The following is a 573,528-nucleotide window of genomic DNA, read 5'->3' as shown; positions in this document are numbered from 1 at the left end:
GCCCTTGGTGAGGGCTAGCTGGCGTTTGATGAAGACATCATTGCTGTGGCCCCTAAACCCTGTGTGCTGTCCACATAGGCCATCTTGAAGTTAAACAAACCAACTGTGAATGAGTGAGTTGGGTCCTCCTCTCAGGCCCCTGTTCCACAGCTATTCCTCCCCTGTGCCTCCTCGCCTGCAGGCAGGGATCTGGTGGTCACTCTTGTCGTTGAAGGTGTGGTTCTGGCAGGTAGGACTTCCTGAGTCTTGCCTGGTGCCCACTCTGCTCCCTCTCTGTCCTTCCGCATGACCTGCCTCTCCTTTGCTTGCCTTACCCAACACCCATCGCCTTCCTGTGACCATACCCTCTGGAGGACACTGGCGCCCTCAATATACACACCAAGAAGGCAAAGTTTCTGTTGCCAGAAACTCTTCAGCCCTAGCAGTAAACCCCCTGAAGTCACATCTGACTTGCTAGGAGACCCCAGCCTCCCTTTTTAACAACTGCCGCCCTGGCCCTGCCCCTCACCAGCCCTGAGTGCTCCCATCAGCCAGTGGGGCTGGTGGTGTCTGACCATGCCCCACCTCTTTTTTCCAACATAGAGCACAGGCTGTTGCCTTCATCTCAGTGTCCTCAGAGAACTCCTGCCCATCACCTGTAGGCCCTGCTCAGCCCCTGTGACCAACTCCACACTTAGGGAAATTTTTCCAATGGGTTTGCTTCTCTATTTCTGTGGGTTTGCCTTCTATATGTCACCTAAGTAGCTGTCTCTCTTTGAGCAAAAGCAGTTTCCACTAAATTCAAAGATTAAGGTCCAACGGCCCTAATGCCTCATGGTCCCCAGACACAAAGCAGGAATGAACATTTTTGTCCTCACACTGAGGAGGTGAGCCCCCTGCCTGACCTGAATTCAGGGAGGAGGAACATCATTATTGTCATCAAAATGAAGATGGAGAAAGTGGGGTCTGGAGGGTAGATCTGGTTGTATTCCTGAAAACGGAAGGTTGTCAGTCAAAAGACTTGTTTTTGGCATCAAGTCTTGGACTGATTATACAGCAAACCAGAAGCCTCCCTTCATTGGTCAGGACAGGATGAGTTATGCTGTGGTTATAAGCAAAGATCTTCCTCTTGCTTCCACTACATGAGAGTTAGCAGGGGCCCGACTCCATGTCTTCTCACCCTAAGCCTCTGCTGATGTAGCAGCCCCCATCTTAAATACAGGCTGGGCACAGTGGTGCATGCCTGTAATCCCAGCAGCTAGGGAGGCTGAGAAGGAAGATTGCAAGTTTGAGGCCAGCCTATCTCAAAATAAAACACAAAAAGGACAGGGAATGTGTCTCAGTGGTGGAGTGCACCTGGATTCCATCCCCAGTACCAAAAACAAACAAAAACCACTGCAGGTCAACGTGGCAGAGGGAGAGACCTCCAGAAGGTCTCATATCTGCTATTAAGTACTCTGTCCCTAGAAGCTGTCTAGAAGGTACAATCCTACTTTGTGCTTGCTGTATCCAGCTGTCACAGGGGCCAGAGGAATCGAGGCAAAAGCCCTGGCCTAGATTGGAGGGAGAGGTGGACAAAGAGGAAAGTCTACTCAGGCTTTACCCAGGCAAAGCATGCTTATCTATCTTTTTAAGTAGTCGCTCTTGAGTGGAAATGTGCCACTGTCTGCACTAGCAGTCTGGATTCACACAGCTGCCACAAGCAGAGCCAAGTGGGAATCTTCCCTCTCAGAAGTGCAACATTTGATAGCCAAGAGCAGTTGGAGACAGGGTTGCCACCTCCAGGGACAGGAATGAGTTGGAATCCAGAGCCCCAGAAGACCCCTGGTGTTGAGGGAGACAAGTTTAGTGGCAGTACTTAAAAGGAACTTGAGGGGCTCCAAACCCTCATAATCTCCTCATTGGTATTGGACAAATGACCAATTCACAGTCTTAATCAGATAAAGTTGTAAGTCCCACCTCCCTGGGCAACAGACTCCAGCAGCTCTCAAATCCCTCCCAGTTTATATTCTGGATGCACTGGACAGTGGGACAAGCTGGTCAGAGCACTCCCAAGCCAGCAGCCTTTCTCTAGCCAGACCAGAGCATCCTCTGTCAGTGAAACAGGGTTCAGTTGGAACCTACCGCTCCCATTGTGCCATGTGCAGAGGGAGGCCTGAGTACAGTTTGGGGTTAGGAGTCTCCAAAAGTGCCCAGTCTAGGGCTTCAACCCACAGTGAGGAGTGAGACCCAGCCTCAGTCCAGGAAGCCAGGCCTTCAGGCCCAGCTTCCCAGGGTTGTCGAGAGAGTTGGTGACACATTGGTGCCTGGTTTTATTTACTCATTCTCACTCATTTGCTTTTTAATCTCTGCACAAATTCTCCTCTAGGATTCAGTTTGTTAAATGTTCTTTGAATAGAAAACTTCAGGCTGAATGTGAAATGATTCCCTTCAGAAGAATTTTTGTAAATATCTTCTGTTTGGGGAAGGTTTGTTGTCTCCTCTGTGTTCTCCTTGAAATACCTCCCCGCTGCCCAGGCAGCTGACCCATTCCAGCAGGAAGCTGTGTGCTTGAAATGTATCTGAACATGGATCCTAGCATTTGCAAGGATTTGTGTTTAAGATTCTCCTCCCATAGAAAGCATGTTGTCATTCCTTCTAAAGTATGTTCTGAGCCTTGTTCATCTCATGAACCATTGACATCAGCAACTGAGTCAGGGAAGCAGGGACTTCACTGAGACAGAAGCCCCAACTACAGGGCCTGAAAGAAGTGAGTCTCTGTTCTCCATCCCTGCAGTGGAGATGGCACTGACCAGCTAGGCGCATGCTGGGAGCCAGCTGACTCGACAACCACTCTCACACAGAGGACCCTACAGAGCTCCCTTGAGGCCATTGATGTGACTTGCTAGTGGATTCTAGAATGCTCTGGCATGTGGCCATTGGTGATGTCCAGCTCAGGCACGGACCCCAGCACCCAGGCAGGATAGGACACTTGAGCTCAGAGGCCCAGGCCCAGATAGATGCTCAGCTGTTATCTGCATCGAGCCTGCTCCAGCTCTGCCCATCCGTGCCCCATGTGGAGAAGGGTGGAGATCCAAGACCTCATCTTCATCATGGAGGAAGCCTTCATCCCAGCCTCCTCTACTATCCCGGCTCAACCTCTATGAGGACACAGGACTCGCAGGAGCCCTGTGATTTCCAGCAGACAGATCTGCAACAGAAAGGTTCATGAGAATAAAGGAAGGTGTAGCTTGGGCTGACTTGAGCATAGATTTAGGTGTCAGCTGCCCCCCAACGTTCTCCTTAGTGGTGTCCTTTGTGGTCACCAATAGATGGATCTGAGGTGGTAGACAGAAGAGAGTAGGGCAGGCCGATTTTCAATACACACTGTGATGGAGCTCCTGTGTTCAGGGCAATGTCTGTGCCACTGCAGCAGGAGGGCCTGACCCTGGGGTCCTGCTGTTTTAAACATCAGATTGGCTTGGGTACCCTTGCTCATGCTCCACCAACCCGGCTTGATATTTGCTTTACAATCATGCATGATCAGCCTCATCTGGGCTCTCTGAGTTCTTACATGGAAATGAAGAGGTTGGCTGGTGGAAGGAGCATCCCAGAGCTGCTCTCAGCCTGTTCCTATTCTCAGAAACCACATGATGCATTAATAGCTCCCGTGGAAAGTTTCTTTTTGAAAATTTTATGGCCCCTTTGCCTACATCTGGCTTCTGCAGAGGCCTGTAACTTGGGCTCACACAGGCAGCCCACAACAGACAGCTCTGATCAGGTCCTGCCAGGAGACAGGCCCTGACGCCTCCCACACTGTCTTGGCCTTCACCTGGGAGAGGAGAGTGCTTCTTTATTAGACTGAACAGACATATGAGAAAACTTTGAAGGCTATAGCTATATCACAAAGATTTTGTGGTTTGGTTTGGTTGGTTTGGGTTTTTTTTCTTTTTGGTGTGTGTGTGTGTTCTGAGGGTTGAGCCCAGGACTTTGTGAATGCTAAGCCACTGAGCAACACCTCCAGCCCTCCTGAGTGCCTTTGCAGCAAGGGAATCCCCCGCGGTAGCAGTAATAGCAATCATGATAGAGACAAGACAGGTATTCCCCTGCATCGAGTGTCTGCCTCTGTTACCAGAGTTCTAGGCCAGAAGCCTGACTCTGGGGATCCAACAAATAGGGTCCAGCTGCTTGCCCCAGAAACTAAACAAAAAAGGAAATGATGAAAAGCATGAAAGGAACTTTAATCTGTGTAGCTACACTGGGAAGACAAGAAGATCCACATCCTTAGTCCTGTCTTCAAGGGACTAACAATGACTTTGAGGTTTTATGGGAAGGGGAATGAGGGCAAAGGTTGGGGTTTGCAAATCTGGGGGTTTTCCCCAGTGGCCAAGCAGGGGAATCTTGATCAGGTTTTATCTGTCCATCTTTATGTCAGGATTGGTTAGGTGGGGTCTTGTCCCCCATAAGAAAGTTGCTGTTGACGAGGGGGTGGCTTCAATGATGATCAGACCTTGTTCCTGGAATCCAAGGTGACTCAAAGCAAAAGAGAAGGATGCAAATGGAGGCAGAGATGCCAAGTCTTTGATCCTGTTTTTAGCTACCCATACGACATTTGTAAGCAAAAGCAAAGAGTCTAAGTCTTTGTTCCACCTCCTTGCACGAGCTTGTCTCCACCTAGCCTGAGATGTTATATCCATGCTTAACACATGAGGATATTGCCCAATATCCAGCAGGAAGACCTGACCATGCATACCTGATGCTATGAGGGACACAGGTCCTGCAGGGCCTCAGGGCTCAGGAGGGTGGTTCCATGGGCAGCCCAGAGGAGACAGGAGGTGCACAGGGGAGGGGCTGAAAAGGATTATTTTAGACTACATATGAAACAAGATCCCTTTGGTGGCAACTGACAGAAACCCAACTCAAAGTGACAAAAAAGAAAGCAAAGAAAGGGAAATTTGCTGACTCATTAGTTAGAATGTCTGCAGGTTGTATGGCTTCAGGCACAGAGAGATTTGAGCTCAAATATGTCAACAGAACTTGGCTTCTCTCCTCTTAGCCCTAAGGTCTGTTTTCCTCTGAACTGGACTCACTTTCAAGGAAGGCCTCAGAGCCTCACGCTCTCAGCTTAGTACTTTCATCTCAGAGAAAATACAAGCTTCTTTCCAGAGGGTCTGGCTAGAATTCCAGGAAGATCTTAGAGGGTCCTGCTTGGCTGTGTGACTGTCCAGCTTGGGGTCAGAGGGCTGAGGTGCTGTTTGGCCGGGTCTGGCTCACTAACCCCCAACCCTCACCAAAGTGGAGCAGAGCAGTATGTCTGCCACAGTCAGAGAAGTAGAGAAAAGCAGGGAAGCATAAGCCGAGTGGTGGGGGCTTTTGATCTAGAAAAATGAATAGGCATTTACCTGGTGCACCTGAGTCTGTGGGAGTCACTGCTACAGCCCATGTATTTATGCTGGACACCAGACTATTCTGTCTGGGGTTTGGCTTTCAGTGATTAGTCTGGATTTGTCCACCCCCCTCCCCATTTGGAAAGGCATCCATCTCTCTTCAGTCTTTCTGTCCTCAGAGTGACAAGCTGACTCCAAGTTTCAGCAGCTCAGAGCTCACGTTGCCATGCCAACTCCTCCACGGCAGGCATCTAGGCAGAATGGGCTGGCTCCATCTCAGTGCTGCTGGCGGATGCAGGCACATTTGGGTAATTGGATTGGAGCAGCCACTGGGCCTTTCCTGCAAAAACCTGGGGCTTGGCTCAGCCCCTGTTTAGACATGAGCCTATGGACACAAAGAGGACTCAGAGGAGATCCCTTTGCTCGAGGACTCATGGCCCTGCTGCTGGGAAGAGAGGTCCAGCAGGCAGGGGGCCAAAGGAAAGGGAGGTGAAGGAGGGACAAGTCCTAGCCTAGCCCTCAAATCAACTTTCCAGAAGTTTCCTGAACTCAGGAATACCTCAAAGATGGCATGAGCCTCCACAGAGGGACCCCAGGGCTTGCCTTGACCAGTAGAACTGGTCTGGCTTGCTCACTTTCCCATTGCAAAAGAAATTCAAGTTTAAATTCAACTTCTACCCAGGAACCTTAGAGCTGCTATGCAGACAGGGCCTGTGTCACCAGAATGCCTCCCAGGTCTGCCTCTCAGGGATCTGAGGAGCGAGATGGCAGTCCTGGGTCCTGAGTAATCTGATATCCAATAGCAGGAGTCTTGCTCACCATGGCCTGCTCAGGCAGGGCCATTCCTGAGGATGCCCTCCCCTGGTGAGGGCAGGTCAGCTGGCTCTCTGTCCTCACACTGGTGTCTAGGGTGAGGGGTCTTGGCTTAGGTCAGGCCTCTGAAGAGCCAGCCTGCCCCTCTCCAGGTCATAGGTTAACAATCAGATGTGTCAGTGTTGACAGACTAACTGGCAGGAGCAGCCACATCTTGGAGTTGCTTGCTCTCAGTGCCCTATGCCAACTCAGAAATAATGAAAAAAAAAATAAATAACAGGCTGTGACCTCCTGGATTTGTCCCTTCTTCCTCTCCCAGATGGACTTAGGATTGTCTGGGCTCCCAATATCCCTAGGAAAGTTCCCATCATACCTGGATCAACCTGTGAATCATGGAGCCTGTCCTGGCTCCACAGCCTAGTCCAGTCCTCCTTGCAGAGAGAAGGCAAGTTAGTGAAGCCTTTGGCTTTGGCCCAAACAATGTAGATGGCATCTCTGAGGCCTGAAGGCATTTGGGGTCAGTGTCCTAAAGGTCCCATGGGTGGACTGGGCATGGTGGAACACTCCTGTGATCCCAGAGATTTGAAAGGCTGAGACAGGAGGATCACAAGTTCAAAGCCAACCTCAGCAATTTAGCAAGGCCCTAAGCAACTTAGTGAGACCCTGTCTCAAAATAAAAAATAAAAAAGGCGGGGATGTAGCTCAGTATTTAAGTGCTCCTGGTTCAATCTCCAACACCAAAAAAATAAAAGTCCCATGGTTGGGTTCAAGCTAGTCCCCAGAACAGTGCAGAGGGAGAAAACAGAGCACATGAGGACTATCCTCAGGAGGAGAGGGGTAAGGGAAGGAAGCAGGGCTGACCACAGCACCAGTTGACTTCTTCTAGTCCTCATGGTGGCCCTGAGAGGTAGGTGCTGCAGCCCCCATGTCATGACCAGTGCTAGGATTTCATTCAGGTCAGCCACTCCTGAGCACTGAACAGCAAAGCCCAGGGAGAGGAGTAAATCTAGTCTCCATTTCTAGAACAGAGAAGTCGACGTCCATGAGTCCTGCCCACACCCTGCTCCCAGGCCCAAGAGTAACCATGGAGCCTGCCAGCATCCCTTAGGATGTGAAGGTATCCAGGACTCCAGCTTGACTCTGGAGACCATGGTGGTGGAACAGGGTGTGTGGTTTCTGGTAACCCTAGAAGCCACACACCAGGATTTGCAGTGGGGACGAATCCAGGGATGACTGTTGGATTTGTCAAAAGGAACCCTAAAAGAGCAATCGGGTCTGGGAGGTTGAACTGCAGAAGCTCAGCACATGTGGACTTCGAGGGGTCTCCAGCACCATTAGAGCCCATGGTGACTTCTCTGGGTGAAACTGCCAGCCCTAGGACTAGGAAAAGAGAATTGGGTCATGGAGGAAAGGAAGGAGCACCTCACCCAGAGACAGAGCCTCGGCCTGGCCCACCCACCACAGCCCAGTGCTGCAAAGCAGCAGGCAAGAGAAAGGAGACACGTGGATGCAGTTAGGACCTGCCTGTGTCCTGCACCAGCCAGGGGAAGCCACATCCTGCCATGGCCACTCCTCTGAGGACCCGAGTTTTCTCCAAGAAGTTGTGCCTCTCGTGTTTAACTGTAGCATGCCTCTTTCGTGGGGAAAGTATAGATCAGACTAATTAATGTGTGTTGTTTGTTTACCCTCCTTTCATTTCCCCAAGACGAAATAATTAACCACAGAGCTTTAGAAGCCAGCTCATCCGTGGCAGTCCCCTCTGCCTCTTCTGCAGTAGCTGCTTCTGGGTGTAGATTCAGGGCCCTGCACAGGGCAGGGCTGGTAGGCAGCATCTAGGTGGGCTCCTCCTGTCCAGGGCACCACAGGAGGGAGGCCAGTTAGGGGGCCTTTGTGGTGCCCTCGGGGTAGCTGTGAAGCACCTGGGATGGCAACAGGGAGGGTCAGGAGATTCAAGGTGGCCATCCTCTTAAAGGATGGGCCCCACGGCCCACCAGATCCCACCCACACCTAAATGGGGACCATAAACATGCCCATGACCAATCCAGGAGAGGCAGGACCTGTCTGGCCACCCCCTGCCTATGCGGGCAGGGCTGGGGGAACTTGCCCAGAAGGGTGTCTGGGGTCACAGCAGGAATGAGAGGGACACAGAGCAGCTGAGAGGGAGTCTCTCCCCTCACCCCCAGTAGCCTTGTCCCAGCAAATAGCAGACCCCAGCCCCATCAGCCAGTACTGGGGACAAGCCACATGACAAGATGGAAGGTTTGAGAAATTCCCCTCAGGAACCCTTTGATGAAGTGAAGCTGCATCCACCTCTGACCATAACAGAGCTCTGGCCGCCATGTGGGACACAGGCCTGTGCTGCTTTGAGGGCAGGCTCCTTCCTCCCGGATCCTTTCTACAAAAGTGTCATCACAGCCAGGGCTCAGCCCGCCCCGCGGCCCATGCTGCTGCTTATGGGTGAAGCCTGACCCTGGCGAAGGGTGACTGAGCCCCCAGGTGGGCAGCCCCACCTACCAACCTGCCCCTTGAGCAGGGTGCACTCATCCCTCCGTCAGTCATTTCTGCAACTGTTCTTTCCCTCCCTGAACATGGAGGCTACTGCCAGGGCCCAGCCACAGACATGGGTCCTGATGGAGCTCACAGCACAGGAAAAACTCCCATGTAGTAAATAGTTCTGGCTCCTGGCAGAATGGCAGCAGTGTGGGGAGTGGTTGGGGGTTACAGGCATCCTTGGATGGGGTCAAGGAAGACCCCCCTGAGGAGGAGGCACATCAGCTGAGCCCAAAGAGTGCAGAGGAGGACAGGAGAGGGGCAGGGAGTTTCAGGCAGGAGCACAGGCCTGATCACTCCTGTTGGTGTGCAGAAGTGGGCAGGAAGGAGGAGGGAGGCCAGTGAGGGGGCCTGTATGGTGGACTCAGGGTGGCTGTGAAGGACCTGGGATGGCAGCAGGGAGGGTCAGGTGGGTGCAGGGGCACAGGGGGCCTCAGACAGAGATTGGAAGATTGGACTTTATTCCTCAAGACAATGGGGCCACCAAAGGGAGAGAGAGAATATGATTCGGCACCCTGGGACAGGAGGATAGTGCCCAGGTGAGCCAGGAGCTCAGGTGAGGATGGTGTTGACTGGTGACTTCAAGCCAGAAATAAGGAGAGAAAGCTGAGCATGGCAGTGCATGCCTATAATCTCAATGGCTCAGGAGGCTGAGGCAGGAGGATTGCAAGTTCAAAGCCAGCCTCAGCAACTTAGGGAGGCCTGGAGCAAGTTAATGAAAGCTTGTCTCAAAATAAAAAGGGCTGGGGATGTGGCTCAGTGGTTAAGAGCCCCTGGGTTCAATCTCTGGTACAAAAAGAAAGAAAGAAAGAAATGAAAAGGAAAAACAGAAGGTGACTAGGGATTGAGTGTACCCCTAGACTTTGGTGTGATGCCTAGGTGGCTCCAAGAGTATGGCCTGGGCCCTCCCCTAGAATCTTGGTGGCAGATGCAGGGATCACTGTTATCTGAAGAGCCTTAGGAGATTCCATCCCACCCGCTGTTGCTCCCATAGGAATAGAACCCACAGGTTCTGCTTCTGGCCCCATGGATGCAGCAGAGACAGAGGTCCAGATCGGCCGCTCCATGTCTTCTTCCACGGTTCCCACTCTGGCCAGGGCTGCTGATTGCCTGAGCCTACCCCTCTCACAGCCATGAATTACTAGGACATTAAAGAATGAATGAGTCGTATTTGGAGTTTCCCAAGCCAGATGGCAGGTGTGGGAAGATTCTGGACACCCACCAGCCCTTCTGAGCACTGAACCCCAAGCTCAGGTCCCAGATTTTACTGAGGCCCTGTGCAGAGCTGGCTCTGCACTGTGGTCTGCCTGGACTCACCCGCACTGTGAACTTCCAGCGTTCCCTTCACACTGATTTCCCCTGAAGAATGTAAAACCCTTGTGAAATGTCTTCTTCAGAACCAGACAGAGCCACCAGCTTAGGTTCATCTTTAGATATCTGCACTGCACCATCAGCCCTGGGGTTGGTGGCCTTGTGGGTATGCTTGGGCCACTGACATGCCACATAGACAACCCCCTCATACCATGGGGCTGTCAGGAAAATGACTGCCTCCCCTCTGGCCAGAAGCATCAAGAATCAACCCCCACTCACTCACCTCATCTCTGGAGCACCTGCCTGTGCCAGCCTGGGGCTCCTGGGCCCTTGTCAGCCCCTTCTTTCCAGAAACTTCTGGTCTGCTGGGAAGGTGGACATGTCCCAAAGCATTTGTGACACAGAACTGCAGAGACTGAACCACTCTTGAAGGGAATAGGAGCCCCCAGTGGCGGTACCTACGTCACCTGGGCAAGATGACTTAGGGAAGGTGGTTTCTAAGCTGAGAGGGTAATTGAGGAAAAGGGCAGAGGGAGGGAGATGCAAGCTCGACCAGAGGGGCACCAGGGTTATAGAGATGGGCAAGCCTGGAGATGGCTGAGGAGATGTCCCTCCAGCCGTTGTGTGGGGGGTATAGGCTGATGAAGCCAGAGAAGTGTGACACAGTCCTGGATCCATGCAGGGATTCTAGAAGGGACAGATGGGACATGGGAACTGAGATAGGGTGGAGTGCAGATGATACTCAGGTCCCTGACGTGGGTGACCAAGGATTCAGGAGGAGGAGAGGTTGAACTGTGGACTCAGACCCACCAGAGTACTGGGGCAGAAGCTGGGTGGGGACAATAGGCACTATCACCTGGCTGATCTGGATCACGCTCACACAAGTTCCCCTCAGAAGGAACACCCTGGGCCCACAGAGGCTTCTTAATCATGCAGACTCCTGTCTTTATTGATGCAGACTCTGCACCACAAACATACCTGTCACCTCTCCTGGGTGGAGTCTTGGGCCTGCTCTGAGACCCACCGTGGCTCCTGTACAGTCTGGGACCTGGACCCAGGGTGGACATATTCAGGTGGCTGAGGCCTTTTCTGGGGTTGCATCTTGAAGAATCAGCAAGAGAACAACTAAAGCTTGGGCCAGACCCACACATCCTAGGGAGCTTCTCCAGAAGTCCCAGGGGCAGTAGGGTCCCTGTAACTGGGTAACTGTCATTCTGGCAGTTGATAAGGCATAGACTATACCAGGATCCATGCTGGTGGGGGCTGAGGGGTTCCTTCTGGGGTCCAGAGGGAGTGGGGCCTATGGCTGGGTCCCCAGGCAGGGCCACAGCCAGAGTGGGGTTGTTTGTGGTGGGCCACTGTCCTCTCAGGCCCTGCCAGCCACATTGCCCTGTGTCCTAACCTAGTTGAATTCAGTGAAGTGTCATGTTTGCAGCTTCTCTAACCCAGGGTCACCTCCCACCCATTTAAAAATGCCTCTGGCTTCGGAAGGACTTATGCTGCGCCTGCCAGTGTCATCCAGGCATCCTCTAGGATCTCCAGCGTATCCCCTTGGCACCAACAAACCTGTGCCATCTGAAAACTGGGGCCATTTTTCAAGCAATTAGGTCATAAGATCCAAACAGTTAGGGACAGTCAGGCCCAAGCTGTTTACTCCAGGAGGACAAAACACAGGTAGACAAACTGAGTTGGGTCTCCTGACCCCCAAATGCCCCTAGGAGCCTGCTGGCTCCAGCCTGGTCCTCCCGCCAGAACAGTCCTACTCCTTAAAGTTCAATAAAAGCCTCCTCACTTTCTGTCTCTGCAGGTTCTCCGTAGGCCCCGATGACCCAGCATGGCCCACGGAGGTGATCCATGACCTGCCGGCCAGCACTCGCCATTAGCCATCTAGAGTCGAATCTCTCAAGGAGGTGACCCCTCCTCCAGCTGCCCCCAACGTGCCCACCCCTGCCCAGGAAAGTGCCACAGCTGCCACGGACACCATGTAGTTGGGCCGGCCGCGGTGCCCAGTGAGCTGCGATGGTTTTGTACACGACCCCCTTTCCCAATAGCTGTCTGTCCGCCCTGCACGCTGTGTCCTGGGCCCTCATCTTCCCATGTTACTGGCTGGTGGACCGGCTGGCGGCCTCCTTCATACCCACCACCTACGAGAAGCGCCAGCGGGCAGACGACCCGTGTTGCCTGCAGCTGCTCTGCACCGCCCTCTTCACGCCTGTCTACCTGGCCCTCCTGGTGGCCGCTCTGCCCTTCGCCTTTCTCGGGTTTCTCTTCTGGTCCCCCCTGCAGTCTGCTCGCCGGCCCTACATCTACTCACGACTGGAAGACAAGAGCCCGGCTGGCGGGGCAGCCCTGCTTGGTGAATGGAAGGGCACGGGGGCTGGCAAAAGCTTCTGCTTCGCCACCGCCAACCTCTGCCTCCTCCCCGACTCGCTGGCCAGGCTCAACAACCTTTTCAACACCCAAGCGCGGGCCAAAGAGATCGGGCAGAGAATCCGCAATGGGGCGGCCCGGCCCCAGATCAAAATCTACATTGATTCCCCCACCAACACCTCCATCAGTGCGGCCAGCTTCAGCAGCCTTGTGTCACCACAGGGTGGCGATGGCGGGGCCCGGGCTGTTCCTGGGAGCATTAAGAGGACAGCCTCTGTGGAATACAAGGGTGATGGCGGGCGTCACCCGGGTGACGAGGCTGCCAATGGCCCGGCCCCTGGGGACCCAGCTGATGGCAACCTTGAGGACGCCTGCATTGTGCGCATTGGTGGCGAGGAGGGGGGCCGGCCACCTGAAGGCGATGACCCTGCCACTGGGAGCCAAGCCAGGAATGGGGCTGGTGGAGGCCCAAGGGGCCAGACGCCCAACCACAATCAGCGGGATGGGGATTCGGGGAGCCTGGGCAGCCCCTCGGCCTCCAGGGAGTCCCTGGTGAAGGCTCGAGCTGGGCCGGATGGCGGTGGCGCCGGGGAGCCGGGTGCCAACAGCAAGCTCCTGTACAAGGCCTCGGTGGTGAAGAAAGCCGCCCGCAGGAGGCGGCACCCAGACGAGGCCTTTGACCATGAGGTCTCTGCCTTCTTCCCCGCCAACCTGGACTTCCTGTGCCTGCAGGAGGTGTTTGACAAGCGGGCAGCCGCCAAGTTGAAAGAGCAGCTGCATGGCTACTTTGAGTACATCCTGTATGACGTCGGGGTCTACGGCTGCCGCGGCTGCTGCAGCTTCAAGTGTCTCAACAGCGGCCTCTTCTTTGCCAGCCGCTACCCAGTCATGGACGTGGCCTATCACTGTTACCCCAACGGGCGCAGCTTCGATGCCCTGGCCTCTAAGGGAGCTCTGTTTCTCAAGGTAGGAGGCCTTGGCCAACCTGAGGGCCACATGCCAGCCATGCCCGAGCCACGTGGGGAGGTGGGCTGCAGCTGGGCATCCTCCCTCCATCTCTTCTGGGGGATGAATGGGAGGCAGACAAGATCTTTCATAGGACTGAACCTTGTCACCAGTGCAGTGACAAGAGAAATACAAACATAGGGACAAAATCCAGGCAAAACTCTCTGGGTGATCTGAGTCAATTCATCAGATCTCTGAGCCACCATTTCCCTGTCTGTAAAATGGGGGCAGCCTGGGAGTGAGCCATCGAGATGAGGCCTGGGAGGGATTCAGAGCCGCTCTTTAGATCATGTGATGATGGCCATGGTGATGATGGCAGCGATAGGGGAGGAAGAGGAGAAAACAGGCCCCAGCTCCATTCACAAGAGGCGGAGACCAGTGCAAATGAAGGGTACAGCTCACCAAGACCACCAGCCTCACTGGCTTGAATAGCCCTCCCTCCTGGTTGTCAGCAGCTGCCATGCCAGGCTCTCTGCCCACCAGCCCATGGCTTTGCTTCCATAGTCACTAATTAAAGTGAATCATAATTATTTCTGCTAATTTGGATGCAATCGGAGTTTTCAGACCATGGTAATTTGGTCATTAAACATTATCTTCCACTGAGCCTGAGATGCAAAGAATTTTGACTTTTTGTTCTCTATCCAAAAGTCACTCTTGATGCTTCCAGAGTTTTCTGAAGCATCACTTGGCCAGCTGATGTAGAACAGGGCTTTTTGCCCCCAACAGAGGCAGCAGCTGCTGTGGGTGTTGGTTCTCTCCTTTAAGGTGAGAAATCGACGCTCAGCAGGAAGGAGCACGGCTCAGAGGCCCAGAGCAGGTGGGGTCCCCTTACTTCTTAGTTCCCATCTCAATACCATCGCACTCAGCCTGTCCAGGAAAATGCTGGTGTGTGAACTGTCACCTGCAGGAGTGAGGGCGGATGTCTCCACAGAGTCTGATGGGGCCAGGCGGGCACCTTAGAGCCCTGGCTCCCCTCCAGGTGCTCGATGTCTCTTGTGTGGCTCCACCAGGACAGAGTCGGGGCTCTGGCTCTTCATTCACAGTCAAAGATGCTGAAAACGCCTCTGGCAAGTAGATCCAGCCTTCCCATTCTGGCATATGGTTCGTTGGTGTTCTGTTCTGTGGGTATATTTTTGTCTCAGAAACTAGAGTGACTTTCTGGGGAAGAAGGGTATATATTGTCAGACTCGGGGTAAGAGGGTGTGCCCTCACACTCTGCCCTATTACTGACGGTTCTGAGGCCAGAGACACTTCTCCACCACCATCCACTTCTGCGCAGGCCAACCCACATGTCCCCTCACTTCCCTCCTTGTCTGGTACCCAGACCACTGTTCCCACCAAGGTCAACAATGGTCTCCTTGGGACAGCCCCTCCTTTGTGGCTCTGTGCTGAATGTTCTTTTTGTCTCTCTCTACCTCCTGGCTCTCAAACTGGTCTACAAATATGTTTAATTTGGTCCATGTCATTAAAGCTTTTTTTTAAAATTGACAAATATTTAAAAATCAAGATATTTTACATAAAACCCAGGTTGCAGCTTCTCTTGACACCACGGCAGATCTGGCAGCATGAGCCTGCCACATTTTGCACAGCTGCTACAGCCCAGGTTGCGGGCCGGGACAACCACAGCCAAACCTGTACCTTCCCTAGGGAATGCGACTCCATGGCTTCCATTTCTGCCCTTGCTGATGACCCTCAGCTTTGTCTCAGCCCAGATGTTCCTCTGGAGACCCAGCCCCGCATCTGACTGCCTCCAGGACACATCCCATTCATCCCTGAACCCAACTCAGCATCTGCCCTGAGCTGCCCTCTCCTAGTTCCACTATCCAAAAGCCATTTGGGCCACTCCTTGGGCCCACCCTGTCTGTTCCAGGCTCTTCGTTTTACTTTCCAACATCCCTGGCACCACCCTATGTCTCCAACCCCACCACCTTGGCCCGGGCTCCATTCCTGTGTTGGCCCAGTGTGGTTGTAGCTGTCTGGCCTAGTTCCTGGACCTGGGCCCCCTCCTCCCCCTTGCCATGTTCCACTGCCTCGGGAAGGTCCACCTTTTCGCTGGGTTTCTCCTCGAAGCCTGGACTCTGTCCACTCCCCCAGGGGCCTCTACGCCTGGCACAAGCAGGCTCTTCCCTTCATGTGCTCTTCAGCTCTGTGCCCAGCTGTATTGTGGCCTTGAGGGCTCAGACATTGCCCTAGAGAGTGGAGCTTGTGCCTGGAACATGCAAGGGCTAGGAAAGAGGGGTAGGGACACAGGAAGGGTGCTGACCACGTTCCCTTCCTCTGTCACTTCCCTCCTCCAGGCCTGCACACACAGTTTACTCTGGAACTTCAGATCTTTTAGGAAAATGCAGCTTCCTGTGAAGGAAGGACGGGAATTCCTCTTGTCTCAGTATGACAGAGCCCAATTCTGGGCACCTTTTCTGTTGACAGTCTTTGCCCACCAGGACTAAAAGGCACAGACTCTCGGTGTGATTGTTTGTTTTTGCAAGAGAAACACAAGACTCTGTGGCTCCCGAGGACACGAGCCAGGAATCAATAAGTCCCAGCAAATAATAAAGTGGGTCCTGGCAAGATCACACTCCGATTAAGAGGAAGAGGCAGGGTGTGTGACAGGCGGTTGTGGCCCTGCTGTTGCGCTGGTGTCTTCCCTCTGGGCAGGTTCAGGGTAACAGGACAGAGTCAGATGCCTTTCTGCCCATATGCCCTGTCCCTACATAGGACTCAGCACAGGGCAAGTGTCACTAAGTGCTGAGCAAGGGAGAAGCTGGCACATTAAGACCAACAATAGGTGGCTGGAAAGAAGCGGGCAGAGGTACCAGAGGCTCAGAAAGCAGTGAAGAGCAGCGTGGGCCACCAGGTCTTATCCACACCCACCTTCCCATCTGAGCCTCCTGACCCATGGCTTAATTTCTCTGGGCCTCAGTGTGTCCATCTATAAGAAGAGCAGACATTCAGTGTCAACCTTGCAGCTGGGGTGAGAAGTGCTAAGTGCTCACGGAGTGTTCCCCGAGGAATGTGGGGGTGACAGTGCCATCCTGTGCCCTGTTGGAGCACTGTGGTTTAACAACGCACTGTGCTTTTGCAAGAGGAGGCATCGAGGACACGTGACCTCACAGAGTCATTCTCGGGGCAGGGGATGCTGTGGGGTTTGGATCTGGTGTATGGGCAAGAAGTGAAGGGCGAGCACGTGAGTTTAGAAACAGCCACGTTTTACACAGCTGTCGAGCCCATTTTCAAATAGCCAGACACTCATCCTGTGGGTGCCAGAGAAGGGAAGATGGGCATCAGGCTGGGAGATGGGTGAGGAGCTGGAGAAAGGTAGGGCGGTTTGCTGATGGGAAAGTCTAGATGGGGGAGAAGATACCAACCCAGCTTCAGCAGTGAAAGGAGAGACAGATGCCAACTGGGCCCCTGGAGCAGGTGGCTGGAAAGACGAGGATCAAAAGAGGCCTCCAGGGACGGGTACCCACACCAGTCCTTGGGGAATATCTGGGCGAAGGACTCTTCCCTAGTGACCTCCATCAGGTGTAGCCTGTTCAGAGGGTCTTGAAGAGCCTTCAGACTTGGGGCGGGAAGCATCTCTCTGTGGCCCTCCCATGCTGGCCCCAACCACAGGGACCCATCTTATGCTGAGGGTTACCACCTGGGGTGGGACCATTTTGAGTCATCTTTATGATGTACCGTTTTATTAAGCCAACACTTGGAGACAGCCTGCCAGGGTCATGTGTAGATTGGGCAGGGGTGGACAGAATGGCCTCCTCTGCCCCAGCCCATTTAGACTTGCTGTGTCCTTGATAAAGGAGGTGAGCAAGGAGGCCAGGACAGAGGTCCAAGTGGAGTGGAAGTGTGAAGGCATGAAGAGGCCACTGTGCAGGAAGGAGCAGCCCAGGATCTTGGGCCCAGAGCCCAGGAACACAGGCCAGAACTGACTCAGAGCCATGGACACACAGGCCAGAACTCTCATCCAAGACTGAGGGACCTCAGGGAACCATGGCCTATAAAGCAGATGAAGCATCTTGCCACGCAGCCACAGGGGTAGAGAGCGAGGACTGTGGGAGGGTGGCAGGGTCTATAGCCCCTCAGAGTGGAGGGTGGGGCAGGCTTTGAGGCTGGGTCTGCCTGGAGGGGTGTCTGGCCTGAGGTTCAGAGGGAAGAAGCACAAAGATGGGATCAGGTCTGGCATGTGGCTGAGGGAGGGAGGCAGAGCCACCACATGTATGTAGTGGACAGGAACTGAGGGTCATGTCGGTGGGTGCTCTGGCCACCAGGAGATGACAGGGACTGGGGAGAAACCTGTCTGTGTATTCTGTATTTGCCCCTATAAAGCCTTACATAGATCCTCATGGGCAGTGCGACACCACGGGTGGATGTTTTCTTTATGCATCTTTCTCCCACACCTGGCCTTAAGCTCCTAGAAGCAGGACATGTCATGTCCTTACCCAGACCCCAGAGTACCAGGAGCCTGGCACAAAACAGGGCTCCAGAGGGTTTGACCTAGAGGGTTCCTTTGTACCCTAAGCAATGATAACTGGTGGGTGTGCACTGACACCTTGCCCCCCCACCTCCCTCCCCTGGCCCCCAGGTGCAGGTGGGAAGCACACCTCAGGACCAAAGAATCGTCGGGTACATCGCCTGCACACACCTGCATGCCCCACCAGGTAGGTTGCAGGCCATGGTTTTCTGGGGGTGGGATCGGTGCCTGGGGCCTAGCTGGGGCCCCCCGCAAAAGCTTCATCATCCGATGTCTGTCTGCCCTGCAGAGGACAGTGCCATCCGGTGTGAGCAGCTGGATCTGCTTCAGGACTGGCTGGCTGATTTCCGAAAATCTACCTCCTCGTCCAGCGCAGCCAACCCCGAGGAGCTGGTGGCGTTTGACGTCATCTGCGGAGATTTGAACTTTGACAACTGTTCCTCTGGTGAGGCCCCCTCCCCAGTTGGGTCTGCTGCTCTGGGCAGCGCAGGGTGTGGGCTTCAGTCACAGCTACAAAGACTTGAGTTAGGCAGCTCAGAGAACTTCCTGCTCCTCCTGAGAGCGTGGGCAGGAAATTTAGCAAGACTATGATGTCTCTGCCCCCAAGAAATCCTAGAACAGGAAACCCACGCTCTACCTCGAAAGCTCAGAGGCTGCTGGCAGGAGAAAAAGCAATGCCCTAAAAACAAACCTGTGACAAGGGAGGCTCAAGGCCTCTGAAACTCGGACTCAGGGAGAGTTAGTGAATCATATGAGAGCATACATTCAGCACTTACTTTGAACCAGGTGGGATTCTAATTTCTGTTTCTCGCCTCCCCCCTCACCCGCATCACTCCCTCTCTTTTTCTCTGTTGGATCGAGCCCAGGGGCACTCTACCACTGAGCTAAATCCCCAGTCCTTTTTATTTTTTATTTTGAAACAGGATCTCTCTAAATTGCTTAGGATCTCACAAAGTTTCTTAGTAAGTTGCTGAGGCTGGCCTCGAACTTAGGATCCTTGAACTTAGGATCCTCCTGCTTCAGCCTCCTGAGTCACTGGGATTACAGGCATGAGCCACCAGGCTCAGCTCTAACTGCCATTTCATTTAAGGTTCTTAACAACCCTAAGAGGAAGGTGCTGTATTTCTCCACCTGGTGTAGAAAAGGAAGCCGGGACTCAGAGAAGTTAAATAACTAGCTCAAGGTCACATAGCCAGTAAGTGGTTGAGCTGGAATTTGAATAGTGGGCATCATGCATTAAACTTTTAAACTAAAAGATTCCAAGTTCATCAACTGTGAAATTCTAAATAATTGATTTAAACAAAAAATTGATCTTGCCAGCCATGGAAGCACATGCCTATAATCCCAGCAACCTGGGATCCTGAGGTAGGATGGAAAGTTCAAGGCCAGCCTCAGCAACTTAGCAAGACCTTCAGCAACTTAGAACTATCTCAAAATAAAAAAATTTTAAAAGCAGGCTGTGGTTCAGTGGTAGAGTGCTCCTGGGTTCAATCCCCAGTACAACCAAAAAAATATGTAGACATATATTTTTTTAATTTTATAAGGACCAACAAGAGATTTGAGCAGCTCTAAGCCTCCCTCGGCCTGGAACCCTTACTGACTGTCACCCCTGTACCAGCCACAGCTCCCAAAGCAAATTGAGGATGGGTGTAATTACATGCGGTCTGAGCTCCAGCCTAGTCCTCAGTGAGGCAGGAAACCCAAAGGTCTCACTGGGAGCACAGGGTGGTGCCCTCAGTTGGGGACAGCAGATGGTAGCTGTTTAAATCTCTTTTGGCCAAGGAGCCAACTCCTGACGACAGTGGGAGCTCCAGGTTGAGCAGGGAGAGTGGGGTCCCACCATAAAACACATAATCGCCAGCTTGCTGAAAGGAACCATCTTCCACGGGTGCTTTGTGGGGCAGTGGGGCTGTCATCCCCAGTACAGCAGCTCCTGCCCCAGCACCCAGTCCCTGTGGTCCCCTGTCTTAGTCACATGCTTGTAGCCAACTCCAAATTGGAGTGCTCCTGAGATCTTCCTGAGTCACAGTGGAGACCCAGCACACAAAAGAAGAGGCTTTCAAGCTGGGTGCAGTGGCACATGCCTGTAAGGAGGCTGAGACAGGAGGATCATGAGTTCAAAGCCAGCCTCAGCAACTTAGCAAGGTCCTAAACAACTCAGTGAGACCCTGTCTCTAAATAAAGTATTAAAAAAATGGTTGGGGATGTGGTTCAGTGCCCCCCTGAGTTCAATCCCCACTACCAAAAAGCTCATGCCCGCAATCCCAGCAAGGCAGAAGGATAACAAGTTCAGCAACTTAGTGAGAACTTGTCTCAAAATTAAAAATAAAAAGGGCTCTGTAGATGTAGCTCAGTGGTGTCTCTGGGTTCAATCCCCAACAACAACAGGCCTTCTTGGAGGAGTGAATCACACCTAGCCAGACCCCACTCAGTGGTCTTCCCTCCCAGGGGTGGCTGAAAGGCCTTTCTGGCTCTATGAGTTGGCAGGACAAATGGGAACCCCAGGCAAGTCCCTCCCTTTCTGAACCTGTGGAGTCCACTCCTCCCTCAGGGCCAGGCACTCAGATCTGTGAAGAAGCCAGGAGTCCCGGCAGGGGCAGCATTAGCCAGCCCCCCACAAGAGTTGGCAGTAGGATCTGGGAAGGTCTTGAGGTCACTGTCTCCTGGAGCCCAAGAGGGACAATGACCTCTGACCTCAGACAGGGAACTTGAAGTCTAAGGTGAGTGTTATGGGGTGGGGGATGGGGTAGTTCTCAAGGACACAGAAAACCAGTGACAAAAGGTGGCCTAAAGGTGACCTAAAGGACAGCGATCTGGCAGTATCTAGTAGGAATCAGTGACAGGAACCAAGAAGAGCAGGCCCACCAGAACAGGTGATAACCCCACAGCATTTCCTCCCTGTTCCTCTCCGCACAGATGACAAGCTGGAGCAGCAGCACTCCCTGTTTACACGCTACAAGGACCCCTGCCGCCTGGGACCTGGGGAGGAGAAGCCGTGGGCCATTGGTGAGCGGGGCTGGGGGTCAGAGCTGGCTGGGTGCTGGGGTCCCAGGTTTCCTAAGGAACGGTCACTAGGACCCCGCCACAAGGCCCCCCTGCTGGGGACAGGCCCCCGTCCTGGCGAACCCTGTTTGCCGCAACCCACAGAGGCCAGCCCATTGGGCCTGACTGAACCCTGCCTGCACTGACCAGTGACTACACTTGACATTGTCTCCAGGTACCTTGCTGGATACAAATGGCCTCTACGATGAGGATGTGTGCACCCCTGACAATCTGCAAAAGTAAGTATCCACACTGCTGCTGGTGGGACCCCATCCCGACCACCTCCCAGGTCTATGAGACCCTGAGGTCCCGACTTAGGTGGTAGGGAGATGAGGCTGGCAGGAGCCCGGAGAGCCACCTTGGCTCAGGCCAGTGAGGGGTTTTCTTCTGTGAGAATCTGCCCCTACTGTTGACAGCCTCAGGGTCTCAGCTAGAAGCTAGAAGCCTATTGCTGCCCTCAGGCCCTGACACTCCAGGACTAGCCTTGTTGAGAAGCTCAGAGCTGGGTGAAGACTGGGGTCTCTAGGGGATGTTTCCTAAACGGGCAGCCAGAGTCTGGCCTCCTGTTTTAAGGACTCATTCTGCCCCAGGCCCAGCCTGCCTTGGGCCCTGCTGGTATGGGAAAAGGAACCAGCACTTTCCAGGGCCTGGCCATAGGCCCACCCCTATAGCAGAGCAGCTAGGTAAGGTGTCTGAAGAAGGGAACTAGCAGTTTGTAGCATTAATTAGGCAAATGAAAACATGAGTAGAGAACACAAGTCAGTCACCCTCCAAGTAGACACAGTCACATCCCAGCCAAGCTTCGTTTTTGAACCCAGTGAAGCCTCCATAAAGGGGACGTCGGAGAGGCCAACAGCAGAACTGATTTATAATTCACAGCCCGAGCCTGCACAGAGCCATGGCGGTGGCTCCTAGCAGCTAATTTGAGCCAATTAATTAGATTATAGACTAAATTTGAAACATCATCCTATGCTGAGAAAATTATCTTTTTATGAGATGATGATTAAAAAATGACTATCAGTAACTCTCAGATATTGATGCTGGAATTAATTATCAAAGGCAAAGGACAGTAATGGATTGTATCTCTGAGCCGAAACAATGTTCTGAATGTCATTAGCGTATTTATCTTAAGGCTGATAAAAACCTGGTAGAAACCCATTAGCTGGCCCAACATTTCCAGGCCCCCTTTCAGTGTGTCCAGGCATTAACCATCTGGCAGCCTGAGCAGTGTCTCCTACTCCGGCCCCTGGCCTGAGCCTGCCTTCTGCAACAGGAAGTCCCAGAGTGATACTAAGCCACCTGTCCAGGGATGTTCAGGCTCCAGGGGAAAGGCTGCAAGGAAGGAGCCGGGCACCCTGCTCTCTAGGGCAAAGATGCCAGGAAGGGATCAGAAGACCCAGAACCAAGTGGGTCCCACCCCACTTGCCTGTCCTCCCTTAAGCACGCAGTGAGCTTCCCCAAGCATCTCGGATTCACGGCAACCATTCTTGCTTCACAGAGGAGGAAATTGAGGCTCATGGGTTTGGGGACATAATCTGGATAGCACTGTTGCTTAGAGACAGATCCATATAAGTTGAGTCTTCTGATGGGGCCTGGTACTCTCCTGTCTCCCTCAGCTTCCTGCCACCTGAAATAGTCATGGGGTGGGAGGAACAGAGGCTTCCAGGAAAGACAGGTCCGTGAAGCTTGTGGCAAAGACCACGTTCCCCAAAAGGGTCTGTATTGACTTGGAGCAGAAGACCCTTCTGGAGAGCAAGTAGGGGCCCAACCTGACTACAGCCAGGAGAGTACCGAGATCAACATCTGAGTTCAGATGGGACAGCAAGGTCTGGCCAGCTCGAGATGGGCACAGGACAGCCTGTGACAGATCCCAGAGGGCCCCCCTCAGCCAGAAACTCAACAGGCTCTGTCTTGGCTTCCCTGCAGCCTGTGTCTTTTGTGGAGCGACAGAGAAGACAGAACTTGAGCCAGAAGTTTGGTCTGACCTACTCCTCTCTCACTTTAGAAAGAACACAGGGCCTGCAAGTTCCTGATGGTGTCTGCAGGGGAGGAGGAGGTGTGGGAACCTCACCTTGATTCCTGTCCATCAACAGGGTCCTGGAGAGCGAGGAAGGCCGCAGGGAGTACCTGGCTTTCCCCACTAGCAAGAGTCCCGGGTCTGGTCAGAAGGGGCGGAAGGACCTGCTAAAGGGCAATGGACGTCGCATCGACTACATGCTGCATGCCGAGGAGGGGCTGTGCCCCGACTGGAAGGCCGTGAGTTGGGGACAGGCCCCGCAGCCCTCAACAGCACTGAGGCTCTCTTCGGACCCCACCCCCAGTCCATGCTCTTTTAAAATGAGAGCTGTGATTCCCTCAGACCGTTAGGCCCCATTGGCACAACCCCAGCCTGGAGGCCACATTTGGGGACCCCGAGGTTGCCATCTTCTGCCCCCAGACCCCTCATTTGCAGGATGTCCTTTGGGACTAATCAGAATGCTTCCTCTCTCCCTCCCCCCAACTCAGGAAGTGGAAGAATTCAGTTTTATCACTCAACTGTCTGGCCTGACGGACCACCTTCCGGTGGCCATGCGGCTGATGGTGTCTGCAGGGGAGGAGGAGGCGTAGACCAGCTAACTTGCCGGCATCTGGAGCAGCAGGGCCTCTGTCAGCCCTTTGAGGCGTAGCCCATCCCTGGGCCATGTCCCCTCCATTGAGTGCCCAGTGCTGGGGGGAGGAGGGTAGGGGACAGGGAAGGAGCCCCTGTCAGTCCCTGGGGAGCCTGGAAGCAGCGCTTCTCTGTGCCTCTGGGCCCCTCCAAGGACAGAGGACTTAGGCCAGCCCAGGAGCCCCTGGCTGCCTAACCAGTGCCATTCTTTCCAAACATGATTTTCTACAGATCTACAGCACAACCTAGTTTGTGAGCCGAGGGTTAGTAGGAGGACTGGGTTATGTACTCTCTGTATCTCTTCTCAAGCTTCGTCCAGGGTTCATTACTTTTGTCTGCTGCCCATGTTGTCTCGCATGCCTGCACCCTCGCATGCACGCTGCCCGCATGCCACATGCCACACTGTAGCCACCCAGACCCCCTGCTCAGGCCTCACCCAAGGCCAAACTCCAAACACAATCAGAACCAGCCAAAGAAGCACTTCCTGGGCACGGCCACCAGCCTTCCACCACCAGCCGACTGTGCTGCGGGACGTGAGGGCTGTGTCCTTACTAGCCAGCCCAGGACTCTTCCCAGGGTCTTGCATTCAAGGGCGATTACATTTTAAAAAGAAAACATAAAAAGTTAAAACAAAATCACCCTTCACTTTAAAGGGTTTGCACGTTGCTAGGTAGAACTTTGCTCTTCCCAATACAGGGTCCCTTCCCCAGCCCAGACACACCAGGGTCCAGCTGGCTCCGGCCACCAGGTGCCTCCTCCAGGAGTCTCCAATCTGTGTTATGGAGCCATAAGTAGAAATCCAAGAGGGCATCACTTTTTTTTTTTTTTTTTTACAGAAAGGGGACTCAACAGCATACAGGGTTGGGGGCCTGCTTTTGAAAATGACAGATTTGTAGCTTCTTCTCTTCTATCAAAGCCAACATGTCCTCTTCTTTCTTCTGCAGCCCCTTGCTTCCCTCCAGACACCTCTCTGGTTCGGGACCAATCCCTGGGGACTTTCCCTATCCACATGCGGCTGAGCTCAGGAAAAGCCTGCCTGCCCCCCAGGGGGGTTGCAGCTCTGACCTCCCAGGCCCAGGCCCATCCACTACAGTGCCCCCAGCCAATGTCATGGCTCTGGGGCACCCTGGATCGAGGGGCAGGAGGCCAAGGTGTGGAGAGCAACCTGTTCCTCACTGGTGTGCAGGCTAGGGTGGTCAGGCCACTGCTGGCTTGGGGAAGGGAGTTGTACTGGCTGGCATCCAGGCATACACAAGCCACTCTGCCATTGTGCAACCAGGGTCAACCCCAGGCTTGGTACAGCAGAGCTGGCCAGCAGCCCACTGTCCCCCATCTGCCTTGGGCCTGGGGAGGAGGCCTGCAGCTGCTCAGGCCCCACAGAAGCACTGCCTCTTGCCACCTGCCTTTAGACAGCAGGGGCCGTTCCCCAGTCACACAGGAAGGCTTCTGTTTCAAGGTGCCAGGCTCCAATCTGAGGGACTGTTTTTGAAAATTCCCACTGGTCTTGCAGTTCCCTGATCTTGTAGCCAGCTTTGCCTGGCAAGGCTGGGGGCAGCACCAGGACCCTGCTGTCTGGACTTCCTGGTGCTGGTGCACTGAAGCTGTGCCTTGTCACCCGCTGAGCAGCAAGAGAGGCCTAGAAGGGGCAAACAGCCAGCCAGATGCCAGGCCCTCTGCTGGGGAGGAAGATTCCTGCAGAGCCTGGGCAGCTTGGCGCTGGGACATCCATCCACAGTGACACTCGATCTGGTTGACCACCTGGTCTGGGAAGAACTTCCCCTACCCAGGCCTCCTGTCCCATCCCTGCAAGCCCAGAGCCAGGAAGCAACTGCTCATGCAAGGGCAGTTCTGCCTGGGGTCTCTGCCCTGCCCCTACCCTGCAAGGGCCTGGCCTCCCAGGGCCTTGCTGAGGCTTTATGGAGTAGAAGGTCCTCCACTCTTGGGAGCAACCAAATACACATGCAAGGTTTGCCTGGGCAGGGCCAACCCCAGGACCTAAGCTGCTGTGCACACAGGGAGAGCAGCCCAGCCAAGGCTAGGCCCCTAAACCAGACTTTAGCAGTTTATGTCCCTGAGGGTGAGGGCAGTGTGGAGTCAGGGCCACATGCTTTTCTCCCTCTCAAATCCCAGGGCGGCCTTAGGCAAGTCACACTGCCCTGTGCCTCGGTCATTTTCTGTCATCCCAAGGTGGCCTCTGTCTGCTTAGGTCCTGACATCCAGAGGAGGGACATCCTGCCTCCCTGATCCCCTCATACCTCCCTCAGTGCTGAAGCTCAGACCACCTGCCAGCCATTTCATGGCAGAGTGCCTGTGGTCTCTCAGGGCTTGTGACAGCCAGGCTTTTCCACTTCGATTTTTTTAAAAAAGAAACAAAATATTGCCAAGATCTCAGATTCTGTGGCATCTAAGGCCTGGGAGGAGGTGGTCACAGGGGTCACCCAGATCTCAAGGGAAGCTATGAGGCAGGTGGGAACAGCTTAGGAAGGAAATGTTCATTTTCATTTGTCCAAAACCACCTTGAGTTTTAGGTATGAATATTAACCTTGATGCTTTTTAACTATTGTATTAACTTGCTGAGATTTAGAAATACTGTTTTAAAAAGAAGAAAAAAAAACTTTTTTAATTTCTGTATTTTTTTCTGTATTGTATCCTCATGGGACATTAGGGGTTTTATATGGTAAGACACCTAAGGTTTTGGTAAAAACATTATCAACTATATATCCAGATGATTCTTCCCTAGAAGAAAAACAATCTTTACACCTGATAAAATATTTTGAAAAGAGAGGTGGTTTTTTTCCTTTATGGTGCTGAAAGGAAGGATGGAGAATGAGGAGAAAATAAAACTGTGAGGCTCAAGGCTGGTGTTCTGTGCTTATTTGAGTGACAAGCTGAAGCAGACCCTGCAGGCTCCAGACCTGGGGATTGGGCAGCCTGGGGCAAGGAGAGATGACTATGGGGACACAACTCAAGTCTGCTTCCAAATGCCAGGTCCCCAGGTCATCTGAGTTCTCTTGGATGTCTCCCACTTTCTTTGAGAACTAAAGGTCAAGAGCTAAAGGGCATGCTGAGTGTGTGAGGAAAGCCTCTGCAGGCACTGCTGGCTGTCCCTGCTGAAGCAGAGCTGGGGTGATCTGTACCACACACACTCCATCTGCTCCACTTTTGAGGGGGTGGCAGAGGCATTCCAATAGATACAAAGGGGCACATGGGAAAGGGCTGCACTTCCTGATGGCTGATTTCCCAGGGCTGCCCTTCGGGAACTGCTCTGAGACAGTCTCTTCTCTGGTATGGGTCTTGGGGATTGGCAGGCCATCTGCCGATATGTACTGAAGCCAGATGCCCAGGTACCTATGGATATAACTTCATGTAACTACCCAGTGCAGAAAGGGCCAGAACCCAGTCCTCTCAACCTTGATTCCACTAGGATCTTCAAGCCCCAGGAGCCCAGCCACAGCTCAGCTCAGCATCTCCACTCCCTTGAAGGCTCTCCTAGTGAAGCCAGATGGGCAGGGACCTGGAAACCCCAGAAAGCAGATAGGCTAGGCAGGCTGCTCTAGGAGCAGTGCCTGGCTAAGAGGGCCCTGTGCCTCTATGCCATTGTAGTTAGGGCAGGAGACATCACTGCGCCAGAACCTTCTGAGTGCTCAGGACCACAAACAGGGTAGCTTCTCTGGCCTTTCCATGGCTTCAAATACTGGCCCATACTGCCTGTTGTGCCTGGAGCTGGAAGCCAGCAGCGCAAAGCTGCAAAAACAGACAATGTCCCCTCTGTGCCAAGGGCAAGCAGGTCCCTTGAAGTAGACAAGCACCTTCAACCTCCCTTCCACGCAAAAGCCACAACCCATTCAGAGCCCACAGCCTTAAGACCACTTTATTTCAACGAGTAGGGGTCAATCTGGTATGTCTGTAAGTTTGAACTCCATGGTGATATCTCCGGTGTTGGGGTGAAACTCCACAGTATAGGTGACTGCCCGAGGGCTGCCCAGCAGTGGCACTCTAGGATCCAGTGTGGGGCTGAGAAAGTACACGGCCTGCTTGCAGTGGGGGTTCCAGCAACAGTTCCCCTGTAGGAAGAGCATCAAGAGATGGAGAAGGTCCCTGGCACCAGAACCACCTTCCTGGTCAGCCTCCAGCCCAGAAGCTTGCAGTGGGGAAAAAAACCAAAACTGCTTAGGGGGCCAGGTGACCACTGAGTAGCTATCTGGCTTTAAGAACACAGAACAGAAATACCCAGAGCACGAGGGGAGGTCGGCACACTCTGAGTTTGGTGCACACGGCACTACCTTGTCTTTGACAGGCTCCAGAAGGCCAGTGCTAACAGTGCTGTCTGGTGTCAGGTGGTATTCCATCCATAGGACAATCCCATGACTTCTCCCAGGCCTGTAGTGATGGGTCAAACAGAGAGTCACACAGAAATGGGGGAGTACAGGCCAGGCTCCCCTCTGCTTTCCTGAAATGCCTGGTCTTTACCATTCCCATCCCATCCAGTTCGGTGCTCCTAACTCTCCACACCCCACCTAAATAAAGGCCACACATAAAAAGCATAGCAAGAGCAGCCGCAGCTCAGATTCCCCTTCATTCCTTGCACCTAGCCAAGCACTCAGAATCACAGCAGGGCAGAGCTGTGTGCTGCAGGTCAGCCCCTACAGGCAGAGGACCAGTGGTATAGAGCCAGGCTCCTCCCAGATACACTGGAAGACAGCCAGGCATCAGTCCTGCCTGCCTGTGCTGTCACCTGGTGCACAGAGCCCTGGGAGCTCTGGTCTCAGGGCTTCCGCAAGTATTAGGAGGCACTCTTCTACATGAAGGAAGCTGGAGCTGGGTAGGGTCTCTCAGGCTCACAGCAAGCAGCTCTCACCAATCCTAACCTGCTTTAATCCCAGGAGAGTTCAGGAAAACAGTCCAGTGGGTAACCATAGCAACCAAGCTCTCATTCTCTATAGTTGATCGTGCAGGGGAGCTCAGATAGGGGTATGAGGAAGACCCACTTGGAGTCCTCCTCCCTGAGGCTGTGGGACCCACCATACATGCAAGAAGGGCAAGGATGAGATGAGGACATGCCACGGGCCAGAAGTGTCTCCCAGGCAAGCTGTACTTTGCTATATGGGCAGTAACTGCTAGAGGGAAAGCAGCCCCTACTTCCTCCACCCCAACACCCTCCCAGAGTCTCCACTCACCTCCTCAGCTCCATGGAGCCCTCAGCACACACAGGCTGCTGGGGAACGGGCTGCCGAAAATCAAAGGTCAGGAGCCTCTGGGGTTCTGAGAGGCTGCGGCAAGGGTATTCCCACAGCGGGTGGGGCTCTGCCTCTTTGCTCTCTCGGAAATCCAGGGCAGACTGAGAGAAGGAAATGGGGAAGGGCAGGTAGAGCTGAGCTTAGAGCCAGAGGGACTCTCCAGGATTCATGCCAGGGACCCCCTCAACTCTACAGCCCAGTCCCTGAGGAAAACTGCAGTCACATGGAGCAGCATGTTCTCACAGAACATCACCAGGCACCTGGTCAGTTGGCTTCTCGCTCTCCCTTCCCTGCCCACTCACTGGCTGGCTCACTTCACTTCTCTAAGCCTCACTTTCTACCCTTTTACCTGTGAGGACAATGCCTACTCTTGAGCTATTCTGTGGACCAAATGTCTATGTTGGTGAAACATCTGGTGCTTAGACACTTACCTGTTCACTGATACTGACCACTAAAACTGTGAGATCACTGACAGGAGGCTCAGAGGCTGGGATGGGGAGAAATGAACACGTAAGCAAGCAGGCCCAGTGCCTGAGAAAGCATTGGCATCTGGGTGGGAATGGTGTGGGAGAGGGGATGGCTGAACAAGAACCAAGCAGGGAAAGAAGGCAGGAGCAGCCCCAGGTTACTTTGGAGGGCTTGGGGACAGGCCTTTCCCAGAGAAGGAACATGGCCAGCTTCAGGATCTACATGGGCTCCAGGTAGAGGAAGCAGGAGCAGCAGGAGGCTGTAGCCCAAAGGGGCCCTGACAGAATCTACAGCAGTATGGGGAAAAAACTGGATTGGAGGCTCCCTGGGAATCAAACAACCAACTGCAAGTTGGGAAGGAAGATGTCCCTGAAGAGATGCCAGGTCTTAGGTAGGAGCACTGGAAGGCGCTGGGCTGAAGGCAGAAGGGCAGATGCACTGGGGCTGGGGCAGTACAAGTCTAATGGAGATGTCTGCCACTCTCAGCTATCTGGTCTGCACGCAAGAGAGAGACATAGACACTAGGCTGGAGTTGCAGCTCAGTGGTAGAGCACTTGCTTAGCATAGGTGAGGCTTGGGTTTGATCCTTAGCCCCACATAAAAAACAAATAAATAAAAAATAAAGGTTAAATTCTAATCAGAGAAGGTGGGGAGGGAGGCAGATACTGACCAGACACCAGAGTGGCAGAGCCTTATCATCTACAAAGGGGACAGGGGACAGCACAGGTAGGCAGAATCAGGAGCAGGGACCAAAGCAAGACACAGAATATGTGACACTTCAGATGAGGCAGGGTGGTGGGTGCTTAGGAAGGAATCTCAGGAGTAACCAGAGACAGCAGAGGGATCCAGAGATTATGCATGCAGTTTCTTGGCACAAAGGAGATTTATTAAAAATGAAATTTCTAGAAGCATGGATAATCAGTAGACTTCTAGGGAAGGGAAGGTGAGATATAAATGGAAAATACCCACAGGATTTATTTGCTTAAAATATGTTTATACAGCAATCCATGTTCACATACAAAAATGTTAACTGAAAGATAAGCACAAGGGGGGAAGGTCTCCACTCTCTGATTGCACAGCTAACACAGCAGTGCCCACTATTTCACCTTCTTCTCCCTGTACGTAAATGTGAATTTTTTAATCATAAAAATAGGACCATGACATCCTTGTGTGGATGTGTAAACATGTCACAACTCTTCAGATCAAACTTCACAGAGACACATACCAGTGTGGTTGTCATGACTGCCTTGGGTTGTAGGGGACACAGACCCTGGTGGTCACCCACCACTGTTGGACATTCAGGGTGTTGCCAACATCTACTATACACTGCACTGGGAAAGTACAAAAGTACAACATACACACCACAGGGCTACACTTCACAACACTGCAGGATGGACCTCCTTGCACATGCTCCCCATGCTCAAGCGCTCTCCCCTAGAAAGTAACCCCCAAATGAAAATGCCACAAGTTACCCAACTGCCTTGCAGGAAGGCTGCCCCAACAGAAACAAGCTGTTGACATTAGTAGGAACAGTTTCAATGGTGTGGTGATGTACATATAGACCCTGGCCCAAGATTTTGAATCAGAGGTTGTAGCACAGGGCCAAGAACAGGCAGCACATGTGACTTCTGCCCGAAAGAGAAAAGCTCTCTGCACACTCCTCTGCCACCCAAGCCAGGACTGAGGCCATGTGGAAAGGATGAGTTGGACAGTGCCATACTTACCTTAATCATGTCATCCATGATGTGCACGTCAAAGCCTTCACAGTCACCACAGGGGCTCCGGATCCGCCACAGGTCCTGTGAGCAAAGTATAGACCTGTCTATGGCTAACCAGAGCCACAGAGAAATGTGATGACAAGAACAAAAGGGTCAAGAGGCCAGCAAAACCAGAGGCAAATCTTACTGTTCCTGCTGCACACTTGGGACAGATTTCCCAAGCCTGAAGGGACAAAGAGACCAAAGAGCCAGGGCAGTTTCAGTTAAGACTTGACTGGGAATCTATAAACTTCTATGATACTACATTCTTTCCTCTATGGAACAACCAGTCAGAGCTACCGGGCTACAGTTTGGCACTTCCTGTCCAGACCACCCTGGCATTTTTTTTTTTTTTTAACTCTCCAAGTAAAGCAATTCTCCAAGGCTCAGTGCCGTAAGCGAAACACAAGAATGATGGCAAGGAAAAGGTCCACTCTGATATTCCATCTCTGTCCTCTGCTTCCTGGTACATAGAACCTAGGGATATGCATCCTTCTCTATAGCTCTTCTTTGGCCATGAGAACCAGAATTCACCTGAAAATTTTATCAGGTAAAAAATACAGAAGAAATGTCCAGAAATTAAGTGATGGACCACAAAGCTACCAACAGACAGAGCTATTCTTATGAAAGAAATATCAAACGCTATTCATTCTACATTTCAGGTTAAAAGCATTTCAAAATCCTTTTAATAAAAAATGCCTTTCCCAAAATGACTATGACTGTGGTTCTGCTTTGATGAGAAAATTAAAATGAAGCTTTTCAATTTCTTCTTGCATAAAGAAGCTGACTCCCCATCTCAGAATGCTTTAACAACCGAGCCTCCGCTCTTAATGAGAGCAGAGCAAGCAGCACAGCTTGTCTTCTGAAACACTTAATTTATATTTTTTAATTATTCTGATAAGCCACAATTGTGAAATGACAACACACAGCCATTTCCATTTCATATGTCAAATTACTGCTTTCTAAAATGGCAAGCTTCTCCTATTCAGCCCTGTGGTGCACTGATATGAAAAGAAAAGCCCAAGTCATCAAGGCCTAAGTTGTTCCATCTGCACCCAAGGTCTCTGCAAAAAATCAGATTCGCCACCCTTCTGCTTTTGTTTTTTTGCAAAGCTCTCTGGGTTGCCTACCCTGAACTCCACGACCATAGCGTGCAGTGAGGCAGCCTGGGGCATCACCACAGCACCAGGCTTTAGGTGCTGGTCCACAGCGGTCCGGACATACCAGAAGTACAGGTTGTGCCACGGCAGCAGGCTGGTGGTGAAGAAGGGCTCACCCAGAAGGAGGGAGACCTGGGAAACAGAGCAGAAGCAGGTCCCTGGTATCAAAAGTGCTAACAAGTAAAGGGCAGGTCACCAGTTTCACAGAAACTTGGAAGTAATGGGCTGTTCATTCATTCACTCAGTCAATGAATAGCTACACCAGGTCTGTACCTGCCCTGAAGACACAAATATGAGAAAGATATGTGAGTCCTGCCCTCAGGAGCCCAGAGTAGAGAGTGATGGAGACAAGGTGGATACTGTCTGCATCTGACAAAAGCAAGGAAGCGGTAGGTACATACAGGGGCTTCAGAGGTAATAGCATGAGAAAGAGCTTCCAGAATGGCATCCTGCCAATCCTCACTCAAAGCTGTACCACAGTTGATCAGTGCTGCTTGAACTCTGCTGCCTCCACTAGGTTCAAGTATCACATGAGATCCACTGCACGAGGCCTGGCAGGAGCAGATGTTCAGTAAACATTTGCTGAGTAAACAAACAAATGCATGACCGGGAGTCAGAAAATCAAGGAAGGGGAGAGAGATTCCAGGCAAAGGGAGAGGCAGAGGCCAAGCAAGAGCCCAAGTGGTAACAAGGCCTTCAAGGAGCTCCTCAGGAAAGGATAGATGGCAGGATGGTAAGGGGGGGGGCCCCGAGACATGGACAGAAGACAGATCACCCAGAGGCAATTGATGACCAGTTAAGGGGGCCCAGAACTTGCCCCAGAGGCATGAGGGATCACCAAAAGTTTTAACCAGGAATTTGAAATAAGGACTGTATTTTAAAAGATCCTTCTGGGGAGCATAAAGTATTATGGGGAGAGGTCTGTAGGTGGAGCTGAGGACAGGAGGTGACTTGGGTGGGTGTTGCAATATCCAGGTCAGGAGGCAGGTGTGCAGAAAGGGAGAAGCAGCATGTGCAGAGGCCAATGAGACTCTCCAGGTTGGGGGCCCTCTGAACAGGCATCAGGTTACACTCAGCAGCAAACACTGATACCAGAACAGGGTTGGCCCTGGGTACCTGACTGCCTCTTTCCTCTGCACCCAACAGCAAGAAAAAAGGCATAAATGCCTGCTCTCATCACTTTGATTCGGTAAGGACATGTAATCTGGCTAGTGTGTCACACAAATGGTTTACGTATTTAATTATCTTCTAAACCCTCATCTACAGGGGAAGAAAGGGCAATTTGTATCTGAATATTCATAGCAGCACTAGTCACAACAGCCAAAAAGTACAAACAGCACTAATGTCTATTAACTGATAAATGGATAAATAAAATGTGGTATATCCATATAATAGTAGCTTACTCAGCAACAAAAAGATGAGATTCATATTTAGGTACAACATGGATGATCTTTTTTATTTTATTTTATTTTATTTTTGTGTGCCTGAGTATGTTGTTATAGATGGACAGAATGCCTTTGTTTATTTTTATGTGGTACTAAAGCTCGAACCCAGTCCCTCACACGTTATGCAAGCGCTCTGCCACTGAGCTACAGCCCCTGCCAGAACATGGATGATCTTTTATACTGTATGATTCCATTTACATGAAATGTATAAGTGGCACATTCATGGGAAAGTAGTTGCCTAGTGCTGGGAAGATTGGGGGCAAATGAGGAATGACCAATAATGGGAACAGAGTCTTTTAGGGTACAAAAATATTTTAAAGTTGATGTGGTGATAGTTCCACAACCTTAAGAATATACTGAAATCAATGAATTGCACACTGTGAACTAACTATATAGCAAGTGAATTATATCTCAATAAAACTATTATTTTTAAAAAGGCATGATGATCGCTTCTTAGCCTTTCAGCTAAGATCAAGTGTAGTATCTGTTCTTATAGGACAATATATTAAATGGATTTTTGGAGCAGGGAGATGAAATAGGATCTTGCTCTGTCTACACCACACATCAACCTGGTATTGCAGCACCTCCACAAACAGTGCATCCTCTTCAGGGATATTAAAAAATATGAAACAAGAAATAAAAAGGCATGATAGTAAAATGGGCAAGAAACATGAACAGAATTTCACCAAATATATAAACAGCTAATAAACACATGAAAAGATAAATTAAAATTGCACTGTCACTGCACACCCATTAAAATGATTATACTAAAAAAGAAATAATACCAAGTATTGGTGAAGACACTAAGGGGAACACATGGTGTAGCCACTTTAGACAACAGCTTTATCAGTTTCTTAAAAAAATTGAACATAATTTTTAGCTAGGTGTGGTGGCGTACACCTGTAATCCCAACAGGATCCAGAGGATCTGGGGAGAAATGTTCTAAAACTGGATTGGGTGACAGCTGTATAAACTCTCCACATTTACTAAAAACCATTAAACTGTATACTTCAAAATGGGTTAGTTTTATAGTATGTCAATTACATCTCAATAAAGCTGTTATCAAAAAGAAAGGTTGGCAGAAAAGACAAAGGATGATAGGTTATGCTTTGGATGAATTCAGCTTACGGGATATTCAAGGAAAGCTTGTGGGTTGGCAGTCAAGACACAAGAGATTTGAATCCAAAAAAGATAAAGAGCCTACCCACAGTGAAGACTGACTTTCAGGATTACTGGGTTCACATATGGGAAAGGACGTCATTACCTGGAGAAGAGATACAGCAGAGGGGGCAAGAAGGGATAAAGGGACAGACTGAGTATGGAAAAGAGCATGAAGTGAGGATCAAAGTGAAGAGAGATAACCATGAAGGAGACTAAGAATGAGCAGCCAGAAGGTAAGAGCAAAGAAAAACTGGGACAAGTGGTCTCTTAAAAGTAAACAGGAGGTCCACCCGGTAACATGGGCCCAAGGGCCACAGCCTAAAGACAGACCATATTTAGTAACCCTGAGACTGCTGGTGGTAGCAGCTCCAGGAGCTAGAAGAACTACAGTGGGAGGACAGGAGCAAGAAGAAGGGAAGAAGAGAGTGCTATCAAGAGAAAGAGAGAGGGAACACTCTGCTCCTTTAACCCCTGCAGGCTGCACTGTCCTCACCTGAGTAGTGCAGTTGTGTACTTGTGGGGCCTCTGTACAAATACCCACCATGCCCTTCTCAGCTGGTAAGCTACATGGGGGACACCATGAGGCCCACAGGACAGGGTAGAGCTGAAGCTACCTCAGTGTTGTGCTATCCAACCTAACAGGGCCCAAGTGTGACCGCAGTTCCTGTTCCTCACCTTCTTACCCTCCAAGTTTGCAGTCGTTAGTAACTCAGGCCGTTTCTCAATGATATTAATTTTATTTTCCAAGTGGTTAGCCTTGAAGATCTTAGAAAGAAAACAAATATAATTAGAAAGAAAATAAATATAAATACTATTTTGGTCCAGGAAAAGAAAAAAGAAAACAACGACAACAACAACAAAAAAACTCAGTCTGGGGTGTAGCTCAGTGGTACAGCACTTGCCTGGTGTGAGGCCCTGGGTTCAATCCCCAGCATGGCAAAAATTAAAAACAAAAAAACACTTCTTCAAGTTGTCTTCTCTGCTTTGAGTTTTCTGGCCAAATGTCTCTGGAGGACAACTCTTTTATCTATTTTGTGAGGCCCTCTCAAGAGGCCTCCTACAGACCAAGGATGAGGTCATGAGCAAATTCTGTGCTAGCAACAGACATTTTTCTTATAGGCACATGGCAGGATCCAGCAACAGGCTTGCAGTTCTGGTGGAGGCAGGTTATCCTTTGGAAAGGAAATCAATCACTGCCAGGGAGAGAAATGGCATCTCTAGTCAAGGTGAAGGCAGTTACTCCCTGAGCACAAATCACTCCGTTGTAGAGCTGAAGGGATTTTAGTTTTCTTAGTTTTATGTGAAGTGAGGAAAAAAGCCTAAACTTCTTCATCCACAAACCCCAAAGCAGAGTCCAAATGTTTGCTTCTACTTTGATGCTAATCTCAGAAAATGTCCAGGCCAGCTCTCTGGCCACACACAAAAAAAGGCTCTCAATGCAGCAACTACTTCTCTCTCATCTCTTTGGTACCAATGTTGCTGTAAAGACCCATCCAATACTCAGGAAAGAAAACCCCAAAGGTCCCCTTGTTAATTCAGTAACAACAATCATAACTTACTTTTTTCATCAGTTTATGGGAAGCTGCTGAACTCTCAATTGTAAATACCTAGAGAGAACAGCTATGAGTTACCAGAGATGCACTAGCAGAGGAGGAAATCCAGGATAAAAAAATGACAAAACTATTCCAGGGAAGAAGACCTCACTCAAATAACTCTGTATTGACCACCTACCTGGGACAGCACCTACTTTGGGCACTGACCCTGGCAAGGTGGCCAACTCAGAACTCTGAGCTGCATTTTCATGGCAGTTGTTACAGCCTGACTTGCAGGAAAATCCCCCGGCTCCTAAACCAACCACACTCTACACACCTGCACTTGCAAAGAGCTTTGATTACAGAATTGTGTATAGGAATCACACAATGCCCTAACTCAATGAACTTTTAATAATGAAAAACAGCAAAACAAAAAAGAAAAGTAAATAAAAATAAATGAAATTAAAAAGAGAAAGAGGAAAGATTCAACCTTAGGAAGCCAAGAGAAAGACACATGTCCAGTACCTGCTCTGCCCCGAGGTAATAGGCCAGCATGGAGAGCAGACTGCCATCACTGACACACAGGCAAACACTGTCTGGGGTCAGCACCTGCAGGAAAAGAACACTGAGAACAAAGTTTTCTTAGTTTTTTAGGAGATTCCTACTGGCAACATAAGAGAAAGGCTTCCCTTTTCCCAATCCCATGTACAAGGTCTGATAATAAAATTGATTTCATTCCATTTTCCCCACTGCTAAGTTGGATCCTCTTGGGTCCCCATGCTGTCATGTCTGTCTACAGGGTCTATGCAGTAACCAGCCCCCACTTTTGCTTACATCTCCCCATTTGTGTCCACTGCCTGGAAAGATGCTCCTCAACCCACCTAGCAGACCTGACTGAAGGCCTGTCCCACTTGCAGGAAGTCACCTCCAGTCTTCAATGATAAGTTTCTTCTCGATCTGACCCATGTGTTCTCAAGTGACTCCCCAAAGGCAGAGGTACCTCTATAGATCAGATTCCTTGCTGAGGAATTTAGGACAGCTTGGATCCTTTCTTTCACTGAAAAAGGCATGCATGTGTACCCATGCACATGGATTTCTGTATATAACTTCAAGGGGTCCAAGAGGTCCCCTTTAAACTCCACCTGGGGTCCCCAGTCTAAGTGCCCTCTATAGGCAGCAGCAACATAGGTTTTCAGTACAGGAAGTTCCATGGACAAATTCACATTTTAGAAGATTTTAGAAAGTAGCAACAGATGGAAAGATGGGTGGCTAATGTCACTGGGTTCACCCACACTGATGGCTGGTAGCCACAAAAGCAAAGGTGTTCAGCAGGAAAGATATGGGCTGGGGAGAACTTGTTGTTGTTCTCAGAGGAACTCTCACAGGAACAGACACCAAGTCCTTTGGAAGTCCAGAGTAAGTTCTCTGGCTTTCTAGTACCCACCCCAGATGGAGCCAGCAGAAGCCACTTACAGATGAGGGAACACAGAAAACAAGATTAGTAAATCATAAGCAGAATGCTGGAGTCTATGGGAACCAAAGGGTCAGACACTCACAGTCCTCAATGCCTGGGCATACTGATCAGTTCTATCCTGATCATTGATCTCTCCAAATCGAGGTCGAGTCCAGAGCAGGTGAGCTTGGCAGTCACAGACAGGGCGCATTTGGTGGACTCTCCCATTTTCTTCAGGGCTAAACCAGAAAATGAACAGAGACAGGTGATGAACACAACCTGCTAGATGCCAGAGAGCGAGTAGGCACGGCATAGGAACCTGCCCAGTGGAATTTGACCTGGGCCCTAAGGGTCTCTCTATAGGGTATGAGTCTGAACAATGGCTCTTGAGTAGGCACTGGAGGTTACAGGGCCCTCTGATTGCAGACTTTTTATATAAAATAGGATTAAATGGAGTCCAGCAAACCATGAAAGCCTCTTCTGAGTATACACAAATGGTCTCTGACACAGCCACAAACCTTTGTTCTTATTCTGTTTAGAAACAAAGCTGCACACTCACATCTCTATAGGGTCTCTTCATGAGGAATTTACATCAATATGCAGTCTACAAGCCCAGTCCTCTACCTCCACAACCTGTAGGCCTACCTGGTCTTCTGAAGGCTGTACCATACACAGTAGTCATCATGGTGGGCTACCAGGCAGTGGGTTGTGCCCTGTACAATAGGTTCCTCTTGTGGCAGGAAGTACACACATTGCATCCAATGATCCCGCCACTGAAATAAGGAACAGAGCCAGCTGTCACCAAGCTGCAACAAAAGCAACACTTCTAATCCAGAGGCTAAAAGCCAGGCCAAATATCAGTTTGCAGGGAGACATGGTACAGACTATAGCTGGCTACTGTGGCCAAAGAGATAAAGAAAAAAATTCTCAAATCAGAGAATCCAGTGGCACAAAAGCTTGTTGCAACCCTGCTGGTTTTAGGAAGATACAACGTGGCCATGGGTAGTAGTCTCCAGAGTGGCTCAGGAGAAAAGAAAAGTACAGATTTCAGTCCCTACCCACAGAGTAGTGTCAGTGTTCTCTTTAATCTGCTGGGCTATGTCATATTTTATTTGAGGGAAAAATTTCCTGACTCCCAAACAAGGTTTTACCTATTGGTATGTAACAGACCCTGCCCTGAAAAGTCCCATGGCATTTCTATTCTACAGGGTTTAACATACTCACAATTTCCTTTGTCTTCTAAGTGACTTCAAAACCCAAAAAAGGTCAAATGTATTACATAAAACCTAACTGGATCCTGGATTGGGAAAAAACAAAAACTACTGAAGATATTTGGTGACAAGGAAAATTTATTTTGAATCATACATATTAGAAGTTATCAAGGAATTACTATTAGTTTTCTTTTCTGGGTGGTACTGGGGTTTGAACTCAGGGGCTCTCAACCACTGAGCCATATCCCCAGCCCTATTTTGTATTTTATTTAGAAGCAGGTCTCACTGAGTTGCTTAGTGCTTCCCTTTTGCTGAGGCTGGCTTTGAACTCGTTATCCTCCTGTTTCAGCGGCCCAAGCTGCTGGGATTATAGGTGTGCATCATTGTTCCTGGCTACTATTAGTTTTCTTAAGAGCAATAATGGTATTTTGCTTCTGTTGAAGATTTTATTCTTAGGAGATCTATGTTGAGGTATTTAACAGTAAAATGTTAAATTCTGCAACTTACTCGTGCATGCTAAGCAGGTGCTCTGCTACTGCCTGAGGCTTTTTAATTTTAAAACAGGTTTTTACTGAGTTGTTAAGGCTACCCTCAGACTTGCAATCCTCCTGCCTCGGTCTCCTGAGTCACTGGGATTACAGATGTGTCAATGTACATGGCTATAACACAGATAGCTTAAGCATCAACAAATATCCACATTTGGAAAGAGATCAAAAAAGGTAATTATTTTGGGATCACAAGTGGACTTTTATTTATAAAATCAGATTTATAATCTCTTTTCAAAAACGAATGCAATAGCGTTGTTTAAAAAAAAAAAAAAAACGAACTCCCTAAAAACTGGATGCTTGGCTCCACCATGATGATGCCTGTCCATTCTGTCATCCTTAGGAACTAGGAAAAATTTCATGCTGTGAGACTCCTAGGACATGGCTTAATCATCAGCAAATGAAGCCTGAGGCTTGTCCCACTTCTCAGGGACATATCCCACCCCATCTAGACTTGAATTTAACAAATTTAACAAACTTAACAAAAATTTAACAAATTTAACAAAATCTAAGATCTCTGTTGAACATACAGGCTGGAAAATGAAAATTCAACCAGGTATGTTCTGGAAAAACTACAATAATAACAAGGAAAAAAAAATAAAACAAGTTCTTAAACCTGTCATTCATTCCTGATGACAGGAGAAGCCTTCCTTACCCCTTATGGCTCTTAGGGTGCTTCCCTATCACCTGTCCTTCCCACATTCTCCACACAGGGAGTCCCCCAGATCCTAATGCTAAAAAGCTGGTAGCAAAACCTCTGTTCCAAGGTACAACAGGCTAAATGGGATTAAAGCAGTCTCATGAATTCATGAGGGAAATTCATTAGCAGCTTTCAAATTCCAGACAATTGAAAAGTTACCACTCTTAAGAGAAAGGACACAAGATTCATAGTCTGAAGAACTAAGGACTAGAATCACATCACTGCTTCCTGGACACAAGGAACTAAGCCTGTTCCTGAACTTTCAGAGTCTATGTATTGCTGTGGTTACTTAGCATATCTTATATGTAGATTAAAAGAGAAAATACACAATAACAATCTAAGGATATGCAAATAAAGTTTTAACATTCTAAGATTGAATTCTGACCAGCCCCCCTCCGCCTACACAGATGTGCGCATGTGTGGGCACTTAGCCAACAGAGGACTAAGGCTACTGAGGAAAGTTGGAACAAAAGTCAGTAGTAGAGGCTGGGGATGTGGCTCAAGCGGTAGTGCGCTCGTCTGGCATGCGTGCGGCCCAGGTTCGATCCTCAGCACCACAAACCAACAAAGATGTTGTGTCCGCCAAAAACTAAAAAATAAATATTAAAATTCTCTCTCTCTCTCCCCCTTTAAAAAAAAAAAAAAGTAGTAACACCAAAAAGATGGTGCCTGAGATGCTCAAAGGAAGAGAGAAAGTTTTATATCTTGGCCCTAAAACACCTTTCACTGTTTATTTTCTGTTGAGTGTGTGGGCAGGGTAGACATTTCATGCACATGAGACAATTCAAATGATACAAGGATATATGATAAAAAAATGTTTCTTTTCCTCACCTAACCTCCAGGAGCCACCACTCAGGAACAACAACTGTTACCAATTTCTGTGAATTCTTCCAAAGATATCCTTATGTTCACCACATGTACACTCATATCCAATGCTGGCATATCATACACCATTCTACTTTTTTTTTTTTTTTTTTTTTGCAGTACTAGGGATTAAACTCAGGGGCACTCTACCACTGAGCTACTGCCTAGCCCTTTTTAAAAATTTTTATTTTGAGAAAGGGTCTCACTAAGTTGCCCAGGCTGGCCTTGAACTTGGAATCCTCCTAAATTGCTGGGATTACAGATATGCACCAACATGCCTGGCTCAACATTTTTATTTTTGTTTCACTCAAAAATACATCCTGGATGCTGACTCATAATGGCAATGGGGTAGAGGGGGCATGGGAGGAATGGAGGATCTGAAGATAGGGCAAAGGGGAGGGAGGGGAAAGGAGAAGGTGGAGGATAGGAATGATGGTGGAATGAGTTAGATACCATTACCCTAAGTACATGTATGAAGACACGAATGGTGTGAAAATACTTTGTGTATAATTTTAGTGACTTGAAAAATTGTGCTCTATATGTGTAATATGAAATGAACTTCATTCTGCCATCATGTATAACAAATCAGAATAAATTAAAAAAACAAAATAAAAAATACGGATAAGATTAGTGCAGTCAAGAATTCCCTGAGACCTCTTCTTTTAAGCTTTAAATGGAATTACTTAAAGCACTTGAAAAAATAAAGACTATTGTTTGATTTAAAAAAAAAAAAACAAAAAAAAAAACATCCTGGAGATTGTTCCACACCAGTGCCTAGAGAGCTACCTCATTCACTGAAAGGATATAGGATAATGACCCAAGGAGTTCTTACAGGCAGTCTTTATGTTGTTCTTTTTCTACTAAGTTAGGGCTTTGGTGAGCATTCTGCATGTACATTTTTCTGCAAATATGCAAATCTACCAGAGCCCAAATATCTACAAGTGGCATCACTTTTCACCAGGACCGAGCCACACTGTGCTCAATGGGTGTTCTGATGGTTCACTTTCCTGCTTTTTCCCTAAGCTTCATCATCAAGTGTGCTACCAAATTTATCCACTAATAGGTAAACATGGTATCTCACAGTACTTTATTTAGTTTTTATTTTCATTGCTGTTTAAAGCTGTAGTTCCTTACTATGAGTGAGGGGAAACAACTTATCACATGTTGATGAGTAATCTGTCTCCTTTTTGTAGTTCATATTCTTCACCCACTTTCCATTGAGCTATAGAAGATGGGAGTTTAAAGCCGCAGAAAGTGAGTCTGCGGTTCTCTATTACATTTATCTGAGCCCTTGCCTCCTGGAATTATTTGGGGTCCAGGGGAAATATCCCAAGAAAATAGTTTTGCCAGGATGAAGGACAGCAGCAAAGCTAACTAAGACTTCTGTGTTGCAAACCATGACTTTTGGTGATGATCATGAACTCATCCCAAGACGTCTATCTTACCATAGCTAGTCTGTGCTTTAATTTTTTTATTCATTTATTTTTTGAAGCACTAGGGCTAGAATCCAGGGCCACAAGTCAAGCTAGGCACCCACTCTACCAGAACTCCATCCTCAGTCCCCTGTGCTTCTTTTCTATTTTTCCCTGTGCTTTTTTTTTTTTTTTTTTAAAGAAAAAACTCTTAACGCTGACCATTCCTTCTGTCTCTAAATTCTTACCATTGAAGGCTCAATGGGTTACTTTCCCATGAACAAAAGTATACAAGTTTCCTGAGTTACATGCAAATATGTTCAGCTAGTGCCTCTTACCTGGAGCCCCTTTGGGTCTGAATGAGCCCAAAAGGGGGCCATTGTGCACTTGATCTTCCCTTCAGGGTCCATTTCAATGTCCCACCAGGAGAGAACCACTTGAGCTTGGCCAGATGCCAGAGGTTCAAACTGTCTGCTATAGAAGGCTGCTGAACTACTGACTTGTTTGCTGAAGTCCACACTGTGAAAGGATATTCAGGAATTGAAACATAATTTAATCTCAACACTGCATTGTTAAGCTTCTATGGTGAACTCATCAAAAAGGATACTTGGTTGCAGCTAGGTTTTCTTCCCAAGCAAAAATAACTTCCAAAGACCCAAATTTCATCAGCTGTCTCAAAGCCCTGTTCACTCAGGGAGGCTCCTTGGTACCTGAACATAGGCAGCACATCGCTGAGGACAGTGAAGTCAGTAGGTGACACCTGGTTCAGCTGTATGTCATAGACAGAAGGTGCACCAGGGCATCTCTCCAGTTCTGAGGGAGGAATGATGACCTGCTCTCCAAGACTGGTCTGAACACGGACAGGAAACAGCTTGTTCCAGGACCACATCCTTCTGGACTCTACCAGCTGCGCATACACAGTTGCTCTGTGGGGCACGGCTTCACAATTTTCCTAAGTTTATGTAAACACAAAACAAAAGAACAACAATAAATCAGGCATCTGACCCACAGTAATTTTGATCACTATTGTTCATTAGGCTAATTCAGTAATATCTAATACCTTCCCACTATCAGGATAGTGCATTGTTTTTAGTCTTATGTCCTCAGGAAAAGAAAAAAAAGAAACTACATTTCAAAAAGAATATAATAACACCTAAAATGATTTAAATCAGTTAAGTTCCTAGCTATCTGGTACTATTAAATACTTCAAAAACAAACCTTAATTGTCACCATGTTGATGAACTCCTATGACTTACTTGGAAGACAGAATTTAAGTCTTACTGCCAAGCAGTGATTCTAGCCCAGGACTCAAAAGCATCCTTTCAGCACACTCTTCCCCAGGCACCAGGACCAGAACCTCCTTACTTCAAAGTCTAATGGACAACCATCCACCCTCAACTGACCTAACCTGTTGGATGTAGCTCTAGCCTTCTCTCTAGCTGTTCTCCTACTTCAACTATCCATCTACACATCAGGCACTAGGGATCAGGCAGTGAAGAGGATACTCATTTGTAATTACATAGACTCTCTCTCTCTCTTTTTTTTTCCTTCCAGTACTGGGATTGAACCCAGGGGCACTCTAGCACTATGCTGGGATCCCCAATTCTCCCTTTTTAAATTTGTCTTTATTTATTTAGCAGTGCTGGAGATTGAACTCAGGGACTCATGCCGGTCAGGCAAATGCTCTACCTTTGAGCCACATCCCTGGCCCCAACCCTTTTTAATTTTTACTTTGAGACAAGATCTCCCTAAATTGCCCAGTGGGGCCTCAAACTTATGACCCTCCTGCTTCAATCTCCCAAGTCACTGGGATTATAGGTGTGCAACACTGGCCCAGCTACACAGGGTCTCTCTGCCTCAGCACTACCATGCCTCCCAAGAATTAACAGGTGCTTCAGGGTGTATGAAGAGCTACTAAGAACTGTGTTAAACAAGATGCAGTAGTGAGCACTGTGTGCACAGTGGCTGAAATCAAAACAACACTCCCAAGGGAGGCCCTGACCCCACTACCTGTACAAGATGCCTATGTGCATGCTCATAGGAGGGCAGTGCTCCCTCTCCAATCAGTTCTGTGTCAAACAGCTCTGTGACCAGGATATTGGCTCGGCATGGCATGTCACCATCTGAAAAACAAAAGGGAATGGTGTCAGAGAACCCAATGGTTCAGTACACACACACACACATACACACACACACACACACACACAAAAAAAAAAATATATATATATATATATATATGGAAAAATGGCAACCTCACAAATCCAGGTTCAAGGAAAATGGGTGCTTTCTGCATTTTCTTTCAACTTTTCTGTATGTTTAAGAATGGGGGAGAGTCTTGAAAAAAATAATAATAATATAAATAAAAACCCAAAAAGAAAATCTGATAAAAATACAATTAGAGAAGGCTGGAGCTATAGCTGAAGAGGTAGAGCACTTGCCCAATATATTTGAGACCCTGATTTTGATCCCTCAAACCACAAACAAAAAGACGGGAAAAAAGCAGGGGTGGGGAAAGTTCCAAATTGTCCAAACTGAAAATAAATCAGTCAACTATGTGGAATTTTTTCTATCTTACTAGCAAAATTATTTGGAAAGAAAAAACTGAATACAAGTACTTCAAATACTTCTAGGCTATTGAAAAAGGGCAAGAAAACCAAAGCAAGAGAGGTTGTCTGATGACTTATTCACTGGGAGTCTGACTACAACCACCAAAATTGTAATTCATGATTTAGAATCCCCAGATTCCTTCCATTAAATCCTCTTAATTAAGTTGGTTTCTTGCCACCCAACAATCTCCTAAATAACTGCTGTTTTAGAACAGGGTGTTTTTTGTTGTTGTTAACTCTTGTTTTCTAAACCTCTATAATGAAATGCTACTTCTACAAAATTATAAATTTTAATGAGCCAAGAGACAAAATAGACTTTAGAAGGGGCCATTGATCATGGAGAAATAACTGTAAACACTTAAAATGACTCATGAATTACAATTTGACAAAGCCCACTCATCTTCCCTACACAGAGGACAAGTCACACAGATGATGCTAGAAAAGAGAAACATAAAATGGTTCAGCAGGTTGTAGTAGAGAAAGCTTATGCCTTGAAGTCCTGCAGGCCTGGACTGGATCTTGCTTTCTAGTCCTGAATCCTCGATTCTGACCATCAGTTGCCTCATTCATAAAACAAAGAGAATGAGCTCTGACTCACATGGTATTGATTAGTAGTACATCAAAGATAAAAAAATCATCCCCTTCCTCTGAAGTACACTTGTGTGCTTAATGGCAGTATTTAGTAAAAGAGGTAAAGAAAAAACTTATTTTTCCTGGCACAAAGACCATTCACTCAAGTGGCCTTGCCCATCTTTCTGTGATGCCAAAATCCAACTGGAATACACTATCCCAAACTGACCCCACCCTACTGCCACATATCTGCTCCTCCTTGATGTGTTTCTGCCCAATCACATTGCCCAAAAAATGGCATAATTTATCAGCTCCCAAAGAGCAGGAACCCTGCCTTACCCATTCACTACTGTATCCTGGTGCCTAGGACAACACAGCATCTACTAATAGTCAACTAGTGAACACTAGCTGAATTCTTTATTCCTCTCTGTCAGGCTGGGGATATAGCTCAGTGGGTAGAGTGCTTGCCTTGCATGCACAAGGCCCTAGGTTCAATACACACACACACACACACACACACACACACACACACAAAACTGTGTCATTCCACAGCCAATCAATCACCAAGCCCTTCCAAAATAATTTTTTTTAAAGAGAGAGTGAGAGAGAGGGAGAGAGAGAGAGAGAATTTTTTAATATTTATTTTTTAGTTATCGGCGGACACAACATCTTTGTTTGTATGTGGTGCTGAGGATCGAACCCAGGCCGCACGCATGCCAGGTGAGCGTGCTACCGCTTGAGCCACATCCCCAGCCCCTCCAAAATAATTTTTAAGCCAATTATAAAACTTAAAATGATGTATCGTCCCAATTTGCTTCATTAAAATAAATACAAAACTTTATGACCTGGTGAATTTTAATAAATATTTCTTGAGAACCTGGTATTTAGTGTGAGGGGGAGGTACAGAGAGGCGTAAAGTGGGGCAGTTACTCCAGTCACTTCCTAAATCTTTGCCAAGTGAACAGAATGGATGGGTAAGCAACTGCTACTACCCATGATTGCTACGTAATCCATCTCTGGGGAACAAACCACAAACTTATATGCCATTTGTAAAAAGGGCACAAACAGAACCTTGGAGAACACACATTTGAGAACAGAAAGAACATAACAAAAAAGAACCAAGACTAGGAAATGTCCCTGGGACCCAGGAAGAGAGATTTTGAAAGGAATGAATGGGAGAATCACCTATCCTGCAATGATTAGAGAAGGGAAACAGGAAGATACCAAACTTGTCAAAGATGAAGAAACTTGTAGAGATGGGGTTAAAAACAAATCCCATGGGTTAAATCCCTGGTACCAAAAAAAAAGTCCATTTACAAGAAGTTACATACCAAGCAAGGTTAACAATCTACTCACTAAACAAATTATCTCTGAATCCCTTAATGTGCCAGGCCATGTGCAGATAGGGAATGGAATTATTAGTAAAATCTACCTGGACCATGACCGAATATGCAGCTGTAAAGGGATACAGAAATTAAGTGGACAACTACTTAATTATTTAGCTATTGCAGTAATAAGTGCCCAAAGGAAAAGTATGAAGAAAGCACACAAGGGACCTGGTCTAATCCAGAGTATGTGAACAAAGCCTGGACAAGGGCATGGAGCAGAGTCACAAGAACAGCATTCCATGCAAGGCCTCCTTTATAGGCTAGTCTCCATGCTGTCAAGACAAATTTTCAAAAGTGAAAGACCTCCCACTTTGGGCCACTATGGAGTATGAGGAATCAGACTTATTTGTCCACCATCATCAACCAAAAAACTGGGCAAATGTTTTAGACAGTGAAAAAGAGGCAACACAATTTGTTCCCCAAGAGAGAAACAAATCAGTGAATGTTCCTACTGCCTGGCTTTTGGCACTTTCCAGATATTAGTCCAAGGGCCAAGAAGTAAAGCAGAGCACAGCAGTCCTGCTGAGCTACACATACATAAACTAGAGTTCAAGAAAGTAGAGGCAGCTAGAACTGACCAGGGGAGGGAGCCAGAGAAAAAGTTACACAGAACAAGGGCTTGTGAACCACAGGGTTCTCCTTAAATCTTAAACACAGGGTAAGATTCTGCAAAGCCAAGCAAAGCTGAACAATTTCCATAACCCTCAGAGGACTAGGAACACTCAAGTTTTGATCATCCAGACTACAGAATCCTTGCAGAGGCCCTACTCATACCACAACAGTCTGGTCAAAGTAGTCTTAGAGCAGTGGTTCTTTTTTTTATTATTTATTTTTTATTTTTTTGAGAGAGAGAGAGAGAGAGAGAATTTTAATATTTATTTTTTAGTTTTCGGTGGACACAACATCTTTGTTTGTATGTGGTGCTGAGGATTGAACCCGGGCCGCACACATGCCAGGCGAGCGCGCTACCGCTTGAGCCACATCCACAGCCCAGCAGTGGTTCTTGACAGGTAGAACTTTTGCCCTGCCTTAGATACTGGGACATTTATAAATGTCTGAAACATTTTTAGTTGGCCCAAATGATGGGTGTGAGGGGAGTGTTCCGGGCATCTACTGGGTAGAGTCAAGTGACCCAACTCATGCCAACATTTTTAAAGAAGACAACAGCTAGGCACGGTGATGTACACTGTCTCAGTGGTAAAGTACCTCTGGGCTCAAACCCCAGTACCAAAAAAAAAAAAAAAAATTACTAAACATATGAAGAAGGAAAAAATGTGACCCAGAGCCAGAAAAAAAATGAATCAATTATATTTTTTCTTAGAAAAGAGACGGCAGAAATAAAACAATGTTAAAACTTCAATGATAAACTAAAAAAGCAGAAACAAAAGAATACACACTGACAACACTGCTAAAATTCCATTTCCTTGAAATTCTAGAAAGGATAGACCTATCCTAAAGAAAGTGCATCAATGGGTACAATAGAGCCAAGGCTATTTGGGAACTAAGGATAGGGTCATGAGGAATCTTTTGGGCATGGTGTCAATATCCTATTATCTTGATTGTGGTGATGGTTACAAATGTGTTTCTATTTGACAAAACTCACTAAACAATACTCTTAAAATAAGTTCATTCTTTCATGTGAATCAAACCCTGATAATGTTGATTAAAATTTGGATAACGGGAGTCTAATACTCCCATGCCTTAGGCTTATAATAAATTTTGTGTGTTCTTTTCCCTTTTTTAAAAAATAGATGATTTCCACACTTATTTGTATGTTTGTTATGTTTTAAAATAAAAGACAAAATTGTTCTTTTATATATTTCAGATTCTTCATATAAGAACAATAGTTTCAGTTATCATCATTATTATTATTGTTACTTTTATTTCTGCAGTGCTGGCAACTAAACCCAAAGTCTTGTGCATGCTAGGCAAGTGCTCTACCACTGAACTACATCCTCAGCCCTTTTTTTTGGGGGGGGGCGGGTACCAGGGGTGGAACCTAGGGGCATTTAACCACTGAGCCATATCCCCATCCCTTTTTATTTTACATTTTGAGACAGGGTCTCACTAAGTTGCTTAGGGCCTCATTAAGTTGCTGAGGCTGGCTTTGAACTTAAAATCCTCCTGCCTCAGCCCGTCAAGTTGCTGGGATTACAGGCATATGCCATTGCGCCTGGCCCAATATTCTTTTAAATGAAGAAACATACTGACTTTAGATAGATGCTTCACTCCTAAAATATTGCATTTTCAAAAAAATTAGTGATACCCATAACATACCACAGAAAATTTTTATTTGTGTGTGCAAATGTTTCAATTGTGCTCTCTAAACATGGCATGTGAAATTTTAGAAGTCCGAATCAAATTACTAGACTATTAAAAATACGCTGGATACCTCAAGAGCATGTGCCATACAGGAAAATGTCACATGTTACATGCTGAGACATGATATCAGAACTATATAAGCTTCTTCCTGCTATCTTAGTTTCACTTCTGTCTGACCAAACTTTAGAGAGTTGGCCATATAAGAATTCCAACTTGCTTAAAGCAAAAGCAGTTTTCAGGGCTTGAGATATAGCTCAGTGGTAGAAAATGTGTGAGGCTCTGAGTTCAATCCCCAGTACTGAAAAAAAAAAAGAAGAAAAGAAAGGAAAAATAAGCTTTTGTTTGTATGACTGCTATTACACTTGATTAGCTCTGGTGTTTTCATAGCTGATTTGTTTTAACTAGAAGACTGATAAACATCAAAAGAAACAAAGTGCATAAAGTCAGAGCCACTACACAGAGGACCTGGATTTATTCCAGGTAGTTGGAAAAAATGTTTTCCTCTCTCATACAAGAACAAATAAAACTTTCAATACAGGCGATGTATATCTCACCTGGCCCTACAGTCACCTCAGTGGAATGCTTGTTGATAACCTTAATTTTATCACTGAAGCCATTTTTCTTCACAATTTTCACAGCAGCATCAGCCATAGGCTTGAAAACCTGAAAATCAGAGCCAAAACCCAAGGAAAAGTGAGCAATAAATACATCCTATCGTCCAGGGTTAGCAAGATATTCTGGTCTTAAGATTTCATTCTTGGGGCTGGGGATGTGGCTCAAGCGGTAGCGCTCTCGCCTGGCATGCGTGCGGCCCAGGTTCGATCCTCAGCGCCACATACAAATGTTGTGTCTGCCAAGAACTAAAATAAATAAATAAATATTTAAAAAAAAAAAAAAGATTTCATTCTTTCCAAATCCTTAAATGCTTTATTCTACAAATATGTGTCATGCAAGTAAACATAAAAGGATAAGATTCAGGATTAACATGCATTTAGGAGCTTCCACTGCATACCCCGCAAAGCGGGAATAGAGAGGATCCTGCACTACTTAGGAAGAGCGATAGGTGTCACTGCCATGCTATAGAGATGAAAGGACTTTGCCTCAAAAACCTGGTAAGTGTGCCACACTTTCCAGAGGAAACTGAGGCTGTTATTATGTTAGATTAAGTGTGGATAAATTACAGTCATGCTCAGAACTGTCCCAGATGCCCACTGCTGGCAGAATACATCCTACATTTCCATACGGTACTCAAAGTCATCTAAATGCAGGCCACCTAACCTTCACAGCCATCCCCCAGCTCCCATACAATTCTTCCCCTGAACAATGCTTAGTTAGCCACACAGATCTCCCCACTGTCCACAGGCCAGCCTAAGGCTTCCCTATCCTGACCCCCACCTGCCAAATCAAACCCATCTTCAAAAGGCAGCACAAATCCTTCCCTCTCCAGAAGTCTTCCCTGAACTCAGCAAGTCTCCCTAGACATAAACCTCTCCAACTCTTAATTTCCAACCTGCCTAGTCTAGAGTCACAGCTCCAACCACTTTAGTACATAAAACATACTAAGTCATATGTGGCCATACACAGAGTAGAAATACAACAAATGACAAAATCTCTGGTCACAATGACAAGATTTTCATTCTTTCCAAATCCTTTTCTGTATTTTCCACATTTTCAACCACGAACACATATTTTTTACTATAATCAAGGGGGAAATTCTATATTTGGGGGAGAGGGAGTTTACTAGAGTTAAACCCACGGTGTTTTACAACTGAACTTTATTTCCACACACCTTTTGTGTGTGTGTGTGTGTGTGTGAGTGTGGGAGAGTGTGTGTGTGTGTGTGTGTGTGTGTGTGTGTGTGTGTGGTGCTGGGGCCCAGACCTTTTTTGTATTTTATTTTGAGGAAGAATCTCACTAAATTGCTGAGGCTGGCCTCAAATTTGCATTCCTTCTGTCTCAGCTTCCCAAGTCCCTGGGATTATAGGTGTGTGCCATTGCACCTGGCTAGAAATTATATATTCTTTTGTAAAGAATATATACATTACGGGGGGGGGGGGGGTTGGGGTTGTGGCTCAGAGGTAGAGCGCTTGCCTAGCATACGTGAGGCACTGGGTTCAATCCTCAGCACCACATACAAATGAAGATATTGTATCCACCTATAACTAAAAAACAAATATTTAAAAAAAAAAAAAAAAATATATATATATATATATATATGTTGGGAGAAAAAAAGAATATATACGTTGGGGCAGGGCGTGGTAGCAGCCTATTAATGTACCAGCTCCTGCCATAGGACTGGCATCTCTCAGACTCAACACATCCAATATAAATGTATTAACTTGAGCTGGGGATGTGGCTCAAGCAGTAGTGTGCTCACCTGGCATGCGTGGGACGCTGGGTTTGATCCTCAGCACCACATTAAAAAAAAAAAAAAAGATGCTGTGTCCACCAGATATTAAAAAATAAATATCAAAAAAATTCTTTAAAAATTAATAAATAGATAAATGTATTATCTTTCCCACCAATTAAGCATATTCCTCTGGGTTTCTCTAACCAGTCAGGGGTACCTCTGCCCTCCTACGTACCTGCACCAGGAAAACAACACACAAATTTGTGCATATACACAAGCACACACACTCCCTCCCATCAAAGCTACCATTATGAAGTGAATTACATAATTAGGAACAGAGCCCTTGGTTTCAGGTCTAGCTTTCCTGCTTAATAATTGCAGGACTTAAGTCCTTAACCTCTCTTAGTCTTAGTTTCTTCATTTGCAAATTAAAGATAATAAAATCTACTTTGGGACTTTTGTGGTAGGGTACTTGCTTAGCATGTGCAAGGTGCTGGGTTCAATCCCCACCCCCCACCCCCCCCAACACACACACATACACAAAGCCCAAAACAATAAAATCTACTTTAAAGCTATCAAGTCAACCATCCTAAAAAATTAATTTCTTTGTATCTGCTCAAATACCCTTGTGAGTCCCTTAAAGTACAGAAGAGGGTTTTTTTTAAAAAAAAAAATATATATATATATATATATATATATTTATTTATTTGCTTTTAATTACAGGTGGACACAATACCTTTATTTTATTTTTATATGGTGTTGAGGATCGAACCCAGTGCCTCACGCATGCTAGACTAGCACTCAACCTCTGAGCCACAACCCCAGCCCCTGAGCCACGACCCCAGCCCCCAGAAGAGGTTTTTACTCCTTTCTATGAAATTCCATGACAAGTGCATAGTTTCTCACACATGCACATATAACTCTCAGGACTTGATCTCATGGAGACCTCAAGTCCATTTTCCTTATCTCAGGATAAATACACCTAACTCAAGAGGATGAGGATGTAGTTCCATGGTACAGTGCTTGCCTAACATGTGCAAGACCCTGGGTTCAATTCTCAGCACTACCAGGCCAAGTATGGTGGTGCACACCTGTAACTCCAGCAGCTCAGGAGGCTGAGGCAGGGGGACTGTGAGATCAGAGCCAGTCTCAGCAACTTAGGAAGGCCCAAAGCCACTTAGTGAGATCTTGATCTAAATAAAATGTTAAAAAAAAAAAAAAAAAGGCTAGGGATGTGGCTTAGTGATAAGAGCCCCTGAGTTTAATTCCTGATACCAAAAAACAATTTTTTTTAATAACTCAAAATTTTATTTAAAACTCTTTACTGTGACATGTAGGTCCTAGGCAAACTGGTTGCACTCTACCTTCCTGATCTATCATGTCCTTTACCAAGACACTGAATAACACAGTTCTCCAAACAATATTTCCTTAGCCTAAAATAGCCACCTTTCTATAACATGAGTATCAGAGGCCACAGTGTAGGGATGACAGGGCAGGGAGCTGGAAAAACCCTGGATAGAACATGCTGGACTGTTAACCACCAGACTTTACATGAAATAGCAAAAAAAAAAAAAAAAAAAAAAAACTATTTTAAGTCTCTATTATTTTTGATCTTTATTATTTCCATCTCAACAACTGAATCCATTTTTGTAGAGAAAAATACTTAAATTTACACCCCCTGTACATCCCAAATTTTAACAATGGTTAATTGTGGGTTAATAAACTACTTGTATTTATCAAATTTCCTACATTATTTACATTTCAGAAAATTATGTTTAATGTTCTAAGAAATAGCTGATTGGTAAACATATGATAGATTGCTCCATAGGAACATTTAACTTTGCTGCATATTCCAATTTCCCAACACCAGGCCACAACCCAGAAAAATTAAATCAAAACCTGTTGTGGGGGTGGGGGCTGGGAGGTACATCACATGCCTAGCATGTATGAGGCACTGGGTTCGACTCTCAGAACTGCATATGAATAAATGAATAAAATAAAGGTCCATCAATATCTAAAAAAAATTTTTTTTTAAAAAACCTGTTGGTATGGGGGAGGACTGGCAAAAGGTTTGTCTTGAGAAGGGAGTCTCACTATGTTGCCCAGGCTGGTCTCAAAATCCTGGGTTAAAGTGATCCTCCCACCTCAGCCTCCCAGGTATCTGGGACAACAGATGCATGCCACCACATGTACGTGTCATCAGTATCTTTGAAGTGCCTCAGTAAATCTGATGTGCAGCCAAAGACTGAGAGCCACTGTTTTCAGAGCAGAAAATGAGGTCATGGAATCACATTTGACTCATCTCTAAGTGCTAAGAACCTGGCTCTGCACAAGGAATGGAACACGCCCTCTATAAATGTTTATGAACAGACAGAGAAAGTGCAAAGGCATAAGGCACTTTCTATTTAAGACACAGGACACACGCTCAAAACAGTGTAGCTCACCTCAATAGCATAGCAGAAGTCAGCACCTGCTGTGACAGCCATCATTGACAAGAGTCCTGTGCCAGTACCAATGTCGAGAACTATGGCTTTCTGTCCTCTGTTCTTTACCCTGCTCACAGCAGCCCGGATACCCTGGTAATATTTTATATTCTATGAGAGAAATAAAAGAGCTGTTACTTCACACCAATTATTATAAATAAGTAAAAAGGTGCTTTGCAGAGTTGGAGAATCATGGTTTGCAGCAACAATGTTAATCAGGACCCACTGACCTTTGCAGCCCCTGGAGGAACAACAGTGGCCAGCTGAGTTGGGTGGGCCTTCTAAGACTTCAAAAGCACTGCATCAGCTTCCAGCTCATTATTAAGTGATTATATTCCTTCCTCATTCACTCTTCTATACTCTTCTTAGTGATGCTTTTTTTTTTTTTCCCCCCTAGGTGTTAGATATAGCCAATGGGGAAATAAGAGGGTGACGAGATGGTAGGAGCAGGGAGAATCTTGCTCCTTCCTACAGAGATGCTGCTCTGGTCAGGGTCCTCTCATGAGTAGCAGTTGGTTTCAGACCCAATTTCTCCCAGAACCTCCATAATAAGCCTCCTCAGAACCCTCTCAGAGAAGCAGCAGCCTTCAAGTTGTGATCCCTTTCAGAGGTGAGAGCATCAGCTCCCTAAGCCTGTACAGCCAGCTTCTGCAAACCTTAAATTTCTCCTTTTTCTCAGCCCTAGGTGAGGCAAGGGCTCCCTGCAAGCATTACCACAGTAAGCTTTTTGTGTTCTTGCTGCTTTTTTTGGGAACCCAGGGGTGCTTAACCACAGAGTCACATTCCCCAGCAATTTTTAACATTTCTGAGACAGGGTCTCACTATGTTACTTTAGAGTCTCACTAAGTTGCTGAGACTGGCCTTGTACTTGCTACCCTCCTTTCTCTTTATATGCCTCTTATATCTCTTATTTCTTTGCTACCCTCCTGCTTCAGCCTCTCGAGTTGCTGGGATTACAGGTATGCATCACCCCATCAAGCTCTTTAGTTATATACATAAATTTATATGCATATGTATGTACACTTATGTATGTATCATATATACATACACACACACACACACACACACACATACACACATATATGAAATTCAGGGGTGCTTTACCACTGAGACATATCCTTCAGCCACTTTCATTTTTTTTAGACAAGTTGCATAGGGTCTCACTAAGTTGCTAGGGCTAACTTTGAATTTACAATCCTCTTGCCTCAGCCTTCTGAGCTGTTGGATTATAGGTGTGTGCCACTCTGCCCAGCTACTTTAGCTACATTCTTATGGACTTTTTTCCCTGGCTTTACTAGAGATCAAACCAAGGGCCTCACAGGCACCAGGCAAGTGCTATAGTACTGAACTACATTCCTTTTAGTATCTTTTAAGTTATATTCTTGTATTGAGATCTCTGAATTGATTGCACTATGGTCAAAGAGTGTTGCCCTGTGGATACCAGTCTTGTACTAGTTACTTACTGCTGCATAAAAACTTATCCCCAAATCTAATGGTCTCTTAATATTCCTTATTAACTTTATCAATTTAAAAAGACGTACAGCTATTTTTTTCCATCATTTTTTGTTATTTTCAACAGAAAGATCATGGTACCTATTCAGCCAAACCAATACAGATGTAAAATAAGATGTCTCTACTTAACTGAGCCATCAAGATAGAAGGAAGTTATGTCCTCCCAGGTGCAGTGGTACATGCCTGTAATCTCAATGGCTCAGGAGGCTGAGGCAGGAGGATCATAAATTCAAAGCTAACCTCAGCGACTTAGTGAGACTCTGTCTCAAAATAAAAAAATAAAAATTTTTTAAAAAGTTGGGATGGATTGCCTTTTGGCCAAATCTCCTGGAAGCCACAGCAAAAAGGACCCTCTCTGCAGGGCAGACTATGTAATCCCACCGTTCAGCTTTGAAAAAGAAGGAAATCTTATCATCTGTGACAACATGAATGGACAGGGGGCATGGGGCCAGGGTTTGAGGGTGGGCGTTAAGTTGAAAGCCAGGCAGAGAAAGACAAATACTCATGATCTGACTTATATGTCAAATATAAAGAAGTTGGAACTTACAATCAAAGAATGGTATAAAGTTTCAGTTATACAGGATGAGAAAGTTCTACAATTAATACTAATGAATGGTACACTTGGAAACTACTAACAGAGTAGATTTTAAATATTCTTACCACCAAAAGAAGCATGTAGGTAAAGATATATTAAAATCTTGATACGAACATACCTTGATATGAACGTATATATATATATATATATACATATACATATATATATATACATATACATACACACATACACATCAAAACGCCATATAGTACAACACAAATATATCCAACTTTTATCTTTTTTTTTAAATTTATTTTTAGTTTTTGGTGGACACAACATCTTTATTTTATTTTTATGTGGTGCTGAGGATTGAACCCAGTGCCCCGCGCATGCCATGCTACCGCTTGAGCCACATCCCCAGCCCCCCAACTTTTATCTTAATAAAGAGTGCAAAAAAAAAAAAGAAAGAAAGAAAAAAAAAAACAGAGCCAGGGGTAGGATCCAGCCTTCTGACTAATTGCCTGACCATTACACAATACTGCCTCTTAGTATTATTATCACATCATGATTCCTAGGGGAGTTTTGTTTCTTTTGTGGTACTGGGGACTAAACCTTGTGTGTACTGAGCAGGCACTCCCCAACTGAACTATATATACTCCCAGCTCTTTTTTACATTTTGAGCCAGTCTCACCAAGTTGAACTTGTGATTCACTTGCCACAGCCTCTCAAGCAGCTGGGATTATAAGCATGCATCACTGCATCCATCTCCAGAAGTTTTTAACATTCTCATATTCCAAGATTTCATACACCATATCAAAATAATGATTTCCCTTTACACTTACTCTGTCTTTGTCATGTAGCATATCTGCATAGGATGACCTAAAAGACAGAAAAAGACAGGTCAGAAACCTTTGCTCATAATGACACACATCAATGCATGAAGAGCATTCACAAATATAAATGCATTCCTCAATCAGATGAAACAAACAAATCATCCATTTTAAGTTATTATAATAGAATTAAAAGCTGTGATTCTCTGGTACTGCAGGAAAAAATCTCAAAAACAGATGTTCCTTCTTAGACCCCAAAATGCTATGGTAATTAGCCCTGTCCTAATAATCTCATAGCCACTAGCATCCTGATCATGTTATATGTTATACAATTTCCTCCTTTGGAAGAATTCTAAATTCAATATCCCTAATCCTTGACCTAAGCTTGCATACATGTGCACCTTGGCAGGTGATGCTAGAAGGAGGAAGTGGGAAAGGAAAATCACACATTTGCTATGTAAGTGAAGGCCATCATCCATCATGTCTAGCATCTTCACTTCTCTTCATTTATTTATTTATTTATTTATTTTTGTGGGGGTGGTGGTAACCAGGGATTGAACTCACAGGCACTCAGCCACATCCCCAGCCCTATTTTGTTTTTTATTTAGAGACAGGGTCTTAGTTGCTTAGCACCTTGTTGTTGCTGAGGCTGGCTTTGAATTTGCAATTCTCCTGTCTCAGCCTCCCAAGCTGACAAAAAAAAAAAAAAAAAGGTACATCAACAACTAAAAAATAAAAAAAAGTTCAACAACTACAAAGTATTAAAGGGAGGAGAATCATTTATCCATATCTTCTGCCATAGAAATTTATAAATCTATGGTCCGCAATTAGTTCTGCACTTCATTTTCTCCCATAGTACTACACTGTGTAGTTTCCAGTCTTTTGCTATGCTAACAAAGAATAAATTCAAGCTAGTTGAGAGTAAAGAAAATTATATTTACTTGGCGTTAATTAGAATTGCAACCTAGGAAAACACAGATTCAAACAATCTTGAAAATGAGTTCCCTGCCCACTTTCTAAGGCATATTCATTCATCATCTTTCTTGCCTCATCAGCTACTCACTTCCCCACCACTCCACTGACATCACTTTCCCTCACCACCACCAGCTCACTGCTGTCACTAACATTAAATATCAATCATCAAGGACTTCTCAGCATCCTTGTTGGGCATGTCATCTTTCCTAAAACTCTCTCCCCCTTTACACTCTGGCCAATCCCTCCTGCTTCTGCTTCTGCCTCTTGAGCTACTGCAGGATTTCTTCTTCAGCCTTTCATGTTCCACATCCTCTCAGAGACTATAACCTCTCCCTGTTTTAACTCCACTAATTTCAGAAGATCCTGTCTCCAGACCCACATGTCTATCTACCCACTGGCATACCCATCTGTATGTCCAAACCCAAACACATCATCTCCATCACCTTCCCTTCCTCAACACTGCCCATTCCTCCTGTATCCCCTCTACCTTAGGGGATAGCTAAAGTAGCTCCATCCCCTAGTCACTCCTATCAGAAATCTTGGTGCTTCTTCAACTTTCTCTCTCCTTCCATCACTGTTTCCAAACTCAAAACTCTGAGTTACCAAACTCAAGCTCCCTCAAAGGTGTCTCTTCCTCTCTCCATCTCTACTGCCTAAGCTTTGGGACTGCAATATTCACCCAAATGAATTCCTCTTTCATTCCCCATACTGCTCTCAGCAAGTGTTCCAAAATACAACCTGACCTTCTTTCTCCCACTTAACATTTTAATTACTCAGAAAATAATGTCCAAAGTTTTGGAAGTAAGGTAACAGTGTTGAGCTCTTATTCTGTAGCAGACACATATTTCATGCAATCTCAAGCAGCCCTAAGATAAAGGTATCATATGGTGACATGAATTGCCGATGCCAAGTGCCAATGACCCGGCTTGGCACTGTTTGAACCTACAGAGCTGTGTGGTGGCTCGTGATTCTGTGCCAAGCCGGGTCATTGGCACTTGGCATCGGCAATGAATATTATTTAACAAGGCATGTGGTATTATACTACAGGTTGGTGAAGTAAAATAGCATGGCCAAGTTAAGAAGTGGTGAAGCCCATACTTAAGCCCATGTTCCTCTTCCTGTGTTTTATTCCAACTCTTTACAACGTGATTTCCACTGACCTTTCAGCACCTTCTCTCACCACCTACTTTGATGATACTGGGAATTAAATTCAGAGTGAATTTAATTTAATAGTGAACTACAACCCAAGCTTTTTATTTTTTTCAAGACATGGTCTTGCCAAGTTGCCCAGTGTAGTCTTGAACTTGCTATCTTTCTGGGTTAGCCTCCTGAGTAGCTGGGATTTCAGATATGTACCACCATGCCTGGCTATGCTATAATCTTTTATACCTGTCTCTTCCATAAAACTGTATTCCTTAAGGACAGTGTTGGCAAGTTGAAATCGCTTAATGATTGCTCAGTAACTACAATCACATACTTTCAAACATTCCTTCTAAGGGGGAAAAAAAAGCATTTTTCTTTTTCTTTTTTACTCAAGAGAATCTGCCTATGTAAGTGGGTCACCATTTCAGTGATACAAAAATTTCATCAATTCCACTAGTACTGAATCTTGGGTCTTCTTTACAATACTAGATAGATCTTCTGAGACTGGTAAGGCAGCTACAAATGTCTGGCACTCCAATGGGTGTTAGAGTATGTAAACAAGTCAAGATGGCGCCTGGCATTTTGCCAGAGGGAGTGGTTTAAGAAGTAACGTCAGCGAGCCATTAAGTGTGGAGATTCCTTATTGGTTGACTGCTGTATCTAGTTTATGTTAATTAAGATAAGCTGTGTATTCAGTAATGTATATATACCCCTCCTGTCCTACAATAAACGGCTCCCACTCCTGCTGTATCAATCTACACAAATTGTTCGTCACCCACCGGTTATTTTGCTGCAGCCGGACTGCGGCAAATGGGTATGACTGTACCTAACTCTACAGATACCTTCCTGGTTAAACAGACCTGCTCATGAATAACACCAGCTATGATCATTAAGCACTGAGTGCCAGTCTACTGGAGCCATCCCAGCATGGATTACAGGCATCTGCTTTGAGATGAGTACACAATCCAGCTGTAGTCCCAACTATGAACCTGCCCTTGTTACCTGGCAATTTCCTGGTGGTAGTCATAGTGTTCATCCTCTTCCAGCCACTCAACAGATCCTGTGGTGGGATTGGCTCGCCCACAGAAGACCTTCATGGTGCCACAAGCTCCCCAGTGTCTGGATAGAAAAGCAGCCTTGCCAGTTTGCTTCTTAAGAACGGATCTGATGGTCAGAAATCTATTCAATCATGGTACCCAAAAATGAGGAGAGGACAATAAAACAAAAGGTGAGAAAAAAGAATTAAGAAATTGACAAAAATATCAAAGTCATTGAAGTATTTGTTAATCACTATTTTCATCTTTCCATCAAGATTTAACTGATCTTGCCAAGCAGGAAGGTGCACACCTGTAATTCCAGCAACTGGGGAGACTAAAGCAGGAAGATTGCAAGTTCAAAGTCAGCTCAGCAATTCAACAAGGCCCCAAGCAACTCAGCAAAACCCTGTTTTATTTAAAAAAAAAAAAAAAAAAAAAAAGGATTGGGAATTAGAAAACATTTGCAAGGGTTCATGTGGGAAACAATCCCAAAACCCTTATCCTGTGGTCCATGAACAACCACTTCTGAAGTCATTTAAAGTTCAAGATTGTAGTATAGAACTTTGTTCAATGGAATTCCTTTTCTGTCTGTGATATTGCTGTGGATAAAACCAGGAGTACAATATCCTTTCAGAACTGCAGTCACTGGCTTTATAATTCTGTATAATTAATTCCTTGCAGTGTTGGGGATTGAACCGAGGACATCACATGGTAGGCAAGTGCTCCACCACTGAGCTACACCCCTAGTCTCAAATAAATGTTGTTAGATGGGAACCATGCCATGTGTTAACAATTTTATGAATGACTGAACTTCTGGGTAAACACTTCCATGGATAAATCCCTCATATATTAGTATGACTTGTCCTCTTTCAGAAGGAGCACTCACTTCAGATTCAGGAGACATTCTCTGACCCTTTCCACATCCTCCAGAAGCTATGAACTCACATTTAGAGGGAATGAATGGAAATCATCAAGCCAAACCCTAATTGTATTACTAGTCAGATTTCAGTTACTCATTCAAAACTTCTCTATAGCAGGCACTGTGTTAGGGACTGGGATAAATAGGACCACCATAATAAGACAGAGGAGGTCCTTGACCCCTTAGAGAATAGACTCTATGTGAGTGCAAGAAAGGAAGTGTACAGGGCACATTAAAAAAGAATAGTTAGGGGCTGGGGATGTGGCTCAAGCGGTAGCGAGCTCGTCTGGCATGCGTGGAGCCCGGATTCGATCCTCAGCACCACACACCAACAAAGATGTTGTGTCCGCCGAGAACTAAAAAATAAATATTAAAAATTCTCTCTCTCTCTCTCTCTCTCTCTCTCTCTCTCTCTCTCTCTCCTCTATCACTCTCTCTTTATTAAAAAAAAAAAAAAAGAATAGTTACAGAAGGACTCTGAAGAAGACAACATTCAAGTTGCGAGCCTGCATCGCAAGCCAGGCTAAAAGTTAGGGACATAGTTTTTATATGCCAGGAATGCTTACCCCAACTTTTCCAAGGGCCATAAACAAAAGTAGAAAGAACAAGATGCATAAAGAAAATGTGATAAAAGCCTGAATGAATGAAGCGCTTACGCACAAGAAATAATAGGAGATTAAAAGTGAGCTTCTACAAAATTCACGTGGCCTTTCGGTTTCCGAAAGGATTGTATTCTAAGTGCAACAGGAGTGATCCAAGGGTTTTAAGCAGATGCATGTCTACATCAGGTGCCTACTTTTGCAGCCAGCTCCTGGTTACGGCGTTGGGTATATGAAATGGTGTTCAACGACACTGACTAGAAAAGGCGAGTCATCAGAGCTTTTGAATCAAGAAACAGTGGCCCAGTTCGTGGTGCGAGGCACCAAGCAAGAGTGCTGTCTGTAACACAGGCCTCGTCCTGTGCTCAGCCACTGGCCCACCGAAGGCATTGCTAACCGGACTGAAAAGCCAGGGTTGGCCTGGAAACACACTCTCCAGCCAGCCAGGGCGCTCCGAGCAGCCACATGCGTACTCAGGAAAGGTCCGGAACAGGGGCTCACCGCGGCATCCGAGTACGCCCACGCCAGACACCTCCACCCAAGCCTGAGGCAGAGGACACTACGCCAGTTGTCGCCGGGACTCTAACTACGACCCCACCTTCCCAGCACGCCCAGCTTCTCACCCGGCGCAGGAATCACTCGGCTTACTACCGCCGCCGCCGCTACCGCCATCTTGCCGTGGTCAGCGTGCGGGGCGGGACCTTCGGGCGTCCACGGGGCGGGACCTGGAGCACAACCGGAGGGTTCTCCCGACGCCTCCCTCGCCTTCCCACAGTGCTTCGCGACAGCCGCTATGGAGGCCGGCAGGACTGCTGTGCTGCGGGTGAAGCGGAAGCGCACCGCGGAGCCAGCCGAGGCTCTTGTGCTTGCTTGTAAGCGCCTTCGGAGCGGCGATGTCGATGTCGAGTCAGCTGCTCAGAAGACACCGGAGGGTCTGGAGAGAGCGGCGGAGAATAATGTCTTCCAGTTGGTGGCCACCGTGCACTCTCAGGTATTGGGCGTGATGGAATTTGTGTGGAGGGGATCTTGGGTCGCGGCCACGATGGAACCGGATCTCCAACCCCCTTGCTGACGCTACCCTATCTTCCCCTGCTGCTCTCCAGGAGGAGCCAGTCCAGCAGCTCGTGCGGGCTGCCTTGCGCCCTTCACGGGGCAGCCAGCAGCGTATCCGCCGCGATCTCCGCGCCTCAGCTCGCGATGTGCGGAAAGAAGGCCGCTACCGGGTGGTCTCCAGCCGCAGATCCTCAGGGACCTCCGGCAGCCTGGAGTCCGAGTATGCGCCAGGAACCCCAAAAGCTGCTGGGGACGCAGACTTTCAGCTATTGGACTTGGTACATGAGGAGGAAGACCCAGAGGCTGACACCACGGCCTCCTTCAAAGTGAGTATGCATCAGGAAGAGGGTCCTGGACTTCTTTGGTGGTAATACCAGAAAGAGTCTGCGCAGAGGGCAGCACTTAGTTAAGTGGCCGCACATAGCTTAACCTTAGGAATAGATTTTACCGATTTGATTTTTTACTCTACACGTATTTACTCAGTGAGTGCCTATGTGCCAGGTATTGTTCTTAAATTGTATGCATACAACAGTGAGGACAGAGAAGGAAACATTCAAGCAGAGGAGAAAAACTATAGCGAGTAAATTGTCAGAAGGGGACAAAGGCGAGAAAGCGTGGTGCCAATTTTGTGAAAAAAGCCTTTCAAGTAAAGACTTGAAAGTGAATGGCAAGGCTGGGCGCGCTGGCACACCCCTATAATCCCAGCAGCTCAGGAGGCAGAGGCCTATCTTAGGAAGATCCTGTCTCTAAATATAATATTTAAAAAGGGCTGAGGACGTGGGTCAGTAGTTAAGAGCCCCTAGGTTCAATCCATAATACTAAAAATTAAAAAAAAAAAAAAAAGGAAGGAAGGAAGGGAAGGAATGATGATGGGCATTGGTTGGGGGGCGAGGGCTTTCAAGGCAGAGGACCTGCAAGGGCAAAGGCCCTAAAGCTGAATTTGTGTGGTGTTCAGTGGACCAACAGGTGGGGACCTGTGTGTTAGAGCCAAATCTTTCCCCATAAAGAGCTTTGCTCAAGAGCCTGCACAAAAACTTGCATCTGTAGTTTCATTGACTTTGATGGGAGAATCCTCTGAACCTGTAAATGACAACCTCAGTCTCCCTGTGTGCTTTGACCATGGGACACTCTCCACTTTCTCATGTGGTATCTGGTTTGAGCTATGCAGCTTCCTGTGATGAATCTGTTGAGAGGCATTCCACAGCACATCCCCCTAGTTTCCATATCTACTTGTGCTACAGGACCCTGGATAAGACATCTTATAGGCATTGGACCACATCTTACCTGGACTAGACCTATTCTGGGACATTTCATTCAAGCTATTCTTTTGAGCAGAAAAGATAGGTGAATCAATTTGTGCTTTAAAAAGAGGTCACTGTCTGCCATGGTAGTGCACATCTATAATCCCAGTGACTCAGGAGAGGAGGCAGAGATGAGAGGATTGCAAGGGACAGGCCAGCCTCACCAATTTAGCAAAATCCCATCTCAAAATAAAAATAAGGGCTGGGAATGTAGCTCAGTGGTAAAGTGCCCCTGGGTTCAATCCCTAATACCATTAAAAAAAAAAAAAAAATGATGTCAATGGGGCAAGCCAAAGAATGAGCAATGGTAGTGGTCCCCAGAAGTTGCCTGTAGGCCTCTAAAAAAATGCCAGCCCATTTTATGGTCAGCAATAGAGGTGCTGTTTGGATCTGTGGATCCCTAATGGGAAAATATCATGCCAAAGGAACTCAGAGAAGATCTAGATCTGTAGAAGCAGTTTGACTCAGAGCTTGGGAACAAGCTGGCCAATTTATCTAACTCCCTTTGCCTCTTTTTAGGCCAGTGTTTAAGTTGTAAATGGACACAAATCTTTATTTAAATATTCATTTATTTTTATGTGGTGCTGAGGATTGAACCCATGTGTGCCTTGACAATGGGACACTCTCCACTTTCTCATGTAGTATCTGGTTTGAGCTATGCAGCTTCCTCACATGTGTGAGGCAAATGCTCTGCCACTGAGCTACAACCCCAGCCCCCATATGTTTTTTTATGTCAGCCAAGATCAAAAGAGCAGGAGGAATTCTTAATAGGTTTTTATTCAAAAAGGACTACCCGTTAGTTTTACAGACATTCTGGATTTCTTTAATTTTGTAGCTAATTAAGAAGAGATTAGTGGTCTATGAGAATCTTTTTTTTTTTTTTTTAATACTGTTTAGTTGTAGATGGACACAGTATCTTTATTTATTTGTTTTCATGTGGTGCTGATGATCGAACCCAGGACCTCACACGTGCAAGGCAGGCACTTTACCACTGAGCTACAGCCCTAGCCCTAGAATAAGAATCTTAAATATTAACAGAACTGTAACAGGCCTTCTTTCACACAACTCTTTGGTTCCTCACGGAAAACGTTTTGAGTCATGCCTGTATTATGTTTTCACAGACATCTGACCCAGATGTGATCCTCTGCAATTCTGTAGAGATGATCCGCGAGCGGTTGACTGTATCTGAGGATGGACCAGGAGTCGGGCACCAAGAGGAACAAAAGCACGATGACTATGTGTATGACATTTACTACTTGGAGATGGCCACTCCAGGGTGGATTGAGAATATCCTCTCTGTGCAGCCCTACAGCCAGGAATGGGACCTGGTAAGGAGGTCGATGAAGGGAGGAGGGCATGTAGCTACCTGAACTTTTTCTTTGGTTAGGGTGCTTTGCCTCTCCGGGCTTCACTTCTTATCATTTTTCTTGTTCTTACTTAAAAGGAAAAACTTATTCTAGATTGGTTTTGTTATTGTAATACTGGGGATTGAACCCAGGGCCTGGCACACACTAAGCAAGCTCTCAACCACTGTGGTACATCCCCAACTTTTTAATTTGGGACAGGGTCTATTTAAGTTGATTATGCTGGCCTTGAACTGGGATACACCTGCATCAGCCTCCAGAGTAGCTTGGATTACAGGCATATGCCCCTGTGCCCATCAGGAAATAAATTCTCCACATGGCAGTAAAAATTTACTCTAAATGTCTTTTATAAACCTGAGCTTAAGTGTAGGAAATTTTAGGAAATACCCCCAAATTTTCTTTCTCTACCATTGAACAGTATTTCCAAGGGGACTGCTGGGGGTTGATATTTTTTAGAAGCAATGATAATTTTTGCTCATAATCTTTTACAAGGTTTACAAAATTATCTTTATTGTTTATGGCTACCTGTTTATAGCTATCCACTTTAGAGGGTAAATATGTATAAGGGCTTAAATAAAATCAAAGTAAAAACAGATTTTTTTTCTTCTTTTTCTTTTTTTGGTAGTGGGAATTGAACCCAAGGAGACTTCACTACTGAGCAACATCCCTAGTCCCTTTTCTTTTTCTTTTGAGACAGGATCTCACTAAGTTACCCAGGATGGCCTTGAACTTGTAATCCTCTTGCCTCTACCTCCCAAGTTACCAGGATTGGTGTGCACCACTACATCTGGCAAAATCAGACATTCTTAACATGGATGAGAACAAAAGCTTTTATTTATTTATTTATTTATTTATTTATTTAGGATGCTGAGGAATTAACCTAGGGGCACTTAACCACTAAGCCACATTCCAGCCCTTTTTAGATTTTTATTAATTTATTTAGGCACTGAGGATTGAACCCAGGTCCTCATGCATGCTGGGCAAGGACTCTACTGCTGAGCCACACCCTTTTTTATTTTGAAACAGGGTCTCTCTAAGTTGCTGAGACTGGCTTCAACTTGTGATCCTCTTGCCTCAGCCTCATGAGTAGCTGGGATTACCGGAGTGCACAAAAGTTTTTATTTTAATTGTATTAAAAGAGGAGAAAACTTTGGATGATGAAAGCTAACATCCTAACACCATATTCTTAAATTTTAATATGATTAATGAGAAAGATGTAGTTGGCACCTGATATACTCAAATTGTAAAAGTTAAGTACCTTCTCTTGCACCTGCACTGTTCCCATAGTTTTGCTGTCAGGCCTCCACCATGGACCACTACATAGTTCCTACTCCTGCCTTTGTGCACCTCCTCATATTGTGTTTTAGTTCTGACCTTTGGCATCACCCACAATCCATAAAATTCCTCTCCCATCTGGTGGCCCTCCAGGAGTTTGAAGATTGATGTCATTACCTGCTCAGAGCTGTGGCTCCTCTGCATTCCATTCTGGTGGAGCTGAATCATCTCCTCTTAGCCTGAGATTATCATAGCCCCTTGTATAGCAGTTAAACTAACTCCTAATCTGCCTTTTTCACATGGTACTTTCACCTGAATCTCCCCAGTATCCTAATAGCTTCCTCCAAAGAGCATACCCTAAAGATGATTTGACTTAGACTTATGTTTGTGTTGAGATGTGCAGGTAAATGATGATCAACAACCAGATGATATTTATGAAGACGAAGATGATGAGAACAGTGAGAATAATTGGCGCAACGAGTACCCAGAGGAGGAGAGCAGTGATGGTGATGATTCCAGAGGTAGGTAGAAGATTGGATAGGGAGAGACTGATAAGATCCAAGTCTGAGGTGAAGGCAATTGACAGGTACATCTCAACTGATTTCCTTCTCTGCCATTGAACTGCATTTCCAGGAGGACTGCTGGGAGCATAATGTCAGTCAGGCCTGAGTTCAGATCCTTAGTTCTGTCATTGCCTTCTTTTTTTTTTTTTTTTTGTTTAGTTCTCGGCAGACACAACATCTTTGTTGGTATGTGGTGCTGAAGATCGAACCCGGGTCACACGCATACTAGGCGAGCGCGCATACTAGGCGAGCACGCTACCGCTTGAGCCACATCCCCAGCCCCTGTCATTGCCTTCTTATGACTCTTATGCAAGTTACTCCAGTGAGCCTCATTTCTCCTTCAAAAAATGAGACAATACTGCACCAACTTCAGGGGTTGGGATTTAGTAAAACATCTAGCCCGATGCCCCTCTCCCTGCTCCTATCTAGGAATAATGAAGAAAGTGGGTTGCCAGTAGGGATAGGCCCAAGATTTTCACAAGTCTGTCAAATAATTTCAAAAAATTTCTACATTTCCAATTCTTTAGAGAATGATATAACACAGACGTACTATTTAGGGGAAGAAGGAGGAAGGATATCCTGGCAACTCAGTTTCTTTGGTGACTACATTCTTTTGAGTACAGCCAATAAAAATAATTTTTTGATGTCTCATAATAAAGAAAGAATTTTACCAAAGGGGAAAGTAAGTGACAAGATACTCCCATTATTAGGGACTTGGTTAGATGTTGGGAATGAATACTTTAAAAATGTTCTACATTCTAGATATTATTTACTGAAAATGTATTTTATAATGGGGAAGGGAAGGAGTTCTTGCCATACCCTATAAAATCATAGAGTAAGAATCCATTCCTGGTGTCTCCATCTAGACTCTGATGAATATAACAGCCTCAGTGAGGAGGAAAGAGGCAGCAGCAGGCGACTGGTATGGAGCAAGTACCCTCTGGATGTACAGAAGGAGTTTGGCTATGACAACCCCCACGACCTGGATTCAGATTGATGGTCTTGTGATATCCAGGAGGTCTACCACAGGCCTTTGAGGGCTCTGTGACTGGTATCAACTGGCCTAGCAACATGCTCTTAGGATTCCTAGGTGAACATGTGGAAGGAAAAAGCAGACCCAATAGTACCACCCCAACAGTGAAAACTTAAGGGAGTACATCTTTTCTACTCACAGTAGGTTCCTTGACCTCTATCAAAAGAGACCCTACCATCTGGGGGAAAAAAAAAAAATGGAAGTTCCTTTCACTTCCTGGCCCAGGCATTTTTCCTAATATTCCAGTTCTCCCATGCTGAAGCCAGAAGGGAAGGAGAGACACCTGTTTCATTAGCAGTAATATTCTGCTTCTCCCCACCCCACCCCAGGCTGCCTACCTGCAGTAAAAGCCTGCTCTCTTCGATAGAGGGGATCTAGAAGGGCTACAGTGGGTCCCTTGCAGGGCACAACCCAGTTATAACAACTATTAGGGCAGAACGTGGAATCTGAGCTGGGAGGTTTTAGTCAATAGGTCTTTGTCCTCCCTGCTTCGGACTTCAATAATGGTTGTAAAGATTGCTGTTGTTCTTTGGTAATGGGGCCAAGGCACAATGCATATGAATGATACTATTAAATAAAGATTAACTTTTAATATGGAAGCAAGCAATTTTTCAAAAACTTTTCCCCCTTTTTTTGCAGTTCTGGGAACTGAACCCAGGAGTACTCTACCGCTAAGCAACACCTCCAGCCCTTTTTATTTTTTTGAGACAGGGTCTCACTAAATGACTAGCCTCAAACTTATCATCCTCCTTCCTTTAGCCTAATAAGTAGCTGGGATTACAGATAAGCACTAACACACCCAACTCTTCAAAACCTTTTAAATCTGAATATCTTAGGTGTTTTTCCATTGACTTTCCCCCACAAAAAAAAAAAAATGGGGGGGTTAATGAGGTAGAAGTTACAGAATTAACCTTAGACATAAAGGTCTCACAACAAGGGAGGATGAAGTAAGCATAATCTGAACTTGGCTTTCTATCGAGAAGTGTTTCTTACCAAAACAGTAATTGTCCTTCAGTATCTGTGGGTGACTGATTCAAAAACCTCCTGTGGATACCAAAATCCAAAGATGCTCAAGTCCCTTGTATAAAATGACATAATATTTGCATATAACCTACACACATCCTTTAAATACTTTGTCATCTCCAGATTATTTATAAAATCTAATGCAGGCAGGCACTGTGGCACACCCCTGTAATCCCAACAGCTCACAAGGCTCAGGCAGGAGGACCACAAGTTCAATGCCAGCCTCAGCGACCTAGCAAGGCCCTAAGTGGCTCAGTGGTTGAGTGCCCCTGGGTTCAAACCCCACTACCAAAACAACCAAAAAAAAGAGTGCAATATACATAGCTGATATACTGTATTTGGGGAATAATGACAAAAACTATGTTTAGTATAGGTAGTTTTTTTTTCCTACCAAAAAATATTTTTAAGCTACAGTTAGTTGAATCCATGAATGCAAAATTTATAACTATATATGAACAGAACAAATTTTGGTGCCCAAACTTTAAATCTCTTGTAAGCAATCTCTATCCCTACTCTTTTCAAAATCCCAGCTGCCTTAACTGTTTGGCATTGATTCTGGTCAAATAGAATTTTGTGCAGTGATAAATGTTCTATATCTATACTCTCTAATAGTAGCCACTAGCCACATGTGGTCATTGAGCATTTGCAATCTGATTAGTGCAACTGAGAAACTGAATTTTTTTTTCTTTCTTTTTTTCTACTGAACCCAGGGCCTTACACACATTAGGCAAGTGCTGTGCCACTGAGCTACATCTCAGCCCTTTTTAATTTTTTTTAAATTTCGAGAAAGGGTCTCGCTAAGAGCTGGCCTCAGATTTGGACTCCTCTTGCCTGTTTGCTGAGTAGCTGAGATTACCATACCTGGCCATGAATTTTTTACTTTGTTTTAACTAGCTACATTAGCACAGGTCTAGGGAAACACACAAAACTTTCCATTTGAGGTAGCCATCTTACCCTGTTTCTCTATCACATAGGAAAGTGAAATATACAGGGAGAAGTCTTCTTCTCATCTCTTTCAAGATTTTATAGGTTTCTCTACTTGTCCCTTCCTACTTCTACCCATTCTTTTTACTTTATGTCCATTTTATAAGCACTTACCTACATTTGTTTGATACTACCTATCTACATGGAATTGTTAAATCTGCTAGAATTATTAGGCTCTGTACTCAGGCTATTACTGCAGCTAATTAAACCTAAAAGCAGGCTTAATACTAGTCATCTTAGTCTCCTTCTGTAGACATAGAAATGAAGGATTAAAAACCACTTTGCCGTTTTAATGTACTCACTGCTGTTTATGTATTCATTAAGTTTCGTCAACATCAAAGGGCTGACAGCTTCACAAACTACCTACTGAAAAGGGTACAAATTGTACCATTGCAAAAGGGATTAGCACACCAGGAGAAGGATTTAGTAAGATTTAACGAAGACCTGGTGGGAACTAATTCCACTATGAAACTTGAGTCTGTAGGGTGTCTGGCTACCCTCCCACAAAGGGTTTCTAAGAGAAGTTTGTATCCAACACCGAGGAAGAATGTTGTCATCCTTCAGTAATGAGAGGAGGATGACATGGCTCACTAAGCAAGCTCTTAGCACCTGAAGTGTGGTGTCCCTTCTTCTGAGAAGCCACTGGGGGGCGGCACATTCCTGGGAGAAGCTGGTTATTGGGTGGAAAACACTAAAGCCAGAGTCAAGGATCCTCAGTTAAGCACAATGCTTAAAGGATTAGCTCCAGAGGAGCCCTGGGATGGTGCCAGCTCAGCTCAGACAGAAATCATATTTATATAGTTTAGGCAAGTCAGCCTTTGCACAAGACTCCTTGTCATCAGACAGGAATTTGGTATACAAATCCCCAACCCATGACAGTAGGAATGTCCCCCCATATTCTCACAGATGCATGCCCTGAACCAAAGGCAAGTGATCATGCTCCCCTAAAACTTTATTAAGCAAGTATATGTCCAAGGTAATTACCTTGTCTGCAACTGGGATCAGTTTGGTGAAGAATGATCAAAAGGAAAGATTGCCCCACAGTTCTTGTCTTCACTGTCGACCAATTCCAAAATCTAAGGACAAGATGTCCATGGGATGTGCTAGATCAACAAGTTCTTCTGGGTCTAAGATGACAGTATCTGGGGGCATCCCAGAACAGTTGTATAATCCAATGCAGCCATGAAGGAAGATCCCATTAGGCCAAACCTGCTGCTCTGGACTGACCTGGTGGCCCAGCTTAAGCACCAGAGTTAGTTGCTTTCCATTCTTGAAAGTTAGCTGAGGTGCCAGATTGAGGTTGAAGCAGCTTTTCCCCTAGAGTCTTCACTGATCTCCACAGGAAAAAAAAAATAGAAGTCCCACAAGTACCAAGTGCTTCCTGAGACTGCAGCCCTGCAAGGCCTCAGGGGCAAGGGAAGGTGGGCAGGAAAGGAGTGCACTATCCCTGTGACCCACCCTGAGGCAGCTTGGAGTGTAAACAAAGCCTGGTGCCAATAACAGAACCCAGGATGCAGCCTGGTGTGAGGTTTTCAGAAAAAGAAAATGACTACTTTCAGCACCAGAGTGGGCTTGCTTGGGTCTGCACAGCAGTCCCTCACACTGGCCCTTTCAGAAAGGAACAAGTTATTTGATGACTTGGGTCCATAAGATGTTCCCCCAAATTACTGATAGTGGATAGAATTCAGGTGACCCTCCTGAATTCCAGAACATTTCAGCCCTCTTAAACTTCATACCAGAAACCCAGAGATTAACTGTATCAACTAGAACAATGACCTAAGGTTTCAATAAAATAAAGGATTATCCTTCAAAAATATTAGTATTACCAGATTTCTCTACTTGTCAGACCTGAGCCAGTTGCTAGTAACACAAGACCTAAAGTATATGTCCATGATTTTAAAAATCCTTAAAGTTCACTTTTGCAGGTAAGACTCAACTGAAGATTGTGTGAAAGTGAACATAAAATCTATTATCAGAATCTGATTTACCACCACATTGAGACATCTCTCAGGGCAGAGAGACTCAGTTTGGGGTATTTTGAATTTTTAAACACAGACTATTATTTCCTATACATGAATGAACATTCTTTTGCTAGAATTGGTGTTCCAGGTTAAATATCAATAAGTAAAGGAATACTGGAATTTGAATTTGGTGGTAGCAGTGGCAGTGTCCAGTTAGCCACAGAGCTGCTCCTTGTTAGCTGGAACAGGGAGGTCTTCCCCAGCCCTTGTTTTGGGACTGCAGCCTCTGCCAAAGCATCATGGTTCTAGCTAGGAAGGTACAGGTAGGCAGGTGGCCAAAATCAACTCAATTCAGAGCCAGAAGCTTGCCTCTTTTCTTAAGGATTTTGACCATAAGTGCAAATGTGTTCCAGGGAAATTCAGTCAGACAGGCAGGACCTCCTCCAAAAGAAGGCTAATCTGTATACAGCAAAATCCTGTGGCTCCCCAAGCACATGGACACAAATGAGAAGTCAACCTTGACAATATGGAACTTCAGTGGCCACCGTTGAGACCATGAACAGCCTTCCTCCTGTCAAGCTTATTGTTTGAGTGTGAAGTTTCATTACACAGAATGGTATTTCTCTTGTGGAATTCAGGAAAGGGGAGACACGTTCCCACATCAGTTAAATAAAGCTTGCTGTTTGTGCCTCCCCCAAAACAAACAAGGAATATAACCCTCTTCCCAGGGAAGAATTCTGAGCCAGAGGAAGAAATAGTAGCATTTTGAGCCTCTAACATCAGGAGGTTGCACCTGGTCAGAGGAAAGCTCCCATAAAGTATCCTCACTTTAGAGACTTTTGGTTCAAACTTCACATGCTGTGAACCACAATCAGAGCCATCAATCTAGCACTTCCTCTCCTCTGCAGCAACTTACCCAGTATGTCAGGGGTGCACCTACTCACCCTGGAAAACTAAACAACCATTCCCCTGTTCCCCAACCCCCCCTCTACCCTGAGGTTCCCACCTTCAGGTACCCCAACCCTGAGTCTCCTCCCATAGCTTACCAATGAGTGAGCACTGGCCCTGAGTCCCCTTACAGAATGTGGCTCAATAGGCTCCTTTAATTCAGGAGGGCTAGGCCCACATAGTCTTGTTATCTGGACTTTGGTGGTTATGGCCACAGGTGGCCAGCTTTCCAGGCCTCAGGGAATGTCACCTCTGGCCTCTAGTCAGTTTTACTCTCAACCTTTTTCTCTTCAGTTACATCTAGCTCAGTCAGGACGCAAAAGCAAAGTTGCTGGGTGATTCTGGTGAAGGTAGCTAAATGAAAACAAAGAATCATAGGTTTTAGCAAACACATTTAGCTGCAGCCCCAACCTGAACAAACTGAAGGCTAAAAGCACATTTGTGGCTCCTTTCCCACCTGTCCCTTGGGTACCCTGGGCCAGGCTTCACCCCTCCCCACTATCCAGCCTCCTTGTCCTCATTCCATACCCAGCCAGTCTGAGGCATGACCACTTGTTTTCCTTGTACTGTCAAAAGATAATGCTTTAACCCCCAAATAGGACTCTAAAATCAGAACTAAAGAGATCATGTCAAGATCAAAAGAAAAGTCTTGTGAGCAGCCAGGTCTCATCCTCCAAAAAGTCACCAGAGTGGCAAGGGGAGTAGTTAGCCCCTGTGGGAACCTGTGCACATGTGTATATAGCCAATAAGTGATGGGACAAAGAAACTCACCCAGAACATTCCGAAGAAAGAGAGGCCTCCGGGATTCTGGAAGGTAAACACCCACGAAGTAGACAGGGACCCCGGAGAGGGCAATCCCAATGCCAATGAGAGAATTGATGGTGTCACTGAAGAGAGGCACAATCACCAGAAACAAGGAGCATATGCAGAACACGATGGGAAAAAATAGGCTCAGCTGAAATGGAGGGGGGTGAGATATTAAATAAGATGAGATAAGGGAATAGGGCATGGGTAAAAAGGCATACTAGGGAGAGGGCCCCCACTTCCTTGTCTGCACAGAACTGCTGACCTTGAGTGGCCGGGGCCGATCGGGCTCCTTCCAGCGAAGGTAGAGCTGTCCAACAACAGACAGGCCCACAAAGAACCAGTAGCTGAAGCTGAAGTAGTTGATGAGCAGGAAAACATCCTCCACGGTGAGGTAGATGAGTGTCATGGTACACTGGGGAAAGCGCAAGGGAGAGGAGGGGAATATTATCACCAAAAGCCCACCCCAGGAGAGTCCACCTTCCAGCAATCATCAGATCTGATGTAGCTTCACCAGATTATCTCTGGTTTTCAGTGACCTCTTGGTATTATATACACCTGTTCTTCACATTAATCTTCAAGGCAGTGCCTCACCTTCTTCTGTTAAGCCCTTCCTACAATCAGTGCCTCCTTTCTTGTTGCAAGCACTTCAATAGCAAGGCAAGTTCTCTCGTCTTCTGATGGCAGAAAGGGATACTCTCAATGCACCAACCTCAACATGAATCACACTCTTCCCTAGGAAGATGCTTAAACTTGGATTGTTTGGCTTCAGAAATGCAGATTAGCACCAGCTGTGGTGGCACAGGCTTGTAAATCCTAGCTACTAGGGAGACTGAGGCAGAAGTATCACAAGTTTCAGGCCTGTCTGTGCTATCTAGCTATCTATTTTTACGGTACTGGGATTGAACCCAGGGACTTTTAAAGATTTGTATTTTGAGGGCTGGGGATGTGGCTCAAGTGGTAACGCACTTGCCTGGCATGCATGCGGCCCAGGTTCGATCCTCAGCACCACATACAAACAAAGATGTTGGGCCCGCCGAAAACTAAAAAAATAAATATTAAAAAAAATTCTCTTTCTCTTTATAAAAAAAATTAAAAAAAAAAGATTTGTATTTTGAGACAGGATCTCACTAAATTGCTGAAGCTGGTCTCAAATTTATGATCCTCCTGCCTCAGCCTCCTGAGTAGCTGGGATTTCAGGCATGCACCAGTACACCCAGCTCCACCTGGGCAATTTAACAAGACCCTGTCTCAAAAATAAAATTTAAAAGAAAAGGGCTTAGAGATAGAATGCTCCTGGATTCAATCCCCAGTATGAAAAAAACAGATTAGCAAAATGGATCCATACCTCCAAGAGAGGTGGGGTGAGGGGTGGGTATGACAGAACTTGCCCTCTAGAACAAAGAATCCTGGAGGAGGACAAACCCGCAAAAATACAGTTATCTCATACTAGACAAAGGAGCCAAAAACATACATTGGAGAAAAGACTCTTCAACAGATGGTGCTGAGAAAACTAGAAATCCATATGTAGCAAAATGAAACTTAAACCCATGTCTCTCACCATGCACAAAATTCAACTCAAAGTGGATCAAGGACCTAGGAATTAGACCAAAGACCCTGTGCCTAATAGAAGAAAAAGTAGGCCAAAATCTTCATCATGTCAGATTAGGCCCTGACTTCCTTAACAAGACTCCTAAAGCACAAGAAATAATCTCAAGAATCAATAAATGGGATGGATTCAAACTAAAAAGCTTCTTTTCAGCAAAAGAAACAATCGATGAGGTGAAGAAAGAGCCTACATTCTGGAAGCTAATTTTTGCCACATGCATGTCTATAAATAGAGCACTAATCCCCAGGATATATAAATAACTCAAAAAAAAAAAAAACCAAAATGGGCTAAGGAGCTGTGCTATCTTTTCCAGAAGAATATATACAATCAATTAACAAATATATGACAAAATGGTCTACGTCTCTAGTAATTAGAGAAATGCAAATCAAAACTAAGATTTCATCTCACGCCAGTCAGAATGGTATCAAGAATACCAACAACAAGTGTTGGCGAGGATGTGGGGGAAAAGGCACACTCATACATTGCTGGTGGAACTGCAAATTGGTGTGCCACTCTGGAAAGCAATATGGAGATTCCTTAGAAAACTTGGAATGGAACCACCATTTGACCCAGCTATCCCACTCCTCAGTCTATACCCAATGGACTTAAAATCAGCACACAATAAAGCAGCCACATCGATGTTTATAGCAGCTCAATTCACAATAGCTAAACTGTGGAGCCAACCTACATGCCCTTCAATAGATGAATGGATAAAGAAACTGGTATATATAAACAATGGAATATTACTCAGCATTAAAAGAGAATAAAATCATGGCATTTGCAGGTAAATGGATGGAGTTGGAGAATATCATGCTAAGAGAAACAAACCAATCCCCAAAACCAAAGGCCTAATGTTCTCTCTGATGATAAGTGGATGATGATCTATAATGGGGGGGAACAGGGAAAAATGGAGGAACTTTGATTGGGCAAAGGGGAAGGACAAGAGGAGAGAGTATGGGGGTAGTAAAGATGATGAAATGTGATGGGCATTATTACCCTAGGTACATGTATGACTGCACATATGGTGCAAGGCTACATCACTTATAATCAGAGAAATCAAAAGTTGTGCTGCAGTTGTGTACAATGAATCAAAATGCATTCAGTTGTCACATATACCTATTTAAAATAAATAAATAAATTTTATTTTAAAAAAAAAGAATCCTGGGGGACAAAAGTCAGGGACTACAGTCCTGAGACAGTTTGGATTTGCTTAAATTCAATATGAAGAATTCTCCCTACCTAAAATTACCCCAAATTATCAACAGAAGATTTAAAAATTTAAAAAGTCCATTCTAAAGAGATAAGGGAGGACCTTGTATTAAGGGACGTAACTCAGTAGTAGGATGTGCTAGCATGCAAAAGGCTTTGGGTTTCATCCCCACAATGCAAAATATATGATGAACTGCTTTTCAAATCTCAGAGTAAGCCTTTCTCTGGGTCCCTGTTTGTTATGGTTTGGATATGAGGTGCTCCCCGCAAAGCTCCTGTGTTAATGCAGGAATGTTCAGAGGTAAAGTGATTGAATTCTAAGAGCTGTAACCTAATCCGTCCATCATAGTATGAATAGGCTGGGTGGTAACTGTAGGCAGGTGGGGTGTGGCTGGAGGAGGTGGTCACTTGGCTAGGTGTTCTGGAAGGGTGCATTCTCTTCCCTCTCTTTCTCTGAGCTTCCTTGCTGCCATGAAGGAAGGTCTTCTGCTGGACTCTTCCCCCATGACGTGCTGCCTCACCTTAGGCCCAAATTAATGAAATTGGCCGTCTGTGGACTGAGATCTCTGTAACTGTGAGCCCCAAATAAAATTTTCCTCCTCCAAGTTGTTCTTTTTGGGTATTTTGGTTTCAAGGGGGGAAAAAAAAAACAAGGGACTAAAACACTCTTCCATATAAAACACCTTAGTTAGAATTAGGAGCCCTGCACAGACATGCCCAAGCCCATACTGCCCCCAACAAAGCTTACATTGAACAACAAAGCTGGGATGGGTGTAAAACGCTCAATGTGAATCATAGACAGAAGATCTGGGAGGTGGCCCTCACGTGAGCCCACGAAGAACAACCTGGAGGGATAAGAAATGTGTAAACATGTTTCTTTTAGTGAGCCATACTCCTCACTTGGACAAAAAAAAGACCTAGAGCCCCAGAAAAAGGGGACAGTCTCCCAGGCTCTATGCATGCCCAACTCATTAGTGATAATACCCACAGATGCCTCCACCCTCAGCCCTAAGCCCCTCACTAATACCCTGGAACCACCCCCCAATCATTATCCACTGACCACCCCAGGCCATCAGCAATGGAATTTGCTATCCCCCACAGATACCCACCGCTTCTCTCAACCAGATATCTCACCAACATCCCACAGATGCCACACCCTGCCATTGCTTCCTAGCAGAACAATCCATTTCCCAGGGGTACCCCCACTCTGCCATATTACAAATTCATAGCCAACCCAATGGCTTTTAAAGAAGAGCTGCCAGATTTCTATTTGTGCTCAGAGTATATCTACCCCAAGTACCTGATATATGATAGGCCAAGGTGAGTATAGGGATCAAAGAGAGAACCCAGGCCTCCTCTCTATACCTAATGAGCTTTACCAACTGAAAAACAGACCAGCATGAAAATGAAGTGGTACCCAGGGTAGCCAGCAGCATCAGAGTGCATAGGACTCATTCACTAGGCTTGAGGGTTGGCTGAGGGAACAAAAAGCTTTGCAAAGATGACAACATCTGGGCTAGAAGAAGAACTAGAGTTTGCCAGGAGTGGGTAGGTGGGGAACCAACATGTACGAAGGTAAAAGAGCTTGGAGGCATGAAAGAGCACTGCTTCTTTGAATGCTGATGCTACAATTCAAAGACCCAGGATGAAATATACAAGGAGGGAGTGCCTGGAATTACCTGTATAAAAGGCCCAGCAGGGAGCCAGCTGTGACTTTGAAATAAAGACCTGTTAGGACTTACTGCCCTCTGGTGACCCCTGGTGGCATCATGGTGGCCACACTAAAGCAGGAAGATGCTAGGGTATGAAAGAAAGGCCAGACAAGGTCATCCATTACAATTGTTCCATAAGATCAGAGCCATAAAGGTGGGTACCCAGGTTGAAGAATGAACAAGACAGATAGCATAACCTCAAGCATTGTAATGTGACTGTATGTGTGTGTATGTTTATGTGCAAGTTTGAGCTGGGGGGAACAGGGTGGCACCAAGGGAAAAATCAAGATACCAAGTAGCCAAATAAGAAAAAACATGGGGCACAACTGGAGAGAAATCACATGTGGGGTTCACAGTAAGTCTGAGATACTTGGGGGCCATCTCACAGAGCCCTAGGGTCAATGACATCACCTGGAAAGACATTATAGGGCAAGATATTAGAATTTGTTCATGAGGCTAATAATTTGTACTAGATAGAGGAGAAATATGACAAAGGGCATGCTGGAAGAGGAGAGGAGGCAAAGATGTACAAAGCCTCAAATAGCTGACAAAGCAAAGAAGACAGAGCAAAAAAGACAACACAGGCAGCAACTTTGACATCACTCTCCAAGTGTCCTCCACCTCCTTATTGCCAATGCCACAAGATGCCTGAGAGAGGTGAGAAAGCACCCACTATCTGGGACAACTGGCAGAGCCCAGTGAGATGTCTTGGAGCATCAGTAAGCATGAGGCTACGGGGAGTACCATGATGGGTGGGGCACCCTGTGAAGAGCCACACCAGGCTAAGTTGAGGGAGAATGACACTATATTTTCCGGGGGGGGGGGGGAGCATTGAACTTGGGGCACTCAGCCAATGAACCACATCCCCAGTCCTATTTTTTATTTTATTTAGAGACAGGGTCTCACTGAGTTGCTTAGCGCCTCACCGTTGCTGAGCCTGGCTTGGAATTCACAATCCTCCTGCCTCAGCCTTCTGAGCTGCTGGGATTACTGGTGTGCACCACCATGCTGGATACACTATATTCTTTACTAAGGCCTTGAACACTCTATTACTCTGGTTGCCCCAAAGATGCCACAAATACATATATTGGTGTGTAAAAACTAGTAAAAAGAATGAATGGGACAAAGCTTTTACTGATTCATCCTTCTGTGTGTTCATGTGGCAAATATATATTAAATGCTACACTCCTGGCCCTGGGGACAAAACCATTTATAGAATAAATGGATGAATAATCAGAAAAGAAGCCTTCTTCTCAGTTATCAGATGTCACAGAAGCCATGCAAATAGTTTCAGAAAGAGAAAGTGGTCAGCATCACTTGCTTCAGAGGTCCAGTAGAATGAGGACTGAAGACAGGCTAAAAGGAAGGAATTCTTAATAAGAATATTTGTTAAGGGCTAGGGTTGTGGCTCAGTGGTAGAGTGCTCACCTAGCATGTGTGGGGCACTGGGTTCGATCCTCAGCACCACATAAAAAAATAAATAAACAAAATAAAGATATTGTGTTTATCTACAACTAAAACAGAAATTCTTAAAAAAAAAAAAAGAATATCTGTCAAGTAACAGAAGCCAAACTATAAGTGGAAAATGAAATGTTGACTACTGTTCTCAAGTACATACCAGGGATAAGGGTGGAGTATGTATTTAATATATGTAGGGATTTAGTTCAATCCCAAGCATACACCCACACACAGTGTTTCATGTAAGGGGAAAAGGACAGATGGAAAAAGCTGTGACTTCTCTAAGTAGAAATAAGAGAAAGTCATGGAGAGCTGGCTCCAAGTGAACATCCACCAAAGAGAGGGGATAAGTGATGAAGCAAATGCTTAAAAAAAGGGGAAGTGCTAACCCCTGAGGCCAGCTAATGGAAGGAGACATAATTCTTTATCTGCATCAATAGGAAGACAGTTCTGTGCACTGAGAGAAGAGCAGGAGCCTACTTAACAGCCTCAGTGTTCTCTGTGAAGTGAGGGGCAGAGTCATCCTGTTCGCAGCACTATTACCTGGTATATACCAAATGCTCAGTTATTAATTTATTGAAAGTACAAATCCTGGGTCTTTAGTATAACCCACAAGGAGCCTAAAACTTGATACCTGCCACGGTCACTACTATAAGCTATTTCCTTCCTCCCCTATACCCTTACCATCCATCCTAACGTCAGACAGAAACATGAGGTACCAGTATACAAATGTTTGCACAAAAACAAACACACGCTCCCACACAGAGAGTTTCTGCCTATAAGAGGGACAGAAAAAAGACAAGCTCTTATACCTACAGCTCCAGAAAATTAAATGTTGTAGAGTATTATTGGTAAAGCGAGATACATACCTTGATGAAGCAAAGATAGATGCATTGAGGCCCCCAAAGCAGGACAGGGCAACAGCAATAGGGATGGTCCAGCTGAACATGCCAAATGTCTGGTCAGCAAATGTCTGGTGGCAGAGCACAGAAGGGGCACTCAACACAGGACAGAGTTTCAAATCCTGTGCATTGACAATCTCAGGACAAAAGTAGTCACTGATGAACAGCCCACCATCTGGCCTAGACCCATCCCGTCATCTTTCAGAGCTGGAGTAGCTGCAGAGGAGAGAGACTAGGCCATTTAAAGGGGCTGAGGATCATAAGATGAGAAGAAAATGAGGTTTCCAAGAGACTCACCACAGCCACTGCATCACTGTTAAGGATATCCGAAATGTTCAGCACTGTGTAATAGGCCACGTTGGTCAGGATGTAGATAAACGTCACAATTGGCATAGAAATCCCAATGGCCAAGGGCAAATTTCTGTCAGGACAAGTGAGATAGAACCTAGAACCCTACCTAGAACCCACCTCTCCTAGAGATCAAAGTTCATCAAGTCTCTAGGGAAATTTTCCTAACATTTAATAGTTCCCTGGCCTCTAAGTGTTTGAGGCAGTCTTTCCCCATGGGCCTAGAGTGGGTATACATTCAGTGCCCCTGGGCTCTTTCTATTGAGAAATAGAGAGAGAAAATCCTTGCCACTGAAGGTCCAATTTGTCCCACAGGGTTTATAATCCTTCAGTATCTATCATCTCAGGACAAATCCAAGGAGCGATTTGGTCCTATGGAGACCAGAAGCCAGACTAGGGGACCAGCTGGCCAGAAGCAGCTCAGGTTTCACAGGCTGCAGTCTCAGCAGCAGAGTGTAAGGTCTTTACACCTCAGACCCAGCTGGGTCTGCTGCTGCCCACTGAAGACCTCTCCTCTAGGAAGGTCCCTGGGGACCCTCCAATGCAAACATGAGGGTGAGAACCAAGGGCTTTCCCACCATCACTCACTCCCATCCTAACCTCCAACCCCTCCTAACTGGAGAAGGGTAATAGAGAGAAGAGGGAATGAGAGGTAGAGGGAAGACTGTGGGAAGAGGGCAATGCACCCATTATCAGCAGGAGTTCCAGCTAAGCTGGGGAGTTGAGAGTGTGATCTCGCTTTTACCTTTCTGGGTTTTTGATTTCTTCTGTTACAAAATTAAGGGTGTCCCAACCTGAGTAAGAGAAGAGGGCAGAGTAGAGGGCAAGAGAGAGGTTTCCCATGTCCCAGGAGGAACCCTCAAAGGCATCCTGATAATGCTCAAAGTGCTCAGAGTGTCCTGTGGGGACAAAAGCAGGTGGGAATTCAGAAAGAAGAAAAAAGTTGAAGGAGAATAGGGAAAGGGGGATGGAAGGAATATGGAGAAGAGGAAAAATGGGGAAGATAATAAGAAAGAGGAAAGGAAAATGAAAAAAAGCAAAAAAGGGGAGGAAAAAAAGGAGGGATAAGAAAAGACAGGGAAAATATAGGACAAGGGAAAGAAAAAAAAAATATCATTTAGTACCAAAAGAACAACAACCACCAGTTCCCTGTACTCTACCACCCAACCCACATCCTCAGAAAAGCTCATATTCCTTCCATAAAACTAGACAATCTCAGAAAAACAAAGGCATTGCCTCGGAAGTGCCAATATTTTTTCTAAAACCCTAAGGAATTTCCATTTCCTACAAATGGAAATTTCACAGCAGGCCACAACTCTTCTTCTATTTTTTATAACACCACAAGGCTTTCACATAAAGAGGTCATTTTCCACTACTCATTAGAACTTCCTGTGAGGATCTTGGCCCACATCACTGCACAATTTGGTCATGTGGGTTTATCAGTCTTGCAGAAAGGATCTGCCACTCGTAGTGGGTGTGGTTGCACAGGGCAGGAAATCTCAGGCTATACAGGAAATGAGATTTTCTTGTCTCTCAGGGAGCCAACCCAGGCACCTGTCATTCTCTTTAGAGACCTCTGGAGACTACAAATCTGAAATCCCAGGGGGCAACACCCTGCCACACAGATCAGAGACCTTCTGGACACACTGAGGTTTTTTAACAGAACTCAGACTTCTAAGGAAGCTTGTAATAACCTGCTGCAGAAAACCTAGATGCAGTTTTCAATATGGAAGAAAGGGCTAGGTGTGCAGCAAGAGCAGTGAAAATAGATATCCATCCTCCAGGGATGTCAGTCATTGCACACAGTGGTTCCCTGAAGCACAGATTTTAGGAGGAGAATTACTCAATAATCACTGACACCAAGATGTTCTTGAGACTCCAAGGACACCCAGATGGCTGGCTGCACTTAGCATGAGTGCACAAAGGTCCTGGACTGATCACACAGGATACTTATTAAAAGCACAGCTTTTTAGACTTAAAACCAGCCAAAGCTTAAGCCAGGTGTAGTGGCACATGCCTGTTATTCCAGTAACTTGGGAGGCTAAGGCAGGAGGATTGCAAGCAAGGTTAGCCTCAGCCACATAGTGAGACCCTCTCTCAAAATAAAAATTAAAAAGAACTGGGGCTGTAGCTCAGTGGTAAAGCACCCCTCCCCACCCTTGTTTCAAACTCCAATACCAAAACAAAACAAAAAACAACCAATCAAAATATGATTCAATAGGTCTGATATGAGGGTCTCAGATCCCCACGGGGTGTAAAACAGACACATTTAGGGATGGATGATCTAGAAAATGAGATCGTTAAGTGAGGGAGAAATCCTTGGCTAAAGACCTCTCAGGACTTCTCTAAGGGCCCAGGAGATCTTAGGAGGCCTGTTATCCTCACTGTCAATCTGCTCTGATATAGAAATGAAAAGCTTTTAAAAGCCTACGTAAGGAAAGACAGTGTCAGTTTCCTAATATTCTAGTATTTTCTTAAGAGCTGACTTTGGGACAGAATGCTAAATGCAAATTCAGATGAAAAGTAAAGGCTACAAAATAACCACTCATTTCCACACCCACACACACTCTGACACTCCCTTCCAGGAAGGTCAAATTTTCCTATCCACTGCCTGGCAGTCACAGACCCAACCCAGGAGCCCACTCTGTCCTCCCCCTGGTTACTTTTGTGACCCAATTATGACCCAAGTTTCAAGACTTTCTAGGCCCTCAACTGGCTTCTTACAATGGTCCCAGTCTCCACAAAATGAAAGCAGCCCTGAGGGAGGGCCTGACATATCTAGCCTGGCCTACAAGGGCAAGAAGAGATTCAAGGCCATCTCTTGAATTCACTGAAACACTAACATGTACACAGAAAGAACTGAGTAGTAAAGCTAGTAAAGTCCCCATATCTTCCTCAGGGAACCAGAGGAGCTCCTGGACATCCACCCTTCTTCCCACCTCAGGCCCCTCTTACCCTGGCACAGTTTAACAATGCCCATGACAATGATGGCAATGAGGGCTAGGACCTTGGCGTAAGTGAACGTGTCCTGTACTCGTGTGCCCCACTTGACATAGGCACAGTTCACAAATGTCAGCAGACCTAGGAGGAAAACCATAAAGTCACTGCCAGGCTTAAGCTGATGGCACATAGGCCCACCCTCTTTACAGAGAGCATCACTTCTGCCCTTCTTGCCTAAATTAGAGGGAACAATGGACGATGAGAACCAAAAGAGGCAAATAGACAGATAACTTGAACCTGCCCCACCTGACAGCACCTATGAATGTCCCAATACTGTGGATATTCAAAGATAATAAAGGTAGCCAGGCACATGGTGCATACCAGTAATCACAGCTACTCAGGAGGCTCACATAGGAGGATCACAACTTTGAAGCCAGCCTCAGCATCTTATTGAGACTCTGTCTCAAAATAAAACAAAAAGGGCTGGGTCTAATTCAGTCCCCATTCCCTCTAAAAACCATCCCCCCAAATACCAGCTATCCCCTCCCTGTGTACTCTCTCCCCTGAACCCTATGGCATTCCCACTTCATAGCTAGAGTCTGATGCTAGGTTCCTATGGACATCTGTCTTAAAACAGGTCTTTTAGGTGTTTATGTGCTTCCCCAAGATCACAAATTTTCAGATGGCAACAAAAGCAAAGCATGTTTTTAAGCTCACTGCTAAGCAAAGGAGAACTAAGGAACCCTTGCTGGAATCAAAGTAGTGATGGCTTTCACTTGACAGCCAATTCACTGGGATAAGGCAATTGTCAGAAAGGTGTCAAAAGGAGAAGAACACCCAGGGTCAGCTGTGGAAGTAAACACAGGAGGCAGAAGAGTCTCTATGGTGCTTTAAGCACCATACACTGGCAAATTATACAGGTGTTCACTAGTCAATCATGGGGGGGACTGGAAGCACCAATGGACACAAAGAAGCAACCCAAAGGAGTGTGTGCTGCTGGAAAGTCTTCCCAGGGACCTACCTGATTATCAAAATTGTATGTATGGGCTAAGCCTAATCAGCTAACATACATAGTTAATAGCCACCAGTAATCCACAGACCTCTGTAGATTACCCCTGTGGATATAATACAGTAAGCATATTTTTAGGTACTTACTCAGTCCCTTCTTGAGAATTGCTTCCCCTCTTCATCATAGCTAACTAAGCCAGACATTGGACCCATGCTGGCTTTTTAGATTGTCTCCCCCAGGAACATGGAATTTGAATACCAAGAGACCAAATCTAATAGTAGCAGGGTACTCTAACATGAGTTGGGAACCACAACAAGTCAAACACACAAGCCCTTGGTAACAGAGGACCAGAAACCACAAGTAAGCAGAGGAAGGAAGCAGGACTACAAAAAGAAACAGAAGTGAGAGAATAAGAAATACACAGAACTGGACATAGGGTACACACCTGTAATCCCAGCAACTAGGGAAGCTGAGGCAGGAGGATTGCAAGTTTGCGGCCAGCCTCAGCAATGTAGCAAGACCCTAAGCAACTTAGCAAGACCTTATCTCAAAATTAAAAAAAGGGCTGGGGATGTAGCTCAGTGGTAAAGCACCCTTGGGTTCAATCCCTAGTACAAAAAAAAAAAAAAGAAAAGAAAAAGAAATACACAAAGAAAACAGCAGAGATAGATATAAGGCAAAGACAATGAAATAGAGACACAGGGAAGGAAACAAAAAGAAAAAAAAAAGATAACATGGGTAAAAAAGGATCCACATTGGAAAAGAAACTGACAATATCCTGGAAGTGCTCACTGAGCTTGTATGTAGAACCAAAATGGGGAAGGGACTGATAACAATCTTCATTCCACAATGCCAGGGATAGCACCTTCTCCTTCCCTCAGTCCTGTTGCTAATTTCCTGCAGGGCTAGTCCTCTCTGCACACAAGTAAATAGAGCACACTGTGGAAATTCAATGACTGTGAGCTAAACTAATGAATGAAGTCCATTCCCCAAGGAAGTCCCTGCAGGATCAGTTTCAAAAGACCTGCTGCAAGGATATAAAAGCACCTGGTCAGTAACACTACCTCCTGAGAAGAAAACTAAAGATCTGGAGAGGGAGGGGGCCTTTTTCTACACCATTTTATACTCTGACACATTCACTATGCACATATACTTCTTTCTCAATGAACATAGTTAAAATGCCACAATGTACGACCAGAGAACAGGGCCAGGGGTAGGATCAAAAGTCAGATATCCAGGGCACAAAATGTAAAAAAAACCATCCACTTTCAGGGGACCATGTGCAGGAACCTGAGAGTATATCCTTACTTCCTGGCTCCAGGCTCCTAGCTTGCCTCATTCTACTCTCAGCCCTGCCAGAGAACATTCTATCAAGCAGAAGCCAAGTCCCTTGACTGCTTTCCTGATTCTAATTAAGAAACACAATTTCACCATCTAAATCACACCCCTTGATGCCTCCCAGAACTCCAAGCCCATGGGGCTGGGGTTGAAGCTCAGTTGTAGAGTACTTGCCTAGCAAGTGTGAGGCACTGGGTTCAATTCTCAGCACCACATATAAATAAATTAAATAATAAAGGTCTATTGACAACTAAAAAAGTATGTTAAAAAAGTAAAATAAAATAAAGAACTCTCATCTAGCTAGCTCACTAGACTGTATCAGAGCTCAAAGACAAGACTGAGCCTTGTGGCCAGGTGCTCAGATTCCACTGCCTCCACTTGAACTTCTAAGCTTTCCCTCTCCGTGGCATTTCCTTGTTGGATAAGCTGGCATCAATAAGCAGGGACCCATATGAGGCTCTCCCAGAGAAATCAGTACTCAAAGAGATCCAGACCCAACCCTGACACAGAAACAAATTCCCAAAGTCTCTCTGTGGTAGAGATTGCTAGTCATCTTCTCCAAACTCCTTAACAGAAACTTGAGCTAGTCTTGGCCACTCCAAAACAGACATTCCTAGTTTCCCCTGCAACTACTTAAGGCTAGGAAACTAGATTTTCTCCCAGATATGTGAGCAGATAAGACCTCTAAAGGGAAGAGTATACCTTTGTCCTTCTGGTCACCTACAATGCCCAACATGACCTGTGGAGCTTGAGTAGTCATTCTGGACCACAGTTAGATGTCACAGGCTGAGGATGGCAGAGCATTAAGATAGAAGAAAGAAACCTGGCTCTCTGAAGCATTTTAAAAGTTGTCTTACCAACCCAACCTGCCTATTTTTAATAGGTGAGAGAAATAAACTTCAACATTGGAGTCATGCTTCTTTGGGTTTTCTGTTGTATGAAACCCAAACTAATCCTAAGTAACACATGCTCCTCCTGACAGAGCTATACCTCTAACACTCTCCCTGACAGCAAGTGGCTGGGTGGCCTGAAGCTGTAGTCCCAGCTATGCTGAGAGTCAGTTTCCTTTTCCCGGAGGGGAGAGGAGGGAAACCTTCCAAGTCTTCTCACAAACAGGCTGGGTGTTAACAAGGGCATCCAAGGACAAAGGAGTACGGTCCTACAAGGCAATGACAAAGGTGGTGGGAAAAAAGAGGGGGGCAAATTTTTATTTTTTTATGCTGATGAGGATTGAACCCATGGCCTTGTGCATGAGAGGCAAGCACTCTACCAACTGAGCTATATCCCCAGCCCAAGGGGGCCAATTTTAAGTCTTTTCGGAGTGAAATGCTCTACAACAGTCCATTTCCTTCCAAATGGAAATCCAGAATCAGTAGCTACCTCCTAGAATGTATAGGAATATGTAATTTGTGTGCCTTTTAAGGAGTATTCCTAAAGCAGGGCCCAATGGCATGCCCCTACAGTCCCAGCTACTCAGGAAGCTGGGGCAGGAGGGTCACTTAAGCTTAGATCAGGGCCAGCCTGATCAACACAGCAAGACCACATCATAAAAATAAATAAATAAATAAGCCAAGTGCAGTGGCATATGCCTGTAATCCTAGCAACTCAGGAGACTGAGACAGGAGGATCACAAGTTTGAGGTTAGCCTTGGCAACTTAGCAAGAACCTCAGCAATTTGGCAAGCCTCTGCCTTAAAATGAAAAATAAAAAGGATGGGGATGTAGCTCAGTGGTAAAGTGGTTCAGGTTTGATCCCCAGTTCTGCAAAGAAAAAAAAAAAAAAGAAGCAGCAAAGAAAAAAATTAGATCCTAATTTCTGAAAATAGCAGAATTGCCAACCCTGATAGTGCACAACTGTGATACCAGCAATTCAGGAAGCTGAGACTGGAGGATCACAAACTTGAGGCTTGAGACCTGTCTCAAAAACAGGACTGGGAATATAGCTCATTATCAAGCCCTTTTTATTTTGAGAGAAGGGTAAGGTACTCCTGGGTTCAATCCCAGTAACAACAGATAGGCAGATAACTGAATAGATAGATAGATAGATAGATAGATAGATAGATAGATAGATAGATAGATAAAACTACCTGGGGGGGGCATATAGCTTAGTATTAGAATGTGTGGGGGGCAAGGGTTCAATTCCTAACACCAAAAAAAAAAAGAAAGAAAGAAAGAAAAGAATCCTTGTCTTTAATTATACAAATATATCTAGTCTTATTATCCGAACACTTGAACTACATATAGGGTTAGAGTCTTTGAGCAAGATCAAGACTCCTTAGCCTTGTGTCACTTAGAAATATGAAAGATGGCTGGGTGCAGTGATACAAGCCTGTAATCCCAGCAATTGGGGAGGCTGAGGAAAGAGGATTGCAATTTGATCGCTAAATGGCCAACCTCAGCCATTTAGTGAGGTCCTAAGCACCTCAAAATAAAAAATAAGAAGGGCTGGGGATGTAACTCTGATAAAGTGCTCCCCAGTACGAGAGAGAAAGAGAGAGAGAGAGAGAGAGAGAGAGAGAGAGAGAGAGAGAGAGAGAGAGAGAGAGAGAGACCCATCTATCCATAGTAATTACTGATCAAAATAGGGGAAGAATATTCCCCCGCCTTTTTTGGTACTGGGAATTGAACCCAGGGGCACTTTACCACTGAGATGCATATCAAGCCCTTTTTATCTTGAGAGAAATTCTCACTATGTTGCTTAGGGCCTTGCTAAATTGCTGAGGCTGGTCTCAAATTTGTAATCCTCTTGCTCCAGCCTCCCATGTCACCCAGCAAGAATATTCTTTTATTCAAAAGTTTGACCAGGCCTGAGTCCAAGGCAGCAAGAAACAACAGAAAGATATTCAAGACTCATTAGGTGTTTCTTCACTCTAGTCTCATCTATATCAGTCTTCTTTCCCTACTTCTCCTCCTCCTCATTGTCAGCCTTACCAAATAAACTCAGGGGAAACAGAGTCTTAGCTGTGAGGCTCTGGGCTGTGATGTCACTGTCATTACTGAACTGGTTCCATCTTGATTCCTTCAAGGCAAGCATTCTCCAGTGATATATATGAGTCCACATAACAGGCAGGATCCATAAGTCAAATCCCACAAAATAAATGGACTAAGAACACCTAAGCCAGAAGTGTTACTCTTCTGCTGTCAAATCAAATATTCTTACAATACTGGGTATCCATGTTACCAAATGTACTGGTCCTACCCAAAAAGAAGACCCTATGTTCCTCAAGAACCATCTTTTCCCCGCTATGGTCCCATAAGTAAGCTTACCAAGTATAGTCTACAATCTGAGGCTCCACCCACCATAGAAAATTCCAAGACTGGGGCTGGGGATGTGGCTCAAGTGGTAGCGCGCTCGCCTGGCATGCGTGCGACCCGGGTTCAATCCTCAGCACCACATACCAACAAAGATGTTGTGTCCGCCGAGAACTAAAAAATAAATATTAAAAAAAAATTCTCTCTCTCTCCTCTCTCACTCTCTCTTTAAAAAAAAAAAAAAAGAAAGAAAATTCCAAGATTCCTGAATACATTTGAACAAAGTATACCTTTAGGACACAGTTTCTTAACTATAGAACTATGGACATTTTGACCAGATAAGTCTTTACTGAGCAGGTTTGTCTCGTATATGGCAGATGTTCAGCATCATCTCTGGCCCCAACCTTCTAGATGCCAGCAACACCAATACCCACTAATCATGTCAACCAAAACACCTCCAGACATTGCCAAACATCTCATGGAAGACAAACTCACTTCAGGTCGAAAACCACTGCTCTAAGATAATAAGTAACTAAGACAGCCCAACATCCCAAAAAACCTGCTTAAATCCCCTGTTAGTGTAACCTAGGAATATGGTGGGGTGCAGCTATATAGAGAGCCAGAGTCTAAAGCAGCAATGGCTTCAGGAACGAAAAAAAGTGATAAAATAAGGAAAAGAAAGAAAGTCTGGGTATAAAAGGAGAGGAAGCAGGACTGTAGTAGACTATAAAGTATATACTCCATTTAAAGGAAAGGACAGATACTCAAAATCTAGCTGATTGAATCAGGCAGGAATTTAAGTTTAGTGTTGCCAGATTTTTTCAGAGAAAGAACAAGTACTGATTTTTCAAATGTTGGCAACTATTTCAATATTATTTAAAACACTGTGCAGGCCTAACAAATCCATCTATGGTCCAAGTCTGGAGACTTGCTAGGCCCTCTAGTCTAAGAATGGAACTTTAATTATCTAGCCTGGCATGGCTATAACTTCTTTGTGCATTCTTCTAAACAACAAGCTAGACCCTCTTATGTCTCTATTTCAAGACTAACTTCATTCTCCTATCCTACCCAAGCCTCACACTAGATTCAATGGATCTTTGGTTTCCCCCCCCCCTAATAATGACCTAGTCAGTTTCTTCCAATTTATGTCTCTTGAGATCAGGCCGTTCCCACTGCCATTCCTACCCAAAGTGACTCCCTCCCATACCTCAGCTCTATTTAAAGCCTAATCCTATGACCTAAAAGTTCCAAGAAGGGAAATAAGTTGAACCCTAAAATCAAGTCAGTTAGGACTATGGAGCATAGTTTTATGACTTGGCTGATTTCTGATAAGTTCCTGCCCTCAGGCCTGGATTCTAGAAAAGCCTTGGCTTCTGGGATAAGGGGCTTGCAGCAATTCCAATCTTGAGAAATCTGGGTAAAAGTACATGTTGAATGAAAGAGACCAGGAAATACCAATACTTTGCATATCTAAAAAGTAAGGCTACTCCTCCAATCCCAAGATCAGTGCCTAGTATGAGGATAGGCTTCTTAAGTAAAAAAACATGGGGAAAATAAAAAAAGGGAAGAAAATAAAATTTAACAAACAAAAATTAAGATAAAAATCTTCTGGGTATCAAAAATTATATATAACATGCCCTTTGACTTGATTGTTCTTTGAATTTACTCTAAAGCTATCACCCACCAATGCACAGGCAATTTCAGATGCCCAATCAATTGAGGAACTCATACAACACTCAAAAAAGAATCCTGCAACAGTTTATTTCCTTAGACACAATGATTTCCCTTATTTAATTTAATCCTAAGAAAATATTCAGGAACTCTAAAATGATTTATGTACAAAGACATAATTATTTACAGCATTATTTACAATAGTATAGAGCTCTTACTATATGTCAGGAACAGAAAAGCATTTACAGAGGTATTTGTCTTTTATTCTTCACAACAATCTTTTCAGCTAGGCACTATTAATAATCTCATTTTCGGGGCTGGGGATGTGGCTCAAGTGGTAGCGCGCTCGCCTGGCATGAGTGTGGCCCAGGTTCGATCCTCAGCACAACATACAAAGATGTTGTATCTGCCGAGAACTGAAAAATAAATATTAAAAAAAATTCTCTCTCTCTCTCTCTCCCTGTCCTCTTTCTTTAATAATAATAATAATAATAATAATAATAATAATAATCTCATTTTCCAAATGAGAAAACTGAGGCAGCAGATAATTAATTCCCTAAATCAATGGTAAAGCTAGAAATCAAACCCAATCCAGCATTGGACCCTCTGAGTTTAATCATTATACTATACCGCCTGGAAATCACACCTATGTCCCCAAATCATGTTTTCTAAGAATATTTGATAAAAGAGATTAGATGCTAAAATTTAAAAACCAGTATAAGAACCACTAAAGTTCAGGAAATAATGCCAAGAGTTAATAAATGGGACAGAATCAAATTAAAAATCTTTTCTGCATAACAAAAGAAACAGGACTATGAAGAAGGAACCTATAGAATTGGAGAAAATCTATGTTACCTACTCTTCAGACAGTATTAATGTCTAGAACATATAAAGAACTCAAAAAACTTTACACCAAAAAAAGTCAAATAATCCAATTAATATGGACAAATGAATTAAACAGAGTATTCAAAAGAAGAAATACAAATGGCCATCAAATACATGAAAAAATGTTCAGGATCATTAGCAATTAGGGAAATGCAAATCAAAATTACAATGAGATTTCATCTCACTCCAACTAGAATGGCAGTCACCAAGAATACAAATAATAAATGCTGGAGAGGATGTGGAGAAAAAAGAACACCTTTACACTATTGGTGGGACTACAAGTTAGTACAACCACTATGGAAATCAGTGTGGAGGTTCCTCAAAAGACTAGGCATGGAACCACCATCTGACCAAGTTATACCACTTCTCAGTATTTATCCGAAAGAATTATAGTCAACATAATACAGCAATACAAGCATAGCATACCCATGTTTATAATAGCACAATACCATAGCCAAACTATGGTACCAGCCTAGGTGTCCATTGGTGGATGAATGGATAAAGAAAATGTGGCCATATACCCAATGGACTTTTATTCAGCTAAAAAGAAAAATGATACAGCATTTGAGAAAAGTGGATAGAACTAGAGACCATCCCATTAAGCAAAATAAGTCACACTCAGGTGGTATGCCTTCTCTCATATGAGGAAGCTAGAGAGAAAAAAGGAAAACAAAAGTGGGGGTGGATCTTCTAAAAATCAAAGTGAGGGCTATAGCTGTGGCTCATCAGTAGAGCTAGAGCACTCATCTAGCAGTAGCACATGCAAGGTGCTGGTTCAATCCTTAGCACCACATAAAAATAAATAAATAAAATAAAGGTATTGTGTCCAACTACAATTTAAAAACATATATATATTTTAAAAAATCAAGGGTTGGGGTTGTGGCTCAGGTAGAGTGCTCACCTAGCACAGTAAGGCACTAGGATTCAGTCTTCAGCACCACAGGAAAATAAATAAATAAAAATAAAGGCATTGTGTCCACCTATAACTAAAAAAAATATAAAAAAAAAAAAAAAACGAAATCAGTAGAGGAAAGGGACTAAGGGGTGGGAATTAGGACAGGGAAATGCTGGGGAGTGATATTGGCCCAATTATATTGTTATATGGTGTGCATGTATGAATATGTAACAATAAATCCCCTCAATATGTACAACTATAATGCACTAATAAAAAAGTATGTGGGGAAAAACAGTATATAAGACACAAAGAGTATGATTTTTTATTTTGATTTTTTAAGTAATTTTTGGGGGATTGAACCAGAGGTGCTTTATCACTGAGCCACATCCCCAGTCTTTTTATTTTTTGGTTTTTTTATTTTTATTTTTTTGGTACCGGGAAATGAACTCAGGGATACTCAACCACCGAGCCACATCCCAGCCCTATTTTGTATTTTATTTAGAGATAGGGTCTCACTGAGTTGCTTAATGCCTCACCATTGCTGAGGCTGGCCTTGAACTCATGATTCTCCTGTCTCAGCCTCCCCAGCCGCTGGGATTATAGGCATGCGCCACCATGCCCAGCCTTTTTATTTTTTAATTTTGAGACAGGGTCTCACTAAGTTGTTTAGGGCCTCAATTTATGATTCTGCTGCCTCAGTGTCCTGAGTAGCTGGGATTATAGGTGTGTACCACCATGCTCAGCAGGATCATTTTAAAAATGATAAATTTTATGTAAGATGGGGCTGGGGTTGTGGCTCAGTGGTTGAGCACTTGCCCAGCATGTGTGAGGCACTGGTTTCGATTCTCAGCACCACATATAAATAAATGAATAAAATAAAGGTCCATCAACGTCTAAAAAAATTAAAAAAATATATATGTAGAAAAAAATATTGGAAGGTATTTCACTCATAACAATAGTTTTCTGGGAGGTAAAATCATGAATGATTTTAATTTTTTTTATACTATTCTTTATCTGCCAACTTGTCTATAAAGTCCATTTATTATCTTTTAATTAAAAAAACACTACTTTAAAAAAAAATGTTGCTTTTGGGTTGAGGTTGTAACTCAGGGGTAAAGCGCTTGCCTCACATGCATGAGGCACTGGATTTGATACTCAGCACCACATATAAATAAATAAAATAAAGATATTTACATCTACATCTAAAAAAATATTTTTTTAAATTAATTAATTTATTTTTTAGGTGTAGATGGACACAACACAATGCCCTTTTATTTTTATGTGGTGCTGAGGATCGAACCCGGGTCCCGCCAGTGTTGGGCGAGCGCTCCACCACTGAGCCACAATCCCAGCCCTAAAAAAAAATATTTTTAAAAAATGTTGTTTTGGGGGCCGGGGCTGGGGCTTAGCACGCACGCACGAGGCACTGGGTTTGATCCTCAGCACCACATAAAAACAAATAAATAATCTAAACATTAAAAAAATAACTTATGAATCAACAAAGAAACCATAATTTTAAAAAAATTTTAATGTTGTTTTTATGAAATAAAGGGAAAATTATATACTAAGCTTAAAAACCAGAATATAGCCAGGTGCAGTGGCATGCATACACCACTAATTCCAGTGAAATTCCATGACTCACAGGAGGGTTGAGGCCAGCTTGGGCAAATCAGCAAGAACTTGTCTCAAAAAAAAATAAAATAAAATTGCAGGCTGGGGGAGTAGGGAGAGCTGTAGTTCAGGGGTAAAATGCAATTAATTAATTTAAAACCAGAATATAAATTCATACGCAAAGTCTGATCCCAATTCTATAAAAAAATGAAGACAATATTATTAAAAGTACTCATCTCTTAGTGAGAGATTATGAGTAATTTGAGGATAATTTAATCTCTCCTTAATGACCATGTTTAGAATCATACACTTACTCCCTTTTTTTAGAGATGAGTCATGCCAGAATCTTCAGGACCAAAGTCTATTAGACACATAGGTGAATACCAATCATCCTTTCTCCTCCCAGGAGTATGTTTTCTCCTCACTGTCTCAAGAGGTATGGAGGGAATTCCCTCTATTGTTTGCTTTAACAAAGTCCTTAAAGTCAGGAGGCATGGTGTACTATACAATCCATATTGCTAGTTTCCAAGGTACTCTCAGTCTATTTTTAATATTGTAGACAAACTATATATAGCCAAAGCTTTTATAAGCAGAGATAAGGAAAGAACAGGGTATAATTAAGTGCCTTTGGCAGCACAGTGCTATGGAACACAGAGAATTCTGGGCTAACTGAAGCTCTAGCTCTGCAAGGTTGTATAACAATCTTCTCTCCTTTCAAGGGCTTCACAGAGAATTCTGGTCTAACTGAAGCTCTAGCTCTGCAAGGTTGTATAACAATCTTCTCTCCTTTCAAGGGCTTCACACAGAATCCCTCTTTACATAAGAATCCCTCTCACATAAGAGAGAAAAGAAAATGCAAAAAATAAAAAAGGATGCATGGGGATCTCATCCTTAATGTAGGGTAGAAGCTACTTTTTTCTCATGAGCTGCAGGCAAAGCTTGTTTACAAAGTCAGTATACAGAAAAATGAAACACCAATAAGAAAAAGCCATTTTGGTGTGGTACTTGCTGCTTGGAATGGACCTCAAAGAGTGGCAGTAGCAGGAAGAAGGGGGTCCTATGGGCTTAGGAATAAGGCCTTGGGACCCCGCAGTCTATAGAAGCCTATTTCCTCACTGATGCCTTTAAACTAGTTTAAGATGAAAAGCTGAGAAGTAAAATAACACTTTTTTCTTTCTGAGCAGCACAATATAGGACTCAACACTGACTTTTTAATTGTTTTCTGTGTTAAGTTTCAACTAGTTGATGTTGAAACCTATCTCTTAAAACTGACCAAAAAAAAAAAAAAAAAAAAAGAGCACCAGGCAAGATAAATATAAGACATGTAATAACCTGTCACAGAGAGTAGACGAAAGACCTCAGAAACAGCCAAGAGTAAGAAGAATGTGAGGCTCTAATATCTCTCAGGATCAATCGACTCTGATGAAATTACTCCTTCCAAAGGTAAGGTATCTCCCTCTTCCCCAAAAGGCAAACTATGCTTTTTTTCCCCCATCTTTCCCTGCATTACTAGGGATTGAACCCAAGGGCACTCTTACACTGAGCTATATCCCAGCCTTTTTATTTTTTATTTTGAGACAGGGTTTCACTAAATTACCCTGGCCTTGAATTTGTGACCCCCCCTGCCTCAGCCTCCTGGAATTACAGTTTTACACCACTATACCCAGCAAATTATGCTATTTAAATATAAGGCACCCATACCATTATTACAGCACCCACACACACACACCCATGCCCCCACATATCCTCTCACATTCAGCCCCCATACTTACATATGCAAGCAGCAGCAAGAAGACGGCAGGCCAGGTACGGGGGATCACAGGTGGGGAAGGAGGGCTGGATGATGTAGTTGGCGCAGGTGATGGCGATGATGGCCTGACTGGTGGGCTCAATGATTAGCAGTGAGGCCCATAGGCGAATGAAGGCAATAAAGCCCCCAAAGGCCTCTAGAATATAAGCATAGCTGGCCCCTGACTTGGTGATAGTGGTCCCCAGTTCTGCATAGCAAAGGGCGCCCACAACAGAGAAGAGCCCACCAATGGCCCACACGACCAGTGACAACCCATAGGAGGCAGTATGTACCAGCACCCCCTTGGGTGAGACGAAGATCCCTGAGCCAATCATGTTGCCCACCACCAGGCTGACCCCATTCAGCAGAGAGATCTCCTTCTTCAGCTGCATGGCTTCTGAGGGAACTTGAGGTGGCAAGCTGACATCTTCTTCCACCCTGGGCTGGCTGGCCTCAGGGATGAGATGGTAGCTGGGTACGGGGTTCACAATCTCTCTGGCTTCCATGGCAAATGGTTCCCGCACAACTGTGTTTACACTAGCCTGGTAAAGAAAACAAGTATGTCAAATCTTTGGCAGGAGTTGGTGAGGTTCTGGTTTAGACCTGCGAGTCAGGCAAATTTCCCTGCCCACTTCCTGCTTAGGGACAGACAGTATGCTACACACAAAATACAATATATTTCTCAGTTCCCACAATAGGACACAGGAAAATGGAGATAGGCAGACTTCTAATGCTCCTGAGAAAGATACCCATGAGAATACAGGCATGATTTGATGGTGGTTTCCAACAAGAGACCTGTGGGTAGGCACTGGGTTTGTCCACTAGATTCATTCTCCCTAAGTGTTGGTTTTGCTCTTTTCTTACCAGCTTAAAACACACAAACCTACCATGCAGAGAAGACCAAAGCCCCTGCAGCATGTACATAGCCTTCTCTAGCCTGAAAGGCCTCTCATTGTATACACCAGGTATACAAGCTGCCTACCAAGCTGCCTACCCAGCTCTCATATAAAGGACAAGAAGAATTTTCACAGTGTCCAGCCTCACACAGAGAGATCCATAGCTACTCTCAGGATAGCAAAGAACATGAGCAGTACAGAGAAGGATTAAAAAGATCCTTAGACAAGAGTATATCACTTTTGCAGGGACTGGATCAAGAAGAGAACGTGTGGAAATACATACCCGTGTTCACTCACCTTACTCCCCACATTGCTGCTTGCCCATTCAATACCTTTCTTTTTTCCAAAGTACCCAAAAGAAAGTGATTATACAACAAGACAAAAATGGAGGAAGGATCTCTAAGGAGCACCATAAACTGGGGTTAAACATTTGTCTACTTGCTTTCCTCAATACACCCCTCACTTTTACCTGGGGCTGAAATTCTAAGATTTTTCCAGAACATTATCCTGGAGTCTTGACATCCAACAAAAGCTATAGGCTTCTCTTGATGACAGATTTGGCATTGGAAAGCATCCCATAGAGAGATGGTACATACAGTACCACCTTTGGATTAGAGTTGGGCTAATCCAGAAACCTTAAGGAAGTTAGATTCACATTATACTACCTACAAAGGACCCAGAATCTGTCAGAGGAAGACAACTACCTTCCTTACCCTGTGCTTGGAGTAGACTTCGTCCTCCCTAAATTTCTGTGTGGGCCATGCTTCAAATCCCCTGAAATTACCTCACTTTTTAGAAAAAGGAATCTGGTGGGCTATTTGATTCCCATCCAGGAGTCAGTCTATAGAGGTCAAAGGGATAACTTCCAGGGATAAGAAGGCAATCAGCACATCATTTTTCCAGAAGCCTCACACCACTCAACAAAGATGTATATGACATATCCTGGCTTCACTAAGCTCAGAGCAAGGGAATCACAGTCACTCAAGAGTGAGGAAAGGCACAATAGCACACACCTGTAATCCCAGCTACTCAGGAGGCTAAAGCAGGAGGATCACAAGGCCAGCCTCAGCAACTTGGTGAGAATCTGTCTGGGGGGCAGGGGGGGGGGTAGTGTGTACACACACACACACACACACACACACACACACACACCTGTCAGGGAAAATTTTGATCTCCACAGATCCCACCCGATGTTCTTGCCTTACCTGTCCCAATTCTGTTACAGAGTCTGGACATGAGCCTGAGTGAAAAAGTTTCTCTGGGGCACCAGAAGCCTTCCCCCGTCCCAGAGATGAGCCAGCCTATCTCTGCTTAGATGGGGCAGGGCTTTCAGGCAGCACCACTTTTATTTTTCACCTCTGACACCAAGCCATGCAGGTTTCCCTATGCAGGCATGTGGGAACAGATTTGTTTTCACATGTCTGTCAGGTGAGTCCAGGCATTCATGGGAACAAATCCAATAAACAGCTGAGAACCCATATTCTCACGTGAGAGTCAGGTGCCCAGAGACCTACGTTACCTTTTCTACCGTATTCAGCACAGAGATGAAGAGCAAAGATGCCTGGTCCCAGTGACCATTCCAACTTCTTCTATTTCATCAGATCCCAGTTGGAGGTAAGAAGCTCAGGCTACCAGATCTTCCTTTTGTACTTGTACAGGATGACAATGGTGCATCTGATGTGACTATTTTATTTTTTTATTCAGCAAGGGACTATACCCAGGGATGTTCTACCACCAGCCCCTTCTATTCTTTATTTTGAGATAGGGTCTCATTGAGTTGTGCAGGCTGACCTCAAACTTCTGATCCTCCTACTTCAGCCTCCTGAGTACCTAGGATTATAGACAAGTACCACTGTACCCAGCTCTGATGTGCTTTATTAAGTAGGTCTGACATGCCAGTGAAACTATCCAGTAGTTTATTTAAAAGGGAGAGTACAGTCACAGCTCCACAAGCTGTTTCCTAGCATCTCGGTCCCAGCATCTGAATAAGGGACAAGATTTCTGCTGGAATTTAAAAAGAACTCCTCCTCCAGCCAAGGAGAGTCACCCTCACAGACAACTGAGAGTAGTTGAGGTTTCTTTCTCTTCTTTCAATAACAAAATGTGACTGACTCTAAGCACATGTCCTTGGACAAAAGTAATTAAAGTTCCTTCTCTTTGTTAAACACCCAAGAGCAGACTTGTGATGTAACTCCAGCAAGCTCCCCAAGAACAGATGGCTAAATTCCAGGATGGCTTGGCCACACAACTCCAAGGCCATCCCTCCCCTGCCTTCTCTGTCTACATCTCACTTCACATGCCTCCACAAAATCTAAGCACATGGGATATAGGTGGGATGTAGATGAGTTGTAGAGAGCTTGCCTAGCATGTATGAGGCCCTGGGTTCTAGCCCCAGTACTGCAAAAAATAAAATAAGTGCCTATAATATGAAAAAGATCGTTAGGGACCATGCCCTCAACACAAAATCAGGCAGTATGGTAGTATGGAAGTGATAAGGTCCTGTAGTCAGAGACCACAGCTTACCAGATGTATCTCACCCTTCTCTTTTCCAGCTCTTCTTCCCTAACAGCCTCACTGACCTTTTGTAAGCATCAAGTTAGGCAATATGAAACTCTCCAGTATGAAGCTTTCTTAGCCAAGTTAATATTGCTGAAAGATAACTTCTAGAAGCAAGGAAAAGAGGGAAGAAGTGACATAAGGTTATTTCACTGGAAGAAAAAAAATCTAGCACAAAATAGGAAGTTCTTGACTATTAACTTCCTCTTAGAAACAAAGTATTATTCCTACTTCAGTGACAAGAAAAATCCAGATAATCTATAAAACCATAATTTCCTTGAAACCATAAGAAAGCTGAGGTTACAGGGCAACTAACTAGAGTAAAACTGAAGGAAAGATAACCACTTCCAACAAGAGAGAAATATAGGGGCTGGGGATGTGGCTCAAGCGGTAGCGCGCTCGCCTGGCATGCGTGCGGCCCGGGTTCGATTCTCAGCACCACACACCAACAAAGATGTTGTGTCGGCCAAAAACTAAAAAAATAAATAAATACATTTAAAAAAAAAGAGAGAGAAATATAAGCTCCACTTAGTGGGAAAATGATGGGACCACCATATAGGTGGGCAAGAAGAATTCAAGAACTTTTTCAATGAGTTACTAAAGGTCAAATATGGGTTATCAAGAGCCACCCATTCAGAGGTTTTTCTCTACAGGCCCCAGTAGGTGCTCACACGAAATATTGGGCAGGACTTCAACAGATGAATGGATAAAGAAACTGGAATATATACACAATGGAATATTACTCAGACTTAAAGAAGAATGAAATTATGGCATTTTCCAGTAAATGGGTGGAACTGGAGAATATTATGCTAAGTGAAATAAGCCAATCCCAAAGAACCAAAGGCTGAATGTTTTCTCTGATATGTGCATGCTAATTCACAATGGGTTGGGGGAGAATAGAGGTTTTTTTTAATATTTATTTTTTAGTTATAGTTGGACACAATACCTTTATTTTATTTATTTATTTTTATGTGGTGCTGAGTATAGAATCCAGAACCTCGCATGTGCTAGTGAGCGCTCTACTGCTGCCACAACCCCAGCCCAAAGAGATATTTTGGACTAGACAGAAGTAGTGAGTGAAGAGAGGGGAGATGGCATGAGGGTAGCAATGATAGTAAAATGAATCGGACTTTATTACTCTATGTGCATATATGATTACTTGACCTGTGTAACTCTACATCGTGTACAATCAGATGAATGAGAAGTTATGTATGATATGTCAAAATGCATTCTACTGTTATGTATAACTAATTAGAACAAATGTAAAAATATATACAAAAAAAAAAAAAAAGAAAGAAATACTGGGCTGGGGATATAGCTCAGTTGGTAAAGTGCTTGCCTCATATGCACAAGGCCATAGGTTCAATCCCTAGCACCACCAGAAAAAGAAAGAAACACTGGGCAGAGTCTCTCTCTCTCTCTCTCTCTCTCTCTCTCTCTCTCTCTCTCTCTCTCTCTCTCTCAGTAGTACTGGCCTGGAAAAGGAACAATATAAAGCCAATTTGGCCCCACAGAGAAAGGACAGCAAACTCTGTCACTCCCAAGGTAACTGGGGCAGGGTACCAAGAGAACCCTCTATGACTGGGAGAGGAGCAGGAAATTCTGACCAAGACCATTACAAGTGTCCTACTTCTTGGGGGGGAGGGCAGGATCGCCCAGAAGGATCTATCCCCAACATTCAAGGAAATACCCCCTGAGACTGAGGCTGAACCAAGAAAACAGAAAACTTCCCACCACCAGGTTAGAAAACATCCAGGAACAAGAAACAGTCAGGTATAACTCAGAGTGTGGTAGAGATGGGTCCTGAGAAAAGCTAAGGCAGGAGTCAAGCAGAAACACTGAGAAAAGCCTGCCCTTTGAGCCCTGAATGCAAGGAAATTCCAGAGGAATTTGAAGATAAAGTTACCTAAGGTAACCATAGCAACAACAAACCCCAAACAGCTCTTCTAATTGATTCAAACTTCCACACCAACAACCTAGCAAAAGAAGAGGTAATACCCATTTCCCAGAATAATTCTCACCCCCAACTCCCTCCACTACTAGGGAATGAACCCAGGGGCACTTTGCTACTGAGCCACATCCCAGTCCCTCCCCACCTCACACCAGGAACTCATCAGGGGCACTCAACCACTAAGCCATATCCCTAGCCTAATTTTGTATATTATTTAGAGACAGGGTCTCACTGAATTGCTTAGTGTCTCACCATTGCTGAGGCTGGCTTTGAATTTGCTATCCTCCTACCTCAGGAGCCTCACGAGCTGCAGAGATTATAGGTGCACGCACCAGCGCGCCTGGCCCCAGTCCTTTTTCTTTTTATTTTACTTTTTTTTTTAATATTTTCTTTTTTTTAATATTTATTTTTTAGTTTTTAGGTGGACACAATATCTTTATTTTACTTTTATGTGGTCCTGGGGATTGAACCCAGTGCCTTGCGCATGCCAGGCAAGCATGCTACGTACCACTTGGGCCACATCCCCAGCCCTTTATTTTACTTTTTATTTTTGAGAGAGGGTCTTGCTAAGTTGCAGAGATCAGCCTTGAATTTGTAATCCTCCTGCTTCAGCCTCCCCAGTGGCTGGATTGCAGATGTGTGCCACTGAACCCAGACAGAATAAATATTATATACCTCAGCTTCTACTATTTTACACACCATGCCTGGAAATCAATAACAAATTACAAGTAACCCAAAAAAGCAAGAAAAACAACTCACTATAAAGAAGCAAAGTAATCAATAGGACCAGACCTAGAAATGACCCAGATATTGGACATATCAAACTAACAATTTAAAATAATTACAGTGTGCGGCCTGGGTTCGATCCTCAGCACCACATACAAACAAAGATGTTGTGTCCGCCGAAAACTAAAAAAATAAATATTAAAATTCTCTCTCTCTCTCTCTCTCTCTCTCTTTAAAAAAAATAAATAAAAAATAAAATAAAATAAAATAATTACAGTGGAATTGGGGGTATAGCTCAGTGGTAGAGTACGTGCCTAGCAGGTATAAGGCCTAGATTTGATCCTCAGAATCTCCAAAAAATAAAGATTAAATAATTATGATTAATACATTGAAGTCTCTAGTTAAAGTTAGGGAGCAAGTGGGAACAAATATGGAATTTTATTTTGTTACAAGGGATTGAGCCCAGAAGCACTTAACCACTGAGCCACATCAGCAGCCCTTTTTATATTTTATTTAAACATGGGGTCTCTCTGAGTTGCTTAGTGCATCAATAAATTGCTAAGGCTGGCTTGGAACTCGAGTTCATACTGACTTAGCCTCCGGAGCTGCTGGGATTATAGGCATGCACCGTGACGCCTAGCTAAATATAGAATTTTAGTAGAAAAATGAAAACATGAGTCAAAATGGAAGAAAGTAAAACATACCAGAGCATCTAAGAGCTATGGGACAATATACAATAGTTAAGGTAAATATTAAAAAGAAAACATTGTTGATTATTTTCAGTTGCTTAGAATATAACTGATGCCTACAGCAAAAACAGTAGCAATGCGTAACATACTTAAAAGTATAATGTCTAACAACAATAACACAAAAAATAAGTGGGAAGAATTGGGAGCATACTGTTTCTTTCATGTGAAGCAATTCAATAATATTTCAAGGTAGACTGAGCCAAGTGCAGTGGCATGCGCTTGTAATCCAAGCTAATGGGGAGGCTGAGACAAGAGGATCACAGTTTCAAGGCTAGCCTGAGCAATTTAGTGAGGTCCTAGGCAACTTAGCAAGACCCTGTCTCAAAATCAAAAATAAATAAATAGGGCTGGAGATGTGGCTCAAGCGGTAGCGTGCTCGCCTGGCATTCGTGAGGCCTGGGTTCGATCCTCAGCACCACATACAAATGAAGATGTTGTGTCCGCTGAAAACTAAGAAATAAATAATGAAATTCTCTCTCTCTCTCAAAAAAAAAAATGTTGCTTTCAAAAAAAAAACAAACAAATAAACAAATAAATAAATAAATAAACAAGGGGCTAGGAATGTGACTCAGTGGTAGAATGCCTCTGGAATTAATCCCCAGCACCACACACACACATACACACACACACACCACACTCACTCACTCACACAAAAGAAGGAAGAAGAAAGAAAGAAAAAATAAAACAGGTTTCATTAAATTATTCAATGTACCTGATAAGGTCCAATCTTGAAATAACAGTGTTAAGCCCAGATAAAATGCATTTAGGTATGTTGGCACATGCCTGTAATTCCAGTCACTTGGGAGGCTGAGGCAGAAGGACTGCAAGTTCAAAGCCAGCCTCAGCAATTTAGCAATAGCCTGTCTCAAAACAAAAAATAAAAAGAACGGGGATATGACTCAATGGTATAGCACACCTGAGTTCAATCTAAAAAAAAAAAAAAAAAAAAAAAAGACATGCAGGAGTCCCTGGGTTGGATCCCCAGTGCTGAAAAAAAGGGGAAGACAAAACAGTTTTTCTAACAGATTTCATCCCAATTCTGCAGCTAATTCAGTAATTTACCAGACCACTAAAATTTCCTGATGAAAACAACCATGAAACTATCATGTGCAATTTCTGAAGAAAAAACAGACATCAAAGTTTGATTACAAAGAAAGTTTTTATTATAACTTCCAATCAAAAGACAAAAATCATATGGCCCTTATGTTTGCCTTTGTACTTAGAATATCAGAAAACTTAGGATCAAATTTAGCTCCCAATCATAGTAGATAAGATGCCTGTATTTCAACAGTGTTTGCTACCTAGTCTTTCCCATGGCTTTAGTTTGCTCTATTTCTCTTTTTTTTATTTTATTTTTTTAGTTGTAGATAGACACAATACCTTTATTTTGTTTATTTTTATATGGTGCTAAGGATCGAACCAGTGACAGCCCCAGTTCTCTCTATTTCTTTTTTAACAACCTCATTAAAAGTATCTTTAATTATAAACCACCATAATTACTTTTTAGAAAGAGATATAAATATGTAACTTGTATAATAAATTAGTGTTACATAACATGTAATATTAAAGAGTTGTTAGTGATGTATAAACCATTTTCTTTATTAGTAATACATTCATATTTTATTCAAATAACTAAAACTTTTATAAATCATAAAGATCAAAGAAAGTCAATATAGAACAGAGCAACATTATTTACCTGTCACAAAAATCACACTTTTATAAACTGATTCATCAGGTAAACTACTGAGAAGAAAATGAAGTCTCTACAGCAAGTGCAAATTCCATTTATCTGTTGTGGCCAGTCTATCTCTGCAACAAAGAATATGAGGCAATTTATCAAAAAATGAACCTAGGGGCTGGGGCTGTAGCTCAGTGGCAGAGCACTTGCCTAGCATGTGTGAGGCACTGAGTTCAAGCCTTAGCACCACAAAAAAATAAATAAATAAAATAAATGCATGCTACTCATCTATAACTAACAACAACAAAAAAATTTTTAAATGAACCTAGTAAACAGGAGGATACTTCCCTTTGTAAAATCTAGATTTTACATACCAAGCCAGGCATAGTGGCACATGCCAATAATCCTAATAGTTTAGGAGGCTGAGGCAGAAGGATTGCAAGTTCAAAGCAGCCTCAGCAAGTTAGCAAGGCCCTAAGCAACTTAGTGAGATCCTGTCTCAAAAAACGGGAAAAAAAGGGGCTTCAGATGGGCTGGGTTTGTGGAAGAGCACTTGCCTAGCATGTGTGAAGCACTGGGTTCAATTCTCAGCACCAAGTATCAATAAATAAAATAAAGGTCTATTGACAGCTTAAAAAGAAAAAGGGCTGTGGATGTGGTTCAATGGTTAAATACCCCTGTGTCCAATCCCCCCTCCAAAAAAATAGACTTTACATGCCCGTTAGAGGCAGCCCTCCTTTTCTGAGTTCCATCATACCCACAGCAGGGATGTAACTGAAGCAATCAGCCCAAACTTCAAAAAAGGAGCCTGATTATCTGAAATCATGCATGTCTAGGCAGCTGCTGCTCCAGAGTCCCAGGTCCCATGAACACTGTTCGCATAACTTTTGTAGAAACATCTCCATATCCTAGAGACTGCAGCAGGAAACACAGAGGTCAGGAAATTTCCTCTCTCAAGAAGTTCCATTTGATCCTCAACATGGCAAAAAAAAATTTTAAATACAGGGAAGATGAATCACATATCTGGTATACACTTTTGGTGTTCAATAAAAATATGCTCACAGCCAGATAAAGGGAGGAGGTAGAAATGAACAAGATAAGGAAAAAAAAAATCAGGCTTGCGGTTTTCCACATATTTGCCAGGAAAAGAAAATCAAATATAACAACACAAATAACAACCCTGAGACCAAAGTCAGGAAGCAAAAGCCATCAGTGTACAACCACAATGGGACCTGAAAAATGTAGGCAGCATGGGCAGTTTCCTGAAGAGCCCCACCAGGTAAAAAGAGGCAAAATGACCCCAGGAAGCAGTCAGCCTGCTCTCCTAGATCTTAAATCGGGGAATAAGGCACCAGATGGCTTAGCATATTCTGCTACCTTGCTGCTACATTAGCTAGCCAAGTGGGCCATTTTTTTCTCCATCAAGGGCAGAGACTGAGTTCTTTTTAATTTGTGTCACCACGTACATAGACCAGTGCCCACGAGAGGTTCTCCAAGACATCTGTTAAATTAGATGTTGACTCCTATTTATACTGACCATTACACAACATGATGACCAGGCTGTTGGCTTAGCGCTCAGTGGAGAATTTTCAAAATGTTTCACAAATATCTCCTGACAGTTATGACACGAGCTGGTCAAATGAGATGACAGGATATAGAGACACTCAGAGGAACCATTAATAACGGGAGCATCCTGTTCCCGAGCTCCAATATCACAGCGCTCCAAGCCCTGACCTCCAGGCAAGGGTTGAAGCAACCCCAGAAGCGTGGTTCCCGCCTTCGCACACTTCCGTCCTTGCACCCTCGGACCTTTACTCGCTCAACGTGTCACACAGCACAGGTTGTTTCTCACAATCGGCGTCTCTCTCTCTCGGAACAACTTATTCCTAGTCTCTCACCCTCACGATCTCTCCCTCACACACCCACGAAGGCTCTCTCACACCCGTGGTTTTTCTCAACTTAAAAGACCCTACCTCAGGGTCTCGCACACTCACAAAGGCAACACCAGACCCTAGGGGTCTCCTCTCTCTCTCTCTCTCTCTCTCACACACACACACACACACACACACACACACACACAGTCTTTCTCACACACTCAGTCGTACACTCAGGGTCTCCCGAACTCCTGGCGTCACCCTCAAGCTCCAGGTCCCTCTTACACTCACAGCGTCACCCTCACGCGGCTGCGGCCCGCCCCGCGCAGTTTCCGGCCGGCATCCAGCACGCGGCGGCGGCGGCGGCGGCAGCACGGAGGGTTCAGCCCCGCGGGAGGCGGTCCCTGCCCCTCCCCGCCCTACGCCCCGCGTCCCTGCGTCCCCGCGCTCCAGCTCCCCGGCCCGCAGCCCGGCCCGTTACCTCTCGGTGGCCAGGCGCCGCCAGGATGCTCGGTCGCCCAGCCGCACGGCCGCAGGGGCCGCTCAGGCCCCGCCCCCGCTCCCGCCACGTCACCCGCCACCGGATCGCGACAGCGCGCGCTACGTCGGGACAGGGCTCTTCGCCGCAGCCTCTGGCGGCGTCGCTTCCGGGCCCCAGACAATGCCGCGGCATCCACGATCCCGGGCCCGGCCCCTACGTGCAGATTCCTGGGCTGCCCCCAGCCTACCGCGTCGAGACTGGTGTGGACCTTGAGTTGGGCCCAGCCACCCTTGTCTTGGATGGTCACTTACAGACCCTGCATGCAGTCACAGGAAGCCTGGGGGGGTGGGGGGCTCCACATTCACCCGGATGCTACAATTCGGAGCTGTAGAGGGCCCGCATACCTTGTTCCCATCTGGTCCTTAGCTGGGGGACCCCACATCCAAAGAGTCAAACAGTTCACTTAAAGAGCTCCCAACAGGCACAACCCAGGACTTGTCCTTGCACACTTTGCTCAGACTCAAATCACTGAGGCCTTGGCAGACACAGTCACTGCCGGCTCCCTTAGCAAAATCTGGCCCCCCACCCCCATGGCTCTGTCCTCTTTCTGCCCAACCCTGGTGGTGCCCCTCTTTGATGAGTTGCATCCTTCTGTCCTCTCCCTCTCCTCCTGACCTCATGGGCTCCTGGGCCCTCCCCTTTGGTTTCCTGTCTACCTCAGGCAATGAATCTACTGGGTCATTCATTCATTTCTCCCAGTTGTATGTTGACAACTGCACATCCTCTAGCTCCAGACTACACTCAGATGCTTGCTCCCCTCCACCTAGTGGTCCAGCAGCACCTGATCTCTTCATCCTCTCTGTCCCCAAGGCTACAAGCATTGCTTTTCTTCTGGGCTACAATAGCCTCCCAATCCCTATCCTGCTCTAACCCATCTATGCAGGATAAGAAATGATCCTAAAATACAGATTGTAATAACTTTGAGCCTCCCCTAAAAACTTTTCCATTTCCTCTGAACAGCTGCAAGTGGGAGGCTGAGACAGCAGGAGCACAAATTCAAAGCCAGCCTCAGCAACATCAAGGTATTAAGCAACTGATTGAGGCCCTGTCTCTAAATAAAATACAAAATAGGGGTGGGGAATGTGACTCTATGATTGAGTACCTGTGAGTTCAATCCCCGGTACCGCCCCCTCCCCCCAAAAAAACCTTTTCCATTCCCTGTCCTACCCACCCATAGGCCTGGGATGACAGTCTGAGGAGCCCTTGATAATGCTAACTTCTTTTGTCCTCTGCTTAGAACAACTTCCATAAGTATAAAGGACTATATATACATATTTGGGTTAGTACATCTGACCCTTTACCTCCAGGACCAGCTCCTCCAGCCTCTCTGGCCAGGCAGAGGGACAGTTCTGGACACTTTTGAAACTTGGTAGCAGCCAGTCCACTTGTCCTTGCAACAATTGCATACGTAAACCTGCTGGCTTCCAAACCTCTGGCTTTGCTGTGTCACAAGCAACCCATCAACTGAAAGCCCACGGCACCAGGGACTCAATCAGATATTCTCCAACACTATCAGTGCTTCACAGCACCCCCCTGCAGGATATATTTATTTAGCCCAGGAAACAGACTGAGGAGGGCCACAAGGCTGCCCAGGCTACCTGACGGGAACTGGTAGAGCTGGGATTTGTCATCCTTTTACAGAGGGCAGTTCTGCAGCTGGTCTGTGTATTCCCAGGTATCTTCATCCCCTCTCTGGGTCACCCCTTTTATCCAAGTCCTACTAACATGGTACTATAGTTAGTCCTGAGAGGGCGTGAGCGCCTTCTAGTGGCCAACACTGTATCAAAGTCTGGAGTGTAGGCTGAGGGGTTCTGTGAGACAGGAACTGGGGCTCCTATCAACCTTATTGGCCCCAGGCTTTCCAGTACCAGGTTCAGTCTGGGACCCCATCCCTATGTATGTTTCCTCTCTACCGTTTGGTCCCATCTCTCTTTGCCTATACCAGTCTCAGCCTAGCCTCTCTGCTTCCCTCAGTCTCTGTCCCAAAGTTAAGGTTCAGTCCCTGATAACCTGCCTCTCTAGTTGTCCACACACTTCCATAACCTCCCTCTTCTCATGCTCAGAGTAGTCCAGGACACTTTACAGCATTCAGAATATTTTTATTGCCAGTATCTAGATACAGCCTGCTCAGAGCCCCATACAGGGATCACCACCCAGGAATAAAGGAAGAGACAGATGCTGGACATGTGTACAACATGGAAAATCTAGAATTGTGAAATCTGGTGGTACAACAATGCAGACCAGCCTGAAGGTGGCTTTGGACCTAGATCTCAGCCTATAGCCACATGCCCATTTGGCACCCACTGCCATTAGGCAGGTCCAGATTCTCCATCCCAGCTATCACAGGAGACCATATAGCATCCCTGGGGCAGACAGAAAACCCCTAGATGGGCCCTAGGCTCCTGGCTCTCAAGTCTCTGGGCTAGACCCTGGAAACTAAATACCATTCAGCTTCCTGGGAGGAGGTGCTGGGCAGTGGGTCAGAAACCCACTACCTCTCAGCCCTGTGCCAGCCCAGCTAGGTTCTAAGAGACCCTAGCAGGATGGTAATGTGGTGGTAGGGTTTGCAAGAGGGCACCTCAAGGCAGCTCTGAGCAACCATGGTTGCTTCCTTCAGTTCCCTAAAAGGTCATGGCACTGGGCACAGCTCTCCTTGAACCACAGTCCCAGAGCCAAGGGAACCAGCTTCAATACTAGGACTGACACAGCACAACCAAGGGGATCAGGACTTCTGGGACATAGCCCCCAAAACTGAGGGAGCATCTGCTGCCTGATCCAGAGTAGGCTGCTCCTGGAGGTGAGAGGTAGGAGTGGAGTATATGCCCCTGGATCTGGGAACCATGGAAAACAAAACAAATTGCCCCTGCCTGCAGGGGGTACCAGGCTACCCCATGAAGCCTACCCCATGGCCTGAAGTCAGGCCACTGTGTCTACCAGTGAGGCCACAGGGAAGCCAGCAGCTCCAGCCACCCATGGCCAACAGCAGGCCTACTTGAGGCCAGCATGTGAAAAGGGTCACCCTGGGACCTGTGGGGGCAGGGACCATTGCTAAGTAACATCTCTCACAGGAAGTCCAAGGGCCAGTGGTCAAGTTTGGAAAGGCCATAGGGGTAGAAGGAATGTATGACCCCCAAGTTGGAGATTGGGGCCAGGTACCAACCAATCCACCCCGCAGAGCCCATTTCTGAGGTCACAACAAATCCAACAGCAGCAGCATTCTTTCTATAAGTGTCCCTTGAGTCCATGCTTATTTTCTCCTTCTTCACTACCATAGAGGAAGGATAAGAAACAGTACTTTCTCAAGGCAGATAATCCAAAGCCCAAGACCCAGGAGCTTGATGACAGTCCCAGAGACTGGGGGAAACCCCATGGCCAAGCCATTCAGCAGCCCTGCCTGGCACAGAAATCAGGGCCCAAGGAGCACACGTTTCAGATAGGCCAGGGTAGTGGCATTGGATAGCATCTCAATGTGCTCACTGCCTGGTAGCTCCTGCAATGACACTTGGTGCTCCTGGAGGTTGTGCCAGGCCTGGCACTGCAGGACACTCTCCAAGTTCACAGTGCCATCGCCATCACCAAAGCAGATTTTAGGGTCGCGATCAGGGAAGTTCTCATAGTAGAAGGAGTCTGGTGTGGGGACACCAGTGCCATAAAGGCAGTGCAGCTGCACACCAGGTGGCACCATGGCTTCAACCAGCCCCTCTGTGTCCTGCCGCATGAGCCAGCCATCTTCAAAACCAATGTCCTGGAAGAACCGTTGATAATCTCGCAGTGTGTAGTTGGTTGTAGGTGTGTGTACAAACACCTTCTCAGGTGACCAGGTATGATTGTAGGGCAGTAGCCAACTGGTGGAGACTGCAGACCGCTGCTGCTCCCGGATCTTCAGAGGCCCAATGACAGGGATGCGGTTGTTGTCTCCTGCAGGGAGAGGACTTCAATCAGTTCTGTGCTGATGAACACAAATAGGATGGGCAGCAGGTTCAGGATCATGTCCTCTGCTGGATCCCAGGCAATAGACACAACACAATGCCTTTATTTTTATGTGGTGCTGAGGATCAAACCCGGGTCTTGCGCGTGCTAGGCCAGCGCTCTACCACTGGGCCACAATCCCAACCCTTAAACCTTTGATTCTCCTGCCTCAGCCTCCCAAGTAGCTAAGATATTATTTTCCTTTATTTTTGCTACAATTATTTAGGAAGCGAATCCAAGCTTTGTGGGGTTTTTTTGTTTTGTTTGTTTTTGTTGTTGTTTGTTTTGTTTCTTTTGCATTTCCTCACAAGGGATTTAGGCAATACACCATCTCCCCTTCTTCCTAGTGATTTATTTTATTCCTCACCTGTAACTGGTACCCTCCTCCAAACATGTTATCACCACACCTGTGGGCACTGGCTTTGTCTAAGGTGAAGCAATAGGTCCTCTCTATCACATTGAACTATGTACATGTTGTTTTCTTCCTAAGCTCAGAACAGAATTCAGCCAGCCTGATCTCATCCCACCTACCTGCCTGTGCACTGATCTGGTGGCCATGATTATTGAAGACAGGGCAGGAGGGGAAGCTACAGACAGAGTCAGACCTTCACCTACTGGAATGTAACACCACAAACACACCCATCAGCCAGTGAGACCTCTAGGGGTGACCTGAACTTGGAGACAGGGGCCACAATATCTGAAAACAGAAACCATATGACCTTAGCTCTGCCTGCTGTGGACTTCTATAAGATTCTGAGGAAAGGGATGCCCCTAGGGGTTCACCTTCCCACATCCCACCCCCTACTCCTGGACTGCCAGTGCTGACAATTTTCTAGCATCTGAGGAAAAGGAAGAAACTCTGAAATGGGCTGGGGCCTGAACTCCATCATGGCACCCAGTCCTGAATGTCTGAGTCATGACCTCATTATCCAGACAACTCAGGTCGCTGAGACAGGCGCTGGGCCTGACCCAATCATAATGAATAGTTGACCAGGCAGTCAGACAGTGCTAATGACTGGAGGAAGCCTGGCATGGTCCTGGCTCAGTCCCCAAAGTGAAGGTCCTCAGGGCTCCCACACAGTCCTGGCAAAGGGAGAGAAACTTCTTCCTAAAGCAGGAACTAGAAAGTTCTGACAGTCATGGCTACAACTAGAAAGTTCTGACAGTCATAAAAAGGCAAGTGGATTACGGAGGAACCAACAAGGTGGTGACTTTCCCAACTGCCAAGACAAGCAGGCCCAGCCAGATCTGCACCTGCTTCCTCCCTGCATTACCCACAGAGGCTCCCCCCTGCCCACAGATGGAGGTACAACTCATAAACAGGAAATGGTGGTCCAGTCTTCCTCCTCAGGAGCACAGGTGAAGATGAAGAAGTGGGGATGCAGGCGAGGGAGAATGAGAAGACATTTGAGACAAAAAAAGTTCAGCAGCCAGACCTAGCAATGTGTGTGCACGTATATGTTTGTGGTGTATATGTACATGCAAGTGGCTGTGAGGCCAGCAGTTGTGCCTCTCCAAATACAAGGTGTGAGAAATACAGATTACAAGGGCTATCAATTAAAGATGTGAAATTAGTAGTAGTATTAGATCCTCTTTTAGAAAAAAAAAAAAAAGATATTTGAAAAGGAATGTTGCTCTGGAGAAAGAAAGGCACTGAACCAAGGAAGTGACATGAAGGGTGTTGGCCTAGCAGGAAGGAGAGAAAGGAGTCATTCCTGGGACTAGCCACCCACACTGGGCCAGGTAGGTCTTACCTGAGGCCAGGACGCGCAGGGTCTTGGCCACGCCCCCCCAGGGAGCTCCCAGTGACACAAAAGCACGGATATACTTGTCCTTCCAGGCCTGTGGTTGCCGCTGCAGAAAGTAGAGTGTGTACATGTTGCCCATACTGTGGGCAACCAGTACCACAGGGCCCCCATACAGCTGGTACATCTCCTCGATCATCTCTCGGAGGGCCAGGAAGTAGGGCCCGTTTTCATCTGCAGGCCAGAGCCAAGCAGGGGTCAGGCAGGAAGGGTCCTGGGGCTTGCACCACTGACCATTCTTCAGGCCAGACCCAGGACTAGAGGGTGGGGAGAGTGCTAAAACCCAAATGGAAGCAGTCTGGTTCCCCACCAGCTTCTATAAAGGGAGGACAAAGGGGCCCCTTTTCCCGTCAGTCTTATCTATCAACCCTCCCAAGGGTTCAGAGGCCCAGAGGTCCTGGGATAAGGGATGGGGAAGAATAGGACAAGATTGACCAGGGGTATAGGTGTGACCACAGGGGCCCAGAGATAGGGGAGAGCCCAGGGCTGAGAGCTCAAGACCTATGGCAGCCATGATTGCCTTCTGCCCACCTCCCAGAACCTTGAGGAAGGAATGAGGGTGACTTCTTACTTGGGGCTCGGCGCCAGTCATAGGGGGCCCCTCGGACATCTTCACCCTGTGTGTAGCCCCAGCCTACAAGGCTCTCCACCATGGTGTGGAAATAGGAACCTATAGACAAAAATATGCAAGATTAGAGAAGGTACAGCTAGCACCAGACACCCACACCACTACTGACACAAAAACTGTGATGTCTCCCAAATGGATCTCTGGAGGAGGAGTATAGAGCTCTGTGCCCACACTGATCAGAGATAGCTCACAGGTTACCCCTTCAAACCAGTGGGGTTCCTCCAACTTGAGGAGTCCAGCAAAGGCTCTAGCCCCAGCCCCAGGAGCTACATACCCACACTGCTTTTGCTGGGGTCCAGGAACTCCAATGAGAAGGTCTTCCCAAAACCAGGGACACGCACGTCCACACCATCAGGAAACTGGGTGGCCCGGGATGTTCTGTTGTAAATCAGCCTGTTGGGAGAGAATAGTGATCTGGTGATCCAGAGATAACATTAAGCTTGGTGTGTCCCAATACTGCCCTGTGGGGCAGAAGATATGGCTCAATGGCAGAGCTAAATCTCCAACTACCATAAGAAAGCCTGGCTTGCTCAGCACACACAAGGCCCTGTGTTTGAACCTTAGCACCAAAAAACAAAATGAGGAAACTGATATGGGGACCTGAGTCATACTCCCTTCTCATCCCCAGGGTTTAGTTAGATCTAAAAAAAAGAGACCAAAAAGTAACAAAGCATGTTTATAAAGCATGGATCAGAATAACCACATCCAGGGGGCTGAGGTTGTGGCAGGGGGGTAGTGTGCTTGTCTAGCATGCATAAGACACTAGATTCGAACCCCAGCACCACATTAAAAAAAAAAAATGAAATAAAGATATTGTGTCCTCCTACAACTAAAAAATAAATATTAAAAAAAAAAAAAAACCACATCCAAACAAGAATCCCTCACTGAGGCTTACACCAAAGATTGACCACAGGACTCATGTCAAAGCAAAATTCCCTTCCCTCTAATGTCATTCACCCTAGAATGAGGTCCTGGACCAGCCAGAAGGAAGTGCCAGTCCTAGCTCTGCTGTGAACTTCACTCTTGACTCCAGAAAGCAGCCCATCTTGCAAGCTCCCATCACTCCCTCCCTGTAGATCTAGCTCTTGCCACCCAACAATGCATCACAGGGCAAAAGAGATGGTGAGTATAGCACATAACGGAATCAGACAGGGACCCTACCTCAGGGCCTTATGACTGTAGCTGCTAGGAGGGTGGGAGTATAGGAAGGTAGACAAAAACCCAGAGGAATGTCATGGCTAGATAAAGGGACAGAAGAAAAGCCTTGTGCAGACTCATGTGGGTATAGCTGGGTCCCTCTTGCTTTAGGCATTAGACCCAGTAGCCAGCCTCATCCCAATCATACCATCAACAGAAGACAAGAATGAACCATGTTCAAATGACTTGCTTAGTATCCCAAGGATATAGATGGATGGAGATATACAGATGGGTAGATATATATTGCATATATCTATATTTCACCTGCCAGTGACTATAACACACAGGATTTGGCCAACAATCTCCTAAAACCATGACATACATGCCAGTTGCTTTTGTTAATTTTCTATTGATATAGATAATTTCTATAGCTACAGTGCAATACAGAACCAGACACGAGGGACCCCCCACTTCAGGACTGAATACATGGCTGCTCTACCCTCTGCTTCAGGTAGGGAGCTGGGAAGGCTTAGAGGAATGATGGGAACGTGGGGTTGGGGGCAAGATAGAAGAAAACTCTTGTGCCAGGCTAGGACTCCTACTGTGGCCTTGTTGCCCAAGAAAATGTGAAGTTACCACCCACCCCCTCAAAGATCAGCCACAGAGGCTTTCTGGTACTTACCACAGGCTGTATTCTTACACCGACTGTATACAAAGTGGAAGAAGAGTAAACCTGTCCTCTATATACCTCAGCCCAGGCCTTGTACCTGGCCTATATTATGAATGGGGGGATGTTGGGGGACAGGGATCACAAAAAGCTGACAAGATCCCCAGCACTGACCCAAATAATAGGTCCTAGGGGCCCATTCTCCTCATTCTATAGATTATCCCAAAAGCCATCCAACAAAGTGCAGAAAATTGTTCTAGAAAATCAAAGCAGGGGCTGGGGTTGTAGCTCAGTGGTAAAGCATTTGCCTAGCATGTGTGAGGCACTGGGTTTGATTCTCAGCAATATATATAAAATAAATAATAAAATAAAGGTCCATCAACAACTAAAAAAAAATTAAAGAAACAAGAAAATCAGCCAGGAGTGGTGAACATGCCTATAATCCCAGTGGTTCAGCCAGCTGAGACAGGAGGATCATGAGTTCAAAGCCAGCCTCAGCAAAAGCAAGGTGCTAAGCAACTTGGTGAGACCCTGTATCTAAATAAAATACAAAAGGGCTGGGGATGTGGCTCAGTAGTTGAGTGCCCCTGAGTTCAATCCCTGGCATCCAAAGGGGAAAAAAAAAATAAAAAAGAAACCAAAGCAGTTTTGTTTAAAAATCTAAACAGGTCAGAGGCTCAACAAAGGCAGACAAGCCCCTCTCAGTAACCGCGCACGCCTCCAGTTGGCAGTACCTAAGGCCATGTCTTCAGTACAAAAATAGAAATGAAGATCAACAGCCCAGAAATAACCCTGATCACACACAAATCAGACACTGAGGAAAAAATAGTGAACAAAGCAGGCAACATAAACAGGGAAAACAGGGTACCTGGAGAAGTAGCCAGTAGGTATCTGGGGAAAACTTTAAATTCGTGAAAGTTTATTGAGCATGAGTGTTCTTGCTTCTACTGCTATAAAGACAGTTATAATCCCTGCCCTCAGGGAAGTCATTGTGGGATAGAACATTAACCTGGAGTCACACAATTTCTGAGTTTGAATTCTGATTTTGCCACTTATTAGCTGAGGGAGTAGTCAATTTTGTAACTTTTTTGAGTTTCCAGATTTCCTTAGTCCAGAACTAAGAAAATCTTAGTCTTGTTTTGAGGTGTTGAGGATGGAACCCAGGACCTTGTACAGGTCAGGGAAACACTTACTAGCCAAACCTCCAGTCCCTGGAAAGTAAGTTTAAAAACAGCACTCGTTGCTTAGTGTGGTGGTACTCACCTGTAAACCAGTGACTTGAGAGGCTGAGGCAGGAGAATCAATGCCCAGTACCAAAACATTCTGAGAAATGGGTCATTTGGCAATTTCATTGTGTGATCTGTTATGATTATATATGAGTTATCCCTAGAAAGCTCACATATGAGGCAATGCAACAAATTTCAGAGGTGAACTGATTAGGTCATAAGCATAACCTAATATATATATATATATATATATATATATATATATTTTTTTTTTTTTTTTTAACTTTTTAGTTGTAGACGGACACATATCTTTATTTTTTTATGTACTGCTGAGAATTGAACCTAGTGTCTCATACGTGCTAGGCAAGTGCTCTATCACTGAGCTAGAATCCCAGCCCCCAGGTATATATTTTGTCCCTTCTGAGTAGAGCACTCTCTCTCTCTCTCTCTCTTTTTTAATATTTATTTTTTTTTAGTTTTCGGTGGACACAACATCTTTGTTGGTATGTGGTGCTGAGGATCGAATCTGGGCCACACACATGCCAGGTGAGCTCGCTACCACTTGAGCCACATCCCCAGCCCTAGAGCACTCTCTATCTCTCTGCTTCCTGGTGCCATACTCCCCGCTACTTTCTTCCACCACACACTTCCACCTCAGGCCAAGAGCAATGGAGTCAGCTATCTATGAGCTGAGACCTCTGAAACTATGAGCGCCAAAATAAACTTTTCCTCCTCTAATTGTTCTTTCCAGGTCTTTTGGTTACAGCAACAAAAAAGCTAACTAAAGCAACATCATAGAGTGTATCAACATGGCATAGTATTTGGCAGTAACCCCCCCTTTCTTTTAATAAGTATGAGTACACTCTAAAATAACAAAATATTGTATAAGTAAATACATAGATCAGTAATATAGTGGTTTACTATTATTATTTTTTTCATATTTTTAAATTTTTAGTTGTAGGTGGAAACAATACATTTTTTTTTTCACATGGTGCTGAGGATTAAACCCAGTGCTTTACGCATGCTAGACAAGCGCTCTTCCTGAGCCACAACCCCAGCTCCTGGTTTACTATTATTATCAAGTATTATGTGACTCTGGAAGCTGAGGCAGGAGGACCACAAGTTCAAGCCAGCCTCAGCAAAAACGAGGTGAGACCCTGTCTCTAAATGAGATACAAAATAGGGCTGGGACTCAGTGGTCCAGTGCCCCTGAGTTCAATCCCCAGTACCCACGCCCCCCCCCCCAAAGTATTATGTACTGGGTTATTTACACCAGCACCACCATAAAAGATGCATAATACATTTCATTATTAGGTTAAATGGTTACATCACTAAGTGATAGTATTTTTTTAGCTCCATTATAATCTTATGAAACCACCATTACATATGCAGTCTGGGATTGAATGTGGCATAAGACTGTATACAAAATGTACAGTACCTATATTTAATTTTGGGGAATCATCCTTTTAACATAGTTTGGCACTTGATGGTTAAAGGAAGCATTCATGCGGCCTGGGGAAGGATTGGCAGGAGAGACTTCATAAAGGAACTATGGTCAGGTTTTCAAGGGTAAATGGGAGAGAATTTATCAGATGAAAGTGTACAAGTAAATTCCATGTGGAAAAAACAGCATGTACAAAGACATGGAGACACAGCACATCCTAGGAAGAACAAGCAGCTACAGAGGCAGTTGTGACCAAGACCCAGACAAAGGGAACAGTAGAGCCATAGATAGGGGCTGGACGAGGCATAGAAACTCTATGTGTAAGGTCTGAAGGGTAAGGGCTAAACTGGAGAGAGGAAGGACAAGAGCAACAGAAAGAGGAAGAGAGTTCTTCCTAGCAGAGTGCAGAGGTGGCTGACTGACCAGATCAGAACAGATTGAGGGCCTGGGGAGGGAGAGGTCACTGACCTCAAGGTCTCTTGAGATAGAGATGAGAAGGAAATGGACTCTGAAGGCCTTCCTGGGCCCCACGGGTGAGTGGTACCTGTCCATGTGCCCCAGCCCCCACCTGATATTGTCAATCCAGCAGTCAATGATGACAGGCAGCAGCAGTTCGAGGTTCAGCCAGAGAGTGAAGTAGCTGTCGGTCCTCTTGGAACAAAGGTAGTGCACTACGGAGGGCTTGTCCAGCTTTGCTTCCAATTGGTTACCCAAATCACCAGGCACTGTGGGGGTACAAAGGACATCTGTGAACTCTGGCAAGCTGGAGACCCCCAAGAACCTTCAAGTCTACAGCAGGACTGCCTCCTCTCTGCAGAGCCATGGACATAATGACAGACCTCTGCAGTTCCACTCTGCAAATTAAAGCACAGGGCAGGAAAGTCAGAAAGCAGGGACCTTGATATAGAAGCCAGGGTATCACCTTCATGCAGATCAGCTATTACTGTTGTAGGGCACATACAGTAGCACAAAACAAAGCCTATGGGTACATACTCTGTGGAGAACTTGGGAGAGGCCTGACATGTTTGTGGGGAAGCCCCTAACATTCTCCCAAACTCCAGATAAAATAAATCTTCACTGGAACTTCCTCCTAGGCCATTCAGATTATTGGAAGGGGCTTTAGGGCAAAGTCACTTCCCCCTGCTAAGCTTCAGTTTCCTCATCTGACAAATAAGATCTTAACCTGAACCATCCCCCACAAGCATATACCGAGTTTCTTTTCTTTTTTTTCTAGTTTCTATAGTTAATGGATCTAAATAAGAGCTCTGACTAGAAGGAGCTTGGAGAACCCTCTGAGTTTTCTCAAATCCCTAAAATTTGGGCTGGGATTGTGGCTCAGTGGTACAGTGCTCACCTAGCATGCATGAGGCACTGGATTCAATCCTCAGCACAACATAACTGTAAAATAAAAATATTGTGTCCATCTAAAACTAATTTTTTTAAAAAAATTTGGCCAAGACTACAGCCCTGTCATTAGATAGAAATCCTTAAGGCCTAAACTTCTATTTAAGTCATCCCAGGCTACAAAAAAAAAAAAAAAAAAAAAAAGACACACACACACACACACACACACACACACACAGACAGCCTTGTTCTCCCTGAGAGAGAAGTGGGAAACAGGATAGCACAGGGGCAACTGTACTGAATCCAGACAAGGCAGTCTAAGGTAGGGTTGTCAGAGGGAAGCCATCAACAGAAACAGTTGAGCCCTGGACCCTTTATGACACCTAAGCCTATCACCATTGCTTTACTGCCCAGTATTCAATGCCCTTTAGAGTCTATTTACTCCTATTGACCTTTTCAGGCCACACCTGCCCCCACATGCCATGCTCAACACTTCCCAAATACAGCTCCATTTAGGCCTTGACCACTGATGAACAGCCAGCATTCCGTGCCCCAGACATTCACTGCTTACTGACTGAACCCAGCCCAGCACAGGGTGTGTCTTCCCTGTGCACCATTCCAGTGTTTTCAGGGTTGAAGATACTTCCTTTAATGATGTGGGTGCTAAAGGCAAGGAGTCTCCAGTATGAAGAAAATACGCCTGTGGACTAGGCAGGTTACTGCCTCCAACAAAGGGGGAAATGGCTGAAAGAGGAAGTCACCAGATCTGCTTTTCCCAGATACCCTTTGCCCTGGTCAGACTATTAGGCCTCTAAAAATAGCAATGGCCACTTCCTAAGACCCCCAGGGCCTAGAACTAGGATAAGAGTCATACAAGGTTATTTGCCTCAAATAACCTTGGGAGGGGTTATCTTTATCCCCACCTAACAGATAAGGAAACAGAAAGGTGGGAATGGCTTGCCTAAAAAGTTTCTTCCCACTTCTCTGGCTTCTGCTCTCTTCCACCAATTAGGCATCCACCCCTAGAGGATTCATCCTCAAGGTCAACTCCACCACTGCCTGCCAAGGGGTCTGAGTTAACACTATCATCCCAATTCCCTGAGAAAATGGGCAGGTTAATATTCTATCTGCTCAGGCTCCTTTGCTGACTTAAGCAAGGACTGGACAAATTAGAGTACAGTTAGTACCAATTCAGGCAAAAAGTCTGTGTTAACCACATACTTCCCAATGCCACACCCATCATTCTCAGAACTCCCTAGCCCACACATGGCTTCTTGTGACCCCCAGGGTAAAGTCCCTATGACCCAACAGGTCATGAGCCCTACCCAATTCACTTCCCCCATCACACATTCCAGCCAGCCAGGCCAGAGTTTGCCTATCTCCTGATTTGTAGTTCCTTCTTCCTGGAAGGAATCTCCCTGTTTGATCTCCATCATACTCCAGGAAGCCTTCTCTGACACCTACTCATCCAGGTTGGCTTGCCCAGCAGACTCCATCTCTGAGGGTCACTATTAGTCCCACTCTGGAAAGTTGGGGAGAAAGGGTCAAGACAGCACGAATTCCAAGGTATATCTGGGCCCAGAATACCCCTGGGGAATTGGACTCAGGGAGACTCGATCACTGAGCCACATCCTCAGCCCTTATATGTATTTTATTTAGAGACAGGGTCTCACTGAGTTGCTTAGCACCTCGCTTTTCCTGAGGCTGGCTTTGAACTTGCAATCCTCCTGCCTCAGCCTCCCGAGCTGTGATTACAAGCTTGCTCCACCACACCTGACTGAGCATTTCTTGACCTGGAACTTCTACTGGGGCCTCCTGAAACCTTGCTGCCTATCAACTCTACTCTTCCGTGGTCTGCATCATTCCCACTAAAATATCCCCAGTAGAAAAGCATGGGTGGGGGGCTGGGGATGTGGCTCAAGTGGTAGCGCGCTCGCCTGGCATGCGTGCGGCCCGGGTTCGATCCTCAGCACCACATACAAAGATGTTATGTCCACCGAAAACTAAAAAAATGAATTAAAAGAAAAGAAAAGAAAAGCGTGGGTGGGCAAACGAGGGGTGGCTGCAGCAAACTCAGTATGTAAGGTATGCCTCAGTGTGCCTCTGCTCCCTGGAGTCCTGGGCAGGCCACTGACACACTCTCTCTAAATGGGAAATATGGGCTGAAGGAGACACCTAAGGCTCTCCAGTGAGAGGTTTAATCCTGGCCCACCAACACAAGGAAACACTGGTTCCTGTGTAGTTGCCAGGCCTCAAACCAAGGAGGGAGTGATCAAGGAAGTCACCCAGTCCCAACAGCCTGGTCTAACTGTACATGCATGAAGGGGTGAGTGTACATGCACGTTCCCTGACACCTGTCCATGACTATTGTCCCAACCCTTTCCCCTGTCTTCAGTAATCCTGTTTCCCTGAGGCCTTCCTCCCTCAGGCTCATTGCCATCCATTTGATAAGTTGAGGGTGAGGGAAAATGAGCTTGGTGACCAGCTAGAATAGCAATCTTCTCCCCAAATACCTTGCTTCCAGCAGTGCCCTTTGAAACATGGAAGGTACCAGACTGCTTGAGGGGTTAAAAGTAACAGCTAGTTCAGACCAAGGCCAATGAGAGGCCAACTCTGAGGCAACCCTGCCCACCCCCACCAGCCCCAGGAGTGGAGCCCAACGGCCTCTTTCCAGCTACAAAATAGGGATAGGGCGAAGCAAAACTTGGCACTGCTGTGGGACTGCTGATAGAGTGGACAACCGGGTGGCATCACTCCCACTCACTCCCTTTTTTTTTTTTTTTAACCAGGGGCAGATGGTAAGAGGCTGACCACACCCTTGCCCAGAATGGCGGGTGGTGGACTGGCAGACCCAGGTGACAAGACGGATACCAAGACGATCCCCCATTTCACTATTAGATGCAGACCGGAGAGAGGCCCTGTTTCTCCCAGTCCAGTTGGACCGACCCACCACCAGACGCACGCCTCACCCAGCACCACTGGGGGGTGACGTTGGGCCTGGAGCGCCGGGTCCGAGAGCAGCAGCAGCAGCAGCAGCAGTTCAAACAGGAGGCCACTCGGGAGCAGGGCCTTGCGGCAGGGACAGAGGCGTAGGTCCATGGCGTGCGGCGGCGGACTGCAGGTCCGAGGTGCGGGTTCAGTGTTCCGAGCTCGTGCCTAGGCCGGGGCGGTGGCTAAGAGCTTAACCCCGCCGCCCGCGGCACCTCCTGCAAACAGCCTGCCAATAGCGACTCGCCATCAGACGCGTCCCTCCCTCCCTAGCTCGCGGCCCCGCCCTTGTCCACCCAGGGGTTGGCTCTCTCCACCGCGCTGCGTGCCGAGAGCATCGATCAGCCCTTCTAGGCGCCGCTGGGCTCCCGGCTCTCCATCTTCCCGGCCGACCCAACTCACCCGGTGCGTACCCATCGGAGGTCCACGCTGGGCAGCCCCCATTTCCAGATCCTGGAGCCTCCCAAACCTCGAGGATACGAAACCCACCTGGCCGCTAGAGGGATCCCGGGTCCCGAGCTCATAGTGGCTTAACTACCCCTGGCAAAGCAAGAAGAGGGGAAGTGAGTCAAGGGCAGTTCTTGGGCCTTAGGTTACCAGCAGTTAACCTGGACCTTTGCCCAACCCCCACACCAGCTCTTCCCAACTTGCCCTGAGGGTAAGTTTAGTCACCGGGCTCAAGGACCCTCTACCTATGTCCTGACCTTGTGGTTATGAATACTAGTCAGGTTGTGGCTCAGCAAGCGTTTTGGGAAGTGGAGCCTTGGGTACACAACCAGATGAGTCAGTTCCGAAGGGAATGGGCTTGAGCCTGGACCCTGAAGAGTGGAAGGGGCATTAGGAGCTTGTGTTGCCTCCTACTCCACTCCAAGCAAACCTGGGGATCCAGAGAGGACACAGACTCCCTACGCCAAGAATCTGGGACAAACAATGTGGACGAAAACTGGACAGCAGCTTGGATATCAACACCCATGCCTCATTCTGGGATAAAGAGACCAGTATGTTTGGGAATGCAAGTCATGGTCTTCCACACATCCCTTCCCTGGGGCCAGCTACACCCTGTTCATCCCTGTCTGGTCCTAGGACCTCTGTCTAACCACTTCCCTCTTCTTGGTAAGCAGCTGACCCTGTGTTAAAGCTGATCTCTATCTTGGCCTGCCCCTGGGTTCATATGCTGAAACTGAAACTTAGTCCTTTGAGTAACCTCCTCTCTTGATGTCCAAATATTCCCTACCTCAAGCCCTGCCTCCCCTTCCTTCACCTCTGGCACCAACAGAAGATCACTGAAGACTGCTCTTGAAGGCCTACTATGGGAGACCATAGAGACCCTTCTGCCAGGATTAGGGAAAGTCAGAAGCCCAGAGCCAAGAATTACATGATAGAGAGAAGGGATCAAAGGACCTGGGTAGACTTGGACTCTGGCCACACTAAACTTCTTAACAGGCCAGCAGCCTCAGGTGACCCTGGGCCCCTGGAAAGGTTGCCCTGTCCTCAGGAGATCGCTGATAACCCACTCCCACAAGCAATTCAGATATTAGGAACCATGACTATTGGATGAGGGATGGCAATGCCTGGTCAGCAATGACCCTTGCTGGCACTGTGGAGAAGGGTCAAAAGGTGAGGGTCCCCACTTTTACTCAGTGAGCCTGCCATCTACCCATTCCCCCTGTCTACAGACCTAGGGTCATCCTGGACTCTGGATGCCACCCTGCTTCTCATCCCACAAACTGGATGATCACTAAGTCTTGCCAACTCTACCCATCCCAATGCTAAACTGCCTTCATCCCCACAGTAGCCTCTTCACTGGTGTCCCAATTTATGCCCTTATTCCTGTGGGCTGCTTTCCACATGCCAGACTGACATCATTAAACATTAAGTCATTGCAAAGGCACAGTGACAAATGCCTGTAATCCTGGCTACTCAGAAGGCTGGGGCAGGAGGATGCAAAATTCAAAGCCACCTGTCTGAGGTTGTGGCTCAGTGGTAGAGCACTCGCCTTGCATGTGTGAAGCCCTGGGTTCAATCCTAAGCACCACATACAAATAAATAAATAAAGGCATCATGTCTGTTTACAACTAAAACAATATTTAAAAAAAAAATTCAAAGCCACCCTCAGTAACTTAAGGAGGCCCTAAGCAACTTAGTGAGACCTGTCTCAAAATTTTACAAAGCGGGGGCTGGGGTAGTAGCTCAGCAGTAGAGCGCTTGCCTTGCATGTGTGAGGCACTGGGTTTGATTCTCAGCACCACATAAAAATAAATAAAATAAAGATTATGGGCTGGGGTTGTGGCTCTGCGTTAGAGCACTTGCCTAGCACATGCAAGGCCCTGGGTTCAATCCTCAGCACCACATTAAAATAAAGGTATTGTGTCCAACTACAACAAATAAATAAATATGATTATGTCCATCTACAACTAAAAAAATATTTTTACAAAATTTTAAAAAGGGTTGGGGTGGGGGCTGGGGCTGTAGCTCAGTGGCAGAGCACTTGCCTAGCACATGTGAGGCACTGGGTTCAATCCTCAGCACCACATAAAAATAAACAAATAAAATAAAAGCATGCTGCCCATCTACAACTACCAAAAAAAAAAAAGAAAAATTTAAAAAAAGGGCAGAGAATGAAACTCAGTGGTAAAATGCCTCTAGGTCCAATCTCCAGTACTCCCCCCCCCCAAAAAAAAAAATTATGTCAAGTCCCGTCACTCTCCTCCTAAGCCCACCCACAGAATTCCCATGGTATGCTTTTCACTCACAGTGAATGAGGTCTGGCTGTTTCCACAACTTGCACTTTCCCTTCTCTCCAGTTGGCTTGTTTTTAGCCTTAATGGCTTTATTGCTGCCTAGAACAGGATAACCTCTGCCTAGAACAGGATATAAAGTCCCGTTCCTCAGGATTTCTGCACTTGCTACAGTGAGACTACCCTGCATTCCTCAGTTTGGGGGAGTTTACATTCAGGCCTCAGCTCATAAATGACCACTGGAATTGAAGCATCCCTCGCCTGGCTCCTATTATAGTACAATGGCTGCAAGAGCAAGCTCTTCACCTTTTTTTTTTTTTTTTTTTGTCAATGGATCTTTATTTATTTGTATGCGGTGTTGAGAATCGAACCCTGTGCCTTACATATTCCAGGCAAGTGCTCTACCACTGAGCCATGACTCCTTCACCAGTCTTTTTTCTATCATATCCTTGGTTACTAGTTACTACCTGGCACAGTTTCTGGTACACAGCAGATGATTAATACATGTTGAAGGAATGTATTCATCCTTCTCCACAACATCCCTCTTCCATGACAGGACCCCGGTGCTTGTCAGACCTGGAGGTGGAGATAAAGGACTGAATGGTGAGCAGTGCTGGATGCGAATTCTGGAAAAGATTGGGAAAGAAGGAGGGTGTGTTTGAAGAGGGGAATACATTGAGTAAAGACCAGTAGTGGGAATAAACTCAGAGACTGAAGAGCCAGGCCAGTTGTAATGTGTGAGTATACGACCTCTGCTGCTACTGTTACTGGACCTTGCATTTCCTCTCACTATCCCATGTTCCATGCGAGGGGAGCATGGAACCAGGTGGGTGCTGAGCTTGGGTCAACCAAACCCCAACCAAGGCCTCTAAACTGATTTGGTGATCACAGCTGAGCCCATTGGAGGCCAAGTGATTCTCCCTCAGCAGACCCCTATTCCTTCCTGCCAGAGCCTCCCTGAAGTAGAGGCCAAACTGATCAAATCAGTAATTCAACACAGAATCCTGGAGACAAGAGGCCCAGACCAGATCATCTAACTTGGTCTAGGCATCAAGGAAGGTTGTCCAGAGTAAGAATCATTAGAGATGGGTCTTGAAAGATAAGTAATTTCCCAGATCAATAAAGGGATATGTAGGTAGGTGACTGCTTCAGCAGCCCATGGATCCAAAGAATCACAATGTGTCTGGGGTACAGACTAGGGCAGAGTGAAATAAAGATTGAGGACCCTGAAAAGCAAGCTTTAAGACTTGGCCAATGTGCAAGGATCCAGGAACTACTAGAAGATTCTAAGCCAGACAGAAGAGGCCTAGAAAGCGGAGTCCAGGGCATCTGCATTTTAACCTCATTCCTACAGGAGCACGTTCCTGCCCTCTGATCTTCACCATTGGGTTTTGACTACAGGGTCAGCGCGCCCTCTGGTGGGAACTCAGATGCAATTCTGCAAAGATGCTGGGATGGGAACCGCGGAGGAGCCCAGAGCGCTAGCTACTCTGTTGGCCTTGGAGATCAGAACCCTTAGCAGTGGGGTTAGCTGGGAGCCGTTGGTTCACTGAGGGCCACGACAGGTATGAGACAACGACTGTGAATCCTTGCGGTGGTCTCCAGCGTCGAATCTTGTTCACAGAGGGACCTTTTCTGGGTAGGAAGGGAAAGTCCCCAGAGGATGCTTTTTCACTACTTAGGAGAAAGCTGTCACTCTCTCCTTGCAACAGCCTCACCCTGTATCTGCCCAGGCCTTCATTAACCCGCGATTGGCGCTCCCGCTGCCTTTAGGACTCCCGGCTAAGAGATTTCCAAGGGCAGCTTAGGAAAGACCTCTGGCCTTAGTTGAGCTGGGCCGTTAGGGCCTTTCTTAGCCCTCTGTCAGTACCTATTTCCCATTTATCCATTCATTCATGATTCATGAATCCTAGAAGCAGAAAGCAAGGAACAGTTTGGGGTAGGAGAATATTTCAAATTGTAGAATGGACCCCAGCTATGAAGGGAGCTACCTTAAGGGGCAGAAATGAGGAGGGAAAAGCAGGAGTGGTCTGGGAAGGAGGGTAAAGACATATAGAATATCCTACTGCAAAGGCCTTGTGGTCCTAGAAGTTTACCATTGCTGGAATATTCCAAGACAAAAGAAACAATCTCCAGGACAATTCATTCAGTCAGTGCCGGCCTCAGATGTATGTGAGGAAAAAGCCTGTGTCCTCGAGGATAGGATGTTGGGTAGGGTGGTGGGGAGACAATAAATGATTAATAAATCATATTACAAGTTGGTTATGTGAGGGGGAAGCACAAATTGCTTAATAAAAAGGGGGTGATCTAGGAGGAAGCACATGCAGATAAGGGAGCTCAGCAAAACAAGGACCCCATGTTATTTGGACGAATTTGGTTTTTCAAGAAGAGTCCAAGTGTCACGAATAGTCTTGGGGTGTAAAAAGCTGGGTGGGCGGGTGGGGGTTTGGAGGAGCCTCCCTGTACTGCCAACTTGGGACTTGGGGTTCGCTACCCGCGGAGACCCTGGGTAGTGAACATGAGCGCCTCTCTAGTGGGAATGGGTTCAGGATCACCAAGGATGCCACAACGAACTGGTCACCTCGACAGGGAGACTTTCGGAGGAGTTGGGCACGTAGTTTGGAGGTTAAACGAATGGGGTTGAAGAAGGGGCAACAGTGACAAGAGGCTCTGGGAAAGCCCGGCTGGGACGCCGGGACTGTTCAGTAGGAACCGGTGCCAGATAGGAGGCGGGGAAGGCCAGATGCAAACGCCAAGGTAGTTTTGGAAACGGATCCGGAAAGGTAGGGTTGCACAGGTAAAGGGGAGGTGGTTGGAAGGGCACAGCCCAGAGGGCGGGACTCCTGACAAAGGCGTGCTCCAGGAAGGGGGAAAAGGAGGGGCCTATCTCGCAGTTCCGTCCAGCCCCACGAATAAATATTTGAAATTCCAAACTTGGGGGTGGGGCCTGAGGAGCTACATTCTCCCCTCTCTTAGTGCATGATTCTCTATAAGTTTTTTCCCCGGGGTAGGGACACGCGGGCAGTCGCTTGGATGGGCGGTCTAGAGAAGGGTTGCTATGCACCACTGCAATCCTTGGGGAACGTTCTAGTTGTCCCAGGTCCACCTACCACTCCGTCCCGGTAGCTGGGTTCCGGCGCGAGTCACATCCGGCCCAGAAGCCTCAGTCTCTTCATTTGCCAAGTGGGGACAAGTTGTTGTGTGGCATCGCCTGGAAGGCATCCCCGCCAACCTCGTCTCCCCTCTCTTCTTGGGCTGCGTCCCTTCCCTGGGCATGAGCTGGGGATGTGCCTGGGTCTTGCGCTCTCTTTTTCACTGTCCCAGACGCAGGGACCCACTTTTCTGACAGCACGAGGAGCGGCTCCAGCTTTGGACGCGGGTTGGGTTTGGCAATTTCACGTCTCTGCTCCTTCCAGGCTGGAGCCCTATGCGCCGGATTACAAATTTCTCAGTCACCTAACGGGAGAATTTAGGAAAGTACAGGGCGGTCTGAAAACGCGCCGTCAAGTTTCACCGAGCCGCGAGGGGGCGAAAGGGACTATTTAGAATAGGATTGTTGGCCCCCAATGGACAAGGGATGGAGTCAGAAGTTCGCTTGCGCACGTACACATCACCGCTAGCTCCTACCGCCAGCACACTCATAATCTCCAAGCAATCAGACAGTCGCCCAACGAAGCGATGAAAACAGGCAGGCGCCCCTATGAGGTAGCACTGAAGCCCCAGGTCTGGACCATTCGGCTCAGCCTCGTCTAAGGTGCAGCTTTCGGGGTTTGGGGGGAAAGGGATTCCTCATATCCCAGTGTTAAGGCTGGCCCTCGCACCTATGTGGACAGATCCTTTGCTGTGATCTGGGTTGACCGCCCATAGCTCTAAGGACTCCTGATCTCTGCCGCCCTCGCCATCTCCATTCTCTAGTGATCTCTCCCGGAAGCCTCCAAGAGATACGTGGTTATTCTCACCGCCCCCTCTGACCCTTGGTGATTTCTTCCATAAACCCCGGCCGGCCGGCGTGACCCCCACAGCCCCTGGACTGCTGGTGACTTCCACAAGTCCGGCGTGACCGTCATGGACCGGAAGAGGCCTCAGGTCTTGCACTTTCTTTTGCGAAGGTCTTAAGGTCCGGGCGAAAGGAGAAAAACTGGGTTCACCACAGTTGGGCAGACCGGACCGGGAAGTAGAAGTCCGGATCCTGAGCGCGTCCCCTTGTAGGGAGTGTGAGTTCCTGCGTTCTGGGCTGAGTTCTGGCCCTCCCCCAAGACTTCAGGGGCCGCCCCGGGTCACGTGGTCCGCCAGGCCGGCAGGTAACACAGGGGGAGGGCGGAGGCCGGTAGCCGCCCCGCCCTGCGGGGCGCCGCGGGCGGATCTCGGCGCGCCCACCGCGCCAGAGGTGCCGCAGGTGCCGCCCCCAACACAAGGTGTCCCGCCCAAGCTCAACCGCGTCGGCCTTCCGACGGTGCGTGCGTGCGCCTCGTTGGTCCGCGTGTGTGTGGCCGGGCGCCCCCTTGCTTTGCGGCCATGACTCCGCCGCCGCCGCCACCGCCGCCGCCGCCGCCGCCACCCCCGCCCCTGTCGCCTGGCCCAGACCCCGCAGTAGACTCCGCAGAAGACCCCAGTTCCGGATCTGGATCACTGGTCGTGCTGTTTGGGGCCACTGCGGGTGCACTGGGGCCGGACTTGGGCTCTGATGAGACCGACTTAATCCTTATAGTATGGCAAGTGGTGGAGCCGCGGAGCCGTCAGGTAGGGTGGAAAGGAGGTGGCGAGGGGCGCCAGGAAACTTCAGGGCCCACGGAGCGCGACGGGTGATTGGACTACCCCGCCTGTCGCAGGTTGGGACGCTGCACAAGTCTTTAATTCGAGCCGAGGCAACTGCACTGAGTCCACAGTGCCGCGAGGCGAGCGGGCTGAGCGCGGACAGCCTGGCGCGGGCCGAGTCACTGGACAAGGTGCTGCAGCAGGTGAGCGCTGGAGCCGGCAAGGATGACTATACACCCGGGCCGTGGGGATGTACGAGAGAGCCGCAGGAGGCAAGGCCTGGTGCGCCGCGACCAATTGGCCCGGTGGTAGCAGAGGATCTTGTTCTTTGAAACTTTGAGCTACTCCCACGTGTACGTGTGTATGTGTTGCTGGCCATTCCCGGTGGCCTGGCCTTGCTTTTCAACCGTTTCGGGCATCCACTCCTGCTTTAGGGCGGGGGCAGGGGATGGCGGCTGCCATCGACCAGCAGGGGAGGAGGCTGAGACGTCTCTAAACCTGCCGGGTCAGGTCTTCCAGAGCAGCAGCCAGAATCGAAAGAGTCGAGGGGCCCTGATTTGGCCACAGGTCGCCAGGCTCTACGGCTCTCGTCCTCTGCCCGCCTCCCGGGTGGCTGCTGGAGCGGGGGCGTAGGGGCGGTGTCTGCCTCTGGGGCAGACGCCGCCAGGTGTAAGGTGCTCGTCCAGGCCTGTCCTGGTCGGCTGGCCAGGCGTGGGCGCTGTCCTTACCCTGTCTGGGGGCAGCCTGCCCTCTGAGTGCCTCCTGAGCCTGGCTAAAGAGGGAGGTGTTGCTGTTCTCTTTACTGCTATGCCATCCTGTGACTGACTCTTGAGTATAGAGTGTAAGTACCTTTACACGCACACTCTTTCATCTTTTTTGATGAGGAAGCACAAAGATTCTGAGTCTGTTCCCAAAAAGTTCCTGGCCTATCCCTCACCTGAGGGAGGTGCCAGGGAAAAGCTGGGTTCTTTGCTCTGCTAGCCTCAGGTTGTAAGGTGTCACAGAATTGGCAGGGGCAGGGATGGGGGTGGGATGGGGGTTTGTGAATTGGTGATTAGTGCTTATACCAGTTCTCTAGCAGGGATGGGGCCTGGGGGAGGGGCTGGGCAGCCTCCTGAGTGCACCTCCTCTGTGAGCAAACACTTGGTGCCAGCTGGTCAATAGGGTGTGGGTCAAAGCTCATGCTGCCCCTGGTGTTCAAGTGTGGAGCTCTGTCCTTGGAGTTTCTCTGTTCCTCTGGTTGGTTAGATCTGGAGGCGGGGCTGCCATTGACCATGAGCTTTCTGGCCTTCAGGCAGGCCTGGGCCTTCCCCCACCTGCCTGAGGGTGGTGCCTATTCAGAGACAGGTTTAACCTGCTTTGCTCCTCCCCTTCCCACTGCTTGTCCCACTCTACCAAGTGTTTGCTCTGGCCCCTCTCCAGACTTCTGGAGTGTGTGTGATGGGGGCTTGGGTTATGTGACTGCCCTTATTTGACCTGGAGGAGGTGACAGTGGACTGGGACAGGGACAGGGTTTTGGGGAGGGGGCTGGGACACAGAGACAGGCCTCGCAGGTGTGGCCTCCTCCTCCCTGGGCAGGGTAGGGCTGAACATCTGGCTGAACCAGCTTTGCAACCTGTGCCCTCCCTCCTCCTAGCCCTAATTCCTGCCTACTGAGCTGTGTCTGTGTATGTGTCTTAACTGAATCTCTCCTCACTCCCTTTCCCCAGTTCTTACAGCTGGTGAACAGGGATGTGGCTCTCCTGGGTGGGGGCCCTTATGTGCTCTGCACTGATGGGCAGCAGCTGTTGCGACAGGTTCTGCACCCTGAGGCCTCAAGGAAGGTATGCCACTTAAGGCACAATGTGTGGTAGGGTTCCCAAGACCCTTGTTGTCATGGGGGTGGGCAACACAACTCGGTTCCTCATTCATCCCCTCTCCTATGTGCCCCCAGAACTTGGTGCTCCCCGACACTTTCTTCTCCTTCTACGACCTCCGCAGAGAGTTCCACTTGCAGCACCCAACTGCCTGCTCTGCCAGGGACCTCACAGTGGCCACCATGGCACAGGGTATCTGTGACCCAACAGGGTTAAGGTGGAGGGACATCTACAGGCTTTTTTATGTTTCTGAGCATGTGCATGCTGCTGGTGGGTACTGTGAACATAGGCAAGTCTGCATTATCTGGAGTCCTTGAGGGTACCTATTTCTTTGTCTATGTTGGTAGACATTTGGGATGTGGGCACATCTACCTGCATCTGGGCTGGGGACACATGAACTGGGTCAAACCAATGTGGTTGAGATTTTGCATGTATCTGGAGGGGACTTGGGCCTAGGTGTGAACATGATTAGTGTTGAGTGCCCCATGGCCTCTTGTGCTGGAATTTCTTTATTGTCACTTCTCTATCCATAGATTTGGGACTAGAGACAGATGCCACAGAGGATGACTTTGGGGTCTGGGAAGTAAAGACAATGGTGGCCATCATCCTCCACCTGCTTGAAAGGCCCAGTGGTAAGGTTCCCTCATCCTGTTACTTGCTGTCAAGGTTGGTAAATGCCTATTCCTCAAAGTCCTCTTGCTCACTTGTGACCTCCTCTGAGAGAATACAAGCCCCATTGTCAGTTCCTCAGCCAGCCCCCTCAACTGTCCTCTTTTTGTAGAGCTTTGTGGGGAGACCCCCTCCACCATACTCTGCTGACCCCCATGTCATCTCTTCTCAGGTCAATTGTTTTCAAAGCCCCAGGTGGTAAAGCAGAAGTATGAGACGGGACCTTGGTGAGTATGGGAGTAGGGGTGGGGTGACAACAACTGGACACCCCTGACTTTGTGCCCTGCCCCCATAGCAGCAAGGCTGATGTGGTAGACAGTGAGACTGTGGTACGTGCCCGTGGATTGCCCTGGCAGTCATCAGACCAGGATGTGGCCCGATTCTTCAAAGGGCTCAACATTGCCAGGTAGGTGTGGCAGGATGGGAGGGCCCAGAGGGCAGGCCTACCCAGGAGGCACTAACAGTGCTGGCTCCACAGGGGTGGTGTAGCACTCTGCCTCAACGCCCAGGGCCGCAGAAATGGTGAGGCCCTCATCCGTTTTGTGGACAGCGAGCAGCGGGACCTAGCACTGCAGAGACACAAGCACCACATGGGCATCCGTTATATTGAGGTGGGGCTTTGGGCTGGGAGTGAAGCAGGGTAAAGCTGAATCAGGCTGGAGACCCATGGGCTGTTCCTTTTGTATCCACAGGTATATAAAGCAACAGGGGAGGAGTTTGTGAAGATTGCAGGGGGTAAGTGTACCCTCCCCAGGGCCTAGCTCCCCTGCTTCTTGACCTTATCCCACGTACCACTACTTCTTACCTCTCTGCTCCCCTGTATGGTTGGATGTTTGGAAGTACAAGAACGAAGATAGGTGACTCACAAGCTGACTCCTCTGCCCCCACACAGGAACATCATTAGAGGTGGCTCGTTTCCTTTCACGGGAAGACCAAGTGATTCTGAGGCTACGAGGACTGCCCTTCTCAGCTGGGCCAACAGATGTACTAGGTTTCCTGGGGCCAGAGTGCCCAGTGACTGGGGGAGCTGATGGATTGCTCTTTGTACGCCATCCTGATGGGAGACCAACTGGTGATGCCTTTGCCCTCTTTGCCTGTGAGGAGCTGGCACAGGCTGCACTGCGCAGGCACAAGGGCATGCTTGGTAAGCGATATATTGAACTCTTCAGGAGCACTGCAGCTGAAGTGCAGCAGGTGAGTACTCAGGGGTCCTCACCCCACAATGTGCTCCTTCCCGGGAATGCACCTTTACTCCTCTGTGCCCCTGCCCTACTTGGTTGATGAGCCCGTTGTCTTCCTACTAGGTTCTGAACCGCTATGCATCTAGCCCACTCCTTCCCACATTGACTGCTCCACTGCTACCCATCCCATTCCCACTGGCAGCTGGGCCTGGGAGGGATTGTGTACGCCTTCGAGGCCTACCCTACACGGCCACCATTGAAGATATTCTGAACTTTCTGGGGGAGGCAGCAGCTGACATCCGGCCCCATGGTGTGCACATGGTACTCAACCAGCAGGTGAGACTGCTGCTGGGAGGGGGGACACTTGTGTTTACAGGTAGGAAGAGTTTTAGGGGTAAGGCACTCTTGCATAAGACAGACTGCTTATAAGATGGTATGTACAGACAGACTGCTTATAAGATGGTATGTACAGGGCCGGCCATCTGGTGATGCCTTCATTCAGATGATGTCAGCAGAGCGGGCCCTAGCTGCTGCTCAGCGTTGCCACAAGAAGGTGATGAAGGAACGCTATGTAGAGGTGGTCCCCTGCTCCACAGAGGAGATGAGCCGTGTCCTGATGGGTGGCACCTTGGGCCGCAGTGGCATGTCCCCTCCACCCTGCAAACTGCCCTGTGAGTGTTCCCTAGGGCTGGAGAAAGAGGCATGTGGGGACCAGGCTGTTCTACATCCCAATTTCTATAGTTGTCCCACCCAGGGCAGTACTGGACTCCATGCAGATATATTCTCTACTTGCCTCTAGGCCTCTCACCACCCACCTACGCCACCTTCCAGGCCACCCCAACCCTTATTCCCACGGAGACAGCAGCTCTGTATCCCTCTTCAGCATTGCTCCCAGCTGCTAGGGTGCCTGCTGCCCCTACCCCTGTTGCCTACTACCCAGGGCCAGCCACTCAACTCTACATGAACTACACAGCCTACTATCCCAGGTATGCTGCTGCCAGAATCCCACAGACCATCTACTTGTCCTGGTTTGGGGAAGGATTGTGATCCCTTTCTGGCCCAGATAACCCAAGGTCTGTTGAAGACTGGACTTTACTCTGAGATGACAAAGGAGTAAAAGGTATGGGCTGGCTGATGCCATCTGTAAAATAGATGGGAGATGATACTGTAGAGCCAATGGTTTTATTTTGTATTACCAGGGATTGAACCCAGGGGTGCTTTACCATTGGGCTACATTCCCCAGCCCTTTTTATTTTGAGACATCTTGCTAAATTGCTGAGGCTAGCCTCAAACTTGCAATCTCCCTGCCTCAGTCTTCCAAGTTGCTGGGATTACAGGCATGTGACACTTAAAGCCCCTGAAGAAGGAAGAACTGAACTAAGTACAAAGCACAAACACCTGTCTTTCCCACCCTAGCCCTCCAGTCTCTCCAACCACTGTGGGCTACCTCACCACACCCCCTGCTGCCCTGGCTTCTACTTCCACCTCAGTATTGTCCCAGCCAGGAGCCCTGGTGCGCATGCAGGGTGTCCCATACACAACTGGTATGAAGGATCTGCTCAGTGTCTTCCAGGCCTACCAGGTGAGGTTGTATGGCTTGAGGAATTTGGGGCCTGGCTGAGTCTGGAGATCCCTACCCTAAATCTGTGTTCTTCCTTCAGCTAGCCCCTGATGACTACGCCACTCTGATGCCTGTTGGTGATCCACCTCGCCCTGTATTACAAGCCCCCAAGGAGTGGGTGTGCTTGTAGATGAGAAAGCCAGGAAATAAGCTGATATCTACTCTCAGCTAACATGCCTCTCCTGTCCAAGAGCACTCTCAATCCACTGGCTTCTTTCTGGCTTGTCAAAGCTCTCAGAAGGCACATAGAGACGACCAAGCCCAGTTCCACCCTTACTTCTCTGCCTGTTCACCCCAAAGACGATGGCTATCTTGCAACCAGGGCTTGGGGTATGGAGACCTGGAGGGATGGTGAGCATCTTGAATGGCACCTGGAGATCGGAGAGCATTTGGTCTATTCTGCTTTGGACTATGTCCTCAGATATCATGGGGCTCACAGGCACACTGCAGGCTTGCTTTTCTTTTTAAAATGTAAACCCTGGTTCCCTCAATGTGTGACTCCTGGGAGAATCAAAGGGTCCATCCATCTGAGCCTTTAAATAGAGGTCCCAGTGCTCTATAATCCCTGTTATTCCTGTGGCAGGTAGAGAGGTGCAGAGAAATAGCTCCTGACCTCAGGACACTTAAACCTCAGAGACAACATTGTGCCAGGGATGTCTCCACACAAGGTTAATAGCCAGCTGGGCACAAATATCAGATGGCAAAACCACAAACTCTTACGTGCTGCAGCATCCTTTGACAACACTAGGGGGCAGAGGGCCCCCACACAAAAACTCAGGCTTAAATTTTAAAGGGGACTCTGAACTTTCCCATACCCAGCAAACATCATGGAATGTCCTTTGCACCCATTAAAGGGTGCAGAACTGAAGCCTCAAAAGGAATTTAGAATTCTCTTTGTAAAAATCAGCGAAAGTTGCTAACCAAGTGGACTTTCTAAAAGTCACAGTGCCCTTAATTTTGGCCTCAGTGAAGAGTTCCAACCAGCCTCAAGCGGAGAAAAACTCAAGACAGATTTTCAAAGAGACTTTTGATCTGTCACCATTTATTATTTTAGCACTACAACTAAGGAGAAGCCTGAAATGTTGGCTTTTCTTCCCTTTGTATTTGTGTTAAGGAGCACTGCACTCCTATAAAACGTTTTAAAATATAAACTGTACAAGAAAACACGATCTCAAGTGCTGTAAACATAACTGAGAACAAGTTTCTTTACTGAACATCCATTTTATGAAATACAGGGTTCCAATCTAGGCCTTAAAGATGACCAAGATCTTTTCTGAATGTCACACACAGGGCTTCACTGCCAGGCCAAATAAAGGTCTGGTGACAGTAGCTGGCCCTGGTGGGGTTGGACCTGGGGCGGCAGCAGCACCACATGTGAACCTAAAGACACTTGTTCTTTTTAAAGCTGTTTTCAGCCATGTTTCTCTGTGCATCTCTAGTAAGCAGAAGGCTGCTTGTTTCATTCTTCAATCCAAGATCTAGCACAAGTTTAAGAGGGAAGGGGGACATACTATCACATGTCCAGTTGCTTAGTGCTGCCATTAGAAGTTAGTTTGCATAGTCCAATGGATGTGTGCTTTAACACCACTATGTTGCACAAAAATTTGTCTTTATCTACAGTGCCAAAAAATATTGTTGACTCTTACATGAAAGCTCTTACAAAGCTAATATAAAACTGCTTACATAGTATACAAAGCTCTATTTTAAAATTTAACTTTTATTTTAAATAGGAAAGCATTTCTAATGCTACAGGCATCAAGGTATTTAAAAGGCATCAAAAATTTGGTGCATAGCAATTCTGGATCATAGAGGCTTTTCTTCTTGAGTGCAGCAAAGCAACCCGCAAAAGGGTCTTGCAAGGACCCCCATGAGGCAGCTACCCTGGGGCAAGAGGGTACAGCAAGTCTGGCCATGTCTCTGAAATTTCACCTGAGAGGCCAACCCCCTTTCCCTCCAAAGGAAGTGAAGAGCTTCCAACCACAGGCCCTAAAGCAAATCTCACTATACCCATGCTGACACAAAATTTACTTTCAAATAAAATTTGAAAACACCCAGCTCCCAGAGAGGCTAGAGTGATTTGCTAAAGGATTAGACGCTGTTTCTCTAACTAGTTTTAAGGGAGAAACCCATAATGTTTAAACAACAACAAAAGACCATACTTTCTCATTTTAGGTCAGTAGCTCCTACCCTGCAGGTGGCAGGCAACAAGCCAGCCCCTTGCTCAGGTCTGACTTAGCCTCAGAAGAGTCCTGGCATCTATGACCTACAATCCGCTGGATTAACAACATTAATAATAACTTCAAACTGCCCAGTACACTGTCTTACATGTAGGCACTCAAAAAATTTGCTTCCTGAATAAATGAAAGTACATTATTTAATTTAAAAACATAATGAAAATTTCAAGGGCTCTGAAATAGGCCCAGAAACAATTAGTGAATCCCACTGGAGGGAGGGATATGAAGTGGGGTTTGAAAAAAGTACCCACCTTGGGTACCTCCTTTGGTAGACAGCAGGCTGGAGTTTGTGCTAGCCCCTGCTTTGGATGCCAGTCTCACCAGCAACAGCACCAGGGCGTCTTTGGTTTGGAGGGTCAGTTCTATGATGCCATCTCATTTTTTGGATGTACCTCAAAGCCTTTTAGAAAAAAAGGCTGGGTTTAGGTTTTAGGTCACCCACACAGGACAGGTTAGGCTAAAGTCATTTTAGGCTGTAGACAGAATGGAGGACAAACCTATACTAGTGAGAATCTTAAAGCCTTTCCATATAGAGTCCTGCATTTTCTTTGTTCATCCTGATGCATAGGTCAGTTATGCTCAGCTCCTGACATAGCTTGCCTGGGCTCTAGAAAAGAAAACTGCAAAGCCGTCTGAACCATCAGGAGGAGACTTGCTTCAATGGTGACAAGAACAAACTAAAAGCAGAAGCTCCCACTTGGAAAAGGTTTTGGGGCCAGGAAACACAAATGGGAAGAGCACTCTTACTGACTCCTAGTTTTTAGAATGTCAGGAACTGAAAATTACCTAGCTAATACTTCACCTTTCAGAGTCACCTGTAAGTAGCCATCTTACCCATGGTCCTGAGGGGAAAAAGCAGTTTCAACATGGAGTCAGCATGGAGAGACTGCAGGAAGATTACCTATAAAGTTACAAAAAGGCTATGCTCTGGAATGTCTTTATATTCCAACACTTCAATGATGGAATGGTCTCATTTTTCTAATAGTTTACTTTTATAAAGAGTATGAGCTACATTTGGCTTTATTTCCTATGAATCTATGAAAGGCTTCAGGACACATGCCAAATTTCTGAGGCATTGGTATGGGCTTAGGATAATTTTTTGTTGTTGTTGCTTATTTGCCTCTGGAAGGTTTTATCAAAAGTTCCTATTTTTAAAAATATCATCAAAACTAAGGGGGCCTTCAAATGACCAGGAAAACAGTACAAATTACCAATCCTAGTTACACAACAAGATCACCTGCAAAAGCAGCATCTCTGAAATGGAGAGCCTGCTGCATTCACACTCAAAGCACCCATCATATAAAAAGTATCCTATTTAAATATAAAAAAATGCAAAGCTCTCTTCCCCACAGTTCAAATATAACCTATACTGCTCCTGTTCTTTTACAAAATCTATCCAAGGCCTGAGGTGGAAGAATGCTGCTTTTCCCCACAGTGGTGAATCCAACTCCTGGCACCAGTCCTGAAGGCCAAAAAGTTGGAAACCCAAGGTCCAAGAGAGTAACGTGCTGAGAAGTTGGTGGATACCAGGCTGCAGTGAGAACTGTTAGAGCCCATCAGATCTTCCTAAATCCAGGGACTCAGGATCGAGGATGGGAGTGACTCTGCTCGCCTCTGAGCCTTGGGAAACAGAAATCTGGGACATGTCTCTCCCAATTATCTCGTTTACTGAAAAAGAAGAAAAGAAAAAGTGATGAGTGACCTCCAAGTGACGCCACAGGCTTTACACTAAGTTCTCCCTCAACTATTTCATTTCTAAGGCTTTCAGTAAAGGTTAAAGGAAATGCTTGAAAGCCTGCTCCTGAGCTGAGTGAATGAAAGACCAAAAAATAATTTCCCAAGTGGCTTCAGATTCCTTCTCTCCCTCTCAGTTCTGTTTGGAATGGGAAAGGGAATGGCTAAGAAAATCTTTTTATCAAATCTCCAAAGTCTCGGGCTCTACAGGAAAGGCTATGTTATAAAAAATATGAAATAAGTGTTCACCTTAATCTAACTTTTTTCTAACTTGAATTCCTTTGGGAAAAGTTTTCCTTTTCTGATTCCCACAGTTCCAATATATGAAGTGAATGAAAACGAATGCTTTGGCCAAAGTAAAACCACAAAGATGTGGGGGTTATTTTTGTTATCCTATCTAATACAAATACCTTTTTTATTATGTGGGACATCCGTACTTGTTTGTGGTCCTTTCTGATTGTAGGCTTTTGTTTTCTTTTTATGGTACTGGGGGATTGAACCCAGGGGCACTTAACAACTGAGTCATATCCTCCATATCCTCAATCAACCCTTTTTAAATTTTGAGACAGGGTCTTGCTAAGTTGCTTAGGGCCTCACTAAGTTGCTGTGGTTGGCTTTGACCTTGCAATCCTCCTGTCTCAGCCTTTCAAGCCACTGGAATTATAGGCATGTGCCACTGCCATGCAGGCTCTTGTTTTCCATCAGTTTCTTTGATGTGCCAAGTACCTCAGGAAGCACAGTGCTCCATGAGGCCCGATGCAAAGAATTTACATCTTAACCAATAAAAAAGGGAAAGAAAATCCCAAATCCCCTAAACAAGCCAGGTATATGGTGGTACATGCCTATAATCTCAGCAACCGGTGAGGCCAAGACAGGAGGATCTCAAGTTTAAGACCAGCCTCAACAATTTAGCAAAACCCTCAGAAAATTAGAGAGACCTTATCTCAATATAAAAAATGACAAAGGACTTGGTATATACTCGGTGATAAAGTATTCCTGGGTTCAATGCCTAGTTTTAAATTAAAAAAAAAAAAAAAAAAACCTAAATCTCCTAAATAATAAATTTTAGTTCTCTGTCTTATTTCATGCTATTCAACTAAAAATTCTATACTAATTCCATTCCTAGGCATATACTCAAGAGAACTAAAATTAGATATCTACATAATCTTCATAGCAACCCTTTAAGTGAACTACTATTCCCCTTTATTGATGAATTAAATAAGGCTATAACAGTTCACATAATTTGTCTTAAGGTTACATGCTTAGTGAATAGTGCAATTTATCTTAAAAAAAAAAAAACTAACATGCTCTTGGAAGTCAAAAGCATAGTAAGGCAGGAAAATGATTTAAATTAAAAAAAAAAAATGACCTGGGCAAATGTGGTTACACTAGAGAGCAAGTATGATAGTTAAGAAGAAATCCATGGGCAAAGGGCTATAATGTACTGTCAAAGCAAGAAGAAATTTAGACACAGTCATATTAGACCTCAAAATGTGGGAGAAGTTTTGCACTAAAAAATTTTATTCCACTGAAAAGCAGAAGGCTGAAACTAATAAGTCAGAGTAGGTTTGTGCTCTAATAAGAAAATACCTGGGAAAGCAAATATGGATGCTGATGAGCAGTCTAGAAATTAGGTTTGGTTTGAATTTAGCCTTTGCCACCAATTTCAGGCATGTTCTTTGACAAGTTACTTCACTATCTAAGACTCTATTTCCTTATCTATACAATGTTGGTACTGGACTAGTGAAATCTCATGTCATGGGATGAGATGATATATGCCTGTAATCAGAGCTACTTGGGAGGCTGAAGTGGGAAGAGCACAGATTCAAGGCCAGCTTGCAAAATTTAGCAAAATCCAGTCTCAAAAAAAATTTTTTTAAGTTGTAGATGGACACAATAGCTTTATGTATGTATGCATCTATGTATGTATATGTGTGGGTGGGGTATTGAGGATCTGAACCAGTGCCTCATACAAGGCAAGCACTTTACCACTGAGCCACAACCCCAGCCCTCAAAATAAAATTTTAAAAATGGACTAAAGATGCAGCTCAGAGAGTGCTTGCCTAGCATATACTCTCTAGGGAGGGGGAGCATCTTTCTGTTTTTTTTTTTTTTTTTTTTTTTTGTACCTGGGATTGAACTCAGGGGCACTTGACCACTGAGTCACATCCCAAGCCCATTTTTGTATTTTATTTAGAGACAGGGTCTCACTGAGTTGCTTAGTACCTCACCATTGCTGAGGCTGGCTTTGAACTCACAATCCTCCTGAGCTGCTGGGATTATAGGCACATGCTTGGCTAAGTATGAGTTTTCATGTCAGCAACTTCCAAGTGATAACACTCAGATGGTATAAAGAGAAATAAAGATTTGATTGCCAGACATAGTGTTTCATACCTTATTCCAGCTACTCCAGAGTCTGAGATCAGAGTTTCACAAGTGTAAGGTCAGCCTGGGGCAACTTAGTGAAACCCTGTCTCAAAACTAAAATTTAAAAGGGTAGGGTGTGGTGGGGGTGGCTGGGGATGTAGTGCTAAGAATGTTTATCCAGCATATGCAAGGCCCTGCATGAATCAACCCCAGTACCCACAAAAAAAGAGAGAAGAAAAAGAGAGAAAAGGAAAAAAAAAAAAGGCTTAACAGATTAGCACTGAATGTATATTGAAAGAATTAGGTATTAGAAACCAAAGGGATTTAATTACAAAACAGTTACAAAATTATTCAATGATTATTCAATAGTCAAGAATTGACAATTTTTGAAAGTAACTGGTACAGATTTATAAAGGTCATAATCAGATGGTTTTAAAATAAATTTGCCAGGCTAGAATCTACTGATCATTCATTGATAGCTGTTTGCAAAGAATAACAGAATATAACTTCAGCTTACTCCTGACTTGAGAAGCTTTGTGTAAGAATATATTTTTGTCTCCAGTTTCTTCCTCAATATATTAGAAAGGATGAAAACCTCTTACATAGTACATAAAGTAAAAACATTAAGGTGGCTGAAATAGATACCTGTAGCCTCTGTTATTCCAAGCAACACAAAATTCAAAGAACAGTATTTTCAGCATGGATTCTGAGGGTTCTATGGACTACTCTGGTGCTAAGACAGAGCACACACTGGCCCACAATCTCGGCATGACCTTTAACCTTCCCCATCATATTAAATTATCAGCAGACACAATCACTCTCTGACAAACAGGTTGTGATCTCTTGAAAGGCAAGGGTCTTACTACTGAGGAAATAATATGGATGCTAATTTAATACAATCACTCAGAAGCTATGTGGAACTAATACAGTAAAATATTGGGTAGGAAGGGGATCAGAGACTATTGTTAACAACTTTCTGGTACTGGGAATCAAACCCAGGGGCACTCTAGCTCAGTTCTTTTTAAATTTTTATTTTAAGATAGGGTTTTGCTAAGTTGCCCAGGATGCCCTCAAACTTGGGATCCTCCTGCATCAAGCCTCCCAAGTCAGTGGGATTACAGGCATCCAGCCAGAGAATGTTATTAATATTAAAACATGACATCTGATTTTAACAGTGTCTATTTTAGGTTAGTTTTATAGCAGTGGCAAAAAGTCCAAAATATAAGCAAGCACCCAGCAGTTCACATACAAGTCATCTTTGGCTATCACTTATTGCCTTTCCATGATTAGTCATTTCAGAGATGTTCCAGACTACCATGAAACATATCTTTTTCAATTCTTATTTCATTGTTCAGATTTTAAAATATCCAAGCTGATTTAATATGGTACTTTACACACATTTTCACCTGAGATGGAATAAGGTGCTACTCTGCACCTTCTTATCTCAGTTCTCACTCAGTGAGTGCAAGGCAGAGCTGGGTGAGTGAGTGCAAGGCAGAGCTGGGTGGGTGAGCGGGTAGTGATGCAGGGTAGTACAAAAGAAGCCTTGGTGCTGGGGCCAGCTGGGTGATATGAATCTCAATTCTAAAACCAGTTGGTGAGGTGGCCTCACCCAAGTCACTCAGACACTTCTCAACCTCATTTTCTCTTTTGTTTAAAAAAAAAAAATCTTAAAAAAAAAAGTGAGCACTTCAAACCATAAGATATTTTATTTTCTGGGTCTTTTTTTTGGGGGGGGGGTTAAGGTTTACTAGGGATTGAACTCGGGGGCACTCAACCACTGAGTCACATCCCCAGCCCTATTATGTATTTTATTTAGAGACAGAGTCTCACTGAGTTGCTTAGCACCTGGCTTTTGCTTTGAACTTGCGATCCTCCTGTCTCAGCCTCCCAAGCCACTGAGGGTCCATATCTAGCACTATTCATCTACTTACCAAGAATACTTAGGTAAGGATGAAAACATCATTTTTCTGAAATGGGCAGGGAGTACCATTTATTTAGGTACCAGGGATTGAACCCAAGAGCACTTAATCACTGAGTCACATCCCAGCCCTTTTTTATATTCGAGACAGAAGTCTTGTTAAATTGCTCAGGGCTTCACTAAATTGCTGAGACTAGCCTTGAACTTGTGATCCTTCTGCTTCAGCCTCCCAAACTGCTGGGATTACAGGCATGTGCCACCATGCCCAGCAGGGAGTACTATTTATAATAAAAGTCTGATTAAGCTGGGCATAGTGGCACGTGCTTGTAATCCCAGCAACTTGGGAGGTTGAAGCAGGAGGATCTCAAGTTTGAGACCAACCTCAGAAAATGAGCTAGATCCTGTCTCAAAATAAAAACTAAAAATGACTGTGGATGAGGGCTGGTGCTATAGCTCAGTGGCAGAGCAGTTGCCTGGCATGTATGAGGTACTAGGTTCGATCCTCAGCACCACATAAAAATAAAAAAGCAAATAAAGGCATTCTGTCCATCTACAACTACAAAAAATTAAAATAAAAAAATGACTGTGGATGAAGCTGAATGGTAACATGCCCTAGGGTTTAATCCTCAGTACTATAAAAAATAAATAATACATAAATTGAAAGTCTGTTCAATGTCATGGTATTTCCATTTTCCTTTATCTGAATCTGCAGTACAATTTGGGAATATGAAAGAATGAAAACAAAAATCTTAGGGCAATAAATCAGAACTGCAACTGAGTATTTTCAGTCTTTTAACAATAAATTGAGAGCCAGACACAGCGGCACATTCCTGTAATACCAGAGACTTGGGGGGCTGAAGCAGGAGGATCACAAGTTCAAGGCTAGTCTCAGCAACTTAATGAAACCCTTTCTCAAAATAAAAAATAAAAAGGGCTGGGCATGTGACTCAGTGGTGAAGCACCCCTGGTTCAATCCCCAGTACCAAAAACAATAAATGGAGCACAGCTTATCAATTAGTCAAGCCCTCTGCTTTCCTTACTTTTCCTCATTCTGGGAGCTCTAAATTCAGGCTCCAACCTCTGGGTTTCTGAGGTATGACTTCCTGCTGGGACTGGCCAAAACTCAGGTGTCAATTGAACCAAATAAAAATATTTCTGGCAGGGCTGGGGTTGTAGCTCAGTGGTACAGTACTTGCCTAGAACGTGTAAAGGCACTGGATTCAATCCTCAGCACCACATAAAAATAAATAAATAAAATATAAGCATTGCGTTCATCAACTGAAGAATTAAAAAAAAATATATATATTTCTGGCAAACAAATCTATGATGTAGAGTTGTATACATAAATTATTAGCAATTTTGATAAACACAAAATTTTGGGTTTTTTATTAACATTTTTTTAGCTGTAGATGGACACTGCCTTTATTTATTTTTATGTGGTGCTGAGGATCAAATCCAGTGCCTCACACATGCTAGGCAAGCACTCCACCACTCAGCCCCAGCCCAAGCCCCGTTATTTCTAATAAATACTAATCTTGAGCCAGGTGTGGTAGTGCATGCCTGCAATCCCTGAAACTAAGGAGGTGAGGCCAGAGAGTGACAAGTTTGAGGCCAGCCTCAGCAACTTAGCAAATCCCTAAGCAACTTAGACCCTGTCTCAAAAAAGGCGGGGGGTGCAGGGGGAAAGGCTAAGGATGTGGCTCATTGGTTACACACCCCTGGGTTCAAATGCTGGGACCAAAAAACAAAACAAAATAAATTAATGCTTGCAATTTCATTTCTCACTTCAACTTTAATGTATATACGCATGAATTTACTGATTTATGTAAACCCTAGTCCACTAAGTAGATGCCAACTTAAGAACTGGTAGAAGAGTAAAGAATTTTTTATGCCTCTAATACCCTTTAAAAAGTAAGATGGGGCTGAGCATAGTGGCAAATGCCTGTAATCCCAGCAGCTCAGGAGGCCAAGATGGGAGGATCGTGAGTTCAAAGCCAGCCTTAGCAATGGGCAAGATGCTCAGTGAGACCCTATCTCTAAATAAAGTAGAAAATAGGGCTGAGATGTGGCTTAGTGGTTGAGTGCCCCTAAATTCAATCCCTAGTACCATAAAAAAAAAAAAAAAGTAAGGTAAGTTAAAAGCCTAAAATAAAGAGTCAACGGCTCTTAACACCAGGGCTAACAGGTTATGTAGGTCATAGCATCTGGCCCACTTTTGGCAGCCACCATCCTCAACTCCCTCTACTCCAACACCTGGGTTTGCCTGTGCCACCATAACAGAAGTAGAATCAGAGCTATCAACAATATCTGCTGTTAAAAACAAAACTTTTACCTCCAAGCAATGTTCAAATTAGCAGTCCACTGGAATGCTATTTCTACATATAACAACGAGGTGCTTGCATAGCAGCAGTCCTCTCCTTCAGAGCTATTTCCCATTTTTAAGGATTCAAAGTTAGAGCTGACAAAAACAGTATGGTATGAAATCTCACAACCCAATAAGAAAAGTCAAGGTAATCCAGGGCACTCCCACTTTGTCACATTGCTACATACACAAAACTCCAAAAGCACTTTCTAATGAGCATTTTAGTAAAGGATTTTGAGTACTATTAGACTCAATGTTATTTCCTTTGGTGGGGAAGGGTGGAAGTAATACTGGGGACTGAACCCATGTTAGGAGGCAAGGGCTCTAACCACTGAACAACACTCCAAGACCTTTATAAAGGTTTATTTTGAGACACTGTCTTATCCTAAATTGCTCATGCTGGCCATGAACTTGTATTCCTTCCATTGGCCCCAGCCTCCTGAAAAGCTGGGATTTATAGGCAAGCACCACCATGCTCAAAATATTATTTTCCCTTAAGACTACATTGAACATTCACTAGAATTTTGTCAAGTTCATCTTTTATTTTTCTAAGAGAGAAAGAGAGAGAAAGAGAGAGAGAGAGAGAGAGAGAGAGAGAGAGAGAGAGAGAATTTTTTTTAATATTTATTTTTTAGTTTTCGGCGGACACAACATCTTTGTTTGTATGTGGTGCTGGGGATCGAACCCGGGCCGCAGGCACTACCGCTCGAGCCACATCCCCAGTCCTCAAGTTCATTTTTAAAAAAAAATATTTTTTAGTTGTTGATGGATATTTATTTATTTATTTATTGTACTGAGAATTGAACCCAGTGCCTCACATATGCTAGGCAAATGCTCTACCACTGAGCTACCACCCAAGACCTCAAGTTCATCTTTTATTCCTTTTCTAAAACCCCAATATTAAAGGTGTAATTTAGTCTCTGGGTATTAATTTAAGGAGATGGTCACAAGTTTGAGATCAGCCTCTTGACAAGACCCTTAGCAACTTAGCAAGACCCTGTCTCAACATAAAAAATAAAAAGGAATGGTGATGTATTTCAGTCAGTTGTAAAATGCCTGTGTACTCAATGCCCAGTGCCAAAAGAAAAATTCAGATGATATCTATGGTAGCCTGCTGTCTCAATTTATTCTTTTTTAATAACTGAGATTTAACTAGCCACAATGGCTGCTCAGCTACAGACTAGATTTCCTTGCTTTCCCCATGTAGCTAAAGTATGGCCATTGAAATTTCTCTAATGTTGACAGGTATGGTGGCGCACACATGTAATCCCAGAGACTTGGAAAGGTGAGGCAGGAGGATCGCAAGTTCAAAGTCAGCCTGACTTAGGGAGATCCTGTCTCAAAAAAATAATTAAAAAGCCTGGGGATATGGTTCATCAGTTAAACATCCACAGTTTCAATCCCTGGTACAAAACCGAAATCCAACTCCAATGTATGATAAGCAAAACACTAATGTTTACATCTTTCTCATCACTTGCTTGGCTTTCTCTTTCTCTTTCCCTCCCTTCCCCCACACCTTGCTTCAGGATAAGATTCAGCCCTGCAAGTGATGACTGTTTTTGACAAAACTTAGAGGAGAAAGAAACAATAACTCAAAAGGAATTCTGATCTGAGTTACCATAAGGTTTGAGAGAAACTTCTAATATGATTAAAGCATTATACTTTAGGATCTTCATTACATTAGCTTAGCTTATACTAATGAAAATAAAACTCAACACCATAATGGGAACCCAGAAAGGATATTTATGTATTTTAAGCAAGATACCAACTCAAGGTTTCTCAGACCAGGTTTTTAACTGACATGTTATTGTTACTATTATTATTCCTTTTTTCCACCCAGGGCTAAGGATAGAACTCCAGGGCCTTACTCCAGGCTTTACCAGCTAGGCAAGCACTCTGCCTCTGAGCTAAACTTCTAACCCCCTATTATTATTTTGAGATGAGATATTGCTAAGTTGCCCAGGTTACCCTCAAATTGCTGGGCTCAAGCAATCTTCCTGCCTCAGCCTCTTGAGTAGCTGGGACTGTAGGCCTATGCCATTGCACTCAGCTTTTTAACTAATTTGTTTTATTTTTTTCCTGCTTTGGCAATCAAACCAGGGGTGCTCTGCCTGAGCTACATCTCCAACCTCAAATTTGCAATCCTCCTGCCTCAGCCTCCTCAGCTTCTGGGTTACAGGCATGCACCAACCACGGCCAGCTAGACTCCTTTCTTTTTAAGAAACTTTTGATGTGTGTGATGTCAGATCTTTTTTTAAAAAATTATCTGTAACAAAACACTTTACAAACATTAAAGCTCCAGCTGAGGAAAATAGTACACAGGTAATTGAAAGAATATTCAAATATTGGTGTGTACTTTTTTTATCAGCAAAAACTGAAACATGAAAAAATAAGCTGTTCTTTTCAATTTGGGTCAATGTGAGTCTGAGAGAGTACCTGGCATCCTGTCATCCACTGCCCACCCGCCATGCTGGGAACTGAAATATGGGCTTCATGCATGCTAAGCACATGCTCTACCACTGAGCTACATCCTCAGTCCCTCAAAAATATTTTAGAATTATCAGAAGATCCCTTTATTTTCTCTAAAAAATCCTGTCAACTGTTGACTTCCAAATCTATTACCTCAAGGGGGCACAGTTCTGGGTTTCAGAGCTATAAATCCATAGAATTCATTCTATGACATGTGCTCTAGGGTCCTTTTCATGACCTGCTCCATCAATTTTCTTCATTCTCTATATCTTTTATCAGTCTCAATCTATCCATCTTCCCCTCCTTGATGTTTCTCATCATAGGTAAGTCTCTCCATCTCAAAAAAACAAGCAAGCAAACAAATACTAGACCTCCACATTTCCCCCCTATATCTAATTCTTTCTTTCAAGGCTTTAACATTTTCGTTTTCTAGTACCAGGGACTGACCTCAGGGATGCTTAACCAATGAGCCACCCCTCAGCCCTTTTTAATATTTTGTTTATACAGGGTCTCATTGAATTGCTAAGGGCTTCACTAAGTTGCTGAGGTTGGCCTTGAACTTGGGATCTGTTAGGTGCAGGACAGGCTGAGTAAGCTGTCTGCAGGGCTTGCCAAACAAAGTTAGCCTCAGGCTGACCTGGCCACTCAAACCCTCTGTCTGGTTATTATTATTTTTTTTTTTAAAGAGAGAGTGAGAGAGGAGGGGGGTGGGGGGGGGGAGAGAGAGAGAGAGAGAGAGAGAGAGAGAGAGAGAGAGAGAGAGAGAGAGAGAGAATATGAATTTTTAATATTTATTTTTTAGTTCTCGGCGGACACAACATCTTTGTTGGTATGTGGTGCTGAGGATCGAGGATCGAACCTGGGCTGCTAGCATGCCAGGCGAGCGCGCTACCGCTTAAGCCACATCCCCAGCCCTCTGTCTGGTTCTTTATCACCAGTTTGCTTCAAGCCCAAATGCCCAAGCACCCCCCCCCCCTGAAGGCCGAACACGTAGTAACCCCCCTTGTGCCAACAAGGCAGCTTGCAGACCCAGAGACCTCATTAGATTTGGGCTATAAAAACTCCCTCCTGGGGGGGGGGGGCGGGGCGGGGCAGCGCGCTCTCCTGCTTTCTCTCTCTCTCTCCTCTCCTCTCCTCTGTTGCACTGCTGTAATAAAGATCTCTTGGTTGCTCTGGGTGTTGTGGTCACTTTTCTTTCAGGATCCTTCTTGCCTCAGACTCTAGAACCTTTGGGATTACAGGCGTGGACCACCGAATCTGGGGGCTTTAACATCTTAAAAGGATGTTTTTACACTACTGTTTCTTACCAAGATTACTAGTGACCAATGTTTTCACACATGGGAAAAGCACTAAAGTAAACACTGAAAGAAATAAGGTTTAGTCTTGGTTTGGCTATGATGTGACTAGGGTGATTTATCTACTAATTTTTCTGGAAGCTTTTCTTACCTATAATATCAGAAAATTCTTTCAAATCTTCTGGTTATAAATCTCCTGAAAGTTTTACATACCCCCATACAGGAATCTAGTCACCACTATTATTCCTCTCATGATCAGATAAGAATGATGTGAGACCAGGGTAGGTCCAGCTTCTGGAAGAAGTCAGGGTTTTGGTGCTCTCTCTGATGAATAATACAGAAGATTCAAAATCCTTAAAATTTGCATGTAGACATACTAAGGCCCCTTCTAAAACTAAATTCATATTTAAACGAAATTCAAATGGCATTTAGAGAATTACAATGAATATGTTTACAATTTCCAGCACAGACTTTAAGTGTCTTTGAGAGTACTTGAAGAACTTGGTATTTGCTTGCATGCAAATACCAAGACTAGGGCTCAATGATAGGGAGGGTTGTGTTCCTGGACAGCTATTGAGGTCCAGAGCCCTGGTAGCCTCCTCCATCACAGACTGACTCCCCAGTATGCTGGCTTCCCTCCAAGTGAAGTCCCAGATGAACTAACAGTACAAACATGGGACTCAGTATAGGCCAAGGATAAACACTTTGGGTTGCCTCTGAAAAGTGAATACAACTTCCTGCTTTATTTCCATTCCATACTACCTCACACCAAAACTTAACCAGAATGAGTACTTGACCAGCAATAAACAGGCTAACACACTTGATTAACAACCAAATTTACCGAGCATCCAAACTACAGAAATCATACATATGGAGCCTCTCTCCGCTTCTTAATAAATCTAATTAAACACTTGCCTTTCATTCAAATCCAGACTAAAATTATAAGCACAAGTATAAGAGCCTAAATATGGTTAATTTGAAAAACAGAGTCTGGGTGAAAGTATAGCTTCAAAGGTAACAAGTGGTTCTACCAAGAAGGTGCCTGTGCATACCCCCTCCTGTGTAGCACATGCAAATTGAGCCAATGCATGCAAATACCAAGACTAGGGCACAAAAACAATGACACATTTCAATCAACACTCACCCTCTAGATTCTCCAGAAAGGAGCTGGACATGAGAGCTCACTGTGGTTAGGCCATTTCTCTGCTGAACCTGATGGCTGGTGTTCCAAGTCAGACATAAACTGCTCTGTGTCAAAGAAGACAAGATCACTACTGAATGGAACAAACCAGAGGGTGAACTTAATCCACTACAGTGCCCAGCCTGTTTTCTTCTATAATCAAGAGGAATTTACTTATCAATCAAAACTACATAAAATGCCTCCCCATATTTTATTAGATAATATAAATACTGGAGTCCAAATAGTTTAAGTAATGGATGATTTCTAATTAAAAAGGTAATAATTTAGTCAGGCATTGGGGCATATGCCTGTAATCTCAGCAGCTCAGGAGGCTCAGGAGAATCCTGAATTCAAGGTCTCATCAACTTAGGAAGGCCCTATCACAAAATATAAAAAGGGCTGGGGATGTGGCTCAGTGGTTAAGTACCCCTGGGTTATATCCCCAGTACAAAAAAAAAAAAAAAAGGCAATAATTTAAAACAGCTAAAATATTGCTTTTAGTGATCTTGAGGTATAAATTCAGTTTTAAATATAATAGTTTTTATAAAAGTATCAGCAATTCCTCAAACCTTCTGCTTTGACCTAGGAGGAATTACTTTTGGCCATTGTTGTATAACTTCAAACAAAAGAAACAAACTTTGGAAGAGAAAAATCTCTGTAAACACTAATTAGTACCCTCATCTTAAGCAGACAAAAGAAAAACAAAGGAGTTAATCTATATAAAACTCATCCTGCTAAAAGAGTAAAGTCAAACAAACAAAAAAACCCAGAAATCCTTTGCTTAGGCAACATTTTTCTGTCTCAAGTTTTTTTATTATTAAATTTGAGAAATCACATAGTTTTCAGGGTTAATTTAAAGATTCCAGTATGTGCAAAGTATTTTAGAGACTGAAAAAATATATATTTATTTCCCCCCCCCAAAAGTATCCTCTCTAAGTGTGCCCAATCTCTACAATGGAATCCTCCAAAACAGACTTCAAAGTGTGAGACATGTGATTCCACGTAAATCAGCACATAAATTATATGAAGGAAATGCAGGAACAAACTAATAGTCCAAAAGACACTAGTGGCTTTGGTGAACTGGCTAACTCAGTGGTAATTTCAGACGGTACTTTACGGAAATATGCAGTCTTTCAGACATCTTTATACTTCCTTGAAGCAGCAGTGACAGACCCAAAATATATCTCACTCACCGCTCCTGATCACAAAAACTTTGTCTAAACATTTATAGAAGAATTAACACCAATTCTTCAGAAACTTCCAAGAGATTAAAGAGGAGGAAACATTTCCTAACTCATCCCAAGGCCAGTATTACCCTGATGTCAAAACCAGACAAAGACATTACAAGAGATTCTGGAATGTAGTTCAGTAGTAGAGTATTGCACAAGGTCCTGGATTCAATTCCCAGCATTGCAAGGGTCAAGGGAAGAAAAAAAAAATCTTTTAAAAATACAGGTGCAAAATTCCTTAACAAAAACTAGTCAAACTGAATTTAGTACCACTTTAAAACAATTATTCACCATGACCGAATGGGTCTTACTTTCAGAATGCAAGGATAATTTGACATATGAAAATCAATGTAATACATCACATTAATAGGATGAAAGAGAAAAAACACAAGACGATCTCAATTGATGTAGAAAAGCATCTATCAAAATTCAATTCTCTTTAAGATAAAAACAACAAACTAGGCATAAAAAAAAATTTCCTCAACATGATAAAGGCTATGTAAGAAAAACCTTCAAGCTAACATATTCAACTGTGAAAGCCTGAAAGCTTTTCCCTCAACAAAGCAAGGATGCTCACTTTTGCCACTTCTATTCAACCTATACATGTAAAACTCTAAAGGATCCCCCTCACACAAAAATGTTAATGATAATAAGTTAACAAAGTTGCAGGATAAAAAAATCAACATAATTTCAAAGAATAATCCAAATAATGGAATCAATTCCATTTATGATAGCAACAAAAGGAACACAATACTAAACAATTAACCAAGGAGGCAGGAGATTTCTAAAATGAAAACTACACAGATTAAAGAAACTAAAGAATGAAAAAAAAATAAAAGGAAAATATCCCATGTTCATGGGTTGGAAGACTAATATTGTTACGATGACAGTACCATTCAAAGTGAGGTACAAATTCAATGCAATTCCTATCAAAGTCTATGACACATAGAAAAATCCACCCTGAAATTCACAGGGAATCTCAAAAAGCCAAAATGATACTGACAAAAATGAGCAAATTTGGAGGAGTCACAATTCCTGATTTTTAAAAAAATTTACCTGTACTGGGAAGTGAACCCAGGGTGCTCTACCCCTGAACTACATCCCCAGCAGTTTCTATTTTTAAATTTTGAAACAGGGTCTCACTAAATTGCCCAGGCTAGCCTCAAACTTGCTACCTGCCTGCCTAAAATCCCAGCTACTCAAGAAGCTGGGCAGGAGGATTGGAAGGCCATCCTAGGCAAGGCAGGGAGACCTTGTCTCAAAAATAAAAAATGCTGGGGGAATGTAGCTCAGTGATAGACTACCTGTGAGTTCATATTTTATGGAATATTCTACTAACAAAACCTTCCAGAATAGTGTTGTATCTCAATGATAGAACATATGCATAGCATGTGCGAGACACTGGGTTCAAAATTCCAGAAACCTCGCCCCTGAAAATCATCCAAGGACTCTTTCATGTTACAGGAGAGCAATATATTCTATTGAATATACAAGATTCAATATTATATAGAAAAAGTAAAGTACAGAATAATATATAATATCCTAGTAAAAATGTGGAAAAATATAATCAACTTTATAAATACATAAAATAACTCTGGAGTGATAGCCAAAAAATTGGTTGGTTAATTCCAACTGTCCATATAGAGGACAACTGAGTACCTAGCAGAGAGATTTTTCACTATGTACCATACTTTTAGCATCTGGAATCATATAAATGTATTAGTTATTAAAAATAATGATTATATCAATAACAGATAAAAATCTTACATTTCCCATTCCAGACAGGCATAGCGGCATATGCCTAAAATACCAGTGACTTAGGAGGCAGTGGCAAGAGAATCACAAGGTCCAAGCTACCCTGGATAACACATCAAGACCCTATCTCAAAAATTAAAAAGGGCTGGGGGTGAGGCTGGGGTTTTGACTCAGTGGTAGAGCACTTACCCTGTACACATGAGGCAATGGGTTTGATCCTCAGAACAGCATCACATAAAAATAAATAAAATAAAGATATTGTGTCCATCTACAATATTAAAAATAAAAAGGGCTACGGAAGCAACTAACTGGTAAAGCACCCCTGGGTTCAATCCCTAATACCAAAACAAATAACAACAAATCAATTTCAAAAGTATTTATAGATACTTTTAAATATACAATATGGTCTTCAGGGAATCTATCTGTTCCATATTCTCATAGAAGCTAAAATGCCTGCAACTATAACCATCAATCCTATCTTATTTTCCATCAGAAATTGAAGTTTCATGCTTTTCCTCTTGCCCAGATAAAAGGGATAATGCTACATTTGAGAAATGTTTTAAGGAAAAAAAAAAAAAAGAGTCAACTATCTTCAAACAGAGAAGAGCTGGTCTGGATATGTTTATCTAAGTCTATCAAAAGCTAAGATCCCTGGCAAGAGGTGCCAAGTCTGAGAACTGCCACAAATCACAGTTTAACTGATGAGCCTAAAATTAAATTATGAATCATTTGAAATATTTTTGTCCCTATGAATAATCTATCTTCAAAGAAACTTAAAAAGAGGACATGAATTTTAAAATAGAATAAGACACTGGCTTTAACCATCTAACATATGACAGGCTTTACAAAGTTACTAGGTTGTTGTGTTTACAGAGGCAAGATTATATAAAGTCATCAATCACAGCTCTTTTAGAAATCACTTAACATTTGAGACAATTTAAATTTCAGATAGACCTGGATTCAAATGTAAGTTTCAGTATTTGTGGTGTTTTAACAATACGATAGTACTTAAGCTCCCTGAGCCAAGTCTATGAAAATGAAGCTAATAATTCACATTTCAAGAATTATTAGGAAGAATGTGCCTCTAGCAAAGTGCCTACCACATTACTCAATAAAATGGGAGTTTTATTATCAAGAAATAGTAATTATAATTGATAATTTTTGTTTTGGTTTGTTTGGGACTAGGGAGTGAATGTAGGGGCACTTAACCACTGAGCCACATTCTAACTCTTTTTTCTTTTTTTTTTTAATTTTTATTATTAGTTGTTCAAAACATTACATAGTTCTTGACATATCATATTTCATACATTTCATTCAAGTGGGTTATGAACTCCCATTTTTACCCCATATACAGACTGCAGAATCACATCATTCACATATCCACTTTTTTACATACTGCCATATTAGTGTCTGTTGTGTTCTGTTGCCTTTCCTATCCTCTACTATCCCCCCTCCCCTCCTCTCCCCTCCCCTCCCATCTTCTCTCTCTACCCCATCTACTGTAATTCATTTCTCCCCCTTGTTTTTTCCCCCTTTCCCCTCACTTCCTCTTATATGTAATTTTGTATAACAATGAGGGTCTCCTTCCATTTCCATGCAGTTTCCCTTCTCTCTCCCTTTCCCTCCCACCTCTCGTCCCTGTTTAATGTTAATCTTCTTCTCATGCTCTTCCTCCCTGCTCTGTTCATAGTTGTTCTCCTTATATCAAAGAAGACATCTGGCATTTGTTTTTCAGGGATTGGCTAGCTTCACTTAGCCTAATCTGCTCTAACGCCATCCATTTCCCTGCAAATTCCATGATTTTGTCATTTTTTAGTGCAGAGTAATACTCCATTGTGTATAAATGCCACATATTTTTTTTATCCATTCATCTATTGAAGGGCATCTAGGTTGGTTCCACAGTCTAGCTATTTTGAATTGTGCTGCTATGAACATCGATGTAGCAGTAACCCTATAGTACGCTCTTTTAATGTCTTTAGGGAATAGTCCGAGAAGGGAAATAGCTGGGTCAAATGGTGGTTCCATTCCCAGCTTTCCAAGGAATCTCCATACTGCTTTCCAAATTGGCCGCACCAATTTGCAGTCCCACCAGCAATGTACAAATGTACCCTTTTTCCCACATCCTTACCAGCACTTGTTGTTGTTTGATTTCATAATGGCTGCCAATCTTACTGGAGTGAGATGGTATCTTAGGGTGGTCTTGATTTGCATTTCTCTGCTAGAGATGGTGAACATTTTTTCATGTACTTGTTGATTGATTGTATGTCCTCCTCTGAGAAGTGTCTGTTCAGGTCCTTGGCCCATTTGTTGATTGGGTTATTTGTTTTCTTATTGTTTAATTTTTTGAGTTCTTTGTATACTCTGGATATTAGGGCTCTATCTGAAGTGTGAGGAGTAAAAATTTGTTCCCAGGATTTAGGCTCCCTATTTACCTCTCTTATTGTTTCTCTTGCTGAGAAATAGTAATTATAATTGATAATTTTTGTTTTGATTTGTTTGGTACTAGGGAGTGAATCTAGGGGCATTTAACCACTGAGCCATATCCCTAACTCTTTTTTCTATTTTATTTTTTAGACAGAGGGTCTCACTGGCTTGCTTAGGGCCTCGCTAAATTGCCAAGGCTAGTTTTGAACAAGATCCTCCTCCTGCCTCAGCCTCCTAAGCAGCCGGGATTACAGGCGTGCATCACCACCAATAATTTTTAAATAAATATTTTGCAGACTTGTTATATGTCTGTCCACCCCCTCCACATACAAACTAGGGATTGAACCCAAGGCTTCAAGTATGCTAAGTAAGTAGAAATTGAACCCAGGGCTTTAATATTCTAAGCAAGCCTTCAAGCATTGGGCTACATCCCCATTCTTTCTTACTTTACACTAAGCCAGAGTCTCACTACTACATTGCCCAGAATGGCCTCAGTTTTGTGATCCTCTTTGCTTAGCCTCCCAAGCAGCTGGGATTATAGGTGTGTGTCACCACACCTGGTTCATGTGCTATTTATTTAACAGTGGCCTTTCTTGGATTTTTTCCTAGCTTTCGTATAAATTTTAATATAAAGTTAATTAAAAGAAAAATTTGTTGCTCACATTGTAAAACATTTATTTTTAAAGGTGTAGAATAATTGTGTCTATAAAGATACAAAGACATGCTTGATATAAAATACCTTTTTTCTTCATTGGATCTGAAAATTAATGTTTCTTATTGTATATACCAGGATAGTAGTGTCTAAGGTTTTGAATACTCTGCATAAGCCAGAATCCAAACCTACATGACATTACTTATGGGTCTTTTCAGTTTCTGAAATTATTCATCATAAATATGTCTAAGGCTGGATGGTACATTTATGTTCCTGAAAGAGGAGCCAGTGTCACACTTAAAGGAGATAGTTCAGTTATTAACTATCTTTTCCCCTCTTCTCCAGTACCCAGAAGTAGATTAACTATAATAACCTCATTCATGATACTCTCTCCCTATTAGCTGTGCATGGCATATTTTATTTAAATATAATTATTTATATAAATATGTAGTGAAACTATTATCTAACAGGTACACCAAAATGCTGACATAATTACCTCTCTGTTCCTCCCTCACACAAGCTTCCTGCTTTCCCCATTAAGTAACCATTTAAATCATGGGTTTATCATTTCCTTGCTTTAAAAAAAAATTATCTACTTAAAAGCAGGCTTTTCTGTTTGTCACTTACACACAGAACTGAAACAGCTAAGGTCATATCTAGAGACCCCGTTTACTGTCAAATTTGCAGTTGCCCTACATGTCAGGATCAGCATGCTGCTCCACAGAACCCGCAAGTGGCAGTGTCAGTTTTCACCACAGCCAGCAGGTCAGGCTATATTTAACATGCAACCTCTTCTCTGATAAAAAGCTGCAGCTGCAGCTCTGTTAGTCTGTGAACAAAGGAGGACAAATGGGATTCGAGAAAGGACTCTAATGGAAAGTTGTAACAGGATTCAGTTAGCTCAATCACAAATTAAATGGGACTACATTTAATGGTCTAAGACAGCCTAGTTTTACAATAGTGTAATCTTTAAAACATAACTGTGACAATTTATGTTTTAATGTTTAAAACATAACCATAACAATTTCTACATTTATTATAAAATAAGTGGTTAAATCTTTGGTCCCCAAAGTGGAGTAAATACATCATAATGCAGAGAAGTTTATAAAAAAATTACAGTTCTAAGCATACCAATTATAGCATGAATAGAAACTCATTGATAATCTGATGCTTTAGAACACACTTTTCAAGGTCAGACAATGATATATGAAGGGAGCTAAGGAAAAAAAAATAAAGGCAAGTATCAAAATTAGTCTTGAATAATTCCTTGAATGAGTATAGACTACAGCCTTCCAAGGGGACTGACTGAAAGAGAACTGCTGGGTTAAAGTCCAGCTGTTATTACCCCTAAGGTATGCTCCCTGAAGCAGGAACCATACATCTATTAAACACAAATGCTTCTGGAACTCTTTTAAGCTTGTAAAGTTGTTTTGAGGGGGTTCAAAACCACCTCAATGAAACTGAATGAGAATAACTGTCAAGTTTAGTCTTTGATACAAACAAAGGGGGATGAGTTTGAAAATAATTATAACTCACAATTTAAATTAACAGCACAATGAAGCTAAGAAAATCCCATGATCTCAAGACATAATGATAGTCTTCTGAAGAAGTAAGGTGATGATCCTAACCTATACTGAACTGACTAGAGTATGTTCCCTCTGGATGTCGCACTGTGAAAATAAACTTAAACATCAGTGAAGAGAAGGATTCAATTAATTCTGCATGATTCCAGAGGTATCAGAGTCCACATAAAACAAAAAGAAGAGCTAGAACTTCAGAGGCTTTGAGATGTTCCAAAGGAACCCAAAGAAATATAATATCACAAAGAACACTAAAGTGCTCCTCTGGTAGAAGAGGATGAAATAGAGAACATTTAAAACTTCATCTAATACTGAGAATTACATTAAGATGGTCCTAGCCCCTCTCATATAACAAGCATCTATGGAGAAAATGACATTTATGTTTTTTGTTTGTTCATTTGCTTTGTGATTCTAGTGATCAAATCCAGGGTCTTTTGCATGCTATGGCAAGTGCTCCACCACTGAGCTTCACTCACCAGTATGAAAATGGCATTTTCTTTCACTTATTCTGTATGTTCTATACTCTAACACCTCAACCCATAGGCTAATTATAAACATGATTGCTGAACTCCGAGAATCAGGAGACCTGGGTGTTAGTTAAGTCTTTACTCTCTGCCATTAACTCAAGTATATAACACTGTGTACTTTAGGCTCTGTGTAAGACTCATTCTTGATCATCTATCAAGTGTTATTAGAATATTTCCAGATGCACTCATATCTTCTCTTCTAAATGTCACGGATTTTATAATAAAATCAGGATGCTGGCCAAATCAGTAGGCTGAGGCAGGAGGATCGAAATTTTGAAGCCTGCCCTGGCAACTTAGCAAGGGGCTGGGAACATAGCTCAGTGGTAGGGTACTAGGCTAGCATATGTAAGACCATGGTTTCAATTCCCAACACTGGAAAAAAAAAAAAAAGTGTGTGTATGCGCATGCACACACACTCACAAACAGACATATAGCAAATTAAAGGTGCACAGAATACATTTAGTTTTTTCTAATTAGTGCTTGACATGACTGAGTTTGTATCAAATCCTCTGACGGGTGGCAATGAGAGAATTCAATAGCCAGTCCCTGTCCTCTGTGAGGCTACAATCTGAAAATTTTCTTGATCATGTCCCCTATATAATGAATGAAGCAAAAATAAAATTGCTTTTATATAATGCCTTCAGTCCCCATCTCTTCAGATGTTCTATTTTTGCAATACATCTTCATATATTCAAAAGGTAAAATCAATTTTCATAAAACCTTTTCTAGAAATTTTAATTTGTTGTGCCCTTCTTTTCATATCACTCAATCTGTAGTAAATAGGTTCTAGGCTTTGGTCTCTTTTTAGAAGGAAAAGTATCTTCGTTTCTTTTATTAAAAAAAAAAAAAAAAAGAGCTGAAATACCATTAGAAACCTGCTCAATAAATCTCATATCTTCAGTTACAACACAAATGAGTGATGAGGATAAGATCTTACCCAAGGTTTCAGGGTGAAAAGCACTATGAAAAATAAGTTTAAAACTGCCTAAAGAAAGTATAGATAACATTTAAAAAGCCTGTGTATATATGGAAAAGCCTTTATTTCAAATTTGTTTAGCATAAAAGTGGTAGTATCTTCTGTGTATATCTCCAGGCTTCATAAATAAGCAGTGACATTTACGCCAGTTGTGCAGAGACAGCACAGCAAGATGTTTAATACCAGATCCTGCAAGTGTGACATATCAGATGCAGCTGTCAACATGTGTTCATGCAGTGAAATTTTGCACACATATTCCTAAGAATGCCCCTAACTATCCAGATATTTTTTAAAAATTCAGAAACCTGCTTTAGCACCACAAGAAATAGACCAAAAAAAAACAAACAAACAACCTGAATCAAAGTCTCAGCTCTGACACTTACTAGTGGTGTGACCTTTGGAATTTCACTATTTACCTCAGAAGTAGAGGAATTGTAAGGTCCGGGTTAGATAATGAATAGGAAATTGCTATGCTAGTTTTTGGTGTGGTTCTCTTGTCTAGGATGTTCCAACCTTCATGCCTTGAAAACCATTCTCTATTGTACCATTCATTCCCTAGTCACAGAATCATGCTTTCCCAGACATACTTCCATTTCTAAGGTAGCTTTAACTGAATAATATACAAAGTTTCATTTTTATGCAAATAACAAAGCCAAGAATAAGCTATAAAATTATGACCTGAAAATTCTATCTTTTGGAAACTCTGATTATTGAAATGATTAATTATCCTATAGTTCTCTAACTGAATTATTTCACAAAATCAGAAATTTGTATACCAAATACATTAATAAAAATAAAATTTAGAAGGGCAGCTTGGCGGGCATTGGGGGCAGAACCCATTAAAGACGCTACTCCTAAAAAAAAAGAAAAGAAAAAAGAAAAAAGAAAAAAATTTTATTTCTGTGCCAACAGTTGGTAGTAGCAACAGCAAACCAAACATCACCATTACCTGACTTGGCAAGCTATCAATTCCACAGGGGAGCATGAAGGACACTTGTATGAGTCTCTGCAAGGACAGGAATTCTACTTGAATATATTCCTAGTATTCTCTGAATCTAGCTCCATTTCTTGCAATAGATGGTATTATTCAGCAATGTTCACTGAATTAATGCCCCTGAATTCCATTCTCTAGATACTGTGATTTTATTATATGTTCAAAGGATGCCCTAATTCAGCAATAAATACTAGTGGTATATCAATTTAAAGTATAGATTTTCCTACTGATGGTCAAAGTTATATGTATTTCTAGTAATAGCGATTTACTTATTTATGCCAATAGGTAATTCACAGTAACTATTTCATGACTCTTGGAGAAGTTTCTGAATTTTCATTCCTTTAAGAACACACAGATGAGGACTGAGGATATAGCTCAGTGGTGGAATGCCTGCCTAGCATGTGTGAAATCCTGAGTTCAATCCCCAGTAACTCCACCTCACCCCACATTCACACATATACATACACACGCGCACATGTGAGCACACAAACACATAAAAAAAAAAAAATCCCACATAGATGGACTTACCATCATCTAAAGTGATGTCTTGTAGACCAATGGTTGAAAAGTTAGGTTCCTGATCTTCAGGTTCATGCTTAATGCTCACAGTTGTCCCATCAGGTGGAAATGATGTTGGATCGCACAAACTGTGACATATTATAGACGAAGGTACAGAAAGACCTCCCTGACCTGTACTTTGTGCTTGAGTTGAGTGCTGTCCAGAATGTATTCTGGTGGCTGGAGATGGTGATGAGGCAGTTCCTGAGCTAGGAGATTGATAAGGCATAGACTGCAGCTGAGGGGACGGTGGCCCAGAAAGTGGTGAACTAGCCAAGGAACAAGAGGCTGCTGGGGAAGCTGTTGTAGCAGACCCTGAATGTGAAGGACCATATGTTATATGCTGCAACTGAGGGGAAGGCTGACTAATAACTTGGTCAGCCACCGGAGAAGAAACAGGTCTTTGTCCTATATTTGAACAATGGTATCCCATTGATTGCAGATGAGGCGAGGTTTGCACAGAATTAGGTGTATGTGCTAAGAGATGCCCTGTTGAGCCTGCATTTGAAGAATGAAATGGTATGGATGATAACGGTTGACAGCCAAGATTTACTAAATTAGGAAGAGCTGCATCCTGCTGATACAAAACTGGATCAAATTCTTGACTAGAGGCAGCATTAACAGGAAGACAAGTTGGTCCATTATACACAACATTAGTTTGCATAGACTGATAGGAAGACCCCACAGGAGATGTTGGTGTAACTTGAAAAGGCTGGTGCACAACTGAAGAAGGTAGCATATGCTGCTCTTTACCTGCTCCCTCCTCTCTACAATGCAACTGTGGTAGATGGGATGAGGTTACCATAGAGGCATATGCTTGCTGAATGGGACAAACCAAGCCTCTCGGTGCTGACAGTAAAAAGTCACGTGGGTTCCCTGGATCTGAGGAAGGCCTCTGGGTCTGGCCAGGATGAGGCACAGGCAAAGGTGGAACTGAAGACAAATCAATCTCTTCTCTGTGTTCTTGCTTCATCAAAACTGAAAAGAAAATGATCAGAACTATGTTATTATGCAATACATAAAATAATTATGGCAGACCTTCATTTTAAGTTATACAAATGTAATATGTATCCAAGCTGGGAATGGCAAACTCAAATACCTTCAGAGAAGGGCATTTTATGTAAAACACTGAGTGTATATATACATATACAAATGTTTGTATATGTATGGATATCTCTAAGAAGATGCACAAGAAACCACTAAGTGTTATATTCACTACTGGGAAAGGACAGAAAGGCAGAAGCAGGAAGGAGATTTACTTTTTACCATATACTTTTTATGCCTTTTAATGTTTTTCACTTTGTATATATTACCTATCCAAAAATAAATGAAGAAAAAATTAAACCCTATGGCTTAATAAAGCATTGAATTTGGAATCCTTGATCTGAAACCTATCACTATATATGAAAAGGGCTCAATATCCAGAATATATGCAGAATCCCCAAACTCAACAGAATTAGACTACAGATTTATTTTGTTCTTTTTTTCTCGGGGCGTGCGCGGGGGGGGGGGGGGGTATCCCAGGGGTTGAATTCAGTTTTAACCACTGAGCCACATCCCCAGCCCTACTCATACTTTATTTAGAGCTGTAGTGGAGGAAAAAAAAAAAAAAAAAAAAAAAAAACAGAACACTGAGTTGCTTATTGCCTAGCTTTTGCTGAGGCTGATTTTGAACTAGCGATCCTCCTGCCTCAGCCTCCCAAGCCACTGGGATTACAGGCGTGCACCACTGTACCTGGCTAGATCTGAATATGATCATCTAAATTGAGACATATAGGTATATGTGTTATGTGTATGTATGTGCATGCACACACTTGCACATGCCAGCTCTTTAATCTAGGATTGCTAATTAACAAGATCAAACCTAGAAATGCCATCTGGTGAGAGCTTTCCAGAGAATGAGCCAACAGGAGAGGAAAAAAAGCAGTGTTAAAACAAAGAGAAAGCCTGAGCCTGAGACAACACTGTTTCAGCTGAAACATGCTTAAAAAGCTAGTCTTCTGGTTAACCTAATTAAATGAGCCAGTAAGTTCTCTTTAAGAGAGTCTAAATTGGACTTCTATCCCGTGCAACTGAAAGATGCTAACTTACTTCAAGACAACCTTTATGAGATTATTTCCTTACCTTATAGGATGAGTATAATGAAAAGGAGATTAAAGATACCAAGGTCTTACAGCAGTTAAGCGGCATTAAAAATATCTGAACCAGGTTTTTCTGCCTCTAAAGTCCATACCTTTTATGTAGTACACTGTATTATAAAGATTTCAATTTGCCATTCCATCAAGCAAGCAGAGGCTATGAATACCAACCATTATTATTTATCACATCAAGCAGTATATTCATGATTTAGGATGAATCTTCCTGATGAAAAGATCTCTCATAGTAGGAATTAATGAATTTATTTTGTTTAATGAGCATATAAAATCAGCTTCCAAATTAACTACCAGTAAACTGATTTTAATATTTCCCTTAACAAGTACTGTTTATCTAGTTTTCTAAAAATTACCCGCTTCAAGTCTCCTATTGAAGAAACATGAAAAGGACAAAGCCAGTCACAGCTACTTAGTGACACTCTGTTTTAAATAATAAAAAGGGCTGAGGGTGTAGCTCAATGATACTAAACCCCTGGATATGATCAACAGTACCACCAAAATAATAATGATATTTTTAAAAAATAAAAATAATTATTAGGGGCTGGGGATGTGGCTCAAGCGGTAGCGCACTCGCCTGGCATGCGTGCGGCCCGAGTTCGAACCTCAGCACCACATACCAACAAAGATGTTGTCTGCCGAGAACTAAAAAATAAATATTAAAAATTCTCTCTCTCTCTCTCTCCTCTCTCATTCTCTCTTTAAAAACAATCTTTAAAAATAAAAAAAATAAAAATAAAAAAAATTATTATTATTTTCATTGCTCTTTTCGGGTTATAATTCCAGCTAACATAATTAAAATTTTCACAATCATCACAAAATAAAAGAACTTCATTTAATGTCAGAAGAGGACAAGAGACCTAAATCAAGATCAAACCTCATGTGACTATCTATAAAACTCCTGCCCAATACAAGTCTCTTCACACAATCATGGTCTCAATCTGAGAACTGAAAAGTTTGTTTCTATTCAAAGTCATTTAGTTAGTTCAGGAATTTGACATTCAATTTAGAGTCTTTTGTTTAGGCTAAAAATTGGTTACCTGATAGTACATTCTCACAGAAAAAGAGAGAAATGAATGCTTGTTTAGAGGAGTATTTGAATTCTGCATTTTATGCTGACATCCTAACAAGAACATAATGGGCTCATGATTGACCTGCAGTAAGCTCTAAATCTGGCAAAGCTAACCCCATCACTAACAATGAGACAAGAACACCAAGGACAGAGAGAAATGTTATGAGCAATCTTGTTGCTTCTGAGCACCACTGTTCAGGCCTCTATCCTGTTTCTGATTCTTGCTCAGGAGTTTCAAGTTCACCATATCTACTGGTTCCTGACTTTTCTTAAGTTCTCACCTATTGACTTTTATTCTGACCTTGGCAGAATTAGAACTGTGTCCCTAAACCAGTAGAACTTTTTGTTGTTGTTGTTTTTTCCCCCACTACAGCTCCTACTGTGGTCTCAGAAAAGTTACAATGAATCCTATAACCAGAATTATATTTCTACAGGAGAGAGACTATTAAGAAAGCCTACTCTTATCCCTTAATTCTGAGGGCAGAAGTACATCCCTTGGTTACATGAATGGTTGCTTACTGTGACTACAAAGCAGACAAAGCAGGGTGCAGTGGCGCACACCTGTAATCCCAGAGGCTCAGGAGGCTGAGGCAGGAAGATCACTAATTTACAATCAATCTCAGCAACAGTGATGCACTAATCAACTTAGTAAGACCCTATCTCTAATAAATAAAATACAAAATAGAGCTGGGGATATGGCTCAGTGGTCGAGTGCCCCTGAGTTCAATCCCCAGGACGGGGTGGCAGCGGGGCCAGACAAAGGGACTGAAAACTACAGTGTAACATCTACTTTTTTTTTCCCTACATGATTCAAACCTTATTCTTATGCTTTTAACCAACATCTGCATACTTAAATTGAGAGATTTGCTCTGCTAAATTGAATGTTAGTTCTGCTCTGTCAAATCAATTATTATTCTTTTTGTCTATAAGGGGCTGACACTCCAACCTGACCAAACCATGGAAGTCCTCACCACTGGCCCATCCATGGTCATTTATTCTTGTTTGGATAAAAGATAGTTAAAGGTAATGCTGTTTTGGATTTGGAATATCTCCCAAAAGCTCAAATGTTGAAGGCCTGGTCTCCCCAATACAGCACTGTTCAGAGTGGGGGCTTTTGGGAAGTGACTGGATTATGGGGGATCTCACAATGATCTTGAAGGCATTATTAGAGTCTATAATCGAAAGAATGGGTTCCCAGAGGTGTGCCCTTGAGGATTATATCTTGTCCTAACCCCCTCCCCCCAATACCTTGAGCTTTTCTTTACCACACACATACACCATGATGTTATTTTACCTTGCTTCAAGGCCAAAGCAATGGAGCCAAACATAGTGGGAAGCATGTGAAACCATGAGTCAAAATACAGTTTTCTTCCTTTAAGTTGTTTATGCAGGTATTTTGGTCACAGCAATAAAAAACTAACACAGGAAGCTTAACAATATTTAGAATTGAATTGAATTTTGGAAACAAATTATCTCTATCTTTTGTGTTATATATATACTCTCAAATTTAGAGTATCAATGCATGCAGGCATTCAAGAAAAACATTAACTGGTCTAGTGGTTTTCAAACCACTGGCAGCCTAACACTTCCCTTCAAGTAGTGGATATGGCAGTGAATGCAACATTCAGATACCAGAAGCTTTACATTTTGTTTTTCATTGCAAAGAGTGCAGTTTAGTAAGCTTTTACTCTTTTTAATAATATTGGGTTTTACACAAAGCTTTATATGAGAAATGGAGCAACTTAAACAATTAAAAACCATTTGAAATTAATTTACTTACATTCAGTGAGTACTATCTGGGGTAGAGCTAATACCTGATCTCCTCACTCTACAGCATGCTTTCTCTTGCAATCAGAACCACCACAATCCAAAAGACAGGCTATCCAATCAACTGCTTAGAATACAGAATATACTTTCCCAGAGACAACGTTACACATGAGAGTTGGACTCCAATGCTACCCTGCAAGGCCCCATTATTCCAAAACTAGAGCTCAGATCATACCTCTAGTGCAAGTAACTTCTATTGGGCTCAGGGGAAGTATGTTGCTTCAATAGCTTCCTGGAAATCAAAGTGGAATGGGGACTCCCACATAGGAAGCTTCAAAGTTAGAGGCTGAGCAGAATTCAAATTAGCTAGTATTTATTTATCTACCTACCTACCAAGTCCTATTTGTCCCTCTAGACATAAGACCTATGCAAAAAAGGACTGACAGGTTTTTGCCACCTAGCAGGTTTTACCACCCAAATACTTACTCAATTAGTGAATGAACAAAATTGCTAACCAAAATCTTTAGCTTTCAAAGATTTGTATTCTATCTTTCAATTATCTGAAATATTATTATTATTTTTTAATAATATTTATTTTTTAGTTTTCGGCGGACACAACATCTTTGTTTGTATGTGGTGCTGAGGATCGAACCCAGCGCCGTGCGCATGCCAGGCAAGCGCGCTACCACTTGAGCCACATCCCCAGCCCTATCTGAAATATTATATTCAAGTAATATATTAACATTATCAAATAATAATGATTTTGGATTTGGGAATATAAGTAGCCCTTATAGACAATAAATGAAATATAACCAGGCCATTAAAAACATGCATGATAAATGAATAACCATTAATAACTAGCACCTTCTCAAATATAACTGTTTTTCTCACTTACTATAAACTAAAAGTTTCTCCAAGAATAAGTTATGGATAATTTACCATGATTTCTTTGTTTGTTTTCTGTTGTTACTGTTCACTTTTTGAAACAGTCTACTATCCATTTTATCACCACAATTTTTTAAATTATCATATGCCCTGGTGACTAGCACAGTTCCTAGTATAGAAAAGACCAATAAATATTTATTCTCCAAGAATGCAACCATCAGCATGTATTACTGCATATATTTTTGTGTCATAATAAAAAAATGGAAAGTTACAACACTTGAACTGCTACAAAAAGAGGTATCAACATCTCTTTGTTAGTGTGTGAAATCAAAAAACCTTGTATCAACATTACAGCCCCCAAAGCCCATAGTATGACACAGCTGATGTTTGTCAAATGAAAATCTAAGAGATTTTTCTTTTTCTTTTTCTGTGCATGGCAGACAAGTACTTTACCTCTGATCAACATCCCCAGCCCTGAAATTTTTCATTATGATTAAAATAAAATCATCATCTGATATGCATATTCTAACACACAATAAGGGGGGGAAGAATGGAAGTACTTTGGATTAGACAAAGGAGAATGAAGAAAGATAGGGGAATAGGAATAGGAAAAACAGTAGAATGAATTGGACATTACTTTCCTATGTTCATATATGAATACATGACCAGTGTAACTCCACATCATTTATAACCATAAGAACGGGAAGTTACACTCCATTTATGTATAATGTCAAAATACATTCTACTCTTAATATATAACTAAAAAGAACAAATAAAACCATTTAAAAAAATAAAAAGATGAAGGCATTATGAAATGGGCACACTGTCTTTCTGTGTGCTATGGCTACAAAGGGAATTCATGACCCAACAGCATACACATACTCACAAACACTTGCCCCTCCTTCTCCAGCCTTTTTATTTTGAGACAAAGTTCCACTAAGTTATCTAGGCTGGCCTCAAGTTTGTGATTGCCCTGCCTCAGTCTCCCAAGTCAAAGGTATTTAGGGTTGGTGACTTTTTTTGGGGGGTGAGGTGTGTGGGGTAACCAGGGACTGAATCCAGGGGCGCTTAACCACTAAGCCACATCATCAGTCTTTTTTATTTTTAAATTTTGAGACAGAACCTCACTAAGTTGCTGAGACTGGCTTTGAGCTTGTGATCCTCCTGCCTCAGGCTCTAAAGCTGCCACACCCAGCTAGGGTTGATGATTTTTGACAACTTCTAAAAAAACTTGCTAGGATTGTGGCTCAGTGGTAGAGCGCTCAAGCACTCCCCTAGCATGGGTGAGACCAGGTTCGACCCTCAGCATCACATAAAAATAAAGGCATTGTGTTGTGTCTATCTACACTAAATAAATAAACTTCAAACTTACATTTCATCTTCTGATTTTTTTTTAATAATAAATCACTACAAGTTAACTATCAGCACATCTCATATTTAAAGTCAAAGAAGAGCTGGGGTTGTGGCTCAGGGATAGAGTGCTTGCCTAGCACATGTGAGGCACTGGGTTTAATCCTTAGCATGACATAAAAATAATAAATGAGTAAAATAAAGGTATTGTGTCCATCTACAACTAAAAAAAAAACATTTAAAGTCAATATAAACTTTAGGTATATGTTGATATTTTTATTGATTATAATCAGAGTACTTTGAATATCCATTGAGCAAATTTTTATTCAATATGAAAGAAAGCTTATAATAAACCATCACAAAAACTCCTCATACCTGGTGTATAAGTGAAACGTTGAGACTGGCTTTTTTTCCTCTTGCCATTGCAAAGATAAAAGTGCACCTGCACTGCAGCTGTAACTGCTGGGTTATGATACGGAGGAACTTCAAGGACAATGTGAGCCTAAGGAGCATGAAAAGCAAGATTGTGTTACACTCAGAACTAAAAATGTAATGCACCTGCTAAACTCAGAGTAAGTTATGAGTCTTAAATGCAAGGTTCTACCATCATACAAAATTATACACATCAATCAGTCATATAAGTAATCTGGAGATTTACTACATGGATACTTCAGTTTTGACAAAGACAAACCCTTTAATCATTAAAGGAGAAACTCCTACCCCGCCATTTTTAAAAAATTCTTTTACTTTATTTTTTTAACATTTTGTTATTTTGGTTGTAGTTGGACACAATACCTTTATTTTATTTTTTTGTGGTGCTGAGGATCGAACCCAGCGCCCTGCAGGTGCCAGGCAAGTGCTCTACCACTGAGCCACAACCCCAGGTCGCTATTTATTTATTTGAGATGAGGACTTGTCATGCTGCCCAGGCTATCTCAAATTCGTGAGCTCAGGTGATTCTCCTGCCTCTGCCTCCCACATAGGTGGAACCACAAACATTTACCACCATAACAGACTGAGAAACTGCTTTTTAATCATCCAACAACTTTTTAATCACCCACCATAACAGGCTGAGAAACTGCTTTTTAATCATCCAAATTCTAGTAGAACAATGCATCACATACTATGCAGAGACATACCTTATTCTATCAAATATTAAAGGTTATTTTATATACACAAAGATTGAATTTATATACACAAAGACTGAATTTCTTACCCCTTGACATTTTTCCCTTATTATTTTCCCTTCTACCTCCCACTGAGGTCGTCCATCTGTTGAAAGAAACAATTTCAGTTAAAAGCAATTTAAGTCAGAAAGTATACTAACAAAATTTTATGTATGTAGTATCACAAATTTATGGCAAAAGGAATCTTTTCCTTACTGACTTCCAATGTGAAAAGAAAGCATAATTGTGGGAAAAAATGGGGAGAAAGAATTCATTCTCTCCATCAAGTGAATGAAAATCCTCAGAGTGAACTCACAAAGCAGGGGCAAACTTTCGCTCATATACCTCAAATGATGGAAAGGAAATTCATTCCCTCACCAGATAACCCACTCCATCTTTGGAAAATAATGGCTGTTCTGTCACAGATAGTGGGAAAAGATGTGGTACACTTCCCTAACTCACTTCAATATTTAGAATATATAAATGAAAAACTAACCCAGCAGAAAAAAATGGGCAATGACAAGAACAGGTATTGCACAAAAAGTCAACATGAATTGTCAATAAAACTCTTAATAGACATCAGGAAATTTCATACCAAAGTTCAGAATACCATTTTACTACATTAAAAAAAATTTAATTCACCAGGTGATAAGGACCAGAACATTCATAACAACACTGAAAGCTACTGTTGGCAGTGCTAAAACATGAACACAGTTCAAATACCCACTAAGAAAAGGGATAATAAACTTTAATATACTCAACAGTAAAAACTATATATTAGTGAATGTGAAAAAATTCTAGTTACATGGATGGATGTAGATCAATCTTATTGTTGACCTCTGAAATAACCAATTCCCAGAAAAATATATGTACTATTATAGAATCCCAAAATAGGGAAATAAAATAAAACTGTAGAGAAAAAAGCAAGCATCAATTCAGGCAAAGAATCCACTTCAGACAGCCTGGCAAGAACCCTCCTATAGCAATTTATATATTATGTATAAATATATATTTGGTACCAGGGATTGAACACAGGGGTGCTTAACTACTGAGCCACATCCCCAGCCCTTCTTTATATTTTATTAGAGACAGGGTCTTCCTGAGTTGCTTAGGGCCTCACTAAGTTGCTGCGTCTGGCTTCGAATTCATGATCCTCCTGCCTCAGCCTCCCAAGTCACTAGAATTACAGGCATTCACCATTGAGCCCAGCTGCAAGTTGTATGTCTTAAATGGGGTGATAGGTATAAACTATTTGTTTATATTATTTTTTTTTATTTTTTTTTCAAAGAGAGAGGAGAGACAGAGAGAGAGAAATTTTAATATTTATTTTTTAGTTCTCGGCGGACACAACATCTTTGTTGGTATGTGGTGCTGAGGATCGAACCCGGGCCGCACGCATGCCAGGCAAGCGCGCTACCGCTGAGCCACATATCCAGCCCTGTTTATATTATTTTTAAGAGTGGCAATTTGTAATTATTGTTAAAGATGAGGGGAGACCAAATGATGGAAAAGTGTTTTAAATATTCTTAAGGGATAAAAATAAACTCCCCAATAAACATAGGGTTCTTCTACTTTTTCAAAAGTTGATATAATCCATAATCTATAAATATAATTCACATCTTATAAATTTCTTTTTTCTCTTTCTTTCTGTGTGCATATGCGTGCATGAGTGCTTGTGTGTGTGTGTAAGAGAGAGGGGGGGAGAGAGAGAAACTGGGGAGGGAGGGAGGGAGAGAAAAAGAGAGAGAGATAATGGGGATGGAACCCAGAGGTGCACCACTGAATTAAATTCTCAGCCCCTTTTATTCTTTGAGACTGGATTTTGATAAATTGCACAAGCTGACCTTGAACTTGGCAAGGCTGGTCATGAAATGGCATTCCTCCTGCCTCAGTCTCCCAAGTCACTGAGATTACAGGTGTGTGCCAGCCCTCCAGGCTAATTTCATCCTTTCAAAGTATACAAGTCAGCCAGGTGCAGTGGGGCTGGCCTGTAATCCCAGTGGCTCAGGAGGATGGTGAGTTTAAAGCCAGCCTCAGCAAAATCGAGGTAATAAGCAACTCAGTGAGACCCTGTCTCTAATTTCAGATTTTTTTTTTTTTTACCCCCCAAAGAAACCCTGCAGATATCAGTCGTCATTCAAATTGACAACCCTCTCCAACTATGAGCAACCATTAACTTAGTTTTGGTGTCCATAGATTATTTATTGTGGAAATTTTGTATAAATGAAACTATACAGTATATGGTCTTTTGTGTGAGCTTCTTTCAAGTACCATATCACGACTTCAAGGTTCATCCATTCTGAATCACATGTTAATTTTTATTAATTCATTAATTTTTATCATTGAATGGATATGCCACATTCTGATTATGCATTTGCCAACTGTTGAGTATTTGAGGTGTTGTCTGGGTTGTTTCTAATTTTGGGTTATTATGAATAATGTTGCTAAAAACATCTGTAACTTAATTTTTGCTTTGTTTTCAATTCTTTGAATGAGTACCTAAGAGCAGAAATGTCAAGGAAAAGACATGCTTAAAGAGAATTCCACATTTATATGGAAATTGAATAAATGTTTGGTTTATAATAAAATCTAGTATATAAATGATGCCTGTAGAGTCAGAGAAATTATTTTGTGATTAATGTTAATTAAATATCTAAATTTATTTCATCCTTTTGCCCCTTACAGTCAATCAATTTATATTATTTACCTTGTCCTTTTTCAAGAAAAATTATTTTAGATTCTGGAAGAAAATTAGATCCAGTCACAATCATTTCATGGCCTCCATTTACAGAACAACTGTTGATACTGTATTTCTCAATATGAGGAAGTTCTTGAGCAGACCGCTGGGCTGTTTTTTTTTTTTTTTTTAAACAGTTGAGGAAAAAAACCAAAATATTAGTCTAAAGATTTCACATAAATGAGACAAGCTCAAGCTACAAAATAAAATTAAAAGTAAATTTAGGGATTAATTCATTAGGCTTTCACAGTGAAAGAACATGGCTGGTTTAAAAAACAAGAAAGGATATATTAAAATGTTATATCTTTAAATTATTTTCTTAGACTACTTAATATCTTCAACTTCACCTTTATTCCCATTCATCTCATCTTTTCTTTTCCAATTAAATTTTTAATATATTTCTTCCATACAATCATGTGTTAAAATTTACAAATCTAATTATCCCAAAAGCATATTAGTACAAAAATGTATAACTGTATTACATACAACTAACAGAAGACAAATCTAAAAAACCTACTAGAGGACAACACCAAATAATTCTTTTATCAAGAGAATACTTAGGTGTACATGTATTTTGTATAGTTTTCTAAATAACCAATTAATTGAAACACATGAAATACACATTTAAATAATGAATTTTTAGAAGTGTATACATGTTACTTTAGTGACAGTACTTTTTTTTTTTTTTACCTTTACAGGTACATGAAACATAATCTAATTTTTCTCAGTCATTATTTAAACATACTTTTTTTTCCTTACCGTGGATTCAACTAATGGGTGCTTAACCACTGAGCCACACCCCCAGCCCTTTTTATTTTTTGAGACAAAGTTCATTAAGTTGCTTAGGAACTCACTAAGTTGCTGAGGTTGGCTTTAAACTTGCAATCCTCCTGCTTCAGCCTCCCAAATCACTGGGATTACAGGCATGTGCCACCACACACACTTTCAGTTTACACTTTTAATGTACACATTACATTAAAAGCAAAATAGAAAATAAACTATTTTCAATAACATCTTAAAACATATCACAATCTCACTTACAGCATTCAACAGGTATAGAAGCTATCTGCAGAGAAAGGACTTTTCCATTGGGCTGTGGGATGTGTACACGAAACACAAGTCGTACTCTAGTATTCTTTCTGCCAATATCAGTTTCTCCTTTTCGAAGCTCTATATCTGAATTTCGAAGTTTCAAAATACCTGCACAGTCAATACTAGGGAGAAAAATACAAAAATGTTATTTGCTTACTGATAACGAGTGTTTCTAAACAACTAAATTACACAGATGTGTATTGTCAATTTGTCAGGGCAGAAATATCTATGCAGAATCACGTCAAAAAACAAAGATATGTATGACTATCTTAAAATTCTAACAAATCATAAAAAAACCCACAAACCCATAGAAATATTCATTTACAACAATGAAAATAAGTATTAAATTCTGTTTAAAATTATAACTGTCTTTATTTTTATACCACAGTATAATTTTGCCACATCTGTACTTATCCAATTTTAAAAACAGAAAGGAGTTATGAGAAGGTAAGGCAATGAACACTGGCATGCTATGTTGAAGTACCTTGTAGGATGGCTCTGTGATTTACAGTTTAGTCTTATATGTACAAGAGATTTAATCATGAAATAACCAAGTTTGTGGATAACTAGGTAAAACTGGGGGAGTATTTACTAATCTTCCTACCTTTATTGCCTTTAGAGAACAGTAAATCCATTTAATACATACCTAAGACTCACTTATACATAAATTATTTTGAACAATGGTCTTATCTATCACTTAGAATTTTATATTTCCCACTGTCTAAAACTACAATGATTGAATATAATATAGTTACATTCAATAAGTTGCTTGGATACTAGCTTATCCCAGTTAGTAGCTTACCTAGTATTAAGTTACTAGGCAAAACAGGATCATCTGGCATTAGCTTCTTTGTTATCTATTCCCCATGGAAAAAGCTTCTTAGGTTTGGGTAACTTCCTAGTTGCCCCTCAATCCTTTTTCTTAATACTGGCAAATGAACCCACTACCACTGGCAACATCCTCAGTACTTTTTATTTTTTATTTTGAGACAGGGTCTAATTACATTGCCCAGGCTAGCCTCCAACTTGCCCTAGCTTCCTGCCTCAGCCTCCTAAGTAGCTGGGATTACAGATGTGTATCATCACATCTGGCTTTACTCAATGCTTTCTATAATTTGCACAATATTATCATAAGCCTCTGATCCTATATAATTCCTGCTCCCTGATCTATCAGTGGAGAATAGACAGAATAGCCAGAGATGCTTCAGGTGTGCATGTGCAGGATGGGGCGAGAGAGCTATTTGCTTGTTATTAGTCAAAGTGATGTTCCTGCAGCTTTGTCTCTACTCTGATTTTTTCACACTATTTGGGATTTGAACCTTTCCCAATTTCCTAAGACTATTTCACAGAAACTCATGTACTTTTTTTTTCCCCTTTAACTGATTGGTTTGTATGTTATTTATAGAAAGGATACAAGGCATTTTATAATATAAATAAGGCCAAGAAAAGAAAAACAAAAATTTTTGAAGTATAAGGAACAGGAAATAAATACACCCCAAACTGTAATAAATTACTACAATTATGATAACTGAGCTTAACCATGAACTCTCTGGAAAGCAAAGCAAAAATTAAGACGATAAAGTTTTATAGGTTTTCTGTTGCCTGTAAAGCAAAACCTACCATGCCATCAAGAAACATCAACTTTTTTAAGTTGAAAGAAGTTTGTGTGTGTATATAACAGTGACCAACCTAAGAAAATGTTTAACAGTAATTCTTCAGATTAGAAAGAAGTATTCAAATTGGGCATGGTGATGCACACAGGTAGTATCAGCACTGTAGGCTGAGGCAGAGGGATCATCTGAGACCATAAGTTCAAGACTAGCCTGGGCAATACAATAAGACCCTATCTCAAAAAAATTTAAATGAGTATTCATATGACTCTTTTTTATACTGTCCCTCAAGTAAAATGAGCAAGCCTAATAAGCTTCTAGTGATTTTCACTTAAACTTGATTCAAATATAGTACTTTGACAATCCACTGAAATGAATGAAAACAATGCCTGCACACTGACCCCTACCAGAGCAATTTTTTGAGCTCTTAAGAAAAAGACAGTTCAAAGCTAAGTTTTAAATTTCCCTCAGCAGACAGCAAACTGTATACTAATGTGTTTCTGATGCTATATGGAAAAGTAAGATCCTGGAGCAAAAAGATGCTTACTTGAATTCTCATTCAAAGGTTAGCCACATCATTTGGAGAGGGGGAGGTATGTAATGAGTCAAATGGGATACCTGGGGTAAAGTCGAATGTTTTTCTTACAGACACTTAACAATTACAATTATATTGCAATTATTTATTTATTGTTCATTCTGTTACACTGAGTAATTGATGAAAGTCAATATATTTTTATTTTTATTACCTAAGATGATGCCTGGCTAGTGGCTCATGATCCACTAACATATGCTAAATTGAATTTTCTTTTTGGAAATATGCCACCACTAGTAGCAAATGTGCTAACAATTATTTATATAATATTATTCAGTTAATTTGGAACAATGACTATATTTTTACATAAGTAATATATAGACATATTATAACCTGTGTATAATTATGTTGTATATACATGTGTGCATATATATGAAAGGTAGTAGGGACTGATCCAAGGGGTACTTTACCACTGAGCTACATCCCTACTTCTTTTCAGTTTTTTAATTTGAAACAGGGTTTTGCTAAATTACTGAGGCTGGCTTCAAACTTGCCCTGTTGTCCTCCTACCACAGGCTCCCACTAGGATTATTGGTGTGCACCACCATATCCAGCTATATATATATATGTCCTTTTGAAAGCTGTTTCAGGAAAAGAAAGAAATGCCCATTTGGGAGTATGTTTCAAGATACCTGGCTGACATATTATTTTCAGGAAGAAGTGGAATTTCTAGAACTTTTGTACTGGCAATTATTATCTCTTGGCTTGCAGTAGCAACTGTCTTTCCAGTGATTCGATGCACCTGGTAAAATGCATGAGGTCGTAAGTATCGATCATCTGCTGTTCCAATAAACATCTGTAGATTTATCGGCTTTTCACTATAGCCCAGGAGCTAATTAGGAAGAACAAACAGAGAAAAAAGCACAATTCATTATACAAACCATTTTACAACAAGCTCACAAAAGTAAGTCTAAACTCAGGTCTGCATGCTCTATAATGCTATAAATCTATAAATCCTTTTATTTGTATCATATACTATTGATACACAAAATGTCATTTCAAAAAAGACAATAATAAAAGAGTATTAATCACAAAATAATTTCTCTGACTCTACAGGCATCATTTATATACTAGATTTCATTATAAACAGTCCTCCAAAGACATGTGGGTTTTTTTTTCCTGATAAACATCTGAATCATCAAAAATTTTTAAAATCCTTCTGATTCCACTATGAACAACACAAACAAAAGCTGATTCTTGGGGCTGGGATTATGGCTCCGGGGGAGTGCACTTGCCTGGCAAGTGTGAGGCACTGGATTCGATTCTCAGCTCCACATATAAACAAACAAACAAATAAATAAGTAAATGTCTATCAACAATAAAAAAAAATAAAGGTTAAAAAAAAAACTGATTCTTTATTTTTGACAACATTAACCATTTAGACTAGACCTAATGATTTGGGTGTGTGGGAAGGTCCTCTGACAGACTATTAAAATCAGAGGCACTTTGCTTTAGTTAAGATTCTGAAAAACTGTTACCAACTTAGAAATTCAACTGACTTAACAAGATGCGCTATTTGACTTTCTTTTTTTTTAAAGATTAATTAATTAAATTTTTAATTAGATATATATGACAGCTAACCTAATTCTCTATCTCTTTGCTCCAATTTCTTCTGGCTGTAGACCATGGCTCTCAAATAAAATAAGGACAAAAAGCATAAGTACTAGGCTATCATAATTAAGTTTTTATTTTCACTTAGTAAAGAGTAACAAAACATATTTCAAGAACAAATGTGTTTGCTTTTAATAAAGAAAATAAAAACCTTTCCCTCAAACACACACAACCCAGAAATGGATTGCTTGTGACATTTCAAGAAGTGAGTACAAATTCAAGGAAGCAATAGGCCAATTATAATGGTAAAATACCAAATGAGTAAAAAAGGAGTCAAGAAATCAAACTAAAATTTAAAACACAAATGCAGATCTAATAAGTAAATTAGAAATGTCGAGCAACTATCAGGTCACTAACGTGGAGGGAAGTTTAAAAAATAAATCTCAATAAATTAGAAATGACATTGAAGCACCCAGAGAACAGACACAGATATTAAGGGTAAACAGACAAGTCAATGTCTGAATAACAATTGTAGTCATTGAAGAAAATGATGAAATAGGAAATATATAAGCATATGTTATACAGAAAAAAATTTTTGAATGAAGGAAGAAGGAATCTCAAATAGAAAGAGAGCATCATAGGCAAAGCGTTTGCCTTACATTTGCAAAGCCCTGGGTTCAACCCACAATTAAAAAAAAAAAAGACAAAAATATCATCAATATCTGGAATACTCTTGATTAAGTCCATTATTTTAAGTATCATGAAATAATTCTTTAAGCAACAAGTTAGAAAAAATCAGTTATTCACAAGAAGGATGAATATGAAAAACTATGAAACCAGAGTGTTAATCTTCCCTTGAGTAGGAAAACCATTTTTAATCAAAGGATTACTGTAAAAATAAATTGCAAGGACATCCAAAAGACTTCTGTCCATTTATGCATTTGTAAAAAATTACTTCCTAACAAGAAATGCTTGGCACAGTGGTGTACACTTGTTATCCCAGTGACTAGTAACTTGGGAGGCTGAGACAGGAGAATCCCAAGTTTGAGGACAAATTCAGCAACTTAGCAAGATCCTCAGCAACTCTGTGAGACCCTGTTTCAAAAAATAAAAAGGGCTGGGGATGTAGCTCAGTGGTACAGTGTCCCTGGATTCCAATCTCAGTACTGAAAAAAAAAAAAAGATGCAGGATCTACATCCTTAATCAAATTTAACTGACTTGAAATAAACTCTGATTTAACACCAAAATATGATTCTAAAAGCAAATGACAGAATTTCATTTTTTCTTTCTTCTGTCCCCTCCCTCCCTCCTTCCTTCCTTTTCTTTTTGTTTTTCAAGATAGGGTCTTGCCGATGTTGCTTAGACTAACCCGAAACTTCTGGGCTCAAGAGATTCTACTTGATCCTCATTTCCAAAGTAGCTAAGAGTATAGACAGGCACCACTGCATCCAGCCCAAATGACAAAGTCTCATGTTCTATTTTCCTGATAGTTTTTGCTACAAATCATTTAAAACCTGCCTAAAATGCAAATCTCTTTTTGCATTTTAAAACATCCTTAAATAACAATGATGATAAATCATAAAGTAAAGCTGCTATAATACATGATAGTTCATAAACTGTAATGGCTGAAAATTGCTCCAGTATAATTAGTTTCTCCACTAAATACTTACTGTCTACATAATTCTAAGAGTAAAATGGATGACATAATATTATTATATACAGCCATTCTGATGTTTGAGTGTATAGACTACATACACACATTCTCAATCATGAAAGAAACCAAGGAATGCAGAATCCAAAGCCCTTCTTAAACAACTAAACTTAACAATGAAGAACTGGTAATAGGCATCAAATTCAAGCAGATACAGGGCTAAGGCTAAAAAAAAATGGGTGGGAAGGTAGACACCCTTTTCCCTTCATTCCTCCCTCCCATGGTCACTTTCCTTTACTGTGATCTCCCTTGATTTTCCCCCACCCCAATTTTCTTTTCCTTTTTCCTCCCTAAATTTCACATGTGAGAGAAAACATATGATCTTTGACCTTCTGAGTTTGGCTTTCAATATCTTGATAATTATAATTAATTTTTCTTTTTTTCCCTTGCAATACTGCAGAGTGAAACCCAGGTATACTCAACCACTGAGCTATATTCCTTGGCCCTTTTTATTTTTTATTTTGAGACAGTCTTGCTAAGTTGCCAAGGTTGATCTCAAACTTGCAGTCCTCCAGCCACAGCCTCATGAGTCACTGGAGTTATAAACATGCACTACTATGCCTGGTTAAATTTGTTTTTTGACCTTAGATCTTTGAAGAACTTTTAAATAGAAGAGTTAAAAGAGTTAATAAACTCTTAATAAAAGAACAGCATATAAGAATCCACAGTTCTGCCCATGTGTTAAAGGCTTGATTGTCAGTCTGTGGCACTATTAGGACTGACCTGATTATCAGTCTGTGGAACCTTTAACAGGTAGGGCCTAGTGGGAAGAAGTTAGGTCACTGGGGATGTGACCCCAGTGAAGGGGACGTTAGGAACCGACCCTTTCTCTCTTTTTACTTCCCAATCTCCAGGTGGTTGCGGGCTTCCTTACTACACACACTTGCCACAGGCCTAGCAGCAACAGTACCAATCAACCATAGCCTGAAACCTAAAACTATGAGCCAAAGTAAAACTTTCCTCTTCATAAGTTGATTATCTCATAAATTTTACACAGTTGATCATCTTATGTATTTTGTTTCAGTGATAAAAAGTTGACTAATGCACTATCTTTAATGCACTGCAATCTTTTCCCCAGAGTGTCTCCAGCTGGAAAAGTCAGTCAAGAAGAATATCTTTTAGACTATTCAGAGAAAACTCAATACAGAAATGTAGCCAGAGCTACAAGTACAGAAAACAGAGGTTTTCCAGATTTGAGTTTTCTCCCTATTAGCTCTGTAACACCTAAATGAATAGCTCATCTAACCATTAATAGGTATGTGGTATGTGCAACAGAAGCCCCAAAACTCTCATACCTTCACAACAGGATGTCCCCCAGTAGATGCTTTTACTGCCCCTCGGCTACCTTCTGTTTCATAATGGGCTCGATGATGAGTTTTAGGTTGCACTTCTATTTTCAGTTCACACTGTCCAAAGTGGGATGGTAAAGGCCAGTCTAGTGGAGGTAATGAAGATGTGCTATAAACAAAACACACAAAGATGCATTTCAGCTTGCTTACTGCCAAGCAGTAATTCAAATCACTTCTTTGCCAGCACTAACATGTCCTCCTATGATCTTTGAAACAAAGGACTCCAAAATAAACTTTACATAGTTAAGTTATAACACTGGTTATGGTAGGTACTTATTAAATAATTCTTTAATTTTTTAATTCTACAGGCTAAAATCTATTTAACTTTTTGTTTTGCTGGATTTTTAAAAATTTGTAGTTGTGGACACAATATCTTTATTTTATTTATTTATTTTTTATGCGGTGCTGAGGATTGAACCCAGGGCCCCATATGTGCTAGGCAAGTTATCCAATTATCCACAACCCCAGCTCCCTGGACTTTTTTTTTTGAAAAGGACGAACTCTAAACCTACAACTGTTTCTCAACCATGTATACAATCAAAAAAACCAATAATTTGATTTCTTAAAACAAAGATGTGCATCTTTGTATGTTTACCAGTATCTCTTTAAGAACAGAAATCTCTATTTTGTCTCAGAATACATACGTTTTCCCCTCTTAGGTATAAATCAGTGGAAGTCCATCTATTACGTATGTTGATTACCCCACTTCCTATTACTCTTTTGCTGATCTCTTTGAAAAATTGCTTATATTCAGCAACAGATTGCAATTTAAGGTATAATTTTAATTTTGGTATATAAGTAGCTAAAAAAAATGAGGCATCAGTAACATCTTAAAAGGTCAATTTTTTTTTACTTGATCAATAAGATAATTAAAACAACTTAGATGCTTTAAGTTTCATTTAGATATATTAACATTGAAAATATAGAATTAGAAAATAACATATGTCTTCAAGTCAAATGTTAATGGATCCAAAGCTACAATACTATGTATTAAAAAGTAATATTGGGGGGCTGGGGTTGTGGCTCAGAGGTAGAGTACTCAGGGGTAGAGTGCTCGCCTAGCACGTGCAAAGCCCTGGGTTCAATTCTCAGCACCACATAAAAATATAAAAAATAATAAAATAAAATAAAAAATAAAAATAATAAAAAATAGTAATTAAAGATATTGTGTCCATCTTTTTTTTTAAAATGCATCTCCACTAATGTGGATTACTAGGTGTTGAAATATACTTTATAGTATACTTATTTTTTTAAAGAGAGAGACAGAGAGAGAGAATTTTAATATTTATTTATTTTTTTTAGTTATCGGCGGACACAACATCTTTGTTTGTATGTGGTGCTGAGGATCCAACCCCAGGCCGCACGCAAGCCAAGCAAGCGTGTTACCGCTTGAGCCACATCCCCAGCCCCTTGTGTCCATCTTAAAAAAAACTTTTTAAAAAAAGTAACATCATCTTAACGGTTGATGAAATGGGACTTTTTAAAAAAAAAATTTATTTTTGTTGTTGTAGTTGGACACAATACCTATTTTTTTATCGATTTATTTTTATGTGGTGCAGAGGATCAAACCCAGGGGTTCACATATATGCTAGGTGAGCACTCTACCACTGAGCCACACCCCAGCCCCTGAAATGGAACTTTTAAGGTAACTCTTAACATCTAAAATATCTCAATTATTTCATTGTTTCTCCTTCACTGTCCTCAGCCTACCTTTCCACTGTGAAGGTATTAATATTTATTTATTTATTTATTTATTTATTAAGAGAGAGTGAGAGAGGGAGAAGGGGAGAGAGAGAGAGAGAGAGAGAGAGTTTTTTTAATATTTATTTTTTAGTTATCGGCGGACACAACATCTTTGTTTGTATGTGGTGCTGAGGATCGAACCCGGGCCACACGCATGCCAGGCAAGCGCGCTACCGCTTGAGCCACATCCCAGCCCGGTATTCATATTTATTAGTCTGAAAAAACAACTCAATTTTATCAACTCTAATTTCTATACTTGTTCTGCAGGCTTGAGAAAACCCACACAGAAAGATTAAGATAAATTTCAGAAGCAGACCAATAGGTTCAAAGACAGCATCAATACCACAATTCCAAGTTATATTTTTCTAAAGTTAAGAATTCTACAGATGATAATTCATACCAATGAAAAAGCATAAAAATAAATCCCTTAAACGGATACAGCTTTATGTGAGTATTTAATATATTTTATAATCAATTATAGATCAGATTAATTCTTTTTTTTTTAAAGAGAGAGTGAGAGAGAGAAAGAGAATTTTTTTTTAATATTTATTTTTTAGTTCTCGGCAGACACAACATCTTTGTTGGTATGTGGTGCTGAGGATCGAACCCGGGCCACACGCATGCCAGGCAAGCGCGCTACCGCTTGAGCCACATCTCCAGCCCCAGATTAATTCTTAAAATAGTATTGTGACAACTGACAAGCTGTTTGGAAAGTATTCGTTATACTATTCTTCACTCCTTACAACAAAATATATTTCAGCTGGATCCAAGATTCAAACATATCTGATATAAATATCATGCATGTTATATATATATTATATATATATATATATACACAAAAAAAAACTATTAGAAACACATGAAAGCTAGGTTTTTAATTTTAATTATTTTAGAGTAGGATAAGACTTTCAAATGTAACACAAAGTCAAAAAAATACATATGAATACAAAAATTTTTAAATTTCTCGAAAAAAAATAAAATCATAAATTTATAAAGCTGAGAGTCAAAAGGTAAATTTTTATTAAGGCCAGGTATAGTGGACTTGGAAGCTACTTGGGAGGTTGAGGCAAGAGGATGATGGCATATTCAAGGTGAGCCTGGGCAACACCATGTAGTAAGATCCTAGACAGTCAGTCAACAAATAACATTATGGGGAGAAAATGCTTGCCACAAATTTGACAAGGGACTTTAAGCTCTTAAAAATATAGTTAAGGGGCTGAGATTGTGGCTCAGTGGTAGAGTGCTCGCCTAGCACGGGCGGGACCCAGGTTCAATCCTCAGCACCACATAAAAATAAAGGCATTGTGTTGTGTCCATCTATACCTAAAAAATATATAAATAAATATTTAAAAAATATATATATAGTTAAGTTTATTACCAATTAGGTTTTATTTTTTTATTTTATTTTTTTCAGATAAAGTATGACTTTAAGGCTGAATATTATAGGACAAATATACCTCATATCTTTGCTCCCATGTTAGAATTCTATGATTACAAGATTTTAGTAATTATATGAATGCTCTTGGAATTCTCTTACGTTACTGCTATATATAATTTTTTGGCAATTCTTTTTTTAATTAGTTTTATTTTTAATATAATCTTGTAATTTTACAAGATTTTCTAGATAAGAAAATTCCTTCTAGGAAATCCTTATGTGTTATTTCTTAATATCTACAATTCATCATCTATATACTTTTGTAGAAGGGGCACTAAGACTTGAACCCAGGGCCTTGCACACAGTAGGCAAGTATTCTACCACTGAGCTATATATCCCCAATCCTTTTTTAAGTTTTATTTTGAGATAGGTTCTCCATAAATTGCCCAAACTGGCCTTCAGCTTGGGATCCTGCTGTCTCAGCCTCCTGAGATAGCTGGGATTACAAATGTGTGGCACTATGCATAACACCTATATACCTCCAAAATTATAACTTTATCCTATCTGCTTTGAAGACTTCAAAGAAAATAAAAATAGATTTACAAATAGTTATTTGTAAGTAGAAATTTTAAAAAATAATAATAAAAAGGGAGCTGGGAGTGGTAGCGCATGCCTGTAATCCTAGAGACTAGGGAGGCTAAGGCAGGATGATTCCAAATTTGAGGCCAGCCTCAGCAACTTAACAAGGCCCTAAGTAACTTAGTGAGACCCTATCTCAAAAGAAAAATAAAAAGGGCTGGTAAAGCACCCCTGGGTTAAATACCCAGTACCAAAAAGTTAAATAGATAGATAGATAGATGGATGATAGGAAAGAAGGAAAATAAGAAAGGGAGGGAAGGAGTAAAAATGTTTAAACCATTTCCACCAATGATCCAAACTATGAAAAGTCAGCAGCAGCCATTTCCATCAACTCACCGAAATATAGGTGTGTGGCCAGGCTTTGGTTTGTTCCAGGTAAAGGGTGAAGGAACTGAAAGAAATTGGTCACCAGATGAATCTTTCTTTAAAGAATACTGAGATCCAAGGCCATCATCTACTGAAGTCTCCCGGGATGGTGATAAATTTCCTTGATCATCTGAACAGAGCTCTAATTTTCCTGGTAGTATGGCAGCTTGATCTTCAGAAGTCTTCCTTGTTTTCAGAGGGATATCAGTCTCTACACAGTACTGAAATGGAAAAAGTGCAGGGCCAAGGCCTGATCCACTATGGGTAGAAGCATTGAGCCAGGTATCTTCTGTTATACTTCCCCTAGGGGAGTGTCCAGGAGAAGGAACAGGTGAGTGATGGGGTGATAGGGATCCAGCATAACAAACTTCAGCACTGGAGTGCCGCCGTTTCCCACAGGGTGAAGTGGGCCTTGATGAGGGTCCTGAGGCTGGCCTGGGGCTCAACCAATTCTCATCAGTGATACTAGATCTAGGAGAGTGGCAAGGAGATTGCCTGGGTGACAAGGAGTGTCCAAGTCCATACTGTTGATGCCAGGACTCTTCTCCAGGGCAGCCTCCTGGAGAACCACCTGGAGATGTCAGAGGGGATCCAAGAGTAAATCGGGCAGCAGCTTCATTCAACTCCGAGTCCACATCATCATAAATGTGTGAAAGAGATTCACAAGAAGATGCATCTGAGAACCAGCTCCTAGAAGAGATGCTGCTGGCAGGACTAGGACTAAGGGAAGACTCCCGGTAGGATGGCTCAAGAGGAAGATAGAGATGATCTCTAGAAGGCCTCTCCAAATATTCCCTTTCTGGGTCATTTATCTGTAGGTCATCTTCATGTGCATCTGTTTCTTGATGACAGTTAGGAGAGATGGAAGTAATTTGAATACTTGGGCACTCAAAGGGTTTGGGACCACCTAATGGACTGTATTTAGATTCAGGAACATCACCAGTTCCTTCATAGTTTTTGTGACCTTGGAGCTGAAATGATGGTGACAAAACAGAAGAGTGAGACGGTAATCCATGTTGTGGTAAGCAAAGTGGTGAATTTAAAGTAGATGGAGGTGGATCTACATTAAAGATGTAAATGGATGCACAATCATCTGGCTCAAGATCTATGAGGGAAAGCCAAAAAAAAAAAAAAAAAAAAAGTCAACAAAACAAGAAATTAGAAGATTCAGGTGTATAACTTACTAGATGAAAACAATAATAATAATCTTTAGAGAAAAAAGTGGGAGGTAAATTAAATGTCACTAGCTCCACTAAAGAGTTGATATTTTTTAAATGCATCTAGTTATTTCTGCAGATATATTATTACATCTTTACATATAATTGCATAATTTTTATTATCACATTCCTAAAAATGATAATCTTACAATATAATCTGAAGATAAACACTTATTAAAAAGATAATCACATCTGTGATCCTAAAAAACAGAATTGCAGGATGATACAATCATATAATTTGAGCTTCATTTGGGATTTGCAGGTTAAAATGGTGTAAAGGATACAATAGTCTTTGAAAAGTGCTTTTGTTGTTGTTGTTTTTTGGGGTGGTGGTGGGGTTTTGTTTGTAGTGCTGGGGATGGAGCCCAGGACCTTATGCACAGCAGGAAAGCACTCTACTATGGTGCTACATCACCAGTCCTTTGTTTGGTGGTGGTGGTGATGGGAGGGTTGTACTAGAGTTTGAACCTTAGGGCCTTGCACATGCTAAGCTCATGCTATATCAATGAGCAACATCTCTGGCCTACACACAAGGGCTCTTTGTTGTTGTTGTTTGGGAGATACTAGGATTGAACCCAAGGCTTAATTAATAACTGAGCCACTTCCCCAGCACTTTTTTTTTTTTTTTAAACACAGGGTCTCACTAAGTTGCTGAAGCTGGCCTCGAATTTGAAATCCTCCTACCTCAGCCTCCCCAGCTGCCAGGACACAGGTGTGTGCCACATCCAGCTTACATACTAGATTTATTAAAACAAAGGATTATAGACTCAAAATTCAAGAGACCTAGAATACCTCTGCCATTAACTTGAGCTCTGAGTCACATCATTTAATCTAAGCCTCAGTTTCTTTGCAGTAAAATTTCTAAAGTTTTTTTTAACATTTTTTTTTTTTTTAGTTGTAATTGGACATAATACTTTTATTTTTATGTGGTGCTGAGGATCGAACCCAGAGCCTTGCACATGCTAGGTGAGCGCTCTACCGCTGAGCCACAACTCCAGTCCCTAAGATTTTTTTTTCATAAAATGTTTATTATAAACACTGATAACTCCTTCCTCTGCAGTCAAATCATCAAGAATTCATATATTTGCTCACAGCAGACCAGGTTACAAGCCATATGATACCAATGGACGCTTTACTTCAGTAGAAAATAATTCAGTGTGGGGTTGGGGATGTGGCTCAGCGGCACAGCACTCGTCTAACATGCACCAGGCCCTCGGTTCAATCCTTAACACCACATAAAAAATAAATAAACAAAATAAAGGTATTGTGTCTAACCAAAAAATAAATATTAAAAAAATAATTCAGTGGGGCTTTTAAATTAATGATTTATCAGTAATTTTCATAAGGACAGAAGTTTAAAACTCGCCCCTTGCTGGTATATTTAACGCAAAATGGGTCCTGTCAGATAACCTACTGAGAGTGTTTGCAACAATATGGGTGTTTTGCAACTTCACTTTTAGGAAGAAGTGATCATTATTATCCATGTTCACAAAGGCGGAAGTTTTAATAAACCCTAGTACAAGGTGCTTGTTAACATCTTCCTCTAAGGAGATCATCAATGGGGAACCAAAAAGAAAACTGTTCACAAATACACCAAAGAGAAGTACAAATGCCTCTGCTCACAAGTCAAGATGATTATGTTGTCTCATTACATTATTATACCTGGAAAAAATATACTTCTTTAAACTTCTGATGTTGCTATCAATAGTAGGGTCCTTTAATAATCATTGTAAATGATAGATTCTGGAACTTTGGGGGGATAGGCAGGAGAATGTAATGGGGACTAAATCCAGAGTCCCTCTACCACTGAGCCACTTCCCCAGCCCTATTTTAACTTTGAGACAGTCTAAGTTGCCAAGGTTTGCCTGGAACTTGTGATCCTCCTGCCTCAGCCTCCTGAGTTACTAGGATCACAGGAGTTCATGGCTATACCCAGTCACTGATCAAATTTGGACAAGTTACTTCACCTGGTTGAATCTCAATGTTCTGAACTATCAAACCTGTCAGTAGCTGAGTATGGTATCATCTAAAACATATAGGATCAATTTAAGATACGCAATTTAATATAATGACTAATATTTGGCAAGAACACAATACATCTTGCTAAGTTTGAGTTAGTGTACCCCAAAGGTCCATGTGTTAAAGGAATGGTTGCCTGCCTGTGGTGCTACTGGGATATAGTGGAAACTTTAAGAGATGGGGCTTAGGAGGAAATCTGGTCACTGACAGCATGCTTTGAAGGGGATACTAGAACTCTGTTACTGTTCTCTTAGTTTCTCAGCTGTCATGAGTTGAGAAGCTTCCTCTGCCATACACTCCTGACACGAAGTGCTGCCTCACCATGGACCCAATGCAACTGAGCCTTTAACCAGGGATCCCAACTTCCAAACCTGTGAGCCAAAATAAACCTTTCCTCCCTTTAAGTTGATTTATATTAGGTTATCTATTACAGTGAAAGAAAACTGACTTAACACATCAATTACCTTTTATTTCCCCTTTTTAAATTTAAGATGGGTATATACATATTTTTTTTAAATATGGAACAACTTACAAATTTGCACAGAGGGCATGCTAATCATCTTCATATTATTTCAATTTTATCATATGTACTATGGAAGCACTATGCACGCATGCACATTCTCTCTATATATACACACACATACACACACATACACATACACACACATACACACACACACACATGAATATTTTAATTCTGAAATATTTCTATATCAACCACAACAGTTTTTGAAGTACACTATTCTTTCTCACCTCTCTACTTAAACAGAAGTAGAAAGTAAGTGTTCCAAAAAAGAAAACCCATATGTGATTGGGAAAAAAAGCTGAAGAAAAAAAGCTGTTAAAAATTAAAACCAAAACAAAACAAAACAAAAAACACCGGGGCTTGGGATGTAGCTCAGTGATAGAGCACTTGCAGAGCATACATGAGGACCTGATCCCCAGCACCTCCACCCCCAAAATCCTCGCCAAAACACACACACACCAAAAAAAAAAAAAAGAAAAAGAAAAAATGAAGGGCTTTAGTGAAAATGTAGAGTGACTGCTAATGGATATTAGGTTTCTTTTTAGGAAAATGACTGATTTAGAACACAATATTCTAAAATTGGCTCTGACTGTAGTGATGGCTGCACAATTCTGTGAATATACTAAAAATCGCTTAGTGTTACATTTAAAAGGATTTAATTCCCAGCACTGCAGAAAAGCAAAACAAAACTCCGAATTTGTTACCGCAACACAGACTATTAAATATTTATTTATTTTAGTTCTCGGCAGACACAACATCTTTGTTTGTATGTGGTGCTGAGGATCGAACCCGGGCCGCATGCATGCCAGGCGAGCGCGCTACCGCTTGAGCCACATCCCCAGCCCGCAACACAGACTATTAGAATGACAGAATAATACAAGGTCTAGAAACAGATAAAGTACACAGAATAAATCTCATAAGCTTATAAAGACAGAATAATCTCATAAAACTGGGACAAAGGACAAACTTTTTTTGGGGGGGGGCGGGGAACTGGGGACTGAATCCAGGGTGCACTTCACCACCAAGCTACATCCCCAGCACTTGTTGAGACAGGTTCTGCTAAATTGCTAAGGGTCTAGACTTGCTAAGTTGCGGAGGTTAGCCTCGAACTTGCAACCCTTCTGCCTCATTTTTCCTAAATTTCTGGAATTACAGGTGTGCACCACTGTGTCCAGCTTTTTCTATGGTATTCTTACCAAACATAAAAATAAAAAAATAAACTCACCGGGCACAATGTCACACACCTGTAATCTAGCAGCTCGGGAAGCTGAAGCAGGAGGATCTCGAGTTCAAAGCAAACCTCAGCAACTTAGTGAGGCCCTAAGCAACTCAGTGGGACCCTGTCTTTAAATAAAATACAAAAAGGGCTGAGGATGTGACTCAGTGATTGAGTGCCCCTGAGTTCAATCCCTAGTACAAAACAACAACAACAACAACAAAAAAAAAAAACCCACAACCTCAATCTAATAATGAGGAAACATTAAACAAACCCAAACTTACAGATTCTACAAATAACTCATCAAAAGTATGAAGACCATGAAAGACAAAGAAAGAACGAGAAAAATAGTCACAGAAGAGACAACAACTAAATGCAATGTGGGATCTTAAGATTAGATGCTGTAACAGAAAAAGGACATTCATAGGGAAACACTTCAAAATGAAATGGCTTTGGGGGTTTTTCTGTTCGGGTTATTTTCAGTACTGGGCATTAAAACAGAGGTACAATACCACCAAGCTACAATCCCAACCTTATTTTGAGACAAGTTCTTACTAAATTGCCCAGGTTGACCTTGAATTTGTAATCCTCCAACCTCAGTCTCCCCCAAAATTACAGGAATGCATCATCTCATCCAGCCCAGAGGTTTTTTTTTTTTTAAAAAAAAAAAAAAAAGAAAGAAAGAAAAACAATCAAAGAGGCTGCTAAAGAATGTACCATAAGCTACAATGGAATATTAACAAGATAGATATTAAGGAATATCTTTCACCACAAGAAAGAATGTGGTGAAGAAAAAAACTAAACTTGTGGATAAAAAGAACGGTGTATAAACCAAACATGTCACGTGGATAACAAGAAAGACGAAACACTGAGTGAAGAAGCAGAACAGGGATTGGAGGGGAAGAATAAGACAAAAGAATGTGCCTCAGGAAATAATACAGAATTGTAACATAATAAATTTATGTTAAGTTACCACATGTGTGGCTGTTCATCACAGCAGCAGTTCACAAATGAAAACCTGATAGAAATGTACATTTCTGATCCTACCACAGACCTACAGAATCACAAATTTTGGGTGTAGGGCTCAGCAATCTGATGTGACCGTTCTCCAGGAAACTGAGACACAGTAAATTCTGAAAAACACTGTCATGTAGAATGAGGGGAAAATAAAAGATATAGGATAGTGGGTATAGTATTCTAATACATACATAAAAACAAATGAAGTAGATGAAATTGTGCATTTAGATATGCATAGAAGATACATGGACATGAAAGAGGGATGGGGGTGTGGCTCAAGCAGTAGAGGACTGCCTAGCAAGGTGTGAGGTTCCATACCAGAAATGACCACCCCCACCTCCCCCAACCCCCCCCCCCAAAAAAAACACAACTTTCCCCAAAAGGACACACAAGACTGTTAACACTGGCTGCATGCTGGTAGGTAAACTGGATGTTAGAAGATAGGTTAGAAGATGGGTGTTTTCACAATATGTATTTTCATACCTTTTGAATCACATGAATGCACTATTTAATAAATTAATAAAAATGATATAGGCTTAACTCTGAATATCTCCATGAATGGAACCTGGCAGAGTAACAAGATTCATGCTTTACTTCACACACATCTGTATTACATACCTCTTGATAAAGGGGTTTCTTTTTTGTTGTTTTTTTAAAGAAAACACATTTCTAAACCAAAACAAATTATATTATCCCAAAATACAAAATGTTTGTTCAACTGAAGTATTAACAAACTTGCACCTACCAGGTCAGCAATTCCAAGTAAAAATTCTATAGAAATGCTAAATTATTATGTAAGGCTATATGCACTTAAGTTAATCTAAAATAGAAAAAAACTAGGGACAATTTAATCTTCACTAACATAATAATCTTTGTATACAATTCTATACAGGAGCTATAAAAATAATATACATAAGCAAATATGGAAGTACATTCAGGGAACATTACTGAGTGAAAAATAAATTATATTTAGTGGGGAACAGAAGGAAAGGAAAATACAGTTAATGGAGTGGTTACTGGTGAGTTTTTTTTTCTGATAAAGCAAGTGATAAGATTAGCTTTATTTAAAGGAAATGAGCTACACAGCAATATGACAGGAAAATGAGAATAAAAGAAAATATACACATATAGTTCAGGTGAAAAATTTTAAGAACATTAACTGATAGTGGAAAATAAATGGGATAGATTCAAGACAAGTTTCTAACATGGAAATTCAGGCAGAAGAAATCCAGAATGACTTAATTTTATGCCAGCTCTAGAACAACAAATAATGACCAAAGGGATCCTCTACCTGACTTAAACCTGATAGTTCAGTCTGACAATGGTTTGAACCACAAACTTGTCTGTCATGAATCAAGTTCACTTGGTAATTCCTTCTGTATTGAGATTACTGCAGTTCAATGTGATGAATCATGTAATATTCTTATAAGGGTTTTATTGAAATATAATTTATATACCACAAATGTACCTTTTAAAGGGTGCCATATGGTGGTTTTTAATATACTCATAAAGTTGTAAAACCATCACCATTATCCAACTCTGTGTGTGTGTGTGTTTGTGTGTGTGTTTGTGTGTGTGTGTGTGTTGCTGGTGATGGAATCCAAGGCCTTGTGCATGCTAGGTAATCACTTTACCACTAAGTTATGTCCCCAGGCCTAATTCCATATTTTTCTTGCCTCCGCAAAGAAACTCCAAACCTATAGAGGTAGGAGAGAAGAAATAAAAATAGGTAGAAAGGATACAAAAGGCAAAGACGAGGAAATATAATCTTAAGGTTCTATATACCTTTCCTGGTGTATCATTCCCATAGCCAGTTTCTCTCCTATGCCTATCACTCCCAAATTTCTAGAAAATCTCTAAGTCGTAAAGTTACCATAAATTCACTCACTTATGTAAATTACCTTGGGCACGTTAATTAGCCCACCAAAAAAAATAAATTAAATGAAGAAAGACAATGATATTTTAAGAAACCTATAACTTAGGGTACTTTCCAATGTTATCTACCAATTAGTGGTCTAATGAAGACCACCTTCAGCCTAAAGATACTAAGAACTACCAGAATGACAGCCTTATACCCTTACTTTCTGACACCCTTATAACCTTACTCTCCCATATCCAGCCTTCATCAGGTTTTCTTTAAGAGTCAGGAACCCTGAAAACACATCTCTTTCTAGATTGAGGAACATCTTTCACCACAAGAAAGAATGTGGTAAAGAAAAATGTGCATTACTTACTTTACAAAATTAATCTATCCCTCTTACTGATGTATGCTCAATTTTTTTCTGTGACATATGTGCAGGACCCCACTTATCCTGAGTTAAGTGCCCCCCTTTCCTTGGTAATTCCTTGGGACCCTCTTCTAGTGATATCACTTTTCCAGTGACACCATTAGCAGTTACTCTGCATTCTTCCTCCCCTTAACTCCCAGAAAATATTACTCTACTTTGTCTATGAAAACTTAAATCATGCACATCTTCTGAATCATTACTAAGTATAATGATTTAATGTAATTATGATTTAACTGTAATGGAGTAACCACTTAAGATTTGGAAGTAGTAGGATTCAGTGGTGTGCACCTGTAATTCCAGGGACTGGGGAGGCTGAGGCAGAAGGATTGCAAGTTAGAGGCCAGCCTCAGCAACTTAGCAGGCCCTGTCTCAAAACAAAAAGGGCTAAAGTTGTAGCTCAGAAGTACAGTGCCCCTGAGTTATACACAGTATTGCATGTGTGCACATATGCACACTCATGCTCTCCAAATATAAAACTTCAAGGCAACAACTCCTCTATCCACCACGGTGTAACAGAAAACATATACTATATTTGGTCTTTGTCCCAGATTCCTGGCACAGAGCTTCCTTGGAATTTCCTGAGAGATAGGAACATCTTTTGTTATCAATAACAAGCCCCTTTTAACCATACCTGAGTTTATGATAATGAGGTGACTCTCTGGATACCTAGATAGATTAAGGATGGGGCTGGTCTTCAGAATGACGACGGCATGATTAGAGCATTAGAACTTTTGGCTCCCACCATACCCACAAAACAAAGGGAGAATGGCTGGAAACTGAATCCAGTCACCAGTGGCAGATGATTTAATCAACTGAGTTATCTAATAAGATCTCTAATAAAACCTTTGCAACAATGTGTTTTGAAGAGCTTCCAGTTGGTAAATTCACTGAAATGCTGGGAAGGTGATATGCCCAGAGAGGGCAAGGAAGCACACATACCCGTTCCCATGTCTTGCCCTACATATCTGTTCTAATGGGCTGTTCCTGAGTAGTATCCTTTATAATAATCAAATAAGTTAGTTGTCTACTTGAGTTCTTTGAGTTCTTGTGAATTACTGAACTTTAAGAAGGGGTTGATGAAACCTGCAAATGTGTAGCCAGTCAACATCTGAAGTGGGGGAAGTCTTAGGAAATTGAATCCTTAACTTGTGGGGTATAAATCCAAGACTATGCCAAAATTTGAATTCAACTGAACTGAGTTTTAACAGGAACTTAGGCTGTCTTTGCTAAATGTGGATAAAACTTGGCATCTCTACTCTCTTTCCAGCATCCTGCTTTAGATTTCCCTGGAATGGTGCCTACAAGTCTTCAGTGGTTGTCCTACACCTTCCAGTAACAACAGGAAGCAGGTACATTACCCAATGTGAGACTGCCCCTAACCCAAGCAGTAGCAATCATCTATCTCATGGAAATTCACTTCCCCCTTCCAGAATCATAGATCTGATAAATAAACATCCTGAACAAGTGGAAATTGTCCACTTGAGGATAAGAACATCTCCAGAGTCACCTTACAGAACCAGAACTGAAAAAATAATCAACCAGACCACAGTCTGACCAAGAATATTAATTATACATACCATTCACCCTCTGCCCCAACTTTTACTGTATTAATTAAAAAATTATTTTCTTACTTTCCACCATTACCTTTTCAGTTTTATTTTGGGCAGTACCTGGTCTGTTAGGACCCCCAGAGTCAGGCCTCTGGCCTAGGACTCCAATAATATATTAAGAGAATCAGTGAATTGAAGATCCACTTACACAATACCATCCACCTGCCTTCACTCTTCTCCAGTACCTACCAATGATATATTTTCTTCAAATACAATGAGTCAATCTTTGAAAATAAATTTAAACAACTTTGTTAAGTTCTTTATTATGGAAGAATTGTATCATACAACTCAGAAAAAAAAATGTAAGGGAAAATCTTCAAGACATTGGATATGGCAATTATTTCTGGATATGATGTCAAAATCACTAGCAACTAAAGTAAAAATAGATGAATTGAACATATCAAAATTGAAAATATCTGTGCATCAAAGGACACTAACACAAAAATTCCCTATGGAGTGGAAGAAAATATTTGCAAATCTTATGTCTCATGAGGGGTAAACATCCAGAATTTATAAAGAACCCCTAAAATGGACAAAAAAAATTACTAAACAGACATTTTCCCAAAGATATACAAATGGACAAAAAGCACATGAGGGGTTGGGACTGTGGCTCACCGGTAGAGCGCTTGCTTTGCATGTGTGAGACACTGGGTTCAATCCTCAGCACCACATAAAAATAAATAAACAAAATAAAGGTATTTTTTAAAAAGCACATGAAGAGATGCTCATTACTAATTACAAGGGACATGACAATCAAACCACAATGAAATACCAACTCACACCAATAAGGATGGATACTATTTAAAAAAAAAAAAACCCAGAAAATAGCAAGTTTTGGAGAAAATGTGGAGAAATGGAAAAACTGGAACACTTATGTACAGTTGGTGGGAATGTAAAATGACGTAGGTGCTATGGAAAACAGTTAAGCATCTCCACAAATAATTAAAAACAGGATTACCACATGATATAGTCCTAAAATAATTTAAAGCAGCAGTTGGGTGTAGTAGTGCACACCTGTAATCCCAGTGATTTAGGAGGCTAAAGCAGGAAGATCACAAGTTTGAAGCCAGTCTCAGCAACTTAGCAAGATTCTGTCTCAAAAGAAAAACTAAAAGAGGGCTGGGAATGTGGCTCAATGGTAGAGCACCTCTAGGTTCAACCGCTAGTACTGAGGACAAAAAGGAAAAAAAAAAAAAAAGACTGAAAACAGAGAATCAAAGAGAGATCTGTACATAACTATTTTCATAGTAACATTACTAACTAATCCAAGCATCCATTATCAGATGAATAAACAAAATGCAGTGTACATAAATATTACTGTCTTTAAAAGAACACATGCAGGGGTGGGGTTGTGGCTCAGTGGTACAGCACCACATAAAAATAAATAAAGATATTGTATACATATACAACTAAAAAATTTTTTTAAATATCAAAAAAAGGACACATACAACACCATGGATAAAACTGAAAATGTTTTACTAAAATAAGCCAGTGACAGAAAGAAAAATACTGTGTGATTCCAGTTATATGAGGTACCTAGTCAATATCCTGCCAATGTAGGTTCAATGTAAACAGCTTTTGCTTTTCTTCCCCAAAGTTTCATTTAAAAATGTCCAACAGACATTTTTCCAACTACTATCTAGCCTTGCTGCGAAAAGTTAAAGAAACTTGTCCCAGGACCTTGTTTTTCAAGCTACTATCCGTAATGGCTCAAAAATCTTTTTATTTCAGAGATCCCTGGGTCTCAGAAGTTTTGATTTATCAGACATTTCCAGAAGTGGTTATCTCATCAGTTCAACAATGTCTACAAGAAATCAGTTCCTGGAGGTATAGCTCCATGTCAGAGTGCTTACCAAGCATGTGTAATACCTTGAGTTTGATACCCAGCAGTGGATAAAAGAAAGGAAGGATGAAAAGAAGGACAGCTTGGTGTGGTGGCACATGCCTGTAATCCCAGCGGTTCAGGAGGCCGAGACAGGTTCAAAGCAGCCAGCCTCAGCAATGGAGAGGTGCTTAGCAACTCAGTGAGACCCTGTCTTTAAATAAAATACAAAACAGGGCTGGGGATGTGGCTCAGTGGTTGAGTACCCCTCAGTTCAATCCCTAGTAAAACAAGAAAGCAAGAAGGAAGGAAGGAAAGAAAAGGAAGGTAGGTTGGTTCTTGCTACATTCCATTTTGACATTTTGAGGGTACTAACTTTGTGCTGTTCACTTTTTAATCCTACTGAAAACACAATAGTAAATAAAACAAAGTCCTTATCCTCATGGATCTTACATTCTAGTAACAAATGTTAGATGGTGATATTGCTATAAGGAAAATTAAAACAAAGAAGACTGTGAGGAAGCAAGATTATTACTTTAGAAAGGGAGATCTGGAAAGACTTCTCTAATATTTGAGGAGGTACCAAAAAAGTATGAATTTAACACAGCTATATAGAAATTTGGGAGAAGAATACTGTAAGCCAAGGATAATTGCAAATAAAAAGGAATGAAGACGGAAGTGTTCTCAGAGTGGATGAGAAATTCTAGTGGGACTAGAATTGAGTAAGAAAGGGAAAATAAGAGTGGATGTATGCGATTAGAGGAAAGCTAGTCAAGGACCTTGTAAGATGAGAAACCACTAAAGGGGACTAGACAGAAAAGTGCCATAATCTGATATACATATCTAATAAGACATGTGAGAGGCTACTTGTAATAACAGGTAAAAAATAATGGAGCACAGGACCTGTGTGGCAGTTGGTTGTAAAAGTGTAAATAACAATAGGAGTCAGATTTTGGATGAAGATAGTGCTGACAGAATTCCTTGCCTAGATATGAGAAGAATCAAGGATGAGACCAAGGCTTGAGGCATGTACTATTTATTATAAGAACAGCACTTCTTCTTTTTCTTTTTTTGGTTCTAATTGGTTATACATGACAGCAGAATGCATTTCGGTTCATTGTACACAAATGGAGCACAGCGTTTCATTTCTCTGGTAGTATACAATGTAGAGTTGCATCATAGTTATACACGTACCTAGGGTAATGATGTCCTTTTCATTCCACCATCTTTCCTATCCCCATGTCCTTGCCCTTCCCTCCCTCCCCTTTGCCTAATCAAAGTTCCTCCATTCTTCCCATCCCCCCCCATATGGATCAACCTCCACTTACCACGGAGAATATTTGGCTTTTGGTAAGAGCAGCACTTCTTTTTTTAAGTTATAGATGGACACAAAATCTTTATTTTTATTTATTTTTATGTGGTGCTCAGGATCAAACCCAAGGCCTCACACGTGCAAGGCAAACGCTCTACCACTGAGCCACAACCCCAGCCCAAGAACAGTGCTTCTAATCACATAAATGAAAAGGAAAAGAGAGATTCGGGAGATATGAAACAAAAAGCTTCTACTATGCATATATTGAACTGAGATTCCAATAAGTATTTCAATGGAAATATCAAGTAGATACTTGTACATAAAGGCACAGGCTGACCATGAAAATTTAAGTCATAAATGTATAGCTATTTAAATCCACAGACCAGAATATCACCACAGAGTTGAGACAGAGAAGAAAGCAGGCAACTGTGAGGCATAGAGAACTTCAAGGTTTAGGGATTAGGGAGGGGAAAAAAAAAGAATGAATTGGGAAAAGAAACCAGGTATGCTGGCAAGTGCATGTTATCCCAGCAACTTGGAAGGCTAGAGGAGGATGATTGCCAATTCAAAGCCAGTATGGGCAACTTAGTGAGACTCTGTTTCATGATAAAAAATTTTAAAAGGGCTGGGGCTGTAGCTCAGTGGTAGAGAACTCCTAGGTTCAATTCCCAGTACTTTGAACAAAGAACAAATGGGGGGTGGGGGGAGACATCAATAAAATTAAGAAGAATGTGGCACCTAAAAGTCAGGTGAAGACCTACTAATAATGTGGTTGTTATTTTTAGGAACTATTCTACATGGTTAGCATAGAAAGACATGCTTTTAAGATAAGTATGGTCCTTGTCCTCATGAAATACATAGTCTCAAGAGAGACTGACAAAAACATAAATTAAAAATTTCAAGTACTACTAAGTGATAAAAAAAAGACTAAAAAGGAACTTATTTTAGACAGGCTACAGCAATTGCTTTTTTGACAAGATAACATGTAAAATAAAACCTCAAAGATATTTAGGAACCAGCAAACAAAGAAAGGGAGGCAAGGGTAGAGAAGGTGATAATTCTGACCTAGAGGAACAACATAAGAAAACAGAATCTAAGTCTGATAAAATCTTTGTTTCTTTGAGGAAGTTAAAGGCCCAATGCGGCTAGAGCTAACCAATGAAGAGAGCTGGAAGAAGCAAGAACTATAACCATAGTAAGGAGTGTGAATTTTATTCAAAGTATATTGGAAACCACGGTAAGAGTTTTTAAAAGAATAACATTTCCTATTATATCGGAGAATAACTTCAACTTTTGTATATCCAATACCTAGCAAATCCCTAACATTTATTTCACCTATAATAATTTGTTAATGTTGTTGAATTATTCCCCTTATAGAATCCATGTTACTCCCTAAATTATGTTCTGTAAACCCTCAACTAGAAATTTCTGAACCATGATTTTCTTGGTAACGGTATCAGACTTGTTGAATTAGGATAAATCAAGAACCACTTAGCTGATAATGTCACCTATCCAAAAAGTAGTTACACACACAGAGGTAAAACAAATCTCTGAACATCCAAAATACAGAGACACAGCATAAAATCTCAGATGTTTAATTCAAAGGAATTTGAATTTTCCTTGGCCTCTTGTTCAAGCACTCTAACTCAATTTCGGAACTCATAACACTATATGCTCAGATTAGAAGTAGGAAATCAGAAGAGAAGGTAGCTGGAAAAGAAATGGGGAAAAAAAAAACACACAAAACAAAAACCAGGCAGTTCAAACGGCATAGTACCTTAAAAGCATCCAGAACAATCTGTTCTATAAGAATTCCATCTATGAGTGTGCCTTTTTTTCCACATCCTCGACAAAACATATTGTTGTCTTCATAATAGCTGTCATTCTTACTGGAGTGAGATGATAGAGTAGTTTTGATTTGCATTTCTCTAATTGCAAAAGAGGATGAACTTTTTTTCATATATTTGTTAATTGATTGTATATCCTCTTCTGAGAAGTGTCTGTTCAGGTCTTTGGCCCATTTATTGATTGGGTTGTTGTTGTTGTTATTATTATTTGGTGCTTAGCTTTTTGAGTTCTTTATATACCTGAGAGATTAGTGCTTCATCTGATGCCTAAAAATTTGCTCCCAAGATATAGGCTCTCTATTCACCTCACAGATTGTTTATTTTGCTGAGAAGAAACTTTTTTGTTCGAGTCCATCCTATTTATTGATTCTTGGTTTTAATTCTTATGCTATAGGAGTCTTATTAAGGAAGCTAGGACCTAATCCCACATGATGAAGATTAGGGCCTACTTTTTCTTCTATTAGACGCAGAGTCTCTGATTTAATTCCTAGGTCCTTGATCCACTTTGAGTTTAGTGCATGGTGAGAGATAGGGGTTTAATTTCATTTTGCTGCATATGGATTTCCAGTTTTCCCAGCACCATTCATTGAAGAGGCTATCTTTTCTCCAATGCATGTTTTTGGTGCCTTTGTCTAATATAAGATAATTGCAATTTTGTGGGTTAGTCTCTGTGTCCTCTATTCTGTACCACTGGTCTACTTCATACATTGCTGGTGGGACTGCAAATTGGTGCAGCCAATATGGAAAGCAGTATGGAGATTCCTTGGAAAACTGGGAATGGAACCACCATTTGACCCAGTTATCCCTCTCCTGAGTCTATACCCAAAGGACTTAAAAACAGCATACTACAGGGACACAGCCACATCAATGTTTATAGCAGCACAATTCACAATAGCTAAACTGTGGAACCAACTTAGATGCCCTCAGTAGATGAATGGATTTTTTAAAATGTGGCATATATATATAATGGAATATTATTCAGCAATAAAAGAGAATAAAATCACAACATTTGCAGGTAAATGGATGGTGTTGGAGAAACTAATTCTAAGTGAAGTTAGCCAATCTAAAAAACCAAATGCCAAATGTTTTCTCTGATATAAGGAGGCTGATTCATAGTGGGGTTAGGAGGGGGACCATGGGAAGATTAGACGAACTATAGATAGGGCAAAGAGGAGGGAAGAAGGAAGGGGGTGAGAGGTGTAAAAAAGATGGTGAATGAGATGGACATTATTACCATAATTACGAGTATGAAGACATAAATTGTGTGAATATACTTTGTATACAACCAGAGATATGAAAAATTGTGCGCTCCCCCCCCCTCTCTATATATATAAAATATATATATAAAATAAGAATTGTAATGCATTCCGCTGTCATGTATTTAAAAAATAAATAAAAAGAATTCCATCTAATCATATTGCTTATTTGCAAAGTACATTTTCCTTTAAAATGTCAATTATAAACTGGGCCTAATTGGTGCATGCCTCTCAAATCCGAGCTCCTTGGGAGGCTAAGGCAGAATAATTATCAAGCTTAAGGCCAGCCTAGGTTACAAACCCTGTATGAAAAGAGAAAAGAAAAATTTTTTAAAGGACTAAGGCTATAGCTCAGTGGTAGAGAGCTCACCTAGCCTGCCTTGGTCCTGGGTTCAATCCCCAGAACAGATTTAAAAAAAAAAGTAAATTATAAATTTAGTCCTTGCTCATTATTTCATTAGTATTATAGTTAATCTAGGATTGACTGGAGCAGTTGAATTTTATTTTGGGGATCCCAGTCTCAAAATAAGGGTTGTTGCAACAAGCAACAAAAGGAACATTACTAAATCAAATGGACATGGTAAAGTTTAAAATGTTTGTGCACAAAGGAAGTTAGCCAATCTCAAAAAGCCACTGTAAAGTGGTATAGATACTGTGGGAAACAGTTTGATAGTGCCTCAAAAGGTTAATGAATAATTGCCAGATGAGCAAGCAAGTCCACCTGCAGTTACACATATCAGAGAAAATGAAAAGTGAAGCACATGGTCTACAAAGAAAAAAAATCTGCAAATCATTTTTCTGATTAAAAAAAGGACTCAGAATATATAAAGAACTCTAATAACAAAAAGACAAACTACCCAAGTAAAAAATGGGCAAAGAATATGAATAAACATTTCCCCACAGAAGATATAAAAATGGCCAGCTAACACATGAAAAGCTGTTCAAAATCATTGCCCATTAAGGAAATGCAAATCAAAACCACAATAATACTTTTTTTTTTTAATACCAGGAATTGAACCCAGGGACTCTTAACCCTTGAGCCACATCCCCAGTCCTATTTTGTATTTTATTTAGAAACAGGGTCTCACTGAGTTGTTTATTGTGTGGCTTTTGCTGAGGCTAGCTTTGAACTCACAATCCTCTTGCCTCAGCCTCCTGAAAAATAATACCATTTTACACCTACAAGGATGTCTTTGAAACCATGGCCACCACCCCCCGCAACACTCATACTAGGGATCTAACCCAGGGCCTTGTGTGTGCTAGGCAATCATTCTATCACCACCTATATCCCCACCCTTTTGTTGTTGTTATTATTTTATTGAGACAGGGTCTAAGTTGCACAAGCTGGCCTCAAACTGCTGGGATTTCAGGCATGCCCCATGATGCTCAGCTTTAATTTTTTTTTTTTTTTTTTACCAGAAAATGTAAGTGTTGGTGAGGATGTGAGAACCCTAGTACATTACCGGTGGCAATGTAAAGTGGTATAGATACTGTGGGAAACAGTCTGATAGTGCCTCAAAAGGTTAATGAATAATTGCCATATGAGCAAGCAAGTCCACCCGCAGTTACACATATCGGAGAAAATGAAAATATGTCTATATAGAAACTTGTACACAAATGTTTATAGCAGCATTACTCATATTAGCCAGAATATGGAAACCTAAATAGTCCTCTATAGATGAATGAATAAGAAAACTGTGATAAATTCAGTAAAATACAAAAAGAAACTTAAGTACTAATAGATGCTACAACTTGAATGAACCTTGAAAACATTATGTTAAGTGAAAGAAGTCAGACACAAAAGGCCACATACTATATGACACTGCCTTTTTAAAAAATTTTTGTTGTTGTTGTAGTAATAGATGGACAGAATGCCTTTATTTTATTTATTTTATGTGGTGCTAAGGATCAAACCCAGTGCCTCACACATGCTCAGCTCTGCCACTGCTGAGCTACAGCCACAGCCCATATGATGCCTTCTTATCTGATATATCCAGAATAGGCAAATCCAAAGACACAGAAAGCAGAATAGAGGTCACCAACGGATATGGGGGAAAAATGAGGAGAGACTTTTTAATGAGTCTGGGGTATTCTACTGGGGGTAATAAAAAGTTCTGAATCTAAAGAGAGCTGGTGATTACCAGGCACAGTGACGCAAGAACTTGGGAAGCTGAGGCAGTAGGGTCACAAGTTCAAAGCCAGTCTCAGCAATTTAGCTAAGACCCTATTTCAAAACAAAAATAAAAAGGCTTGGGGACAGCTGGGTGCAGCGGCACACACCTGTAATCCTAGCAACTCAGGAGGCTGAGGCAGGAGGGTTGAAGTTTGAGACAAGTCTTGGCAATTTGGTGAGGTCCTAAGCAATTTAGCAAGATCCTGTCTCAGATAGATAGATAGATAGATAGATAGATAGATAGATAGATAGATAGATAGGGGATGTGACTCAGTGGTTAAGTGCCACTGGATTCAATCCCCAGTACTTGGGGAAGCTGCAGGTGGGGGAGCTGGTGCTTGTACCACATTGTAAATGCACTGAATATCACTTAATTGTGTGTTTTTAAATGATGATTATTATTTTGAATTCCACCTCATTAGAAAGAATGCAAAGAACTTTCAGTGAAGAAAGAGGACTGAAAATATTAATTTACCCATGTCCTTTTCAAACTCCACTAACTGATAATAATTATAAAATGGATGTAAACTCCCAAGAACAAAAAGAACAGGAGGTGAAACCACAGCAACAAAATTTTTAGATGATGGAATGTAGGACTCTTCTTGGTAACTGATTTAGAACTTGAAAAATCTAAAATATAAGCCAACAGTGAGGAAAGCCAAGGAAAAAACTGATTTATAACAAAGAACCCCAAACACTCAGAAAATGTACTAACAGATATTCTGGAAGAGGATGTGAAACCAAAGCTAAAAACAAGACTGGTATAAAGTTTATTTAAAGAGTAGCTAAATCTATTCCTGAACACTTCCCACCCTATACTACTGAATGACTTCCTTGAGGCAAAAGATGAATTTTTGTGAAGAGGTAAAAACAGATGACTGAAAGCCTGAGCAACCATACTAAATACACAGTGATGAAATAAAACTCCTTAAAACTTGTATACTGAAAACTTAAGTGCTTTTCTACTCCTTAGACTCAGAATAATGGGCTTATTTATACTCTGCAGGCAATGGACTGGAAGATTTCTCCTTTTGGGAAGCTAATTAGCCTAAGAGTAAAGAACTACAGATATTAACATGAGTGGTAAACTAGTAAAAACCACTACAACAAGGCCTACGGTTAGTAAATGACACTGGTGATAAATTACCAATAAAATTTTGGTGGTTCGTTTTTTAATAATAAGCAGATAGTGACAATCACACCAGAATTTGAGAAAATCTTCTATTTGAAATCTCAACATTAGCCAGGTGTGGTGGCACATGCGTATAATCTCAGCAGCAGCTGTGGAGGCTGAGGCAGGAGGATCTTGAATTCAAAGCCAGATTCAGCAATTTAGCAAGGCACTAAGCAACTCATGGAGTCCCTGTCTCTAAATAAAACACAAAAAAAGGGCTCAATGGTTAAGTGCCCCTTGGTTCAATTCCCAGTAACTAAATCAATCAATCAATCAGCAACATTAAGACAGATAAAAGGAAAACAAATGCAGATGGAAAAGTGTTTGTGATAAGATAGAAACAACAAAACCTACCCTCAATACCCTCACAAAAAAGATAATATTGCAACCCTGAAATTAGATTATGTGCTTATTTTAAAAGATTAAATAAGAGCCCCTAAAATCGTTTATTATACAAATAATATAAATATATACTATTTTATTTGAGCCTTATAAATGGAAGATTTCAGGAAAAATTGAAACATGAAATTGAAGAAACCTCCCAAAAAGGTAAGCCAAGAATGAAACAGAAAATAGGATAAAAATATTGAAAGACAGAAGGAGAACCTCATTGTTATACAGAATACATATATGATGTTGTGATGAGAAAAAGAAAAAAAAAGTATGTCACATTAGATTGGATAGAGAGAAAGGATGGGAGAGGAGGGGAGGAGTAGGGAGGATAGGAAGGGCAGAATAGACAATATGATTGATGTACGTACATTCCATGTATGTATTATATGTCAAAATACATTCTGCTGTCATGTATGACTAAAAAAAATAAAATTAAATCGTATGGTAAGAAAAAATAATTAATTAAAATTTTAAAAGTTAAAAAAATAGGATAAAAATATTGAAATCTATTCCTGAAAACTGGGAGTTACAGAAGAGAATCAAAAATGAAAAAAAAGTATCATTGAGTATCCAGCATAATGGATGAGAACAGATTCATACTGATACACATCATCCTGCAATTTTAGAACACAAAGGACAAAGAGAAGAACCCAAAAGATTGGGAGGAAGGAACGAGTTATGAACTAAGCATCAAGAAGTAGGCATGAGAGCCGGGCACAGTGGCACATGCCAGTAATCCCAGCAGCTTGGGAGGCTGAGGCAGGAGAATCACAAGTTCAAAACCAGCCTCAGCAATGGAGAGGTGCTAAGCAACTCAGTGAGACCCCGTCTCTAACTACAATTAAGAAACAGCATTTTGTAAGATAATGAGGGTTAACAAGCTTTCAATTGGCTAAACCTAAAACTCTTCATAAAGAAAGAAAAATAAGAATATTACAAAAAAAGGGAAAATTAAGTTGAAAATGAGAATAGATTAGCAGAATCAAGAGTCTTAAAATGTAATAAAGAAGTAAGAAAAGGTGAACTAATTTATACCCAAAATTCATTAAGCAAAGGAAATTTGTTTCACTCAAGGACATTCTGAAGGGTGGGGATATATTCCATAGGAAGAGCTCTTGCCTAGCATGCATGAAGCTCCCCTGGGTTAGATCAGTAGCCATGAAAAGAGAAGCAGGAGGAGGGGGAAATGAGAAAGAAATGGGAAAGAACAACCACAACATATTGAGAAACTGTGACAAGAGTAAATGTAGACTTTCACAAAAATACTCATTTCTATTATATCCTGCCAAAAGGGAAAGAAAATACTTCCTGTTTTAAAAACCAATGGAAAATATCCATTAAAAATTAAAAAATAGGGCTGGGATTGTAGCTTAGTGGTAGAGCGCTTGCCTCACACAGGTGAGGCCCTGGGTTCAATCCTTAGCACCACATAAAATAATAAATAAATAAATAATATTAAAAATTAAAAAAAAACAATGGATTCCACTGACTTTACATTCTATCATTGCTGAAAAAATAATAATTTAAAGGAAGCCTCATGAAAAATAGAAAAAAAAATCAGGAGAATAATTCAACAACTTATTTACACAATTATGCTTGATTATATGGACAAAGACAACAGCATAGAAATGGTGCTACACCCTAACATCCATGTATTAGAAAAAATAAACTCCCACCTACAATCCCAGCAGCTTGGGAGGCTGAGGCAAGAGAATTATAAATTTGAAGCCGGCCAAAGCAACTTAGTAAGGCCCTAAACAAAGTAGTGAGACCCTATAAAAAATAAAAAAATATATATGTATCTCTAAAGTGTCTACATTTACCCCTTTTACTTCTTCCTTTTATTGAAAATAAGTGACCTGGAGCTAGGGTTGTGGCTCAGCAGTTGAGTGCTTGCCTCGCACTGGATCTAATCCTCAATACCACATAAAAATAAATAAACAAAAATAAAGGCATTTGTTTATTTACAACTAAAAAATGAAATTTTTAAATAAAAGAAAATAAGTGACCTGTCTCCAAAATAAATTTAATTTCTCCTTCTATGCTGTAAATTCTATCCCTTAATTTCATCACTTCTCTTTCCATATCTTCAATCTTCCCCTTCTTTCCAGTGGCTACTTCCTTCAATCTATTACTTCCTTTAAAAAGATTCCCCCAGATGAGTTGTTTTTAGGTTCTTCTCTCTCCTTCCTCTAAAAGAGTGGTTCTCAAAGGGGAATATTTGAGAATATCTGGAGGCATCAGTTGTCACAGAGGGGCATTCCTGGCATATTGTCATCGGGGGCCAGAGATGCTCCTAAACATCCTACAATGAACAGGTCAATCCTCCCCCACAACAGACTTATCTAGCTCAAAATGTCAATAGTGTCAAGGTTGAGAGAACTTGCTCTCAAAAGTAAATTCCTAGAAAGAGCGGTATACTGTCTTGTCTCCCTTTCTCATTTTCCAATGTTACCTGGCTTCAGATCACATCTTTTCAGAGAAACCAATCTTAATAATAGCCATTATTACCTGAATCATTAAACCTAATGTAAACTTTTTCAGCCATCATTTGTACAAATTTCACTGAGGCACTAAGGTACTAGAGATAATTTTTTGGCGGGGTAAGGTACCAGGTATTGAACCCAGAGGTGCATAACAACTGAGCAACATCTCCAGTCTTTTTTTTTTTTTTTTAACATTTTCTGACACATTACCTTAATTTTATTTATTATTTTCATGTGGTGCTGAGGATCAAACCCAGTGCCTTGCACATGCTAGTCAGGAGCTCTACCACTGGGCAAAAAACCCAGCCCCTCAGTCCTTTCTGAGACAGGATCTCACTAAGTTGCTGAGGACCTCATTAAGTTGCTTAGAGCTCGTGATCCTCCTGCCTCAGCCTCCTGAGCTGCTGGAATTTCAGGCATGAGCCACCACACATTCTACCTTATTTATTTATTTTAGTGCTGGGGATTGAGCCCCAAAGTGCTCTACCACTGTGCTACATCTCCAGCCCCCCCCCTTTAAAGGGAGGTCTTGCTCATTTCTGAGGCCTTGAACTTATGATCCTCCAACCTCAGCCTCCCAAGTAGGAGTTACAAGCTACTACCTTTCCTTCTTAAAATTCTCTTTTAGAAAGGCAAACATGAAGGTCGAAGCAGGAAAAACAAAACAAACAAACAATAAATGCAGTGCTCACTTCAACAGCACTACAGTACTACAACTGAAACAACACGACCCCTACACAAGTATGACACAAAAATTTGTAAAGGGTATCACATTTTCCTGGAGTATTAGATGCAAAAGTAGTAGCTTTAAATTTACAGAACTAATCTAGCTAAAGCAAATTCTGCTGTGACCAAGCCAATATATTCAGAATGTTATCTCTCTAAAAGCATTTTTCCTATTTCAACTAAGATAACTTTTAATACGCTCTTAAATATCAAACCAGTGGTGGTTTGGAGAGGTCATTTGTGAATAGATGCTCAAGATGAAAAAGTTTACCATATGTTAGGAAATAAAAATTATTTTGCTGAAAAATAAATAAATAAAATGGAAAACAAAAGGGAAAAGTATCAAAGAAACTAAAACTTGGTTCTATGAGATCAAATAAACTGAAAACTTATAATCACACAAAAAACTGTTTGAAATTGTTTACAGCAAATTTATTCAAAACTACCATATACTGAAAGGAAACACAGTATCTTTCATCAAACAGATAAATTAACTATGGTGCTGGGTGTGGTAGGAGGCTGAGGCAGGAGGACTCACAAGTTCAAAGTCATGTCTCAAAAGAAAAAATAAAAAGGGCTGTGAATTGTAGCACAGTGGTTAAGAGCCCCTCAATTCAACCTACAGTTCCAAAGTGGGGGGGAAAATGAACTATTCCATACAACTGGAATACTCTAATGAAAAGAAATAGCTCCACACAAAAAGTCTGAATCTTAAATGCATTTTGCTAACTAGAAGAAATAGGACACAAAAGGAAGAGGGACAGGTCTTGAGAGCATTTTTTAAGGTGATAGAACTGTTTATTATATAAAAAAACTCTATATATTTATCAAAATTAAAAGGTTTGGGAGGGGATGGGTTGTGGCATAATGAATATTTAGCATGTATAGCGTCCCTGGGTTTGATCCTCAGTAACTAAAGAACAAATTAAAAGTTTCTGTACATCAAAGGACACTACTAAAAAAGCAAAGAGGATTGGGGATGTATCTTGCAGCAAAGCACTTGTGTAGCATGGGTGAGGCCCTGTGTTCAATCCCCAACACTTCAAAAAGTAAAGAAGGGAAGAAAAAAGATAAGAAGGAAAGAAGGGTAAAAAACAACTTACAAGATGAGAGAAAACTCTTATGAGATATATTCTAGATAACATACCTCATAAGAGTTTAATGCCTGGAATAATACATACAATTGGAATATCAAACCTGTGGTGGTTTGGAGAGGTCATTTGTGAATAGATGCTCTTAAATATCTATCTATCTATCTATCTATCTATCTATCTATCTATCTAATCAATGAATATATATATACACATATATATAATGAATATATAATCAAATCTCACAACTCAATAAAAAACAAATCCAATTTAAAAATGAATAAAGGACTTAAATAGATACTTAACCAAGGGAAATATACAAATGGTTAGTAAGCACATGAAAATGTTCAATATCATTAGCCATTAGGAAAATGCAAACCAATCACAGCACAATACCAAAAAAATAGGCAATAACAAGCAAATGCAAGAATATAGAAAAACTGGAATCCACATAGATCTGGTGGGAACATAAAAAGGTATAACTTGTGGAAAAGTTTGGAGAATTATCAAAAGTTAAAAAATAATTAAAATATGATCCAGCAATTCCATTTTAGGTATACACCCAAGAGAAATGAAAATTTACATGCCCACACACCAATTTTTATGTGAATGTTTATAGTAGTACTTATAACAGCGCCAAAAATATTAAATAGGGGTAATATTTACTTGGGGTAAATCAGACAAAAGATGCATAAAACTTTTCGACTTAAAATTTAAAAATATTTGCTGAAAAAAAAAGAAATAAGATTTAATAATAAAACAATGAAGAGATCTGGGTATTCAGCTCAGTGGTAGAGCATCTGCCTAGCTTCTGCAAGGCCCTGGGTTCAACCACCACCAATAAAAATAATAACAAGAACAATAATAGAGATCTTATTCACAGGATAGAAGACACAATTATAATTTAGATATCCACTCTCCCAAAACTATCTACAGATTCAACATAATCCCAATCAAAATTCCAGTAGGTCACCAGGCATGGTGGAACATGCCTATAATCCCAGCTACTCAGGAGTCTGAGGTAGAACAACTTCAAGGCCAGCCTCAGCAATTTAACAAGACCCTGTCTCAAAATAAAAAGGGCTGGGAATGTAGCTCAGTGTAGAGAGGGGGGTGGGAATTGAAAAAGAACAACATTGGATGAGTTACATTAGCTGATTTCTATGGTTACTATAAAGATATAGTAATCATTTTTTAAATTTTTTTTTAATTTATTTTTTAGTTTTCGGCAGACACAACATCTTTCTTTGTATGTGGTGCTGAGGATTGAACCTGGGCCCCAGGCATGCCAGGAGAGCGTGCTACCGCTTGAGCCACATCCCCAGCCCCAAGATATAGTAATCATGATAGTACAGTATCAGTAAAGGACAGAAACACAGCTCAATGGAACAGAACAAACAATCCAAAATTAAACTCACACATATATAGTCACCTAATTTTTGACAAATGGTAAAATTAATGCAGTGGAGAAAGAATAGTATTTCAGCAAATGGGGTTTGAAAGAATTAAATATCTATGTGTAAAAAGAATAAACCTAGAACCATTTCTTACATCATACACAAAAATTAACCCCCAAAATTGATCATAGTCCCAAATGTGTATGAATCTCCAAAAGAAAATCTGTGAGTTTGAATTAGGCAAAGATTTCTTAGATATATCACCAAAAGTACAACCCATAAAAGAACAAATTGATGCCACCTGCCTGTAATCCCAGCAGCTTGGGGGCTGAGGCAGGAGGATCACGAGTTCAAAGAAAGCCTCACCAACATCGGAGACTAAGCAACTCAGTGAGACCCTGTCTCTAAATGAAATACAAAATAGGGCTGTGGATGTGACTCAGTGGTCGAGTACCCCTGAGTTCAATCCCTAGCACCCTTCCCCCCAAAAAAAGAACAAATTGATAAATCAAAGTCATCAAAATTTAAAACTTCTACAAGAGATATTGTTAAGAGAATGAAAACACAAGCCATAGATTGAGAGAAACTTTTTGCAAAGCATATATCTGATAAAGGACTTGTTTCTTTAAAAATTTTTTTCAACTCATAAAATAACAATTTTTTAATAAGATGGAATTTTTAAAATTTTTTTTTTTATATGGTGCTGATAATTGAACCCATTGCCTCACACGTGCTAGGCAAGCGCTCTACCACTGAGCCACAACCCCAGCCCAATCAACTCAATTTTACCAGGGACAAAGACCTGAACAGACACAAGACCAAAATGACATACAGATGGCAAAAATAAAAAAAGACAGCCGGGCATGGTGGCACATGCCTATAATCCCAGTGGCTTGGGAGACTGAGGCACTAACCAACTCAGTGAGACTCTGTCTCCAAATAAAATACAAAATAGGGCTGGGTCTGTGGCTCAATAGTCCAGTGCCCCTGAGTTCAATTCCCAGGACCAAAAAAAAAAAAAAAAAAAAAAAAGATGCTCAACAATATTAGTCATTAAAAAATAAATAAATGAAAGACACAATGAGAGATCACTATATACCCATCAGAGTAACTAAAAAAAGTGATAATACCAGATGTTGCCTAAGATCCAGAGGAACTGGGTAACTCATACACAACTAGTGGGAATGTGAAAGTGTGGCAGCTGCTTATAGAATTAAACTTACAATTTGAAGGTCAGAAGGCAACTGTACTTTTGGCCATTTATAGCTCAAAAATGAAAACTTGTGTTCATACAAAAAAAACCTGTACAAATATTCATAGCAATTTTGTTCATAATAGCCAATAATTGGAAATAACCCAAATATCCTTCAATGGGTAAAACATTAAACAAACTGTAGTATATCCACATCATAAAACGCTACTCAGTAATACAAAAGAACAAACTATTAATATGCTCAACAACTTGGTAGGACTGCCAGGAGTGAGTAAAAAAAGCCCAACTCTGTTGACACAATTTGTATCACATGTTCTTGAAATAAAATTATGGAAGTGGGAACAGCTTAGTGATTTTGCTAAGAAATTCAGGTAAGGGTGGGGAGGGGAGGAGTGGGTGTGGCTATAGAGGTCAGTGAGATGGAACCTTATAATAATGTAGCAGATATGTATCTTTTTTTAATATTTATTTTTTAGGCACAGGTGGACAAAATACCTTTATTTTATTTTTATGTGGTACTGAGGATCAAACCCAGTGCCATGCATGCTAGGCTAGCCCTCTACCTCTGAGCCATAACCCCAGCCCGCAGATCTGTATCTTGATTGTGGTAATGATTATATGAATCCATACATGTAACAAAACTGCACAGAACTACACACACACACACACACACACACACACACACACGGTGCATATATAATGTATATCTCAGTAAACTGACTGCACTAATGTCAATGTCCTGGTCTTGTATACTACAGTTAAGCAAAATGCTAACAATGGGAGAAACAGTACCCAGTACCCAGAACAGCCCCGGATCGTTATTGCAACTTTCTGTGGATCTATAATTATTTCAAAATTTAAAGCATTTTTTAATTTTATTTTCATACTACTGGGGATCAAACTACTGGCCTCATACACGCTAGGCAAGTGTTCTACTACTGAGCCACACCCCAACCCCCCAAAAGCTTTTTTTAAATGGGCAAAAGACCTGAACTGATACTTCACCAAAGAAGATATGAGATGGCAAATAAGCATATTAAAAAGATGTTCAAGAAGCCTTAGTGATCAGGAACATAAAAGCTAAAACCAAAAGAGATACTACTACACACCTGTCAGAATGACTAAACTAAAAAAGCCTTACCAAATGTTGGTAAGGATGTAAAAATATGTAATTCTGCTGCTAGTGAAAATGTAAAATGATATAACTACTTTAGATAACACTTGGCTTGTTCTTTAAAAACTAAATGTAAAACTAACAAATAATCCAAACACTCCATTCCTAATATGTGTCAATACAAAGACTTATAGATGAACATAACAGTCTTACTTGTAATAGCCAAAACCTGGAAACAGACCAGTAGTCCAAACAAATTATAGTATTCACACATAATGGAAACTACTTTGCAATAAAAACAAATTACCTATTTACACCCTCAATAACATGTATAAATCTCAAAATAATTATAAATGAAGAAGTCAGACCCACAAAAAAATAACATACTATGATCCCATTTATATATCATCTATAACGAGTGGTTATCTGAGAAAGGGGAAGAAGAGTTTTACAAAGGAAGAAGAGGAATCTTCTGAATAAGTTAGTTCACTATCTTGAACGTGGTTAGTTTCATGGGTTTATACATGCATCAAAACCTATAACTAGGGAGGGGATGTGGCTCAGTGGTAGAGCAAAGTTCTTCGTTCAATTGCCAGCACCACACATACACAAAAACACATACACACATACATATATAATTGTGCAAATATTTGTAGCTTATATCAAACACCATAAACCTGTTTTTTTTTTTTAATATTTATTTTTTAGTTCTCGGCAGACACAACATCTTTTGTTGGTATGTGGTGCTGAGGATCGAACCCGGGCCGCACGCATGCCAGGCGAGCGCGCTACCGCTTGAGCCACATCCCCAGCCCCCATAAACCTGTTTTAATAATAAATAGCTAAAATAGCTAAATCCCTCTTCTACCTCGGCTTTCATTCAGTACAGTATTCAGTATTCTCTCTTGGTTTTTTTTGTTTGTTTGTTTTGTTTTTTTTTTTTTTTAGGGGGGTGGGTACTAGGGATTGAAACCAGGAGCATTTTACATCTGAGCTACATCATCCCCAGTCTTTATTTTTTAGCCTCACTAAACTGCCAAGCCTAGCCTCAAACTTGTGATCTTCCTGCCTCAGCCTCCTGAGTTGCTGGAATCACAGGGATGTACCACTGCACCAAATTTGTTATCTATCTTAACTCTCTGACCTTCCTCAGGGTTTTCTCTGGCCATCAAATACTTGTCGAAAGTTTTCAAGATGCTAATACTTACAACCTTCTTTTCCCATTCTAATCTACAACCTCCTGCAGTGACTTCACTCATGCCCATAGCTTCAACTATCATCTGTATCTTCTGGGCAAAATTCTCTTTTGAATCCTAAACTTTTATTTCCAGTGCTTAACAAATCTAGATATACCTCAAACCAGACATATACATCTATACACTCTTCTCGTATTCAATATCTTTATTTTCTTTACATTTGTTTCACAAATAATTACCAGATTGTAAATTCCATGGAGGGTAAGGACCATATCTGTCTCAGTCACCTCTATTTTGACAGAATTTTCATGCTGTTTAGCACATTTTATTAAATAAATTCTACGCCCCCCCCCAACTTCAAGTCTGATTCTCCTACCACCATTGACCCAAGATAGTAAAACAGAAATCCTATCCTTCTTCCTCTCCTTACACAATTGATATCAGATCCTTCTGGTTTGTTTTTAAATATTTTTTTATTTGTAGATTATGTGGTGCTGAGGATCAAACCCAGTGCCTCACATGAGGGATGAAAGCACTCTACCACTGAGCTACAATCCCAGCTCCAGATCCTACTGGTTTATTTTCTCTAAATCTATCTCAGTTCTATTTCCACCTTGGCATTTCTACCACTCTACCCTTTTCTTCAGATACATTTGTTCCCACCTCCATTCCTGCTTTCCTCAATCCATTCCCTACAGTGCAGCAGTGATCTGAGCTATAAATGATACTTCCGTCCAGTTTGGAATTCTTCAATGGCTCCCTAATGCTTCAAACTAAAATCCAAACTCTTCAATATAGCATTATAGGTTTTCCTTCTCCAGCCACATCTAGACACTCCAGAATCCTGATCTTCCACTTTTCCAAATGCTCTTTAACCACATTCTTTAACCTGTGTCTCTGGGCATGCTAATCAATCAACCTGAAATGCAGGTACTTTTTTCTTTCTGGTGAACTCACACTTATGGATTTGGCTCAAAAGCACCCTCTTGGGGGGGGGGGGTTGTGGTTCTGTGGCAGAGTGCTTGCCCAGCATTATGTGAGGCACTGGATTCTATCCTTAACACCATACAACAAATAAAATAAAAGCATTCTTTTCATCTACAACTATAAAAAATAATTAAAAATAAAAACCTTCTCTGACCTCTCAACTCAGGGATAAGTTCTTTGTCATTATATTCTCAGAGGACCTTCTTTATGCTTGTTACATTTATACTGCTGTATTTATTTATGTTCCCTTCAATAGACTAAATCATATTCAATTTGTTTTTCCAACATTGGGCACATCATATTGACACAATAAAATTTATTAAAGATTGAATGGTTTAGTACATCCACCTAATGGAAGGAAACTTAAGGTCCCTTTCAGCTTAGTTACTACAAGACATCATAGAGTGCTCCTGTCCAGTTATGACTGTATCCAATGCATAGTCTTCTATTTTTTTCCGTTTAACAAAAGCTAGTTCCTTTCAAACTGGCCATAGAGTGATATAAAACTACTTTAATAGACATTTTCAAAACACTTTACTAGCTGGGCATGGTGGTGCATGCCTGTAATTCCAGTTACTGGAGAGGATAAAGCAGGAAGATCAAAAGTTTGATGCTGGGCTAGACAACTTAGCATGACCCTATCTCAAAATAAAATTTAAAGAAAAAGGTGAAGATGTAGCTCAGTGATAGAGCACTTACCTAGCATGTGTCAGTCTCTTGGTTCAATCCCAGTACCACTAATAATAACAACAGTAACAATCAAATATATAGATTAGTAAAATTAAAAGAGTCAATGATGTAGCTCAGAGGTAGAGTGCTTGCCTAGCATGTATGAAGCCCTGGGTTCAATCCCCAACCCAACCAAAACAAAAACGAAAAACAAACATTTTACTATATTTTGATCAGAACTGGTTTTGTGAGGTAACCCGTTAAGATTCTGTACATCTGTATCACCATCAGATTGCACTCAGATCACAAAGAATATGAATTTAGTACCCCCTACATCTCTGGCCCACCAGACACCAAGTTCACTGGACACAGAAACCTACCAATAAAGGATCAGTTATACTTCCCTCTCTTTTTCTGCACCTCTATCATCTCAAAGCCCATCTCAAGAACGGTGACAAAGCAGGAAAAAAAGCAACACCTAGAAAAAGTAACTGCATGGTAAAAGCCACATATACATTTTAAAGTTCCTCAGATTCAGCATACTGTAGTATAGAAGGTTCTTGTGGTAACCATCTCACAGCATCCATTTCCCCCTTCTTTCTCCTTAACAGTTTTTCATCCATGTACCCATTCCTCTTCCATGAAGCAGGTGCTCCAAGGGAAGCCAATCACATCAATCAGTCCAAGGGATAGTCCTGGTTGGCTAAGAATAATTCCTTCCATCTTTATTAGCGACTAATTTAGGAAAGGGAATGTAACCCAATTTTGGCCAATGAAATATAAGGTTAAGTTTGCTGAGACCTTCTAGAAAAGTTCTTTCACATTCTTAAAAAGAAAATTGCCATATGAGGCCAGCATCTGTGTCTCTTTCCCTCCCTCTCACCACCAATGTCAATCCCAAATATAATTATTTTGCATATGTTTAAACTAGAAAATGAAAAGTATTTTACTATTTCTTTCAAATAGAGATCAGATAATAAAAAGTCGACTAAAGTTCTAAAACAATGATCAGCCAGCATTTACTAGGGAATCATTTGGACAAAAAGGCCTTTCTTGTCTTGGGACAGAAGAGTTCTGGTGAAGGCAGACAATGAGATATGTATTAAACAGAGAAAGTTTATAGGCAAAGTTCAAAAGATAATACTAATCTTGGGCGATAAGAATAAAAGGCAGGTAACCCAGTATGGTGATGCATGCACTAAATTCCAACTATTCCCAGCTATCTGGGAGGCTGAGGTCAGAGCATCAAGAGTTCAAGGCCAGCCTGCACATTTCTGTAAGACCCTGTCTCAAAACAAAAATAAACAGTAAAATAAAGATCTGGGGATGTAGCTTAGTGTTATAGCACATGATTAGCATGTGGGAAGATGCAGGTTCAATTCCCAGTATAGTGAAAAAAAAATAAATGGCAGATGAAAAATTTGATCAAAATATCAAGGAAAAAATGTGCATCAATGTTAGTGGCTATAAAGGGCAGTACAGTTTTACATGTATTCGAAATTCAAAGTAAATAAATGGAACTCATTTTTTTAACATGTGAAAGCAAAATGTAAACCTTAAAAAAACTAATGATCTATATTTCTCAGTGCAGCATTTTCAAAATTCTAAAACTTTTCCCTCTTTAGGTTTCGTGTAACTTTGATGATAAATCTAAAAATGCTTTAAACTTTAGGGCTGGAAGTGTAGCTGAGTGGCAGAATGCAGGGAAGGGAGGGGATGAGCAGGGGAGGGAGGCAGGGAAACTGGTGGAGGTGTTAGTATGCCTGTAAGAGTCAGGCATAGTGGCACATGCCTGGAATCCCATTGACTCAAGAGGCTGAGGCAGGAGGATCACAAGTTCAAGATCAGCATCAGTAATAGTGAGACTCTCAGCACCTTAGCAATACCCTCTCTCAAAAATAAAAAGGGCTGGGGATGTATGTAGTTCAGTGGTAAACTGCCCTTGGGATCAGTCCAACTACCAAAAAACCCCTGCAAAATCACAAAGCAGACTTCATCAGGATATCTTGGTGGTGGGGGGGGGGTGCCAAAAAGAAACACCAAATCCTCCTTATTAGTAAACTGCCCTACAGCCTAAAATAGGCTGGGAGTGTACCCAAGTCCTGGAAGCACATGCTTAGTTTGTACAAGGTCCTGGGTTCAATAGCCAGCACCCAAAAAACAAACCCTAAAACAGTAACATCTCTTTACTTGTAGATACACAGGGGAAAACAAAGAGAAAATGCCCATAAGAGATAAATTTGGGCCAACACATATAATGGTACAGTACCATTTGATGGTCCTGGTCTGCTATACCACTGCTACCATTTAAAAATTTTATAAGCAGCATCCCTTCAAGTAGCTATTTCAAGCCAAAAGCAGAAAATCTAGTCACAGGAACACATGTAACTTATAAGTCTTAGCTAAGATATGTTTGATTCCATGTGCTCACCATAAGCCTTGCTTTCCTCAAGGGGGAAAAAACTGAATTATTTCTATATTTATACTCTTTCTGCAAAGTCCAGAGGCAAGAGGCAGGCCTAGCAGAGTCCAAGACTTCAGTTAAAAAAGAGCAAGGCTAAGGGCTGGGATTGTGGCTCAGAGGTGGAGTGCTCACCTAGCATGTGTGGGGCCCTGGATTCGATCCTCAGCACCACATAAAACTAACTGAATGGAATGAAGGTATTGTATCCAACTACAACTAAAAAAATAAATATTAAAAAAAAGCAAGGCTAGGGCTGGGGATGTGGCTCAAGTGGTAGCGCACTCGCCTGGCATGCGTGCGGCCCGTGTTCAATCCTCAGCACCACATACAAACAAAGATGTTGTGTCCGCCGAAAACTAAAAAAGAATAAATATTAAAAAAAAAAGGCTCAAATTCCAACTATTCCACTTTCTAAATGAGCAAATCAATATCTATTTGTTTCTTCATGTATAAAAAAAATAATGCCTACCTCTCCAGGTTATCATGAGTCTTCAAGATAATACATACAAAAATACTTTGCACATAACAGGTACCCAATAATACTGGATTAAATATTTATCTAACAACATATGCAAAAAAATAGTTTAAAAAGTGATCAAAATGATAGGCTGTGTAAAAACAACTCTAGGATTTTCAATCACAAATTAAGCAATTTATTGAAAAAAAGCAAAGATCTGAAAGTTAGAGGTCCTAGGTCTTTGTTTTGATATTAACTAGTTAAATTATCCAATTTGCTAAGTCAATGCGAACCTCAGCTTGTTCCCCACAAAATGAAGGGACTGAAATATAGATGGATACTATTTTGTAGTTTTTAGCAATGTCACACAAATAACAATAGAAATAAACCTAGATCTTGTTCAGTATGACATCAAAATACCTCTAAATGATCTCCTTGAAAGACTATAAAACATAAAATATTGATATCCCAAGCAGTTCAAATGAGTATAGAATTCTGAGCCTGGAAAGAGATAAAAATAAAATTAAAGGTGGTAAGTTTGATGTTAATTTAGGTGAACACAATGACCGTGACCTTTGAGGACAGTTACAGACAAAAAGGAGCAGAAACTGAAGATAACATTAGCTGTGACTTTCAAAATGAATTTGGTCCAAGCAAGGAGGAACATGCTGATAAGCCCAGCAATTCAGGAGGCAGAGGCAGGAGGATTACAAACTTGAGGTCAGCGTGGCAACCCCTTTTTAAATTAAAAAAATATAAAGAGGTGGAGACCCAATTAGTAGAACAGCGCACTAGGTTCAAACTCCAGAAACTCCTCCACCAAAAAACAAAACAAAACAACAACAACAACAAAAAAAACCTCCTGAATTTAGGTAAATAAAATAGAAAGAGAAACTACACAAATCCAACTGAAAGGTGACCAAGACTCTGACTTTGGCCATAGAACAAAGAGAATGAGGAAGATACTAGTCACTATCAACTAACATATAAAAAGATAACAACAAATTAAACAATTTTTAAAAACCCAGGGCTGGAGGTGCTGCTCACAAGGCCCTGGGTTCCTTCCGTAACACCAAAGCAAAATTTAAAAAAATATTATGCCTTAGTAGTTTTTATTGGTTTATATATCTTACCCAACCCTATACTAGGAAATAAATCTAGAGAACCTAGAGAACCTAGAGCTTTCTACTTCTTGACTAAATCTCCAGCACCCTGCCTGTCCCCCACTTTTTTTTTTTTTTTAATTTGAGGCAGGTTCTCATTAAATTGCCTAGGCTGGCCTCAACCTTGCAATTTTTCTGCCTCAGTCTCCCAAGTAGCTGGGATTATAGGCATATGCCACTGCATACTGCTAGTTTTCATATGGTAACGCCCTAAACAGGTTTTTTTTCTCAAATATGGCTATAAATATTTTTATTATAACTTGCTAAAAATATTATTTCTAAAAGGTCACCATTAAACATAAACAAAAAAGCTGATTTTTTTCCTTACTATAGATTCTGTTGTCTGGTCTTCTTTCGATATTTCTGGTGTTCAGAAACCAGTATTTTTCCTCACTGTAGAAACAGTAAAACACTCTATTTTTAATTTTTTTAATCAACATTAAAATGAATGTTAAATTGAATAATTTATATTAGCTAAACCAGAATTATTATTTTTGTTTACATAAAGTATAAAACACAGATCTCAGCATTCAATAGACAGTTAAATTGTAATCAAGAAAAATGTCTAAAACCAAATATACTGACCAAAATGATTAATACAATGTTGGGGAAATGTTCTATTACTTATTTTTCAGTATTACTAGTAAAATAATAGTTATTTTAGCTCATTTTAATATTTGTTGCTAGAATTTCTTATTTTGAGTAAGAATCATTAACATTAATTATTTACCTAATTTTTAAAATTACTTTTTCTGTGCACTACATAAAAAAAAAGAAGTTTTGGCAAACAGTTATTAGAAAAATTTAACTTCAGAAATTTGAAAGATACTTTGAAGCTGTTAATGAAACTTTATTACAAAGAGCACACTGCAAGTTAATGTTTTATAGTCTGTATGACTATGTCATTATGATTCCAGTTAACCCATTGGTTATAACACTCATAATACATGCAAATAATATTTTCTAACCTGATCCTACAACAAATTTTTATCTCCTCCAATTTAAAAAAATTTCTAAAATATGACTGAAACTTTTTGGATTAAAGTAGTAAATAATGATAAAAATGCAAATTTAAATGTGATTTTTTTGTAGATTGTTTTTCCTCCAGAAAAAAGGGAATACTTTCTATGTTATTTAACATCAAATTAAAATTTGACTATTATTTTCTACATATTTTTAACAATTAAAATATATTTGTTTGGGCTGGGGATGTGGCTCAAGCGGTAGCGCGCTCGCCTGGCATGCGTGCGGCCCGGGTTCGATCCTCAGCACCACATACAAACAAAGATGTTGTGTCCGCCGAAAACTAAAAAATAAATATTAAAAAAAAAATTCTCTCTCTCACTCTCTCTAAAAAATATATTATATATATATATATATATATATGTTTTCTGCCAGGCATGGTGGAGCATGCCTGTAATGTCAGCAGCTTTGGAGGTTAAGACAGGAAGATCACAAGTTCGAGTCCAGCTTCAGTAACTTAGCAAGGGCCTAAGCAACATAGTGACATCCTTGCCCTAATGGTTTTAATCAGAACTATTAAACTATTTCCTAGAGCTCTGGTTTAAGGGTCTTTTTCTTTTTCTTTTTGGTGTGTGTGTGTGTGTGTGTGTGTGTGTGTGTGTGTGTGTGTGTATTGTGTGTGTGTTAAGCAAGCATGTTACTGCTGAGCTATATCCCCATCCCTTTTTCTTTTAATTTAATTTTGGGACAGGATCTGGCTAAACTGCCCAGGCTGGCCTCAACCTTGCAATCCTGAGCAGCTGGACATGCCTTTGCACTTGGAGCAAGGGAACTGTTTATCAAACTGAAGGTGGTACATGACCTATTAATGACCTGTGACAATTTTTTAATATATATTTTTAGTTGTAGATGGACACAATATCTTTATTTTTAAAATTTTTTTTTATTTTATGTTGTGCTGAGAATCAAACCCAGTGCCTCAACATGTGTGAGGTGCTCTACCACTGAGCTACAACCCCAGCCTACAATTTTTTTAATATAATGAAAATGTCAGCATAATACCATGGAGTAAAAGCTAACCATTGTTTTGTAAGAAATGTGTTCATTTTATGCATATAAAAATCCCAACACTCCAAGATCCTGAGGCAGGAGAATCACAGATTCCATGCCAGTCTGGGCAATTTAGGAAGACCCTATCTAGAAACAAAAAACAAAAAGGGCTGGAGATGTAACTCAGTGGTAGAACACCCCTGAGTTCAATTCCCAGTATAAATAAAATATTAAAAAGGGTTGGGGAGGGGCTGGGGTTGTGGCTCAGCAGTAGAGCACTCGCCTAGCATATTCGATGCCCTGGGTTCGATCCTAAGCACCACATAAAAATAAAGGTATTGTGTCCAACTACAACTAACAAATAATTTTTTAAAAGTGTGTGGGGGGGTAGGAATGTGGCTTAATGGTTAAGCACCGCTGAGTTCAATCTCTGGTACCCCCCCAAAAAAGAAAATTTTTCTAGACCAGGGCACAGTGGCATATATTTAAAATCCCACCAATTTGGGAGGCTGAGGCAGAAGAATTAAAAATTCAATCAATTCAGCAAGACTCTGTCCTAAAAAATAAAGAGAGTGTCCAGGCACTGTGGTACTAAGACTCAGGAGGCTCAGAAAGAGAAGATTGTAAGTTCAAGGCCAGCCGGAACAATTTAGACATCCATTTCAAAATAAAAAGGGTCCCAGCTTCAATCCCAGTACTATAGAATAAATGAATGCATTACATATTATATATGTACATATATATGTATACATACATATATGCGTGTATATATTTTATATATGTGTGTGTTGAACTTAGGGGTGCTAAACCACTTACTTAAGTAAGTGGTTTAGCACCCCTAAGGTTCAACCCCCACTACCACACAGTAAGTATTTCTTTTTTTTCTTTTTCAAATTCTGTTTTTATTTTTTTCTTTTTCAATTTATTGGTGCATTATAATTGTTCATAATAATGGGATTTACTGTTACACATTCATATGTGAACACCATGTAACAATATAATTTGGCTAATATCACTCTTTAGCACTTCTCCCATTCTACCCATCTCCCACCCCTTGGTTCCTCCCTTTCCTCTACTGATCTTCCTTTGATTTCAATAAGATCCATTTTACCTTTCTTTTCCTTTTTTCCTCTCTAGCTTCCTCATGAGAAAACAAAGGATCCTTAACCTTCTGTTTGATTTATTTTGCTTAACATAAAGTTTCTAGTTCCATACATTTTCCTCTAACTGCCATAATTTCATTTTCCTTTATAGTTGAATAAAACTCCATTATGTTTATACCACATTTTCTTTATCCATTCACCCTTTGATAAACACCTAGGCTGGTTCCATAGTTGGCTCTTGTGAACTGCACTACTATAAACATGGGTATCTATGTATCACTATAGTATGACAACTTTAATTTTTTTTAATATTTATTTTTTAGTTGGAGTTGGACACAATACCTTTATTTTTATGTGGTGCTGAGGATCAAACCCAGGGCCTTGCACTTTCTAGCAAGTGCTCTATCACAACCCCAGCCCCCAACGAATTTAATTCTTAAGGACAAATTCCAAGGAGTGGTATAGCTAGGTCATATGGAGGTTCCATACCTAGTCTTTTGAGGAACCTCCACACTGACTTCACAGTCCTTGTACTAAATTACAGTTTCACCTAAAAGCGTTCCTTTTTCTCCAATCCTCTCCAGCATTTATTATTTGTATTCCTGATGACTGCTTCTGACTGGTGTGAGATAAAACCTCAGTATAGTTTTGATTTGCATTTCCCTAATTGCTAATAATCCTGAAAATTTTTTCATGTATTTGTTGGCCATTTGTATTTCTTTTTTTGACAAGAGTCTGCTGAATTAATTTGCACATATTAATTGGGTTATTTGATTTCCTGGTATAAAGTTTTTTGAGTACTTTATATATTCTAGATATCAATCCTCCATCTGAAGAATTGCTAGCAAAGATTTTCTCCCATTTGGTAGCTTCTCTTCACATTCCTAATTGTTTCCTTTGCTATGCAGAAGATTTTTAACTTGATGTCAACCATTTACTGTTAGCATTATTTCCTGAGTTTTAGAGGTCCTACGGAAAAAGCTGTTGCCTCTGCCGATATACTGGAGTATCGATCTTACATTTTCTTCTAGGAGTTGTGTAGTTCAAAAGAAGTATTTCTTTCTTGGCTCATGGTCAAAAAGGATTCAAAACTTTGTATTACAAAAGTTTTCAGCCACTCACAGTGGCGCATGCCTGTACCCTGCAGCTTGGAAGTTGAGACAGGAGGATTCTGAGTTCAAAGCCAGCCTCAGCAACAGCAAGGTTCTAAATAACTCAAGTGAGACCCTGTCTGTAATTAAAATACAAAAAAGAGCTGGGGATGTGGCTCAGTGGTTGAGTGCCCCTCAGTTCAATCCCCACCCTGAAAAATAAAAAAGTTTTCAAACATAAATAAAATATAGATAAAATAATGCCATATAAAAAATGGTGGAATGAGACAGACATCATTACCCTAGGTACATGTATGACTGCACAAATGATGCGACTCCACATCATGTACAACCAGAGAACTGAAAAATTGTGCTCCATTTGTGTACAATGAAATGAAATGCATTCTGCTGTTATGTAAAACTAAGTAGAATTAAAAAAAAAAAGAATAATGCCATACACCTGTCATCTAGCTTGAACACTTGTCTTTTTTTCTTGAATGTTATTTTTACTGACAACCTTACTGAAAGGAAGTGACAACTATAAAGAAGTGCTGAAAGCAGAGAAAATATCAAGTTCTCTTAAACCTCTTACAGTGAAATGAAATTTTTAAAGCAACATTTAGGTAAAACTTTCTATATTTTCCCCCAAAGACTTTCCTTATATAAAGGACAGGGTTAGGGCTAGAGCTGGAGCTCAGTGGTAGAGCACTTGCCTTGCATGCGTGGGAACCTGGGCTCAATCCCCAGCACCACATAAAAAATAAACAAAGATATTGTGTCCATCTACAACTAAAAAAATATTTTAAAAATAAACTTAAAAAAAATAAACGACAGGATTAAAATTTGTATTTTTTAGTGTTTAGTATGATCTTACAAATGGTTTGCGGTTTGTTGTTGTTTGTTTTGTTTTGCAGTACTGGGTACTGAACCCCAGCCATTTTTAAATTTTGAAACAGGGTCAATAAAGTTGCCCAGGGGCTGGGTATATAGCTCAGTTGAGTCCACCATGCAGCCAGCGCAATGGTTTCATTAATGAGGTTCTTGGCATAAAAGTTATTGGGGAACAAGAGATTCAGGGGAGAATTCCGTCCAATGAAGGTTGAGGGGGGACTGCACTCCAAGGTCAGGGTCAGTGATTGGGCCCCCGGGGTCAGTGATCAGGCACACCCCCACACAGACGGGTTCTCTCATCAGGAAAGGGCCAGGAAAATTCCGACACAGCCAGAACGCCTCAGATCCTTAACAGGAGCCGCCCAATCACGTGTCAGAATGGCTTCCCACAACAGAGTGCTTGCCTTGCATGCACAAGGCCCTGGGTTCAATCCCCAGCACCAAAAAATAAACAAATAAATAAATAAAGTTGCCCAGGTTGGCTTGGAACTCCTGCAATCCTTCTGTGCTGGCCTCCTGAGTAGCTTGGAATTACAGGCGTGTGATATTGCACCAGGCACAAATGGCAAAATTTGATATAAATTTCAGATCTTATTTGCTCTGTAATGTTCGCAAATCTAAAGAATTTATATCTATTATCTTTGTAAATAAATCTCTTATCAATTTTATAGATTAAAAATGTAGTCTTTAAGAGGAACCTCTCTAGCTTCATTTCATCTTTAATTCAAAAGTGCAAGTGAACTGACAACACTTAATAAACATCAGATTGATGGATACAAGCAATATGCTCAAACATTTAAATGTTTTAAGGTAATCTCTTAAATTACTAAACAACAAGTAAACTTTTCTGATCACACACAGTTAACTAGAAAATTGATCCCTAGTACTACAAAAAATAAATTAATAAGTCATGTCACAAGATCAGCTGACTTTGTATTTATGTACACCACTAACTTCACCATCCCACTGCTAATACACAAAATCAAAGGAAGAAATGAATTTTGTAAATCAGGCATACCACTAATTTTTCTCAATTTGTTAAATAAGTTTTATTTAGCCATGCACAGTGGCATATGCCTGCAATCCCAGCTACTCAGAAGGATGAGGCTAATTTACAAGTTCAAGGCCAGCCTGGACAACTTAAGAAGACCCAGTTCTCAAACTAAAAAATAAAAAAATAAAAAGGGCTAAGGATATATCTCCATGGTAAAGTGCCCCTGGTTCAATTCCCAGTACTGCAAAAAAATAAAGTTTTAGGGCTGGAGATGTGGCTCAGCGGTAGCACGCTCGCCTGGCATGCGTGCGGCCCGGGTTCGATCCTCAGCACCACATACCAACAAAGATGTTGTGTCCGCCGAGAACTAAAAAATAAATATTAAAAATTCTCTCTCTCTCTCTCCTCTCTCTCTCTCTCACTCTCTCTTTAAAAAAAAAATAAATAAAGTTTTAAAAATTACACGCAACAGCAAATTCTATTAACTTCGCAGTATTATTTTTAAAAGTAAACAGTTTTTTTATCCTAACCTAGCACCTCAAAGAGCTTGAAGAGGGCTGGGGATGTGGCTCAAGCGGTAGCGCGCTCGCTTGGCATGCACGCGGCCTGGGTTCGATCCTCAGCACAACATACAAACAAAGATGCTGTGTCCGCCGATAACTAAAAAAAAATAAATAAATATCGAAATGTGATATATCAAGAACTATGTAATGTTTAGAACAACCAACAATAAAAATTAAAAAAAAAAACTAGAAAGAGAAGAAAACAAATGTTGAACTAGAATCTTGTTAGAAATGGGGAATTTCTAAAAAAAAAAAAAAAAAGAAATGGGGAATTTCTGAGTAAATACAGACATTGCAAAATGACTCTAAAACAAGGAAACTATAAACTGACCCATTAGCATAGAAAACCTGGACTGATGCTAAGAGATCTCCCACTGACAAAGACCTCAGGATCATCAGGGATTAGAGATGAGTGTTACTTGACATTTGCCAAATTATGATATTATTTTTTAAAAATATATATATTTTAGCTGTTGATAAACTTTTATTTTATTTATATGTTTACTGCACTGCTGAGAATTGAACCCAGTGCCTCACACATGCTAGTCAAGTACTTCTTCAATGAGTCACTACCTCAGCTGATTTTATTTTAATGTCTGTAATCAACCAAGTAGCTTGAAGCCTGCTGCAGAAGAATCAGGAGTTCAAAGCCAGCCTCATCAAATGTGCAAGATCTTGTTTCAAAACTTTAAAAACAAATAAATAAATAAGTAAAAAGCATTGAATCAGGAGCTCAGTGGATAAGCATTTCTGGGTTCCATCACTGGTACAAAAATAAATAAATAAATGTTTTAAAAGAGAAAAAAAAGAGCTTGAAGAGCTTCTGAGTGCAATTTTAAATGTAAACTTAAAAACATACAAAGAGCAGAGACTATTATAATTTTCCTTATTTTAATTGACGTATAATGATAAGTAATAGTGAGATTTGTTATTACATATTCATGGCACATGACACTGATTATAAGTGTATCCCCATATACCCAGTGTCTAGCTTCAATTATTTCTAAATAACATTTTTTCTGAATGTGACATTTACCAAGCTTTACTGTAAGATTTTTATAAAGCAATACAACTCAGCAAGGCCCTAGCAACTTAGTAAGACCCTGTTTAAAAATAAAAAATAAAAAGGGCTGGGAATGTGACTCAGTGGTTAAGTGGCCCTTCGTTCAATTTCTGGTACCAAAAAAAAAAAAAAAAAGAATTAATCTGAATTAACCCAATTTCAGAGCTCACATAATCCTCTTTTTTTTTTTTTTTTAAGTTTTAGGTGGACTTGATATCTTTATTTTAATGTGGTGCTGAGGACTGAACCCAGTGTCTCACGCGTGCTAGGCAAGCACTCTACCACTGAGCCACAAACCCCGCCCCAATTCTTATTTATTTTTAATTAAAATAAACAGTAAAAGCTGATGAAAATTTAACCCAAAATTAATACAAATTTTGAGACATTAAAATACATATTTTAGATTTTAAAACTCTCATCTGCTGCTGAAACATAAAACATAATGAAAATTGTACAATTTGTAGGAAAATGGACTCTTCAAGCTACTTCTCCAGTACACTAGGATTCTAGGACAGTCCAAACAAATTTCAGCTGTTGATAAGCAATACTACTTAAATCTTACAGCTCCAACTGTTCCTCTTTCCAAAAGTTTGTCAAATTCAGACAAACAGGTGAAAGTCATCCAACATAAATATAGAAAATTACCTGAAATGTTGAAATATATGCAGACCATTCCTATGTTTGATTTTAAATTATGGCTGTTAAAAAAAAAAAAAAAAAAGTTTGTTCTGGCTTGTGATTCTCCTAAACCTCCCAGAACAAATTCACTCCTCTTAAATTCCACTGCTATTTGAACCTCATATGGCATGCCTGGGCAAATTTGATGACTTGGATTTAGTTTTAGAAGGCAGGCTTACCGCCAAATCTGCTGTATCTACTCCCCTGAACCATCAGGACAGCTTTAGCAGCACCTCCCTTATTTATGTTACTGCTGGAGCAGTCAACCTACCGCTTACTATCAAATGAGGCTCAAACTACTCAGGTTTCCTATCTCTTGAGAGTAATATGACTGCCTTCACTATACTATGGCTTCCTCCACTCCACCCCTATTTAAAATATAACATTACCATTTTGGAACAATCTACTTCTCAACTAGCAATAAAGAGAGGCAAATCAGTAATATATGTCACTATCCTCTCTTAAAAGGTTTTCATTTTACGTATCAGTATTTATGACTCCCTGAACAAAAAAGGAATACATTTTCTCACCAAAAATGTCCTTATGATCACACTTCACCAAAAAGTTACACATAGAGTGAACCTCAAAGGCAGAATTTTGGACTGAGGTTGTGGCTCAGTGGTAGGGTGTTCGCCTAGCATTCATGAAGCACTGGGTTCAATCCTCAGCATCACATAAAAATAAAATTAAGATATTGCATCCACCTAAAACTAAAAAATAAATATTTTTTAAAAAAGCAGAGTTTGACTCTGCCTTCTATAAAAATACATACAATTTTAGGGGAAATTTATGATTGCCACTGAAAGGCAAGTCATAAGAAGAAGGTGATTCTACAATTTACCCCAAATTAATAACTTTAAAAGCTCATTAATGCTTAAGATACAGGCCTTATTGGATACCCACAATTTCTTGGCCATGTACATAATACACAGGCTTAACTTTTACATTATCTAATAAAGCTATAGTATAACGTCTATTAATACTTCAGAATACATACCAAAATATTCCTTCTGTATTAGCAAATGGGAAAACTTAACAAAGTGCAGGAATACCAAAGCATACATGGTCAATTTTGTTTTTTAATATTTTATTTTTTAGTATTTGGCGGACACAACATCTTTGTTTGTATGTGGTGCTGAGGATCCAACCAGGGCCGCATGCCAGGCGAGCGCGCTACCGCTTGAGCCACCCCAGCCCATGGTCAATGTTGTTTTTTTTTTTAACTTTTTTTTTAATATTTATTTTTATTTTTTTATTGGTTGTTCAAAACATTACAAAGCTCTTGACATACCATATTTCATACATTTGATTCAAGTGGGTTATGAACTCCCATTTTTACCCCGTATACAGATTGCAGAATCACATCAGTTACACATCCATGTTTTTACATATTGCCATACTAGTGACTGTTGTATTCTGCTATCTTTCCTATCCTCTACTATCCCCTCTCCCCTCCCCTTCCATCTTCTCTCTCTACCCCATCTACTGTAATTCATTTCTCTCCCTTGATTTTTTTTTCCCTTTCCCCTCACATCCTCTTATATGTAATTTTGTATAACAATGAGGGTCTCCTTCCATTTCCATGCAATTTCCCTTCTCTCTCCCTTTCCCTCCCACCTCTCGTCCCTGTTTAATGTTAATCTTTTTCTCATGCTCTTCCTCCCTGCTCTGTTTTTAGTTGCTCTCCTTATATCAAAGAAGACATTTGGCATTTGTTTTTTAGGGATTGGCTAGCTTCACTTAGCATAATCTGCTCTAATGCCATCCATTTCCCTGGAAATTCCATGATTTTGTCATTTTTTAGTGCTGAGTAATACTCCATTATGTATAAATGACACATTTTTTAATCCATTCATCTATTGAAGGGCATCTAAGTTGGTTCCACGGTCTAGCTATTGTGAATTGTGCTGCTATGAATATCGATGTAGCAGTATCCCTATAGTACGCTCTTTTAAGGTCTTCAGGGAATAGTCCGAGAAGGGCAATAGCTAGGTCAAATGGTGATGGTCAATGTTTTTAAACACAACAATGACACTGAATTTTCTTCCCCTGGGTTCTTCCTCATACTCACTAAAACTCATTTATTCACTAATCTCTACCATGAAACTCTGCTAATAACCACAGAAACATCCTCCAATCCCAATCAAGGAAGCATTTCAATGAAATATTTATTTTTCCAAGTGAAATGGTGAAATATTTATCACTGACTCTACTTCATATTCTCACTGCATTCAAGTCTACAGAAAAAGGTGGCCTATGGTACAAAAATATGGATTAGCAGCAATCAAATCATCCTTTACAGTAACTAATGAGATGTACAAATATACCATTAAATTTCTACAGGAAACCACACAAACAACTTCCCTTTTTTAATCCTAATTTAAATATCCAATTATACTTACAATGGTTAGCAAATCCACCACCTTTCACTCCCTACAGCAGCAGGAACAATTCAAAAAAGGGGAAAAACAATTAAAAGCAAAAGACTTGGGTGGGCATAGTGGCACAAGTCTATAATCCCAGCAGCCCAGGAGGTTGAGACTGGTCAGCAACCGTTGGGCACTAAGCAACTCAGTGAGACTTTGTCTCTAAATAAAATACAAAACAGGACTGGGGATGTGGCTCAGTGGCTGAGTACCCTTGAGTTCTATCCCTGGTACCCCCCAAAAAAGGGAAATGACCTGGCCGGAGTTGTAGAGTGCTTGCTTAACGTGTGAGGCACTGAGCTGGATTCTCAGCAACGCACATGAATAAATCAAGGTCCATCGACAACTAAAATAAATAAATAAAAAGCAAATGACCTTCAGTACTTACACTTACTTGGTAAAATATGAGAAAAGAAGTAACATTTAAAGAATAAAGACTAGAATTAAGAGAATTTTAAAAAACAGATAAAATGTCTAAAACCAAATTTGACAACTAGCAGGGGTGGGGGGAACCAGCCTATTGTGTTACAAAAAAATGTTAACTACCATTAAAGAGCATCAAAATAAAACCCTTGAGTAAAAAATAAAACTGAAAAATGAGAAAATAATCTAAGAGGCAATAAATTATAATGAACACATACAGCAGATCTCCAAGCACAAGACAAAAACACTAAATCATAGTCTTAAACAATCACCCAAAGTGGGCATGGTGGCCCATGCCTGTAATCCCAGTGGCTTTGGAGGCTGAGGCAGGAGGATCACTGGTTCAAAGCCAGCCTCAGCAAAAGTGAGGCACTAAGCAACTCAGAGAGACCCTGTCTCTAAATAAAATACAAAATAGGGCTGGGATTGACTCAGTGGTTGAGTACCCCTGAGTACCAAATAAATAAATAAATAGATAGATCATCCGAGAAAAGTTCCTCAATTTCACATGTGAAAAAACTTGTTACAAGTTTTTTTTTTTTAAGTAATACCTGGCAAAATTAAATCTTATAATAAAGTTTCTTACAAAAATATGTATTATAACTAAGATATTGCTTCTTTTAGGAAACTGCAGTAGGTTAAGATACTACACAGTGTAGCATACATTCCTCCCAGTGACTCCCGTTGAAGATTAGAAAATCAATATTTCACAATGAAACTCTGAATTTGCAAAATAAAGTTTATTATAACATCAAAATTAGATATATATTTAGTACACCAAAATAGGGTATCAGAAGCTGGTCTTTACAATGGCAAATAATGAAATTAATATTAAACAGGTACCTATTTTAAAGTCTCTATTTACTATTGAGGGGTAGGTATCATCAATTTGAAGCTGGGTACAAGAAGAAAGTCTAATAAAATAGTTTTCCCGTTTTAACTGGGAAAATCAGAGGAAGCACTGGGAGCTAAAACAAAAATAAAAAACAACTAAAGACTCTAAAGTCTTAAATTTTCTTCAATGGGAAAAAAAGTCTCAAAACACCTCAATAAGCAAAACATTAAAAAAGTCAATCATATATATATAAAATCATATATATATATATATATATATATATATATATATATATTCAATGCTATCAAGTACGCCACAAATCATCTACTGTGTAGAAGCTTTAGCAAGCTTGCTTAGCACACACATTAAATTCAGCCCTTTAGATTGGCTTTACTCTCTATCTCCTCCTCCCACCAAACATTTTTCAAAAATATTTTCCCTGTATGAAAATTTAGATGTGCCCCCCCCCCAAAAAAGAAAGAGAAATTAAAAAAAAAATTTAGATGTGCTAAGTACCCTCAAACCTTTTGAGAGATGCATACCCACTGCAGGCCCAAATTATCATGATTTGCTACCTTATGAAATTAAACCAACAAAAGCAAAGAACTGAAAAAACATCATTAACTTCATCTACTAGGAAAAAAATGACTGACTCAAAATTTTACATGGGGGGTGTGGGGGTGTGGCTCAGTGGTAGAGCGCTTACCTAGCACCTGTGAGGCACTGGGTTCTATCCTCAGCACCACATAAAAATAAATAAATAAAATAAAGGTATTGTGTCTATCTACAACTTAATATTTTTTTTTAATTTTTAACATGGTATTTATTTATTAATTAAATAAATATCAGGTGCCTACTACATCAAAGCAGTGTGCTAGCCACAACGAAGAACAATATAATTATTAACAACATACAAACACTAACCCTCCTCTCAAGGAGCTTCCATTCCAGAGAGGAAAAGAATCCAAAACCAAGTAAATACATTTAAACAACCAAGTACTGATCAATTCTCCAATTTTATTCTCATGGCCTACCTCACTGCATATTCTACCTTCCCAAAAGCATTCAATTAATCTACTTAATTCCTTTAAAGTACATACTGTACTCATAATTACACTTATCAGTGCTGTTCAGCAGCACTATTCACAATAACCAAAAGATGGAACAACCCAAATGTCTATCACTGGATGAAGAGATAAATATATTGTGATGAGTTATATGTTCACAATGGAATACTACTTAGCTCCAGAAAGGAATGCAGTATGCATACATGATAGACAGTGAACAAACTATGAAAACATCTTAATTGAAAGAAATCAGAGACAAAAGGTTATATATCATATTATTTCATTTATATGAAATACACAGAATGAATCAATCCCTGGAAACATACTGTACTCATAATTACACTTATCAGATTGTTGGTAGCCAAAGGCTGGGAGGGGAAGAAGAATGAGGTTTAATGGGTACAAGTTTTCTTTTGGGGTAATGAAGATGATCTGGAATTAGAAGTGGTAAGGCACAATACTATGAGTGTACTAAATGACAGTAAATTGTTGATTTGAAAATAGTTTACTTATTCACATGTACTTCACCTTAATTTTTAAAAACTTTACCAGTTAGAAAAGCGGACTTTTTTTGTCATAAATAAAACTACTCATTTTACCTTTAGTAATATCAATTATAAATCAAGACTCATTTTAATATCAAACGTTTATTTCTGCAGGGGGCAACTGGCATTCACCTGTAATACCAGCTACTCAGAAGGCTGAGGTAGGAGGATCATACAATTAGGCCAGTCTCAGCAATTTAGGAAGACTGCCTCAAAATAAACAAGGGCTGGGGATGTGGCTCAGTGGTTAAGTGTCCCTGGGTTCAATCCCTGGTACCAAAAAAATAAGTAAAAAATAAAAAGCCAGGCATGGTAGTGCACATGTGTAATCCCAGAAACTTGGGAAGACGTGGGCAGGAGAATTGCAAGCTCAAGACCAGCCTCAGCAACTTAGCAAAGAATCTGTCTCAAATAAAATTTTAAAAGGGTTTAAAGATAAAGCCCAGTTAAATTCCCACTACCCTTAAAGAAAAAAAAAAAGGCTACCCCCCCCCCCAAAAAAAAAATGTTTAACTCAAGTTGGCAGAGCACCCTGGGCTCAATCCCCAGTATCACAAAGAAAAAAGGTGTTTTGTTTTTTTTCTTCTTCTGATGTACATACAATTCCTACTTAGATGACAACACCCTTTTAAAATTCATGTTTGGTTAACACCTTTATTAATTATATATTTAGTGTATAATTGACCCTAGCAAAATCTGTGCCTAGGAAAGTTGGTATCAATTGTTTATCTTCTTTATAACGTACTCTAACACGTTGTTTTTATTTTATTTAGTCCCAATAATCTGAGTACAATTTAATGCCATCCTCTCCACAAATTCCACTTTTCCTGTTTCTTCCTCTGTTACAAAATACATCATGAGTCAATCTGCCTAGTTATTTGGACTATGTGTTTCCTCCAACTATTGCCCCAACTCCTGAGAAGCCAGTCCTTTTTGCATCAAAGTAACACCACATTTAACATAATAGATGCTCAAATGTTGGTGGAACTGAAAAGAGCCAGCATGCCTGCCTGTACAGAGAGACTGAGGCTGGTGAGTTCAAAGCCAACCTCAGCAAAAGCAAGGCACTAAGCAACTCAGTGAGACCCTCTCTAAATAAAATACAAAATAGGGCTGGGGATATCAGTGGTCAAGTGGCCTGAGTTCAATCCCCGGTACAAAAAGAAAAAGAAAACGGAAAAGAAATGCAGCCAATAAATAACTATTGCAAATTATTTATTACTTTGAAAAAGACACCTAAACATAAAGAATAAAAAGATCTTATAAAACAAGTATTGAAGCGCCCAGAGAATTCTTATGCCTCACGTTCGGGTAAATTTCCAATTCAACTCTAGAGAACCATTTGTTAAACATCAATATTAAAATGAAGTAATTCACCTAAATACCCAGAAAGAATAAATAGAGATTACCCTACCCATCCACTTTTTTGGGTTCTCCTGCATATGTAACTGAACTTAATGAACCACAGTATTCCAAACCAGGTCATAGAAGAATCCCAAGTTCCCAGTCGTCCTGTTTCAATTTCCTGATTGGTCTGACCTGCAAGAATTACAGTGTCCAGCTTTCCCAATTTACGATCTCCTTTAAAATGTTCTAAGGAGAGAGCTTTCTCTTAAAACAAGACTTTCAGAACTTTCTAGGATAATTATGAAAAAGATATCCTACTTTAAAACAAAACAAAACTTACACTTTCTTGTAGCAAGAAAACAGTTTTCAGATAAATTCCGTTATAATTACACTCCGAATTAGGTATAGGCCATAAACTTGCACAACTGAAAGTTATCCCGAAAGCATTACTCCCTAGCAACGTAAATTTTTTAAAACAGTACACGAATTTTAAAAGAATCCTACCCCTCAAATACGCCTCTTTAAAAAAAAAAAAAAAAGAAGAAGAATTTTTAAAACAACCTAGCACAGATGAAATACCAAGTGCGCCTCACATAACACTGAGATAACATTTTCTCTGCACCACGCTGGCAAAGGAGCGACAACCAGACGCCACTTGGGCTGCGGCCCCGACCCTCGGCCTCCAAACCCCGGGTATGCACCGGCCACTGGCGTCCCGGAGTCAAGTTCCTCCCTAGTTTGCTTCACAGGCAAGCGAGCAGCCACTTCCACGGTACAGCAACTCACACACCTCCTCAGCTCTTTAAATTTGTCTTTACCCAGTACGCTCACTCACACCAGGTTAACAGTGCCCGAACAATCGGAGAACCAGGCAAAAGCGAGCTCGCACTAGCCTGGAGAGGCACGTTCCTCAGTCCCGCCGGGCCCGGCACCCACCTGCAGGCCGCGAGCCCGGGGGCGGCGGCGGCGGCGGCGCCCCGTCCTCGCCAAAGACGAGTTTGAAGTCGAGCTCGTCGTGGGTGCCACAGTTTGCAGTAGTCATCGGCGTGGCCCGGAATGCCGCGGCTCCTCCTCAGGCGGCGGCGGCGGCAGCGGCGGCGGCAGCGGGCTCCTCAGCGCCGCTTCATGCCGGGCCGCGCCGGCCAGGAGGTCGTGGCTCTTCGGCAAACTTTCCGGGCGTGGCCCGCCACGCTGAGCGTTTCGTTTAGAAGTAGAAAGCTGGCCGTGCGTCGAGCAGCAGCAGAAGCTGCAAAAACGCCGCCAGTTGCGGTGTCTAAGTCGCCACCGCCACCTTGGCCAAAGTTCCCCGCCCCCCAAGAGTCGCCGCCACCACCGCCGCTGCTGGCGCGCGCCCGCGCCGTACCGCGCACCCGGCCCCGCCCCCTGCCGCGCGCCCATCCGACCCGGCCACTCGTAGGCCGGCAGCGCTGCGGGCCCCGCCCCTCGCCAACCATCGTGTGACTTCCCTGTCTGCGAGAAGGAAGTCACGTGAATAGGGACACGAAGGCCTTGTTGCCTCCCGGGAGTTGTAGTTACGCCTCTGTTCCCTCTGGAACTCCTAAACCAAGCCCGTGTTAGAGCCCATAGTCCTCTTCAGTTGGATTAGGGAAACCACCACAGGCCAATTGGAGAAGATGCCTTTCCTCATTAGGCAGAGTTCACGTCGAGGAAGGAGCACCAGTAAGGTTATGGGTTTGATGATGGGCGGCCGTTTAGAGTTACTCCTGATTTAAAGAATGTATGGTGGCCCGCCTGGGCGGCACGCGCCTTTAATCCCCACACCTCGGAAGGCTGAGGCTGTGTGATCTCGAGGTCAGCGGGAGCAAAAATAAAAGCTGCTGAGCGCGGTGGCGCGCGCCTTATCCCTGCGACTCAGGTGGCAGAGGCTGAGGCAGGAATATCGCAAAAGCCAGCCTCAGCAACTTAAGCGGGACCTTGTCTCAAAATAGAAAATAAAAAGGGCTGGAGACGTAGCTCAATGGTTAGGCGCCCCCTGGGTTCAATCCCATCCCTCCATCCCAACCTCAGCGGTGGTATTTCGAAAGAGCAGGGAGTGGATGGAGCCCACAGAAATGGGTAGCAACAGACCCTCTACGGTGGATTAGGGGCCCGCGTCTTGGTGGTTGCACCTTTGTCTGCCCCACTAGCCTGCCTTGCTTGGAAGCAGTGTGGCTTCCATCGAAAAGACAGAGGGGCAGGGTTTATCTTCCTATCAAAGTTGAGCAGGCAGAGCAGGGAACTCCTTGTGATCTCGGGCCACTCAGTTTTGACCTCTATGTCGCCATACACAGCCATGACTGCAGGAGGGATCTTGTCCCGTCCATCCCCAGAGGCCTGCCTTCTCCTAGGACGGCCCAAGACCTTGCCTCTTGGGTCTGGGGACTCTGAGCTTGGGCTTGTTTACTTGAGGGATCCACTGAGGCTCCTGAGTAGACAGGGAGTCAGGAGAGGCACTAATGATGGTCTCCCCGGGCTCCTTGCCCCTGGCAAAAGGCCCACAGGGCATAGTGTTCTCCTGAAAAGCGTTACTGGAGGAACCCACGGTGCTGCCTCAAGAGGCTTGGGTGCAGATGGGAGGCCTGAAAAGTGCCACCTCACAGGGCCTACAGCATACCCACACCACCCACAAAAACCCCTGGGAGAGGAGGCAAGGTGGAGCTCTTTGTAGAGATCTCAGTGACTCCTGAGCTACCAGGGAGCCCTAGGGGGAACCTAACTAGGTCAGGAGAACTAGGAATGTCCTGAGCATGTGAGACATTCATCTTGGACCAGTTCATTCCTGCCCAGTGCTGTATGCCTTTACCTACTCTGGATCTGGGGATGTAGAGATAAATTAAGTCTCCCTTCAGGGGTCAGGGAAAGGGTAACAGCAAATCTCTAATTACTGTGCAAAGAGATTAGAGCTGTGCCAGCAGTTCTGAAAAGGTTCAAAATTCCCTGGCTGCAGGACCTTCATAGGGGAGGTAAGAACAGGAGATACAAGCAAGAGGTAAGAAAGGTTGTTCCAGGCAAAGAACAGACTTCCAAAGACTTGGAGACCAGAAAGTACCTGCAATAAGCAGTAGACAAAGGGGAAGCTGGATGTGTGGGCAGAGATCTGTAGGCCACTTCAAGATGCCTGGATTTATATCCTGAGGACAGTAGAGAGCTATGGAAGGGTTTAGAGCAAGGGTATTATATGATCAGAATTCTGGATGGAACACTGGAATGGGGAGCTGGATGAGGTTAAAGGCAGGAGATGACAAACTGACCAACTAGGGGGAAAAATGGCTTTAGGTAGAAAGTTCTTCCCAACAAGCAGTCCTGCCTTCAGAGGATCTCCAACCTGGAGCCCTAATGCCATTCCAGCTCTGTAGCCCTCTGCCTCAAGTTAACGGCCCACCTATTAGTACCTCATGCAATATGACCCTGGTATAGTGTAAGGTGCCAAAAGCTTAGTCAGCTCACCTCCCCACCGCACAAAACTTAAAGCAACTTCAGGATGACTCCCCTTCCCCACCATTATACACATACCTCCCAGGTTGTCATCTGCATTTAGAAAATAGACCCTTATCCCAGGTCTTCTTTCCCTCCAGACACAATTTCACCTGAACCAGGAGCTCAGCCACTCAGACCAAAAGGCAGGCAAGAGAGAGATCCAGGGCCTGCCAGCTCCTTCACCCCTATACCCCAATTGGACCTCAGACAAAATGTAGATGGCTTGAAAAATTTGCCCATTTATTAAATGCTCAGCAATGCAAGGACAGCATCTGGAGAACACTTAGAATGGGTCATGTTGTGGGGCAGACTTCTGGTTTGTAATAAACTGAGAATTTAACAAGGAATGATGAGGTCTGGAGCAGGAGTGGCCACCAACTGCAGGGAACAATTGGTTTTGTTTTTTTTAAAAAAAAAAAAAGTAACAATAGCCAGGATGCTGCAGGTTATGAAGGGACCTATAAACACACACCCAAAAATGCATACTGTTTCCACCCTCTTTCCCAGCAAGGGCCAAGATCTCCCCTCATTATCTCTTTATAAGACAAGTTCCAAAGGCCCTGCAGGTCATCTGATCCACTCCTTACGTAAGAGCACTATGAAATGAAAGCCCAGGAGCCAGGGAAGTAGAATGCAGGAACACCCTTCTCCCTCATGTGTGAATGCCAGCCAGGCCTGAATATCAGATAAAGATATTTCTTTTACCAGCTGCCACAGGCCTGGTCCTGAGGTCCCACTGTTGAAGGTTCTGTGTCCTCAAAGCCATAGGATGGTATAGTTTAGCCCAACCCAGCCCCTTATTTCACTCAAGGGGGAAACAGGAGGCTTGGCGGAAACTCAATTTAAACAAGTTCCTCCTCTCCATGCCATGAATCTCTCATCTGAAGTCTTGGTTTAGTCTTCTGTGCTTGCTCCCCAACCCCCAGGCCAACACTGGCCATAAAGGACATAAGGACTGCCCTTGTGCAGCTCCCAAATCAGGGTGGAAAGGATAAGACCAGCCAACTACACCCTCAGAAAGTTAGCTGCTGGAGTCAGCACAGGGTGCTGAGAATGCTGAGAAGATAGGTCAGCACTTTGTCCTCACTAGGCAGAGGGGTTTGGTCTCAGTCCAGAGGGCAGTCGCAAGATATCCAGGGAGGCCCTAAGATAAGGAACTGTAGATCTAAGAGATTTCCTCTTCACCTTTGCACAAATCCAGTCTTCTTTACCATTGGATACCACTGAAAATCCTGCCACCTTCTCCAATCTTACTCACCTCTCCCTCTTGTGCTCATATCAAAACCTTTAGTCCGCTGGGGTTGTGGCTCAATGGTAGAGCACTTGCCTAGTATGTGTGGGGCACTGGGTTAGATTCTCACCACCACATATAAACAAATAAATGAATAAAGGTCCATCAATAACTAATAAATATTAGGAAAAAAACACAACCTTTTGTCCCTAAAATATGAGTTAAGGGAAAGGCCTCAAAAGTGGGTAAATGGATGTATAAGTGTTGTAGCTACTAGCCCAGAAAGGGGTCTGGGGGTTTTAAGTGGCCTAATTTAAGGTAGGCATGGTCACTAATGGTGGGTAAAGTCTTTAGGCTTATCTAAGGCTCTCAGTCCCAGGCTTTGGGCAGGTTACCACTGAGGTGCAATAAAGTGAGACCGTTTGAGGACCAACATATTCAACCAGGACCTTTTTTTTTTTTATTTTTTTTTTAGTTGTTGATAGACCTTTATTTATTTATATGTGGTGCCAAGAATCGAACCCAGTGCCTCACACGTGTCAGGCAAGTGCGTTACCATTGAGCCCCCGCACCCCAGTCCCTCAACTAGGACCTATGCCAAACGTCCTCAGTCACCAGACATAAAGTAACCAGCCCCTCCCTACCTGACTCTAGTGAATGAGCCTCTCCCCTATGCCCTCAGAGGCTCCAAACTCCAGCCTCTATCTTAATAGAACTCTATCCCTACCTGTCCTTCCCCATGGCCCATCAATGAACCTAACCCTGAAGGGGAAGGAGACATCCCCAGGAAAACCACACTGACAGGAGAAAAGATCAATGCCTCCCCAGTGACAGAGGGGGCGCTCCACTGGGGCTATTCTGTCTGCGCAGTTCCAAGGCTCTGGGAGGCAGCTGGGATTGAGTATTCTTATCTCAACACAAAAAAGCAAGTGTGGGTGACAGGGAAGGGTAGCACTGGGACTAGGACAAAGCCTCACCCACCAAACCCTTGACTCAGAGACCCATGGAGACAAGGGCTACTGGCTAGAAAGGGGGCCAGACGCTAGGTCAGGTTGCCACAGAGCCATTCGGTTGATCCAAGGGAGATGTAGGGAAGATAGCCTTGGCCCAGAGGGGAATCCTCCCCTCATAGTGCATAGAAAAGGGGAGGACACACAGCATGTTTACAGCAGAGGAAATGGGGGCGGAGCTGGGCAGAGACCTTTGGTCAGAATGCCCCTCCCAGTAAGTGGAGGAGGCCCCAAGAGATGAGGAGGTAGTGGCTGATTGTTTGCTTCTCACTGCCAAGAGGAAATTAAAGTGAATCTGCCACTTCCTTCCGCCCCAAGTTGGATGGGGCAGGGGAAGAGTGGGTGTGACCTGTGAATGCAATAGCCAAACTGCTGTCACCCACAGCTTCCAGTGCCCACTATACAAAGCAGGTATTTCACCAGGTCTGAGCTCCAATCACCTTTCAGGCTTAAAGACTGAAGAATCAGATCAACACTCCCCACCCCACTGGGCTGGTCACTTAATGGGGCAGCAGACACCCTAGTCCTTTCCCAAATTCTATTGAATTTACCTTTTTTTTTTTTTTTAGTAAGAATTTACTTTTTCTTTCTAAGGAAAGTCAATTAAAGCCTAACACCTCATGTTTCCTATGTTAGAATGGGTCTCTTGGACCTTTTTAGGTCAACCCAAGTTTGGTGGGCCTGAAAGTTGATAGCCCATCCCCCAGCTCCATCATACCTATAAGGATGTGCAGGGGACATGCTTTGGAAGGTAATCATGCTAGGACACAAGTCTATGTGTGAAGATGCCCAGGGCTGAAGCAGTCAGCCATGGGTAACAGTGGGAAGGTGTCTTTATTGCACTGTACCAATGTCAAATTAGGGATAAACCACATGAAAAGCTCCTGTTTTCAAAGATAATACTCAAATCACTAGGAACTTGGCCCTGCCAGTCAGAAGAAATGTGATACACACCTGGGCATTCCTTGGCCTGTGTTCCAGACTGATGACCTAGTCCTGGACCTCCTACACTCTTGCCAGGCAGGGCCAGCAAACTGACCAAGTGGCATTTGGTTCATGCTCCAGTGTCAAGGCCACCTCAGTGCCACGCCCATGGAGAGGGTTACCATGGCAGGGACAGTAGTCACCAACCTTCCAGGGTTCTCTTTTCACCACTTCCCAATGTCACAAAGGGCTTCTTGCATAGCTCCCTAGGCAGGGCTGGCTCCTGAGTTCTGGGGCCTCCAGAGTCTTGGTCAAGAGCCTCCCGCTTGCGTTTGTACAATGAAAGGCTCTCCTCACCAAGCCGACCCTCAGGGAGGCCCTGGCTCCGCAGACAGACGATGGCTGCAGTCTGTTCCGCCAATTTCTTGGACTTGTCCCTGGGCAGATGAGTAATAGGGAAATAAGACAGGTGGGCAGGTTGCAGGATGAAAGGCCAGGAATTCTTACTCTTATACACCCTTAGCAGAGATTCTGATAAAACTGAATAAAGTGTCATCATGCAGGGACATCAGTGCTCAGGCACACCATCCACCCAACCCTCCCAGACCAATGCTGGATTCAGGACCTCCCACCCCAAGCCTCATACCCTCTGATAAGAAAACTCACCACAAGGTGGACTGGTACTTTTGCTCTGCAACGGTGACAACAGAGCAAAACATGCGATCTAGGGGTCGCTGAACCTGGTACAGAGGACAAAGGAAAAAGGGCTGATTGCCCTCAAGGCCCACCTGCCCCATAGCATCAAAGGCAGGTAAAGGGAAGTTCTTCTAACTTAATGCAACTGAAGGCTGTCTATTCATATGCTCCTCCCATGTAAAAGGAGGTGCATCTTCTAAGGAAAAAAAGCCACCTATACAAATTAACAAAAAATTTCTGTCATGAACCCAAACAAAGGGCCGTCAAGTCCTTAACTGCCCGCGAATATGGGACCTCCTCCTACTGAGGAGTTTACCAGATGGCAAAGGGGTGAAAGAGGACGTGGGTGGGGACAGAGAAGATACATCTGGAAGACCAGGTGATATGGATGAGTGGATGAGACCTGAAGCAGCAAGGCACATGCTCCATGCTGAGGGTCTTGGGTTAGATCCTACAGGCACTGGGGAGCTGATAACTTGAGCAAGGGAGACAGAGGTTAGATTTGTGTTGCAAAAGTCACTCTGGCAGAAGGGGACACAAGGCACAGAAGGTACAAGCCTGTTTGGAAGAGGCAGAGCAGCCTAAACAAGGAATGACCAAAAGAAGTGAAGCAAGGTTTTAATCTCAAGGTTTCCACACCACAGGCCCCATGTCTAGGCCCCAGTTCTGTGCCCCACTGGCTAAGGTCCAATCCAAAGATATACGTGCCAAGTTGGACAATAGTCCAAGGTCAGAGGGGAAGGGCTATCAGCAACTGACCCAGCCACAAGCAACTTCTGCATGCCTAGAGGGCAAAGCTAGACACTAGCCAAATAGTCTAGAATTCAGGATATGAACTGTGGGTGTACTAGGCGATGGCACCACTGGAGGGAGCACCATGGCTGGTTGCAGGGCAGTCACAGCTAGGAACTCACCGTCTCATACACAGGCTGTGCCAACTTCTCTCTCCGGCACCACTCTAGCAGGCACATCTTGGGGGTGATCTGGGGTGGATAGGCTCTCCTATGGAAAGGAGAAGAAGCATTCAGGAACCACTCACCATCTCCACTCCCCCTCTTACCAATGGTACCACTCAGCTGATAGGGGCTGCAGGAACTGAGACCCCAGGCTGCTGCCTTAAGGGTCCTATGCCTACTCCTCTGGGCTCCCCTTCCTTTCCTGCCAGTGGTTGGTAACTAGGTTCTACCTAAAGCGAAGATGGGCTTCAGCATTCTAGGGAAACTGAAGGTGGAGAGAATCCTAAAACTCGATCTTGAAAAACAGTCTTTAAGGGCTGGGGTTGTGGCTCAGCGGTAGAGTGCTTGCCTCGAACATGTAAGACCCTGGGTTTGATCCTCAGCACCACATAAAAATAAATAAACAAAATAAAGATATAGGGGGCTGGGGATGTGGCTCAAGCGGTAGCGCGCTCGCCTGGCATGCGTGCGGCCCGGGTTCGATCCTCAGCACCACATACCAACAAGGATGTTGTGTCCGCCAAGAACTAAAAAATAAATATTAAAAATTCTCTCTCTCTCTCACTCTCTCTCCTCTCTCACTCTCTCTTTAAAAAAAAAATAAAATAAAATAAAGATATAGTGTCCGTGTAACTAAAAAATATTTTTAAAAATTATTTTAAAAATAGTCTTTAATAACCAAGAAGGAAGGTCCAATTTGCTTCACAACACAAGATTTCTGAGAGTAGACAAAGGTGAGGAACTTAGCTCAGGATTCTAACTCAGTGCCCACTCTGACTCCATCTGCCAAGTGTCAAAATAATCTGTTGCTGCCATGGACACAATGAACTCTGATGTCAGAGTCTGTCTGAGACAGAGTGACAATGTAGGAGGGACATGTTTCAACTTCCCACTGGGAGCTCCCTCTGGCATGTGACTGCCCAACAGTCATCCTCTCACCCCCACCACACAGTCTTGCCAGAGAAGACTGGATTCTGGTCTGGGTCCGGGGACTGAAGAAAGGCTCAGATCAGATGGCAGAGGACAAGGATGAGGGCACCATTCAAAGCTGAGTCACAAGCCTGGAGTGGTGTAATCCCAGTGTCTGTAATCCCAGTGGCTTGGGAAACTGAGTCAGGAGGATCCGCAAGTTTTAGGTCAGCCTGTATAACTTAGTGAGACCCCTGACTCAATATAAAAAAATAAAAAGGAATAGGGATATAGTTTAGTGGTAAAGCACCCCAGGTTCAATCGCCAGAACAGGGGTGAGGGGGAAGGAGGTAGGAGAGCTGAGTCACAATCTAAAGTAAAAATAAAGTAAAAATAAGCATGAAGCTACTTCTGCCTAAAGAGGGAACCACAGAGCTGGTGAGGACAGTGGATGTGGGCAGGGATCCAGAGTCAAATGAAGGTGAAGCTCCTATAGCTGTTGGGGAATTCCATGTAGGCAGCTAGTTCCTCAAGGCCAGGGGGAAAGAAGCATAGACTTTTAGGAATAGAAAACAAGTTCCCCTGCCATAAGGGGTGAGAGGGATTGGTCTGGGAAAAAGTAGAGTTTGGTTGCTCTTGAGACAACACGCACATCCTCAAACAGTCCTGCCTGGGCTTTCAGGGACTGTCTTAGCTGAAAATGCCTTCTCTGGGAACAAGTATCCAAACCAAACAAGTATCCAGGGGCTGGGGTTGTGGCTCAGCGGTAGAGTGCTCACCTTGCATGTGTGAGGCCCTGGGTTCAATCCTCAGCACCACATAAAAGTAAACAAATAAAATAAAGGTATTGTGTCCAACTAAAAAATTAAAAATTAAAAAAAAAACAAAAAAAAACAAGTATCCAAGGAGATTTGTAGTACCTAAGCATTTGGGGATACTGAAGATTGAACCCAGGGCACTCTACCACTAAACTACATCCCCAGCCCTTTTTATTTTTTGAGATAGGGTCTCAGAAGTTGCCCAGGCTGGTCTCAAACTTGTAATCCTCCTGCCTCAGCCTCCCTAGTAGCTGAGATTACAGGCATGTGCCACTGTGCCCAGCACATACAGCAACCAGCATGTTGGCCTAGTCATACTCTGAAGGTACTGGCCCTGGCCCATGCTAAGGCTAAGCTGGAAACCTACCTATCAAACTTGACAGCCATTTTAATGACACCAGAGGTATCTTCAACTGGTTCCCCCACCTTCTCTGCAGTCTTGGCCAAGAGCTCAGCCCTCCGGGCATCCATCTTCTGAGTAGTCTCCTTATAGAAGGCACCAAGGCCAAAGGCATCACTATAAGAGGAAGTAGAACAGAGCAGGCACCTTAGTAGAGCAGCATTCAGGGTACTTTAGGAACCCAGGGCCCCACGACTGATAATCAACTGCACCAAATGCCATGAGGGCCTGGCCAGAACAAAAGCCTCCTGCCCAGCCCATTATTAACCTAGACAGGAAGCTAGAATGAATGTCCCTGAACAGGGAAGCTGGGCTGGGTGGAAAAGGTCCTAAGGTCACCCCCACTACTTATAGTCTCTCCCCCATGATGACCAGACAAGTGGGTATTCCCAGCAGCTGTGATAGAGTTTCCCTATACTGATTAAGCACCTGGGATTTATGCAGCTTCTTCTTTATGTCAGCCCATGGCAGGAAGAGATGGAGGCCTGACCACTGAGTGGTTCCCAACTTCCCATCTGGCCTCAAAGAGCTGCCATGGACCTAATTGGAACTGAGGTAGGTACCACCAGAGCTGCTGAATTATACTCAGTTTGGAGCTTCCAAGAACCAAGGTCCAGCTACCTAAGCTATTGGAGTAGAGAAAGAATCAATGCCACAAGCCAGGGGCATTGAGAATAATTCTGGCAAATATTTTCCCTCTGGGAAGTATCTTGAGGGCTGGAGGCCCTGCAAGTGGATGGATCTAAGGATGAGATTGGTTCAGAAGGGCTTCTTGGAGGATACAGACAAGGGGAGAGGCTTTCTAGGCAGAGGACCCAGCAGGAGCACAGGTATGGAGGTATGAAAGCAGATAGGTAGACAGGGAGCCATAGGAGCCAGGATTAGGCTAAGCTATGAAGTACCTCCAGTGTCAACCACCTGAGCTGTAGCTACACCAGATCTGGAGGACCAAACAGTGGCCTCTCAAACTGCAATGTAATGGGTGTGGGAACAGGCCCAGGCCAGAGGCTCTATTCAATAGCCCTACCTCTCCTGACTATAGCCTGGCATGTTATAGGATTGTTAATGGAAAAGCCCCTTCCTCCTCAGGAATTCCTAAGCCTATCTTTTGCATTCCTCTAATATACTAGTGCCCTACTTCACAAAACCCTATTGTTGAGATGAGTCTAGGATTAGAACATTCCAAAGCTTTGAAAGTACCCCACTCTATGAGGCAAAACTGTACCATCACCTCACTCCTACAGATCACCGTCCAGAAGTTATGTAGCTTGACACCCTGTGGCCATCATAAGGCTCAAGGTCAAGCCTGGGAAACATCTGCAAAGACAGATGGATAGTTCATTGCCCTTCTTACCAAATTTCCTGAGAAGACTGGGCAGCATGGAGCAACCTTCCCTGGGGTGACTCCAACTGTTCCCGCAGCATCTGGCACAAGCAGTACTTGGTATTGGTGTAGTGGTTGTCATACTGCACCGCCTGAGAAGAAAACTGGTGTGAGCCCATCTGCTACCAGGAGGTGCCAAGGCCTGAGCTAGGCTTCAGTGGCAAGAAAAAAAGGATCCAAGGGGCATCAGAGATATGCTTACAGCCAAGGCAGTGTGACCCCATAAAAGCCATCTACTCCTCCAGCTGGTGGTACAAAGTTTGAGAGTCACAGTCAAGGCCCACAATCAGAAATACATTTTCCTGCCTGAGGTCTAGAAGTGCAGGAATCCCCGCCCTGCTTTGGCCACCAAGGACTATGATGGAAAACCTACTACAGGGAAGGGGAACACCAAAGACAGGGGTAAGAGTCTTCTTAGAGCCTGGTGTACCTTCTCTTCTGACATCTTGATTAAGTTCTCTCCAACTTCCCCTACAAGGGTAGGGTACAGCTCCATTTACCAGCATATTTGATATACTATATGTCACTTCATATCTTTATACAAAGTGCAGCTATTATTCCACTCCACAGCCTTGGAAGTGAGTCTCAGGAAGGAAAGATGACTGCCCAAGGGTACCATCGACACCCACATGGTCAAGGACAGGGTAGGAGAGCAATAGTAGATAAAAACTTCAGATTCTCCTCCTAGCCCTTGCTCTCTATAATTATATATTTTAGAATCTCTGCCTGAGTCTTTATCATCAGTGCCTAGGAAGGTGCTATGATATACTCATGACAAAATGGGAAATAAGTGGGTAAGCCCCAGCCAGCAGCAGAGCCATGATTCAGCTTATTTGGACCTGAAGACATCTGGCTGGACCAGAAGCCAGCCCTGCTGACACTTAAGTCCACTCTCTTTCTCTGACAACACACCCTCTTGAAAGCTGCCAAGGGACAGTGAAGCAGGAGTAATAACATCACCTTTCACCCAGTGAGCAGACTCAGCACTGCTAAACATGTCTTCTCTGCTATACATCTGCCAGCTGGCCAGAAGAGATGGAAAGCTGACCTGGGACGAGGCAAAGTCCCTTGCCTCTAGCTGACCCAGACCACTGGAGAACTGGTTGTAACCAAACTGCCCAACAGTACATCTAGAACCTAGGGGATGAGGGCTGTAGTATTGAAGAGAGGAGGCTCTAGGACAGTGGCTTCCCAGCTCTGGACAAAGGCTCAAGTCCTCCTACCATCCCCAGCTTGCTTGGCCATGGGAACCCCACATGTATGGCCATAACTTAAAGAGGACATAAGTAGCTCCATGCAGGTAAGCCCTAGGATTAAAGAAGGTGGAACCCTGCTCTGAGCAAGAGCTACATTCTCCACCCAGGTCCAATTCACTGAAGAGTTTGAGGACCACTCAGTCTCAGCCTATAGATGTGTAGAAGAGTCCCACAGAGTCCCACAGTTGTGGAAAACAGAACAGGTGTGAACTCATTAAAATTAAAAAAAAAATTCCTTTGCAGGGAAATGCCCATAGTGCTACCATTGTGCTCCCAATGGAAAGAAACTGTTTTAGAAAATTCTGTTCATTAAGTAGAGCATTAAAGTTAGATTATTCCCTAACTCATAGCAAAGCATCCTAGAAACTAGCAATAGAAAAGTTTTAGAAGTGATTTTGACAGATAAGTCAAATCAGGTGAGAAATCTCTATAGAGATAATCTGTCTCCAGCAATGACTACTACAATGGCTCTTCCTGGCTTTGGCTGCACCTGTTCCAACACAGAGCCATGACTGTCTTCGGTGACACAAAACCTCTTTGTCCATGTGCATGGGCATGTGGACATGTGGAGTGTGAGGGAGAAAGAAGACAATATCATGTGTGTGGGGTCTCAGCAGTATCCTGGATCCAGAAGGTCCTTGCTATGACCTCTATACCTCTGAAAGCTTTAGAAGATGATGATGGGGCACACATCCTAGCATCTTCTCTTCATATGGCAGCTGATGAGACTCAGTGCCACACTCCAAGAGCTAAAAAGGAAAGGAGCAGAACAACAGGGGCTGCTGGCCGCTGGAGGCCCCCATAAAGTGCTCTCTGAAGGATTGTGGCAGACAGAAATGGGGGTTTTGAAAAAGTGCAGACACGTACATATCTTATGTACTTCTGCATGACCTCCTCCAGGGGCCGCAGACCCTCTTTGAGGAAGATGGATGGGTTCCACATGGCCGCTCGGGCTACCATCACTGAAGAGGCAGCTGTGGCTTGTCGAAATTCCTCTATGTCCAAATGCTGCTGGATGTGTTCATGAGATCCTCCACTGAAAAGCAACAGGAGGGTTAGGTGTGTCTTCATTATGGAACCTACCAGTATTTTCAGAAAAAGGCAACTTCCTGATCTGCCACTCATTAACAGTGGGGTTTTGGCCAAGTCACTTCAGTTATTAGAGCTTTAGCAAAATGGAGATTATAATCTCACTAAGTAAGATAACATATGTAAAGTAATCCAAACCATGCCTGGTATTTATTAGGTATTCCAGGCCTTTTACTTTCCTCCTCTTCCCTCATCCAATACAGTAGCAAATGCCAGCCCACATCTGAAGACATGAAATTAAAACACCCAAACTGAGTAACCACCCATATGTCTTCTAAGTACTGGGTCAAAACCTGGAAAGGAGGATATACTGGTGATCATGAGGGTCTGGAAGAAGGCCAATTGGGTCATAATTCCCCTTCCTCTGCCCTGATGCTCCAGGATCCTCTCAGAAAGTGCTCTGTCCTCATCTGTTTCATCAGGAAACTGGTAGTCTCTGTCCAGATCTAGTCAAATGGGGCGAGAACCCTCAGATGATAGTAGAAATGACAGGCTCAAGGGTTCTCCAAGCCACCCCCAAAATTTACTACCTGGGGGACACAGTGCCAAGCTGCACCCCAACCCTTCGTTCTTCCCTCCCACCTATCGGGTATGCCTTTTGTCAGGGCTTCCCTGTTTGCAACCTCCCAGACTCCTTTAGGTGCAGGGCTGAACTGAACACAGGCCAGTTCCCCAGTACCAAGTGGGTGTGGCCTCTGGGCTGCTCATCAGTACCTCACACCTGCTGGTCCATATTCCTGGTACTATAACTACCCAGAGTGCTTCTCTGGGTTTCTGTGACCTACATTACTTTCCCTGAGCCAAAGCCCTATGAACATAATCCCCTGCACCATTGCACCATGCACAAGTCACCCTGGGTATGACATTACTTTGCCATCAGTCTGTTTCAGCAGCCACCTTATCACTCTCCCCAAGCTCAGGCATCAGAGGGCCCTGAGCTGCCCTGCACCCTACATTAGCGGCTCACCAGAGCGCAAGTGGCCTGACTTAATTGTTAGTCACTTTTCTGCCTCATTTACCACTCTGCATCTTGCTCCACTTTTTTCCCCCCTTTTCCTTTATGGTCATTTTTTTTTTAAGAGAGAGGAGTGAGAGAGGAGAGAGAGAGAGAGAATTTTTTTAATATTTATTTTTTAGTTTTCGGCGGACACAACATCTTTGTTGGTATGTGGTGCTGAGGATTGAACCTGGGCCGCACACATGCCAGACAAGCGCGCTACCGCCTGAGCCGCATTCCCAGCCCTTATGGTCATTTTTTAATGTTCTCATTCCTTTTCTTAAATGCCTGCTCAAGTCCATTCTGAATGAGTTGGGGTGTAAAAAAGTAAACGAGGAAGACGAGAGGCTTACTTGGCTATGACAGGAATGGAGAGGATTTCAGCAATGGCTTTGATGACTTCACAGCTGACAGGGTGCTGAGGTCGCTCCTCCCGCTTCCTTGGAGACAAAAAAGAGAGAGAGAGAGAGAGATGGGGCTGAAGGGTGAGTGCTCACCCATGTTTATCTTAGCTAAGACCTACTGTCCTCCCTACTGAACCTCAGGAAGATTAGGTAGCCATGTGGTCATCAAGGACAGGTTGCAGGAATGGCCTCCCTAATCTCTAGGGAAGAACTCTGTGGTGAGGAGTAGGAGCAGCCGAGGTCCATGCTGAGAAGGCAAGTCCAAATCTCAGAGGCCAGCAGGCAAGGCATGACTGCAGGAGGCCAATGTAAATGGCTTGGCAACCAAGGTCATGCTGCTTTCCCTGACTTCCCCTTGCCTCCACCAGAGATGAGAGACAGTGCTATAAGAATGCTGCCCCGACTGTCCCAGTCTTATCCTCTCTAAGGGACTGGGAACAGCTGCTACTGCTCAGACTGATCACTCCCACACAGCTGCCTGTGGTGAAGCCAAGTTCCACAGCTGATCCTGGGGAAAAGCACCTGACACCGGGTAGGCCCTGTGCCCAGGGCAGCCAGGGCAAGCCACAGAGCTTGGCTGTCATGATAAACCACAGGGGAAGCAGGACATGACCCAAGGCCCCTCCTTCCAAAGTTGACTGAAAGCAGTTCTTGTGCATGAGTGAGCAAGTCTTAGGGACTCTGAGGCAACGCCTGACCCATGCTCAGAGATAAGCAGGCGAGGTGGTTGACAGGTCTTTTCTGAGTGTGTCCCCTCTGCTACATTCCTGAATTCCTCAGAAGGTCCTGCCAACTCAGCTTCCACCTCTGTCTCCCTTTATCCCCAGCTAGTTTTAGCCCATCCTCAACAGCTCTAGTGGTCAGAAAGTCTTTCCTAAAACTAACCCAAATCTGTCTTCCTACTGCTTCTGGTAAAAGCCTCTTTGGTGGATTGCAAGTTCAAGGCCAGTCTCAGCAATCCAGTGAGACCTTGTCTCAAAACAAATTAAAAAAACAAAAAAGAACTAGGGATGGAGCTCAGTGGTAAAGCACCCCGGGTTCAATCCAGCACCAAAAAAAAAAAAAAAAATCTTCCTTTATTAAGAGAATAATGCCAGGCTATGGCCAGGCTATGTGCCAAGGGTTTTATTTACAATCTCATAAACAGTTCATGACAGAATTATAAAAAAGAAATTATTTTCATTTCCATATTAGGACTGTGGCACTCAGAGAAGTGATTCCCCAAAGGATACACAACTAATAAGCTGCAGACATAGGATTTGGCACCAAGCAATTTTAGCCCAAAGCCTACTGCCCAAGAAAGGAGAGCATGTAAATACATGTGTGGCTCTCACCTCCCCATATGCCTTCAATCTGAGTAGCTCTGCTTTTTGTGGTATATGATGGACCTCTGGATGCCCTCTGAAAAGGCTGTCAAAATGACAACCAGCAACTTGGATTCTTCCCTAAGAGTCCTGAGCCCAAAAGGTACATTTCTTAGAGACAAGAAGTCACCAGCCAAAGTCTGTTGTCTGGGGTTCCTTATGAAAGGACATCCTGGGCACAGGGAGCAGATTTGACTGGGAAACCAAGAACAGCCTTCAGAAACACCTTGGCTCTCTTAAAGGAACACATTAGCTACAAAGCAGCAATGTCTTCAAAAGAACAGCCATCTTGCCAGGAGTGGTGGCATACTGTGGAATGGAAGTGGAAGGCTGAGGCAGAAGGATCACAAGTTCAAGGTAAGCCTCTGCAACTCAGCAAGACCCTAAGCAACTATAAGACCCAGTTTCAAAATAAAAAATAAAAAGGGCTAGTGAAGTGGTCCAGTGATGGAGCACCCCTGGGTTCAATCTCTAGTACCACAATAAATGAATAAATGAATGAATAGCCATCTGTCTGGGGTCATTCAAGGGAGAAGCCATTGCTTTATTAAGTCAAAAGAAAACATTCAGAGTGAGAGTTCTAATTCCACCACTTTCTGTCTGCATGATACAGGTTTGAGCAAATCACTCCATCTCTACAACTTCAATATCAATGTGGATGGGGAGTTTCTCTTTCTCTGTGTCTCTCAAGCTCAGAGCAGGGCCTAGCACCAATAGGTGCTCAATAAAAGAAACACAGACAAATGCAAGCCCATTCAAGGAGTCTGAGTGCCCTCTGAACTCACAGGCTGTCAAAGAGTTGGGCAGAGGCAGGCAAAATACGTAAGTGAGAGACTATAAAAATGGCTGAGGAATCTCTCAGCCAGTCAGTCTCTAAAAAGGCAATCACTCACCTCCCATGAACTGTGATGGCAGCAATGCCAGTCCTTTCTATTCGTTTCACAAGGCTCAAGGTATCTTCTAGCTGAGGAAGATCACAAGAGTGGTTACTGGGGCCCCAGTGTTATAGCTGCTGGCTCCTAAATTGGACTCAACTCTACTCCCTCCACCAAACCTAATTCATCCCTCATGAATCATTCACAATCCCCAAATCCAACATCACCTGAGAGAACAGACCTTGAGATAATAGAATACAATACTTACTGAAGGCAGAATACGGATCTTGCAGGTCACAGGTCTGCACGTCCCTTTAACAAGGGTGCTGAGGATCTGCAAAGAGGAGCACACAGGAGCACCTACCTCTTCTAGAACAAACTTCCACACCGCTTGTATACTGCTACAGATCTATGCATTTCAGGGGCACAGAGAGTTCATGTATGCACAATGTATATATCAATCTGTTATACACATACACATGGAATACTCCATGAGGCAAGGAATGTGCCTCTGTTCTATGCTACAGCCCCAACACCAGTGATCCCTGCCTGGCACAAAATGGTATATATGTACTTGTTAAATACACTGAATGAACTAGGGAGTGAATGGATCTGCATGCATTCCTGTGTGGAATGCAGTAATCCTTTGCTAGGTTCAAGCATCAGAATTACCTGAAAAGCTTAAAAAACACAAATTCTTATATTCTATCCTGTTATTTCTATAGGGGCAGGGCTTAGGAATATGTGTTTCTAACCAACACACTCTATTTTCAATATGATTTTGAGGCACAGCCCTGGATAAGAACAGGCTGGCAACTTCTCCCCTGGATGAAGGGAAGGAAATGTTCCCTAAGTGCGTCCTGAGCCCTGCAGAGTGAGGAAGCAGGAAGGCCTTTAAAGGCCTGGGCCCTTGCACTCCTCTTTGGAGATGTCAGATATACAGGAATAAAACTGGCAAAAAAAAAAAGGACAACATTTTCAACAAGCTAAAAAGTGTTTATTGCATAATAATTGAAAAGGATTTCAAAAAAAGATCAAGAAGCCATACAGGAAAGTGTCAGTGAGGCAGCAAGACCTGACCTCACAAGAATCAGAGATCGAGAGAGATGCAAATGACACTGCACGGCTGTGACATTGCTATCTTCTTCCCAAATAAAAAATTTCAAACCAGGCAAGTTGGAAACAGGGTGATCTCAAGGACTTTCCCAGAACTGAACCTCTGTTCAGCAGAGGAGATACCTAGGTGACTGCTGCCAGTCTTCTAGACTGGCGGGGCAGCAGAAAGCAGAGAACGAACAGAGGAGGACTTTTTCTCAGGGACAGGCTAAGGTAGCCACTCTGGAAGATAACAGACCAAGAGACTGGGCTGACCAGTGGATAGCTCATGAGCAAGACAGGGCCTGCTGGACCAGGCAAAATTGACAGGCAGGCAGGAACAGTCCACAGGTGCTGCCTCAGGAGACTGGGGCCTGAGGTTCTAAGGACACCCTGGCAGGTCTTAAAAGGGCACTGCCAGGTCCATCATGACACAATAAAAATTCTTACTCTCCTTCTATCTCTGGCTCAAGGCAACACCTATCGACAGTTCCCTTGCAAGCACTCACTTGGAATCCTCTGGTATTCGGTAATTTAAGAAGCACCAGCTGGTCTGATCCAATGCTCTGTCTTACAGGACTTCCTTTTAGTGTATTTTAACCAAGTAGAATAGAATTTCTGTTCATTTCATGTTAAGGACAAGGAAGGAGATTAGGTAACCAAAAGCCCTAACCACTTGCAAGGGCAGCACTGAGGGGAAACAGCAACTGGAGGCAGTCCTCCAGCCAGGCTCTAGCATGAAACTCTTCTGGACACAACTCTCCAGGTCCACATCACACCACATGTCCCGGTGAAGATCTCTGGGGATAAAGGACAAGAGGCAAGCCTATATCTGAGTGGAGAAGCAGAACATCAACCCAAGGCTTGCCTCACCAGATCAACTGGCCTCCTGGGAAAAAGCAGCCCTATCTCCCCAGGTTGTTGAGGAGGAAGCAGGTGGGAAGATTGGAAGCCACAGGCTTGGGTATCAGTGAGACCAGAGTTCAAGTTCTGGGCCTGCTCACTGGTAGCTATGACTCAAGAAACTTCACTCACACAAATGATACTGTGGACAGCCAGAAGATGCACAGAAAACTTGGATGGGGGTGAGACCATATATCACTAAGAGCTACAGTCTAAAACTGAGGGTCTAAATCCAAGGAAAGTATACCAGCATTACCTAGTGGAACCTTTTTTCAATAGACTGATATCCCCCATCCCTATCTACTCCAAAGTTAGAGAATTCAACAGATAGCATCTTTTTTTTTTTCAATTGAGATAAAATTTATATACGATAAAATCTGCCACCTTGGGCCCAGTATGTTGGCACACACCCGTAATCCCAGCAATTTGGGAGTCTGAGCAGGAGGATCACAAGTTCAAGGCCAGCCTGGGGAACTTAATGAGACTCTGTCTCAAAAATAAAAAATAAAAAGGGCTAGGTATATAGCTCAGTGACAGAGTACTCCCAAGTACAATACCTAGTACCACACCCCCCAAAAAAAATTTGCCCTTTTTAAGTGTATAGTTCAGTGGTATTAGTTCAGTGGTATTACTAAGTATTTTCAAAGTTTTTCCAGACCTCACACAAACATCTTTATTTTGAGAAAATTTCAGCAGGTGGTCCTGAGATGCTCCCACGATGAAATCAGGGTCCTAAAACACCAAGCCTGGAACACAAAGCTCACCCACTCACCCAAACTGCTAGTACAATCTGGGCTTAAATTGAATCCAGCCCCCCATGCAAAAATCACATTGGATTTTGTAGGAGAAGTCTGCAACCCTGCAATTTCCCCTCCATGAGGCAAACCCCATTTAGCCAACCTATATGATTCCCTCACCCGAGAAGAAACAGAATGAACTAAGCATCTGGAATGCATCTCTACTGCTTCATGAATAAATGTACTTCATTCAAAGAGGAACATCAGAAAGGATAGAGCCAGCAGCATTGGTCAGAGAAACCAGGTCAGACGATAAGAAAATGCCCATGTGCTGAGGACCCCTCTCTTAACTGCTTTGACATCATGGCTATCCATTTCCACTCCATCTTGCACATGAGTGTCTCACTGGAAGTTCCAAACTCCGCTGCCTATTGAACTGTGGTTAGACATTTAAAAATGAAGCCAGGCACCTTTAATGGAAGATGTCATTGAGAAGGGGCACAGACGCTGCATTAGGAATCACAAGACTATGACTCCAAAGTTGGCTCTGCCTGCCTCTTATTTGTAATATGATCTTGAAGAAAATCATTTTTCTCTCTGTGTGCTTTATTTTTCTGTTTTTGTTTTGTTTTGTTTGGGGGAGGGTTGTTGCTGTTGATTTTGTTTTTTATTGGTACTAGGGATTGAACCTAAGGGCCCTTACCACTAAACCATATCCCAAGACCCCCTTTTTAAAAAAATTTTTAAGACAGAGTCTCAATAGGTTGCTTATAACCTCACTAAGCTGCTGCGGCTGGTTTCAAACTTGTGATTCTCCTGCCTCAGCCTCCCAAGCTGCTGGGAGTATGCCACCACTCATGACTAGTTGATTACTTTTGATCAAAATGAGATTGTAATTGGGCATGGTAGTGTATGCCAACAGTCCCATTTATTTGGAAGACTGAGGCAGAAGATCTCTTAAGCCCATGAGTTGAGAACAGCCTGGGCAACACAGTAAGATTGCTTTAACAACAACAACAATAAAAAAGCAGCAGCAGCTAATGAATGCCTTCCCTGTGTACCTCAAGGGGTTTCAGGGACAAATAAAATAACATTGGAATATGCTTTGAAAGGAAACTACCCTAGAAATGGTAAGGATACATTATATGCAGGTTAGAGGAACATCATATGTGGCTGTATGTGGGAAAAATCAGAAGGAATCCAGCCAGCACATACTGTGGTCCTCTTATATCCCAGAGACAGCTGGACAGAAAGAATATACACGGTTGAACAGCAACAGCCAGAACAAACCAGGGCAGCTCTTACTGGTAGTATCTGAGTCCCAAGTAACTCTAATCTGCAGGAAGCACCATGAGGCTCAAATCCTGGACAAGGAAGTAGGGATGGTGAATGAAAAGCAAAACAAAGGAGCTACGATCAGCAACAAGCTGACAGCTGATGAGCTGGGAAAGGAAATGAAGGGAAAAGGTACACCTGGTATGATATGGCAGAATATCACCCCCACAACCCCTAGCAGCCCACAGCACTAGATAGCAAATACCAACCTGACCCAGGGGACTCATTAAGCCTTTCTGCAAAATCACCACAGGAAGGGAAATAAAGAAAGACTAACTTCAGCTTGCTTCATGGGACCCTGACCTGGCTTGCTCTCAAAGAACTGATGAGACTCCAGTGGTATGGAGGAGAACCCTCCTGCTACTCTCATCCAGGCCCCTTAGAGAAGACAATCTACCCACCCCCCAAACACACACACACACACACACACACACACACACACACAGAGCCTACCCTCACCAAAGGTGGTCTAGCCTCTGCTCTCATGAGCATTTTAGAAAGGAGAGAGACAACACAGAGGAGTCTCTAGCCCAGTCTTCAGGCTCTCTGGCTCTTAGTTGACAGGGCCCAAGTTCCAGGCTTTTATACAACTCAAGGCTGCTGTACGCTGGCTCAAGGGTTTCCAAACCTGGCTGCATGTCAAAACCATTGGGAAGCTTTTTATTTAGGTGGGGGATGAGGGTACCAGGTATTGAACTCAGAGACATTTGACTACTGAGCCACATCCCCAGCCCAATTTTGTATTTTATTTAGAGACAGGGTCTCACTGAGTTGCTTGGGGCCTTGCTAAAATTGCTAGGGCCAACTTTTGAACTTTTGTTCCAGTGTCATAATAAACTAAACCTATCATCTTCCAGCAGTTTGGGTGAGTGGGTGAGCTTTGTGTTCCAGGCTTGGTGTTTTAGGACCCTGATTTCATCGTGGGAGCATCTCAGGACCACCTGCTGAAATTTTCTCAAAATAAAGATGTTTGTGTGAGGTCTGGAAAAACTTTGCACACCTGTAATCCCGAGCCACTGGGATTACAGGTGTGCATCAGTGCATCTAGCACTGGGAAGCTTTCTAAAAAATTTCCAGGCCGCAAATGGATAGACTAAGGGAACTTCAGTAAATCTGGAATGGGGAGAGAGGCATTCTAGGCAACTCTAGTTCATAGCCATGTTTTGAGGACGCTGCTTTCACTCATGCAGAACTTACCTTCTCAATCTTGTCAGGATCTGACAGCAAAGCAGCTCCCATTCCTCCCTAAAGAGAACAAGAAGAAAGGTCTGTTTTAAGTTGGAGGAGGATACTCCTTGGCTCCTGCCCCCCGCCCCGCCTCCTATGGTAACATGGTATGCAAACCTTGTAACCAAGGTCCATTGACAACTGGCATTTTCCTAAACAAGTAGGAAGACAGCAAGATTCATGCCCATAATCACAAGGTCAGGAATCTGATGAATTCTAAAGTCACCACAATGATGCCCTTGGCAAAACCCATGGATCTCTAGAAGTAGGCTCTACAGAATTTCTGGCTGGATGTATTGGCTTATGCCAATAATCCCAGTGGCTTGGGAGGCTGAGGCAGGAGGTCCACAAGTTCAAGATCAGTCTCACCACATAGCCAGGCCCTAAGCAATTTATGGAGACCCTGTCTCAAAATAAAAAATAAAATAAAATAATATAAAAGGAATAGAGATGTGGTTTGATGTTTAAGTACACCTGGATTTTTTTTTAAAGAAAAAAAATTCTTTTTCAGGTCTCAGTGTCATAATAAACTAAACCTGCCATCTTCCAAGACCTTAAAAGACAATGGATCCTCCTTAAGTGATGAGATTTAAATACTCCTTCCTCACATACCCAATACTTGCTTTAGTACCAACACTAAAGTCTTGCAGGGACACAAACATTGTCCAGGCCCTTCTCCTCAGCCAGCAACAATGTCCCAGTCTTGAGGATCCAGATACATGCCAAACAAACAAAAATACCAGAAAACAGAAACTGCATATCTGAAACACTTAAAACTCAACCCTAACAATAATGTTTGTCTCATTATAATAGGATTATTATCAACAATTTTCTTGCCCTTTTCTTTTTTCCCTCTGCAGTACTGAGAATTGAATCTAGGCTTGCCGTACCACTGAACTCAGCCTCCCAAAGAGCTGTGATTATTGGCATAAGCCACCATACCTAGCTCTTGTTACAATTTTCTATATTTCCCATGTTCTAGACATTACAATAAATTACTTTAGTAATCAGTATCTCATGGGAGGGTAAAAGAGAATGAAATCTTTGAAAATCTGAATGAAGGGGAAAGCAAATCCAATAAATACAGTATACATATTGCATACTAATGAATGCTCAAAGAATGTGCTCAGAGATTTAAGTTCGGATGTTACAGTTTAATTTCACATCAAGGATGACATATTCAATCAGAGGGAAAATTAAATCACCACAGAATTCCAGATGCATTAATGCATACCTATACTGCCAGCAGCTTAGAAGAGTAAGCAAGGAAGATCACAAGCTCAAAGGGCTTCAGCGACTTGGTGAGACTCTTGTCTCAAAATTAAAAACAAAAAGGGCTGGGAATGTGATTAAACATCCTGTTCAATCCCTGGCACAAAAAAAAAAAAAAAAAAAGAGTCACCTCAGATTTGGCTAGGCTTGCATTTTGAGAATTGGCAGGGCAGAGGAGCCAATAGCTCTGCATTTGAGGGCCACAGATACAAGACTTAGAACTCACCCAGCTCCATCTGTCTTTCACCCCTCATACACAAAATCCAGCCCATCCTTATGGAATCACAGAATCTAAAATTCAAGTTCACTGGCCCTTCCACATCAATTTTTCACAATAGAATTCCCTTCCTTCCTTCCTTTCTAACTTTTTTTCTTTTTTTGAATAGATAACACACTAAACATATGAGAGATTCAAAACATAAAAAAGTAAAGATTCCCCCTCCTTAAGGAACAAGAGACTTTTCAACCTATACTTTTTTTTTTTTTTTTTGTATTGGGGGTCCTTTACCAAATCTCCCATCCATTTTTTAAGTTAAAAAATAACACAAAACATGGTTTTACTTATTTATTTTAATGAGAAGCTAAGGATCAAACTGAGTAATTCACATGTTAGGCAAGTGCTCTACCACTGAGCTGCAACCCCAGACCGTCCCCATCCTTTGTGAGACAGGGACTCCCTAAGCTGCTGAGGTTGGCCCCAAACATGAGATCTGAAGGCATGGGCCAGTTGCTAATTTAAGGCGGAATCCCGGACTCTCTCACCACCATCACCAGTTCCAAGCTCCACTGCATTAAGCTTCATGTCAGACAAACATTTATGAGGCTGAAGAGAACAAATAAGGTGACAAGCTGGTGCAGATCCTCAAGCAGCATGACAAAGCAGACAAGACTGGATCCTCAGGAACAGTCCTGGTGTTCTATAACAGTTCCAGCAATGTGAACTGGCTGGGATAATATTCTGGATGACCACAAAATCAAACACTTAAGGTTTCAGGGGCAAATGCCAGCTTCAATGAGGGCAGATATCTTCCAGTGCTTCAGGAAGGGCTCCCAAGACATACTGCCCTACACAGATGTAGCTTCTCAGAGACTAGACAGCACCCATGTAGAGCTCTTGTCAATGATGATTTTCCCCTTCACAGAGCAAGGAGGGTGAGCCGTGTTGGGAGTGAGGTGCCAGGTGCAGTCATCAGCTGTATGACCCATCCGTGAGCTGTGAGGCTGGTTCAGAAGATTGAACTAGCAGCTATACAAAGAAGGCGGCTTCCAGGAGGAGCATCCTCAGTGAGAGCACACTGGCTTCAGCAAGCCTGATTTTGGCTAACTAAAATGGGATTCTGGATTAGGGATCTTTCCTGGTGTCCTGGGAGGTTGAACACACTTGTCAGCTAGGGTGCTCTTAATGCCTCTCAGGGCCTGGGGGCTGCTTGTTGTTTTGAAATATGAGCTACTGGCCAGTATTGGAGTAATTGAGCATTGGACCATAGTAGCATAGTCTTTCACATAAAATGTGAAGAATAAAATGCATTTTTTATTTTCTGTCATGTCATGATTTCTAGCAATAAATGATGTTTTCATGGGCTGCCTTAACTATAATTATCATGGGGCAGAATTCAATGTACTTAATAATTCACGTTCCAAATTGCCTCATATAGAACAAAGAATCAGCTGAGTTTATTTTATTTTTCTTGAATGACTACACATGGTTTATTTTCCTTTTTTGAAGAACGGATATGTAATTTTGTAATGTCATGAAGATGTTTCAAATTTGACATTAAAAAGGGCCTGTCATTCCTGCTTTATAAATTCACTGGAGGCTCTCATTTTCCTTGGAGCACCTTTAACATCTTTCTCATTGTCCACCAGCTTGAAATGTAACAAGTTTGCCAAATTAGCTATAAATCTGGAGCCCCAACATGAACAACATGAAACCCTACTGTTGAGCAGACTTCTACACTACCTGTGTGACTTTGGATAGGGCCTTAACATGTGCTTGAGACCTAACTTCTAAGAAGGAGAGGGTGCAAAGAATTTGTTTTTCATTTTTTTTTTGTGGAGCCCAAGATCAAACCCATGGCCTCAAACATGCTAGGCAAACACTTCAAGGCTCTATAATTCCCAGGCACTGTGACACACGCCTGTAATCCCAGCACCTCAGGGTCTATAATCCCAGCACCTCAAGGCCTGTAATCCCAGCACCTCGGGAGGCTGAGGCATGAGGAGCTCAAGTTCAAAGCAAGCTTCAGCAAAAGCGAAGTGCTAAACAATTTAGTGAGACCCTGTCTCTAAATTAAATACAAAATAGGGCTAGGGATGTGGTTCAGTGGTTGAGTGCCCCTCAGTTTAATCCTTAGTACCAAAAGGAAAATAATAATAATAATCTCTACCATTGAAGCACACCTCCAACTCATTAAAGGATTAAACTATGGGGAAGAGGGGCTGGGGATGTGGCTCAAGTGGTAGCGCACTTGCCTGGCATGCGTGCGGCCCAGGTTCGAACCTCAGCACCACATACAAACAAAGATGTTGTGTACGCTGAAAAATAAACATTGAAATTCTCTCTCTCCTCTCTCTCTCTCTCTCTTTCCCCCCTCTTAAAAAAAAAAAAGGGTTAAAAAAAAAAAAAACTATGGGGAAGAATGAAGTCCCAAGGTGCCTGTCTCTACCACTGGGCAACAGCCCCAACCCTTCTTTTCTATTTCATTTGCAGACAGGGTCTCACTGAGGTGCTTATGGACTAAGTTGCTGAGACAGGCTTTGAATTAAAAAAATCTCCGGCCTCAGCTTTTCAAGTGAAAGGAATTATAGGTGTACACCACCATGCAAGCCCAAATCTTAATTTACATTCAGGCTCATTCCAAGGAGCATTCCCCCAACAAATAATCCACTCAAGTCTCTGCCTCTCCAACACTTAAATACTTAGCATCAGGGCTATGCAACCTACTTGTCTCTGTATTTAATCATGACTGACCAGTTTAATAATTTGGGTTCTCATGCCACCTGTGGTCACGGGCTGTTCTCAACTCCCATTTGTGCTACACAGACAGACTAGTTGACTAGGAAAGGTCAGAAGGGAGGGTCAAAGCAGAGTTTGCTTCTTTCACCCTGTTTTCCATAAAATAGCAAGGATCTGAAGCCTGCCACTCAAGACACACATTCCTTCTGTGATCTCACTGGGTAGTGATGACATCACAAGCCTCAGTTTCCATGGCACTTTAAAGCTAAGAAACTTCTTTACCAGTTCTCTACAAGACACCGAAGTGTCTGGTTTCTTCAGAGAATATGTCTGACCGAATATTTTATATTCAATCTAACTTGTCTGCTGTCCCCTGGGAGAGCAGAGCAGCAGGTAGGCCTAGGCCAGGCATCTGTAATGGAGCTCCTGGTAAATATACAACCTCACTTTACTGCCACATCTTCCTTTGGGGTTTCCTCATCACACCTCAGAACTTCCCTACCCATGAGTAAGACCAATGGTCTGGTGCTCCCTCAAGGACCCACAGTGTTTCTGCTCACTGCTGAGGGCAAGTGTTCAGAAAGGTTCTAATCTTGATCAATCTAGCCTTCCCCTTTAGCCTCCCCCAATGCTTCCTTCAGAGCACAGCTATAGTCTGGTACACACTGGTACACACCTATAGTCCCAGCTGCTTGGGTGGCTAAATGGAAAGAGTACCTGAGCCTACGAGTTGGGCTCAAGCATCTGGGTGGAAACATAATGAAGCCTGGGCAATATGGTGAGAGCACTCATCACCAAAACAGGAAGGAGGCTTCATTCTCAGATCCTTTCTTAATAAGAGTCTTACAGAAGCCCAGTGTGCTTTTGTTATCCAGGGATAATTGGAGCATTTGAGGAAGGGCTATCAGTCTCTCATGAACCTCACCTTCAGACCCAGGCACCTGTAGCATACTGTCATGGATACACTCACATGGATCCCCTTCACATCCCAGTCTGAAATGCTGAGAAAAAGGGTGTTCTCATGCAGTTGGGAAGAACAGAAGGGCCTGGGGGAGAGGTGAAGTGAGAGACTTGAGTTCTGAGGAAACGATGTCTCAAGAAATGGATGTGCAAAGGCTATTGAGCCTAAACTTGGTATCGAGAATTTGGATCTCGTTCTCTTAATCCCTCTGCCCCAGTATATAGCCTTCAAAAAGTGGTAGAGTTGGGCACAGTGGTATGGAACGGTAATCCCAGCTATTCAGGAGGCTGAGGCAGGAGAATTGCTTGAGCTCAATTCGAGTCTAATCTGGGGAAACATAGCAAAACATAACCAAAAAAAAAAAAAAAAAAGCAGCTGGGCACAGTGGTGCATACGTGTAATCCCAGTGGCTCGGGAGGCTGAGAGGGGATGATTGTGAGTTCAAAGCCAGCCTCAGCAAAAATGAGGCATTAAGCAACTCATCGAGACCCTGCCTCTAAATAAAATACAAAATACGACTGGGGATGTTGCTCTGTGGTTGAGTGCCACTGAGTTCAATCTCTGGTAGCCAACCCCCATCCCACGGGGAAAAAAATTACAAAAATCTATAAAAATTATTCTAGAATTCAGTGTGGCTAAAACAGGCTGTAACAATGGGTCCCACAGGGAGCTGCTAAGGTGGGAGGGGTTCTAATCCAATTTATATTAGACCAGATTTTCCAAACCTTGAAAATTATTTCCATTAAAAACTCAGAAATGACAGACCTTAAGATATTTTTCTCAGTTGTAGAAGGGAGAGACTGAGGGAGGGTTGTTTGGGATAATTTTGAGGTTTGACTATTATCCTCATGCTTCCATTGGCTCCACAGAACTCAATTACTTTGATAGCAAGCATCCCTTGAGGAGACAGGCAAAGCAACCATAGAGGTTAACAGGCAAAGGCTATGTTTGGGATGCTATGCAGAGAAGAGGGCTTCAGACAGAAACAGGAAAGATTAGGAGAGGGAGGTACTAGCAGCTGAGTGCACAAAACGTAAGTAACAGAAGTGTCTCAGAAGTTCTGTTTTCTTTCCAGCAGCAGTGCCTTCCACATCTCCTCCTACGCCTGCATACTACCATGTCCTCTACAGAGGATGTGGAGAAACCCAGGTGGGCTGGCATGGAGAGACATACTGCCTGGTTGGTGGCTACCGGCTCTACGGAGATGTTCCCTTGGCCACTCCACCAAAGGCCAAAGTAGAAAAGCCAGAAGAGAAGCCAGCCCAGAAGCCAGCCCAGAAGCCAGCCCAGAAGGCAGCCCAGAAGGCAGCCCAGAAGCCAACCCAGAAGCCAACCCAGAAGCCAACCCAGAGAGCCAGAGAGGCTCCCAAGAAACGCCGAGCTCCAACAGAGGCAGAAAAGTCTCTGGGTTGTCCCAGCCCCAAAATTTGTACCAAGAGACCAATGTCAAAGAAGCTGGATGGCTGAGCCTCTCTGTAGAGAGGTCTTGTATTTACCTATAACACTTAATGCATCTTTTTAAAAAATTTTTACTCATATTTTTTTAAATAAATAAAAAATTTTATTGTTGCTGTTGTTAATTATACAGTTATTCAAATATACAAAAATTTGAAAGAATCCCTGCAGGTGGTTGCAAATGATTTGCAATGGCATTGCAACTAGGGACTTAGTTCAGTTTGACATGGGAAACTAATGCAGCTTGAACTTGAGTTTTCAGAGCTCAGCAGAGACAGTGACTGTATTTAAAAGCTATCATGTGTATTCCTCCTTCTCACTGGTATCGAGTAAATTCTTTGTAAGTGCACACTTCCCATTCTCAGGACATTATCAACAACAATTTTCTTGTCCTTTTCTTTTGTCCATCTACACTACTGGAAATTCATTCCAGGGTTGCTCTACCTTTTATCTATACACCCAGCAGTTTCTTTTTTTTATTTGGAGACAAGGTCTCAGAACTTGCTCAGGCTGCCCTCAAACTTGTGATCCTCCTGTCTCAGCCTCCCAAGGAGCTGGGATTATTGGCATGTGCCACGATACCTTGCTCTCTTTACAAATTTCTTATTTCTAATTTAATTTTGTTAATTGTCAATGGGTCTTTATTTAATTTATTTTTAAGCAGTGCTGAGAATCAAACCCTGTGCCCCACACATTCCAGCAAGCACTTCACCACTGAGCCACAAACAGAGCCCTCTTAATAGAATTTTCTACATTTTCTATGTTCTAGCCAATACAATGAATTACTTTAATAATTAGCATCTCGGGAAAGTAAAAGAAGAGGGAATCTTTAAAAATCTGAGGGGCTGGAGCAGTGGTAGCGTGCTCGCCTTGCATGTGGAAGGCACTGGTTTCGATCCTCAGCACCATGTAAAAATAAATACAATGAAGGTATTGTGTCCATCTACAACTAAAAATATTTTAAAAATCTGAATAAAGGGGAGAAAAACCCAATAAATACAGTATATACACAACATAACTATTGAATGTTCACAGGATGTGCTCAGAAAGTTTAAGTTCAGTTGTTACAGTTTTAATTTCATGCTTAAGGATGACAGATTCAAAGAGTACATTAAATCATCACAGACTGCCAGGTACAGTGGTGCACACCAATACTCCCATCAGCTTGGGAGAGCAAGCGAGAAGAATCACAAGTTCAAAGCCGGCCTCAGCATCTTGGTGAGACTGTCTCAAAATTAAAAATAAAAAAGGCTGGGGATATGGCTCAGTAGTTAAATGACCCTGAGTTCAATCCCTGGTACCCGCCCCCCCCCCCAAAAAAAATCACCACAAACTGGACATATTGGGCCTGCATTTTGAGAATTGGCAGGGAGGAAGAGCCCTTAGCTCTGCATTTCAGATAGAAACTTTAGAGGCAGGAGGATACAAACTTTAGAGGCCTCAAGGAAGCCTGGGCACTCACCCAGTTGCATCTGTCCTTCACCACACACACACACACACACACACACACACACACACACACACACACACAATGAAGCCCTTAAAGAATTACAGGATCTAAAATTCAAGCTCACTGCCCCTTTCACAGCAATTTTCCACAATGGAATTTCCTTCCTTTCTTTCTAATTTTTCCTTTTTTTTGAATAGATAATACATTCAAAATGCAAGAAGTTCAAAAGTTAAGAAAGTAACAAAGTAACAATTTTCCCTACTTAAGGGATAAGAGACTTTTTTTAATTGACAATCTCAATTTTCTTTGAGACAGGGAGCTGATTGCTGAGATTGCCCTCAAACTTGAGATCCTCCTGTGTACCTTCTGGAGTCACTGGAATTATAGGCATGTACCACTGTATCCTGTTCAATCTACACTTTTATACTTTTTAAAGCAGGAGGACAGAGCAGACAGTAGCTGGCATGTGCTACTGGTTGGTATCTGTTCTGACTAGTGCCAGTTGCTCATTATTTTAAGTAGCACCCCAGAGTATAAATGTACTGCCTATGTAACACTGAATAAAACTCAAGTTTCCTTCCCCAGAAGTAGCCAAAGTCCCTGGTTTATTGTTTGTCTTTTCAATTATATTCTATAAATAAAAAGGCAACATATATAAATACTCATTTCCCATTTTCCTTCAGTATACAGTAGTACGCTATTTGAAATTCTTCTCATTGCTCTTCTCACAACATCAGGAGATCATTCCAAATCATTTCTACTCTGCTCCTTATAGAACTGAGTAGCACACAGTCATGAGAAAAAACCAGCAGTAAGTTTTCAACTGCTCATAGATAATTTCAAATTTCTATTAATACTTTGAAGGTAATATCCACAAAGCCCTCTGGTTTATTAAGCAGGCAGGCAGGCATTCTGAAGCCTCTTTACCTAAAGCACTGGTGTCAGGCTGGGTGACTTCTCAGAGCATAGTGGCTGACTCTGAACACTAGGCCAGGGGAACACTACTATGTCTACACTGTCGACCTTCTGCTCTGATGCCTTACACTCAGCAACCTCAACCTGCTTTTATTATCTATTCCAAACCTGTCCTTTTTCAACATCTGATCACAGCTAAAGAAAAAGAAGCCTGCTTCCTGGCTACCAGTCAATCTTTCCTGAACTACAACCACTTTATCCCACCACCACACACCCAACAATTTGCCAGCCAATACCCGTATCCAAACCTCTGGCCTTTTGCCATTCTAATCCACCAGACACATGGCTTCTCTGCTCCAAAAAAAAGCAGGGGGCAAAGATACCAAAGTCCAAGTCCAACTGATCTGATCCCAACTAAAGTTTGCGATCCTATGTTACTTTGCTCCCTCTTCATCTCCTATTCCCCAGTCCTCTGATGAAAATGAGCCATTCACAGTTCTGTCTTCACCACCTAGGGGCCTCCATGCTCCTGCACATGCCACTCTTCTCATCTGTCCTATAACTCTTCCTCAAGGACCACATTTCCTCATCAGAAACAAGTTTAAGGGTGCCTTTCCATTCTGTTCTCAGGCTTAACATAGCCTTCTAGTCTGATCTCTTCTGATATGACACAGCATCTTGACAAAGCCCAGGTCCTATTATTTTTCTTGGCTTTTTTTCTCCTTAAACAGTACCTGAGGTTGACCCTGGGGCCTTGTACATGCTAGGGAAATGCTGTACCACTGAGCTGCATCCCCAGTTCTTTTTATTGTTTTATTTTGAGACAAGGTCTGCCTAAGTTGCCTGGGATGGCTTCATATTTGCAATCCTCCTGCCTCAGCCTTCCAAATAACTGGGATTACAGGCATGGACCACCATGCCTAGCCCTGCCAGTTGTGCCCATTGATCCACTAACAGACTTTCAATCATTTTCTTCACCCAGCTCAGGATCTAGTCCAGAACTGGGTACTGTACCTAGCCATCATGTCTTGTTAGCTTCCTTTAATCTCCATAGGATACTTCTGAGAAATATAAAGAAATCAATTTACCTTGGTAGAATATTCTTTTGGACAGCCCATGTTGACGTCAATACCAGCTACATCATTTTCTCTGGAAAAACATGAAAAGCAAAAAGGAAATAAACATTAAAGGGCTGGGGTTGTAGCTCAGAGGCAGAGTGCTCAACTAGCATACATGAGGCACTGGGTTCGATCCTCAGCAACATGTAAGAAAATGAAATAAAGATATTGTGTGTTCACCTACAAGTAAAAAGTAAATATTAAAAAAAAAAAAAACAACATTCAAACTGAGGGAAGAAAGTAGAGTAAAAAGCATGGATGAGTCTGTGCTCATAAACCTGTCATTGTGAGTCTGGATTCAAGAAACACACCACCCTCAATGACAGACTTCATCTGAGCAGAGTTCCAGAGGAAAGACATAATGTATCTACACATTGAAAAGAGCTAGGTATTGAGGTCTTTGCTACAATGGAGTTGTGTCAGATAACTCAAATACCAAGTTACACTCATGCTAAACTCAATTCCAAGGCAGAATTTCTCACTGGGTTAATGAAAGCTATTTGCTAAGGCAAAGATGTGACATAAGCACAAGAGCCCTTTGCCAGAGCAACTCCTCTGGTAGAAGTTACAGGACTGCCTTCAGTTGCTGGGTGACACGGGTAGCTTACTCCAAACAATTATCAGATGCAGAAAGAACTCTGACCTCATTCTCTGATTTTAACAGACTGTGATCAAAAGCAATTACTGCCCAAGTCTCTTCTTGCTACCACTATCATCAATATTAGAAGGGAACATTTACTAAGCACTCCCAATGTGTGACATTCTCCAAATAACATGCCTTATTTCACTTGCCCTACACTATGCCAGAGGATGTTACTACTACTGGTATCCTTTCACATAGAAAGGAAAAAGTAATCAGCAAGGTTAAGTAACTTCCTAAGGTTACACAGTTAGCCAGTAGCAAACTATTAACTCTAAAACCCACTCTTAAATCGTGAATATTCTGCTGCCTTTATTAACTCCGGAAGCAATAAGTCTCACCTACACGGAGAGTTAAAACCTCAGGACTCACAATCAGAAGTATCTCCAAAAAAGAGAATCTCATAAATAAACATTAAAATTGTGTCTCCACATGGGGGTCTCTGTGGTCTGGGAACAGTCGGTACATTTGAATCCCAGGACAGCCTTCAGATGTCATAAACAGGGAAGGAAATCACTCTCAGTTGAAAATAGTAACAGGCCAGGAGACAGAAGTGTGGGTCACTTCCAAAGTCACCAGAGACAGTAAGACCTCTTAACTCCAGTAAAGACAAAGGGAGCTCAAGAGGGAGGAACTTACACAAGCTTGGCCACAGCAAGTGCTCGCTCTGCATCTGAGGTTCCCTAGGAACACAAAAGGCTTCATCAACCAATGCCCTGAAAAAGGCAAATGTGCGTGACAAACACACCCATCTCCCCCACCACGCACACACACTCTTTCTTTCCCACTCTCTATTTCTCTCTTACAAACACACACACACACAGGCACACACAAACAACACACATTGTCATGCCAACAAGCAGTTTGGGCCAGTTTTCTCCCAAAAAGCCAGCCCAATATATTAGCTCACTGGTTTAAAAAAAAAAAAAAAAAAGATGGACTTGGAAGGCCTAAACAATGTCATTAATGCTGTTGTTACTTTCCAACATACAAAAACATGAAAAAAATCTTATAGAAAACATTCAGATACCACAACTTAGATTCCATAATTATATCTACTTGATCATATACCCACTCACTGTCATCAACTTTATAAAAACTTAAACATCTTTTGGGAGCTATTTCTAAAAGAGCTCCAAGAAATGTCCAGTGCAAGAGAAGAGAGCTGTAGTTTAACTACCCAGACACCGAGACGCACACCTATAATCACAGTGGCTGGGGAGGTTGAGGCAGGAATATTGCAAGTTTGAAGCCAGCCTCAGCAATTCAGTAAAGTTTTAAGCAACCTGGTGAAATCCTGTCTCAAAATAAAAAATAAAAAGGGCTGGGGATGTGGCTCAGGGGTTGAGTACCCTTGAGCTCAATCCCTGTTATCAAAAAAAAACAAATACAAACAAAAAATTCAAAAGTTTACTGTTAAAGAAATCTAATTCCTTTGATAGGAAGTAAATTCAGACTATAAAAAATAAGCAGTATGATATGAATACTCAATGTTAAAGATTAGAAAAATAAATATAGAGACCCTTAATTAAGTAAATTAAATCTGAGACTTGCAGGCATGTAACAGACTGTGTCAGCTTGATTTCCATTATCTGTCTCCAATACTGTAAGTACTCAGGAATGACCCTTTGAAAAATGGTCAAGTCTTCAGGAAGTCCCTGCTATGTAAAGTAGCTCAGGCACTCAATAGTGGCCAGCACAGGACCCAAGCAATGAAATAGGAGACAGGAATACTCAGGAGGACACTTGACATTAGGATCTCATACCATCTGGAAGACCACCCTGCTCTGTTCTTTTTCACAGGTGCGGAAGATGACTCGATCATCAGGGGCGACAAAATCCACTGTTTTGAGCACCTCTGCAAGAAAACACAAACACATGGGATACAAGTTCAGACTAGCCTAAGCCCTGGCAGTGAACACAGCCAAGTATAACCTTGAAAAGAAAAAAGGGATCAGATGATTCCTACAAAATAAGTATGCACTGGGAGGCATCTAAGGTGCTGATATGGTCCATCTCATGACACAGGTAATGGTTGGTTCACTTTATAATTATTTGTTAAATTGCATATTTAGGTTTTATGCACTTTTTCTGCGTGATTACAAGCACTTTACAATTTTTTGAAATACTGGAAAAAATGTACACACATTTAATTTGTGTTTCAATACTAGAACTGTCCTGGAAGATGGCACTTTGAGGGTCTGCAAGTGATCATTTCTTAATTACTTAGAGTAATTAAGTGGAGGAGTACTCTATTTCAGCCAGTCTTCACTATTATTTGCAGTTGCATATTTTCAAATTCATCTATTTAGTAAAATTAATTTATAACCCTAAATCAATACATGTGGTGTTTCCAGTCATTCAGGGACAGACACTAAGTGACAACAAATTGGAATCACCTGATGTACATACACATCTCCAGCTGAGTTCAAACACGGTGCCACTTGTTTTCTTGTTTCAGCTCTTATACTGTAAAAATGAGCCCTTTTTATGTTATATTTAGCCCTTCATTTTGTGTATTTTTGTGCTTTTTGTTAGTGATCTCACTGTTTAAAATGACTCCAAGCAGAGTGCTGAAGTTCTGTCTATTATCTTAAGCAAAAGAAGGCTGTGGTGAACCTAAAGGTCAAAACACTTGTATTCAATAAGCCTTGGTTATGACAATATAGTGCTATTGGCTCTTGAGTTCAAGGTTAATGAATCAATGATCGATCCATGAGAGCATATGCTTAACATGCACAAGGCTCTGGGTTTGAACCCTAGCTCCTAAATAAATAAACAGCATGTCTTTGAACAGAAACAAATGAAATAAACTAAGTTTAAGTGATGATCAGATGATGAAAATATGACCAGAGGCTAGCAAAAACCTAATTCTGTATTTCCCCTAGGGTCACTTGGTTCAATAGTCATGAATAGATTTTAAGTGTTTCTCAGCAATTTAACCGAACATTAACAAAAATCAACTACATCTCATGTATCCTCCTTCTTCTTTTTTTTTTCTTAGTTGTTGATTGACCTTTATTTTATTTATATGTGGTGCTGAGAACCAAACCCAGTACCTCACACATGCCAGACAAATGCACTACTGCTGAGCCACAGCAGAAGCTCAACAAAAGCTTCTATCATCACTGACTTTCAAAGATGACTAATATAATAAAAAGATACAATGTGGCAGATGGGTGAATATACCTATCTTGAAGGCTGTTTTGAGAACTAAGATCTTTAAAGCATGTAAAGCATTTCCATAAATGGAATCTGGAATTATCATCCCAGCATTGAACAGCTTAGAAGGTTAAAAAGACATGTTGGGAGAGGTAATCGAAGTAATCTCTCACAGAGAAAGCTTAACACTGGCAGGAAGAAAGGTGAGAGAACCACAAAAACTAGAGTGTGCTTATAATGAAGTTTACTGATAAAAGCAAAATACTGAAACCCCAGTAAAGGCACTAGAGAAACCAATTTTAATGTATCTGATAGGCAAAAATGTAAAAAAGTGGCTAAACTTTTTACAAAAATGTAAAAAAGTGCCACACAATCCCAAGGGAAGGGGGCACAGATAAAACGTGGTCACATTTTTAAATATTACACATTTTTCATAATATACGTGTAGGAAAACCCACATTATTCCTCTTTATGCTTAATTCTTTTGTTGTTGTTGTGGTACATGGGAATGACCCCAGAATCTCATGAATGCTGGGGAAGTTCCTATCACTGAACTACATGCAAAACCCTAAAATAACCTTTCTTTTTGGTACTGGAGATTCAAACTAGGGGTAATTTTCCAATGAGCTACATCCCTAAGCCTCTTTATTTTTAATTTTGAGACAGGTCTTGCTAAGTTGCTGAGGGTAGCCTCCTGCCTCAGCCTCCTGAGTCACTGGGATTACAGAGGTGGTGCCACTGTACCCACCTTGATTAACTCTTTAAGTATGAGATTATGGAGGATTTTCATTTTCTAGGTTTTATAGATTCATAATATTGATTTTTTTCATAACATACAAAAATGTAAATAAAAGAGAATTTGACAAAATTGAGTCATGACTTTTTGTGAAATATCAAGATTTGATATATACATGTGTATATGTACATATGTATGTATCAGAAACCTCAAAGATTACCACAACTCTAATCAAAGCAGAATCAGCCTCATCAATAAACTAGAAGAAAACCCATAGTTCACCACAAGCACTTCCATTTTCACAGGGCTTAAGGTGTACAAACTACTTACTGTTTCCTTATCTTATTTCGTCTTCACTTTAACTATACAATTTAAATAAACTAAGGCTCATAATTACATTTGAATGATAAGAAATTATGGTGGAAAGAAGTCCTATGACTTGCCCAAGTCACAGGCCAGGCCAAGCACTGAAGCCATTGTGACTTCAAGGATCCTAGGGTCCCTTCTGTATAGGAAACATGGTCATTTCTATGTCACCAAGGCATTCTTAGCCTGCTTCACATCAGGCTTTAGGTGGAGAGCAATGACTGCTCTCAAGGGAGCACATGATCCACACAATCACATTATGCAGCCCAGCAGGAACCCAGGTAGGGACAGTGGTAGTATCACCTAAGCCAAATGAGCACACACACAATTCTGGGCCAGGGCTGGACTCACCATTGACAACTCTCTTGCACTGAAGCATCTTGAGGTCAATCAGCTCCTGTAGAGAAATTGGAGAACAATGGTCAGTCCTGGACATGTAGACCCTGGACATAAGAGAAGGCCCTGGACTCAGGAAAACTACCTTCATTTCACATCACATGAGTATTGCATGGACGGTCACACTAGTACTAACAACAAATCGTGATTTGGGGGACATGTAATGTGGTCCTCTCCACCTAAGCATGGAAAACAGGGCCCTGAGTAAGCTATCCTCAATCAGGTTATCAGGTTATCTTAACAGGAACCTTGGAGATGTTTGAGGAAGGATGAGCCACTCAGAGAGCAGATAACTACCTAGAACATGGATACTGAGACATTCTCCTCATTTATTAGTTTCAGCTCAAGCCCACTCTCCTCAAACAACCTCTCACCTCGATACCTAGGCAGAAGGTGACAAGTGAAGAGCTCTGAAGAAAGGCCTAATGAATGATAAAACTGGGACCAGAAAAAAGAAGCATAGAGACGAAAATTTGAGATGAACACTGGAATGAAAAGTCTATCCAGTGAGCTCCCAACTCAGGAAACATTCAAGCAGACACAGAAAGAAAAGAAATAAGGGGATCTTCAAATTTAGTATCATAAGCATGGAGGGAGTTGGGCACCATGGCACATACCTGTAATCCCAGCCTCAGATACTTACTAAGACCTCAGTAACTTAAAAAAAACCCTGTCTCAAGATTAAAAAAAAAAAATTAAAAGAACTGGGGATAGGGGTCAGTGGTAAAGCATCCCTTGGTTCAATCCCCACTACCATAAAACAAAAAAAAAAAATAGAAAGAGGGCTGGAGGGGCTGGGGATGTGGCTCAAGGGGTAGCACGCTCGCTTGGCATGCGTGCGGCCCGGGTTCAATCCTCAGCACCACATACAAAGATGTTGTATCCGCCGAAAACTAAAAAAAAAAAAAAAATATTAAAAATTCTCTCTTTCTCTCTCTTTAAAAAAAAAAGAAAGAAAGAAAGAAAGAAAGAAAGAGGGCTGGGATTGTGGCTCAGCGATAGAGTGCTCCCCTAGCACGGGCGCAACCTGGATCCGATTCTCAGCACCACATAAAAATAAATAAATAAATAAATAAAGGCATTGTGTTGTGTCCATCTACAAAAAAGATTCATTCTCTCTCTGTCTCTTTAAAAAAAATAGAAAGAAAAATTAATATGACATTTCCAAATAAACAAATGAAATATACCTCATATGATCATTAGGATGGTTATTATTTTAAAAAGAAAATCATAGGCATAAATTTGTCAGGGACAAATCCTCTGAAAGGGAAATGAGGAAACTATGCCATTTATAATAGCTTCAAAAAAAATACTTGCAAATTAAACTAACAAAAGAGGTGAAAGACCTCTACAGAGAAAACTACAGAATGCTAAAGAAAGAAATTGAGGCAGACCTTGGAGGATGGAAATATCTCCCTTGTTCTTGGATAGGAAGAATTAATATGTCAAAATGGCCATACAACTAAAAGCATTATACAGATTTAATGCAATTCCAATCAAAATCCCAATGACATTCCTCATAGAAATAGAAAAAGCAGTCATGAAATTTACCTGGAAAAATAAGAGACCCAGAATAGTCAAAGCAATTCTTAGCAAGAAGAATGAAGTAGGTGGCATCACTATACCAGACCTTAAATTATACTACAGAGCAACACTAACAAAAACAGCATGGTACTGGCACCAAAATAGACTGGTAGATCAATGGTACAGAATAGAGGATACAGAGACTAACCCACATAATTACAGTTATCTTATTTTTTTATTAAAAAATATTTATTTTTAGTTGTAGTTGGACCCAAAGGTATTGTACCTTTATTTTTTTTAATTTATTTTTATGTGATGCTGAGGATCGAACCCAGGGCCTTACATGTGCTAAGCTAGCGCTCTACCAATGCACCACAACTCCAGCCCCATTTACAGTTATCTTATATTAGACAAAGGCTCCAAAAACATACATTGGAGAAAAGATAGCCTCTTTAACAATGGTGCTGGGAAAACTGGAACTCCATATGTAACAAAATGAAATTAAATCCCTATTTCTCACCATGCACAAAACTCAAAGTGGATCAAGGACCTAGGAATTAAACCAGAGACCCTTCGTGTAACAAAAGAAAAGTAGGCCTAGATCTCAATCATATGGGATTAGGACATTATTTCCTTAAGAACACTCCTATAGCGCAAGAAGTATAAACAAGAATTAATAAATGGGCTGGGGCTGGGGCTGGGGCTGGGGCTCAGCAGTAGAGCGCTTGCCTCACAGATGTGAGACCCTGGGTTTGAACCTCAGCACCACATAAAAATAAGTAATTGAAATAAAGGTCTTTAAAAACAAAATTTTTTAAAAAAAGAATTAATAAATGGGATGGATTGGAACTAAAAAGTTTCTTCTCAACAAAAGAAAAAATCAGTGAGGTGAAGAGAGAGCCTACAGCTTGGGAGCAAATTTTTACCACTTGCACATCAGAGCACTAATCTCTAGGGTATATAAAGAACTGAAAAAGCTAAACACCAAAATAACAAATAACCCAATCAATAATTGGGCCAAGGCCCTGAACAGACACTTCTCAGAAGAGGATATACAATCAATCAACAAATATATAAAAAGATATTCAACACTCTAGTGATTAGAGAAATGCAAATCAAACTACTCTAAGATTTCATCTTACTCCAGTCAGAATGGCAGCTATTAAGAATACAAACAATAATAAGTGTTGGTAAGGATGTGGCTAAAAAGGCACACTCATACACTGCTGGTGGGACTGCAAAATGGTGCAGCCAATATGGAAAACAGTATGGAGATTCCTTAGAAAACTTGGAATGGAACCACCAGCTATCCCACTCCTCAGTCTATACCCAGAGGACTTAAAAACAGCCATACTACAGGGACATAGCTGTTAACCAGGACGCAAGAAAAGACCACTGACTCCAATTAAAATCAAATTAAAGCAAGCTTATTATTTCGACCGGCTGGGCTGCCTCTCCCACCCAAAACCACAGGAACAAGACAGCAGCCGCAGCTTTCCTGCAGTTCGGCTTTATAGCCCAGAAAGTTACACAAAGGGGGGATACAGATAACAGAACTCTGAGGAGCATAACACAAATGGTAGTTTACATTTTTTGCTGGCCCCAACATCAGAATTTATGAGGATCATTAGAGCCTCAGAGAGGGTTGTTATCTGGCCAGGGAAGGCCAATATTTATGAGGTGTCACTAAAGTTTCAGAGAGGGCTGCTATCTGGTCAGAGAGTCAGGCATGGATGAGTTCAAGGCATGGGCAGGCATTCCAAGCAGGTTCAGAATTTGCAGTAATTTATACTAAAGCCGAAATTATCTTTTCATGGCTTTGTGGCGAGATAGTCCCAATTTTGAGAGAAAATCAGGTTGGATCTATCAACAGCCACATCAATGTTTATTGCAGCACATAATAGCTACACTGTAGAACCTCAGTAGATGAATGGATAAAGAAAACGTGGTATATATACAAAATGGAATATTACTCAGCAATAAAAGAGAATAAAATCATGACATTTGCAGGTAAGTGGATGGAGTTAGAGAATATAATGCAAAGTGATGTTAGCCAATCCCAAAACACCAATGTCAAATGTTTTTTCTGATATAAAGAGGCTTATTCATAGTGGGGTTGGGAGGGGGACCATGGGAATATTAGAGGAACTCTAGATAGGGCAAAGAGGATGGAAGAAGGAAGGGGGCAAGAGGTGTAAAAAAGATGGTGAATGAGATGGACATCATTACCATGAGTACAAGTATGAAGACACAAATTGTGTGAATATACTTTCTATACAACCAGAGATATTAAAAACTGTACTCCATATGTGTAATAGGAATTGTAATGCATTCTGCTGTCATATATGATAAATTAGAATAAAAAATTTAAAGGGGTTCTGTGTTTGGGATTGGTGTCCCTGATGACTTCATGGCTGTGACATGCTTGGTGCCTGGGAAAGTTCCTGTGCAAAGGCATAGGATGCCTGGTTGCTATGGTAATGCCCTCCGTGCTAGAGTCTTATCAGCTTCCACCTTAATCTTAGGCACATAACTCCTGGGAATAAAGGAACTTGTTTGCTTGGTAACTACTTTTCACCAAGGTCAGGCACTCCTGGAGCTGTCAGCCTAACAGTAACTTCAGACAATGGACCTCCTTGAGAACTGCACAAAGCCCTGAACATTACATATTGTAACTATTAAATGTAACTTCAGAATAAGCAACCTTACTGATACTCTAAACAATAATGTGGTTATTGGTACTAATGACCTAATGTTACCTAATGTTACCCCAAAGGACTTAAAATCAGAATAACTAGAGGCTAGGGTTGTGTCTCAGTGATAGAGTGCTTGCCCAGCATGTGTGAGAAACTGGGTTCGATTCTCAACACCATGTATAAATAAATGAATAAATTAAATGTCCCTCAACATCTAAAATAATGTTTAAAAACAATCAGCATACTAGAGTGATGCAGCCACATCAATGTTTAGAGCAGCTCAATTCACAATAGCTAAACTATGAAACCAACCTGGGTGTCCTTCAACAAACAGGCACTTCAGAAATGAAGAAATATAAGACTATACTTTCAGGGATCATTTCTATAGTATGTTACTAGAAATGAAGAAATATGAATGGTCAAAAAATATGTGAAAAAAATGTTCAACATATCTAGCAAAATTAAGAAATACACATTACTACACTGAGATTCCATCGCACTCCAGTGAGAATGGCAATTATAAACAATACAAGTAACAATAAATGTGGGCAAGGATGTGGGGAGCAAGTAGAAACTTGGAATGGAACTACCAACTGATGCAGTTATCCCACTCTTTGGTCTATACTCAAGGGATGTAAAATCAGTATACTACAGTGACACAGCCACATCAATGTTTAGAGCAACTCAATTCATAATAGATAAGCTATGGAATCAACCTAGGTGACCTTCAAATTAAAAAAAAAAGAAAATGTGGTATATATACACAATGGAATATTACTCAATCATGAAGAATAATGAAATTATGGCATTTGTTGGTAAATGGATGGAACTGGAGAAAATCCTGAGTGAAATAAGCTAATCCCAAAACACCAAAGGCTGAATGTTCTAATATATGGATGCTAACCAAGAACAACAGAGGGTAGGAAGGGGAAGAATATAATTCTACTGGATTAGACAAAGGAAAACAAAGGGAAGGCAGTAGGAAGGGGAATGGGAAGGACAGTTGAATTAATAAGACATAACCTTCCTAGTCTCCTAGTCTTGTTTTGAATATAAGACCAGGGTAACTCCACATCATGTACAACAACAAGAATAGGATCCTAATTAGAATAAGTTATACTCCATGTATGTATATTATGCCAAAATACATTCTCTTATAATGTATAACAAAAAAGAACAAATTTAACAACAAGAACAAAAAAAAAAAAAAAAAAAAAGAATCCTGTGTCCTAAGCTGAGGATATATAGTTCAGTCCCAGAGTACCTGCCTAGCATATACAAGGTCCTGGGTTCCACCCTCAGCACTGCCAAAAAAAATAAAAAATAAAAAAACCCTTTCCCCTCCAAAAGAAAAATTAAAAAAAAAAAAAAAAACTGACTCCACTCCACCACTGGCCATCACCCCTGGTACCCCCTCACTTCTAACTCCTTTCTTCCTCTAATTCCTCAAACATGCAACTCATCTATAAATATCTCACTTCCCCTACTTCCTTTCCTTCAAGCCACCTGCCTATACTTGTTCCACGCTTATGTAGCTGAAGTTGTAGCCAGCAGTCCTTTTTCTGCCTCCTTGTTTGCTGTTCATCTTTAAGCCCTTAACTCCTCACCAGGCCCCAGTGACCTCATTCTCACATATACCACCACCAGTCTTCTTGCAATTCAATCTCTCTGTACCATCTGACATTGTTCACAGACCTGACTTCTGCCTTCCCTAACAGTACTTTTTAAATATTTTTAGTTGTACATAGACACAATATCTTTATTTTATTTATTTATTTATTTTTATGTGGTGCTTAGGATGAAACCTCACGCATGTGAGGCAAGCACTCTACCACTGAGACATAACCCCAGTCCATAGACTCTTCTTAATTTGTCTATTTTCTCATATTTTTACTTCTCATGTTGACTCTTGTTCTCAAACACCCCACACAGAATATAGGGTATTTTCCCCAACTCCACTCACAGACCTTCCCTAATCTCTACACAGTGGGGTCCTCTCCAATTGAACATTTTATCTTAGAGTAACTGGGTTCACATGCAGCTGTAAGGAAGTCAGAGAGATCTTAGACCTAAGTACCCTTCACCAGTTTCCCCAATGGCAACATCTTAACAATAACACAAAATCACAATCAGGACACTGACCCTGACACAGGTAAGAAACAGAATGATCCCATCACTACAAGGATTCCTCTTATTGCCTTTTAGAGCCACAGTCATGCCACTGCCTATACTTAGGGCTGGGATTGTGGCTCAGGGCTGGGATTGTGGCTCAGTGGCAGAGTGGTTGCCTCACACATGTGAGGCACTGGGTTCAATCCTCAGCACCACATAAAAATAAATAAACAAAATAAAGATATTAAAAAAAAGAAAGCTCTCCAAATTAATTCTGATACATACTCAATTGAGAACCACTGCTCACATTCCTTCATCATCCAACATTAGCTACTCCTTTAATTCTATTTTTCCTGATAGATTTTTAAAAATATTTTTTAGTTGTTGATGGACATTTCCTTAATTTGCTTATATATTTGTGGTGATAGAAATTGAGGCAAGCACTCTACTGCTGAGTTGCAACTCTAGCCCCTTGACAGATCTTTTTAAACCTGGGTCTAAAGCCTACTTTTCTCCAGAGCAGTCAGCAAGTATATCTACTGGCCTACCAGCTATCACCAATAGAAAACCCTATGGCAACCAAAAACCAACCTCATCCAGCTTCCTTAGCCTGATTTTGGTCCTTTTCCTCTTCTTCCTAACCTCCGAGTCCATTTACTGATGTACTAAATGTATGTTAGCTCCTACAGGGGCCACGGCACTTCCCCAACTTGATGCTCATCTACTCATCTCAGTAACCCAAACTCCTCTGTGCTGCCCAGGATGCTGGCCCTCAGTAGGGCCCACGGAACTCATCAGTGCCTGCCTGTTGCTCCCCTCCCACTTTCAACAAACACCTGTGTGGGGAGTTCCCATCCTGCCTCCTCCACTCCTGACCACTCCCACATCCAAATGAGGAGGCTGCACTTGTGGGAAAGCCCTCCCAGAAAACCAGGAGCACTTACCTCACAGTAAACAATGTCAGCTCCATAATCCAGGGCCAGCAGCCGCATTGGGAGAGTGCCGACCCGAACCATAGGGGCTAAGATGAGTTTGTTGTGGTAGCACAGAGAGACACTATTCACAATCATTCCTCCTCTGTTTCACCTGAAGAACAGGAAAATAAGGGTCAGAAATTCAAGTGGAAACAGTCCCTTCTCTTAGCAAGGACAGATTTTCCTTTTTCCTTCCAACCCACAGTCATTTGCGTTCCTTTTGTCTGATCTTATAAAATATGCAAGTTCACTCATTCATCGAACCACTATTCATTAAGTACTTAATCTCTGCCGGGCACTGTCCTAGTCTCCTGGAATACATTAAAACACAAAACAGACAAAAATTCCTGCTCAGCAGAGCTTTCATGCTACTGGAGGAACACAGGCAAAAGTCATTAAGCAGCAGATTGAAAAACTGGTAGGGACCTGTAAGAGAAAAGAGCAGGAGATGAACTGCAAACTTTGCCTTTCTTAAAATGCAGCAATCTTATTTTTACTTTTTTAGTTTGTTTCTTTATTTTGTTTTAACACAGGGTCTCATTCATTATATGGCCCACGCTGGTCTCCAACTCCTGACTCAAAAGATTCTTCTGCCTTAACCCCCCAATTACCAAGACTGCAAACGAGTGCTACCAGTTCTGGTGGGCTGCAATTTTATTTATTTATTCCCTTATTTATTTATTTATTTATCTATCTATCTATCTTTACTTTTAGGTGGATACATTAGTTTGTTTTTATGTGGTGCCTAGGATCAAACCCAGTGCCTCATATATGCTAGGTGAGCACTCTACCACTGAGCCACCACCCCAGCCCCTTATTTATTTATTTTTGTGCTCAGGGTTGAACCCATAACACTTAACCACTGAGCAACACCCTTAGCCCCTTTTTGTTATTTGAGTCAGCAACCGTTATCTGTTCTGGCTTGGTGCAAGAGCACATTGAAATGGAGGAAAATTGTCAGGTCAGACTTCCAATGATCTCTACGTTTTTAGAAAGAATCATAAAAGTAGCATAGAAGCTGTGCTGGAGGCACACACCTATCATCCCAGCTACTTGGGAGGGTGAAATAGAAGGATTGCAAGTGCAAGGCCAGCCTAGACAACCTAGTAAGACACTGTTAAAGGGATGAGGATAAAGGCATTATGAGAGCTTGCCTAGCATTTTTTGAGGTTCTTGGTTCAAGGCTTTCCCACCAAAACAAAAGGTCTCTTAATATTCAATACAAATTTCCTTTTTTCTTTCTTTATTTTTTCTCTCTGTGTGTGTGTGTGTGTGTGTGTGTGTGTGTGTGTGTGTCCTGCTGGAGACTGAAACCAGTGCCTCACTCCTACCATGCAAGAGTTCTACCAACTGAGATATTCCACTAGTGCCAGATACATTTTTCTCCTGCATATTTTCAATCCACACTTGATTGAATCCACAGATTCGCAATCTGAGGATAGGAAGGATCTACAATCAAGAGAGAACTTTTCAGGAAGTATGATTAGTGTAACTCTTTTACAACTTGAATACCTGAATTTCAGTTAAATATTCTTACTGACCAGGCCTATGTGAGATAAGCCACATAACAAAGCTGAGGACTTCTGGATCTTTTCTACTACTATCTGAGAAATTACCATACTTGAGATAGAAGGTGAGTTGGCTGCGAGAGTGGTGTATTCAGGATGGGAAACTTGGAAAGGTGACAAGGAAGCAGAGAGAGAAATTTGACTTTAAAAATAAATTTTTTTAATGTGAAGAAGAGATGTCACCACTAAAAAGAAAGCCTTATCAACTTACCTCCCACTTCAGAGAAAAAAATAAGCTTAAGGACACCACCTTGTACTGCGAGTTCTGAGCCAGAGTGGAGCGGGAATTGAGCTTAGATTTATAATTCCACACCCTTGTCTCAGTCCCCAGGCCTACCATTCATTCAGACGCTGGGAAAACACGTATTACCAGTCTTTCCGCACGTCTGGAAACGTCACCGCATCCCTAACCCAAAGAATTTACTAGGGGAGCCTGGTACTAAACAAGTCATCAACAGGGGCAATGAGGACGACAAACGAGAACCTCAAAGAATGGGCACCCGATCTCCAGAAGACACCAGCCCACCAGGTCCATAAGACCAGGGCCCCACTGACGCCGGATATTGCAGGCCCATGCTCCCGCCTCCACCGTGCTCCCCACCCAAAGGCGGTCTAGATCTGGATATCGCCATCCCGGTGCTGATCTACAGACCTAGCAGTCACTGAAACTTAGGGAATCCTCCCCACTTCCTGACGCGTCTCCAGCTCCGCACCTTACTGAGCCGAGCCAGCCGCCGTACGCTCGGAAGCGGCGCATGCGTGACGTCACTGACGTGCGCCTCTCCAACAACAAGGGCAACAGGACTGTCGCTCGCCCGACGTTGCTGTGGTTGGTCGTAGCTCAGTTGCTGCAGGCGTCCTCTAGGATCCCCTCCCAGTGGTACTCATTCCGCGAGCTCTACCGCGGCGGCAGGAACAGCGACAGAGCGTCCGTGGATTGCCCAGCGGCCTGAGTTAAACCAGCCAGCTCGCCTCACGCTGGACCGTTGAGAGTGCTCGCCTCGCGTGACTGGGAGCATGGAGCGCACACAACTGGAGGCGCCAGCGCTGCGGGGCCTGCCGTCCGACGGCAGCTTCGCGGACCTGGGTCTGGAGCCTGGGGTGCTGCGCGCACGGCACGATGCTGCTCCCGAAGTCGTTCGGCCCACCACCGTGCAGTCACGCACCAGACCCCCACTGCTTCACAGCCACCACCTCCTTTGCCATGCAAAGGAGCTATTTACTTCCTCTGTTGCAAAGGCTTGTTGATCGTCCAGCTCTGGAAACCCACCGCATATCTGCCCCTCGGGGTCTGGTCCTTGTGCCTTCCCGAAAATTAGCAGAACAGGTGCAGGCTGTGGCCCAATCGCTAGGCCGCTCGTTGGGCCTGCGGGTACAAGAACTAGAAGGAGGTCATGGCATGAGTAGAATCAGGCTGCAGCTGTCCAAACAACCTTCAGCACATATATGCTAGTTGCCACTCTGAGGGCTCTGTGGAAGGCCCTGAAGAGTCAACTGATCACCCTGGAGCAACTCTCCTTCATGCTGTTGGATGAGGCAGAAACATTTTGGTAAACTACATCTTGGAAAAGAGTTATATAGCCCAAGGCCCAGCTTTCTTACAAGATCCTTTCAACCCCAAAGCTCAGTTAGTGCTGACAAGTGCTCTGTACAATGAGCTTGCAGACTCTACTCATACCTTGTGTGTGCAATCCTGGCATTTACAAGAAAGAGTAAGTTTCAAACCACAAGCCTTCTGCAGACATCCTGCCTGCTGATACTCTTTGTAAAAATCTTTCTGACCAGAGGAGAAGCTTAATCATGGCAAGGGTCTTCAGTGTGGGGGTCTCTGGCCTCCTTCACTGGAAATCAGGTAGGAATATATTCTGGATGACCACAAAATCAAACACCTAAGGCTTCAGGGGCAAATGCCAGCCTCAGTGAGAATAGGTATCTTATAATGCCTCTAAAAGTGCTCCCAAGACACACTGCTTTGCATAAACAGCCTCCTGGGGCCTAGACAGCACCCATGTGGAATTGGTTGTTAATTATGATTTTCCCCTCACCCTGCAAGATTACATCCACAGAGCAGGGATTGGGAGCAAGGTGTCAGGCACAATCAGCTTTTTTACCTATCCCTGGGATGTGAGCCCGGTTCAGAAGGTTGAACTTACAGCTCATCCAAGGAGAAGCCTTCCAGGACTAGCATCCTCAGTGAGAGAGCCTTTACCTCAGCAAGCTTGTTTTTGGCCAACTAAACTGGAATTCTGGATAAGGAATCTTTTCTAGTGTCCTGGGTGGGTGAACACACTTATCATTTACACTGCCCTTAATGCCTCTCAAGGCCTGGTGAGCTGCTTGTGGCTTTGAAAGATAAGGTACTGGCCACCTTTGGAACAGAAGCATGGGACCATAGGAGCATAGCCTTTCACGTAATACATGAAGAATAAAATTTTTTTTTCATTTTAGACTTAATTCACATCAAAGGAATACACACAGAGATGTCTGTCAAACAGAACAATAGTTAGAAAGCTGAAATTCCTAAAAATAGGGTCAGATGTGGGCACTGCACACCTAGTAAGCCCCAGATTGCTGATCCACATGTGCCTCTGTGTCCTTTTTCTTATGCATCATCCTCAGGCAGCTCAAAGCTTTCACAGACCAGAACCCAGCTGTTTTCTGTCTAGAAAGAGTTTTAAGGCCATAAGTTGAAAGATACTAAACATAATCTCTGCCAAGAATAACACTGGGATGTCAGCAACTGTACTGGCCCCACAGTATTTCCCTTCTCTCTGAAGAAGGTAAAAAGAAAATTCCAAGAAATACATGCTGGAGCATTCTCATATATGTAGGAACTTTTCAACCTGACTACATTTTTCTCTCAAGCACATTTTATTTTCTAGAAAGGAGACAGCAATAGGTGGTCCCTGATCTTAATGAAAATAATCCCAGAGCAAAACAAGAATTCAGGAATTCAAATTTGATCCATTCTTCTGCTTTTGTTCTTCATGCCTGGTTTCACTTCCTTATAAACACTTTGGGGAACATTTCACTTTTATCCAGAGTTCCCCAAGATTCTCAGAAAGCATATATTTGGGTCAATCTTAAAATGGGTTTTATTTTGTGTCGTGGCATGCTTTCAAATGATAAATGATGCTTTATCGGCTTCCTTAACAATTATCACTGGGGCAGAACTTCATTGTATTTGATAATTCACACTCCAAATTGCCACATGTAGATCAAAGACTCAGATGATTTTATTTTCTTTCATTGCAGTACTGTGGATGGCAAGCTCTCCACCACTGAGCTATATCCCAGGCCTATTGTTTCTTTTTTCTTTCTCAGAAATCATAGAACTTAAGAAATTTTTGGAAGGATGAGACAGGAGAATCGAAAGTTCAAAGCCAGCCTTAGCAATAGTGAGGTCCTAAACAACTCAGTGAGACCCTGTCTCTAAATAAAATACAAAACAGGGCTAGGCCTGTGGCTCATGGACAAGTGCCCCTGGGTTCAATCTCCATTACAGGGGGGAGGGGATTTTTTTTCCAGTTGTAGATGGGAGAGACTGAGTGAGGGCTTTTTGTGATAATATTAAGCTTAGACTGTTCTCTCTAGGAATGGGGAAGAGAGATCTGGTTCTGCTGCTTCCACTGGCTTCACAGAACTCAAGTACTTTGACAGCAAGCATCCCTTGAAGAGACAGGGAAAGGCTATGTTTGGGAAGCCAAGCAGATAAGAGGGCTTCCTTCAGAAACAGGAAGCAACAAGAGAATGAGGTCCTGGTGGCAGAAATATATATAAAGCAGAAATGACTGATCAGTTCTGATTTTCTTTCTAGCAGCAGTGCCTCCCACATCTCCTCCTACACCTGTGTATTACCACGTCCTCTACCAAGGATGTGGAGAAACCCAGGTGGGCTGGCATGGGGAGACATACTGCCTTGTTGGTGGGTACTGGCTCTATAGAGATGCTCCCTTGGCCACTCCAGCAAAGGCCAAACAGAGAAGCCAATGCAGCAAGCCAGGGGGGCTCCCAAGAAACGCCAAGCTCCAGCAGAGACAGAAAAGACCCTGGTTGCCCTCGCCCCAAAGTTAGTGGCTTAAAGCAGAGTGGCAAGAGACCATTGCCACAGAAGCTTGCTGGATGGGCCTCTGTAGAGAGCACAAACATTGACTACACAGGACAACTAATACAGCTTCTTCTGTTTTTTAAATTATAATTCCTATATATTTCACAGAAAAAAAATTTATTGTTTTGTTCATTATAAAGTTATTAAAATGTACAAAAAATTGAGAGAACTGAAGATGGTTTCAAATTATTTTCAATGGTGTCACAGCTAGGACCTTGGTTTAGCTTGTCATAAGGACTACTGCAGCTTGTACTGGTGTCTTCAGAGCTTGGCAGCGACTGGATCTGTATTAAAAAGCCATCCTTTAACTCCTCACTGGCTATCAGTGACTTTTTTGTAAACAGTCTTCCCATTCTAAGGGGCTTTTCTTCATCCATTCACTCGTGGTTGCCAGTTGGCTAAATAACATATAATGCTTAAAATACTCACAAAAGAGGGAAATACAGTGGAAATGCCTCCCAGATCCCACATGGGCACCAACCCTGCACACAACAGAGCACGTTGGAGCCCTGCAGGCTTAGCACCCAGCATCTAGAATTCCTTTTGTCACAATACAGTTGTTCAAATCTTTTTTCCCTATAATGATTAACTGTATCAATATGTGATTATATATTTAATAAATAATTTTTTTAAATTAGGTAGTCTTCACTAAATATGTTCAGCTAATCCATCTTCTGAAGTCTCCACTGCCCCTACTTGAGACAGAACTTCAGTCAATCTGCATGAGCCTTTCTCAGCCAGGGATTCCCTTCCATATAAACTGCCACAGGCAAGAAAATGGGATTTGAAAGGAGAGGCTCCTTTGAACAAAGCAGGGCTAAAGCTGGCCTTGAAGAAGGCCTGGCATTCCTTTGCGCAATGCTGTGCAGTACCTCCTTGTGCAGAACAGAGAACACTGCACTCTTCAAGGGGAGGAGGAGTCAAGTGCAGAAAGAGGGGCCAACTGGTGACCTATCCATCAAATAGGTCCAGCCCTGACTCACTGCCAGAAACATCAGCACAAACCATCAGGTAGGCTTCCTGAAACTGGAAGCACCGTTTACCCAGGGAGCCCCCTTCCTGTGCTCTCAGCCAGGCACAATAGCTACCTGGAACAGGAAGGGTTGGGGAAAGTCAGTAGCGCCACCCTGAGCCTCTCATGCTCCTTTATTCCCAGTCCTTTATGGCCACAAGACACCCTATACTCCTCAATAAATTTTTCTGTAACAATGTTTGACTTGAAATTCAGCTTATTCAAGGTCAAGCTTCAAACCCCCTCGTTCCCTTGAAGTACATTCCTACATGGAGGACTAGGTCTTCTAAGGCCTTCTGTCTTCAGAAGGGACTTTCAGGTACAGTTTTTAACATAACATCTGCAATGATGCCTAACTGAATGATGCCTGGGTCAGCACCCAGATCAGTTCATCAAGAAATGAGAGCCTTGAGCTGAGGGTGTAGCTCCATAGTAGAGCACACGTACTGTAGCATGCACGAGGCTAATGGGGTTCCATTCCCAGAGCCAAAACAAAAAAATATGCTAAGTGCGTCCATATGTATGTGGTATATGTGAGTGTGTGAGAAGACGGGAAGGAATGAGAAGATGCTGGTCCATCTACAGTCTACCCATCCAGCTATTCATTTATTCAACAAGTGTTTTTGAGAACCTGTTACATTTCAGATAGCAAGCTGCTAGCTAGCTACTTCCAATATATTAACAAATAAATTTCTCTCATTAAGGCACAACCAACAAAGGATGAGATAAGGATACAATACAATTTCAGGGTCAGCAGTTGTAGCTCAGTCACAAGGTGCTTGCCTAGTGTGGGCCAACTCCTGTGTTTCATTCCCCAGCACTAAACAAAATTTTAAAAAATCAAGTAATTAAAATTGCCATACAGGGCTGGGGATATAGAGTGCTTGCCTCACATGCACAAGCCCCTGGGTTCAATCCCCAGCACCGCACAGACACACAAAAAAAGTGCTATACAGGAAAATAAAAGCATAGAGTGATAAGGAATAGTTATACAAAACAGTAAGAGAAGGCTTATTTGAAAAAGAGGGCATTTCGGCAGAGATGGGATCAAGAGAGTCATGTGAGGAGCTGAAGAGAGAATCCCTGGACCAAAAGGTACACAAAAAGACCCCGAGTTAGAAATGAGACTGAGCTACTCAAGGAGCAGAAAGGTTACTGTGGCCAGGAAGGAAAGCCCCAGAAGAAGGAAAGTTGTGGTTGGAGAAGCAGGTATAAGGAAGACCCCAGTGGGCCACATCGGCAACACTGAGGAGTATAGATCTTGTTTTAGATGTGAAGCGGGAGGTTATAGGATAGATTTGAACAGGGTAGTGAAGAAATCTGATGAAGATGCCTAAAAGATCACTCTGGCTGTGTGAGCCTTAGCAGTAAGGCGCTGGCTGTTACCAGTGGAATGTCTATCTCAGCAGTTAAGGGGACAGTTGGGAATGGGGGTTGGGGGCAGTCAACAGATAAGGAACAGCACAAGGTTTGGCCTGTGTCACATCAGCAGCCCATAATTCACAGTGTGGCCTGAGCAACAGAGCAAGACCTTGTCTCCAAATAAAATCTTCTAACAAATACCAGTTTATAGGAAAAACAAGGAGTAGAGGAACATGTTCAATGATACCATGGAATGCAATCATCAAACTCAAAACCAGAGAAAACTCTAAGGACAAGGACATGATTTTTTTCAACAAATAAATTGCAAGGAAGAAAAAAGAGGGAAGAGGAACCTACAGATGGAGCCATAACAGACATGAAGAAGAGCTATTAAAATTCAAATACATCTATTAAAAAATGGGACAAGCAGGAAGATTTCAACATGATAATTTATGATAATAAATTTATGATAATTATCAGAGTGGTTGCACCAATTTGCAGTGCCACCAACAATGTATGAGTGTACCTTTTCCCCACATCCTCATTCGCACACTTGCTGGGGACTGGTGGTGGAGAAACATGTGCCAACATAAAGTGGTGGTGGTCATAGAGTGCTCAAGTTCATTTACCACATCAGCTTCAGGCAACCACATCAGACTGCTGTGAGGAAGAACAGGACGAAAACAAGGATGAGGAAGAAGACCAGAGGAGGAAGAAGAGTTCCCAGCAAAACCTTAAGCAGGGTGTGGAGAGGAATCCCCATGTTTCTGTTTGTACAGAAGGAAGGTCACAAGAAAGGATTTAGATTTGGCAGATTTCTGCAAGATCTGTCCCCATCCAAGCAACTAATGATCACATACAGTTCCGGGTGGCCATTTGAATCCCAGGACCCCTCCTTGAGGATCTTGCTGGAAGCAGCTCCTGTACCCTGGAACACACACTGCCTGCTGATGCTGATATCTCAAGTACAAGCACAGCATGTAAACCAAACTCAGGACATAGGTTCCATGTCTCTGTGATGCACACATCTGATCTCCAGAAGCAGCCCAGTTAGAAACTTCAAGCTTCTCATATACAACAAGTTTACCGTGGGGTCCTTATATGCAGATCCTCAATATTGTCTGAAACCAGGCAGAGCTATGTGGTACAGAGGGGACAAGAGTCATCTCCCTCAAAGAGCAGCCTAGGACTGTTAGACTAGAGGTTGGCGAGGGTGCAGGATAGATAGATGGAGAATGAAGAGAGGCTGAAGAAAAGGTTGGGTGGGAGCAGGAAATGAAGATGTGTTCGTGGATACTGCATTTCTCCTAGCAAAATAATCATTGAGTGCCTTGTGAGAAAGAAAAATGTGCTATCACTTCAGGAAAAGTGTCCTAGGCTTTTTTTTTAATATTTTATTTTAATTGTAGTTGGACACAATACCTTTTTTTTGTTTTTTAAAGAGAGAGTGAGAGAGAGAGGGGGACAGAGAGAGAGAGAATTTTAATATTTATTTATTTTTTCTTAGTTCTCGGCGGACACAACATCTTTATTTGTATGTGGTGCTGAGGATCGAACTCGGGCCGCATGCACGCCAGGCGAGCGTGCTACCGCTTGAGCCACATCCCCAGCCCAACAATACCTTTATTTTTATGTGGTGCTGAGGATCTAACCCAGGGCCTCGCCTGTGCTAGACAAGCACTCTACTTCTGAGCCACAACTCCAGCCTTGGCCTAGGCTTTATGATTTGAGGAGTGGCCAAGCTGTCTTCCAGTTTAGAAAACTATTGTTTCTTGGGAATTTCACTGTCAGTAACTATGGGACCAGAAAAGAGGAATACCAAGGAAGAGGCAGGGAGAGTGTGAAACTCCAGGACCAGGATCTGGGGGTCCTCGGATATACTGATGACCATCATCTGGGCAAAACTGGATACCAAGTAAGCCCCCATTTCCAACCATCCCTGCAACTGAGCACCTGAGCATGTTAAGTGGAACCTATAACTCAGCCTAAGTTTGATGTCCCAGAATACTGTTTTTATTTTACTTCTCCCTCTCCCTCTCTTCCTCCCTCCCTCGGCCTCCTTCGCCCCCCCCCCAACTTCATCATTCCCTCTCCCCCCACCCCCCTCTCTCTCTCTAATTGGGACTGAACACAGGGGCACTCTACCATGAAGTTACACCAACAACCCTTTATTTTTATTTGTTTATTTATTTGTACCAGGGATTTAACCCAGGGGCACTTTACCACTGATCCACTTCCCCAGGCCTTTTTGAGACTCAGTCTCACTAAATTACCTAGGGCCTTGCTCATTTGTTGAGGTTGGCCTAGAACCTGCAATACTCCTATATATGTCCCCCTCTCCGCCCCTACTCAGTGGGATTAAGGGGGTGCTGCCACCACACCTGGCCTTCACAGCATGTTCTTGCAATACATTGAAAATCAGCAGGGGTGATTAGCTCTGCTACCACATGAATTTGAAGAAAACTGTTTCTACCACTGCCTTTTCCACAGGACTTTGTTTATTTTAAAACAGCATAGGGGACCAATTAGAGGTAGAACTTGCATACTTATCACTTCCTAGTGACAAAATTTCCTATCCTGGGCCTGCCTCAGTAGCCCCAGCAGTTGGCAACAGGCAGACAGTATGGCTTGTGTCAAGGCCCTGTGGTGGGAGGCTGTATGACTGACACAGCTACAGTTTAGAAGCAAAGGGTTTGCTGAGGTTGGAAGGGTTGGTGGCAGCTAACTCCCCAGAACTTGAAAGCAAAACAAAAAATTTGGGATATTCTAAGAGCAATTGGAACTGCAAAAGAATTTATGCAGGAGGATGACCCTTTTTTGTCTGCTTGCTTGTTTGTTGGTTATTGAGGCTGGGGATGGAACCCAGGGCTAAGTAGATGCCTTACTACTAAGCTATACTCCCATGGCTTAAATTAGACTTTAAAAAACAAAGATAGGTAGAAAGTAAAGTGGCTCATGTCTGTAATCAGCAGCTTGGGAGGCTAAAGCAGGAGGATCACAAGTTCAAGGCCAGCCTCGGCAACTTACCCAGGCCCTGAGAAACTTCGTGAGACCCTGTCTCAAAATAAAAAATAAAATTAAAAGGACTGAGGATGTGGTTTGATGTTTAAGCACCCCTCAGTTCAATCCCTGGGACAAAAAAAAAAATTCCTTTTCAGACCTTCCCACTCCTTACTCAGATCTCAGTGTCATAGGAAACTTAACACCACTATCTTCCATCCCTTTAAAAACAATGGATCCTCCCTAAATGATGAGATTAAATACTCCTTCTTCCTCTCATACCAATACTTCGGTACCCACAACAGCAAAGACACTCAGGGACACAAACCTTGTCCAGGAGATTCTCCTCTGCCACCAACAATGTCCCAGTCTTGAGGATCCAGATACATGCCAAACTTGAACGAAACACCAACTCAGAGCCACTTAAAACTCAATCCTAACAATACTGGTTGTTTCATGACAATGAGATTATTACCAACAATTCCCCTGCCCTTTTCTTTTTTCCCTCTGCAGTACTGAGAATTGAATCCAGGGTTGCCCTACCATTGAGCTCAGCCTCCTGAGGAGCTGTGATTATGGGCCCATGCCATCATACTTAGCTTTTTACACTTTCCATATATCCCATGTACTAGACAATGCAATGAATTACTTTAATAATCAGTGTCTCAGGGAGAGTAGTAGAAGAGGGAATCTTCAAAAATCTGAATGAAGGGGAGAAAAACAAATCCAATAAATACAGTATACACACTGCAAACTAATGAATCCTCACAGGATGTGCTCAGAAGATTCAAGTTCAGTTGTTAGTTAATTTTATTGTTTAAGGATGACGGATTCAATCAGAGAGAACAGTAATTCACCACAGACTCCCAGGGGCAGTGGTGCACGCCTATACTCCCAGTAGCTTAGGAGGGCAAGCCAGGAGGATCACAAGTTCAAAGAGAGCCTCAGCCTAAAAATTAAAAATAAAAAGGGCCAAGGATATGGCTCATTGGTTAAACAACCCTGGATTCAATCCCTGGTTTCAAACAAACAAATACCCTGCACAGACATAACCAATCGGGACCTACACAGCACCCATGTGGAACTTTTTGTCAATTATGATTTTTTCCCTCACCCTGTAAAATAACATCCACAGAGCAGAGATTGGGATCAAGGTGCCAGGCACAGTCATCAACTCCAGAGAATATGTCTGACCGGATATTCTATATATATTCCCTGGGATGTGAGCCTAGTTCAGAAGGTTGAACTTACAGCTCATCCAAGGAGAAGCCTTCCAGGACTAGCATCCTCAGTGAGAGAGCCTTTGCCTCAGCAAGCTTGATTTTGGCTAACTAAAATGGGATCTGGATTAGGGATCATTTCTGGTGCCTGGTTGGGTGAACACATTTGTCACTTAGACTGCCTTTAATTCTTCTCAGGGCTTGGTGAGCTGCTTGTGGCTTTGAAAGATGAGCTACTGGCAATCAGTGGAGCTATGGAACATTGAACCAATGGAGCATTGGACCATAGTAGCATATTCTTTCACATAAAATGTGAATAAAATGCATTTTGTTTTTTGTAATGTCATGACTTCTAGCAATAAATGATGTTTTTATGTTTTATGGGCTGCCTCGTCACACTCCAAATTGCAACATGTAGGACAAAGACTCAGTTTATTTTCTTTCATTGCAGTGCTGTGGACAGAAAGCTCTCTATCCATGAGCTACTTCTCCAGGTCTTTTTCTTTCTTTCTTTATTTTTTTTTTTTGCAGGACCAATATTTGAACTCAGGGGCACTCTACCTCTAGGCTGCTTCCCAGGCCTCTTCCCTGTTTTTATTACTTATTGTGAGATAAGGGATTGAACCCAGATGTGCTTTACCACTGACCTACATCCTCAGCCCTTTTTATTTTTATTTTGAAACAGAGTCTCACTAAATTGCTGAGACTGGCCTCAAACTTGTGGTCTGCCTGCCTAAGCCTCCTGAGTTGCTGGAATTATAGGCTTGCATGACCGACCACACATAGTTTGTTTGCTTTTTTTTTTTTTTTTGAATGGTATTGAAATGATAATGTGGTAATTTTGTAATGTCATTTTGTCATGAACACATTTCAAATTTTATGTTAAAATCGGCTTTTCATGGGCTGGGGATATAGCTCAATTGGTAGAGTGCTTGCCTCATATGCACAAGGCCCAGCACCACAAAAAAAAAAAAAAATGGGCCTGTCATTTCCACTTTATAAAGTCATTGGAGATCCTCATTTTGCCTTGGAGCACCTTTAACAGTCTTCTCATTGTCCATTACCTTAAAATGTGACATGATCATCCTATCAGCTATAAATCTGAAGCCCCAAATAAATAACTGAAACTCTACTGTTGAGCACAACACCTCTACACTACTTGTGGAACCTTGGTAGGCCCCTTAACATCTGTTTGAGACCTCTCTTATAAACAGTGATGGTGCAAAAATTTTATTTCATTTTTTTTCTAGTGCACAGGATCACACCTCTGGCCTCACATACTAGCCAAACACTCTATCAAGACTCTACCATTGAAGCACACTTCCAACCCATCAAAGGACTAATCTTTGGGGCAGAATAAGGTGAAGAGGAACCTGCCTTTGCTTTTAATCCAAATTGTAATGCTTTTCTACATATACAGATTTTGGGTTTTTGTTGTTGTTGTTGTTTGGGTTTTTGTTGTTGTTTTTGGTACAGGGGATTGAACTCAGGGGCATTCAATTATTGAGTAACACCCCCAGCCCTTTTTCTATATTTCATTAGATGCAGGGTGTCACTGAGTTGCTCAGAGCCTCACTAAGTTGCTGAGGATGGCTTTGAATTAAAAATCTGCCTCAGCCTGGCAAGCCACTGGAATTACAGGCCACTTGTGGGTTACCAACCCAGCCTAAATCTTAACTTATGTTCAGACCACTTCCAAGGAGCATTCCCTCAACAAATAATCCACTCAAGTCTCTGCCTCTGCAACACTTAAATGCTTAGCATCAGGGCCATGAAACCTAGCTGTCTCTGTGTTTAATCATGACTGATCAGTTTCAGAATTTGGGTTCTCAAGCCACCTGTAGTCATAGGCTGTCCTCAACTCCCAGCTGTGCTACACAAATAGTGGTTAGTTGACTAGGAAATGAGGGGAGAGGCCAGAAGGGAGCGCTGAGGCAGAGTTCACTTCTTTCACCCTGCTTACCATAAAATAGAAGGATCTGAAGCCTGCTACTCAAGTCACACATTCCTTTCTGTGACCTCATTGGGTAGTGATGACATCACAAGCCTAAGTTTCCATGGCAGGATGATGCTAGAAAACTTCTCTACTAGTTCTCTACAGGACACCAGAGTGTCTGGTTGCTCCAGAGAATATGTCTGACCGGATATTCTATATTCAGTCTAACTTGTCTGCTGTCCCCTGGGAGAGCAGTACAGCAGGTAGGCCCAGGCCATCTGTAATGGAGCCCCTGGTAAATATACAACCTCACTTGACTGCCACATCTTCCTTTAGGGTTTCTCCATCACACCTCAGAACTTCTCTAGCCATGAGTAAGACCAATGGTCTGGCGCTCCCTCAAGGACCCACAGTGTTTCTGTTCAATGCTGAGAATAAGTGTTCAGAAAGGTGCTAATCTTTATCAATCTAGCCTTCCCCTTTAGCCTCCCCCAGTGCTTCCTTCAGAGTGCAGCACACTGGTACACACCTATAGGCCCAACTGCTTGGGTGGCTGAGTGGGAAGATCACCTGAGTCCAGGAATTAGGCTCAAGCATCTGAGTGAGGAATATAGTAAAACCTGAGCAACACGGTGATCCCCATCACCAAAACAGAAAGGACGCTTCTATCTCAGATCGTTTCATAATAAGAGTCTTACAAGAGCCTAGTGTGCATTTATTATCAAGTGATAAATGGAGCACTCTAAGAAATAGCTATTGGCCTCTCAAAAACCTCACCTTCAAACTCAGGCACCTTTACCATACTGTCATGGACACACTCACATGAACCCCTGCACACATATCCCAGTCTGAACTGCCAAGGAAAAGGGTGGTGTCATGCAGTTGGGAAGAACAGAAGGGCCAGTCTCATGTTACCAAGTCTGGAGGTCTGAGGAAATGATGTCTCAGGAAGTGTTTGTGAGAAGGCTATTGGACCTAAACTTGGTACCCAGAATTTGGATCTAAATCTCTTAATCCCTCTGCCCCAGTATATGGCCTTCAGAAAGTGGTAGAGTTGGGCAGGTACCCCAATATAGTCCCAGCTATTCAGGAGGCTAAGGCAGGAGGATCACTTGAGCTCAAGAGTTCCAGTCCAGTCTGGGGAAACATAGCAAAAAAAATCTCGAAAAAGAATTGCATTAGAAAAATATATAAAAACTGGGCTAGAATTCAGTGTGGTTGAAACAGGCTTTACGAATGGGCCCCCATGGGAACTGCCAAGGTGGAAGGAGTTCTAAACCGATGTATATTAGACCATTTTTTCCAAACCTTGAAAATTATTTCTATTAAAGCCTCAGAAAATACATTTTTCTCAGTTATAGAAGGGAGACACTGAGGGACAGCTGTTTGGGATATTTTGAGGTTTGACTGTTTTCCTGCTGCTTCCATTGGCTCCACAGAACTCAAGTACTTTGACAGCATCCCTTGAGGAGACAGGCAAAGCATCCATAGAGGTCACAGGCAAAGGCTGTGTTTGAATGCCAAGCAGAGAAGAGGGCTTCAGTCAGAAACAGGAAGCAACAGGAGAGCGAGGTCCTGGGGGCAGAGTGTATAAAACAGAAGCAATTAATCAGTTCTGGTTTTCTTTCCAGCAGCAGTGCCTCCCATGTCTCCTTCTACACCTGCATACTACCATGTCTTCTACCAAGGATGTGGAGAAACGCAGGTGGGCTGGCATGGGGAGGCATACTGCCTGGTTGGTGGCTACCGACTCTATGGAGATGCTCCCTTGGCCACTCCACCAAAGGCCAAAGCAGAAAAGCCAGCAGAGAAGCCAGCCCAGAAGCCAAACCAAAGAGGCAGAGGGGCTCCCAAGAAACGCCGAGCTCCAGCAGAGACAGAAAAGACCCTGGGCTGTCCCAGGCCCAAAATTCCTGCCAAGAAAGTATTGCCACAGAAGCTGACTGGCTAAGCTGCTCTGTAGAGAGGATATTTATTTAACTAGGACCCCTAAGGCATGTTTCTTTTTAAATCTTACCCATTTTAAAAAAAAAAATAAAAAATTTATTGTTGCTGTTGTGTTAATTATAAAGTTATTCAAATATACAAAAATTTGAGAGAAGCCCTGGAAATTGTTGTAAATGATTTTCAATGCAGCTAGGGCCTTGGTTTAGCTTGACATAGGAACTACTGCAGCATATGCTGGTGTCTTCAGAGTTTGGCAGAGACTGCATGTGTATTTAAAACCGATTCTTTATACTCCTTTTCACTGACTGTCACTCTGACTTCTTTGTAAATGTAGTCTTCTCATTCTAACGACATTATCAAAAACAATTTTCTGCCCTTGTGTCCCTCTTCAGTACTAGAAATTGATTCTAGTACTAGAAATTGCTCTATTGTTGACCTACATACACAATCCTCTCTATTTTTCATTTGGAGACAGGGTCTCAGAAGTTGCTCAGGCTGGCTTTGAACTTGTGATCCTACTACCTCAGCCTCCCAAGAAACTGGGATTATTGGCATGTGCATCTCTCTTCACAATTTTATTATTGCTCTATTTAGAATTTTATTGTTGTATTTATTTTTTTGGTTTTTTTATAGACCTTTATTTCATTTTATTTTTATGCAGTGCTGAGAACCCAGTGCCCAACACATACCAGGCAAGTGCTCCACACCTGAGCCATAACCCTAGTCTTCTCTTTATAATTTTCCATATTTCCCATGTTCTACAGAATGCAATGAGTTACTTTAATAATCAGTGTCGTGGGAGAGAGTAGTAGAGGAGGGAATCTTTAAAAATCTGAATAAAGGGGAGAAAAACAAATCCAATAAATTCGGTATACCCACTACATACTAATGATGCTCACAGGATGTGCTCAGAAGGTTTAAGTTCAGTTAACAGTTTAATTTCATGTGTAAGGATGACAGATTCAATCAGAGAGAACATTAAATCACTACAGACTTCCAGGGTTGGTCATGCTTGCCTATACTCCCAGCAGCTTGGGAGGGGAAGCCAGGAAGATCACAAGTTCAAAGCCGGCCTCTGCAATTTGGTGAGATTCTGTCTCACAATAAAAAATAAAAAGGGCTGAAGATGTAGCTCAGGGTTCAATCCCTGCTAATAATAAAAAAAAAATCACTACATACTGGCCATGTTGGGCCTACATTTTGAGAATTGGTAGGATGAAGGAGCCACTAGCTCTGCATTTGAGATACAAAACTTAGAGGGCTCAGGATACAAACCTTACAGGCCTTAAGGAAACCCAGGCACTCACCCAGTTCCATCTGTCCTTCACACACACACAATCCAGCCCCTCCTTATGGAATCACAGGGTCTAAAATTCAAACTCATTGTCCTCTCCACAGCAACTTTCCACTATGAAATTTCTTCCTTCTTTTTTTTAATACATCATATATTCAAAATAAAAGAGGATCAAAAGATAAAAGAGTAAAGATTCCTTCTGATTAAGGAATGGAAGACTTTCAATCTCTATTTTTTTTTTTCCTTTTTGGGGTACTAGGGTGCTTTACCACACCCCTCATCTCCTTTTTTTTAATTTTTTTTTTAATATTTATTTTTTTAGTTGTAGTTGGACACAATACTTTTATTTCACATATTTTATTTATTTTTTAGTTGTAGTTGGACATAATACCTTTTATTTATTTTCATGTGGTGCTGAGGATCAAATCCAGGATCCTACACATGCAAGGCAAGCTCTCTACCGCTGAGCCACAACCCCAGCCCCCTCCCCTTTTTTTATTAAATATTTAGTTTTTAGTTGTAGTTGGACACAATATCTTTATTTTATTTATTTTTACGAGGTGCTGAGGATTGAACCAAAGGCCTCGCATGTGCTAGGTAAGCACTCTATTGCTGAGCCACAACTCCAGCCCCCTCAGTTCTTTTTGTGACAGGGTCTCCCTAAGTTGCTGAGGTTGGCGTCAAAATTGAGATCTTCCTGCTTAGCTTCTGGAGTCACAGTAATTACAGGCGTGTACCTCTATGTCCAGCTCAGTCTATACTTTTTATCTGGCATCGCTTTTTGAACCAGAAGGACAGAGCAGATAGGTAGCAGTCATGTGCCACTACAGCATACTGGTTGAAATCTGTTCTGACTGGCTAGTGCCAGTTACTAATTATTTTAAATAGCTCCCCAAGATTGTAAATTTACTACCTACATAGTACCAAATAAAACTCAATTTTCCGTTCCCAGTGGAAACCAATGTCTCTAGTTTCTTCTTTATCTTTCCAAGTAATTCTGTAATAAAAAAGTCAAAATACATAATATTCATTCCGATTTTCCTAAAGTATACAATAGTATGCTGTATGACATTCTGCTCATTGCTCTTTTCACTACATCAAGGAGATCATTCTAAATCATTTCAACTCTGCTCCTTACATAACTCAGGAACACACAGACATAATGAGAGAAAACAGAGTGATAAGTTTTCAACTCCTTACAGGCACTTTCAGCTTTCTGAAATTCTCTGAAGCTACTGTCCACAGGGCCCTCGAGTATTTTAAGCAGGTAAGGCAGATATTCTGAAGCCTCCTGACACCTAAAGCATTGGTGTCAGGCTGGGTGACTCCTCAGAGCATGGTGGCTGACTCTGGACAGTGGGCCATCACTACTATGTCTACACTGTCGACCTTCTGCTCACCCTGCAACAAGGTTCCAGTGACATCACTGTAGGAGTCCCTCTGATGCCTTACACTCAGCAACCACAACCTGCTTTTATTATCTGCTCCAAACCTGCCCTTTCTTCAGTTCCTGACCACAGATAAAGAACAAGAATCCTGCTTCCTGGCTGCCAGTCTTTCTTCCCTAAACCCCAACCTCTTATCCCACTATCCCACACCCAACAATTTGCTAGCCAAGTCCAAGTATCCCAACTGCTACCTTTTGCCATTCTAATCCTCCAGTAACTTCTCTGCTCATAAAAAAAAAAAAAGGCAAAAGATACCCGAAGTCCAAGTCCAGCTGATCTGATCCCAACTAAAGTTGTGATCCTTTGCTCTTTTGCTTCCTCTTCATCTCCCATTCCCCAGTCCTCTGATGAAAATGAGCCATTCACAGTTCTGTCTTCACTACCTAGGGGCCTCCATGCTCCTGCACATGGAAATCTTTTCATATTGTCTATGTCTCTTCCTCAAGGACCACATTTCCTCATCAGAAACAAGTTTAAGGGCTCCCTTCCACTCTGTTCTCAGGCTTACCATAGCCTTCTGATCTGATCTCTTATGATACGACATTTATACTACATCCTCTATAAACTTTTTTTTTAAAGAGAGAGACAGAGACAGAGAGACAGAGAGAGAATTTTTTTTAATATTTATTTTTTAGTTTTCGGCGGACTCAACATCTTTGTTTGTATGTGGTGCTGAGGATTGAACCGGGGCCACATGCATGCCAGGCGAGCGCGCTACCACTTGAGCCACATCCCCAGCCCCTCTATAATCTTAAATGTATGTCTCAGTATTATTCATGACAAGACAAAGCCCTGTTCATATTGTTTTTTCTTTGCTTTTTTTTTTCTTTAAACAGTACCTGAGGTTGACCCCGGGGGCCTTGTATATGCTAGGCAAGTGCTCTACCACTGAGCTGCATCCCCAGTTCTTTTATTGTTTTATTTTGAGACAAGTCCTCCTAAGTTGCCTGGGATGGCTTCATATTTGCAATTCTCCTGCCTCAGCCTCCCAAATAACTGGGATTACAGGCATGGACCATCATGCCTGGCCCTGTTCCAGTTTTGCCCATTGATCCACTAACAGACTTTCAAGCATTTTCCCCATCCAGCTCAGGATCTAGTCCAGAACTGGGTTCTGTACCTAGCCATCATGTCTTGTTAGCTTCCTTTAATCTCCATAGGATACTTCTGAGAAATATAAAGAAATCAATTTACCTTGGTGGAATATTCTTTTGGACAGCCCATGTTGATGTCAATACCACCTACATTATTTTATCTGGAAAAACATGAAAGAAAAAAGGCAATGATCATTCAAACTGAAAGAAGATGGTAGACTCAAAAGCATGCATGGGGGCTGGGGATGTGGCTCAAGTGGTAGCGCGCTCGCCTGGCATGCATGTGGCCCGGGTTCGATACTCAGCACCACATACAAAGATGTTGTATCTGCCGAAAACTAAAAAATAAATATTAAAAAATTAAAAAAAAAGCATGCATGGGTCAGTGCTCATGAACCTCTCACTGTGTCTCTGAGCATGAAACACACCACCCTCCATGACAGACCTCATCTGAGCAGAGTTCCAGAGGAAAAACAAAGTGTCTACACATCTGAAAAGAACTAGGTATTAAGGACTTTGCTACACCTGAGTTGCATCAGATAGCTCAAATACTAAGTAACAGTCATACTAAATTCAATTCCAGGTCACCATTTCTCACTGGGGTAATGAAAGCCATTTGTCAAGGCAGAGAAGTGACACAAGCACAAGAGCCCTTTGCCAGAGCAACAATTCTGGCAGAAGTTACAATGGACTGCCTTCATTTGCTGGGTGACATGGGTAGCTTACTCCAAACAATTCTCAGATGCTGAAAGGACCCTGACCTTATTCTCTGGTTTGTACAGTTAATAGTCTGTGATCAACAACAATTACTACCTGAGTCTCTTCTTGCTATCACTCTCATCAATAACAAAAGCTAACATTTACTAAGTACTTCCAATGTGTGACAAGCTCCATATAACATGTCTTATTTCATTTGCCCTGCCCTTTAGCAGAAGTTTGTATCATTTCACAGAGAAAGGAACTAAGTTATTAGCAAGGTTAAGTAACTTCTTAAGGTCACACAGTCAGTAGCAAACCCAGAATTCCAACTCAGGTCCACCTAAAAAAAACCCACTCCTGAAGAAGGTACTCTGCTGCCTTTGTTAACTCAAGAAGCGATAGGTCTTACCTACACTGAGAGTTAAAGCTTCAAGACTCACAGTCAGAAGTATTCCCAGAAAGGGAATCCCATGAATAAACATTAAAATTGGGCCTCCACATGAGGATCTCTGCAGTCTGGGAACAGTGGGTACATTTGAATCCCAGGACAGTTTTGAGATGTCATAAACAAGAAAGGAAATCACCCTCAGCTAAAAATAGCAATGTGCCAGGAGGCATAAGCGTGGGTCACCTTCAAAGTCACCAGTGACATTAGAATCTCTTAACTCACAAGAGAGACAAAGGAAACTCAAGAGGGAGAAACTTACATAAGCCTGGCAAGGGCTCACTATGCATCTGAGGTTCCCTAGAAACACAAAAGGCTTCATTAACCAATGCCCTGATAAAGGCAGAAGTGCATGACAAACACATCCAACCCCTTCCCCCACACACAACATGTTCATGCCAATAAGCAGAATGAGTCAGTTTTCTCCCAAAAAGCCAGCCTAATAAATTAGCCACTGGTAAAAGAAATGATGGACTTGCAAAACCTAAACAATGTCATTAATGCAGTTACTTTCCAACATACAAAAACATGAAGATAATCTTTTTTTTAATATTTATTTTTTAGTTGTAGTTGGACACAATACCTTTATTTTATTTATTTTTGTTTATGTGGTGCTAAGAATGAAACCCAGGGCCTCGCACGTGCTAGGCGAGCCCTCTACTGCTGAGCCACAACCCCAGCCCTATGAAAATACAGAGAACATTCAGATACTCACAACTTGGAGTCTATAATTATATATACTTGATCACATGTCTACCCATTGCATTTAGCTTTTTAAAACCTAAATATCTTCAGGAGCTACTTCTAAAAAAGCACCAAGAAATGTCCAGAGCAAGACAAGAGAGCTATATAGTTCTTACAATTCTAACTACCTAGGTGCAGTGGTTTACACCTGTAATCCCAGGGGCTCGGAAGTCTGAGGAAGAAAGATCACAACTTTGAAACCAGCCTCAGCAATTTAACGAAGCTCAAAGCAACTTAGTAAGACCCTGTCTCAAAAGGGGTTTAATGTCTTGAGTTCAATTCCTGCTACGAAAAAAACCCCAAATTTAATTGCTCTTGAAGAAATCTAATCCATTTGATAGGAAATAAATACAGACGACACAAAATCAAACATCATGACATGAATAATCAATGAAAAATAAATATAGAAGTCATGCTGCCAAAACAAAAGATTCCTATTTTTTTTTTTTCAGTTTTCGGCAAACATAACATCTTTGTTTGTATGTGGTGCTGAGGATCAAACCCAGGCCGCACGCATGCCAGGTGAGCGCGCTACCTCTTGAGCCACATCCCCAGTCCCACAAAAGATTCCTATAATTAAATAAATTAAATCTGAGACTTGTAGGCATGTAACAAACTGTGACAGCTTGATTTCCATAATCTGTCTCCTATACTGTAAGCATTTAGGAATGACCCTCTGAAAAATGGTCAAGTCTTCAGGAGGTCCCTGCTGTGCAAAGTAGCTCAGGCACTCAATAGTGGCCAGCATAGGACCCAAGTAATGAAATCCAGGAGACAGGAAGACTCAGGAGGACACTTGACATTAGGATCTCATAACCATCTGGAAGACCACCCTGCTCTGTTCTCTTTCACAGGTGCGGAAGATGACTCAGTCATCAGGGGCCACAAAATCCACTGTTCTAAGCACCTCTGCAAGAAAACAAACACATGGGATGCAAGTTCAGACTAGCCTAAGCCCTGGCAGTGAACACAGCCAAGTATAACCTTGAAACGAAAAAAGGGATCATAGGTGATTCCTACAAAACAAGTATGCACTGGGAGGCATCTAAGGTGCTGATGATGGTCCATCTCACGACACAGGTAATGGGTGATTCACTTTATAATTATTTGTTAAACTGCATGTTTGGGTTTTATGCACTTTTTCTGCATGATTACTAGCACTTTACAATTTTTTGAAATACTGGAAAGAAGGTACATACATTGAACTTTGTGTTTCAATACTGGTCCAAACTTTCCTGGAAGGTTATCCTTTGAGGTGCAGCAAGTGATCATTTCATTTTATTTATTTATTTTTTTTTTTAAAGAGAGAGTGAGAGGGGGGGGGGACAGAGAGAGAGAGAGAATTTTAATATTTATTTATTTTTTCTTAGTTCTCGGGGGACACAACATCTTTGTTGGTATGTGGTGCTGAGGATCGAACCCGGGCCACACGCATGCTAGGCGAGCGCGCTACCGCTTGAGCCACATCCCCAGCCCAGATCATTTCATTTTAAAAGAAATTTTTAATTTGTTCTAATTAGTTACACATGACAAGCAAGTGATCATTTCTTAATTACTTAGAGTGACTCAGAAAACTGGAGTGGATCAGTCAATCTTCACTATTATTTACAGTTACATATTTTTAAATGTATCTATTCAGTAAAATTGATTTATAACCCTAAATCAATACATATGGTGTTTCTAGTCATTCAGGGACAGATGCTAAGACAACAAATTGGAGTCATCTGTCATACACATCTCCAGCTGAGTTCAAACACAGTGTCACTTGTCTTCTTGTTTTGGCCCTCATACTGTAAAAATATGCCCTTTTATGGCATATTTTGCCCTTCATTTTTTGTATTTTTGTGCTTTTTGTTAGTGATCTCACTGTTTAAAATGGGTCCAAGCATAGTGCTGAAGTTCTGTCCAGTACTCTTAAGCATGAGAATCTTGTGTTAGATAAGCCTTGGTTAGGCATGACAATACAGTGCTATTGGCTCTTGAGTTTAAGATTAATGAATCAATAGTATATTGGGTGGAGCTGCCAGTTTGGCTCTGTGGTAGACTACATGCTTAGCATGTACAAGGCCTGGGTTTGATCCCTAGCTTCTACTAAACAAATAGTCTCTGAAGAGAAACCCACATAAAATGAGTTTAAAGGCTGGGGATGTGGCTCAAGCGGTAGCGCGCTCGCCTGGCATTCGTGCGGCCTGGGTTCGATCCTCAGCACCACATACAAACAAAGATGTTGTGTCTGCCGAAAACTAAGAAATAAATATTAAAAAATAAATAAATAAAAATAAAATGAGTTTAAGTGGTGATCAGTTGATGAAAATGTGACCAGAGGCTAGCAAATTTCTAATCTTGTATATCCCCAAGGGTCACTTGGTTCAGTAGTGATTTTAGTGTTCTCAGCAACTTACTTGAACATTAACAAAAATCAACTATATCTCATCTCTCCTTATTAATGAAGCTCTACAATAGCTATTGTGGGCCAGGCTATATGGGCAATGACTAAACAGACTCCATTTTACTCTGAGACTCCATGTCACGTTAAAAAATGCTTCTTCCAGGGCTGGAGATGTGGCTCAGCGGTGGCGCGCTCGCCTGGCATGCGTGCGACCCGGGTTCGATCCTCAGCACCACATACAAACAAAGATGTGTCCGCCGAGAACTAAAAAATAAATGTTAAAAATTCTCTCTCTCTCTCTCCTCTCTCACTCTCTCTTTAAAAAAAAAAAAAAATGCTTCTTCCATGGGAAAGCCCTGCCTCTGTCCCCATCAACAGTTGCTTAGCATAGCATGCTTGGCAACACAAAATGGCAATTCATATACAATGTAAAATCGTTCTCTCTTTGGTTCCCATTTTTCTCGGACAATGTACCCTGTCAGAGATTGATTGTCTAGACCTTAGTAATCATTCTTTAACTTGTAGTCACCTAAGGTCATTTTGATCCATTCCCCCACTTCTGCTTCTGATTTTAAATCTAATGACGTTTGTTTATGGTTTTGAATCATAGCAACAGCCACTTATAATTAATATGGTTTTGGACTCTAAAAGGTGAACTCAAACCCTGAGAGAGGTACAAAGGGTATAGACTCACAGCCCACCCCTTAGCCCACCAGCTGCTGGATCTGGACCACCTGGTGGTGAATAAAGATGGTTCTGGGGCTGGGGTTGTAGCTCAGTGGTAGAGCACTCACCTAGCATGTGTGAGGCCCTGGGTTCGATCCTCAGCACCACATAAAAATAAATAAACAAAATAAAAATATTGTGCTCAACTACAAGTAAAAAAAATTTTTAAAAAAAGATGGTTCCATCTCCTGCTTTAAGATTAACTCAGTGATTTATTGCAATCTCGCCATAACACTACCACATTAACTTTCAAAAATGACTACTATAATACAAAGAGACAATGTGGTAAATGAGAAAATAAGCCTATCTTGAAGGCTGTTTTGAGCACTAAGACCTTTAAAGCACGTAAAGCATTTCTATAAAGGGAATATGTAATTATCATCCGAGCACTGAACAGATTAGATGCCTAAAAAGACATGTTGGGAGAAGTAATCAGTGATCTCTCACAGCGACAGCTCAACCCTGGCAGAAAGAACTGTGAGAGAACCACGAAAACTTGGATGTACCTATAATGAAGTTTACTGATAACAGCAAAATACTGACACCCCAGTAAAGGCACTAGAGAAACCAATTCTAATGTATCTGACTTGCAAAAATGTCCTAGTAGAAAAGTAAATGGCAAAACAATATGTATGACAGGATTCCTTGGGAGGGAGGTATAGATATAAACAGGTCACATATTTATATATTATACATTATTCATAAGATATGTGAAAAAATCCATATTATTCCCTATTATGCTTAGTTTTAGAGGACAGTACTGGGGATTTTACCCAGGAGAAATTTACCATGGAGCTACATCCCAGCCCTTTTTATTTTGAGAGAAGGTCTTGCTGAGTTGCTGAGGCTGGCCTCAAGCTTGCAATCGTCCTGCCTCATAATCCTAAATTGCTGGAATTACAGGGATACGCCACTGCATCCAGCTTAATTTTTTTTTAAAAAAATTTATTTAAATATTTATATATGGAAACTATCTTTATTCTTATATGGTGCTGAGGATTGAACCCAGTGCCTCACACATGCTAGGCAAGTGCTCTACCACTGAGGCACAACCCCAGCCCCTGATTAACTTTTTTAAGTGTGAGATTATGAAGGATTTTCATTTTCTAGGTTATACAGATCTGTAATATGTTAGCTAGGCTGCCCTTAATGCCTCTCAGGACCTGTTGAACTGCTTGTGGCTTTGAAAGATGAGCTATTGGCTATCATTGGAGCAGTGGAACAGTGAGACCATAGTCGCATAGTCTTTCACATAACACAGGAAGAATAAAATAATGTTTTTCTCTTAAGACATTTAATTCATATCAAAGGAATATACACAGACATAAATGTCCATCAAACAGAACATCCCCAGCCCTATTTTGTATTTTATTTAGAGATAGGGTCTCAATGAGTTGCACTCTGCCTCACTTTTCCTGAGGCTGGCTATGAACTTATAATTCTCCTGCTTCAGCCTCTGGAGCTGCTGAGATTACAGGCATGTCCCTGGCACCATGCACACCTTTTAATTTTTTATTTTGAAAAAGTCTCACTAAATCGTTGAGGCTGACCTCAAACTTGTGGTCCTCCTGCGTAAGCCTCCTGAGTTGCTGGGATTACAGGGCTACATGACCACATGGGTTGTTTGCCTTTTTTAAAGAAAGGAGACTGAAATGATAATACGGTAATTTTGCCATAATCACATATCAAATTTTATGTTAAAATAGATCTATCATTCCTACTTTGTAAAGTCACTGGAGATGTCTCCTGTTGCCTTGGAGCACCTATAACAATCATCGATGAAATGTGACAAGTTTGTCCTATCAGCTATAAATCTGGAACCTCAACATGAACACCCTACTGTTGAGCAGAACACCTCTGTATTACCTGTGTGACCTTGTGTAGGCCCCTTAGCCTCTTTTTTGAGATCTCACTTGTAAGAAGGTCATGGTGCATTTCTCTGGGTGTGTGTTCAGAAAGATGAGTGTATTGCTCAGGATCAAAGGAACGGCTGGCCACACATCTCCAATGCATCAAAGGATAAATCTTTGGAGCAGAATGAGATTAAAAGGACCCGGTCTTTGCTTTTTTTCCCAATGTGAATGTTTTTCCACATGTCCAAATTTTTTTTTTTCTGATACTGGGGATTGATCTCAGAGGCATCAACCAAGTGTGGCACATCCCCAGCACTTTCTTCCTATTTTATTTAGAGGCAGGGTCTCACTGAGTTGCTCAGGGACTTGCTAAATTGATGAGGCTGGCTTTGAACTAAAAAATTTCCTGCCTCAGGCTCCCAAGCCATTGGAATTACAGGAATGGGTTACCGCGCCCAACCCAAATCTTATGTTCAGGCTCACATCCAAGGAGCATTCCCTGACCCCCTAATGCACTCAAATCTCTGCCTCTCCAACAGGAAAATACTTAGTATCAGGGTCATGCAACCTAGCTGTCTATGTTAATCATGACTGTCAGGCCAGTTTCAGAATCTGGGTTTCGCTTGCCCCTCTGTGGTCTGGGCTGTGCTCCACAGAGAGTGGCTATCTGACTACGAGGGGAGAGGCCAGAGGGGGTGTCCAAGCAGAGCTCTCTCCTTTCACCCGGCTTTCCATAACATACCAAGAATCGTTACCTACCCCTCAAGTCACACATTCCTTCTGTGACCTGAGTAGTGATGACATCACAGCCTCAGTCTCCATGGCAGGTTAACGCTAGGAATCTTCTCTACCAGTTCTCAACAAGACACCAGAGTGTCTAGTTGATCGAGAAAGAATGTCTGACCAGATATTCTATATTCAGTCTAACTTGTGCCCTTAGTAAACACACAATATCACTGGACTGCCACACATTACTTTTGGGTTTCCCCATCACATCTCAGAACTTCCCTAGCTATGAGTAAGACCAAAGGTCTGGTGCTCCTACAAGGACCCACAGTGTTTCTGCTCACTGCTGAGGGCAAGTGTTCAGAAAGGTGCTAATCTTTATCAATCTAGCCTTCCCCTTTAGCCTCCCCCAGTTGTTGCAGTAATTCACTTGCAGGTCAGCATGGGAAAACAAGGAAGAAGAAGCAGAGCAAGCAAAGCAGCAGCAGAAAAAAAGTCCTTTATTGTGTACAAGCAATCTTTTTATAGTATTGTGAACAAAGAAGGCAGCCTTCCAACATCAATAAATCAGGTCTTTCAGCTGATTAAACATAGCACACAGAAGTTTTACTTTCTAATCAGAAGTGACCCGCTTCTCATGGCTAATCTACTTTCGGCCTGGAGTATGCTGAGCTCTGCTCTTTGTTTCGAACAGATAAAAAAATTTTTCTCAGCGCCCTCCTAGCCCACTTGGCAGAACATCCCGTTTGCAGGCAAGTTCTCCCAAGGTCAGCAGACACCTCACTTTCAAGCATGTCTGTTGTTACCTATCTAAACCTTGAAGAAGCCTCTCGTTTGTGAGCAGACTCTCCCAGGGACAACAAACATCTCGTTTTCAAGCATGTCCGCTGTTACTTTATCTAAACCTTGAAGGAGCCTCTCCTTTGCGAGTAAGCCCTCCCAAGGACAGCAGACACCTCGTTTGCAAGCATGTCCACTGTTGCCTTCTATATCTTGACAGAATATCCTGTTTGCAGGCAAACTCCATCAAGGACAGTAATAGTAACGCAGTCACATCTGATTCTTTACACCCAGTGCTTCCTTCAGAGCACAGCACACTGGTACACACCTATAGTCCCAGCTGCTTGGGTGGCTGAGAGGTGAAAAACCCAGGAGTTGGGCTCAAGGATGTTGGTAGAGAACATAGTGAATGAAACCTGGGAAACAGGGTAAGAGCACTCATCACCATAACGAAAGGGGGCTTCTTTATCAGATCCTTTTAAATAAGAATCCTACAGGAGCCTAATATGCTTTTGTTTTCAAGTGATAAGAGACAGCTATTGGCCTCTCATGGAATCTCACCTTCACACCTAGGCCCCTTTATCATACTGTCACAGATACACTCACATGGACCCCCTCACACACATCCCAGTCTGAACTGCTGAGGAAAAGGGTGGTGTCATGCAGTTGGGAAAAACAGAAGGGCCAGTCTCAGTGTTACCAAATCTGGAGGTCTGAGGAAATGATGTCTCAGGAAGTGGATGTGAGAAGGCTACTGGACCTAAACTTGGTACCCAGAATTTGGATCTCAATCTCTTAATCCCTCTGTCTGAGTATATGACCTTCAGAAAATGGTAGACTTGGGCACAGGTGACAATTATAGTCCCAGCTACTCAGGAGGCTTAAGGATCACTTAAGCTTAAGAGTTTCAGGCCTATCTGAGGAAACACAGCAAAACACCATCTTAACAAAACAAAAAAGGTATTAGAAAAATCTATAAAAACTGGGGTAAAATTCAGTGTGATTGAAACAAGCTGTATGATGGGGCCCCAAAAGGAACTGCCAAGGTGGGAGGGGTTCTAAACCAATTTATATTAGACCATTTTTTCCAAACCTTGAAAATAATTTTCATTAAGCCTCAGAAATGACAGACTTTAAGAATTTTTTATCAGTTGTAGAAGGGAGAAACTGAGAGGGTGCTGCTTGTGGTAATTTTGAGGTTTCACTGTTCTCTCTCAGACTAGAGAAGAGAAAACCTGTTCTCCTGCAGCTTCCGTTGGCTCCACAGAACTCAAGTACTTTGACAGCATCCCTTGAGGAGACAGGCAAAGCATCCATAGAGGTCACAGGCAAAGGCTGTGTTTGAATGCCAAGCAGAGAAGACGGCTTCAGTCAGAAACAGGAAGCAACAGGAGAGCGAGGTCCTGGCGGCAGAGTGTATAAAGCAGAAGCAATTAATCAGTTCTGGTTTTCTTTCCAGCAGCAGTGCCTCCCATGTCTCCTTCTACACTTGCATACTACCATGTCTTCTACCAAGGATGTGGAGAAACGCAGGTGGGCTGGCATGGGAGACATACTGCCTGGTTGGTGGTTACCAGCTCTATGGAGATGCTCCCTTGGCCACTCCACCAAAGGCCAAAGCAGAGAGGCCAGCAGAGAAGCCAAAGAGAAGCCAAAGCAGAGAGCCAAAGGGGCTCCGAAGAAACACTATGCTCCAGCAGAGGCGGAAAAGGCTCTGGGTTTCCCTAGCCCCCAAATTCATGGCTTTAAGCACACTGGCAAGAGCCCATTCCCACAGAGGCTTGCAGGCTGAGCCTCTCTGTAGAGGACAAATATTTCAATTCCCAGGTCAGCTAATGAAACTTCTTTTTTATTTTTAAGCTAAAATTCCTGTTTTTTTAGAGAAATAAAAATTTTATCATTGCTGTTGTGTTACATATAAAGTTATTCCAATACACAAAAATTTAAGATATGGACTGCAGAAGATTTGAAATGATTTTCAATGGTGTCACAGCTAGGGCCGTGGTTTAGCTTGTCATGAGGAACTACAGCAGCTTAAGCTGGTGTCTTCCCAGCTTGGCAGAGACTTAGCAGTATTTAAAAGCCATCCTTTATACTCCTTCTTTTCAATGGCTATCACGCTGACTTCTTTGAAAACAGTCTTCTCATTGTAAAGGGCTTTTCTTCATCCATTAGCTCATGACTGCGAGTTGGTTGAGGCCATATGATGCTTTACATTTAATCCTTGAAAGGAAGGAAATACCAGGTGGAATGCCTCCAGGACGTCACACACAAGCCTTGAAGACCCTGCATGTAGCAGAGCACACTGGAGCCTGGCAGGCCTCACTCCAGCATCTATAATACCTTTTGTCATGGTATGGGTATTCAAATCTATTTTCCCTTATAAAGATTAACTATATCAATATGAATAATCCAAATTAGGTAGCCTTTACTACATATGTTCAGCTAATGCATCTTCTGAAATGATCTCCACTGCCCCTACTAGAGACAGTACCTCAGTCAATCTGCATGAGCCTTTCACAGCCAGGGGTCCCCTTCCAGGTCAACTGGCCACAGGCAAGAAACCTCAGAACATGGGTTTTGAAAGGAGAGGCTCCTTTGAACATGCCAGGGCTGAAGCTGACCTTGAAGAAGACCTGCCATTTCTCTGCTCAATCCTCTGAAGTCTCTCCTTGGTCAGAAGAGAGAACACTAGACACTCTCCAAGGGGAGGAGGAGTCAAATGTAGACGGGTGGGGGGCATAGTGGCCCACTGGTGCCCTATCCACCAAATAGGTCCAGCCCTGATTTATTGCCAGAAACATCAGCACAAACCATCAGGTAGGCTTCCTGAAACTAGAAGCAGTATTTACCCAGGGAGCCTCCTGCCTGTGCTCTCAGAGGGCACAGTAGCTATCTGGAACAGGAAGGGTTGGGGAAAGGCAGTGGCGCCACTCTGAGCCTCACATGCTCCTTTATCCCAACCCATTATGGCCACAAGATACCCCCTACTCCTCAATAATTTTTTCTGTAACAGTGTTTGACTTGAAATTCAGCTTGTTCAAGGTCAAGCTTCAAACCATAATATCCCCTTTAAGTATGTTCCTACATGGAGGACTTGGTTTTCTAAGGCCTTCTGTCTTCACAAGGGACTCTCGGGTACGGTTTCCAACTGTTAACATCTGCAATGATGCCTAGGTGAACTGGATCAGGAACCAGGTCAGTTTATCAAGAAATGAGAGCCTTGGGCTGAGGATGTAGCTCTGTGGTAGAGCACGTGCTGTAGCATGCATGAGGCTAATGGGGTTCCATTCCCAGAGCCAAAAAAAAAAAAAAAACCTGATGACTGCTTCTGTGTGTAGGTGGTATATGTGAGTGAGGGAGGGGCAGGAATGAGAAGATACAGGTCTGGGGCAGGAATGAGAAGATACAGGTCCATCTACATCCACTCATCTGGCTATTCCATTATTCAACAAGTGTTTATTGAGAACCTGTTATATCGCAGGCACTGTGCTAGCTGCTTGGAACATATTACTGAGTGAGGTGATCCAAGTCTCTCATTGAGACCCCCACCATCAAAGAATGAGAGACAATTTCAGAGACTTGGTTGTAGCTCAGTGTTAGAGTGCTTTCCTAGTGTGGGCAGAGTCCTGCATTTCGTCCCCAACACTAAAAAAAAAATTAATTAATTAAAATTACTATAAAGGAAAACGAAAGCATAGAGTGATGAGGAATACTACATTATACAAAAAAGTCACAGAAGGACCCTTCAAAGTCAGGGCATTTCATCAGGGAGGGAAGCAATAGACTGATATGAGGACTGAAGAGAGACCATTCCTAGACCAAAGAGTACAGGAAAAGACCCTGAGGTAGAAATGAGACTGAGCTACTTAAGAAGCAGGAGAAAGGATAATGTGACCAGGAAGGAAAAATATAGTTGGAGAAGTACGTGAGAGTGAGACCCCATTGGGCCACATCAGCAATATGAGGAGTTGGATCTTGTTTTAGATGTCAAGGGGGAAGGGGGAAGTCATAGGATAGATTTGAACAGGGTAGTGAAGAAATCTGATGAAGATGCCAAAAAGATCACTCTGGCTGTGTGAGCCTTGGCAGTAAGGCGCTGGCTGTTACCAGTGGAATGTCTGTCTCAGCAGTTAAGGGGACAGTTGGTGCTGGGGAATGGGGGTTGGGAGCAGTCAGAGAAGGAACAGTACAAGGTTTGGCCAGTGTCATATCAGCGGCCCATAATTCACAGGGTGGCCTGAGCAACAAAGCAAGACTGTCTCCAAACAAATTAATAAAATTTCTAACAAATACTAGGTTGGATGGGAGCAGAAAATGAAGATGTGTTCATGGTTATTGCATTTTTCCTAGCAAGATAAACATTGAGTGCCTTGTGAGAAAGAAAAATGTGCTACCACTTTAGGAACGGTGGCCTAGGCTCTATGACTGAAGGATGTGTGTCGGAAATGGCCAAGCTATCTTCTGGTTCAGAAAACTGTTGTTTCTTAGGAATTTCACTATCAGTAATTATGGGAACAGATCAAGAAGAATACCAAAAAAGAGGCAGAGGCAGTGTGAGACTCCAGGACTAGGATATGGGGGTCCTCGGATATAGATGACCATCAACTGAGCAACACTAAATATCAAGTAAGCCCCCATTTCCACCCATCCCTGCAGATGAGCAGCTGAGCACATGAAGTGGTACCTATAACAAAGCCTGATGTTGACTTCCCTGAATATTCTTCTCTTTCTCTTTCTCTCTCTCTCTCTCTCTTTCTTTCTCTCTCTCTCTCTCTCTCTCTCTCTCTCTCTTTCTCTCTCTCTCTCTCTCTCTCCCCCCCCCCAACTGGAACTGAATATAGGGGCACTCAACTATGAAGTTACACCAAAAACCTTTTATTTTTATTTATTTGTTTGTTTATTTATTTGTACCAGGGATTTAACCCAGGGCAATTTACCACTGATCCATATCCCCAGCCCTTTTTATTTGTTATTTTTGAGACTCAGAATCACTAAATTACATAGGGCCTTGCTCATTTGTTGAGGCTGGCCTAGAACCTGCAATCCTCCTGCATATGCCCCCCTCTCCGCCCCTACTCAGTGGAATTAACGGGGTGCTGCCACCACACCTGGCCTTCACAGCATGTTCTTGAAATATACTAGAAATCAGCAGGGGTGGTTAGCTCTGAATAAATTTGAAAAAGAAAACTTTTTCTACCACTGCCTTGTCCACAGCATAGGGGACCAATTAGAGGTAGAACTTGTATACTTATCACTTCCTAGTGACAAAATTTTCTATCCTGGGCCTGCCTCAATAGCACCAGCAGTTGGCAACAGGCTGACAGTATGGCACGTGTTAAGGCCCTGTGGTGGGAAGCTGTATGACTGACACAGCCACAGTTTAAAAGCAAAGGGTTTGTGCTATTTGCTGAGTTTGGAAGGGTTGGTGGCAGTTAACTCCCCAGAACTTGAAAGCAAAACAAAAAATTTGGGATATTCTAAGAGCAATTGGAACTGCAAAAGAATTTTAGGCAGGAGGATGACCCTTTTTTGTCTGCTTGCTTGTTTGTTGGTTATTGAGGCTGGGGATGGAACCCAGGGCTAAGCAGATGCCCTACTACTGAGCTATACTCCCATGGCTTAAATTAGACTTTAAAAAACAAAGATAGGTAGTGAATAAAGTGGCCCATGCCTTTAATACAGCAGCTTGGGAGGTTGAAGCAGGAGGATCACAAGTTCAAGGCCAGCCTCACCTACTTACCCAGGCCCTGAGAAACTTCATGAGACCCTGTCTCAAAATAAAAAATAAAATTAAAAGGACTGAGGATGTGGTTTGATGTTTAAGCACCCCTCAGTTCAATCCTTGGTACAAAAAAAAAAATTCTTTTTCAGACCTTCCCACTCCCTACTCAGGTCTCAGTGTCATAAGAAATTCAACACCACTATCTTCCATCCCTTTAAAAACAATGGATCCTCCCTAAATTATGAGATTAAATACTCCTTCTTCCTCTCATACCAATACTTCGGTACCCACAACAGCAAAGACACTCAGGGACACAAACCTTGTCCAGGAGATTCTCCTCTGCCACCAACAATGTCCCAGTCTTGAGGATCCAGATACATGCCAAACTTGAACGAAACACCAACTCAGAGCCACTTAAAACTCAATCCTAACAATACTGGTTGTTTCATGACAATGAGATTATTACCAACAATTCCCCTGCCCTTTTCTTTTTTCCCTCTTCAGTACTGAGAATTGAATCCAGGGTTGCCCTACCATTGAGCTCAGCCTCCTGAGGAGCTGTGATTATGGGCCCATGCCATCATACTTAGCTTTTTACACTTTCCATATATCCCATGTACTAGACAATGCAATGAATTACTTTAATAATCAGTGTCTCAGGGAGAGTAGTAGAAGAGGGAATCTTCAAAAATCTGAATGAAGGGGAGAAAAACAAATCCAATAAATACAGTATACACACTGCAAACTAATGAATGCTCACAGGATGTGCTCAGAAGATTCAAGTTCAGTTGTTAGTTAATTTTATTGTTTAAGGATGACAGATTCAATCAGAACATTAAATCACCACAGACTGCCAAGTGCATGCCTATACTACCATTAGGTCAGGACAGTGAGCCAGTTCAAAGCCAGCCTCAGCAACTTGGTGAGACTCTGTCTCAAAACAAAAAATAAAAAGGACTGGGATTGTGGCTCAGTGGTTAAATGACCCTGAACTAAATCCCTGTTACCAAACAAACAAACAAACAAACACTTGGCCAGGCTTGCATTTTGAGAATTGGTAGGGTGAAGGACTACCAGCTCTGCATTTGTGATACAAACTTTAGAGACCTCAGCTTACAAACCTTAGAGGCCTCAAGGAAGCCTGGGCATTTACCCAGCTCCATCAGTCCTTACACACACAATCCAGCCCTTCCTTATGGAATCGCAGATCTAAAATTCAAGCTCACTGCCCCTTCCACAGCAATTTAACACAATAAAATTTACTTCCTTCCTTTCTTTCTAACTTTTTCTGTTTTGGACTAGATAATACATTCAAAATGGTAAGAGGTTCAAAACATAAAAGAGTAAAGATTGGGGCTGGGGATAGGCCTCAGTGGTAGAGTGCTTGTCTAGCATGTGTGATGCACTGATCAATTCTCAACACCACATTAAAAATAAATAAATAAAATAAAGGTATTGTGTCCATCTACAACTAAAAACTTAAAGAAAAAGTCACAAATAACCTATTTAAAAAAAAAAAATAATACGGGCTGGAATTGTGGCTCAGCAGTAGAGCACTTGCCTAGCACAAGGGAGGCCTTGGGTTTGATCTTCATACCACATAAAAATAAATAAACAAAATAAAGATATTGTGTCCAACTACAACTAGAAAATAAATATATTAAAAAATAAATAAATAAAGGTATTGTGCTCAACTACAACTAAAAAATAAATAATAAAAAAAAAAATAAGGCTGGGATTGTGGTTCAGTGGTAGAGCGCTTGCCTAACACGGGTGGGACCCAGGTTCGATTCTCAGCACCACATAAAAATAAAGGCATTGTGTTGTGTTCATCTACTCCTAAAAAATAAAGAATCTCTCCTTTAAAAAAAAAAGTAAAGATTGCCTCTGCTTAAAGGTTGGGAGACTTTTAAATATATACTTTTTTTTTTGTATTGGGGGATCCTTTACCAAATCTCCCACCTTTTTTTTAATATAATTTTTTTTAGTTGTAGAACTTATTTTTATCTGGTACTGAGGATCAAACCCAATAGCACACATATACTAGGCACTTGCTCTACCACTGAGCAATAACCCCAGACCTCCCCCATCCTTTTTGAGACAGGGTCTCCCTAAGCTGCTAAGGTTGGACCCAAATTTAAGATCTTGAAGGTGTGGGCCAGTCACTAAGTTAAGGTGGGATCCCAGACTCTCCCACCACCATCACCAGTTCTAAGCTCCACTGCATCATTGCCTCATGGCAGTTAAACAGTTATGAGGCTGAAGAGAACAGACAAGGTGACAGAGTTGGTACAGATCCTCAAGCAGCATGACAAAGCAGATACGTCTGGATCCTCAGGAACAGCCCTGGTTTTCTGTAACAGTTCCAGCATTCTGAACTAGCTGGGATAATATTTTGATATAAGGAGGGTGATTCATAGTGGGATAGGGAGAGGGAACATGGAGGAATAGACGAATTCTAGATAGGGCAGAGGGGTGGGAGGGGAAGGGAGGGGGCATGGGGTAATTAATGATGGTTGAATGTGATGATCATTATTATCCAAAGTACATGTATGAAGACACTAGTTGATGTTAATATACTATGTATACAACCAGAGATATGAAAAGTAGTGCTCTATTTATGTAATAAGAATTGTAATGCATTCCGCTGTTATATATAAATAAAAAAAAATATTCTGGATGACCACAAGATCAAACACCTAAAGCTTCAGGGGCAAATGCCAGCTTCAATGAGGGCAGGTATCTTCCAGTGCTTCCAGAAGGGCTCCCAAGACATACTATTCTGTACAGACATAGATTCTTACGGCCTAGACAGCACACATGTGAACCTGGTGGTCAATTATGATTTTCCCCTCACCCTGCAAGATTACATCCACAGAGCCGGGAGAGTGGGCCATGTTGGGAGTGAGATGCCAGGCTCAGTCATCAGCTTTGTGACCCATCTGTGGGATGTGAGCCTGGTTCAGAAAATTGAACTAGCAGCTGGACAAAGAAGAATCCTCAGTGAGAGAGCACTGGCCTCTGCAAGCCTGATTTTGGCTAACTAATGGGATTCTGGATTAGGGATCTTTCCTGGTGTCCTGGATGGATAAAAACACTTGTCAGCTAGGCTGTCCTTAATGACTCCCAGGGCCTTGGGGCTGCTTATTGCTTTGCAAAATGAGCTATTGGGCAGCATCGGAGAAATGGAGCATTGGATCATAGTAGCATAGTCTTTCACATAAAATGTGAATAATAAAATGCATTTTGATTTTCTGTCATGATTTCTAGCAATAAATGATATTTTATGGGCTGGTTTAACTATAATTATCATTGGGACAAACTTCATTGTATTTGATGATTCACAGTCCAAAGTGTCACAGGTAGCACAAAGAATCAGTTGAGTTTGTTTTCTTTCTTTGCAGTGCTGTGGATGGCAAGCTCTCTACCCCTAAGCTACATCTCCACAGCCCCATTGCTTGCTTTTTTCTTTTCTTTTTCTTTTTTTTTTTTTTTTTTTTTTTTGCAATACCAAGGTGTGAACTCAGGGGAACTCTACCTCTGGGCTATATCCCAGCCTTCTTCCCTTTTTTCTTACTTATTTGTGGTAATAAAGATTGAACCCAGGAGTGCTATACCACTGGACTACCTCTTCAGTCCTTTTTATTTTTATTTTGAAATAGGTCTCACTGAATTGCTGAGATTGGCCTTAAACTTCTATTCCTCTTGCCTAAACCCCCAGAGTTGCTGGGATTATAGGCTTATATGACCACACATGGTTTGTTGGCCTTTTTTGAAGGGGACTAAAATGATAATGTGGTAATTTTGTAATGTCATTTTGTCATGAACATGTTTCAAATTTGAGGTTAAAATGGGCCTGTCATCCCTACTTTATAAAGTTATTGGAGATGCTCATTTTGCCTTGGAGCACATTTAACAGCCTTTCCATTGTCCACCACCTTGAAATGTGCCACGATCGGCCTCTCAGCTATAATTCTGGAGTCACAACATGAATAACCTGAAACCCTACTTTTGAGAACAACACCTCTACACTACCTGTGGGGCCTTTGGTAGGTTCCTTAACATCTGTTTGAGACCTCCCTTATAAAACGTAAGGGTGCAAAGAATTTTATTTTTCATTTTGTTTCTGATGCCCAGATCAAACCCATGGCCTCAAACATGCTAGGCAAACACTCTACCTAGACTCTACCATTGAGTACACACCCCCAACCTCTTAAAACATTAATCTTTGGGGCATAATGAGGTGAAATGGAACCTGCCTTTGCTTTTTTCCCAATTGAAATGTTTTTCCACAAGTGCATATTTTTTTGGGGGGGTACTGGACTTTGAACTCAGGGGCCCTCCACTACTTATCAAAACCCAAAGTTCTTTTTTTCTATTTTATTTAGTGGCAGGGTCTCATTGAGTTCTTCAGGCCTCACTAAGTTACTGAAGATGGCTTTGACCTCGAAAATGTACTGTCTTAGACTCATGAGCCACTGGAATTACAGACATGGGTCACCACACACAGCCCAAATTTTAAATTACCTTCAGGCCCACTTCCAAGAATCACTCCTTAACCCCCTAATACACTCAAATCTCTGCCTCTCCAATAGATAAATGCATTAGGGCCATAAAACCTAGCTGTCATTATGTTTAATAGTGACTGTCAGGCCAGTTTCAGAATTTGGTTTTCTCTTGCCCTGCTGTGGTCATGGGCTATACCCAACCCCCAGCTGTGCTACACAGAAGAGTGGCTATTCCACTAGGATATGGGTAGACAGGCAAAAGGGAGGTTAGAGTTCTCTCCTTTTACCATGCTTTCCATAAAATACCAAGGATCTGAAGCCTACCCCTCAGGTGAAACATGACTTCACTGAGTAATGATGACATCACAAGCCTCAGTTTCCATGGCAGGTTAACGTTAGGAATCTTCTCTACTAGTTCTCTACAAGACACCAGAGTGTCTGGTTGCTTCAGAGAATATGTCTGACCGGATATTCTATATTCAGTCTAACTTTTCCTCCTGGGAGAGCAGTACAGCAGGTAGGCCTAGGCCAGGTATCTGTAATGGAGCCCTTAGTAAACACACAATCTCACTGGACTGCCACACATTACTTTTGGGTTTCCCCATCACACCTCAGAACTTCCCTAGCTATGAGTCAGACCAATGGTCTGGTGCTCCTACAAGGACCCACAGTGTTTCTGTTCAATGCTGAGGGCAAGTGTTCAGAAAGGTGCTAATCTTTATCAATCTAGCCTTCCCCTTTAGCTTCCCCCAATGCTTCCTTCAGAGCACAGCACACTGGTACACACCTATAGTCCCAGCTGCTTAGGTGGCTAAGTGGAAAGATCACCTGAGCCCAGGAATTGGGCTCCAGCATCTGGGCGGGAAACAATGAAACCTAGGCAACTGAGTGAGAGCATTTATCACCAAAACAGAAAGGAGGCTTCATTCTCAGATCCTTTCTTAATAAGAGTCTTACAGAATCCCAGTGTGCTTTTGTTATCCAGGGAAATTGGAGCACAGACCCGGCACCTTTACCATACTGTCATGGACACACACACGGATCCCCTCCACACACATCCCAGTCTGAAATGCTGAGAAAAAGGGTGTTCTCATGCAGTTGGGAAGAACAGAGGGCCAGGGGAAGAGGTGAAGTGTTACAGAGACTGGAATTCTGTGGAAATAATGTCTCAGGAAGTGGATGCGAGAAGGCTGTTGACCCTGTTTTGGTACCCAGAATTTGCATCTCAATCTCGTAATCCCTCTTCCCTAATATATGGCCTTGAGAAAGTGGTGGAGTGGTGCCCAACTATTGTTTCAGCTACTCAGGAGGCTGAAGCAGGAGGATCACATTAGCTCAAGAGTTCAGGGCCAGTCTGGGGAAACACCATCTCAAAACACCATGTCAAAAAAAAAAAAGAAAAAAAGGCATCAGAAAAATCTATAAAAACTAGCCTAGAATTCAGTGTGTCGAAACAGACTGTAACAATGTGTCCAGGAGGAGCTGCCAGTTAGGAAGAGTTCTAAACAAATTTATATTATAATATTTTTTAAACCTTGAAAATTATTTCCATTAAAGCCTCAGAAAAGACAGATCTTTTTTTTTTAATATTTATTTATTTAGTTTTCGGCGGACACAACATCTTTGTATGTGGTGCTGAGGATCGAACCCGGGCCGCACGCATGCCAGGCCAGCGCGCTACTGCTTGAGCCACATCCCCAGCCCATGAAAAGACAGATCTTAAAAAATGTCTCTCAGTTGTAGAAGAGAGAGACTGAGGGAGGGCTGTTTGAGATAATTTTGAGGTTTGACTGTTCTGTTGCTTCCACTGGCTCCACAGAACTCAAGTACTTTGACAGGCACAGCATCCATAGAGGTCACGGGCAAAGGCTGTGTTTAGGATGCCAAGCAGAGAAGAGGGCTTCAGTCAGAAACAGGAAGCAACAGGAGAGCGAGGTCCTGGGGGCAGAGTGTATAAAGAAGAAGCAATTAATCAGTTCTGATTTTCTTTCCAGCAACAGTGCCTCCCATGTCTCTTTCTACACCTGCATACTACCATGTTCTCTACCAAGGATGTGGAGAAACACAGGTGGGCTGGCATGGGTGGCTACCAGCCCTATGGAGATGCTGCCTTGTCCACTCCACCAAAGGCCAAAGAAGAGAAGCCAGCCCAGAAACCAAACCAGAGAGGCAGAGGGGCTCCCAAGAAACGATGAGCTCCAGCAGAAGCAGAAAAGACCCTGGGTTGCCCTAGGCCCAAATTTCGTGCCAAGAAACCACTGTCACAGAAGCTGGCTGGCTGAGCTGCTCAGTAGACAGGACATTTATTTACCTAGGACATTTAAGGAATCATCTTTGTTTTTAATTCTAATTCCTGTATTTTTTTAAAGAAATAAAAAATTTGGGACTGAAGTTGTGGCTCAGTGGTAGAGCACTCGCCTAGCTTGCACAAGGCACTGGGTTTGATCCTCAGCACCACATAAATGTAAAATAAGATATTGTGTCTAACGAAAACTTAAGAATAAATATTTTTTAAAAAATTTACTGTTGCTGTTGTGTTAATCATAAAGTTATTCAAATACACAAAAATTTGAGAGAGAAGCTCTGCAGATGGTTGCAAAGGATTTACAATGTTGTCACAGAGAGGGCCTTGGTCTAACTTGCCATGAGGAACTACTGCAGCTTATGCTGGTATCTTCAGAGTTTGACAGAGATTGCATCTGTATTTAAAAGCCATCCTTGGGCTGGGGCTGTAGCTCAGTGGTAGAGCACTTGACTAGCAGGGATAAGGCATTGCGTTTGATCCTCAGCACCATATAAAAAAGGAAAGTTATTTAAAAAGTATATAAAAAAAGTCATCTTTATACTCCTTCTCACTGGTTATCATTCTTCTTTGTAAACATACTCTTCCCAAGATTTCTAAGGACATTATCAAAACCATTTTCCTTCCATTTTCTTTTGTCCATCTGGAGTATACTGGAAATTAATAACAGGCTGCTCTACCTTTGACCAAGATACCCAGCACTTTCTATTTTTTATTTGGAGACAGGGTCTCAGAAATTGCTCAGGCTGACCTCAAACCTCCAAGTGGAAGGCCTCAGCCTTCCATGGAGCTGGAATTATTAGCATGTGCCATCATACCTCACTCTCTTTACAATTTTCTTATTATTCAATTTCTTTAGTTGTCAATGGATCTTTATTTCACTTATTTGTTTTTATGCAGTGCTGAGAATCGAACCCAGTGCCCCACACATGTAAACACTCCAACACTGAGCCACAACCCAGCTCACTCTTTACAATTTTCTACATTTCCTGTCATCTAGACAATGCAAAGAATTACTTTAATAATCACTGTGTTGGGATAGAGTAGTAGAGAAGAGAATCTTTAAAAATCTGAAGGAGAAAAACAAATCCAATAAATATATTATACACAACACATACTAATGAGTGCTCACAGGATGTGCTCAGAAGGTTTAATTTCAGTTGTTACACTTTAATTTCATATGTAAGGATGACAGATTCAATCGGAGAGAACATTAACTCACCACAGATTGCCAGGCACAGTGGTGCATACCTATACTCCAGTAGTTCAGGAGGGAAAGCCAGGAGGAACACACGTTCAAAGATGGCCTCAGCGACTTGGTGAGATTCTGTCCCAAAATAAAAAATAGAAAGGTCTGAGGTAGATCTCATGGTTAAATGTCCCTTAGTTCAATCCCTGGTACTAGGGAAAAAAACACTATTTTTGAGAATTGGGAGAGTGGAGGAGCCACTACCTCTGCATATGAGATACAAAGGTTAGAGAGCTCACGATACAAACTTTAGAGGCCTCAAGGAAGCCTGGGCACTCACCAAGCTCTATTTGTCCTTCACTTCACTCACAATCCAGCCCTTCCTTATGGGATCACAGGGTCAAAAATTCAAGCTCACTCCCCTGCCACAGCAATTTTCCACAATGGAATTTCCTTCTTTTCTTTTTCCTTTTTTTCAATAGACAATACATTCAAAATAAAAGAGGTTCAAAAGATATTTTCAAAAAATTTTACTGTTTTTTCCAATTAGAGAAGAGACTTTTTTAATATTTATTTTTTAGTTGTAGTTGGGCACAATATCTTTATTTTTATTTATTTATTTTTATGTGGTACTGAGGATCGAACCCAGGGCTTCACACATGCTAAGTGATTGCTCTACCTCTGAGCCACCAGCCCGAGACTTTCAATCTCCACTTTTTTTTTTTTTTTTAGTACTGGGGTCCTTTATTATACCCTCAGTTCTTTTGGAGACAGGGTCTACCCAAGTTGCTGAGGTGGGCCTCAAACTTGAGATCCTCCTGCTGTAGCTTCTGGAGTCACTGGAATTATAGGTATGTACCACTAGGTCCACCTAAATCTATACTTTTTAAAAATATTTTTTTAGTTGAAGTTGAACACAATACCTTTTATTTATTTATTTATTTATTTATTTAAATGTTTATTTTTTTAGTTGTAGTTTGACACAATACCTTTATTTTATTTATTTATTTTTAATTTTTTTATATTTATTTTTTAGTTGTAGTTGGACACAACACCTTCATTTCACTTGTTTATTTTTTCATGTGGTGCTGAGGATCAAACCCAGGGTCTCAAACGTCGTGTGAGGCCGAGGCGAGCGTTCTACGCTGAGCCACAACCCCAGCCCCTATTTTATTTATAAATTTTTATGTGGTGCTAAGGATCAAACTAGGGCCTTGTCTGTGTTAGGTAAGCGCTCTACCACTGAGCCACAACCCCAGCCCCTATTTATTTTATGTAGTACTGAGGACTGAAACCAGAGCCTCACACAGAGCACTCTACCACTGACCAAAACCCCAGCCCTAAATTTATACTTTTTATGCAGCTTCCTTTTTGAACCACGAGAAAAAAGCAGATAGTTAGCCAGCATGTGCCACTACAGCATACTGCTTGGTATCTGTTCTGACTGGCTAGTACCAGTTACTAATTATTTTAAATAGCACCTCTGGAGTGTAAATTTACTACCCACATAAGATGAAATAAAACTCAACTTTCCTTCCCCAGACCAAGCCAATGTCCTTATATTCTTCTTTGACTTTCCAAATATACTGTGTAAGTAGGGCCCTCTGTTTTTTTTAAGCAGGCAGGCAGACATTCTGAAGCCTCCTTACCTAAAGCATTGGTGTCAGGATGGGTGACTCCTCAGAGCATAGTAGCTGACTTTGGACAATGGGCCAGGAGGACATCTACTAAGTCTACACTGTCGACTTTCTGCTCACCCTACAACAAGGTTCCCAGTGACATCACTGCAGGAGTCCCCTCAGCAACCTCAACCTGCTTTTAATATCTGCTCCAAATCTGTCCTTTCTTTAGCTCCTGATTACAGATAAAGAACAAGAATCCCAGGGGGCTGGGGTTGTGGCTCAGCAGTAGAGCACTGGCCTCGAATGTGCGAGACCCTGGGTTCAATCCTCAGCACCACATAAAATTTAATAAGTGAAATAAAGGTATTGTGTGCAATTACAACTAAAAAATAAATATCAAAAAAAAAAAAAAAACAAGAATCCTGTTTCCTGGCTGCCAGTCTACCCTCCCTGAACCCCAACCACTTATCCCACTATCCCACACCCAACAATTTGCTAGCCAAGTCCAAGTAACCAGACCTCTAGTCTTTTGCCATGTATCCTCCAGATACATGGCTTCCCTATCAAAAAAAAAAAAAAAAAAAAAAGGCCAAAGATACCCGAAGTCCAAGTCCAGCTGATCTGATCCCAATTAAAGTTTGTGATCCTATGCTCTTTTGCTTCCTCTTCATCTCCCATTCCCCAGTCCTCTGATGAAAATGAGCCATTCACAGTTCTGTCTTCACTACCTAGGGGCCTCCATGCTCCTGCACATGGAAATCTTTTCATACTGTCTATATCTCTTCCTCAAGGACCACATTTCCTCATCAGAAACAAGTTTAAGGGCTCCCTTCCACTCTGTTCTCAGGCTTACCATAGCCTTCTGATCTGATCTCTTATGATACGACATTTATACTGCATCCTTTATAATCTTAAATGTATGTATGTCTCAGTATTATTTATGACAAGACAAAGCCCTGTTCATATTATTTTTTCTTTGCTTTTTTTTCCCTTAAACGGTACCTGAGGTTGACCCTGGGGCCTTGTACATGCTAGGCAAATACTTTACCACTGAGCTGCATCTCCAGTTCTTTTATTGTTTTATTTTGGGACAGGGTCCTCCTAAGTTGCCTGGGATGGCTTCATATTTGCAATCCTCCTGCCTCAGCCTCCAAATAACTGGGATTACAGGCATGGACCATCATACCTGGCCCTGTTCCAGTTTTGCCCATTGATTCACTGACAGACTTTCAAGCATTTTCCCCATCCAGTTCAGGATCTAGTCCAGAACTGGGTATTGTACCTAGCCATCATGTCTTGTTAGCTTCCTTTAATCTCCATAGGATACTTCTGATAAATATAAAGAAATCAATTTACCTTGGTAGAATATTCTTTTGGACAGCCCACGTTGATGTCAATACCACCTACATTATTTTATCTGGAAAAACATGAAAAGAAAAAAGGCAATGATCATTCAAACTGAAAGAAGATGGTAGACTCAAAAGCATGCATGGGTCAGTGCTCATGAACCTCTCACTGTGTCTCTGAGTCCATGAAACACACCACCCTCAATGACAGACTTCATCTGAACAGAGTTCCAGAGGAAAGACAAAATGTCTACACACTTTGTAAAAAAGCACCACGATCCCTTTAAAAAAAAAAAAAAAGCACTCAAGATTTCTAAAAAAGCACCTAGAAATGTCCAGAACAAGAGAAAAGAGTGATAGAGTCCTTACAACTCTAACATAAAGTTTAACTACCTGGGTGCAGTGGTGTATACCTGTAATAACCCCAGGGGCTCAGGAGGCTGAGAAAGAAAGATCACAACTTTGAAGCCAGCCTCAGCAACTTAGCGAAGCTCAAAGAAACTTAGTCTTTTTTTTTTTTTTTTTGAGACCCTGTCTCAAAATACAAAATAAAAAGGGCTGGGGATGTGCCTCAGGGATTGAGTACATTTGAGTTCAATCCCTGCTACCAAAAAACAAACACAAAAACAAAAAATTAAGTATTTTAATTACTATTAAGGAATCTAATTCCTTTGATAGGAATTAAATATAGTCTACACAAAAGCAAACACTACAACATGAATAATCAATGCTATGGATGAGAAAAACAAATATAGAAGTCATGCCAAACAGAAAATCCCTTTAATTAAGTAAATTAAATCTGAGACTGGAGACATGTAACAGACTGTGACAGCTTGATTTCCATAATCTGTCTCCAATACTGTAAGTACTCAGGAATGACCCTTTGAAAAATGGTCAAGTCTTCAGGAAGTCCCTGCTGTGCAAAATAGCTCAGGCACTCAATAGTGATCAGCACAAGACCCAAGTAATGAAATCCAGGAGAGAGGAAGACTTAGGAGGACACTTGACATTAGGGTCTCCTACCATCTGGAAGACCACCCTGCTCTGTTCTCTTTCATAGGTGTAGAAGATGACTCGGTCATCAGGGGCCACAAAATCCACTGTTCTGAGCACCTCTGCAAGAAAACACAAACACATGGGATGCAAGTTCAGACTTGCCTAAGCCCTGGCAGTGAACACAGTCAAGTATAACCTTGAGATAAAAATGGATCATAGATGTTTCCTTCAAAATAAGTATGAACTGAGAGGCATTTAAGGTGCTGATGATGGTCCATCTCACGATCCAGGTAATGGATGATTCATTTTATAATTATTTGTTAAACTGCATGTTTGGATTTTATGCACTCTTTCTGCGTGATTACTAGTACTTTATGATTTTTTGAAATACTGGAAAAAAGGTACATACACTGAACTTTGTGTTTCAATATTGGTCCAAACTGTACCAAAAGATGGCCCTTTGAGGTACATACAGCGAGTGATGATTTCATTTTAAAAGAAATTTTTAATTTGTTCTAATTAGTTACACATGACATTCAAGTAATAATTTCTTAATTACTTAGAGCGTGTCAGGAAACTGGAGTGGAGGAACACCCTGTTTCAGTCAGTCAATCTTCACTATTATCTGAAGTTGCACATTTTTAAACGCATCTATTCAGTAAAATTGATTTATAACCCTAAATTAATACATGTGTTTTCAGTCACTCAGAGATCTATGCTAAATGACAACAAATTTGAGTCACCTGACATACACATCTCTTGTTGAGGTCAAAAAAGGTGCCACTCATCCCCTTATTTGAGCTCTCATACTGTAAAATCATGTCCTTTTTATGGCATATTTAGTCCTTTTTTTGTATTTTTGTGCTTTCTGTTAGAGATCTCACTGTTTAAAATGGCTCTGCTTGGAGCCACAGGGCTGAAGTTCTATCTAGTGCTCTTAAGCACAAGAAGGCTGTGATGAACCTAAAGGACAAAACATTTCTGTTCGATAAGCATTGGGTAGGCATGACCATATAGTGTCATTGGCTCTTGAGTTCAGATTAACGAATTAATGGTATATTGGCTAGAGCTGACGGTATAGCGACACAGTCAATCTCATGCTTAGTATACACAAGGCACTGGGTTTGATCCCTAGTGCCTAAATAAATAAATAACATGTCTTTGAACAGAAACACACGTAAAATAAGTTTAGGTGCTGATCAGATAATGAAAATATGACAACAGGCTAGCAAAAATCTAATCTTGTATTTCCCCTAGGGTCATTTGGTTCAGTAGTCATGAACTGATTTTAGTGTTTTCAGCAACTTAATAGAACATTAACAACTTAATAGAACATTACTTGCCTGTCATGTCATTACTTTCCTTCTTAATGAAGCTACTACCATGATTAACTTTTGAAGATGACTACTCTAATAAAAAGATAATACATGGGGCTGGGGATGTGGCTCAAGCGGTAGTGTGCTCGCCTGGCATGTGTGCGGCCCGGGTTTGATCCTCAGCACCACATACAAAGATGTTGTGTCCGCCGAAAACTGAAAAATAAATATTAAAAATTCTCTCTCTCTCTCTCTCTTTAAAAAAAAAGATAATACATGGCAGATGGGTGAATATGTGTATCTTGAAGGCTGTTTAGAGAACTAAGATCTCTAAAGTATGTAAAGCATTTCCTTAAATGGAATCTGTAATTACATTCTGGCATTAAACAGATTAGAAGGCTAAAAAGACTAGGGTGAACACAATGACATGCTGGGAGAGGTAAATGAACTGATCCCTCCCAGAGACAGCTCAACACTGGCACAAGAAGTGTAAGAGAACCACAAAAACTTGGGTGTATTTATGACAACGTTTATCAATAACAGCAAAATACTGAAACCCCAATAAAGGCACTAGAGAAAGCAATTCTAATGTATGCAACATGCAAAATTGTCCAAATAGAAAAGTAAGTGCCAAAGCAGTATGTGTGACAGGATCCCATGGAAAGGGGCCATAGATATAAACAAGTCATATTTTTGTATATTACAGTATTCAAAGCATACATGTAGGAAAACCCACATTATTCCCCTTTATGCTTAATTCTTGTTGTTGTGGTGGTGGTACATGGGAATGACCCCAGAATATCATGAATGCTGGGGAAGTTCCTATCACTGAGCTACATGCAAAACCCTACAATTAACCTTTCTTTTTGGTACTGGAGATTCAAACTAGGGGTAATTTTCCAATGAGCTACATCCCTAGGCCTCTTTATTTTTAATTTTGAGACAGGTCTTGCTAAGTTGCTGAGGGTAGCCTCCTGCCTTAGCCTCCTGAGTCACTGGGATCACAGAAGTGTGCCACTGTACCCAGCTTGATTAACTCTTTAAGTATGAGATTATGGAGGATTTTCATTTTCTAGGTTTTATGGATTCATAATATTGAATTTTTCATAATATATAAAATGTAAATAAAAGAGAATTTGACAAAATTGAGTCATGACTTTTTGTGAAATATCAAGATTTGATATATATATGTGTATATGTACATACGTATGTATTAGAAACCTCAAAGATTACCACAACTCTAATCAAAGCAGAATCAGCCTCATCAATAAACTAGAAGAAAAACCTCAGTTCACCACAAGCAGTTCCATTTGCACAGGGCTTAAGGTGTACAAACTACTACTACTCCTTATCTTATTTCGTCTTCACTTTAACTGTACAATTTAAGTAAACTAAGGCTCATAATTTTCATTTGACTGATAAGAAATTGTGATAGAAAGAAGTCACATAACTTGCTCAAGTCACAGCCAGGCCAAGTACTGAAGCCATCCTGACTCCAAGGATCCTAAGGTCCCTTCCCTATATGAAACATGGTCATTTCTTTTTAATATATTTTTAGTTGTAGATGGACACAAAATCTTTATTTATTTATTTTTACGTGGTGCTGAGGATCAAACCCAGTGCCTCACATGTGCAAGGCAAGTGCTCTACCACTGAGCCACAACCCCAGCCCCAAGACATGGTCATTTCTATGTCACCAAGACATTCTTAGCCTGCTTAATTTCAGGCTTTAGGTGGAGAGCAATGACTGCTCTCAAGGGAGCACATGATCCACACAATTACATTATGCAGCCAGGCAGGAACCTGGGCAGGGGCAGTAGTAGTATCCCTTGAGCCTAATGGGCATACATTTGATCCTCCTGGGGCCAGGGCTGGACTCACCCTGTCTCAAAATAAAAAAATAAAAAGTACTAGGGATATAGCAAAGTGGTAGAGAGCATCCCTTAGTTCAATCCCCACTACCACACACACAAAAAATAGAAAAATTAATATTGACATTTCCAGATAAACAATGATATCATTAGGATGGCTACTATTTTAAAAAGAAAATCATAATGTGTTTTTGAGGATGTGGAGAAACTGGAATCCTTGTGCACTGTTGATGGGAATGTTACAAAAGGGTGCAGTCATATGGAAATTGATAAAGACATTCCTCCAAATATTAAAAAAAATAAACTACCATGCAATAATCCCACAATTGCACTCCTGGGTACATATTTAAAAGAACTGAAAGCAGAGTCTCCAAGAATGCTTGTACAAGCTTGTTCATGGCTGTCCTATTCACAAATCACAAGAGGCAGAAGCAACCCAAATGTCCACCGATGAGAAAATGGATAAACAAATGTGGCAGACACATATAATGAAATATTATTCAGCCATAAAAGAAGAAAATCCTGTCACAGGCTATAACATGAATGATCTTTTAGGACATTATGCTAATTAAAATAAACCCATCAATGTTGGGCCTGGTGGCATATACCTGTAATCACTGCCAACATAGGAGCCTGATGCAGGAGGATCACAGATTTGAGGCCAGCCTCAGCAACTTTAATGAAACCCTAAGCAACTTAGTGAGACCTTGTCTCAAAATTAAAAAAAAAAAAATTAAGGGGTTGGAACATAGCTTAGTGGTGAAGCACTCCTGGATTCAATCTCCAGTAGTTACAAATTAAAACAAAATAAGCCCATCAAAAACTTACAGAACATTCATCCAAATAGTTTACTTTCTAAACAGAAAGGTGGTGTCCGGCAGCTAGGAAGAGGAGAAAAGGAAGGTGCTGTTTAATGGGTATAGAGTTTCAATTTTGCAAATGAAAAAGTTCTGGCGATTTATTTCACAACAATGTGAATATACTAATACTACTGTTCACTTAAAAAATGGTTAAAATTTATACATTTTATGTGTTTTTCCTCAATAAGAAAAAAAAATTTTTAAATCTTCAGTGCTAGGATTGAATCCAGGGCCTCATACACATGCTAGTATCTAATTGCCCTTCCACTGAGCAATACTCCCAGCACAGAAAAATACTTTTTTTTTTTTTTTTTTTTGCAATGCTGGGGATTAACCCAGGGCCTTTCAAATGATAACAAGCACTCTACCACAAGGGAGGAAAGTTTTTTTTTTCTTTTTAATCACCCTGGTACCTGTTAAAAACACACTGCCTTCTCTCTTGATCCCACTTATTAAAAGGTTTAACACTAACTTCTGTCTTCTCAGTTCCTGCAACTGGAGTCCCATGTTATTATAAAAAGGAATAGAAATGCAACCTCTGGGGAATTCCTGGAAATTTTACAGTGCAGACCCTAGGGAAGAAGGACTACTGCTCTTTCAACTAAGACTCATCTTCCAGGTGCTCAGGACTCTATGGGTTAAGGAAGTGCCTGCATGCTGCTCTACCCCTAGGTTCTATACCAGGTAGGTGGACTAGTTAGTTAGCTAATCCCACAGTTGAGTCTCTATCTGGTTCTCCCAGAAAGAACATACAAGCAGCACATAGTTGGCCTGCAGAGCAACTCTTGGAACCACCAGGAGGCACCAGGCACCACATTATGCCATGACCAGGTCTCAAGGCCCAGTTCCCAGCCAAATACCTAAGGCAAGTAGGAGCCTAACTGCCTATCATCTTCTCTCCGTAGGAGTTAGGACTCTGTGGAAGAACAAGGTTATTTTTTTTTTTTTTTTTGGTGTTGGTGGTGGTATTGTTTTTTGATACCAGACATTGAACCCACAGGCCCTTTATCACTGAGCCACATCTCCCACCCTTTTTTAAATATTTTATTTAGAGACAGGGTATCACTGAGTTGCTTAGGGGCTTGCTAAATTTCTGAGGCTGGCCTTGCACCCACAATCCTCCAATCTCAGCCTCCTGAGCTGCTGGGATTATAGGCGTGCATCATAGCGCCTGGCAGGATTAGATCTTCTCTATTCAGAGACCCCTTGTTGGTTCAGAGGCTATTCCAAGTCTCTCACAGTGAAGTACCTAAAACAAAATTAATGTGTTTAAATTAAATTTCCTCAGCTCCGAACTTGAATAGGACCCTGAAAATAAGAACTGGTCACATTGATTAGGAAAACTTTGCCCAATTAGAAGGGCCACATATTAAAGTCATCACATAAATCCTGAGCTCTTAACCTCTAAAGGGCTTGAAAACAACCCTAAGAATTCTAAAGAATTAGCCATGGAGGATCTGGATCCTCACAACAGAGTTCTGATTTCAGTGGCAGCTCTGCTTCTATTGCCCAGCTTCCCTTTCGTGACCCCTCACTGGCACAAACTGATGGTCCAGTGCTGTCAATGAAGCATAGCTGCCTATGGGCACTGCTATGTGAGAGACATTGACCCTTCCTCCTTGTATTATACTGTCCATCACTCTCAGAGAAATCAAGTCCATTTTCTGGGGCTCATGAAAACTAAAGCCCAAGGTGGATGAATAATGTAGGCACTATTGCCTTTTTCTCAATTTTAACTACCTCTAGAACTTTGCCCCAGAACATGCTTAGGCCTTTGTCATCCTGAACTAAGAAATCTCCCTTTCTGCCTCCCACCTAAAACCTCTGGAGAACATGTGCCCCATTCCTCCAACCCTCCCTCTCACTTCACCTTGCCAGAGCCTGGAAACCTCAGCCCCTGACCTGCTGCAAGTACCAGCATCCCAATCCCCACCAGGCAACTCAGATCTCCTTCCTATAAGGCTGCAAGTTAGCACTACATAGCATGCATAGCTGCCAGGCAAACATTTAGGTTTTTAGACTCCATGTAAACAAAAACACAACTTCTTACATTAGTCAAGTCCCTACAAACCAAACTCTTCTTTTTTTTAATTTTTAGTTGTATGGACACAATACCTTTATTTTATTTTTTTATGTGGTGTTAAGGATTGAACCCAGTGCCCCATACATGAGAGGAAAGCATTCTACCACTGAGCCACAACCCCAGGCCCTCAAACCCTTCTTGCCACCCTCATTTCCAACAAAAGACTGCCTTCCTACAAGTTTCATCATACAAACCCTTGGCTTCCCTCCTGTTTCACCACTTTTCCCCTCGCCTCCTTGGCCCATCTCAGACAAGGGCAGGACCCACCACCTCATCAAGAATCCTTTGGGGAACTAGGGTTGTGGCTCAGTGGTAGAGTGCTCACCTAGCATGCATGAGGCACTGGGTTCAATCCTCAGCACCACATAAATGTAAGATATATATATTGTGTCCACCTAAAACTTAAGAATAAATACTTTTTAAAAAAGAATCCTGTGGGCTGGGGATATAGCTCAGTTGATAGAGTGCTTGCCTTGCATGTACTGGGTTAAATCCCCAGCACCACACACAAAAAAAAAAAAAAAAAAAAAGAATCCCATACCCTAAAATCAGACATGAAGACCAATGGAATCAATGGAATAGAAAAAAAGGCGCCAAAATCATACCTTGGAGAAAAGATAGGTTCTTCAACAAATGGTGCTAAGAAAACTGGAAATCCAAATGTAGTAGAATGAAATTGAACCCCTATCTCTCACAGTGCACAAAAATCAACTCAAAGTGGATCAAGTACCTAGGAATTAGACTAGAGACCCTGCACCTACTAGAAGAAAAACTAGACCCAACCCCAAATCATGTTAGCTTAGGAAATGACTTCCTCAACAAGACCCCTGAAGAACAATCAAGAATCAACAGAGGGCTGGGGATGTGGCTCAAGCGGTAGCGCGCTCACCTGGCATGCGTGCAGCCCGGGTTCGATCCTCAGTACCACATACAAAGAAAGATGTTGTGTCCGCCGATAACTAAAAAATAAATATTAAAAAATTCTCTCTCTCTCTCTCTCAGGAAAAAAGAATCAACAGAAAGGATGGTATCAAACTAAAAAGTTTCTTCACTATAAAGGAAACAATCAAGAACATGAACAGAGAACCTTCAGAAAGGGTGAAAATCTTTATCACTTGTACCACAGATAGAGCTAAGAACTCAAAAAACATAACACCACAAAAACAAATAACCCAATCAATACATGGGCAAAGGAACTGAATAGGCACTTCAGAAAAGAAGAAAAACAAATTGTCAAATATATGGAAATATATTCAACATCTCTAGCAAAACTGAGAAATGCAAATTAAAACTACAGAGAGATTCCATCTCATCCAGTCAGAATGGCAATTATAAAGAGTACAAGTAACAATAAATGAAGGCAAGAATGTGGGGAGAAAGGTACTCACATATATTGTTGGTGGGACTGCAAATTGGTACAACCACCAAAAAAGCAGTATGGAGAATCCTTAGAAATCTTGGAATGGAATCACCAATTGACCCAGTCATCTCAGTCAGTCTATACCTAAAGGACTTAAAATCAGCATACTAGGGGCTGCAGCATACTAGGGGCTGGGGTTGTGGCTCTGTGATAGAGCACTTGCCTAGCATGTGTGAGGCACTTGGTAATAAAATAAATGGAGATAAATAAATAAACATCTTTAAAAATCAGCACACTGCAGTGACACAGCCACATCAATGTTTAAGCAGCTCAAGTCACAAATAGCTAAGCAATTGAACCCACCTGGGTGTCCTTCAACAAATAAAAGGAAAAAGAAAATGTGGAAAAAAAAAAAAAAAAAAGGGGCTGGGAATGTGGCTCAAGCGGTAGCGCACTCGCCTGGCATGCGTGCGGCCCGGGTTCGATCCTCAGCACCACATACCAACAAAGATGTTGTGTCCGCCGAGAACTAAAAAATAAATACTAAAATTCAAAAAAAAAAAAAAAAAAAAAAAAAGAAAATGTGGTATATACACATAATGGAATATTACTCAACCATAAAGAATAATGAAATTATGGCATTTGCTGGTAAATAGATGGTACAGGAGAATATCATGCTAAGTGAAATAAGCCAATCCCAAAACACCAAAAGCGAAATGTTTTCTCACGTATGTGGATGCTAACCAGCAACAGTGGAAGGGGGGGGGGTGGAGGAGAAATATAAATCCATTGGATTAGACAAAGGGAAACAAAGGGAAGGCAGGGTGGGGTCTAGTGAATGAGCCTCTCCCCTATGCCCTCAGAGGCTCCAAACTCCAGCCTCTATCTTAATAGAACTCTATCCCTACCTGTCCTTCCCCATGGCCCATCAATGAACCTAACCCTGAAGGGGAAGGAGACATCCCCAGGAAAACCACACTGACAGGAGAAAAGATCAATGCCTCCCCAGTGACAGAGGGGGCGCTCCACTGGGGCTATTCTGTCTGCGCAGTTCCAAGGCTCTGGGAGGCAGCTGGGATTGAGTATTCTTATCTCAACACAAAAAAGCAAGTGTGGGTGACAGGGAAGGGTAGCACTGGGACTAGGACAAAGCCTCACCCACCAAACCCTTGACTCAGAGACCCATGGAGACAAGGGCTACTGGCTAGAAAGGGGGCCAGACGCTAGGTCAGGTTGCCACAGAGCCATTCGGTTGATCCAAGGGAGATGTAGGGAAGATAGCCTTGGCCCAGAGGGGAATCCTCCCCTCATAGTGCATAGAAAAGGGGAGGACACACAGCATGTTTACAGCAGAGGAAATGGGGGCGGAGCTGGGCAGAGACCTTTGGTCAGAATGCCCCTCCCAGTAAGTGGAGGAGGCCCCAAGAGATGAGGAGGTAGTGGCTGATTGTTTGCTTCTCACTGCCAAGAGGAAATTAAAGTGAATCTGCCACTTCCTTCCGCCCCAAGTTGGATGGGGCAGGGGAAGAGTGGGTGTGACCTGTGAATGCAATAGCCAAACTGCTGTCACCCACAGCTTCCAGTGCCCACTATACAAAGCAGGTATTTCACCAGGTCTGAGCTCCAATCACCTTTCAGGCTTAAAGACTGAAGAATCAGATCAACACTCCCCACCCCACTGGGCTGGTCACTTAATGGGGCAGCAGACACCCTAGTCCTTTCCCAAATTCTATTGAATTTACCTTTTTTTTTTTTTTAGTAAGAATTTACTTTTTCTTTCTAAGGAAAGTCAATTAAAGCCTAACACCTCATGTTTCCTATGTTAGAATGGGTCTCTTGGACCTTTTTAGGTCAACCCAAGTTTGGTGGGCCTGAAAGTTGATAGCCCATCCCCCAGCTCCATCATACCTATAAGGATGTGCAGGGGACATGCTTTGGAAGGTAATCATGCTAGGACACAAGTCTATGTGTGAAGATGCCCAGGGCTGAAGCAGTCAGCCATGGGTAACAGTGGGAAGGTGTCTTTATTGCACTGTACCAATGTCAAATTAGGGATAAACCACATGAAAAGCTCCTGTTTTCAAAGATAATACTCAAATCACTAGGAACTTGGCCCTGCCAGTCAGAAGAAATGTGATACACACCTGGGCATTCCTTGGCCTGTGTTCCAGACTGATGACCTAGTCCTGGACCTCCTACACTCTTGCCAGGCAGGGCCAGCAAACTGACCAAGTGGCATTTGGTTCATGCTCCAGTGTCAAGGCCACCTCAGTGCCACGCCCATGGAGAGGGTTACCATGGCAGGGACAGTAGTCACCAACCTTCCAGGGTTCTCTTTTCACCACTTCCCAATGTCACAAAGGGCTTCTTGCATAGCTCCCTAGGCAGGGCTGGCTCCTGAGTTCTGGGGCCTCCAGAGTCTTGGTCAAGAGCCTCCCGCTTGCGTTTGTACAATGAAAGGCTCTCCTCACCAAGCCGACCCTCAGGGAGGCCCTGGCTCCGCAGACAGACGATGGCTGCAGTCTGTTCCGCCAATTTCTTGGACTTGTCCCTGGGCAGATGAGTAATAGGGAAATAAGACAGGTGGGCAGGTTGCAGGATGAAAGGCCAGGAATTCTTACTCTTATACACCCTTAGCAGAGATTCTGATAAAACTGAATAAAGTGTCATCATGCAGGGACATCAGTGCTCAGGCACACCATCCACCCAACCCTCCCAGACCAATGCTGGATTCAGGACCTCCCACCCCAAGCCTCATACCCTCTGATAAGAAAACTCACCACAAGGTGGACTGATACTTTTGCTCTGCAACGGTGACAACAGAGCAAAACATGCGATCTAGGGGTCGTTGAACCTGGTACAGAGGACAAAGGAAAAAGGGCTGATTGCCCTCAAGGCCCACCTGCCCCATAGCATCAAAGGCAGGTAAAGGGAAGTTCTTCTAACTTAATGCAACTGAAGGCTGTCTATTCATATGCTCCTCCCATGTAAAAGGAGGTGCATCTTCTAAGGAAAAAAAGCCACCTATACAAATTAACAAAAAATTTCTGTCATGAACCCAAACAAAGGGCCGTCAAGTCCTTAACTGCCTGCGAATATGGGACCTCCTCCTACTGAGGAGTTTACCAGATGGCAAAGGGGTGAAAGAGGACGTGGGTGGGGACAGAGAAGATACATCTGGAAGACCAGGTGATATGGATGAGTGGATGAGACCTGAAGCAGCAAGGCACATGCTCCATGCTGAGGGTCTTGGGTTAGATCCTACAGGCACTGGGGAGCTGATAACTTGAGCAAGGGAGACAGAGGTTAGATTTGTGTTGCAAAAGTCACTCTGGCAGAAGGGGACACAAGGCACAGAAGGTACAAGCCTGTCTGGAAGAGGCAGAGCAGCCTAAACAAGGAATGACCAAAAGAAGTGAAGCAAGGTTTTAATCTCAAGGTTTCCACACCACAGGCCCCATGTCTAGGCCCCAGTTCTGTGCCCCACTGGCTAAGGTCCAATCCAAAGATATACGTGCCAAGTTGGACAATAGTCCAAGGTCAGAGGGGAAGGGCTATCAGCAACTGACCCAGCCACAAGCAACTTCTGCATGCCTAGAGGGCAAAGCTAGACACTAGCCAAATAGTCTAGAATTCAGGATATGAACTGTGGGTGTACTAGGCGATGGCACCACTGGAGGGAGCACCATGGCTGGTTGCAGGGCAGTCACAGCTAGGAACTCACCGTCTCATACACAGGCTGTGCCAACTTCTCTCTCCGGCACCACTCTAGCAGGCACATCTTGGGGGTGACCTGGGGTGGATAGGCTCTCCTATGGAAAGGAGAAGAAGCATTCAGGAACCACTCACCATCTCCACTCCCCCTCTTACCAATGGTACCACTCAGCTGATAGGGGCTGCAGGAACTGAGACCCCAGGCTGCTGCCTTAAGGGTCCTATGCCTACTCCTCTGGGCTCCCCTTCCTTTCCTGCCAGTGGTTGGTAACTAGGTTCTACCTAAAGCGAAGATGGGCTTCAGCATTCTAGGGAAACTGAAGGTGGAGAGAATCCTAAAACTCGATCTTGAAAAACAGTCTTTAAGGGCTGGGGTTGTGGCTCAGCGGTAGAGTGCTTGCCTCGAACATGTAAGACCCTGGGTTTGATCCTCAGCACCACATAAAAATAAATAAACAAAATAAAGATATAGGGGGCTGGGGATGTGGCTCAAGCGGTAGCGCGCTCGCCTGGCATGCGTGCGGCCCGGGTTCGATCCTCAGCACCACATACCAACAAGGATGTTGTGTCCGCCAAGAACTAAAAAATAAATATTAAAAATTCTCTCTCTCTCTCTCTCTCACTCTCTCTCCTCTCTCACTCTCTCTTTAAAAAATAAAATAAAATAAAATAAAGATATAGTGTCCGTGTAACTAAAAAATATTTTTAAAAATTATTTTAAAAATAGTCTTTAATAACCAAGAAGGAAGGTCCAATTTGCTTCACAACACAAGATTTCTGAGAGTAGACAAAGGTGAGGAACTTAGCTCAGGATTCTAACTCAGTGCCCACTCTGACTCCATCTGCCAAGTGTCAAAATAATCTGTTGCTGCCATGGACACAATGAACTCTGATGTCAGAGTCTGTCTGAGACAGAGTGACAATGTAGGAGGGACATGTTTCAACTTCCCACTGGGAGCTCCCTCTGGCATGTGACTGCCCAACAGTCATCCTCTCACCCCCACCACACAGTCTTGCCAGAGAAGACTGGATTCTGGTCTGGGTCCGGGGACTGAAGAAAGGCTCAGATCAGATGGCAGAGGACAAGGATGAGGGCACCATTCAAAGCTGAGTCACAAGCCTGGAGTGGTGTAATCCCAGTGTCTGTAATCCCAGTGGCTTGGGAAACTGAGTCAGGAGGATCCGCAAGTTTTAGGTCAGCCTGTATAACTCAGTGAGACCCCTGACTCAATATAAAAAAATAAAAAGGAATAGGGATATAGTTTAGTGGTAAAGCACCCCAGGTTCAATCGCCAGAACAGGGGTGAGGGGGAAGGAGGTAGGAGAGCTGAGTCACAATCTAAAGTAAAAATAAAGTAAAAATAAGCATGAAGCTACTTCTGCCTAAAGAGGGAACCACAGAGCTGGTGAGGACAGTGGATGTGGGCAGGGATCCAGAGTCAAATGAAGGTGAAGCTCCTATAGCTGTTGGGGAATTCCATGTAGGCAGCTAGTTCCTCAAGGCCAGGGGGAAAGAAGCATAGACTTTTAGGAATAGAAAACAAGTTCCCCTGCCATAAGGGGTGAGAGGGATTGGTCTGGGAAAAAGTAGAGTTTGGTTGCTCTTGAGACAACACGCACATCCTCAAACAGTCCTGCCTGGGCTTTCAGGGACTGTCTTAGCTGAAAATGCCTTCTCTGGGAACAAGTATCCAAACCAAACAAGTATCCAGGGGCTGGGGTTGTGGCTCAGCGGTAGAGTGCTCACCTTGCATGTGTGAGGCCCTGGGTTCAATCCTCAGCACCACATAAAAGTAAACAAATAAAATAAAGGTATTGTGTCCAACTAAAAAATTAAAAATTAAAAAAAAAAAAAAAAAACAAGTATCCAAGGAGATTTGTAGTACCTAAGCATTTGGGGATACTAAAGATTGAACCCAGGGCACTCTACCACTAAACTACATCCCCAGCCCTTTTTATTTTTTGAGATAGGGTCTCAGAAGTTGCCCAGGCTGGTCTCAAACTTGTAATCCTCCTGCCTCAGCCTCCCTAGTAGCTGAGATTACAGGCATGTGCCACTGTGCCCAGCACATACAGCAACCAGCATGTTGGCCTAGTCATACTCTGAAGGTACTGGCCCTGGCCCATGCTAAGGCTAAGCTGGAAACCTACCTATCAAACTTGACAGCCATTTTAATGACACCAGAGGTATCTTCAACTGGTTCCCCCACCTTCTCTGCAGTCTTGGCCAAGAGCTCAGCCCTCCGGGCATCCATCTTCTGAGTAGTCTCCTTATAGAAGGCACCAAGGCCAAAGGCATCACTATAAGAGGAAGTAGAACAGAGCAGGCACCTTAGTAGAGCAGCATTCAGGGTACTTTAGGAACCCAGGGCCCCACGACTGATAATCAACTGCACCAAATGCCATGAGGGCCTGGCCAGAACAAAAGCCTCCTGCCCAGCCCATTATTAACCTAGACAGGAAGCTAGAATGAATGTCCCTGAACAGGGAAGCTGGGCTGGGTGGAAAAGGTCCTAAGGTCACCCCCACTACTTATAGTCTCTCCCCCATGATGACCAGACAAGTGGGTATTCCCAGCAGCTGTGATAGAGTTTCCCTATACTGATTAAGCACCTGGGATTTATGCAGCTTCTTCTTTATGTCAGCCCATGGCAGGAAGAGATGGAGGCCTGACCACTGAGTGGTTCCCAACTTCCCATCTGGCCTCAAAGAGCTGCCATGGACCTAATTGGAACTGAGGTAGGTACCACCAGAGCTGCTGAATTATACTCAGTTTGGAGCTTCCAAGAACCAAGGTCCAGCTACCTAAGCTATTGGAGTAGAGAAAGAATCAATGCCACAAGCCAGGGGCATTGAGAATAATTCTGGCAAATATTTTCCCTCTGGGAAGTATCTTGAGGGCTGGAGGCCCTGCAAGTGGATGGATCTAAGGATGAGATTGGTTCAGAAGGGCTTCTTGGAGGATACAGACAAGGGGAGAGGCTTTCTAGGCAGAGGACCCAGCAGGAGCACAGGTATGGAGGTATGAAAGCAGATAAGTAGACAGGGAGCCATAGGAGCCAGGATTAGGCTAAGCTATGAAGTACCTCCAGTGTCAACCACCTGAGCTGTAGCTACACCAGATCTGGAGGACCAAACAGTGGCCTCTCAAACTGCAATGTAATGGGTGTGGGAACAGGCCCAGGCCAGAGGCTCTATTCAATAGCCCTACCTCTCCTGACTATAGCCTGGCATGTTATAGGATTGTTAATGGAAAAGCCCCTTCCTCCTCAGGAATTCCTAAGCCTATCTTTTGCATTCCTCTAATATACTAGTGCCCTACTTCACAAAACCCTATTGTTGAGATGAGTCTAGGATTAGAACATTCCAAAGCTTTGAAAGTACCCCACTCTATGAGGCAAAACTGTACCATCACCTCACTCCTACAGATCACCGTCCAGAAGTTATGTAGCTTGACACCCTGTGGCCATCATAAGGCTCAAGGTCAAGCCTGGGAAACATCTGCAAAGACAGATGGATAGTTCATTGCCCTTCTTACCAAATTTCCTGAGAAGACTGGGCAGCATGGAGCAACCTTCCCTGGGGTGACTCCAACTGTTCCCGCAGCATCTGGCACAAGCAGTACTTGGTATTGGTGTAGTGGTTGTCATACTGCACCGCCTGAGAAGAAAACTGGTGTGAGCCCATCTGCTACCAGGAGGTGCCAAGGCCTGAGCTAGGCTTCAGTGGCAAGAAAAAAAGGATCCAAGGGGCATCAGAGATATGCTTACAGCCAAGGCAGTGTGACCCCATAAAAGCCATCTACTCCTCCAGCTGGTGGTACAAAGTTTGAGAGTCACAGTCAAGGCCCACAATCAGAAATACATTTTCCTGCCTGAGGTCTAGAAGTGCAGGAATCCCCGCCCTGCTTTGGCCACCAAGGACTATGATGGAAAACCTACTACAGGGAAGGGGAACACCAAAGACAGGGGTAAGAGTCTTCTTAGAGCCTGGTGTACCTTCTCTTCTGACATCTTGATTAAGTTCTCTCCAACTTCCCCTACAAGGGTAGGGTACAGCTCCATTTACCAGCATATTTGATATACTATATGTCACTTCATATCTTTATACAAAGTGCAGCTATTATTCCACTCCACAGCCTTGGAAGTGAGTCTCAGGAAGGAAAGATGACTGCCCAAGGGTACCATCGACACCCACATGGTCAAGGACAGGGTAGGAGAGCAATAGTAGATAAAAACTTCAGATTCTCCTCCTAGCCCTTGCTCTCTATAATTATATATTTTAGAATCTCTGCCTGAGTCTTTATCATCAGTGCCTAGGAAGGTGCTATGATATACTCATGACAAAATGGGAAATAAGTGGGTAAGCCCCAGCCAGCAGCAGAGCCATGATTCAGCTTATTTGGACCTGAAGACATCTGGCTGGACCAGAAGCCAGCCCTGCTGACACTTAAGTCCACTCTCTTTCTCTGACAACACACCCTCTTGAAAGCTGCCAAGGGACAGTGAAGCAGGAGTAATAACATCACCTTTCACCCAGTGAGCAGACTCAGCACTGCTAAACATGTCTTCTCTGCTATACATCTGCCAGCTGGCCAGAAGAGATGGAAAGCTGACCTGGGACGAGGCAAAGTCCCTTGCCTCTAGCTGACCCAGACCACTGGAGAACTGGTTGTAACCAAACTGCCCAACAGTACATCTAGAACCTAGGGGATGAGGGCTGTAGTATTGAAGAGAGGAGGCTCTAGGACAGTGGCTTCCCAGCTCTGGACAAAGGCTCAAGTCCTCCTACCATCCCCAGCTTGCTTGGCCATGGGAACCCCACATGTATGGCCATAACTTAAAGAGGACATAAGTAGCTCCATGCAGGTAAGCCCTAGGATTAAAGAAGGTGGAACCCTGCTCTGAGCAAGAGCTACATTCTCCACCCAGGTCCAATTCACTGAAGAGTTTGAGGACCACTCAGTCTCAGCCTATAGATGTGTAGAAGAGTCCCACAGAGTCCCACAGTTGTGGAAAACAGAACAGGTGTGAACTCATTAAAATTAAAAAAAAAATTCCTTTGCAGGGAAATGCCCATAGTGCTACCATTGTGCTCCCAATGGAAAGAAACTGCTTTAGAAAATTCTGTTCATTAAGTAGAGCATTAAAGTTAGATTATTCCCTAACTCATAGCAAAGCATCCTAGAAATTAGCAATAGAAAAGTTTTAGAAGTGATTTTGACAGATAAGTCAAATCAGGTGAGAAATCTCTATAGAGATAATCTGTCTCCAGCAATGACTACTACAATGGCTCTTCCTGGCTTTGGCTGCACCTGTTCCAACACAGAGCCATGACTGTCTTCGGTGACACAAAACCTCTTTGTCCATGTGCATGGGCATGTGGACATGTGGAGTGTGAGGGAGAAAGAAGACAATATCATGTGTGTGGGGTCTCAGCAGCATCCTGGATCCAGAAGGTCCTTGCTATGACCTCTATACCTCTGAAAGCTTTAGAAGATGATGATGGGGCACACATCCTAGCATCTTCTCTTCATATGGCAGCTGATGAGACTCAGTGCCACACTCCAAGAGCTAAAAAGGAAAGGAGCAGAACAACAGGGGCTGCTGGCCGCTGGAGGCCCCCATAAAGTGCTCTCTGAAGGATTGTGGCAGACAGAAATGGGGGTTTTGAAAAAGTGCAGACACGTACATATCTTATGTACTTCTGCATGACCTCCTCCAGGGGCCGCAGACCCTCTTTGAGGAAGATGGATGGGTTCCACATGGCCGCTCGGGCTACCATCACTGAAGAGGCAGCTGTGGCTTGTCGAAATTCCTCTATGTCCAAATGCTGCTGGATGTGTTCATGAGATCCTCCACTGAAAAGCAACAGGAGGGTTAGGTGTGTCTTCATTATGGAACCTACCAGTATTTTCAGAAAAAGGCAACTTCCTGATCTGCCACTCATTAACAGTGGGGTTTTGGCCAAGTCACTTCAGTTATTAGAGCTTCAGCAAAATGGAGATTATAATCTCACTAAGTAAGATAACATATGTAAAGTAATCCAAACCATGCCTGGTATTTATTAGGTATTCCAGACCTTTTACTTTCCTCCTCTTCCCTCATCCAATACAGTAGCAAATGCCAGCCGACATCTGAAGACATGAAATTAAAACACCCAAACTGAGTAACCACCCATATGTCTTCTAAGTACTGGGTCAAAACCCTGGAAAGGAGGATACACTGGTGATCATGAGGGTCTGGAAGAAGGCCAATTGGGTCATAATTCCCCTTCCTCTGTCCTGATGCTCCAGGATCCTCTCAGAAAGTGCTCTGTCCTCATCTGTTTCATCAGGAAACTGGTAGTCTCTGTCCAGATCTAGTCAAATGGGGCGAGAACCCTCAGATGATAGTAGAAATGACAGGCTCAAGGGTTCTCCAAGCCACCCCCAAAATTTACTACCTGGGGGACACAGTGCCAAGCTGCACCCCAACCCTTCGTTCTTCCCTCCCACCTATCGGGTATGCCTTTTGTCAGGGCTTCCCTGTTTGCAACCTCCCAGACTCCTTTAGGTGCAGGGCTGAACTGAACACAGGCCAGTTCCCCAGTACCAAGTGGGTGTGGCCTCTGGGCTACTCATCAGTACCTCACACCTGCTGGTCCATATTCCTGGTACTATAACTACCCAGAGTGCTTCTCTGGGTTTCTGTGACCTACATTACTTTCCCTGAGCCAAAGCCCTATGAACATAATCCCCTGCACCATTGCACCATGCACAAGTCACCCTGGGTATGACATTACTTTGCCATCAGTCTGTTTCAGCAGCCACCTTATCACTCTCCCCAAGCTCAGGCATCAGAGGGCCCTGAGCTGCCCTGCACCCTACATTAGCCGCTCACCAGAGCGCAAGTGGCCTGACTTAATTGTTAGTCACTTTTCTGCCTCATTTACCACTCTGCATCTTGCTCCACTTTTTTCCCCCCTTTTCCTTTATGGTCATTTTTTTTTTTAAGAGAGAGGAGTGAGAGAGGAGAGAGAGAGAGAGAATTTTTTTAATATTTATTTTTTAGTTTTCGGCGGACACAACATCTTTGTTGGTATGTGGTGCTGAGGATTGAACCGGGGCCGCACACATGCCAGACAAGCGCGCTACCGCCTGAGCCGCATTCCCAGCCCTTATGGTCATTTTTTAATGTTCTCATTCCTTTTCTTAAATGCCTGCTCAAGTCCATTCTGAATGAGTTGGGGTGTAAAAAAGTAAACGAGGAAGACGAGAGGCTTACTTGGCTATGACAGGAATGGAGAGGATTTCAGCAATGGCTTTGATGACTTCACAGCTGACAGGGTGCTGAGGTCGCTCCTCCCGCTTCCTTGGAGACAAAAAAGAGAGAGAGAGAGAGAGATGGGGCTGAAGGGTGAGTGCTCACCCATGTTTATCTTAGCTAAGACCTACTGTCCTCCCTACTGAACCTCAGGAAGATTAGGTAGCCATGTGGTCATCAAGGACAGGTTGCAGGAATGGCCTCCCTAATCTCTAGGGAAGAACTCTGTGGTGAGGAGTAGGAGCAGCCGAGGTCCATGCTGAGAAGGCAAGTCCAAATCTCAGAGGCCAGCAGGCAAGGCATGACTGCAGGAGGCCAATGTAAATGGCTTGGCAACCAAGGTCATGCTGCTTTCCCTGACTTCCCCTTGCCTCCACCAGAGATGAGAGACAGTGCTATAAGAATGCTGCCCCGACTGTCCCAGTCTTATCCTCTCTAAGGGACTGGGAACAGCTGCTACTGCTCAGACTGATCACTCCCACACAGCTGCCTGTGCTGAAGCCAAGTTCCACAGCTGATCCTGGGGAAAAGCACCTGACACCGGGTAGGCCCTGTGCCCAGGGCAGCCAGGGCAAGCCACAGAGCTTGGCTGTCATGATAAACCACAGGGGAAGCAGGACATGACCCAAGGCCCCTCCTTCCAAAGTTGACTGAAAGCAGTTCTTGTGCATGAGTGAGCAAGTCTTAGGGACTCTGAGGCAACGCCTGACCCATGCTCAGAGATAAGCAGGCGAGGTGGTTGACAGGTCTTTTCTGAGTGTGTCCCCTCTGCTACATTCCTGAATTCCTCAGAAGGTCCTGCCAACTCAGCTTCCACCTCTGTCTCCCTTTATCCCCAGCTAGTTTTAGCCCATCCTCAACAGCTCTAGTGGTCAGAAAGTCTTTCCTAAAACTAACCCAAATCTGTCTTCCTACTGCTTCTGGTAAAAGCCTCTTTGGTGGATTGCAAGTTCAAGGCCAGTCTCAGCAATTCAGTGATATCAGCAATATCAATGTGGATGGGGAGTTTCTCTTTCTCTGTGTCTCTCAAGCTCAGAGCAGGGCCTAGCACCAATAGGTGCTCAATAAAAGAAACACAGACAAATGCAAGCCCATTCAAGGAGTCTGAGTGCCCTCTGAACTCACAGGCTGTCAAAGAGTTGGGCAGAGGCAGGCAAAATATGTAAGTGAGAGACTATAAAAATGGCTGAGGAATCTCTCAGCCAGTCAGTCTCTAAAAAGGCAATCACTCACCTCCCATGAACTGTGATGGCAGCAATGCCAGTCCTTTCTATTCGTTTCACAAGGCTCAAGGTATCTTCTAGCTGAGGAAGATCACAAGAGTGGTTACTGGGGCCCCAGTGTTATAGCTGCTGGCTCCTAAATTGGGCTCAACTCTACTCCCTCCACCAAACCTAATTCATCCCTCATGAATCATTCACAATCCCCAAATCCAACATCACCTGAGAGAACAGACCTTGAGATAATAGAATACAATACTTACTGAAGGCAGAATACGGATCTTGCAGGTCACAGGTCTGCACGTCCCTTTAACAAGGGTGCTGAGGATCTGCAAAGAGGAGCACACAGGAGCACCTACCTCTTCTAGAACAAACTTCCACACCGCTTGTATACTGCTACAGATCTATGCATTTCAGGGGCACAGAGAGTTCATGTATGCACAATGTATATATCAATCTGTTACACACATACACATGGAATACTCCATGAGGCAAGGAATGTGCCTCTGTTCTATGCTACAGCCCCAACACCTGTGATCCCTGCCTGGCACAAAATGGTATATATGTACTTGTTAAATACACTGAATGAACTAGGGAGTGAATGGATCTGCATGCATTCCTGTGTGGAATGCAGTAATCCTTTGCTAGGTTCAAGCATCAGAATTACCTGAAAAGCTTAAAAAACACAAATTCTTATATTCTATCCTGTTATTTCTATAGGGGCAGGGCTTAGGAATATGTGTTTCTAACCAACACACTCTATTTTCAATATGATTTTGAGGCACAGCCCTGGATAAGAACAGGCTGGCAACTTCTCCCCTGGATGAAGGGAAGGAAATGTTCCCTAAGTGCGTCCTGAGCCCTGCAGAGTGAGGAAGCAGGAAGGCCTTTAAAGGCCTGGGCCCTTGCACTCCTCTTTGGAGATGTCAGATATACAGGAATAAAACTGGCCAAAAAAAAAAAAAAAAGGACAACATTTTCAACAAGCTAAAAAGTGTTTATTGCATAATAATTGAAAAGGATTTCAAAAAAAGATCAAGAAGCCATACAGGAAAGTGTCAGTGAGGCAGCAAGACCTGACCTCACAAGAATCAGAGATCGAGAGAGATGCAAATGACACTGCACGGCTGTGACATTGCTATCTTCTTCCCAAATAAAAAATTTCAAACCAGGCAAGTTGGAAACAGGGTGATCTCAAGGACTTTCCCAGAACTGAACCTCTGTTCAGCAGAGGAGATACCTAGGTGACTGCTGCCAGTCTTCTAGACTGGCGGGGCAGCAGAAAGCAGAGAACGAACAGAGGAGGACTTTTTCTCAGGGACAGGCTAAGGTAGCCACTCTGGAAGATAACAGACCAAGAGACTGGGCTGACCAGTGGATAGCTCATGAGCAAGACAGGGCCTGCTGGACCAGGCAAAATTGACAGGCAGGCAGGAACAGTCCACAGGTGCTGCCTCAGGAGACTGGGGCCTGAGGTTCTAAGGACACCCTGGCAGGTCTTAAAAGGGCACTGCCAGGTCCATCATGACACAATAAAAATTCTTACTCTCCTTCTATCTCTGGCTCAAGGCAACACCTATCGACAGTTCCCTTGCAAGCACTCACTTGGAATCCTCTGGTATTCGGTAATTTAAGAAGCACCAGCTGGTCTGATCCAATGCTCTGTCTTACAGGACTTCCTTTTAGTGTATTTTAACCAAGTAGAATAGAATTTCTGTTCATTTCATGTTAAGGACAAGGAAGGAGATTAGGTAACCAAAAGCCCTAACCACTTGCAAGGGCAGCACTGAGGGGAAACAGCAACTGGAGGCAGTCCTCCAGCCAGGCTCTAGCATGAAACTCTTCTGGACACAACTCTCCAGGTCCACATCACACCACATGTCCCGGTGAAGATCTCTGGGGATAAAGGACAAGAGGCAAGCCTATATCTGAGTGGAGAAGCAGAACATCAACCCAAGGCTTGCCTCACCAGATCAACTGGCCTCCTGGGAAAAAGCAGCCCTATCTCCCCAGGTTGTTGAGGAGGAAGCAGGTGGGAAGATTGGAAGCCACAGGCTTGGGTATCAGTGAGACCAGAGTTCAAGTTCTGGGCCTGCTCACTGGTAGCTATGACTCAAGAAACTTCACTCACACAAATGATACTGTGGACAGCCAGAAGATGCACAGAAAACTTGGATGGGGGTGAGACCATATATCACTAAGAGCTACAGTCTAAAACTGAGGGTCTAAATCCAAGGAAAGTATACCAGCATTACCTAGTGGAACCTTTTTTCAATAGACTGATATCCCCCATCCCTATCTACTCCAAAGTTAGAGAATTCAACAGATAGCATCTTTTTTTTTTTTCAATTGAGATAAAATTTATATACGATAAAATCTGCCACCTTGGGCCCAGTATGTTGGCACACACCCGTAATCCCAGCAATTTGGGAGTCTGAGCAGGAGGATCACAAGTTCAAGGCCAGCCTGGGGAACTTAATGAGACTCTGTCTCAAAAATAAAAAATAAAAAGGGCTAGGTATATAGCTCAGTGACAGAGTACTCCCAAGTACAATACCTAGTACCACACCCCCCAGAAAAAATTTGCCCTTTTTAAGTGTATAGTTCAGTGGTATTAGTTCAGTGGTATTACTAAGTATTTTCAAAGTTTTTCCAGACCTCACACAAACATCTTTATTTTGAGAAAATTTCAGCAGGTGGTCCTGAGATGCTCCCACGATGAAATCAGGGTCCTAAAACACCAAGCCTGGAACACAAAGCTCACCCACTCACCCAAACTGCTAGTACAATCTGGGCTTAAATTGAATCCAGCCCCCCATGCAAAAATCACATTGGATTTTGTAGGAGAAGTCTGCAATCCTGCAACTTCCCCTCCATGAGGCAAACCCCATTTAGCCAACCTATATGATTCCCTCACCCGAGAAGAAACAGAATGAACTAAGCATCTGGAATGCATCTCTACTGCTTCATGAATAAATGTACCTCATTCAAAGAGGAACATCAGAAAGGATAGAGCCAGCAGCATTGGTCGGAGAAACCAGGTCAGACGATAAGAAAATGCCCATGTGCTGAGGACCCCTCTCTTAACTGCTTTGACATCATGGCTATCCATTTCCACTCCATCTTGCACATGAGTGTCTCACTGGAAGTTCCAAACTCCGCTGCCTATTGAACTGTGGTTAGACATTTAAAAATGAAGCCAGGCACCTTTAATGGAAGATGTCATTGAGAAGGGGCACAGACGCTGCATTAGGAATCACAAGACTATGACTCCAAAGTTGGCTCTGCCTGCCTCTTATTTGTAATATGATCTTGAAGAAAATCATTTTTCTCTCTGTGTGCTTTATTTTTCTGTTTTTGTTTTGTTTTGTTTGGGGGAGGGTTGTTGCTGTTGATTTTGTTTTTTATTGGTACTAGGGATTGAACCTAAGGGCCCTTACCACTAAACCATATCCCAAGACCCCCTTTTTAAAAAAATTTTTAAGACAGAGTCTCAATAGGTTGCTTATAACCTCACTAAGCTGCTGCGGCTGGTTTCAAACTTGTGATTCTCCTGCCTCAGCCTCCCAAGCTGCTGGGAGTATGCCACCACTCATGACTAGTTGATTACTTTTGATCAAAATGAGATTGTAATTGGGCATGGTAGTGTATGCCAACAGTCCCATTTATTTGGAAGACTGAGGCAGAAGATCTCTTAAGCCCATGAGTTGAGAACAGCCTGGGCAACACAGTAAGATTGCTTTAACAACAACAACAATAAAAAAGCAGCAGCAGCTAATGAATGCCTGCCCTGTGTACCTCAAGGGGTTTCAGGGACAAATAAAATAACATTGGAATATGCTTTGAAAGGAAACTACCCTAGAAATGGTAAGGATACATTATATGCAGGTTAGAGGAACATCATATGTGGCTGTATGTGGGAAAAATCAGAAGGAATCCAGCCAGCACATACTGTGGTCCTCTTATATCCCAGAGACAGCTGGACAGAAAGAATATACACGGTTGAACAGCAACAGCCAGAACAAACCAGGGCAGCTCTTACTGGTAGTATCTGAGTCCCAAGTAACTCTAATCTGCAGGAAGCACCATGAGGCTCAAATCCTGGACAAGGAAGTAGGGATGGTGAATGAAAAGCAAAACAAAGGAGCTACGATCAGCAACAAGCTGACAGCTGATGAGCTGGGAAAGGAAATGAAGGGAAAAGGTATGATATGGCAGAATATCACCCCCACAACCCCTAGCAGCCCACAGCACTAGATAGCAAATACCAACCTGACCCAGGGGACTCATTAAGCCTTTCTGCAAAATCACCACAGGAAGGGAAATAAAGAAAGACTAACTTCAGCTTGCTTCATGGGACCCTGACCTGGCTTGCTCTCAAAGAACTGATGAGACTCCAGTGGTATGGAGGAGAACCCTCCTGCTACTCTCATCCAGGCCCCTTAGAGAGGACAATCTACCCACCCCCCAAACACACACACACACACACACACAGAGCCTACCCTCACCAAAGGTGGTCTAGCCTCTGCTCTCATGAGCATTTTAGAAAGGAGAGAGACAACACAGAGGAGTCTCTAGCCCAGTCTTCAGGCTCTCTGGCTCTTAGTTGACAGGGCCCAAGTTCCAGGCTTTTATACAACTCAAGGCTGCTGTACGCTGGCTCAAGGGTTTCCAAACCTGGCTGCATGTCAAAACCATTGGGAAGCTTTTTATTTAGGTGGGGGATGAGGGTACCAGGTATTGAACTCAGAGGCATTTGACTACTGAGCCACATCCCCAGCCCAATTTTGTATTTTATTTAGAGACAGGGTCTCACTGAGTTGCTTGGGGCCTTGCTAAAATTGCTAGGGCCAACTTTTGAACTTTTGTTCCAGTGTCATAATAAACTAAACCTATCATCTTCCAGCAGTTTGGGTGAGTGGGTGAGCTTTGTGTTCCAGGCTTGGTGTTTTAGGACCCTGATTTCATCGTGGGAGCATCTCAGGACCACCTGCTGAAATTTTCTCAAAATAAAGATGTTTGTGTGAGGTCTGGAAAAACTTTGCACACCTGTAATCCCGAGCCACTGGGATTACAGGTGTGCATCAGTGCGTCTAGCACTGGGAAGCTTTCTAAAAAATTTCCAGGCCGCAAATGGATAGACTAAGGGAACTTCAGTAAATCTGGAATGGGGAGAGAGGCATTCTAGGCAACTCTAGTTCATAGCCATGTTTTGAGGACGCTGCTTTCACTCATGCAGAACTTACCTTCTCAATCTTGTCAGGATCTGACAGCAAAGCAGCTCCCATTCCTCCCTAAAGAGAACAAGAAGAAAGGTCTGTTTTAAGTTGGAGGAGGATACTCCTTGGCTCCTGCCCCCCGCCCCGCCTCCTATGGTAACATGGTATGCAAACCTTGTAACCAAGGTCCATTGACAACTGGCATTTTCCTAAACAAGTAGGAAGACAGCAAGATTCATGCCCATAATCACAAGGTCAGGAATCTGATGAATTCTAAAGTCACCACAATGATGCCCTTGGCAAAACCCATGGATCTCTAGAAGTAGGCTCTACAGAATTTCTGGCTGGATGTATTGGCTTATGCCAATAATCCCAGTGGCTTGGGAGGCTGAGGCAGGAGGTCCACAAGTTCAAGATCAGTCTCACCACATAGCCAGGCCCTAAGCAATTTATGGAGACCCTGTCTCAAAATAAAAAATAAAATAAAATAATATAAAAGGAATAGAGATGTGGTTTGATGTTTAAGTACACCTGGATTTTTTTTTAAAGAAAAAAAATTCTTTTTCAGGTCTCAGTGTCATAATAAACTAAACCTGCCATCTTCCAAGACCTTAAAAGACAATGGATCCTCCTTAAGTGATGAGATTTAAATACTCCTTCCTCACATACCCAATACTTGCTTTAGTACCAACACTAAAGTCTTGCAGGGACACAAACATTGTCCAGGCCCTTCTCCTCAGCCAGCAACAATGTCCCAGTCTTGAGGATCCAGATACATGCCAAACAAACAAAAATACCAGAAAACAGAAACTGCATATCTGAAACACTTAAAACTCAACCCTAACAATAATGTTTGTCTCATTATAATAGGATTATTATCAACAATTTTCTTGCCCTTTTCTTTTTTCCCTCTGCAGTACTGAGAATTGAATCTAGGCTTGCCGTACCACTGAACTCAGCCTCCCAAAGAGCTGTGATTATTGGCATAAGCCACCATACCTAGCTCTTGTTACAATTTTCTATATTTCCCATGTTCTAGACATTACAATAAATTACTTTAGTAATCAGTATCTCATGGGAGGGTAAAAGAGAATGAAATCTTTGAAAATCTGAATGAAGGGGAAAGCAAATCCAATAAATACAGTATACATATTGCATACTAATGAATGCTCAAAGAATGTGCTCAGAGATTTAAGTTCGGATGTTACAGTTTAATTTCACATCAAGGATGACATATTCAATCAGAGGGAAAATTAAATCACCACAGAATTCCAGATGCATTAATGCATACCTATACTGCCAGCAGCTTAGAAGAGTAAGCAAGGAAGATCACAAGCTCAAAGCGGGCTTCAGCGACTTGGTGAGACTCTTGTCTCAAAATTAAAAACAAAAAGGGCTGGGAATGTGATTAAACATCCTGTTCAATCCCTGGCACCAAAAAAAAAAAAAAAAAAAGAGTCACCTCAGATTTGGCTAGGCTTGCATTTTGAGAATTGGCAGGGCAGAGGAGCCAATAGCTCTGCATTTGAGGGCCACAGATACAAGACTTAGAACTCACCCAGCTCCATCTGTCTTTCACCCCTCATACACAAAATCCAGCCCATCCTTATGGAATCACAGAATCTAAAATTCAAGTTCACTGGCCCTTCCACATCAATTTTTCACAATAGAATTCCCTTCCTTCCTTCCTTTCTAACTTTTTTTCTTTTTTTGAATAGATAACACACTAAACATATGAGAGATTCAAAACATAAAAAAGTAAAGATTCCCCCTCCTTAAGGAACAAGAGACTTTTCAACCTATACTTTTTTTTTTTTTTGTATTGGGGGTCCTTTACCAAATCTCCCATCCATTTTTTAAGTTAAAAAATAACACAAAACATGGTTTTACTTATTTATTTTAATGAGAAGCTAAGGATCAAACTGAGTAATTCACATGTTAGGCAAGTGCTCTACCACTGAGCTGCAACCCCAGACCGTCCCCATCCTTTGTGAGACAGGGACTCCCTAAGCTGCTGAGGTTGGCCCCAAACATGAGATCTGAAGGCATGGGCCAGTTGCTAATTTAAGGCGGAATCCCGGACTCTCTCACCACCATCACCAGTTCCAAGCTCCACTGCATTAAGCTTCATGTCAGACAAACATTTATGAGGCTGAAGAGAACAAATAAGGTGACAAGCTGGTGCAGATCCTCAAGCAGCATGACAAAGCAGACAAGACTGGATCCTCAGGAACAGTCCTGGTGTTCTATAACAGTTCCAGCAATGTGAACTGGCTGGGATAATATTCTGGATGACCACAAAATCAAACACTTAAGGTTTCAGGGGCAAATGCCAGCTTCAATGAGGGCAGATATCTTCCAGTGCTTCAGGAAGGGCTCCCAAGACATACTGCCCTACACAGATGTAGCTTCTCAGAGACTAGACAGCACCCATGTAGAGCTCTTGTCAATGATGATTTTCCCCTTCACAGAGCAAGGAGGGTGAGCCGTGTTGGGAGTGAGGTGCCAGGTGCAGTCATCAGCTGTATGACCCATCCGTGAGCTGTGAGGCTGGTTCAGAAGATTGAACTAGCAGCTGTACAAAGAAGGCGGCTTCCAGGAAGAGCATCCTCAGTGAGAGCACACTGGCTTCAGCAAGCCTGATTTTGGCTAACTAAAATGGGATTCTGGATTAGGGATCTTTCCTGGTGTCCTGGGAGGTTGAACACACTTGTCAGCTAGGGTGCTCTTAATGCCTCTCAGGGCCTGGGGGCTGCTTGTTGTTTTGAAATATGAGCTACTGGCCAGTATTGGAGTAATTGAGCATTGGACCATAGTAGCATAGTCTTTCACATAAAATGTGAAGAATAAAATGCATTTTTTATTTTCTGTCATGTCATGATTTCTAGCAATAAATGATGTTTTCATGGGCTGCCTTAACTATAATTATCATGGGGCAGAATTCAATGTACTTAATAATTCACGTTCCAAATTGCCTCATATAGAACAAAGAATCAGCTGAGTTTATTTTATTTTTCTTGAATTACTACACATGGTTTATTTTCCTTTTTTGAAGAACGGATATGTAATTTTGTAATGTCATTTTGTCATGAAGATGTTTCAAATTTGACATTAAAAAGGGCCTGTCATTCCTGCTTTATAAATTCACTGGAGGCTCTCATTTTCCTTGGAGCACCTTTAACATCTTTCTCATTGTCCACCAGCTTGAAATGTAACAAGTTTGCCAAATTAGCTATAAATTTGGAGCCCCAACATGAACAACATGAAACCCTACTGTTGAGCAGACTTCTACACTACCTGTGTGACTTTGGATAGGGCCTTAACATGTGCTTGAGACCTAATTTCTAAGAAGGAGAGGGTGCAAAGAATTTGTTTTTCATTTTTTTTTTGTGGAGCCCAAGATCAAACCCATGGCCTCAAACATGCTAGGCAAACACTTCAAGGCTCTATAATTCCCAGGCACTGTGACACACGCCTGTAATCCCAGCACCTCAGGGTCTATAATCCCAGCACCTCAAGGCCTGTAATCCCAGCACCTCGGGAGGCTGAGGCATGAGGAGCTCAAGTTCAAAGCAAGCTTCAGCAAAAGCGAAGTGCTAAACAATTTAGTGAGACCCTGTCTCTAAATTAAATACAAAATAGGGCTAGGGATGTGGTTCAGTGGTTGAGTGCCCCTCAGTTTAATCCTTAGTACCAAAAGGAAAATAATAATAATAATCTCTACCATTGAAGCACACCTCCAACTCATTAAAGGATTAAACTATGGGGAAGAGGGGCTGGGGATGTGGCTCAAGTGGTAGCGCACTTGCCTGGCATGCGTGCGGCCCGGGTTCGAACCTCAGCACCACATACAAACAAAGATGTTGTGTACGCTGAAAAATAAACATTGAAATTCTCTCTCTCCTCTCTCTCTCTCTCTCTTTCCCCCCTCTTAAAAAAAAAAAAAGGGGGTTAAAAAAAAAAAAAACTATGGGGAAGAATGAAGTCCCAAGGTGCCTGTCTCTACCACTGGGCAACAGCCCCAACCCTTCTTTTCTATTTCATTTGCAGACAGGGTCTCACTGAGGTGCTTATGGACTAAGTTGCTGAGACAGGCTTTGAATTAAAAAAATCTCCGGCCTCAGCTTTTCAAGTGAAAGGAATTATAGGTGTACACCACCATGCAAGCCCAAATCTTAATTTACATTCAGGCTCATTCCAAGGAGCATTCCCCCAACAAATAATCCACTCAAGTCTCTGCCTCTCCAACACTTAAATACTTAGCATCAGGGCTATGCAACCTACTTGTCTCTGTATTTAATCATGACTGACCAGTTTAATAATTTGGGTTCTCATGCCACCTGTGGTCATGGGCTGTTCTCAACTCCCATTTGTGCTACACAGACAGACTAGTTGACTAGGAAAGGTCAGAAGGGAGGGTCAAAGCAGAGTTTGCTTCTTTCACCCTGTTTTCCATAAAATAGCAAGGATCTGAAGCCTGCCACTCAAGACACACATTCCTTCTGTGATCTCACTGGGTAGTGATGACATCACAAGCCTCAGTTTCCATGGCACTTTAAAGCTAAGAAACTTCTTTACCAGTTCTCTACAAGACACCGAAGTGTCTGGTTTCTTCAGAGAATATGTCTGACCGAATATTTTATATTCAATCTAACTTGTCTGCTGTCCCCTGGGAGAGCAGAGCAGCAGGTAGGCCAAGGCCAGGCATCTGTAATGGAGCTCCTGGTAAATATACAACCTCACTTTACTGCCACATCTTCCTTTGGGGTTTCCTCATCACACCTCAGAACTTCCCTACCCATGAGTAAGACCAATGGTCTGGTGCTCCCTCAAGGACCCACAGTGTTTCTGCTCACTGCTGAGGGCAAGTGTTCAGAAAGGTTCTAATCTTGATCAATCTAGCCTTCCCCTTTAGCCTCCCCCAATGCTTCCTTCAGAGCACAGCTATAGTCTGGTACACACTGGTACACACCTATAGTCCCAGCTGCTTGGGTGGCTAAATGGAAAGAGTACCTGAGCCTACGAGTTGGGCTCAAGCATCTGGGTGGAAACATAATGAAGCCTGGGCAATATGGTGAGAGCACTCATCACCAAAACAGGAAGGAGGCTTCATTCTCAGATCCTTTCTTAATAAGAGTCTTACAGAAGCCCAGTGTGCTTTTGTTATCCAGGGATAATTGGAGCATTTGAGGAAGGGCTATCAGTCTCTCATGAACCTCACCTTCAGACCCAGGCACCTGTAGCATACTGTCATGGATACACTCACATGGATCCCCTTCACATCCCAGTCTGAAATGCTGAGAAAAAGGGTGTTCTCATGCAGTTGGGAAGAACAGAAGGGCCTGGGGGAGAGGTGAAGTGAGAGACTTGAGTTCTGAGGAAACGATGTCTCAAGAAATGGATGTGCAAAGGCTATTGAGCCTAAACTTGGTATCGAGAATTTGGATCTCGTTCTCTTAATCCCTCTGCCCCAGTATATAGCCTTCAAAAAGTGGTAGAGTTGGGCACAGTGGTATGGAACGGTAATCCCAGCTGTTCAGGAGGCTGAGGCAGGAGAATTGCTTGAGCTCAATTCGAGTCTAATCTGGGGAAACATAGCAAAACATAACCAAAAAAAAAAAAAAAAAAAAAAAAAAAAGCAGCTGGGCACAGTGGTGCATACGTGTAATCCCAGTGGCTCGGGAGGCTGAGAGGGGATGATTGTGAGTTCAAAGCCAGCCTCAGCAAAAATGAGGCATTAAGCAACTCATCGAGACCCTGCCTCTAAATAAAATACAAAATACGACTGGGGATGTTGCTCTGTGGTTGAGTGCCACTGAGTTCAATCTCTGGTAGCCAACCCCCATCCCACGGGGAAAAAAATTACAAAAATCTATAAAAATTATTCTAGAATTCAGTGTGGCTAAAACAGGCTGTAACAATGGGTCCCACAGGGAGCTGCTAAGGTGGGAGGGGTTCTAATCCAATTTATATTAGACCAGATTTTCCAAACCTTGAAAATTATTTCCATTAAAAACTCAGAAATGACAGACCTTAAGATATTTTTCTCAGTTGTAGAAGGGAGAGACTGAGGGAGGGTTGTTTGGGATAATTTTGAGGTTTGACTATTATCCTCATGCTTCCATTGGCTCCACAGAACTCAATTACTTTGATAGCAAGCATCCCTTGAGGAGACAGGCAAAGCAACCATAGAGGTTAACAGGCAAAGGCTATGTTTGGGATGCTATGCAGAGAAGAGGGCTTCAGTCAGAAACAGGAAAGATTAGGAGAGGGAGGTACTAGCAGCTGAGTGCACAAAACGTAAGTAACAGAAGTGTCTCTGAAGTTCTGTTTTCTTTCCAGCAGCAGTGCCTTCCACATCTCCTTCTACGCCTGCATACTACCATGTCCTCTACAGAGGATGTGGAGAAACCCAGGTGGGCTGGCATGGAGAGACATACTGCCTGGTTGGTGGCTACCGGCTCTTCGGAGATGTTCCCTTGGCCACTCCACCAAAGGCCAAAGTAGAAAAGCCAGAAGAGAAGCCAGCCCAGAAGCCAGCCCAGAAGGCAGCCCAGAAGGCAGCCCAGAAGCCAACCCAGAAGCCAACCCAGAGAGCCAGAGAGGCTCCCAAGAAACGCCGAGCTCCAACAGAGGCAGAAAAGTCTCTGGGTTGTCCCAGCCCCAAAATTTGTACCAAGAGACCAATGTCAAAGAAGCTGGCTGGCTGAGCCTCTCTGTAGAGAGGTCTTGTATTTACCTATAACACTTAATGCATCTTTTTAAAAAATTTTTACTCATATTTTTTTAAATAAATAAAAAATTTTATTGTTGCTGTTGTTAATTATACAGTTATTCAAATATACAAAAATTTGAAAGAATCCCTGCAGGTGGTTGCAAATGATTTGCAATGGCATTGCAACTAGGGACTTAGTTCAGTTTGACATGGGAAACTAATGCAGCTTGAACTTGAGTTTTCAGAGCTCAGCAGAGACAGTGACTGTATTTAAAAGCTATCATGTGTATTCCTCCTTCTCACTGGTATCGAGTAAATTCTTTGTAAGTGCACACTTCCCATTCTCAGGACATTATCAACAACAATTTTCTTGTCCTTTTCTTTTGTCCATCTACACTACTGGAAATTCATTCCAGGGTTGCTCTACCTTTTATCTATACACCCAGCAGTTTCTTTTTTTTATTTGGAGACAAGGTCTCAGAACTTGCTCAGGCTGCCCTCAAACTTGTGATCCTCCTGTCTCAGCCTCCCAAGGAGCTGGGATTATTGGCATGTGCCACGATACCTTGCTCTCTTTACAAATTTCTTATTTTTAATTTAATTTTGTTAATTGTCAATGGGTCTTTATTTAATTTATTTTTAAGCAGTGCTGAGAATCAAACCCTGTGCCCCACACATTCCAGCAAGCACTTCACCACTGAGCCACAAACAGAGCCCTCTTAATAGAATTTTCTACATTTTCTATGTTCTAGCCAATACAATGAATTACTTTAATAATTAGCATCTCGGGAAAGTAAAAGAGGAGGGAATCTTTAAAAATCTGAGGGGCTGGAGCAGTGGTAGCGTGCTCGCCTTGCATGTGGAAGGCACTGGTTTCGATCCTCAGCACCATGTAAAAATAAATACAATGAAGGTATTGTGTCCATCTACAACTAAAAATATTTTAAAAATCTGAATAAAGGGGAGAAAAACCCAATAAATACAGTATATACACAACATAACTATTGAATGTTCACAGGATGTGCTCAGAAAGTTTAAGTTCAGTTGTTACAGTTTTAATTTCATGCTTAAGGATGACAGATTCAAAGAGTACATTAAATCATCACAGACTGCCAGGTACAGTGGTGCACACCAATACTCCCATCAGCTTGGGAGAGCAAGCGAGGAGAATCACAAGTTCAAAGCCGGCCTCAGCATCTTGGTGAGACTGTCTCAAAATTAAAAATAAAAAAGGCTGGGGATATGGCTCAGTAGTTAAATGACCCTGAGTTCAATCCCTGGTACCCGCCCCCCCCCAAAAAAAATCACCACAAACTGGACATACTGGGCCTGCATTTTGAGAATTGGCAGGGAGGAAGAGCCCTTAGCTCTGCATTTCAGATAGAAACTTTAGAGGCAGGAGGATACAAACTTTAGAGGCCTCAAGGAAGCCTGGGCACTCACCCAGCTGCATCTGTCCTTCACCACACACACATACACACACACACACACACACACACACACACACACACACACACACACAATGAAGCCCTTAAAGAATTACAGGATCTAAAATTCAAGCTCACTGCCCCTTTCACAGCAATTTTCCACAATGGAATTTCCTTCCTTTCTTTCTAATTTTTCCTTTTTTTTGAATAGATAATACATTCAAAATGCAAGAAGTTCAAAAGTTAAGAAAGTAACAAAGTAACAATTTTCCCTACTTAAGGGATAAGAGACTTTTTTTAATTGACAATCTCAATTTTCTTTGAGACAGGGAGCTGATTGCTGAGATTGCCCTCAAACTTGAGATCCTCCTGTGTACCTTCTGGAGTCACTGGAATTATAGGCATGTACCACTGTATCCTGTTCAATCTACACTTTTATACTTTTTAAAGCAGGAGGACAGCGCAGACAGTAGCTGGCATGTGCTACTGGTTGGTATCTGTTCTGACTAGTGCCAGTTGCTCATTATTTTAAGTAGCACCCCAGAGTATAAATGTACTGCCTATGTAACACTGAATAAAACTCAAGTTTCCTTCCCCAGAAGTAGCCAAAGTCCCTGGTTTATTGTTTGTCTTTTCAATTATATTCTATAAATAAAAAGGCAACATATATAAATACTCATTTCCCATTTTCCTTCAGTATACAGTAGTACACTATTTGAAATTCTTCTCATTGCTCTTCTCACAACATCAGGAGATCATTCCAAATCATTTCTACTCTGCTCCTTATAGAACTGAGTAGCACACAGTCATGAGAAAAAACAGCAGTAAGTTTTCAACTGCTCATAGATAATTTCAAATTTCTATTAATACTTTGAAGGTAATATCCACAAAGCCCTCTGGTTTATTAAGCAGGCAGGCAGGCATTCTGAAGCCTCTTTACCTAAAGCACTGGTGTCAGGCTGGGTGATTTCTCAGAGCATAGTGGCTGACTCTGAACACTAGGCCAGGGGAACATCTACTATGTCTACACTGTCGACCTTCTGCTCTGATGCCTTACACTCAGCAACCTCAACCTGCTTTTATTATCTATTCCAAACCTGTCCTTTTTCAACATCTGATCACAGCTAAAGAAAAAGAAGCCTGCTTCCTGGCTACCAGTCAATCTTTCCTGAACTACAACCACTTTATCCCACCACCACACACCCAACAATTTGCCAGCCAATACCCGTATCCAAACCTCTGGCCTTTTGCCATTCTAATCCACCAGACACATGGCTTCTCTGCTCCAAAAAAAAGCAGGGGGCAAAGATACCAAAGTCCAAGTCCAACTGATCTGATCCCAACTAAAGTTTGCGATCCTATGTTACTTTGCTCCCTCTTCATCTCCTATTCCCCAGTCCTCTGATGAAAATGAGCCATTCACAGTTCTGTCTTCACCACCTAGGGGCCTCCATGCTCCTGCACATGCCACTCTTCTCATCTGTCCTATAACTCTTCCTCAAGGACCACATTTCCTCATCAGAAACAAGTTTAAGGGTGCCTTTCCATTCTGTTCTCAGGCTTAACATAGCCTTCTAGTCTGATCTCTTCTGATATGACACAGCATCTTGACAAAGCCCAGGTCCTATTATTTTTCTTGGCTTTTTTTCTCCTTAAACAGTACCTGAGGTTGACCCTGGGCCTTGTACATGCTAGGGAAATGCTGTACCACTGAGCTGCATCCCCAGTTCTTTTTATTGTTTTATTTTGAGACAAGGTCTGCCTAAGTTGCCTGGGATGGCTTCATATTTGCAATCCTCCTGCCTCAGCCTTCCAAATAACTGGGATTACAGGCATGGACCACCATGCCTAGCCCTGCCAGTTGTGCCCATTGATCCACTAACAGACTTTCAATCATTTTCTTCACCCAGCTCAGGATCTAGTCCAGAACTGGGTACTGTACCTAGCCATCATGTCTTGTTAGCTTCCTTTAATCTCCATAGGATACTTCTGAGAAATATAAAGAAATCAATTTACCTTGGTAGAATATTCTTTTGGACAGCCCATGTTGACGTCAATACCAGCTACATCATTTTCTCTGGAAAAACATGAAAAGCAAAAAGGAAATAAACATTAAAGGGCTGGGGTTGTAGCTCAGAGGCAGAGTGCTCAACTAGCATACATGAGGCACTGGGTTCGATCCTCAGCAACATGTAAGAAAATGAAATAAAGATATTGTGTGTTCACCTACAAGTAAAAAGTAAATATTAAAAAAAAAAAACAACATTCAAACTGAGGGAAGAAAGTAGAGTAAAAAGCATGGATGAGTCTGTGCTCATAAACCTGTCATTGTGAGTCTGGATTCAAGAAACACACCACCCTCAATGACAGACTTCATCTGAGCAGAGTTCCAGAGGAAAGACATAATGTATCTACACATTGAAAAGAGCTAGGTATTGAGGTCTTTGCTACAATGGAGTTGTGTCAGATAACTCAAATACCAAGTTACACTCATGCTAAACTCAATTCCAAGGCAGAATTTCTCACTGGATTAATGAAAGCTATTTGCTAAGGCAAAGATGTGACATAAGCACAAGAGCCCTTTGCCAGAGCAACTCCTCTGGTAGAAGTTACAGGACTGCCTTCAGTTGCTGGGTGACACGGGTAGCTTACTCCAAACAATTATCAGATGCAGAAAGAACTCTGACCTCATTCTCTGATTTTAACAGACTGTGATCAAAAGCAATTACTGCCCGAGTCTCTTCTTGCTACCACTATCATCAATATTAGAAGGGAACATTTACTAAGCACTCCCAATGTGTGACATTCTCCAAAAAACATGCCTTATTTCACTTGTCCTACAATATGCCAGAGGATGTTACTACTACTGGTATCCTTTCACATAGAAAGGAACAAAGTAATCAGCAAGGTTAAGTAACTTCCTAAGGTTACACAGTTAGCCAGTAGCAAACCATTAACTCTAAAACCCACTCTTAAATCGTGAATATTCTGCTGCCTTTATTAACTCCGGAAGCAATAAGTCTCACCTACACGGAGAGTTAAAACCTCAGGACTCACAATCAGAAGTATCCCCAAAAAAGAGAATCTCATAAATAAACATTAAAATTGTGTCTCCACATGGGGGTCTCTGTGGTCTGGGAACAGTCGGTACATTTGAATCCCAGGACAGCCTTCAGATGTCATAAACAGGGAAGGAAATCACTCTCAGTTGAAAATAGTAACAGGCCAGGAGACAGAAGTGTGGGTCACTTCCAAAGTCACCAGAGACAGTAAGACCTCTTAACTCCAGTAAAGACAAAGGGAGCTCAAGAGGGAGGAACTTACACAAGCTTGGCCACAGCAAGTGCTCGCTCTGCATCTGAGGTTCCCTAGGAACACAAAAGGCTTCATCAACCAATGCCCTGAAAAAGGCAAATGTGCGTGACAAACACACCCATCTCCCCCACCACGCACACACACTCTTTCTTTCCCACTCTCTATTTCTCTCTTACAAACACACACACACACAGGCACACACAAACAACACACATTGTCATGCCAACAAGCAGTTTGGGCCAGTTTTCTCCCAAAAAGCCAGCCCAATATATTAGCTCACTGGTTTAAAAAAAAAAAAAAAAAAAAGATGGACTTGGAAGGCCTAAACAATGTCATTAATGCTGTTGTTACTTTCCAACATACAAAAACATGAAAAAAATCTTATAGAAAACATTCAGATACCACAACTTAGATTCCATAATTATATCTACTTGATCATATACCCACTCACTGTCATCAACTTTATAAAAACTTAAACATCTTTTGGGAGCTATTTCTAAAAGAGCTCCAAGAAATGTCCAGTGCAAGAGAAGAGAGCTGTAGTTTAACTACCCAGACACCGAGACGCACACCTATAATCACAGTGGCTGGGGAGGTTGAGGCAGGAATATTGCAAGTTTGAAGCCAGCCTCAGCAATTCAGTAAAGTTTTAAGCAACCTGGTGAAATCCTGTCTCAAAATAAAAAATAAAAAGGGCTGGGGATGTGGCTCAGGGGTTGAGTACCCTTGAGCTCAATCCCTGTTATCAAAAAAACAAATACAAACAAAAAATTCAAAAGTTTACTGTTAAAGAAATCTAATTCCTTTGATAGGAAGTAAATTCAGACTATAAAAAATAAGCAGTATGATATGAATACTCAATGTTAAAGATTAGAAAAATAAATATAGAGACCCTTAATTAAGTAAATTAAATCTGAGACTTGCAGGCATGTAACAGACTGTGTCAGCTTGATTTCCATTATCTGTCTCCAATACTGTAAGTACTCAGGAATGACCCTTTGAAAAATGGTCAAGTCTTCAGGAAGTCCCTGCTATGTAATGTAGCTCAGGCACTCAATAGTGGCCAGCACAGGACCCAAGCAATGAAATAGGAGACAGGAATACTCAGGAGGACACTTGACATTAGGATCTCATACCATCTGGAAGACCACCCTGCTCTGTTCTCTTTCACAGGTGCGGAAGATGACTCGATCATCAGGGGCGACAAAATCCACTGTTTTGAGCACCTCTGCAAGAAAACACAAACACATGGGATACAAGTTCAGACTAGCCTAAGCCCTGGCAGTGAACACAGCCAAGTATAACCTTGAAAAGAAAAAAGGGATCAGATGATTCCTACAAAATAAGTATGCACTGGGAGGCATCTAAGGTGCTGATATGGTCCATCTCATGACACAGGTAATGGTTGGTTCACTTTATAATTATTTGTTAAATTGCATATTTAGGTTTTATGCACTTTTTCTGCGTGATTACAAGCACTTTACAATTTTTTGAAATACTGGAAAAAATGTACACACATTTAATTTGTGTTTCAATACTAGAACTGTCCTGGAAGATGGCACTTTGAGGGTCTGCAAGTGATCATTTCTTAATTACTTAGAGTAATTAAGTGGAGGAGTACTCTATTTCAGCCAGTCTTCACTATTATTTGCAGTTGCATATTTTCAAATTCATCTATTTAGTAAAATTAATTTATAACCCTAAATCAATACATGTGGTGTTTCCAGTCATTCAGGGACAGACACTAAGTGACAACAAATTGGAATCACCTGATGTACATACACATCTCCAGCTGAGTTCAAACACGGTGCCACTTGTTTTCTTGTTTCAGCTCTTATACTGTAAAAATGAGCCCTTTTTATGTTATATTTAGCCCTTCATTTTGTGTATTTTTGTGCTTTTTGTTAGTGATCTCACTGTTTAAAATGACTCCAAGCAGAGTGCTGAAGTTCTGTCTATTATCTTAAGCAAAAGAAGGCTGTGGTGAACCTAAAGGTCAAAACACTTGTATTCAATAAGCCTTGGTTATGACAATATAGTGCTATTGGCTCTTGAGTTCAAGGTTAATGAATCAATGATCGATCCATGAGAGCATATGCTTAACATGCACAAGGCTCTGGGTTTGAACCCTAGCTCCTAAATAAATAAACAGCATGTCTTTGAACAGAAACAAATGAAATAAAGTTTAAGTGATGATCAGATGATGAAAATATGACCAGAGGCTAGCAAAAACCTAATTCTGTATTTCCCCTAGGGTCACTTGGTTCAATAGTCATGAATAGATTTTAAGTGTTTCTCAGCAATTTAACCGAACATTAACAAAAATCAACTACATCTCATATATCCTTCTTCTTCTTTTTTTTTTCTTAGTTGTTGATTGACCTTTATTTTATTTATATGTGGTGCTGAGAACCAAACCCAGTACCTCACACATGCCAGACAAATGCACTACTGCTGAGCCACAGCAGAAGCTCAACAAAAGCTTCTATCATCACTGACTTTCAAAGATGACTAATATAATAAAAAGATACAATGTGGCAGATGGGTGAATATACCTATCTTGAAGGCTGTTTTGAGAACTAAGATCTTAAAGCATGTAAAGCATTTCCATAAATGGAATCTGGAATTATCATCCCAGCATTGAACAGCTTAGAAGGTTAAAAAGACATGTTGGGAGAGGTAATCGAAGTAATCTCTCACAGAGAAAGCTTAACACTGGCAGGAAGAAAGGTGAGAGAACCACAAAAACTAGAGTGTGCTTATAATGAGGTTTACTGATAAAAGCAAAATACTGAAACCCCAGTAAAGGCACTAGAGAAACCAATTTTAATGTATCTGATAGGCAAAAATGTAAAAAAGTGGCTAAACTTTTTACAAAAATGTAAAAAAGTGCCACACAATCCCAAGGGAAGGGGGCACAGATAAAACGTGGTCACATTTTTAAATATTACACATTTTTCATAATATACGTGTAGGAAAACCCACATTATTCCTCTTTATGCTTAATTCTTTTGTTGTTGTTGTGGTACATGGGAATGACCCCAGAATCTCATGAATGCTGGGGAAGTTCCTATCACTGAGCTACATGCAAAACCCTATAATAACCTTTCTTTTTGGTACTGGAGATTCAAACTAGGGGTAATTTTCCAATGAGCTACATCCCTAAGCCTCTTTATTTTTAATTTTGAGACAGGTCTTGCTAAGTTGCTGAGGGTAGCCTCCTGCCTCAGCCTCCTGAGTCACTGGGATTACAGAGGTGGTGCCACTGTACCCACCTTGATTAACTCTTTAAGTATGAGATTATGGAGGATTTTCATTTTCTAGGTTTTATGGATTCATAATATTGATTTTTTTCATAACATACAAAAATGTAAATAAAAGAGAATTTGACGAAATTGAGTCATGTCTTTTTGTGAAATATCAAGATTTGATATATATATGTGTATATGTACATACGTATGTATCAGAAACCTCAAAGATTACCACAACTCTAATCAAAGCAGAATCAGCCTCATCAATAAACTAGAAGAAAACCCATAGTTCACCACAAGCACTTCCATTTTCACAGGGCTTAAGGTGTACAAACTACTTACTGTTTCCTTATCTTATTTCGTCGTCACTTTAACTATACAATTTAAATAAACTAAGGCTCATAATTACATTTGAATGATAAGAAATTATGGTGGAAAGAAGTCCTATGACTTGCCCAAGTCACAGGCCAGGCCAAGCACTGAAGCCATTGTGACTTCAAGGATCCTAGGGTCCCTTCTGTATAGGAAACATGGTCATTTCTATGTCACCAAGGCATTCTTAGCCTGCTTCACATCAGGCTTTAGGTGGAGAGCAATGACTGCTCTCAAGGGAGCACATGATCCACACAATCACATTATGCAGCCCAGCAGGAACCCAGGTAGGGACAGTGGTAGTATCACCTAAGCCAAATGAGCACACACACAATTCTGGGCCAGGGCTGGACTCACCATTGACAACTCTCTTGCACTGAAGCATCTTGAGGTCAATCAGCTCCTGTAGAGAAATTGGAGAACAATGGTCAGTCCTGGACATGTAGACCCTGGACATAAGAGAAGGCCCTGGACTCAGGAAAACTACCTTCATTTCACATCACATGGGTATTGCATGGACGGTCACACTAGTACTAACAACAAATCGTGATTTGGGGGACATGTAATGTGGTCCTCTCCACCTAAGCATGGAAAACAGGGCCCTGAGTAAGCTATCCTCAATCAGGTTATCAGGTTATCTTAACAGGAACCTTGGAGATGTTTGAGGAAGGATGAGCCACTCAGAGAGCAGATAACTACCTAGAACATGGATACTGAGACATTCTCCTCATTTATTAGTCTCAGCTCAAGCCCACTCTCCTCAAACAACCTCTCACCTCGATACCTAGGCAGAAGGTGACAAGTGAAGAGCTCTGAAGAAAGGCCTAATGAATGATAAAACTGGGACCAGAAAAAAGAAGCATAGAGACGAAAATTTGAGATGAACACTGGAATGAAAAGTCTATCCAGTGAGCTCCCAACTCAGGAAACATTCAAGCAGACACAGAAAGAAAAGAAATAAGGGGATCTTCAAATTTAGTATCATAAGCATGGAGGGAGTTGGGCACCATGGCACATACCTGTAATCCCAGCCTCAGATACTTACTAAGACCTCAGTAACTTAAAAAAAACCCTGTCTCAAGATTAAAAAAAAAAATTAAAAGAACTGGGGATAGGGGTCAGTGGTAAAGCATCCCTTGGTTCAATCCCCACTACCATAAAACAAAAAAAAAAAATAGAAAGAGGGCTGGAGGGGCTGGGGATGTGGCTCAAGGGGTAGCACGCTCGCTTGGCATGCGTGCGGCCCGGGTTCAATCCTCAGCACCACATACAAAGATGTTGTATCCGCCAAAAACTAAAAAAAAAAAAAATAAATATTAAAAATTCTCTCTTTCTCTCTCTTTAAAAAAAAAAGAAAGAAAGAAAGAAAGAAAGAAAGAGGGCTGGGATTGTGGCTCAGCGATAGAGTGCTCCCCTAGCACGGGCACAACCTGGATCCGATTCTCAGCACCACATAAAAATAAATAAATAAATAAATAAAGGCATTGTGTTGTGTCCATCTACAAAAAAGATTCATTCTCTGTCTCTTTAAAAAAAATAGAAAGAAAAATTAATATGACATTTCCAAATAAACAAATGAAATATACCTCATATGATCATTAGGATGGTTATTATTTTAAAAAGAAAATCATAGGCATAAATTTGTCAGGGACAAATCCTCTGAAAGGGAAATGAGGAAACTATGCCATTTATAATAGCTTCAAAAAAAATACTTGCAAATTAAACTAACAAAAGAGGTGAAAGACCTCTACAGAGAAAACTACAGAATGCTAAAGAAAGAAATTGAGGCAGACCTTAGAGGATGGAAATATCTCCCTTGTTCTTGGATAGGAAGAATTAATATGTCAAAATGGCCATACAACTAAAAGCATTATACAGATTTAATGCAATTCCAATCAAAATCCCAATGACATTCCTCATAGAAATAGAAAAAGCAGTCATGAAATTTACCTGGAAAAATAAGAGACCCAGAATAGTCAAAGCAATTCTTAGCAAGAAGAATGAAGTAGGTGGCATCACTATACCAGACCTTAAATTATACTACAGAGCAACACTAACAAAAACAGCATGGTACTGGCACCAAAATAGACTGGTAGATCAATGGTACAGAATAGAGGACACAGAGACTAACCCACATAATTACAGTTATCTTATTTTTTTATTAAAAAATGTTTATTTTTAGTTGTAGTTGGACCCAAAGGTATTGTACCTTTATTTTTTTTAATTTATTTTTATGTGATGCTGAGGATCGAACCCAGGGCCTTACATGTGCTAAGCTAGCGCTCTACCAATGCACCACAACTCCAGCCCCATTTACAGTTATCTTATATTAGACAAAGGCTCCAAAAACATACATTGGAGAAAAGATAGCCTCTTTAACAATGGTGCTGGGAAAACTGGAACTCCATATGTAACAAAATGAAATTAAATCCCTATTTCTCACCATGCACAAAACTCAAAGTGGATCAAGGACCTAGGAATTAAACCAGAGACCCTGCGTGTAACAAAAGAAAAGTAGGCCTAGATCTCAATCATATGGGATTAGGACATTATTTCCTTAAGAACACTCCTATAGCGCAAGAAGTATAAACAAGAATTAACAAATGGGCTGGGGCTGGGGCTGGGGCTGGGGCTGGGGCTGTGGCTCAGCAGTAGAGCGCTTGCCTCACAGATGTGAGACCCTGGGTTTGAACCTCAGCACCACATAAAAATAAGTAATTGAAATAAAGGTCTTTAAAAACAAAATTTTTTAAAAAAAGAATTAATAAATGGGATGGATTGGAACTAAAAAGTTTCTTCTCAACAAAAGAAAAAATCAGTGAGGTGAAGAGAGAGCCTACAGCTTGGGAGCAAATTTTTACCACTTGCACATCAGAGCACTAATCTCTAGGGTATATAAAGAACTGAAAAAGCTAAACACCAAAATAACAAATAACCCAATCAATAATTGGGCCAAGGCCCTGAACAGACACTTCTCAGAAGAGGATATACAATCAATCAACAAATATATAAAAAGATATTCAACACTCTAGTGATTAGAGAAATGCAAATCAAACTACTCTAAGATTTCATCTTACTCCAGTCAGAATGGCAGCTATTAAGAATACAAACAATAATAAGTGTTGGTAAGGATGTGGCTAAAAAGGCACACTCATACACTGCTGGTGGGACTGCAAAATGGTGCAGCCAATATGGAAAACAGTATGGAGATTCCTTAGAAAACTTGGAATGGAACCACCAGCTATCTCACTCCTCAGTCTATACCCAGAGGACTTAAAAACAGCCATACTACAGGGACATAGCTTTTAGACCAGGACGCAAGAAAAGACCACTGACTCCAATTAAAATCAAATTAAAGCAAGCTTATTATTTCGACCGGCTGGGCTGCCTCTCCCACCCAAAACCACAGGAACAAGACAGCAGCCGCAGCTTTCCTGCAGTTCGGCTTTATAGCCCAGAAAGTTACACAAAGGGGGGGATACAGATAACAGAACTCTGAGGAGCATAACACAAATGGTAGTTTACATTTTTTGCTGGCCCCAACATCAGAATTTATGAGGATCATTAGAGCCTCAGAGAGGGTCGTTATCTGGCCAGGGAAGGCCAATATTTATGAGGTGTCACTAAAGTTTCAGAGAGGGCTGCTATCTGGTCAGAGAGCCAGGCATGGGTGAGTTCAAGGCATGGGCAGGCATTCCAAGCAGGTTCAGAATTTGCAGTAATTTATACTAAAGCCGAAATTATCTTTTCATGGCTTTGTGGCGAGATGGCTCCCAATTTTGAGAGAAAATCAGGTTGGATCTATCAACAGCCACATCAATGTTTATTGCAGCACATAATAGCTACACTGTAGAACCTCAGTAGATGAATGGATAAAGAAAACGTGGTATATATACAAAATGGAATATTACTCAGCAATAAAAGAGAATAAAATCATGACATTTGCAGGTAAGTGGATGGAGTTAGAGAATATAATGCAAAGTGATGTTAGCCAATCCCAAAACACCAATGTCAAATGTTTTTTCTGATATAAAGAGGCTTATTCATAGTGGGGTTGGGAGGGGGACCATGGGAATATTAGAGGAACTCTAGACAGGGCAAAGAGGATGGAAGAAGGAAGGGGGCAAGAGGTGTAAAAAAGATGGTGAATGAGATGGACATCATTACCATGAGTACAAGTATGAAGATACAAATTGTGTGAATATACTTTCTATACAACCAGAGATATTAAAAACTGTACTCCATATGTGTAATAGGAATTGTAATGCATTCTGCTGTCATATATGATAAATTAGAATAAAAAATTTAAAGGGGTTCTGTGTTTGGGATTGGTGTCCCTGATGACTTCATGGCTGTGACATGCTTGGTGCCTGGGAAAGTTCCTGTGCAAAGGCATAGGATGCCTGGTTGCTATGGTAATGCCCTCCGTGCTAGAGTCTTATCAGCTTCCACCTTAATCTTAGGCACATAACTCCTGGGAATAAAGGAACTTGTTTGCTTGGTAACTACTTTTCACCAAGGTCAGGCACTCCTGGAGCTGTCAGCCTAACAGTAACTTCAGACAATGGACCTCCTTGAGAACTGCACAAAGCCCTGAACATTACATATTGTAACTATTAAATGTAACTTCAGAATAAGCAACCTTACTGATACTCTAAACAATAATGTGGTTATTGGTACTAATGACCTAATGTTACCTAATGTTACCCCAAAGGACTTAAAATCAGAATAACTAGAGGCTAGGGTTGTGTCTCAGTGATAGAGTGCTTGCCCAGCATGTGTGAGAAACTGGGTTCGATTCTCAACACCATGTATAAATAAATGAATAAATTAAATGTCCCTCAACATCTAAAATAATGTTTAAAAACAATCAGCATACTAGAGTGATGCAGCCACATCAATGTTTAGAGCAGCTCAATTCACAATAGCTAAACTATGAAACCAACCTGGGTGTCCTTCAACAAACAGGCACTTCAGAAATGAAGAAATATAAGACTATACTTTCAGGGATCATTTCTATAGTATGTTACTAGAAATGAAGAAATATGAATGGTCAAAAAATATGTGAAAAAAATGTTCAACATATCTAGCAAAATTAAGAAATACACATTACTACACTGAGATTCCATCGCACTCCAGTGAGAATGGCAATTATAAACAATACAAGTAACAATAAATGTGGGCAAGGATGTGGGGAGCAAGTAGAAACTTGGAATGGAACTACCAACTGATGCAGTTATCCCACTCTTTGGTCTATACTCAAGGGATGTAAAATCAGTATACTACAGTGACACAGCCACATCAATGTTTAGAGCAACACAATTCATAATAGATAAGCTATGGAACCAACCTAGGTGACCTTCAACAAATTAAAAAAAAAGAAAATGTGGTATATATACACAATGGAATATTACTCAATCATGAAGAATAATGAAATTATGGCATTTGTTGGTAAATGGATGGAACTGGAGAAAATCCTGCTGAGTGAAATAAGCTAATCCCAAAACACCAAAGGCTGAATGTTCTAATATATGGATGCTAACCAAGAACAACAGAGGGTAGGAAGGGGAAGAATATAATTCTACTGGATTAGACAAAGGAAAACAAAGGGAAGGCAGTAGGAAGGGGAATGGGAAGGACAGTTGAATTAATAAGACATAACCTTCCTAGTCTCCTAGTCTTGTTTTGAATATAAGACCAGGGTAACTCCACATCATGTACAACAACAAGAATAGGATCCTAATTAGAATAAGTTATACTCCATGTATGTATATTATGCCAAAATACATTCTCTTATAATGTATAACAAAAAAGAACAAATTTAACAACAAGAACAAAAAAAAAAAAAAAAAAGAATCCTGTGTCCTAAGCTGAGGATATATAGTTCAGTCCCAGAGTACCTGCCTAGCATATACAAGGTCCTGGGTTCCACCCTCAGCACTGCCAAAAAAAATAAAAAATAAAAAACCCTTTCCCCTCCAAAAGAAAAATTAAAAAAAAAAAAAGAAACTGACTCCACTCCACCACTGGCCATCACCCCTGGTACCCCCTCACTTCTAACTCCTTCCTTCCTCTAATTCCTCAAACATGCAACTCATCTATAAATATCTCACTTCCCCTACTTCCTTTCCTTCAAGCCACCTGCCTATACTTGTTCCACGCTTATGTAGCTGAAGTTGTAGCCAGCAGTCCTTTTTCTGCCTCCTTGTTTGCTGTTCATCTTTAAGCCCTTAACTCCTCACCAGGCCCCAGTGACCTCATTCTCACATATACCACCACCAGTCTTCTTGCAATTCAATCTCTCTGTACCATCTGACATTGTTCACAGACCTGACTTCTGCCTTCCCTAACAGTACTTTTTAAATATTTTTAGTTGTACATAGACACAATATCTTTATTTTATTTATTTATTTATTTTTATGTGGTGCTTAGGATGAAACCTCACGCATGTGAGGCAAGCACTCTACCACTGAGACATAACCCCAGTCCATAGACTCTTCTTAATTTGTCTATTTTCTCATATTTTTACTTCTCATGTTGACTCTTGTTCTCAAACACCCCACACAGAATATAGGGTATTTTCCCCAACTCCACTCACAGACCTTCCCTAATCTCTACACAGTGGGGTCCTCTCCAATTGAACATTTTATCTTAGAGTAACTGGGTTCACATGCAGCTGTAAGGAAGTCAGAGAGATCTTAGACCTAAGTACCCTTCACCAGTTTCCCCAATGGCAACATCTTAACAATAACACAAAATCACAATCAGGACACTGACCCTGACACAGGTAAGAAACAGAATGATCCCATCACTACAAGGATTCCTCTTATTGCCTTTTAGAGCCACAGTCATGCCATTGCCTATACTTAGGGCTGGGATTGTGGCTCAGTGGCAGAGTGCTTGCCTCACACATGTGAGGCACTGGGTTCAATCCTCAGCACCACATAAAAATAAACAAACAAAATAAAGATATTAAAAAAAAGAAAGCTCTCCAAATTAATTCTGATACATACTCAATTGAGAACCACTGCTCACATTCCTTCATCATCCAACATTAGCTACTCCTTTAATTCTATTTTTCCTGATAGATTTTTAAAAATATTTTTTAGTTGTTGATGGACATTTCCTTAATTTGCTTATATATTTGTGGTGATAGAAATTGAGGCAAGCATTCTACTGCTGAGTTGCAACTCTAGCCCCTTGACAGATCTTTTTAAACCTGGGTCTAAAGCCTACTTTTCTCCAGAGCAGTCAGCAAGTATATCTACTGGCCTACCAGCTATCACCAATAGAAAACCCTATGGCAACCAAAAACCAACCTCATCCAGCTTCCTTAGCCTGATTTTGGTCCTTTTCCTCTTCTTCCTAACCTCCGAGTCCATTTACTGATGTACTAAATGTATGTTAGCTCCTACAGGGGCCACGGCACTTCCCCAACTTGATGCTCATCTACTCATCTCAGTAACCCAAACTCCTCTGTGCTGCCCAGGATGCTGGCCCTCAGTAGGGCCCACGGAACTCATCAGTGCCTGCCTGTTGCTCCCCTCCCACTTTCAACAAACACCTGTGTGGGGAGTTCCCATCCTGCCTCCTCCACTCCTGACCACTCCCACATCCAAATGAGGAGGCTGCACTTGTGGGAAAGCCCTCCCAGAAAACCAGGAGCACTTACCTCACAGTAAACAATGTCAGCTCCATAATCCAGGGCCAGCAGCCGCATTGGGAGAGTGCCGACCCAAACCATAGGGGCTAAGATGAGTTTGTTGTGGTAGCACAGAGAGACACTATTCACAATCATTCCTCCTCTGTTTCACCTGAAGAACAGGAAAATAAGGGTCAGAAATTCAAGTGGAAACAGTCCCTTCTCTTAGCAAGGACAGATTTTCCTTTTTCCTTCCAACCCACAGTCATTTGCGTTCCTTTTGTCTGATCTTATAAAATATGCAAGTTCACTCATTCATCGAACCACTATTCATTAAGTACTTAATCTCTGCGGGGCACTGTCCTAGTCTCCTGGAATACATTAAAACACAAAACAGACAAAAATTCCTGCTCAGCAGAGCTTTCATGCTACTGGAGGAACACAGGCAAAAGTCATTAAGCAGCAGATTGAAAAACTGGTAGGGACCTGTAAGAGAAAAGAGCAGGAGATGAACTGCAAACTTTGCCTTTCTTAAAATGCAGCAATCTTATTTTTACTTTTTTAGTTTGTTTCTTTATTTTGTTTTAACACAGGGTCTCATTCATTATATGGCCCACGCTGGTCTCCAACTCCTGACTCAAAAGATTCTTCTGCCTTAACCCCCCAATTACCAAGACTGCAAACGTGTGCTACCAGTTCTGGTGGGCTGCAATTTTATTTATTTATTCCCTTATTTATTTATTTATTTATCTATCTATCTATCTTTACTTTTAGGTGGATACATTAGTTTGTTTTTATGTGGTGCCTAGGATCGAACCCAGTGCCTCATATATGCTAGGTGAGCACTCTACCACTGAGCCACCACCCCAGCCCCTTATTTATTTATTTTTGTGCTCAGGGTTGAACCCATAACACTTAACCACTGAGCAACACCCTTAGCCCCTTTTTGTTATTTGAGTCAGCAACCATTATCTGTTCTGGCTTGGTGCAAGAGCACATTGAAATGGAGGAAAATTGTCAGGTCAGACTTCCAATGATCTCTACGTTTTTAGAAAGAATCATAAAAGTAGCATAGAAGCTGTGCTGGAGGCACACACCTATCATCCCAGCTACTTGGGAGGGTGAAATAGAAGGATTGCAAGTGCAAGGCCAGCCTAGACAACCTAGTAAGACACTGTTAAAGGGATGAGGATAAAGGCATTATGAGAGCTTGCCTAGCATCTTTTGAGGTTCTTGGTTCAAGGCTTTCCCACCAAAACAAAAGGTCTCTTAATATTCAATACAAATTTCCTTTTTTCTTTCTTTATTTTTTCTCTGTGTGTGTGTGTGTGTGTGTGTGTGTGTCCTGCTGGAGACTGAACCCAGTGCCTCACTCCTACCATGCAAGAGTTCTACCAACTGAGATATTCCACTAGTGCCAGATACATTTTTCTCCTGCATATTTTCAATCCACACTTGATTGAATCCACAGATTCGCAATCTGAGGATAGGAAGGATCTACAATCAAGAGAGAACTTTTCAGGAAGTATGATTAGTGTAACTCTTTTACAACTTGAATACCTGAATTTCAGTTAAATATTCTTACTGACCAGGCCTATGTGAGATAAGCCACATAACAAAGCTGAGGACTTCTGGATCTTTTCTACTACTATCTGAGAAATTACCATACTTGAGATAGAAGGTGAGTTGGCTGCGAGAGTGGTGTATTCAGGATGGGAAACTTGGAAAGGTGACAAGGAAGCAGAGAGAGAAATTTGACTTTAAAAATAAATTTTTTTAATGTGAAGAAGAGATGTCACCACTAAAAAGAAAGCCTTATCAACTTACCTCCCACTTCAGAGAAAAAAATAAGCTTAAGGACACCACCTTGTACTGCGAGTTCTGAGCCAGAGTGGAGCGGGAATTGAGCTTAGATTTATAATTCCACACCCTTGTCTCAGTCCCCAGGCCTACCATTCATTCAGACGCTGGGAAAACACGTATTACCAGTCTTTCCGCACGTCTGGAAACGTCACCGCATCCCTAACCCAAAGAATTTACTAGGGGAGCCTGGTACTAAACAAGTCATCAACAGGGGCAATGAGGACGACAAACGAGAACCTCAAAGAATGGGCACCCGATCTCCAGAAGACACCAGCCCACCAGGTCCATAAGACCAGGGCCCCACTGACGCCGGATATTGCAGGCCCATGCTCCCGCCTCCACCGTGCTCCCCACCCAAAGGCGGTCTAGATCTGGATATCGCCATCCCGGTGCTGATCTACAGACCTAGCAGTCACTGAAACTTAGGGAATCCTCCCCACTTCCTGACGCGTCTCCAGCTCCGCACCTTACTGAGCCGAGCCAGCCGCCGTACGCTCGGAAGCGGCGCATGCGTGACGTCACTGACGTGCGCCTCTCCAACAACAAGGGCAACAGGACTGTCGCTCGCCCGACGTTGCTGTGGTTGGTCGTAGCTCAGTTGCTGCAGGGATCCTCTAGGATCCCCTCCCAGTGGTACTCATTCCGCGAGCTCTACCGCGGCGGCAGGAACAGCGACAGAGCGTCCGTGGATTGCCCAGCGGCCTGAGTTAAACCAGCCAGCTCGCCTCACGCTGGACCGTTGAGAGTGCTCGCCTCGCGTGACTGGGAGCATGGAGCGCACACAACTGGAGGCGCCAGCGCTGCGGGGCCTGCCGTCCGACGGCAGCTTCGCGGACCTGGGTCTGGAGCCTGGGGTGCTGCGCGCACGGCACGATGCTGCTCCCGAAGTCGTTCGGCCCACCACCGTGCAGTCACGCACCAGACCCCCACTGCTTCACAGCCACCACCTCCTTTGCCATGCAAAGGAGCTATTTACTTCCTCTGTTGCAAAGGCTTGTTGATCGTCCAGCTCTGGAAACCCACCGCATATCTGCCCCTCGGGGTCTGGTCCTTGTGCCTTCCCGAAAATTAGCAGAACAGGTGCAGGCTGTGGCCCAATCGCTAGGCCGCTCGTTGGGCCTGCGGGTACAAGAACTAGAAGGAGGTCATGGCATGAGTAGAATCAGGCTGCAGCTGTCCAAACAACCTTCAGCACATATATGCTAGTTGCCACTCTGAGGGCTCTGTGGAAGGCCCTGAAGAGTCAACTGATCACCCTGGAGCAACTCTCCTTCATGCTGTTGGATGAGGCAGAAACATTTTGGTAAACTACATCTTGGAAAAGAGTTATATAGCCCAAGGCCCAGCTTTCTTACAAGATCCTTTCAACCCCAAAGCTCAGTTAGTGCTGACAAGTGCTCTGTACAATGAGCTTGCAGACTCTACTCATACCTTGTGTGTGCAATCCTGGCATTTACAAGAAAGAGTAAGTTTCAAACCACAAGCCTTCTGCAGACATCCTGCCTGCTGATACTCTTTGTAAAAATCTTTCTGACCAGAGGAGAAGCTTAATCATGGCAAGGGTCTTCAGTGTGGGGGTCTCTGGCCTCCTTCACTGGAAATCAGGTAGGAATATATTCTGGATGACCACAAAATCAAACACCTAAGGCTTCAGGGGCAAATGCCAGCCTCAGTGAGAATAGGTATCTTATAATGCCTCTAAAAGTGCTCCCAAGACACACTGCTTTGCATAAACAGCCTCCTGGGGCCTAGACAGCACCCATGTGGAATTGGTTGTTAATTATGATTTTCCCCTCACCCTGCAAGATTACATCCACAGAGCAGGGATTGGGAGCAAGGTGTCAGGCACAATCAGCTTTTTTACCTATCCCTGGGATGTGAGCCCGGTTCAGAAGGTTGAACTTACAGCTCATCCAAGGAGAAGCCTTCCAGGACTAGCATCCTCAGTGAGAGAGCCTTTACCTCAGCAAGCTTGTTTTTGGCCAACTAAACTGGAATTCTGGATAAGGAATCTTTTCTAGTGTCCTGGGTGGGTGAACACACTTATCATTTACACTGCCCTTAATGCCTCTCAAGGCCTGGTGAGCTGCTTGTGGCTTTGAAAGATAAGGTACTGGCCACCTTTGGAACAGAAGCATGGGACCATAGGAGCATAGCCTTTCACGTAATACATGAAGAATAAAATTTTTTTTTCATTTTAGACTTAATTCACATCAAAGGAATACACACAGAGATGTCTGTCAAACAGAACAATAGTTAGAAAGCTGAAATTCCTAAAAATAGGGTCAGATGTGGGCACTGCACACCTAGTAAGCCCCAGATTGCTGATCCACATGTGCCTCTGTGTCCTTTTTCTTATGCATCATCCTCAGGCAGCTCAAAGCTTTCACAGACCAGAACCCAGCTGTTTTCTGTCTAGAAAGAGTTTTAAGGCCATAAGTTGAAAGATACTAAACATAATCTCTGCCAAGAATAACACTGGGATGTCAGCAACTGTACTGGCCCCACAGTATTTCCCTTCTCTCTGAAGAAGGTAAAAAGAAAATTCCAAGAAATACATGCTGGAGCATTCTCATATATGTAGGAACTTTTCAACCTGACTACATTTTTCTCTCAAGCACATTTTATTTTCTAGAAAGGAGACAGCAATAGGTGGTCCCTGATCTTAATGAAAATAATCCCAGAGCAAAACAAGAATTCAGGAATTCAAATTTGATCCATTCTTCTGCTTTTGTTCTTCATGCCTGGTTTCACTTCCTTATAAACACTTTGGGGAACATTTCACTTTTATCCAGAGTTCCCCAAGATTCTCAGAAAGCATATATTTGGGTCAATCTTAAAATGGGTTTTATTTTGTGTCGTGGCATGCTTTCAAATGATAAATGATGCTTTATCGGCTTCCTTAACAATTATCACTGGGGCAGAACTTCATTGTATTTGATAATTCACACTCCAAATTGCCACATGTAGATCAAAGACTCAGATGATTTTATTTTCTTTCATTGCAGTACTGTGGATGGCAAGCTCTCCACCACTGAGCTATATCCCAGGCCTATTGTTTCTTTTTTCTTTCTCAGAAATCATAGAACTTAAGAAATTTTTGGAAGGATGAGACAGGAGAATCGAAAGTTCAAAGCCAGCCTTAGCAATAGTGAGGTCCTAAACAACTCAGTGAGACCCTGTCTCTAAATAAAATACAAAACAGGGCTAGGCCTGTGGCTCATGGACAAGTGCCCCTGGGTTCAATCTCCATTACAGGGGGGAGGGGATTTTTTTTCCAGTTGTAGATGGGAGAGACTGAGTGAGGGCTTTTTGTGATAATATTAAGCTTAGACTGTTCTCTCTAGGAATGGGGAAGAGAGATCTGGTTCTGCTGCTTCCACTGGCTTCACAGAACTCAAGTACTTTGACAGCAAGCATCCCTTGAAGAGACAGGGAAAGGCTATGTTTGGGAAGCCAAGCAGATAAGAGGGCTTCCTTCAGAAACAGGAAGCAACAAGAGAATGAGGTCCTGGTGGCAGAAATATATATAAAGCAGAAATGACTGATCAGTTCTGATTTTCTTTCTAGCAGCAGTGCCTCCCACATCTCCTCCTACACCTGTGTATTACCACGTCCTCTACCAAGGATGTGGAGAAACCCAGGTGGGCTGGCATGGGGAGACATACTGCCTTGTTGGTGGGTACTGGCTCTATAGAGATGCTCCCTTGGCCACTCCAGCAAAGGCCAAACAGAGAAGCCAATGCAGCAAGCCAGGGGGGCTCCCAAGAAACGCCAAGCTCCAGCAGAGACAGAAAAGACCCTGGTTGCCCTCGCCCCAAAGTTAGTGGCTTAAAGCAGAGTGGCAAGAGACCATTGCCACAGAAGCTTGCTGGATGGGCCTCTGTAGAGAGCACAAACATTGACTACACAGGACAACTAATACAGCTTCTTCTGTTTTTTAAATTATAATTCCTATATATTTCACAGAAAAAAAATTTATTGTTCATTATAAAGTTATTAAAATGTACAAAAAATTGAGAGAACTGAAGATGGTTTCAAATTATTTTCAATGGTGTCACAGCTAGGACCTTGGTTTAGCTTGTCATAAGGACTACTGCAGCTTGTACTGGTGTCTTCAGAGCTTGGCAGCGACTGGATCTGTATTAAAAAGCCATCCTTTAACTCCTCACTGGCTATCAGTGACTTTTTTGTAAACAGTCTTCCCATTCTAAGGGGCTTTTCTTCATCCATTCACTCGTGGTTGCCAGTTGGCTAAATAACATATAATGCTTAAAATACTCACAAAAGAGGGAAATACAGTGGAAATGCCTCCCAGATCCCACATGGGCACCAACCCTGCACACAACAGAGCACGCTGGAGCCCTGCAGGCTTAGCACCCAGCATCTAGAATTCCTTTTGTCACAATACAGTTGTTCAAATCTTTTTTCCCTATAATGATTAACTGTATCAATATGTGATTATATATTTAATAAATAATTTTTTTAAATTAGGTAGTCTTCACTAAATATGTTCAGCTAATCCATCTTCTGAAGTCTCCACTGCCCCTACTTGAGACAGAACTTCAGTCAATCTGCATGAGCCTTTCTCAGCCAGGGATTCCCTTCCATATAAACTGCCACAGGCAAGAAAATGGGATTTGAAAGGAGAGGCTCCTTTGAACAAAGCAGGGCTAAAGCTGGCCTTGAAGAAGGCCTGGCATTCCTTTGCGCAATGCTGTGCAGTACCTCCTTGTGCAGAACAGAGAACACTGCACTCTTCAAGGGGAGGAGGAGTCAAGTGCAGAAAGAGGGGCCAACTGGTGACCTATCCATCAAATAGGTCCAGCCCTGACTCACTGCCAGAAACATCAGCACAAACCATCAGGTAGGCTTCCTGAAACTGGAAGCACCGTTTACCCAGGGAGCCCCCTTCCTGTGCTCTCAGCCAGGCACAATAGCTACCTGGAACAGGAAGGGTTGGGGAAAGTCAGTAGCGCCACCCTGAGCCTCTCATGCTCCTTTATTCCCAGTCCTTTATGGCCACAAGACACCCTATACTCCTCAATAAATTTTTCTGTAACAATGTTTGACTTGAAATTCAGCTTATTCAAGGTCAAGCTTCAAACCCCCTCGTTCCCTTGAAGTACATTCCTACATGGAGGACTAGGTCTTCTAAGGCCTTCTGTCTTCAGAAGGGACTTTCAGGTACAGTTTTTAACATAACATCTGCAATGATGCCTAACTGAATGATGCCTGGGTCAGCACCCAGATCAGTTCATCAAGAAATGAGAGCCTTGAGCTGAGGGTGTAGCTCCATAGTAGAGCACACGTACTGTAGCATGCACGAGGCTAATGGGGTTCCATTCCCAGAGCCAAAACAAAAAAATATGCTAAGTGCGTCCATATGTATGTGGTATATGTGAGTGTGTGAGAAGACGGGAAGGAATGAGAAGATGCTGGTCCATCTACAGTCTACCCATCCAGCTATTCATTTATTCAACAAGTGTTTTTGAGAACCTGTTACATTTCAGATAGCAAGCTGCTAGCTAGCTACTTCCAATATATTAACAAATAAATTTCTCTCATTAAGGCACAACCAACAAAGGATGAGATAAGGATACAATACAATTTCAGGGTCAGCAGTTGTAGCTCAGTCACAAGGTGCTTGCCTAGTGTGGGCCAACTCCTGTGTTTCATTCCCCAGCACTAAACAAAATTTTAAAAAATCAAGTAATTAAAATTGCCATACAGGGCTGGGGATATAGAGTGCTTGCCTCACATGCACAAGCCCCTGGGTTCAATCCCCAGCACCGCACAGACACACAAAAAAAGTGCTATACAGGAAAATAAAAGCATAGAGTGATAAGGAATAGTTATACAAAACAGTAAGAGAAGGCTTATTTGAAAAAGAGGGCATTTCGGCAGAGATGGGATCAAGAGAGTCATGTGAGGAGCTGAAGAGAGAATCCCTGGACCAAAAGGTACACAAAAAGACCCCGAGTTAGAAATGAGACTGAGCTACTCAAGGAGCAGAAAGGTTACTGTGGCCAGGAAGGAAAGCCCCAGAAGAAGGAAAGTTGTGGTTGGAGAAGCAGGTATAAGGAAGACCCCAGTGGGCCACATCGGCAACACTGAGGAGTATAGATCTTGTTTTAGATGTGAAGCGGGAGGTTATAGGATAGATTTGAACAGGGTAGTGAAGAAATCTGATGAAGATGCCTAAAAGATCACTCTGGCTGTGTGAGCCTTAGCAGTAAGGCGCTGGCTGTTACCAGTGGAATGTCTATCTCAGCAGTTAAGGGGACAGTTGGGAATGGGGGTTGGGGGCAGTCAACAGATAAGGAACAGCACAAGGTTTGGCCTGTGTCACATCAGCAGCCCATAATTCACAGTGTGGCCTGAGCAACAGAGCAAGACCTTGTCTCCAAATAAAATCTTCTAACAAATACCAGTTTATAGGAAAAACAAGGAGTAGAGGAACATGTTCAATGATACCATGGAATGCAATCATCAAACTCAAAACCAGAGAAAACTCTAAGGACAAGGACATGATTTTTTTCAACAAATAAATTGCAAGGAAGAAAAAAGAGGGAAGAAGAACCTACAGATGGAGCCATAACAGACATGAAGAAGAGCTATTAAAATTCAAATACATCTATTAAAAAATGGGACAAGCAGGAAGATTTCAACATGATAATTTATGATAATTATCAGAGTGGTTGCACCAATTTGCAGTGCCACCAACAATGTATGAGTGTACCTTTTCCCCACATCCTCATTCGCACACTTGCTGGGGACTGGTGGTGGAGAAACATGTGCCAACATAAAGTGGTGGTGGTCATAGAGTGCTCAAGTTCATTTACCACATCAGCTTCAGGCAACCACATCAGACTGCTGTGAGGAAGAACAGGACGAAAACAAGGATGAGGAAGAAGACCAGAGGAGGAAGAAGAGTTCCCAGCAAAACCTTAAGCAGGGTGTGGAGAGGAATCCCCATGTTTCTGTTTGTACAGAAGGAAGGTCACAAGAAAGGATTTAGATTTGGCAGATTTCTGCAAGATCTGTCCCCATCCAAGCAACTAATGATCACATACAGTTCCGGGGGGCCATTTGAATCCCAGGACCCCTCCTTGAGGATCTTGCTGGAAGCAGCTCCTGTACCCTGGAACACACACTGCCTGCTGATGCTGATATCTCAAGTACAAGCACAGCATGTAAACCAAACTCAGGACATAGGCTCCATGTCTCTGTGATGCACACATCTGATCTCCAGAAGCAGCCCAGTTAGAAACTTCAAGCTTCTCATATACAACAAATAAGTTTACCGTGGGGTCCTTATATGCAGATCCTCAATATTGTCTGAAACCAGGCAGAGCTATGTGGTACAGAGGGGACAAGAGTCATCTCCCTCAAAGAGCAGCCTAGGACTGTTAGACTAGAGGTTGGCGAGGGTGCAGGATAGATAGATGGAGAATGAAGAGAGGCTGAAGAAAAGGTTGGGTGGGAGCAGGAAATGAAGATGTGTTCGTGGTTACTGCATTTCTCCTAGCAAAATAATCATTGAGTGCCTTGTGAGAAAGAAAAATGTGCTATCACTTCAGGAAAAGTGTCCTAGGCTTTTTTTTTAATATTTTAATTGTAGTTGGACACAATACCTTTTTTTTGTTTTTTAAAGAGAGAGTGAGAGAGAGAGGGGGACAGAGAGAGAGAGAATTTTAATATTTATTTATTTTTTCTTAGTTCTCGGCGGACACAACATCTTTATTTGTATGTGGTGCTGAGGATCGAACCCGGGCCGCATGCACGCCAGGCGAGCGTGCTACCGCTTGAGCCACATCCCCAGCCCAACAATACCTTTATTTTTATGTGGTGCTGAGGATCTAACCCAGGGCCTCGCCTGTGCTAGACAAGCACTCTACCTCTGAGCCACAACTCCAGCCTTGGCCTAGGCTTTATGATTTGAGGAGTGGCCAAGCTGTCTTCCAGTTTAGAAAACTATTGTTTCTTGGGAATTTCACTGTCAGTAACTATGGGACCAGAAAAGAGGAATACCAAGGAAGAGGCAGGGAGAGTGTGAAACTCCAGGACCAGGATCTGGGGGTCCTCGGATATACTGATGACCATCATCTGGGCAAAACTGGATACCAAGTAAGCCCCCATTTCCAACCATCCCTGCAACTGAGCACCTGAGCATGTTAAGTGGAACCTATAACTCAGCCTAAGTTTGATGTCCCAGAATACTGTTTTTATTTTACTTCTCCCTCTCCCTCTCTTCCTCCCTCCCTCAGCCTCCTTCGCCCCCCCCCCAACTTCATCATTCCCTCTCCCCCCACCCCCCTCTCTCTCTCTAATTGGGACTGAACACAGGGGCACTCTACCATGAAGTTACACCAACAACCCTTTATTTTTATTTATTTGTTTATTTATTTGTACCAGGGATTTAACCCAGGGGCACTTTACCACTGATCCACTTCCCCAGGCCTTTTTGAGACTCAGTCTCACTAAATTACCTAGGGCCTTGCTCATTTGTTGAGGTTGGCCTAGAACCTGCAATCCTCCTATATATGTCCCCCTCTCCGCCCCTACTCAGTGGGATTAAGGGGGTGCTGCCACCACACCTGGCCTTCACAGCATGTTCTTGCAATACATTGAAAATCAGCAGGGGTGATTAGCTCTGCTACCACATGAATTTGAAGAAAACTGTTTCTACCACTGCCTTTTCCACAGGACTTTGTTTATTTTAAAACAGCATAGGGGACCAATTAGAGGTAGAACTTGCATACTTATCACTTCCTAGTGACAAAATTTCCCATCCTGGGCCTGCCTCAGTAGCCCCAGCAGTTGGCAACAGGCAGACAGTATGGCTTGTGTCAAGGCCCTGTAGTGGGAGGCTGTATGACTGACACAGCTACAGTTTAGAAGCAAAGGGTTTGCTGAGGTTGGAAGGGTTGGTGGCAGCTAACTCCCCAGAACTTGAAAGCAAAACAAAAAATTTGGGATATTCTAAGAGCAATTGGAACTGCAAAAGAATTTATGCAGGAGGATGACCCTTTTTTGTCTGCTTGCTTGTTTGTTGGTTATTGAGGCTGGGGATGGAACCCAGGGCTAAGTAGATGCCTTACTACTAAGCTATACTCCCATGGCTTAAATTAGACTTTAAAAAACAAAGATAGGTAGAAAGTAAAGTGGCTCATGTCTGTAATCAGCAGCTTGGGAGGCTAAAGCAGGAGGATCACAAGTTCAAGGCCAGCCTCGGCAACTTACCCAGGCCCTCAGAAACTTCGTGAGACCCTGTCTCAAAATAAAAAATAAAATTAGAAGGACTGAGGATGTGGTTTGATGTTTAAGCACCCCTCAGTTCAATCCCTGGGACAAAAAAAAAAATCCTTTTCAGACCTTCCCACTCCTTACTCAGATCTCAGTGTCATAGGAAACTTAACACCACTATCTTCCATCCCTTTAAAAACAATGGATCCTCCCTAAATGATGAGATTAAATACTCCTTCTTCCTCTCATACCAATACTTCGGTACCCACAACAGCAAAGACACTCAGGGACACAAACCTTGTCCAGGAGATTCTCCTCTGCCACCAACAATGTCCCAGTCTTGAGGATCCAGATACATGCCAAACTTGAACGAAACACCAGCAAACAGAAACCACCAACTCAGAGCCACTTAAAACTCAATCCTAACAATACTGGTTGTTTCATGACAATGAGATTATTACCAACAATTCCCCTGCCCTTTTCTTTTTTCCCTCTTCAGTACTGAGAATTGAATCCAGGGTTGCCCTACCATTGAGCTCAGCCTCCTGAGGAGCTGTGATTATGGGCCCATGCCATCATACTTAGCTTTTTACACTTTCCATATATCCCATGTACTAGACAATGCAATGAATTACTTTAATAATCAGTGTCTCAGGGAGAGTAGTAGAAGAGGGAATCTTCAAAAATCTGAATGAAGGGGAGAAAAACAAATCCAATAAATACAGTATACACACTGCAAACTAATGAATCCTCACAGGATGTGCTCAGAAGATTCAAGTTCAGTTGTTAGTTAATTTTATTGTTTAAGGATGACGGATTCAATCAGAGAGAACAGTAATTCACCACAGACTCCCAGGGGCAGTGGTGCACGCCTATACTCCCAATAGCTTAGGAGGGCAAGCCAGGAGGATCACAAGTTCAAAGAGAGCCTCAGCCTAAAAATTAAAAATAAAAAGGGCCAAGGATATGGCTCATTGGTTAAACAACCCTGGATTCAATCCCTGGTTTCAAACAAACAAATACCCTGCACAGACATAACCAATCAGGACCTACACAGCACCCATGTGGAACTTTTTGTCAATTATGATTTTTTCCCTCACCCTGTAAAATAACATCCACAGAGCAGAGATTGGGATCAAGGTGCCAGGCACAGTCATCAACTCCAGAGAATATGTCTGACCGGATATTCTATATATATTCCCTGGGATGTGAGCCTAGTTCAGAAGGTTGAACTTACAGCTCATCCAAGGAGAAGCCTTCCAGGACTAGCATCCTCAGTGAGAGAGCCTTTGCCTCAGCAAGCTTGATTTTGGCTAACTAAAATGGGATCTGGATTAGGGATCATTTCTGGTGCCTGGTTGGGTGAACACATTTGTCACTTAGACTGCCTTTAATTCTTCTCAGGGCTTGGTGAGCTGCTTGTGGCTTTGAAAGATGAGCTACTGGCAATCAGTGGAGCTATGGAACATTGAACCAATGGAGCATTGGACCATAGTAGCATATTCTTTCACATAAAATGTGAATAAAATGCATTTTGTTTTTTGTAATGTCATGACTTCTAGCAATAAATGATGTTTTTATGTTTTATGGGCTGCCTCGTCACACTCCAAATTGCAACATGTAGGACAAAGACTCAGTTTATTTTCTTTCATTGCAGTGCTGTGGACAGAAAGCTCTCTATCCATGAGCTACTTCTCCAGGTCTTTTTCTTTCTTTCTTTATTTTTTTTTTTGCAGGACCAATATTTGAACTCAGGGGCACTCTACCTCTAGGCTGCTTCCCAGGCCTCTTCCCTGTTTTTATTACTTATTGTGAGATAAGGGATTGAACCCAGATGTGCTTTACCACTGACCTACATCCTCAGCCCTTTTTATTTTTATTTTGAAACAGAGTCTCACTAAATTGCTGAGACTGGCCTCAAACTTGTGGTCTGCCTGCCTAAGCCTCCTGAGTTGCTGGAATTATAGGCTTGCATGACCGACCACACATAGTTTGTTTGCTTTTTTTTTTTTTTGAATGGTATTGAAATGATAATGTGGTAATTTTGTAATGTCATTTTGTCATGAACACATTTCAAATTTTATGTTAAAATCGGCTTTTCATGGGCTGGGGATATAGCTCAATTGGTAGAGTGCTTGCCTCATATGCACAAGGCCCAGCACCACAAAAAAAAAAAAAAAATGGGCCTGTCATTTCCACTTTATAAAGTCATTGGAGATCCTCATTTTGCCTTGGAGCACCTTTAACAGTCTTCTCATTGTCCATTACCTTAAAATGTGACATGATCATCCTATCAGCTATAAATCTGAAGCCCCAAATAAATAACTGAAACTCTACTGTTGAGCACAACACCTCTACACTACTTGTGGAACCTTGGTAGGCCCCTTAACATCTGTTTGAGACCTCTCTTATAAACAGTGATGGTGCAAAAATTTTATTTCATTTTTTTTCTAGTGCACAGGATCACACCTCTGGCCTCACATACTAGCCAAACACTCTATCAAGACTCTACCATTGAAGCACACTTCCAACCCATCAAAGGACTAATCTTTGGGGCAGAATAAGGTGAAGAGGAACCTGCCTTTGATTTTAATCCAAATTGTAATGCTTTTCTACATATACAGATTTTGGGTTTTTGTTGTTGTTGTTGTTTGGGTTTTTGTTGTTGTTTTTGGTACAGGGGATTGAACTCAGGGGCATTCAATTATTGAGTAACACCCCCAGCCCTTTTTCTATATTTCATTAGATGCAGGGTGTTACTGAGTTGCTCAGAGCCTCACTAAGTTGCTGAGGATGGCTTTGAATTAAAAATCTGCCTCAGCCTGGCAAGCCACTGGAATTACAGGCCACTTGTGGGTTACCAACCCAGCCTAAATCTTAACTTATGTTCAGACCACTTCCAAGGAGCATTCCCTCAACAAATAATCCACTCAAGTCTCTGCCTCTGCAACACTTAAATGCTTAGCATCAGGGCCATGAAACCTAGCTGTCTCTGTGTTTAATCATGACTGATCAGTTTCAGAATTTGGGTTCTCAAGCCACCTGTAGTCATAGGCTGTCCTCAACTCCCAGCTGTGCTACACAAATAGTGGTTAGTTGACTAGGAAATGAGGGGAGAGGCCAGAAGGGAGCGCTGAGGCAGAGTTCACTTCTTTCACCCTGCTTACCATAAAATAGAAGGGTCTGAAGCCTGCTACTCAAGTCACACATTCCTTTCTGTGACCTCATTGGGTAGTGATGACATCACAAGCCTAAGTTTCCATGGCAGGATGATGCTAGAAAACTTCTCTACTAGTTCTCTACAGGACACCAGAGTGTCTGGTTGCTCCAGAGAATATGTCTGACCGGATATTCTATATTCAGTCTAACTTGTCTGCTGTCCCCTGGGAGAGCAGTACAGCAGGTAGGCCCAGGCCATCTGTAATGGAGCCCCTGGTAAATATACAACCTCACTTGACTGCCACATCTTCCTTTAGGGTTTCCCCATCACACCTCAGAACTTCTCTAGCCATGAGTAAGACCAATGGTCTGGCGCTCCCTCAAGGACCCACAGTGTTTCTGTTCAATGCTGAGAATAAGTGTTCAGAAAGGTGCTAATCTTTATCAATCTAGCCTTCCCCTTTAGCCTCCCCCAGTGCTTCCTTCAGAGTGCAGCACACTGGTACACACCTATAGGCCCAACTGCTTGGGTGGCTGAGTGGGAAGATCACCTGAGTCCAGGAATTAGGCTCAAGCATCTGAGTGAGGAATATAGTAAAACCTGAGCAACACGGTGATCCCCATCACCAAAACAGAAAGGACGCTTCTATCTCAGATCGTTTCATAATAAGAGTCTTACAAGAGCCTAGTGTGCATTTATTATCAAGTGATAAATGGAGCACTCTAAGAAATAGCTATTGGCCTCTCAAAAACCTCACCTTCAAACTCAGGCACCTTTACCATACTGTCATGGACACACTCACATGAACCCCTGCACACATATCCCAGTCTGAACTGCCAAGGAAAAGGGTGGTGTCATGCAGTTGGGAAGAACAGAAGGGCCAGTCTCATGTTACCAAGTCTGGAGGTCTGAGGAAATGATGTCTCAGGAAGTGTTTGTGAGAAGGCTATTGGACCTAAACTTGGTACCCAGAATTTGGATCTAAATCTCTTAATCCCTCTGCCCCAGTATATGGCCTTCAGAAAGTGGTAGAGTTGGGCAGGTACCCCAATATAGTCCCAGCTATTCAGGAGGCTAAGGCAGGAGGATCACTTGAGCTCAAGAGTTCCAGTCCAGTCTGGGGAAACATAGCAAAAAAAATCTCGAAAAAGAATTGCATTAGAAAAATATATAAAAACTGGGCTAGAATTCAGTGTGGTTGAAACAGGCTTTACGAATGGGCCCCAATGGGAACTGCCAAGGTGGAAGGAGTTCTAAACCGATGTATATTAGACCATTTTTTCCAAACCTTGAAAATTATTTCCATTAAAGCCTCAGAAAATACGTTTTTCTCAGTTATAGAAGGGAGACACTGAGGGACAGCTGTTTGGGATATTTTGAGGTTTGACTGTTTTCCTGCTGCTTCCATTGGCTCCACAGAACTCAAGTACTTTGACAGCATCCCTTGAGGAGACAGGCAAAGCATCCATAGAGGTCACAGGCAAAGGCTGTGTTTGAATGCCAAGCAGAGAAGAGGGCTTCAGTCAGAAACAGGAAGCAACAGGAGAGCGAGGTCCTGGGGGCAGAGTGTATAAAACAGAAGCAATTAATCAGTTCTGGTTTTCTTTCCAGCAGCAGTGCCTCCCATGTCTCCTTCTACACCTGCATACTACCATGTCTTCTACCAAGGATGTGGAGAAACGCAGGTGGGCTGGCATGGGGAGGCATACTGCCTGGTTGGTGGCTACCGACTCTATGGAGATGCTCCCTTGGCCACTCCACCAAAGGCCAAAGCAGAAAAGCCAGCAGAGAAGCCAGCCCAGAAGCCAAACCAAAGAGGCAGAGGGGCTCCCAAGAAACGCCGAGCTCCAGCAGAGACAGAAAAGACCCTGGGCTGTCCCAGGCCCAAAATTCCTGCCAAGAAAGTATTGCCACAGAAGCTGACTGGCTAAGCTGCTCTGTAGAGAGGATATTTATTTAACTAGGACCCCTAAGGCATGTTTCTTTTTAAATCTTACCCATTTTTAAAAAAAAATAAAAAATTTATTGTTGCTGTTGTGTTAATTATAAAGTTATTCAAATATACAAAAATTTGAGAGAAGCCCTGGAAATTGTTGTAAATGATTTTCAATGCAGCTAGGGCCTTGGTTTAGCTTGACATAGGAACTACTGCAGCATATGCTGGTGTCTTCAGAGTTTGGCAGAGACTGCATGTGTATTTAAAACCGATTCTTTATACTCCTTTTCACTGACTGTCACTCTGACTTCTTTGTAAATGTAGTCTTCTCATTCTAACGACATTATCAAAAACAATTTTCTGCCCTTGTGTCCCTCTTCAGTACTAGAAATTGATTCTAGTACTAGAAATTGCTCTATTGTTGACCTACATACACAATCCTCTCTATTTTTCATTTGGAGACAGGGTCTCAGAAGTTGCTCAGGCTGGCTTTGAACTTGTGATCCTACTACCTCAGCCTCCCAAGAAACTGGGATTATTGGCATGTGCATCTCTCTTCACAATTTTATTATTGCTCTATTTAGAATTTTATTGTTGTATTTATTTTTTTGGTTTTTTTATAGACCTTTATTTCATTTTATTTTTATGCAGTGCTGAGAACCCAGTGCCCAACACATACCAGGCAAGTGCTCCACACCTGAGCCATAACCCTAGTCTTCTCTTTATAATTTTCCATATTTCCCATGTTCTACAGAATGCAATGAGTTACTTTAATAATCAGTGTCGTGGGAGAGAGTAGTAGAGGAGGGAATCTTTAAAAATCTGAATAAAGGGGAGAAAAACAAATCCAATAAATTCGGTATACCCACTACATACTAATGATGCTCACAGGATGTGCTCAGAAGGTTTAAGTTCAGTTAACAGTTTAATTTCATGTGTAAGGATGACAGATTCAATCAGAGAGAACATTAAATCACTACAGACTTCCAGGGTTGGTCATGCTTGCCTATACTCCCAGCAGCTTGGGAGGGGAAGCCAGGAAGATCACAAGTTCAAAGCCGGCCTCTGCAATTTGGTGAGATTCTGTCTCACAATAAAAAATAAAAAGGGCTGAAGATGTAGCTCAGGGTTCAATCCCTGCTAATAATAAAAAAAAAATCACTACATACTGGCCATGTTGGGCCTACATTTTGAGAATTGGTAGGATGAAGGAGCCACTAGCTCTGCATTTGAGATACAAAACTTAGAGGGCTCAGGATACAAACCTTAGAGGCCTTAAGGAAACCCAGGCACTCACCCAGTTCCATCTGTCCTTCACACACACACAATCCAGGCCCTCCTTATGGAATCACAGGGTCTAAAATTCAAACTCATTGTCCTCTCCACAGCAACTTTCCACTATGAAATTTCTTCCTTCTTTTTTTTAATACATCATATATTCAAAATAAAAGAGGATCAAAAGATAAAAGAGTAAAGATTCCTTCTGATTAAGGAATGGAAGACTTTCAATCTCTATTTTTTTTTCCTTTTTTGGGTACTAGAGTGCTTTACCACACCCCTCATCTCCTTTTTTTTAATTTTTTTTTAATATTTATTTTTTTAGTTGTAGTTGGACACAATACTTTTATTTCACATATTTTATTTATTTTTTAGTTGTAGTTGGACATAATACCTTTTATTTATTTTCATGTGGTGCTGAGGATCAAATCCAGGATCCTACACATGCAAGGCAAGCTCTCTACCGCTGAGCCACAACCCCAGCCCCCTCCCCTTTTTTTATTAAATATTTAGTTTTTAGTTGTAGTTGGACACAATATCTTTATTTTATTTATTTTTACGAGGTGCTGAGGATTGAACCAAAGGCCTCGCATGTGCTAGGTAAGCACTCTATTGCTGAGCCACAACTCCAGCCCCCTCAGTTCTTTTTGTGACAGGGTCTCCCTAAGTTGCTGAGGTTGGCGTCAAAATTGAGATCTTCCTGCTTAGCTTCTGGAGTCACAGTAATTACAGGCGTGTACCTCTATGTCCAGCTCAGTCTATACTTTTTATCTGGCATCGCTTTTTGAACCAGAAGGACAGAGCAGATAGGTAGCAGTCATGTGCCACTACAGCATACTGGTTGAAATCTGTTCTGACTGGCTAGTGCCAGTTACTAATTATTTTAAATAGCTCCCCAAGATTGTAAATTTACTACCTACATAGTACCAAATAAAACTCAATTTTCCGTTCCCAGTGGAAACCAATGTCTCTAGTTTCTTCTTTATCTTTCCAAGTAATTCTGTAATAAAAAAGTCAAAATACATAATATTCATTCCGATTTTCCTAAAGTATACAATAGTATGCTGTATGACATTCTGCTCATTGCTCTTTTCACTACATCAAGGAGATCATTCTAAATCATTTCAACTCTGCTCCTTACATAACTCAGGAACACACAGACATAATGAGAGAAAACAGAGTGATAAGTTTTCAACTCCTTACAGGCACTTTCAGCTTTCTGAAATTCTCTGAAGCTACTGTCCACAGGGCCCTCGAGTATTTTAAGCAGGTAAGGCAGATATTCTGAAGCCTCCTGACACCTAAAGCATTGGTGTCAGGCTGGGTGACTCCTCAGAGCATGGTGGCTGACTCTGGACAGTGGGCCATCACTACTATGTCTACACTGTCGACCTTCTGCTCACCCTGCAACAAGGTTCCAGTGACATCACTGTAGGAGTCCCTCTGATGCCTTACACTCAGCAACCACAACCTGCTTTTATTATCTGCTCCAAACCTGCCCTTTCTTCAGTTCCTGACCACAGATAAAGAACAAGAATCCTGCTTCCTGGCTGCCAGTCTTTCTTCCCTAAACCCCAACCTCTTATCCCACTATCCCACACCCAACAATTTGCTAGCCAAGTCCAAGTATCCCAACTGCTACCTTTTGCCATTCTAATCCTCCAGTAACTTCTCTGCTCATAAAAAAAAAAAAAGGCAAAAGATACCCGAAGTCCAAGTCCAGCTGATCTGATCCCAACTAAAGTTGTGATCCTTTGCTCTTTTGCTTCCTCTTCATCTCCCATTCCCCAGTCCTCTGATGAAAATGAGCCATTCACAGTTCTGTCTTCACTACCTAGGGGCCTCCATGCTCCTGCACATGGAAATCTTTTCATATTGTCTATGTCTCTTCCTCAAGGACCACATTTCCTCATCAGAAACAAGTTTAAGGGCTCCCTTCCACTCTGTTCTCAGGCTTACCATAGCCTTCTGATCTGATCTCTTATGATACGACATTTATACTACATCCTCTATAAACTTTTTTTTTAAAGAGAGAGACAGAGACAGAGAGACAGAGAATTTTTTTTAATATTTATTTTTTAGTTTTCGGCGGACTCAACATCTTTGTTTGTATGTGGTGCTGAGGATTGAACCGGGGCCACATGCATGCCAGGCGAGCGCGCTACCACTTGAGCCACATCCCCAGCCCCTCTATAATCTTAAATGTATGTCTCAGTATTATTCATGACAAGACAAAGCCCTGTTCATATTGTTTTTTCTTTGCTTTTTTTTTTCTTTAAACAGTACCTGAGGTTGACCCCGGGGGCCTTGTATATGCTAGGCAAGTGCTCTACCACTGAGCTGCATCCCCAGTTCTTTTATTGTTTTATTTTGAGACAAGTCCTCCTAAGTTGCCTGGGATGGCTTCATATTTGCAATTCTCCTGCCTCAGCCTCCCAAATAACTGGGATTACAGGCATGGACCATCATGCCTGGCCCTGTTCCAGTTTTGCCCATTGATCCACTAACAGACTTTCAAGCATTTTCCCCATCCAGCTCAGGATCTAGTCCAGAACTGGGTTCTGTACCTAGCCATCATGTCTTGTTAGCTTCCTTTAATCTCCATAGGATACTTCTGAGAAATATAAAGAAATCAATTTACCTTGGTGGAATATTCTTTTGGACAGCCCATGTTGATGTCAATACCACCTACATTATTTTATCTGGAAAAACATGAAAGAAAAAAGGCAATGATCATTCAAACTGAAAGAAGATGGTAGACTCAAAAGCATGCATGGGGGCTGGGGATGTGGCTCAAATGGTAGCGCGCTCGCCTGGCATGCATGTGGCCCGGGTTCGATACTCAGCACCACATACAAACAAAGATGTTGTATCTGCCGAAAACTAAAAAATAAATATTAAAAAATTAAAAAAAAAAGCATGCATGGGTCAGTGCTCATGAACCTCTCACTGTGTCTCTGAGCATGAAACACACCACCCTCCATAACAGACCTCATCTGAGCAGAGTTCCAGAGGAAAAACAAAGTGTCTACACATCTGAAAAGAACTAGGTATTAAGGACTTTGCTACACCTGAGTTGCATCAGATAGCTCAAATACTAAGTAACATTCATACTAAATTCAATTCCAGGTCACCATTTCTCACTGGGGTAATGAAAGCCATTTGTCAAGGCAGAGAAGTGACACAAGCACAAGAGCCCTTTGCCAGAGCAACAATTCTGGCAGAAGTTACAATGGACTGCCTTCATTTGCTGGGTGACATGGGTAGCTTACTCCAAACAATTCTCAGATGCTGAAAGGACCCTGACCTTATTCTCTGGTTTGTACAGTTAATAGTCTGTGATCAACAACAATTACTACCTGAGTCTCTTCTTGCTATCACTCTCATCAATAACAAAAGCTAACATTTACTAAGTACTTCCAATGTGTGACAAGCTCCATATAACATGTCTTATTTCATTTGCCCTGCCCTTTAGCAGAAGTTTGTATCATTTCACAGAGAAAGGAACTAAGTTATTAGCAAGGTTAAGTAACTTCTTAAGGTCACACAGTCAGTAGCAAACCCAGAATTCCAACTCAGGTCCACCTAAAAAAAACCCACTCCTGAAGAAGGTACTCTGCTGCCTTTGTTAACTCAAGAAGCGATAGGTCTTACCTACACTGAGAGTTAAAGCTTCAAGACTCACAGTCAGAAGTATTCCCAGAAAGGGAATCCCATGAATAAACATTAAAATTGGGCCTCCACATGAGGATCTCTGCAGTCTGGGAACAGTGGGTACATTTGAATCCCAGGACAGTTTTGAGATGTCATAAACAAGAAAGGAAATCACCCTCAGCTAAAAATAGCAATGTGCCAGGAGGCATAAGCGTGGGTCACCTTCAAAGTCACCAGTGACATTAGAATCTCTTAACTCACAAGAGAGACAAAGGAAACTCAAGAGGGAGAAACTTACATAAGCCTGGCAAGGGCTCACTATGCATCTGAGGTTCCCTAGAAACACAAAAGGCTTCATTAACCAATGCCCTGATAAAGGCAGAAGTGCATGACAAACACATCCAACCCCTTCCCCCACACACAACATGTTCATGCCAATAAGCAGAATGAGTCAGTTTTCTCCCAAAAAGCCAGCCTAATAAATTAGCCACTGGTAAAAGAAATGATGGACTTGCAAAACCTAAACAATGTCATTAATGCAGTTACTTTCCAACATACAAAAACATGAAGATAATCTTTTTTTTAATATTTATTTTTTAGTTGTAGTTGGACACAATACCTTTATTTTATTTATTTTTGTTTATGTGGTGCTAAGAATGAAACCCAGGGCCTCGCACGTGCTAGGCGAGCCCTCTACTGCTGAGCCACAACCCCAGCCCTATGAAAATACAGAGAACATTCAGATACTCACAACTTGGAGTCTATAATTATATATACTTGATCACATGTCTACCCATTGCATTTGGCTTTTTAAAACCTAAATATCTTCAGGAGCTACTTCTAAAAAAGCACCAAGAAATGTCCAGAGCAAGACAAGAGAGCTATATAGTTCTTACAATTCTAACTACCTAGGTGCAGTGGTTTACACCTGTAATCCCAGGGGCTCGGAAGTCTGAGGAAGAAAGATCACAACTTTGAAACCAGCCTCAGCAATTTAACGAAGCTCAAAGCAACTTAGTAAGACCCTGTCTCAAAAGGGGTTTAATGTCTTGAGTTCAATTCCTGCTACGAAAAAAACCCCAAATTTAATTGCTCTTGAAGAAATCTAATCCATTTGATAGGAAATAAATACAGACGACACAAAATCAAACATCATGACATGAATAATCAATGAAAAATAAATATAGAAGTCATGCTGCCAAAACAAAAGATTCCTATTTTTTTTTTTTTTTCAGTTTTCGGCAAACATAACATCTTTGTTTGTATGTGGTGCTGAGGATCAAACCCAGGCCGCACGCATGCCAGGTGAGCGCGCTACCTCTTGAGCCACATCCCCAGTCCCACAAAAGATTCCTATAATTAAATAAATTAAATCTGAGACTTGTAGGCATGTAACAAACTGTGACAGCTTGATTTCCATAATCTGTCTCCTATACTGTAAGCATTTAGGAATGACCCTCTGAAAAATGGTCAAGTCTTCAGGAGGTCCCTGCTGTGCAAAGTAGCTCAGGCACTCAATAGTGGCCAGCACAGGACCCAAGTAATGAAATCCAGGAGACAGGAAGACTCAGGAGGACACTTGACATTAGGATCTCATAACCATCTGGAAGACCACCCTGCTCTGTTCTCTTTCACAGGTGCGGAAGATGACTCAGTCATCAGGGGCCACAAAATCCACTGTTCTAAGCACCTCTGCAAGAAAACAAACACATGGGATGCAAGTTCAGACTAGCCTAAGCCCTGGCAGTGAACACAGCCAAGTATAACCTTGAAACGAAAAAAGGGATCATAGGTGATTCCTACAAAACAAGTATGCACTGGGAGGCATCTAAGGTGCTGATGATGGTCCATCTCACGACACAGGTAATGGGTGATTCACTTTATAATTATTTGTTAAACTGCATGTTTGGGTTTTATGCACTTTTTCTGCATGATTACTAGCACTTTACAATTTTTTGAAATACTGGAAAGAAGGTACATACATTGAACTTTGTGTTTCAATACTGGTCCAAACTTTCCTGGAAGGTTATCCTTTGAGGTGCAGCAAGTGATCATTTCATTTTATTTATTTATTTTTTTTTTTAAAGAGAGAGTGAGAGGGGGGGGACAGAGAGAGAGAGAGAATTTTAATATTTATTTATTTTTTCTTAGTTCTCGGGGGACACAACATCTTTGTTGGTATGTGGTGCTGAGGATCGAACCCGGGCCACACGCATGCTAGGCGAGCGCGCTACCGCTTGAGCCACATCCCCAGCCCAGATCATTTCATTTTAAAAGAAATTTTTAATTTGTTCTAATTAGTTACACATGACAAGCAAGTGATCATTTCTTAATTACTTAGAGTGACTCAGAAAACTGGAGTGGATCAGTCAATCTTCACTATTATTTACAGTTACATATTTTTAAATGTATCTATTCAGTAAAATTGATTTATAACCCTAAATCAATACATATGGTGTTTCTAGTCATTCAGGGACAGATGCTAAGACAACAAATTGGAGTCATCTGTCATACACATCTCCAGCTGAGTTCAAACACAGTGTCACTTGTCTTCTTGTTTTGGCCCTCATACTGTAAAAATATGCCCTTTTATGGCATATTTTGCCCTTCATTTTTTGTATTTTTGTGCTTTTTGTTAGTGATCTCACTGTTTAAAATGGGTCCAAGCATAGTGCTGAAGTTCTGTCCAGTACTCTTAAGCATGAGAATCTTGTGTTAGATAAGCCTTGGTTAGGCATGACAATACAGTGCTATTGGCTCTTGAGTTTAAGATTAATGAATCAATAGTATATTGGGTGGAGCTGCCAGTTTGGCTCTGTGGTAGACTACATGCTTAGCATGTACAAGGCCTGGGTTTGATCCCTAGCTTCTACTAAACAAATAGTCTCTGAAGAGAAACCCACATAAAATGAGTTTAAAGGCTGGGGATGTGGCTCAAGCGGTAGCGTGCTCGCCTGGCATTCGTGCGGCCTGGGTTCGATCCTCAGCACCACATACAAACAAAGATGTTGTGTCCGCCGAGAACTAAGAAATAAATATTAAAAAATAAATAAATAAAAATAAAATGAGTTTAAGTGGTGATCAGTTGATGAAAATGTGACCAGAGGCTAGCAAATTTCTAATCTTGTATATCCCCAAGGGTCACTTGGTTCAGTAGTGATTTTAGTGTTCTCAGCAACTTACTTGAACATTAACAAAAATCAACTATATCTCATCTCTCCTTATTAATGAAGCTCTACAATAGCTATTGTGGGCCAGGCTATATGGGCAATGACTAAACAGACTCCATTTTACTCTGAGACTCCATGTCACGTTAAAAAATGCTTCTTCTGGGGCTGGAGATGTGGCTCAGCGGTGGCGCGCTCGCCTGGCATGCGTGCGACCCGGGTTCGATCCTCAGCACCACATACAAACAAAGATGTGTCCGCCGAGAACTAAAAAATAAATGTTAAAAATTCTCTCTCTCTCTCTCCTCTCTCACTCTCTCTTTAAAAAAAAAAAAAAAATGCTTCTTCCATGGGAAAGCCCTGCCTCTGTCCCCATCAACAGTTGCTTAGCATAGCATGCTTGGCAACACAAAATGGCAATTCATATACAATGTAAAATCGTTCTCTCTTTGGTTCCCATTTTTCTCGGACAATGTACCCTGTCAGAGATTGATTGTCTAGACCTTAGTAATCATTCTTTAACTTGTAGTCACCTAAGGTCATTTTGATCCATTCCCCCACTTCTGCTTCTGATTTTAAATCTAATGACGTTTGTTTATGGTTTTGAATCATAGCAACAGCCACTTATAATTAATATGGTTTTGGACTCTAAAAGGTGAACTCAAACCCTGAGAGAGGTACAAAGGGTATAGACTCACAGCCCACCCCTTAGCCCACCAGCTGCTGGATCTGGACCACCTGGTGGTGAATAAAGATGGTTCTGGGGCTGGGGTTGTAGCTCAGTGGTAGAGCACTCACCTAGCATGTGTGAGGCCCTGGGTTCGATCCTCAGCACCACATAAAAATAAATAAACAAAATAAAAATATTGTGCTCAACTACAAGTAAAAAAAATTTTTAAAAAAAGATGGTTCCATCTCCTGCTTTAAGATTAACTCAGTGATTTATTGCAATCTCGCCATAACACTACCACATTAACTTTCAAAAATGACTACTATAATACAAAGAGACAATGTGGTAAATGAGAAAATAAGCCTATCTTGAAGGCTGTTTTGAGCACTAAGACCTTTAAAGCACGTAAAGCATTTCTATAAAGGGAATATGTAATTATCATCCGAGCACTGAACAGATTAGATGCCTAAAAAGACATGTTGGGAGAAGTAATCAGTGATCTCTCACAGCGACAGCTCAACCCTGGCAGAAAGAACTGTGAGAGAACCACGAAAACTTGGATGTACCTATAATGAAGTTTACTGATAACAGCAAAATACTGACACCCCAGTAAAGGCACTAGAGAAACCAATTCTAATGTATCTGACTTGCAAAAATGTCCTAGTAGAAAAGTAAATGGCAAAACAATATGTATGACAGGATTCCTTGGGAGGGAGGTATAGATATAAACAGGTCACATATTTATATATTATACATTATTCATAAGATATGTGAAAAAATCCATATTATTCCCTATTATGCTTAGTTTTAGAGGACAGTACTGGGGATTTTACCCAGGAGAAATTTACCATGGAGCTACATCCCAGCCCTTTTTATTTTGAGAGAAGGTCTTGCTGAGTTGCTGAGGCTGGCCTCAAGCTTGCAATCGTCCTGCCTCATAATCCTAAATTGCTGGAATTACGGGGATACGCCACTGCATCCAGCTTAATTTTTTTAAAAAAAACTTTTTTTAAATATTTATATATGGAAACTATCTTTATTCTTATATGGTGCTGAGGATTGAACCCAGTGCCTCACACATGCTAGGCAAGTGCTCTACCACTGAGGCACAACCCCAGCCCCTGATTAACTTTTTTAAGTGTGAGATTATGAAGGATTTTCATTTTCTAGGTTATACAGATCTGTAATATGTTAGCTAGGCTGCCCTTAATGCCTCTCAGGACCTGTTGAACTGCTTGTGGCTTTGAAAGATGAGCTATTGGCTATCATTGGAGCAGTGGAACAGTGAGACCATAGTCGCATAGTCTTTCACATAACACAGGAAGAATAAAATAATGTTTTTCTCTTAAGACATTTAATTCATATCAAAGGAATATACACAGACATAAATGTCCATCAAACAGAACATCCCCAGCCCTATTTTGTATTTTATTTAGAGATAGGGTCTCAATGAGTTGCACTCTGCCTCACTTTTCCTGAGGCTGGCTATGAACTTATAATTCTCCTGCTTCAGCCTCTGGAGCTGCTGAGATTACAGGCATGTCCCTGGCACCATGCACACCTTTTAATTTTTTATTTTGAAAAAGTCTCACTAAATCGTTGAGGCTGACCTCAAACTTGTGGTCCTCCTGCGTAAGCCTCCTGAGTTGCTGGGATTACAGGGCTACATGACCACATGGGTTGTTTGCCTTTTTTAAAGAAAGGAGACTGAAATGATAATACGGTAATTTTGCCATAATCACATATCAAATTTTATGTTAAAATAGATCTATCATTCCTACTTTGTAAAGTCACTGGAGATGTCTCCTGTTGCCTTGGAGCACCTATAACAATCATCGATGAAATGTGACAAGTTTGTCCTATCGGCTATAAATCTGGAACCTCAACATGAACAACCCTACTGTTGAGCAGAACACCTCTGTATTACCTGTGTGACCTTGTGTAGGCCCCTAGCCTCTTTTTTGAGATCTCACTTGTAAGAAGGTCATGGTGCATTTCTCTGGGTGTGTGTTCAGAAAGATGAGTGTATTGCTCAGGATCAAAGGAACGGCTGGCCACACATCTCCAATGCATCAAAGGATAAATCTTTGGAGCAGAATGAGATTAAAAGGACCCGGTCTTTGCTTTTTTTCCCAATGTGAATGTTTTTCCACATGTCCAAATTTTTTTTTTTCTGATACTGGGGATTGATCTCAGAGGCATCAACCAAGTGTGGCACATCCCCAGCACTTTCTTCCTATTTTATTTAGAGGCAGGGTCTCACTGAGTTGCTCAGGGACTTGCTAAATTGATGAGGCTGGCTTTGAACTAAAAAATTTCCTGCCTCAGGCTCCCAAGCCATTGGAATTACAGGAATGGGTTACCGCGCCCAACCCAAATCTTATGTTCAGGCTCACATCCAAGGAGCATTCCCTGACCCCCTAATGCACTCAAATCTCTGCCTCTCCAACAGGAAAATACTTAGTATCAGGGTCATGCAACCTAGCTGTCTATGTTAATCATGACTGTCAGGCCAGTTTCAGAATCTGGGTTTCGCTTGCCCCTCTGTGGTCTGGGCTGTGCTCCACAGAGAGTGGCTATCTGACTACGAGGGGAGAGGCCAGAGGGGGTGTCCAAGCAGAGCTCTCTCCTTTCACCCGGCTTTCCATAACATACCAAGAATCGTTACCTACCCCTCAAGTCACACATTCCTTCTGTGACCTGAGTAGTGATGACATCACAGCCTCAGTCTCCATGGCAGGTTAACGCTAGGAATCTTCTCTACCAGTTCTCAACAAGACACCAGAGTGTCTAGTTGATCGAGAAAGAATGTCTGACCAGATATTCTATATTCAGTCTAACTTGTGCCCTTAGTAAACACACAATATCACTGGACTGCCACACATTACTTTTGGGTTTCCCCATCACATCTCAGAACTTCCCTAGCTATGAGTAAGACCAAAGGTCTGGTGCTCCTACAAGGACCCACAGTGTTTCTGCTCACTGCTGAGGGCAAGTGTTCAGAAAGGTGCTAATCTTTATCAATCTAGCCTTCCCCTTTAGCCTCCCCCAGTTGTTGCAGTAATTCACTTGCAGGTCAGCATGGGAAAACAAGGAAGAAGAAGCAGAGCAAGCAAAGCAGCAGCAGAAAAAAAGTCCTTTATTGTGTACAAGCAATCTTTTTATAGTATTGTGAACAAAGAAGGCAGCCTTCCAACATCAATAAATCAGGTCTTTCAGCTGATTAAACATAGCACACAGAAGTTTTACTTTCTAATCAGAAGTGACCCGCTTCTCATGGCTAATCTACTTTCGGCCTGGAGTATGCTGAGCTCTGCTCTTTGTTTCGAACAGATAAAAAAATTTTTCTCAGCGCCCTCCTAGCCCACTTGGCAGAACATCCCGTTTGCAGGCAAGTTCTCCCAAGGTCAGCAGACACCTCACTTTCAAGCATGTCTGTTGTTACCTATCTAAACCTTGAAGAAGCCTCTCGTTTGTGAGCAGACTCTCCCAGGGACAGCAAACATCTCGTTTTCAAGCATGTCCGCTGTTACTTTATCTAAACCTTGAAGGAGCCTCTCCTTTGCGAGTAAGCCCTCCCAAGGACAGCAGACACCTCGTTTGCAAGCATGTCCACTGTTGCCTTCTATATCTTGACAGAATATCCTGTTTGCAGGCAAACTCCATCAAGGACAGTAATAGTAACGCAGTCACATCTGATTCTTTACACCCAGTGCTTCCTTCAGAGCACAGCACACTGGTACACACCTATAGTCCCAGCTGCTTGGGTGGCCGAGAGGTGAAAAACCCAGGAGTTGGGCTCAAGGATGTTGGTAGAGAACATAGTGAATGAAACCTGGGAAACAGGGTAAGAGCACTCATCACCATAACGAAAGGGGGCTTCTTTATCAGATCCTTTTAAATAAGAATCCTACAGGAGCCTAATATGCTTTTGTTTTCAAGTGATAAGAGACAGCTATTGGCCTCTCATGGAATCTCACCTTCACACCTAGGCCCCTTTATCATACTGTCACAGATACACTCACATGGACCCCCTCACACACATCCCAGTCTGAACTGCTGAGGAAAAGGGTGGTGTCATGCAGTTGGGAAAAACAGAAGGGCCAGTCTCAGTGTTACCAAATCTGGAGGTCTGAGGAAATGATGTCTCAGGAAGTGGATGTGAGAAGGCTACTGGACCTAAACTTGGTACCCAGAATTTGGATCTCAATCTCTTAATCCCTCTGTCTGAGTATATGACCTTCAGAAAATGGTAGACTTGGGCACAGGTGACAATTATAGTCCCAGCTACTCAGGAGGCTTAAGGATCACTTAAGCTTAAGAGTTTCAGGCCTATCTGAGGAAACACAGCAAAACACCATCTTAACAAAACAAAAAAGGTATTAGAAAAATCTATAAAAACTGGGGTAAAATTCAGTGTGATTGAAACAAGCTGTATGATGGGGCCCCAAAAGGAACTGCTAAGGTGGGAGGGGTTCTAAACCAATTTATATTAGACCATTTTTTCCAAACCTTGAAAATAATTTTCATTAAGCCTCAGAAATGACAGACTTTAAGAATTTTTTATCAGTTGTAGAAGGGAGAAACTGAGAGGGTGCTGCTTGTGGTAATTTTGAGGTTTCACTGTTCTCTCTCAGACTAGAGAAGAGAAAACCTGTTCTCCTGCAGCTTCCGTTGGCTCCACAGAACTCAAGTACTTTGACAGCATCCCTTGAGGAGACAGGCAAAGCATCCATAGAGGTCACAGGCAAAGGCTGTGTTTGAATGCCAAGCAGAGAAGACGGCTTCAGTCAGAAACAGGAAGCAACAGGAGAGCGAGGTCCTGGCGGCAGAGTGTATAAAGCAGAAGCAATTAATCAGTTCTGGTTTTCTTTCCAGCAGCAGTGCCTCCCATGTCTCCTTCTACACTTGCATACTACCATGTCTTCTACCAAGGATGTGGAGAAACGCAGGTGGGCTGGCATGGGAGACATACTGCCTGGTTGGTGGTTACCAGCTCTATGGAGATGCTCCCTTGGCCACTCCACCAAAGGCCAAAGCAGAGAGGCCAGCAGAGAAGCCAAAGAGAAGCCAAAGCAGAGAGCCAAAGGGGCTCCGAAGAAACACTATGCTCCAGCAGAGGCGGAAAAGGCTCTGGGTTTCCCTAGCCCCCAAATTCATGGCTTTAAGCACACTGGCAAGAGCCCATTCCCACAGAGGCTTGCAGGCTGAGCCTCTCTGTAGAGGACAAATATTTCAATTCCCAGGTCAGCTAATGAAACTTCTTTTTTATTTTTAAGCTAAAATTCCTGTTTTTTTAGAGAAATAAAAATTTTATCATTGCTGTTGTGTTACATATAAAGTTATTCCAATACACAAAAATTTAAGATATGGACTGCAGAAGATTTGAAATGATTTTCAATGGTGTCACAGCTAGGGCCGTGGTTTAGCTTGTCATGAGGAACTACAGCAGCTTAAGCTGGTGTCTTCCCAGCTTGGCAGAGACTTAGCAGTATTTAAAAGCCATCCTTTATACTCCTTCTTTTCAATGGCTATCACGCTGACTTCTTTGAAAACAGTCTTCTCATTGTAAAGGGCTTTTCTTCATCCATTAGCTCATGACTGCGAGTTGGTTGAGGCCATATGATGCTTTACATTTAATCCTTGAAAGGAAGGAAATACCAGGTGGAATGCCTCCAGGACGTCACACACAAGCCTTGAAGACCCTGCATGTAGCAGAGCACACTGGAGCCTGGCAGGCCTCACTCCAGCATCTATAATACCTTTTGTCATGGTATGGGTATTCAAATCTATTTTCCCTTATAAAGATTAACTATATCAATATGAATAATCCAAATTAGGTAGCCTTTACTACATATGTTCAGCTAATGCATCTTCTGAAATGATCTCCACTGCCCCTACTAGAGACAGTACCTCAGTCAATCTGCATGAGCCTTTCACAGCCAGGGGTCCCCTTCCAGGTCAACTGGCCACAGGCAAGAAACCTCAGAACATGGGTTTTGAAAGGAGAGGCTCCTTTGAACATGCCAGGGCTGAAGCTGACCTTGAAGAAGACCTGCCATTTCTCTGCTCAATCCTCTGAAGTCTCTCCTTGGTCAGAAGAGAGAACACTAGACACTCTCCAAGGGGAGGAGGAGTCAAATGTAGACGGGTGGGGGGCATAGTGGCCCACTGGTGCCCTATCCACCAAATAGGTCCAGCCCTGACTTATTGCCAGAAACATCAGCACAAACCATCAGGTAGGCTTCCTGAAACTAGAAGCAGTATTTACCCAGGGAGCCTCCTGCCTGTGCTCTCAGAGGGCACAGTAGCTATCTGGAACAGGAAGGGTTGGGGAAAGGCAGTGGCGCCACTCTGAGCCTCACATGCTCCTTTATCCCAACCCATTATGGCCACAAGATACCCCCTACTCCTCAATAATTTTTTCTGTAACAGTGTTTGACTTGAAATTCAGCTTGTTCAAGGTCAAGCTTCAAACCATAATATCCCCTTTAAGTATGTTCCTACATGGAGGACTTGGTTTTCTAAGGCCTTCTGTCTTCACAAGGGACTCTCGGGTACGGTTTCCAACTGTTAACATCTGCAATGATGCCTAGGTGAACTGGATCAGGAACCAGGTCAGTTTATCAAGAAATGAGAGCCTTGGGCTGAGGATGTAGCTCTGTGGTAGAGCACGTGCTGTAGCATGCATGAGGCTAATGGGGTTCCATTCCCAGAGCCAAAAAAAAAAAAAAAACCTGATGACTGCTTCTGTGTGTAGGTGGTATATGTGAGTGAGGGAGGGGCAGGAATGAGAAGATACAGGTCTGGGGCAGGAATGAGAAGATACAGGTCCATCTACATCCACTCATCTGGCTATTCCATTATTCAACAAGTGTTTATTGAGAACCTGTTATATCGCAGGCACTGTGCTAGCTGCTTGGAACATATTACTGAGTGAGGTGATCCAAGTCTCTCTCATTGAGACCCCCACCATCAAAGAATGAGAGACAATTTCAGAGACTTGGTTGTAGCTCAGTGTTAGAGTGCTTTCCTAGTGTGGGCAGAGTCCTGCATTTCGTCCCCAACACTAAAAAAAAAATTAATTAATTAAAATTACTATAAAGGAAAACGAAAGCATAGAGTGATGAGGAATACTACATTATACAAAAAAGTCACAGAAGGACCCTTCAAAGTCAGGGCATTTCATCAGGGAGGGAAGCAATAGACTGATATGAGGACTGAAGAGAGACCATTCCTAGACCAAAGAGTACAGGAAAAGACCCTGAGGTAGAAATGAGACTGAGCTACTTAAGAAGCAGGAGAAAGGATAATGTGACCAGGAAGGAAAAATATAGTTGGAGAAGTACGTGAGAGTGAGACCCCATTGGGCCACATCAGCAATATGAGGAGTTGGATCTTGTTTTAGATGTCAAGGGGGAAGGGGGAAGTCATAGGATAGATTTGAACAGGGTAGTGAAGAAATCTGATGAAGATGCCAAAAAGATCACTCTGGCTGTGTGAGCCTTGGCAGTAAGGCGCTGGCTGTTACCAGTGGAATGTCTGTCTCAGCAGTTAAGGGGACAGTTGGTGCTGGGGAATGGGGGTTGGGAGCAGTCAGAGAAGGAACAGTACAAGGTTTGGCCAGTGTCATATCAGCGGCCCATAATTCACAGGGTGGCCTGAGCAACAAAGCAAGACTGTCTCCAAACAAATTAATAAAATTTCTAACAAATACTAGGTTGGATGGGAGCAGAAAATGAAGATGTGTTCATGGTTATTGCATTTTTCCTAGCAAGATAAACATTGAGTGCCTTGTGAGAAAGAAAAATGTGCTACCACTTTAGGAACGGTGGCCTAGGCTCTATGACTGAAGGATGTGTGTCGGAAATGGCCAAGCTATCTTCTGGTTCAGAAAACTGTTGTTTCTTAGGAATTTCACTATCAGTAATTATGGGAACAGATCAAGAAGAATACCAAAAAAGAGGCAGAGGCAGTGTGAGACTCCAGGACTAGGATATGGGGGTCCTCGGATATAGATGACCATCAACTGAGCAACACTAAATATCAAGTAAGCCCCCATTTCCACCCATCCCTGCAGATGAGCAGCTGAGCACATGAAGTGGTACCTATAACAAAGCCTGATGTTGACTTCCCTGAATATTCTTCTCTTTCTCTTTCTCTCTCTCTCTCTCTTTCTCTCTCTCTCTCTCTCTCTCTCTCTCTCTCTCTCTCTCTCTCCCCCCCCCTCAACTGGAACTGAATATAGGGGCACTCAACTATGAAGTTACACCAAAAACCTTTTATTTTTATTTATTTGTTTATTTATTTGTACCAGGGATTTAACCCAGGGCAATTTACCACTGATCCATATCCCCAGCCCTTTTTATTTGTTATTTTTGAGACTCAGAATCACTAAATTACATAGGGCCTTGCTCATTTGTTGAGGCTGGCCTAGAACCTGCAATCCTCCTGCATATGCCCCCCTCTCCGCCCCTACTCAGTGGAATTAACGGGGTGCTGCCACCACACCTGGCCTTCACAGCATGTTCTTGAAATATACTAGAAATCAGCAGGGGTGGTTAGCTCTGAATAAATTTGAAAAAGAAAACTTTTTCTACCACTGCCTTGTCCACAGCATAGGGGACCAATTAGAGGTAGAACTTGTATACTTATCACTTCCTAGTGACAAAATTTTCTATCCTGGGCCTGCCTCAATAGCACCAGCAGTTGGCAACAGGCTGACAGTATGGCACGTGTTAAGGCCCTGTGGTGGGAAGCTGTATGACTGACACAGCCACAGTTTAAAAGCAAAGGGTTTGTGCTATTTGCTGAGTTTGGAAGGGTTGGTGGCAGTTAACTCCCCAGAACTTGAAAGCAAAACAAAAAATTTGGGATATTCTAAGAGCAATTGGAACTGCAAAAGAATTTTAGGCAGGAGGATGACCCTTTTTTGTCTGCTTGCTTGTTTGTTGGTTATTGAGGCTGGGGATGGAACCCAGGGCTAAGCAGATGCCCTACTACTGAGTTATACTCCCATGGCTTAAATTAGACTTTAAAAAACAAAGATAGGTAGTGAATAAAGTGGCCCATGCCTTTAATACAGCAGCTTGGGAGGTTGAAGCAGGAGGATCACAAGTTCAAGGCCAGCCTCACCTACTTACCCAGGCCCTGAGAAACTTCATGAGACCCTGTCTCAAAATAAAAAATAAAATTAAAAGGACTGAGGATGTGGTTTGATGTTTAAGCACCCCTCAGTTCAATCCTTGGTACAAAAAAAGAAATTCTTTTTCAGAACTTCCCACTCCCTACTCAGGTCTCAGTGTCATAAGAAACTCAACACCACTATCTTCCATCCCTTTAAAAACAATGGATCCTCCCTAAATGATGAGATTAAATACTCCTTCTTCCTCTCATACCAATACTTCGGTACCCACAACAGCAAAGACACTCAGGGACACAAACCTTGTCCAGGAGATTCTCCTCTGCCACCAACAATGTCCCAGTCTTGAGGATCCAGATACATGCCAAACTTGAACGAAACACCAACTCAGAGCCACTTAAAACTCAATCCTAACAATACTGGTTGTTTCATGACAATGAGATTATTACCAACAATTCCCCTGCCCTTTTCTTTTTTCCCTCTTCAGTACTGAGAATTGAATCCAGGGTTGCCCTACCATTGAGCTCAGCCTCCTGAGGAGCTGTGATTATGGGCCCATGCCATCATACTTAGCTTTTTACACTTTCCATATATCCCATGTACTAGACAATGCAATGAATTACTTTAATAATCAGTGTCTCAGGGAGAGTAGTAGAAGAGGGAATCTTCAAAAATCTGAATGAAGGGGAGAAAAACAAATCCAATAAATACAGTATACACACTGCAAACTAATGAATGCTCACAGGATGTGCTCAGAAGATTCAAGTTCAGTTGTTAGTTAATTTTATTGTTTAAGGATGACAGATTCAATCAGAACATTAAATCACCACAGACTGCCAAGTGCATGCCTATACTACCATTAGGTCAGGACAGTGAGCCAGTTCAAAGCCAGCCTCAGCAACTTGGTGAGACTCTGTCTCAAAACAAAAAATAAAAAGGACTGGGATTGTGGCTCAGTGGTTAAATGACCCTGAACTAAATCCCTGTTACCAAACAAACAAACAAACAAACACTTGGCCAGGCTTGCATTTTGAGAATTGGTAGGGTGAAGGACTACCAGCTCTGCATTTGTGATACAAACTTTAGAGACCTCAGCTTACAAACCTTAGAGGCCTCAAGGAAGCCTGGGCATTTACCCAGCTCCATCAGTCCTTACACACACAATCCAGCCCTTCCTTATGGAATCGCAGATCTAAAATTCAAGCTCACTGCCCCTTCCACAGCAATTTAACACAATAAAATTTACTTCCTTCCTTTCTTTCTAACTTTTTCTGTTTTGGACTAGATAATACATTCAAAATGGTAAGAGGTTCAAAACATAAAAGAGTAAAGATTGGGGCTGGGGATAGGCCTCAGTGGTAGAGTGCTTGTCTAGCATGTGTGATGCACTGATCAATTCTCAACACCACATTAAAAATAAATAAATAAAATAAAGGTATTGTGTCCATCTACAACTAAAAACTTAAAGAAAAAGTCACAAATAACCTATTTAAAAAAAAAAATAATACGGGCTGGAATTGTGGCTCAGCAGTAGAGCACTTGCCTAGCACAAGGGAGGCCTTGGGTTTGATCTTCATACCACATAAAAATAAATAAACAAAATAAAGATATTGTGTCCAACTACAACTAGAAAATAAATATATTAAAAAATAAATAAATAAAGGTATTGTGCTCAACTACAACTAAAAAATAAATAATAAAAAAAAAATAAGGCTGGGATTGTGGTTTAGTGGTAGAGCGCTTGCCTAACACGGGTGGGACCCAGGTTCGATTCTCAGCACCACATAAAAATAAAGGCATTGTGTTGTGTTCATCTACTCCTAAAAAATAAAGAATCTCTCCTTTAAAAAAAAAAAGTAAAGATTGCCTCTGCTTAAAGGTTGGGAGACTTTTAAATATATACTTTTTTTTTTGTATTGGGGGATCCTTTACCAAATCTCCCACCTTTTTTTTAATATAATTTTTTTTAGTTGTAGAACTTATTTTTATCTGGTACTGAGGATCAAACCCAATAGCACACATATACTAGGCACTTGCTCTACCACTGAGCAATAACCCCAGACCTCCCCCATCCTTTTTGAGACAGGGTCTCCCTAAGCTGCTAAGGTTGGACCCAAATTTAAGATCTTGAAGGTGTGGGCCAGTCACTAAGTTAAGGTGGGATCCCAGACTCTCCCACCACCATCACCAGTTCTAAGCTCCACTGCATCATTGCCTCATGGCAGTTAAACAGTTATGAGGCTGAAGAGAACAGACAAGGTGACAGAGTTGGTACAGATCCTCAAGCAGCATGACAAAGCAGATACGTCTGGATCCTCAGGAACAGCCCTGGTTTTCTGTAACAGTTCCAGCATTCTGAACTAGCTGGGATAATATTTTGATATAAGGAGGGTGATTCATAGTGGGATAGGGAGAGGGAACATGGAGGAATAGACGAATTCTAGATAGGGCAGAGGGGTGGGAGGGGAAGGGAGGGGGCATGGGGTAATTAATGATGGTTGAATGTGATGATCATTATTATCCAAAGTACATGTATGAAGACACTAGTTGATGTTAATATACTATGTATACAACCAGAGATATGAAAAGTAGTGCTCTATTTATGTAATAAGAATTGTAATGCATTCCGCTGTTATATATAAATAAAAAAAAATATTCTGGATGACCACAAGATCAAACACCTAAAGCTTCAGGGGCAAATGCCAGCTTCAATGAGGGCAGGTATCTTCCAGTGCTTCCAGAAGGGCTCCCAAGACATACTATTCTGTACAGACATAGATTCTTACGGCCTAGACAGCACACATGTGAACCTGGTGGTCAATTATGATTTTCCCCTCACCCTGCAAGATTACATCCACAGAGCCGGGAGAGTGGGCCATGTTGGGAGTGAGATGCCAGGCTCAGTCATCAGCTTTGTGACCCATCTGTGGGATGTGAGCCTGGTTCAGAAAATTGAACTAGCAGCTGGACAAAGAAGAATCCTCAGTGAGAGAGCACTGGCCTCTGCAAGCCTGATTTTGGCTAACTAATGGGATTCTGGATTAGGGATCTTTCCTGGTGTCCTGGATGGATAAAAACACTTGTCAGCTAGGCTGTCCTTAATGACTCCCAGGGCCTTGGGGCTGCTTATTGCTTTGCAAAATGAGCTATTGGGCAGCATCGGAGAAATGGAGCATTGGATCATAGTAGCATAGTCTTTCACATAAAATGTGAATAATAAAATGCATTTTGATTTTCTGTCATGATTTCTAGCAATAAATGATATTTTATGGGCTGGTTTAACTATAATTATCATTGGGACAAACTTCATTGTATTTGATGATTCACAGTCCAAAGTGTCACAGGTAGCACAAAGAATCAGTTGAGTTTGTTTTCTTTCTTTGCAGTGCTGTGGATGGCAAGCTCTCTACCCCTAAGCTACATCTTCACAGCCCCATTGCTTGCTTTTTTCTTTTCTTTTTTTTTTTTTTTTTTTTTTGCAATACCAAGGTGTGAACTCAGGGGAACTCTACCTCTGGGCTATATCCCAGCCTTCTTCCCTTTTTTCTTACTTATTTGTGGTAATAAAGATTGAACCCAGGAGTGCTATACCACTGGACTACCTCTTCAGTCCTTTTTATTTTTATTTTGAAATAGGTCTCACTGAATTGCTGAGATTGGCCTTAAACTTCTATTCCTCTTGCCTAAACCCCCAGAGTTGCTGGGATTATAGGCTTATATGACCACACATGGTTTGTTGGCCTTTTTTGAAGGGGACTAAAATGATAATGTGGTAATTTTGTAATGTCATTTTGTCATGAACATGTTTCAAATTTGAGGTTAAAATGGGCCTGTCATCCCTACTTTATAAAGTTATTGGAGATGCTCATTTTGCCTTGGAGCACATTTAACAGCCTTTCCATTGTCCACCACCTTGAAATGTGCCACGATCGGCCTCTCAGCTATAATTCTGGAGTCACAACATGAATAACCTGAAACCCTACTTTTGAGAACAACACCTCTACACTACCTGTGGGGCCTTTGGTAGGTTCCTTAACATCTGTTTGAGACCTCCCTTATAAAACGTAAGGGTGCAAAGAATTTTATTTTTCATTTTGTTTCTGATGCCCAGATCAAACCCATGGCCTCAAACATGCTAGGCAAACACTCTACCTAGACTCTACCATTGAGTACACACCCCCAACCTCTTAAAACATTAATCTTTGGGGCATAATGAGGTGAAATGGAACCTGCCTTTGCTTTTTTCCCAATTGAAATGTTTTTCCACAAGTGCATATTTTTTTGGGGGGGTACTGGACTTTGAACTCAGGGGCCCTCCACTACTTATCAAAACCCAAAGTTCTTTTTTTCTATTTTATTTAGTGGCAGGGTCTCATTGAGTTCTTCAGGCCTCACTAAGTTACTGAAGATGGCTTTGACCTCGAAAATGTACTGTCTTAGACTCATGAGCCACTGGAATTACAGACATGGGTCACCACACACAGCCCAAATTTTAAATTACCTTCAGGCCCACTTCCAAGAATCACTCCTTAACCCCCTAATACACTCAAATCTCTGCCTCTCCAATAGATAAATGCATTAGGGCCATAAAACCTAGCTGTCATTATGTTTAATAGTGACTGTCAGGCCAGTTTCAGAATTTGGTTTTCTCTTGCCCTGCTGTGGTCATGGGCTATACCCAACCCCCAGCTGTGCTACACAGAAGAGTGGCTATTCCACTAGGATATGGGTAGACAGGCAAAAGGGAGGTTAGAGTTCTCTCCTTTTACCATGCTTTCCATAAAATACCAAGGATCTGAAGCCTACCCCTCAGGTGAAACATGACTTCACTGAGTAATGATGACATCACAAGCCTCAGTTTCCATGGCAGGTTAACGTTAGGAATCTTCTCTACTAGTTCTCTACAAGACACCAGAGTGTCTGGTTGCTTCAGAGAATATGTCTGACCGGATATTCTATATTCAGTCTAACTTTTCCTCCTGGGAGAGCAGTACAGCAGGTAGGCCTAGGCCAGGTATCTGTAATGGAGCCCTTAGTAAACACACAATCTCACTGGACTGCCACACATTACTTTTGGGTTTCCCCATCACACCTCAGAACTTCCCTAGCTATGAGTCAGACCAATGGTCTGGTGCTCCTACAAGGACCCACAGTGTTTCTGTTCAATGCTGAGGGCAAGTGTTCAGAAAGGTGCTAATCTTTATCAATCTAGCCTTCCCCTTTAGCTTCCCCCAATGCTTCCTTCAGAGCACAGCACACTGGTACACACCTATAGTCCCAGCTGCTTAGGTGGCTGAGTGGAAAGATCACCTGAGCCCAGGAATTGGGCTCCAGCATCTGGGCGGGAAACAATGAAACCTAGGCAACTGAGTGAGAGCATTTATCACCAAAACAGAAAGGAGGCTTCATTCTCAGATCCTTTCTTAATAAGAGTCTTACAGAATCCCAGTGTGCTTTTGTTATCCAGGGAAATTGGAGCACAGACCAGGCACCTTTACCATACTGTCATGGACACACACACGGATCCCCTCCACACACATCCCAGTCTGAAATGCTGAGAAAAAGGGTGTTCTCATGCAGTTGGGAAGAGCAGAGGGCTCTGGGAAGAGGTGAAGTGTTACAGAGACTGGAATTCTGTGGAAATAATGTCTCAGGAAGTGGATGCGAGAAGGCTGTTGACCCTGTTTTGGTACCCAGAATTTGCATCTCAATCTCGTAATCCCTCTTCCCTAATATATGGCCTTGAGAAAGTGGTGGAGTGGTGCCCAACTATTGTTTCAGCTACTCAGGAGGCTGAAGCAGGAGGATCACATTAGCTCAAGAGTTCAGGGCCAGTCTGGGGAAACACCATCTCAAAACACCATGTCAAAAAAAAAAAAGAAAAAAAGGCATCAGAAAAATCTATAAAAACTAGCCTAGAATTCAGTGTGTCGAAACAGACTGTAACAATGTGTCCAGGAGGAGCTGCCAGTTAGGAAGAGTTCTAAACAAATTTATATTATAATATTTTTTAAACCTTGAAAATTATTTCCATTAAAGCCTCAGAAAAGACAGATCTTTTTTTTTTTAATATTTATTTATTTAGTTTTCGGCGGACACAACATCTTTGTATGTGGTGCTGAGGATCGAACCCGGGCCGCACGCATGCCAGGCCAGCGCGCTACTGCTTGAGCCACATCCCCAGCCCATGAAAAGACAGATCTTAAAAAATTTCTCTCAGTTGTAGAAGAGAGAGACTGAGGGAGGGCTGTTTGAGATAATTTTGAGGTTTGACTGTTCTGTTGCTTCCACTGGCTCCACAGAACTCAAGTACTTTGACAGGCACAGCATCCATAGAGGTCACGGGCAAAGGCTGTGTTTAGGATGCCAAGCAGAGAAGAGGGCTTCAGTCAGAAACAGGAAGCAACAGGAGAGCGAGGTCCTGGGGGCAGAGTGTATAAAGAAGAAGCAATTAATCAGTTCTGATTTTCTTTCCAGCAACAGTGCCTCCCATGTCTCTTTCTACACCTGCATACTACCATGTTCTCTACCAAGGATGTGGAGAAACACAGGTGGGCTGGCATGGGTGGCTACCAGCCCTATGGAGATGCTGCCTTGTCCACTCCACCAAAGGCCAAAGAAGAGAAGCCAGCCCAGAAACCAAACCAGAGAGGCAGAGGGGCTCCCAAGAAACGATGAGCTCCAGCAGAAGCAGAAAAGACCCTGGGTTGCCCTAGGCCCAAATTTCGTGCCAAGAAACCACTGTCACAGAAGCTGGCTGGCTGAGCTGCTCAGTAGACAGGACATTTATTTACCTAGGACATTTAAGGAATCATCTTTGTTTTTAATTCTAATTCCTGTATTTTTTTAAAGAAATAAAAAATTTGGGACTGAAGTTGTGGCTCAGTGGTAGAGCACTCGCCTAGCTTGCACAAGGCACTGGGTTTGATCCTCAGCACCACATAAATGTAAAATAAGATATTGTGTCTAACGAAAACTTAAGAATAAATATTTTTTTAAAAATTTACTGTTGCTGTTGTGTTAATCATAAAGTTATTCAAATACACAAAAATTTGAGAGAGAAGCTCTGCAGATGGTTGCAAAGGATTTACAATGTTGTCACAGAGAGGGCCTTGGTCTAACTTGCCATGAGGAACTACTGCAGCTTATGCTGGTATCTTCAGAGTTTGACAGAGATTGCATCTGTATTTAAAAGCCATCCTTGGGCTGGGGCTGTAGCTCAGTGGTAGAGCACTTGACTAGCAGGGATAAGGCATTGCGTTTGATCCTCAGCACCATATAAAAAAGGAAAGTTATTTAAAAAGTATATAAAAAAAGTCATCTTTATACTCCTTCTCACTGGTTATCATTCTTCTTTGTAAACATACTCTTCCCAAGATTTCTAAGGACATTATCAAAACCATTTTCCTTCCATTTTCTTTTGTCCATCTGGAGTATACTGGAAATTAATAACAGGCTGCTCTACCTTTGACCAAGATACCCAGCACTTTCTATTTTTTATTTGGAGACAGGGTCTCAGAAATTGCTCAGGCTGACCTCAAACCTCCAAGTGGAAGGCCTCAGCCTTCCATGGAGCTGGAATTATTAGCATGTGCCATCATACCTCACTCTCTTTACAATTTTCTTATTATTCAATTTCTTTAGTTGTCAATGGATCTTTATTTCACTTATTTGTTTTTATGCAGTGCTGAGAATCGAACCCAGTGCCCCACACATGTAAACACTCCAACACTGAGCCACAACCCAGCTCACTCTTTACAATTTTCTACATTTCCTGTCATCTAGACAATGCAAAGAATTACTTTAATAATCACTGTGTTGGGATAGAGTAGTAGAGAAGAGAATCTTTAAAAATCTGAAGGAGAAAAACAAATCCAATAAATATATTATACACAACACATACTAATGAGTGCTCACAGGATGTGCTCAGAAGGTTTAATTTCAGTTGTTACACTTTAATTTCATATGTAAGGATGACAGATTCAATCGGAGAGAACATTAACTCACCACAGATTGCCAGGCACAGTGGTGCATACCTATACTCCAGTAGTTCAGGAGGGAAAGCCAGGAGGAACACACGTTCAAAGATGGCCTCAGCGACTTGGTGAGATTCTGTCCCAAAATAAAAAATAGAAAGGTCTGAGGTAGATCTCATGGTTAAATGTCCCTTAGTTCAATCCCTGGTACTAGGGAAAAAAACACTATTTTTGAGAATTGGGAGAGTGGAGGAGCCACTACCTCTGCATATGAGATACAAAGGTTAGAGAGCTCACGATACAAACTTTAGAGGCCTCAAGGAAGCCTGGGCACTCACCAAGCTCTATTTGTCCTTCACTTCACTCACAATCCAGCCCTTCCTTATGGGATCACAGGGTCAAAAATTCAAGCTCACTCCCCTGCCACAGCAATTTTCCACAATGGAATTTCCTTCTTTTCTTTTTCCTTTTTTTCAATAGACAATACATTCAAAATAAAAGAGGTTCAAAAGATATTTTTAAAAAATTTTACTGTTTTTTCCAATTAGAGAAGAGACTTTTTTAATATTTATTTTTTAGTTGTAGTTGGGCACAATATCTTTATTTTTATTTATTTATTTTTATGTGGTACTGAGGATCGAACCCAGGGCTTCACACATGCTAAGTGATTGCTCTACCTCTGAGCCACCAGCCCGAGACTTTCAATCTCCACTTTTTTTTTTTTTTTTTTAGTACTGGGGTCCTTTATTATACCCTCAGTTCTTTTGGAGACAGGGTCTACCCAAGTTGCTGAGGTGGGCCTCAAACTTGAGATCCTCCTGCTGTAGCTCCTGGAGTCACTGGAATTATAGGTATGTACCACTAGGTCCACCTAAATCTATACTTTTTAAAAATATTTTTTTAGTTGAAGTTGAACACAATACCTTTTATTTATTTATTTATTTATTTATTTAAATGTTTATTTTTTTAGTTGTAGTTTGACACAATACCTTTATTTTATTTATTTATTTTTAATTTTTTTATATTTATTTTTTAGTTGTAGTTGGACACAACACCTTCATTTCACTTGTTTATTTTTTCATGTGGTGCTGAGGATCAAACCCAGGGTCTCAAACGTCGTGTGAGGCCGAGGCGAGCGTTCTACGCTGAGCCACAACCCCAGCCCCTATTTTATTTATAAATTTTTATGTGGTGCTAAGGATCAAACTAGGGCCTTGTCTGTGTTAGGTAAGCGCTCTACCACTGAGCCACAACCCCAGCCCCTATTTATTTTATGTAGTACTGAGGACTAAAACCAGAGCCTCACACAGAGCACTCTACCACTGACCAAAACCCCAGCCCTAAATTTATACTTTTTATGCAGCTTCCTTTTTGAACCACGAGAAAAAAGCAGATAGTTAGCCAGCATGTGCCACTACAGCATACTGCTTGGTATCTGTTCTGACTGGCTAGTACCAGTTACTAATTATTTTAAATAGCACCTCTGGAGTGTAAATTTACTACCCACATAAGATGAAATAAAACTCAACTTTCCTTCCCCACACCAAGCCAATGTCCTTATATTCTTCTTTGACTTTCCAAATATACTGTGTAAGTAGGGCCCTCTGTTTTTTTTAAGCAGGCAGGCAGACATTCTGAAGCCTCCTTACCTAAAGCATTGGTGTCAGGATGGGTGACTCCTCAGAGCATAGTAGCTGACTTTGGACAATGGGCCAGGAGGACATCTACTAAGTCTACACTGTCGACTTTCTGCTCACCCTACAACAAGGTTCCCAGTGACATCACTGCAGGAGTCCCCTCAGCAACCTCAACCTGCTTTTAATATCTGCTCCAAATCTGTCCTTTCTTTAGCTCCTGATTACAGATAAAGAACAAGAATCCCAGGGGGCTGGGGTTGTGGCTCAGCAGTAGAGCACTGGCCTCGCATGTGCGAGACCCTGGGTTCAATCCTCAGCACCACATAAAATTTAATAAGTGAAATAAAGGTATTGTGTGCAATTACAACTAAAAAATAAATATCAAAAAAAAAAAAAAACAAGAATCCTGTTTCCTGGCTGCCAGTCTACCCTCCCTGAACCCCAACCACTTATCCCACTATCCCACACCCAACAATTTGCTAGCCAAGTCCAAGTAACCAGACCTCTAGTCTTTTGCCATGTATCCTCCAGATACATGGCTTCCCTATCAAAAAAAAAAAAAAAAAAAAAGGCCAAAGATACCCGAAGTCCAAGTCCAGCTGATCTGATCCCAATTAAAGTTTGTGATCCTATGCTCTTTTGCTTCCTCTTCATCTCCCATTCCCCAGTCCTCTGATGAAAATGAGCCATTCACAGTTCTGTCTTCACTACCTAGGGGCCTCCATGCTCCTGCACATGGAAATCTTTTCATACTGTCTATATCTCTTCCTCAAGGACCACATTTCCTCATCAGAAACAAGTTTAAGGGCTCCCTTCCACTCTGTTCTCAGGCTTACCATAGCCTTCTGATCTGATCTCTTATGATACGACATTTATACTGCATCCTTTATAATCTTAAATGTATGTATGTCTCAGTATTATTTATGACAAGACAAAGCCCTGTTCATATTATTTTTTCTTTGCTTTTTTTTCCCTTAAACGGTACCTGAGGTTGACCCTGGGGCCTTGTACATGCTAGGCAAATACTTTACCACTGAGCTGCATCCCCAGTTCTTTTATTGTTTTATTTTGGGACAGGGTCCTCCTAAGTTGCCTGGGATGGCTTCATATTTGCAATCCTCCTGCCTCAGCCTCCAAATAACTGGGATTACAGGCATGGACCATCATACCTGGCCCTGTTCCAGTTTTGCCCATTGATTCACTGACAGACTTTCAAGCATTTTCCCCATCCAGTTCAGGATCTAGTCCAGAACTGGGTATTGTACCTAGCCATCATGTCTTGTTAGCTTCCTTTAATCTCCATAGGATACTTCTGATAAATATAAAGAAATCAATTTACCTTGGTAGAATATTCTTTTGGACAGCCCACGTTGATGTCAATACCACCTACATTATTTTATCTGGAAAAACATGAAAAGAAAAAAGGCAATGATCATTCAAACTGAAAGAAGATGGTAGACTCAAAAGCATGCATGGGTCAGTGCTCATGAACCTCTCACTGTGTCTCTGAGTCCATGAAACACACCACCCTCAATGACAGACTTCATCTGAACAGAGTTCCAGAGGAAAGACAAAATGTCTACACACTTTGTAAAAAAGCACCACGATCCCTTTAAAAAAAAAAAAAAAAGCACTCAAGATTTCTAAAAAAGCACCTAGAAATGTCCAGAACAAGAGAAAAGAGTGATAGAGTCCTTACAACTCTAACATAAAGTTTAACTACCTGGGTGCAGTGGTGTATACCTGTAATAACCCCAGGGGCTCAGGAGGCTGAGAAAGAAAGATCACAACTTTTTTTTTTTTAGAATTTTTTTTTTTTTTTAATATTTATTTTTTAGTTCTTGGCGGACACAACATCTTTGTTGGTATGTGGTGCTGAGGATCGAACCCGGGCCGCACGCATGCCAGGCGAGCGCGCTACCGCTTGAGCCACATCCCCAGCCCGAAAGATCACAACTTTGAAGCCAGCCTCAGCAACTTAGCGAAGCTCAAAGATACTTAGTCTTTTTTTTTTTTTTTTTTTTTTGAGACCCTGTCTCAAAATACAAAATAAAAAGGGCTGGGGATGTGCCTCAGGGATTGAGTACATTTGAGTTCAATCCCTGCTACCAAAAAACAAACACAAAAACAAAAAATTAAGTATTTTAATTACTATTAAGGAATCTAATTCCTTTGATAGGAATTAAATATAGTCTACACAAAAGCAAACACTACAACATGAATAATCAATGCTATGGATGAGAAAAACAAATATAGAAGTCATGCCAAACAGAAAATCCCTTTAATTAAGTAAATTAAATCTGAGACTGGAGACATGTAACAGACTGTGACAGCTTGATTTCCATAATCTGTCTCCAATACTGTAAGTACTCAGGAATGACCCTTTGAAAAATGGTCAAGTCTTCAGGAAGTCCCTGCTGTGCAAAGTAGCTCAGGCACTCAATAGTGATCAGCACAAGACCCAAGTAATGAAATCCAGGAGAGAGGAAGACTTAGGAGGACACTTGACATTAGGGTCTCCTACCATCTGGAAGACCACCCTGCTCTGTTCTCTTTCATAGGTGTAGAAGATGACTCGGTCATCAGGGGCCACAAAATCCACTGTTCTGAGCACCTCTGCAAGAAAACACAAACACATGGGATGCAAGTTCAGACTTGCCTAAGCCCTGGCAGTGAACACAGTCAAGTATAACCTTGAGATAAAAATGGATCATAGATGTTTCCTTCAAAATAAGTATGAACTGAGAGGCATTTAAGGTGCTGATGATGGTCCATCTCACGATCCAGGTAATGGATGATTCATTTTATAATTATTTGTTAAACTGCATGTTTGGATTTTATGCACTCTTTCTGCGTGATTACTAGTACTTTATGATTTTTTGAAATACTGGAAAAAAGGTACATACACTGAACTTTGTGTTTCAATATTGGTCCAAACTGTACCAAAAGATGGCCCTTTGAGGTACATACAGCGAGTGATGATTTCATTTTAAAAGAAATTTTTAATTTGTTCTAATTAGTTACACATGACATTCAAGTAATAATTTCTTAATTACTTAGAGCGTGTCAGGAAACTGGAGTGGAGGAACACCCTGTTTCAGTCAGTCAATCTTCACTATTATCTGAAGTTGCACATTTTTAAACGCATCTATTCAGTAAAATTGATTTATAACCCTAAATTAATACATGTGTTTTCAGTCACTCAGAGATCTATGCTAAATGACAACAAATTTGAGTCACCTGACATACACATCTCTTGTTGAGGTCAAAAAAGGTGCCACTCATCCCCTTATTTGAGCTCTCATACTGTAAAATCATGTCCTTTTTATGGCATATTTAGTCCTTTTTTTGTATTTTTGTGCTTTCTGTTAGAGATCTCACTGTTTAAAATGGCTCTGCTTGGAGCCACAGGGCTGAAGTTCTATCTAGTGCTCTTAAGCACAAGAAGGCTGTGATGAACCTAAAGGACAAAACATTTCTGTTCGATAAGCATTGGGTAGGCATGACCATATAGTGTCATTGGCTCTTGAGTTCAGATTAACGAATTAATGGTATATTGGCTAGAGCTGACGGTATAGCGACACAGTCAATCTCATGCTTAGTATACACAAGGCACTGGGTTTGATCCCTAGTGCCTAAATAAATAAATAACATGTCTTTGAACAGAAACACACGTAAAATAAGTTTAGGTGCTGATCAGATAATGAAAATATGACAACAGGCTAGCAAAAATCTAATCTTGTATTTCCCCTAGGGTCATTTGGTTCAGTAGTCATGAACTGATTTTAGTGTTTTCAGCAACTTAATAGAACATTAACAACTTAATAGAACATTACTTGCCTGTCATGTCATTACTTTCCTTCTTAATGAAGCTACTACCATGATTAACTTTTGAAGATGACTACTCTAATAAAAAGATAATACATGGGGCTGGGGATGTGGCTCAAGCGGTAGTGTGCTCGCCTGGCATGTGTGCGGCCCGGGTTTGATCCTCAGCACCACATACAAAGATGTTGTGTCCGCCGAAAACTGAAAAATAAATATTAAAAATTCTCTCTCTCTCTCTCTCTTTAAAAAAAAAGATAATACTTGGCAGATGGGTGAATATGTGTATCTTGAAGGCTGTTTAGAGAACTAAGATCTCTAAAGTATGTAAAGCATTTCCTTAAATGGAATCTGTAATTACATTCTGGCATTAAACAGATTAGAAGGCTAAAAAGACTAGGGTGAACACAATGACATGCTGGGAGAGGTAAATGAACTGATCCCTCCCAGAGACAGCTCAACACTGGCACAAGAAGTGTAAGAGAACCACAAAAACTTGGGTGTATTTATGACAACGTTTATCAATAACAGCAAAATACTGAAACCCCAATAAAGGCACTAGAGAAAGCAATTCTAATGTATGCAACATGCAAAATTGTCCAAATAGAAAAGTAAGTGCCAAAGCAGTATGTGTGACAGGATCCCATGGAAAGGGGCCATAGATATAAACAAGTCATATTTTTGTATATTACAGTATTCAAAGCATACATGTAGGAAAACCCACATTATTCCCCTTTATGCTTAATTCTTGTTGTTGTGGTGGTGGTACATGGGAATGACCCCAGAATATCATGAATGCTGGGGAAGTTCCTATCACTGAGCTACATGCAAAACCCTACAATTAACCTTTCTTTTTGGTACTGGAGATTCAAACTAGGGGTAATTTTCCAATGAGCTACATCCCTAGGCCTCTTTATTTTTAATTTTGAGACAGGTCTTGCTAAGTTGCTGAGGGTAGCCTCCTGCCTTAGCCTCCTGAGTCACTGGGATCACAGAAGTGTGCCACTGTACCCAGCTTGATTAACTCTTTAAGTATGAGATTATGGAGGATTTTCATTTTCTAGGTTTTATGGATTCATAATATTGAATTTTTCATAATATATAAAATGTAAATAAAAGAGAATTTGACAAAATTGAGTCATGACTTTTTGTGAAATATCAAGATTTGATATATATATGTGTATATGTACATACGTATGTATTAGAAACCTCAAAGATTACCACAACTCTAATCAAAGCAGAATCAGCCTCATCAATAAACTAGAAGAAAAACCTCAGTTCACCACAAGCAGTTCCATTTGCACAGGGCTTAAGGTGTACAAACTACTACTACTCCTTATCTTATTTCGTCTTCACTTTAACTGTACAATTTAAGTAAGCTAAGGCTCATAATTTTCATTTGACTGATAAGAAATTGTGATAGAAAGAAGTCACATAACTTGCTCAAGTCACAGCCAGGCCAAGTACTGAAGCCATCCTGACTCCAAGGATCCTAAGGTCCCTTCCCTATATGAAACATGGTCATTTCTTTTTAATATATTTTTAGTTGTAGATGGACACAAAATCTTTATTTATTTATTTTTACGTGGTGCTGAGGATCAAACCCAGTGCCTCACATGTGCAAGGCAAGTGCTCTACCACTGAGCCACAACCCCAGCCCCAAGACATGGTCATTTCTATGTCACCAAGACATTCTTAGCCTGCTTAATTTCAGGCTTTAGGTGGAGAACAATGACTGCTCTCAAGGGAGCACATGATCCACACAATTACATTATGCAGCCAGGCAGGAACCTGGGCAGGGGCAGTAGTAGTATCCCTTGAGCCTAATGGGCATACATTTGATCCTCCTGGGGCCAGGGCTGGACTCACCCTGTCTCAAAATAAAAAAATAAAAAGTACTAGGGATATAGCAAAGTGGTAGAGAGCATCCCTTAGTTCAATCCCCACTACCACACACACAAAAAATAGAAAAATTAATATTGACATTTCCAGATAAACAATGATATCATTAGGATGGCTACTATTTTAAAAAGAAAATCATAATGTGTTTTTGAGGATGTGGAGAAACTGGAATCCTTGTGCACTGTTGATGGGAATGTTACAAAAGGGTGCAGTCATATGGAAATTGATAAAGACATTCCTCCAAATATTAAAAAAAATAAACTACCATGCAATAATCCCACAATTGCACTCCTGGGTACATATTTAAAAGAACTGAAAGCAGAGTCTCCAAGAATGCTTGTACAAGCTTGTTCATGGCTGTCCTATTCACAAATCACAAGAGGCAGAAGCAACCCAAATGTCCACCGATGAGAAAATGGATAAACAAATGTGGCAGACACATATAATGAAATATTATTCAGCCATAAAAGAAGAAAATCCTGTCACAGGCTATAACATGAATGATCTTTTAGGACATTATGCTAATTAAAATAAACCCATCAATGTTGGGCCTGGTGGCATATACCTGTAATCACTGCCAACATAGGAGCCTGATGCAGGAGGATCACAGATTTGAGGCCAGCCTCAGCAACTTTAATGAAACCCTAAGCAACTTAGTGAGACCTTGTCTCAAAATTAAAAAAAAAATTAAGGGGTTGGAACATAGCTTAGTGGTGAAGCACTCCTGGATTCAATCTCCAGTAGTTACAAATTAAAACAAAATAAGCCCATCAAAAACTTACAGAACATTCATCCAAATAGTTTACTTTCTAAACAGAAAGGTGGTGACCGGCAGCTAGGAAGAGGAGAAAAGGAAGGTGCTGTTTAATGGGTATAGAGTTTCAATTTTGCAAATGAAAAAGTTCTGGCGATTTATTTCACAACAATGTGAATATACTAATACTACTGTTCACTTAAAAAATGGTTAAAATTTATACATTTTATGTGTTTTTCCTCAATAAGAAAAAAAAATTTTTAAATCTTCAGTGCTAGGATTGAATCCAGGGCCTCATACACATGCTAGTATCTAATTGCCCTTCCACTGAGCAATACTCCCAGCACAGAAAAATACTTTTTTTTTTTTTTTTTTTTTGCAATGCTGGGGATTAACCCAGGGCCTTTCAAATGATAACAAGCACTCTACCACAAGGGAGGAAAGTTTTTTTTTTCTTTTTAATCACCCTGGTACCTGTTAAAAACACACTGCCTTCTCTCTTGATCCCACTTATTAAAAGGTTTAACACTAACTTCTGTCTTCTCAGTTCCTGCAACTGGAGTCCCATGTTATTATAAAAAGGAATAGAAATGCAACCTCTGGGGAATTCCTGGAAATTTTACAGTGCAGACCCTAGGGAAGAAGGACTACTGCTCTTTCAACTAAGACTCATCTTCCAGGTGCTCAGGACTCTATGGGTTAAGGAAGTGCCTGCATGCTGCTCTACCCCTAGGTTCTATACCAGGTAGGTGGACTAGTTAGTTAGCAAATCCCACAGTTGAGTCTCTATCTGGTTCTCCCAGAAAGAACATACAAGCAGCACATAGTTGGCCTGCAGAGCAACTCTTGGAACCACCAGGAGGCACCAGGCACCACATTATGCCATGACCAGGTCTCAAGGCCCAGTTCCCAGCCAAATACCTAAGGCAAGTAGGAGCCTAACTGCCTATCATCTTCTCTCCGTAGGAGTTAGGACTCTGTGGAAGAACAAGGTTATTTTTTTTTTTTTTTTGGTGTTGGTGGTGGTATTGTTTTTTGATACCAGACATTGAACCCACAGGCCCTTTATCACTGAGCCACATCTCCCACCCTTTTTTAAATATTTTATTTAGAGACAGGGTATCACTGAGTTGCTTAGGGGCTTGCTAAATTTCTGAGGCTGGCCTTGCACCCACAATCCTCCAATCTCAGCCTCCTGAGCTGCTGGGATTATAGGCGTGCATCATAGCGCCTGGCAGGATTAGATCTTCTCTATTCAGAGACCCCTTGTTGGTTCAGAGGCTATGCCAAGTCTCTCACAGTGAAGTACCTAAAACAAAATTAATGTGTTTAAATTAAATTTCCTCAGCTCCGAACTTGAATAGGACCCTGAAAATAAGAACTGGTCACATTGATTAGGAAAACTTTGCCCAATTAGAAGGGCCACATATTAAAGTCATCACATAAATCCTGAGCTCTTAACCTCTAAAGGGCTTGAAAACAACCCTAAGAATTCTAAAGAATTAGCCATGGAGGATCTGGATCCTCACAACAGAGTTCTGATTTCAGTGGCAGCTCTGCTTCTATTGCCCAGCTTCCCTTTCGTGACCCCTCACTGGCACAAACTGATGGTCCAGTGCTGTCAATGAAGCATAGCTGCCTATGGGCACTGCTATGTGAGAGACATTGACCCTTCCTCCTTGTATTATACTGTCCATCACTCTCAGAGAAATCAAGTCCATTTTCTGGGGCTCATGAAAACTAAAGCCCAAGGTGGATGAATAATGTAGGCACTATTGCCTTTTTCTCAATTTTAACTACCTCTAGAACTTTGCCCCAGAACATGCTTAGGCCTTTGTCATCCTGAACTAAGAAATCTCCCTTTCTGCCTCCCACCTAAAACCTCTGGAGAACATGTGCCCCATTCCTCCAACCCTCCCTCTCACTTCACCTTGCCAGAGCCTGGAAACCTCAGCCCCTGACCTGCTGCAAGTACCAGCATCCCAATCCCCACCAGGCAACTCAGATCTCCTTCCTATAAGGCTGCAAGTTAGCACTACATAGCATGCATAGCTGCCAGGCAAACATTTAGGTTTTTAGACTCCATGTAAACAAAAACACAACTTCTTACATTAGTCAAGTCCCTACAAACCAAACTCTTCTCTTTTTTTTAATTTTTAGTTGTATGGACACAATACCTTTATTTTATTTTTTTATGTGGTGTTAAGGATTGAACCCAGTGCCCCATACATGAGAGGAAAGCATTCTACCACTGAGCCACAACCCCAGGCCCTCAAACCCTTCTTGCCACCCTCATTTCCAACAAAAGACTGCCTTCCTACAAGTTTCATCATACAAACCCTTGGCTTCCCTCCTGTTTCACCACTTTTCCCCTTGCCTCCTTGGCCCATCTCAGACAAGGGCAGGACCCACCACCTCACCAAGAATCCTTTGGGGAACTAGGGTTGTGGCTCAGTGGTAGAGTGCTCACCTAGCATGCATGAGGCACTGGGTTCAATCCTCAGCACCACATAAATGTAAGATATATATATTGTGTCCACCTAAAACTTAAGAATAAATGCTTTTTAAAAAAGAATCCTGTGGGCTGGGGATATAGCTCAGTTGATAGAGTGCTTGCCTTGCATGTACTGGGTTAAATCCCCAGCACCACACAAAAAAAAAAAAAAAAAAAAAAGAATCCCATACCCTAAAATCAGACATGAAGACCAATGGAATCAATGGAATAGAAAAAAAGGCGCCAAAATCATACCTTGGAGAAAAGATAGGTTCTTCAACAAATGGTGCTAAGAAAACTGGAAATCCAAATGTAGTAGAATGAAATTGAACCCCTATCTCTCACAGTGCACAAAAATCAACTCAAAGTGGATCAAGTACCTAGGAATTAGACTAGAGACCCTGCACCTACTAGAAGAAAAACTAGACCCAACCCCAAATCATGTTAGCTTAGGAAATGACTTCCTCAACAAGACCCCTGAAGAACAATCAAGAATCAACAGAGGGCTGGGGATGTGGCTCAAGCGGTAGCGCGCTCACCTGGCATGCGTGCAGCCCGGGTTCGATCCTCAGTACCACATACAAAGAAAGATGTTGTGTCCGCCGATAACTAAAAAATAAATATTAAAAAATTCTCTCTCTCTCTCTCTCAGGAAAAAAGAATCAACAGAAAGGATGGTATCAAACTAAAAAGTTTCTTCACTATAAAGGAAACAATCAAGAACATGAACAGAGAACCTTCAGAAAGGGTGAAAATCTTTATCACTTGTACCACAGATAGAGCTAAGAACTCAAAAAACATAACACCACAAAAACAAATAACCCAATCAATACATGGGCAAAGGAACTGAATAGGCACTTCAGAAAAGAAGAAAAACAAATTGTCAAATATATGGAAATATATTCAACATCTCTAGCAAAACTGAGAAATGCAAATTAAAACTACAGAGAGATTCCATCTCATCCAGTCAGAATGGCAATTATAAAGAGTACAAGTAACAATAAATGAAGGCAAGAATGTGGGGAGAAAGGTACTCACATATATTGTTGGTGGGACTGCAAATTGGTACAACCACCAAAAAAGCAGTATGGAGAATCCTTAGAAATCTTGGAATGGAATCACCAATTGACCCAGTCATCTCAGTCAGTCTATACCTAAAGGACTTAAAATCAGCATACTAGGGGCTGCAGCATACTAGGGGCTGGGGTTGTGGCTCTGTGATAGAGCACTTGCCTAGCATGTGTGAGGCACTTGGTAATAAAATAAATGGAGATAAATAAATAAACATCTTTAAAAATCAGCACACTGCAGTGACACAGCCACATCAATGTTTAAGCAGCTCAAGTCACAAATAGCTAAGCAATTGAACCCACCTGGGTGTCCTTCAACAAATAAAAGGAAAAAGAAAATGTGGTATATACACATAATGGAATATTACTCAACCATAAAGAATAATGAAATTATGGCATTTGCTGGTAAATAGATGGTACAGGAGAATATCATGCTAAGTGAAATAAGCCAATCCCAAAACACCAAAAGCGAAATGTTTTCTCACGTATGTGGATGCTAACCAGCAACAGTGGAAGGGGGGGGGTGGAGGAGAAATATAAATCCATTGGATTAGACAAAGGGAAACAAAGGGAAGGCAGGGTGGGGTGGGGGAGGAGGGGAGAATTAATCAGACATAACTTTCCTAGCCTTATATTGAATATAAGGCCACGATAACTCCACATCATATGCAACCACAAGAATAGGATCCTAATTAGCATAAGTTATACTCCATGTATGTATATTATACAAAAATACACTCTCCTGTCATCCAAAACAAAAAAGAACAAATTTAACAAAAAAAAAATTTCTGTGTCCTAGGCTGAGGATATAGTTCAGTCCCAGAGTGCCTGCCTAGCTATGCAAAGTCCTGGGTTTCACCCTCAGCACTGCCAAAAAATAACAATAAAAAAAATCCTGTCCCTGGTTGGGGATGTAGCTCAAGTGGTAGCACGCTCACCTGGCATGTGTGAGGCACTGGGTTCGATCCTCAGCACCACATAAAAATAAAGATATTGTGTCCACCTAAAAAAAAAAAAAAAAAAAAAAAAAGAACTAAAAAAATAAATATTAAAAAAAAATCCTGTCCCTGACCTGGGGCTGTACCTTAGTGGTAGAGTGTTCGCCTTGCTCGTGTGAGGCACTGGGTTCAATTCTCAGCATCACATAAAAATAAATAAACAAATAAAGATATTATTAAAAAATCCTGTCCCCTCCAAAAGAAATTAAAAAAAAAATCTACTCCACTTCACCACTGGCCTTACCCATCACCTCTGGTACCCACCTCACTTCTAACTCCTCCCTTCTTCTTATTCCTCAAACATGCAACTCTTCTATAAATATCTCACTTCACCCTACTTCCTTCACCTCAAGCCACCTGCCTATACTTTTTCTACGCTTAACCTCTTAAATCCCTGAAGTGGTAGCCAGCAGTCCTTTTTCTGATTCCTTGTTTACTATTCATCCTTAAGTCTCTAACTCCTAACCTGTCCCCAGTCACCTCATTCTCACATATACCACTACCAGTCTTCTTGCAATTGGATCTCTCTATACCATCTGACATTGTTTACAGACCTGAGTTTGGCCTTCTCTGACAGTAAGCTCTTTTTAATTTGCCTATTTTCTCACATTTTTACTTCTCACATTGATTCCTGTTCCCAAACACTCCTACCCAGGACTAGGGTGTTTCCCCAAGTCCACTCACAGACCTTCCCTAATCTCTACACATTTTATCTTAGAGTAACTGTGGATTCACATGCAGCTGTAAAGATGTGAGAGAGATCCTAGACCCAAGTACCCTTTACCCAGTTTCCCCAATGGCAACATCTTAAGGATAACACAAAATCACAATCAGGACACTGACACTGACACAGCACGATCCCATCACTACAAGGATTCTTCCCATTGCATTTTTTTAATATATATATATATTTTTAGTAGTAGTTGGACACACTATCTTTATTTTTATTCATTTATTTTTATGTGGTGCTGAGGATCAAACCCAGCACCTTGCACATGCTAGGCGAGCACCCTACCACTGAGCCACAACCTCAGCCCCCCATTGCCTTTTATAGCCACAGTCATCCTACCCCCACTACCAATGGCTGTTAAAGATGAAAGGATCTTAGATGGGGGTGTAGCTCAGCAGTGGAGCACTGGCATGCACAGAACTTCGGGTGCCATCTCCAGCACAGCAAAAAAAAAAAAAAAAAAAAAAAAAAAATCAGAAGTACCTGGATAGTCTCTTAAACTTTTCACTCATTAGGAAAACATGAAGATTAAGAAAAGCTCTCCAGGGGCTGAGGCTGTGGCTCAGTGGTAGAGTGCTCAACTAGCATGTGTGAGGCGCTGGGTTCGATCCTCAGCACCTCATAAAACTAAATAAATAAAATAAAGATATTGTGTCCAACTAATCTACAACTAAAAAAAAATACTACAACTAAAAAATAAATATTAAAAAGAAAAGAAAAGCTCTCCAGGACTGGAGATGTAGCTCAGTTGGTCAGTTGGTAAAGGGATTGTGTTCAATCCCTAGCAAAAAAAAAAAAAAAAAGAAAAGCAGCAGCTAGCTTTCCAGATTAATTCTGATACATACTCAATTGAGAACCACTGCTCACATTCCTTCATCATCCAACATTAGCTACTCCTTTAATTCTATTTTTCCTGACAGATATTTTTGAACCTGGGTCTGAAGCCCTACTTTTCTCCAGAGCGGTCTGCAAGTGTATCTAATGGCCCACCAGCTATCACCACCAGAAAATCCTATGGCAACCAAAAACCAACCTCATCCAACTTCCTTAGCCTGATTCTGGTCCTTTTCCTCTTCTTCCTAACCTCCGAGTCCATTTACTGATGTACTGAATGTATGTTAGCTCCTACAGGGGCCACGGCACTTCCCCAACTTGATGCTCATCTACTCATCTCAGTAACCCAAATTCCTCTGTGCTGCCCAGGATGCTGGCCCTCAGTAGGGCCCACAGAACTCATCAGTGCCTGCCTGTTGCTCCCCTCCTTCAATGAACACCTGTGTGGGGAGTTCCCATCCTGCCTCCCCCACTCCTGACCATTCCCACATCCAAATGAGGAGGCTGCATTTTGTGGGAAAGCCCTCCCAGAAAACCAGGAGCACTTACCTCACAGTAAATAATGTCAGCTCCATAATCCAGGGCCAGCAGCCGCATTGGGAGAGTGCCGACCCGAACCATAGGGGCTAAGATGAGTTTGTTGTGGTAGCACAGAGAGACACTATTCACAATCATTCCTCCTCTGTTTCACCTGAAGAACAGGAAAATAAGGGTCAGAAATTCAAGTGGAAACAGTCCCTTCTCTTAGCAAGGACAGGTTTTCCTTTTTCCTTCCAACCCACAGTCATTTGCGTTCCTTTTGTCTGATCTTACAAAATATGCATGTTCAGTCATTCTTTAAGTGCTTAATCTCTGCCAGGTACTCTCCTAGTCTCTTGGAATACATTAGAACACAAAACAGACAAAAATTCCTGCTCAGCGAGCTTTCACGCTACTGGAGGAGCACAGACAAAAGTCACTAAAAAAAAGTCACTAAGCATAACAAGTAAGAAATAATTACAAGACAGATTTGGAAACTGGCTGAGCCCTGGAAGAGAAAGGAGCAGGGATTGGACTGCAAACATTGCTTTTCTTAAAGTGCAGCAATCTTATTTTTAGTTTTTTAGCTTTTTTTCTTTGTTTTTGTTTTGACACAAGGTCTCATTATATGACCCAGACTGGTCTCCAACTCCTGACTCAAGTGATTCTCCTGCCTTAGCCTCCCAAGTACTAGGGACTGCAAGCACTTGCCACCAGTCTTGGCTGGGTTGCAATTTTATTTATTTATTTATTTATTTACTTATTTGCTGAGGATTGTACCAGAAATACTTAATCACTGAGCTACACCCTCAGCCCCTTTCTATTTTTCATTTTGAGACAAAGTCTCACTAAGTTGTTTAGGGCACTGAGGCTGACTTTAAATTTTCAATACTCCTGCCTCAGCCTTCCAACCTGGTAGGATTGGGTTGCTATTTATTTATTTATTTTAGATGTTGATGGACCTTTATTTTACTCATTTATTTATATGAGGTGCTAAAGATCGAACCCAGTGACTCACACATGCTAGGCAAGTGCTCTACCACTGAGCCACAACTCCAGCCCCTGGGTTGCTGTTTTAAATAGAGAAATCAACACAAGTTCAATGAAAAGACAATTTTTTTTTTCCTGGGTGATGGGGGATGTTGGGGTTTGAAATCTGGGTCTCACATATGCAAAGTCCATACTCTACCACTGAGTTACTGACCCGAGCCCCAGAAGACAAGATTTAAACAAAGATTTGAGTTTGCTAAATTGGTCTCTAATAGAAGAATGCATAGCAGAGGCAACAGTCAGTGCTTCTCCTAAGGCAGGACCTTGTGTTGGTGGAATGGCAAGGAGAACAACATGATTGGATCACAGGAAAGAGAAGAGATAGTAACAGAAGTCAGATATGTGAAATAACAGCAGTAAGAAGATAAGAGTGAGTACCTGAGCCAGTAAAGGGTTGTAAGAGGAGGAGTGGCATGAGCTGACTGCTGTGTTAACAGCAAACTGTAGGGGACAAGGATTATCATAGAAAGACCAGTAGAAGGCAATCCAGTAATCAATGTGAGAGATAATGGAAGTTCAGACCAAGGAGCTGCACTGCAGTAAAGGTGGTAAGAAGAGGTCACATTCTAGGAATACTCTGAAGAGCCAACAGGAACAAAAACAAAATCAAAATCCTGTATTTAAGCGGTAACTACTGTTGATATTTTACTCTAATAATTAAGATCTCCTTGGGGCTGGGATTGTGGCTCAGCAGCAGAGTGCTCACCTAGCACACGCGGGACCCGGGTTCGATCCTTAGCACCACATTAAAAAAAAAACATTGTGTTGTGTCCATCTACACCTAAAAAAATAAATATTAAAAAAAAAATCTCCTTGAAAAAGTCCAAAGCTTACTAAGTAAATATGCTCTGCTCAGTTACTGATACTGTTCAGACTTGCTTTGTACTCCTAGGCCTACTCTGCCTCACTACGCCAACAAAAGACACCAATGACCTGAAAGTATCTACTAGATATTTATCTGATCACTTATTTTTCAATTATAGCAAGAGACATAGTGGAGCCCTACATCTTCCTTCTTCTCCCCCTCCTGGGCTTCCCTGACCCAGCACTCCTGGATCCCTCGACCTCTGTCCCCAACTGAAAACTCTCCTACACATATGAGGGTTTCTACTTAGTCTTAGGCCCTCTTCCATTCTTATTCCCATCATTAGCCCAGGTAAACTTATTTACTCACATGGCTTAAAATATCAGCTAACTGCTGGTGATCTGCAAATGTGCCCCTCCTCTGCCTGAACTAGGAGAATAGATCAGTGGTACAGGGCTGGCCTAGCATTTAGCATGAACAAGGCCTTGGGTTTCATCCTCACCACAAAATAAATAAATAAATAAGTTTTACCCCAAACCAATAATTAGTTTATTAGGCAAAAAGATAAACCACAAAAGAACAGGAATTTTGTTCACAGTTCACTCTTTCAACAGTACCTGCCACATGTGTAGTCTTAAAAATCTTTCTTTCTTTGTTTATTTTTTTCTTTTTTTTTGGGGGGGGGTACCAGGAATTGAAACTTGAACCCAGGGGCACTTAAGCACTGCCCCACATCCCAGCCCTTCTTATGTTTTACTTTGAAACAGGGTCTCCCTGAGTTGCTCAGGGCCTTGCTAAGTTGCTGAAGCTGGCTTTGAACTTGTGATCCTTCTGCCTCAGTCTTCAGAGCTGCCAGGATTACATGAGCCATCACGCCTAGCAAAAAATATTTCTAAAATCAATACATAAATGAATGACTAAATCATTATTACCTGAGATCCATGAAACATACTAAGCTCCTGCTCCTGGGAATTCACTTTTTTTTTTTAATAAGCAAATCTTTCCTATTTCCGAAGTAACTATTTAAGCCATGTGTTTCAGTAACAATTAGAGGTTATGCAATATCTGCTGTGAACATCAGGAAAAGAGAGAGACTTTAGGCAGTGTCTGATGATAGGACAAGAAATTAGGGACAATGGGCTGAGACAGACCCTTAAAACCTCTAACCCCTATAAGATTTTGAGGTAATTATATTATAAAGGCTCTAGTATAATGAGAAAGCAGATGCATACCTAATCAGTTAACCCTGCCCTGAATAATTGTACACAATTTTAATGCATGTATATACATATGTATTGTTCTTTTCTGATAATTATTTGTTTTGGTTTGGTGCAAGGGCACATGACAAAGGAGGAAACTTGTCAGGTCTGACATCCAAGGAGCTATTCAGACAAGAGCTCTATGTTTTTAGAAAGAATCATAAAAGTAGCATAGAAGGTAAATTGGAGGCAAACACCTATCATCCCAGCTACTTGGGAGACTGATAGAGGACTTCAAGTTCAAGGCCAGATGGCAATTTAGTTAGATACTGTTTCAACCTGAAATTTAAAAAGAGCTGAGGATGTAGCTTAATGGTAGTACAGCACTTGCCTACCATGTGTGAGTTTCTCAGTTCAAGGCTTCTCCACCAAAAGAAAAATTCTTTTAATGTTCAATACAGACAATTTTTTTTCTTTTCTTTTTCCTGTGTATATGTGTGTGTGCCTCTGTGTCTGTGTGTACTGCCAGAGACTGAATCCAAGGACTCCTGCTATGCAAGAGTGCTACCAACTGAGATATCCCACTAGTCTCAGGCACATTTATCTCCAGCATATTTTCAATTCACACTTGTTTGAATCTACAGATATGCAACCTGAAGATAGGAACGGCCAACACCTAGTGGTGAAACTAAACCACATATTCCACGTTAAGAACCTCCCATGTGGGGCTGGGGATGTGGCTCAAGCGGTAGCGCGCTCGCCTAGCGTGCGTGCAGCCCGGGTGGTTCGATCCTCAGCACCACATACAAACGAAGATGTTGTGTCCGCCGAGAACTAAGAAAAAAAAAAATGTTAAAATTCTCTCTCTCTCTGTCCCCCTCTCTCTCTCACTCTCTCTTTAAAAAAAAAAAAAAAAAAAAAAAAAAAAGAACCTCCCATGTGGGCTGGGGTTGTGGCTCAGGGGTAGAGCCCTCGCCTGGCACAGGGAGACCCTGGGTTCGATCCTCAGAACCACATACAAAAATAAACAAGTGAAATAAAGGTGTTGTGTCCAACTACAACTAAAAAATAAATATTTGGGGGGGAAAAAAAAGAACTTTCCATGTAATCAATTCACAAACATTTACCTTACCCCCCACCCCAGAACGTCAGACTACAAAGATCTGGCCCCCATTTTCAAAACTTTTCAGGAAGTATGACTAGTGTAACTCTCTTTTACAACTTAAACATCTGATTTTAATTCAAATATTCTGACTGACTAGGCCTATGAAGCTGATGACTTCTGGATCTTTAATGCTATCTGAGGAGTTACCAATGAGGACGTCAAACAAGATCTCAAGGGATGGGCACCCGATCTCCAGAAGACACCAGCACACCTGGCTGCTAGAGTGGTGCGTTCAGGATGGGAAGCTGGGAATGGTGACAAGGAAGCAGAGAGTTAAATTTGGCTTTAAAAATAATTTTTTTTTAATGTAAAGAAGAGATGTCACCACTTGAAAGCCTTATCACCTTACCTCACACTTCAGAGTAAAAATGAGTTAAAGGACACAACCTTCTATTGAGGGTTCTAAGCCAGAGTGGAGCGGGAATTGAGCCTAGATTTATAATTCCACACCCTCGTGTCAGTCCCCAGGCCTACCATTCATTCAGACGCTGGGAAAACACGTATTACCAGTATTTCCGCAGGGTCCATATCTGTGGAAACTTCGTGGCATCTCTCACCTTCAGAATTTACAAGGGGAGCCTGGCACTGAACAAACCATCAACAGGGGCAATGAGGACGACAAACAAGATCTCAAGGGATGGGCACCCGATCTCCAGAAGACACCAGCACACCTGGTCCATAGGACCAGGGCCCCACTGACGCCAGGTATTGCTACCCTATGCTCCAGCCTCCACCGCGCTCCCCACCCAAAGGCGGACTAGGTCTGGATGTCGCCATCGCGGTGCTGATCTACAGACCTAGCAGTCACTGAAATGTAGGGATCTTCCCCAATTTCTGACGCGTCTTCAGCTCCGCACCTTACTGAGCCGAGCCAGCCACCGTAGGCGAGGAAGCGACGCATACGTGACGTCACTGACGTGCGCCTCTCCAACAAGAAGGGCAACATGGCTATCGCGCGTCCGACGTTGGTGTTGTCTCTCGCCGCTCGGTTGCTGCAGGCGCCCCGCCGGGATCTGTCGGCCCGCGGTCCGGATGAACCTCTGACAGTGGTGCGCATTCCGCGGGCTTTACAGCGGCGGCAGGAACAGCGACAGAGCGGGCGTCGGACTGCCCAGCGGCCGCTGTTAGTAAGACCGGGACCGCTACTCGTCTCGGCGCGGCGGCCTGAGTTAAACCAGCCAGCGCGCCTCACGCTGGGCCGTTGGGAATGCGCGGCGCTCGCCTCGCGTGGCTGGAAGCATCGGCGCGCGCATCGGGACTATTTCTCCATCGAGCGCGCACAACTGGAAGCGCCAGCGCTGCAGGGCCTGCGGTCCGAAGGCAGCTTCGCGGACCTGGGTCTGGAGCCTGGGGTGCTGCGCGCACTGCACAACGCTGCTCCCGAAGTCGTTCGGCCCACCACCGTGCAGTCACGCACCATACCCCCACTGCTTCACGGCCACCACCTCCTTTGCGCCGCAGAAACGGGCAGTGGCAAGACTCTGAGCTATCTACTTCCGCTGATGCAAAGGCTTGTTGATCGTCCAGCTCTGGAAACCCACCGCAGACCTGCTCCTCGAGGTCTGGTCCTTGTGCCTTCCCGAGAATTAGCAGAACAGGTGCAGGCTGTGGCCCAATCGCTAGGCCGCTCGTTGGGCCTGCGGGTACAAGAACTAGGAGGAGGTCATGGCATGAGTAGAATCAGGCTGCAGCTGTCCAAACAACCTTCAGCACAGGTGCTAGTTGCCACTCCGGGGGCTCTATGGAAGGCCCTGAAGAGTCAACTGATCACCCTGGAGCAACTCTCCTTCATGGTGTTGGATGAAGCAGACACACTGCTGGATGAAAGTTTCCAGGACCTGGTGGACTACATCTTGGAAAAGAGCCATATAGCCCAAGGCCCAGCTGATTTACAAGACCCTTTCAATCCCAAAGCTCAATTAGTGCTCGTGGGAGCCACATTTCCTGAAGGTGTGAGCCAGTTGCTGAGTAAAGTTGGGAGCCCATCCTCTCTCACCACCATCACCAGTTCCAAGCTCCACTGCATTATGCCTCATGTCAGACAAACATTTATGAGGCTGAAGGGAACAGACAAGGTGACAGAGTTGGTACAGATCCTCAAGCAGCGTGACAAAACAGATAAGACTGGATGCTCAGGAACAGTCCTGGTGTTCTGTAACAGTTCTAGCACTGTGAACTGGCTGGGATATATTCTGGATGACCATAAGATCAAACACCTAAGGCTTCAGGGGCAAATGCCAGCCTCAATGAGGGCAGGTATCTTCCAGTGCTTCCAGAAGGGCTCCCAAGACATACTGCTTTGCACAGACATTGCTTCTCGTGGCCTAGACAGCACCCATGTGGAACTGGTTGTCAATTATGATTTTCCCCTCACCCTGCAAGATTACATCCACAGAGCAGGAAGGGTAGGCCGTGTTGGGAGCGAGGTGCCAGGCTCAGTCATCAGCTTTGTGACCCATCCATGGGATGTGAGCCTGGTTCAGAAGATTGAACTGGCAGCTCGTAGAAGGAGAACCCTTCCAGGACTGGCATCCTCAGTGAGAGAGCCTTTGCCTCAGCAAGCTTGATTTGGGCTAACTAAAATGGGATTCTGGATTAGGGATCTTTCCTGGTATCCTGGGTGGATGAACACACTTGTCACTTAGGCTGACCTTAATGCCCCTCAGGCCTGGTGAGCTGTTTGCAGCTTTGAAAGATAAGCTATGGGCCAGCAATGGAGCAATGGACCATAGTAACGTAGTCTTTCATATAAAATATGAAGAATAAAATGCATTTTAGTTTTTGTGATGTCATGATTTCTAGCAATAAATGATGCTTTTATGGGCCACCTAAACAAAAATTATTTTGGGGGAAGACTTCATTGTGTTCTGATAATTCATATGCCTAACTGCCACATGTAGGACAAAGAACCTGTTGAGTTTATTTTCTTTCTTTGCAATGCTTTGGAAAGCAACCTTTCTACCACTGAGCTACATCCCCAGCCTTATTGTTTCTTTTTTTTTTTCCCCAGTACTTGGTTTCACCCCAGGGCCACTCTACCTTTGGGCTATATCCCAGCTGACCTCCCTTTTTTTAATGCTTATTTGTGGTATTTGAGATTGAACCCAGGGGTGCTTTACCACTGAGCTACATCCTCGGGGTCTTGCTACATTGCTGAGAATAGCTTAAAAATTATTGGCCTCCTGAGTCCTGGGACTCAGACTTGCATGACCACACATGGTTTCTTTGCCTTTTTTTGAAAAAAGGAGTATGAAAGAATAATGTGTTAATTTTGTATTATGTCATTTTGTCTTAAACATGTTTCAAATTTTATGCTAAAATAGGCCTGTCATTCCTATTTTAAAAAGTCACCGTAGAAACTTTTTTTGCCTTGGATCACCTTTAATACCCTTCCCAGTGTCCATCTTGTTGAAATGTTACAGATTTGTCTTACCAGTTATAAATCTGGACCTCCAACATGAAACTCTACTATTTAGTAAAACACCACTTCGGACTTGGGTTAGGTCCTTAGGCTCCTTTTCAGAACGCATTTGTGAAAAGGTGAGGGTGCAAAGAATTCTTTTCTTTTTTTATGGTGCCTGGGATCAAACCCAGGGATTCGTGTATGTTAAGTGAACACATCATTGAGCCACATCTTCAATCCATCAAAGGATTTATCTTTGGGGCAGAATGAGGTCAAGAAGGGCTTCTTTGTTTTATTCCCAATTGGAATGTTTTTCCACTTGTATAACTCATTAAATTCAGGCCTACTTCCAAGAAGCATTCTCTGATCCCCTAATCCACTCAAATCTCTGCTTCTCCCAACAGGTAAATACTTAGCGTCAGGGATATGCAACCTAGCTCTCTGTTTAATCATAACTGTCTGACCAGAATTTGTGTTTCTCAGAATCTTGTTCCCTGTGGTCATGGGCTGTACCCAACCCCCAGCTGTGCTCCACAGACAGTGGCTATTTGATTAGGATATGGGGGAAGGCCAAAAGGGAGGGTCCAGACAGAGCTCTCTTCTTTTTGCCCTGCTTTCCATAAAATACCAAGGATCTGAAGCCTAAAGACACACCTTCCATGGCCTTCCTGAGTAGTGATGACATGACATCCTCAGTTTCCATGGCAGGGTAACAATAGAAAACTTCCCTACAAGTTCTCTACAGGACACCAGAGTATCTGGTTGCTTCAGAGAATGTGTCTGACCGGATATTCTATATTCAGTCTAACTTGTCTGCTGTCCCCTGGGAGAGCAGAGCAGCAGGTAGGCCTAGGCCAGGCACCTGTAATGGAGCCCCTGGTAAATATACAACCTCACTTGACTGCCACATCTTCCTTTGGGGTTTTCCCATCACACCTCAGAACTTCCCTACCCATGAGTTAGACCAGTGGTCTGGTGCTTTCTCAAGGACCCACAGTGTTTTTGCTGACTGCTGAGGGCAAGTGTTCAGATAGGTGCTAATCAATCTAGCCTTCCCATTTAGCCTCCCCACCTCCATGCTTCCTTCAGAGCACAGCACATTGGTACACACCTATAGTGCCAGCTGCTTGAGGGGCTGAGTGGGAAGATCACCTGAGCCCAGGAGTTGGACTCAAGTTTCTGGGTGGGGGACATAGTAAAACCTGGGTAACATGGTGAGACACCAATCAACAAAAGGCTTTCTCCAGACCTTCCTTTATAAGAGTCTTACAGAAACCTAGTGTGCTTTTGTTATCAAATGCTAACTGGAGCAATTGAAGCAAGAGCTATCAGCTTCTCATGAACCTCATCTTCAGACCCAGGCACCTTTACCATACTATCGGGGATACACCCACAATGGCCCCCTCACACATCCCAGTTTTATCTGCTGAGGAAAAGAGTAGTGTCATGCAGCTGGGAAGAACATAAGGGCCTCGGAGAGAGGTGACGTGGTACTGAGACTGGAGGTCTGAGGAAATGATGTCTCAGGAAGTAGATGTGAGAAGGCTATTTGGGCCGAAACTTGGTACCCAGAATTTGGATCTTAATCTTTTGATCCTCTGCCCCAGGATATAGCCTGTGGAAAGTTATAGAGTTGGGCACTGTGCTGTACAGCTATAGTCTCAGCTTCTCAGGAGGCTGAGGCAGGAGGATTGCTTGAGCTCAATACCAGGGCAGTTTAAAGAAATAGCAAAACATATCTCAAAAGAAAAAAAAAATGCATTGGAAAAATCTATAAAAACTGGGCTAGATTTCAATATTATTGAAACATACTGTATAAATGGGTCTCAACAGGAAATGTCAAGGTGGGGAGTCTAAACCTATGTATTTATTCATTTTAAGTATTTTTATAGATATAGATGACCACAGTACCTTTATTTTTATTTATTTATTTTTGTGTGGTGCTGAGGATCAAACCCAGTGCCTCACGCATGCTAGGCAAGCACTCTACCATTGAGCTACAATGCCAGCCCCTAAACCAATTTATATTAGACCATTTTTTCCAAACCTTGAAAATTATTTCTATTAAAGCTTCAGAAAAGATAGATTTTAAGAATTTTTTTTCAGTTATAGAAGGGAGAGACTGAGGGACAGTTTTTTGGGATATTTTGAGGTTTGACTGTTTTCCTGCTGCTTCCATTGGCTCCACAGAACTCAAGGACTTTGACAGTATCCCTTGAGGAGATAGGCAAAGCATCCATAGAGGTCACAGGCAAAGGCTGTGTTTGAATGCCAAGCAGAGAAGAGGGCTTCAGTCAGAAACAGGAAGCAACAGGAGAGCGAGGTCCTGGGGGCAGACTGTACAAAGCAGAAGCAATTAATCAGTTCTGGTTTTCTTTCCAGCAGCAGTGCCTCCCATGTCTCCTTCTACACCTACATACCACCATGTCCTCTACCAAGGATGTGAAGAAATGCAGGTGGGCTGGCATGGGGAAACATACTGCCTGGTTGGTGGATACCAGCTCTATGGAGATGCTCCCTTGGCCACTCCACCAAAGGCCAAAGCAGAAAAGCCAGCAGAGAAGCCAGCCCAGAAGCCAAACCAGAGAGGCAGAGGGGCTCCCAAGAAATGCCATGCTCCAGCAGAGGCAGAAAAGACCTTGGGCTGCCCCAGGCCCAAAATTCGTGCCAAGAAACCACTGTCACAGAAGCTGGCTGGCTGAGCTTTCCTGTAGAGAGGACATTTATTTACCTAGGACATCTAAGGCATCATCTTTTTTAAAATTCTAATTCCTGTATTTCTTTTTTTTTAATTTTTAAAAAGTACTTATTTTTTAGTTATAGTTGGACACAACACCTTTATTTTAATGTGGTGCTAAGGATCGAACCCAGGGCCTCGCACATGCTAGGTGAGCGCTTTACCACTGAGCCAAACCCTAGCCCTAATTCCTATATTTCTTAAAGAAATAAAAAAATATTGTTGCTGTTGTGTTAAATATAAAGTTATTCATATATACGAAAATTTGAGGAGAAGCCCTGGAGATGATTGCAAATGATTTTCAATGGTGCTGCAGCTAGGGCCTTGGTTTAGCTTATCATAAGGAATTACTGCAGCTTATGCTGGTATCTTCAGTGATTGGCAGAGAGTAGATCTGTATTTAAAAGCCATCCTTTATACTCCTTCTTCTTATAGGCTTTCACTCTGACTTATTTGTAACCATATTCTTCCCAGTCTAAGGGGCTTTTCTTCATCCATTCTCTCATGGCTGCCAGTTGGTTAATACTATGTGATGCTTAATCTTTAATCCTCAAAAAGGAGGGAAATAGCAGGTAGAATACCTCCTGGCCCCTGTATGCATGTCTTGAGGACTCTGGACAGAACAGAGCATGCTGCAGCTTGGCAGGCCTAAGGCCAGTATCTAGAATTCCTTTTATCACAATATTGTTATTCAAATCTATTTTTCCCTTATAAAGATTAACTATATCAATATGAAATTGTATGAGTAATACAAATTAGGTAGTCTTCACTTCGGCTAATGCATCTTCTGAAGTGATCTCCACTGCCCTCACTAGAGACAGTACCTCAGTCAATCTGCATGAGCCTTTATCAACCAGGGGTCCCCTTCCATGTCAACTGGCCACAGGCAAGAAACCTCAGAAAAGGGGGTTTGAAGGGATAGGCTCCTTTGAACAAGGCTGAAGCTGGCCTTGAAGAAGATCTGCCATTCCTCTGCTCAATCCTCTGAAGTCTCTCCTTGGGCAGAAGAACACTCAGCACTCTCCAAGGGGAGGAGGAGTCAAGTGTAGAGAGAGAGAAGGACATAGTGGCCCACTGGTGCCCTATCCACCAAATAGGTCCAGCCCTGACTTATTGCCAGAAACATCAGCACAAACCATCAGGTAGGCTTCCTGAAACTAGAAGCAGTATTTACCCAGGGAGCCTCCTGTCTGTGCTCTCAGCCAGCACAGTAGCTACCTGGAACAGGAAGGGTTGGGGAAAGGCCACCCTGAGCCTCACATGCTCCTTTATTCCCAACCCATTATGGCCACAAGACACTCCCCTACTCCTCAATAATTTTTTTTTTGTAACAGTGTTTGACTTGAAATTCAGCTTGTTCAAGGTCAAGCTTCAAACCATAATATTCCCTTTAAGTACATTCCTACATGGAGGACTTGGTCTTTTAAGGCCTTCTGCCTTCACAAGAGACTCTCGGGTACAGTTTTCAACTGTTAACATCTGCAATGATGCCTAGGTGAACTGGATCAGGAACCAGGTCAGTTTATCAAGAAATGAGAGCCTTGGGCTGAGGATGTAGCTCTGTGGTAGAGCACGTGCTGTAGCATGCATGAGGCTAATGGGGTTCCATTCCCAGAGCCAAATAAAAACCCTGATGAGTGCTTCTGTGTGTATGTGGAGTATGTGAGTGTGGGAGGGGCAGGAAAGAGAAGATGCAGGTCCATCTACATCCACTCATCTGGCTGTTCCATTATTAAACAAGTGTTTATTGAGAACCTGTTACATCGCAGGCACTTGCTAGCTGCTTGGAACATATTAGTGAGATGATCCAAGTTCCTCTCATCAAGACTCCCACCAACAAAGGATGAGACAAGGATACAATATGATTTCAGAGACTTGGGTTGTAGCTCAGTGATAGAGTGCTTGCCTAGTGTGGGCAGAGTCCTGCATTTCATCCCCAACATTAAACAATTTTTTAAAATTCAATTAATTAAAATTACTATAAAGGAAAACGAAACCATAGAGTGATGAGGAATACTACATTATACAAAAAAGTCACAGAAGGACCCTTCAAAGTCAGGGCATTTCATCAGGGAGGGAAGCAATAGACTGATATGAGGACTGAAGAGAGACCATTCCTAGACCAAAGAGTACAGGAAAAGACCCTGAGGTAGAAATGAGACTGAGCTACTTAAGAAGCAGGAGAAAGGATAATGTGACCAGGAAGGAAAAATATAGTTGGAGAAGTACGTGAGAGTGAGACCCCATTGGGCCACATCAGCAATATGAGGAGTTGGATCTTGTTTTAGATGTGAAGGGGGAAGGGGGAAGTCATAGGATAGATTTGAACAGGGTAGTGAAGAAATCTGATGCAGATGCCAAAAAGATCACTCTGGCTGTGTGAGCCTTGGCAGTAAGGCGCTGGCTGTTACCAGTGGAATGTCTGTCTCAGCAGTTAAGGAGACAGTTGGTGCTGCTCAACTGTTGGGGGCAGTCAACAGAGAAGGAACAGCACAAGGTTTGGACTGTGTCCCAGGCCTGCCCACATCAGCAGCCCATCATTTGGAGGCCAGCCAGTCCCTGTCTCTAAATAATATAATCTCCTCATAACTACCAGTTTGCAGGAAAAATAAGGAATAGAGGAACATGTTCAATGACACCATGGGATGCAATCAGCAAACTCAAAACCTGAAAAAAAACTCTAAGGACAAGAACATGATGATTTTTCTTTTTTTTTTTTTAAACACAATTTCTTTTTAATATCTTTATTTCACTTATTTATTTTTATCTGGTGCTGAGGATTGAACCCAGGGCCTCGCACATGCAAGGCAATCGCTCTACTGCTGAGCCACAACCCCAGCCCACATGATGTTTTTTCAACAAATGAATTGCAAGGAAGATCCAAGAACGTAGAGAAACCTACAGATTAAGCCATACCATACTTGTTATTATAATTCTAATTCAAATCTATTTTTTAAATATTGGACAAGCAAGGATATTTGAACTTGATAATTTATAATAATATAAATATTACTAACATTTTAAAAGTCATAATGGTATGGCAGTTGGGTTTTTGTTGTTGTTGTTGTTTTATTTTTATTATTATTTTTATATTTTTTTGGAACCAGGGATTGAACTCAAGTGTCCTTAACTACCAAGCCACATTCCCAGCCTTTTCTTGTATTTTATTTAAAGACAGGATCTCACTGAGTTGTTTAGGGCCTCACTAGTTGCTGAGGCTGAGTTTGAATTCATGATCCTCCTGCCTCAGTCTCCCAAGTCGCTGGGATTCACACCGAACCCAGCTATTTTTATTTTTATATTTTGCAGTATCAGGCATTGAACCCAGAACCATGTGCATGCTAGACATGCACTCAACCTCTTCTACTACACTCCATGCCCTTCTCCCTACTTTGTTTATATCTTGGCATTTTCTCTAAAATAAAAAGTTAAACAAGTAAAAGTTTCTAAGTGCAGCTTGATGTTCAGTCAGACTTAGAATCAGTGAGCGCTCAGATGATCGCTTTGCAGGGTCAGCCAGCTTGTGGCAGCCACAGAAGGGAAGGAGGGTCAGCCTTCTGGGGTTGGGTGTGCCAGCAAACAACATGCTGTTACAGAAGCAGCTGACAACCTCACACATGAGCTGACCACACTGAACAAAGAGATGGCAAGTCTGAACCTGAGACTAAATGTCAAATCGTACATGCTGTGTAGATGTTTCTTTGTTCAGAACTGGCCCCCAGAACTGCGCCCCTGCAAGCCACCTTTCTGCTTGTTTATGCCAGCACATGTGATGACTGGAGACTTGTCCAGCCACCTCACCAACTGCCCCAGCAAACGGCCAACACCATGGCTGAGCAGCAGAGGATGTCTGAACAAACAGATGGATGTAAGGAAACTGAGGCCTTTCCTGGTGAAAGGAGCAGAAGTGGAGGGATTCAAGGAAACCATCTGTCCTGGCCACGAGGGACCAGTTGTTCCTCTGCCTGCCCCGCAGCTCACTTTTCCCACCTAGACAGTGAGGCTGGTAAAACTCTACTTGTTGGGCTGGGGATGTGGCTCAAGCGGTGCGGCCCGGGTTCGATCCTCAGCACCACATACCAACAAAGATGTTGTGTCCGCCGAGAACTAAAAAATAAATATTAAAAATTCTCTCTCTCTCTCTCTCTCTCTCTCTCTCTCTCTCTCTCTCTCTCTCTCTCTCCCCTCTCTCACTCTTTCTTTAAAAAAACAAAAAACTCTACTTGTTGTACTGGCACATACCAATAGTCCCAGCCACTCAGTAGGCTGAGGCAGATGAATTGCTGTCGGGGGTTGTGGTAGAGTGCTTGCCTAGCATGTGTGAAGCACTGATGGCGATCCTCAGTACCACATTTAAAAAAAAAATACTATAAAGGTATTGTATCCATCTACAAATTTTTTTTTAATTTTTAAAAAGGGTTGGGGATGCAACTCACAGATAAACCATTCCTGTGTATAATCCCCTCTACAAAAGAAGAAGAAGAAAAGGAGGAGGAGGAGGAGGAGGAAGAGGAGGAGGAGGAGGAGGAGGAGGAGGAGGAGGAGGAGGAGGAGGAGGAGGAGGAGGGAGAAACTACCCTGTAGGTTGTTGTGAGTAAAATATCAAACTGGTAACACAGCTTGGGCACACAGTCACATCAGCTGCTCTCATCATCACCATTATCATGTGCCCTTGCTCCATGAATGAAGAGGATGCAGCAGCCTCCCAAGGGCCAAGTGCAACAAATTCTTTGGCACCCTTGCTGGGGACTGGTGGTACAGGGAGAGGAGCCAGCACAGAGTTGTGGTGGTCAGAAAGTGCTCAGTTCATCTGCCAGATCAGCAGCAGGCAAGTGCAGACTGCTGTGAGGAGGAAGAGGAGGAGGAGAGAAGGAAAGCAACCATGAGGAGAATGGAGAGTTTCCAGCAAAACAATTTTAAGCAGGGTGTGGAGAGGATTCCCCATATCCCTGTTTCTAGAGAAGGCAGGTCACTAGAGAGTGTTTGGATTTGGTGAACCTCTGCAAGATTTGTCTCCATCCAGGGAACTGATATACAGTTCAGGGGGCCATCTGAATCCCAGGACATATACAGTTCAGGGGGACATCTGAATCCCAGGACACCTCCCAGAATCTTGCTGGAAGCAGCTCCTGCACCATGGAACACACACTGCCTGCTGATGGTGAAAGCTCAAGGATTCAGGATAGCATGTAGACCAATCTTAGGACACAGGCTCCAAGTCTGTGTGCTACACTCATCTGGTCTCCAGAAGCAGCCCAGTCAGACACTTCAAGCCTATTAGGCACCACATGTGCTTTTGCCCTGGGGACCTTGTATGCATCCTCAATATTGGCTGAAACAGGTGGTGCCCATGTGTAGCAGGAGCTATGTGGTACATAAGGGACTTGAACTGTTGGACAGAGAGGCTAGTGAGGGTACAGGATAGAAAGATGGGGGTTGGTGAGAAGGTTACAGAGAAGGTTGGGTGAAAGCAGGAAATGAAGATAGGTTTGTGGTTTTTGCACTTCTCCTAGCAAGATAAACACTGAATGCCTTTTTGAGGAAGAAAGATGTGCTATCACTACAGGAAGGGTGGCCCCAAGTTTGTGATTGGAGGATGTGTGTCCCCAATGGCCAAGCTGTCTTCAGTTTGGAAGACAGTTGTTTCTTGGAAATTTCACTGCCAGTTATTATGGGAGCAGATCAAGAGGAATACCAAGGAAGAGGCAGGGGCAGCAGGCGACTCCAGGACCAAGCCATGGGGGTCCTCAGATGTTGATGACCATCATCTGGGGAACACTGGATAGCAAGTAAGCCCCCATTTCCACCCACCCCTGCACCTGAGCGTGTTAAGTGGCCTGTAAACCTATAACTCAGCCTGAGTTTAACTTCTCAGAATATTCCTTTTTTTCTTTTACTTTCTTCCTTTCTTTTCTTCTTTCTTTTTTTTTTTTTTCTTTCAAACTGGTGACTGAGCCCTGGGGCACTCAACCACTGAGTCACATCCCCAGCCCTATTTTGTATTTTATTTAGATATAGGGTCTCACTGAGTTGCTTAGCACCTTGCATTTGCTGAGGCTGGCTTTGATCCTCCTGCCTCAGCCTCCTAAGCCACTGGGATTACAGGTGTGCATCACCACGCTTGGCTTTATACCCAGTTCTTGAGGTTAATACTACTGACAGGAACAGAATATATTCAATAGGTATTGAGTTCAGCGTGACCCTATGGGGTTGTGTTAGTTAGCTCTTTGTTGCTGTGACAATATACTGGAGAAAATTATTTAAAAACAAGAAAATATTTATTTTGGTTCATGGTTTCAGAGATTTCATTTCATAGTCACTTGGCCCTATCACATTGGTCCTATGGGAAGCAGAACTTCATGGTAGAAGCAAAGGCAGAAGAGAATGTGCTCAGGAAGCAGAGTCAGAGAGAAAGAGAGAAATGCTATTTTCAAGTATTTATTTATTTATTTGTTAGTACCAGGGATTTAACCCAGGGGTACTGTCCCACTGAGCCACATCTACAACCCCTTTTTTTTAAAAAAATTTATTTTTTGTTTAGACATAATACCTTTATTTTGCTTATTTAATTATTTTTATGTGGTGTTGAGGGCCTTGCACATGCTAGGCGAGCACTCTACCACTGAGCCACAACCCCAGCACCCCCCCCAACCCTTTTTATTTGTTATTTTTGAGACCTGGTATTGCTAAATTGATTAGGGTCTCACTAAGTTGTCAAGGCTGACCTAGAACCTGCAATGCTCCTGCCTAAGACTCCCTTTCTGCCCCTATTCCGTGGGATTACAGGTGTGCTGCCATCACATCCGGACTTTCCATCATATTCTTGCAATATACTGGAAATCAGCATAGTGGTTAGATCTGCTACAACAAGAAGTTGAAGAAGAAACCTCTTTCTACCACTGACTTGTCTGCCTTTCTCTTGTTTCAATATAGTATAGGTGAGCAATTGGAGAAGTTGCTCACTTATCCCTTCATAGTGGCAAAATTTTCTATCCTAGGCCTGCCTCAATAGCCCCAGCAGTTGGAAGCTGAGAGTATGGCATGTTCCAAGGCCCTTTGGTGGAAGGCAATATAACTGACACAGACAGAGTTTAGAATGCAAAGGGTTTGTAATGTTTGCTGAGTTTGGAGAGGCTGGAGGGAAGTGATTCCTCAGGACTTGAAAGCCAAAGGAAATATTTTGGTATAGTCTAAGAGCAATGGGAATCTGCAAAAGAATTTTAGGCAGGAGGATGACCCTTTTTTATTTGCTTGCTTGTTTGTTATTGGTGCTGGGATGCAACTCAGGGGTTAAGCATGTGCTCTACTACTGAGCTATACTCCCATCGCTTAAATTAGATTTTTAAAAGAGGGATAGGTAGTAAGGTGCAGTGGCACATACCTATAATCCAGCAGCTTGGGAGGTTGAGAGAGGAGGATTGTAAGTTCAAAGCCAGTCTCACCAACCTAGTGAGATTCTGTCTCTAAAGAAAAAAGAAAGAAAGAAAGAAAGAGAGAAAGGAAAGAAAGAAAGAAAGAAAGAAAGAAAGAAAGAAAGAAAGAAAGAAAGAAGGAAAGAAGGAAAGAAAGAAAATATATAATATATATGTATATGGGCTTTGGATATGTGGCTCAGTGTTAAAGCACCCCTGGGTTTAATCCCTGGTACGAAGAAGAAGAAAAATGAGAAGAAGAAGGAGAAGGAGAACAAGAAAAGAAAAAAAGAAATGGTATGGCTTTTCTGTGGGAAATGGAATTGAGGCAAGGAGACCACTAGGAAGAGAGCAATAAAGATGGCCTAAACTGGGGGAAAAGGAGAAGGTACAGAGAAGGGGCACTTGGGAGATATTTCAATGTTGAGGCAATAGGATGTGTTTGAGCATGGGGATTGAACCCAGGGGTACTCTACCACTGAACTACACCCAAGCCCTTCATATTTTTAATTTAAGATGAAATATTGCTAAGTTGCAGAGGCTGACTTTGAATTTACCATTCTCCTGCCTTAACCTCCTCAGTAGCTAGGACTACAGGCATGCACCACCATGCCCCTGAACCAGCAGGATTAGGAAATGCTATGATTGGTTAAAGGGGAGATAGTGAGGAGGCAACAGAGATTAACACTTAGGGTCAGCTCTGGAGTCAGGCCCTGCACAATTGATTGGCATTCCTCCTAGACAGGAGGCACTGGGAAACATCAAGTGCATAGTACCTAAAACACCTCCACCTTGGAAACACTTCCTCCTCGTAGCTTGGAACCTCCACCTCTTAGGAGAAGTTTACTCGTTTCCTTTTTAGAGGGCCTTCTTGCATCAGTCTTCATGCACTGATCACCTGAGAATGTTTCAAAAAATGGAGCAACTCCAGAGAGTGTCAGTATTTAGAGCAGAATCTTGAGAGTCTGAGGGCAAGGAACAGGAGAAGGTCTTTGGGGATGGAGTTTGGACCAAGCTCTCAAGTGATGGGATTTCAACAAGAATGCACACCGCTTTGACATGTGTGTGTCTGTGCACATGTATATAGCTGGAAGCTTCCTGGAGGAAGCAGCCTGGGTGAGGAACCAGGGTAGAAATAGGGTGGGGCTCTCGAAGAGAACTAAGCAGAACCATTAAAACCTCAAGATAAAACTGGGGTAGACACAGATCCCATGTGCCAGGCTTTCCCTTAGGACTCATGCTTTCAACCTGACTTCCTCATTCAGGTAGGAGGGATCCTGGCCAGCAGGTCAGCCAGCAGCTCTTGAAGGAAGGTGCTGGAGTGGGAGCTCTGCTGCCTTGGAAATTACTTCATTTCCTTCCGTCCAAATAGCTGAGTCCCAGACCCACCCTAGATGCTTGCTTAGTCCTCATCCCAAATGTACCTCCCTATGAGTCCTGGGCAGGTACAAAAATCTCCTTAGGAGGAAGCCCTTTCCTGAAGCTGCATGAGAATAATAGGGAGGGATGTTCCTGATAGTTCTCAGTTGCTGGCTACAGTCCCCAGGGGATGGACATGGGGTTATGATTGGTAGGGAAGAGAGATCCAGAGACTACCTATCTCCTTCCCTACACACCACCTACCTGACCCAGCACTGGAAATCACAGAGACACATCCAGCATTCCAGGTGTCCTAGGAAGGGTGCAGGCGGTAGCTGATGCACTGTGGACTCTAAAGATCTCTATGGGGACGCTCTCTGGGAGAACTACCCCAGTCTCTGCTTAGAGAGTAAGCCCTAGAGGCAATAGGGGTGCTGTCAACCCTTCTGGGTCAACCCTTGGGAGGAGTGCAGTGTCAGGTAGCAGTGAGGGACTTAGGAAGACTGCGATGGGAGGCAAGTAGGTGAACAGGTCCTCCTAGCCCTCGGGGGCGCCCTTTGCCGGGGGTGGGGGTGAGGGGAGGGAGGTGGCAGGGCGGGAAGGCAGTGGAGGCCCCTGGCGGTTGTGTCGCCATCTCGGAGTCTCTTGACTCAAATTCCACTCCTCGAGGGGCCACGACGCTGGTTGGCCTGAATCAAGAGTCGAGACCCAATCGTCGCCTTTTCCCTCTCTCAGGCTCTTGAGATGGTCACCTCTGCTTTGCGCAACATGCAGCCTGAGGGCCTCGAGGGTCCCCACGTGCTCTGCCCGTGGCCTCTGCTGCGTTCGTTTTTTCTGCCCCTGCTGCTGCTGCTGCTGCCACCAAACCCTGTAACCAGCACTGAGATCACTCCCGGTACCACCGACACCCCGACCACTCTAGACGCCCCCAACTCTGGGACCACGCCAGTCACCCCCAGCACCCCAGGCCTGCGAGAGCGCGCGCTGGCCCTAATGCGGGACTTCCCGCTGGTGGACGGGTAAGTAAGTGCCGCATGGGGGCGAGTGGGGCAGAGCGCACCCCTAGGCCAGGAAAGGTTCCGAGCATGCAAGGTTAGCGAGGAGGCCCCCTCACACCTAATGTGGATGCCTACTCTCCAACTTTTCTGAGTGCCCTGCTCTCCTCTACCATTCCCCCTCTGGTGAGAAACCCCCAGCCCAGGCCTCAAGAGACCTCAATATAGTCTGGTAGGGTGAAGGACACCCCCTCCTCCAGATCCCTGCCTTGCCTGGAAGCCTAAAGGGCCCACCCATCTGTCCCTGACCTGACCTTGCCTTTATGCCCCTCCAGCCACAACGATCTGCCCCTGATCCTGAGGCAGTTTCACAAGAATGGACTAAAGGATGTCAACCTGCACAATTTCAGTGATGGCCAGACCAGCCTGGACAGGCTTAGAGATGGCCTCGTGGGTGCTCAGGTATCACAGGGACACTCAGGCTACCACAGCATGGCTTGTGGGACTTTGGGGAGGAGAGGCAGCTCCAGAGATCCCAAGTTTGTCATGTGGGTACTCAGTTACTATAGCAACTCAAGAAGTGCCATGATGCATGTTGGGTGGAGGGTTGTATATCTGTCATCCCAGCTACTGAGGAGGCTGAGGCAAGAGGATCACAAGTTCAAGGTCAGCATAAGCAACTTAGAGAGACCTGGTCTCAAAATAAAAAGTAAAAAGGACTGAGAATGTAGCTCAATGCTAAAGATCCCCTGGGTTTAATCTTCAATACCAGAACAAAAAAAGTGTTAAGATGTGGAGTCAGGGTCTGCAGGGGCTACGGTGAGCCAGTTTGATTGGTATGAAGGTACCACAGAAGGACAGAAGGAACAGTGCATTCTGTGTGGCCTCTGGGCCCACCAAGTGTTGTGTTAGCCATGGAGGCCCAAGGAGCTCCAAAGTAGCCCTTGCCTAAACCAACCCCTGACCCTCCCCCCAGTTCTGGTCAGCCTATGTTCCATGCAAGACCCAAGACCAGGATGCTGTGCGTCTCACACTGGAGCAGATTGACCTCATTCATCGCATGTGTGCTTCCTATTCTGAGTTGGAGCTTGTGACCTCTGTGAAAGGTAGGTGAAGTAATAGGTGATGTTAGGGATTTGATTGAGCTACTTTAACTCCTAAAAGTAATCACCTGATCTCTCTCCCCGCAGCTCTGAACAGCAGCAAGAAATTGGCCTGCCTCATTGGTGTGGAGGGTGGCCACTCACTGGACAACAGCCTCTCCATCTTGCGTACTTTCTATGTGCTGGGAGTACGCTACCTGACGCTCACCCACACCTGCAACACACCCTGGTAAGCACAGTACAGACGGTAGAGGTCTGTCTTCCCCAGGTCACACCAAGAGTCCAGAGCAAACTTTACCCCAGGAGCTGGCATTGACCCTGGAATGGGGAGGGAAGCTGGTATCGTGGGGTTCACAGAGCAAGACTAGACCCCAGCAGGGCTCTCCCTCTGCCAGATACAACCCATCCTGGGTCCTTGGTTTTTCTTCAGGGAGTTGCAAGGTACAGAGTTTAGTAGAGGCTCTAGGTTCTTGTGACTGAAACATGGCCACCAGTCAGACTATCTCTTGGTAATCTTAGGGCAGAGAGCTCGTCTAAGGATATCCACTTCTTCTACAGCAATGTCAGCGGTCTAACCAGCTTTGGTGAGGTAAGGACCCCAGTTCATACTCCACCCCACACAAATGTACATGCCCCATCTTTCCCTAAAGACAAATGCAGGCATGCATGCACCCTTGACACTTGCCTTCCTACCTGTACCTGCAGAAGGTGATAGCAGAAATGAATCGCTTGGGCATGATGGTAGACTTGTCTCATGTCTCTGACGCTGTGGCCCGGAAGGTTCTGGAATTGTCACGGGCACCTGTTATATTCTCCCACTCTGCTGCCAGGAGTGTGTGCAAGAGTGATCGGAATGTTCCTGATGATATTCTGCAGCTTCTGGTGAGAAACTACCCCGGCCCTGGAATCTAAAACAAGAGGTTTGAACCAGGAGCCCTTGATCCCTCAGATTCCTCAGACCCTGGGCTGAACCACAGACCCATAGTCCATAGCCCTTGAACTCTTGAACAGGGTGGGGGACTTTTAGGTCATAAATATTCCTTGACCCCTTAACCTCAGAGCCAAGACATGCCCACCCAAACCATGGCTAAGATTCTCCTATTCACAAAAACCAGAGAGGTGAAGTCTCCTCTGGTTTCTGAAGCCAGAGCTGGACATCTTCCTCATAGGGGCTAGAGGGTGGGCAGGCATGCTGTTGTGCCAGGGATCAAGCTGAGTGTCCATTTGACCATCCTTGCAGAAGAAGAATGGTGGCATTGTGATGGTGACCTTTTCTATAGGCGTGCTACAGTGCAACCTGTTAGCCAACGTGTCCACTGTAGCAGGTGAGTTTGCCCCCAACACTTCTAGGCTCTCTCTTTTTTGTGGGTGCTGGGGATAGAACCCCAGTGTACTTTACCATTGAGTTACATCCCCAGTCCTTTTTTGTTTTTGAGACAGGATCTCACTAAATTGCTAAGGCTGACCTTAAACTTGCATGCCTCTGCTTCAGCGTGCAGAGTTGCTGGGATTACAGGCATGTGACATCACACCTTGTACTCCCCAGGTTCTCTAAACAGCTCTGATTTGGACCTGAGGCTCTGAGGGTACCTTGGCATGGCCCCAGTGGTTTGGCTAAAATTCCCCAATGTCTACCTTGGTGCTTTGAAGAACCACAGCCAGAGTCCATGCTGATATGCTGATGGATATAAGGGAGGTGGTCAGACATAGACCTAGGTGCCCACCATCTGCACATCTGAGGGATACCAAAACACCCTGTTCCTGCCTCTGCTTAGGTCTTCGGGATCTTTGTCAAGTGTTCTCTTTGTCCCTTTCTTATACTCCATACCCCTGGAAGGGTACACCTAATAGGTTCTCAAGGAGACTAGAGGCAGGGTGAATCTAGATGAGAAATGGCCTAAATGGCTTCACTCAAAACCTGAAGTCCAATCTAGAGCCAGCTGGGATCAGTTGATAAAATCTCAGGGCCTTCAGGAACCTGTATACTACAAGTTAAAGACTACAAGAAGAGGATTAGCAGAGTCTAGCTCTATGGGCACCCCTGCCCTGGAAGCTTCACACTGCAGACTCTCTATCTCCCCAGATCACTTTGACCACATCAAGGCAGTCATTGGATCCAAGTTCATTGGGATTGGTGGAGACTATGATGGTGCCAGCCAGTGAGTACTTTCCAGTGGCTTTTCTGTGGGACCTTTACAGTCACTATGCCTACCACATCATGTTCCTCATGGCCTCTAGGCCTTGCCCACCTCACATCTACCCACTCTTCATTCCCAGGGTCTGCTTCCTGGACCCCACTGACTGTTTTCAGCCTAATGACCCTATTCTAAAGTGTCATATTTGGCTAAACTCCCAGACAGCTCATCTACTCAGCACATGCACCCACCCCCACCTCTACAAATCCACTCCCTCTGAGTGGACTATCAGCAAGGTCTCGCATGGGCTGGCCATCTTCTCTGCCCAGTTCTGGTTCTGGGAAGTTTTTCTTCTTTTTAAATGGAAGGGACACATGCAGATCTTTTTTTAAATTTTTATTTATTTTTTAGTTGTAGATGGACATAATACCTTTATTTTATTTATTTATTTTTATGTGGTGCTGAGGCTAGAACCCAGTGCCTCACACATGCTAGGCAAGCACTTTACCATTGAGCTACAACCCCAGCCCCAATCATACAAATCTTAATCACACAGTTCAGTGGGATTTGGCAAATACTCAAATATTCCTCTAAGGGATGAAGAGTGGGGCAAATCTCTGTTGCCAACTCCTCACTGCCCATATCTAATCAGAGCTGGGGTGCAGTGACCTAGGACACACAGGGCTAGGATTCTGAGGCCTTTCTGCTGGTGGCCACACAGATTCCCTCAGGGGCTGGAGGATGTGTCCACATACCCACTGCTGATAGAGGAGTTGCTGAATCGGGGCTGGAGTGACGAAGAGCTTCAAGGTGTCCTTCGAGGAAATCTGCTACGGGTCTTTGGAGAAGTAGAACAGGTATGCTGAGCTGGGTAAGGAGTGGTCCAGGGTTCTGAAAATGTATTAGGGGGGTCTGGGGGAGTTGCTAACCACCAACTTCCATATCTAGGTACGGGAGGAAAGCAAGTGGCAAAGCCCCCTGGAGGACAGTATCCCAGATGAGCAGGTGGGCAGCCCATGCCGATCCATCCTCTCAAGACTGCATCAGAAACAATATCTGGCTCCAGACCAGAAACTAACCAAGATCCCCACACGTCAAACACCCAGATTATCACGCAAGTGGTCACTCTCAAAATCTTCCTCCTTCAAGGTCCCAGGCCTCACAGTTGTTGCCGCCTTCCCAGTCCTCATTCTATGGCTCTAGTGACCCAGTTAGTCCTGCCAGATTTTACTCTGGCAGCTTGGATACCCCAGAGCACCCCCACTTTGGGAAGGCACAAACATTTCCTGGAAATAAATATTTTGGACATGGAATCGCATGTGAGTGTCCTCTGTGGTAGAGTCTAGTGGCATAGGCTCCCTGGGCTGATAATCATTAGGGGACCCTGCATTTCAGTCACCAGTTGCTCAAGGAATGCCTGTTGGTAGTAGCCTGAGGTGACTGAGGGGGTTGAGCTCAGTACTAGATAGTGGGCAGATCTTGCTCAGGAGGGTGGACCCTATTCCAGGTTTCCTCTGAGTAGCTCATCTCTATCAACATGTGAATCCACTGACCACCCCTAGAGGATCTCTTAGGAAATTCTGCTTCAGATTCTCAAGAAGGGAACCGGCCTGGATCATGAATGATATTTGTTCCTCTTTGTACAGAGCTCCCAGTCCTCACAGACTTCCTTTCCAAAAGGCACTAGCATCTATCCCCTGATTACTCCCCAGGCCCTTAATGATAACTAATAGCAACTGTAATAATAAGAGCTAATACTAACAACTAATAGTGAATAATGTATGACGATAATAGAGAGTAATAAAAATAGTTACCATTGCTGTCCCTCATGACTGAGCAATTTTGCTCCAGATATATATTCAGCAGGAAAGAATGGATACATTCCTCCAAAAGGCATATGAATTTATATTTTTAGTAGCAGCATTCATTCAAACTGCATTTCAGAATCAAACTGTGAGGACCTGAACAGACACTTCACAGAATTAGACATACAATTGAACAAATATATGAAAAAATGTTCAACACGTCTAGCAATTAGAGAAATGCAAATCAAAACTACACTGAGATTTCATCTCACTCCAGTCAGAATGACAATTATTAAGAATACAAACTAGGGGCTGGGGTTGTGGCTCAGCGGTAGAGCACTCGCCCCGAATGTGCGAGGCCCTAGGTTTGATCCTCAGCACCACATAAAAATAAATAAAATAAAGGTATTGTGTCCAACTACAACTAAAAAAAAAAAAAAAAGAATACAAACTATAGGGCTGGGTTGTAGCTCAGTGGTAGAGTTCTTGCCTAGTATGTGTGAGGGACTGGGTTTGATTTTCAACACCACATATAAGTAAATAAAAGTAAAGGTTCATCAACAACTAAAAAAAGTATTTAAAAAAAGAATACAAGCAATAATAAATGGTGGCAAGGAAGTAGGGAAAAGGGTATACTCATACACTGCAAACTAGTGTAACCACTAAGGAAAGCAATATGAAGATTCCTCAGAAAACTTGGAATGGAACCACCATTTGACTCAGTTATCCCATTCCCCAGTCTATACCCAAAGGACTTAAAATCAGCATACCACAGTGATGCAGCCACATCAATGTTTAGAGCAGCCCAATTCACAATAGCTAAACTATGGAACCAACCTAGGTGCCCTTCAACAGATGAATGGATATAGAAAATGTGGCGTATGTACACAGTGTAATATTACTTAGCCTTAAAGAAAAATGAAATTATTGCATTTGCTGGTAAATGGATGGTGCTGGAGAACATCATGCTAAGAAAATAAGTCGATCCCAAAGAACCAAAGGCTGGATGTTTTCTCTGATATGCGCGGATGCTAATTCACAATAAGGAGGGGATAGGGAAGAATAGAGGTATTTTAGATTAGACAGAGGGGAGTGAAGGGAAGGGAGCCATTATGGAAGTAAGAAGAATAGCTGAATGAATCAGACATTATTATCCTATGTGCGTGTATGATTACACAATTGGTGTAATTTTACATCATATTCAATCAGAAGAATGAAAAATCATACTCCATTTATGTATGATGTGTCAAAATGTATTCTACTAGGGCTGGGCGTGGTTGCAGACGCCTATAATCCCAGCAGTTTGGGAGGCTGACAGGAGGATTGGGAGTTCAAAGCCAGCCTCAGCAACAGCGAGACACTAAACAACTCAGTTAGACCCTGTCTCTAAATGTAAAAAGGTTAAGGATGTGCCTCAGTGGTTAAGCACCCCTGGGTTCAATCCCCAGTACCAAAAAAAAAAAAAAAAAAAAAGTAGTTGTTTTGTTGGGCATGGCAGGGCACACCTGTAATCCCAGTGATGTTGGAGATGCTGGGCTGAGGCAAGAGGATCCAAGTTTGAGATCAGTCTCAGCAATTTAGGGAGACACTGTCTCAAAATAAAAAATAAAAAAGGGCTGAGGATATATCTTAGTGATAGGGGGCTCCTGGGTTCAATCCCCAGTACCACAAAAAGAAAAAAGTATTTAAAAAAAATCACATTAACTTGAGAAGCAAAAAGAAAAGTGACTGGGAGTATAGCTCAGTGATGGAGCACTTGCCTAGCATGCATGGGTTCAATCCCCAATACTGCAAAAAAACAAATAAAACCTTGATAGCTGAATTTGCAACAGAAATAAAGGAAGCCCACACAAAGTAAACTATCTTTAACACAGAGAATGAAAGAAATTATTAATGTTCAATTCTATGTAAAAATATTCTTCAAAAAATGAAGGAAGCCAGGCATAGTGGCACACACCTGTAATCCCAGCACTCCAGAGACTGAGACAAGAGAATCACAAGTTCAAAGCCAGCCTCAGCAATGACAAGGAGCTAAGCAACTCAGTGAGACCCTGTCTCTAAATAAAATCCACAATGCCAAGAAAAAAAAAAAAGGAAAATACACTGGTACATGATGCGTGTCCATAATTCCAGCTACTAGGAGGCTAAAGCAGGAGGACTTCAAGTTCCAGGCCAGTGCATGGTATTTAGCAAGATCCTATTGAAAACAAAATTAAAAAGGGCTGGGGATGTAGCTCACTGGTAGCCCACCCCTGAGTTTACACAGAAGAATGTTTTGTACAGAAACAAAATTCAACTCTAAAGGCTACAATAACATGGTCTCCCATAAAAATCATTTGTTTGTTTGTTTGTTTATTACCGGAATTGAGCCCAGGGCTGCTTAATCACTGAATCACATCCCCAGTCCCTTTCTATATATTTTATTTAGAGGCAGGGACTCAACATGTTGCTGAGGCTGGCTCCTACCTCAGCCTCCCGAGCCTCTGGGATTACAGGCGCCTGCCACCGCACCCAGCTTCATTTTTATTTTTACAGTCTGTAGAGAATACAATGAAAACATACAGATCCAGGACTAGGGATGTATGTAACTCAGTGATGAAGACCAGCATCGTGAGGCCCTGGGTTCAGTCCCCTAGTACTGCAAAACAAACACCATACAGATCCAGTTCACTTTTCTGAGCAGCAGCATAGAATTTCATAGAATGTTTGACCCTCAAGGACAAGGCACAACCTGGCAGCTGAACCCCGACGTGGGTCTGGCTAGAGTTGAAATTAGGCCGATTCCTGGGTCCTTACCCAGTTCCCATATCGCTAGAGGAAGCCCTCCAGGCCCAGGGGGGCGCCCTCCTAGTTGGGGAGAGAGCGCTGCGGTGCCCCCTGGCGACTCCGCTTCGCAGCACAAAGGATCCCAGCACGTGGGTGCCAGAGTAGCGACCTCCAAACGAGGCTGCATCCACCTGAATCTACGGTCGGTCGGTATTCGGTCTTTGCCTCCTGCCCTTCACTCGCCCCTCCCAGGCGTCTCGTTCATCAAGCCTCCCCCCCACCCACACCATTCCGCGGATCATGTTCCCCCTTGGCCTGGAAGGTCCCTGGGCGCCCCACCCGCGGACTCTGCTATGTCTGCCGTTCCTGCTCTTTCTGCTTCTGCTGCCTCCGCAGCCATTAACCCACTCCCAGACCACACTGGGCACCCCCAACGCCTCAACCGCCTCGGGCACTCCTAGTGCCCCAACCCCTCCAGGCACCCCTGTCTCTCCACCCACACCCGGCACCCCCAGTGTCCTGGGCCTACGAGAGCGCGCTAGGACCCTGATGAGTGACTTCCGGCTTGTGGATGGGTATGTAGGCGACTTCCTGGGAAAGACTAGGGGCTGAGCACACCCCTAGGCAGGGTAGGTTCTGAGCATGCAGGGCTAGGGAGCAGTCCCTCTCACACCACCCCTGGAGGGTCTCTCAGCCTTTCGCCATTGGGGTGGGTGTCCTCTACCCTATTACCCCATTACTCTCTCCAGTCAGACCTCAGGGGTCTCCATATTGTATGTGTGATGGAGCTTGGGGGTGGTGAGGGAGGGTAGGCACAAGCATGTTGCTATGTCCTGCTTGACCAGGAGGCCATGTCCCCATTCTGATCTCCTTTTTTTAAAAAATTAATTAATTAATATATTTTTTTAGTTGTAGTTGGACACATTACCCTTATTCATTTATTTTTATGTGGTACTGAGGATGGAACCCAGGGCCTCCCACATTCTTGGGGAGCACTCTACCACTGAGCCACAACCCCAGCCCCATTCTGATCTCCTTTTGACCCTACCAGCCACAATGACCTACCTCTGCTCCTGAGACAGCTTTTCCAGAACAGGCTGCAAGATGTGAATCTGCGCAATTTCAGCCGTGGCCAGACCAGCCTGGACAGGCTTAGAGAAGGCTTTGTGGGTGCTCAGGTACCATATGGACACACACACAGTACCAGCATGGATGCTGGAGAATGTTGGGATTAGAGAAACTTGGGGGTGGGGGCAGGTTTTGGGTGACTAGGTACATAGGCATGCAGTGAGCCATAAGGTGAATGTTAGAGAGTGTAGAGGCCAAGACAGATAAGCTGCATGGGTGCCCGGATTCTTTGGAGATAGGTTGGAAATGACCAGAAAATCTCTGGTGAGTGTGGGGATTGCTGGAACCATAAGGATAGGTAGATTGGCCTGGGACATTTACATACATGGGAATTAGTCCATGATGTGTCATGAGTCCAGTTTAGTCATTGGCAGGAAGCTTATTAGTTAGTCATCAAAGTACCATGGGGTCATGTGGTGCCTCACTTGGGGTCACAAACCCAAATGGGTGCTGTGGGGACTGAGGCAGGCCTAGGGCAATGGAGGCCATCCTGGGCTCATTCTGTACCCACTGCACTAGTTCTGGTCAGCCTACATCCCATGCCAGACCCAGGACCGTGATGCCATACGCCATTCCCTGGAGCAGATTGATGTCATTCGCCGCATGTGTGACTCCTATTCTGAACTGGAACTTGTGACCTCAGCTGAAGGTGGGCTGGTAGATGGAGGGATAGTCCAGGGATTATTCCAGTGATTGTCCCTGGGCTCTGAGCACTTGACTCTCCATCCTTTTCTAGGTCTGAACAACACTAAAAAACTGGCTTGCCTTATTGGTGTGGAGGGTGGCCACTCACTGGACAGCAGCCTCTCTGTATTGCGCACTTTCTATCTGCTGGGAGTTCGATACCTGACTCTCACCTTCATTTGCAGTACACCTTGGTGAGCACTCTGCTTGATTAGGGAGGGAAAACTGCTTCATTACTGGGATGGGCCTGACCAGAGGAGAGGATAAAGTGGTCCACAGAGGAAGGCTATACTCCCAGCAGGCCTGGGTCTTCACTTGTTCTGGAGGTAGGATGGATGGATAGACAGAGGGCATCCATTCTGATGGCCAAGGTATGACCAGCTAGATTGTTCTCCCCTGGCTGTCCTACAGGGCAGAGAGTTCCACCAAGTTCAGATACCACTTCTACACCAACGTCAGTGGGTTGACAAGCTTTGGTGAGGTGAGGACTCTTGTTCCATACCCTATCCTACCTTCCCTACTGATTTGTATACACACCTCTGCACCGGACACCCCATCCTTCTCTCCCCCAAACCCAATTGTCCCTGCAGAAAGTGGTAAAGGAAATGAACCGCTTAGGCATGATGATAGACTTGTCCTACGCCTCGGACAACTTGGTGAGGCGGACCCTGGAGGTGTCAAGGGCTCCCGTGATCTTCTCCCACTCAGCCGCCAGGACTGTATGCGACAATTTGCTGAATGTTGCTGATGATATACTGCAGCTTCTGGTGAGTGCCCACCCAGCCCTCACACCCAGAGCTTCATCAAAAAGAATGTTTCATCTAAAGATTCTTGATCCTGAACAAAAAAAAGCTGTTGGCCCAGGTCTCACATACCCTTGTACCCAATGGTGGTTAACCCTCCTTCATCTCTGAAACCCAAGGCCAAATCAGTTACACCCAGAGACCCACAAAGCCAGAAAGGGGAAGTACCTGCCAACTCCTGAAGCTAGGACAGAGTGCTGACCTACCAGGGCCTTCACAACATGGGAAGTGTGCCATCAGGCCTGAGGGGCTGAACTAAGTGTGCCTTTGTCTATCCCTATAGAAGAAGAATGGTGGCATCGTGATGGTAACTCTGTCCATGGGGGTGCTACAGTGCAACCTGTTAGCTAACGTGTCTACCGTGGCAGGTGAGCTCTACTCTGTGCAACTCTGGCTTGGACTGTGGTTGTGGGGTCTCTCAGGAAAATCCAGCAGTCTAGCACATGTTGGGCAATGGCAGACCTTTCAACAACCCAGAGGCAGCAAACTCATCTCCCCAGTCAGTGCTGTTGGGTTTGATATCTCTGCTCACTTTTACTCTCAATTCTCTCTCATTTCCCACATCTCTGAGCAGGACAGGCAGAGCTCCTACTGGGTTCTCAAAAGTTCAAAGTGGTGGCTCTCAGGTCTGCTCCAGGCCTAGTGTTTGGTCTGTAGCCACTCCAGGACTTACGACTGACCCTGAGCTCTATGAGGTCAGCTGCCATGATCTGGAATTCTGTGGACAGAGTCAAAGCTTCCTCAGATCAGGGCTGGTCCCAGGTTCCAACTCCAGCCTAAACTGCCCATCATCAACCTTCACCTTCTAGATCACTTTGACCACATCAGGAAAGTCATTGGGTCTGAGTTCATTGGGATTGGCGGAAATTATGATGGGTCTGGCCGGTGAGTTCTTCCCCTGGACTTGGCCTGGGCTGGGGTACAGAAGGGAATCCTTTAGACTTAATTCTACATCCAGGACCTGTTTTCTAGGTTGGCCCTGTCCTTCCTGTGGCCCAGTGGACCCATTTCAGGTGGTCACACTTGTTAAGTACTCCCCCAGCAGACCACTGTGGGCTGACCATCTGCTTGGCCGCTAGGGCTTCAGAACTCCAGTCTTGAAGGCACTTCCAAAGTTGCATTCACAAGCTGGAAGAACTTAACCTTCAGTTTTAGTCATTTGTGACTAGGGCTGGTAGGAACTCCAGGTCCTAGACCAGGATTGAAGCCAAGGTCCCACAGCTGACTGGTACGTGGCTACACAGGTTTCCTCAGGGGCTGGAGGATGTATCCACATACCCAGTGCTGATAGAAGAGTTGTTGAGACGGGGTTGGAGTGAGGAAGAGCTTCAAGGTGTACTTCGAGAAAATCTACTGCGTGTCTTCAGACAAGTAGAACAGGTATGCTGAGTTGGACAATAGGATGGTCGGTTCAATGGTTTAAGCAGGTCAGGAGGCTGCTGTGGGGGTACATGGTTGCTGACTCTCTCACTCTAGATCAGAGAGGAAAGCAGTGGACAGAGCCCTGTGGAGGCTGAGTTTCTAGACAGGCAGCTGAGCAGGTCCTGCCACTCCTACCTCCTGCCTCAGCCTCTGAATAAACACATGGCTACACACCCAGAGAAGACCAACTGGCCAAGTAGTCAGGTCCTGCAGAAGCCCTCAAAAGCTTCTCCACATCCAATTCCAGGCCTTGTGGCTATTGCTGTCTTCCCAGTCCTTATCCTCTGGCTTTGGTGATCTGGCCAGTATCCCCCAGGAATCACTGTGCAAAGTTCCACAAGGTCCCAGTCCTTGTTATTCTGTCCCCAGAATGTGGTGAAAATAAAATTTGAGACTTGGAGCCACGTGTGAGTGTCCTTTCTTCATGGTGGGTGTAGGGTCAGGCAGGCTCTTGATTGGTGAGGCGACCTGTGGCCTATACATTCAGCTGCTCAAGGAGAGGGGTTCCCACTCACCTCCAGTCTTGTTTCTCAGGAAGGACAGAGGCAGCTCACTGGACTCTTCTTGTGCTGAAAACCTGAGCTCAGAGAATGTCACAAAGGAATTGAGTTTAGTGGGTGTTACTGTGTGTGGATTCCCCTCTTCCTCTGAAAGTTTCAATTTGTTTAAGAAGCTGATCTGACATTATTTATTTTTATAATTTGGTTTGGTTTGGTTTAGTTTGGTACTGGTAATTGAACCCAGGACCTCTTTATCACTGAGCTTTATCCCCAAGACCTTTTTGGTTTTTATTTTAAGACAGGGTCTCGCTGTGTTGCTGAGGCCTCAAACTTGTGTTCCTCCTGCCTCAGCCTCCCAAATTGCTGGGATTACAGACATAAGCTGGTAGTATTTATAAACAGGAACTTGTTTGATATTAGTGGAAAAAATTATTTATAAATATGTCAGCTTTTTCAGATACGGTCCTCTGATTTTCTTTACTTATTTATTGAATTTTGGTGCTGGACGTTGGTACCCAGGTCTTCACACATGCTAGGCTCTAGCACTGAGCTATATTTCCAGTGCTAAATATTGTTGATTGTTGTTTTAAGTCAACATGTCTTGAGGATAATTTGTATGTAGGTTGATCACTGAAATAATCCTCTTTTTCTTTTTTTAAAAAATTTTTTGTTGTATATGGACATAGTACTTTGATTTATTTATTTTTATGTGGGGCTGAGGATTGAACCCAGTGCCTCACACATGCTGGCAAGTGCTCTATCACTGACCTACAACTGCAGCCTCATGAAATAATGCTATTTTTCATAACTTGTATTCCTGCATGCTCTTTTTATGTTTTGTTTCATGTTGCTAATATTCACTTACCTTTTTAAATGTTTATTATGCTAATTAAAAAATTTTTTGGTACTGGGTGGGGACTGAACACAGGGGTGCTTTGCCACTAAGCACATCTCCAGCCCTTTTTTGCTCAATTTTTGTTTTGAGATAAGATCTCACTACATTGCTTAGGGCCTCACTAAGTTGCTGAGGTCGTCCTTGAACTTGTGATCCTCCTATCTTAGCCTCCTATGTCTCTAGGATTATAGGTGTGCACTACAAAACCTGCCCTAATTTAAAACATTTTATCCATGTACTCCAGAAATCTTCCTGATAGATTTTTTTTTAATGTCTGTACACACCAAATATCTTTTTTTTTTTTTTGTAAGGGCGGGGGACTGAGGCTTGAAACCAGTCTGAGGCTTGAACTCTACCACTTAGCTATATCCCCGCTCCTTTTTATTTTATTTATTTTTTAAATTTTGAGACAGGGGAGCCAGATGCAGTGATGCACACCTGTAATCCCAGCAGCTTGGGAGGCTGAAACAGGAGGATCTCAAGTTCAAAGCCAGCCTCAGAAACAGCAAGGTGCTAAGCTACAGAGACCCTGTTTCTAAATAAAATAGAAAATAGAGCTGGGGTTGTGGCTTAGTTATTGAATTACCCTGAGTTCAATTCCTGGTTTCCCCCCACCAAAAAAAAAAAATTTTTTTAAAGAGAGAGAGAGAGAGAGAGAGAACTTTTTAATATTTATTTTTTAGTCATCGGCGGACACAACATCTTTGTTTGACAATGCCAGGTAAGTGCACTACCACTTGAGCCACATCCCCAGCCTTTTTTTTTTTTTTTTTTTTTTTTGAGCAGAGAATGTCACAAAGGAATTGAGTAGCCTCCTAAACTGGCCAGGCCAGCCTCAACATTTTGATTCTACTGCCTCAGTCTCCCTAATAGATTACAGGCATGTACCACTGTGCCTAGCTCTTTAAATATCTTTAGAATTTGCCTGTGAAGTTATTTTTCCTGAGAGGAATCTGATGGTACAGGCTGCTTGGTTAGTCAATGATATGGTGAAGTTGTTTACCAGTTGCAAAGTTCCCCAGAGTTCCCTCTAAGGTTATTGGTTAGGCTATAGTGACCTGTCTGTTCCACACAGCACCTGACCCCACTCTGAGGCTGCAGATGTGTGGGACAAAATTGGAAACCATTGTAGAACATTAGGGAGAACCAAAGGGGCACCTATTCGTTCATATATATATATATATATATATATATATATATATATATATATATATTGTGCCAGGGATTGAACCCACTTAACCACTGAGCCACATTCCCACCCCTTTTTATTTTTTTATTTTGAGACAGTTCTTACTAGTTTGCATAGTCTTGCTAGGTTGCTGAGGCTGGCTTAGAACCTATGGTCCTCCTGACTCAGCCTCCTGAACTTCTGGGATTACAGGTGTGGGCCACAAGGATCAGCTTACCTATTCATTCTTTACTCAAAAAATGAGTTACAGGCTGGGATTGTGGCTCAGTGGTAGAGAACTTGCCTCTGATGTGTGAGGCACTGGGTTCAATTCTCAATACCACATATAAAATAAATGAATAAAATAAAGGTCCATCAACAACTTTAAAAATATGAGTTGGGGGGCTGGGGTTGTGGTTCAGCAATAGAGCCCTCGCCTAGCATGTGCAAGGCCCTGGGTTCAATCCTCAGCACTACATAAAAAATAAATAAATAAATTGGGGCTGAGGTTGTAGTACCGTGGTAGCACGCTTGTCTAGCATGTGTGAGGCACTGGTTTTGATCTTCAGTACCACATATAAATAAATAAGATAAAATTATTAAAATAAATTAAATAAATAAATAAATAAGGGTATTGTGTCAACTACAAATATATATATATACACACCAAGGGTGGTGGTTTACATCTATAATCTCATATAATCTCAGCTACTCTCAGCTACTCAGGAGGCTGAAGCAGAGGATTATATGTTTGAGGCCAGCCAGTATGGGCTATTTAGTGAGACGTTGTCTCAAAAAAAAAAAAAAAAAAAAAAAAAAGGTTTGGGGATGTAACTCAGTGGTAGATCAATACAAAAGTTGGGACCAGGTCCTGGGGATACAAGGGTGATGGGACTGGTGGGGTCCTGTCCTCGTGAAGTCCATAGTCTAGTTGACTAACATTAATAAGAGGATCTCACCAACACATTTCTGAAGTGGGTACCATGATGGGAACGTGCCCCAGGGGAATGCAATCCGTGTAGGAGGTGGGTGGAGGGAGTATTTGAAAAGCCTTGGGGCTGTCCCAAAGTGGCAAATGGGGCTGGGGCTGGGTGGTAGGTAAGGAGGAGTTTGGCCAGTGAGGGTGGGAGCAGAGCCTAGGGAGGCAGTTCCCCCCCAGAGGGAACAGCGGGTGATGTCTAGAAGATCCTTGAGTCAGCAGGTGAGACTTTGAAGGGCTGATGCGCGGCAGGAGGAGGGCGGGGTGGGGGGTGGGAGGCTTCTGTAGAGGTAAGCAGGATGGTTAGAGCAGGGCTTTGACAGCTAAGAGCCAAGCTAGGGGTTTCTCTGCAGATGGAGCTCTTTCACCCTCTCCTGAGAGCGCAGGAGAAGAGTGAGCAGGGGAAGGGTCCAGTTAGAAGGTAGCCAGGATGGTGTAAGGGGCGGAAGGTCAAGTCGAAAGGCGCCACTGGCGATGGCCATGCGGAGGGGTCAGTAGCCGTAGGATCAGGGTCGCCCTGCAAGGCGATGAGACTCAGATTCTGCTCCAGAGCTGGAAAGTGAGAGGCGGCGGCAATCAGAAGGCGCAGAGCCTGAGGTTGACAGATGTTCTTAGGGACACAGAAGGGAGAAGAATGGAGATAGATAAGAAGATGGGCTCTGGGTTTTTCTGATAGAAGGGGAAGGGTGCAAGTGGACAGGAGGGTCCAGAAAGATAAAGATGCTAAAGGAAAGCCAACTGGGTAAGTTATCTGAGGAAGTGGAGTAGAAAGTGTGTGGGGGGAGCAAAGAAGTAAACGACTCTGGTGAAGGAACCCTGAGGAGGTAAGACAGTAAAAAAAGAAAATAAAATGAAAGAACTAGACTAATCACCCAGTGTGCTGTCCCAAAGTGGCAAATGGGGCTGGGGCCGGGGGTGGTGCTCCTTCCTACGGAGAAAGTTGCAGCCTCCAGGCAAGGACTCATTCCCAGAAGGTTCCAATAGGAGAGGCTATAGCGAAGGGGCACAGCGGAAAAGCGGGAAACTGATGATGTTAATGAGGTGTGTTATCAGGGGATGTCTGGAGGCTCTGTGCAGGTTTGGGCTGGTCCCTGAGGTTTTGAACTCGTCCTGCCTACCCATCCCCTTCTCTATATGTTACAGAAATGCTGTTCACTCACTAGATCCAGGGCTCAGAGCTAATGCACCCGGCGCCCCATCTCACCGAGCCCCCAGAAAACCCCAAAGAGTGAAAGGGCCTTTCCGCTATTTTACGAGTAACGTAGGTGGGACTCAGAGAGGGCAGCCTTTCACCCAACGCCACACAGGAATCGGGCCCTCTCTCAGGGGAGTACCCCCTGCCCAGGGTCCCCGCGCCACCTAGGCCCCCCTCTGGGAGGAGTCGGCCCGAGCCCCTCCTGCTCCCCGCCCTCCGAGGGGCGGCCCGGGGGGCGGGCGGAGGAAGTGAGCGCAGCGGGGAGGAATGTGAGCGGGCGGGGCGCACCGGCCCGGAGCAGCGGGGACAGCCGGCAGGCGGCGGGGTCGGCGGGTGCGGCAGGCCGGGCGGGTGCGGCAAGCTGACTGCGCGCGATGCCTCACTTCACTGTGGTGCCCGTGGACGGGCCGCGGCGCGGCGACTATGACAACCTCGAGGGTCTGAGTTGGGTGGACTACGGGGAGCGCGCCGAGCGGGAGGAGTCGGACGGTGAGGGCTTGCCGGGCGGGGGCCTTGGCGGGGTCGCGGGGCGGCCACGAGGGGCCGGCTCCCGCCGGTAGTGGGACTTGGCGCGCTTACGTCGATGCCGGCTTAACTTTTCTTTCTCTGCGCCGCCGCCACTCCCCGCTCGGCGCGTGCAGACACGATTTTCCTCCGCTCCGGGCGCGCGGGCCAGGTCGCTCTCCCTAGCCCAGCTCCTCCCCTGCGAGCCGCGGGCGGGGGCTGCAGACGTGGCCGCCCGGGGAGGCCAGACAGCAGCCCGCCCGGCCCCGGATAGCTCCGAGCCGGGGTTTCCTGCCTTTTCCTCTGGGAGTACAGCCAAAGCCCCAATTGCAGCCCCTTCGCCTTTGAAAACGACCTCCATCCTCCTGTCGCCTTTGCCCGGTGATTCCCTCCTTCCCTTGCCCTCCCCTTCCTGTGTCTCCCTACTCTCTAAACTCTCAGGCCCTCCCCGAGAGAAGGGTGTGCCTGCTGAGGGGGCCTTTGGGTACCTGCCTGTAAGTCGTCCCTGTTGCCCAGGCCTAGATCTGTAGGTACAGTGGGCATCTGGGGAGCATTCACACGGGGCCAGGCTTGTCTAGGCACTTAACGTGAACCGACTCGTTTAATCCTCCCTACCTTCCTTGGTAGGGAGACAGATGCTGTTACTTGCACTTAGGAAGGAGTGGCGGAAAGTGTGGGGAGGTTATGAAATTTGCAGGGAGGGGGGGTTGTTGGGGGGGTATTTAAACCCCCAGGGGAGATTCTAGCACCTTAACTCTGATCCTGGGTGTTAGTGCTGGTCTTGGAGGTGAGTGTCTCCTTTCTTCCAGGTTCCTGCCTCTTCCCTTGCCCCTTTCTCCATCTCCTCTCCCAGAAGGCTCAGGGTTTCACTCAGTGAGACGGTGTCCTTGCCAGGGGCCACTTTTGGAGTCCTGCTGGAAACTTATGTCTGTCTGTGCACTGTGTACTGGCATATGCATGTGCAAGTGTGCTGCTGTGGGTATCAAGTTAAAGGCAGGGTCAGGTCAGGGCATTCTCATGGTCACTGTATCCTGCAGGATTGTGATATGACTGATGACAAATGCCTATAATGTCTGGGACTGACCATGATGGAGACATTTAAGAAATTCATGTCATTGAGATGTGTCAGGTGATATGATCTTGACCTCTGATCTGTCTTTGATGGTAATATGACTGAGCTGATCCATGCTGATGCAAGTGGCTGTGCTTTTGTATTACCTGACTGCCATGTGTAGAGTTGGCACAGGACAGAGGGATGGGCTGTTGGACATTGTGAAGGTTTTTCAGGCTTGACAGCTGTGTGAGTACCCTTTGCCATTTCCTTGTCTGTCCCTAGTCTTGTTCAGAGAGTCAGAGCAAGAGGCAGCATCCCTGCTCCCCCGACCGAGCCTGGAAGGACTGGGCTAGGCTGCATCCCTGATTCAGTGGGCAGGCAGAGCTGGCTTAGCTTCTGCCTGCCTTAGCCTCATCCAGCCAGATCCCTCCAAGCAAGACCAGCTCCTCCCACTAGGTCCTTTCCTTTTCCTCCTCCTCTTGCTTCTTTTCAGCCAGACCTTGACTGTGTTTGCAGTATGGGGGACACCCTGAACCCTGGTGAGTTATTTTTTTTAATATATTTTTCTAGGGGCTGGGGATGTGGCTCAAGCGGTAGCACGCTTGCCTGGCATGCATGCTGCCTGGGTTCAAGCCTCAGCACCACATACAAACAAAGATGTGTCTGCCGAAAACTAAAAAATAAATATTAAAATTTCTCTCTCCCTCTCTCCCTCCCTCCCTCTCTCTCTCTCTCTCTCTCTCCCCTTTAAAAATATATATATATATATATTTTTTAGTTGTAGGTGGACACAATACCTTTATTCTGTTTTTATGGGGTGCTGAGGATCGAACCCAGTGCCTCACTCGTGCTAGGCAAGTGCTCTACCACTGAGTCACAACCCCAGCCCCCCTGGTGAGTGATTTTGATCCTTCTTGGTGGGGACTGCAAAAGTTCAGAAGGCTGAAAAACAGTCAAACTCAGGTCCATCTCCTGGGGCCCCTAGCTGAAAGCCTGCCCTCTACTCTGAGGGGTCAGCCAGCCTGTAGGCAGGGGCTCAGGAGGTCCTGAAGGGGCACCTCAGGCAGATGCCTTTGTGTACAGGGATCAGGAGGGTCACCTGGATCCTTACCTGTCACTGGTGTCTATACAGTTGCTGGTGGGAACACACCTGTGTCCCTCATAGGCAGGCCCCAGATCCCGGCCATACTGGGGGTCTCAGGTGGCATGTGAGCAGCTTGGGCCTGGCAGGCATGCCCAGACGTGCCCTGGAATTTTTGGAATAGCTGAGGCCAGAATGGGCAACTTGAATCTGAGGGTAGTACAGACATCCAGCGTCTGCTTAGACCCTCTTACGTTTCCACAATCCCATTGGAGCTGTCCCTAAGAAAGGCTTGGGGAACTCCAACAAGTGCTTTCTGGGTGTCTGGCAGCAGATAGTCCCTTTTCTGATGCCTCTGGGCAGTTGGAAAAGCATGTGTTACTATTTGTACATAGAATAGGACACACAAGGCAGCACAGAGGATCATTTTCACATGGGAGAGGCCAGGAATCCAAAGCAGACTTCTGGCCATCTGAGCACCCAGAGGACAGGATATGCAAACTCTGGCAAAATTGCAATCTAGACCTCTTCTTTACCTTCAAGGATCATGCTACACCTTGGGGTGTATCCTGGATGGACTGGGGTCTGGAGTAGGAATAGGGAACCTACAGCCAAGCCCTCACCTGGCTCTAGTACCCTGTATCCTGGTCTGACAAAATTGCATTCTCACTGGTCAGCTGTTAATATAAAGGGCAGTATTACTGGGTTTTTAGATTTTTCTTGTGACTCTGATCCTGTGTAAGCATCAAAGTTATAGCAAATGTCATAGGGTGTGAGGGTGTCTGAGGAGCTACATGACCCCACTGGGCTTTAACATGCCTTGGTAGGATGACTTTCTGGCTGCCTTTGTCTACTGTGTCATTGACATTGACCTATATGCAATCATTGAACATGTGACTGATCTGTTTGGCCCACTTAACTAGTCCAGGTTGCTGGATGAAGGAAATATACTGTTTTCACATACTAAGGCAGAACTGACTTTACCCCAGAAATTGTCACAGGCACACTTTACCTATCAGTCTCCTTGAGTGATAAAGAATCCATAATGCAGCCCCTGCTACATGGTTGTAGGCTTGGGGAAGCCAAGTTAAACCACACACTGATATCAAGAGGATGTTTCAGATGGAGAAGGATTCATTAGTCCACGTTCTCAGCTGCAAATGAGAAATGAATTGTGACCTATTTAAATGAAAACATTGACAGTCATGGCCAGCGCATGACCCAATCACACCACTAGTCTGGGTTGGTAATAACACTTCTATTACTGCGTCCATCTGGGGACACTGTGCCAACCCACTTAAAATCAAAACTGCATACTTCTGCAGAGCATGGTGGTGCATGCCAGTATCTCAGCTACTCAGGAGGCTGAGTCAGGAGGATCACAAGTTTGAAGGCAACCTGGGCAACTTAGCAAGATCTTGTCTCAAAAATGAAAAATAAAAAGGTCTGGGGATGTAACTCAGTGGTCGAGTGCCCCTGGGTTTAATCTCTAGTACCCAATCAAAACAAAACTGCATGCTGCTTCCAGCAAACACCATGGGTGGCTTCTTTGAACCTAAATGTCTACAGCCCATTTATTGTGAGACCTGAGTCAGTGCTGCAGCTACCAGACTTCATTGGGGTGGAGGGATACTTGGCATCTAGAAAAGAAGTACTTAGTGTCTGCTGCCTGTTTGTTGGAAAACTGGGAATGTCACCATGAAGACTCACAAGAGACAAATGTAGAACAGGGAAGAATACGAATGATGGGATGCCAGGAAAAAGCAGGCAAGCTTTGGGAGATGAGATAGCCTTACTAAGGGGGAAGAATAAAATGGGGGGCCCTGGTGGCACATTCCTGTAATCCCAGCAGCTTGGGAGGCTGAGACTGGAGGATCACAGGTTCAAAGCCAGCCTCAGCAATGGTGAGGTGCTAAGCAACTCAGTGAGACTCTGTCTCTCAATAAAATACAAAATAGGGCTGAAGGTGGGCTTAGTGGTTGAGTGTCCCAAAATTCAATCCCTGGTGCCCCCTACTCCCCAAAAAATCATTTTGGTTGCTTTCTGCCAGGTTTCCTTGGAGCTGAGGTTCAGTCTCACCAACCTGAGGGGTGGGTGGAAGCTGGTGTGGGCCTCTCACCTGTTTTGATGCAAGATGGAGGAATCTGCAGACCAAGGAGCTAATGCCCTGGGACCCTGTGAACAGTCCATGCTTCTATCTTCCTTCTTTCCTCTTTTTCCTGTTTGCAGTGCTGGGAATTGAACCCAGGAGTGCACTACCACTGAACTACATCCCCAGCCATTTGTTTGTTTATTGATACTAGGGATTTAACCTAGAGGGGCTCTACCTGTTTGTTGGAAAGCTGGGAATGTCATCCCCCTTTTTGAGACATTAAGGCTGGCATTGAACTTGAGATCCTTCATCCCATCCTCCATCCTTATATCCCATCCTCCACGCCCAGCTACACTCCTGTATTTCCAGACTATACAATCTAACATTCACCCACCAGCCTTATCTTTCGCAGATGACCTGGACAACTGGCTCCCATTTCTGCTTACTGTACAGCTAGGGCTTGCCCCCACCTCCCGGCATGCCTTGGGCCACCCTCCAGGGTGCCCCCTCAGGCACGGGGCATGGTGGGGTAGCTAGCAGGCCACCTGCTGGCCATGGCAGCAGAAGGTGCTCTGTGCGGCTTCATCTATCTGGAGAGCAGTACCTGGGTCATGCCTGACGACACCGAGCCCTTGGCATGGGGCACTCTGGGTGCTCCAGATAGGCCTGAAAAGGGGTTAGGGGTTATGCGAGGGCGGGCTGAGGCCAGGGCCCGCCCCCTCAACAGGCCCCACCCCTCGCCTTACACTGGAGCTTTCATACCTGTACCCTGTGTTACAGGGAATGATGGGCTGGGTTTTGATTACTGGCTGCTCTTGGGTTACCCTGGCTCTTCAAGGAGGCCATTAGGTGTGATGGAGAAGCTGATGCTCAGCCTCTTAACACTGTGGCCTCCAAAGTGGTTTACAGAAAGGATGTTTTGGGGACTGGCCTGTGGGGAGGGGTACAGGCTGCATGCTCAGGAGGCAGCCCCTAACTGGGTTTCTTTCCCTTTCTCTCCACAGGACAGAGTAATCACAGAGAGAGCAGCCCTTTTCTTTGCCCCTTGGAGGCTTCCAGAGGAAGTGACTACTATGACAGGAACCTGGCACTGTTTGAGGTAGTTGAGGAGCCATTTTAGGCCACAAATGTGGCAGGCTGGGAGACAGACCGAGGCCTGTCAGGGGCCTCTCATCTAAGCAGGCAGGCTGGATGGTGACTCTTTTTCTGCTCTCCCCTTGTCTTGCTCCCTGTAGTCAGTTAGTGTTTCCTGTGGCCCCTCAAAATGAAACTGCTTTCCCAGAGGCCATTTGCAATTCTGCCCCCATTGGCATCTCCTGGGCTGTTAACCTTTGCCTTCCTTGCTGCCCCCTCAGCAAGGTGACCACCCCCTGAGAATTTCTTTTTTTCCCTGCACTCCCAGTTCTCCGCCTGTGGGCTCTCTCATGGACTCTGTCTTTCCTGGTTGGTTCTTCCAACTCTTGTCCCTGGTCCTTCTCCCTGAACCTGCTCTTGCCCTCCACATCTGCAAGCTCAGTTGATACCTCTTTGAAAGTTTCCCAAATTTGTGTCTGAACTTATATTTTACCCTTTCCATACTCAAGCTGAAAAGTAAGATATGGATTTAAGACATGGTTTAGGCTCTTAAGCTTTTTTTTATAATTTATTTTTTAGTCATAGATGGATACAATATTTTTTTTCCAATTATTTATTTATTTATTTTTTTAGTTTTCAGCAAACACAACATCTTTGTTTGTATGTGGTGCTGAGGATCGAACCCAAGCTGCACGCATGCCAGGCGAGCGCGCTACTGCTTGAGCCACATCCCCAGCCCCCAATATATTTTATTTTCATGTGGTGCTGAGGATTGAACCCAGTGCCTCATGCATGCTAGGCGAGCACTCTACCTCTGAGCCACAACCCCAGCCCCTAGGCCCCTAAACTTTGACCCACATATTCAGCTGCTGAATAATGTAGGCTTCTCAATCTCCACATGTCCAAAGGCCTGTATATTTATTCTTTGCTCCCAACCAACCTCCCTGTGTGTAGGGTCAGAAAAGAGCTGTCAGACAGTGAAAGGCTACATGTGGATAAGAAACCAGTGGAGAGATGGCACTAAGAATGAATCAAGGGCAGGGAAAGCCTAGACCCCCGTGGGAGTTGGGGGTCCTGAGCCCAGGATACCTCCTGACCAAGAGCAACAAGGTTCTGCAGTAAAGCCTTTGTCCTGGCTTCACTTTGAGGATGATGGGCCAGCATCCCACTTTGGGATTGAGGTATGTCAGTCACAGGAACCAGAGCCTGGGGTTAGACCATTTAGGAAGGTCAGACAACAGAGACTTCAGTTGTTCCAGACATCTTTTGTCTGCCTTGGTCCCTGAGGTGACTAAGGTGGCTTTTTTTGTGGGCAGTCCAGGGTAGATATGAATCCCAGAGGCTCAGCCATTGCCAGTAGGTGGCCAAACAGAGTAGATAGGATGAAGTGTGCAATTTGCCTGTCTGCCAACTGTGCCTGCCCTTCTTTTTCTCCCCTGAGGCGGGTGGTTTTCACAAATGGGCTGGCAGTGATTGCAGCCAAGGTGGGGCAGAGAGAAGCCACCACTGGGCTGGGCCTTTCAGTGCCACGTGCTGGGGTGTGGTGCCCACACCTGCTCAGTTGGCTGGCTTGGGCTTCCCCCAGCAAGAGCTGGGATCAGGCCCAGGCCTGCCTCAGGGCCTGGCATGGAGCCAGAGTCCAGGCTGCTGGCTACATATAGGTAGCCTGGCGCTGGCCTGGCCCATTGCCATATTGCCCCGTGGCTTTGTTTACAGGAGGAACTGGACATCCGCCCAAAGGTGTCATCTCTTCTGGGCAAGCTTGTCAGCTATACCAACCTCACCCAGGGCGCCAAGGAGCATGAGGAGGCTGAGAGTGGAGAAGGCTCCCGTCGGAGAGCAGCCAAGGTGAGCCAGTCAGGGTCATCAGAAGGGCCACACTTAAGATGACAGACAGAACACCATGGAATATACTGTTTTCCCATGTGGTGTGCGCACGCCAGGGGATGTGGATGCCAGGTGAGGTGAGCATGAGAGTGGGCACTGAATGTCTTGGGCTCATAGGGGCTTTAAGGGGTGAGCTAAGGAGGAACTTCTGAGGGAGGCCCTCAGAAATGACAGTGGGTGAAGCTGGGCATAGTGGTGCAGGCCTGTAATCCCAGTGACTAGGGAGGCTGAGGCAGGAGGATCAAAAGTTCAAGGCTAGTCTCAGCAACTTAGAGAGGATCTAAGCAACTTAGTGAGACCCTGTCTAAAAATAAGAAAAGGACTGGGGATGTGGCTCAGTGGGCTCAGTGGTTAAGCACTTCTGGATTCAATCCCCAGAAACAAACAAACAAAAAATTTAAAAAGAAGGAAATGACAGTGGGTGGACTGGAGGTGTAGGTTTAGCTCTGGTAGAGTTTCATCAGCACTTCAAGAAAGACAGAAAGAAATGACAGTGGGAACAAGAGCTGCTTGCACTCAGCCTCTAAGAGTGACCCCATCTTCTCAAATGTTATACTCACAACACAATCATGAGATGGAAACCTGTAGCCTATAGTCCCAGCTACATGGGAGGCTAAGGCAGGAAGTAGCAAGACCCTGTGTGGAAAAGAAAGGAAGGAAGGTAGGGGGAGAGAGAGAGAGAGAAAGGAAAGAAGGAAGGGAGTATGGGTGGATTTGAGATGTGGCTCAGTGATAGAGCACTTGCCTAGCATGCATGAGGTACTGGGTTCAATCCCCACCACTGGGAAAAAAAAAAACAAACAAAAAACCTATGAGATAGGTCATTCATTCTTTTTTTAGCTCCTCTGAGTCCTGCCCATTGCCTATCTAGTCCCTTGGGCCAGCCTCCTGACTCCCTAAGCCTGGCTTCTCTCCCACTTTCATCTTCATTTCTCAGATGAGGAAACTGAGTGACAAGGCCTTAAGTAACTTGCCCAAGGTTAATGCATGATGCTGGGAGAAGTGTTTTTGGATGTACTGTGAGGTATGTGATTGTGAAATACCAGATCACTGGCATCAAATCAGGATGGATAGCCTGGGGGCTACACAGCCTAAAGCAAGTGACATTACTCTCTTGCCCCTAACCAAGGTTCCCACAGCCCCCGGGTTGCTTAAGTACCGGGTTGTGCAGGCATGAACATGTGATGGAGCCTGACATTTCCTTGTAAAGCACATCTATTCCTTCAGCCCTCATCTCTATTTAGGATGATTTTTCTATCTTGCTCAGCTCCTGTATTCGATGGGCCTCAGTTTAACTGAGGGCTGGGGATTTTTTCAGCATTTTGGTTTGAAAGTAAGGGGTCCTGCCAGGTGCAGTGGCACATGCCTGTAATCCAAACAGCTCAAGAGGTTGACTGGAGGATAGAAAGTTCAAAGCCAGCCTCATCAAAAAGCAAGGCGCTAAACAACTCAGTGTTGACCCCGTCTCTAAATAAAATACAAAAATAGGGCTAGGGATGTGATTCAGTGGTCAAATGCCCCAGAGTTCAATCCCCGGTACCCGTCCCCCAAAAAAGTAAGGGGCCCTCCCTTTCCACCTCCTGTGTCTCTGAGGTTTGGGAAGTAGCTGCATTTGGAAGGAGCTGGGGTCTAGTCCTGGCTACACTATTCTCTTTGGAGGTTAGTTGAAACAAAAGGAACTCCAGGTTGGGATAAGCCAGATCACCAGGCTCAGACTTGCTCCTGAGATTTGGGCCTTGCTGGGGTGGGTCCAGGAGAGAGGATACACCAAGCTGAAGCACATCCTTCACCTGGTGCTTCCAGGAGACAAACAAGCCCCCACTTTCAAGAGGGCAGCTGATATCTTGATTGTACAGAACTAACCTCCACCTCTTCAGCTGGTTGAGATTTTGCTGGTGTATTCTGGAATAAAGATAGCAGAGAACTCTTGTCTCTGGCAACCCCTATGCAGCCTTGCAGGAGGGGTCTTAACTTCTGAGACTGTTGCCCACAGTGGATGACAGGATCATTGGATAAGAGTCTCATCCCTGTCCATTGAGGATGAGTCAGGACTGAGAGTAAAAAGGCCCCCAGGAAAGGCTAGTGCACATCTCAACAGAAGCATGGGAGGGAAGCATGAACTGGTGAAGGGCTGTGGTCCTTTGGCCTAATGGGGAACCTGTGAGGATACTAGGGTCTAGCCTCAGCTTAGTTACCCATCTGACCTTAAGGTGAAGATACGAGAGGGAAGCTGAGGGTCCCAGCCTTAGTCGTTGGGACCATGGAGGAAGGAGGAATCTAGTTAAGTACACAGTAGGAAGCTAGGGAGCTGTGGGTCTCACCCAGAGCAGCTCTGAGCAGGGGCCTCAGAAAAGAAGGTTTGAAGCAGGAAGGGTGGGCCTCCAACCAGACCATGCCAAGACCCAAAGGCAGCCTCTCCCTGGCAGTCACTTTGGCTCTGGCCCAGTGACCTTCTGAGGCTGCCAGAGGTTATTTGGGGATGCAGAAAGCATTTCCGGTCCTGCCCTTTCCCACACTGCTCTTTTCTCAGAATGACTCAGCCTCGGATGGGGGTGGGACTCAGAGTTCTTGCTGCCATTATTCCAAAATGGGTGGTATCCTTTGAGAAGGGCTTGGAAAGAGCTTAGATGAGGTGTATCTTTCAGAAGGGAGCTTTTGTTCTTGCCTAGATCCTCCCAAGTTCCTTTAGCCTGCACACAGACCCTGCCCCAAGCCAGAACCCTTCAGAATGCTTCTTCTGGCATGTAGCTCTCTCCCTGACCCCTCCGTTCGCTCTGCAAGATTCTCTCAACAGGATGTCCAGGGACTTCTAAGCTGTCATTCACTGGGTTTAGGAGCACCTTTGGGGGATCTGTAGGGTCTGCTGGTGATAGAACAGTAAACAAGTCAAGTCTGCCACAATATGATAATGAGTCATACTAACACAGTCAGTAATGTGACCTATAGTGACCATTATCATAGAAAGGTATGTCAGATGCTGAAAGATTGCAGGAGGAGCACCAACTCCACCCAGCCTAGGGGGAAATTTCTGGAAGAAGTGACAGTTAAACTTCTGATGGTTTCACTGAAGAAAGAGTTTTCTAGGCAGTGAGGCAAGGCCATCCTCCCTGGCAGAGCCTAGCACATGCCCAGGTTCCAAGGCTCAGAAGAAGCCATTGTGGTATGGAGCTGGGAATGACAGAGGAGGTGATGGGGTACATCTGTCAGCTCAAGCCAAGGAATCTGCACCACACGCCACACACTGTATTATAGAACAAAACAGGGTTTTCAACAGGGATGAGGGGATTGTACTTGGTTATCAGAGACCTACTCTGGCTGCAGAGTGGGCTAGGTTGTGGAGAGGTGGGCAAGTGTGGGAGGATATCACCTAGTGCCCCAGTTTACTACCCTAGGGGGACTAAGGCTGAGACAAGGAAGCCTAGTCTCTGGATAGCAGGGAGGTAGAATGGGCAGGACTCCATGTCCATCTGGTTAAAGTGGGGGGATTGGAAAGAGGGAACAAGAGGGAAAATTTCTTGGATTTTGGCTTAGGTGATTTGGGGCCTGTTCAGAGAGAACGTGAGGACCTGAGATAGACCCCTTTTCGCAGACATTTAGCAGAGGAGAGGAAGGGGAGGAGGCAGTACCTGAGGAGAATTTAAGTTCAAAAGCTCACTTGTGGGGTTTTAGAAAGAATCAGGTTTCATAACCTTCTCAATGCCAACTGTCTTGCTGTGTAGAGTTAATAGAGATGGGCATGGTAATCCCAGCAATTTGGGAGCCTGAGGCGGAGGATCACAAGTCTGAGACCAGCCTCAGAAACTTAGAGAGGTCCTAAGCAACTTAGGGAGACTCTGTCTCAAAAAATAAAAAAGGGGGCTGGGGTTATGCCTCAGCAGTAGAGCGCTTGCCTAGCATGTGTGAGGCCCTGGGTTCGATCCTCAGTACCATATAAAAATAAATAAATAAAATAAAGGTATTGTGTCCAAATACAACTAAAAAATAAATATTTTTTTAAAATGAAAAGGAACTGGGAGGGCTGGGGTTATAACTCAGTGGTAGAGCTCTTGCCTAGCACATGTGAGTCATTGGGTTTAATCCTTAGCACCACATAAAAATAAATAAAATAAAGGTTTTGGGTTGGGATTGTGGCTCAGTGGTAGAGCACTTGCCTAGCATGTGTGAGGCACTGGGTTCTATCCCCAGCACCACATAAAAAAACTAAATAAACAAAATAAAGGTATTGTGTCCATCTACAACTAAAAAAAAAAAAATGTATAAAAAAGGGGAACTGTGAGTATACTCAATGGTTAAGTGCTGCTGGGTTCAATCCTCAGTACCCCACAAAGAAAGTTAATAGAGACATTCTAGCTATACCCCGACTTCTGGGGCTGGGGGTACCCCACTATAGGTAAGGGATGACTGAATGACTAGGGACCTACCTTCTGTAGTGCATCTATGCCCCTCTGATGCTCTGTGCCACCTCTTCTCCTGCCCATATAGGCACCCAGCATGGGCACACTCATGGGGGTGTACCTGCCCTGCCTGCAGAATATCTTTGGGGTCATCCTCTTCCTGCGGCTGACCTGGATGGTGGGCACAGCCGGGGTGCTACAGGCCCTCCTTATTGTCCTCATCTGCTGCTGCTGTGTAAGTAGCCTGGTGGGTCACGGATAGACTGAGCAGGGGCCATGGTCACCCTACAGATCCCACCCATCTGAGCTCATCCAGGGCTCATCCAGGCCCTCCTTTCCACAGACACTGCTGACAGCTATCTCCATGAGTGCCATCGCCACCAACGGTGTGGTTCCAGGTAGGTAAGGGAATGGGGCCCAGAATCTGCTTTGATCTGTCTGGGAACCCTCATTCTCCTCCACCCTTAAACAGTTCCCCAGTGGGATCCCAGTCCCTGACTTTCACTTAGGAGCCTAACAGAGTTTTGAGACTGCTGTCATGTTTTGTTAGTATAAAAATAATACATCCTTCCCCCCAATGGGCAATGTTCATTTGTCATAGGAAGGTTTAAAAGGGCAGGAAAACAGAATGAAAAACTGAAAGCATTCATAACCCCACCATGCTGAGTTCATTACTATTAGGCTTTCAGCATATGATCTTAGGGTCTTATAAAATATCGCTCTTTCTCTCTTTCTCTCTCCCTCTTCCCCCCTTATACACACACACACACACACACACACACACACATACACACACATATGTACATATAAATGTACATATAATTTCTTTTTGCTGTATATATAGATATACACATACATATATATGTTGGAAAGTGGGTTTTGTTTTTTCAACAGAGTTTAATTCATTATAGTAGGATATAACCCAATTTATGTGATTATTTTTTAAGTTTCTTGATTCCTGTTCCCAGGCCTTCATCAGAGAGGTTATATCAGCAGCAGATGTACTCAGCAACATGGAATCACACTTGTCTCTTCACCTTCATCACCCTGGGGCCTAGTGTTGACTCTCTCAGTCTTGCCAAGGGTGTTAGACTAGGGCCAGAGGTTTAACCATGGATGCTCAAATGGTGGCAGGCTTATGCAGGGACACAGGGGCCAAAAACCTGAAAAGACAATAATCCTACCCTAATCTATGAATGGGAAAAGCAGTCCTGTCCTTTTGAGTGGTTGTGAGGGCTTATCATGAGGGAGACCCCTTGAAAAGCACTGACCTTGACCTGTGCATACTTTCTCTATTGTAGCTGGAGGCTCCTATTTCATGATCTCCCGCTCACTGGGTCCAGAATTTGGAGGTGCTGTGGGCTTGTGCTTCTATCTGGGAACAACATTTGCGGCAGCTATGTATATCCTGGGGGCCATTGAGATCTTGCTGGTGAGTCAAGCTAAACCCTCTGTAATCCGTCTTCTTGTTCCAGACCTACATTGCTCCACTAGCTGCCATTTTTTACCCATCAGGCTCTCATGACATGCATGTCTAAACACTTCCCTTGGATTCCACACAGAAGGCCCAGGCTGTTTGTGCTCCCCTGCTATCCCTGGCCAGGGCCTGGGGTCATACCACGGGAGGCATCAAAAGAGAAGGATCTCTGCTCAGGCCTGTTTCCCCCTTTACTTTCATGCTAGTCTGGGCCAGGCAAGAAATTGGCCTGGCTGTCTTCACTTTAGCCTGGATATGTCACCTATCTGGGTACTGTTTCAGCCATGGCAAGCAACCAACCAACTCTTGCATTTAGTTGAATGACAGATCTTGGGTGGTGACATAGAGACTAACTACTTCCTGAGCTTGGATGGCTCTGGCCAGTTCAATCTCCTAGAGCTCTATGCCAGCACCCTTCAGATTCAGCTTCTCCTTATCCATAAGTCAGAGTGAGCTACCACAGGATGCCTTCTGGAGATTGCAGAAAGCAATCTAGGGTGCTGTGCCCAGTTCAGCTTCCCACTCTCCACTGAGGAAGCAGAAATGTACAGGGTATGTAGGCAGCAGAGTGGCAGGTACTTTCTCTGGGCATGAAAGAGTAGAGAGACTGACTTTACTATTCCCACCTTCCAGTCCTCTGCTCATAGTGTGAACCTTGTGCCTAGCTCATCTGTTTTTTGTTTTCCATTTCTCATATTTCTTCTGCATTTATAATTTGGAATTCTTCTGTAAGGAAATGTGTCCCTTTTCCCCAGTTTGTTTGTTTATTCAACCATGTAATTATATGGACTTTTGGATATTTATTTTGTTCCCTGGGTTTTTGGTTATAATTCAATACTACCACTATTTATTTTGTTGTTCAAACATTCTACATGGGCTCTTCCACTTCAGGTTGGCATCTTTGTCTGGATCCTTTCCTTTCTAAAAAATAATGACTTTATTGAGATGTAATTCACATAACATCCAATGCACTACCCAGTAAAAGTGTACAGTGCATTGGTCTTTAATATATTCACAGGGATGCAACCATCACCACAATTTTAGAACATTTTATCACCCCAAAAGAAACCCCATCAGTCATCATTCTCCATTCTCCCCCAACCGTCATCTCTCGGCAACCACTAATTTGTTTTCTATCTCTAGATTTGCCTTTTCTGGACATTTTGTATAATTGGAATTATATAATATGTGTCCTTTGAGACTGGCTTCTTTTAGATATGCTTTTAAAAGAAAACCAAAATGACAGGTTTCACACTCCAAATAGGAAGGTTGAACCCTCTGTAATCCATCTTTTTGTTTCAGACCTACATTGCTCCACCAGCCGCCATTTTTTACCCATCAGGCTCTCATGACACGTCAAGCGCCACCTTGAATAATATGCGAGTATATGGGACCATTTTTCTGACTTTCATGACACTGGTGGTATTTGTTGGTGTCAAGTATGTGAACAAATTTGCCTCACTCTTCCTGGCCTGTGTGATTATCTCCATCTTCTCTATCTATGCTGGGGGCATCAAGTCCATTTTTGACCCTCCCGTGTTTCCGTAAGTAACTCAGGCTTTTGTCCAGACATTACCTTGTCATCCCTTCCAACTAGACTGCCTTTGATGCCCTGGGTCCCCAAGACTGTAGGGTGGGAATGACTGGGTCCTCTAGCTCAGCAGGTGGCGATGCTTACATCCCTGCAGGGTGTGCATGCTGGGTAACAGGACCCTGTCCCGGGACCAGTTTGATGTCTGCGCCAAGACGGTTGTGTTGGACAATGAGACAGTGGCCACCCGGCTGTGGAGTTTCTTCTGCCACAGCCCCAACCTTACTACTGACTCCTGTGACCCCTACTTCCTGCTCAACAATGTGACGGAGATCCCTGGCATTCCCGGGGCAGCTGCTGGTGTGCTCCAGGGTGGGTCCTCCCTCCCATGTTCCTGTCCCTGAGCCCACAGGCTGAGCAGGAGAGCAGAGCACAGAGCCGTCCTTGTGTGGCCAGCTCGGGAATGGGGGGAGCAGGTCTGGCTGCCTTCCCAGCTCAGCAGTGTCCTCTCAGCCTGGCTCTTGGCAGCCGAGTTTCGGGTGAATGGAGATTGGCCAGCATCCCAGCCCTGCAGAAGCCCCTGGAAAGTTCTGGCAGCCCCTCTTCCTCTGGCCATGAGCCCCTAATGCCACCTGGGGATGTTCCCACAGGGGCCATAAAGGGCTTTTGTCGGGAATGCAGGCGGTGGTGGGGCTCTGGTTGATGATGGTTTCAGCCACCTTTGTCTATCAGACTTGTAGCTTGGATAGCTTCCTCCCTGCAACCAGAGAAGCCCTGTGGTAGACACTGTAGCAATCAGGCTGAAGCTGTACCCAAAGTCCCCAGCTTCTGGCTGATCTGCCCCAGACTACCCTGGGGAGGTCCATGGGGCTGTGTCGGTGATGCTGCTGCCTCCGCAGAGAACTTGTGGAGTGCCTACCTGGAGAAGGGAGAGTTCGTGGAGAAGCGAGGTCTGCCCTCCACAGACGCCCTTGGCCTGAAGGAGAGCCTGCCCCTGTATGTGGTAGCTGATATCGCCACATCCTTCACTGTGCTGGTTGGCATCTTCTTCCCCTCTGTAACAGGTGAGCCCCTTTTGCCCACCCACCCATCCCTGCCACCAGTCCAATCTGGGGAGCCCCTGAGGGAGTCTCATCTGTTTTTGGAGGCATCATGGCTGGCTCAAACCGCTCCGGGGACCTCCGTGATGCCCAGAAATCCATCCCAGTGGGAACCATTCTGGCCATCGTTACAACCTCGCTTGTGTGTATCCTTTCCCAGGCCTGAAACAGGGGAGAGGGGATCAGGAGGCACTTGCCTACATGTACATCACCAGTTGGCATGCGTAGACACACTCTACATGCATCCCTCACCCCCTCGTACACAGGCACACACCGGGGGGACACATGCACATAAACATAGTACCCTCAGCTATCTGCAGGCTGGGGCTGGGGCAAGAGCCGCTAGGGTCCTGTGTAGGGATGAGTCTGGTTACAGTGCAGTGGAGGCCTAGCTTCCTTGACTCTGTGTAGACTTCAGCAGTGTGGTTCTCTTCGGCGCCTGCATTGAGGGTGTAGTGCTCCGAGACAAGTGAGTGAGCTGTGCCCCTCCCTGTAGCAATAGCTCAGCCTTTGCCTCCCCTCATGCTAAACCCTGCACATGGTCGCAGACATTTCCTTAGGCTGCTGGCTGCCAAGAGTAGTCTGTGCCATCAGGTGGATCAGGCCCCTCCAAGAGTTGGTTTTGAGAGGATGGCAACATCAGGGTCAGGGCTGAGATGAGGGTCAAGAGTAGGGGCTGGCATTTGGCCTTCTCCACTGAAGGCAGAGCTCTGTCCCGCTTAGCTTCTCCTATCCCTCACTCTGGGTGGCCCCACCCAGGACTTGGGGGACTCCTTGCCTAGAACATGGTCTGAGCCTGGCCCCTGCAGGTATGGCGACGGTGTCAGCAGGAACCTGGTGGTGGGCACGTTGGCCTGGCCTTCGCCCTGGGTCATCGTTGTTGGCTCTTTCTTCTCAACATGTGGTGCTGGCCTCCAGAGCCTTACTGGGGCACCTCGTCTATTGCAGGCCATTGCCAAGGACAACATCATCCCCTTCCTCCGGGTGAGCCCTTCTATATCACCCTCACATGGTTCTGGACATAGCACTGGCTAGGGAAAGAGGGAATTTGGATGCAGCATAGTCTGCCCACCAGGGCACCAAGGCCAGGTGGCCATCCATAAGAGCTGCTGAGAGCTGCCCTAGCCCTGTGTATTGTTGGCAGAGCTTCTAAGACCCAGAATCCTCATGAACTATGGCTCATCCAAAGAAGGGAGGCCTGGAGTGGTGGAGTCAGGAGAAAGTTGTGACCTCCCATGGGGATGGCCTGAGCCCCAGAGAAAGGGCCTGGGGATAATGGAGGCCAGGCTGTGGCTTGGGGTCCCAAGTGTAGGAGAGGGTGGCAGGAACAACTCCTTTTCTGGTGCCTACAGGTGTTCGGCCATGGGAAAGCAAATGGTGAACCAACGTGGGCACTCCTCCTGACTGCACTCATTGCTGAGCTGGGCATCCTCATTGCCTCCCTCGACATGGTGGCCCCCATTCTATCCATGTGAGCTGGGGGCAGGGCAGAGTAATGGTCTTGGTAAAAGCTTCCTGAATCCCAGTAATTTTTAGCAGGGGACCCCAGCACCTCCCCATGATCCTTTCTGGTGTTGAGGGTGCAACTGTATGCCAGGCTGTGTGGGGAGATGTTGCTTGGCAGGTCTCAACCTACCCCTGCATTCTGGAGATAGCATGGTACCTGCATAGGAGCTATAAAGAGACCAAGAGGCCCCTCGCACTACTGTGGGGACCTTCCAGAACAGGAATCCAACAGATTCTCCCACTGCTGGACAGAGAAGCACCTGGTCCTTTGAGGCTTGATGAAGCCATCACTTCACCATTCATCATTTTCAAAGTTGTTTGCTCTGGATTTTTATATATATATATATATATATATATATATATATATATATATATATATATATATACACATACATACATACATATATACATACATACATACATATATACATACATACATACATACATACATTTTATTTTGAGACAGGGTCTCACAAAGTTGCTTAGGCTGGTCTCAAACTTATGATCCTCCTTGCCTAAGCCTCCTGAGTAGCTGGGATTACAGGCATGCACCCCTGTACCTAGCTCAAAGTGGTTTGCTTTTAATATTCTGGAAGCACCTGGACAAATGCTTTTTGTTACAGTTTTAGTCCTAACCCAAATGAATCTGCATTTGTGCCAGTGCTGTGCAGTTGGTGATCTGCACGTGGAGATTTCCAGTAACTCTTGAGGCAGAGTTTCTTTAATTGCTGTTTTCACCTCTGCCCATGTTGGAGTCATCACACACTCTGCTCCATGGCTGATGGGCTTTGTTCTTCTGAAGGGCCTGACTTCCTTCACTCCTTAGCCTGTAGACTTGACAGGGCTTCCTTCCCTGCAAATAGTCTCCACCCTGGCTGCAGCTAGGCCTGCTGTACCTGGGCTGTCCTCTGCCTCCAACTCAACCCATCCCTCACACCTCAAATGGTTCTAGGTACAAAGCCAAAGGACACTGCTCAGCCTTTATTATGTTGTACTTACTGGCAGATCCTGATGGGACTTACCTCTCACGGAATCCCCTACCCCTAGCACCCCACTCAGGAGTCTTCCTGCCTCCAATCTACCATTACTCTCTATCAGCTGAGGGTAGAAGTTGTGCCCCCTCCCCTTAGCCATCTTTTTGGCTGCCTACCTGGGAGGGCTCATACAGCCAGCCTTGCCCATGTTCCAGATTCCTACTCCCACAGCAGCTTCTCTCAGGTGTCTAATCCAGTGCATTCATATGGTCTTTGTCATCTACTCTTGGATCTGTTCGTCTTTCCCACGTGTGACAGCTTCTTATCCACTGGTCATCCAGGCCAGTATCAGCCAGCCAATCTTCAGACACTGAGCATTCCTCAGCATTCCTTGACACCATCCTATCCCAGCTCTCTACTTGATATCCTGGGGCCCTCATCCCCTTCCAGCCTTCTGCCAGGGATCATTGGTCCATTCTCTTCTGACATGGGTAAGGCTGGCTGTAAGGATATGGGCTCCCTCATCCTCTTCGTGGTTTTAACAGGTACAGCTTCTCAAACAAACAAACAAAATGCCTCTTTTTGTTGTTTAGGAAATCTATAACATGGACATGGGCAAGGCCAGCTGCATGTGTCTCCTGACACAACGTGGCTCCAAGGACACCTTCTCCGCATAGTCCCATCTTCCTGAGGCTGCAGGAGTGGGTGCTGTGGGGGTGGGAGGACCTGACTGTGTCCATGCAGTGAAGGGAAAGACATGGCCTAGAAGGTCCAGGCTCAGCCTGACATGAGGTACCCGGAGATACTAAGGAGGTTACTCTGTACCGACCAACTCCCTGTGCTACAGGTTCTTTCTGATGTGTTACCTATTTGTGAACCTGGCCTGTGCTGTACAGACACTCCTGAGGACCCCCAACTGGCGGCCCCGGTTCAAATACTATCATTGGTAAGCTAGACCCTTGAATCAAGTTCCCTGACATAGGAGGTATCAGGGAGTCTAAGAATGCCATTCTGAATGAAGTTTTGAGTTTGCTGGGCAGTGGTTACTCTTGAAACACTATGGGGAAGGAGGTAGGGGCCTTAGCCTAGTTTTTATACCCAGATTGTGACTTGGGACTTCACAGGGCTACCAGGGCATGGGATGGGTTATGGCCTAGGACCCTACCAGTCTTGCCCTGATTCTACCTCTCTCCTCACTCTGTCTTAGGGCACTGTCCTTCCTGGGCATGAGCCTCTGCCTGGCCCTTATGTTTGTTTCTTCCTGGTACTATGCTCTGGTTGCCATGCTCATCGCAGGCATGATCTACAAGTACATCGAGTACCAAGGGTGAGTGAAGGGACTATCAATAACCTATATGGCTGAGGGTTCCTGGCTAAGAAGTGGGATGGTCTGAATGGTGAGTTGTTGAGGGAGCAGGGCCACTTTTGGTATCTACCATGAGTGATAGGACTGGAAGGCTCTGACTCAGGGCCTAACCTCTTTCCATTCCTGCATTCATATAGACAGAAATCCCTGGTGAAGGGCTGGGATGTAGCTGGGAGGTATAGCTCAGTGGTAGAGTACTTGCTTAGCAAGTGTGATGTCCTAGGTTCAATTCCCAGTACCAGCACTACCAAAAAATAAAATTCCCTGGGTGGCACCTGGAGCTCACAAGCTTGTGGCATCTGCAGGGCTGAGAAGGAATGGGGTGATGGGATCAGAGGCCTATCCCTGAGTGCTGCCCGCTATGCGCTGTTGAGGCTGGAAGAAGGGCCTCCTCATACCAAGAACTGGCGGTGAGTTCACACCCAGTCTAGCACGGGCCATCTCAAGGTTCTTAGGGAGTGCTGGGAGGGTAGGAGCCTCCAAAAGTGCTGGATCCCCATCCCTAGTCCTGTTTCCCCCTCCTTGGATTGCTAAGGATGCCCTCCTGCTTATTGTACCCTTGGGTCTACACTATCCAAAATATGAGAGCCCATGATCTGAGAAGGGAAGAAAAGAAGGGGTGCCCTGAAAAGGCCTGATCGTGGTCTCAAGCTGCCTCCCCATCTGGCCACTGCAGGCCTCAGCTCCTGGTGCTGTTAAAGCTGGATGAAGACCTTCATGTGAAGTACCCACGACTCCTCACCTTTGCCTCTCAGCTTAAGGCTGGCAAGGGCCTGACGATTGTTGGCTCCGTCATCCAGGGCAGCTTCTTGGAGAGCTATGGCGAGGCCCAGGCTGCTGAGCAGGTGCCTGCAGAGGGTGGGGAAGAATGGAGCCAGATCAATGGTATCTGGGCTGTACTGGCTTATAGAGGAGGGGACCAAGCCTGGCCAGCCTGGCCAGCCAGGTAGACAACACTGCTGCCCCTTCAAGCTGGAACAAGAGAATATAGTTGTCCCATCTTGAAAACATTGCCTCTGGGTGGGTAACTTGTTCCAAGCCCTCCCCCACTTCCAAGAAGTTATGTGCCTGAGAGCCCTAGAAGGTTGCCCAGAAGAGGGAAGCTGGTGGCCTGACTTCCTGACACTACTGTGTTCCCCACAGACAATCAAGAACATGATGGAGATTGAGAAAGTGAAAGGCTTCTGTCAGGTAGTGGTGGCCAGCAAGGTGCGTGAGGGGCTGGCCCACCTCATCCAGTCTTGTGGCCTGGGTGGCATGAGGCATAACACCGTGGTGCTGGGCTGGCCCTATGGTTGGCGACAGAGTGAGGACCCACGTGCCTGGAAGACCTTTATTGGTGTGTGAAGGGCCAGGGGCCAGGGTCATGGGGTGGCAGAGGCTTGAGGGACACAGGCTGATGGTCAGTAGTGCTCCTTTTCCCTAGACACAGTGCGCTGCACTACAGCTGCCCACTTGGCCCTGCTTGTGCCCAAGAACATTGCCTTCTACCCCAGCAACCACGAGCGCTACCTGGAGGGCCACATCGATGTGTGGTGGATTGTACATGACGGTGGCATGCTCATGCTTTTGCCCTTCCTGCTGCGCCAACATAAGGTAGGCCAGGTGAATGGTCTTGGGTGAGAGTGGCTATGCTCTTGGAGGACTACATGAGACTGAACCACCCCCCTGTTCCGTTGCCATAGGTTTGGAGAAAGTGCAGGATGCGCATCTTCACGGTTGCCCAGATGGATGACAACAGCATCCAGATGAAGAAGGATCTGGCCATCTTCCTATACCACCTCCGCCTTGAGGCAGAGGTGGAGGTGGTGGAGATGGTGAGCTGCCTACCCCACCCTTGCCTTGAAGATACCGAGTGCCATGCAACCACATCTTCACAGCCTCCTCTCTCCCCAGCATAATAGCGACATATCTGCATATACCTATGAGCGCACACTGATGATGGAGCAGCGGTCCCAGATGCTGCGGCAAATGAGGCTGACCAAGACTGAGAGGGAACGTGAAGTCAGTGGCTGCCTTGGTTCAGGCTGGGGGTGGGTGGCAGGGTCAGGCCTTTGGAGACACCATCCTATGGGGACATCAGACTGACTCATCCTGGCCCTACCTAAGCCAGTGCCCATTTCCTGGAGGCAGAGTAATCATGTCAGGCCAGTCAGGCCCTCCTTTTCTCAGAGTGCCCAGGCCATCTCCTCTGTTCTCAGGCCCAACTAGTCAAGGACCGGCACTCAGCCCTGCGGCTGGAGAGCCTATACTCAGATGAGGAAGATGAGTCTGCTGCAGGGGCCGATAAGATCCAGATGACATGGACTCGGGACAAGTACATGACTGAACCCTGGGACCCCAGCCATGCCCCTGACAACTTCCGGGAGCTGGTTCACATTAAGCCGTGAGTGTAGCAAATATAGACCCAGCTTTGTTGGGCCCCAGGGAAGAGGCAGTGTGGGACAGACAGGCTGGGTTGGGTGGGCAGGGACAGAGGCTAACTTTGCTAGATTCTGGTTCTTTATGTCAGGGACCAGTCCAACGTGCGGCGTATGCACACTGCTGTGAAGCTCAATGAAGTTATTGTCACACGATCCCATGATGCCCGCCTAGTCCTACTGAACATGCCTGGCCCACCCAAGAACAGTGAAGGTGATGAGAACTGTATCCCTTTGTGGAGAGGCAGGCCATGGGGAGGTGGACAAAGTGTGAGGTCAGGCCAGGAGTTTTCCTTCTGGGGTGCCCTTGGGTGGGGGTGGCCCTGATTGCCCCTTGGTCCTGCTGCTGTCTCCTTGACCTGATACCTATAGACATGGAGTTCCTTGAAGTACTGACTGAGGGCCTTGAACGGGTGCTGTTGGTGCGTGGTGGTGGTCGTGAAGTCATTACCATCTATTCCTGAGCCCAGTGTGGTCTTATGGCCTAGAGTGGGGGTATCCAAGGCAATAGCCCCCACCTGAGCACCTAATTGCCAGTTCTGCTTTGCCCAGCCTTGCCTTGGGCCAGCTTTGCTAGGTCTCCTGGGAAACCAGGTCTGGGCCTGGCAACGGAGATGGATTTGAGTTCCTGTGGGACCCTGGGAGGTGTGGGGACTTTCCTCTCCAATACCCCAGTAGGATGCCCTGGCTAAAGACTACCGGTGGGGGCTGATGTGGGTTTTAAGGCCCAGCCCAGCCCAAGAGCACTATTTATTGTATATTTATTGTTTGGATGTCACCATTTGGGAGAAGGGGAAGGGCAGAAAGGGCGGGGGTTGAACTCATCCTGCTTGCAGGAAGACCTGGCTCAGACTACTGTGGGCAGGGACCCCCATTAAGCCAAGAGGAATGGAGCTGGCCGAGCTAAGGCCTGACTTTCTTCAATAAAACATTGTGTACTCTGGGCCTCCCGCTGCCCCTGCTCTGTTTCCCTTGGTGCCAGTAGAAGAAGGCGGAAATGAACCCAAGCCCAGATCTGGCTCCCTGAGGCTAGGGCTCTTCCCAGCAATAGCAATCACTGGCCACCCCCATTGGCCAGGCTGTCCCTCCCACAAGCCCTGGGCCCCTCCCACCCACATACCAGATAAGGCCTGCCCAGCACTGCCTCATCTGGCAGTAGGCACTGGGCTGGAATGGGGCCGCCCGTCTCCCCATGGCAGTGGGTACTGCTGCTGCTGGGGCTGCTGCTCCCCCCTGCCACCCCCTTCTGGCTCCTCAATGTGCTCTTCCCCCCGCACACCACGCCCAAGGCTGAGCTCAGTAACCACACTCGGCCCGTCATCCTCGGTAAGCCCCCGTCAGGCCCTTGATGCACTAGGCCAGCATGGGAAGCCTGGGCCCCAAACCCTGGCAGCAGACAATGCCAAGGCCCTTCTGCCCCTGCATTAGCCCTGATACCTTCCTCAGCATGGGGAGGGGCCAAAGGCTTGTCCTGCAGAGAATTTCTTCCCCTTCCCCACCACAGTGTTCCCTGTCTCTGAGTTATTTACTTGGAGGTAGGGGCGGAGCTGTGGGGGGACTGAAATCTTGGCCGGAACATTACAAGGCGTGGTCAGCTACAGCCACACTAGAGCCTGGGTCAGGCCCCACCACTCCTTCCTTAGCCCCTATCCTACCAAGGACAAGATGCCCAGCCCAGGGTAGGAGAAAAGGAGAAGTCCCTGAAGGCCTGCCCACTACTCTAGGCCCAGCCCCCAGCCCCCAGCCCCCGCCCCTCCCCACTGAATTCTCACCTTGGACTTTGGCAATAATGGAAAGCCAGGCTGGATGTTTACTTGGCAGGGGCAGGGGTCAGTGGCCTTGGCTCCTGCATCTTCCCTACCTGGGGGGAGTCTGTGCTTTGGGCTGCTGGGGGTAAAGTGGGGATGTGTGTGATCAGCTGATGATAAGTGTCATTGGTCCCTGGAGGTAGAGGATGTGGGAGATAGGGGTGGGGTTGGTCTGGGGATGGTTGGGGGGGGAGTCAAGGAGTCCAGAGTGAGAGCTGGTGCCTGCAGTGCCTGGCTGCCTGGGGAATCAGCTTGAAGCCAAGCTGGATAAACCGGATGTGGTGAATTGGATGTGCTACCGCAAGACGGAGGACTTCTTTACCATCTGGCTGGATCTCAATATGTTTCTACCCCTTGGAGTGGACTGCTGGATTGATAACACCAGGTATGTGCCTTGCCCTCTGCCTAGCTTATAAACACTGCCCCTTGGCTACAGACTGCTGAATGTCCCCACTTCCCTCAGGGTTGTCTACAACCGCAGCTCTGGACGTGTATCCAATGCCCCTGGTGTACAGATCCGTGTCCCTGGCTTTGGCAAGACCTACTCTGTTGAGTACCTGGACAGCAACAAGCTAGCAGGTGTGTGTACTGGAAGAAAGGCCAGGAGCTCCAGACTGTGGTGGGCCAGTATGGCTGGGTCACAGGTGTCACAGCAGAGCCCCCCCAATGCTGCTGCTTCCCCACAGGTTATATGCATACACTGGTACAGAATCTGGTCAACAACGGGTACGTGCGGGATGAGACAGTGCGGGCTGCCCCCTATGACTGGCGGCTGGAGCCCAGTAAGTGTCTGCTACTGATGGGCTTAGGGCTGGGCAGGTGTGGCCCCTGATCCCAACTGCCCTGACCCATCCACCCACCTTCAGGCCAGCAAGAGGAGTACTACCAGAAGCTGGCTGGGCTGGTAGAAGAGATGCACGCCGCTTACGGGAAGCCCGTCTTCCTCATTGGGCACAGCCTTGGCTGCCTGCACTTGCTTTATTTCTTGCTACGTCAACCTCAGTCCTGGAAAGACCGCTTCATTGATGGTTTCATCTCTCTTGGGGCTCCCTGGGGTGGCTCTATCAAGCCCATGCTGGTCTTGGCCTCAGGTGAGAACGCTTCTGTATCCTGTAGGAGGTGGGGTGGAACAGAGCTGACCTTCCTCCAGCTCTGCTCATGTTGGCACCTAGAAGTATTGTCTGTTGCCCGTGGGCCATGCTTTCTTTAGTCCTTTGAAAACAGTGACCTTGGCAGGACCATTATTAGGATGATTCCTTCCAGAGTCTGTGCCGGTGTTGACAAGGTGGAAGTAAACAGGAAGGTGAACTCCAGCAATTTGATTCAACCCAAGGTGTCTATCTTGTCATGACCCTAGGGCCTGCCCAACTTTCAACTACCTTCTGCTTCCTGGAGCCTCTGTGCCTAAGGATCTACCTTATTGAAGACAGATCTACCACAGCTAGGGCCAGACCTAGGAGCCCTTTCCTGCTCTTCCCTGAGGAGTAGCTCAAGGACCCAGAGCTAATACAACTCCTACTTGTTGAGAACTAACTGTGTGCTGGGCATTGACAGGTGTGGCCTTCTCCCTAGACACTCAGTCTACTGAAGGAGACACTCATCTGATTACATCACTGAAGGGCAAAACAGGCACCATCTTATTTCATCTTTCCCAGAACACAATCTGGTGATTGCTGTGCAGCATGAACCCTACTTGGGGCCTGAGGGAGACTAGCCAACACCCCATACACCCCAACTTCAGAAAGTTCCCCCACCCTTTTGAGGCCCTCAACTGTCTTAGAGGTACCATCAGGCCTACTCTATGGCTAGAAGTCCAGGTCTGGATGGGGCAGGAGCAAGCTTGAACAAACTGCTGGGCTTAGACTGGGGGCAAATTGTGGGCCAGAGGTAGCCAGGCCTAGCTTCCTATTGCACCTTGCTCCTTGTCCACAGGTGACAACCAGGGTATCCCACTCATGTCCAGCATCAAGCTGAGAGAGGAGCAGCGCATAACAACAACTTCCCCTTGGATGTTTCCCTCCCGCCATGTGTGGCCTGAGGATCATGTATTTATTTCCACGCCAAGCTTCAACTACACAGGCCGTGACTTCCAACGCTTCTTTGCAGACCTGCGCTTTGAGGAAGGCTGGTACATGTGGCTACAGTCACGTGACCTGCTAGCAGGACTCCCAGCACCTGGTGTGGAAGTATACTGTCTGTATGGTGTGGGCCTGCCCACGCCCCACACCTACATCTATGACCATGGCTTCCCCTACACGGACCCTGTGAATGTGCTCTATGAGGACGGTGATGACACAGTTGCCACACGAAGCACTGAGCTCTGTGGCCATTGGCAGGGCCGCCAACCGCAGCCTGTACACCTGCTGCCCCTGCACGGGACACAGCACCTCAACATGGTCTTTAGCAACCAGACACTAGAGCACATCAATGCCATCCTGCTGGGTGCCTACCGCCATGGCAACCCTGCACCCCTGACTGCCAGCCCAGAGCCCCTGCCCCCTGAATAAAAACTTTTGCTGCTGTAGCCCTGTATGCTGTGGCTTGAAGGGGAGGCACTACGAGGGTCCCCACAAGAGGATTCATGCATCACTAGCCACAGACCAGTGCTCAGTGGAGCATGAGGCAAGATGGGCTCTGCTAAGATCTGAAGCTGAACTGAACACTGAGATGTGCAGCTTACTATTCTGGTTGAGCTGTTCAGGCCCTTACCTGCCTTTGTGTTGTGCGTGGGAACTGCAGTCAGCTGTACTTGCAGCTATAGAATGGATGTACAGGGAGAGGATGACTTCATCTATCCCTCCCAGCTCCAAAAGGGTAGATGAGTGTGGGGTAGATGGAAAATGTACAAGAGTTCAGAATCTGGGGGCTGAGGAGTGCAGTTTAGTAGTAATATAAGGCCCTGGATTCAATCCCAAACACCAAAAAAATGTGCTGAAGTGACAGCTATTAATCAGATCATTTCACTGAACACGTTTTTGTGTGTGATGTTGTGGGGAAAACCCAGGGTGTTACACATTAGGCAAGGGCTCTACCGAACACTTTCAGCCCAATTTTTAGTATAACCAAAAGCCTGGGAGAGTTGGCAGCAGCAAGAGACTGAGCCCTGTGAGTCAGGAAAGCATCCCAGAGGATGGTGCCTACAGGTCAGAGAGCTGAGAAGGGTAATATGAACCACTTTAAAAGCACTGTGCAGTTGCTGAAGGATTTTAACAGAGAAACAATTCCAAGCTAGAAAAGACCCCTGTCGTACAGGCTAGAGTATAGCCTGAAGGAGGAGAGAGATTTGTGGGGTAATTAGAGAGGATGCTAGCTAGCTGAGTCTAGTGATTAAAGATATGTATAATAAAAAGTGGGGGGTGAAATAACAAGGCTTGGCCATGGGTGGAGCCCAGTATGACTCCACGCAACTAAATGGATAGCCACAGTGACCTACCACTTTTTTTTTTTTTTTTTTGGAGCTGCAGTCCATGCTAGGCAAGCTCTCTACCACAGAGCTACAACCACAACCCACACTGACCCTCTTGAGAGAGATGGGAGGACCAGCATCACTGTAGCTGAGGATTAAGACTTCATGTTTGAGGCTTCCAGGAGGCAAAGACAGCAAAAGAGGCAGAAACTGGGAGAAGAAAGTTGACAAAAGACAAAAGTTAGGGGGGGGGGGGGTCTGATCTATTAACTGAGACCTGGCCCTGGCTTTGACAGCTTTAGGGCACTGGCACCTGAAGCTAGTGTAGAGTTAGAGTAAGATTGCTGGGGGTATCAGATTGGAAGAGGGTGGAGGAGTTAATGACCAAAGGGGAAGGGCTGCCCTCTGTTGGAATAGAGGATCCAAGGAGCAGCACCAAAGGACTGGAAAGGGACGCCCTATCCTTCCCAAGCTACCTAGGACCAGAAGTGAAGGTGAAAGTGAAAGAAAATATGCAGAAAGAGGCCAGAGGCTTCTTTAGGAGGGTAGAGGCAAAAGCGAAAGCGGGAAGTGTCAGCTTCAGCAGTGGAGCTCCACAGCAGCAGAGGCTGAGGCCTTTCTACTCTCCTTGGCCCCATTCATCTAACCGATCCATCAACTCCTGATCCCAATTCTCCCTGCCTGCTCCTAGATGCTGAAGTCCGCGCAGGAGCCCCGAGGGGGCTTCTCCTTCGAGAACTGCCAGAGGTGAATAGGGAGGCTTAGTCCCAAGAGGCCTGTGCTTCCTTGTGAGCCTTTTTTTCCGGGAGGAGGTGGGGGTTGGGGAGCGTGAGTTGGGAGATTAGGTCCTGGTTTACCCAGGGAGATGCGCAAGACCAGCACGGGCAGGAAGATGGGATGGGGCATTGGGACTGGAACCCAAACCCAGGCCACTCCCCTCTATTTCCAGAAACGCATCCTTGGAACGTGTCCTTCCCGGGCTTCGGGTCCCTCATGCACGCAAGACCGGCACCACCATCGCAGGCCTTGTATTCCGAGTGAGCACGGGAGTGTGACTAAGGGGTGGGTTGAGGGACAACCCGGATAGAGAACAGGTGGGCACTGAGGCACGACGTTCTTCCCCGCAGGACGGGGTCATCCTGGGCGCGGATACGAGGGCCACTAACGATTCAGTCGTGGCAGACAAGAATTGCGAGAAGATCCACTTCATTGCCCCCAAAATCTAGTGAGACTCCCTCAGCCCAGTTCCCGCATGCAAGAAAACAGCTCTTCGCTCTTCCACACTGACCCTCCCCTTCCTTTGCCCTCAGCTGCTGTGGGGCTGGAGTAGCCGCAGACGCCGAAATGACTACACGGATGGCTGCATCCAACATGGAGCTACACGCAATGTCCACTGGACGCGAGCCTCGCGTGGCCACGGTCACTCGCCTCCTACGCCAGACGCTATTCCGGTGCGGGGGCGGGACGAGGAGGTTGCGGGAAGAACTGGCTGACCGAAGGAGGGAAGGGAGAAAGGGTGGGGCTGAGAAGTGCAGGGAGGCCGGAAGAAACTGGCCCTCCAGAATCTGGGCCACAAGGGGCGCTGTCAGCCGCGGAATGCCAGGCCACACAGGTCTCGGGGGGCGGGGTCAGATTCAATGGCGGTGTCAATAGGGGTGGGCCCTGGAGCCCGTTTGCATGCGGCTGATCAGACCTATTGGCGAACAGGTACCGGGGACACGTGGGCGCATCGCTGATCGTGGGCGGAGTAGACTTGACCGGACCACAACTCTATGGCGTGCACCCCCACGGTTCCTACAGCCGACTGCCCTTTACTGCTCTGGGTGAGTGCTTCTGCCCCTTCCTCACGAATCTCCCACCTCTGCGAGCTTGGCCTCACATTTGTCCCTGGATGGGGTGACCACAGCAGATTTCACTCAGATGCCCCTTCCACCTCCAGGCTCCGGGCAGGACGGTGCCCTGGCGGTGCTGGAGGACCGGTTCCAGCCAAACATGACGGTAAGCGATCTCTGTACTCCCCTACGTGGTCCCTAGTGGGAAGTACACCCAGGGACCAGAGGGAACCTGGCCCAGTATAGAAGTCGGGGAAGGATTTCTCAGAGGAGGCAAGGACTGAGGAGAGACCGAGTGAAGGTGGAGAAGTGTGGTCCTGACGGTACCAAAGTTTGGACTGCTGGGAGAATCATTAGGAGCCAAGGGAAGAGGAAAACCTGGTAGGGTCCTGTTTGAGGTCTGAAGTCTGGACTTGAGTGGGATAGAAGTGGGTAACTGTCACTTCAGAGGCGGCTAAGGCCCAGAGGGAAACTCTGTGAGTCATAGGACTGGGGGTGAACATTGGGTGGGTGGACAGCCTGGAAAAGGGCTAAAAGTGCAGGCAATTCAGAAGTTTGTGCAGAGGAGGACAGTGGGTGGAGGGTTCATGGGTCTTGGAGAGAGGGAGGCAGAGGCCAAAGAATAGGAGTGTGGGGTAAAGAAAGAGAGGGGAGGGCTGGGGATGTGGCTCAAGTGGTAGCGCGCTCGCCTGGGGTGTGTGCGGCCCGGGTTCGATCCTCAGCACCACATACAAAGATGTTGTGTCTGCTGAAAACTAAAAAATAAATAAAATCTTTTTTAAAAAAAGAAAGAGAGGGGAGGTTGGGTGTGCACAAATGATCTGGTCTGGACTTCAAATCTAACAAAGTCCCTGGGCTGGAGCCTGAAGTAACACCAGAGGGTCCACTAAACCTCACAAACGTATCACCATAGCTGGAGGCTGCACAGGGGCTGCTGGTGGAAGCTATTACCGCAGGAATCCTGGGTGACTTGGGCTCTGGGGGCAGCGTGGATGCATGTGTGATCACCGCATCAGGTGCCCAGCTGCTGCAGACACTGAGCTCGCCCACAGAGCCTATAAAGAGGTAGGAGCAGGGAAGGTGGGGCCACAGGGGAGGATTGGGCAGTAGCAGGGTATGGAAAAAGGGGGCTGCAAGAAGAGGACAAGCCACATGCTCAGAGGCTTTACCTCCTCCCTCCCAGGCCTGATGGCTACCGCTTTGCACCTGGAACCACAGCCATTCTGACCCAGACAGTGAAGTCATTGAACTTGGAGCTCCTAGAAGAAACTGTGCAGGCCATGGAGGTGGAGTGAAGTTGTCTGGGGTTTACAGCTAAGAACAAGGGGGAATAAACCCAGAAAATAAAAACATCTATACAGACTAAACAGATGGCTGTGTCTTCTTGGGTGGAGCAGGACGGGAAGCCAGCAGGGATCTGGCTAAGATATCCCTTTAGGAGCCACTACCTCCCACAGCTCCAGTGCCTGGCCTTATCACCCATCACCTCAGGCATCTATTTTTCCAGAACCCCAGCCCTGGCCAACATTGCAGCCTTGAGGAGAAAGCTTCCATCCTTTCTTCCTTCTAATTTTCCTTCTTAGTCCACACCACAGAAGCTCCCCCACCACTCCTGCCTTGATTTTGCCCTCTCTTCTACTGGGGATTGAACCTAGGAACACTGTACCACTGAGCTTCATCCCCAGCCCTTTCTTATTTTGAGACAAGGTCTCACTAAGCTGGCCTCAAACTTGTGATCTTCTTCCATCAGCCTCCTGAGTCACTGGATTATAGATGTACACCACTGTGCCTGGTGCCCCTGGGGAACGTTGTAAAACCCATAAGACCTCATCACAACACTACCCAGAGCCTTTCCCTGGCTCATCAGTGAAACAGGACAAAGCCCACATGTCTTAGTCAGATCCACCCTGGGCCCAATGAGGGCTATAAGTGCTGATATAGGATCAACTCCCTCCAGAGGCAAGCTCTCATCAAGTGTTCCTTAGCCTTGCACTTGACACACCCCTTAAATGAAGAAGTTTCAATTTTCACTGAATACCCATATACCCACTGAATACCCATATACCTACCACAGATTTAATAATTCATATTTTGTTGTATTTTCTGTCTGTATCTTCTTATCCATCCATCCCTCTATCCACCCATTTCCTTATTTTTGGTCTGAGGTCAAAATGAGTCAGTCAAAACCCTCACATCCCTAGAAGGAAACCAGCCAACTTAACCTGTTGCAACTCCACACAGGGGAGTCTTCTCTCCATGAGTTCACACTTAGCCTGGAACTCAGTAACAAATGGGATGTAGACTCCAGGGTTTTCCCATGACAGCCCCAGTACCTGGAAGTGTCAGAGATTTGTTTGCTATCACCCTTCTAGCTACAACCTCAGTCCAGGGTTTGCTAGTTACCAAGGATTCAGCTTATATTTAATAAGAATATGGAGTTCAGAGTCATACACATGAGGGTTTGTGTCCCACTCCATCTCATGCTGGTGGGAGAGTCACCATTTGACTCCTGTTCCAAATGGATGAGGAATCCCTGAGAGGATGTCTTTTAGGACTAGCAACCCCCAGAACCTCCTTCCTTAGTCTTCCCTAGGAAAGCTGGCCACAGCTGACCATTCCCTCCTCCACTCAGAACACTCCTGGATTCTGAGCAGCCTTCTCTGAAAGCCTAGTCTCCTGATAGCTATGGGAGGCTTCCCTGGTCCTGGCCACCAGGTTGACACTATAGATCTGGTTTCACCATATGTCCTTGTACCCGTGCCCAATGCTTGTGGTGCTTCAGGCAGCCAATCAGAGGCCAGGCTTTGGGAGGTGGAGGTGAGAACCTCACACCTGGGGGTCTCTCTGATAAGTCCAGGCCTGGGTCAGGGGACCTTGGCCTAAATAGAGCATGGGAGTGAGCTGAGCCTGCACAGCTGGCCTGGTCTCAGGCCTAGGACTTTGGCCCAAGGACAAAGATACCCATAAATAAAGCTGGGCCTAGTTCTCAACCTCACACCTACCATGATGCGACTGCTCAGGCTGACCCTCGGCTTGATCCTCTTTGGCTTCTCCTGGGGTAAGTGGGCCAGGAGCAGCCTTGACTGGTTGCCCAGTTTGGGGCAACCCAGAATCCCAGCACCAGTCCAGGAACCAGGCTGGATAGAAGGGAAGTAGATGAACAGGTATGCAAAGGAAAAAGAATGGACCAGGGCAAAGGAGCAGGAAGGGGCCTGCAGGGTCAGAAGTGGGAAAGAATGGGATGGAGCTGGTCTCACAAATGGGACAGGAGCTTGAGTCAAGCCTGGGAGGGCTTAGGAAGCTGAGCTGTGAAAGTTGGGTGTGTAGTTTAGAAAGAGTCCACAAGCTGCATGAGGGGTATGAACTGTTTAGGCCTGGATGGGTAGAGGGCCAGGAAGGAGACTACACCAGAGGTCAGGGAGAAAAAGAGCCTGGGCTGGAGTACAGGGGTGAGTTGGAGAACAGGAGGGACTAAGTTGAAGAGATGTGGGAGAATAGAGATTGATTGCATGGAGGGTAAACCACAATAGCTTTGGAGGCCCAGAAAGTGCTGATGGGGGAAGAAGGGCTAGTGACAATTCCTTTTGATTTGGATCTCTCTGGGGCACACAGCCTGGGGACATCCAGGGGAAGCAGGTGGGGAGAGGTGGGCTGGGGTGTTGATTCTCACCAACCGGATGGTCAGGCTGTGGAGTTCCTGCCATTAAACCATCACTGAGCTTCAGCCAGAGGATTGTCAACGGGGAGAATGCTGTGCCAGGCTCCTGGCCCTGGCAGGTTTCCCTGCAGGTATATACACCCTGAGGGTGGGGTAGGGTCCTGAGTGCTTCATGCCTACATATAATCTGAGTTCACCTCCAACTCTGACCCCTGACTCCAGGACGGCAGTGGCTTCCACTTCTGTGGTGGCTCTCTCATCAACCAGTACTGGGTAGTCACTGCTGCCCACTGCAATGTCAGGTGAGTACTTGTACCCCACCTGCTCTGCCCACTTGGCTGCCCCTCTCTTGCTCTGCCCTCCCAGCGTATGCCCAACCAATCTCTTACTGCAGTCCTGGGCGCCACTTTGCTGTCCTGGGTGAGTACGACCGATCTTCTAACACCGAGCCTGTGCAGGTACTATCCATCTCAAAGGTAAGTGCCTGGCTGCATGCATGGGAAGGAAGAATGGGTCACAGGTGGGTTCCTCTGGGAAAGAATTCAGGCATGTCCTGGCCTATCCATCTCAGCACCATTGATGGGTACCTGTGCCCATCCCAGCCCTACATGGCCCCTTCCTGCTCCACAGGCTATTACACACCCAAGCTGGAACCCCACCACTCTGAACAATGACCTGACGCTCTTGAAGCTTGCCTCACCAGCACGATACACAACCTACATCTCACCAGTCTGCCTGGCTTCCTCAAATGAGGCACTGCCTCAAGGCCTCACATGTGTCACCACTGGCTGGGGACGCCTCAGTGGCGTGGGTAGGAACCTGGGCCCTGAACAGGAGGAGAGGGAGGTATCTTGGACCAACCTGACCATCCCTTCCTGGCCCACAGGCAATGTGACACCAGCACGTCTGCAGCAGGTGGTTCTACCTCTAGTCACCGTGAATCAATGCCGGCAGTACTGGGGCTCACGTATCACTGACTCCATGATCTGTGCAGGTGCCTCAGGTGCCTCTTCATGCCAGGTGAGCACAAGCACTCTGTCCTCTGCATTGTTCCACAGCATACCTCCCCAACCTGTCATACTGACTTCTCTTCCCTCTCAGGGTGACTCTGGAGGCCCTCTTGTTTGCCAGAAGGGGAACACATGGGTGCTTATTGGTGTTGTCTCCTGGGGTACCAATAATTGTGATGTGCAAGCACCTGCCGTGTACACTCGAGTTAGCAAGTTCAACACTTGGATCAATCAGGTCATAGCCTACAACTGAGCCTACCACAGGCTCCCTCCCCATTTCAATCCAATAAAAGACTCTAGTCTGTGTCCTCTTGTCTGTCCTCCTGGCACAGGGAAAAGGAGAGGCTTTTTAGTTCTATCCCCACCTTTCTGACACAGAAAGGTCTGGAGTAAAGATCTTTCTATAGTATCCAGCCCAGGCTGGGGCCCTCATCCCTCCTCCTCAGGGGCAACCCCTTGGTTCCACAGTACACAGGGATTTTAGAATGAATGGGCAGCCTTCCTTGGGGAGGGCAGCCTGTTTATTGAATACAGAGGATACATTTACAAACTGAGTACACAAAATAAATAACTGCACATTCTCCATCCACGGTCCATGGCATAAAGGCCTATCAAAGGTTCAAAACTCCAAACTCCATCTATCCTACCCTCAGGCCTACCCTGGGCAAGAGGGGAAAAAAATCCTCAGGGATTCAGGCCCCCAGAAACACTTATGGAACTGGGAGAATTTGTGAAGCCCTTGGGCTTGAGCTTTCCACTGCCTTCTGCCCAGAGGGCAGTCAGAACAGAAGACAGGGGTGTGTAAGGCACAGTTGACTTGGCACAGAGTGGTCTCTTTGGTTTTCCTCTGGAAACAGCACGTGCAGAGAGAGGAGGGCCTGGCCCAAGGCTGCCCAAAGGGAGGAGCTGAGTAGGGGTCAAATGTTCCCTGCTGGCAGGGGCTCTAACTAAGGCCAAAGCTGGCCCCTGGCCCTTTCTGCCCACTGAAAGCAGCTGTGGAGGAAGAAGGTTTGGGTTCCAGCCTGGTTTGTGTTGGTGTAGACATCATGACAGCCATGGGGACAGTTCTGGCTCAGGCCTCTAAAAAAGAAGCCCCGCCAACCCCACCCACTTCCCACAAGGGTTCCCTCCAGCCTGAGACTCAGCAGGCCCCAGACTGGAGGGTTAATGCTGTAAAAGGAAGCTGACACAGGGTGGGTGGGGCAAGGCCAGCTCTCACAGCAAGATCAGTCATTACCCTAGGCACCCAGGGTTCAGAAGCAGGTCACACAGTATGGCTAAGTTCCAGGGAGAAGCTGAGCAGAAGGGGAGTTGAGCAGCCCACAACCCTCTCTCAATGTAGCAGTTCCTTCCTTTCCACTTTCTTTTAGAGGACTTTGGTTATCTATGCAAGATGGGTGTGCATTCATCACCCAGAGGCTGCCCATACCCAGACTAGACACCAGATGGCGCCTTCATGAAGCTGCAGAAGAGGGTACAGTGACACCTGAAGGGAAGAAGCAATGGATCATACCAAAGGATGAAATTAGAGATGGCCATGGGAACCTAAGGGAGAACCATCTGCCTTGGCCCAGGTGCCCCCATCCCCTGGGTAGCAGCAGTGGGGCTCCCTTTAAACCCCAACAGTTGGGAAGGAGGCACCTGGGGAATGAAATAGACATCTAAGGGGGAGAGGAAGGCAATAGTGAGTGCTGCAAAAAAGGCACTGAGTATATTGGGGAGGACCCCACTCAAGCTGGCCATCAGCAATGGCTAAGGTCCATTCCATGGCCCTAACACAAGAGGTCCTGGAAGACTTGGGTTAGAAGGGGTCCCTGGTGGCACCATGAAGGAAGATCTTGGCTGGGAGGTAGAGGCTGCTTGGGTCCAATCAAGGAGATTTACAGTCTATCTAAGGCCAAAGCCAGGCCTCCCACTGGAGCATAATCTTTTTATCTTTTTTTTTTTTTTTTTTTTTGGTACTAGGGATTGAACCCAGGGCACTCAACCACTGAGTCACATCCCCAACCTTTTTTTATATTTTGAGACAGGTTCTCACTGAGTCGCTTAGGGCCTTGTTAAGTTGCTAAGGCTGGCTCTGAACTCATGTTCCTTCTGCTTCAACCTCCCGAGCCACTGGAGCATAATCTGAAGGATCAGAATGGCATGGAATGTGGGGAGCTAGGAAGGAAGGTTCTGTGGCAAAACAGGGGGTGCCCAAAGTAACTACTCCAAAGGGTCCTGGACCATAGGACACCCTTCACTCCCAGGACTGCAGGACCCTTCAGTTGGAAAAGATCCAAAGAATGAGGAAGACAGTGAAGGCCAGGTCCTGTCCCTTTCCCCAAGTCACAAAGCAGCTACCCACCAAAAAGGGTATCAGTGCCAGGCCAGGCTCCCATTTCAGGGGAGTCATGACCCTCCTGGGCTACCTCGACTCCATCACACCAGGCCCAGGCCCATGATAAGGTCAGGGGCTGCTAAAGGCACAGAGAAAGGGCCAGGGCCAGACATTCTCTATATACCACTAACCATGAGGCCTGTCTTCACAGAGGATGTCAGGCCCAGAGGGCACAGCCGAGCCCAGCCAGTCTGGGACCATGTCGTATTTGTGCCACAGCTGGTGGCTCAGCCATTGTATTGTTGCTGATAGCGGAGGTTGAGCTCTCGCAGCTCCCGCTCCCGCACTCGGCGTGACTTGTTGGAACGTGTGGAGCGGCTGGAACGGGTGGACTGGGCCGACTTGGTGCTCTGGCAGCGTGAGGAGGCACGCTTGAGGAGGTTCTGGGAGATGGAGCGGTGCAGATTCTTCATGGATGAAGAGGCTGCCATGCTCACCACCCATGGGTGCCTCAGGGCCTGTAGTGCAGTCATACGGGCTCCAGGGTCCACTGTCAGCAGGCGGTCAATGAAGTCCTTGGCCAGATTGGATACACTGGGCCAGGGCTAGAAGCCAAGGATAAGCATTAGAATTAGAGTACCCAACACTGCCCTCCCATCTGGATGATGCTGCCACCACAACACTGGGACCTGCCCAGAGGCCTTGCACTTCCTAGGGAGAGGCAATGCTTCATCCTCCCAAGTAGTATTCTGGGCCTCTCCTACCCACCCAACACTGACCTAGGCTTCTGAGTGGAGCTGACCTCTGGATCATGAGGAGTCTTGACAGAGGAAAAGGACCCATTCTTTTTCCCAGAGAACATTTCTAAGTGCTATGAACCCAAAGCCTGGCTCAGGGAGGTGACCCCTGACAAGACCCTCAACCTACCCCAGGACCACCATAATCAGGGAAAACTTCAGACAGAACAACCCAAACATTTCTACCACATCTTTAGACAAGACTTAAACTCCAACCTGGATGGTCAAAACAGATCATTTAAAGGGGAGCTTCCTGGTACCTTTAAGTACCTGGGTCCCACCTCCTTTCAACTGCCAAAGCATACCTTTAGCCTTGGGGTAAAACAGGAAAATCAAAGCTTCTAGATTTCTCAGTTAGCTGACAGGAGCTCTTAAAGCCAGACACCCAGGGGTACTCTCTAGTTTGCATGACTTCTCTGAGGCATGAAGGGCTCCTATGCACCAGCCTCCTAATGTTATGTTCTGTCCAAAGGGAGGAACTCCACAAAGACTGCTTTGCTACACACACCACACACTGAGCACCTGTTCATCTCAGGGCTACACACCAAGCACCTGTCCACTTCAGGGCCACCTGCCTGGCTTGTCTTCAATTGGCTGAGTCTTAGATTCTCAGTATGATATCCTTAGGTTCTCAGATACTCTGTGAGCCCTCAGTGCTTATGGCTGTTATTCTAGCTATAACTTGAAGACTGTGAATTAAAGTTTATTATTCCCATTAGATGGTGCTGAGCCCTAGTGCTTGGCACAGTGCGTACAGGAGGCACACAGTAGGTACAGGCTTAGTGAGTTAACCACCCTTACATACTGATTGATGTGTGCCCTCAGCTGAAGCTGCTTCCAAGCCATGGGGTTCAGTCGGCAGAGCCCATATGTCCTGGGCCCCTTCTGGAGGGTAGGCTGAGTCCTTGCTCTCCTAGGAGCATATCTGGCATGGGCTCTGATGCTCCTCAAGGGATGGGTGGCTAAGCCCTTAGGACCTTTCCTGATCCTACTGCAGAGTCTCTGCTGGGATGCCAGAGGCACCATAACTTTCCTTCCTGTCACTGAAGTCTGCCTGTTCCACCCCATGGCACCCTTCATCTTGGAGAAGCCCTGAACATGCTCTCCAGGGAACTCAGGGAAATCTGTGGAAGCCCACTTTTGGGGTGACAACATGACCGTTTAGCAGACAGTCATACCCATTGACTACTGACACCCCTAGTCTGGCCCCCTGGACCTCTTGCACTATTATTATCCCTTTCCCACTGCTGAACAGGGGCAAGGAAAAGAAAGACACCATCTGGAATTCTGTGGAAGGGCTGAGCTGCTTGCAGCTGCTGTCCTCACCTGCCTTTTGGAAGGCAAATATCAAATTTTCTTGAGCTGAACTGGAAGTGACAGGGAAATCACAATGCCAAACAGTCACCTAACAGGGCTGTCCTCACCATCAGGACAGCTTTCCAGTGATTCTGGTAGAAAAGTCATGGCCTCAAGGACATATAGCCATAGAAGGACCAGAGAGATACCTTGCTGTCTGACTGCAACAGATGGTTGCCACAAAAGCTTTTGGCTTACAGCTCAAGAAAGTCCCACTGATTGTTACTACTACCTGAACACAAGGAGCCACTGCTATGGGCCAACTAATCCAGACCACAGACACTCACTGCAGCCCCTGTCACTCACTTAAGAGATGGAAAGCAGGGGCTGGGGATGTGGCTCAAGCGGTAGTGCGCTCGCCTGGCATGCGTGCGGCCCGGGTTCGATCCCCAGCACCACATACCAACAAAGATGTTGTGTCCGCCAAGAACTAAAAAAATAAATATTGAAAATTCTCTCTCTCTCTCTCTCTCTCTCTCTCTCTCTTTAAAAAAAAAAAAAAAAAAAGAGATGGAAAGCAGTGGGCTTAATGCCCCATATTGCCCTACTAGCCTTTTATGGTGTCCAAGAAAATAATTTGCTGGGGAACACATAGTAGCCTAGCCTGGCCTGTAAAGGGAACAGCCACAGGATAAGGCTGGCAGCTTAGACTAGTCCAAACAGGGCTAAGACACAGCCTCTGCCCCTGTCCTGTGGTCCAACCTGGATGGAAAGGCAACTCCTCTACAGAACAGTGGTAAAGCTGGACTCACAAGCCAAGAATGTGAACATGGATGGACCAGAGGCTTCCCTATTTCCCATCTGCAGACCACCAAACCATGGAACCCTGTGGCTTTGAACCAGTCCAGTGCAGTTTTAGAAGGGCCTCTCACTAAACCTGCCCCATGGGCTTAAGCATCTCCATCTCCAGAGTGGCACAGGCTCACCCCAGGCATCTACCCCTGCTGCTAGTCGGGCAGCCAGCCTGTTAGTGCCAAAGCGAGCCAAATTGATCCACCTATCCTGTTCCCCCAGACTCTCGCCTCATCAATTACTGTGTACGTGCAGCTGTACACAGAATGCTGATGGACTCATTTGTGTTTGAGGGCCAGCCCAGCCCTTTCTGACAGATCCCAGTGCTCCTCATCTTTGAAGAGCTGGGAGTGGCTGTACTGGGGGAAGGGGGAAGATCCCCCAAGCCAATGATTCAAGTCATCCTGACCAACGACCACCAGACTACCCCTCGTTCACTCAAGAACATGCAGAGCGTAATCAAGCAGGCTGAACACAGGGAGGTAGTCCCCATACTGCCTGCTGACACTGACGTAAGTGGGGGCTTAGGTTGACCTCCAGAATAATGTCCCTGGAAGCCTTGTTGAGACCTCAAACAAGGCTCAGAAAGGAAAAATAAAGCCTTCCACACTCACCCACAGCCATGTTCTGCCTCAAGTCCAATCCAATACCTTCTAAGAAAGAATTCAATACCCATAGCCCAACTACCTGCTCCCCCAACATGCTCAGGCCTCTGGAGCCTAGGTGTCCTTCAGCCTATGATTGACTGATTAAGAAGCATTCTGGGCATGAGAAGAAGGAAAATAATAAACAGTTATGTTCTCTAGTTTCCACAACTCTGCTTCCTCTGGGTGAAAGACAGAACTTTGAGCTTAATATATATACTTGGGGCCAGACCAGGACATAATAAATGTACGTGTCAGGTGCCTGATAGATGGGACAAGCCACAAGTATCACTTGGTCAGCCTCCCAGAGGCTTCTACCTATTTCTGGACTCACATGGAGCACTGGGCCTGGAAGGAAATGATAAGAGGTTGGTTGGAGTCAGGACAATGGCACACACCTATAATTCCAGGTACTTGGAAGGCCAAGGCAGGAAGATCACAAGGCCAGCCTAAACAACTTAGTGAGACCCTGTCTCAAAATAAAAAGGGCTGGGGATGTAGCTCAGGGGAAGAGTACCCTGGGTTCTATCACCAATACCACTAATTAAAAAAAGAGAGAAAGAAAAAAAGTTGGCTGGCTTTGCTTCCAAACATTCCGGCCTCTGTCTACTCTGGATTCAGAAGACAGCTTCAATACCTGGGGTGCCAGTCTACACTCTCCACAAGTCTCTGGAGTTGTATGGGTAAGTGGTTCAGACCTGTGGAGAGGCTGTGGGGGGAGGGACATCATCTCCACTCTATTAAGCCACTGCCTTTCTCCTGAGACCAGTCCCCAAGGAGGCTTGCCCCTTTCAACTGGGATACCTATTCCTGAGGAACCAATTGCAGAAAAGAGGAGGGACTGTCCATGAATAATTCCTCACCAACTTAAACTCCTTCCCCCACTTCTGCTGGGTCAAAGTCACTCTTCAATAGTGGAGCTCAGGGTAGTGCACGCCTTTAATCCCAGCAGCTAGGGAGGCTGAGGCAGGAAGATTGCAAGGTCAAGGCCAGCCTCAGCAACTTAGTGAGGCCCTAAGCAACTCAGTGAGACCCTGTATCAAAATAAAATACAAAAAGAGGCTGGGGGATGTGGCTCAGGAGCTATGTGCCCCTGGGTTCAATACCCAGTAACACACACACACACACACACACACACACACACACACACACACACAAATTGTGGAGCCCAACTCTTTCTTTGGAAGAGAGGCCCTAAAGCAGAAAGACAGACAGGAATTCTGCTCTACCTAAGAGGACTTGCCTTTTTCCTCCCTATCCCTTCCACTTGCTCTAGTTCTGATGTCACAAGGGCCTAGCAAAAACATTTCCCAAGGAAGCCTGGCATGATGGCACATGCCTGTAATCCCAATGACTTGGGAGGCTAAGGCAGGAGGATGGCGGGTTCGAAGCCAGTCTCAGCAATTTAGCAAGTGAGACCGTGTCTCAAATTAAAAAAATAAAAAAGAGGGGGAGTGGCCTGGATATGTAGCTGAGTGGCAGAGCACTTGGCTAGCAAAAGCCAGGCCCTATGTTTGATGATGATGATGGAAGAGGAGGAAGAGGAAGAGAAGGAGGAGGAGGAGGAGGAGGAGACAACAATGACTGCAAATCAGCAACCAGTATTTTAATTCTATCTTCTCTGGGTGACCTTAGAGAAATCATAACTTCCTCAGTTTTAACATGAAGGGACTATATGCAATGAATCTAAGTCTCTTCCAGTTTCTAATGTCCTAGGTTATAAGAACACAGTCCCCCATCATTTTTCCTCTCTTGACTGCATGCAAGGCACACAGCATACCATCTGACATTCCAGCTAACCTCCTGACCCTTATGGGTTCTTTATCCAATCCATGATTCTGGGAAGGCTCTCAGGCAGAGAAGGCAGCCCCACCAAAGAGCTGCTGGGAGAAGGAGGGGAGGAATGACGCGAGGCTTTGCTACCATGACTCAGTTCTTCCTTCAGCTTTGTCTCAAGATGTATTTTTATATTTTCAGACCCTGTATTGCCACCCTCAAAGGCCTCCTTTCTGTACTTACGTGGGCCTAAATGAGAGCAGTGAAAAGGGCACAGAGGAAATTCTGGGAAACAGAGTTTCAGATTTACTAAGGAGAGCAGAACTCTTGAGTGTTGTAACAAGAACAGCACACTCTGAAGCTGCCCACAAGAAGAAATGTTTAACCCCTTTAACAGTGAATAACCCCTTCAACAGGGTTAGACAGGGTGGCACTGAAGCCAACATCTCCTCTTCTGGTCAACATACCCATTGTCCTGGTGCCTGGGATTCCAGACCAGGCAGATCTATCACCCTGGGCTAAGGCAGGTGCCAGAGAAGGGGAGGGTAGCAAAAAAGAGAAGGATGTAGGTGGAGAATCTGAAGGGGAGAAATAGAAGGAAGATAATGGAGTTTTTAAAAGAGGCAGGGCAACTAGACACAATGGTACATACCTCCCTTTTGATACTCTATCTCAAAATTTAAAAAAATAATAAATTAAAAAGGGCTGGAATTATAGCTCAGTCACAGAGCTCCCCTGGGCTCAATCCCAGGATGGTAAGTAATATAAACAAACAAACAAATAAATAACCAAGCAAGCAGGACTGTGGGTATGGCTTAGAGGTAGAATGCTTCCCTAGCATGTACAAGGCTTTGGGTTTAATCCCCATACCAAAACAAACAAACAAACAAACAAAAATCCCAAAGTAAAAACACAAAAATGAGAAATGGCATGACAACTTAAAGGTTAAGTAAATCTGAGCTCTAAAACTTGAGATAAATAACAAAATGCAATCTTATATACCCCAATCTATTCATGCTCAGAGCTCATGAAGTGAAGGGAGGGATAGGAGGAAGACAGGGTATGACTCAAGAATCAAGCTGGGCATGATAACACATCCTAGTTACTCAGGAGGCTAAGGCAGGAAGATCGCAAGTTAGAGACCAGCCTTCCTTGATAAGTTGCAATGCCCCATCTCAAAATAAGAAATAAAATAAATAAAATAAAAAGGGGTGGGGAATAGTTCAGTGGTAGAGTACCCTTGGGTGGTAGAGTACCCCTGGGTTCAATCCCAGTACTGTGCAAAAAAAAAAAAAAAAAAGTTGAGAAGGATTGCTTTTTTCCTCACTTTGGAGTCAGGAGGGTATCAACAGCTGTGCCAGCAACCTATCAATGTCTTTTAATGATGTCATAGAAGATTCTGGGTCTAGGAGACTGCTAAATGGTGATCTCCACTCAAGGTTTCTGCTGAAGACAAAAGGTTTCCAAGGCCCAACCTGGCTCTTTGGTTTTTTAATTCTTATTTATTTATTTATTCATTCATTCATTCATTTATTCATTCAGTACTGGGGATCAAATTCAGGGAGTGTTTTACCACTAAGCTACATCCCCAGCCCTATTTATCTTTTTTTTTTAATTTTTTAATATTTATTTTTAGTTTTTGGCGGACACAACATCTTTGTTTGTATGTGGTGCTAAGGATCGAACCCGGGCCGCACGAATGCCAGGTGAGCGCGCTACCGCTTGAGCCACATCCCCAGCCCCAGCCCTATTTATCTTGAGACAGGGTTTCATTAAGTTGCTGAGGTTGGCCTCGATCTTGAGATGCTCCTGCTTCAGCATCCTAAGTTGCTGGGATTACAAGCTTGTGCTACCATGTCTAGAATCATTTTTTTGTTTTTAAACTTCTTCCCATTCTAATTTCTGAGGCAGTGTGGAACCCTAGTGGCAATCAGCATCTCACCCATATGTGGTCTCTGTCCCTAGAGGTCTGTGTCAGCAGAACCCTGCACACTCAGGACTCAGTTCAGGGTTGGCACCTGATTAACACAGGATAGCAGTATGTGTGAAGAGATAAGTGACTTAGCCTTCTGTTCCAAGCCAGTTATGATACACTGGAGTGGAGCTCAGTTATGGGTACAATACACATACTGAGAAACAGACAAACCGAGACACATCAGGTATGAAAAGGGGTGACCTTGTATGACGGGAGTACTGACAGGACGGAGAGCCTGGAGAGGCAAGCTGGTGGAGATGGTTGGACCAGGTTACTATTAACCATTTCGTCTGATGGAGAGACTTACCTCTCATCTCAGTGGTGGCAGAGGAAACAAGTGTGGGAGGCCATGAGTAAATCTGAAGAGGTCAGAATGTGGGAAATACAGCAGCCTGGCAGCTCCTAGAGGAATTCAAGGGCTTGGAAATGACAGAGCCTGTGAGATGGCAGGGCTATCCAGGTGGAGATAAACAATAAGAAGAAGAGGAAGGGGACAGCTGGCACACAAGTATGATGTCCCCTTGAGGGCTGGGAGTGAAAAGCAGCCGTGATCAAAAGTGGCTCGGACTTGGGCTGTTGAGCTGCTAGAGATGGTCAGAGCAAGGCCTTTCTGTAGGAAGGGCTAAATGTGGCAGCATGGGAGGATGGTGTCTGGTTCTGCCACCACAGGGAAGGTCCTGCTCTCTTGGGGAGTATGTCTCCAAGGCAGCAGAGACAGAAGAATGCCTAGAGGATAAGACTCCAGCTAACTCCTGTCACCTAGAGAGCACCAGTATATGCTACATCCTTTGCATCTCATTTTGTCTTCAACATCTCAGTGTTAAAGAGTCATTTTAAGCCAAATGGGATGGCATACACCTGTAAACTCAGCTACACAGAAGGCTGAGACTGGATAACTGCAAGTTTGAGGCCACTCTGGGCAACTTAGCAAGACCATCTCAAAATGAAAAAATAAAAACAAAAAAAAGTTTGCCTGTATATACACTTTGTAACAACCAAAGGTATGAAAAATTGTGCTCTATATGTGTAATAAGAATTGTAATGCATTCCACTATCATATATAAATTTTTAAAAAAAGAGCTTGCCTGAGTTCAATTCCTAATACTGTTAAAAAAAGAAGAAGAAGAAGTAGGGCTAGGGTTGTAGCTCAGTGGTAGAGCGCTTGCCTCCCATGTGTGATGCACTGGGTTTGATCCTCAGCACCACATCAAAATAAATATATTTTTTTAAAAAAAGCAATTTTAAGAAGTGGAAGCTAGATGTGGTGGCCTATGCCTATAATCTCAGATGTCAGGAGGCTGAGGCAGGAGGACTGCAAGTTCAAGGGTAGCCCTGGCAACTTAGTAAGACCCTGTCTTAAAAAAATAAAAAGAGCTGGGGGCTAGGTTTGGGGTTGTAGCTCAATGGTGGAGCACTTGCCTAGCATGTGTGAGGCACTGGGTTCGATTCTCAACATCACATATAAATAAATAAAGGTATGCTGACAACTAAAAAATATTTTTAAAAAAGTGAGGATTTAGTTCAGTGGTAAAGTGCACCTGGATTCAATCCCCAATATTAAAAAAAAAAAAAAAAGAAAGAAAGAAAGAAAAAAAAAGAAAAGGAGGAGGAGGAGGGGGAGGAGGGAATCTAGCTATTTGGGAGGCTAAGACAGGAAGATCACTTGAGCCCAGGAGTTGGGGGCAACATATCCTGTGTCTTAAAAAGAAATAAAAATTAGGGAAGAGTAAGGTAAACAGAGGGGTCAGGAAAGAGCTGAGATGGGAAAAGTAAATATCAGCTCTGGCCTCAAGCACTCATCCTACTGCAGGGCAGGACAATCAGAACTAATGGTGGAAACCCAATTTACTGTCCCTCAAGTACCCTTCAACTCTAAGGGAATGGATAGCCAGGCGGCAGCCCAGAGATCCCACCCTGGAAAGCCACCTCCCATCATCCCTTTATCCCCCAGATAGTGGCAGAGTGGGCTTCCTCTCCCACCAACCTTGTCACCTGCTCAGCAACACTCACTCTCCTGAACAAAACTCTGTAAAAGTTGTGCCCAAACCCACCTATTCCTGGTGTAGTCACCTGGGCTCACCCACAGCTCAGAGCCTGCCCAAGCAGAGGAGGGTGTCAATTCAAGCTGCTAAAAGCAACAGACAGAGCTGCTGATGGCATCACTCTGCCATCAAACCTCCAAGAGCCTCTTCATGCATCCTGCCTCTAGAAATAGAACGCTTGACAAAAGCAATGACATCAGGCTAAGGATGTCACATTTCATGTCAAGTGAAGTACAGCAGCTTTGTATGAGAGGACCCTAACAGTCTTCCAGTATGAGTCTACAAGTGGTGACTCATCTTCTGTGTTACTCCTTTGGAAACAGCTCCTCCAAGCTTCTGGTGCCTCCTGCAACAGGAAGCTCACCTCTCAAGGTGGCTCTGTATGTCTTCAGACTGCTCTCAACCCTACACATGTCTTCCTCACATTTAGTAATGTGTCTTTATCACATCCAATATGCCCTCTCCATTCTAGCACCTTTGGGCATTGGATGAAAACTCAGATTTCTGCTCTCAAAGTGATCTCTTTCTGCATTCCCGACTCTCTAATAAGTGAAGAGCACACAGAGTCCTGAGGCCTTCAAATCCTTCCGCCTGTGGGCACAGGCATCTCTGGCCAGCATTCCCCTAAGCACAATGCCATTGGAATCTCTAATATGTCCAAGAGACCAGTCCCCAGAAGAAAGTACTCCCTACTGATGAGCAACCCCATCTGCCTACTAGCAATCACATTTGGGACCTTTTCTAGGGCATCATCAACAACTGGTGTTTTCCTTAAGAGAAGGCAAAACAAAGAACCCTCCCCTCCCACATATATAACCAGTTATCACTTATAAATGTTCCAGTTTAACCCAGCAAATACTCAAACAGGTACCTGTCATGTGCTAACCCTGAACAGTGGAGAGCATATGTTACTGATACACATACTATTCCTCAAGGGCCTTATAGGAAGGAGAGGAATGTCCACAGACCAGAGAAAGCACTGAAGCCAAGACCCTAGCACATACTAAGGCAGATGTCTCAGGGAAAACAGGCTACAGTGGGGCAAAGGTCAAGAACACTGAAGCCAAGCTGACTAGAATTCAAATCCTGCCATCCTCTATCTTTAAGACCACCAGCAAGGTACTTAACCTTACCAGCCTCAGTTTTCTCAGCTGTAAAATAGGGGAATCATAGCATCTGGAGAGACTGTTGTGAAGATTAGAAATGTTGGTTGCAGCACATCCAGTCCCATGGCTGGTGCTCAGCAAGCACAACACAAACAGCAGTGGTCAGCATTATTCCTAAAGGAAGCAAACTTTGAATTGGATCTTTTAGAGCTAATCAAATTTCTAAGGATGACACTGGGAGCAGATAGAACAATGTGATCAAAAACTCACTGTGAGTTGTGAATGCAGCAAATATGTTGGGCCTATGATGTGTGCAAGCGGGGTACAACTTGGACCTCAGCTTTGGGCTGGAGTATCTGAAATGTCAGGATCATAGGGCCTCACCACCATTGTGCCCCATCAGGTATGTCAAGGTGAGACCCTTATAGATGGCATGCTTCTGCCCCATACTCCTTCTTCTTTCTTTCTTTCTTTTTGGTACTAGGGATTGCACCCAGGAACATTACTGAGCTAGATCCTCAGCTCTTCTTAATTTTTTATTTTGAGACTGGGTCTTACTAAGTTCCTGAAGCTGGCTTCAAACTTGCAATCCTCCTGCCTCAGCTTCCCAAGTTGCTGGAATTACAGGTGTGCACTACCATGTCCAGCTACTCTTTCTTTTCTTAACCATGTGGAGTCCACTCCATGGAATCCCTGATCTGCCTCAAAATGCCCAGGAGCCAGGCTGGGATCATCCCAACAGCCACCAGTGAGGCATCCTGCTTGTCTTCCATACTTTCTTCTGTGTTTCTCCTTCATTGTCAAGAACCAGGACTCCTCCCAGCATTATAGGGCTCCCACTAGAAGCACCAGGCTTGCCCCCCAGCTTTTTTCCACTTCTGTTCCAATACCCCCAAACAATCTCTGCTTACTCTGAAGCTCAGTCAGCAATGTCCCCTTGTCTGAGCCTACCTCCTGCAGGAAGTCTTCTATTCAAGTCCATGAGCCTGACAGAAGCTGCACAGTCAGAGCATGCAAGGAATAAGTATATCAGACAGGGGTTAATGTACAGAAGAAACCAACATAAAGGGGCAGGAGACAGGAAAAGTATCCTACAAAGGTACTAAGTTCTATAGAACCTATTCCTTAGTGGGGAAATACAACCTTCTACACCTTGCTGAGCTCAGAGTGGGAAGTCCTTTGCTTGCAACCTCCCCTCAACAACCAGACAGGTTTCTCTGGCAGGGCCCTACTCACTTAGAAGGACTTCATGAGGGCAAATCCCTACCACATAGTATAAGACAGATGACTGGAGTGAGGGAATAGGGCCCAGTCACTTGACCTGAGTCTCACAGTCCATGTTCCAGACTATCCAGATCCAGTGGCTCTAGGCCAAGACTGTACTGGCATGTGCCTGCCAATGAGGCTTGTCCTGTGGCTGTTTCCCATTCCAGTTCTCTCTCCCCAGACAACCTCTAACTCCATGGGGAACGGGTCTTCATGCCTCTTGCATTTTTCCCAGGTGTGTGACCAGTAGGACAAAAAGACAGATTGATTTCCAGTGCTGAGAACCTGATTTACTGATGAGGCCACCTCCCCCTGGAAACACCCACAGAAATCTCTCCAAAGCCAGAGCTCTTCACAGAGAGTGGTAGAATCTGTTCACGGGGTCAGCCAAGCTCCAGGTGGCAGACAAATGCTACCAGGACCAGCCTGGCACCATGCAGAGTTCCAAGAGATTAGAGCTTCTAGAATACAACCAGCCTCTCAACCTTTAGGCACTCAAGGATATTAAAATTTCAGTTTTAACTACAACCTCAGGTGGTTTTCCAGGGCCTCCTACTCAGACAGCTGAACTTCCTGAGTTCCCCTACAGTATCTTCTGTCTGACTCCAAATGAACCTGCTTCTTAGGCCATTGCCCACAAGTCTGTTTCCTCTTGTCTCTCTCCTGTACTTTTGTGCACCCTCCAAAGTTCATGTTCCACTTGCTCCACAGTTGTTCCTGACCACCCAGTCCCTGTTCTTTCTCTGTACTGGGTATTAAACTCAGGGGCATTCTACCACTAAGCCACATTTCCAGCACTTTTTATTATTATTTTTTTTTTATTTTTATTTTGAGACAGGGTCTTGCTAAATTGCTGAGGGCCTCACGAAATTGCTGAGACTGGCCTTGAACTTGTAATCCTCCCACCTCAGCCTCCTGAGTAGCTGGGATTGTAGACATGTGCCACTATGCCTGGCAACCCAGCCCATTCTATGGCATCTGCCCAAACACTTGCTTCTCAAAGCATGGTCTATAATCCAGCAGCACCAACACCAGCAGGGTGCTTGACAGAAGTGGAGACTCTCAGGCCTCACCCAGACTTACTGAATCAGAACCTACATTTTTAACAAGAATTAAGGGGATTTGCATGGACACTGAAGTGTTTGAAGGGTTCTTTCCCCAGTACCTCCTCCTACCCCCACAAAACAAAATCAAAAAAAGTGTGAGAAGCTCTGGCCTCTACCTCTCCTTGGCTGAGCCCTGGTTTCTTTTCACTTTTATACATGGAGATGAGGATAGATATGACTGTAATCATCCCTTCCAGTCACTCACTTCACAGCCAAATGTCTTCCTCAGAAGCAGAGGCAGAACCAACTTCAAGTACCTGCTGGTGATACCTTGCCAAACTTCTACAGTTCTGTCCCAGAAAACTGGTAGAGACTCTGACCATCGGTATATACCTGCAGGATTGGGCCACCCTGATGACCAATCCTATTTAAGGACCAAGTAAACATTAGGATATTAGCACTACTGAGGGGAGACAACTGTGCGCATTAAGGCATAATCCCAAAATTGTGCCCCTGATACCACCTGAGCTTCTTCCCAGTCCCCTCTGTAAATACCCCAAGCCAATACCTGCCCTGAAGAACCAAAGTTTGAACTGGGCCGGGAACCAAATCTAATTATACTGGAATGGTTCCCAAGTGAGACAGTACATTGTGAGGCACTCATGGCTTTTTTGTTTGTTTGTTTGGTACCAGGCAGGGATTGAACCCAGGGGTGCTTAACCACTGAGCCACATCCCCAGCCCTTTTTATTTTAAGATAGGGACTCACTAAGTTGCTGAGAGTTTCACCAAGTTGCTAAGGCTGGCTTTGAACTTGCAATTCTGCCTCAGCCTCCCAAGCTACTGGGATTACAGGCATGTGCCAATATGCTCAGTCACTCCTGGATTTTAACTGAGTAGTAAGCTACAATTCTCCAGCACCCTAAGCTCTTGCTAATTACCAGTATGGTCTCATTTACTGCCCAGCACAGTAGGTATATGAGAGTCAAATTTTCTGCAAAACATGCCCATCTACTTAACATCTGAGAATGACAGTGGGCCAGACCTGACCACACTGTGGAAAGCACCAAGTGATCTACTTCTTCACTCCAGAGCCTATAGATCACAGTTGTAGTGTAAACAGTTACCACTGGCCTTACTGCCTCTACCCCTCTTCTAGAACTATGTCTGCACTATAGCTGGCATGAAGAGGAAGGCTTTCCTTTCTAACTTGTACCATCTGTGAGACCTGTAACCTGGAGATCCACCTAACCCTGAAGGGAACTAAGTCCATAACCACATCTAGAAGCTGACAGAAAGTGATGAAGAATCTCAAATACTTAAGTTGGTAACATGGGGCTATTGGGTGATTCCTGCAGGAAACACTGATCTAGGCTAGCTCTTGGAAGCAAGAAAGAGGTCCTGACCCAAACCCTTATGAGGAAAGCTGGACTGCACAAGGAAGCTTCTCCCAAAGCTACTTCCCATCCATACAGGTTACATAAAAGACACAGACAGCATCTTGGCAGGCCCAGGCCTGAAGGGGAACACTCAGTGGGGAATAGCCATGGCAGTATCCTTAGTGTCCAGTTGATGCACAAAACTCAGCTCACCAAAGCCATCATAATTCTTTTCTTTATGGGTTCCCTAAGTACACCATTATCTAAAAGGTGCTTACAGTTGCCTGTAGTCAGCTTTGTCATCTACCCAGTTAGTATCTTTCTAAGGATTCGCCAGCTCTTTCTCCATACCTTTCTTTGGCAACCAGCAGTGCTGAAACCTGATATTTTTGCAGATATGAGAAATATCAATGGATCCAAAAACACAAACTGATGGCCTGCTGGTTGAATATGGGCCACAGGTTAATGTTTGCTGGCATACAGATACTATTTAATATGTGACCTGGATTTGCAAAAATCTTTTTTTTTTTAATCTTTATTTATCCGTTTTATATGGTGCTGCGGATTGAATCCAGTGCCTCACACATGCGAGGCAAGCGCCCTACCACTGAGCTACAACCTCAGTCCCTTTTTTTTTTTTTTTTGTACTAGGGATTGGACTTGGAGCACTGGACCACTAAGCCACATCCCCACACATCCCCACACATCCCCAGTCCTATTTTGTATTTTATTTAGAGACATGGTCTCACTGAGTTGCTTAGCACCTCGCTTTCACTGAGGCTGGCTTTGAACTCACGATCTTCCTGTCTTAGCCTCCCAAGCCACTTGGATTGCAGGCTTGCCACCGCACCCAGCTGGATTCCAAAATCTTAAACTCAGACTATCTAGTTTATCTTTCAATAAGAAGAAGATTTGGATACATGGGACCCTCTTTATTTCCTGACAAAACTGCAAAGAGAAGCAAATGTTCCCTAAGATGGGACATGTTCTTTCTAACTTGCCTGGAGCCTCATGGAGCTCATGACCATCAGTTTATATCTGCAGGATTGGGCCACTCTGATGGGTACTTCTGATTCCACATGCAGTTGCCATGCACTGTCACAGCTTCCCACTGCCAGGGGCTGTATCTCTCTGCTTCTCTGAATGCCAGCACTAGTTGGCATTCAGGACAATCCAGAAGCACCAGAGATTTAATGCTCCCAAGAAATGCTCAACCAATAATGTACAAAATCAGTGCATTTAAAAACAAAAAACAGGGCTGGGGTTATGGCTCAGCGGTAGAGCGCTCATCTAGCACATGTAAGGCGCTGGGTTCGATCCTCAGCACCACATAAAAATAAATAAATAAATAAAGGTATTGTGTCATATATATATATGACACAATACCTTTATATATATATATATTAACTTAGTACCCTTTAACAGTTTGTTTTGTTTTGGTGGTACTGGAGATTGAACTCAGGGGTGCTGTACCACTGAGCTACATCCCCAGACCTTTTTAAATTTATTTTTTAAATTTTTTATTTATTTGTTTTAGTTGTAGTTAGGCACAATATCTTCATTTATTTATTTTTATGTGGTGCTGCGGATCAAACCCAGGGCCTCACCCATGCTAGGCGAGTGCTCTACCTCTGAGCTACAGCCCCTTAAATTTATTTTTTAAAATTAATTTATTCATTTATTTTTGTGGTACCAGGATTGAACTCAGGGGTGCTTTACCAATAAACTACATCCCCAGTCCTTTTCTTTTTTTTAAAATATTTTTATTAGTTATAGATGGACACAATGCCTTTATTTTATTTGCTTATTTATTTATTTTTTTAATGTGGTGCTGAGAATTGAACCTAGTGCCTCACACATGCTAGGCAAGTGCTCTACCACTGAGCCACAACCCTAGCCCCCAGTCCTTTTCTTTTAAAAACAAGGTCTCGCTATGTTGCCAGGCTGTCCTGGAACTTTTGATTCTCCTGTCTCAGCTTCCTCAATCACTGGGACTACTGCACCTGGCTCAGCAGTACAATTATAAAGCATGTTTACATGATATTTACAAAGTCCCTAATGGGACTGAGTTTCAGCAGCCCATTTCTTACTGTACTCATTATTGGTTTTCTCTTTCTTGCCTTAGTTCCTCCATTCCTTTATTTGTGGTGACTGGAATCACCTCCCACATAAATTATCTTCTCCCAAGTCCTTGCCTCTGGGCTCACTTTTGGGGAACCCAAACTAAGACATTCTGCTAATCTCACCTTGTTATTTTTACATTACTTGCATGTGCCTCCTGAACAAGGGTCTTTAGACTGAGAAGGTTATATCCCCCATCAAGGACCTCCTCAACATCCCTCAGACAGGGGCAAGACAGACTCACCTCCCCCAAATAACTGTACTTGCCCCTGAGGATCTGCCGGTATAGCCGGGTGCGGTTGTCATCCTCAAAGGGCATGGTACCACTGAGCAGGATGTAGGCAATGACACCCAGTGCCCACATGTCCACAGAGTTGGTGTATGGCTTGCGGACGAGGACCTCAGGAGCAATGTACTCAGGCGTGCCACAGGTGGTCTTCATCAGGCAGTCATCGCCCTTCTTGCGGGCACTGGCCAGGCCAAAGTCAGTGATGATGATCTTGGAATCAGTGCCTGGATGGTAGTAGAGCAAATTCTCAGGCTTGAGGTCTCGGTGTGTGATGCCCAGGGCATGCAGGTATCGAACACCATCCAGCACCATCTGCAGCACCCTTGTAGCATCCCGCTCAGTGAAGGAACCCTTGGCAATGATGCGGTCGAACAGCTCACCACCGGTGGCCAGCTCCATTACCATGTACACTCGCTCTTGCGTCTCAAACACCTCCACCAGCTGAATGATGTTGGCATGGCGCACCCGGCGCAGCACACGCAGCTCTGATTCACACACCTCCCGCCCTTCTCGGTACTTGGTCTCTATCATCTTGATGGCATATGGTTGCCGGGTTGCCCGGTGCTCCACACGTACCACTCGGCTAAAGCTGCCTCGGCCAATGAGGGCTTTGATGTCGTACTTAGCTGTAACACGTGGGTCAAACTTGGCCCTGTACTTTGCCACCCTGGCCCTGCGTGGTGGTTCTGAGGGAGGCTCTGTGTGGCCAGTAGTGGGGGCACCAGAACAGGAGTTTGCATACTGATTAGCAGCTGGGAACCCAGCTTTGAGAGGGCCAACACTGTCCACCTCTGTGATGAAATGTTTGTATATATCACTCTTAGTGCCACTGAAGGGCTCCACCTTCTTGACCAGATCCAGCTGGACATCCTTGGGCGGCTCAGGAAGAACCTTGCTTGTCCCACAGCCCATCACGGACTCGGGGGCATCCTCTCCAGCGAGGCTGGCAGGACCTGCTCTGCAGGCAGTGCCCCGTCTACACCTACGCAGATAGAAGAGAGGGCAAATTAGCATTACCAGAGACATCTCTGAAAGGATGCTGCCATCTTCCCGCCCCCAACCCTTGATACATGTAGTCTGATTAAGACTGAAAAAAACCTAAGCCAGGCACAGTAGTGCATACCTATAAACGCAGCAACTCCAGGGTCTGAGGCAGAGGTATTGCATGTTCAAGGCTAGCCACAGCAACTCAGCAAGACCCTGTCTCAAAATTTAAAAAAGAGGATGGAGATGTGCACTGGGGTTGTGGCTCAGTGGTAGGACACTTGCCTAGCACATGTGAGGCACTGGGTTTGATCCTCAGCACCCATATTAAATAAATAAATAAATAAAATACAGGTGTTATATCTGTCCACAACTAAAAAAATTTTTAAAAAAACAAAACTTTTTTTTTTTAAAGGGATGGACATGTGACTCAGTGGTAAAGCATCTCTGGGTTAAATATAGAAAAGAAAATCTGACTCTAATGTTTCCCTGGAAGGGAAGATGGTTTCGGCCCCTGAACACTTGGAGTAGAAGGCTCAGTGTAGAGTCTAGATGAAAGACTGGGTCTTACTCCATAGCCTTGACCTAGTCTCCTTGGGTCTCAGTCTTATGCTATTCTTTAAGCCTCAGAATGGGTAGGAGTATGCAATAGGATCAGCTGTCACAGCCCCACCCTCCTCTCTACTCTGCCTGGGTCCTTTCTTGTTGAAGTCCCATTTCTTAAATGTTAAAATCACTCCTCTTATTATTCCAACTCAACTTTTCTGAAACAGGGGTTTTCAGCCACCAGGGCTCAGAAAGCTCTTTCTCCAAGGTCTCCCTCCTGGACAGTGTTTCCAGCCCTCAAGGTCTCCTGCAAGGGTTGATTTTCCCCCACAACAAACAACAAACCACTTCCCTAGGCCTCTGCCCTAGCCTCACTCTTTCCTGGATGATTTCCACAGTTTTGCTAATGTACAAACTTCTCTCAGGCAGTTGAATACTCTGTCCTAGGGTCTCTCACTTCCCCAGCTTACTACATGGCTAAAATCCACATGAGGCCCAAAGCTGACTAGAACCCATCCCAGCAAACTTAGAACCACAAACCTCAGCACAGTACCACCAGGTAGTTGCAAAACTAGTCTGGCTACACACACATAAATCCAGCAACTTGTAAGGCTGAGGCAGTAGGATCACAAGTTTGAGGCTAGCCTTGCTAACTTAGCAGGAACTTGTCTCAAAAAATAAAAATGGGGGGCTGAGGTTGTGTGGCTCAGTGGCAGAGCGCTTGCCTAGCATGTGTGAGGCACTAGATTCGATCCTCAGCACCATATATAAATAAATATAAATAAAGGTACAACAACAACTAGAAAATATTTTTTAAATAAAATAAAATTTAAATTTAAAAATAAATAAATTAATTAAAAGGGCTGGAGATGTAGCTCAGTGGTAAAGCATCCCTGAGTTTAGTCTCCAGTGCCACCAAAAAAACACACAGGGACAGGGAGGGCCTTGATCTCAGAAAGAACATCAGCACATTGATCCAGATGTGATTTCAGCTGTAGATCAGGATACCATGTTTCCTTGATACCTTGTAAAAATAATGAAGTTACTGCTTTCCAGAAGTCTCCACCTTTCTACCTAGACTGCCCTTCTCTAGGTCTATCTGAGGGCCCCGTGGTTTGAAAAGAGCTAAGAGTTTCCTAATTATGGCTATACAGAATTGGGAGTGAAATGGTCAATTCATATCAAACATTTACTGAACATCTATAAAATGTTAGGAATACAGAAATGAATAAACAAAGATCCAACGTAGGCTATATTTTAACACTCATCAAAAAAAAAAAAGTCAAGTAAGACATGGTCATCAAACTCACAGTCTAAGTAAAGAAAAAACATAAAAACAGATAATTTCAATAAAGCATGATATTAAGCTTGAGAAACAACAGACACATAGAGAGCAAGACAGGGATTAGGGAAGCCTTTAGAAGGAGGTGACCCCACCCCCACTCAGAATTTTGAATCAAAATGAGTCAAGTAAGCACAGGTGGGAATGGTGACTTAGGCAGAGAATAACACATTCTAAGGCCCAGAATCCCAGAATAAGCCTGGTAATGGGCAGTTTAGTGGGACAAAGCCAAGGTTGGGGGCTGAAGATTTTGGAAGAGGAACCAAATTATGAAAGGCATCACGAGTTCTATTGAAGACTGGGCTTGAGGACTGGGCTTTCCTGAGAAGTAATGGAGAAGAAGTAATGGTAACAGAAAAGAGAAGTGATCTGATTTGTGTTTAGAAAGAAGTATGAGTTAAACTAGAGGAGGGTCAAAGTAGACTAAAATGGTCAGTGACAGTGTGTCCTGAGTTGCCATGTGAATCCATGTGAGACCTCCAAGGCATTCTGGTAAGAGCTGTCTGTTTCTACCCCCTTTCTACACCCTGTGCCTGAAAGGGGTAAAATTGGGAGATGTCAGTAGCACCAATGACAGGCTGGAGGTGATCTAAGGGGTAAGAGGAAAGATTAAGGGCAGCACTCCAGTTCTTTGCTTGGTGTCTGAGCAAAGGATCAGGAGTGCAGCAGAAGGCACAGTTTAGGAAGCAAAGGGAAGAGTTCAGTCTTGGCTGTGCTGCAGTGCATGTGAAACGTCCATGTGACACTTACTGTAGGTTACTGGATGTAGAATCTGATGCCTAAAGAGAGCTGGTCAGAGACTCTGTGACTCCCCAAGAGTAGTACTTGGGGCCAAGAAGAAATAGCTACATCTCCTTACCCGCTTGTGAAAATGGCAAATGATTCCACCCAAGGCAGCACAGGAAGCCCCTTGCAGGTTTTACCGTGGCACATTGAGAGATATAGAGAACCCCTAATAGTCATCAGATTACAGTGAATCAAAGGGCCTAAATTCCAGGTGATGAGGCTTGTACTGGCCAATATGGCCAACTCTTTCAGGGAACAAACTCATCACTGAAACATACCTAAAACTTTGATGGCAAATCCATAAGATAAAAAAGAAAAATTTGAAGACCACAGATTAAGGGTCTGGGTCCTACCCTGAGTACTGGAGACTGAACCCAGGGTCTTGCGCATGGTAGGCAAGCACTCTACCACTAACTACATTCTCAGCCCTTTATTTTGAGACAGGGTCCCGTTAGGTTGCCCTGACTGGCCTCCAACTTGAGATCCTCCTACCTTAGCCTCTCAAAAAGCTAGATTATAGGCATAATGCACCACACCTGGCTAAGGGTTCAGGTTTTAATCACTGTGTCACTACAATTCAGAATGAAGTTTTATCTTTCCTCACATAAAAGGGAACTAGTCCTCTACCAACACAAGTGCTTCAGGATTTGCTACAGCTCTTACCCTAATGCCTTGGAGGTCCCACATGGATTCCCATGGCAATTTAGGAAACAATTTTTAAACAAAGGCATTCAGAAAGGGGTTCCTTTTCAGCTGGGCATGGTGGCACATGCCTGTAATCCCAGCAGCTCAGGAGGCTGAGGAAGGAGGATCACGCATTCAAAGCCAGCCTCAGCAATTTAGCAAGGCCCTAAGCAACTCAGTGAGATCCTGTCTCTAAATAAAATATTAAAAAGAGCTCAGGATGTGGCTCAGTGGTTAATACGAAAGAAAGGAAGGAAGGAAGGAAGAAAGGAAGGAAGGAAGAAAAAGAGAAAAAAGAAAGAAAAAGATTCCTTTTCATAGACATCAAAGATTAGAACTATGGACTTTGGAATTCTGCACACTCATCTCTTCCTTCAGGAAAACACAGTATCTCAACACAGTAAAAGCTGAAAGCTCAGGCAAAGACCAGCTCTTGGGCCAATATTCCTGAGGCAGAACATAGGCGCCTGATCCCTAAGACCACTCTGTAAGCAATATCGACCATCATGGAGAAGGAAGACAGATTGCATGGATGACCTAGCACAGCCACTCAGGTGTCACTTCTTTCTCGTTAGGAAGCAGAGTCCTAGATTTACAAATAAATAGCTGTCTGAAGACATACACTGACTCTTTTTATTTAAATATGCACACTTAGTATGGTCCTGATAAGAAAAACCAAGGTTTATTAAATAAAAGTCCTGACTTCACTTTAAAGGAAGTCTGCACAGGGACTAAAATCAGCAGTAAGAGAGCCACATTTATTCCAATTAGAAATGCTTCAAAGGTGGGCTGCTGCTGACACTTCACTGTCCAAACTACAGACTAAAAATAGAGGATAAAGTGCTAGCTCTGAGGACTGAGGGACACATGTAATAGCCTCCAGGGGATCATAGCTGCTCCATGCTCCAATCACTACGCTCCAATCACATCTGTTAACTTCTCTTCCCATACAGGTTAAGTGAAAATGCAGACATGGGGATAAGGGTGGTGGCTGGTAAAACTCCTAGAAAAGAGGCAAAGCGTTTTTCCTCCTCCCAGCTGTCTTGTGTATGTGACCAAGGTAGGTGTAGGGGTGGGCAGAATGATTAAAGAAACCTCAAGAAACCTTCTAGGAGGGTTACACTACACCAGTTATAACAAGTCACCAGCACCAACCCTAACACATCTTGCAGAAAGTACCTGACTCTGACTCTCTAGAGTCTGCTCTATAACTTCAACTACAGCCTCCCCTCCAGGGGCATTTAACCACTGAGCCACATTCCCTAGCTTTTTTTTTTTCTTTAGTTTTAGTTTTAGGTGGACACTATATTTTATTTTTATGTGGTGCTGAGGATCAAATCCAGTGCCTCATGCATGCTAGGCGAGCACTCTACCACTGAGCCACAACTCTAGCCCCTCCCCAGCCCTTTTTTATATTTTATTTAGAGACAGGTTCTCTCCAAGTTGCTTAGGGCTTCACTAAGTTGTTTAGGCTGGATTTGAACTCATGATCCCACTGCCTCAGCCTCAGGAGCTGGTAGGATGACAGTATGCCACCACACGGGGTGAGGGAGAGGCAAAGTACTCCTTGAGGAAGACAAGCACACTGGACAGTGTAGAATGGCAGTGAGTACTCAGCACTACTGTCCTCACTGTCACTGTACAGAAATGACCAGCTAGGAGAAGTGAGACTTGTCCAAAGTCACTCAGACACTGTAGACCCAGTCAGCTGCTTTCACCACACAGAAAAGACTTTACAAGTGTCTGGGGCCCAGCAGAGCCTAGTCTCACTAGATCAAGACCTTAACCACCCACCCCCATCCCCCACCTCTTGAGCTGGTGAGTCAACTCACCTCTACTGAGCTTTTTTTTTTTTTTTTTCAGAACAACCATTCCAAACTCCACTCCAACAACAATCTGGGCCATGCTGCTCAAGGCTCTACTCCTGACTGCCTTTGATCACTACTGTTATCAGTCCCTCAATGAAGGGGCCACTATTCAGGTTTCCAGAACTCCCTTGGTACTTAGCAAAGTGCTAAGCTCAGAAAAAACATTCCCTACTTTGTCAACAATGAGTGAAAGATGGTCTAGCTCTTGGATTTCTATTTGGTATGGGGCAAACATTCTAGAACCTCAGAAATTTTCAAGGGGCAATAAGATATCTCACTAGTAGTTAAACTAGAGACATATTATTTGGGTGCCCAAGTAATCAATTTCAACAAATGAAGCCTGTTTAGGTTTTACAGATTACCTGAACACTAAAGTAAGTTTGTTCACATTCTTACAGAAGACTGGGGGCCCAGGACAGATTCTGAAATAATTTCCTGGCCACAGAGACCAGAGGACTATAGGCACCTACCTGACCTCTCCAATAGCAGCTCTCAAGATTTTTCTCCACAGTAAAATTTTACAACCTTTTGCCTACAAAGATCTCTATATTCTGCTTCTGTGTTTTAGAAGACTGTCTACCAAAATGAAGTAGGTAAAAATCTCTTAGTAACCACAGAAAAAATACCTGCTAGACAGTACATCTAACTCTTGGCCTGGTAAGCAGAGAGACGAGGCAAACTCTTGTCACTTTAGACAAAAACCCCCAAACAAGGGCTTAGGGGGAACTATACAACTCTACCTTCTACAACAGGAAAACTGACCCAGCAATTCCACTCCAAAATAATACTACAAAATCACTTCCATAAGCATACAATATATAAGAGAGTTCACGGCAGCATTCTTTATCATAATGAAAAATTGGGGGCTGGAGGAGAGCACTCAGTGATAGAGTGCTTGCCTAGCATATACAAGGCTCTGGATTCAATCTCCAGGATAGCAAAAAATAAAAAGAAAATTTTCATTGAAAATAACCCAAATACCCACCAATAAGATTTTTTAAAAGGGGGGGAGGGGGAAAATTCATGTTCCTTGCAGGATGGATTGGGACAGCATGAGATTTCATTATACTACTCACAATAGCATGCAAAAAACTTACTCAAGATATATTCATATATTCATATAATGGAATATTTTTCAGCTGCTGAAATGAATGAGGTAAATTGGGGTCAGGGTATGGCTCAATGGTAGAGTGCTTGCCTTGCAAAAGTGAGACCCTGGGTTTGATCCACCATTCCACAAAAAGAAAAGAAAAGAAAAAAAGAATGAGGTAAATCTAGCCAGGCACAGTGGCACAACACATCTGTATTTCCAGTGGCTCAGGAGGCTGAGGCAGGAGGATCACAAGTTCAAAGCCAGCCTTAGTAACAGTAAGGTGCTAAGCAACTCAGGGAGACCCTGTCTCTGAATAAAATACAAAATAGGGCTGGGGATGTGGCTCAGTGGTTGAGTGCCCCTGAGTTCAATCCCCCCGTACAAAAAAAAAAAAAAAAAAAAGAATGAGGTAAATCTATATTGACAAGGAAAAAATACATCAGTCATGTACAATTTTGCTAAGTAGCTATGTGCCAGGATTCATATCTGTCATGAATTGTGTACTGTACAGTAGTTTATTGTGTAATTTTTGCTGGGGATAGAATCTAGGACCTCACATATGCTAGACAAGCACTTTACCCTGGAGCTAGGCTCCTAGCCCCTTTTATCTGTTCATTTATTTAATTATCTATCTTATCTATTTATTTATTTATATGTGGTGCTAAGGATCAGATCCAGTGCCTCACACATGCTAAGCAAGTGCTGTACCACTGAGCTACAGCCCCAGCCCCCTTTTATTTTTTTAGTTGTAGATGGACACCTTCATTTGTTTATTTATTTTAATGTGATGCTAAGATTCAAACCCAGGGCCTCATACATGCTAGGCAAATGCTCTACCACTGAGCTACAATCCCAGCTCCCCCAGCCCCTTTTATTTATTTATTTATTTATTTATTTATTTTAAAGAGTGAGTGAGAGAGGAGAGAGAGAGAGAGAGAGAGAGAGAGAGAGAGAGAGAGAGAGAGAGGATTTTTAATATTTATTTTTTAGTTCTTGGCGGACACAACATCTTTGTTGGTATGTGGTGCTGAGGATCGAACCCGGGCCGCAGGCATGCCAGGCGAGCGCGCTACCGCTTGAGCCACATCTCCAGCCCCCCTTTATATTTTTTGAGACAGGGTCTCACTAAATTGCCCAGGCTGACTTCAAACTTGCCATCCTTCTGCCTCAGTCTCCCAGGTATCTAAAATTACAGATAAGTATCACCACACCTCATAGTTGATTGAATAGTTTTAAAGGGTATGTAAAGCATATATCCAATGAGGGATTGTAAGAAGTTATAGACATATTCATGGGGAAAAGAAATATCCTGAAAGAGTAGAAGAAAATTGTTAACAGCGACTGCCTTTGGGGGTGTGTAACTGTGAGGGGGGATGAGTAGAAGAAAGGATGAGAATTTTTACTTCTCACTTGGCAGACTTCTGTGCTGTTGCTATATTTTGAAACCACCACGTACTACACTTTATTTATTTATTTAGGTGGGGGTACCAGAGACTGAACTCAAGGGCACTCAACCACTGAAACATATCCCCAGCTCTATTTTGTATTTTATTTAGAGACAGGGTCTGAGTTGCTTAGCACCTCACTTTGGCTGAGGCTCCTCCTTCCTCAATCTCTTGAGCTGGGGGATTACAGGCATGTGCCACCACACCCAGCTCACTTACTATACTTTAAAAGGTATTCTGTACTAGGTGCGGTGGCACATTCCTGTAATTCCAGCAACTTGGGAGGACTGCAGATTCAAAGCCAGCCAGGGCAATTTAGCAAGACCGTGTCTCAAACAATTAATTTTTTAATTGTTTGGCTCAGTGGTGGGGTACCCATGAGTTCAATCCCCAGTACTGAAAAAAAAAAAGTTATTTTCCTAAGTATTACAGAAATGTGTATACTAATATAAGAAAAAAGAGGCAAATAAACCAAATTATTATAGTACTTGTGTCTAAAGATATTTGTTCATTATTCACTCCTATAATGTTTCAATTTTTTTTTTTAAAAAGGAAAAAGAAGGTTTATTGCTATGCTAGCAAAGGAGAAATACAGGAAATTGGACCCAACAGCTGTGACTATTTAATTTTTAATAATATTATTTCATAATAACAATTGTTATGACTTTTTTTTTTTTTTTTTTTTGCAGTACTGGAGACTGAATCCAGGGCCTCATGCACATTAGGCAAGTTCTCTACCACTGACCTACATCTCCAGCCCATTACTCCTTTTAAAAAAAAAAATTTTTTTCAGACCTGTCAGTGCCAGGTTGGCATTAAGTTATGGGGCTCAAGTGATCAGACTTCTGCCTTAGTCTTCCAAGTAGCTAGGACTCCAGGAGAATACCACCTCACCCATGTATGACTCCTTTTTAGAAAACAGTAACTTAGGCCCCCATTTTTCAAGAATTCTAGCTGAACCCACTGCTCTACATAGTAACAGTTGGTAGGCAAATACTTTCAGAGAGATGTTCTGAAGTTTGCTGTGTTCTCCCCATGTTATCATGACCCCCAACTCCATCTAAGACATCTCACTATCAGAAATACAAACCCTGGCTAGGTGTGATGGCACATGACTTAATCCCAGATACTCAGGAGGCTGAGGCAAGAGAGTTAAAAATTTGAAGCCTTGGGGCTGGAGTTGTGGCTCAGTGGTAGAGCGCTCGCCTCACACATGAGAGACCCTGGGTTCAATCCTCATAAAAATAAATTTAAAAAATAAAGATATTGTGTCCATGTATAACTAAAAAAAAAGAAAGAAAGAAAGAAAAAAAAAGAAAGAAATTTGAAGCCAGCCTCAGCAACTTAATGAGGCCCAAAGCAACTTAGTGAGACCCTGACTCAAAAAATAAAAAGGACTAGGGATGTGGCTAAGTGGTTAAGTGCCCTTGGGTTCAATTCCTAGTACCAAAAAAGAAATGCAGACCCTCACAATGTATTTGTAGTTATCCTTTCAAACTCACTTTGATCAACTCACAAATATTTATTGAGCTCCTGCTATGGGCCCAGAATTCTGCTCAGGGCTGTAACAGACAAAAAGAAGGAACCATAGTTTCTGCTTCTAAGAAACTTAGAGCCCAGATGGTTCCACACCAAGAGTTCCTTGACCCATTTACTCTTATGATGCCCTCGAAGCCACTTCAAATCTGAGAGCCTGGAAGGAGACCTTTTGAGATAATTTTCTCCCATCAAATGAAAACATTATGTTTCTCGATCTTAGCATAATATCAGACACCATGGCAACAGAGGGTTGTACCAAGAATTAGCTCAGTGATGACCTAGCCAACACAAACCAGCTTAATACTCACTGAGATTCCTGAAAAGAAAGTGAGTTCAAATAAATAAGACTCTCGCCAGCTTTCAACAAACAGAATTGCTTAAATTCTTCCAGAGCTGTGTATCTCAAAGTTTCTCAATGGGCCACAATACACAGAGAACAATATTGTTATACAACATCCTGGGTCAATGGAGACAGCTATTCTCAACTGTCCTGAAGCTTAAGGGTCAATACTCTCGAATACCTAAAGCACATTAATATCATTATATACTTGGGAAGCTCTGAAAAGGACCAAAATTGCCCATGTAGCATGCTCACAATTAGGTGGGTAAAGTGGAACATGTCTATAATCCCAGCTACTTAAGAGGCTCAGGCAAGAGAATCACAAGTTTGAGGCAAGTTTAGGAAATTTAGCAGGACCCTGTTTCAAAATAAGAGATTGAAGATGTACCTCAGTGGCAGAGCACTTGCCTAGCATGTGCAAAGTCCTGGGTTCATCCCCAGTACCACACACACACAAAAATCCTTATACTTTTAGAGTGAAATGGAAGGCCAAACCAAAGTGCCAGTCATTTAACTATGAATTTGTAACTGACAGAGAATACCAGCATCTATTGCAGATTCTTATTCTAAAATCTGCAGGGGCATTCCATTCTAAGAGCCAAGCAAATCTAAGGAAATGTGAATTTGTAGCTCAGTGTCAAAGAGAAACAGTTGTCCTTAAGGCTGCACTTTCTCCAGCTCATTTATACAATTTAAGCACAGAATTGTAATTAGACCTAGACAATGTGTTTATTCAGCAAACCACCCTCTAGTGAGTTAACATTCCTTCTAGGGGAATAGCCAACTATATCTATCCTGATGAGAAACCTGATGAGTGTTGCCAGCTTTCTCTGATGAGGAGAAATGACCTTAATGAAATCACCTAACACAAGGCAGCTTCCTACATGCAGCTCAGTCTGAAGAGCAAACAGCCTTATTAAGATGAGACTTTCTGGGGGCGGTGGGGGGACAGTGGTAGCACACGTATTTGATCCCCAACACTGCAAAAAAAAAAAAAAAAGGTGGGGGGAGATTTTTTTTTTCCTGGTCCTGGGGATAGAACCCAGGAGTGCTTTACCAATGAGCCACATGCCTGGTCTTGTCTTTCTTTCTTTTTTTTTTTTTGAAACAAGTTCTGGTTAAATTGCTTAAGGCCTCGCTAAGTTGCTTAGACTGGCCTCAAAATGTGATTCTCCTGCCTCAGCCTCCTGATTTGCTGGGACTAGAGAGATTTTCTTTTGACAAAGGACACTTATTATTAATGGTCATTAGTAATAAGAGTGGCTTCAGTTTAGAATTTCAACTCCGCTAAGGATCTCATCCACAATATCTCAATCCTCTCTGCAACCATGTGAAGTAGGCAATGATTATTCCTATTCTAGAAATAGGAAACTTCAATCCAAAGAAACTTAAAATCTCATAAAAGCCAGAAATTAAAACAAGGTCTTTCTGACTCAGTTCCTGCTTCTAACCACCAAAATATACTGTCTCTCTAAGGAATGGGCAATGAGACACAACAGGAGTCCATAATGCATAGCTAGCCCATTCCATTGGACAAAAGAGACAAGTTTCTTGAGGCACACAGATCTTCAAGCAGAAATCACAGTAAAGTGGGCTAGGATTGTGGCTCAGTAGTAGATCGTTCGCTTAGCATGGGCGGGACCCGGGTTTGATTCTCACACCACATAAAAATAAAGGCACTGTGTTGTGTCCTTCTACAAAAAAAGATTCTCTCTCTCTCTCTCTCTCCTTTAAAAAGGAAGGAAGGAAGGAAGGAAGGAAGGAAGGAAGGAAGGAAGGAAGGAATAAATAAATCACAGTAAAGTCTCTTTTTAAAAAAAAAATTTTTAGTTGTAGATGGACACAATATTTTTATTTATTTATTTTTATGTGGTGCTGAGGATCAAACCTAGAACCTCATAAATGCAAGGCAGACGCTCTACCACTGATACAGCCCCAGCCTACTTTTTTTTTTTTAATCAAAATTTTAGAGTGAGAGGTTAAGTGGTAGAACACAGGTACTAGGTTCAATCCCCAGTGCACCGCCCTAAAAAAAATCAAGAATAACACTCTTAGGGAGGGAGGGGTTAAGTGCTTGGGAGTGATATGGGTCAAATTATTATAGGTATATATGAACGTGTAACAACAAATCCCATCAATACATACAACTATAATGCACCAATAAGAAAAAAAATGCAGGGAAAAAAGAGTACAACTTTTTTTTCTTAATATTTTTAGTTGTAGATGGACACAATGCTTTTATTTATTTACTTATTTTTATGTGGTGCTGGGGATTGAACCCTGTGCCTCACACATGCTAGGCAAGTGCTTTACCACTGAGCCACAACCCCAGCTCAAGAGAGAAAACTCCTGAATTTGTATTTTGAAAAACTACCCCAGGGGCTGCCCTGGGTTCAATTCCAAGTACTGCAGGAAAAAAAAAAAAAAAAAAAAAGAAAGAAAGAAAAGAAAAGAGAAAACCAGGCCAGGCTCAGTGGCTCATGCCTATTATCCCAGCAATTCAAGAGGCTGTGACAGCAGGGTCACCGTTCAAGGCCAGCCTCAGCAAATTAGTGAGGCCCTGAGCAACTTAGTGAGACCCTGACTCAAAATAAAAAATAAAAACAAGGACTAGGGATGCAGCTCAGTGGTAAAGTGCCCCTGGGTTCAATCCCTAGTACCAAAAAAAAAAAAAAAAAAAAAAAAAAAAAGAAAAAGAAAGAAAGAAAGAAAGAGAAACTACCCAAAGAAATTTTGGATCTTCAAGGTTGAAGATCCACACCTACAACACATAGGTGTTTGCTGTGGTCATCTCAGATCCTGGCCCTGCCACTGACAGGTGCTCAATAATATAGCTGAATCTGAATCCATTAATAAATCAGTAACCTATCCCAATAGATTCAGCAGACACCACTGCTGCTGGAGCTCCTACTTATGCCAGATACACAGCCAGAGAGATGCAGATAGAAGTAAGATCATATTTGACACAACATTATATACTCCGCAGCAGCAGCATGGACAAAGGGGAATCAATGATTACATGCGAACAAGTTTTCCCAAGAAAATGTCAACTCAGATGGACTTTAAAGAATACATGTACTTTTCCCATATTGGTGGATGGGAAGGAAGAGTATTACAACAGAGAAATCTGCATATTTAAATTACAAGGATTTGAAACCATAGAAGTAACATGCTTCCACAACATACATTTCGAAAAGGGAGTGAAGAAGTGCCCAGGTGTTGACTGTAGGATTAGGCCTCTACCAGATTATGAAGAGCCCTGAATGCTTCAAACTAATAAGCGTGGCTTATATACTACAGTAACAAAGGAGCCGGTTATAGGAAGTTAAAGACTAGATTTTCAACTTCAGTAGCTTCACGGAGGAGAATTGGCTTTCCCCTTGCAGGAATGACAAGTCTGCTGTGCAGTCAACATAGCTGGACTCTGGCCTGCTTTTTCCCCCCGTCAGTACAAGGAAGTGGTCGGTTGACCCGCCGGACCCTGGTGTTCAGTAGCAAAGTAAGGGTGTGAGGTAGGCACCGGACACTACAAAGCAGTGAGGGCCATGGGGTTAGGTCAATCTGACCCACACTGGAAGCGACACCGCTGAACCGCAATAAGGGCAGCTGACCAGGTCCACCAGGCCCACCAGTGTGGGTTACCCAGCACTGCAGCACGTTTCAAGGCCAGGCCAGATTCAGACAACCGGGACCCCGAGCTGCCATCGCTCGGCCTGCTCCCGGCCCGGTAGGCCCCAGAGCACAAGGGAATCCGGGCTGTGCAGGGAGAGGCCCTGTTTTCACAGGAAACGACTGCAGCTGCTGCTCGTCAGCCCCTCCCGCCCGTCGGGCCTTCGCCCTGAGCCAGGCCGCCTCACCTCGCGCGGGCGGCGGGCTCTTCGGCGTCTCGGCGGCTCCGCGGACCGTCTCACGGCCGCGGCCACGGCCGCCGCCGCCGCCGCCGCCGCCACTATCCTCCGGCGTCAGCGTGGTAGCGTCATCACAGCGCGCGCCCGGCGCCAAAACAAACCCCCGCCGCCTACGGGGCGGGACCCGGGCGAACTCGCCGTAGGTCGGGCTACGCGGCTGACTGCGCTCCGGGCTCTGCCTGTCTGCCGAGCGATGCCTGCGGGGCGGGGACAGTCCCTCTTTTGTGGCCGAGCAGTGGGGACATCTGTTTATTGTTCTAAGAAGTTAGGCTGTGTTAGAAAAACGAGTGACCTCAGGAAGTTGGGAGAGAGTTTCAAGTTTCTGATTGGGGAAAAGTGTTCATTGAAGAGCGAGGTTAAGGACGTAGAAGGTTTCAGCGGAGATTTCTGAAAATGCCTCAGTCGCCGCAAAAGACCGACTTAAATTTCAATAACAAATCTACCTATTTACTTATTTCGTTACTTGGGATTGAACCTAAGGGCGCTCGACCACTGAGCTATATTCCTAGCCCTATTTTATCATTTATTTATTTGGTTTTTGGTTTGTTTGCTTTTGTGGTTCTGAAAATGGAACCTAGGTGTGGTCACTTCTAAGCCCAGCTACTAGGGAGGCTGAGGCACGAGGGAGGCCAGTTTGGGCAATTTAGTGAGACTCTGTCTCAAAATTAAATAAAAAAGGTTTGCAGGCGGGAGCAGCGGCACACGGCACTCGTCTGTAAGCTCAGCGACTGGGAGGCTGAGGCAGGAGAATCAGAAATTTGAGGCCAGCCTCTGCAATTTAAAGAGGCCTGTCTCAAAAAGGGCTGGGATGGGGCTGGGGTTATGGCTCAGTGGTAGAGCACTTGTCTAGCATGAGTGAAGCATTGGGTTCTATTCTCAGTACTACATATAAATAAGTAAAATAAAGATCCATTGACAACTAAAAATATATATATTTAAAAAAGAGCAGGGATGTAGCTCAACAACAAAGCATCCCTGGGTTCAATCCCCAGTACCAAACAAACAAAAAAACTTTAAAAATTGTCTCTTATCCAGTCTTTGTAGTGGCCCATGCTTGTAACCCCAGCAACTGCAGAGGCTGAGGCAGGATTACAAACTTGAGGTCAGCCTGGGCAACATAACTAGTCCCTGTCTTGAAATGAAAAATAAAAAAAGGCTGGAGATGTAGCTGTGATAGAACACCCCTGAGTTCAATCACACACACACAATGTTTTTGAAAAGTTTAGTGGAGCACAAGGCACTAGGTTCAATCCCCAGCACCACAAAAAAAAAAAAAAAAAAAGAGTTTAGTGGGATGATTAAGGGAATGGACTTTGGTGCCAAACAAACCTGGGATCAAATCCCAGATCTGATATTCCCATGACTGTGTTTTTAGGAAAAACATCTCTTCTCAAGTTTCTTTTTCTTTTTATTTATTTATTTTGCAGTAATGGGGATTGAACCCAGGGTGTTCTACCACTGAGCTACACATCCCCAGCCCTTTTTATTTAGTTTCTAGACAGGTTGGTCTAGAATTAGTAATCCTTCTGCGTCAACCTCCTGAGTAACTGGAATTATAGGTGTGTGCTACCACTTCATTTTTTTCTTATTTATGCAATGGGGCTCATAATCCCAACCTCACAAAGAATTTAAAATAATATGGAATTCCAAGGTTCATGGTACTCAAACATCTACACAACACCTCCGTTTTAAAGATATTCAGCAAATTTACAAATATTTATTAAGCCCTACAAACAGGTCCTGTTCTGGGCTCTGGGGAAGAGCAGGAGGCCCTGCAGTGAAGAATATTGATGCAAAAGGGACTGGAGTCTAGGCAATCCAACCCCTGGACTCCTTTCTGAAATAAACTGTTCCTCATCTACAGAGCTACAAATGTGAAACACTCAATCACTGTGATGCTCTAGCCTAGGCATCTGTGCCCAGGGCCCAGTTTGCTTGGCTATCAGCCCACCCCTCTCCTCTAGCTTTGGGATAAAACACACAAAGCCCTTAAGCCTCTGGCCAGGGAGCAGATTCTTTCCACCCTCCCTCATCTCCCCCATCACTGCACTCCATGGAAGAGTAGGGACTTAGGGAGCAAAAAATCAGGGGAAAAGTAGGTCAGAGCAGAAGGATGGTAATCCCCCAGTGCTGGTCAGTGCAGCCAAGCCCCTGTTCTTGGGAGCAAGCTGCTCCTGGCCACCCACCACAACTGGCTCTGGAAGACTTTGAGAGTCTGGAAAACCAGCACCATCCCTCCTAACAGTATGCCCAGGCTGAGGAGACTGCCCCAACATGACACATTGCTTATATTGGGGTATTCTCAGTCCAAGCTTTTTGTGTGTGTGTGTGGGTGGGTGGGTGTGTATGGGTGTGTGTGGTGATGGGGATTGAACTCAGGGCTTTGTGCATGCGAGGCAAGCACTCTACCAACTGAGTTATATCTCCCTCAGTTCAAGCTTTTGAAATACTTCCTGTGCTGGGCTTAGATATTCTTTCATTTCATATACTCTATACACACTCTTTATTCCCAGCCCTAGGTTGAGTGCTAGAAACACAGCAAGAATTCCTTGTTCTTGAGGAGTCCACAGTGGGGATTTTTTTTTTTTTTTTTTTTTGTAGTGGGGATTGAACCCAGAGTGCTTTACCACTGAGCTACACTCCCAGCCCTTTAATTTTTTTTTTCTTTTGAGACAGGGTCTCACTAAATTGCTTTGGGCCTCAATAATTAGTTAAGGCTGGCCTCAAACTTTCCATCTTCTTGCTTCAACCTCTTCAACACAGTGGAAAATTCTGACCTGGACTTGACAATAATAAGCCAGTGCTATTAGTACTGAGGCAGCAGAAAGCCCAGGATCTGTGTAGACCTAGAGATGGCTTTAATTCAGGTTGAAGTCAGTGTTAGGGAGGAGAGGATATTAAACCAGAAGTAGGAATTTACTAGGAGAAAATGGAGAATGGTACTTTGGTGTTTTTAATATTTTTTAGTTGTTTTTTTTTTTTTTTTCAGAGTAGAGATTAGAAATTTATTAAAGGACAGCAGAAAAGACTTCTCCCGGAGGAAGAAGGGGACCCAGAAGGTGGAATCCCTATTTTTTAGTTGTTGATGGATCCTTATTTATTTTATTCATTTATATATGGTGCTGAGAATCAAACCCAGTGCCTCACATATGCTAGGCAAGTGCTCTACCACTGAGCCACAATGATATTTTGAACAAAAAATAATAGATGCACAGACACAGAAGAATAAAAAGCCTGCTTTCTTCCTGGAAAATTCTAGTGGTCAAAGGGGATAAATCTGTGCCCCCTGTACTTTCCCCTTCAGGTGATGTGAGAAGATGGACAAGGTCTTGTTGATGAAAGTGGGGATAGAAGTCCAGATAAAAGAAGCACAGGAGCAAAGGTAGGGTCAGGGCAGAGAAAGGGAGATAAAGCATCTGAGTTAGTCATATGAATGTTAGGAAACATGAATGATGTAGAGTTTCTACATACCTGGGTAGAGGTCTCTAGAGACACCAGTTGCCTAAGCAAGGATCTCATCAGGTCTGACTGTCCTGAAGGGTGACACCCTCTCAACATAAACTTCAGTGTAGGCCTGGCCTGCAAAACTCTCTTGCTTCCTCCTTCCCAAATGATTGCTTTGGATGTCTCTTGTAAAGTCTTTTCCATGTCAGCCCACCTTTCCTGCACCACTTCTAGGTCTGACATCCTATGTCCTGTCACCCCCTTAGAGTGCTGTGTCCTCTCTGAAGCTTCTTCTGTCCTGAAGGACTGGATAGGTAGACAATTCCTCTGTGTTACTACAGAGTAGGCTGTAGGAGTGGACAAAACTGGTTTATATAGGGTGTTACAGACAAGGGGTAGGAACACAGTCATCAGATTTTCATTCAGGAAGTAGAGAATAAGCCAGATGTGATGGTTTATATCTGTAATTCCAGCTACTGGGGAAGTTGAGGCAGGAGGATTGCAAGTTTGAAGCCAGCCTCAATAACCCCTATCTTAAAGAAAAATTTAAAAGGATGGGAATATAGAATATAGAATGCCCCTGGGTCCAATCTTCAATACAGAAAAAAATAAATAGATAAACAAAAAATTTAAAAAGACTGGGGATGTAGCTTAGAGGTAGAGTGCTTGTTTAGCTTGTAAAAAGCCCTGGGTTCAACACTCAGTACCACAAGAAAAAAAGATGACTATGACAAGAAAGTAAAGTGGAGGTGATAATAGAAGCAAGTGAGGAGGCCAACAAGGCAGTGCCCACAGAAGCCTTGGGGTGGTATCTTTTTTTTTTTTTTTTTTTTAATAAAATGAATACATTTCCTGGTTAAGAGGACTTACAGGTTTCTCCCTGAAAGCAATTCTTTTTTTTTTTTTTCAAGAGAGAGAGAGAGAGAGAGAGAATATTTATTTTTTAGTTCTCAGCGGACACAACATCTTTGTTGGTATGTGGTGCTGAGGATCGAACCTGGGCCGCACGCATGCCAGGCGAGCGCGCTACCGCTTGAGCCACATCCCCAGCCCTTGGGGTGGTATCTTGAAATCAGGTTCCCTCTCTCTGAGGTCTCCTCCAGTTTCTGCCCATGCTGAGTCTCACCTTCCTTTCCACCAGGATGAATAGGGGCTCTGCACACATGCACACCTCTTCTGAAAGAACAGGCTTGTGGAGAGTAAAAGCCAGAGATCCCTCTTTATAAACCCAGTTTCTGTAGCTTCAGATTTTCTCAAGAATTTGAACATGGACTAGGACAGAGGATCCCCACTTTTTGGAACAAGCCCTCCTTCCAAAGGACTATTACCCTTGGAGAAGGAGGGGAACTGAGCCCAGAGCCTAAGCAATTTTGAACCTGAGTAATAGTTCAACAGAGGGAGGAGGATCAGATAGGATCAGGGGCTTGGAAGCTGAAAGGAGCCTGGGCAGCTGGGGTGAGACCAAGGGCAAACACCACCTCACCCCTTCCCAAGGGGACAGAATAGAAGGGGTATGCAGGATTAGAAGTGTGGATCCTAGAACTTCGGTCTGCCAGACCTCATCTGGTCCCCCATCAAGCAAGCCCCAAAAGGCAGAGAACAACCTCGCATTCCGGCAGATCTCCAGTCTCAACCAGAGCTCTTGAGATTAGTGTAATGGAAAGCTCTGCGCTGGGGGAAATGTATGTTCCTAAGGAGTCCCCTGTGGCAGCCTTTGGCCAAGCCCATCCCGTGCTGGGGATCAGTTTCTGGGGCCTCCTTTCCCAATCAAGTGAGTCGCAGCTGCGAGAAAGGAAGGAGCTTAGTGCAAATATAAATACCTTTAATGAAAGCTGTGCGCGCTCTGCAGAGCCCAGACGGCGACTGCCAGCGCAGGGTTGGAGGCATGGGCGCTGCTACTTGACCCGACTGGCTAGGCCAGAGGCCCCAGGAGGTAGGCGAGCACCAGAACAGCAACCAGCAGCAGGGGCGCAGGGGCCCCAGCGGGTGAAGCTGCTGTAGCCCGTAGTGTTTCTTGGTTGGTCTCTGGGCCAGTGCCGCGTTCCCAGACCCGCACCGGGGCACCACACAATGTATGCAAGTTATCCGGATGTGGGGCCCGGCGAGCTTCTTGCTGCAGAGACTCCCACACGGCAGCCGCCTCCTCTGGGCAGCCTGACAGGACCCGAGAGGCGCATGCATGGAAGTCATTCCAGGACCTGTTAGGAAATGGGATTGAGGGGTTAGGTTGGGGTGGGGCTTTGGAATGGGAAGGAAGTTCAGCTCCAAGGGTGGCCTGGATAGGGCTATGCCTCCCACCTGCCCTCTGCCTCCCACCTGCCCTCTGCCTCCCACCTGCTGGTACCTGCAGACAGTCTCCAGCTCGCCTCCGCGGCCCATGCTGTCCCCCAAGCGGATGAGACACTCGGCAAAGCCCTGATATATGGTGTCACAGCGGTTTGGAGCCTCTGTGGCTGCTGCTAGTAGGGGTAAAAGGACTGGGGAGAGGGGGTGAAGAATGGTTGACAGAATAAGCCAGGCCATTTCCCCGCCCCCCAGGGGCTTGTTTACCTTGGGAGTGCTCTAGGGACATGACTCAGCGTGAAAAGAGCACCCCTGGGAGCTGAGGGGTATGTCTAGGGATCAACTGCCTTCAAGGCAGGACCTAGACCAAGATGCAGAAGCAGGAACTGTGTATCCCAGAATTGGGTTCCTCCTGAGCTCTTGGGGCTCTAGGTGAAGTGAAGATGGTTTAAGGGAAGAAGTCAGGAGAGTATGGAGGGATTGGGGTCTAGAGGCAGGTGGGGCACTATCTCTGCATCCTTCATAAACTTTGCATGACCCTCCCACCTCACACCAAAGATAAGTGTTTCAGATGAGCTTGGGCAACATAGCCAGGGATAGGGATCCAGGCCAGACCCTCAGAGAATTTCAGGAATCCAAGGCTAGTCTAGGAGTCCTGCCAAAGGTAATGGGTTCCCTTTATCAGAAGAGGAACTTAAGAATTTCAAGGTCCTTCCCCCCACAGCTGGGGCTCAATTTGTTCCTCACTTTCCATCATGAAACCATTCACACTTTCCTGGGGCCCTCAGAACACCTATCCACCCTGGCACCTGGCACCAGGAAAGCAGCACTCCTGGCTCCCACACTCTATACCCAGCCTGATGGGAGACCAGCAAGAGGATTTGCAGCCTGGTCTGGGTCCAGGGCTCCCGCACTCACCGAGTGGCAGCAAAAGCAACAGCTTCAGGGCACGGGGCAGCCGCTGACAGCAGCGGCGGTAGCAGCAGCAGCAGCGCATGGTCCCTGGCTGAGAGCCTAGTGCCAGAGCTAGCAGCTTGGAATGCAGCCGGCCGGCCCAGCCCACGGAGGGAGGGACCATGATTGGATGGAAGCTAGGAATGGGCAGGGCTTGAAGCAGGCTGTTGGCTCCGCCCCCAGCGCCCAGATTGGCAGAAGGGTGAAGAGGTGCCCCCAGAGAGTCGACATGCCCTGAGAGGCCCAGGTTCGTGCTGAGATGGTCTGAGGACCCTTGCCCTGGGAGTTGGAGGGGAGCTCTGAGAAGGCAGTGGAGTTGATGAGAACAGATGTCCAGGCCCCAGGGATGGGCTGACTTAGATCTCCCCAGAGGGAGAAAGGGCAGTCATCAGTCACACCAAAGACACACCAAAACCACACACATAAGGTTTTATTCCAAAAGCATTTAATTGAATTTCTCAATGTTTTTCAAAAACAAAAAGATCCAAATCAGAGGTAAAAAGGAACATGGAAAATTCAACTCAAGTGGTGTCACGATCTTGGGGTCATGCTCCAGGAATGGCAGAACCCAAGAAGGCACAATACCTGCCCTGGGCCCAGCCTTACCCTCCTGATTACCACAATCTGTAGACGACGGCCAGTATACCCTGCATCCCCAATCCCCAAATACTAGAGGTGGAGGCCTGAGCAAGTGAATAGCAGATGTGACCCCAATCTTGGCCGACGCCTGTCTACTGGTCTTCAGTGCCACCCACCCCTACACAAGGCAGGCTTAGCTGCTAAGGGAGGCTGGGAGTAACAAGGCCATGCAGCATTAGGCTAAGACGCCGGGCTGCTTTGCCCAGTGAGTTGTGTGGCTCAGCCTGCAGAAACTGAAATAGCTTCTGGCGCACTTGAGCCATGACAGAGCCCATGTGGTCTCGAGTGATGGGGTCACTGTGGTCCAGGTGCATCACAGCCTCTTCCAGGTAGCTGAGAATGGGGGAAAAAGCACAGGCTACAGGTGGGTGCCAGTAGATAGGAGTGCCCCCTGGTGGCACTGAAGCCCAGAGGGACAGATGATAAGGGAAGTCTAAACCTTACAATGAATAAGGATGGGGGAAATGAGTGGAGACAATTAGGGAAGGGAATCAGGCATGAGTGGGTGTTTCTGCTTCCCTTCTCACCCCCACTATCAGCTTATCTCCTACTCTCTTACTGCACATACTCACCTGAGTTTGAGGTCAGTTCTAGTGCCAAGGTCAGATGCCAGCTGCTGGATGAGGGAAAGGAGCACAGGCTGGGAGAGTGGGCAAGGCGGCTGCCCAAAAACCTGGGCTGGGTCCACCGTTTCACACACATACAGCACCAGGTTCAGGTCAGCAGCTGTCAGCGCCTGGGGGCAGAACAGGGCAGCAGCATTTATGGCTAGTATTAGAACAGAATGCGTGCTTGTCTGTGGTGTGTGGCCTGGGGGAGGAGAACCACAGAGTTGGGTGCTAAGGGCTCCAGAGGAGGATACTCAGGGACCCAGAGAACTGGAGGGCTGTATTTTACCCTATCAATAAAAAGATTAGAAAGAAAGTTTCCTGAGAAGGGGCTGGGGTTGTGGCTCAGTGGTAGTGTGCTTGCCTAGCATGCATGGGTTCAATTCTCAGCTCCACATACAAATAAATAAAATAAAGATCCATCAACAACTAAAAAATATTTAAAAGAAAAGAAAGGTTCCTTAGAAAAATGGTCATAAGGCAAGGTGAGCTGAAATAGGAAAAAAGGGATCCTGAACAAAAGAATGGCACAGGTAATGGCTTGGAGGTCAAAAAGAATGAAAAAGTCTGTCAGACATCCCACAGCTTGGTGGAGGGAATGGAATGTGTGGTGTGTAGGTCTTGTCAGAAGACACCTGAACCTTACTAGGGCCAAATGCTGTCATACCTGCTGGAAGGCCTGATTGAGGTGGCCCTGCTGCAAGAGCTGCAAAATATGGGCTTGCTGGGCCTGGCAGTCGAGGTGGGCAGAGGGGACAGGTGTGCCAGCAGCTGAACGCATGGCCTGCATGATACTGGAGGTGACGGCAGCCTGCTGTTCCTTGAGCGCCACACTCACCTCACCCTTAACAATGCGCTGTACCTGTGCTAAAATTGACTCCTGCAGGCTGAAAAGAGAAGGGAGACAGAGGTGGACAGGAAGCAAAGTCTGGCCAATCCCAAACACCCCACCTTGCCCAAAGCCTTGCCTACATACCTGCCCACAGCCACGTGCAGCTGGTGCTGTACTTCAGCCCGAACACTGCTAGATACAGTGGCTGCCATTTGCTCAGTGGCACTCTGCAGTGTGCTGATCAGGCCCCGAAGCTGGGCAAGCACAGGTTCTCTGGCCTCCTGTTCCCGTGCCTTCCGGCTCTTCATGTGGCTCTCTAGCTGTTGCAAGTCTGAGAGGCGACCATGGGGATCATAAGAGGGATGAAGGAGTGAATAGACACCCCTCCTACGCTGGGTTATACAACCCCACTTACATTCCTGTGTGCCCAGCCGGAAGCTATCATTGATTTGCTGGAACATGGCCTGGCAGCTCTTTTCGAAGGCAGGCAGCACCACGCTCTGGAAGGCTTCACGGTAGGCAGCCTGCATTGGCCCCTGTAATGTGTCTGCAGCTGCTCGGGCGATAGCATCTGTCAAATTCTGAGGTACAGGGAGAGGCCAAATTGAAAGCCTGAGCCCAACCTGGTCGGAACTAGCCACCACCCCAATCTTGGGCCCTATAGCACCTTGGACTTGAGTAGCTTGGAGATGTTCTCTTTCATGCTGCCCTCTACAGCTGTGAGCTTGGTAGCCACTGAATTGCTCAGCTGGCCTGCTACAGGCTCTAGACTCCTGGAGACACCTGGGGCAGGGGAAGAAGAGGAAGGTGGAATCAGGAGATTAAATCTGACAGGTTCACCTATTCCCACCTGGCCCACCCAAAAGAAATCTTCAAGCAAAACTTACATGGAGGAACTGTTTTTTTAATCTCATCTCGTATGCTACGTTCCAACCGCCCAGCCAAAGCAGAAGATAGTGCTTGGGACAGCTGTTGTGTCAGCTGCTCCTGCAGTTGCCCACCCCGCTGCTGCCCCTCAGCCAGTGCCCTCTCTAGACGCCGTTCTGCACTGTAGCTAAGGAACAATCCCGGAGCATATCCCTTCCCAAGCTAAGAAGGCTACCCCTCCTCTATACTATGCTGTGCCATCACCCTCAAGGATACGTTCCTGCTCATGCCGGCTCTCAAGGGCACGTTCTACATGGCCTGTGACAGTGTTCTGCAGGCCTTCGAGTTGGGCACACAGACGCTGCAGCAGCTCTTCTTGGCTGTGACGCAGCTCTACCAATTCTCTCTGCTGCTGCCAAATTAGTGCTGGCCAGTCTTCAGGAGGCTCTGCCACCTGCCAGTATCACTTAGAATCACATGATGCCTGCCCCACCTATCCCTACCCACCAGACCAGGGAAATAGCCCAGAGCCCTTAAATGATGGGTTCCAATGGGTGGGAAGAGCTCCTTTCCTTACCTGGTGCTCTGTGAGCCGGGATCCCATGGCTGAATCCCTGCCATAGGCAAGAAGTACCTCAGGCCACATCAGGCAGCCTAGAGACCACCCCTCTCCCTAGCCCAAGGACTCTTCTTACCCATCATCCTTCTTGCTTTTTCTCTTGATCTTGGGTGAGGTCCGAGGTGATCCCTTGGTCTTCCAGTCCTTGGTAGGCAGGCGGGGAGTAGGAATTTTGGTGCCAAAGCCTCCTGAGGCAGCAGCAAGACTGGCTACCTCATCATCATGGTCACTATGGGAAGGGGAAGGAGGGGGTAAGCACCTACCCACCTGCTAGTTCTCCCTTGTTGGAAGAATGGTACAGGGTGACACCCACCTTTGTTCAGCACTGGTGTCCTGGCTATCATGTTGCTGTAGCAGGTGATAAGGTGGTCGGTGGAAGGCCAAGCTTTTATGCTTTTCCTGGAGGCCATTTCTGGGGCTGAAGGGACAGGTGGACTCAGCAGTGGATGATTCTTCCTGAGGTCCCTCCCACCAACATACTTTCTCTCTTCTAAGCTCCTCACCTCTCTGCCAGGGTACTACAGGTCTCCCGAGTAATGTCAGGTGCCGTAGGCCAGACCTGACTGTCAGCAGGGGCAGCCTCCTGGGTCAAGGCTGCTTCCAGGAGTGAGGGGGTACTATGTCGATCCCCATCCCCAGGGCCTCCATCCAGGCCAAGTTGGGGGCCAAGCTCGGGTCCTGGCCGGGGCCGTGGGGATAGTAGGTGTAGTGCTGAGGCAGCTGAGGCCATACTGTCTGGCTCAAGGCCCTCAGAAGCCGAGGAGCCAAAGCCACGTGACAGGGCCTCAGATGCGATCTCAGGAATATCCTGGGACAGGGCAGTAGAAGCTGAGGAGATAACATCAGGGGAACGGGTACGACTGGGGGAGGCCTGGGGTAGCCCCAAAGGCTCCACTTCCTGTAACTCCAGGGACAGTGCAGAGGCAGTAGCAGATACCTGAAGTGAGTGAAAAATGTGGGTTTAAGTGATAGGAGGTAGGGGACCACAGTCAGGAGGCACTGGAATCAGTAGTGATGAGATGGGACAGCTGGGAAGGGAGATGCAGGTGAAAAACAGGGCTACAGCCCAAGAAAGGAAGTGGGGATGGAGAAACTGAGAAGATAGCCTCCAGGGAACATGGAAGACTGATATGACCCCTGAGGGAACATGGAGTACCTGAGTCAGAACAAGTCAGCAAAGAAAGGGTGCAGGAAGAGACTGCCAACTTCCCCTGCAGCCAACCACCAGTTACCCAGCACTTCACATACATGCACACACACCTGCCCGGGCCCTTTGGAAGTCAATTTATCGCCTGGGCCTGGGAGCAGGCTGGGCAAGAGGCTGCGTGGGCTTGCCTGCAGGCTGCTGCTGTTGCTCATTGTCAGACTGCCATCCAGCTGCAATTTGGGGCTCAAGGTCAACTCTTCAGGTGGCCTGGTGGTGGGAAGGCCAAGGCATCAGCAGTCAGAGCTTGGCATCACCTGGCACTAGCCCCTACCATTCCCCAACTCTGACCTTTACCTCACCTGGGCAAGGAGGGATCCACAGCTGAGGAGCTACTCACAGCAGACACAGCTGTAAGAGAGCTGCTGCTGCTGCTACTGCTGCTGCTGCTGCTGCTGCTGCTGCTGCTGCTGCTACTGCTAGGGGATGCAGTGATCTGGAGAGATGCAGAGAATAAGCACTATGGCCTGAGTGGGGCATTCCCACTCCTCCTACTTAAGGGAGCTACCTGCTGCAAGGAGGCAGTGGGTGTCATAAAGGCATCAGGTGTCATCAACTTGGGTTTGGTTTCACTGCTCAGGGTGAGAAAGTCAGCAGGTGCAGGCAGCTCCACAATGCGTCGGAGGTCAGGCTGGGAGCCGTGAGTGGTTGATCCCAGGCCCTCAGAGCCCAGTTCAGGCCGAGACTCTCCAAAGGCTGTGGGGAAAGCTGCCACTTGAGTCAGATCTCACACCATTGTCAGTCCAACCTGTTTCTCACACTTCTAACTCACCAAAGTCCTCATGGGCAGTGTGAGTGGGGAGTGGAGCCACCACATCAGGGTTCAGCTGTGGCTGGAAACGGATCTGTACATCTTGCAAGGCCCTGCAAGAAAAGGGCGTGGGGGAGAACAGAGTGCTCAAAGGGGCCAAGGTCAATGGAATGGGGAGGAACACAGGCAGGGCCTGGATGGGACTTCCTGACACACTCACTTAGTATGCACACAAAAGAGCTTGATGAGTACACCAGCTGCAGACTCCATAGTACCAGCTCCATGAGAACCCTCTAAAAAGACAGATTGGATGCCTTAAGCTGCTAGCCAGCTCTGCACCTCAGTACCACCCCACACACCAATACCAGGCCTGACTCTGGAGCAGCTCACCAGCCCCCAGGCTATCATTTTCTTCCTCAGCAGGCAGCACTTCAGTGTGCCGCAGCCGGCAACGACTCACAACCTGGATGCCAAAGCTCAGCACAGGGTGGGTAAGCAGGAACTCTGAAATGGAGCTGAAGCAGGCACGGCCTTCCTCCTGGTTCTGCAGCAGCTCCATCACATATAGGACCTGCATGGGTGCCACATTCCAAACTGACCTTTAGAAACTATGAGTCCCTTCAGTCCTTCCCAGTGATACTGGCTCTGCCCAGAGTGCTCCCATGACAGCCTACCTTTCGTTGTACATCACTGAGAATTAAGTATTCTGCTGAGAGGTCTAAGCAAACTTTGAGACTGGGGGGCACACTCACTGAGCTGAAGATATCTGGGGAGAAGCTAGGAAGCCAAGAAACAGGCTAGGTAAGACTGAGAATTCACAGAAGGCACACTCCCACCCTGCCACCTCTGCCTGCTCCCTGCCCAAGTCCTGCTTACCGAATGGTCTGTAGGCAGGTCCAGGACACTGTGCACCACATCTTCAACTCCCGATTCTGGTCAGCACCAGTAATGAGGAACCTCCAGAATGGGACCCTACAAACCCACAAAGCACAAGTGGTTGGCTGGGTCTCCAGCTGGGTGGGAGTCCATGGTCTAGCCCACCACATGCTTGTATCCCACTCACTCACTCAGGGTCCTGTTTCTTATGATTGTCACAGAATAGGAGGCAGGAGAGGGGCCGCCCATCATGAGGCTTCCACTCATGTAGACACCTGAAGGCAGGCAGATGAGGGACCTGAATGAGTGATCTGTTCCTGTTCCTGAGGCAAAGGGGGTCCTGGTCCCTCAGGCTTTGCCTTACCGTGGCTCATCCTGCCCCTCAATGTAGATCTGCCAGAACTTGACATAGCCATCATGACTTGCAGTAGCTAGGACAGTCCCGTCAGGAGAGAGGGCTCCTTCACTTAGACACTGGGAAGAAGCCAAAGGGCTTTGCTATCTGACCAAGGTGGAAACGAGACCCTCCCAAATGAAGATGGTAGGAAACTGGATTGACCCCTGTGGATTCACATGTTTTGTGACTGACTGAATGGGGGGTGCTACAGAGAAGTCCAGACCTGCAGGGTACAACTAGGTTAAGAATGAGTTCCATAGATAAGAACTACTTTATGCTAAGTCCCCATGGGCATAGTGCTGGTAAAGCTATCTGGACAGCTGTGAATATGGGAAATAGATGAGGAGAATGTGGAAGAGAAGGAGGACAAGGAAGCAATCAGCTGTAGGCCTACCGTGCTATGGCCTTTTACCACAATGAACCCCTGCTTGATTTGGCTGACATCAACAGGCCACGTGCTGTGGCTGGAGCGGAGCATGTCCAGGTCCCACACCTCAGCCTGGAGGTACAAGGAGGTGAGTGTTCAACCCATTCATACAATATGGCTGCTTTCACCTTCTCCACCATGTCTGACCCCCTCACCCGGTCTTCATGCAGCAGGGCCACTGTTGGGCTACTCTCCTCACAGCAGTCCTCACTTTCCTCAGGAATAAAGGGGCACCAGATGATCCTTCGGAAGTGGTTCAGTGGCGTGCCCTCTGGCTGCCGGATATGGACCAAGATCTCTTCTCTGAGCAGGATGTTAAGGGCTAGACACATGGATGATTAAATATGCCTGGCAACCCCCACTTTGACCACTCTTCATCAGCCCCCATGCCTGGAAATGGATACTGAATTTTGCTGTTAATCAGAGCCAAGCGCCACACAAACAGATTGCCTGCCTCATCCAGGCAAGCCAGCTGTGGAGAGTTGAGGTGTGCAAAGGCCAGATCAGCCACACTGCCTGTGAAGCCCTTAAGTAGGGTCCGCTCTGAAGTGCTGACACTGATCACTCGCACCATTGCTGAGCCATTGTTGGCAGCTGTAATCAAGAGAGCAGGGGGCCATGAGCAAACATCTAGGCCTAGGCAACAAACAGTACAGAAATTCTGCCCTTGCCTGCCTCACTGCCACCATCTCAAGCCTGGCTTTCCTACCCAGCTCCACCAGGCCTGACAGAGGTTAGGACAGTCCAGTGAAGCCTCCCAATGTATCCTAAGGTCTGAGTGGTCCCAAATTGGAGCTTCCAGCAGAATACTTCCTACAACCCAGAGCCCCTACTCACCACGAATGGCATAGGCTAAGAAAGAGTTGGACACAGCAATTAGGTTGCCATAGTAGTACTTCTGCTCCCAGTCGTACTTGGCAACAGGCTGGATTTTCACCTGAAAACCCAGAGTGAGGAAAAGTCAAAGAAACTGAGGGCTGAAGCAACTCTGAGCCTCAGCAATCTCAAAATTCTGGGGATGGAGAGGACACAGATGAAAACCCAGTCATTCACAGAAATCTCCTGAGCCAGATTCCCACAGAGGTTTGACAGCAAAGCCTGGCTCCCTGAAATAGAGGCATGCTGTTTGTCAGGGTGGTACCAACAGGAACTGGACTCATGGGAGAGAAGGGAGAGGCTGGGTGTGTCTCCATACATTATATGTGCCACAGTATCCTGGTACCTACCTTGTTGCTCCCCCGTGCCTTGCTTGAAATGCTGGAGTCACTGCTGGCCACAATCTCTACCTCCTTGGCCAAAATCCCAATGCAGGTGGAGCTGTCATCTCCAGAAAGGCAGCTGGAGAGAGGGGTGCACGAACTTTGTTTTATTCACCCAAAAGCTTAATGGTAGGGTTACGTATGTCTGGTATACCTTAACGGCAAGATTAGAAAAGGAGAAGACACAGCCACCTGGTAAAGATTTCTAATCCCAGATGACCAGCTTTGCCTGGTCCATTGTTCTCAGTCCCACAGCTTCCCTTGCTCACCTCCCTCCTTGAGAATGAGCCTACTTCCATTCTATACTGGGCACCCAGGTAAAGCCCTTAGCTTATGTCCTCACCTCTCAACCTAGGAGATGAGAGTTCAGTGTGGTTGAGTGCTCTGTCCCAGGTCATCCAGCAGAGGCTGCTGGCACCTCTTGCCCTCATTTAGCAGATGCCCCCAAAGTACCATCAGCACATTTGCCATCTCTCGGCTACTTACATGACCTGTTTCTCTTGCAGGTTAATGGGTGGTATGATCCGCAGACCAGGCTTACTTGTTGAGGTACCATCACCTGAGCAGAGGGGGTCTGGTACCAGGAGCCCATTGAGGTCCCCATTATAGGCACTAGATGACCGCTGGCTCTCTGCACTGGGGCCTGGGGAAAGAGAGACACCCTGATAAGGTTGTTACACATTCCAACTAGCCCCTCTTACAATAGAACTTCCTTCTGGACCATGAGGTGCTCTAGGAAAAAAAAAAAACTGAACATAGTATGTCCATGGGGAGGAGGGCCCTTTGTTCATATTTCATTCTATAAATGCTGATATAAAGACCAAGGATGAACATGAGGTTCTTCCATCTGGAGGAGGGATACATGCCATTAAAGATCCTCTGATGGGGCTGAAAGTATAGCTCAGTAGTAGAGTGCCTATCTAGCATGTGTGAAGCTAGGTAATATCAGGCCGGGGTCAGCCTAGGTGTTCCAAGAGGAACACTTGAGAGAGAGCATGGCAAAGGTCACCTGGTAAAGATTTCTAGTCCCAGATGACCAGCTTTGCCTGGTCCATTGTTCTCAGTCCCACAGCTTCCCTTGCTCACCTCCCTTCTTGGGAATGAGCCCACTTCCATTCTACACGGGGCACCCAGGTAAAGCCCTTAGCTTGTGTCCTCACCTCTCAACCTAGGAGATGAGAGTTCAATGTGGTTGGGGCGCCTCAGTTCAAAGAAGGGACCTCACCTTCACTATTATAATCACTGTAATCACAACAAAAGAAAAGCAGGAAAATGGAGGGAAAACAAGGCTGCAGAGGCCTCAGGTATGACACTGAGGTGCTTAGACTCTCCCTGTGGACAATGAGAACCACAATTTTTTTTTTTTTACTTCTTTTTTAGAGGTGCTGGGAATAGAACCCAGGGCCTTGTACATGCTAGGCCAGTACTCTACAACTAAGTTACATTCCCAACTCCACAAAAGAATTTTAAAGGAAAAGGTGACACGGTCAGCTTCGACCAGTAGGTTGGCTGCTTTAAGGCAGCACACAAACTAAGAATCTGGTGACAGATAACCAGGGCCTATTACCAAAGCAGTGGCAAGGTTTGGAGAGAAGGGCTCCTAAGGCCTGAATAAATGTGGCAGTAAGAAAGCAAGGGTCCTGTCCCAAACAGAAATTGCTCTGAAGTCATCCCAGACAGGTAAACTCTGGGGAAATGTACACGAAGGAGCTGAACAAAAAGGAGAGAAACTATAGGGTGAAGCATGGTGTTAGGAAAGACAAGATCTTAACTGTTTGCACTGGCTAGTTTTTGAGCACTCTCACTGGCTTATACACCACTGCCAAAACTCCCAGGAAGCAAGGTGACTGGGGCTTCAGGAACATAGCAAATTTCCAGTTACAAAACAGTATGAGGTATGACTTGGTCCTTCGTGGGGAGGAGACAAGCAAGAGCTACTTGGCAAATGAAAATCAAGTGCCAATCAATAAACAATGGAGTTATGAGGAAAGCCTCCAGGTCACTTCACAAGGTTCAGAGCCACCATAGCTGCTCAGGGAAAAGGTGATCACTCTCCCTTTCAGGCAGCCTACCATGAAGATAAACTGGAGGCTCAGGCTGTATGTGGTTGGTCATGCCAAGCTCTACCAAATCTCTGTGGAGTGTAGTCTGCTCAGCAGATGATATGGGCATTTGAGGCACAAGCTACACTCATGAGGAAAGGGAGCACACAAAGTATGGGTCAAAGGGCCCAATGGTCTCAGGCAGCAAATAGATTTCCGCAGAGCATGAGTTACCTAAACCCACCTGGAGCTAACCACCAGTGCCTGCTTCCAGAAGCAGCCAGACTGGGCCATCCAAAAAGTATAAACACCAATTCTCAATGTGGCCTCCACACACCCATACCACCATCTCAAGCCAGTCCTTTCACCGCTACAACTTTTTGTAACATGTGGCTTCCTGATACCCAAGATCTGTCCTTATTATGAGACCTAGCCTAAACAGTCTCCTCTCTCAGATCTGCCCTCTGCATCTCCAGCTCCATTCTCCCTCCACCCTATTTCCATAACAGTACCAAAACAGTACTCTTTTACAATGACAACATTTTATTGCAACCCTGTTAGCTCTGTTCGGGGGCTCTTGGTAAGCAAGGGAGCTTCACAAGTATCACTAGTGATATCTGAATGAACTGGAACAAGCTAGGCTTGCAGATGTTTGACACCTAATCCAATCAAGGTTGTGCAATCTGTGATTTGCCTTAATCACAGAAAGAACACGGAATTGGGGTTGGCCACCTTCCTCCAAAAAATAGATTTCAGAGCAAAGGCAGGCCTAGAGTCGCATTCCAGAGGGGAGAGCAAGTTGTAGAGAACGACCAGAGGTTCTTCAGCACAGCGCTTAACTGTAGGCCTCTGATCCACTGCGAAAGGCTAGGGGCGCTGGGCCAGTACCAAGAATACCAGTCTTTGTGGCCAGAAAACCAGAGGGGCGCCTCGGTTCAAAGAAGGGACCTCACCTTCAGCTGAGACTCTCAAGGATGAGACGAGATAATCTGGCGACAGGATGGGGAGGGGTCATACCCAGGGGTCTGCACCAGTCGCCCGACACGCTTAAGGATTTTAACTTGGTCTGCCCTCATCGGCCTAAAGGACCTAGAGGAACTGCGGGCTCTGAGAATGGTTCAAATCCACGCTACCTACTCCCCTGCTTGCGGAGGGCCCACCCGCGCTATCCCCGCTCACCCCCCGCGGGCCGGTCCAGCTTGAGGATGTCCCGCAGGTGCTGCGTGGCGTCCTCGATGTCGATGCTCGCGCAAGAGGCCATGGGCCCAGCCGCAGGCGCTCCGCCCGGACGGCGTTCGTTCCGCAGCCGCCGCGCACCGCCCAGCCCCGATGGGGCAGAGAGCTGGGCGCCGGTAACTACGCTCAGTCCACCCGCAGCTCCTAAACCGCCGCCCGTGCAGCGTCCAGAGCCCCGCCAACCCCACCAACCGCCTCCACTTCCGGCCCCCAAAAGCCTCCGCTCCCGGAACCTGCGAGGACGAAAGAAAAAAGGTTCCGGGGTAGGGGAGAATGCCTAGCTTCTACAGAAGCCGATCACCCTTTGCAACCTCCACCCAGTGCCAGTGAGGTCGGAGTTGTGTTAGACTGAAGGGCAGCAAAAGTCCACGTACAATTACCGGGCTGGTATCCCTACTCGTCCCAGGACACCCTGGGACGAGTCTAGTTCCTGTCTACTCTAAATGAAGTCTAGATAGACCTAGGACAGGATTAACTCCACCGCCCAGGGTGGAGCTCCTCAAGCCCCCAGGATAAACTGAATTGACAGAGGCCTGTGTCCCCTTTGGGAAATGGGTTGGAATAACCCAAGGCCTGAGGGGACCCACGAGGTCATTAAGTACAGGAATTACAAGGGCAGGGGAGATAGTCCCACCATAAAGGTCACAGTCATTGTTTCCTACTGTCCCCCAGCATCCCTTGTCCCACGGGGCTTCCTCTCGGGTTAGAAAGAAAGAAACCATAGTTTACAAACACCTCTTTATTGCAGACATTTCAGGTACAGATACATGGAAGAAGCTGTATTGCAGATTTTATACAGGATGGTTTAAGAGGCAGCAGGCATCTACCTCTCCCCAACCCAAACTTCCCCAAACACAGCAGCTGGAGACCAGTCCCACTGAAATCTGAATATGCTGCCCTGACAAACAGCACATCCAGCTGTGTGTGCCCAGTTCAGCCAGGAAACCTGAGGGGTCTGAGAAAATCTTTATCCTTCTCCCATAGTGGGTGAGGGGAAAGGTATGCCTTTACAGATGGGCCTGAGCTGAGGTGCCCTTTCCAATCCTAAACTCTGACAGCATTAGCCCAAAATTCTGGGTTTGGTTCTAGTCTGCAGTTACTACTTTGCTACTAGGTTTACATCATCCAGTGGTCTCAGGACAGAAGGGCTAGATTTCTACTGGACAAGACCTCTGCCCCCAAAACTGAGGAGCAGAAAAATGTCCTAATAGTTGACTTCCTAGGATTTGAAGGTGTGCAGTGTGTATAACAAATAGGAGGTGGACAGGAAATGTCCTAGAGGTCTGAGAACTGATAGAATATGAATCCTTTATGCTCAGACCGACTTCTCTCATTGTTCCAAATCTACATTCCACCCCAGTGGGGACTAGCTCTGTGGGCAATGATATCCCAAGCAGGTGGTACAGGATCTGGGCTGCCCTTTGCTTAGCTTGGGGGATATGGGCACCCTGGATGGGATCCTGTCCCTTCTGGTGACAGACAAGGTCCCTCTGTCATTTTTGTTGAGACCTCAGCCTAGAGGGCTTGAACCTTGTAGGTTGTGTGTGCAAAGATCTCTTCAGCACAGCAACAGGATTCAGGATCCTCTCCTGCTACTAGAGCCCTGAACCTACCCACGGCAGAGGTCACAGGTGTCAGAACTGACAGCACTGGCTTCCTTGCAAAAGAAGCTCAGGCCAGACCATACTCTCTCCCTGTTTGCTTAACCAAGACCAGCTAGTCTGTGGAGAACTCTGGCCCACAGGGCTTGAGAGTGTGCTTCTGCCTGTGTTCTCCTTGCAGCAGGTACTGCTGAGTTACGACAGGTGGGAGGGTGAGACATGAGAGACAATGGAACAGGGTAGCTGTTGATGCCTAGTCAACTATTAAACTAATTAAAACAATTTAAACTGTTAAGAAAATTTTCGTGTTTTATTGTATCATGAGGCATTGAAACATCTGAACAAATCAATATCTGGGTGGTGAGGCAGCTGCTTTCTCCTTCACTTCTTTGGGTTACTAGAGCAACTTGTCAGTAGATTAAAAAAAAAAAAAAGACAACCTTTTGCATTACTTAAGTCTTTCCAAGGCATGCGCTGGTACAACACAAACTTCTCCCATCAGATGCAACTAGGCTAGTGTCCAAACATCATGCACAACACCTTGGTGGCAGCAGCGCACTGCGCCCACTCCCACTGTGGCCCTGCTTATTTGTGTATGATATTTGGAGCATCTGGAGGAGTGTGATAGTACTGGGAAGAGGAGGGAGGAGGAAACAGCATGAGTGCCTGGCCAGGAGGAGGTCAGCCGAAGTTGTGCAGGGCAAGCCTGAACATGTCATTGGTGCAAACCCAAGCATCATTGATGTTCTTTAATAGGAACATCTGGTGGAACCCCATGATAGGGTCTTCATCAGCCTGTGAGGAGAGAGAAAATGATTCAGTAAGAGGACTAAGAACAGAAAAGGAATTCAGTGGTAGGGGAGTAGGGCAGAGAATGTCAACTTTGGGATCACATCCTCCTGTCCTGGTCTCAAATCCCAATATAACTAATGTGAATACAAATTGATACAATGTATCAAACACTGTACTGGGTACATACAAGCCAACAGATGGCAGCTCCCACTACCATGTGCATTAAAAATACAGATTGTTTCACCAGTTAGCTTCAACAATGAAGCAGAGAATATACCTGCCTTCAAACCCATATCTCTGGGCACAAATGATCAAAATTTTTGAAGAATCTTTTAGTACTTACCATGTAATTTATAGTATCAAAAAAATGCAAACAAGGGCTGGGGAAAAAGCTCAGTTGGTAGAGTGCTTGCCTTGCAATCAATCCCCAGCATGCACGCGCGCGCGCGCACGCACACACACACACACACACACACACACACACAAATAACAACAACAAAATTAAAAACAAAAACAAAACCTGCAAACAGTCTTAGTATTTGACAATGCCATTCAATCCAATCTGGAGAAACTATTGCTAATACTGACAGGGGCTAGGTGAGAAAAGGCTTAAAACTGAATTCACAATGGGATCACAAATGGACAGGGGAAAAACAGTATAAACTTGGGTGATCTGTTTCTTGTTGTGTAATATATAACACTGTAATGGAAAAAGAAAGGCAAGCAGTCTCTAGCCAAAATGGAGAAAAGTGGGATGAGGCCTAACTAAAGTAAGAGTCCAGTTAACCAGTGGTGTCTCCAACATCAACTGGGTTTATGGGAATTAATGTCAACAAAGTAGCAAATTAGTCATTGGGAACTGTAGTTCTAGAGACAGAAACATCAGGAAGAATCTGAAACCAGGTGGGAAGGGACACTGTTAACTATCCTAACTAAGAAAGTAGGCATTGAGTATCTTGGAGATACCTTTTTTTTTTTTTTTAATATTTTTAAATTGTAGATGGACACAATACCTTTATTTTATTTGTTTTCATTTTTATGTGGTGCCAGGGATCAAACCCAACGCCTCACGCACGCTAGGCAAGTATTCTACCACTGAGCCACAACCCTGGCTCCTCTTTTTATTTATTTTTTAATATTTTTAGCTGTAGATGAAACAATATCTTCATTTTATTTATTTTTTTTTTTATGTGGTGCTGAGAATCGAAACCAGTACCTGGCACATGATAGGCAAACTCTCTACAATTGAGCCACAACTCCAGCCCTGGAGATACCTCTTAAATCCTGAGAGCCTAATTAGATACAGAATATCTTAGACAGACAAGAGAAATTGACAGGAAAGTCAGAAAGCATGTCTCTCAGGGTCCACTGCAGAGGCTGGGATATCCCTCCTTCCACAGCCATATTAGACTTAGGAAGCCCTATCCTACCTAGCATTGGGAAAGCACGTGAACCTATTACTGTGAGCACCACTATGACACACGTATTTCTAGGAGACTGGGACCTGGCCAAGGGGCAGTTAAGTTTTCTTGTTTTGGGAAGAGAGACTTACCTTTTTTTTAAATTTTTTTTTTGGTACCAGGGATTGAACCCAGGAGTGCTTTACCACCAAGCAACACCCTTTTTATTTATTTTTTATTTTGAGACAGAGACTCACTAAATTGTTGAGTTTAGCCTTAAACTTGTAATCCTACTCAGCTTTCCAAGTTGCTGGGATTATAGGTGTGAGCCACCATATCTGGATGAAAGAAGTATTTTGAAAACATGATCTGATTTTAATGTTGGAGTACAATAGGTTCCTTCAAGAGTTACTAGGGGTCCAAAGGGCCAGGTAGGTTTGACAAGTTTGACAAGTCTGGATCCCACACAATACTAGGGACTGAATCCGAGGATGCTCTACCACCAAGCTACATCCTCAGACCCTTTTAGTTTTTATTTTGAGATGGGGTATTGCTAAGTTGCTCAGGTTGGCCTCAAACTTGATATCCTCCTGCTTCCACCTCCCAAGAAGCTGGGATTGTAGGCATGTGCCACCATGCTGGAAAGAATGACAGGTCTTGAGAAGAGGAAAGAAAAATGCAGGAGTTCCAGAAATTTGCTTTTCTAGGCAGATGAGGAGCCAGGTCAGGTAATAGCAGTGCGGGCTCCAGAAAGGGACTGCCCCTTAGCACCCAGCTGGATAACCTAATACCCTGAGGTAGTTCAGGGGCCCAAGGGCTTAGCACTATAGCTTAACCCTTCTCCTACACCTTTTGTCTCCTTTCTATATTCCACACTGCTGGGTGGCACATGCCTGTAATCCCAGCAGCCTGGGAAGCTGACGCAGGAAGATCACAAGTTCAAGGCCAGCCTCGCAAAAGCAAGGAGCTCAGCAACTCAGTGAGACCTTGTCTCTAAATAAAATATAAAATAGTGCTGGGGATGTGGCTCAGTGGTTGAGTGCCCCTGAGTTCAATCCCCAGTACTTCCCCCACCAAAAAAATACTCTAGATCATTGTTCTCTATTATAACTTTGCAATAATAGAAATGTTCTGTATCTGTGCTGTACAATAGACTATGACTAACCATGAACATCTAAAATATACCTAGTACAATCGAGAAACTACATTTAAATTTTATTTAATTTTAATAAAATCCAAAATTGTGGGGCTGGAGGTTTAACTTGGTAGTAGAACTCTTGTTAACCATGTGCAAGGTCTTGGGTTCAATCCCCATCATCACAAAACAAACAAACAAATAGCAACAACAACAACAACAAATACGACTAATGGCTATTGTATTGAACTTTGCAGGTCAAGACAGTCACTTTATCTAGCTGTCCCTTAATAAGCAGATCACATACACAGAAAAGGCAGGGGTCCAGAGTTCTGCTATTTGCTTAGGACTACTATAACACTGTAGCAGCACTACTACCTTTAGCTGGCCCACAACCATGCTGATGATGCAGCTATCTGGCGTGGGCTGATGGTCCTGCGCCGTGATGCTGTGCTGGATTTTCTGGAACGGAAGGCTCTGCAAGAGAAAGAATGGGCCATGGGCTGAGGTCTGAAGGGGCAAGGAAGGAGTACCCACACCCAAGCTTGGCTCTTACTTACAGTCAACTTCTCCACAATGGCAGCTTTCCCCTGAAACTGCTGTCCTTCCCACGTAAGGCATGATGCATCAATCTAAAAATGCACAGGAAACCCAGGGTCAGGGCCTCAGTACAAGGAATATCTCTTCTTAAGACCTGAGAAAGGGTCTTATTTGACAAAATGAGTCCACACTTCAGTTTTCCTGTCCACAAACAGGGGAACTAAGGTAGTTCCAAAGTTTATAGTATCAACAACTTTTAAAATCACACCCCATTGGTCCATGGGCCCAGACTCTAAATGCCTATTTAACAAAATATACTTACTGATTTCATTTCCCATTGTTATTTAAGAGCCTCTAATCTCCATGGGCTCCAGGAGGGCCATATGTGGCCAGTGCTCAGCCAAAAGCCATCCTGCCACATGGTTAGTAAGCATCAGCCCCAGAGATGTCATAAGAAATAATTTGGGCCGGGCACGGTGGCCCACTCCTGTAATCCCAACAGTTTGGGAAGCTGAGACAGAGGATCACGAGTTCAAAGCCAGCCTTAGCAACGGTGAGGTGCTAAGTAACTCAGTGAGATCCTGTCTCTAAATAAAATACAATATAGGGCTGGGGATGTGACTCAATAGTTGAGTGTCTCTGAATTCAATCCCTGGTACCCCCCGGCCAAAAAAAGAAAAGAAAAGAACTTGGGCTGGATGTTGTAGTGCTCACCTATAACCCCAGCTTCTTGGGAAGCTGAGGCAGGAGAATTACAAGTTCACAGCCAACCTGGGTAATTATAATTAGCAAGACTCTGTCTTGAAATAAAAATTTAAAATATGGGCTGGGGATGTAACTCAGTGCTTGCTTAGCATGTATGAGGCCCTGAGTTCAATCCCCAGTTCTACAAAAACAAAACAAATTTTAAAAAAATAAATAACTTGGAAAAATCCCAAGTTTATTACCATTTCCAGGTCTATGGCTGAGTTTTCCGTGGCCCTTCTAGGTACTCGAGTCGGGGAGGAATGGAGGCTAACAAGGCCTCTTCAAGACGTAGCCTGGAACCCTAGACTACCATCAACAGACAAAATGCCACATGGGATCCATTAAATTAGCCCTTTGATGCCTTCCCTTTCTTCAGAGATAGAATTCAAAAGAGCCTCTGCTACTTCCAGTGATGACATTAGGCAAGCTACTTATTTTTCTGAGTCATAATTTCCTAATCTTCAAAGGGGAAATGTGCTAAGGATTATGAAACAATGTATAGTAAGTGCTCTTTTAGGACTTTGCTAAACTCTCTGTGTCAGACCTGCTTTATTTATTTTTTCAGAACCATAATCGACAAGATTTATTTTGACTTTAATTTCTTTGCTAAAATTTAATTTTGAGGGCTGGGGATGTGGCTCAAGCGGTAGCGCGCTCGCCTGGCATGCATGCGGCCTGGGTTCGATCCTCAGCACCACATACCAACAAAGATGTTGTGTCCGCCGAGAACTAAAAAATAAATATTAAAAATTCTCTCCTCTCTCACTCTCTCTTTAAAAATAAATAAATAAATAAATTTTAATTTTGAGTATTTAGTTTCTTCCTTAGAAAAAAAAATTTTTGATTTTTTTTTAAATATATGACAGCAGAATGCATTACACTACATATTACAAAGCCTGCTTTATTTGAGAGAAGATGAGACCAAACGTGCTTTAGGCACTGGGTTTGATCCCCAGCACTGGAAAAAGAAAAAAGTCTCTATTTGTAATGACAATCATCTTAACCTTAATATTTGTTTTTTTTTTTTTTTTTTTTTAGAGAGAGTGAGACAGGGGAGAGAGAGAGAGAGAGAGAGAGAGAGAGAGAGAGAGAGAGAGAATTTTTAATATTTATTTTTTAGTTCTCGGTGGACACAACATCTTTGTTGGTATGTGGTGCTGAGGATCGAACCCGGGCCGCACGCATGCCAGGCGAGCGCGCTACCGCTGAGCCACATCTCCAGCCCATTAACCTTAATATTTGTAATACTTATGCTGGGTTTGGTCTTTCACTGCTAAAAGTCCTTTCTTTCTTCTAAAATTTCTAATTGTTCCCTGACTTTTTTTTTTTTTTTTTGAGAGAGAGGTGAGAGAGAGAGAGAATTTTATTTTATTTTTTTTTTATTTTTTTAAAGAGAGAGAGAGAGAGAGAGAGAGAGAGAGAATTTTTTTTTAATATTTATGTTTTAGTTTTCGGCGGACACAACATCTTTGTTTGTATGTGGTGCTGAGGATCAAACCCGGGCCGCACGCATGCCAGGCGAGTGCGCTACCACTTGAGCCACATCCCCAGTCCCTGTTCCCTGACTTTTTAAAGTTAGACCTTTAAAAAGGAGACTTTTTGCCCACAGCCTAACCAACCTCTGAGGCTATGCCTGGATGAATCATATCACTCCCATCCTGGGCAGATCTGCTAGCAGTGGCCTAATCAATTGCATCTCTATGACCGAATTTCAGGCAGGGTCAAGTACAAGTATAAATGAACACCATTAAAGTAGTAGTAAACAATGTCTACATAGAAGGGTTTCATTTCCCACGTGTTCAGGGGCTTTTGGCTCCAAGGGAAGCTGAACCTGGGGTTCCAAGAGAGCTCAGCTCTACCCTGAAGATGCTCATAGCTGCTGCCTCCAGAGAGTACCATAAGCCTCAGCCTCTGCCTGCTGCTACCCAATCTGGACTAGAGGCACTCTCAGGACCATGGGCCCTGATAAGGTGGTGACCACATGGAATGGTAAGCCCAGAATCCTCTGTCCAAGACAGTAGGATCCCCGTTCTTATGGAAGATGACAAAAGGAAATATGTAGTTGGACCAGGCCTTGATTCTCCTTTCCTATAAACAGAAACTCATAGAGGAAGAGCCAGGACAGCCCAAACTTGTGAAGTGGACACACTGGCCCAACATCTTTTTAAAGTATATATATAGTTTTTAGTGTAGATGGACACAATACCTTTATTTAATTTATTTATTTTTATGCAGTACTGAGGATTAAACTTAGTGCCTCACACATGCTAGGCAAGGGGTTTACCACTAAGCTACAATTCCAGCCCACTGGCCCAACATCTGAATTGATCCTCTGAAGTTCTACTCTGGCCATAAAGCTGAAGACTTACATAAATTGCACCTAGTTGGGTTCTGTCATTATCAAATAACTGGTAGTAATGTTGAATGAAGCTGGATCCAATCTGCTCCCAAATTGGCTTATCTCCCATTCTGGAGCGTCACCCAGCGTCACTGAGACCTGCAAGAACAGTGAGACAAAAAGGCAAGCGTTGGTACTCCAAGATGAGGAGGTAGTCAGCCACTGACCCCTACCCCTTCCCTGGCCTCATTGCACAGGGAATCCTTTGCTGAGGTTTGTTCTCTTAAGGAACATGGAGAAATCCTAGGGATTTGATAAGAGATCTCCTTCCAAGCTAGACCAATGCTAGAAGCCCAGAGAAGGGCCAAAGTCAGTTCTTCCTTTGAGGAGCTCTTGGTTGATGAGTCAGAGTACCAAGGTTGTGGAGCATACAGGATAGGTGTTGAGGGTTGAGCCCTGAGAAAGGAAAATCAGAGCAGATCCTGCAATGTCCAATAAGGAGTAGGCCCTTGAAATAGAAGCTAAGCAATTGCTCCAGCCCCCTATGTTTTCATTTAATCCTTTCAACAAGCTATAAACCAGAGTTACTACTATCCTTCCTACTTCACAGACCAGAAATTACCGATGTCTATGTATGGAATGTTTCAATTGCAGACCTCAGGCCCCCACACTGTCCCAGGGTTTTGTTGGCAGGTGGGGGAAGATCCATTGACAATAGGGAAGTGATGGCTCCTCGAGGCCCACTTCTAACAAAAAGAACAAAAATAACTCCGTTAATCTCAAAGGAGCAGTTGGCATCTGTGAGGTTAGTTGATATCCGATTTGGTCCTTTCTGGGGCATTTCTCCATTGATGAGGATGACTTTTCCCTGCCTCAGAGCTGGGGCCATGAGTTCAGAGGATCAGAGTAATGATAGCTGAGGGGTATGGAAAAGGGGAAAACAATAATTTCTTTACATCCTCCCATCCTAGTACTGCCTTATCCCTAGGGGGTATCTTGAAGGGAGTCCCCCTCCTGGCCACAGATAATAATCTCTAGGACTCCAAATAGAAAGCCCAAGCCCTGGGTGAGAGGGCCCACATTTCTCTGCACCTCATGTTCTGTAGTTGTCTTTGAATGGAGAGGAGCATGCCCTGTCTGATAATAGGACTGTGAGCCAAAGCAGAGAGGAAGTGGGTTCAATTCCAACAGACAATCATGACATCAGTCACTACCCTAAAGGGATTTCTTCCTCAGTCTCCCCAGTAAAACGGGGATCCTAACCCTAATGTTGCCAGTGGTTGTGTAGCTTCACTGGAGAACTTGGTTAAATTCCTTGTTTAATGTGGTAAATAAGACTCACTCAAGTCCCTGTGACTTCACCCTAGGCCAGAGAAGCCAGAAGGTACCAACAGTTACAACACAGCCAATCCCCCAGCCTATGACCAATAATCCAGCCAATGAGGATCTAAGAAACTAAGCCAATTTTTAATTTTAGGTCCCCTAAGAGGTAGTAGCACTAAAAATAGAAGCTCAATACTGGGATGACTAAGAAATGTCCAGGAAGGTCTAGAATAAGCAGAGAAGAAAGCTTGGATCTGGCCACGCCTATACATAGGAACAGAAGGTGTCTCAATTCATACTCTGCTACAAAAAAGTCAACTAGTGGGAGAAGCAAAGGACTCATTATCTAGTCTCAGTTGTTCTCTTGGGTACTTTTTCAAGAGGTTAGACAAAAGCTGTACCCACAGAGAAACTCAGAGTACCTGAGGCAGGGCATAGCCTCCCATCACATCTCTGCCCCTCCACCTAGTATTCACTGTGCTTAGTTCTCTCAATCCTGCCCCAATTCTACAGCATCCCCCATGATACCTTGCCCAATCCCCAGACCTCTGGGGGCAGGGGTAGATTGCAGGAATGAATTGAGCCATCTCTCCTGCCACAATCCATGGCAGGGTTGGGCAGCCTTCAGGGCAGGTCCCAGAAAAAAATGTATGCCAATCAGAAGACACAGTACCAGCAGATATCTGATGGCATGTAAACAGAGGGCAGGAAAGCAGAAAGTCGGAGATGGAGAAAGGGGTACTGGGACTGGAAGTTGATGCAAACACAAGAAAAGTGCTGCCACATGGTAGGACAGAGAAAGTATGGGGGTGTGTTTTCCTTTTCCATTATTGTTCTTAATGGTATGATAACTTTCTAATACAAAAACTACTTGATAAGAGTTCTGGTGGAGGGATAAAGGAACAGAAGGGCTTCCTAATTTGGTGGGGCATAGTGAGCTCACCACCCATCAGTGTGTTAATACTGGGGCTTCTAGTCAGGGCCAGCACTTGTTCTCCATGAACTTTCCACTCCCAAGCTCTAAAACACAAAGCTGGCCACATTCCTACCCTACAACACCCTCAACCTTGGTTGAAAGACCAAATCCCCAAAGCTCTGCCAATGGTCATCCATTGTCCACTTATCCCTATCCCTATCTTATCAATCATTTTCTCCTACTTTTATCTAGTAATGCCAAACACATACACATACCATAACTTGTCTAGTACTTGCTTACCTGGATTTATGCACAGGTGAGTCTCCTGCCAAGATAACCTCATCTGCCTGATCAGTTCTGGCTCTTCCCCCAAAAATCAACCTGTGTGCAAACCCTTATTAATATATAGGCCTTGCTCCTCTGCCCAGGAACACTGTGGCTCTGGGCTGTGGGTATTCCAGGTGAAGGGCTGGCAAGCCTTGACTATGTTCCTAACACATTTACTATGGAAATAACAGCCTGTAAGGAAACAAAATGCCAAGGCTTAGCGGCAGCCTCACATCACGTTGAGGACTGACCTTCATCCTGATGGCTTCTCCTACAGCTCTTCTGAGAGGCCGCTGACCACATCATCTCCTGTTTCACCCCAACCGTCCGCTGGCTGACAGGTCAGACTCCTCGAGGAGCTATCATCACCCACTGAGCATCAGCCTCCACTGACCCTTAGGTCTCTGTGGGTGCAAAGACCCTCTGAGAATGTCTCAAAAACTGTGGTCCTTTCCCAAGAAATGTGCACAGAGGTAGGATTGCCCCCACTTTATGAACGATTTCAGATTGTTCTGACTCCCTAAGGGTTAGCTACCATTCCCAGCTGCCCAACTTTGTCTCTTGCCGTCCACTTCCTTCCCTCTTTGGCAGCCACATTAGGCATTTTCCTGATTCTGGAAATTCTGCTTTTCTTACCCAAGGGCTTTGCAAATATTGCTTTTCCTATTTGGCTCACTCTTGCCCCAACACCCCTGGCTCCATGTCATAAACGTCAATCAAATGTTACCACCTCATCAACACTTTACTGACTTCCCAGTTTAGATAGCCCACCAGATACTCATTTTACCTGCTGTACTGTTTTCTCAGCACCACATAGATTGTCCCACTTATATACTTTTTTATGGTCTGTTTCCCTGATAAAGGCACCTCTCTAGTCACCCCTATTTCATGGTGCCTGGTTCAACAATAACTTTTTTTTGATTGACTGCATAAATTCATGGGACTCCTTGTCTGGAGGAGTCAATGCTGGCAAATCCTGCTCAATTTAAGTGGCCCAGTGACCCACTTCCCCCCGGCCCACACCTTCAAAGTTGCCAGGAAATGATCCTTTGTCATCTATCCAGTTATCTGTGGAGTGTCAGGTGGGGCTTAACCAACACTGTCTCACTAAAGGTTCTTGTCATCTGAGGGGCAACTGTAGCTGAATAGCAAACATACAGCCATCCCTTCAAAGATCTAGCTGCTAGCCTGCTCCACCTTTCCCTTGTTGTGTGACCCTCTGACTCTGTTTCATCAGTAATTGTGGGCATATGAGAGAAATAACTGAGATCATAGAGGACCCAGTTGAGAGGAATTCTAAGTCAACACTAGGAAAAAGACCTTAGCCTCTTACAGGTAGGCCCTTTGACCCAGAAATGGCAACTGTCTAGCCCACCACTCCTCTGCCTCAAGTCTATAAAGAGATGCCCGATGACAGAACCCTTTCTAAACTAAACAACAGAGGTCTAGCCCAGCACTGTACAAGCCTATTCTTCCTCTTCTACCTGGATGGTAGAATTTCCAGAGCCATTGGGCTACTCTGATTTATCCAGAAGTGGAATCCTGAGACCACATTCTGGTCTCTCTGCCCTGCATTTGCACCTCATTTCTCAAGTGGCTCACAAGATCTCTGGGGCCTCAGTCTTTTCATATGTGAACTGAGAGCTTCATGCCATTAACTTTGTCAGGTATACAGGGACTTGATTAAGGGAAGCCCCTAAGTGACCACTCCTGGTTTTATTTCCCCATTACTGGGGATTGAACCCAGGGCCTTGCTCATGCTAGACAAGTGCTTTACCACTGAGCTACATCCCCATCCTCTAAGTAACCACTCCTGTGGTCTGCCACTACTATGCCTGGACAACATTGCTGTGACATCCCAAGACTGAGAACAGCAGGGAAATAAAGGTATAAACAGAGTTCACAGTGGGTAAAAGAAACACCTCCTCTAAGTCAAACTCTTCCACATGTCCTCTTCTTTGAGCTTCACAACAAGGCTATAAGGCTGGTATGAGTATCTTCACTCGTAGATGAAGAAGCCATGACAAGGTTAAGAAGCAATTCGAGCCAGGAATAGTGGTACCAGCACTGTAATCCCAGCAATTCAGCTGAGGCAGCAGAAACCCAAGCTGAAGACCAGCCTGGGAAACTTAGTGAGACCCTGTTGCATTTATAAAAAAGAGCCAGGCACAGTGGCATACGCCTATAATCCCAGTGGCTTAGGAAACTTGAAGGCAGGAGGATTACGAGTTTGAATGCAGCCTCACTAAGGTCCTAAGCAACCTAACAAGACACTGTCACAAAAATAATAAGGGCTGAGGATGTGGCTCAGTGGTTAAGCACCCCTGGTTCAATCCCTGAATTCCTGGCACAAAAAAATAAATAAATCTTAAAAAAAAAAAAAAGGCTGGAAACGTAGCTCAGTGGAAGAGAGCTTGCTGAGCATGTCTGAGACCTTGGGTTCAATCCCCAGCACTGTCAAAAAAAAAAAAAAAAAAAAAGGAAGGAAGGAACAAAGGAATACAGGAAATCAAGACCATAAAAGGCCTCTAGCAGTTAGCATTACAATGTCCATGAAGATGAGCAGGACTGGAATAGCTGAGAACCAATGTGGGGCAAAAGAACATATAAAGACAGCAAAATAAGGTGGGAACAGAGCCCAGGCCTTTCCTTCCCGTTTGAAATCAGCAAGCTCCATACAACTCAGGATGGAAAATACCTGAGCACATGCTCACCAGGTCAAAGCAGGTTTAATATAGTGACAAATTCTTAGGACTGAAATCACCTGCAAGCAGAAGGGCTCCACACAGAGAACCTTCAAGGGGTCAGCAGACCTTCTAGTTTCTATCCTGGGGAAACCAAGTGGCTCCAATGGAGTAGTGGAGGCTTTAAGAAATAACCACTGGTCACAGTGATCAAGAGGTCGAGGCAGGGGGATGCAAGTTCCAAGGCCAACCTGGACAATTTGGCAAGACCCTGTCTTAAAATAAAAAATGGTAAAGGGCTGGGAGTGTAGCTCAGTGGTAAAGCACCCTGGATCCAGTCCCCAATACCAAAATAACTAAATAAATAAAAGAGAAAAGAAAAACAAGCACACAAACAGCCAATCAACCCATCTGGGAACATAGCTCATTAGTAAAACGCTTGCCTAGGGGCTGGAGATGTGGCTCAGCGGTAGCGCGCTCGCCTGGCATGCGTGCGGCCCGGGTTCGATCCTCAGCACCACATACCAACAAAGATGTTGTGTCTGCGTAGAACTAAAAAATAAATATTAAAAAAAAAAAAAAAAAAAAACGCTTGCCTAGCATGTGTGAGGCCCAGGTCTGATTCCCAGAAGAAGAAAGAAAGAACATTCTGGAATTTTCCCAGTTAACCGAGGATAATGAGGTGAACAGTTCCAAGGCTCCCCAAACAACCCTTTCTCAGGAGGATAAGGATCAGAGTGAGGTTGGGATATATATTCTTCATCTCTGTGGTAGCCCTATGTCTAGCCTAGGGACTTATGGAGTCAGCACACAGCATGTACCAGCAACAAAAAAGGAATAAGGCCCAAGACAGTGAAAGAAAGTTCTCAGCCATATATCTACCAACAGTGGGAACCCTGGGGCCAAAAAGCAGGTCTACCTTGTGTCCCTGTTCCTTGCTAAGACACTTTCTCAGCCATAGCCAGACCTGAGCTAAGCATCCTGCCAGGAGCATACACTCCAAATAATAGAATAAGAAGGGAGATGGCAGCACATAGGCCTGATGGCCAGAGCATTGACCAGAACAATCATTCACATGGCCTGAAAGTCATCCCAGGGATAATCCACAAACTGCTGCCTCCCTTAGGGATAGATAGGGCTGGTTCCTCTATGGCTCACCCTGCAAAGATGCCTTATGGTCACTATTCTAGGAATTCCTGCCACATATAGTCAAAGTTGGGAAACAGGTAGGTGACTTAAACTGAATTCAAAACACAAACATCTTCAAATGGCCCACCTGAAAAAATTATACAAGAAGTCCAGCATAAGGTTCAGCTCCATATCAGCCCAAAAAAATCCTGTCCAACTTTCAAATCCCATTTTGTGGAAAACTTTCTAGATCCACTCACCTGTCCTCTAAGGACTATTTCTCTGTCTTGGAGGCCTTGTTGAGAAGTGGGGAACTAGATTCTAAAACAAGCAGCACCATAATTTCTAAAGTCCCTGTTGGCCAGGTGAGGTGGTACACACCTATCATTCCAGCTACTTGAGATTAAGGAAGAAGAATCACCAGTTTAAGGTCAACCTACAAAACTTAGTGAGACCCTGCCTCAAAAAATAAAAGGGCTTGGGGCTGGGGCTGGGGCTCAGTGGTAGAGCGCTCACCTAGCATGTGCGAGGTCCTGGGTTCGATCCTTAGCACCACATAAAAATAAATAAATAAATAAAATATTTTTAAAAATAAAAGGGCTGGATGTAGTTCAGTGGAAGAATATTTGCCTAGCATGTGTAAGGCCCTGAGTCCAATCCTTAGTACTGGGGAAAAAAAATTCTCTTCTGGCTCCTGTTCACCTTCCCAATACCTCAGGCAAGGGTCATCTGCTGAAACACCCAAAAAGCCTCCATGACCAGGTCTCTAGGGAGGAAGGGAGCCCCTGTATCTCTTATGCTGGAAAGATATCCTAATGGGCACTACTCTAGGTACAACTGCTTGGCACTTGAATCAAGCTGACCATGAGAGTTTCAATCAAATTGGCAGAAGCCACACACCCAGGGGACTGAAAGGCCACGGAAAATGCTGGGGAGATTCCTAGCCACTATGAAAACCCTTAGCAGACTCCTGGAAGACCAAAGAGCAGGTTGCAACTCAATAGTCACAGCAATTTAGAGTGGTGGCAGCCTCACTCAAATCTTTGTGAACCCACAATCCAGAGGTATACCTCCCTCGGCAGTTTCTGCCAGACATAGGAGAGGAAGGGGGATCCACCAAGTCTTTTCTCTTCAGTCCTCTGATCATTCAAAAGCCTCCTCTCCTACACATGATTAAGGGACCCTGCAGGTAGGTCTCTTCAACAAGGCCCTCAGCACATAATACCAACATGATCCTGTCTGTCACCCCCAACATGGAGACCTCCTTTCCCCAGCACCAGGCTAGGTAGTATTCATTTTTCATCTTATGCCCAGAGGTGTACATACAGAGAAGGCCAAAGGCTGAAAAAATAAATAAAAAATAAAAAAGATCATTTAGAGAAAAGCAAAACCAAAAAACCCTCACAATCACTGCCAACAAAGAGGAAAAAAATTCACACCAGATACTAATGCCTCAGTAAGGAAATCCTGACATTTTGACATAATGTAACTTCCAGTTCTAAAATTTGAGAATTCTCTATCTCCCTTAAATCATTAATCCCATACCAACTCACCAATGGCAAAGACACCAGAATAAAGCAAGACCTGGCTCAGAGAGAAGTGTATTCCTGGTCATTAAGGGACCAAACTTGTTTTCAGTATTGGAGACTAAATCCAGGGCTACCATACTAGGCAAGCATGCTCGCCCTGAGCTATATTGATCCTTTTTTATTATTTGAGGCAGGGTCTTAGCTAATGTCAAACTTGTCATCCTTCTGCTTCAGCCTCCTAAATAGGGATTACAGATATGTATGACTGTGCCCAGCAAACAAATTTTGAGTTGAATGAAAGGCATCTTCACAACCTGCTCCTTGCTTATACAGACATATACCAACTGCCCCATGTCAGGCTCCACGTTCCAAGTTAGTCCTACATGAACAGAGGGCACAGATAAGATCCTGAAGAACCTCAGAGTTCTCAGATGAGAAGAGAATCTAGATGGCCTGCCAAGTTCCAGAAAGGTCAAGGACTTCTCATAGTCAGGACTAGCAAGACAAACTCCAGACAAAAGTTACAAAAGGGATTACAGTAGGAGGGAGGGACCTGAATTCCTCCTACTCCAGGGTAACCTTGAAGAATGAATAGTATCTTTTTGATCCTGCAGGTTCTGGGACTCTAGCTCAGTAGTAGAGTGCTTGCCTAGCAAGTGCAAGGCCCTGGGTTGGATCCTCAGAACCAAAACACAAAAACCAAAAAAAACACTAGCCCTGTAGTCAAACTACCCAAGACCTGGCAATATACAAACTAATCCATGACCATAAGCCCACCTCACCTGAAACCTGTGTACTAGAAAGCACCAATAAAATCCAGAGGCTCTTGAAATAACTATTTCTAGTTCTAAGAGAAGCTACCTCATTAACCCTACACATGTTCTGTGGGTAGTTCCTTTTCTTACTGCCCAATTCCATTGGTAAACCAGGTCTCTCCTGAGCCTACTGAATGGACCTGATTTCTAAAGGCCAAGATGTGGATTAGGAAAGTTAATTCCAGAGAAGGTAGTCCCTGGAGAGATCTAAGGAGCATTCTTTGCCTATTCTTCTGGACCAGAGAGAATCATTAGACAGAGCAATTCAACTAAAGGAAAACTTCTAAGTCAAGAACAGAATGACCAGAAAAATATCATCTGGGGAAATATTCAAGAGAAAGAAAAAGGACAGGGCCAGTGGTTGTCTGCATTATGGGCTTAATCCAGCCTTCCTAAGAGACCTAGCATTTTGCTTGCTGCTGAGGCCTAAGTCTGCAGAGATGGAGCTGCTGTGGTCCCTTCAAAACCTGTGGCTCAAAAGCTGCAGAGGAATCAAGGCTTAACAAATTATTACTCCCAAGTCCCAGGATTTTTCTCTGAACTAATTTCTTAATTTATTTCGGTGGGGTCTCTGGTACCATTATTAAGGGCACTTTCCCAAGACCCAATTGGCTTCCTCCCTGTTCACAGGCAGCTCCAACTGTTGGGATGGGGAAGCCTGGCTTTCTGCAGCTTCCAGCTCTATTTCTGCCACTCAGGCTTCAAAAGGGCCCTGCAGAGTCTGAATCTGACACCTACAGCTCAAATGCACCCCACCCTCAAGATCCCTTCCACCTTGGTGTCTTGTTTGGCACTAGGTTCAAGGAACTCAGGCCTGGATTCTACTTCCCCTTGCAATAAGCCGCACCTAGTCATCCCATTCTTAAGGAGTCATCCTCTTCTGCGGGGCAATTCTATGCTTAATCCAGGAGGTCCCGACGTCAAAACTGGACTGTGCCTAAAAGGTCTAACAAAACCTTAGGCTCACACTTCCAACTTCATCTTTTTGGCTTCTTTCCTCCCTTTCTCCACTAACACAGCCTGCCAACACACCCGTAGCTGGGACCTGGTAACTGAGCCGCACTACCACATCAGGTTCACATTTCCCCAAACTGGCTACAGGTAAAGTCCCACGTGGAACTCTCGCGCCCAATTCCCCGACCCTAGCCTCCATGCAGAAGCTAGCATGGGTTCCACCACAGGAGCGGTAGATTTCGTGCACTCCTAGCAGGCAGCCAGGCAGGGAGCGGAGCGTTCACTTACATCCTGGCATGACTATAATCTGGGACCCAGTAAGAGTCCCAAGCCCCGACTGCGGCAGGCGGGCACCCTTACCCATGCTGGCTCTGGAGTGAGCCGGGTGGCGCTGCCCATCCCCGGATCTTCGAAGGCGGGTGGCGGGACGCGGGGATGGTGTCTGCCCGCTAGCCTGCCCGGAGAGCTTTCGGGATTCGAGCAGGCCGGGCCAGGCCAGACGGGGCGGGGCCCGGAGCGCCCCATCCAGATGGTCCGAACTAGAGAAAAAGGCCTGGCCACAGCGCAGTCCGGCGCACGAGCCACCGCACTGTATAGCCCGGATAGGCGCCAGTCTGGCTCTCCGCGTTCCCCCAGGCCGCCGCTTCAGAGGACCGGCGGGAGGCGGAGCCGCGCGCCACACATGGCTCGGGCCCCGCGCGGCTTCGGGCCGTCGGGGGGGGAGGGGAGGGGCCTCCCGGAAACTCGCAGCAGAGGCTCCCGGCGGCCTAGAGCGCGGCTCTTGCGGCCCAGCCCCCGCCCCGGCACGCTGGCCCCAACACTCACCCGAGGGGCTGGCACGATGGCGGCAGCGGCGGCGGCAACCCAGCACGGTCTGCGACCGACTGTCCCTTCCCCCCTGCCTTCCCTCGCCCACCCCGTTGCACTCTGGGAAATGCAGTCCCGCCGCTCTCCTTTTTGGCATTAGCACATCAAGAGAAAACTACAGTTCCCGGTGTGCTATGCATGGAGGCCCAGACACGGCCCGCAGCGCGGGAGGAGAGGCTAAGTCAGGGAGGGAGGCTACCCGGGAGAGCCCCTGAGAATTGTGGTCCAGCGGAAGCCTCTGGAACACGAAGGTTGGCGCCAGGGTAGGGTCAGGGCTCTGTTGTCGCCCGGTCCCAGC

The 573,528-nt window shown here is 43.9% G+C and overlaps 21 protein-coding genes, 1 long non-coding RNA gene, 2 other non-coding genes and 4 pseudogenes across 55 annotated transcripts in view; 16 read left to right on the top strand and 12 right to left on the bottom strand.

Annotated features, from left to right (window-relative positions):
* The window catches only part of Smpd3 (sphingomyelin phosphodiesterase 3), a 25,425-nt gene extending 1,782 nt beyond the window's left edge, over positions 1-23,643 (top strand). Inside the window, exons 2-8 of one of the 2 annotated variants that reach the window (XM_026404508.2) lie at positions 11,827-13,355; positions 17,974-18,049; positions 18,152-18,307; positions 20,779-20,868; positions 21,080-21,143; positions 22,998-23,160; positions 23,410-23,643. In XM_026404508.2, coding sequence (XP_026260293.1) covers positions 12,039-13,355; positions 17,974-18,049; positions 18,152-18,307; positions 20,779-20,868; positions 21,080-21,143; positions 22,998-23,160; positions 23,410-23,511 — 1,968 coding nt within the window. In that variant the 5' untranslated portion in view covers positions 11,827-12,038 and the 3' untranslated portion in view covers positions 23,512-23,643. Of the gene's footprint in view, positions 1-11,821; positions 13,356-17,973; positions 18,050-18,151; positions 18,308-20,778; positions 20,869-21,079; positions 21,144-22,997; positions 23,161-23,409 lie in introns of those variants that run through there. The other variant, XM_026404509.1, reaches the window with a different exon arrangement.
* A 3,752-nt stretch (positions 23,644-27,395) lies between these two features.
* Positions 27,396-62,478, bottom strand: Prmt7 (protein arginine methyltransferase 7). Of its 5 annotated transcripts, none has more exons than XM_077793200.1 (18): positions 62,389-62,478; positions 60,213-60,389; positions 57,105-57,141; positions 54,177-54,326; positions 49,937-50,045; positions 44,507-44,619; positions 43,207-43,448; positions 42,835-43,015; positions 38,410-38,537; positions 37,868-38,003; positions 36,837-36,920; positions 36,339-36,386; positions 35,455-35,544; positions 32,144-32,305; positions 30,981-31,055; positions 28,729-28,889; positions 27,835-27,931; positions 27,396-27,615 (listed from the first exon to the last, which is right to left on the bottom strand). In XM_077793200.1, the coding sequence occupies exons 2-18, from the start codon at positions 60,305-60,307 to the stop codon at positions 27,442-27,444; spliced, it is 2,082 nt and encodes a 693-aa protein (XP_077649326.1). In that variant the 5' UTR covers positions 60,308-60,389; positions 62,389-62,478; the 3' UTR covers positions 27,396-27,441. The 5 variants fall into 5 exon arrangements, with proteins under 5 accessions (XP_077649326.1, XP_077649324.1, XP_077649328.1 ...); XM_077793198.1 differs by lacking the exon at positions 62,389-62,478 and adding an exon at positions 62,267-62,375; XM_077793202.1 differs by lacking the exon at positions 62,389-62,478 and adding an exon at positions 60,558-60,631.
* On the top strand, positions 34,064-34,224 carry LOC113193758 (U2 spliceosomal RNA; annotated as a pseudogene).
* An 80-nt stretch (positions 62,479-62,558) lies between the features above and the next one.
* On the top strand, positions 62,559-69,241 carry Slc7a6os (solute carrier family 7 member 6 opposite strand). The gene is made up of 5 exons (XM_026404488.2): positions 62,559-62,756; positions 62,869-63,144; positions 65,241-65,447; positions 67,162-67,279; positions 68,188-69,241. The coding sequence occupies exons 1-5, from the start codon at positions 62,559-62,561 to the stop codon at positions 68,316-68,318; spliced, it is 930 nt and encodes a 309-aa protein (XP_026260273.1). The 3' UTR covers positions 68,319-69,241.
* Positions 69,242-69,339: 98 nt separating this feature from the next.
* Positions 69,340-107,673, bottom strand: Slc7a6 (solute carrier family 7 member 6). 6 transcript variants are annotated; one of them, XM_077793204.1, is made up of 12 exons: positions 107,613-107,667; positions 105,276-105,388; positions 104,292-104,439; positions 96,685-97,243; positions 84,268-84,393; positions 82,058-82,211; positions 81,262-81,385; positions 80,932-81,035; positions 77,641-77,737; positions 74,340-74,489; positions 74,042-74,225; positions 69,340-73,624 (listed from the first exon to the last, which is right to left on the bottom strand). In XM_077793204.1, exons 4-12 carry the CDS (start codon positions 97,205-97,207, stop codon positions 73,530-73,532), a joined length of 1,557 nt encoding a protein of 518 aa, XP_077649330.1. In that variant the 5' UTR covers positions 97,208-97,243; positions 104,292-104,439; positions 105,276-105,388; positions 107,613-107,667; the 3' UTR covers positions 69,340-73,529. The 6 variants fall into 6 exon arrangements, with proteins under 6 accessions (XP_077649330.1, XP_026260281.1, XP_026260282.1 ...); XM_026404496.2 differs by lacking the exon at positions 104,292-104,439; XM_026404497.2 differs by lacking the exons at positions 104,292-104,439; positions 107,613-107,667 and adding an exon at positions 107,423-107,454.
* Positions 107,674-109,760: 2,087 nt separating this feature from the next.
* On the bottom strand, positions 109,761-123,076 carry Pla2g15 (phospholipase A2 group XV). 4 transcript variants are annotated; one of them, XM_026404510.1, is made up of 6 exons: positions 122,862-123,076; positions 119,117-119,273; positions 114,349-114,467; positions 114,018-114,116; positions 113,396-113,620; positions 109,761-111,590 (listed from the first exon to the last, which is right to left on the bottom strand). In XM_026404510.1, the coding sequence occupies exons 1-6, from the start codon at positions 122,989-122,991 to the stop codon at positions 111,079-111,081; spliced, it is 1,242 nt and encodes a 413-aa protein (XP_026260295.1). In that variant the 5' UTR covers positions 122,992-123,076; the 3' UTR covers positions 109,761-111,078. The 4 variants fall into 4 exon arrangements, with proteins under 4 accessions (XP_026260295.1, XP_026260296.1, XP_077649343.1 ...); XM_026404512.2 differs by having other exon boundaries at positions 111,387-111,590; positions 113,396-113,495; XM_026404511.1 differs by lacking the exon at positions 113,396-113,620.
* Positions 115,877-116,008, top strand: LOC113193761 (small nucleolar RNA SNORA51). Its single transcript, XR_003302182.1, has one exon. It is a non-coding gene; the product is annotated as a small nucleolar RNA SNORA51 (small nucleolar RNA).
* A 7,057-nt stretch (positions 123,077-130,133) lies between the features above and the next one.
* On the top strand, positions 130,134-137,287 carry Esrp2 (epithelial splicing regulatory protein 2). Of its 2 annotated transcripts, none has more exons than XM_026404487.2 (15): positions 130,134-130,358; positions 130,448-130,576; positions 132,083-132,196; positions 132,307-132,421; positions 132,763-132,861; positions 133,071-133,125; positions 133,197-133,304; positions 133,377-133,509; positions 133,591-133,633; positions 133,791-134,092; positions 134,203-134,415; positions 134,552-134,750; positions 134,879-135,065; positions 135,496-135,661; positions 135,741-137,287. In XM_026404487.2, exons 1-15 carry the CDS (start codon positions 130,134-130,136, stop codon positions 135,828-135,830), a joined length of 2,178 nt encoding a protein of 725 aa, XP_026260272.1. In that variant the 3' UTR covers positions 135,831-137,287. The 2 variants fall into 2 exon arrangements, with proteins under 2 accessions (XP_026260272.1, XP_026260271.1); XM_026404486.2 differs by having other exon boundaries at positions 133,194-133,304.
* Positions 137,288-138,344: 1,057 nt separating this feature from the next.
* Nfatc3 (nuclear factor of activated T cells 3) lies at positions 138,345-236,027 on the bottom strand. 2 transcript variants are annotated; one of them, XM_026404485.2, is made up of 11 exons: positions 235,922-236,027; positions 185,084-186,218; positions 180,937-181,099; positions 177,011-177,210; positions 174,126-174,298; positions 173,055-173,195; positions 170,398-170,453; positions 169,557-169,683; positions 161,928-162,935; positions 151,227-151,330; positions 139,514-139,602 (listed from the first exon to the last, which is right to left on the bottom strand). In XM_026404485.2, exons 1-10 carry the CDS (start codon positions 236,025-236,027, stop codon positions 151,230-151,232), a joined length of 3,210 nt encoding a protein of 1,069 aa, XP_026260270.1. In that variant the 3' UTR covers positions 139,514-139,602; positions 151,227-151,229. The 2 variants fall into 2 exon arrangements, with proteins under 2 accessions (XP_026260268.1, XP_026260270.1); XM_026404483.2 differs by lacking the exon at positions 151,227-151,330 and having other exon boundaries at positions 138,345-139,602.
* Positions 188,849-188,951, bottom strand: LOC113193760 (U6 spliceosomal RNA). The gene has a single exon (XR_013342504.1). It is a non-coding gene; the product is annotated as a U6 spliceosomal RNA (small nuclear RNA).
* Positions 236,028-238,868: 2,841 nt separating the features above from the next.
* Positions 238,869-302,033, bottom strand: LOC144250264 (tRNA-dihydrouridine(20) synthase [NAD(P)+]-like). Of its 6 annotated transcripts, XM_077792772.1 has the most exons (18): positions 301,903-302,033; positions 300,895-300,955; positions 289,382-289,515; positions 280,776-280,917; positions 273,455-273,500; positions 270,606-270,697; positions 269,479-269,522; positions 268,170-268,230; positions 258,043-258,090; positions 253,044-253,109; positions 252,794-252,864; positions 250,486-250,572; positions 248,914-249,082; positions 246,761-246,882; positions 245,374-245,523; positions 243,238-243,325; positions 242,294-242,367; positions 238,869-242,064 (listed from the first exon to the last, which is right to left on the bottom strand). In XM_077792772.1, the coding sequence occupies exons 4-18, from the start codon at positions 280,899-280,901 to the stop codon at positions 241,827-241,829; spliced, it is 1,482 nt and encodes a 493-aa protein (XP_077648898.1). In that variant the 5' UTR covers positions 280,902-280,917; positions 289,382-289,515; positions 300,895-300,955; positions 301,903-302,033; the 3' UTR covers positions 238,869-241,826. The 6 variants fall into 6 exon arrangements, with proteins under 6 accessions (XP_077648898.1, XP_077648896.1, XP_077648899.1 ...); XM_077792770.1 differs by lacking the exon at positions 289,382-289,515; XM_077792773.1 differs by lacking the exon at positions 289,382-289,515 and having other exon boundaries at positions 301,907-302,033.
* LOC144250528 (small nucleolar RNA U3) lies at positions 278,077-278,170 on the top strand (annotated as a pseudogene).
* On the top strand, positions 282,837-317,928 carry LOC113200025 (putative ATP-dependent RNA helicase DDX28). Its single transcript, XM_077792826.1, is given in 10 exon segments — positions 282,837-282,983; positions 283,239-283,305; positions 283,308-283,584; positions 283,586-283,820; positions 283,823-283,916; positions 283,919-284,021; positions 288,790-288,800; positions 317,033-317,109; positions 317,111-317,270; positions 317,552-317,928. Coding segments are annotated over 10 exon segments (1,548 nt in total).
* Positions 317,929-321,058: 3,130 nt separating this feature from the next.
* On the bottom strand, positions 321,059-395,783 carry LOC144250385 (tRNA-dihydrouridine(20) synthase [NAD(P)+]-like). 6 transcript variants are annotated; one of them, XR_013342471.1, is made up of 23 exons: positions 395,654-395,783; positions 394,641-394,701; positions 374,544-374,685; positions 367,229-367,274; positions 364,385-364,476; positions 363,258-363,301; positions 361,950-362,010; positions 351,819-351,866; positions 346,836-346,901; positions 346,586-346,656; positions 345,314-345,400; positions 343,740-343,908; positions 341,587-341,708; positions 340,200-340,349; positions 338,059-338,146; positions 337,115-337,188; positions 336,479-336,885; positions 334,363-334,478; positions 333,864-333,933; positions 326,872-326,963; positions 325,859-325,919; positions 322,914-323,018; positions 321,059-321,327 (listed from the first exon to the last, which is right to left on the bottom strand). XR_013342471.1 is itself a non-coding variant. In XM_077793169.1 (16 exons), the coding sequence occupies exons 2-16, from the start codon at positions 374,667-374,669 to the stop codon at positions 336,648-336,650; spliced, it is 1,482 nt and encodes a 493-aa protein (XP_077649295.1). In that variant the 5' UTR covers positions 374,670-374,685; positions 376,782-377,128; the 3' UTR covers positions 335,187-336,647. The 6 variants fall into 6 exon arrangements, 1 of the variants encoding a protein (XP_077649295.1); XR_013342472.1 differs by having other exon boundaries at positions 395,685-395,783; XR_013342469.1 differs by lacking the exons at positions 394,641-394,701; positions 395,654-395,783 and adding exons at positions 330,860-330,912; positions 376,782-377,128.
* LOC144250531 (small nucleolar RNA U3) lies at positions 371,863-371,956 on the top strand (annotated as a pseudogene).
* On the top strand, positions 376,885-411,661 carry LOC144250307 (putative ATP-dependent RNA helicase DDX28; annotated as a pseudogene).
* A 3,067-nt stretch (positions 411,662-414,728) lies between these two features.
* On the bottom strand, positions 414,729-436,469 carry LOC144250387 (uncharacterized). 3 transcript variants are annotated; one of them, XR_013342473.1, is made up of 6 exons: positions 436,388-436,469; positions 431,402-431,543; positions 420,770-420,861; positions 419,585-419,645; positions 416,640-416,744; positions 414,729-415,053 (listed from the first exon to the last, which is right to left on the bottom strand). It is a non-coding gene; the product is annotated as an uncharacterized LOC144250387 (long non-coding RNA). The 3 variants fall into 3 exon arrangements; XR_013342475.1 differs by having other exon boundaries at positions 416,669-416,744; XR_013342474.1 differs by lacking the exons at positions 431,402-431,543; positions 436,388-436,469 and adding exons at positions 427,760-427,829; positions 428,259-428,569.
* A 29-nt stretch (positions 436,470-436,498) lies between these two features.
* LOC144250384 (putative ATP-dependent RNA helicase DDX28) lies at positions 436,499-438,372 on the top strand. The gene has a single exon (XM_077793168.1). It carries the CDS (start codon positions 436,535-436,537, stop codon positions 438,155-438,157), a length of 1,623 nt encoding a protein of 540 aa, XP_077649294.1. The 5' UTR covers positions 436,499-436,534; the 3' UTR covers positions 438,158-438,372.
* A 14,170-nt stretch (positions 438,373-452,542) lies between these two features.
* LOC113200026 (dipeptidase 2-like) lies at positions 452,543-455,937 on the top strand. The gene is made up of 8 exons (XM_026413285.2): positions 452,543-452,602; positions 452,687-452,828; positions 453,119-453,188; positions 453,305-453,481; positions 453,840-453,924; positions 454,683-454,758; positions 455,456-455,591; positions 455,683-455,937. Exons 1-8 carry the CDS (start codon positions 452,557-452,559, stop codon positions 455,935-455,937), a joined length of 987 nt encoding a protein of 328 aa, XP_026269070.2. The 5' UTR covers positions 452,543-452,556.
* A 3,668-nt stretch (positions 455,938-459,605) lies between these two features.
* Positions 459,606-463,639, top strand: Dpep3 (dipeptidase 3). Its single transcript, XM_026413287.2, has 10 exons — positions 459,606-459,880; positions 460,357-460,483; positions 460,953-461,082; positions 461,170-461,311; positions 461,529-461,598; positions 461,708-461,884; positions 462,204-462,288; positions 462,730-462,805; positions 463,165-463,300; positions 463,397-463,639. Exons 1-10 carry the CDS (start codon positions 459,606-459,608, stop codon positions 463,637-463,639), a joined length of 1,461 nt encoding a protein of 486 aa, XP_026269072.2.
* Positions 463,640-468,372: 4,733 nt separating this feature from the next.
* On the top strand, positions 468,373-491,467 carry Slc12a4 (solute carrier family 12 member 4). Of its 2 annotated transcripts, none has more exons than XM_026413310.2 (24): positions 468,373-468,568; positions 473,815-473,909; positions 475,601-475,732; positions 480,254-480,400; positions 480,509-480,563; positions 481,467-481,597; positions 482,945-483,186; positions 483,331-483,545; positions 484,073-484,237; positions 484,321-484,419; positions 484,685-484,742; positions 485,083-485,257; positions 485,626-485,744; positions 487,601-487,699; positions 487,961-488,080; positions 488,425-488,529; positions 488,796-488,964; positions 489,263-489,458; positions 489,546-489,715; positions 489,805-489,936; positions 490,016-490,123; positions 490,321-490,505; positions 490,632-490,765; positions 490,912-491,466. In XM_026413310.2, the coding sequence occupies exons 1-24, from the start codon at positions 468,454-468,456 to the stop codon at positions 491,001-491,003; spliced, it is 3,258 nt and encodes a 1,085-aa protein (XP_026269095.2). In that variant the 5' UTR covers positions 468,373-468,453; the 3' UTR covers positions 491,004-491,466. The 2 variants fall into 2 exon arrangements, with proteins under 2 accessions (XP_026269095.2, XP_026269096.2); XM_026413311.2 differs by lacking the exon at positions 468,373-468,568 and adding an exon at positions 469,957-470,176 and having other exon boundaries at positions 490,912-491,467.
* Positions 491,468-491,655: 188 nt separating this feature from the next.
* On the top strand, positions 491,656-494,877 carry Lcat (lecithin-cholesterol acyltransferase). Its single transcript, XM_026413312.2, has 6 exons — positions 491,656-491,865; positions 492,576-492,732; positions 492,811-492,926; positions 493,034-493,129; positions 493,214-493,438; positions 494,280-494,877. The coding sequence occupies exons 1-6, from the start codon at positions 491,712-491,714 to the stop codon at positions 494,852-494,854; spliced, it is 1,323 nt and encodes a 440-aa protein (XP_026269097.2). The 5' UTR covers positions 491,656-491,711; the 3' UTR covers positions 494,855-494,877.
* A 137-nt stretch (positions 494,878-495,014) lies between these two features.
* Psmb10 (proteasome 20S subunit beta 10) lies at positions 495,015-498,931 on the top strand. The gene is made up of 9 exons (XM_026413313.2): positions 495,015-495,161; positions 496,445-496,500; positions 496,703-496,790; positions 496,881-496,978; positions 497,064-497,204; positions 497,461-497,576; positions 497,693-497,751; positions 498,499-498,650; positions 498,769-498,931. Exons 1-9 carry the CDS (start codon positions 495,015-495,017, stop codon positions 498,878-498,880), a joined length of 969 nt encoding a protein of 322 aa, XP_026269098.2. The 3' UTR covers positions 498,881-498,931.
* Positions 498,932-500,554: 1,623 nt separating this feature from the next.
* Ctrl (chymotrypsin like) lies at positions 500,555-502,506 on the top strand. The gene is made up of 7 exons (XM_026413308.2): positions 500,555-500,643; positions 501,271-501,374; positions 501,466-501,545; positions 501,638-501,719; positions 501,874-502,054; positions 502,130-502,263; positions 502,345-502,506. The coding sequence occupies exons 1-7, from the start codon at positions 500,589-500,591 to the stop codon at positions 502,504-502,506; spliced, it is 798 nt and encodes a 265-aa protein (XP_026269093.1). The 5' UTR covers positions 500,555-500,588.
* Positions 502,507-504,181: 1,675 nt separating this feature from the next.
* Positions 504,182-535,742, bottom strand: Pskh1 (protein serine kinase H1). The gene is made up of 3 exons (XM_026413301.2): positions 535,646-535,742; positions 521,117-522,143; positions 504,182-505,178 (listed from the first exon to the last, which is right to left on the bottom strand). Exons 2-3 carry the CDS (start codon positions 522,071-522,073, stop codon positions 504,861-504,863), a joined length of 1,275 nt encoding a protein of 424 aa, XP_026269086.1. The 5' UTR covers positions 522,074-522,143; positions 535,646-535,742; the 3' UTR covers positions 504,182-504,860.
* Positions 535,743-541,052: 5,310 nt separating this feature from the next.
* On the bottom strand, positions 541,053-542,420 carry Nrn1l (neuritin 1 like). 3 transcript variants are annotated; one of them, XM_077793405.1, is made up of 3 exons: positions 542,342-542,420; positions 541,485-541,617; positions 541,053-541,338 (listed from the first exon to the last, which is right to left on the bottom strand). In XM_077793405.1, exons 1-3 carry the CDS (start codon positions 542,418-542,420, stop codon positions 541,053-541,055), a joined length of 498 nt encoding a protein of 165 aa, XP_077649531.1. The 3 variants fall into 3 exon arrangements, with proteins under 3 accessions (XP_077649531.1, XP_026269107.2, XP_077649532.1); XM_026413322.2 differs by having other exon boundaries at positions 541,485-541,599; XM_077793406.1 differs by having other exon boundaries at positions 541,485-541,596.
* A 380-nt stretch (positions 542,421-542,800) lies between these two features.
* Positions 542,801-554,335, bottom strand: Edc4 (enhancer of mRNA decapping 4). 2 transcript variants are annotated; one of them, XM_026413247.2, is made up of 29 exons: positions 554,078-554,335; positions 551,343-551,499; positions 550,824-550,935; positions 550,435-550,534; positions 550,002-550,191; positions 549,753-549,900; positions 549,565-549,669; positions 549,138-549,247; positions 548,965-549,048; positions 548,774-548,869; positions 548,572-548,674; positions 548,288-548,468; positions 548,118-548,190; positions 547,919-548,010; positions 547,655-547,842; positions 547,449-547,582; positions 547,203-547,356; positions 546,446-546,879; positions 546,256-546,360; positions 546,019-546,171; positions 545,901-545,937; positions 545,600-545,777; positions 545,344-545,499; positions 545,124-545,239; positions 544,872-545,037; positions 544,601-544,787; positions 544,292-544,511; positions 543,589-543,752; positions 542,801-543,349 (listed from the first exon to the last, which is right to left on the bottom strand). In XM_026413247.2, the coding sequence occupies exons 1-29, from the start codon at positions 554,157-554,159 to the stop codon at positions 543,157-543,159; spliced, it is 4,218 nt and encodes a 1,405-aa protein (XP_026269032.2). In that variant the 5' UTR covers positions 554,160-554,335; the 3' UTR covers positions 542,801-543,156. The 2 variants fall into 2 exon arrangements, with proteins under 2 accessions (XP_026269032.2, XP_026269033.2); XM_026413248.2 differs by having other exon boundaries at positions 547,278-547,356.
* A 520-nt stretch (positions 554,336-554,855) lies between these two features.
* On the bottom strand, positions 554,856-573,295 carry Nutf2 (nuclear transport factor 2). Its single transcript, XM_026413241.2, has 5 exons — positions 573,189-573,295; positions 562,719-562,846; positions 559,623-559,694; positions 559,441-559,539; positions 554,856-556,530 (listed from the first exon to the last, which is right to left on the bottom strand). Exons 2-5 carry the CDS (start codon positions 562,815-562,817, stop codon positions 556,417-556,419), a joined length of 384 nt encoding a protein of 127 aa, XP_026269026.1. The 5' UTR covers positions 562,818-562,846; positions 573,189-573,295; the 3' UTR covers positions 554,856-556,416.
* Positions 573,296-573,528: the final 233 nt, after the last annotated feature.

The sequence above is a fragment of the Urocitellus parryii genome, chromosome 15 (assembly GCF_045843805.1).
Source record: "Urocitellus parryii isolate mUroPar1 chromosome 15, mUroPar1.hap1, whole genome shotgun sequence".
Lineage (NCBI taxonomy): Eukaryota > Metazoa > Chordata > Mammalia > Rodentia > Sciuridae > Urocitellus > Urocitellus parryii.
The sequence above is the reverse complement of the archived record's forward strand: the minus strand, read 5'-3'. Positions and strand labels throughout refer to the sequence as shown.

Coding starts and splice junctions, on each gene's coding strand:
- Nrn1l (XM_077793405.1), bottom strand. CDS start 542,420: ATGCGCTGCTGCTGCTGCTACCGCCGCTGCTGTCAGCGGCTGCCCCGT. Junction 541,618..542,341: donor GTTGCTTTTGCTGCCACTCG/GTGAGTGCGGGA, acceptor CCCTCTCCCCAG/TCCTTTTACCCCTACTAGCA. Junction 541,339..541,484: donor GAGCTGGAGACTGTCTGCAG/GTACCAGCAGGT, acceptor ATTTCCTAACAG/GTCCTGGAATGACTTCCATG.
- LOC144250264 (XM_077792772.1), bottom strand. CDS start 280,901: ATGATTGTGAATAGTGTCTCTCTGTGCTACCACAACAAACTCATCTTA. Junction 252,865..253,043: donor AGATCCGTATTCTGCCTTCA/GTAAGTATTGTA, acceptor GATCTTCCTCAG/CTAGAAGATACCTTGAGCCT. Junction 245,524..246,760: donor CAGTCTTCTCAGGAAATTTG/GTAAGAAGGGCA, acceptor TTCCTCTTATAG/TGATGCCTTTGGCCTTGGTG.
- Dpep3 (XM_026413287.2), top strand. CDS start 459,606: ATGTTCCCCCTTGGCCTGGAAGGTCCCTGGGCGCCCCACCCGCGGACT. Junction 461,599..461,707: donor GGTTGACAAGCTTTGGTGAG/GTGAGGACTCTT, acceptor TTGTCCCTGCAG/AAAGTGGTAAAGGAAATGAA. Junction 462,806..463,164: donor AATTATGATGGGTCTGGCCG/GTGAGTTCTTCC, acceptor GTGGCTACACAG/GTTTCCTCAGGGGCTGGAGG.
- Esrp2 (XM_026404486.2), top strand. CDS start 130,134: ATGACTCCGCCGCCGCCGCCACCGCCGCCGCCGCCGCCGCCACCCCCG. Junction 132,862..133,070: donor CCTGCTTGAAAGGCCCAGTG/GTAAGGTTCCCT, acceptor ATCTCTTCTCAG/GTCAATTGTTTTCAAAGCCC. Junction 134,093..134,202: donor CTGCAGCTGAAGTGCAGCAG/GTGAGTACTCAG, acceptor TCTTCCTACTAG/GTTCTGAACCGCTATGCATC.
- Lcat (XM_026413312.2), top strand. CDS start 491,712: ATGGGGCCGCCCGTCTCCCCATGGCAGTGGGTACTGCTGCTGCTGGGG. Junction 493,130..493,213: donor TGACTGGCGGCTGGAGCCCA/GTAAGTGTCTGC, acceptor ACCCACCTTCAG/GCCAGCAAGAGGAGTACTAC. Junction 493,439..494,279: donor CATGCTGGTCTTGGCCTCAG/GTGAGAACGCTT, acceptor CCTTGTCCACAG/GTGACAACCAGGGTATCCCA.
- Ctrl (XM_026413308.2), top strand. CDS start 500,589: ATGATGCGACTGCTCAGGCTGACCCTCGGCTTGATCCTCTTTGGCTTC. Junction 501,375..501,465: donor CCTGGCAGGTTTCCCTGCAG/GTATATACACCC, acceptor CCCTGACTCCAG/GACGGCAGTGGCTTCCACTT. Junction 502,264..502,344: donor CAGGTGCCTCTTCATGCCAG/GTGAGCACAAGC, acceptor CTTCCCTCTCAG/GGTGACTCTGGAGGCCCTCT.
- Psmb10 (XM_026413313.2), top strand. CDS start 495,015: ATGTGCAGCTTACTATTCTGGTTGAGCTGTTCAGGCCCTTACCTGCCT. Junction 496,979..497,063: donor TTCATTGCCCCCAAAATCTA/GTGAGACTCCCT, acceptor CTTTGCCCTCAG/CTGCTGTGGGGCTGGAGTAG. Junction 497,205..497,460: donor CTACGCCAGACGCTATTCCG/GTGCGGGGGCGG, acceptor ATTGGCGAACAG/GTACCGGGGACACGTGGGCG.
- Edc4 (XM_026413247.2), bottom strand. CDS start 554,159: ATGGCCTCTTGCGCGAGCATCGACATCGAGGACGCCACGCAGCACCTG. Junction 547,843..547,918: donor CACTGCCCATGAGGACTTTG/GTGAGTTAGAAG, acceptor CTTTCCCCACAG/CCTTTGGAGAGTCTCGGCCT. Junction 544,512..544,600: donor CTGCACGTGGCTGTGGGCAG/GTATGTAGGCAA, acceptor TTCTCTTTTCAG/CCTGCAGGAGTCAATTTTAG.
- Nutf2 (XM_026413241.2), bottom strand. CDS start 562,817: ATGGGAGATAAGCCAATTTGGGAGCAGATTGGATCCAGCTTCATTCAA. Junction 559,695..562,718: donor CCCAACTAGGTGCAATTTAT/GTAAGTCTTCAG, acceptor GTGCATTTTTAG/ATTGATGCATCATGCCTTAC. Junction 556,531..559,440: donor TGGTTGTGGGCCAGCTAAAG/GTAGTAGTGCTG, acceptor CTCTCCTCACAG/GCTGATGAAGACCCTATCAT.
- Slc7a6 (XM_026404494.2), bottom strand. CDS start 97,207: ATGGAAGCCAGAGAGATTGTGAACCCCGTACCCAGCTACCATCTCATC. Junction 84,394..96,684: donor TCTTGCTGCTGCTTGCATAT/GTAAGTATGGGG, acceptor TTTTCCTCCTAG/GTCTGCTGACATTTGTGAAC. Junction 77,738..80,931: donor TCTATCTTTGCTTCATCAAG/GTATGTATCTCG, acceptor TTATCCCTCCAG/GTTGTTCTTCGTGGGCTCAC.
- LOC113200026 (XM_026413285.2), top strand. CDS start 452,557: ATGTGTGCTTCCTATTCTGAGTTGGAGCTTGTGACCTCTGTGAAAG. Junction 453,189..453,304: donor GTCTAACCAGCTTTGGTGAG/GTAAGGACCCCA, acceptor CTGTACCTGCAG/AAGGTGATAGCAGAAATGAA. Junction 453,925..454,682: donor CAACGTGTCCACTGTAGCAG/GTGAGTTTGCCC, acceptor CTATCTCCCCAG/ATCACTTTGACCACATCAAG.
- Pla2g15 (XM_026404510.1), bottom strand. CDS start 122,991: ATGGACCTACGCCTCTGTCCCTGCCGCAAGGCCCTGCTCCCGAGTGGC. Junction 114,468..119,116: donor TGCTGGATTGACAATATCAG/GTGGGGGCTGGG, acceptor CTCTCCCAACAG/GCTGATTTACAACAGAACAT. Junction 111,591..113,395: donor CCTGCGCGTCCTGGCCTCAG/GTAAGACCTACC, acceptor CTCTCCCTGCAG/GAGACAACAACCGCATCCCT.
- Slc7a6os (XM_026404488.2), top strand. CDS start 62,559: ATGGAGGCCGGCAGGACTGCTGTGCTGCGGGTGAAGCGGAAGCGCACC. Junction 65,448..67,161: donor ACAGCCAGGAATGGGACCTG/GTAAGGAGGTCG, acceptor TGAGATGTGCAG/GTAAATGATGATCAACAACC. Junction 67,280..68,187: donor TGATGGTGATGATTCCAGAG/GTAGGTAGAAGA, acceptor GTCTCCATCTAG/ACTCTGATGAATATAACAGC.
- Pskh1 (XM_026413301.2), bottom strand. CDS start 522,073: ATGGGCTGTGGGACAAGCAAGGTTCTTCCTGAGCCGCCCAAGGATGTC. Junction 505,179..521,116: donor AGTACAGTTATTTGGGGGAG/GTGAGTCTGTCT, acceptor CTTGGCTTCTAG/CCCTGGCCCAGTGTATCCAA.
- LOC144250384 (XM_077793168.1), top strand. CDS start 436,535: ATGGCTATCGCGCGTCCGACGTTGGTGTTGTCTCTCGCCGCTCGGTTG.
- LOC144250385 (XM_077793169.1), bottom strand. CDS start 374,669: ATGATTGTGAATAGTGTCTCTCTGTGCTACCACAACAAACTCATCTTA. Junction 362,011..363,257: donor CTTGCTGTGGCCAAGCTTGT/GTAAGTTCCTCC, acceptor ATGTTTTTCCAG/AGAAAATGATGTAGCTGGTA. Junction 341,709..343,739: donor TGCAGAAGTACATAAGATAT/GTACGTGTCTGC, acceptor TTTTCTTCTCAG/GCGGTGCAGTATGACAACCA.
- Slc12a4 (XM_026413310.2), top strand. CDS start 468,454: ATGCCTCACTTCACTGTGGTGCCCGTGGACGGGCCGCGGCGCGGCGAC. Junction 488,965..489,262: donor AGGCCCAGGCTGCTGAGCAG/GTGCCTGCAGAG, acceptor TGTTCCCCACAG/ACAATCAAGAACATGATGGA. Junction 490,124..490,320: donor AGACTGAGAGGGAACGTGAA/GTCAGTGGCTGC, acceptor CTCTGTTCTCAG/GCCCAACTAGTCAAGGACCG.
- Prmt7 (XM_077793198.1), bottom strand. Junction 31,056..32,143: donor CTATGGTCGTGGAGTTCAGG/GTAGGCAACCCA, acceptor CTTTGCTCACAG/GACCTGTGGCGGATCCGGAG. Junction 28,890..30,980: donor TCATGGATGACATGATTAAG/GTAAGTATGGCA, acceptor TCCTTCTCTCAG/TCTGCCCTGGATTTCCGAGA.
- Nfatc3 (XM_026404483.2), bottom strand. CDS start 236,027: ATGACTACTGCAAACTGTGGCACCCACGACGAGCTCGACTTCAAACTC. Junction 170,454..173,054: donor TTTTCTTGAAAAAGGACAAG/GTAAATAATATA, acceptor TTCTTTCAACAG/ATGGACGACCTCAGTGGGAG. Junction 162,936..169,556: donor ACGTTTCACTTATACACCAG/GTATGAGGAGTT, acceptor TTTTCTTTTCAG/TTTTGATGAAGCAAGAACAC.